Here is a 493302-nt window from a genome sequence, read left to right on the forward strand (position 1 = left end):
ACATCCATTCTAGAAGCATTATGTAAACTGAATTATGTCATATGTTCATTTCAAATCATGATCAAATACTCCATTTGCTGTATTTTAGAGCATAAAGCCATTTTAGTACACTTGTCAACAAACTAAATGCACAATATTAGCTTTCTTTATCATCTCCGTGCATGGTATCCTGGGGACTGCAGTGAGATTTTTTTTCCAACAGCCAGGAGAGGACTTAATACTGTCTATTGCAATTGGTAAGAGAGGAGCTGGACAGAAATTCAGAAAGTACATTTTGTCAGAAAACGGCAGGACTACAAAGATGGATTTGGTTCAATTAATGTTAATTGTTGACCAGGTCAGGGGTTCTCAAACTTTGTGGTGTAATGTCTTTTAAAATAATACATAGACTTGTGTGACATCCCCTCCAAATAAAGGGGGAGGAGATGCTCCTGCTATCTATCCACACAGTTTAGCTGTGTATGTGTGTGTGTGTCTGTGTGTGCATGCTAGTCTTCCACATCCAAAGGAAGATTGCTGGAACACTGTCAGAACTTATTTCTGAAACCAAGGCTTTTCTTTGATGTTCTCCGTAGTCATAGCAGTAGTGCCTGAAAAAACTCCAAAACATTCATGAGCACCTCCTAAGGTACAATCAAGGTACTGGTGTCTAGTCTCACTTTTCCTGATCCCAAGGGAAGGTCTTACTTCTTGTCTCATTGGGTTCTGGTGCTGAGCCTGTGTCACATCTCTGAGCAGTCAAAGTTCTGCAAGTCACCTTACTTCTTGGATAAGGACAACAACCTGCGATAGGAGACTAGCATGCCTGGATTGCCTAGAGCCAATGCACAGGGGGTCAGCATGACAGATGGGCAGTACCCAGTAAAGGCTGCTCATGTCCAGGCAGGGTGAATTTGGTTGCAACTCCCAATTTAAGAATCCCTAGGTTTGATAAGGAGTTCATATGCTGATTGAACAAATGATCCCCATGATCAAAAATGTATTTAGGATTAAACTGGTAGAATGGAGACTACAAGATATTCTACCCTGAAGAGGAAGTATTTCAAAGCAGACATTAAATATATGGAGAATATGGGACATTCTACATTGACTGGGACATGCAGTTTCTAGTTCCATTACTTTGTGTTAGTGATTGTCTTTCAGCCCTAGGAAGGAGGCAATGACAAACCAGTTCTGAAAATCTTGCCAGGAAAACCTCATGAGTAAGTCCCAGTGATTGCCAGGTATCAACACTAACTCAAATACATCACAGAGCGAAGATGAAATAGATTTATGAAAATATACCTAGATGATCAAACCTGCTGCTTATTGCCTGGATTGTTACATGCAATTCAGGTTAAAGGAATTGTTGTTTCATTAAGTTGCCTGAAAAACATGGGAAGGATGAGGGTATTATTTGTTGTTTATATTTAAATAGTGAATTAAACTAGATTAAGTGCAAGAGAACATTAGATTACACATATATAATGCTCAAAATATTATCCAGAAGGATGTTAACATGTAGAAATAACAAATTAGTGAGTAATATTGAGAGAGAAAAAAAATCTTACTTTTCTTTAAAGGAATATTATTTATCTGTGTGAAATAATGTATGAGTTACTACATAGACGTACAGTGAAGGGAACATCAGAGCCTTTCACATTATGAAATTATATTGTATAATCTTTAACCTGTTTTCTTTCAGCCTCACCAATAGTAAATTCTGAGCAGTTACAATCTTCTAAGAAAAAAAAATGAAACATGATTAATTGAAAGTTACAAAGCTAAGTTACAAGAAAGTTACAAGGTAAAGGTGAAGGTTCCCCTCGCACATATATGCTAGTCATTCCTGACTCTAGGGGGAGGTGCTCATCTCCATTTCAAAGCCAAAGAGCCAGCACTGTCTGAAGACGTTCTCCATGGCCCTGTGGCCGGCATGACTAAATGCCAAAGGTGCACTGTTACCTTCCCACCAAAGGTGGTCTCTATTTATCTACTTGCATTTTACATGCTTTCGAACTGCTACATTGGCAGAAGCTGGGACAAGTATCCAGAGTTCACTCCGTTACACGGCATTCAAACCACTGAACTGCCAACCTTTCTGATCGACAAGCTCAGCGTCTTAGCCACTGAGCCACCGTGTCCTGTACAAAGCTATATGGTTCCTTAAAAACATTTTGTTTAATATCTGTTTTCCCATGATGCACAGCGTGAGGTGAAACTTTCATAATTCAGTCAATTTTGAATTTTGTAACAACTATTTTTTTCTCTCTAGAAAGTAGCATAACTAATCCTCTGAAGAAAACCAACATGCTTCTTTTCAGGAAGATTGAAGCAGCAGCAGCGTATAGTTGAGTGAGTGATTCACAATCAAATAACACAATGTATAACAAGAAGAATCATGAGAACCGTTGATAGAGACATTTTTCAATAGCGATTCCAAATCTGAGTATGAAGCACGACTGAAGAGCTACTGTGCTTATCTGAGTTGCTTCATCCAACAGAGACAGTGAAGCATATCCAAGTTAATACAGATAATACAAATGTGGTCTTTCAAAATGCACACCTTGCCTGATTTATTTACCCCCCCCAAATTAGATACATTTTAAAATGCTTTTCCTTACTTTTGTGCCTTCTCTAGCATTTCCTTCCCTTATTTCAAATTTTAATTATTTCAGATGCCTTCCCTGTCGCATCCCTTTCCAGTTTGTTATCATTTAGGATAAAAGCAGTACATAAAATAAAACAATTCTTACAACCATTCATTTAGTGACTATTCAAAATTATAATGGCACTGGTAAAAAGTCACTTACAACTGGTCCTCACACTTATGACATTACAGCATCACCAGTGTCATGTAAAGAAAATTCAGGTTTTTGGCAACTGGCATGTGTTTACAATGTCTGATGCATCCTCCCAGTCAGCTTTCAACAAGCAAAGTCAAGTGGGGAAGTCGGATTCACTTAAAGACCATGTGATTCACTTAGCAACTGCAGTACTTTGCTTAATGTCATAAAATTGGTCATTACTCCCATAACAACTGCCTTGCTTAGCAATTGAAATTCTGATCCCAATTGTGCTTGCAAGTCAAAGAATACCTGTAGATTACTAACAGTGTTCACCTGGGAGTCCTTGTGCTACGTAATCAAAACTGTAATAAGAGAAGACCTTAAACATAAGAGGGTTCCTCTAAATTTCTAAAATGTTCATACTGATACTGTAGATCTTATGGTTCTGTTGATAGAATAACAAAATATGCCTTGGAAGTCTTTTAGTCAAAATTTCTGTTCAAGCAGGAGATCTTATATGATTCCAAACAAATGGTTGCCCCATTTCTTCTTAAAAAACCTCCAGTGTTGGAGCACCCACAACTTCTGGAGAAAAGTCATTTCACCGATTAATTGTTCTCACTGCCAGGAAACTTGTCCTTAGTTCTAGGTTGGTTCTCTAGGTACTTTCCATCCATTGCTTCTAGTTCTGCCTTCAGGTGCTTTGGAGAATAGGTTCATCCCCTCTTCTTTGTGGAAGCCCCTTAGTGGAATAGTATTATTGTGTCACCCCATATCCTTCTTTTAATTAAACTACCATACACAATTCCTGCAACCATTCTTCATATAATTTAGACTCTAGTCTCCTAATCATCTTTGTTGCTCTTCTCTGCACTCTTTCTGGAGTCTCAATATCTTTTTTAATATATTATGGCAACCAAAATTTAGGGCATGCATGTGATGACTAAGTGGATGGAACTTAGCACTCAAAGATTTTCAAATCAGAGCATCCCCTTTCATTTGGATCCTTAACAGAGGTGGGTTGCTCCCGGTTCGTACCAGTTCAGGCGAACTGGTAGTGGTAATTGGGCCTGGGTTGCCAAACCGGTAGTGACAGCTGTCTGACCACGTCCCCAAACCAGCCCGCTTAGACGCTCATCCTGCCTCGCCTTAACCACGTGCATCCACAGAACTGCCTCCTCCTGCCAACACACAGGTAAGCATTCTTCTTCGACTAGCCCCCCCACCTGGCCAGTCGTTGCAGCCGCGACAGGGAATGGGGGCAGCCCAACAAGCCAGGTATCCGAAAATGGCAGAGGTAGCTGTGTGCATGAGTGACGTCAGGTTGACCACTCCCACTCAATAACATGCCACCTAGCCACACCCACAGAACCGGTAGTAAAAAATCTAGAACCCAACACTGATCCTTAAGAAATGGGGTACATAATGTAAAAAGGAGTGGTTCCAACCATCCTCTATTGTCAACTAGAAGGGAAGGAAATTTGGTGAAAAGGAATATCTAGGAGAAGCTATTTCTTTACCCAGGCACTATAAATCTTTTAAATAACAGTACAGTTACTTTCTTTAAAGAACCTGCAGTTATAACACAAAGAATAGCTACCAGTATATAGAAATAAGTTATAGAAGTCAAGTTTCTCTTAAAACATAACTTATGTGTAAATCCTAAAGACATCTTATCTTAAAAATTACTCCCAAAGCCGAGCTTGAGTAACTTCTATAAGATTAACTCTAAAGATATTTACGAAGAATAAAAATCCTACTTGAAACATTGTTTTATCAACATAAATCTTATTCCTTTATTCAGTCTAAAAATAGACTAACACTATATTCAGTTAATCTTTTCAAGTTGAATATTAAACATTTTTTATTCTGGTTTCTAAGCATTACACCATAGATAGTGTGGAGGCAACATAGATAGAACCCATCTATGTTGCCTCCACATCCCATTAAGACTTTGTAGGAGGAGAATTGTGTTAATTTATGGTACCAAAAATTAGAAGGATTCAGATCTTATATCTATTAATAAAATACATTAGCTAAAAAAGTGCTACCAAATTCCTGATTTTTGGCAGCCCAATAATTCATATATAGAAAGTGATCCAAACTACTTTTAATTGTGAAAGTAGTATCATGAGACATCTCATAGAAGTCTGTAAAGGAACTTTTTTTCTTTATTTCTTAATGAATATCAGTACCTACCCGTTTCCAACAATGCATGACATGCAAAATATTGTTTCCAACTCCCACAGACATATTGGGGAAATCTACTGAACCATTCTAGGTAGCTGCAATTAGAATTTTGGTTGTCCCCAGTTCTGATGTGCTTAGAGCCACTGAGAATGAAGTGAGTTGGCATTTCCTAAATAAATAAAATAAATAAAATCAATAATTTTAGGGTAATGTGAGGTTTGCAGAAGAACAAAGAGAAAAGAAAAACTCATTAAACAAATCTACTGAGGTTTTAGTGTAGATTGGAGATGGAATACAAAATGGAATGGTTTCAGTTCTTTGAGTCAGATTTGTCAAAAACAAAATTCTACCACTTTTAATATTGGCAGCATTTAATCAATTGCTTATTGACTTAAAATAGAGTAACTGTTTATATGTAAAAATGTGATTAATTACAATGGAGTTGGGGTGGGTTCCAGCAGGCACTACTGCCGGTTTACTCATGGGCGTGCTATGCACCCGCTTGATGCGCACTGGGCACGCATGCACAGTGCAATCAAAATTGTTCTTTGCATGCGCAAAAGCAAAAAACAAGATGGTGGTAGCGCCTATGGTGGCGCCTGGAGAACCGGTTCAGGGCATGACAGGCCTGAGTTGCTGCCGGTTCCAGGATCCCGACCACCAAACCACTACTGGTTCGGTTGAACCAGTCCAAACCAGTAGGAAGCCACCACTGAACATGAAGGAACAAATCTCATTCATATCAGACACTCATGTGCTGATGAATATTTGGAGGTGAACCTGGTCATTGTGTATTTAATTAATCAAACAACTTCATTATCATTGTACTTTTTCTTCCAAAGATATTTTTCTGCTGCAACTTGTTCCTTTTTTTAATGGAAGATAAACTGAAGTTTCAAAGATTATTGGAAATTATTATTGCCAAGTAAAAACAATTGCAGTACCATGGAAAAGAATTGAGTTATCTTTTGCAATATAAAGAATGGAAAGGTAGCATCTTCTTCTTCTTCTTCTTCTTCTTCTTCTTCTTCTTCTTCTTCTTCTTCTTCTTCTTCTTCTTCTTCTTTCTTCTTTCTTCTTTCTTCTTTCTTCTTTCTTCTTTCTTCTTTCTTCTTCTTTCTTGTAATAAAACGTAAATGTTCAGATCTGGAATTTAATCTCATTCAACCCTGTCAGAAATTATTGCTCTCTGTTCAAAACTGTAGCTAAACTGTATTTTTAAATTACCTCTCTTCAAGCGACTCACATAGTGGAATGCTTTTCAATCAAGTGTGGGAAACAGCTCTCTTGAGGCTCTGTATGAAAAAGTCACTTTTCTGTGTGTATTGATTTGTGATTTATTTGTCTATCTTTTGTATCCCTTGCTTTCTCATGTATCTTTAGGATGCTGAAGGAAGCTAAGGCACTCATATAAATAGTAATTTAATATTTATGCAACAAAACTAAAAGCAAGGCATTATTTAAAACTTTATGTCAATAATAATCCAACACATACATTTTTAATGAACATTTTAGGCATTATGAGAGAGATATACAAACCATTTCCCAGGGCATGAAAATCCACAGCTTAGGCGCTAGGATGAAAAAGATTGTCCTCTAATGCTTCCATCAATTGTGCATCCGATGCTATATGAATCAGAATCTTTCCTGATGATTATATGAGATAAAATAAGTTATTCAAGGTTGTGCAATTCTCACCTGTAGAAATCAAATGCTTACCAGGACATTTTTTGTTTAGATATAGACTTTGGTTCCAACAGCTGTTCTTTTCTTCTTTGGACATGATGTTATAACTGGAAAATATCCTTTAAATCAGGGGTATCAAACTCAAGGCCCGGGGCCCGGATCCAACCAGTGGGATGCTTAGATCTGGCCCATGGGGCCGCCTTGGAAATAGCGAAGGACCAGCTCATGGGGCCTCTGCCAGAAAAAAATGGAGTTCAGGACAGCTGCGGGTTGCAGGAGGCCTTCGCAGCCGAAAACAGAGGTTGGGAGCCTGTTTTCGCTGGCAGAGCACTCAGCCACCACAGGCGCCCCTGACATGAGTGACGTTGAGCTGGCCATGCCCACTCTGGCCATGCTCACCCTGATCCCTTCAGGTCCAATACAACATTTTCAAGAATAAATGTTACAACAGGTCAATATTGGAACAGTCCTTATTTGGTTACATAAGTGTTCATTATCAGAGTTCTATTTAGGAAGAAGAACTATATTATTGTGGCTCCATAGCATACTTCCTTTTCAGCTGCTAATGTAAGGTTTTCTATAAATTTGTTCCTGGGCTATCAACTTTCTCAATAGATCCTTTTTTGCTAGGAATGTTTAAGCAATCCCTTTGTTAAAAGAAGAGAGTTTACAGTTTACAGTTTATTAGGATTTGTATGTCGCCCACTCTCGAGAGACTCAGGGCAGCTTACAGATAAAGGCAGGAAGGGGGAACATACAAAAATTAAAAAGAATAAACATTAAAATTTCACAACATTCATATAGCTTAGAATGGGGCTGGATAAATCAACAGCCCCAGGCCTGCCGGAACAGCCAGGTCTTAATCGATTTGCGGAAGGCCGGAAGAGTAGTAAGGGTCCGGATCTCCATGGGGAGATTGTTCCATAGGGCTGGAGCAGCTACAGAGAAGGCCCTCCCCTGGGGAGTTGCCAGCCGACATTGACCGGCAGATGGAATCCGGAGGAGGCCTAGTCTGTGTGATCTTATAAGTCTCTGGGAGGTAAATGGCAGGTAGCCAGGTCCTAAACAATGTAGGGCTTTAAAAGTAACGACTAGCACCTTGAAATGTGTCCGGAGACCAATGGGAAGCCAGTGCAGCTCGCGGAGGATAGGTGTAACGTGGGTGTACCTAGGTATACCCACTATCGCTCGCACGGCTGCATTCTGGACTAACTGGAGTCTTCAAACACTCTTCAAGGGCAGCCCCACGTAGAGCGTGTTACAGTAATCCAGTCTTGAGGTGACGAGGGCGTGAGTGACCATCCGAAGGCCCTCCCGGTCCAGATAGGGTCACAACTAGTGCACAAGGCGAACCTGGGCAAAGCCCCCCCTGGTCACAGCCGACAAGTGATGTTCTAACGTCAGCTGCGGATCCAGGAGGACTCCCAAATTGCGAACCCTCTCTGAGGGGTGCATAGTTTCGCCCCCCAGGCTAAGAGATGGAATAGCTGGACTATCCTTGGGAGGGAGCATCAATAGCCACTCAGACTTGTCAGGATTGAGTGCAAGCTTGTTCGCTCCCATCCAGACCCTGACAGCCTCCAGGCACTGGCACATCACTTCTACCGCTTCGCTGAGTTAGCATGGGGTGGACAGATACAGTTGAGTATCATCCGCGTATTGGTGGTATTTAATCTCGTGCTGGCGTATGATCTCACCCAGCGGCTTCATGTAGATGTTAAATAGGAGGGGGGACAGGACCGAGCCCTGCGGCACCCCATAATTGAGTGGCCTAGGGGTCGATCTCTGCCCTCCAACCAACACCGACTGCGACCTGTCCGAGAGGTAGGAGGAGAACCACCATAAAACGGTGCCTCCCACTCCAACCTCTTGCAACCATCACAGAAGGATACCATGGTCGATGGTATCGAAGGCCGCTGAGAGGTCAAGAAGCACTAGGATAGAGAAATGACCCCTATCCCTGGCTCACCAGAGATCATCGATCAGTGCGACCAAAGTAGTTTCAGTGCTGTAACCAGGCCTGAAACCCGACTGAAAGGGATCCAGATAATCAGTTTCATCCAAGGTCCGTCGGAGTTGAAAGGCCACCACCTTCTCAACAGCCTTCCCTACAAAGGGGACGTTGGAGACTGGACAATAGTTGTTCAAAATGGCTGGGTCCAGAGAAGGTTTCTTCAGGAGGGGTCTCACCACCGCATCCTTTAGGAGGTGTGGGAAGGATCGTCCCACAATCGTCTGGAGCCAGCCACGTGTCACCTCCCTGCTGGTCAAGACCAGCCAGGAGGGGCATGGGTCCAGTATACAGGTATACTGGAGGCACTCACCGCTCCCATGGCCTTGTCCACTTCCTCAGGAGCGACAAGTTGAAACTCGCTCCATAAAATCCACTCAAGACCTCGGCTGGTACCGTGCAATTAGAGTCCAGGTCTGTCTGAATCCGAGCGACTTTATCCGACAGAAACTGGACAAATTCCTCAGCTCTACCCTGTAAAGGGTCATCCGCATCCCTCCCTTTCAAGAGGGAGCGGGCTATTCTAAACAAGGTGGCTGGGCGCGATTCTACGGATGCAATAAGAGCGGAAAAATGCGCACATTTTGCCACCCGTATCACCACGAGATAGGTCCTGATATAGGCTCTCATCAGTGCTCGGTCTGATTCAGAGTTACTAGCCCTCCAGCGGCGCTCTAGGCGTCTCTTTTGGCGCTTCATCTCCCAGAGTTCCTCGGTGAACAAAGGAGCCCTCCTGGATCCACTACCTCAGAGAGGCCGTAAAGGCGCAATCCGGTTTAGAGCCCCTGCTGCTGTATTCCAAGCAGGGACTAAGGACTCTGCCGGACTGTGGACGAAACCGTCAGGTATTTCACCAAGCGCCGTCTGAAATCCCATAGGGTCCATCAGGCGCCTGGGGTGGAACCACCTAATTGGTTCCCCCTCCCTACAGTGGGGGATTGGTTTCCGAAAGTCAAGCCTCAGTAGGAAGTGATCAGACCATGACAAGGGCAAAGTCTTAATGCCCTTCAAATCTAGATCACGTCTCCACTGCTCCGAGAGAAATACGAGGTCAAGCATGTGACCCGCTGAGTGAGTCGGACCCCGGATTACTTGGGTCAAGTCCATGGCTGTCATGGAAGCCATGAACTCCTGCGCCCCATCAGAGTGTTCGCTGAGTGAAGGCAGTTTGAAATCCCCCAGCACCATAAGCTTGGGGAACTCTACCGCCAGTTCGGCTACTGACTCGAGGAGTGCAGGGAGGGCTGTTGTAACGCTGTTGGGAGGTAGGTACATTAACAACAAGCCCACTTGACCCTCAAGGTCCAACTTCACCAACAGGGACTCACACCCGACAAGCTCCGGAGCAGGGATCCTACGAGGAACTAATGACCTTCGGATGATGACAGCCACTCCCCCACCCCTTTCTTGGGGTTGTGGCTGATGGAGCACCTGAAACCCTTCTGGGCACATTTCGGTGAGGGGGCTCCTCCCTCCTGGCCCAGCCAGGTTTCAGTAACATATGCCAGGTCTGCCCCCTCGTCTAATATTAGGTCCCGGATGAGGGGAGCTTTGTGAACCACAGACCTGGCATTTAGCAACAACAGCCTGAGGCCAGGGCCCTGACAACTCTTGCCATCTGGTCCTGGAGTGGAACTAACAGGGCCGGAAGGAGGGATTGCTGTGACATAGCGGACCCTCCTTCCCCGGTAATGGCTAGCCCTGAAATTCCCATCGTACCTGCCCCTCCCCATCATGACCATAATGCTCCGGCCCACCCCCGCACCTGTAGACCCCATTTCCCCTCCCGTAGCCTCCGCTCTCTCCGGCAGGCCATTTATATCATTCATTCTAGGATGAGAGGCGGTTCCGGGCTCCCATCCACTTCTGCTTGTGCACTCAGTGGTGGGGGCTCCGGGCTGCACTCTCAGTCCCCCCATCCGTACAGGCCAAGCACTCTGCGCATACATACCCCACTAATTAAAATACAATAATACAATAAAATAGCTAAGCAAAAAATTCATTAAATTAAAAGCTGTGGGATCATTCAATCAAACACATACATACCACATGCACTCACATAGCAAGGAAAAATGCGCAGTTGTTAAAAACAGGGCGAATTCAAATAAGGTCTGTGGGTGGGTTTGCCAAAAGTCCAGTCCAGGGGATTTCGTGAAGATATACAGGGGGAAGGAAAATTACGTCTTCTCGCTTCCTTGCGCGGTAGATGATATAAGTAATATTGCAAAAGAGGGGTCCAGAACATTCCAGGGGGACTATGATGGAATGCTTTAAATCCAGTGTCCAATATCCAAACCGAGGACCAGAGAAGAAGGGAAAGGTCGCAGCATAGAAAAGGCCTAGAGGGTATCTTAGGGGGCAAAGTCAACGGCCACAAGGCCAGCTGCCAGGTTTTATGTCGCCCCATGATAAACCGAAGAACCCTCTATAAGGCCAACCAGCAGAGTCCAAAATGCCACAGGAGACAGGGGCATAGATGACAAAAAATGCCTGGAGCGACCAGCAATACGCTCCACTGAGATAGAATAGAGGAGGGGGGCGCTTAAAGAGACTACGGCAGCTAAGGCCTAAGCCGGCTACCTCGTCTCAACCAGCGCAGATTCAAAAGACCCACCTCCTTCGACAATAGTTCTCCAATAGTCCTCTAATGGTCCTCTAATAGTCTCTCAATAATCTCTCAAGCAGGCAGGCAACCAGGCTCCTTCCGATCAGTGAGGGAGATTTAGCATTAAGCTAGCGTTAACGAGTGATTAAAGCGCCAAAGGCTTGAAAAACGCCGAAGTCTTCAGCGCCGCGCCGCCATTCCTCTCCAATCTAATCGAGCATTCCAGGCTGCTACGTGGGCTAAGGGACGTCTGGGAGCGGCGTCCTTCCAAAGATTATCCAGGGAACTGGTTATCCAGGTCCCCTGAGTCTTACTCTGTTGCGGAGGCCCTCTTTTGCAAACCTCCGAACCGAGCCGCCGTTTATTCCGATGTTTTTCTGCTTCCCCAGAACGGAGCAGAGAAACCGGCGGCCATCTCCCACCTCTCCCACCTCTCATGCTGGCTGAGCACTAATGTGACTAATGGTAAAATATCAAAAAAAATCCTAAAACACTGGTTTATATGTGCCTTTTAGTACCCAGGAAGTAGCTTCCATACATCTTTAACAATATAAAATTGGGCCTTTAAAATCCCACCATTGTAGGAATCAAAATAAAGCAGTTATGACAGATGATGAACTTGTGCTTGAAAATTTTAAATGAATGAATATTCCACTGATATTTGATTTCTCTTTTGAATTTCTGTATTAAGATTTTCTTAATATTCAACTGAGAACAGATTATTTACTTTTGGTTAACAACATTGATACAAAACCAACTCCTCATATAATATGCCCCTCAATTTTGAACTGGATCCATCCAACTTTGAATATAATTCTTGAGCCATAAATCTAATAGACACGGCTTGGAACCCATACATAAATTTAACTGCTGATCAGAACATCCTCTGAGCAAATATTAAATATCTGATTTCAAAATGAAATAGTTTATCTTGTAATACATTTATATTCTTTGCTTTAGCATATTTCAAAAGTAACACAAATGCAGACATATAATAAACAGGTTTATTCAGCATTCAATCAGAATAGAGCTGGAAGGGACCATTGAGGTCTTCTAGCCCAACTCCCTGCTATACTATTTCAGACAAGTGACTGTCCAATCTCTTCTTAAAAACCTCAAGGATTGAAGCACCCACAACTTCTGAAGGCACGCTGTTCCACTGGTTAATTGTTCTCACTGTTAGGAAGTTTCTCCTTAATTCCAAGTTCCTTTTCTCCTTGATTAGTTTCCATCTATTGTTTCTTGTCCTGCCCTCTGGCGCTTTGGAAAATAAGTTGACCCCTCCTCTTTGTGGCAACCTCTCAAATACTGGAATACTGTTATCATGTCTCCCCTAGTCCTTCTTTTCTCTAGACTAGCCACACCCAAATCTTGCAGCCATTCTTCATAAGATGTAATTCTTACCTTCATAAGATGTAGCATATTCTAAGATGTAATTCTTCTGGTCCAAGGATTTTAACTCATTCAAGGTTATTCAAATCTCTATTGACAATTTGTGTATTAATCTTAAACTTCAATTCTGAGCCTTCAATCAGCTATTTGTATTGGCATTGTAAATCACATATTCTCTTTCTGAGAAGTTTGAACCAAGGTAGTAGCTGTTCTACCTTTCTTTGTTACCAATCAGCCTCCATTTTCCCATGCCATTTGACTTGTTCCATCTCCATGATACATTTTCTCTTACACACTTTTCTTCTTTCTTAAGATCACTTTTTGTTCTTCCAGAAATTTAAAAATACACCAACCGTAATAGGTTTGAGCTTTCACCTAATAATTCTCGCTTTGTCTTTAATCTGTTTCTGGAGTCTAAGTGCACCATATCTGCATATATAATTATACTTTTCTTGCAATAATTTTCTCCAGAATACAAAGCATTTGAAGGTGAAGCTAGAGGTGAAGTTGCTGAACTTATGATTTTTATAGAATTCCATGCTTTTATCAAGATTTGTCTAAAAATATGTCCTTTCACATTTTTATATTCTTTTCGATCCTTACACTAGAACTATCTAGGAGATCCATTAGCTGGTCAGCTCCTTCTCATACTGATATTTTGATATTTAGGAATTTTATCTATTGCTATCCATGACGAACAACTTGCATTGTAATATAATATAAAATTCAAAAGACCTAGTTCACTGTTATTTTTGAATCTCATAAAATTTATTCCACATTTTTTCTACTCCCCAAAAAATCTATTGACTATTCTTTGCTCATCGTGCAAGATTTTTCTCTGGAATTGAAATTGGCATCATTTCAAATAAGTTAAAAAAAAAACCCTTAGGTAGTATATGTATATTAACAATCACAATTAATCCTAAATGGTAGAAAATGATTTTTTTTCTATCTTTGAAAATATTTTTTAAATTTTCTCCATAATTGGAGGTAATTTTGACATATATCTTTGTTCCTACCAATCAGGAACGATCCCAAATATTTTACTGGACTTTGTCTGGTCTCCCAACCCTTTCTGCACCAAGCTTTTTCCTTCTAGGGTAATTTTTAAAAAATATGTCAGTTTATCTATCCTGAGAATACACGAAAACCTCTAATTGTTTTAATCAACTATCTTTTTGAACTTTGCAGTTGCACAATAGTTAGCAGTACATCAACCACATAATATTTAAAGTTTTGCTCTTCTTAACATCCTTCAGCTTATTCTCTGTTTTGGAGTTCCTGACATCATCTCTACAATTCTAGCCTATTTGTCTATATTGCTCATGAGTGACTTGCCTTTCCTCATCCTGTATATTTGTTTTGACTTTATATTGCCATGAAAAAGCTTGTGTAACTTTGTACCACCTCTACAAGTTATCTTTTTAATATTGTAATTGTTTGTGACTGAGCGCTAAGCACTTACTTTTTTAGATACCAGCACCTATGCTGAATTTCTTTTTCTATTCAAGTTTTCCTTCCATGAAATCTTATATATTTATGTCTTTCTGTTTCTTCAAAACAAAAAGTTACAATTTTGACACTTGTTAGATATTTCTCAATTTGCACCTTCTAAAATGTGCAAATATACTGTATGGAAAAGGAATAAGCACACACCATTTTAATATGGTACCAGATATTTACCATGTATCCCAGATTTTGGCAATTTACGTTTCAGTTTTTAGCAGCATAGGTTGAGCGTATATTTAACAGAAAACTGATACTTTGGCATCCATCACTGTGTAGTCTTATATATCTATTCAACACATACCATAAACATATATAAAACATTCTTATAAAGGTGACAATAATTTTCCATTTAACCTCAATAGTAGAAGGCAAGGGTATTTTAGCAATAAAATTGCAACAAGCAAATAACTTTTACAATCTTAACACATTTTGCCAATATTACATAGCTTGAGTCATAGAAATGCGTTGTCATTTGAATCAGACACACACATATCATACGTACATGTATTTTTTTAAAGCCAGAAAACCCCAAAGCACAATGGATATGCTTCAATGTTGACTGAAGATAATAATCAAAAGTTCTTTATGGGAATCCACATTTTCTTTAACAAACAGCATAGCTCCAAAAACAATTGGCACAATACAGAAATACTTAGAATCAGTCACATGTTCACAGTATTATACATTTTGTTTAAATTATGATTAGTCCCACTATAAAAATAATTGGGGGACTCTTTTGTAAATAACTCGTATGTAGTCAAGTTATCCAAAATATTGTTTCAATTAGTACTTATGGAGAAGCTTGTTAAAAATCACTGAATAAGCTCTATAAGAAAGAGCTTTTGACCTCATTAGAATCCTTATTGTTTTGCAACTCTTATAAACTTTACTGTGTTATCTCAGAACTATGCAAAATTACACTTTACAATCATACTATAACTATACAACTAACCATACCAAGCTATAGATGTGGATGTGAACTGAATCTGCATTTAAATTGCAGTTCAGCAAACAATGAATGTGTAAAGCTTGACAGTCAACTGGGAATTACAAAATCCACATATCCATGAACTTCAGATTCTTCTAATCCTACAGCACAATTTTCCTGAATTGAACTGACTTTAGCATTACTTTCCAAGTCAGAATTCTGTGCATTTACATACATACATGGAGTTTCTAAATGCTTCATATTCTCATTCATAAGTAGAATGCATTTCTCCATCTACTACTGTATATATCACTTTATGTAAAGAGCTTGACTATTTCACTGAATTGGAGAGAAAGAGACCTTTTCAAATGAGAAACCATGTATGTATTTATAAGATTCAAGAGATAATTAAATTATTTTATTTTCATAGAATTAGATCTGAATCCAGGTAAATAGCTATGGAAATCTGGATCCAAAAGACATGGGACTTATATTTTCACTTGCTCATTGTAATTCTTCATTTTTGGCAAAATTGGTTAATTTTGATAGCTGATTTTAGTTCAGACTCTGCTATTCAGAAACTATTCTAATTACCTGCCTTTGTTTTATAAGATTCACATTGTTGCTGAAATAATTATGTATTAAATATATATTCTTATATAAATTATAATTCCTACTCAGACTGAAGGGATAGACTCTTTGACAAGTTGTAGTTGTTGCCCAATGGATTTAATTACTTTTGCTGTGGGGATTAAAAAGGTGAATATTGCCACTAAATATCTAAACAAAGAGAGGTAGATGTTTTACATATTCCTCTCTCTATCTTTAAAATGCTATAATATTATTCATGTCTGATTACACAATTTATAACATTCAAAGAGGAATATGACCCAAAACTATTTCATGCAAATGTTTTTAAAACTATGCATATAAAGTATGAAATCTTAGTGTTTAATCTGAGTTTTATATGTAGATCTCACTACAGCAACTTTAAATCTTTAAATAATCACATTCGGTTTCAGTATGCGCCTTATAAAAAAACCTTTCCCCTTACAAGTCACATCTAGCCCAATTAAAAGAAGAATGAATTCAAATTCAGTCATTGTTCATAACTCAAGCTGACATCAGGAACCTTTTTGCCCTCCAAAAATCAATTTCAATCATTTATCATGGGCTATAGATATATTCATTCTTTTTGCATCCATTCAATTAGTAGATAATTTTGCAAGGGGAACAGTGCTAACTTCAGTAGGTTGCAGATCTATAATTTAACTTGAAAAAGTCCTGGAAAAATATTTAAGAAGGCATAATATTAACTTAGCAAGAATGTGAACCAAATACATTTATGGATCTGTTCAATCACCAATTATTAAGGTCCTGTGCTCTGCCATTATCAAGCAGAAGTGTGGGACCAAAAGTCCTGATAACAACACTCAAAATGGTCCTTTGAATAGTTCCAATTAGAGAAATGTTCAACATTGTGACTGCTTTCTTCATAATCATAAATCATAGAAATGTTGCTCCTTTTGCTTCCAAACACACAAAACAACAACTTTACAAATAAAGACCTGTAGCTAATATACACTCTCTGGCGAAGATCATTATTTTTCAGCTACTTCATTTTAATTTAAGGCAGCTTTGTATTACCCTGCCAATATAATTTTTCTTCCATTTTTTTCTTCTTCCATTGACAGAAGAGCAACAACTTAAAGGTTTTTCTGAATGTTTTGTTACACAAGGCATAACAAATTGGGTTCACAGTACTGTTTACGTAGCACAACCAATAGCCAAGATGCCACAATGTTGGAGGAATGCAATCTGAGCAGAATGTGGAAACCAATACCATTATGTTGTAGGGTGTCCATGTAATTATAAAAGCTAGAAGAATGGCACTTAGAGTCTGCGCTGCTTTACGTTCTTTTATAAGAACCATTCTTTTCCTTTTAGTAATTTGATTACTTAAGTTAGGATCCATATTTTTGATGGAAGCGTCTTTGGATAAACTGGCAGAACAAGGAGTGATTTTGACTTTTCGGCAACCATTGTTAGTTTCTGGTGCACCACTAGCTTTAACCACCAACCGGAATTTATAAGCTACACATTTATTACTTTTTTGCACCTGACTTTTGGTTGGGGTTAGAAAATATTTCTGGGTGTCATAGTCATTCTCTTTATGTTGGTCGTTGATAAAAGCTTCCTTTTTCTCTTCTTTCTGCTCATCAACCTTCCCTTTTACAGGGGTTTTATAGGCTACTTGAAAGACTGGATCAGGTGGGCATTTTTCCTCCTCTTCAGATGAGGCATAGCTGCTGCAAATGGTCAGCTGCTCTGCCCTCGACCAATCTTGGCAGGTGTTTTGAATCTGAGATGCTTTTGCTGTGGCAGAAGTACTTCTACTAGATGAAGACCACGAAGCCTGAGATTGGTCTCTTTTGGTCAAATTTTGTTGCCTGCAGCTAAAGCAAGACTTCAGCAGGGTTTTCTGAGGCTTCACTGTTTCAAACTCAGTCACAGAACTGGAGCCCTGAAGCTCAGCTAAATCCTTGGTTCGTTTTTCAGTCTCTTTGTAAATGCGGCAATATAAAATAGTCATCACCGAAACTGGGATATAGAAAGCAGCAATTGCAGTACCAAAGGTAACAATAGGCTCAGACAAAAATTGTATTTGACAGTCTCCTGCTGGGACAGTTCGCTCCCCTACAAGGTACTGCCAACATAAGATTACAGGTGCCCACAGAATGAAAGAAATCAGCCAAGCCAAACCAATCATAATCCCAGCTCTTTTGGGTGTGCGTTTAGCCCTATAGGTTAAAGGACGTGTAATAGAAAAATATCGGTCAAAACTGATAACTAACAAATTCATTACTGAAGCATTACTAGCTACATAATCGAGTGCTAACCATAAATCACATGCCAAAATTCCAAGAGACCAGTGCCCTATTAATATGTATGATGTATAAAGATTCATAGAAAATATTCCAATTATAAGGTCTGCACAGGCAAGACTGAGTAGATAATAATTGTTCACTGTTTTCAGCTGGCTGTTGACTTTGAATGATATCATTACCAGAACATTTCCCAGAATGGTTATCAAACTTAAGATGGCCGTTACAGTAGCGATGGTGATTACTTCCCAAAGATTGTGGCCTTCAAGTGGTTTTTGGCTAGAAGTTGAACCATTGGTGATGGTCAAGTTGCTGGGTAACTTGTCTTCCATTCTTTTTTGTGGTGGATTAACATCAGCGTCTTTTAATTTGCTCTAGGCACTTCATCTGTAATTTGAAGATATCCTTTAAATGACAAACAGAGAAAAAAATTATAAAATGAAGGACACCTACCAAATGAATTTAGCATTAGAAAACAATCTGTTGTTTGATTTCAATTGTGGATTTCATCAAGTTTCAAAGATATTTTTAAAAGAAGGATACATGAATCCTTTGAAGCAATGCAACTCAAGTAGCATTCCAAATCTGCTGTTCAAACTATCACATCTTGCTTAACATACCCGCTTTGAATGGTTCTGCTTTCACCTACTCTTCAACAGCAATGCAGGTGGAAGTATTATTGGGATTTTCATTTTCATGCTCATGTGAGCATGGAAAGGCATTTGAAGCTACTGAGCTAAGCCTCCAAAAGGATACATTTCCTCAGTGTCTTGAGCAATGAGTTCAGAGGACCCTTTTGGCTGCCTCAGAAAGTGTTTCTCAGAATGGTTTGCAGAACCACAATGTAGTGTCTTTGCATGTATTCAGTCAACAGATGCAATTAATCCTTAAAGGTAAAGGTAAAGTTTCCCTGTGCACATAGGTGCTAGTTGTTCCTGACTCTAGGGGGTGGTGCTTATCTCCATTTCAAAGCTGAAAAGCCAGAGCTGTCTGAAGACGTCTCCGTGGTCATGTGGCTGGCATAAGCAAATGCCAAAGACGCATGGAACACTGTTACCTTCCCACCAAAGGTGGCCCCTATTTTTCTACTTGCATTTTTACACGCTTTTGAACTACTAGGTTGGCAGAAGCTGGGACAAGTAATGGGAGCTCACTCCATTACGCAGCACTAGGGATTCGAACCGCCAACCTTTCTGATCGACAAGCTCAGCCTCTTAGCCACTGAGCTACCATGTCCCTCAATTAATTAATTAAGCTTAAGTAGCTTTTATTCAATTAAGTCACATTGACTTGGAATATGTAGGTATCTTTTACAGAACATTGTATGTAACAGAAATTAGAATTCTATTCTAATTAATTTAGAATAGAATAAAAATAGTTTTTCAAGCCTTTCTTATCAAGTAAGTCATTACAAAACAATGTTGACTGGATATTAATAAAGACTATGGCTTTCATTATTAATTCCTGTTTAACAAGGCTTTTTCTCACTGTTACATGAATGTACATTCACTAACAATGAGGAAAAGCCTTGTTAAACAGGAATTAATAATGAAAGCCATAGTCATTATTAATATCCAGTCAACATTGTTTTATAATGACTTATATGAGAACAAAGGCTTGAAAAACTACCGTATTTTTTGGAGTATAAGATGCACCTTTTTCCCTCAAAAAAGAGGCTGAAAATCTGGGTGCGTCTTATACACAATACATTTTTTGCCACCTGAAACTCCGCCCCCTTCACCAAAATGGCTGTGCATAGCTTTTAGAAGGCTTTCAGAGAGCTCCTGGGGGCTGGGGAGGGCAAAAATGAGTGAAAAATGGTCCGTCTTTTGCCCCCCCCCCCCAGCAGCACTCTATATGCTTCCTGAAGGCTATTCTAATCACAGATGATGGTTTTAGATGCCAGCTATGTATCTGTATTAACAAAGTGTAATAATAAAATAGTATGAACTAAAATAATATATTGAGAGGTGCACTGTTGGTCTTCATGTTGGTGTTGCTCAAGCATTTTGAACTAAAGCACCTATTATTCACAGCCAACAGAATGAAAGGCAGGCATGCCACACAACCTAGAAAGCACCAGCTCATAACAACCTGAGATATATTCAGATGTGAATCTCCCGATCTGATATGCGATGATTCAGATAGCATTCTTTCTGCACTTCACTGCACTGCATATCAGATAGTATGGTCCTATTATACTGCAAATATATTTTTGGAACTGAAATAAGTCTTCAAGTAGCCTTTAAAAAACAGAAATAGAGATTTGATCTGACAAGCTAATAAAAGAAACTAAAGATGACATTTAGCTGAGAAAATACTTCAAAGAGAGAATAAGGCCAAAAAGGGTGCTGAGCCAGAAGATATTGAATTAGGTTATTGTCAAAAAAGAACAATGTGAAGTGTAACAGATAATGCAATGAGAGCCAGTTTGGTGTAGTGGTTTAAACATTGGACTAGAAACAAGGAGACTGTGAGTTCTAATCCAGCCTTAGGCACAAAGTCAGGTGAGTGTCCTTGGGCCAGTCACTTTCTCTTAGGTTTAAGAAGGAGAAAATGGCAAACCCCTTCTGGAAAAACCTTGCCAAGAAAACTGCAGGAACTTGTTCAGTCTCCAAAAATCAAACATGGATAGAAAAAAAAAGTAATACAATAAACTGTTATGATACAACAAAGACTAAAATATTAAGGTTGGTTCAGCTCAAAAACTCTGGTAGATTGGAGCGAAGGTCCCCAACCTTTGCAGTTTGGCGGCCTAGTAGAGGGGGAAAGAGGGGAACTGGGTTGTGCAGCAGCTCACTTGCATGAATTGTGGGCTGGCTTGTGTGGGCATGCATGCGTAGCTCAATTTGCGTAAGGTGAGTTGTGCATGCATGCACACGTGTGCCGGCCCACTGCTCGTGCAAGTTGAGCTGCTTGTGCATGTGCGTGCGCGCTGGCCCACTATTTATGCAACCCGCTTGTGAATAGGCCACAACCCGGTAGTGGGCTTCAGACCGGGGGTTGGGAAGCCCTGGGTTAGAGAAGAGACCAGAATGGCTCTCTGAACAGTAAAGAGAGAAGGGAGCTTATATCCAACAGTCCATACTGGCCAATCGGAGATGGATTGAATTTATCATCTTGAGGTCACCAAGATAGACTGGTTGGTGAAATAAAAATGTGTTGCAACTAGAGGAAAAATATTTAAGACTACTAGGTAGGCACTTTCTCTTGTATCATGCATGACTTGGGGTATCAGAAGTCAACTTTTTGAAATTATGGCAGAAATGAAAGGTTGCCAGGGTATCCCAAAGGTTCTTCATGAAAGGACTTTCTGGTCCCCCCCCCCCCTTTGAATACATTTCACTTCTCATTCAAGAAGCTTCTTCAGTGATGAGAAACTGATGAAAAGCGAAATGTTTTTTAAAAAGTCCAGCTGTTTTCAAAAGCATCATTGGGACAACCATCTGGATGATTGAGAATCCCCATAGATATTGTCAAGGTGTGCTTTGGGTTGTTGTTAAATGCATGTGAGAAGGCTATATAAAGGATTCCTAAGGGTATATAAAATCACAAATCTACATAGGGAAGAGCCAAGAAGCCAGGGTAAATTGTACCATCACAGCCTCATCCCTTTGTACCTGCGTACAGTGGGACCTTGGGTGCTGACCGTAATCGGTTCCAGGACTTCAGCTGGCACCTGATTTGGTCGTGACCAGAAGCAAGACAAACTGTGCATGTGCGCACACACAAAAATGGCATGGAAGGAAAATCACCGGGGCTGTGTTTATTCGGCACCCAAATATGTGTTTGTGATTTGAGTGAAGCATTTAGCAGGTTTTTCAGTCGGCACCCAAATTGTTCATCGTCTGAGCCGTTTGGGACCCAAGGTCCCACTGTACAGTGTCACTGCAAACATAGGGATTTGATTTTGCAGTAGTAACTTTATTTTTTCCCCCATACTCTATTAAATATTATGTGCGTTTGTATATTGACAAGCCCCTTCCTAGACAACTCTGGGATGCTACTATACTTTGTAGTGCTTAGAACTTGCTTTTATGGGTATTTCTCTAGAACACGATTAACATATAGTTTTGCATTGTTGTTATGAAGTACAAAGCACATTGAATTAATAGACTTGTGATCTCTTCTGGTACATGTTAGTTACTTTTCTATCATGTTAGGTATTTAAAGGGAAATTACAAGTAGTCCTCAACTTACGGCCACAATTGAGCCCAACATTTCTGTTGTTAAGTGAGATGTTTGTTAAGTGAGTTTTGCCCCATTTTATGACCTTTCTAGCGACAGTTGTAACTGAATCATTGCAATTTCTAAGTTAGTAACATGGTTGTCAAGTGAATCTGGTTTCCCCATTGCCTTTGCTTGTTAGAAGGTCGCAAAAGGGGATCACGTCACTGCAATTGTCATAAATAGGAACTAGTTGTCAAGCCTCTGAATTTTGATCACATGACCACGGGGATGCTATAACATTTCTAAGTGTGAAAAATGGTCGTCACTTTTTTAAGTAGCATAACTTTGGTCACTAAACGAACCGTTGTAAGTCGAGGACTGCATGCATGCTTATAGTTGCACCCACCACTGGAGTTAATAATAACATCTTATTATGTTTTAAGAAATTGGATAAAGCCCATTTAAATATTGGAAATTTAGGCTTTATCTGCTTTTCTATATTTCTTCTCTAAGAAAAGTAGCTGAGCGATCCATTTGCAGCAGCCCCGCAGCAGCGGATTCCTTTTTTGGGTCAGTTTCTCAAGGCGGAGAGCGGCGGCTGGGAAGGAGCCTGGCGCGGGTTCAGCGACACCCCATTCTTCGGACCCGGCTGACGCGGCCTCCAGTTCCTGCAGCGGCCTGTTTTCCGGCGGAGGCGGAGATCCACGCGAACACGGTGAAGTCCGGCCGCGTCGAGCGCGGCCGCCCGAGGGATTGCAATGGAGCCCGACCGCGGCGGCCGGCCCCGAAGGGGAGGCGGCCGCCCCAACCGGAGACGGCCGGGCGGAAGGGAGAAGCCGGCGGAGAGCAGCGGCGATGACGGTCACAGCCGAGGAGGCAGGGGACGCGGCAGGCGGGGAACCCGCGGCGGAGCAGCCGCTTCCGCTCCCTCCGCGCCTCGGGGCTGTGAGTCGGTAAGAGGAATCGGCACTGCCCTTTTCCGTCCCGGGACAAACTGTCGCCGGCTACCCCGCTGGCCCTCGGGGAGGAAGGCAGCGGGGCTAACGGCTCCGTCCCGGGAAGGCCCACTTCGTATTGCTGTAACTCCCGCGGGCTCTGGTCTGCTTTTTAAATTATTACTAATGCTCCTCCGAGAGAGCGGGAGATCCTGATGCAATCGCTTATCTAGAACTACGTTAATGCGAGCCTTCTGTAAGGAACATAGAGTGGGGTTGGAGGTCTTCTAGTTGAACCTCTTGCTCAAGCAAGAAACCCTCTCCCTATCTATTCAGGACAAATGGCTGTCCAATAGAACTTCTGAAGCTTATATCAAAAGAAATATTTTTCTTTGGGTATATTAGCAGGGTTACTATATTGCAGCTTCCTCAAGTTCTCTAGATTTTGATTCCTTAATGTGTTAATTGGAAGAGTAGTAGGAAGAAATAGGTTATGTATAGGGATGGATGGGATGGGCAGAACCAGGAGAAATTTGTGTCCCGTGGGACCATTCAGATAAACCGAACCATATTGAAACTACACTATATTTTACTACTGTGAAAACTATAAGTAGATTTTTATAGAGATTCTCAGCCATCCAGGATTGTCCCAAAGATGCTTTTTCAAGAGGCAACTGGTTTTTCTTTGAAGGCATTTCGCTTCACATCCAAGCACTTCTTTTGAAGAAACGTCTTCAAAAAAAAAAAGCAACCAACAGAAAGTCCAGTTGCTTCTTGAAAAAGCACCTTTGGGTATAAGTAGATTTGCTCCATCTTACAAAGATTTGCCCCCAAATGAATGAGATGCAATAGGGGAAGAGTGTCAAACTCATTCCTTACTACTAAATGGCAGTCTGTGTTTATATCGGTTGACAGTTCCTGTGTGTGCAACATTAGCATATTAATATGGTATGCATCTGGCATGAATTTCTGGTGTACTGACATACAGTAACCAATTACCCAATTACAATGTTTCTATAATATTTTTAATTAAGGATTATACATGTAAAATTAATACTGTAAAAGATAAAAAAAATAAAAATAAAAAGGTGCAGAAAAAGAAGAAACAACACAAAAAGAAACAAAAATATAGTTAACTTTAACAACTTACAGGACAACCAACCATTTCTATATAAACAAATCTTTAAAGCCTCATCACTCCATTTTAAATAAGCAAAAGTCCCTTAAGGGTTATCATAAATAATGACACAACTATTATAAGCTATAGCTAAGACACTTACTATGAATTCTTCTTTTTACATTTTTTTTCTCTTTTCTGTTTAAACAAATCTCTTCCTTTTAGGTAAGTAAAACCTTTAAAAGGTCAACATCCAGTTCTAGTCAACATTAATCTATTAAATATTACCCAAATAACAATCCATCTATTTTAACCTTGACCAAATAAACCAATTTTGTATTCTTTCTCCTTTGTCACAAGTATCTTTAGTGTTCTCTGATAAATGTCTAAACACCTGTACTCTTTTTATGCTCTTTGTCTTTTCTCACAAAATCGTTGGCAATTTTCAGAAACCCTGTTTGTAAATCCAGTATAAACTATCAATGTCACTCTTCATATTCACATTGTCTCACAGAATCATTGGTAACAAGCCCGCTTGGTAAATCCAATATAAAAAAGTAATCCACATCACTCTTCTGGTTTACTATTTGTCTTTTTTAAATGTTAAGATATGGTTTCATTTGTATATACAACAGTGCATCTTTTTCTGTATAAACTGTTTCATGTTTTTCATCTCTCTTATAGATTATGGTTTTTAAATTCACATTTAAAATCAATTCAGTTTTATTCCGTGGAACTTGACATGATACCATCTGAGTTATCTATAATAGCAGATATCTTTAAAATAATTTCTAAAACCAATAGTTATAGATCTTGTTCAACAGATCCATTGATGTATTCATTTCCTTCTGGTGTTCCCTAGTGACCAACCTTTAAAGTTTTCTTTTTCAAGATGTAAATAGTTTCCCACAGAAAGGATTCTTATAACCAATTTTAAATAATTCAAGTTCACCTGGACTTAATCCATTTAAAACTTTATGAAATCAATACTTTAATCACCCTTTTGATTTATATTCCAAAGCATACATTTTTCAAATAAAGTCTTACATTTGTATTTAAAATTTCTCAAAGGATTGAAGAAAAACTCAGCGAATATAATAAAACTTGCATTTCTGAAAATTCACAGTCTTAAAAAAAAATTCAAGTGATTTAAGAAGTGAGATTTGAGTGAACCTTGATTCTGTAAAGGCTACCTTGTTGGCCTTGAGCTTGGTTCCTGCAGTCTACCCACAAACACAAACAGCTTTTTGAAGTACACACAGATGATCTCAAGTTCTCTCCTTTCGCTAATCAGATTTCAGTCCTGTAATGTCTCCAGGGCTTTATGGGATGTCAGTTCACCATTTTCCCACCCAAAATCTCCCCCCCCCCCTTATACTGTGATGCCTGCTGCATCCATTTTTGTGTAATTAGGTTTTAATTACACTTCTAGTACCATCATGTTTAAATCAAAGTAAAACGAGAAGTCTCCCAAGAATTCCAAATCAAATCATCTTTTTTTTTCTTTTGGGGTGGTGGTGCAGATTAAAGGATTGTTTCATGGAATCAGGCTGTTAATGGGTGTTCTCTATATTCACAAACTTTAGCCTAAAAGAATGGTGGTCTCACAAGTACTGTGCTGCCTTATGATGGTTGCATCAAAGCACAGATGTTTGGCTGGTACTTCAGGTTGGTCCAGGAACTGAAAGATGTACATATATATAAAGTCTTTCCAAGTATATCATATAAAATAGCAAGTGAAATCATGATGAAGATACATTTTTGCTGACAAGACATGGTGTTATAATATGTGCCCAGCAAGATAACCCCAGTTTAACTGCATGGCATGACAACGTAATAAAGAAGATGTACAACAACATCAGGACATTTTTTAAAAAATGTATTTAGTTTTAATGCTAATATAAAATCTGCTACAGCACCATGCTTACAATCAGTACAGTGCTGTAAATAGCAAAATAATAATCTGGATATTTGTGCAGTCATTTCAGACTTTGGTTAAATTCAATCTGGGTAATAAATGCAAGCTTATTTTTTTCCTTACATCTGATTCATTAGCTGGTTAAACATTTTAAATGGCATGACTTTGCTCCCCTCCTAAAATTACTAGGGGTTTTTAAATGTTAGCTATCAAGAAAGAAAGAAACAGTTGTCTTGCTGCACACATCAAAGCCATTTATTGAAAGTATCTTAAGCAATGGCTAACTGAATGTTTTTGTGAGATAAACTGCAAATGCCATCCTTGCTTCGTTTTTGTCCCCCTGATACTTGTTTCCATATTGCCTTTGAAAATTTGGGTTCCATGCAGCTGTCAAGGATAACAGTTAATAGATTTTTTAAATTGAAGTAACTAATCTAAAACAACAACATGACGTTTCAGTAGATTTGAACTGCCAAACAGCCTTACAAAACAGCAGGAGTCTTACAAAGGAACACTGTGGCTTTATTCATTTAAAAGAGGAACAATATGTAAATATATTATATAAATGTTAAATATCATTGGATTTCACCAGAGGAGCAACTGCAGAGAGTCCAGCTTTGTTTATAAAGTTCTTGTAAAATTGGATGGGATATATATTACTTCCTTTAACCTGTAGGAGACTGATCTCATTTAGAAATCACATTTTGATACTTTTCTTTTGAACTGTGGTGACATTTGACTGTAAATACAGATAGTTCTCTATTTACAACCATTGTTTAGCAACCATTTAGAATTACAACGACACTGAAAAAAGTGCCTTTCGGCTGGTCCTCATACTTGCAACCATCGTAGCATCCCTGTGGTCAGCTGATCAAAATTCAAGTGATCAGCAGGTCTTCACAATGGTTGCACTGTCCCAGGATCCTGTGGCAGCCTTCACACGTTGGGATTCTTTCTTTCCACACAAATCTTCCTTGTGCTTTTCAGATCTTTAAAATTAGTTGGACTTCAACCCCAGTTAAATTTATTAGCATCCATGTTGGGGGAGAATCTATTTTTTATTTAATATACTACCAGTGAATTGATTACTACTATTAATTTTTATAATATATTTTGGGAGTGGTGTTGGTTTTATCTGCCCAGAGGATTTTGGCTTGGGTGAGCAATAAAAACCTTTATAAATTTCAAATTATCTAAAATAACTTAATTATTGATATCAACACTATCAAATAGTTTGAAATTTCCATCATCTTTCCATTTATAACTAAGGCATTGCTCATTCATTTTGATAGCGAATAAAGACATTTTGGTTTCAGATTATTTGCTCACTACACACGAAGATTTTCTGGTGATCCCATATGATTAACATTGGATAAAGTAACAGATATAAAAAGGAGTTTCTTTTTTCAGTAAGTGAAAATTTGACAAAGAGAGGAGACACAACTGCTTGGGAGGCCATAGAACATATATGTTCAATATATGTTTTAATATACATTGAATATATAGTCCTTGCTTGGCGATCATTTGTTCAGCAAGATTGAAGTTAGGGTGCTGTTGAAGGAATGGTAGTTAACCTTGCAAGAAAGCTGTACATGATTTGGACCAGGCTGTATGCAGCTTCGGAAAGAAGGCCCTTGTGAAGGGTCAGCCTTGATATGCCTTGTAAGCAACAGGAGGAAGATGGCAAAAGTCACCTGGAGGTAGGAAGTTCTCTAAAGTATAGAGAGGGAGGGTGAGTTGAGTGCAGGGTGACCAGAGTGCAGGATGACAGGGTGACCAGAGCCTAGGGCTGGCAGAGGCTGCAGAGTGCAGGGAGACCAAAAGGACAGAGATGGGAGGTTGATGGGGGTGGTGGGAATTAAAGATGATATGTCCTTTACCTTACTAAGGTTTGGGACTGGAAGGAATCAAGACACTTGCCAAATTACTGGGGAGAGCCCCGTGATTGCTGTTGCTAAGCAATGTAGACATACAATGTTCCATGAACTAGAGATGGAAATTACAGTTCCAATTACTGTCATAACTAAGATCAACCTGTGCATATCTTTAATGTGTAGAATAGAATCAATTTCACCATATAATAGTATTAATTTGTAGTGGTAATTGTTAAAATACCAGGCTAGAAACCAGGAGTCAGTCACTTTCTCTCAACCTCGTAGGAAGAAAGCAATGACAGACCACTTCTGAAATCTTGCCAAGAAATTACAGAGTTTTACCCAGTCAATCACCAGAAGATACACGCTCTGAAAGCTTTTTTTTAAAGTGACATGTAAGGATTCAGAGTTCTTTGACCATCTGTGTTGACAATTCAGTCTTTGCTGCTGGTGTGTAGGAATAAGCTCAAATATCTCTAAGTGAGGGAACATACAATGCCTTCATAGGTCATTCTTGACATTCCAGGGCTCTGTGCTCTTGAAAACAGATTTCATATTTAAATTGAGTTCTCCAGTAAAACTCAGGAGCATTAGCCAACTGCACTGATTTAAAATAGCAGAATTGAGTTTTTTCCTGTCACATCAAGTTTGATATAGAACTCGAAGAACCAAATTAACAGAATGACCTTTCTTCGCATCCCAATGAAATGACTAAGCTGAAGAAGGAAAAGTAAAATCACTTTCCTCTCATTATTATTTTACAGAACCCTAGACTGTAAGGCGACTTATAAGTCTTCTGGTCCTATCCCCCCCCCCCTTCCTCAACATAGGAGTCCATTATACCCAAAAGGTGACCATCTAGATTCCATTTGAAAACTTCAGGGAGGGAAGCTATCACTATTATAGATAGCTGTTCCACTGCTTGTTGGATTCCTTCTAATATTCAGTTTGGCTGCCCTTTGTTTTAATTTTTCCCATCAGGCTTTATTTTCAACAGACCACAGGCCCACTTCCTTTTGCATGTGACAGCCTTTTAAATATTGCATAGGTAAAGCAGTATCCTATTTCTTTTGCTTTTCTTTTTCTAGCTAAACATCCTTACCTCCCTTAGCTGCTTCTCGCAGTGGATTTTCCAAATCCATACCCTCTTGAATAGCTTTCCTCTGAATCTGCTCTAGCTTCTCAAGGTCCCAAATGAAATACAGCACATAGAGAAATTATTACCTTGCACAGAGTGAACACAGTGCTTTTATGAATGTAGCCTGTGAAAAATTTTAATGACATAGAAGTACATCACATCCACACCATGTCCTTTATCAAGACAATGTGAGTCTGACCTGATACTAGTCTTTGTTGGTGTTGATTTTGATAAACCTACGCTGAATCCAGATAATGGTAGCATTTTTTACTAACTGTTTACAGCTATGTTGCTCCATAATATATTTAAATACCCAGGTTAGACATTAAATTGGTATATTATTGGGTCCTTTTTTATACAAGGATATTTTGGGACCGTGTTTGCTATTCTCCACTCTTCTGACATCCCATTTGTTCTCCAGTGGTTTTCAAAAATTACATTAGTAGTTTCTGGACCTTTTCTGCCAGCACCTTTAACAGCTTGAGATATAATTCATCTGTCACTGGAGACTTCAATTACTTTAAAGTAAAATGGATTCTTGTTGTATTTTTAACAATACTGAACTAGGTTAATGTCAGTCCTTGGAGACAAGCAAGATTAAAAAACAGACTTGGCAGGGATTCTGTGGATGCTCTTTATAGTCATAAAATAGGCTAACAACACTATACGGTAGTCTCACAACATAACAAACCCTTTCACTCTTACCGTATATACTCGAGTATAGGCCGACCCGAATATAAGCCGAGGCACCTAATTTTACCACAAAAAACCGGAAAAGTTATTGACTCGAGTATAAGCCTAGGGTGGGAAATGCAGCAGCTACCGGTAAATTTCAAAAATAAAAATAGATACCAATAATGTTTTTGAATATTTATTTCAAAGAAAAACAGTAAACTAGCGGTGTATTCAATGAAATACTTCACTCACCTCATGATGCTGATGTCCCGCTGTGATGATAATGTCCCGTGCAGCCGCGGGAGCGATGTCCCGCCTCCTATGACACACGGCACAGTGATTCCTATCATTGGATCACTGTACCAGAGGAGGTGGGACATCGCTATGTGGCTGCTTGCCATAACAAGGAGGATGTGCGACATCGTTGCAGAGCGGCAGGAGGGGGAGGAAGGGGAATCGTAAGACAGCCCTGCATTACATTAGAACGTGAGGAGGGGGGATGGTGCGGTGCGCGCTGCGCGGCAAACTGACACAGAGGGAGGGGAAACTCACAGGGGCACTGGGCCATTCACGAGTGTCACCCAGCGGCATGGCCCCGCCCCTTTTTCTCCTCCATTTCGGGCAAATTTTTCACTGACTCGAGTATAAGCCGAGGCGGCTTTTTTCAGCCCAAAAAGTGGGCTGAAAAACTAGGCTTATACTCGAGTATATACAGTACTTTATTTCAAATGTATCCCCAACCTCACATATTATAGTTTGCATGCCTCACCATCTCATTCTAAGTTTTGCCATTCCCAACTTCTTTTCTATAGGGTTTGAGCTACCAGTTTGTATTTCTCCTTATTTATTAATCATTTTCCATCGTTTCTATACCTTTCCTTTTTCTTCACAGCTTGTCAGTGTATTCACTCTTCATCTCTGCAGAATTGATAGTTAATTGTTCTGTGAGATTGGATAGAATTACTTCAAGTATATAGTCCATGACTTACACATTCAGAGCCTTAAATGGTTGGCCGATTTCTGTCATTTGGGCCATCTCCTTGTTTATTTATACTGCATACCTGCAAATCAGGGGTAATATTGACTTGCCTTCCCTACCGGTTTACAAATGTGAGTGCACGCACCACCTTTGTACATGTGGACAGCCTTTTTTTTTGGTGAAAAAAAAAGGGCCTAAATGGGGTGTTGTAGATCTGGGGCGAGTGAGTGGGGCCACCCGTGATTTCCAATACCTGTTTGGGCGAAATGGTCCGAAACGGTAAAACACCACCTCTGCTGCAAATATTCACCACTCCCTTTGGAAACCTCCTTCCTTGGTATTCTTTTTCTCCTACCTCTGTTACTGGACAATTTTTTTGTGCTTGTTCTCTTTTTACTGACCTTGATACAGACCTCTTTGTATAGTACCTACTCTGCTTTCCTTTCCTTTCCTCTTCTTGTTAAGCCTTAAAAAAAGAAAGGCTGGCCTTCATTCCTCCCACCTCGTCCTCCAGCAAGGAGATAACCTTGCATTTGTACTTATAAGATAAATAATTTGTTTTTGCCTAGTATTGCCTTTCAATAGGCAAGTAACCCCAGAAAAAGAATTAGAATGGGCTATAATGTATGCTTTACAACTTAGTCAAACATTTAAAAGCCTCAATCTATTGATAGTGTTGTTTATAAAAGAATACTGTTCTTCAATTGTGTGACAAAATGTAATTCTCAGTAAGCTGCATTTCCAATTATTTTCCATTTTATGCATGATTACTCATATAATTGTGCATGGGATTACAACATTGAAATGGAGCCTGCTTGTATCTATTCAAAAACAAGCCCAACTGAGCTCAGTGATTTAAGATTGTACCTTACAATCCTAGACCCGATTCACTCATAGTGTTTTGTTATAAAATTGATTGTTTGGTTTGGACATGTGTATCTTGTGAACCTAACTACTGCAGTTGACAGAAAAATGGCAACCATGCATTAATGTATTTCTGTAGGTTGTCTGCACTTTTTTATAGAGTTTCAAAAACAATAGATTAGGGTAAATCAGTTTTATTTGTAAACAAACATACTCTATGAATCAAGGAAAATATACATATCCCAGGACAATGTTGCGGGATCCAATCTGGGTCAATCACTGTGAATAGAGGTTTTGTCTTTCGGATTCGTGCTGGAACCCCTATTCAGGGAACTTCTGTCTTACCAGAATGTGACTCACATTGCCATAATGTTTCACATTCTAGTAAGAGAGACATTCCCTAAGGAAGGGCCTGGGTCCGAAAGCTTGGAAGACTAAACCCAGTCCCGGTGACCAATCAAGTTTGGTTCCTGAACACACTCCCTGTTTCTGTTTCATTATGAGGTATTTGTACAGACAGATATCCATGCCATATTTTCCCTCCATTCAAGAAACCTTTTAACTATGATCTTATTATCTTTTCCCAAGATATGTATTCAAATCCATTAATGTGTCATGTACTGGAAACCCAGGCATTTCTAGACTTGGAGTCAGGATGTAAAATGGTAAATGGAAAGTAGTGGGATGCCATTTTACCTTTTTATAACTTTACTTTTGCTTAGGCATTATGTATTGTCTAGATCTGGAAGTGAGGATAAAAGGGAAGTCACCTGTCTTGAACTCAGCTACCTGCAAAAAAATTGGGCTGGATCCACCTCACCTTTGTCGATTTCTTTTTGTGTGAATGGGGAGATGTGAAACACAAACAAAGAGAAGATGGGGAAATCAAAAACTTCACCTGCATTCTCTCTGCAGAAACTTTCACCTCAATCAGGGCATTGTATTTATGTTTTGTAATTCATATATTAGGGAAACAACAAATACTATCAGAAATAGAATAGAATGAGCTGGAAGGGACCTTGGAGGTTTTCTAGTCTAGCCCCCTGCTCAAGCAGGAGAACCTATACCAATTCAGATAAGTGACTGCCTAGACTAGGAGTGTCAAACTCAAGGCCCGTGGGCTAGGAATGGCCCGCGTGGTGCTTAGATCTGGCATGTGGGGCCACCCGGGAAATGAGCATGCAAGAAAGGACAGAAAAGGAGAAAGAGAAAGAGGAAAGACAAGAAAAGAATGGAAGATGGGAAGAAGGATGGAAAAATAAGAGGGGAAGGAAGAAGAAAGAAAAATGAAAAGGGAAGGAAAAGGAAAAAGAAGAAAAGAGAAGGAAGATTAGAACAAGAGTGAGAGAGGGTGAAATAGAAGTAGTTGCTTTTGATTAATTGAGGCTACACCTGGTTTCTCTGATCATATCATTTCAGTTTAGCTAGTTTCTAAAAGGTAGAAATGATAAGGCAAGGCGAATCCTATGAACACACCTTCTAAATCACCTCTCTTGTCTTTAAACCAGCTTTCTCTATATTTCGGACAACTCAGGCTAAGCCCATTCTCCTCTTGATTGATTGGATCACTCTATTCCTTTCTACAGAGCCTTGCTTGAGTTGCCGGAGATAGAATAATGTGTTTTTCTAATACTGATCTTGCTGCCTGTTACGATCTGTTTTAGTGATTTTTATCCACACAAAAGCTTTTAAAGGCCATAAATGAAAATTGTAAAAGTAGCTGATTTTCACAATAAATGTTTTTTACACGAAATGGCTTGAGAACTCTAAAGACAGAATATTCATCAAATAAATTAATCAAACATATTTGAATTACCCATCTTTTGTAATGTATACACTAAAATGCTGAAATCACCTAGAACTGAACAACAGTAGACACTATTGTAGTCATTATTGGATTTTAACTGCCGTCACAATTAGCTATAATGGCTGAGACTTATGGGACATAGAATAAAAGAAGAATTGAGTAGTTCTCAGTAACAAGAAATGTCTTGTATGTTGTTCTGCTTTCTAGAGTAAACTTTCACATATTTAGTATTTTAAAAACCTTAGAAAACCAGTCTGTAATGCTCTGCAATAATAAATGTATGTTGCAGAAATTGGACCGCTATCGTGGAGAGAGTGATTATGCTTGACATTTAATTCTCGTATGCATGTTGGCATGTCTCATATTATATGTGTATAATCATGAGGAAGCTCAGCTAGATCTGTAAATATTATGTCAAATTAAATTAATACCACATTTCTGTCATTTTAGTGGTTGGCTACATTGTCATGCAAATACAAGATTAAATATAAAACAATTAGAGAGCGGACAGCAGATTGTCAGAAATTATATTCATATTCAAAGCTATCTATTTCAACAAACCTATCATTGTCAGGCACTTTTATAAACAAATCTGCTTGTCGGATAGAAATACCCTTGCTATCTTAAACAATTAGAATGCACATATTAGTAATTTGTTTTGGCAATAGGCAATTATGCCAGTTTACTAATACAGATGAATAGGTAACAACAGAATTAAATGCTTTTGTTATTTTTATAAGAGAGAAAAAACAGTTTTATAAATATTGGATATACTGTTTCAGTGTGAAAAGGTATAACTATATCCATCCTATAACAATGTAAAGTAGTGAATGAGTGTGACAAAGACAAAGGTCAGTCTTTTGATGACAGAAAAGTCCACATTCTGGACAGAAAGGACCACTGATTTGAAAGAGGGATCAAAGAGGCTGCTTACATTAAGTTTGAACAGTCTTCTCTCAACTGAGTGGTAGGGATACAACACCACGTATCTTCTGTTTACAGTACAGTCCTTTCAGCAGTTCCAAGAAGTTCCACACCAGTGGTGGGTTCCAGACCCGTTCCACCAGTACAGTTGGAACGGGCTTGGCAGTTTCCACATAGATGGGTGCAGCATGCGCGCACATGTGCGCAGCGCATGCATGCATCTTAGTGTCTCTGCGAGCCTCCATGACGCTCCAGCTGCTCCGTGGAGCATCACGCAGGTGCTGTATGTGCCATGCCCGTGCGCGGAAGCACGGAAGCCTTAAAAGACAGGTAAGGAGCTCGGGCGGGCGGGTGGGCCCTCCGGAGCACCGTACCGAATGGTATCTGGTGCTCCGGGCAGGCTCAGGTACGCCTGTACTGGAGCAGACTGCCTGCAACCCACCACTGTTCTACACCCATATGCACTATTCATGTGACCCTGAGGGCACGCATAAACCTCCAAGTGCCTTCAAAGACTCTCAGAAAGAGTGCTAGCAACCAGATGACTACAAGGAATTTAAATCCTTCCATCCTCCACCATTCAGTCAGAACCGAAAAAGCTTCTGGGATGAGAAGCAAAACTTCTTCAAGGAAAAACAAAGACCAGTTGCCTTTTGAAAAAGCACCTTTGAGACAGATACCTTTGACCTGGATAACAGATAATCTCCATATATATTGAGGCAGCTGCATTCCTTCAAATGACTTGATACAGTTGTCCATTGGTACTCATGTTCATGTACAGGCACAAACTGCTTTGCTTCCTTTCAGCCTGGGAAGAAGTGTTTATTTTCCAGGTACCTGAACATAATTTAAAAAGAACCCTCTTCAAACAGTTGTTGTGTAAAGAAGCAACTAGAAGCCAACACACTTTGTGAAGTGCTTCTTTGAATGTTTTGTACAGCGCTAATGCTTGATGTTTGCCCAATCCACTAAATGGAAGGCGAGCTGAGTTCAGTAATTTGATGCTTATTCATTGAGCAAGGGCAAAAGAATAAGTAGATACCTAATTTTCTTTTCCAAACATCTACAGATTGTTTGGGTACCTGGAAAGCATACTTCTGGATATAACAACATATCATATTTCTTTCTCAAAATGTAGTCTAGTGGTATTTATGAAAAATTAAATGACCTGTAAAATTTTATTTTGAGATGAAATATGAAGTGTTATACAAATTTAAAGCTATATGATATCAGTTTTTAAACTGTTTTTTAAAAATAGGTAAACTGATGAAAGTAAAAAGTTTTCAATAATTTTGCATTTTAATTTTTTTTAAGGAAAATGACAAATCCAAGCATACTATTAATCGTAAAATGGAATGGCATAATTTGTTTCAGTGACTATAGTAGTATAGTATGAGATGCTTTTATTAATTTTACCAAGGTTAGCAATTTTCCATGATGGTGTAGAAGGAAAGCTGGATATGTCTAACAGTATTGCTGCAGTTAACAGTCCTAGGCTTTTTTTCAATTCTATATAATTCACACAAGTTTCTAAAATTAGTCAAGATAATGGGGAACTCCAAAGGTGTCGTTCCCTCTAAAGTTCAAATCCCATTTTAAAATATTATTTATAGTGTATTATCTCCTGCAGGCTTTGGAGAAGGTCCTGTTTTACAACAAACAAAGAACAAAATAGTTTCTTCCCATTGAACCTCTATCTGAATATCACTGGTTATCATTGAGTTCTGTATTCTTAGGGGCAAAGAACCTTAGAATAAGATTCCTTGGTTACAGATATTTTTGTTGTAAACATTATGCTATTCACATATTCAGCTACATCTAACAGAAAACAAAGCATGAGGAGTGAGTAAGTGAAGGTAGAGAGCTAACAAGAGTTTGTCAGTAGGGGAAAGGAAAAATAGAGAAGAGGAACCAAGACCTTATATTTTCTAAAATACTCTATTTTCTAAGAAGTATATATTCAGTTATGATGATTGTTAATAGTAAATTACTATTCTGGGTAAAGCTTCAGAATAGCTGCTGATTGCAGAAGATATGTTTTAAGAGATCCTGATTGTCCATTGTAGGTAATAATCATAGAACTGGAAGAGCAATGCAAGGCAGTCAATTTTCCAGAGAGTGGAGTATATTAAGAGAGCTTATGGGAATTTTCTCAGGAAATTCAAGGGGCAATCTCTAGTTAGCAATGAATATTTGGTTAGCTTGTGATCTCAAGAAAGAAATGAAAATACACTGAGTAACTAAAGATGAATGGGCAGCGTTTGACCTACAGTGCTTCTGCCATGTTTGTGTTCCTGTCATGAGAATAGCTTGGCATGTACAGACAGTATTTGCAACAAATCGACGCTCACAGTAGTCTTTGAAGAAAAGGTCTGTTTGGAGCTCTTCTTTGCTCCTAAGAACTTTCCTTAGCATGGAAACAAAATGAAGGCTTATTAGATCAAAGAAAGGAAGTGATGTAACAGAAATGGGAACAGAAGAAGCAATTCCACATAAGGAAAACAAACACAGGAGTCCAATGGATTAGCCTGACTATTGGAAGCAGAACATATTCTATATGGCTGGACTTTAAGCCCTTTCAGAACAAAAAAACTGAGCATCCAGGAAAAGTATCACATGGCAGAAGACAGGAGGCAATACAACTGTAGTATACAACAATGCAAAATAAGTTGAAGGTTTAATGTTGCAAGGAAATAGAAATATATCTCAAGGAGACTTCTCAGTTCATAAAACATGCTATTTGTCAGGGGTAAAAAGATAAAGGTTCCCTTTGCACATATATGCTAGTCGTTCCTGACTCTAGGGGGCAGTGCTCATCTCCGTTTCAAAGTCGAAGAGCCAGCACTATTCGAAGACGTCTCCGTGGTCATGTGGCCAGCATGACTAAATGCTGAAGGTGCATGGAACGCTGTTACCTTCTCACCAACGGTGATTCCTATTTTTCTACTTGCAATTTTACATGCTTTCGAACTGGTTGGCAGAAGTTGGGACAAGTAACAGGAGCTCACTCTGTTACACAGCGCTTGAACTGCCGAACTGCCAACCTTTCTGATCGACAAGCTCAGCGTCTTAGCCACTGACCCACTGCATCCCTTTGCCAGGAGTAAAGATCTGCAGTTTCCCAAAAATATTTTCCAAATTAGTAAAGCCACTTTAAAAAAAAAAATCCTGCTTATCCAAGTTTCACCAAATAATACTTCTAACAGCAGGAGTAATTATACAGTATTAGCCTAGACTTGGAAGAAGTTCAAGAACCTGAGTTTAGGTGACATTTTTTCTATCCTTCTACTCCATGGAAAAGAATCAGAAACAGGAATATAACCAAGTGAATGAGTGGCAACACAAATGATGTTGATAGGAAATATTTTGTTTCTGGAACTGTATCCTATATTGATTGGTAGTCAACAGATGATATTACATGGATTCTACCTCATAAGAATTAGTAAAATTGTGCTTGGGTAGAGCATGGAGAATTGAATCAAGGTGGCTTTCGAACTGAGTTCTTTGTGAATTGGAAATGAAAATCCTGACATGGGAAAAGACTACACAAATGGGAGGAAGTTAACGGTGTTGTTATTATAGAGGCTATTAAGCAATTCAGTGGAAAATCAAAAATATGTTTTATTCATAAACTTCATGGCCTTTTCTGTGGGGTTTTCTATATACAAATGCTTCAACGATGAAAAATAAACAAAATAAGTTTAAATTCTTAATTCAAGAAAGTAACTACAAGCTAATATGTATAAAATTAATCCTGTTACTAGTTTATTTGTTTCTTGGCCAACCAAAGAGAAGATGTAAATGATGCTTTCCAAAATCAACTGCAGATCTTTCCAAGAGTCTTAAATAGCAGTGATAGAGAATTTAATTATACCAACATCTGTTTGGGAGGCAAGCTCTCCCAAACATGACACTCCCAGGAAATTTTCCTTCAGAGGGTTAAGGATTATACAAGAGGATCAATTATCTGACTTGATAGAGACTAACAGAGAAGATTTAGTTCAGAAAGAAGGAACATTTGGAACAAGTACAATGATGAATGGTTGGTTTGAAGGGAAATCAAGCTGTGTGTTACAATACATAATTAGAGCTTCAAAAAAGCAAATTTAAGCATTTTAAAGTCAGGAAATATAAATGTATGGTTTTAAAACAAATAGGTTTAGTGACAAAGTATGGGAATTCAATGCAAGAAAACTTGTGATTCTTCCCCAAAATCGATGTAAAAAGAAAAATACAAATTAAGAATCCTGAATGTGCCACCTTAATTCAACTAAAATACCTGTTAAAAAGAAGCTTTAAAATGCATGTGCTTGATTTTTCTTAAAATAGAGAAGACTATACTAAAAATTTAGTTGTTGTCTTATTGTATCATGACAAAAATATAACTTGGCTGAAATAATTCCAATAGCTTAGTTCTAAAATAAACATTTGAATGAACATTAGTCTGAAAAATACGAAGAATACTTTATGTTAACTATGCTTTCTAAAAATGAAGACTAGATCTCTCAAAGATTATATCAGCAACAAACATCTTCCAGAATAGTGAAATTAATGGCTTAAGTAATTAAATTTGAGTCTTCCTGGCCAGTCCAAATTTGCTCATCTAAGAGCCAGGAAAACTAGAGTGGCATAGCTGAAGTATCTAATGGAAAAATTGCTTAGAATGGCTAAGATTCCTAAAAAAAATATCAAGATATATTTTCAATGAATGAAATTCCGCACAAGAATTCATTGCTACCTTTGATACAATTGCCTGCTTTCAATTTTTTTTCCCCAGAGCATTGAGTTACTATAATTCCCACATGTTTTTCACCCCCTGATCCATTTAAGCTATCACTGATACATTGCAGAGAACAAGATTTGAGAGGGACCATAGGAAGTACATATATTGGAAGCTGACCTGTCATACAGAAAATAATTCATTTGCTTGGTATATGGCAGACTTGAACCTCAACTTACCAACATGGTATGAACAAACAAAAAAATTGAAAGAGGAAAAAAAGATAACGAAAGCCGTAACTTGTATGTTACCTTATTCTGCTACCGACTTAAAGGTAAAAGATTCTAGCCTGCAAGCCAATTGCCTGCTGCTGTCAGACCCTTCAAGCTGCACAAGGACGATAGGTTTGTAGTGCTGCTGATGGCCTATTAATGTTGCTGATGGATAAGCCATTGAAAAGAAGAATGATGTACAAGACTGTCGTAATTGATATTGTTGATGTCTCTCTTGGCAGTGCTCATTTTAGGACCTGCTCTCTAAAAGCAACTATGAATTATGTCCTGTGGGTTTGGCACTCCACTGGATTATTTTTCTCTAGCTTTTTGCATTTGAGCTCCTTAAAGGCATCTTTGTTAAGAATAGATACTAGTTTGTCTCAAGTTTACAACTGTCAAATAATTTACATTCAAGTTTGAGAACGAATGTACTGTTACCAAATTAGGATTGAGAATGAAAATAAATGCCTTTGGGAATATATTTTCTAAGATCTAAAAGTGGTGGTGGTGAGTTGTTAGTAAAGAAAAATAATAGTTTCCTCCATTTAGTGGTGATTTACTTATATTTCCATTAAAAGACACTTTTTCAGGTAATTTTGTATTTCTCTTTTAATTTGTAACAGGTCAGCCAATTTATTTTGTGTATCCAGTAAAGCATCATTTTCCAAATCATTCTTTTGGCATTTAATTTGCAGATCCATAGCTGTTATTTTCTCTAGTCTTATCAGATAAAATTTATTCCACACCTATAATTCCTTTATTACATCTTTTAGACTTAATCTATAGAAATAGATCTTACTGACAATGTGGATATCTGATTCCATTCTTCAAAGATCTACTGTACTATTTCTGATGTTGCACTGTTTTGCATCATTCAACAAGTCCCAGAATTAACTGGCCTTTTAATATTTTTCTTTGCTTAAAACCTTTAATCCCCTCTAATGTCCAGCTTCTAAATTTTCAGTGATTTTTTGCTAAAACTTGCAATTTTCAGGATAAACACAGTAAGTTTGTTTCCCATGAGAAATTGTTTATTTTTAATAGTTAATTGCAAAATCTTATAGTACGTCAAGATTCCAAATTTACCTGGTCCCTTTATCTGTTTATAATTTTCTTAGATTGCCATCTTATTTATTTTTGCTATTTATTTCAAATTCTTTACATTTTTAAACTTTGCCATTTGTATAGTCTCTTTCACAAGAGGCACCAAAGACAAGAGGGTATCTTAGCAGAAACCAGCAATTTGCAACCTTCCCTGCCTATTTCCCCAGTGACTTTCTGGAGAAGCTGGCAGGGAAAATTGCAAATGGCAGTGATATGATATTGGGGGAGGGGGGCTTGGCAACTGGTTGTGAGTTGCCACACATCCAGATTGTGATCATGTAGTGGCAGGGGAAGAGGGATGCAACATTTTGCAACATCTGGAAGAACATTACGGGCTGTGAGATATCCTTTCTTAGGCCATTGTAATTTTGGGCCTAAGAGTTGAGGTCTCCACTAGAAATTCCCTATGGCAGTGGTTTTTTCATGGTAAAAATAATACAGTAATAAAATGATAAAATATTAAGTGTTTTCTTTGGACCTGAAGGTTAAGGTCTCTCGAAGACAGTAGGATTTCCACAGCCATTAGATACAGCCAACATATTGTAATTATTTTCCATATAATTTGGTGTTGACCAAATATCATGTTTTGGTCAATGCAATAAATTCCTTCCATCCTAGAAGCGATACCTGAATATATGATCAAGGGATCTTTCTCATTATCTAAGTAAAAACTTCTATTGTTTTGTAGCAATGATAATCTACAATGTAATGTTACATTTCACAGAAGAAAAGCAACATTTTATTCTGAAGTTTGTGTTATATCCTATAGATCAGGGATGTCAAACTTGATTTCATTGAGGGCCGCATCAATGATATTTGACCTTGGGGTGTAGGGGGCGTGGCTAGGGTGGGTGTGACTAGCTCAATGTCACTTGTGTTGATGCGCCTGTGATGGCCCAAGTGCTCTGCCAGCGAAAAAGGGCTACTGAGCCCTTTTTTGGGCTACTACAACTTCTTGCAACCCTCTGACTGCAAAATTAGAGCTCAGGTGGCTCTCCTGAGATCTGTTTTCACTGGCAGAGGCACCACGGGCCAGTCCTTTGCTGGGCAGCCCCACCGGCCAGATCTAAGCACCTCCTGGGCAGAATACGACCCCTGGGCCTTGAGTTTGACACCCCTGCTATAGATCTTAACTGTTTTAGACCTCTAATTCTAGTTTATTTAATTTTGTAACGTATACAGTTTGGTGCTGCTAATTAGTGGCTTGTGAGCCATCATTGGCCCTAGTTTTAGTTTTTTAATTTTGTAACATACACAATTTGCTGCTACTAATTACTGGCTTCTGATCCTGCATCAGAAAATCACAGTTGGATGAATCCATTTTAGCCATTGGACCCAGTCCCCAGCTTAATTTGAGTTATGCAAATTAACACATGCTCAACAGATGGCTGCTGAGCCTCTCTTTGAACTGATCTATTTCTAGGGAAAACATCCATTAATATAATACATTATTATTATATAATTAATATATAAGGAAGTATCCATTTCTAGGGGACTGCTATTTTAAACACTGTTCCATATTCTGCCTTCTGGGATAAGGAAGAATAAAACTTGTTTTCAGATACCTAAAGAGTGCCTCATTGCCTTTTCCTCTTGTTTTTTTAAAAGAAACTTTGTTAAATGCTTATTAAAGTGGCGGAAGACCGGGTTCTTGAATTGAGTTTTGGCCAACACAGAATAACTTGGAAGCTATAATTTTAAAGATGCAGCCGGAATTGTTATTTTTTATTTAGCATGTCACTTATACACTTCATTATTAATGATAAAGATGAAAACATAAAGAGTATCCATGTTCAGAACTGATTTTAACATTTTTCTCATTTGTAATATGGCTTTAAGATGATAATGTGATGCAGTATGTAGTTATCCAGCGTGGGGGAGTGGGGAAGGAGTTAAAGCCTCCTGATCTCCACCCCCTATTTTCTAATACATTTTCTGCACTATAGCATACTGTAAAACAAAGCTAACATATGGTCAGATTGGATAAATGTATTATGAATTTTCTGGATTGAAAGAGTAAAAGAGCTTTGAGGTTGCTTAGCAACATCTGAATATGCATCAGAGCTTGTTCAGAGCCATATTTGTTCTGTTTATTTGTTGTAGTTTCTTTAAAAGAAAAATGATAATGTAAGAGTGATTATAAATTTCAAGGCAAAAGTCATAGAAGCCTTGTTTTACTTCTTTAAGTCTGCAAACTTCTGTGTACTTACTTGTAGTTAAGTGTCCTTAAACATGAATTGGCAACTATTCAGCTAATCAGTCCTAGATGAGTTTTTTGAAATCTCTTAGTTATAAGTCTACTTGAAATACTTATAGTTTGCCTCCTAGCTGAAATTCTTAGAAGAGATTTATGCATATTTAAAATTCAGTAAACTATATCACGGAATTGTTGGAAGGGACCTTGGAAGCCTTCTGCTCTGCTCTTCTAAACATTATATGACTATTCTTGAAAAATCCATTTTTTCCTTGAAAACCTCCAGTAATGGAGCCCCCATTACTTGGAGAAGCAGGCTATTCCACTGCTAAATTACTCTCACAGTCAGAAAATTCCTCCTTATTTCAGGTTTGGCTCTCTCACTGTTAAGCTTCTGTCCACTGGGTTTCATCTTACCCTTTGCCCTGCATATAGGATAAGTTGCTATGATACTTTCCCCTACCTTTCTCTTCTTTAGGCTAAACCAAATTTCTTTAATTTCTCTTCATAGAATCTAGCCTCCAAGCACCTGACCACTCTTGTTGCTCTTCTTTCTAATCCCTCAATGTCCTTTTTATATTGCGGAGAACAGAATATGGCACACCATCCCAGGTGCAGTCAGGGTGGAGCAGGGCTTTTACACCTGGGCCATTATTGGTGACATTTATATATTTTGCCTCTGATGGAAGATTCAAGAGATGTACCATAGAAAAGAGACAAATGTGTCCCCAAGTTTTTTCCACCTGTTTTCTGTCATCTTCACCCCATATGACTCATGTCCAAGCAACATATGGGAGTTCGAATGGGAGAAAATTCATAATATTCTAAGTTGAACTTGATTGGCAAGGTAGTGAGAGGAAATAAATATTTGGCTAGATCAGGGATGTCAAACTCATGACCTGTGGGCCATATGCATCATGCGCTGACCACACCTACCCCCATTTTAGTGAAGGGTGGAAAAGTTGTGATACGTCATGTCATGACAACATGTCATCACGAGTTTGAAACCCCTGGGCTAGATCCTTAATGTACTTTAGTAATATCAGGCTTCCTCATGGAGTCAGATGATGATGGGATACTATATTTAAAGAACTGGTATGTATGAGGAGCTTTACCGTGCCACAGTCCATACATTTAAATTTGGAAGTAGCAAACCAGCATCTCAGAAAATGTGCTGTTGTCTTTTGTATTTGAGATTATATGGGACTTAGTAAGAGAATACAAGAGTTAGATACTAATTATCCATTTCAAATATATCTTTTAAATTATATTTAAAACATGAATCTGTAAACGACGTACAAAAAAACCACATCCATTGCTAAGCTAGCAGCCTTGTGTTTGTGCAACAAGCTTTCCTGACACTCTCATTTGAGTGTCTCCTGTTCAGTTGCAAAGTCCCTCCTTTTAAAAAGTTGGTATTACTGCTTTGATACACAAAATAGTCTTTAGCAAATACAATACAATAATACAATAGCAGAGTTGGAAGGGACCTTGGAGGTCTTCTAGTGCAAACCCCTGCCTAGGCAGGAAACTGTATACCGTTTCAGACAAATGGCTATCCAACATCTTCTTAAAGACTTCCAGTGTTGGGGCATTCACAACTTCTGGAGGCAAGCTGCTCCACTGATTAATTGTTCTAACTGTCAGGAAATTTCTCCTCAGTTCTAAGTTGAGTTCTCTCATTTGAGTTCTCCTCAGTTCTCGGATCTTTCATTTAGTGTATTTCTTTATTGAATTTACAGGCCAACCAATTCCCTTACAACAATGGCCCACATATAATATGAGATAATTTAAAACAGTGCAATACCAAACATTAAAAAAAAACATTTTTGTCTATAAAAAATAACATCCCAAGCATCCCACAAGGAGTCTTCATGGTGCCTAGCTCATGTGATCAAGTTTTAAGGGCTTATTTAATAAGGGGTGATATGACTGTACAGGTATATTGTGAGGAGGGGCTACAAGAGAGGACACTTGTTTCCTTCATCCTGTCAGGTGACATTGCTTTTATTGGAATTTATAATGCCCTTAGAATCAGGCTTTTTGTTATGGCTGGTTCATTACTAATAATCCTGCTAATATTTTGCTATTTATTTCAGAATCGTATTCCTCTAGTGAGGAATCTGTTCTGGCGGATGTACCCTTGGTTTAAGATCTGAATTTCTTAGGGATAGTGCTTCTATTGTGGACTTGTCTTTTGTTTTTAATGTTATATTCAAGATTTTTTTAACTTGTCATGAGAACTTAATATTTAAATAATGGGTGGAGACTTCTCCAATAAATAAGACTCAAGTTAAGTCCATGCACTGGAATTTGATCACCCTCTTCCTAAGTATTATTCAATGAATCCTGAAATGAAGCAAGTATATGCCCAATTGTCTCACTCTATCATATATACACTGAGTGAAGAATCAGAAATGGGATACTGTAGTAGTGTACATAACTTCTCTCAGTGTAGAATTCCGCTTTAAACAAAATGTATGGGATATGGATGTTGAAGTGAAGTCATAGCTACATAGTAGTTTTATATCAGACATCAATGTTCATTTCTCAACCAGCCCAGTGCCTGAATATCAATTATGTGAGAATTAAAGCACAAACCAGCATCTCCCAAAATTTCAGGTGACTATTATGTAAAGGGCTAGTTGGTTTCAAGGCTACCAAGCACCTGCTAGGTATCCAATAATTTTAAAAGGTCAGAGAAAGAAGCTTCAAGTATAGGCCCTTGAGAGTACAGAAGTAGTTTACATTTCTCTTTTGTAGAATCACAAATGGAACAGGTTATTTAGTGTTATCCAAATGTTTGTCTTCATATGTAACATTTATTTTACCTTTCTTATACATAATAAACACTTGAGAAATACTTCCAAATGCCTCACAGCATCTTAAACATAATAACATAGTAAATAATACAAAAAGAAGCTTTACTTGGAACAGCTTACATCCTATGACGATATCTATAATACCATTCAACATCTACATCTGCCTATCCCAGGTCCTTGGAAAGGGGCTCAATAGGTGGAGAAGAATGCCAAACCAAGTCTGAACATCTGGTTGATTGTGTGACAAACAATAATAACAATATACTAGGACTACAAAATAGACAAAAAATGAAGAAGACAAAGTACTTCTTTAGAATTCAAACAGACAGGCATCTGCCACAGAACACTCTGGACCTAATTGTTGATAAGAAAGATAAAAAAGCATGGATAGTGGATGCTACTTGGAAGAGTACTTGGAGACAGTGTAACAGAAGAGAAATACCGTATATACTCGAGTATAGGCCGACCCGAAATAAGCCGAGGCACCTAATTTTACCACAAAAAAACTGGAAAAGTTATTGACTCGAGTATAAGCCTAGGGTGGGAAATGCAGCAGCTACCGGTAAATTTCAAAAATAAAAATAGATACCAATAATGTTTTTGAATATTTATTTCAAAGAAAAACAGTAAACTAGCGGTGTATTCAATGAAATACTTCACTCACCTCATGATGCTGATGTCCCGCTGTGATGATGATGTCCCGTGCAGCCGCGGGAGCGATGTCCCGCCTCCTATGACACACGGCACAGTGATTCCTATCATTGGATCACTGTACCAGAGGAGGTGGGACATCGCTATGTGGCTGCTTGCCATAACAAGGAGGAGGTGGGACATCGTTGCAGAGCGGCAGGAGGGGGAGGAAGGGGAATCGTAAGACAGCCCTGCATTACATTAGAACGTGAGGAGGGGGGATGGTGCGGTGCGCGCTGCGCGGCAAACTGACACAGAGGGAGGGGAAACTCACAGGGGCACTGGGCCATTCACGAGTGTCACCCAGCGGCATGGCCCCGCCCCTTTTTCTCCTCCATTTCGGGCAAATTTTTCACTGACTCGAGTATAAGCCGAGGCGGCTTTTTTCAGCCCAAAAAGTGGGCTGAAAAACTAGGCTTATACTCGAGTATATACAGTAACTGGAGAAAATCACAAAATACAAAACCATAAGATCCAAATAGAAATTGAACAACTGTGGCAAAAGAAAGCAAAGATAGGACCAATAGTGATAGGCTTCTTGGGTGCAATTCCAAAACATCTGGAGCACCACTTGAAGACCTTTGGCATTCACAAAATAGCAATAGCAATAGCACTTAGACTTATATACTGTTTCACATTGTTTTACAACCCTCTCTAAGCGGTTTACATAGTCAGCCCTCAACAATCTGCGTCCTCAATCAATCAGTCAGTCAATCAATCAATCAAAATCCTTATCAGTCAATGGCAAAAGGCAATTTAAATCCTCTGGTGTCATTTTAAACACCATCAAACATCCACTCATCCCAGATTCTTGGGAAGGACTCAATAGATAGATTAAAAAATGCCAAATCTAGTATAAACATCTGGCTCACTGTGTGATGAACCATAACATTCTAATAATAAAAATTATTGAAGCAGTTTAGATAGAGAAAGAAGATCATACTTTGCAGTTAACAGTTCATGGCTACTGATAAAAGATGATGGGTCTGGTGTTGTAGAGGATGGAACCTGTGCTGGAGATTCAGGGTTTGATTTTACTGTTGGGGAGGGAGGCTTTACTACTGGAGTCAATTACTTGAAGTAGGCATTGAAGAAAGTTTGGATGCACATTTTCTCTTTCTCATCATAAATGGCTTTGTAGCAGCTGAGACTCAACAATACAGTAAACTTTGGAGAACCTCTCTGTATTAAGATCTTGTCTTCTAACTTTGCCATCCCTGCTTCATTGAGAAGAAAGGCTTTAGCTAACACTTTCTTTAAAAAAAAAAATTCAGTTCTGGAATTTGAAGGTCCTAGTCGTCTTCCTCAAGTGCTTTCATTTGCTGATCTAGTACTATACGGTCTGCATTGGTCAGTTCTTTGGCAAGGTAGTTGAGCAACTTTATTTTCACTGATGAGCAACTGCAATTGATTGCTAAATATTAAGCACAGTTTGCCTGGCTTCAGTGATATAAATTGTAAAGTCCTGAAAAGCATTCACAAATTGGGACTGCAATTTGTTTCGTTTTTTTCATATTTGACTGCTTCACTTCATCTCACAAAACAGCAGCACTTTTGATGGTACACAGATGCTATATTTTCTCCAGAACTCCTTTAAGCTCATATCATCATCTTGGGTAGCACTGACTGATTGGAAGAAAGTTATAGTATAACTTTCTATAGTATAGAAAGTAATAGGCTTTAAAGGAAGCTAGGACTCCCCCATCAGTAATGATGTAATGATGTAATGATGTGTGTGTGTGTGTGTGTGTGTGTGTGTGTGTGTGTGTGTGTAAAAATATGACCACTACAGTGGGGCGAAGGTCATCTACAGTGGTTGGGTGTCTACGTGTGTTGTGAAGCGCAAGAAGAAGCTTGAAAGGATTTTTTTTGACCATGCAATAGTATTCAGCAACATAGACAAAATGATTTGAGAACCAATCTTGAAAAATGGTAATTGTAAGAAAAGTCTTTGTATTTGCCTTAAATAACAATAGAAAGAAATATCTTTATGATAAGGTGAAGTGCCCCATATAGTCTTGAGTTTGTCTACTTAAACAAGTAAAGGTTTAGTTTGAAATCCTCAGAAGCATTACCGCCAGGAAATAATGTTAGCATATTCTTCATGCCTTATATCTGCTGCACTGCACTTTTTCGTCTTCAAAATGTAGGTCCTTTCAGACATATTTTCTCCCAAATCTACATTAAATATTTGGTCTGGCAAATAACATCCCTTTTCAATAATTGTTTTAAACATGTCAGGAAAGTCACTCAGCACTTAAATTGGCACCCACTGCTTCAGCTTTAATATTATGTAAATTCATCCTCACTTTGAAATGTCTGAACCAGCCTTCTCTCACAAAAATTTCTCCATCTCAGTCACTTTTAGTTGCCGCACGTATAACTTTTAAATTATTGAGAAGGTTTCAAGCCTTCAATAAAGTAAGGCTAATAAGCATATCATGCTCATTTTGGTCGGTTAACAAAATTATCAATTGCATTTCCACTTCAATGATTAAATCACTCTGTTGTTTAATAATCATTGTAGCTTTCGTCAGAGCAGGGCCTTTCACATGCTCCATTATTCTTACTTTGCACTTAAAAAATGTCCCTTGACCAAGTCAAATGCCTCCCATGTCAGATGGAATTTCATCTCTTTTTGACTGCATTATTAATACTACTGTATTTGTGATTGGACTTTTTTCTTTGATGTGCCACCAAAACTTGCATCAGATTTATGCTTTGGAAGCTTGGTAAATAGAGAAAAACAACATCATCCAAGTAAAATGTCACATGATCTGACTCAAAATGGTGGGCAGCCTTCTTTCTTTGAGCCAACAAACCACTGAAGCTGCATAATGTTCTTGCAAAGTCCTAAAAACCTATGAAAACCTGCTGCACAGTGTATTAAAAATGGACATAAACTATTTTGTGATGGTCATGAAAACATTGTGCGGTTTCAGTGGTTCTTTGGCTCAAATAAGAAAAATACACCCACCATTTCTAGTTGGATCCCATTGCTATCTTCCATTTCTACTCAGATCACTTCACATTTAGCTGACTGCCATTTTTAGTAATGTGTAGTCTTTTCATTAGTACAAATAGTTGGTAAATTCATTATTCATTTAATCAGTATTTAATTTATATATCACTCATCTCCTCTATAAGAAGCTTCTGGGTGACCTAGAAACCATAAAAAGATAATAGAAAAATGATTAAAATTATTTCAAAAATTATAAGCGAGGAGATGGATGAAATGGGGATGAGATCTTATCCCATCAACCATCTCCAGTGGTGAGCACCTCATGGGGCTCTAAACCAGTCAGCAAAACCAAGTTTTAATACCCTTCTGGCATGCCAAAAAGGTGGGACAAGTTCCCGTCTCTGATGGTAGAGTGTGGGGGCCACAGTGGAAAAAGTTCTTCTACTTGACCCTGCCCAATGGGATTCCTTAGCAGATGGGGTCCATAGCAGATCCCTTTCCACTGGAGCAAATGGAATGGGCTAGTCCGATTGGGATGAGATGGCTGCTCAGATACCCTGGATCTGTGCCATATACGGCTTTAAAGGTAATGACTAATACCTTGAATTGGACCCTGGAGCAAACTGGTAACAAATGCAACTTGTGCAACAGCAATGTTATATGTAGATATTCTTAATCTTGGGACTGCCTGGACCACATTGTTCATAATGCTTAAAGATCTTAAAGATAAAATGTTCAACTTGTAGTATATATGCAAATGAGATAAAATAAGACATTATTTCTGATACCAAAAGCATACCTGGAGATAGTGGAAAGTAGTAGTAGTAATAAGCTATAGTAGTAAACTGTATCTACAGATATCTAAAATCTCATTTTTTGTATTTCATGTAAATGCGTTTCAGCTTTCTCATATTTCTTCCCCTCCCCAACTATCTAATTTTGCAATTTTGATCATCTCCATGAACTTATTTCACACTAGAGCTGAAATTCCGTTAGCAGCTGAAAGGCAAAAACGAATGCTTTTAAACCTACAGAAAAACCACACTGTTTTGCCATTAGACTTTAGCAGTCATGTGGAGTCTGAAAAGAGCAAATATAAATGGATGAGGAGGACTAAGATCTACTTTAATTATTTTGTTATAGCTGATAAAATTGTGATTGTTTTTTTCCCCACACAAATGACTACTTTCCAGTGAATTGTTCATGATAAATTTAAAGGAAAAGGAGCTTATCTTTAGAGTGAGAAACAAGGAAAGCAGGAAGATAATGGAGGGAGATTGAATTAATTTATGTGAGATAAGAAACTAAACTGTTTGATTTCTCATCCTACTGCTTCTTCTCTCAGCCATGAGGTCATTTGCTAAAAGAGCAAGCAGCGTAATTTATTGTGTCAATTCCCTTGAAGCAAAGAAATTATGCACGTTTCCTCAGTTTTTATGTATTTGGTATGCAATTGGCATTTTGACTTCAATCAAAACAGAAAATTACATTCTGTCCTTAGTTATACTACTATGGCGTTTCTCCTGAATGTATAGTTGTGCAGATTTGTAAATGATTCTATTACTATAAACTGCTTTTAAGTGTCAGGTATATCGGCATACAATTCAATACTTTTTGCAGTAAAAGCTGAAACGAGAAAGTGTGGCTGAATCACTCAAAAGGCACCAGTTGAAGCCCACAGGCATGGGTGAGCAGTCATGCTTATAATCTGATAATCTCATGGAGACTTTAATCACATGGATGTCAGTTGCTGTCAATAGCAGCTGCTCAAAAACATCTGCCTTTGTGGGGATGTTGCCAATGTAAACAATACGGGTGATGCAGGAAAAGAGTCAGTTTTCATAGATCGGGTACACATTCTAATTGAATGAATTCTCATTGAAATTCTAAAATTCTAAAGCCTCATCTAAGCATCTGGTACTCTGCCTTTTTAAATACATGTAGGGAGCAATAGGTAGGATGCAAACCTTTCTGGTTTTTTTTAAAGCAGTCATACTTGTGCACATTTAAAGCAAGTTCTTATCTCAAAAAACTTGATTCTGGTAAAAAAAATTTTAATAGCATGGCTTTAGTCGTTTTTAACTTTTTTTTCCCTTTTCTTCTTTATAATTTCTGGTTACTTACATTTTGAAGAAATGTTTTCTCTTTTTTTGTTGTTGTTCATATTACCAGATCTTTGTAATTAAGGCATTGTAAGATAATGTTTACTTTTCAGTATATTTTTCTTGGTGGTGATTTTTCCATAACCTTTTTGTTCTGATAACAAAATATCAAATTCTTACTGCCTCTGTCCAAAGTTCGGTAAGTAGACTTACTGATCCTTGAAACTGCATGCATGCTATGACAAAGGTCTAATAGTTTTTCCTTCATATTTCTCTCCAAATGATTTTGATACCAGCACCTTAAGTTTGATTATGGTTTCTTAATTGGCACACCTTATTCAGCCCTCTACAGCAGATTCATTAAACTGGACATAATTATAAAGATGAACACAAAAGCCAATATATGAAAACCATCCATATATATATTCTCTATAAGGATTACAGGAAAAGGAAGGGGAAAATATGCTTTTTTGACCTGCCATATTTCTTAGATTTCTAACAGTGGGTCTCATGACAAATTGTTATAGACAATTTGCTAATTAACTATTTAACAAAACATACTGGTAGCATTTGACTTATGACCACAAATGAACCCAAAATTTCAGTTGCTAAGTAAGACAGTTCTTAAGTGAATTTTGCCCCATTTCAAGTCCTTTCTTACCCTCATTAAGTGAATCACTGAAGTTGTTACATTAGTAATCCAGTTGTTAAGTGAATCTGACTTCCCTATTGACTTTGCTAGTCAGAAGGTTGCAAAAGATGATTTACATGACTCAAGGACATTACAACTATATGAAACAGTTGCCAAGTGCCCAAATTTTGATCATATGATCATAGTTGACCATAAGAGTGAAAAACGGTCATAAAATACTTATTTCAGTGCTGTTGTAACTTTGAATAATTACTAAATGAATGGTTGTAAGCAGAGGTGGGAGTCACATAATGTAACAACTGATTCACCCAGAGCGTGAAAATGTGAGCGTGCGCTTGTGCACACTCTTGCTTTGCTTGCAAGTGTGCCTACCGCGCATGTACACGGCAACAAAAATACGGCGGTTATATAGGACCAGATAGCACTGGGGCAGGTGGCCAGGCCCAGGCGCTGCTCTGAACTACTGGTTCACCCAAACTGGTCCAAACCAGCCCACAGCTCACTACTGATTGTAAGTCAAGGACTACCTATAGTTGCTATTTTCTCATAACTTGCAAACTCTGCTTGAAAAAAACTTAACATGTCTTGGTGTCATCACATGCTAAAACACTGCGTAATTTTGCTGTGTTGCAAACCCCACAGTCTTGTTTAAGCTTAATTTTAGCATGTTAAAATGCTTATCTTTAGTGATTCAAATATGACAGTTTGGGTTTCAATTCTTCCTACTGCTGTAGGAAAGGAACAGCTGTTTCTCATATTTGCAAAATGTACTGCAATTTCAAAGGGAAAAAATAAATAGTGTTAGAATTTAATATCTTCAGGGCCGGTGGGAAGATTTGAAGTTTCTGTCTGACAGTCCATGGAGTGTGAAAAGGATGAAGAAATACAGATCTTTGACTGTAAAATTATATTGAGAACTAAAAGTTTGTAAGTTTGTCCATATGCAAAATCAGATTACTGCTGATGTTGAAACAGCTGACCTATAGTTAATTAATCAGATTGGCTGCAGAATCCTGACGCAAAATTAAATTAATAATTTAGAAGGTTAAGTGCTGAATAACATTTGAAATACTGCTTAGCACTGCAGTGCAGTGGAAATATTCAGGTTCATGGTGAAAACACTTAGCTTGCCTCCAACTCCAGGGATGACTAACATGAAAGCTGTAAAAGGGTATCTTGTTCTTGTCACAGTGCGTAGTTGTTGATGTAACAATACACTTGCAGAACAGCATCTCCTGCTTCTGTAACCTTCACACTAGCAAACTGAAAGGGAATATACTATATGTGTAATAGAATGTGGGAATGACCTTGAGGGTGGGTGGTTAGATGGGGAAAGATGCTACTACCTAGGGAGCAATCATCAGGTAAGAAAGAGCATAGCCTTCGGTTGCATAATGGACAGAAAAAGAGACTCAGAAAGGAACCTCCTTAGTTTCTGAGGCTGTAAAAGAGAAAAAGAGACAATTGTGTTTTCTGTCTTGTCTACCTGGGAAGGCTGACATCATCGAACAAATCTTCCACTGTTTCTTGTACACTTTGCACTTATGTCCCATGGTAAATTAACTGCACTCCTCATTGCTGAAGCAGTGAAGGGAAGTTTGGTTTTGCAACAAGCAAAAGGCTTAGAAAGGATTGGGGCAGTTTATGAGAATTGGGATTGCCACAGGAAAGGCATTCTTAGCGATTACCATATTTTTTCAGAGTATAAGACGCACCGGAGTATAAGACGCACGAAGGTTTTGAAGAGGCAAATTAAAAAGAAAGTTTTTGCACTCTGCAAACCTCCCTTCACGAAAATGGACCCATTTAAAAAAAAAAAAAAAGGCATGAATAGCCTTTAGGGGGCTTGCAGAAGGGGGCTGCCCCTTCCAAATGAGCAAAAAACACCCTGTTTTTTGCAAAAACGGGCCCATTTTTTGTCAAAAAAATTGCATGCATAGCCTTTAGGAGGCTTATAGAGTACTCCTGGGGGCTGGGGGGGGGAGATTGAGTAAAAAACGGCCCATTTTTCACTCATTTCTGCCTTCCCCAGCCCCCAGGAGCTCTCTGAAAGCCTTCTACAGGCTCTGCACAGACATTTTGGTGAAGAGGTGGGGTTTCGGGAGGCAAAAAAATGCTGTATTCTGTGTATGATGCATCCAGATTTTCAGCCTCTTTTTTGAGGGAAAAAGGTGTGTCTTATACTCCGAAAAATATGGTAGTTATAAGAAAGGGAATTTGGGAGACCCAGTGTAAGGTGGTAGTTTAAGACCCCACACTAGAAACTGATAGATCATGAGTTCTAATCTCTGCCTTAGTCATAGAACCTTGTGCCAGCCACTCTACCTCAACCTTAGGAAGAACACAATGGCAAACAACTTCTAAAAAAATATTGCCACAAAAATCAGGAATGAAAACCCAAGGAATTACCCTCCCCCCTCAAAAAAAAGTAGGGAAGATTTTAGCATCCTGCTTTTCCCACACCCCCACCTCTTTCCTATAATAGCTTCATCTTGTAAAGAAATGAGTGTCTGAGGCTTGAACTGTTGGTTTGAAAGATCACATTATCTTTAAAACCAGTCCTCAGTATGGCAGCCTAAGCAAATTTAAAAATAGCGATTAGACAATAAACTTGGTTGTGTCACATTGATCTTTTTCTGAAGTGTTACTTGGCACGTTGTTGGGAACACGACAGATACTGATAATGACATTTAGTGAATGTGCATTGTGTTTATCTACAGGAATATATTAGGTGATCTTTGTAAAGTAGCATGAAATTAGTGCTCTGCACGGAAAGGAATTTTGTAATTTGAATTCTGACAAGAATTTAGGGGTTTAGTTAGAGTAAGAAAAAACAGAGCATAGTCCTTTATACTTGCTGCCTGCTGCAGATCTCTTTCCTTACTTGAATGAGTTCTGGATAAATCCTACTTACTGAGAAATACTTCAAACATTGCACAGATATCATAAATCTCCAGTGTTCTCTCATCCAAAAGAAACTAAATATTTGTGTGATGTATGCAAAGCTATACTTGGAATTCATTCGGATGTAATCCTTGGGCTGCTAGGAAAAGTGTTTTGTTACATGTTTATAGTTAACCTTATATAAATATTTTGTAAAAATCATAAAGTACCCAATCTGTAATTAGTAGGTGGCTTCAGTAGGTTGTCATGTTTTTTTAAGGACGTTTAACAATGAAAGCAGCAGACTAGCAAGAACAGTTGGAACACATGATAGTTTAGTTCTTTGTGCTTTGATAACTTCTACATTAGTGAAAGCAGATTTTATTCTGAGCACTGATATATTGAAAATAAAGTTGAAATTTTAATTTATTGAAGTATGAACACAATATTTTCCAATCTGTTTTTGAAATACGTCATGAATATTAAGATAGTATAAGCACTCGTTATTTGGTATAGTCAGTCACAGAAGAGTTTAATAATGCATCGGCGGAATTAACTTTCACCATTTACATTAACAATTACATGAGCCTATAATTGTTTATTTCATTTAGAAATGATGAAAAAAAAATGGACCAGGAGAATGCTTGTTTCTGCTATTCTTTAATGCAGAAAGCCTTGTTTTGATTTAATCTTCTTGTGAAGATGGGATTGTAGGTAGAACCATTTGGTTGCTAGGACAACCTGGAATGTTCATTCAAAAGATTGCAGCATTGGACACAAAACACAAGGTGCTGGTAGTGGCAATCTTCTCTAATGTGATTTAAGGACACACTGCATGGCTTGTTACAATGGATTTTGAAATTTCAATAAATAATTTAAATAATGATTGAAACATACTCCTTGGATTCCCCCCTCCCCCCCAATTGTTATCATTAATCTTGCTACCCTCTACATGTTTATTTAATTCTATGAAACGGCTTATCTGGAAAGAGGTACATGATAATAAAATGCATAAAAAATGCCAAAAATTAGTTACAAGCTATTTATTACTAAAAACCAGTCATGCTGTTTTATAGCAGTGTTTCTCAACCCTGGCATTCTTCAGAGTTGGAAACTCACAGAATTCCTCAACCAGAATGCTGCCTGGGGAATTCTGGGAGTTGCAGTCCACACCTCTTAAAAGTTGCTAAAATTAAGAAATATTGATTTATAGAATAGATGCTAATTTGATTTAGGGTATAAAAGTTTCCAGTGGGAATCTGAGCAGTGACAACATTGTCTGAATATTGATCCTTTAATGCAGGGATGACAAATGAAAAAAATGTACCTTTTTCTTGATTTTTCAAGAACAATAATGTCAGGTGAAAGAAGAGGATTTTTAACTCATTTTTCTTCTAGGGAAGGAAAGGTTTATATTTTATAAATTTCATGAGTTTAAAATTGGCAGCATAACCTCAGGAGACCTTAGGTACTGTGAAGAAAAAAAAATCAAACAAATAGAGAGTTCACATGAACTACTCAGTTTACCTTGAAAGCTGAATGGACTTAATTCTTAGCCAAGATTCTTATGTTATGAAAGTTGGCCTTATACACACCTGCTTGTATCTATCCTTACAAAGATCTTACAAAGAATTCAGCCTTCAAATGCCTATTTTATACTGTTTGCTTTGCTAACTTAATTCACTCTCCCTCAGCCATAAGTCACAAGTCATCAACTACTGATGTCTGAATGGACTCACCTGTGAAATTTCTTGTCCACAGTCTGCCCTTATCATCTTCTGGGATAGTTTCTCGTCAGTTTGCTCTATAGCCTTGGCAGTTCTTCGTGGTCTTCTATCCAAATTCGAACCAGATCTGACCCTCCTTAACTTTCGGGGGCAAAACTTTTCCTTCAGCTATTACCGTACGTAGAGGATTGTTCAGAGAATATAAAGAGGCATGAGAGCAAATAACTGAGTCACTGTGGCAGCGTTTGTATAAAAAAGATGTATCCTTATTCCAGTAATCGACAATAATTTCTTTGACCTTATTTTCCCATCACTCTTCCTGTGCATGTATTTGTAATTAAATGTTTTTCAATCTAGAGCAAGTATTCCCCAGACAGCCTTGTATATAACTTGTCTCTCCTCAGCCAACCAGCCTTGTAATTTGCTTTCTCCCTGCTTACCTGGAGCACATGACTATTGTTCCATATTGTAACCACCTAAGTGGCAAATTTCACAAGACTGTGATAGTTGCATATGTAGTATTTTTCATTTTTATGTCTCATCTAAACAGCTCAGTTCTGCCAGTGTTTAATGTTGCCTTCTTTTCCTCATTAGTTTTGAAATAATTTTATACTTATGTCAAATAAAGTATGTTCAGTAAAGTATGAATAAATATTTATAATTAAATGACTTATTACAGGATAAAGTTGGTGTACTTTGCAGTTGTTGTGGCCCACCAGTGGCCATTGGAGCTCGTGGCAGATTCAGACAGTGAGAAGGTTGGGGAGGAATATGGGTCAGTCCTGGAGTCTGGGGAAGGCTCTGATGAGTGCTCTGCATCGAAGGCAGAGATGGGTCCAGGGCCATCTGACAGTTATCAGCTGCCTTTGGAGTTGGACATCAGTGGGGCAGAAGAACAACTGGAGCCTGTTCCCAGTGTGCACATGCACAGAGCTGCCAGGAGAAGGGAACAGCTAAGGAACAAGGTTTGACTCAGGAATAAAGCCACAAGTGGACAGTGAATGGGCCCTCCCATAGGGAATAAAGAGGAGCAAAAGGGGAGTGGAATTTTCAGGAGACAATTAGTTCAATTCATTAAGATCTGTTCTTGACTTCTTGCCAAGTATTGTCTGCTACAGAGTGGCATTTGGAAGATATCGGCCGGGCAGCTCTCCAAGCTTGATAAAGGTCTATAGTGGTGCAATCTCTTGAAAGACTGGTGGCCGGGACTTTGCTGGAGAGGAATTCACTTTAAACTAAATAAAAGGGGTTTTGTCCGGACGAGGAGTTGGCTCTGTGCTTTTGGGAAGCCTAGGTCAGAACAGTAGTTACTTGGTCCAATAATAGAGCTGGAAAACCTCTTGATCATCCAAAAACTCTATAGTGTGTGTGTGTGTGTGTGTGTGTGTATGTATGTATGTATGTATGTATGTATGTATGTATGTATGTATCCACCTACCCACCCACCTACCTACCTACCTACCTACCTACCTACCTACCTACCTACCTACCTACCTATCTATCTATCTATCTATCTATCTATCTATCTATCTATCTATCCATATATCAGTGGTGGGTTCCAGATCCTGTTCCAACTGGAATGGTTGGAACGAGCCCGGCGGCATCCACATGGATGCGTGCAGTGTGCACATGTGTTTTAGTGCCTCCACAAGCCTCCATGACGCTCCAGCTGCTCAGTGGAGCGTCACGCAGGTGCTGTATGTGCAGTGCGTGTGCGCAAAAGTGCAGAAGACTTAAAAGACCAGTAAGGAGCTCAGGTGGGCGGGTGGGCCTTCCAGAGCACCGTACCGGAATGGTATCCGGTGTTCCGGGCAGGCTCCGGTACGCCTGAATCGGGGTGTACCGCCTGCAACCCACCACTGGTGTGTATGTGTGTGCACATCCAATCAGGAAGATCTCTAGCATCCAATCAGGAAGATCTCTAGCATCCTGAATGTGTATCATTGTATATCAAGAGCTGTTGCAATGCTTAGAATGCTGACTGATGGCTGCCAGCAGTTCATCAGTTTGAGTCTCACTGACTCAAGATTGACTCAATCTTCCATCCTTCCGAGGTCAGTAAAATGAGGACCCAGATTGTTGGGGGCAATATGCTGACACTGCAAAAAACCCTGGAGAGGGCTGTAAAGCCCTGTGAAGTGGTATCTAACTGCTATTGCTATTGTAATGCATGCACGTTGTACTTGGAAACATATTGGCAATGGTTTGTTGGCTTCAAGATAATTTTTAGTTATCCCAGCTTGCATAGAATAACTTGACTGTGTTTGAGATAAAACAGGTCTTAGGTTGTGGTTGTATCATGCTAGGCAAAAACATTCTTAATATTAGCAGGAAATGCTTCATGAACCCAGTATGCTACTTCTGTGCCATTCTAAAAAAAAAAAAAAGTTATATGTAAGCCTTGATTAACCAAAGTCATTATAGGTGACAGGGTAATAACTGATTATGACCAAGGCATATAAAAGAGGAGATGATAACAAGTTTGAATTAATGAATTATGTGAAAGAAACAAAAATAAGTGCTTCTGTATTTGTGATATTAAGAGAAAAAGTAAGGATATAATACATCTGAATGAACTTCTCACCTTGTGGAGTGGAATTTATGGTTATAAGCCAAGTGATAAAGGTGTTGGTTTTAATTATGGATAAAGGAGCATAGATATACAGTATGTCAGAAAATACATTTAGGCTATTTAGGTTGTTAATATGTATGTAGGAAAGTAGGAATTGAGAGGATGGTGATAGTTTCATATTATTCTACAGTAAGTGGAACAAGGGTAGTCAACCTTTTTATGCCTACCGCCCACTTTTGTATCTCTGTTAGTAGTAAAATTTTCTAACCGCCTACCAGTTCCACAGTAATGGTGATATATAAAGTAAGGAAGTAACTTTACTTTATAAAATTTATAAAGCAGAGTTACAGCAAACCCCTACTGCCCACCATGAAAGCTGGAACGCCCACTAGTGGGTGGTAGGGACCAGGTTGACTACCACTGAAGTGGAAGAACTAAAATGGACTTTTAAAAAACTGTAATATTAGGAGTCAATGTAAGTTTCAATATATTTATTTCTACAAATTTGGAAACATATTTAGGTGTATAGTGCTTGAAATATTTAATATAATCAATAGAAATATCAAATCCTATCTCTTTACATAGAGATAGGATTTGATATATTGAACTGATATATTAGGATTCAGGGGAAGCAAACTAGATTTATTCCATTTTATCCTATAACCAGAATAATCTCCAAAATACTACACAGCCTTATAAAATTAGGCAAAGTAGAATATTGATCAAAATTTGCCAAAATATCAGCAGCAGGCAGAAATAATTTATACTCGTCCCTTTCCAATGTAATACCCTTAATATTAAAAAAAAATGCCCTACATATGTAGGCTCAGGGAACTCACTTGGTAAAGGATAAGTCTACAGCCCTCTATACCTTACAATGGGCAAATGCATTAAACTGGCACATATTACTGAGACCTGGTTGTTTAACAACAAAAATATAGCCCTGTCAAAATTTGCCTTTCCAGACTTCCCAAATTGAAAGTTAGGGAGGAGTGGTTGTTATGATGGTATAGGAGACTTTTGATCAGACAAACCTGTGCAAGTAAATGGAATGGGAAATGGGCATAAGCTAGAATTACTACTGGAATACTGATTGTCTAGAAATCTCTAGAAGCACTTGGATATTGTCAGAGCTTCCAGGATGGACAGCCTTGGGGAACTTCAAACCTTGCCCTAGGGAGAGAGGGCTGGAGCAGTTTGTACATGATGGCTTTGGGCTTGCCCCAAATAATTTTGGCCTTAGTGCACATGCTACATCTAGTCTTTCCTTCTGTGAATATGAGAAATAACTGGCGATAGAGGACATTGATATCTACCCTTTACTGTAGTTAAATCACTTCTTCATCAAACTGCCTCATAGATACCCCCAATCTCTATAAAAGTAGAAGACCGTTAAAAGTAGAAGTATAATGATGCTAGTATAAATTAAAACATGGTGTTTCCTTTGTTCTTTTCTTATTTCATGTCTTTAATATATTTTGCCCACAATTTCTTATCCCTGTTCTATACTTTGCATTATGTTGCTTATCCAGAAGGTGAGCAGTATGATGAGTACAGTATGTCTAAAAAAGATTAAATGAGATTACCCACAAGTGCTGCATGGAGGATGTTATGTCTGTCACATATAATGATATTTTTAAACAAATGTGTGCCACATTTTCCTGTTATCGTTGAAATAACTGCATTTTTAAAATCTGATTGTTGATGACTAAAAGTTTTAAATATACCTTAAATTATATGGATTTCAACACCTAAAATTCTACATGTTGGCTGGAATATTCTGCGAGTTGAGGCCCACACATCTTCATACAGCTTAGCTGAGGAACACTGTTGTAACTTACTATGCTGAATGTTAAAAAAAGTATTTCTTAATGAGGAGCTCTGCTTCTTTTTAATGATCTCTCACGTTTAACAGTTTTGTTTACTGTGAAGCCTTGTAGGTCTAATTCGTTTAACACAGATTAACTATTCCTGTTTGCTATGATTGTAATCCTTTGTAGTTGAATAGAACTCTGATAATGTAAATATTAAATCTTAGGGAGATAAGATGAATTCTATTTTCAGAATATTTTTTCTGAAATAGGAATATTAATATGTTAAAATTTAAAATAATTAATTTTAAAAACATTATTAAAACTAATAGTTACCATCCAATTCTGAAGTAAAAATAAAAACAAAACAAAATAAAAACAGAAATTAGAAAGTTTCTGCCATCATGCATTGTGTCCTAGCCAAAATATTGATAGTCTGATGCAGCAGAGTTTATAATCAAGATATTACTATATAAAATATTGTTGAAAAATTGACAAGACTGCTGTTTACTTTTTCTTGGAAACTTGTTCCAAGAAATAAAAGCAAAAGCTAATCACAGTTATTTAATCATTTTTCTGATATACGCTATAGGCTACTGCTGAACCTGACTTACCAGAAATGGGCAAAGAAGACCGGGGAAGTTATTCAAGAAGAAAGCTAGTCTCCAACTGGCACCGTTATGAAGAAAGTGAGAAAGAAACACAAAATGACAGTGGTGAATCTCAGCGTGGGACAGACTTCAGTGTGCTGCTTAGCTCAGCAGGTAAGAAAGAAGAATCGCAAGCAGTAGTCAATTTCTATTGACTATTTGCCTGCAATTTGTCTTATAGTAATAACATTTGTCTTTATAGTAATGCATATTTGCTTATAATAGTAACATTTGGAAAATTCCTGTGTTTGTTATTAGTTAAAAACCCATTACAAATTTAGAAGTTTTGGTCAATCTTTTTAGGAAAAAGGTTAGGAACACCAAAAATGGCTTTAGATCAAGTTAGTTTGTAAGAATAACCTTGGGAGACAAGTAGAAGAGCCTTAGCCAGGCAATGATCAGTTAAGAGACGGACCACAGAAGGAATGGGGATGGAGAAAGGATCTCAAGAGGTACTCTCCCAGACAGTAAAGTCAGAGGAGGGAAGAAATGCTCTCAGACTTGTAAGGCTTTGTTATTGACCCAACAATAAAGGTAAAGTTACTATAGGTTAAAAAGGTAAAAAACTCATGGGCTTTTTTTTGTGTGTGGGGGGAGGGAGTTAATTTCCTGTCTGGACTTCCTCAAAGAGCTGACAGTCCAGTGGCTCATTTATGTTGTAATATAAACAGCATTTTTAGAAGAGAATATATAGGCCCTTTAATTGATGCTTCTGATCTGTTATTAAGCACTGATCATTTTTCTCTTAATTGCTAAGGCAAAATCACACATAACAATAAGTTCCGGCAACTGTACTTGTTTTGCAACTGCAATTGAGACCAGCAACGCACTAGTTAAATGAAGTGGTTGCTAAGTGAAGAAAAATAACAGGACTGTGATTGTGCTTACAATTTTACGCAGGACAACACATACTCACTAACTGTATATGACTGAGAACGAGATGCTGTGAGAGTTGTAAATGCGGGCATTGATTGCAAAATTACTTTTTCATCATCATTGTAACTGAATGATCACTGTTTGAGGCAGTCACTAAGTGAGGATGACCTGTAGCACTTAGGGACAAGACTACTATTTTTTTTAAATAGCAATATAAATATTCAATATGTTTATATGGAGTATGATGTAAATTAGGCAACAACCAGTTTCATTGAATATTCAAGAGAAACAGATAAGTAGGCGAATCCCATTTTTATTTTAAATCTGGGAAGGGAAATTTATTTGGGATATTTGATATGCTATTTCTTTTGCATTGTCAGTATTGCCATTTCTGTTGTCATGATTATTACTTATTCCTATTATTATCAAGAGTGTGGCCTTATCCTTGCCACTGATTCCACTGAGAGTATTTTGTAGTAGACAGATAAAGTAGCTTGGGCAAAAATGCACAAGTGCAGCAATAGAGGTCTCAGCAAAGAGGTTCCTTTTCAAATGACCTAGAAGATGAGTTGAAACAAGAGAAGAAAATATGAGTTCTCTGCCCCTATTTTAGCCGTATTGATCGTGACTGTTTAACTTGGAGCAATGTTTCAATGCAGTGCAAAGTGGATTGAACCAGCTCTCTAACACCTTTGAGTACGCTCTTAGCTATAAGAGAGAATGACTTTTTATAGTAGTTTTTAATCAGATATTTGCTGTAAGGTTCAAGCTGTTTCAGCTTTTGGTGTGGCTGAAATGTATGTTTCTAGGTTATGAGAATGTCTCTGCTTTAAAAAAAAAAATCTTCATGAATGCTTTGTCATGGAGAGACTCCTTGATGGAAATAATTTTTGATCTTTACCCTGGTGTTGTTATAGTATAGTACTTTAAAAAATGATTCCATTATTTTGGCTTGGCATATTGTGATTTACTGCCACTAAGGAAACCAGCTATTAAATAAATTGCCTGATGCATTTTCTTTGTTTGATGTCTTTACTCTGTTTCTCTAGGTTCCATTATGTTTACACAAATTCTTATCTAATAGTTTTTAATGATATCATATGGATTTTGCGTATACATTTTGGAGTTGCAAAATTAATTCAAAATATAGTAACATAGGAAAAATGAGCTTGAAATGGAAAAACTGGTGGAATTCTGCTCTATTATTTCAAGGAGGAGAGGGATAAGCATGATAGATCTGACTTCTTTGATTTTGGTAGGTGAATGTTTGCAGTAGACCTTCTCTATCCATGGAGATTCTCTGTACAGAGCAATTTGGTGTAATTGTAAAGATGCTGATCTAGAAGCCTGTGACTTCACATTGTTGTGAACAAAGGATCAGTGACATGTGGTGAAGCTTATGGCTGGTGAGGCAAAAAGAAAAAAGTGGCTTGACAGCGGGCAAAAAGAGATTTAAAGGAGGAGAAGCTACCGGGAGGGAGAGGTCCAGTGCGGGGAGAAGGACCAGTAGACGATGCGGCGCTGCACAGGCTCTGGGATGAGCTCGAACCAGTCCTCCACCCACTGGAAGGGCCACTTCTCTGCCACACACCGCACCACGATGTCCAGCAGGGACTCCGGGCTCTGCGTCTTGCTCAAGGGCAGCACTCCGAACATGGCATAAGCCGCGGCCAGGGCAGAGGGGAAAGCGGTGGCAGCAGAGGAAGCGGCAGCGGCGGCCAATGAAGTTCCCGTGACACAAAGTGCCCTGCTGCTGCCGCTGCCGCCGCCCACCCACTGCCCCAGCCTGCAGCCAGCCCAGCACGGTGCTGGGCTGGCTGCAGGCCAGGGCAGCGGGCGGGCGGCGGCGGCGTGAATGTCGGCTTCGGCGGCGGCAGGGCACTTTGCATTGTGGGAGCCGCCAAGCGCCTTTGCTGCAGACCCGAGGCTGACATTTACGCCGCCGCCGCTGCTCCAGTCTGCAGCCAGCCCAGCAATTAAGTCTGTGGGCTTTACTTCTCAGTAGCCCCATATTCGCTTACCATGTTTGTTGGCCATAAATTCCCAAGTGGCTTCCATATGCAGATTGCTTTAATTTCCCATGTCGGGGATGATAATAACAATAATGTCTTAATGCAGACTTTATCATTCTTAAGGGAGAGTTTTTGAAATAAGAGACCTCTAAGTCTTCTGACTATAGATGGTTCTGCTCTTGGCGGCTCCCGCCATGCAAAGTGGAGAGTTGAACTTGCTCGGAGCATGAACTTTTCCAACACAGGCGCATTTTACAAGCAAGGCTCCTGCTGCTAGATTGTGCAGTCGCTCAACTGCAAGGCATGATTCGCTGCTCCCAGATCAGGAGGCGGGAGAATCACGTGCCTCCTTTGCATATGAACTTTTTCGCTTTTTAACCCTTGCTTAACTCTTAAAAAGCGAAAAATTCCTTATGCAAAGGAGGCCCATAGTTCTCTAGCCTTCCCCTACAGTTAACACTAAGCAGACTCAAAGTCACTGTGACTTGGAGTCTGGAAGCAACTACCTTGGCTTTTTAAATTATTTTTTTAAAAAATCTTTAAAATTCTTTCCTTTTTCTCATGACTGGTGAGGCCACGCCTCCCCTGCCTCTAGTGACTGCACGTCCCTGCAAAGGATAGTATCAATACTTGAAGGATATAGAAGAAAAAGCTGATAAAAACCCCACATGAAGTTTGTTTAAGATCAGGAAATTTAAAGAAAGAAACTGAAGGCTTTATTTTAGCGGCTTAGGAACAAGCTTTGCAAACTAATTTCATGAAGGTGAAAATTTAACATGTAACAAACAACAGCAAATATTACCTTTGTAACAAAAAAGAATGCAACAACTCACCATTTGATTGTCTGGAGCAAAATTTGACAGATGGCTACAAGGAGCTTCATGACCGTGTTGCCAAAATTATTCATTAGAATAAAACTTTGGGACCATCAATAGCAATAACACTTAGACTTATATTTAGTTTAGATTAATTTAGTTTACTTTATTGTCATTGCACCTGGTACAACGAAATTAAATGCCATATATAAAAATAAAACATAAGCACACCCTTCACATTCTATACAATTGAATTGAAAAACCATAATATTGCCATTAATATTGCACTATACAGTAGAATTCAAAATAGTTATTGTTCTGCGATAGAAGCTGTTTTTCAGCCTATTTGACTTTGTTTTTATTAGCCTGTACTGTCTGCCAGGTGGTAATAGTTCAAAAAAAAGAATGCCCAGGATGAGATGGATCTTGAAGAGCCAAGGTGGCGCAGTGGTTAAATGCAGCACTGCAGGCTACTGCTAGATCAGCAGGTCAGCGGTTCAAATCTCACCGGCTCAGGGTTGACTCAGCCTTCCATCCTTCTGAGGTGGGTAAAATGAGGACCCAGATTGTTGGGGGCAATATGCTGACTCTCTGTAAACCGCTTAGAGAGGCCTGAAAGGCCTATGAAGCGGTATATAAGTCTACTGCTATTGCTATTGCTATTGCTTTAGGAATGTTTTCAACTTTCTTAAGGCAGCAGGAGCTATAAAGCTCTTCCAAAGATGCCGCTTCATGGTGCTTTACAGCCTTCTCTAAGTGGGTTACAGAGTTAGCATAGTGTCCCCAACAATCTGGCTCCTCATTTTATCGACCTTGGAAGGATGGAAAGCTGAGTCAATTTTGAGCTGTTCAGAATTGAACTTCTGGAGTGAGCAATGAGGTAGCCTGCAGTACTGCCTTCTAAGCACTGTGCCACCACGGCTTTCCTTTTCAAGCTGAGAAGGTTTTGGAGTCCTTCGGGATTGGGCGGCATATAAATTCATTAAATTTCAATTTCAATTTCAAAATGAACGGGTTAAGATGGGTTAAGGACTTTAAGATCCAAGCAGAAAGACATTTTGTTTAAAACATACCTGATAATGATAGAACAAGCCAGTTATTAAAAAGAAGAAAATCTGGTTCATTGATGTTGCTTTTCTGGGTAAAGTTAGGATTGAAGAAAAACAACTGAAAAAAATTTATAAAATACTGGGAATTGCAGATCAAAGTTAAATGCTTATGAAAAAGAAATCCATTGTTATATATTGTGATTAGAGTCTTTGGAGAGATACCTAAATGACTTCCTTTATATCCAGAAATACTGAAATTATCAGACCTGAACACCCTAATTAGTTTATTTTAAAAAGCACCCTTTTTGGAACTGCCTATATTTTTTGATGCTGCCTAATAATTTTTAAGTTCTTAGTTAAGACTTGAATTATTAACTTTCCTCCAGTCTTAGACTGTGAATCTAATTGTAGATTACCAACACATAATACAGAAAAATAAGGATTTTCACTTTATGTGAAATTTTCCATAAATGGAGAAACTCTCCATTGCAGATGTTCATCGTCTATGAATGGAAGAAAATAAGCCCACAATAAGGCTAGTATACAACTGAACTGAAGTAGAAGTCTAAGCATATTTTCCAGAGGCATGAGCCGCTGAACTTAATTGGATGTGCTACAGAGTAAGCATGCATAGGTTTCCTTGTTTTTGCAGCCCATCACAACAGCCTCTATCGACTTGTTTCTTTTTTACAAAGATAAAAGAAAAATCGCTTCATGCCCTTCTTCCACTGTTTCCACTGCAGCTTACTAAATTGCTAAATTGATCCATCCCCAGCAGGGCAAAAACCTATGCGTATTTATTCAACAAGTAAAAAAAAAAACCCACTTAATCCAGTGGTTCTTACTACAGAGTAAAGATGCTTGCTGCGCCCAAATGTCTGTAATCTATTTTGTGGGGGATTATATCTTTTTTCTTTTATGTATAATCCAGTTTTGGAGTAGGAGAGTGCCCTGAATTTAAAGCTGTCCTCTTTAAATCTTTCAGGTCGCTGATTAATTTATTCATACAGTTTATATAGCCTATCTCATTTTTATGTGACCTTTCCCACATAGACAATGCAACTCATTGGTTTTATCAGATTGATGAAAGACTAAGCAGTTCTATATCAATAAAGCCTGATTAGCACAGGCTAAGAAATCACAAGCTGCACCTTTCATGTAACAGCAGTTTCCTCTTGGGATTTCCCCATCTACATCTGTAGTTTTAATTTAACATGGAACATGGAACATGGAATGTCAACATTAACTATTTAGTTTAGTGAAGTTCTGATATGATTTTTTTCCTCCAGATTAATATATATGTTAATGCTTATTAAGTGATTACTTGTCAGATCTATTTCTGTTCTAGAAATTGAAGCAAACACATGTTGCGGTTTTCCTTGCTCGCGAAGGAAAAAAAAGACCACAAATAAAAGAAAGAGGGAGTGGAAAGGAAAGAATATCTCACGTGCCAATAGGAACTTCAGTTTCTGTAAATCCAGTGCTGTGTGTTTTGAACAAATCTTTATCAAGGGGGTTACAAATAAAAACTAGACTTTCATGAGGTATTTTGTTAAAAAGGTCTGTTAAAGAGGTTGGCCATAAAAATTGTCAGGGTTCTCAGAGACACGGGGGGAATTTCTTGATACTTTTGATGGACAGCTTTGTTTCAGATATTTATTCTATCAATTGTTACAAATTCTGCATTTATAAATTCCTATCCTGCAAGATGATCTGAGGAAAGACTTCTACTTCTACTTTGTAGAAATGAAGATTTATCTGGCTGCTTAGAAATGATTGATAAATAAATACAATTATATGGTGGCACATTGGTTAGAATGAAGTACTGCAGTCTACTTCTGCTGATTGCTGCCTACCTGTAGTTCCGTCAGTTAGATTCTGAATGTCTCAGATTCTTGGGGGCAAAATGATGACTCTGTAAACTTCTGAGAGAGGGCTTTGAAGCAGTATATAAGTCTAAGTGCTATTGCTTTTGTTACAAGTCATTATGATTTTATTTATAAAACGTATAGAATACCCCTCTCCCACCAATCTCAAAGTCTCTAGGTGGTGTATGAGACAAGCAAGCAATCATAAAGCTTTTTAGAAAAGACAGAGTTGTAAAAACTCCGGGATGTAGAGAATTATAGAAATGACCAGGAAGCTAATATTCACAAACCTTTAAATAAATAAAAGGACAGAAGCATTTCTTAAATTTTGGGAAGAAAGGAATTATGGAGAGATTCAAACTGCCTCTTGTCTACTTCATTGGTGTTAAGAGGGACAGGAGAAAAAGCACAATCAATTCTGCAATATTTTGTTACTATAGACCAGGGATGTCAAACATCCGGCTCGCAATGTAGTTGGACCTGACCTGCGGGACCATCCTGGTAAATATATGGGGCCAGCCCACATACCTTCGGCCTGGTCTACCCAGTGTGAAGAGGAAACATGCCAGCAGTTTTGCAAATGGCATCAAGCTGACTACACCCACCCAGTTGGCCATGCCCTCCCAGTTGGCCATGCACATCCATCCAGTTGGCCATGCCCTCCCAGTCAGCCATGCCCAGAGAGTGGCATCAAGCTGGCCATGCCCACATAGTTGGTCACAGTTGACCATTCTCCCACCTCAAGTCAACTCCAGTCCTGATACAGCCCTTAATGAAATTGAGTTTGACACCCCTGCTATTCTCAATAAAGTATAATTCTAGCCTTTTTGTAAGACTGGATTCTTGATCTCTACTTGGTAGAATTGTTTCTGGAACATCACAAAAGTGCAAGAAATTTGCAAACCCCTCATATTGTACCTTGGTAGACTTTCAAATAACTGATAGATAACCAGCCATAACATACTGATAACCAATACAACTCCTATGACAAAAGCAGTATGTGGCAGAAATAAGACTGCTCAGTTTTCATATTTTCAATTGCATTTTGCACCAGTGGAAATTTCCAGATGATCTTCAAGGACAGATCTATTTAGTAGAAAAGATTACATCATCCAGGTGAGATATGGCTTGAGTAATCTTTGGTGCCTCTTATTCTCAATAACAGCAATTGGTGCATTGGCAACAGCTAGTTTAAGGCCTTCTTGGCCACTGACTTCACCTGCTCCTCAGGCAGTAACCATTTGACCTAGTTTGGGGTCAAAAATAATCCTGCCATTGGACAGAATCCTTTAAAACATTTTTGATCACCACACTAAAATGCTTTAGAAGATAGTCTGTTCTTTCCCTCCTGGATTTCTGGTGAATGGTTAAGATCTAGGTGTATTACAGAAAGGGGGCATGATATAATGCAGGTTTAAAATTGGCATGGGTATAGTTCTGTTTATCTTTTTGATAATTTTCTTGTTAATTATGTTGATATTATACATAATTTTATATATTTTGAGTGTGTGTTTAGTCAGTGATATTATGTAAAATTGGCATGAGTATAGTTCTGTTTATCTTTTTGATAATTTTCTTGTTAATTATGTTGATATTATACATAATTTTATATATTTTTGAGGGTGTTTTTAGTCAGTGAAATTATATAAATTGCTAGATAGTTAAAATCTTTGGGCATGGGCAACATACAAATGAAATAAATGAAATAATATACTAATTCAAGAGCATTAATTTTATCTGATAATGGTCTTGCAGTATAAAATGTTATACTTTATTTAAAACAAACTAACCATTACAAGTTAAACATCTACATTTCTTTCCAGTTTTGCTAACTAGATATGTTTCAGATGTTTTTCATTCCAGTTTTAGATTATACAACTGACTAAAAGCAAGGAAAAAATGCCAGATTTTCATTTTCAGTATATGCAATAGAAAATCATTTATCACAGGGCGTTTGAAGATAGTTTGATGATGACAATGATTATGTGCTATCAAGTTGGTATCAACTGTCGGCAAACACATAGATTTTCTCCATGAGAAGATAGTTGAATATAAACAACAAAGAAATTTATAGACAAGGATAAGAACATTTCGCAAAGCAGATTGTTATAAGAAAATTCTTGTATAGGTGAGGGAAGAATGCAGTCTTTTTTTTTTTTTTGATAAATTGCTTAAATTATATATTTCAAACTGTGAGGAGTTATACATTATTTATAAATATTTTTTAATATTTTAATTTAATTAAAAAAGCAAAGGCACACAAACATTACCATTTGTATTATGAAATATTTCTCAACAATACAGTTGAATAAACCATGGTAATTTAAAAAAGCAAATGACTAAAAGATAAATAGTGTTTTAAAGCAATTTCTCCTCTTATTGGTCATGTTCAGTTCTACTTAAGATTTTTCTGAAATACATACTCCAATACATTTACTTAGAATCTGCTTCCTAATACATGCATTTATTCTCTCCTCATTCCCAATCCCTAAAAATATTATTTCATTTATTATAATATATAACTATAATAAATATATTTATATTTGATAAACATACTTAGATTTAATAAATATAATATTTATTATAAAATAAATATTTATTTTTCTAAAACTCCAGCTTCTATTTATTGTCCATATAGATGCAGGACAAAACCTGGTGGCTTTTTGTGAAAGCTGTTCATTTTTCAATTAAGATGTAGAGATTTTATTTGCTGTTTCTTTACCAAACCTTCAGTGGATTTGTACTTTCTGCTGAGGATGTGAGATTATATATTTTGGTTTCTTAGCTTTGTCTCTGATCTCTTGAGAATTAAATAGACTCTGCAAGCTTTGACATAAGAAATATCGTAAGAAACTTAACAGTAAAAGTGGCCACAAATATCCTTGTGTTTCAGTATTAATATCAAAGGTACAGATACTTCAGTTTTCACATACTATGTATGCCATAATATAATTCTTACGGAGTGGAGATACAGACCTACATTCTGTTTATACCATATACCAATCATGACAAAAATAATAGTAATTGCCAATAAGAAATACAAAAAAGTCTGTATAGTGGATGTTGTAGTTGCTGAAGACAACAGAATAGAAGCAAAAGAAATGGAGAAAATCACAAAATACAAACACTGATACAAGGAATAGAATGACTGTGGCAAAAAAAAGCAAAGACAGCACATGAAACATCCAAAAATATCTGCAGCACCACTAATCCTATCGGTTAATTGTAAAAGGCAGCTTACATCCTGTGACAATATGTATTTGTATTTTGTATTTGTATTTATTAGGATTTATAGGCCGCCCTTTTCCCTGAGGGGACTCAGGGCGGCTTACAATCATTAGGGAGGGGGTGCAATTCAAAAATAAACAGTATGTGAACAAAGTAAAATAATAAAAACACAACTTGCATTCAACACTCAACACTCGGGTGGGGCAAATTAGAAGCTTATCCCCAGGCCTGTTGGGATAGCCAGGTCTTGAGGGCTGTGCGGAAGGCCTGGACGGTGGTGAGGGTGCGTATCTCGACGGGGAGGTTGTTCCACAGGGTCGGAGCTGCAACAGAAAAGGCTCTCCTCCATGTAATCGCCAGTCGACATTGACTGGCGGATGGGATTCGGAGGAGGCCCAGTCTGTGTTTAACACCATTAAACAACAATATCTGCCTATTGAAGATCCTTGGGAAGGATTCAGTAAGTGGAATCTCTACATCTGGCTGATTATATCACCAAACATTATACATCAATATTGATTGATTTTTAAAGTTGTGTTAATGTTTAGAAGCAGGGCAGCTAGATTTTGATGCTTAGTTTATTAAGCACTGACTTAATGTGAAGGTAAACCCTTGCAAGAGTAAAATCGTGAAATAACTCAAAATTATTTTTTAAGCAAACTAGATTCTATACTTTTATTTTGAGCATCCTTTGAAGCTTAATAAACACAAGAAAAGCCATAATATTAATAGTATAACATAAGATTTTCCCCAAGTGACTGAGCCAAAATAATTCAGCTCTATGATTCGTCTAAGTGATAATTCTACCCAAGTTGAGTACTACATTATAGTATACTAATATTATGTTACTGTTTTACTATGGCTCTCAAATTAGAATGCACAACCATCAGCCTAGAACAATGCACATAAAAGAAAGGTTTTCCATAATTTTTAGAAAGCATCCTTTTTTTAAGGCATAGTTTCACGTTACTATTTTTAATGCTTTTATCATTTTCAGCTATATGAATTGTAGATGAAATACCATCTTCCAATATTTTTTAAAAGTTATGATAATGATGTTGCATTATTTTGTATTTTATGTAATATATTTGGGAATTTGGGACTAACCAGCATGCTATGCAAATTGTGTTTTTATGTGTTATGTCTTCAAATAAAATATGAATAGCAGTTGATGGTATGAATAAAATATATCTGATTTTATATACAGCTCTGCACAGTTCAAACAATATACTAGCTATATAAATTCATTGATTTTGGTATCTTGTAAAAATTCAGGAACTCCCAAATGGATAATAATTTAAAATAATTTCCTTTATGTTCACTTGTGTCTGATTTTCAAAGACTGCTTAGAAAAATCCCTGCAGTTTTCCTGGTAAAGTTTTTCAGAAGGGGTTTGCCATTGCCATTGCCTTCTTCCTGGGGTTGAAGGAAAGTGACCAGCCCAAGGTTACCCAGCTGGCTTTATGCCTAAGGCATAAATAAATTTAAATAATTAAGTTTATTATAAAGGAACAGTAATTTTCTCTGCAGAGCAAGTATCAGTTCAGATGGCCAGTTTTGTAAAGTTGCAATCTGCCCACCAAGAATGATAACTTGGGTATCTTTTAAAAGATTTTTTAAAAGTCCCTCTTCTATTATTTTTATAAATAACTCAAAGTTTGTTTTCCTATTTTCTAAACCTTCTGACGTAAGTTGGACTGAGAGTGGTGACTGGCCCAAAGTCATGTAGCCAGCATTGACGAAACTAGAACTCACAGTCTCCTGGTTTCTAACCTGGTACCTTAACCACTGGACAAAACTCTCTCCTCTGAAAAGCAAACAATAACAAATAAATATAAAACACTCAGGCTTAATACTAGGTTTTGGATAAAGTTTTATTACATTGTATTCAGCATTCCACCACATCAAAACAATTAGCATTTAAGATTATGATTTTGGAGTAGTAAGAATAGATCTTTCGGACATTTGGACTCATTGGCATATTTAATAGGCTATTTTGCTAAAATTGCTCTGAGAAATTCATTATTGTATTTCTTTGGGATTTAAAATGAAAAAACTTGATCTAAGTTTAGGCTTCAAATAGTCTTGACTAAGCTGTTTAATAGTTTAATAGAAAGAAGGACTAGGGGAGACATGAAAGCTGTGTTCCAATATCTCAGGGGTTGCCACAAAGAAGGAGTCAAACTATTTTCCAAGGCACCTGAGGGTAGAACAAGAAGCAATGGGTGGAAACTAATTAAGGAGAGAAGCAACTTAGAACTGAGGAGAAATTTCCTGACAATTAGAACAATTAATCAGTGGAACAGCTTGCCTCCAGAAGTTGTGAATGCCCCAACACTGGAAGTCTTTAAGAAGATGTTGGATAGCCATCTGTCTGAAATGGTATAGGGTTTCCTGCCTAGACAGGGGGTTGAACTAGAAGACCTCCAAGGTCCCTTCCAACTCTGCTATTGTATTGTATTGTAAACTGCATTAACCCTGCTAAACCAGAATTCATTTGACTTGAGAAAAAAAGATTACTGCAATTCCCGAAGGCAAAAAATAGGAGTTGTGAAATGATTTAGATGGTTTCCGTAGTTATATGAACAAAAGCATTATTTTCTTACAAAATCAATCAGGTTCCTTTAATATATACCAAGATATTAGCCATTTATAAGAAAAAAAAATAAGAAATTGGCAATTGTAGGCTGCATAACCATCTGTTCAACATTTGCTTTCTAAAAGTTCCCAACATTACATACTTTTTTCTTCATCAAGCAAGCTGTTCCTTTTTTATACATTTTGTTGTGTTAAAAGCAGGAAATGTCAATTATTTTTTTTTGCACTTAAAACTGAATTTGGAAGTCCTGTGATTTCAAAGAATGTATATCTTTACTATTTTACCAGATTAGACTGCATTAAATGACATATATTATTTCGCTGAAAATGCAAGGAACTAACTTTAATCATTATTATACTTTATGCCTATATATATAATTAAATTACATCATAGAAATCTTATTAATTTGATCATTTGTCTTCCAGAATTTGTTTTACTGTCTGATCATAAGGAGAGGAGATATATAGCTGGAATGATCATTGTGATCCTTAAATAAAAGTATTGTTTTGAAAAAAAAAGTGTGTTATTTATACTTACTGCATTTTAGGTGATAAGAATAGACCAAAAAGTGCCAACTGATTCATTGTTTTGTTAAAGAGCTGTCTCATAATTTTAAGCATGTACTATAATAGGCTCAGTTTAATAGTCTGAAAGATAAGCATAGCCCTTTCTGGAGCTTAGAGGATATCTGTTTAGGTGTCACTCTGACTTTTTCCTTCAGAATGAATTTATTACTATAACTAGCCTGGTGTTTTCTTTTCTTCTTAAGTCTGGTTGTTAACGTTCTTAGCTTTCTGCCAACTTACTGTTATCAGCATGTCAGAATAAAGCATAAGAATACTTAATTGCAGCAGTATTTATGATAAATCATTCATACTTTTTGTTGCCATTTGCTTTCATTTTAAATATTTATTCTTTAGATCATATGCCTACTTTGGTTAATTTCCCCAGTAGAGACTTGGAATGTTTTCTAGAGCCATCCAACCATTGTTACTGTCAAAGTGATAGTAACAGGGTCAGACTTTATATCATGTCAACTGGCTGAATGATTTTCTGAAGGTTCTAGAAGTTACAAGTGGAGAAAAGCTTCTCATTTCAAGAAGCCTTAAAACACAATTATAATACTTTTAGACAAAAAAAATGTACCTTGTAAATTTAAGAATAGAATAGAATAGGAATAGAATAGAATGGAATGGAATAGAATTCTTTATTGGTCAAGTGTGATTGGACACACAAGGAATTTGTCTTTGGTGCATATGCTCTCAGTGCAGATAAAGAAAAAATAAATATATTCATCAAGAATAATAAGATACAACACTTAGTGATAGTCACAGGATACTAATAAGCAATCAAATCATACTAGGAAACAATAAAATCAATATAAATTGTAAAAATACAAGCAATATGGTTATAGTCATAACTGGGAAGAGATAGGTACTATGAAGGATGAGAAGAAGAATAGTAATACAGTCTTAGTAGATAATTTGACAGTGTTGTGGGAATTTTTAGGATTTTTTTTTTTTTTTTTTTTTAGGATTTTATTGAGGATTTATATGCCGCCCTTTTCCCTGAGGGGACTCAGGGCGGCTTACAACAATGAGGGGAAGGGAGTGCAAGACAAGACTTAAAAAGAAAAAGAATCGTGAATAAAAGAAAATTATCCATAAAAACACAACATTCACTCAACATTCGGGCGGGGTGAGAGTAATCCTATCCCCAGGCCTGACGGGATAGCCAGATCTTGAGGGCTGTGCGGAAGGCCTGGACTGTGGTGAGGGTACGGATCTCCACGGGGAGGTTGTTCCATAATGTCGGAGCTGCAACTGAGAAGGCTCTCCTCCGCGTAGTCGCCAGTCGGCACTGACTGGCGGATGGAATTCGGAGGAGGCCTACTCTGTGCGATCTGATGGGACGCAGGGAGGTAATTGGCAGGAGGCGGTCTCTCAAATAGTCAGATCCACTACCATGGAGCGCTTTATAGGTGGTAAGTAAGACCTTGAAGTGCACCCGACGATCAACAGGTAGCCAGCGCAGCTCACGGAGGATTGGTGTTATATGGGCGAACCGTGGTGCGCCCATGATCACTCGCGCGGCCGCGTTCTGAACTAGCTGAAGTCGCCGGATGCTCTTCAAGGGCAGCCCCATGTAGAGCACATTGCAGTATTCCAGCCTAGAGATCACAAGGGCTCGAGTGACTGTTGTGAGAGCCTCCCGGTTCAGGTAGGGCCGCAACTGGCGCACCAGGCGAACCTGGGCAAATGCCCCCCTGGTCACAGCCGACAAGTGGTGGTCAAAACTCAGCTGTGGATCCAGGAGGACTCCCAAGTTGCGGACCCTGTCTGAGGGGTATAAATTTTGCCCCCCCAGCCTGAATTAATTGTTTAGCAGAGTGATGGCATTCGGGGGGAAAAACTGTCCTTGTGTCTTGTTCTGGTGTGATACAGTCAGCTCAGTGGTGGGTTGCAGGCAGTACGCCCCGGTATGGGTGTACTGGAGCCTGCCCAGAGCACTGGGTACCGTTCCGGTGCGGTGCTCTGGAGGGCCCACCACCCGAGCTCCTTACCTGTGCTGTAAGCCTTCGGTGCTTGCGCACATGCGCATGGCGGGTACAGCGCCTGTGTGATGCTCCGCCGAGCAGCTGGAGCATCGCAGAGGCATTGTTGGCAGGTATGATGCATGCATGTGCCGCACGTGAGCACGCATGTGTACATACGCGCTGTGACCATCTATGTGGGCGATGCTGGGCCTGTTCCAACCGTACCGTTTGGAATGGGATCCATAACCCACCACTGAGTCAGCTTTACCCATGCTATTGCTCTCAATTGCATGACATCCTCTTTGGGAAGAATTGCATCCGCATATAGTAGATACTTAACAAATTCTTAATCTGAAAGTGCTACAAATAATCAGATTTTTTTCATGAACTAAAATGTTGAAAGCATGTGCCAAAGGAAGGCCATCTGATTCACCTCCTTGTAAAGGTTGAAAATGAGTCAGTCAAAGGTGTCCTCTTTTTTTCCTGGGAGCCTTCAGAAGTTCTTATTTCTTTTAAATAATAGCATCAATTGTCATTCAGATCAGAAATTTATTCTTTTGCATTGCATATCTAGAAAGTACTCAGTACCTCATAATTTTTACTATTCTTTGTATATTTTTTACTATATTCCTTATATTTTGTCTTATTTATATTTCTTGTAATAGTGCATTTGACTTATCACTAATCTTCAGCTAAAAACCAAAATATATTAGGTTCAGGCATATCCATTTGTGGGTATCAGAATAGTGGGCCTTGCCCAGTCATGATTGCCATCTTGATTTTTATGACTCTCCCAGGAGATGTTATTGCTTATGTTCCTCTTTCTAACCCTAATTTTAGATATGTTAGTAATCTTAACCACCATTAATGATGATCAAGTGTTAGGTTTCTGGCATGTTGATGTTGTATATAAACATTTGTATTCACTCCTCATGATTAATACATGAGCATACCTACATATTGCTTTGGTTCTCAATTATATATCTGATTCATGGCAACAACTATAGTACCAAATAAGCCTATATAATATGCCTAACTGCTTTATGTTAGCCAACGTGTAGAGTGAAATATTTTTTTAGGCTCCTCTTTCCTAAACAATTCTATAGATCCTGCACAGAAACAAAATGGCAAATGTTCCCACTCATAAACAATTATAATGCAAAGTTAGATTTGGGATACGTTGGAGAAAGAAGCTAGTAAAGTAAAAAACAAAACAAAACCAAGGGAAGCATCTCTTCCATAGATACAAAATTACATTTCCCTGATTGGAGACTAAAGTGTATAAGAATTCTGAACAATGCTTAGATCCAGAAGCAGATTGGCAACGAATTCAACTCATGGAGCAGAGGAGTAACATCTGCTTTTCTGGAGGCATCTATAATTGCCATGCTGCTGCATTCTATACCAGCTGAAGAGAGCAAGTTTTGTGTAGTGGTTAAGCCATCAGGCTATAAACATGATGACTTTGAGTTCTAGTTTTGTCTTAGGCACAATGCCAGGTGGGTGTTCTTGGGCCAATTACTGTCTCAGCCCTAGGAAGAACAAAACACTCCTAAAATCATACCAAGAAAACTTTGGGTACTTGTTTGGGCATTTGCCAGGAGTCAAAAACACACACACACACACACACACACACATACACACTTAAATACCTTTCCTAAATGTCTGTTGAAGCAGAGATATACATCCATAGTATCCTCCAATAGACAATAATATAGAAGGTAAGGGTGACTGATAAATGTGAGTGTTAGTATGTTCTTTTCCGTCTTAAATGTTTATAATTCTGTATTAGGAGTAAGCCCAGATGAATTCCTGGGAACATCTTTTGAATGGACATGATAGAATTTTGCTGTTAGTGTAATAACGACAGACAATCTGGACTAGATGTTTTAATATGCTTAATTCATTTATATGGGAGGCTGTTTACAATTTATCTCATTTTGTTTTTAAAATAACTAAAATGAGCAGTGAGCATAATTAAATTTAAATGATGAATTAATATGCAAATTAGACTTTATTAATCAAGCATTTTCACATTGTTCTACAATATGATCCTTTGTTATTACACATTTTAAAGGCACATTTTGTATCTACTTGTATTGATATATATGCAAATGTTGCAGGTCCCCTTTGCTGTCACATCTGCTAAAATTGAATCTGAATGCTTAAGTCTGGAACAAGGGAATTTTACTTTTCCTTAATGAGTATAATAGACTATGTGTAGCACAATTTGTTCTTATTACCGTTGAAAGAGCAAATATGATAAATTATTCAGTATGAATTCTGAAGTTGCGCTGAACACATTGTTGTGACCTATGGCTGCCTAAGCAACTGATTAAGAACCAAGCATAGTTTTCAGTAGGACTCCTCTAGTGTCATGTTGCTTGATTGTTTTACTGCCACTTTTCCTCTCATTCATACTAGACTTCATATTAATTATCTACTCTACTTTCACACTATTTCCCTTTGCCAACCTCCTCTTCATCTTTGTAACCTTTGAACATCACTCTGCTTTTTCATTGTTTAATTTTGAAAGAAATGAGATAATTAAATGAAGACCAAATATTTCAGATGAGATCTGGGCAATTAATATAGAAGAATTTATACATCAATATGATACAAATTGTAAATGTAATTTAATAATATTCATCTATGAAAATCTAACCCAATTTTAAATTATTAAATGTATATAAGACATATAATTGAAAGGAGTTGACTTTTGAAACTAAGAAAAGAGAAAACTCCATCAGAAGTTTTTAATTTAAATAGGACAGGGACCATTGTAGTCGATGTTCCAGTTTACTGTAAAGACTTAAATGGGCACTTCATTTAAAGCTACTCATGACATATGTGGTAATTATGGTTTTCTTGCAGATGTTTCATTACCAAACTAGGTAACATCATCAGTTTGCAAGAAAACAACCAAGCTCAGGGAGCACCATAGAAAATAAGTGAACATTAAAAATCATACCTCCTTTTTCTTGAAGGCAGAGAGTTGTGCTGGCAAACTTTGACCTGCCCAAGAACATAAGAAAAACCATTTTGTGTCATGTTAATCCTCAGTTTAATGGATTAGATAAAGAAGGAGTTCTGCAAAGACATTTAATAACAAATGTCCATCAAATAACAAATGATCTGAGAACTTCTCCCTACCCCAAAAGCAATGTAAACATCACCAGAGGATTAAGAAGCTGCCCAATCTATAAAGATTCAGGTGCCGCATCTGCCATCAAAACCAATTGGACAACTACAACTCGCTAGATCAAGGACAAGTAGCGGACAAGGAAAGAAGTAGGTGGTGTGGATCAGAGCCTGAAAAGACTTAAAAAAAAAAGATTGCCCAGCATTCTAAGACTAGGCTAACGCAGAAGCCATAATAGTTTCCAGAGGCAACAAAGAGCCACAGAGATACAGTAAATAATAGTCTAGACACCAGATGTTACCAAGTCCAATGATCCTGTGGATCGAGCAAAGTGTCTGTTAAATCTGAAGTCCACTAAACCAAAGTCTATTAAATCCATCAACTTACTCTATTTAAAATGCCTATTTGAGAAGAACATTTTTTGCATTACAGCATCCACGTTAAGCTCATGAAGAAACAATGGTAACTGAAGGATGAGGAGTGAAAATTTAAAATTTCAAAACCACTCATCATGGCTATAGGAGGCTTTTTTCTAATGCCTTCCTATGCCTCAGTGGATGGCACATTTTTCTGCATGATCAACTTGCCCTGCAACAGCTCCCAGAAAGCAGCTCATGTTTGCCGCTGAATTAAGTGCTTCCAAAATAAAGCATGTGTAGCAGTAACATTCACACTTTTGCATTTCAGAATGTCAACCAACCAAAGCTCAACATACCAAAGAAAGCCAGCTTGTTTAGTTTTTACATTTAGCACTATCAATCTAAAGTGTTGCTAATCAGCAGAACTAGGAACCCTTGTGATATGTGCATGGCAAGTATGGAAACTCGTGTCGGCTCTTTTATTGGCTAAAATATTTGACGAATGAATGAAATCTTACCAATCCTGTTGCAATTTAGAAAGCAAGCCATTCCTGCAGCTTTATTTTTGTCCCTAGGTCAGTGGAATACACATGTTTTTTTTTTTTCCTGAAGTAGTGATACAACTCTCAGTGTACAGGTGTTTTATCCTGAGGTTGTAAAGTCTAAGGTTAGCTATTTCAAGCTTGAAACATTTGGCATACTCCTACTAGCACTCTGTTGCCACAGTAACTAACTTGATGCCAATGGAATACTCACAAGTAGAGAGCAGACACAACATTATACTCTCATTCATATCCCTCAGCAACTACTGTAAAATAATAAGTTACAGAGTTGACTATTATTTTTAAGTAAGAGTTCTACAAGTCTGGAGTATTCAGTGGAAATTCTCAAGATTGTGCCAATTCCCAAACAATGAATGGAGCTTTTACAAGTTTCAATTCCCATTGTATTGTCATTTCAGAAATAATAACTGCATTTTGGTGTGACAGGCAGAATGAAGGAAAAACATTTATGAAATAGAAAGGTTTGGCAGTTTGCGGGGGGGGGGGAGCAAAACTACTTCATAATTATATATATTCTTTTTATTTTACTGCGTTGCTAAGCTCAGTGGACGTTATTCCTAATGCACATTTATCAGTAAGAATTGATAAATAAATCTGAACTTTTAATTCTTGAATAATGATTATTGTATTTATATCTGAATTGTACTATTTTGACTCTCATATGAATTCATTGTTTTTCTTGATCGCTATATGTATCAATTTTTCTATTTTCTATATCTCAATCCTGAATCTGCATGATTTAATTATTTATCATTTAATACATGTTTCAGAGTTATTTTTTGAATTATATCTTGTTTGCACCATTAGGTCAAGGGAGCAATATCAGGAAAACCAAAATTTTAGCTTCTTGTACTGGACAAATTCTACATTTTGATATGGGATGGTGTTGCTAATAAATATTTGTATTAGAGCCCATTTTAGCTTCTTCTGTGCCTTTTTTAGAACAGCTAATTTTCGTAACTGAAAAAAATTCAGTGCTGTGCTATGGCAACTGGTACTCTCTTCCTCCTCCCCCAGATATACTTATGGTGTGAAACTTACAAAAGAATGAAGAATAATAGTGGGAGAACATGTACTTACGGAAGGACAATGCTAATTTTTTAAAAACTGGTAAATATAGTAGCAGTTGGATTTGCTGCCTTTTGTCATCTAACCTAAATGAGTGCCATTAATGTATCTATCATTGAACTGTGTCTCTCTGGGTTGCCAAATGTAACTCAATACTGTGGTTGCAATAAAAGTATTGATAAATACCTTGTGCTATTTGACTTTCCATTTTTTACTGATCTAAAGCAAAATACCATTGCAGTTCTGTCAATAAATCCACATTAATGAAAAGTTTACCCAGGCTTCACAGTGGAATTGTTTTCAACAGGAGATGCTCATAAACATTGGATTTCACATATGAGGTACACTAAGATGTTCTATCAGACATTTTCAGCAAAAAGCAGGTAAAATTTTAGATATTTAGACACAGTTGTTTATTTAATATGATCACTAGTTAATGGTGTGTTGATAGTTACTCCTAGCTGATCTTTCATAGGTTAATGGCCCAGGTTGATTATTTGATATTTTGTTGTTAGATATAATTAGGGCTAACATTATTAGGTGCAGTGAACCAGCTGCAGAGTTGTAGATTAGTGCCAAGGCCTCCTCACTATTTTCCTTCCATTCCTTCTCCAGGAGTGGCAACTTACTGAGCCCAGTGAGAAGCAGTCAGCATAGCTTCTGGAACTATGTGTTAGCCTTACTCTGAGGTTTCTGGAAGCAAAACAGCTGCCTAATTTGGCTATTTATTCTGATACTGTTAGATACTGGTATCTACTACAGTGGTTTCCATCAAGGTCCTCTGTTCTGGTGGGAACAGAGGTTTAATCCTATTGGTCGAAGGGTCTGACAGCTCCCTATAAACGGGCTTCTGTCAGACTCAACCTTCACTGGATTGTTCTACTTGTTGTACTTTAATAAAGAGCTGTTGTTGCCTTTTAGCCTTGTGTGCCTTTCCATTACCCGATCCAACACTGATGACGAGGGTGGGATTGGAAGGCAACTGGGCAAACCAAAAAGAGCATAGCAATCCAGCAAGTACATCTAGCCCGGAGCTCAGCGCGGTTTCGAGCAGCCATTTTTGAGCAGCAAACTCAAAACGCCCTCAGAACACAAAATGGCCATGTACGCCCCACCGACTCCATATGACCTAGTCAAAAAGCACTGGGACTCGTATATGCTACGGTTTGACTGTTTCCTTGAGGCCAACCACCTCATGGGCCTTTCTGAAGGCCACAAGAAGAACATGTGCCTCGGATACTGTGGCCGGGAAGTGTTCGAAAGACCTCTCTAAACCAACACCGCTACAATCGTCGCTTGGTCCATGCAGATCCTGAGGACCCACTATGCCCCCAAGCCATCCAAGCACGTTCGCCGGCATGAGGTTAACATCAGAAACCACTAGGGCGAATCAATCAACAAGTACGTTGTGGCACTACGAAAAGCCGCAGCATACTGCGAGTTCCGAGACCTGGACGAACTCATTCTTGACCGCATAATTTGCGGCATGCGGAACATTAACTTACAGAGGAGATTACTCGTTAAATCTAACCTCACTCTGCAGATTGCCTTGGACGAAGCCAGGGCGTCCGAATCGGCTGTCAAATCCACTGAAACTCTGCAGCGCCAAAGCACTCCACAAGATGCGCAAAAGAGTACATGCATATATAGCGAGGCTGCAGAGGCTCAGAAAGCAAGGAAGATGAAAGCTGCCACATGTGCAGAAGCCGTGCCCAGCTGGCACGCAAATTCAAACCGCATATCCCACCTTGCGCTCGCTGCGGAGGAGACCATGCCAGATCGGCTTGCCAGCGCTGTGAGCAAAAAGGGCACATCGCCAAAGTGTGCCGGAGCGAATTCCCTTCTACTACCTGGCAGCCAAGAAGCACACCAAACCACCAGCAGAGCCCCAACCAAGGTTCCTGTCAGAAGCCACCATGGTGCTCTGAGGTTGACACTAGAGTCACCTACCATACTTCAATCGGCCAAGTCTGCACTAGGCAGCCAAAAAAGCTGAAAGTCACAGTCCTCATTGAGGAGTCTCCATGCGAGATGGAGATCGACACAGAGTCATCACTGACCATCATGCCATGGTCTACCCTCAAGCAGACTATCCCTAGCCTGAAGAAACAACATCTACGCACCCCTGACATCCGCCTACGTGATTACCAGGGAAAACGGGTTCCCATCGTGGGCCAAGGCACCTTCTGGGTGAAATTCAAGCATTTCAGCGGCCAACTCCCAGTGATGGTGGTCACCGGCAACCTGCAGAGCCTCCTGGGGCTTGACTGGTTCGAAGCCCTAGAAGTGACTGGTATCAATGCCTTGAAAGATGATGGCGCCGAAGCCATTTTTAAGGCGTTTGAGGATGTCTTTGGTACTGGTCTGGGTAAGTATATGGGGACTCCAATCTCCTTTAATTTGGACACCAATATAGCCCCCATAAGGCTAAAACCCAGGAGAGTACCTTTTGCTCTCCGCCCCAAAATTGATAGGGAAATTGACAAGCTCGTAGGCTAGGGAATCCTAGGACTGGTCCATCATGCACGCTGGGAGACCCCTATAGTGACACTTGTCAAATCTGATGGGTCTGTCCGCATATGTGTGGACTACAAATGCACAATCAATAAAGTGTTGCAATAAAACGCTTACCCTGTACTCATTGTACAGCATCTACTACATTCTTTAGGCCCATGAACATTTTTCGCTAAATTGGACATGGCTCAGGCATACCAACAATTGCCTGTAGATGGCGCTACAGCGGAGGCCCAAACCATTGTAACGCACAGGAGTGCATTCAAATGTCACTGCCTGCAATTCGGTGTTAGTATCACCCCAGGACTGTTCCAAAGCGTCATGTGGATTCCAGGAGTCGTCCCCTATTTTGATGACATCTTGGTATCAGCTGCAAATGAGGCACAACTTTTCAAACATTTGCGAACAGTTTTGACTAGAATTAGAGACAAAGGCCTTCATCTCAAAAAAGAAAAATGCCAAATTAACATGCCAAGGGTTGAATTCTTTGGGTACCTAATCGACGGCTCTGTGATTCACCCAACCACCCAAAAAATTCAAGCAATACAGGACATCCCTACACTTCGCAATCAAACCGGGCTGCAGGCGTTCCTCGGTTCCTTAATTTCTACAGCATCTTTCTTAAACAGAAAGCTACCATTGCTGAGTCCTTACATCGTCTTTTGGAAAAGAACACAAAGTGGTCCTGGGGCAGAGCTGAAGCTGCCGCATTTGCTGCAGTAAAAAGACTCCTGTCGGCAGACACTTTTCTAGTACAATACAGCCAGACCCTGCCGTTGGTGCTAAGCTGTGACGCTTCTTCATTCAGTGTCGGCGCTGTCCTCAGCCGTCTCATGTCCAATGGAACCGAGGCTCTCATAGCCTTTTACTCTAGAACCTTGTTCACTGCCGAGCGGAACTACAGCCAGCTGGACCGTGAGGCTTTGGTTGCAGTGGCCGGAGTAAAGAGGTTCCATTAGTACCTATATGGCCGTGATTTCGAACTAATTATGGACCACAAGCCGCTACTGGGCTTGGTGGCTGGGGACCGACATACCCCAGTGTTGTTATCACCGCGGATGACCAGATGGACCATCTTCCTAGCTGCCTATTCCTACTGTCTCATCCACCGACCAGGTGCCACTTTGGGGCACGCCGATGCTTTGTGCCGCTGTCTGAACTTCTGGCTAACCCTACCCCTGAAACGTTAGTCCTCCACATTGACTGCCTTGAGGCTGGTCCTGTCTCATCAAGTGACGTTGCCTGTCACTCTGCAAAGGACTCCACCATCAAGCAAATTTTGAACTCGGTGTTGAGGGGGTGGCACAAAGGGCCTGTTGGGGCTGATTTCAAAAAGTATTCTAGCAAACATGATGAGTTATCTGTTGTAAATGGCTGTTTACTATGGAGGGACCAGGTAATTGTTCCACCCAAACTGTGCATTGCAGTATTAGATGCTTTACACGTAGGGCATCCTGGAATTGTCAGGATGAAGTCTTTGGCTAGAAGTTACGTGTGGTGGCCTAACATGGACAGGGAGATCGAAGAATGGGTGGCTACCTGCACGCCGTGCCAGGAGTCCAGACCAGCTCCCCCAGAGGCGCCCACTAAGGAGTGGGAGCGTCCTCAAGCACTATGGTCTAGGGTGCACATTGACTTTGCTGGCCCAGTTCATGGACAGACATTCCTCATAGTTGTGGACGCCTACTCAAAATGGCTAGAGGTAGTCCTGATGACCTCCACTACAGCAGAAGCGGTCATCAAGGTACTACAGAGACTTTTCTTTTCTCCACACACAGCCTGCCTGATGTCCTTGTCTCTGACAATGGGCCCCAATTCACATCCATGCAATTTGAGACCTTCCTAGCTCAGGGAATTGGTCATGCCCTGGTTGCGCCATTCCATCCGACCTTCAATGGTCAGGTGGAGAGAATAGTGAGATCTGCAAAAGAGGCCCTCACTAGGATGGGCCCGGGAGATTGGCAAACATGGGTTGACCACTATTTGCTAATTCAGCACATCACACCCAGTGCCACTACAGGGAGAAGCCCCTCCGAGCTTCTCATGGGTTGCCGGCTAAGGTCCCACTTAGACCGACTACACCGAAACTATTCTTCTGCATCGCCCCCTGACTCCACAAGCAAGATTCAGAACTTTAGCGTAGGGGATTCAATTTATGCCCACAACTACACCGGGGGAACTCTGTGGATTCCTGCCACAGTGATAGGCATCACCGGGCCGCGCTCTTACCTTATAAAGTTCGAGGACAGTCAGAATTGGAGAAGGCACATTGACCAACTCTGTGGCCGCCTCTCCAACTCCACTCTTAGACAACCAGAGATAACTCTTGCACGAGTTAGCCAAAGCCCTACCCAAAGGGAGCAAACACTTACTCCTTCCAGAGCCAACTCAAGCCTGAGGGTACCGGGAAACTTATCTGGTTATGTTGCAGGCCCGCAGTGAGCTCCGAGCGAACCGGCTCTAGAAGCTCCTGCCGTGGCCTGTGAAAGTTTCCAGGAGCTTCCACCAAGTGGAGCTGCGGAGCAAACAGGTCCATCCGACGTGTCCAAAGAACACCCTCTGACTTAACTGTGCAGGTCTGGCAGAGCTACCCAAAAGCCCACCTACCTGCATGACTACGTAATGAGTCGGATTGTTCCATCTAAGAGGGGAGGGCTGTTAGATACTGGTAGCTCCCTATAAAAGGGCTGCTGTCAGACTCAACCTTCGCTGGATTGTTCTTATTTGTTGTTCTTTAATAAAGAGCTGTTGTTGCCTTTTAGCCTTGCGTGCCTTTCCATTACCCGATCCAACAGATACCTTGTTCAGAGAATCACTCAAACTGAGGCTTAGACACCTGCAGTAAAGGAAGCAACACAATTTTTGCTGTGTACCAGATCAATATGCTTCCCTTTAAGGAGTCCTCAGAGCAAGGTAGCCTGGTTGACATGTCTGTAGGATTTGCCTGTATGTATATGCTCCTGTAATGACAGTCTTGCAATTGTCACACTTGTAGATGGAGTGGCTGTCTTATGGCTGGGTAACTGGGGTGACATTTGAGAGGAGAGATATAGAGTCAACAGCAAATTTCCCATATCAGGTATCAGATTTCTTTTGACTATTCTTGGAACTAATGTTTCAGCTAACAGCTGTGAACATTTCTAGCACTATATGCAAGATATTCAGTCAAATTCAACAGATTTGGAAATCCCCACACTTGAAGGTAGGAATCTGAAAGATGTGGAAAGCAATGTGCATCTTTAAATGTGTACTGGTATGTGAGAAAGACTGAGGGATGGGTGTACACATGCTGCCTAGCGAACAATCAAAGAAGCGTGAATAGGCAATAGCTGTAAAATTGGCAGAGAAAGAGGGTCAGCAGGGACTATCCTTAGCATGTCAGGCTTTCGAAGTGATGGTTGAAGATTTGTCTTCAGACTTACAAGATTCTGTTAATGTAGCCTTGCATAAAATAGAACTAGCTCATCTGGATAGTAATCTATATAAGGTTGCAAAAGAATAATACAATTTAATTTAGTCTCTATAAGTAATACATTAAAGTGCTGCCCTAGAATTCCATACCATTCAAAGAAGGGGAATACATATGTCTCACTATGAAATTATTTATTTTTCTTGATTTCGCCACAGTATCATTTTAAGTGAACTCCGGGGACCTGGGCGTTAGTGGCACAATCTTGCACTGATTTAGCTCCCTCCTCCAACTGGCACTGATAGGGAATAATAGGTCCAGCCCATGGCCCCTGCTTTATGGGATACCATAGAGCAGTGGTGTCAAACTCATGTTATCACGGCAGCATCGTGTGGCATATTGGGACTTTTGCCTCTTTTGCTAAATGGCATGACACATCTGGCCTGTGGCCCGGGAGTTTGACAGCCCTGCCATAGAGCTTAGTGCTCTCTCTGCTCCATTTTAACATGTAGCTTTTGAATGGCAGCATCTATCACAGCAGGATGAGGTATTATCAATAGGTAGAATGTGTGTGTGTATCCATTTAGAGCAAAATAAGTGAATGTCTTCTTGTGGTATCTGGAGGCTGTGGACATCAGGATGGGGGACAACAGGCTTCAACTGAACCCCAGTAAAATGGAGTGGCTTTGGATAGGAGGGTCATCTGCATCTTTGATCCTGGGTAGTGTTCCACTGTTGCACTGTGCTTAATTTGGAGATCCTTCCAGACTCAAGGAGCAGATGGCAGTCATAGAAAGGCCTTTGTTCAGCTTCAGGTTGTGTGCCAATTACTCCCCTTCCTGGACTGAGAAGTGCTCCTTTCAGTAACTCATACCCTGGTGATTTCCTCAATGGACTAGTGTAATGTGCTCTACCTGGGGCTACCTTTGAACATTATCCAGAAGCTGCAACTAGTGCAGAATAGAGTGGTGCGAGCAGTTCTGGATTCTCCTAGAGTTCTGCTTTGTGAACTGCAGTGGGTTCCAGTTTGTTTTAAGGTGTTGGTTATCAGTTTTAAAACCCTTCATGGCATGACCAGATTACCTGAAAACTGTCCTCTTCCAATTACATTGATCCATCCCACCTGGTCAGACATGGAGGGCATACTGCAGATCCCATTGGTTAAAGAATTTAGACTAGTGGGATCTAGGAAGAGGCTTCTCTTCCATTGACCCCGCCTTTCTTAGTCCAGAGGTGAGGCAAACCCCTCACTTTTTTGACCTTCCAGAAGAGAGTTAAGACTTGGTTCTGCCAAATAGCATGAAAGTCAAAGTGTGTTATGCAATCCCAGGGATGGCTGGTGGCTATTTTTAAGTTTGATTTTTTATTTTTAGTTTGTAAATTTCAACCTTGTTTTTAATTGCTTTTACCTGGACTCTTTAGTTACATCTTTATTTTTATGAAACTGCACAAAATCACTTTAGTAAGATAAGTGGTTTAGAAATTTGATAAATAAAAAAACAATATTATTGTGCACATTGACTAGATGTAGTGCTGTTTGTGCATAAACATATGCATCTGAAACCATTTAATATATCATTGCCTTTTACTATATCTTTTGCTGTAATGAAAAGTTTTGAACAGCTTAGCTTTTTTCTTTGTAAAAAGTATTTTATTCCATTTTCACAGTTTGTCCCTTTGGATAATAAATATTAAGTAAGATAATAAACAATAATGAACATTTTAACTGAAATTCAGTTGTAACCATAAATGTGTATACAGTGCCAAAGCTGTGCACATCATGTATTTTCACCCCAGAAAACTAAGTATCTGTTTAAATCTGTAAAAAATATTCTGAGTGAAGATGCTGCAATGCAATGATTCTAGAGAAAATATGTATGTGGCAGGGTGAATATTGATTCCACCAATATGATGTATCTCCTGCTGATAGAAGAAATTATAGTGCAAGCTCCAATGTTGAAACAACATTCATATATTTGATATATATATGTAGGGCTTTAAAAAAAAATCCCCTCAGTGCTGTTCTATTAAAATACACAATAACTTGAGTACATTCATTCATTGGATAACCTCAGTCCTCATACTAGAATTTTATAATGTTTTTCTGAAGTTACCACGGTGTGCTGAATTGTTGGTAATAAATAGAGTGACAATATACAAAGAGAAAAGTATACACCACAACAGTATATCAGTAAATTCTAGTGGGCTTAAATCGATTATTTGAATTTGCAAATGGTGCATTCAAGGTTTCACTGGTTTGGAAGAAGCCAGGATATGGAAAATTTTATGTGAATCTAGCCTATGCTTTTTAAAGCAATAGAAGAAACAAACATCTGGGAATAAATCTTTGCCCCCACCCCCCACCCCCTTCTCGCACACAGACACCTATCTGACTATCTCCACTTCTAGGGAGACAGTCAAAATATTTCAATCTCATGAGTACCAGTCCAGCCTTAAGTGGTTAAGGCACTTGACTCGAAAGTAGGAGATTTTGAGTACTTGACATTCCTTAAGACATGAAAACTCGGTGGGTGATTTTCAATTAGTTACTCACTCTGAACCCAGTCCACATCACAGGGTTGTTTTTGTGGAGAAAATAGGAGGCAGGAGAATTATATATGTAGCTTTAAGTTGTTAAGTAAAGGTGGGATATAAATCTAATAATAAATAGTACAATCAGAAAATAATATAATTTTCTCTTTGCTCCCTGATGGAAAGTTGGCTCCATCTTTGATAAGCAGATTTTGCTTTCAGTGAATTTAACCCAATGATTTCTCATACGTATTTCTTGTTAAAATATATTCTATTTTATTTAAAGAAGTGATCTCTTACAGTTGTTGACAGATTGTCATTACAGTCTTGGTAATAATTTTATCTTCAAATATTTTTAAACAAATATAATTTGTAATACTGTTTAGTGTTAATCATTGGATGCATTTCCTGATTTTAATGAAAACATAAGTTCTATGTGAAATTTTTATGACAACTTTCACTTAAAACTGATATTTTAATAGCGCACTTTATTTAAACTTGAAAAGTGAGGGATGGTTGATAAACTCATCAACAGAAGTAGGTAGAAAGGTTAGAAAATGACCTTTTATTATGAAATTTTTTAGTTATTTTGAATTGAATTGATGCAATAGTAGTTTTCAATATATTTTGTAAATTTCTCCCCTATGATACCCCAGTTGATAGGGAGCAGGTTTATGTAGTGCTTAGGATATGAAGCCGTGAACTGGGAGCCTGTTGAGATCTAGTCCCACCTTAGGCAAGAAACCAAGTGGGTGATCTTGGGCCAGTCAGTCAGTCTCAGCCCAAGGAAGGAAGCAGTGGCAAACCACTTATAAAAATGTAAAGAAAACTGCAGGGATTAATTCATAAAATCAGCAGGAAACTCTTAAATTTACCTTATGGTTTTGATACCATGAGGGGAGAAGATACTGATTTATGGCTCTTCACTTGGATATTTTGGGTGAGAATCAAAAAGCATTATAGACATTTGACTGTGCTTTCCAAAGAGTAGCTGTATCGTGTGCAGTTACACGTTAAATAGTTATGTTTTCTGTTTAATAAAAAGAAGAAACTATTCCAAATTCAAAACAGAAATTATGTAAAATTAGAATTCAGTCTTATGTTTACTTATAATCTTGTAAAATACCATTTTGCCACTCAAAATCTGATACAAAATAGTAACAGAAGATGTGTTATATTATTAATTTGTTTTTTATTCATAAAACAATGGTGCTTACCTAAAATATCCACTTACTTTCACCTTATCCTATTCTGTGCTTTGTATGTGGGAAAGGGTGATCTGTTTTATGCATTGAAATGCTGATACAATAAATGAAAGGATTTTTTTTCTGGAGGAAAGAAATTTTACTTCTGTTTCTTGAAAATATAGCTTCCTCTTATGATGAGAAATTGTGTATCTCTATTTCTCTATTCCTGTTTTTCCTTCTTGGAGGTGTGAAATGCAAAAACAAACATTTTTCATTAAGTTGAAACTAAGAAAAGCTGGAATTTTAAATAGCTAGATTATTTTTTATATGTGATTTATTTGCTAAATTCTATTTTAATTTTTCTGAAATTTCTACATCATCATTAAATATGCTTTGGTTTCTGCATTCTGAATATGTTTTCTTCTTTTTGGTACTATTACTTGGATTCTTCTGCATCACATACCTATGTTAACTGCTTCTAGATGAAGTGTTATAGATGTGAGAAGACTGAACAATAATTTTGAATATATGTATATATTTCACATCATTTAACTACATTTTAAGATGCCCATTAATCTCATAAAACAATAATACATTAGTGAATATTATTGTAAAGTTGCAAAACTTTAAAATATATGTCAACCAATAATTGTTTTAAAATGGTCTGGTATGACAACCAGAAAATCTTTTTGCGGGTATAATTGAGGGTAATATGTAACTACAAACTGTTCCATTACTAGACTAAAAAGCAAGGGCATTTTATGATTTTTGTGTTGAAATAACGAACTTGAATTCATGGATATCTAATGCTCTGCTAATGATAAGTGAACTATTGGTTGTTTCAGTTGAATTATTTCATATATTCTATGTCTTGATGAAATACTGCTTTAAGGGATAGTTACAGTACTCTTTGATTTAGGCAAAACTCATTGTTGTACTTGGAAATTGTATAAGGACCATTTGAAGTCCACATTTCTTATTAAAATTGTGTTTGTGGTTAACCCAAGATAGTCAGATGTATTTAGATTGTTGATCGTGTGTTTGGTTGAGGTGACATGGCCTGTAATCTGTTCATTCCACCTTATGAGAAACTTGGAAAGGTGGTGAGTCTACCAGATCAATGCTGTGTTTTTGTGTGAACAAACCCTTAAAGGAAAAACAAGATTTTATTTTGAGTTCCTTAACTGATAACTTTCAATAGTTTAATAATTTCAATAGTTTAATATTATAAATTTAAGAGCTAGCCATTAAATTTAAGAGATAGCCATTAAAATACATGACTACATTATTAATGTTGTTTTTGTTTCATTGTTGCTTTTGTTTAAATGGTGCAATTGATAAAATAGAAGTATAAATTATATGAGATTTCTGAAATAAATAGGGCTATTTTAGTACTTCACACAGGATATTTTGTTTTATGCACAGATTATATGGGTTTTAATAATTTGGAAAAGTAACCTGATTCTTGGGTAAATTGTTTAACAGTAATCATCTATTAAAACGTATTGTCTTTTTCCCTTCTGGCAATGAGCAACCTTTTGAAGATTGCCTTACAGATTTAATTTCTGACCTCTTACTTAGTTGCAGTGATTCAGTCTCCTAAACATTTCTGCAGCTTAATGCTTATAACTAAGCTACAAAAAGCTTTGCCACTTTAGATGTTAGGTTTTAAGTTCAAGACTGGTAAATTATAGTCTCATGTTCACACAAGTTACATTTTTCCTGCTTCAAGGGAGCTCTAAGCAACAAAGAACACTATTGGTAATTTGAAGAGAACCCTCTCATGAAAGTAGAGACAAACATAAACACTTCTAACCCTTCTGGACTTCAGACATCCCAAAAAAACTCATACTAATAAACTTCCTTGCACATATTGTAATAAACAGTTGGGCAAGCAAACTCAGAAAATCAGACTTTTCTTTTTATTATGGGAAAAGACATTGGTGGGTAGAATACATACATATCGTGTAAGTGTTAATTGGATTATAAACCATCTATACACCTTTAAATGTGACTGTAGCTTGACAGTCTGGTAGGATCCTGAGCATCTGGTCAGGCGGTGGGCAATTTTTTGTCCCCTCCAGCCATCATGTTCACTTCATCATTATTAAGCACTTCATAATGCTTTGAGCATATGTGTGTTTGTACTTGATAAGGAAGAAGGCGAAGCAGTTGAGAAGATGAGGAAAGAGAGGGTAAATCACAATATTACAAATAAACAGATTATAGGAAAGAGCAAAATCATATAATTAAAATCAGCAAAATACATATTGTTTTTTAAAGTGGAAATATTTTTTCCGTGTGATATACTTTGGATAAGATGCTTTCTTACTTGGAAAGATAAATACTTAAGTATTTTCCCGGTACAAATGCTTTTAACAAGAATCTCACTAGACTTCCAGCCTTAAGATTAATAGGTTTTTAAAAAAAATAATGTAGACCTTGCATATTTTAAATTTGATCTGTGATATATTCAGCTTGCATACCCCATTTTAAACATTTAACAGAGGTCTCTGTTTCTAGTCTGTTTATCTAATTGATTAATTTAAATATAAATGTACATTCTTGAGCTTTGTTTATAAGGCAGTTAAAGCTGCAGAACTGTTATCTTCAACTTACATTTAAACTGTATGTTAAGCTGGCATTGTTTAACACTATGCTTTCACATCAGTTACTATAGTATCACAGCTAACCATAACTGACGCTTTGGATTGCTTTTCTGGGTATATTTAAAGCATGCCTCTTATTTTAATAAAATACCTCTTTAAAATGTAATAATGTTACTCTAGTTTCTGTTTTGATAGTTTGCATTAATTATTGAAGTACAATAAGTATCACTTGGTAAATCATAACAATGCTTTAGTTTTACATATGTGGGTATTATTTGTTCATTTCCCAGCTTTAAATAAACAGTAATAGAGAACTGGAATCTTGACAAACAGTTCTAGGCAAACCCAATTAAAGGAATGTAATGGATTTTAAAAACATCATATAAAATCAGTTATTTGAATAGTCTGACAAATGGAGCAAAAACCAAACAGATTACCATACAGGTTTGAAATCACTGGTATGACAAACCAAAGCAGTATTATTTTTATGAGAAAAGCTAAATTATTTTATTCAAAAGACAAACTTACCTTGCAGATGATCGATAATTTGTGGATGCAGTCTCTCCAAATACTGAGACTGACTCCCCAGGTAGGAAGCTTTTTCTATTAGAAATGCATTCTGCACACTAGCTTTCCAATTTCTTTTTCTCTACTGTCTGTGTGGCTGCCTCATTTGCTGGTGCTGCTTCATCTTGTGGCTGCTTGCTTCCAGTTTACTCCCAGTTATTCCATATCCTTTGGGTTGACTCTGTAAGTGATACTTAGATTACTCTTCTCTTAAGATGCTAACAGAACAAGAACTGGACTTTGCATCTTTCAAACAATAGAGGCAAAGACATCAATTCTAGTTAACTCAAGTGTTCAGCATTTATCAAATATTAATTGAAAGCTAGAACACCCAGTAAATCCCTTCTGCTTTTGCATATGAATTCCAATAGTGAAAACTTGTTTCTGTTTTTTTTAAAAATCCAGTATATTGAAGAAGTATGTTATCTCAAAAGGTAGGTTCAACAAAAATGGTCTTGAGTTCTGCTTTAACTTTTCACCTGCCCAGCCTGCATTTGGTAGGAATGTTGAACAGTATGCTGTTCTGTGCTTCTGTCAAACACAGATGTGAAATGCTGCTTACGAACAGAGGAGAAACTCCCCAAGGGTGTAGTGTGTGTTGTGTCATATCTCAAGACAGTGAGTATGCATGGCATCAATGAGTTGCTTTATATGAGCTATTTCAAGTCAGGCACTGTACTGATAGGATAATATTTTCCGGACATAATCTTCTAATTATTTCTTCTGATGTCAACAGTATCAGTAGACAGAGAATTTAAATGATTGTATAGACTTCTGTATGTCTATTCCATGTTGAATAGCTTCTCAGCTCAGAAACCCAATTACTGGGAAATTGGATATATATATATATATATATATATATATATATATATATATATATATATATATGTGTGTGTGTGTGTGTGTGTGTGTGTGTGTGTGTGTGTGTGTGTGTGTGTGTACACATATACACATACACATACACATACACATATACATATATATATATATATATATATATATATATATATATATATATATGCCTCCTTATGAATATATATATATTCATAAGGAGGCATTTACCCCCCCCCCCCCCCGTTAAACTCTTTTTTTGTACTTAATTATCACTAAAAAGTAATAACCAAAATTGTATTATATTTAAAGTTTCTTTAGTTACTGAGGTTATTGACTTATTTCACACTATATATTTCAAAACCAAATCTTGTTTCCTTTTAAAAAAAAAGCTTTTAACCATGTCTCTGTAAAAGAATGCTCCAGTCTTTCTTTTTAAAAAATAATAATGTGTGTTTATGATTGCAATGCAATTTATAATCTCTTGCATTTTCCATTTAAAATGTAGCTTTTGAATGCTTTCTGGGTTTGATTTTCTTTCATATAGTAGGAATCAGAAAAATTAACAGAACTTAACTAATGCTCCATATGAATGTCTTCACAGAGGACTTCCAACAACAGGATGCTCTTCTAAACAGAAAGGAAATCATTTTGCATGCAGTTTCTTGTACCCATGAAAGTTTATTCTAGAGATTTTGTAAAGCTTCAGTCACATCCTTTTTTGTTCCAGCAGAAGGCTAAGTTAGAAATAGCTCTTCCGTTTGTGGAACATCAAAGTCACTGGTAGCTAATTGCTAACAGAAATAAGAAAACAAATTGCAGCAGGCTTGTGACCACTGTTTTAATATGTATCATATTTTTGGTCCCATATTCAATTCCTTGACGGATTCTTCCACTTAATTAATGACGTTTGTTCTAACTATGCCATACATACATTTTTTCACTTTACACAAGCTCAAAATTAGATAGCTTGGTCCTAAGGTATGCTTTTGCCTCTGTGAAATGGAACTGGCTTGTACAAGATTATGAATACAAATAGTTACACAGAATAATCTTCATCTTACTTACAAAGGCCAAGATCACAACTACAATGTTTTAAAATGGGAACGGGTTTAAAATGCTAAAGAATGTTCAGGTCACATGCTTGCAGAAAATTTCCGATTCAGTGTAACAGCTATACATTTGTATGGGCGTGCAAACACCCATGAAATTGTTGAAAAATATGTCAATGTTAGTTAAGATCTAGAAATTTAGCAGTTCGAAACTAATAAAGTTCTGATTAAATACAAATGAAACGTCCTTTACAGTGTTAAGAACAGAATTATTGCTATATAAGTATTAGATCCAACCTGAAACAATACCATTTCTGATAAATGTGAAATATAATTGAGCAAAATTATTGACAAGAACAATTAATATAAGCATTTTTCTCCTTCCTTCATTGAATTAAAATGGGTCATTTTATATATATGCCATAGTCTTAGCTTCCTAGAGCATGTACCTTAGTGCATAGTGTATGCTGAGAAAAGCCTTCCTGTTTTTCTCATGCCTACCCCACCCCCAGGGGTGTATGTTTAGCAAATTTAACTTGATCAAAGTGCTAGCAGTCTGTGGCAAACCTTTATAATGATTGAATCTTACAGTAAATCTTAACAGATTGATTTGTGAGAGCTAAAAGTAAAGAAAAGTTGAGACTACTTTTCAAAGAAGAAACAAAGGGAAATACTCTATTGTGGAAAACTTGCAGTTGCCATGGCTTTGGTGTTGGCTGATCAAGTATATCTCCCACCTTAATATTTTACCTCCAATTTACCTCTGCATCCATACAAATTCCAGACAGGAAGATGGACTTGGAAGAGGGAAAGAAGTCCAAATAAACTTTGTTCTAATTTTACTTTGCTTTTCTGATAATCTGCTGGGAATAGATGTTAGTTTAGCTTCGCATTAGACATAGTTCTTATAGGATAAGTTGAAGTAGGTAGGGCTTTGGTTTTTTTTAAGAAAAGGGGAAGTCTTAAAAGGATCCAAAATAATGCCAAAAGATCAGAAAGGATTCCGAGGAGAAGCTGAATATTAGAGGATATGACTGGCAGCTAAAGGATCCACACTGCATTGAATGGATGGTTTCAGTAAGTCTTTTTGGTTTCTATCCAATAATAATGTGGTCTGTTTAACAGGCATAAGGATTTATGGGTTTCTGGCGAGATTGGGAAAAGACTCACCAAAGTGCTTGAGAACAGAAGCCATGGATCAGATGAGTTCTGAAAAGAAAAAGTTCCATGTGCCAGAAATAGATGGAAGAAAAGCAAAAGCTAAGTTTTATTTGTCTGGGGATCACGAGACAATCCAAGGTTGCTTGTCAGGTTTCTGAATTGTAAGTGATGGTAAATTGCCAATTCATTTCATAAGTTTTTTTCTTAACCTAGGCAGATAAACAGAAGGCCTATTAATTAGTAACATAAAGATGTGCTTATATATCAGGAATGCACATTGTTAGGCATATTATCAGAACGGGTAAAACACAAGCTGGTTTTCCATGCAAAAGAAGAGGCGCAAACTGCCCCCACAAAAGAATATAAACTCACTTTCTAGGAGCTAAAAAAGCAAAAGTGCTTTCCACTAAAATTTGGCTGATACGCTAACTGATTCTTCCAAACTTTGCAAAGAGTTAAAAGGGGTTGCAAAACCCAACGAACCTATGTAGCCCTACCTGCTTTAATCAGATTTTTGAACCCACATAAAAATGTCAATTCATGCATGCAAACATTTATATGCTGGAAACATAATTATGGAAACATAATTGAATAACATTTTTGTATGTTATTGAATTTGTAACAGCCGTGTGTGTTTGTGCGTGTGTATGTGTATTGCATGATCTAAATGGAAGCAGAAAAGGTGAAGATATATTTATACATTTGAAGGAGATCTGCTGTTCAAATAACAGCTATTTAGTTCTTTTTCTTTTTTGCCTATTATATATGCATATTATATTTTTTTAAAAATTCTTGCTTTGTGAGCATTCAGGGCAGTATATATTAATGTAAAATAATTGTTTAGTATTTCGGTTTAAATCATTCCATTTTTGTGAACTGCATATGTGATTACTGTCTAACTGAATTAAATCTTTCCTAAAGCTATAATTTTAACATTTAGTTTAGTCTTCTGTATGTTCTATTATTTTTGTCTAAGGGAACTAGATAAAATTTCATAAGCAATCAGAAATTCGAGGGATTTTGTATGCATATATGACTGTATATTCATGATGTTGCTGCTACTATTATTCTGTTTCTTAAAAGGAAATGTAAGTTTTCTCTAAATAAGTTACATTTATAGAATTGCTGAAAGGGACTTCAGATCTAGTCCAATTTCTTGCTTGATCCGGGTTCTGTTAAAGCATTTTGGACAGATGGCTGTTCGGTCTGTCTCTACAGACCTCCAGTGAAGATAATGTACCACTTCATGAGGCAGACTTTTCACTGATTAACAACCCTTACCATCTGGAAATTGCTCTTAATATATACCCAGAATTTATTTCCCTGCAGTTTCAACCCATTGATGCTCTCTCTAGCAAAAGAGGGTAAATATAAATAACCTTTGGATATTTGAAAGGTATCTTATCTCAACCATTTCTTCTTTATACATACCTCGTTCCCAGTTCCTTAAGTTCCTCATAAGACATGATAAAGACTTTTCCAGTTCTTTCATTATTTTGATAGTCCTCATCTAAACTCTCTCTAGATCAAGGGTCCCTAACCCCTGGTCTGCGGACAAAACCGGTCCATAGCATACCAGAAACTGGGCCACGCAAACAAGTGAAACCCCATCTGCGGAATGCAGGCAGCACAAAAAACCACGCCCCCTCTGGTCCACGGAAAAACCTCTCTCCACAGAACTACTCCAGGGACCGCTGCTCTAGATTATTGAAATCTTTTTCATTCCAACTGGGAACAATGTTTTAAGTGAGTCCTGGCCAGGACAGAGTAAAGTGGAACAGTTAGTTCCCATAGCTGCATTCTTAGTCTTATTAATACATCCCTAAACAACATTTGCCTTTTTTATCAGCTGCATTATCCTATTGGGTGATATTGAAGTACAGTTAGAACATCTAGATCATTTTTGAAGGTATTATTACTGAACTAAGTTCCCTAACCTATACCTGTGCTTTTCATTTTTTCAGATGCAAGACTTTACATTTCTCAGTGTTAACATTCATTCATATCATTAATAAAAGTATTGAACCAACAGAAGTTCCAGAAAAGAGCCCGCTGGCATTTCACTTGGCAATACTCTCCGAGCTTTTATGGAACCATTTATGAGTATTCTCTGGTTGCAATCATTCATAATTATGAATCCAATAACAGGTGGATCTTCTGGCCTGTATTTAATCATTTTGTTACTGAGGATATCTTGAAGGACTCTCAAATGCTTTGCTAAGGTCAGAGTATATTGTTCAAAGTATTTCCCTAGTCTATTATAATTAAACTTATATTTAAAGCGGAAAAATTGCCTTAGCTTATCTGAGAATACAGTGATGGATTCACATGTGGTTCTTTTCTCCAGTCATTCTTTTTTATATTATAGACAAAAGTAAGGTAAATGATTTTAATTTAATTATTTTGTGATGTAATTAAATGTTACTAGCATTTATATTAATTTAGTTTACAATTCTTAATAGGAAAAGATGCTAAAATGGAGTGGAGAGTGCCAACTACAATCGTACAATAGGTGAGATTCAGGATACTGTATGACATTTAAAATCATACATGCTTTGGTGCTTCCCTATCTTTAAGATCATGTGTTCTAAATAGATTTTAACTGCTTAATCTCTATCAAGATTCTCAATCACCCAGATCATGGTTGCACCAAAGGTACTTTTCAAGAGGCAACTGGACTTGAAAATGTTTCGCTTCTCACCCAAGATGCTTCTTCAGTTCTGACTAAATGGTGGTGAATTCAGAACTAAAAAAGCTTCTTGGGTGATAGGTGCAATATTTTCAAGAAAAACTTAAGAAAGTTCAGTATCTTTTGAAAAGCATCTTTGGGCTTTTACCTGCTTATAATTCAGAGTCCTCATTTAGTAACTACAATTGAGCCCAGTAACTTAGTAGCTACTAAATGAAGTGGGCTATGACCGTGCTTATAATTTTACTTCAGCTTTCATTCCTCCCTCTCCCATTCTTCCAAGTTTTGAAATGCTCACCCTAGTGTTAAGATAATTAGCAAAAAGGAAAATTAATTTTTGTTATTGGAGAGGAAGGGATTACAAGAGAGTAAGTGGGCACACAATGGGAAATACACATTGAAAGGAATGCATTCGCGGTGACTGCATGCCTAGCATGATCACATCCAAGTTCCCAGCTCCTTAGGAGGCAAGTTCATGAGAGTCAGAGGTGAGTATTTAGAGCAGCAACTCCTTTCTTGGGAATGATTTCCCACAACATATAAGAATTTCAAACTCCCGTCTAATATTCAGGAAATATTTAAATGTAGTATTTGGATCTTTCAATGCGTGTTTGAGATTTAGGCAATATAGATGTTTGGAATGAATTTGGCTGCTTTTGCATTGCAAGGCAATTTGTTTTTGTTTTAAGGTGTAATGATTTATGCTGAATAGTATTGCAACTTAAAATTTAGTATCTTTGATTGTTGGATAATTTGTGAATTACTGTAATTACTGTAACATTGCAGTCTTTGTTGTAAAGTTCCTTAGACTCATAGATGGATACAGCATAAAAGCATTTATAATAAATAAAATTTTTTTTTTAAATAATCACAAGGCAAATATAGGAATAATATGACTTAATAAAATGTTTATCTCATGAAACTACAAGACAAAATGAGAGAGAGCTTGATATAGCTGTAGATATTAACTCCTAAAAAGCAATAAAAACCTTAGAGTAAAAGAGCTTAACACAAAGCTGTGGAATCTTTCTCTAGACAGATAAAAAATATTAAGAGACATTTCTCAGCCTTCCTTACCTATATAGTTTGTCATTACAATGTGAAAAATAGAGCTCCTTGGAACCCTATTTCAGTCAAGGAAATCTGAATGATTTCTTATTTATGATGCGAAAAGCTAGTCATTCCTCAGGGATTGCCAAATGACTGTAGAAGCACAATATGGCTCCATTGCTTGGTTAATCTGTCCTACCTTTTTTCATTTTACTGGCCTATATGAAGAGGTTGCATTTTATAATAATATGAGAAAAGTGTACATGATCTACAGAGAAACCAGAAAGTGATGAATATATAATAGAAGACTAGAAAACTCTTTCTTTGTGAGTTAAAGTATTTATTTATATTTATTTATGTTATTTCTTTGTAGTGTAACAGTTAGCAAAATGATAAATAATAACAAAAATACATCCAATCACAGTAGCTTCAGTAAAAACAGAATTATGATAAAACATTCACTTATTTCACCAGTCTCTAGAATCCTATCATAATACAGCATTTAACAGTTTCATTATTCAGTTTTTTGAGTACCTAACAGTAATTGTAGATAAATAAATACATTTTAGCAAATGCCCATTGTGTAGAGAGTAAAGAAGATGGCCTTGATAGAGATGTACAGGAACCACATTATTTAGGCAAAAGGGGCCGGAACCTCTTTTTGATCCAGAAGAATTTGGAAGTGGCTCAGATAGAAGTCCTGCTAATTCACTTAACTATGAGAAGGAGGAGAAGGTATGGAATAATAAGACTTGCAAGATTCTTTTATTCAAACTAATCTCAAAAAAAGTAGTTTTAGCCTCCTTGTTAAGTTGATTTCTTGGTCTGGGCTACCTAGTGAAGCTGACCATTCTCATTCTTAGGCAAAAGCTGTTTCATAGGAGGACCTATTGATGATTTTAGCATACTTCCCAATATTGCAAGTAATGAGCTAAAATGTAGTACTACCTGATCTATAGATGTGGGTACTCTGGGTTTGCATAAGTTAAACTATATTGAATATACAGATGGTTGCTACTTTTGGGGGAATATAAAAGAACCTGCTACTGCTCTGTCAGATCCTCATGTTTCTATACTTTGTCCTTATTTAATTTTGAAGTATCCTGATACAAGTACATCAGAGGTGGGTTGCTGCCAGTTTGGCCAAATCGGTAGTGGAATTCAGGCCTGAGTTGCAGAACCGGCAGTGACCCAGGCCTGACACGCCCCCGAATTGGTGTCTTGTTCTCTGTTGTCTTCTACTGTTGCTGGCATGGTTCTCTGCATGCACAGAGCAATTTTTAGTCAAATGTGCAAGCAACAAGCGCGCGTAGCGAACCAGTACTAATTGGTTCAGGAACCCACCTCTGAAGTACATGTAGTATTTTTATGATTCCATCTTCATGTACATGTCACCCTTTTGGCATCATTGTCATTGTTTGTAGATTTCTCAGACATTTTGGTTCCAGTAGTGGGATTCAAATTGGTTTACTACAGATTCTGTGGGTGTGGCTTTGTGGATGTGGCATTGCTTTGTGGGCATGGCTGAGGAAGGTTACTGCAAAATCCCCATTTCCTCCCCACCCCACTAACCTGCTTTCCAGCTCCATTCTCCTGTTCAGGGCAACAAAAGAAGATCAGCTGGGAGACTGGGAGGCAGCAGGGCGAAGCCAGCCTATTTGCCGGTTCTCAGAACTACTCAAAATTTCCGCTACCAGTTCTCCAGAGCCTGTGAGAACTGGCTGAATACCACCCCTGTTTGGTTCTCAATTAATGCATAATGGTGTTTTCTTTTTTCATTTTTCTGATGTTACTTCTGATAACAGTACATTTGGTTCTAATATAGTAGCATATGGAAGATTGCGGAGTAGTCAGAATCTAATTTCCTCCATTAGTTGCATTAGTGAGAATGTTATGGTCCCTACACTGATTATATGAAAAGGAGTTATTTCTAAGGAATTGCTAATATGTTCCTATCCCTCCCTGATTACTAAGTCATTGTCCAACCTTCAAGTTGTTCCTTCCAGATTAAAAAAAATAGAAAATGGCACCCTCAAGAAAATTCATTCATTGGAATATCATTTGATTGGCTGTCAGTCAATTTTGATAGAGCCAAGAGATAAAAAAATTGCCTGAGATTTTCCATCTTTCCTTAAGATTATACAATTGATCCTTTTGTCATCTTCCGACATAAGTATAATTCAATGCCATCAGATCCTTATTCTTATTTAAAAACCTATAACTGGTAATCGGCATTTGTTCTTTCTTTGGGCAGATATTCTTTTTCCATTGGCACCAAAGACATTTTTGTCCTACAGTTAACCAAAGATTCATTTGGCCTCCATTTTTCCCCTTACATTGTTTCTATATTTATGCATAGTTCTTATTTCTCATGCCAGAGTTCTTGATCTTTTTCCACAGGGAGATCTGGCTTTAACTGATAAAAAGTACAAGTTGAGTCCAAAATGTGCTTCACAGTTGTAGCTTCATAATCAGTTTCAAAGGCAGTTCTGCATGCTTCACAATAATCCAGTCTCTAGATTATCAATGTTTGAATCACAGTAGCTGAGAAAAACATACAGTAGCTTAATAGGCACTCATAGTCACAAAGTCCTTCTTTTTAAATATAATTATGTGAAATATTTGCAACCGCTTTTTATGGCAAACCTCATAAAACTATGTTAAGAAATAAAAACTATCCATTAAAAAAATTGAGGCAATTAATATAAAACATGCATTATATGTTTAAAGCATACTGTTGTCATGCTCTGGTAAATTGATATTCTATGAGGCAAGAGAGAAAGCCCATTTCAAAATTGCCACCAATCAGCCATCTGCAATGCGTACCATGGAGAGCAAAACCTTCCCTGTAGTTGAGCCTCAAGATATTTTTCTGAATTAACACTTGAATTTTGAATCTTGCTCAAAAGAGGACCAGCAGCCACTGCTTATCTTTTGCAAATATAATTAAGAACCCTAAGCAGCAACATAGTTATTAAAAGTTTCATAACTGAAGCAGTTTACAAATATTCCAAATAAGTAAATAACTAAGTAGCTTTTTCAGTAGCTATAGCCTCATGATCGTTTCCAAGAGCAGTTCTATATGCATTATAGTGATTCAGTCTTGAGATTATCATTGCTTGAATCACAGTAGCTGAGAAAAGCATAGCTGTTAATAGGCACTCATAGTTACAAAAATTGTGTAGGCTTCCAGCAATAATAATGAATGCGGGAACATTTGCAAATTGTGAACAACAGAGTTAATAAAATTCTATTTTAAACAGGCACCCCTTCTAATGCTAGACTGAAAATTACTCATTCACAATGCCTCAATCTTGTTGGCATTCAGATTGACTTATTGATTGATTCTTATTGACCATTATTCAATTCACTGCTTCTTTGAAGCAGTGATATATGTAAAATCTCTCCTGATTCAGATGCATCACAGAGAAATAAATAGCAGGTGTCATCAACATACTGTTGACATCTTTTCCTCAATCCTCTAGAGAACCATCAAAGCTTGCTTAACAGTTCTGAGTGGCATGATATAAATATAAGTCTGCTTTTATTTCAGGATCTCCTTGACTGCAAGAATAGGTTTACTGCAAAGACTGCAAACAGTTTTAAGTTGCGAAAAATGGTGGTGTCAAGACTCGGGGGTTCTTTGGAGGTTGGTCACGGTTTCATATTCTTGGTAAATCTTCTGATAGATAGCAAGTTGCAGGCTTTCAGTGGTGTTAGAACAATGTAGATTTACTTTAATGTTTGGAAAACAATGCGTTATCACCCCATTCTGAATTAAATGCAGGGCAGGCAGTTATTGCCAGCCTGAATTCTAGTAATAGTGCCATCATTAAGCATTTTTTTTAAAGATCAGCTGTAGGAATGTCAGCTCTTTAATAAATTTTAATAACAGGATTATGGTGTTGGCAGGATTACAGCAGTGCATGTTCTTTGTCTTTTTCTCTATCTGACTCTTCTAGTTGCCATAACAACTTGATTGTACCATAGCATTTCCTACTTATAGTTAAAGTTCTTTCAACACAGCTGTTATGAAATACATATTTTAGGAATTTATCATTTATATCTATAGCCCCAATGCAAAGTGTACCCTTTTCTTATAAAGAAATACGTCCCTTTGTATTGATTAAGTTGACAAAAAAATTGGACCACCCAGAGAGCATGTGATCATCTCTGCGTAACAATAGTGACTTCAGAATATGGAAAAAGAAAGTAAGTATTAGTTAGTCTTTTTAAATCAAAGAAATCATCAGGATATTGTACTTACCGAAAGGAAGCATGAGGCATTTCTTGTTTTCTTTCAGCCTAAGGCCAAATGAAAAACTGCATATATATATTTCTGATCCATTTCTCTCTTAAAATATTTTAATTTGGGGGTAGTATAGATGAGTTCTGCTCTCATATTCTTCAAGGTATATAATTAGATGATTGTCCTGATTTTCTATTAAAAAAAGGCTGCCAAACATTGAAATAAATCTATTAGATAAAATAATGACAATCAGCTTACATCTAAATTAATTTCTTCTCCAAGACTGTTTAAGCTGAAAAACAAACAGGTCAATAGGCTAAAAAAACTGGATTAATTGAAATAGGAGCTGGGGAATCTGTAGTTTTTGCCAAATCAATCCTATTCTTTTTTGTCCTTTGCCATTTTCTATTTATTACATTGGAGTTTTCTCAAATATAGCTGTTTCAGTCTTGAACCCAAATATTATTCTTGTATTATTCTATAAAGCTGGCAAAAGGAAACCATCTCCACTGTATATCTCTCAACAGCTTCCAGATTATTTTATTTAGTTTGTAGCAAGTGATGTCATCCTATTGCAAAGCTTCTGTTATTCCTAGGCAAGTGTAAAATTCATTACATTGTTTTGAGTCATGTGAGCAAAGTTCACAAATGAGCTTTATGTCGAGTATTCCTCAGTTAAGTTGTGCACTTGTTGTTCTCCACAGTGAGGGGAGGAGTATCTAGGATGGGTTGATCTTGTCCTCATTGATTGGGCTGAGTCAGATAAGCTCTTTGGGCCACGCCCTGGTCACCAGGTACCACCCAGTTATCGACTCAGCCCCTCAATGGGCGGCTGTGATTATCCCAAGCTCCTGGAAAATTTTAAAGAAAGGACTGGACTCACTGTGCACTTGATTGTATTTTCTGCCTACCTGCCTGAATGAGTAACTGGCTCTTGGCTGATTCCCTGCCGGGAAGAGAAAGAGAGAGAACACCCGCAGCAAGCCCTTCAGGGCAATGCGCAGCCCAGGTCATAAAGAGAGACCTAGGGCACTAATCAAGACTGCAGGTGAGGGGACGCTCCCCTGGAAGCCCCGGGAAGGCAGCGACATCGGAGAGCCTCAGCCAGCACCAGAGCACTCGGCTGCTCCCCCCCAGGGAGTCGAGCAGGGCATTTTTAAATGTAGCAGAGCACCCGCGTCTGCCTGCGAGTGCTGGAGACAGATAGCAGCCCGCAGGAGCTCACAAAGCTCGGAAGAGAGCAGAGGAAGAGAGAGAAGAGCTCTCCAGCGGCAGCAGAAGCCGCGCGGTAGCCCCAAAGGCACAAGCCACTTCCACGTGTTCCCAGGGAGAGGAACTTTTTGAATTTGGAGCTGGTGGCCATTTTGGAACCACGTGATCCAAGATGGTGGCACCCAGCAGCACAGAGTATGGCAGCAGGACTCAAGTCTCCAGCCCAGCAGCCCCACCGGAGGAGCAGAGGAGCAGCTAACCAGGTCAGAGACTGCTACAGAGGCTGCCGGGGAAAAGAAAGAGGCAGGCAAAGGCAAAGAGAAAGCATGTCTCCTCCAAGGGGGTCAAAGAAGCAGGCTGCAGCTCCAAGCCTCCAAGGTCTGGCTCCAAATAGGAAAGACTGAGGCACCGAGCCTTGGGGCTCATTTGCCACAAGGCCAAGAGCAAGAAAGCTACCCCTGGCCAGGAACCTGGGGAAGGATTTTCAGGGATTCTCCCTCCTGGCAGGACTGCAGATGAGGAACCCCCCCCATAGGTGAGGATTCCCTTTGATACTTCAGGTATCTGGGGAACTTCACAAGGATGGCAATCTCCCCCCCGCCCCACAGCAGCAGGACCCTTGCCACAGCCCTTCCCATCTACACCTGCTAGCACAGGGGCGGGAATACCACCTACATCAGGGATGCCTAGCTTCCAGGATATAATGATGCGGGCCTTCCAGCAGTGCATGGCAGCAACCTTTCAGCAGCCTCCATGCCTAGGGTCTCGGGAGGGCTAGAAACTCAGGCGGAAGATTTTCCAGAATCACCTGCCTCCACCCAGGGAGACAGTGATTCAGATTCTGAAGAGGGCGAAATCAGACAGGATAGAATCTCTGAGGACGAAGGCATGCCTCCTCCCAAAACCTACCTTCTCCGGATTGTTGCAGCCCTCTCTCTACAAATCCCCTCTTTTCAAGGCCAAGGCATCTGCCAAGCTTGGCAACAAGCCAACAGAAGCCCCGGCACAACCCCAGGGGTTTTCAGTGGAAAGCATTTTCGAGGAGCAGGCTATCGATGCAGACATAGTGCCCGCACCCAAGTCTTTCCTAGACATGATCAAGTGGCAATGGGCCTCTCCCACAGCATACCCATGGACAAGACTTTCTTCAATGTGGGTAGCGACATGGCCCAGATGCTTTTGCAACCCACCATCAACATGCCTGTCACGGCCCTGCATACACCTACTAACATGCCAGGGGAACCAAAGGATGCCCTGAAGGTGGAAGACAAGAAAGCGGACCTCATCTTACAGAGGATGCATCAAGCAGCGACCTGGGCAGTGAGAGCAGCCACCACCGCCTCGTTCTTCAACCGGTCTTCTCTGCTGTGGCTGCAAGACTTGCAGCAGTGAATTCCCATTTTGGCAGGGCCCATCAAGACATCAACAAGCTGATGGCTGGCACCCAATTTTCCTTAGATGCCAGCTGCGGCCAGGCTTGCCTCCAGGCCGATCGCCTCATCTGTGGCATCTCGCAGGCTGCTTAGGCTGAAGCAGTGGCAAGTGGAAGTACGCCATAAATGGTGCTTGGCATCAGCCCCCTTCACGGGAGAATCCCTCTTTGGAGCAGCCTTCGACCCATTCCTGGTAGAGAACAAAGACAAGCAGAAGGTACTCCCCACTGCTCACAAGAAGTCCAACTTCAGGGCGGCGCCATACCCTAGACACCCCAACTCCCAGGGGCAGGATTTTGGGTCCTCCTTCCGGGGTCAGGAGGTTGGAGCTTGGGTACTTGGGCCCTAGGCAGTACCAGGGAGGTTTTTCATCCAGGCAAAGATACCCAGATAGATAGACAGCAGAGGGGCAGGTAGTAGAAGAAGCCCTTTCGGGGGGATAGAGGGAGCAGTGGGGGGTGCTCCTTCTGCAAGAACTAGACCTAGCTCATCTCCCACGTTTGGCGTACTTCGCCAACCGCTGGGACTTAATCTCTTCTGACAAGTGGGTCCAGAACACCATTTGGTATGCTCTCTCACTCGCCAACCCCCCGAGTTCCTTTCGGAGCTGTCCGGTCTCAACCAACCCGACCTGGAGGTTGCTGTTGCAGGAGGCCATCCAACACCTGTTGGACATCAGGGCCATCCAGCCAGTGCCTCTAGAGCAGCAAGGCCAGGGGTATTACTCTATTCTCTTTGTAATTCCTAAGGCTTTGGGCGGCTGGAGAGCAATTCTTGACTTGAAATGCCTGAACCATTTCATCTGCTATTGGAGTTTAAGATGCATTCACTGCATTCCATCCTGGAAGGGATTAGGCAGGGAGATTTTTTCACCTCCATAGACCTCACAGAGGCCTACCTGCATATACCCATAGCCCCGGAACACCATAAACATCTCAGGTTCTGCTACCTAGGGCACCACTTCCAGTATCGAGCTCTGCCTTTCGGGTTGTCGTCCGCCCCTCAAGTTTTCACGAAGGTAATGGCGGCATTGGCAGCTCACCTGAGGCAGGTTCCTGTTCAAATTCAATGTTATTTAGATGACCTACTGTTGCAGTCATTCTCCTTTAAGGGTGCGCTACGGGATCTAGACACTACTATGGCGGTCCTGAGAGACCACAGGTTTTGGGTAAACCTGGCCAAAAGCCATCTTCACCCCTCCACTAGACTGGTCCACCTAGGAGCCCTGATAGATACAGAGACAGGCATAGTTTCTCTGTCATCAGAAAGACAGCTCTCTCTTAGGCAGCTAGCCGCCCAGGTAGCGAGGGGGCGTAGGGTGTCCTTAGCTACACTGTTCAAGCTTCTTGGCACCATGGTATCTGTCATTGGCATTGTCCCTTGGGCTCGGTTCGTCACCAGAGACCTCCAATGGTTCCTTTTGCCTTTCCAGCAAAGGTGCATGAACTGCTACCAGACCAAGGTTCTCTCAACACGATTAGGAGACTACCTCATTTCCACGGAAATACTACCTGTCCCAAAAATAAGGCCAACCCTGATTTTTGGGATGGGCATAAATATATATGCCCTCTCCTCAAAAAAAGCCTTAGTGAAGGGCTGGGGTGGCCAGCAAAGGAGGCAGCCCTTCCCTTGCCCAGCCAACTCATGGAGATTCAGCCATTTAATTGCTGCCCACTGATCAGCTGAGCCAGCGAAGGCTGTGCAACTTGACTCAGATCTCCAGAACACCTCCCCACTGAAGGCCCCCTCCCCCTTTTCCTGCCGATTGTTCTTTATTGGGATCACAGCAGAGATACCCCCTCCCGTCAAAAATGCTCAAGGTCTTCAGCCTTACAATCCTGGGAGTGGCATCTGTGCTGTGATGCCAAGAAAGGATAGGCAGGAAAATCCACCCCCTTTGCCCGCCAATCATTCTGTACTTGGGATTGCAGCACCAGAAGGCTCAATCCGAAACCTTCAGCCTTTCAATCCTGGGTGGAGCGTCTATGCTGTGATCCAAAGAAAGAATGGTGTGTGTGTGTGTCTCTATGTGTCTGTGTGTGTGTGTGTGTGTGTGTGTGTGTGTGTGTCACACAGAGAGAGAGAGAGACAGAGACAGAGAGAGAGAGACAGAGAGAGAGAGAGGAGAGAGATCTCCAATCCAACCTTGGAAATGGCAGCAATGTTCTCTCTGTTGTCCCCTCTATCACACACAGACAAACACACACAGGTCCCTCACTCCCCCACCCTTCCCAAAGCAGCCACATCCCTTCACTAACCTGCTTTCCTGCTCAATTCTCAACTGCCACATGCAGGACAAGAAAAGTAGTCTGTGGGACTACTTCCAACCTCATGTTTTGTTTTGTTTTGTTTTGTTTTGTTTTTGTTTTTTGAGAAGTTGAAAAGTCTGAATTTCTGGTATTTTTTTTACCATGGTCGCACAGACTAATTTTCTTGTCCTGAATGTGCAGCGGATAACGGAGCTGGAAAGCAGTTTAGTGAAGGGATGTGGCTCTCCTGGGAAGGGGGGAAAGTTTGGCACGGTGGCCTGGCTGAAGGGCCTTCAGGTAAGCCGGTTTGGAGGCCTTGGGGCACCTCCGCAACCTCTGCCTTGCTTCGTCCTCCACCCTCCTCGCCTTGCTTCGTTCTTTGTAACATGCAGCCTCTCACAGTAACAAGGATTGCAGGCAATTCCCAGGACTGCCTGATTCTCAACCAGCTGGCTGCATGGTAGGAGGGAGCTTCCTGTCCACCTGAAAGAGAGGCTGGGTTGCATAAAGGGGTTCCCCCCTCCCCCAAGACCCTCTCAAGCGTTGGGCTGCAGGAAGCCTCAATTGGGGCCAAGCTCTTAGCAACCGATGGAGGTAAGACTGTTCTTACCTCAAGGCGTGTGGGGCCTCTTGCTGCTTTTGCAGTCTCAATCGGCTGTAGAAGCAGCCATGATACTTGCCGTCTCTTCCACCCACTTCCCCAGCACGGCAGGACTGCCTGCCCCTCGCCCCCTTTATGGATGCATTTTTGGGGGTGGCAGGCAGGATGGGCGTGGAAGAAGCAAAACATGCATCTTGCCTGACTTCCAGCTCTGTCACGTTTCTTGCTGTTGACGGAACTGGAAGTCAGGTAAAACGTGCGCCTTGATTCTCCCCCTCCCCACCTACCACCCCCAAGTTGCACCCCAAAATAGTAAGACTTTCCCAAAAATAAGGCCAAGTGCTTATTTTGGGGTTCAAAAAAATATAAGACAGGGTCTTATTTTTGGGAAAACACAGTAGCTTGCACAGTTCCTTATGGGGTCCCCATTTCTCCCTCTTGCTCCCCATGACAGAATACTAATATTCAGAAACAATTTTGGGAGTTTGATGGGTAAATGCACATAAAAGTGGCAATTTAATTCAGTGGTATTTTACATACAACTCATAAAACTGAATAATTAAATCTGGAAATTATAAAATACGAACATCAGAAAGTGAAAAGCTTTTATTTAAAGATTTACGTATCAGAAAGATTGGGAAAAATACAATACCTGTCAAGTTATGAATCCAATTGATATTGTCTTTAAAGAAGCAGTGCACTTTTATAATGTTTTTAAAACATGATTGGTGCATTTTAAATAATGATTGTAAGTTAAGTAGAAGTGAGGATGCATCATTAAAAACACATAATTTTAATGAGTTTAAAAATGTTGTAATGACAAATTTATGTCCAATCAGATATCCAAAGAGCTTTATCTGAAATCTCATTGGGAACAAAGTGTTTTTAATTTTATATTGCTCTTTAAAGAATACAGTAGAATTTTAATTAATAGAAAGATCTCATTCATTGTTTTTAGAATGACTCAATAGACTGGTGCAGAATACTAATTTATAAAGGTAGTTATCATCAAGGTAGACTGTGTTTGTTTTTTGTTCATGTATATTACAAAATCATGTTTCCAAAGAGTGTTACAAATTATGCTGTCATATCTTTTATTATTATTTTTTACCTCCAATTACTATTTGAGTTTTACGTGGCACTAGGCAACCTGTGATCATTGGATCATTGTTTCAGAGATATTTACTTACTTAATTAGAGAAACAGAATGACCATGGGTAGACAAAAAAGAAGTGGGAGCAGGAGTGACTTCCCCATTTAGTTTCCTTGTGGAACGTTGACAGCAAGTATCATAAACCTTCCTTCCCTCCCTCCTTCCCTCCCTCCCTCCTTGATTAATTAATAAGCCATAGAAGAAGTATGCACATCTCATCTAGCCAGATCATATCTGAATTCCAATAGGGTTTAAAAATGGCAAAAAGTCTAGCAGTTTATAAATTTATTATTTTCCGTGTATTTCATGATGATTTCATTTTCTCAACCAATACTTTAAATGTCATTGCCAAAACATTTTAATAATTGAGTTTATGCTATTATTACAGAAAAAGAAGTTGGGGTTAGCATACAGATGTGCATGACTTGATTTCCCATTACTTTTTTTACTGAATAGTTTCAAGTTGAGCATAAAACATTGTGTTTTAGGATAAGTAAAACTCCTCAGCGCCAGTTTGGTATAGTAGTTAAAGACATCAGGCTAGAAATTGGGAAACTGAGTTGTAATTCCTCATTAGGCCCGAAACCAGCTGGGCGGCCTTGGGCCAGTCACTCTTTTTCAGTCCTAAGAAGGAAGCAATGGCAAATCATTTCTGAACTTGCCAAGAAAACTGCAGCACTGAACACTCCTTAAAAGGGGGTGTTCAGTGCTGCAGTACTGATCTGCAATAGTCCTTTATGTAGGAAGGTTCCATTTGACATTGTAATTGAATGCAGTCTTTATGAAGCTTTTAAAATTTGTCCCTACATAATAAAATAAACTCTCTCATAGACTGCAATATGAAATAACATTAGAGAGGATCATATGTAGAATGTACAATCATATGGAAGAGAAAGAAGCATTTTTATTTGGGGAGATACATTTTAGGGTGAAAATGCTTTCATAGCTGTTTCTTACAGTATATTTGTGTGGTTCAATAATTATGATAAGGGGAAGAATTCTTGAATATTACAACTAATTAACATCTTTCTTTTAAAAGAAAATACTATAATCTTTTTTACAGTGAGGTAAGGGGAAGAGCCGAGCTGTTAATGCAATTTAAGTTGAAACCCTGGCAGAGAGAGAGATAGTATTTTTGCCTTCTATTATTTCAGTGCAAAATCACCTCTTTGTTCTAATACCAGAAAAGGGAACTTGTAACTCCTCAACTACGTTTCTAGACTCCAGCTCCCATAACCCTCAGCCTGCTTTCTGCTCTTTTACCTTTTCCTGATCAGTTTTGTCAGTGATCAAATGCGGTTTCCCTATAAAGCCTGTTATTGATAAATGTCTCCTTGCCTTCTTGAGAACTGCTAGTGACTTTCAAGATCTCTAGTCCTTCCTGATGTGGGCATTATTTGGAAATGGTCTCCTCATCACTTTGACATATACTACAGAAAAAAATGAGAGCTCTGAGAGAGATAGTTTCTCAGGACTGCTTAACTTCCTTCCTCTTTAACTATCTTATTTTGAAGAGGATAGGAACTAATCTGGAATAACCTGTGGAATAGTTTCTTAGGTCTTCTAGAATTTAATAGAGAAGAAGATAGGAACTAAAAAGGAAGTAATCTGTAGGTGGCAATTAAACTTTTGGGCTGGGACTCCATAATGGCTTTTAGAAGGCAAGAGTAGAATTACGGAATTATATTTTTTTACATAGAAGATGGAGGTGAACTAAGCAAAAATGAATTTAGTCCTAGCATCATAAACAGAGCAAGAGCAAAACATTTAAGAATATTTCCATGTGAAGAAATATATAAGTTTAGTAAAACCAATAGGAATAGGACACAAATGTACTTTGAATAATCTTACAGAGACTCCAGTAAAATAAGCTGCTAAAGGCATCCCTCTGAACTCTATTTGAGCTTTTCACTAAGATTTTCCATGTGCAAGTAAAAGTTAAACAGAACTAGAAACATACTTTTCTTCTTTCTGAGGCTTGTTATCTATTAGTTGCCTAGCAACCATGTCTTGCATACATGCAAGACATTACTTTATATTCCTTCTTTGCTTTGTGTTTTTAAGCATGAAAACTAATAGAAAATCAGAAGACTGAATATGTCTGTACTTATCAATAGTTAGGTGGATTAAAATATCTTTATAAGATATTTTAAATATATATAATTTATTTGGTTCAAAAAAAAGAATAGAGTACTGCTATGTCAAATAGCATAATTCAATTATGGAATTATACTGAGCTAATTTATATGTTAGTAATTTGACTTTGAGCTTCTAATCTGACTACCATTGCAACTTAATTTTATTTGGGAAGTCATTAAAAGCACTATTCAGGATTTTCTTCATTCCTCTTCTCAGATCAAGCAATTTGAGCAATTGCCTTGAAGGTCATCCAAAAGGATGTGTTTTAGCTTTACATGGAATGGAATGGATGGTTCTTAGATAGATAAGTTCTCTAGTTCTACATGAGGCAATTTGGAAGTCAAATATATGTTCTGTTTAAATTTCCCCAAGTATTTAATCATTATGTATTTATTTTAATCTTAAAATTGTTTTTAAAAACATGAGCATTATCACTGAAGACGCTGCAACCCATTTATTTTTTTCTTGCTCTGGGATTTTGAAGGAACAGCACGCATAGCTCTATGTCTGAATTAAAAGTGAAGATAAGAAAGGAAACGTAAAAAACAAAGCTTAAAAATGTGCTGCTTCTAGTACTAATATTTTTTCACATGAGTTAGAAATATGTAAATTCTTTATTGAGTGAATAGAAATAAAGTTCAAGGAAGAAAATTGCATGTGTAACATAATATTAGGAGAAGAGGAATGATCGATGTGTATAGCTCCCTCAGTCAAATTCTTCAATACAGGGTGGTCTGCATTAAGCAAGTAAAATGTTATAAAATTAATAATATGTGTTAATGTGATGTTTCCCTCTTCTGTCTCTTTTATATTCGCATCAACATTTTAATTTTTTTATACACATAGGTTTGATATCTGATAACTGGATATGCGCACTAGAGCAGTATATCTGCATATTCTTCACTAAGCAGATTAAAAGTAAAAGTTGTCCTGAGGATGTAGCATTGACCTTACCGCTTTTCAATCTGAAATATTTTTTCTTTCTTACGAGTGGGTTGTACTGGAGAGAACTGTATAATGATGGCATGCGAATTAAATTAAATGGGGTTTGGTAAAACACTGAAGAGACGAGAGAAATTGGAATTATGCTGTGTTGTGTGCTAGAAATAATAATTAAACCTTCATTCCAAATCTGCTCTTTTCTACTTGAAGAGGTCTCAAAAGGCTGCCTCCAGTGGTTTTCACCTGTGATTGATAGAGATTGCTGAGTTTGGCAGTGCACAGTAAACATAGAGAAGAGCCGTCTAAATGCAGTGAGGATTATGTGAACATTATTTTCCTGTGATGCTGTTTAAATTCATTATTGACACTTGAGAAGAAATTGTATTCAAGTTTCCACATTTTATTCAGTGTAGAATTAGAAAGTGGCAGCTGACATTTTAATTACAGTATGGTTTTCAATTCTTTCTTTTCTTTACTTGATTTGCTAGTCAATGGAAGAGCTTTTCTTATCTTTGCTAATAGCTGTATTATTATAGGAGTATGCTGTATAATGATTTAGGTAGATACGTTTGAGTACTGGGGTGAGCTGAGTGAGATTGTACACCCTCCATCAACTTTTGAAAGCAGCATTAATAAATTAAATGAAAGGAAGGAGTCATCAAGTTCAAATGCAAAAGGATATGCAATGCTTTTTAAAATCCTTTTTTAGTTGAATACAATGAACTCTAATAATAATAATAAAAAAATAAACTAGCACAGGTCCAGATATATCACTGTGGAATATTAATTCAAACTGATCTGATGGTTGTGACGAATATGTTCCTTGAGAAACTTCTGTCTGGGTTCCAAATAGCATCCAAAAGTAAATCAGAGTCCAAGGCAAAGTATTGTTCAAAGTTCCAATTTATTAAGAGAGCCATGTTGGAACATCTGAGAAAACCGGAATCTGAAAGCTTTCCAGTTTTCCCCACCCAGGGGGGAAAGTTTAAGATCTTGCCCCCACACACATAAGTCCATCACATGGTCCAATCTTCCATTGCCATGTTGGCAGTTTCACCCATCCAGTTCCTGTTAGGTGCAGGGGTGCAAAGACAAAGGATGACCTTGGCTTTCTAAAAATAATTTTGTCATGGCTACATAGCATCTCACTCCTACAATCCCCCCTCCCATTTTCCCATAATAGAAAATGCACAGAGAATAATAGAAAGTGTGGCAGGCCAAAGTTCCAAAAGAAAAGATGGTTGCAGGCCTGACAACTTCCCTGCTTTTCCTTGAATTGTAAATGCCTGTGCCATATTACAACTCTCCTGCTGTTCAAAACTGCTTTTTCATGCAGTGGTGAGGCTGTCATTAGAGAGATATAGCTTAATGAAAAGGAGTTTCACACTAGGTTCTATTTAAAGTACTGTGCTTCCCCGAAAATAAGACAGGGTCTTATTTTCTTTTGATCCCTGAAATAAGCACTTGGCTTTAATTTTGGGGAGGTCTTATTATTTTTGAGGTGCAGGAGGCGATGAGCATGGTCATGTTCATCCCAAACTCCTCACAGTCCAACTCTGCTGCAAGCTCTGCAGGTTCCGGTGGATTACAACTGCTGTGTTGCAATATTTTTGGGGAGGGATTATTTTAGTGCATGGGCTCAAAAGCCTGATTGGGCTCATTATCCAGGGGGTTTTTATTTTCAGGGAAATAGGGTATTATTTATTTACTTATGTATTAAACAAATTTGTATAGCCACCCAATTTACAAAAAGTTACTTTGGGCAGTATACAGCTGTTGAATAAAACAACATATATATATATATATATATATATATATATATATATAGATAGATAGATAGATAGATAGATAGATAGATAGATAGATAGAGAGAGAGAGAGAGAGAGATAGAGAGATAGAGAGATAGAGATAGAGATAGAGATAGCAGTTAGACTTATATACAGCTTCATAGGGCTTTCAACCCTCTCTAAGCGATTTACAGAGTCAGCATATTGCCCCCACAGTCTGGGTCCTCATTTTACCCACCTCAGAAGGATGGAAGGCTGAGTCAACCTTGAGCCGGTGAGATTTAAACTGCCGAACTACAACTAGCAGTCTGAAGTGGCTACAGTACTGCACTCTAACCACTGCGCCACATTGGCTCTTCAGAGTATAACCATAGAAAAAGAAAATGATGGAAGAAATCCTTTCATTTCTAGTTTTTATAGTTTGGTTTTTTCCTTCTGAAAATACTAATAATGTTTAGAATTCTGTGTGGAATTCTGTGTACAAAATTGCATGTTGCAGAACAACGAAACTAAGGCAGATAAGAATCAACTATCTTCCCACTTAAATAAGAACAACAGAGTGGCAAGACTGCTTTCAAAATAAAGTGAAATGGACTTACTAAAGAAGGGAAAGGAATAATTCCTGAGCTCTGCTGATTAGCAGATACTTATTGGACCAATAAACTATTATGAACTGGGTCTTTGTTAATACTGCCTAATATAGAAATTGTAATGGTAGTGGTGAAATAGGGCATTAAACATTAACTTTAGTTTACACATTAAAGTTCTATTGGAAAATAGGACTCTGATCAAGATAGTTTTAACATTAGAATCCTTCAGTGTCTTTGTTCTGGCATTTTAGTCCATTCAAACAGGGAGGAAGATGCAAATCATATTAGAACTTAAAATGTAAATGTAAACATAGAGGTTCCCCTTGCACATATGTGCTAGTCATTCCCGACTCAAGGGGGTGGTGCTCAAAGTCGAAGGGTCAGCGCTATCCAAAGATTTCTCCATTATTATGTAGCCGGTATGACTAAACACTGAAGGCGCGTGGAACACTGTTATCTTCCCACCAAGTTTTTCTACATGCATTGTTTTACTTGCTGGGACAAGTAACGGGAGCTCACTCCATTACACGGCGCTAGGGATTCAAACCGCCAAACTGCCGATCTTTCTGATCGACAAGCTCAGCATCTTAGCCACCTCCCTATTTTATTGTCACTTTGAATGTATACCAATCGGCATACATTGAAATAAAATTTCATTGCATACTGCTTTCAAAGTGTCTCTAGCTCTAATATACACTACATAAACATGACAAAATAAATCAATACAAAATTATGCATATACCCACATATATTATACGACACAGAGAAACAACACTTTAAAAATGTTTTATTTTAAATGTTTCGTATTCAGTTCATGGGAAGAGAACTTGCGATTCATTAAAAACTGATGCTGGAGATGGCAGGATAGAGTATGATTTCAGTCAACCTGTTTATGAGAAACACAAAGAGAGCACAATTATGAATTTAGGCATTTGTTCATTAGCTGATAAAAAGAACTTTGATAGAAATCCTTGATCCTGAAAATAGCAGGTGAAAGATCAGATTAGCTAGCATAAGTTCTGAACTATTAATGCATTAATATTTACTGGCTTGTAAAAAATTCTTATTGTTTTGGAGGTAGCACCAATTCTTTTCATAACTTTCAGTATTATTCTGCCAAGGTAGGTGTGTGTGTCTCATTTTGTGATCAGAATAATGTTGTCATACCCCCCTCCCAATCTTGTACTTGCTGCTTTCACCTTTGGGATGAAAACAGAAATGCTGACAGACCCTATTGAAACATAGCTAGGTTTTTTTTTTTTCATCATGAGCTAAACATTTGCCTGATACAGTAAAGACTAAAAATATAAATTCAGTAAGTTAATAATTCAATTTACCTCATGAAAAATAAAATAAACAAAGATCTATAGTAATAACCACACGTGGGACTGGAATTTCTGTCGTAGGTTGATTTGTTGAAAAGTAAGTCATCATGTGACTGGATCCTAATTTTAAGCAAATCAATCAATTAAGTGAATCAAGCAGTTGCTGAGTGAATCTGGCTTCCTCAGTTGGCTTTGCTTATTGAAAGATAGCAGGAAAGATCACAAATTATTATCACGTGATTGTAAGATGCTGGTTGCCAAGCTCCTAAATTGTGATCATGTGACTGGGAGTAGTGCAACAGATGGAACTTTGAGGATGGGTCATAAGACACTTTTTCCGAGGCCACTGTAACTTTGAACTATAGTTAAACAAACGGTTGCAAATTGAAGACTACTTGTAGAAAGAAATGATAAAAAGTGAAAGTTAAACTTGCCAATCCCAATAGCTAAAATCTTAGTAACAATTTTTTCTCTAAGTCTTCAAAAAAAATAAAACAAAATCCAAGAAAAGCTTAGCAAAAAGGAAGTAAATGACAAGTGCCGTAAGTTCAGAAAATAATGGTTATTATCTTACATCTAAATAAATAAACTATTTAAATAAATAAATCTATGTAAGCATTTGACCTTATGAATATATTAAAAGATAAGATCAACCTCTGGCTTTTAGTAAGTTGTCTTTTCATATATTCATTGAAATATGTTTCTTAATTATGTAGTCTATATCATAGCTCATTAATATTAATTGTGTTTAAATTTGTCATAACTTTCTATGCCGAATAGTGTCACTGGTTTAAGATTCAGGAAATGCATTATGTCTGAGAAAATTGAGTTTTAAATTGTATTTCCTTATAATAAAGGATACAATATGCACCTCTTATTTTTAAATATCTAAATTTATATCACAATCTCCTGATTATATAAAGGATATGATGATGTCAAAATACCGAAGAAACAAGCTTCTCATGGTGATCCACCAGCTATCAATAGGCAGTACTTGAATCAGGTGTGAGGACTTTAGAATCATCTCTTGCAGCTTACGAGTCTTAAAACAGAAAAAGGACTAGTTGGAACTGATATTCCTGAAATGTAAATGTGAAACTTTCCCCCAAAAGCGGATAGGTAATATTTATGGTAATACTTTGTGTTAAAAATCTGCTAGAATAGTATTGCAACAAATCCACAGATAAAGAGCCTAGTAAGTTAATTTTGTTTTTAGGTATAGCATGCAATATTGGATAATGGTAAAGCAAATTAGTATATTTCTCAAATAGAAGCCCCCTGGCTTGAATAGATAATTTGCCGTGGCACACTCCAAGGAGAAAAACCATACAGTTGGAACTTGACCTCAAAAAGACTGATATAAGGGAAGCCAAACCCAAGGGTTGATAAATGGGAGATACAAATTCAGTGTTGGCCAGTAAATTACAGATGGGGATCCAGAGGTCTCTATCTCCCAGAATTCCACTCTTGAGTTTGTTTGTTTGTTTATTGCCCATCTTACACAAAAGATAGATATAAATATACTCAAAACATAAATAAAACAAGACAAATGTTATGATCCAAGATGGGGAGAGCTGGGTAGCATATGGGGAAGTGGAATCTGTTGTTAATCAATCAACTACCTCCATTGAGATGCTCCAACGAAATGCTGTTGGGGATATAATTCAAAGCTTTTTAAGTTTTCTTTATTAATTTGAATCTGTTCCTTAATGTTTACTGGGGTAGACCGCTATATTCTTTGTATTCATTAGCATAAAATTGATTGACAGTAATAATTTTCTTGTTCTTATCAGAAGTCTCAGTCTGTGTTAGTACATCCTCAAATGGGAATTGTCTTGCCTTTCTGGCTAAAGATGCCATCATCAGTTTGTAAGATTATTGTTGCAAAGCCATTGTTTCAGTTTAGAGATAGTTTCCTCTCGTGGAACAAAAAATTTATCAGATCTGTTCCTTTCATTTCGCTTCTAAAATCCTTATATAAAAGGTTTGTTTGCCAATGTGAAGCTTTGAGCACACTGGGGAGAAAACTTGGATTCTGTTCCTTTCCTATAAATGTTATCTCTGTTACTTTTTCTGTCAAAAGCTGTGTTTTTTATATTTTACAAAGAGAGAGAGCGAGAGAGAGAGAGATTGTCCTTATGATGACATTATTTACAATTTTAAAGAAATATTTTCATTTTAATTAAGATAAAGAAATTGTGTACCTTCTGATAAAATGACATCTTTTTAAAGAGAGGGCATAAGGCAGCTATTTCTTCCAAAGCAAATTGATATACTTGACACTGGATAATTTTACGTTCTGTTTCTTTCTCTTGACCTCATTCAGGGCTGTCAAGTTATTTTGCCTTGGAAGGGCATTCATGGTGCTGATCATGGATGTTACCTGATGAAGCCTGGGGCATTTTCACTTGCTTTTTTATAATTAATAGAAAATGCAAAAATAGAATGTCTTTCTTTAGTTGCACCTTTCAGCACCATTCCCATTTTTTTTACTGATAGCTTAGAATAAATAGCGCATAGTTGTAGGGAGATCATTATTTTGCTGAAGATTGTAATGAGCTTTATTGAAATTATCTATTACCATCCAAACAGTGAATAAATATTCCTTACCTGTACAATCCTATAGTTTGTGATCAGATCAACTTTCTTATTGTTTCTGTAATTCTTTCAGCAGCTACCATGAAACCATGAATTTGTATGTGCAAATTTTCACCCCAAGGACTGATCGGTGTGTACCTATGTGTTGTATGTATGTTTTGTTCTCCCCTGGTGCATGGTAGCCTAGTGATTAAGATTCAAGGCTTTTCAATGAAAAGGCTGGCAGTTCGAGACCCTCATAACAGGGTGAGCTCCTGTTTCTGCCTCAGTTCCTGCCAATCTAGTAGTTCAAAAGCCTGCAAGTGTAAGTAGATAAATAGATATCACTTTAGCGGGCAGGTAACAGCATTCCGTGTATAGTCATGACAGTCATATGCAGTGATGGGATTCAGCCAGTTCGCACCTATTCAGGAGAACCTGTTGTTAACTTTCTAAGCAGTTCAGAGAACTAGTTGTTGGAAGAAATCTTATTTTGTTTTTTACACTTTACAGGGCTAATCCTGTAAGGAAGGCAGGAAGGAAACATTCTGGTGTTGTTTCTAGCCTAATCTTTATTGCCCTGCTTACAGAAACTGCCTCTCCATCTAACCCTTATTACATTGTAACAGCTAAGGTGAAGCGCCCATCACCTGAGTGACATTGAGTTGGTCACTCCCACACCATCACATGAACACCAAGCCACTACCATCTGGTCTTTAGGGCAGAGAACCAGCTGTTAAATTATTTGAATCCCACACTGGTCACATGACCACAGAAGCATCTTCAGACAACACTGGTTCTCTTGACTAGGAAAGAAAGATGAGCACTGCTTTCTAAAGTAGACACAACTGAACAGAGGACACCTTTACTCCCCTCCCCCCGACAGTTATGTTTATGGGTATATTGAGAAGTACAGGGCTGATTGCTCATGCAATCATTCTTGGTAATATGATCAGGAGGGAGAAGAGAGCACATCTTAGAATGAATATTTGGACACTTTCTGAGTCACTGATTAACTTTTTCCATAGGGATACATCGATTTTTTTTCCCTGCAATTTTTTCTCTGCAGCTCTAAGCCTTCTCCTGTCCATTTTTAATCTGACTTTTCTCACCATAACAAATGGGTCCTATTCTGTTCTGGTTTCTGAGAATTAATCTGCTGGAGATGGATAGAATTCTATGCAATTTGACACAATTTATTTCCAGCGGTCCACTAACTTGAGAAAAATCAAACATAAGCTGGCAGGAAGACCACATGAAAGACATTTAGCCCTTTGCCAACATAAACATTAAGTTATATATATATCTTACTCTCCACTGAGAATTGGGCCATAATTTCAGCTCTTTGGAGTATAATCCAGAACAGAATAATCTGGAAATAGGAACTCAAAGGACAATTTCTCTTTATAGAAAAGTTTGAACTGCTTACCCATGAACATTATGAAACAAGTTGTTCATTATTCTGTCTCCCAAACGTTTATTGGACTTCTAAAAGTACAACAATCTTCAGTTCTGCTCGCTTTATGATTACTAGTTTTCAAGTTTCCTTTGTAATGTAGAGACTATAGAAATGGTTCAGAGGGTTGTGTTAACAGCATTTACTCTACCAATTGTTTTCCCCTTTCTCCCATTAGATGTTTTGGATAAAGTTCTGAGTCACTAGATATGCACTAGATTTAGCTTTTTCTATGAGTCATAAGGAAGCTGAGATAGGTATGGAAAATACTGCTGACAGGTTTGGCTTAGGAAACTGCATTGTAATGAAGTCTGGGTGAGCTAGATAGTCAAAATATATTAGTTTTGTTTTGGTTATTTTCAGAACTGCTTTCTTAATTTCTATAAATAGTGGAGCTGTGCAAAACTTTGAAGGGGCGATTTCCTTCCGTGAAAGTTCATGCGAGTTGCTCCTTCAATCTGTCGTGCGAAAACAAAAGCGAAGTTTTGTTTTAAGATACTTTAAAATCAAAGAAAAACAGTTGTGTTGCATTGCTGCAAGTGTTTATCCAGTAATTCCAATCGTCTGTTATCAAAATCTACTTGCACCTCCAGAAAGCAGCAGATAAAGCCTCAAGGTGACAACACATGTGTCCCTAAGAGGAATCACTTCATCTCAATCATAAAAAGCACTTTAGCAAAATTAGCCTATTTGCTTTATTAATGTGAAGTGTTTGTGTTATTAATCCAGTCATCAAAAAATAAATTGCATGCTGCTTTATCAGTTCAGTGGCACATCCAGTGACCAACCATATGCAATCAGGAACCTCAGACACATGCACAGGAAGATCATATCCCTCCTCTTCTGTTGCTTTTTAACACATAGGAGGATATGCTGCCTCTTATTCAAAATATGATAGCCCAGTCCTGAATTGATTTGCTCAATTCAATTTAAAATCACTTTAGAATTTGTAGTCGCCACCACATCCTACAACTGTCTGCCAGCAAAACATGCAGCCCTGCAGCAGGCTGGTCCTTTGCTGTTTCCAGAGCAGGCCCATGGGCCAGATCTAAACACTCTGTGGGCCGGATCTGGCTCCCGGGTCTTGAGTTTGACATCCCTGTTGTAAACCGTACTTGCTTCGATCATAGCCAGGCATGCTTCCTAAGTATATAATTTCCAATATGCTGATCTAATTTTAATCAAGATGGTCAAGACACTGGGCTTGTTGGCTGGAAAAGTGACAGCTCAGATTCAAGACCTGATTATTGCATGGCGGAATGAGCGGCAGTCTTTGCCTATCTCCTGCTCACCTAACCGTTTGAAAGCATGCAAATGTGGGTAGATAAACAATGTGGGGAGGAAACAATGCTTTGCGATGTCATGCTGGCCACTGCAGTAATGTCTTTGGACAGCACTGGCTCATGGCTTTGAAACAGAGATAAGTGCTTCCCTGCCATAGTCTGCAACAACTAGCGATAAAATCACTAGAGATTTTTAACGAATTCCTTTCAACTAATTTTTACCTTTCTTCTAGTATGCTCAATTGTTGCTTTCATGCAAAACAGTAGGCAGAAGCATGTTTTCATAAACTATAATTTTTTACTTTGTTTTTAAAGAAAACTGATTTCTTACCTTTATTTATTACCTAAAGGGCATCTGTATGCATTTCTCCAACAATCTTTGTCTCCCTCCTTTCCTATCTTTACTAAACATTCTAATAAGGAATAAAAATTCATCTCTTGGGTATATCTTTTTCCATTTATACATATTCATTTTATTTTGTACCATCCAAGCTGCCTACAAAATAAGTTAAAATATTAATTGTTCCTCAGTTTTCCCTGTCAGATGCAACTACTTTGGCCTTTGGTACATTTAACATTAACTATATACAGTCTGGGTTTTCAGCCAATAAAACATTATCATCTGCATACAAAAGTACATGCAGAGTTGTTTTCCCAACTACTTGCTGGAAGCATTTCTTGCATATTTACCCATAAATGCATTCAATCATGTATGAGATGTGATCCACCCAGGCTGGGTTCTGGCCAACTTTACTGGCAGTTTGCTCTTGCGCGCGCTGTGTGCACATACACAGTTCAATTAAATTTGTTCTGAGCATACACAGAACGTAAAAACAAGATGGCGCCGCAGACTGGAGAACTGGTTCGGGGGCATGGCAGGCCTGGATCGCTGGAACTGGCAACGACCCAGGACTGCCACGCCCCTGAACTGGTTCTCTGATCTGAGGCGCCATCTGCTGGTTCCAGCGACCCACACCACACCACTACTGGTTCGGTCAAACCGGGCAGAACCCACCTCTGGATCCACCCTTGTCTTACTCAGGGTTACAGTATTACATTCTCATTATGCATTCCTTTTATTCTCATCTACAATTTACTTCCAATTTAGCAACCAATCTTTAAAATCATATTTACACAAAAGATTTCATAATTCATGCCTATTGGTTTTGTAGTATATTTCTATAAATCAGCAAAGACAACTTCCAGTAGTGACGTCTCCTGTAAGTGTTTGGCCCAGATGAAAGCCACACTGAATTTCCCAAAGGTTGCTCATTGTGTAGTCTTGTTCAGTCAGGATTCTGCCAAAAATCTTCCCAGGCACATTGCGTAAACCAATTCCTTGGTGGTTTCTGCATTCACTCCTGCTAACATTGTCTTTGTGCAGAGCAAGAATAATATCTTTCGGTCATCCGGTATGAGTGCGCACACACAACACACAGCTCCTTCACAGCTCCTACAAAGCAAACATCATCACATTTTAATTTTTTTCCAGTTAAACCCCCTACCTGCACTCAAAGGTGCTTTTTCTTCTTCAAAAGGAGCTAGACTGTTTTTTCCTTGAAAAAGAAGAACAAAATGTTTCGCTTCTCATCCAAGAGTTGTGATTGTGGGAGGCATGGAAGATACCCCCCACATCCAGTCTCAACTGTCAGTACCTATCCTTCCAATCTCCACACCATCACAACTGATGAAGCTTCTTGGATGAGAAGCAAAACATTTTGTTCTTCTTCCTCAAGCAAAAAAAAACCAGTCTGGTTGCCTTTTGAAAAAGCACTTTTGAAACAACTTTGCCTTGGATGACTGAGAATCTCCACAGACTCACTTTATCTGCATTATTAACATTTTATAAAATTTCCACAGCATTTGGGATATGCTTTTCATATTTTTTACTTGACCCCGAATATTTATTGCACTTGTTTCAGTTCGATTCATCAACATATCTAATAATTCTATATAACCCTCTGAAATATTATCTGCAGTGTTCCTCATAGCCATTTAATTCCAAATCATTTCATCACCTTGTTAAAAATCCATTTGTCCTGGTTGAAGGGTTAATGCTTAGCCCTCTTCATTCATTTCTAAATACATTTTTAAAAAGAAATTCTATAAAACTCTCCATATTTTCACTACTTCATTTTACCAATTAACTTTCCCCCATGTATTTCATTAAGTTATTCTTTTTACTCCATTCTAAGCAGCTTCCATGTCCTCTTTCTTTAGATGCACTCTACATTTATTCAGTTGGGAGACTTAATCTGTCAAGATATTAAAACTGTCAAGATATTTTCGTCCATGGTTAGTACATTCAGTTCATGTTTTCAGTTTTGTTTCTTTCATTTCACTCTTTTTCTTCTACATCCAGTTTTTCCAAAGATCTACTCTTGGCACTACAAAGGAAAGAAATACCCAGAATGTCCCTTCATTCTTGTATCCTTTATGAATTCTCACAATCTATAATCATAAACTACAGTCACTATTTGAAATACTTTTTAATAAGTAGATATTCACCTGAAACCATCCTCATTCATTTTGAGTCTCCAAATTGTTTCATTCCCACTCATCCATTCATATCATCTTGAGAACATTTGTGTGTGTGTGTGTTTATGTGTATATATTTATGTATATAAGGTAAAGATTCCCCTTGTCTTCTTGACTCTAAGGGTTGGTGTTCATCTCCGTTTCAAAGCTGAAGAGCCAGCGCTATTTGAAGATTTCTCCGTGGTCATGTGGCCAGCATGACTAAAGTTCGAAGGCGCACAGAATGCTGTTACCTTCCCACCAAAGGTGGTCCCTATTTTTCTACTTGCATTTTTTACATGCTTTCGAACTGCTAGGTTGGCAGAAGCTGAGACAAATAACGGGAGCTCAGTCCATTACACAGCGCTAGGGATTTGAACCGCCCAACTGCCAACCTTTCTGATCGACAAGCTCAGCGTCTTAGCCACTGAGCCATCATATCCCTTATGTATGTATATATTTACTATTTAATATAGGTATAAATTTAGATCTACTGTGTGGTATGGAAATCTATAGTATAATAGCATGCTTTGTAAATGTTGGGCAACCCAGAACAAATGTGAAACATTAGCTGCATGACACCAAACTACTTAAATATTTTAGGTTTATACCCCAATTAATTATTCATAAAAAAATCTATATATGAGCCTGCAGACACTGCTAGTGCCATCAGTTTAGAAAATAACCTTAGATCTGACTAAAATTATCAATAATTGCTATAAAGACTAGCTGTTTCAAAATGTCCAAATTCCATTTTATACTATTTGATTTGGCATATAGCAAAAAAATAAACATATCTGTATTTGTGCAAAAAGTCTAGGGTCAATTCAAAATAGGCAATATAACAGCGAAAGGGTGTTAGATTACAAATTTGAAATAGTTCTTGGATGCTTTTCAATAAAGGCAATTCATGTCAATAGAAAAACAAGTAATCATCAGTGCGCAGGAAATGGGCTCCAAAACTGTTAGGGAATGTCATTCCGCCATGACCTCAAAAAGCTATTATCTATCAATGCAAATGCACTCTTAAAACCTAATTTCAAAGTTTGAAAAAAAAGAAACAAGTTTTGACACCTGAGCTTTATCTCTTTTTCTATTTTTTGATCATTCTAAGCAAAAGGATATGCATATTCAGTACAAGAAATAAAAAGATAGAAAATCTTACAGAATTAGAGCTTTAATTATCATGATGAATATATTTTCTAAAGTATTCACCATAAGTTGTAATTGTTTTCATGTGGATGAAATATGAGGATTTTTTTGTAATTTTTTAAAATGTCATAACATTATCAACATTTGAAGAATGCTTATTTAAAAGTAAAGTAATTGTGTCCAAACTTTTAATTTAAGGACCAAGAACTGATCATGAAAACAGGAAAAAGCTCTTTTTGCTGTTCAGTCACTAGGTTGTATCCTATTCTTTGCAACTCAGTTGCACACTAGATCTCCCTCTCCTCCACTGTCTCCTGCAATTTGCTCAAATTCATGTTCATTGTGTCAATGAACTATTTAACATCTCCTCTTCGGCTGTCCTCTTCTACTTTTGTTTTCAATCTTTCCCAATATCAGGGTCTCTTCCAATGAGTTCTACAATAATACCTTATTCAAACTAAAATTACCAAAAACACTAGAGTATTCTTGGGCGTTTGGCATTCACACCAATCAGCTATCAATAGACACATAGCAATAAAACATATGTGTGCACCATTCAAGAAACAATAAAAGGAAACAAAAAGACCGGAATATATCCTCTTGATCAAACCAACACTGAACAATCAAGCAGAAAACAATGCCCTAATCAAGAATCTATCAAGGAGAAACATTACCCCACCACCAACATTGGCATGGCAAGCTACCTTATATAAACTCAACACTTGCCTACATTGCTGATGTTATCTAGTTGAGTAATGAAACATCTGCAAGCAAACAATGAAGCTCAGAGAGCATCCAAGAACTCTTAAATTATGCTTTATAAATTCTAAAATTTCTGAAGAGTATTGATGATTTATAAGTGGATTGATATAATATGTTTGTCAACTTGGGAAATTTTTCTGACCCGCTCCCTTTTATTCGGGCATTGGTTGGAACCCTGACAATGTTAGGGTGACAATGCCAACTTAGTTCTTTTCGTTCTAAACTTTTTTAGAAGAACTTGGAAATATATATAATACTGAATATACCACTGAATGTTGCTGTAGTTTTCTTTTATTCTATGGAAGGAGAAGTGGTCAGCAGCACTTGAAGTGTATAGAGGAAGTACTAAAGCTTCAGAAATGCAGCTTGCAGAATTGTGTGATGAGGCGAGAGAGACAGGATAGCTTGAAGAGCTTTTATCCAAAAGGTCACCAAAAGTTAGCTATGACTTGATGGATCATAACAGCAAAGTTGTTAATACTGCCAAAGAAAAAGGTGACCGACTCATTGTACTTACAAAGAGCCAGGCAATTTCAAAGTACAAATATTCTGATTGTTCTGATCTCTCAGAATTGTTCAGTCATGGGTTTCTCTAAGCAGATATTTGAATATTTGAAAACTAAGATAATTCACATATATTGTAGAAGGGTAAGAATTCTTTAATCTACTGGCTAGCAATTTCAGCTGTTAAAACTATTGTTAAGAAGTAATAATTACATGGAAATATTAAAGTCAAGACTAGATCTTGAGCCTTGGTGGCACAGTGCTTAGAATGCAGTACTGCAGGCTACTTCTGCTGACTGTCGGCTGCCTGCAATTTGGCAGTTCAAATCCTACCAGGCTCAAGGTTGATTCAGCCTTCCATCCTACCAAGGTGGGTAAAATGAGGACCTAAATTGTTGGGGGCAATATGCTGACTCTGTAAACCGCTTACAGAGGGCTGTAAAGCAGTATATAAGTCTAAGTGCTATTGCTGTTGCTATCTGGAGAGCAAGAAAAACCTTTGATAGAACTGCCTGATAAGTATTCAGATCTGTAAAACAGAACCCACACATAGAAATAGCAATAGCATTTAGACTTATGTACTGCTTCATAGCGCTTCACAGCACTCTACTTACAATTTACAGAGTGAACATATTGCCCCCAACAATCTGGGTCCTTATTTTACTGACCTCGGAAGGATTGAGGGCTGAGTCAACCTTCAGCCAGTCAGGATCGAACTTCTGGCAGTGGGCAGAATAAACCTGCAATACTGCTTTCTAACCATTGCGTCATCACAGATCACCACAGCCCCTTTAAAATAGTGGTCTGAGGGTCCACAGCATAGTAGTGCATATATAGCACTGATCTGTTTGAGGAGATTTACCTTTTTTTCTGAACTCATCTCAAAATAATTGTTTAAAGTATGAAAAACAAAACTTTATAAACCTGAAATGTTTTGAAACAAAGTGTTTTGGGTTGACAAAACAAGCATTGAATGGCTTGCCTTGGCCATCACTGCAAAGGAAACATTTGGGAATAAAAGGATGAAGCATTTGAAGAGAAGAACACCTTGGCAGCCATTAAGGCCTCAGCTGTTTCTGTTGTGCTTTGGCTCTGTGGGGCAATAAATAGCATAAGAAATATTGTAGAAATAGAAAGAAGAATTAATTAAATATCAATATTTTGTAGAAGCTAATGCCCCACTGTTAGTGAAGATGCTGAACTTGAAAAGAGAGTACCGTATTTTCACCCATATAACCCGCGGGTTATATGCGTTTTTTACATGCACAGCGCCCCCTGCGGGGTATAAAAGTGGGCGGGGTATACGTAAAATATTTTACACAGATTAACTAAAGGGAGACCTTGGGACCACCACTTTCCTCGCGGCAGTGGGCTGGCTGGGCGGCTCGGGCTCCTTTTCAACCTTTTCCTGCTTGGGTTTCGGGACGCCTTTGTGAAAACCCCACCCCTGGCTATGGGTGAAGTGACCAGGAAGAAGCAGGAGGTGAGAGGAAGCCCGGATTCTGCAGCCCCTCGCCTTCTCTGGGCTTGGAAGTCCGGCAGGAAGGGAAGGGGAGGAGGCGGCGGCGCGGCTGTGGCTCCGTTTTCACACACACACACACACACACACCCCTCCCTTCTTCTGCTTTGCTCTGTGAAAGGGCTTCACTGCCGAAGCATTTTGGTTTAAAAAAAAAAAACACCGTCCCTTTCTCTCTCCAGTTAACAGGGCCAACCCAAGTGGTGCATTTTATCTGGGAGACGACACACACAGACACACACACACACACACACACACACACACGACACGTGCGGCAGGAGGAGCGGCGTCCTCCGCGCTCTCGGCTGCCACAAACGCCACGCAATGAGGGAATCTCCTTTTGGGGGTGTGTGTGAGATGCTGACAGAAAAAGGGCAAGCAGTGGCCGTGTGAGGCGGCCTTGAGAGCTCCAAACGACCTACCGTACTGGCTGGCGAGGTTAGTTCTCTAAAGGCCGTTGAAAGCTCCGGGGAAACCCCTTTTTCCGCCCTCGGAGCCCCCGGTGCTTCCTCAAACCCCCCCACACTTTTTCCTCTTTGGTTCACCCCACCCCCGCCCTCAAGGGCCCGGGACTCTGGGAAAGTGTGCAGCTGGGGGGCTGGGGAGGAGAGAGCGTCTACCGTTCCTCACGGGAGGCACTTCGAGCCCCGCCGTATCTGAGAGGCTCTTAGTCGTCGGTGTGGGAGAGGAGAGAAAGGTTAAAATGTTTTTGAAACATAAAAAGAATCCTTTGTGGGCAAACTTAAAGCTGCTGGGCTGCACGGGCTTGCTGTAAATTGAGGGCATGTTTTGCCTTTATTTATTTTGCCGCCTCCCCTTCCCTTCCTCGGAGGGGAACGCTCGGAGCAACAGGGACCCCCGCCTCGTTAAAGCCGCATCCGACGCTTCACCTACAAACGATCCCGATTCTCCCGCGTCCTTCCTTCCTTCCCTCCCTTCAATGTCCCGTACTCTTCCTATAAAGAGAAGGGAAGCGTGACAAACTCCGGGCAGGAGATGGGCTCGTGTAGAGGTACCAGAAGTTTAACCGTTTCACCTAAGCCACAGCTCGTCCTCTCTTGGGACAGCCTTCCGCCGACATTAAAACGATGCGTGAACTTGCGAAAAACTGTGGCAGGCATGGAGGGGAGGGAGGGAGCGAAAAAAGAAGCCAGAAACGGATATTTTCTCCCTCTCGTGAAGGGGGGAGGATCTGGTGCTTTCCGGCTCGGGCTCCTTTTCTCCCTTTTCCTGCTTGGGTTTCGGGACGCCTTCGTGAAAACCCCACCCCTGGCTATGGGCGAAGCGACCAGGAAGAAGCAGGAGGTGAGAGGAAGCCCGGATTCTGCAGCCCCTCGCCTTCTCTGGGCTTGGAAGTCCGGCAGGAAGGGGAGGAGGCGGCGGCGCGGCTGTGGCTCCGTTTTCACACACACACACACCCCTCCCTTCTTCTGCTTTGCTCTGTGAAAGGGCTTCACTGCCGAAGCATTTTGGTTTTAAAAAAAAAAACACCGTCCCTTTCTCTCTCCAGTTAACAGGGCCAACCCAAGTGGTGCATTTTATCTGGGAGACGACACACACAGACACACACACGACACGTGCGGCAGGAGGAGCGGCGTCCTCCGCGCTCTCGGCTGCCACAAACGCCACGCAACGAGGGAATCTCCTTTTGGGGGGGTGAGGCGCTGACAGAAAAAGGGCAAGCAGTGGCCGTGTGAGGTGGCCTTGAGAGCTCCAAACGACCTACCATACTCCGTTTTCACACACACACACACACCTCCCTTCTTCTGCTTTGCTCTGTGAAAGGGCTTCACTGCCGAAGCATTTTGGTTTAAAAAAAACAACAACACCGTCCCTTTCTCCAGTTAACAGGGCCAACCCAAGTGGTGCATTTTATCTGGGAGACGACACACACACAGGAAAGAGTGCAGCTGGGGGGCTGGGGAGGAGAGAGCATCTACCGTTCCTCACGGGAGGCACTTCGAGCCCCGCCGTATCTGAGAGGCTCTTAGTCGCCGAGCGTTTTTTTTTTTAAACCGAAGGGCTCGGGGCTGAGGGCAGAAGAAGGGCGACGGTCGTTAACGCTGTCCACCTGAACCTCGCCGCATCCGGCTCTTTAACGAGGCGGGGGTCCCTTTTGCTCCGAGCGTTTGCAAAACTGTGGCTCTGGGAACTATAAAACAAGTTTGGAGGCTCCGTCGTCGCCTCTGCCGCTTCCTCGCTCTGCCAACTGGCTGGGTGTCGAGAAGGTGCCAAAGAGGAAGAGATCAAATGAATCACCCGAACAATAACAAAGGAGCGGAGAAAGCACCAGATCCCCCCCCTTCACGAGAGGGAGAAAATATCCGTTTCTCGCTTCTTTTTTCGCTCCCTCCCTCCAGTTTTTCGCAAGTTGTCCCAAGAGAGGACGAGCTGCCGCTTCCTCGCTCTGAAGGGAGGGAAGGAAGAACGCGGGAGAATCGGGATCGTTTGTAGGTGAAGCGTCGGATGTGGCTTTAACGAGGCGGGGGTCCCTTTTGCTCCGAGCGTTCCCCTCCAAGGAAGGGAAGGGGAGGCGGCAAAATAAATAAAGGCAAAACATGCCCTCAATTTACAGCAAGCCCGTGCAGCCCAGTAGCTTTAAGTTTGCCCACAAAGGATTCTTTTTATGTTTCAAAAACATTTTAACCTTTCTCTCCTCTCCCACACCGACGACTAAGAGCCTCTCAGATACGGCGGGGCTCGAAGTGCCTCCCGTGAGGAACGGTAGACGCTCTCTCCTCCCCAGCCCCCCAGCTGCACACTTTCCCAGAGTCCTGGGCCCTTGAGGGCGGGGGTGGGGTGAACCAAAGAGGAAAAAGTGTGGGGGGGGTTGAGGAAGCACCGGGAGCTCCGAGGGCGGAAAAAGGGGTTTCCCCGGAGCTTTCAACGGCCTTTAGAGAACTAACCTCGCCAGCCAGTACGGTAGGTCGTTTGGAGCTCTCAAGGCCGCCTCACACGGCCACTGCTTGCCCTTTTTCTGTCAGCATCTCACCCCCCCCCAAAAGGAGATTCCCTCGTTGCGTGGCGTCTCCCAGATAAAATGCACCACTTGGGTTGGCCCTGTTAACTGGAGAGAGAAAGGGACGGTGTTTTTTTTTTTTAAACCAAAATGCTTCGGCAGTGAAGCCCTTTCACAGAGCAAAGCAGAAGAAGGGAGGTGTGTGTGTGTGTGTGTGTGAAAACGGAGCCACAGCCGTGCCGCCGCCTCCTCCCCTTCCCTTCCTGCCGGACCTCCAAGCCCAGAGAAGGCTTCCTCTCACCTCCTGCTTCTTCCTGGTCACTTCGCCCATAGCCAGGGGTGGGGTTTTCACGAAGGCGTCCCGAAACCCAAGCATTTTTTTTCCTATTGAATTTCAAGATCTCTCCCTTGAGTTGAGTTCCTCCAACCCCTCCCCAGCTCGCCCAGGCTTTCTCCTCCGATTGGTTTTAATGGGTAGGTCCGATGGAATAGCGCTAATGTAATGTTTGCCGATGGCTTACTCATTGCGGGTTATATAAGTGGGCGGGGTATACGGGAAACATTTTACACGATCTTGAAAATCTGCAGGTTATTCGCGTGGGTGGGTTATTTGCGTGGGCGGGTTATATGGGTGAAAATACGGTAGATATTTCAGCAAGGCAATGACCAAGAAGATATCTGCAAATCAATCATGAAATGTTTACAGGAAAAAAATTGTAAAGATTTTAAGATGGTCTTCTCTTGAATATTCTTGAAAATCCGTGGGGAGACTGCAAACGTGTAGCGTGTGAATAGAGATCTAAGAATATTTCTCAACTAGAAAAGTATGGAAAAAAGGAAAAGCAAGAATAGAAATATTTGTCTGGTTATATGAAATATTTCAAAAGCTGTTGTTTCTGCCAAAGGCAATCTTGCGTAATATTGACTGAAAGGATATCCCAAATCTGTACCTGCCATGTTCATATTTTCTTACTTTGAACCTGGAAGCAATTGTACATAAATAGGGTGGATTCAAATTTTCAGAAAGATGTTGTGTTTACATTTATACCATGTAGAGACTGTGTCACCTTTTGTTAAGTTGGAGATTTTTGAAATATACCTTTTGACAAAGGTACCGGAAACAGGCATTCAATTGCATATGGTGGAATCTTTCAGCAAAGACCTTTATGTGAATGATGAAGAGGATGATTAAATGTCCTTCTTTATTTGAGAGCCATTCCTGATCTTACAATATGTCCATGAACAGGACTAAACAGGTCAAGTCTCTGTAACCCAGGGGTCTTTGTACATTATGTTCAAACAAATTGAAAATGAAGCATGAGAAATAAATAATTTAATGTTTAATAAGGGTTCAGGAGATTGCAACTTAGCAATGTTGAACAAATATTTAAAGTATCCTATAATGAAATCTATATCTGCATATTGAAATTTCTGGATAGTTATGCAGAAAAGAAAATCATACTGACAAAAATAAGATTGAAAAATTCTCACCATCTGGAGTATCGGCTACAATTTGTGAATAGCACATGCCAGTTGGTTTGGGAAGAATTATTTCAAAAGTTTTTTTTTTTACTCTGTACTCTATGGATTAAAAACAATTCATAACACAAATAACAACTACAAACAGAACTTTTTAATCAAAATTAAATATGTAAATATATTCAATACAATATTTACATATTTAATTTTTAATTAAAAAGCGGTACTTTTTATGCTGTGCTGTTAAGTAGCATAGATAAGGTAAGGGCAGATACCTGCATTGCTTTTCCTGCAACATACTGGAGCTTAGCTGAATGTCACCTTGTTTTAACAGATTTTCATTTTGACTGATGAGTTTTATGGAACATCTAAGTAGATTGGGACTACCCTTTCATTTTCTCTTTGTTGTACCTTTCTTCCCTTTCAATCAAAGATAGTCAGGAGATATAGAATTAGGCGTATTTTGCAGGGAACATAATATTCAGACAATGAATTATCTGTCAAATTTAAAAGAGCATCTTTTTCAGGTATAGCCGTAAACAGTGACGTGCGGTGAGGTTTATGGCATATGAGGCACAGTGGTGGGTTTCAATTTTTATTTAGACTTGTGGACTTCAACTCCCAGAATTCCACAGCCAGGCATGCTCAGTTCCGATTTAAAGCGACATTTGTTTTTCTCCTTTGCAAAAGAAATTTCCTTTTTTCTTCTCCCTTCCCCTCCTTCCTCCCTCTCTCCCTTCCGCCCTCCCCCCTCTCTCAAACACACACACACACACAAGTTGGATTGGACTATCTTTCCTACCCCCTTCCCTCTCTCACCCACTCTCTCAAACAAACACACACACACACACACACACACACACACACACAGAGTTGGATTGGAGGGAGAGCACCAGCGAGGAGGCCACAGGAGGAGGCAGGAAGCCAGTCAAAAAGCCATACTGGAGCACACATACTTTCCCCCAGCCCCGGAAGGTTCCAGCCCAGCTTCACTGATTACAGGTTTGAAAAGGCAACGTGGCTCTGCCTGCAATCAAACTACACTTGGGGAGGGAGAGCACAAGCAAGCCAGGGTCCTTCCCTCCAGCCTTTGCCCAAAGCCCCGCACCAGGAGGATGAAGTTTAAATTCCCCCCTCCCTCCGACCCACACGTACCTTTTCCAGCTGTTTCAGAGAGGATTTCAACTCTACTCTTGCCTTGGACCCTCTGAAGAAGTCTTGCCCAAACGAGCGCCCTCTACTATGAGGCAGGAGAACTGCGTGCCTCACCTACATCAGGAATTTTTAGGCTTTTAATCCTTGCTTAACTCTGCTCGAGTGATCATAAAACGCCTAAAAAGACTAGATGAGGCACGCAGTTCTTATGCCTCATAGTAGAGGGCGCTTTTTAGAGGCTTTTTTAAACAGTTAAGCAGAGTCATCCACAGTGAGGCAGCAACTAGCTCAGCCTGACCTCAGCTCTCGTCTTTTTCTTTTTACATTTTTTTTCCTTTTCATGATGGGAGTGGTGAGGCTGTGCCTCCTCTGCCTCACCTGACTCCACGTCACTGGCTGTAAACAATCATCTGTGTGTGTGTGTGTGTGTGTTTGTGTGTGTGTGTGTATAGATATATGTATGTGTATGCATATGTATATGTGTATATAAACACACAAACACATATGCATATTCACAAATTAAAAACAAGTACTTAGCATTAGTATATCTCAAAAAGTCAAAACTATGTGGCACAAGATAGAACTAGTCACAACCCCCCCACCCCAAAAAATTAATAAAAGCAAATACAAGGTCCTCTACAAGCAATTTCTGGCACTCTATGCAAGAAAATGTGTTAAAAAACACATTGAACTCCAATCTTAATTCATATAGGTATAGAGGTTTATTCATATTTTTAGTTCTCAAAAAAGGAAGTCCTATCCAGTATTTCTATAAGCACTACACCCCCCCAATCAATTATAGCAAGATCAAAAATTAGATCTGAAAAAGTTTTTTTTTTTAACAAAAACACCCTGCCTGCCTGCCAATGAAAACAATTATCTGATCTTTACTGATTTTTGCTTGAACATAAGGGTGGCTGTTGGCTGCATAATGAAGTAAACTAATGGCCTATAGTGGTTCTTAACTGCATGAATTGCATTCACATTAAACAAACAAAAGCTAAGAGCATGCAGAGAGTGCAGACACAGATAACTGTTCTTCAAACGATCCAAGGCTGTTTTTTGCAATTTTAGATGCATTCTGAAGCCAGGTATCATTCGCTTCCAAGATCATAGGCAGGTAGCATGTACCCAAAAGCTCAAGAAGTGGATATTGTATTATTAGCCTTTACATTTGTAGAACCTTAATTGTGTTGGCTACATTGCTGTGAAGCATATACAATAGTGCATACACACATATATAAATGCTAAATGCAATTCATCCACTCACATGTAGTAATTTACAGGGGTAGTAGGTGCGTAGCTGTGAAAAGTCATCCTCACTTTTTATTTTTTACAAATGAAACTCTCTCATCAAGTTGGATCGATAGCAGCAGGGACATGACAGCTAGGATGAAAAAATTTGGACAATACCACCGCAAATGGCCCAAAACCCCTAACCAAATTATAGGACCTGAAACAGGTAGAAGACTTCAAAGCAACTTATTTTCTACCAGCCTCAGAACGAAACATGGAAAACATCTGTTTAGTTCGAAACCAGCGGAGTTGAAATGGCTGCTGAAATTAGAATGTTTCAATCTCAACATGAAATACTGATTGGAATTGAAATGAACATTGGTATTAATTATTTTATTTCTTCCATATCTAACCATGAACTCTAGAACTCTGGTTTTGGTTGGTTTAAAAGTGAATTTAGCTAATATCAGAACCCAGGAATCTAATTTATTTGGGTCTCAGTTCATTTAAAGAGTTAAAATGAGATATAAATGTCTGTTACCCACTTCTGAATGTGAGAATATGAAAAGAAGAGACTGAACACATGCTTTGGTTTTTTCCCCAAAACAATTTTCATGTTGCTTTAATTTCCAATTACTTTTACCTGGAATTTTAAAAAATGATGATTTTTAAATTTGAAACAACTTCACAGCTTATTGTCCAATAGTTTATTAATATTTATGGAGTAACATGAAATTATTTTAGTGCTAAGAGTTTTTTAAAGATAATTAGTTAGACCACATTTCCATTAAACTAATTTATGCTAAATGTGCTTCTGCACTTATTGCTTCTTTATTTGATAAACTTCCTCTGTGATATTATGTACTACCCTTAATGAAAATGTCTATTGTGATATCACTGTCAGTCAAGAGGTTATCCTTCTGTAGTCAATTGACAAATTAGCAGATAGTGTAGTTTTTATTTCTCAACTCCAATATTGAAAAAACAAAAAATTAGCAACATAACCTAACTACTTGTTTTCTAAAGGACAGGAATTGCAGAATTTGTACAAAAAGTGTACAAAGCAATTTTAATCAATACATTTCACCATCTTTGAAAATCAAGAACATTACATAAAAATGCAAGACAGGTTGACTTTTTAAAAAATTTTAGTCAACAAAACAACCTAAATAACTCAGAACTGCTATATCTATATGTGTTTGTCCAATGATTAGAACTAAATAGCCTATTTATAGATAAGTATCGCATAACCTTACATTCGTACTGCAGTAACCTTTCAGAGCTCTGCTTGAGAAGTCACTTGTGAGTTAGTAGAAATCTAATTATTTGTGAGCAATTTTTCTATGATTGTCAAAGCAAACCCACTGTAAATATATGTATCTCAAACATAATCTCAGGAGACAATCAGCTGTGCCTTGGCTGAGAGTAGAGAAACAATTATCTGGTCGTAATCTGAAATATGTGCCAATGTAGTTTTGTTCTCAACTCAAAACCTCCATTGTATTTGGAAGGGACCTATTTCCAGTTTTTACAGTATTTCAAAGATTCAGTATAACCAACCATCTTTTTCGTTCATTTTGTAATAATTCCCTGAGGTTTAATAGTGTAGGTTAAGAAGTAACTACCATGAAATGCTCATTAACTGAGAGCATTTGAGGTCACACATGCCGCTAAATAAGTCAGCTTAATGCCCTGGAACTGCTAAGAATCAGACACATATATCTTTGAGGGTAGAGGCAAAATGAAACTATATTGCAGCATTTTTACATAGACATGGAGGCAGATTGGTCTACCAACATGTGTGTGTGTGTGTGTGTGTGTGTGTGTGTGTGTGTGTGTATTTACCATCATCATCTGCGAAATACCTACTGTGATGCTAGTCATTGACTTCTGTTGCATTCTGTATTTTTCAATTGGCAGAAAATTCAACTGTTAGTTTTCTTCCATCACCTAGATAAGAGGTGTTTCTTTTAAGTTGTGTTTTCACAATTGTTACGACCCACCTGCTCTAGGATGTTATATATGAAAAGCTAAAGATCTGTAGACAATAATTAGTACAATAACTTACTAGGATCCTAACAGATTTTAGAATTAATGACGTTAGAACTTCTCTTGTTTGCTGGTTTTCTGCAAGCAGGCTCATGTCTAGAAAATGCAGGTTTTAATTAAAATCTTTAATAGTGCTATTGGGGCTTTCACTTCTTATTTTTTAAAACCTGCATAAAATTCTTTTGTGAACAGAAACGCACTGTTTTAATATGATAGTGTATTTGTGCAAAATGCTTTCATCCTTTATGATGTTAATTGAAAACTGGCTTATATCTTAAATGATTTCTAGTAACTATTTTCGATTAAGTTATACAATGCATAAAAACCAAGGTATGCTAAAGCACTATTGGCGAAACAATACAGCCAAAGAAATTGCAGCTGCAATTTTTAAAAATAATTGAAAAAGGAACAGAAGATGGATGATCCAAACTCTGTTTTAGTCAGGGTTTAGTTAATCTCATGGGCACCGATGGCAAAGAAGGAGTTAAGAAGGAATCAAACATTTTGCTAGCAACTGTTATCATTTGTTAGTTTTACAAAGTGTGTTATTTTGCAAATGTGTTCAGATCCAGAATGGAAAGAAAATAATGTGAAATATTTTACACTTTGTCTGATGGAAAACACACTCTTTACCACAAGGGGATTCAAACCAAAGTTTAACTTTCTGTCTCCTCAGATTCGCTGCAGAACTTCAGAAGATGTGATGAGAAAAGTGTAGATAGCAATAGCAATAGCACTTAGACTTATATACCACTTCAGAGCCCTCTCTAAGTGGTTTACAGAGTCAGCCTCTTGCCCCCAACAATCTGGGTGCCCCCAACAATCTGGGTCCTCATTTTACTGACTTTGGAAGGATGGAAGGCTTGAGCCTGTGGGACTTGAACTGCTGAACTGCTGGCAATCAGCAGAAGTAGCCTGCACTCTAACCACTGCTCCACCACGGCTCTTGATAGCCTCAAAGGAATTTAAAGCTGATAATTTTCCAGTTCAACATGGGGCGGGGGGGAGAGAGAAGAGTAAAAAGTATGATTTATAACTGATTGCAGTAACTTCCAATCATAGGGTACAAGTAATCCTTGACTTACAATAGTTCATTTAGTGACTATTCAAAGTTACATGTCATTGAAAAAAGTGACATGACCATTTTTCACACTAACAACCTTAGTAATAGCCCCATGATCATATGATCAAAATTCAGATGCATGGCAACTGGTTCATAGTTGTGACCGTTACTGTGTCCCAAGGTCATGTGATCACCTTTTGTGTCCTTCTGACAAGCAAAGTGAATGGGGAAGCCAGATTCACTTAACAACCGTGTTACTAACTTATCAACTGCAGCGATTCACTTAATAACTGTGGCGAGAAAAGTCAACACTTCACTTAACAAATGTCTCACTTAACAACAGAAATGTTGGGCTCAATTGTGGTCATACGTCGAGGACTACTGTAACTTTTCCCTTTTTTCCTTTTCAGTCATAGTGATATCAGAAAGAATTCAAACATGGTAGACAGTACATGGTTTAAAAATGCAAAAATACATTACAAAAAAAACACATGAAGTAACATAATAGTTATCAATCTCTCCTTCCACCAGAAGACAGGGCAGGAATTGCTTTCTCCCTTGTGGAGAAATTCTGTCTCTGCCTCTATCTGGGAATGTTTCATCCCTCAAAAATGCAGTGATCATTCTGTTCTCTCAAAAGTTAAATGTATTATAGCAGTTCATTCATTTCCCTCTGATTGTTAACATAATTCAACAGGTCTTCTGAAGCAAGGTTTTGCTTTACTCCTGAACCAATATGTGGCATGCTGGAAGTGTTTCAATTAAACAATGCTAGTTCAGAAGCACACAAACCGGAACACAAACTTTGTCTTTAATGTACACTGCTAATTGATGAAGTTTTCTTCAAACAGAATAAAAGCTATTTCACTGAATTAAGTTATGCTAGTTTTAATTTTTTCTGGATGCTGCATAAAGCATGTAGTATGCTCTATATTTTGCGAAATGTACTGTATTTTCCTAAGAGAAGGAGTTTCCTGTTAGTTTGCAACATGGACTATCCCACATGTGCTTTCTTTCAGCCTGAAAGACAATAAACACGGAATCTGGAAGCATAATAAGAGGCTGAACTAGAACTCTTATTCTGCTAACTGGTCCTTATTCTTACCAACACCTTACATTCTTGCCATTTTTATCATTGTGATTGCTGTCTTGAATAGCCTGAAACAGGGAATGAGATATTATTTGTGTATCATGCTTGATTTTTCTTCATTAATGTAACTTTATCAGTCATTTCTGATAAATGGGAAGCCTATTCAACTTAAATGTCATTTTGTTTTCAGGAGATTCCTTTACCCAATTCAGATTTGCTGAAGAAAAAGAATGGATTTCAGAAAACCTTTGCCCAAAGCAGGTAATGGAGAACAAGTCTTTCTTTTAAAATTGTTGTGTATCTTTTTAACATTTCATTATTTCCATGGCAGTTAATAAATATCTACAGTATATACTACTAAAACTCTTATTTAATTGCAATATAATATCTCTGGTAATATTCCTTATTAAGTACCTCATGATGCAATTGACAAGGTTTTGGCACAAAAAAAGATCTATTAATATTTTACTACTCTAGGAAACCTATTCAATGCTGGTGTTTTTCTGCTTGGCATTTTAATATTATTTGTTTAATGTCTTCATCAGATAGTGGAACAAATAATAATTGTTTTTGTGTCTCATCTGTGTGTAATAGGTTTATGTGTATGGAGATTCTCAATCATCCAGGTTATGCCCCAGAAGCGCTTTTCAAAAAGCAACTGGTGTTTTTTTCCTTAAAAGGGTTTTGTTTCTCTTCCAAGAAGCTTCTTCGGTTCTGGCTGAAGGGAAAGGGTTTATATTCTTTGCAGTCATTGGCATTCTGAAAGTCAGTTGTTAGTTCTCTGACAGTCATTGAGGCCACTTACGGTGGTTATCTGTTCCTCAGTGTCACCTGAATCAGAATGCAAATGGGTGTGGAATCTCCATAGGAATACTGAAAGGATTTTGTTATAGATAGGAGGTAGGTGGTATTATATTCCTCCCCATTTGTTAAGAGAGAGCTGTTCACTTTTAACATAGTTGGGTTTTTTTGACCCCTCTTTCAGCTTAGTGGTTCCCTCTGTCCAGAATGTGAACTTTGCTGTTTTCAAAAGAGTTACCTTTGTCTTTCAGATATAGGTTTATCTATATACTACTGAAATTATTGTGTCTGTAACCTTTAAAATTGAGTGAAATAGTGCATTATCACAGGACAACAATTTTTGATTCAAACTACCTCAAATGGACTACCTTATAGAATGAATCCAAAATCCGAGACCTACAACTCCCAAGGAAATGAAATTTGAGACAGTTGTATCTGCTGAAATGTTACTGGATGCTGCTACAATCACGCGATCTGCATTTTCAATGTTTTGTGACAGTTTCCCAGCTGCCTTCACAATCCCTCATTCTGTCCCCCACCAGCAGCAGCCACATACCTGTCTGCTGGGAAGGGAAAAGGAAAGAAGGAAGGAAGGTTGGAAGATTTCTAATGTTCCCTTACCAGCTTCCCACAAGAGAATTCAATGCGAAGGTGGTTAGAAGTCATTCCTGTTCTGTCTGCTTTTTTGCTCACCTGTGGTCATTCTGTTTCTCTATTTAGGTAAGGATTTTTTTTTTTCTGAAATGATGACCCAATGGTGCATGGGTTGTTTAATACCTGTAAAACAGATGAAAGCATAATATTGTTTCAGGCATCATCTTAAAACAATAGGCAATTGTTACTGTTCTCAGTCTTCATGCAACACTCAGTCACACACACACAACCCAGGCAAATAAGAATTATATTACTTCCTTACCTTGTAAGGATTATTAAAGTAATATATGCAAAGTGCTTTGAACACATAAAGTGCTCTTTATAAATGCTAAGTAAGTGTTATTAAATCAAAAGAGAGTAAAATAACCCAGCTATTACATAAAAGCTATTAAAACCAGTCCTCCCACATCCATGTTAAAACTTAGTACCAGCCCAAACAAATCAATACAGTTTGTATGTTTAAAAAATGGACATGGATTACAGTTGAACCTGCACCTGAGTGGAACAGTAGACATTGTACACATGAATCTGTATCAGCCACACATACAATGTGGTTTTAGTAAGCAGAAAGTTATCTACTATAAAATTATGTCATAGTTTGATACAGTGTGATGAAAAGCTACCAAAAATCCATTGTAGTGTTCAAAGGCATAGCTAATAGATGTTAAGTCTTGATAGAAGTAGACTTTTACATTAAAGTAGTAAAAAGAGATACTAAACACCTGGGCACAATAGTAGATTTTGCCACATCCTGCTGAAATGCATCGATAGTTATCTTGGAAGATGGATAACAACTACTTATCCCAGGATCCTAACCAGATCAAATCACTGGGCCACATTGCCTACCACTTTATTGTTGATTAGCATTGTGAAATGTGTTTTTTTCTGAGATCTATATGTAAAAGGAATGCTTAAAGCAAGCTTTCCCACCATTGTTCAACCTTTAAGTTGGCTTTTAAAGTAAGGCAAGATCAATTTGATGATAATCTAAACACCACAAGGAAAAAGGATTACCTTCCCAATTCCTCATCTGTGTTCTAAAATTCTGTGATTGAAAATCAAAGTTGAAAAGGGAAGGGTGAAATGATTTGTCAAACACAATTCCGAGGAAGGTACAGAAAGGGACTTTGAAAGATGGACAGATTTGTAAGATGAACACCTTCTTCCAACTTGAGGACTAATTTACTAAAAAGAGGTGAAGAGACAGAAGATTTATCTACTGATTTTAACCCAGCCTTACTGTCAAAGTTAGGGAATTGCTAGTGTAAGATTATAGCTTTTCTTCAAGAGTTTCTAATGAAGTGAAATGAATCCACTGATGATGGAAAAAAGAAATGTATTTTTCTTCCTTTATCATGCCATCTGCACATTTATCAGTTGTAGGGAATAACATCAGCAACTGCTCAGGAAAGCGTTCTATTATTTCTATCCCCTTGTTTTGTATTAGGCTAATACCTGTGCCAAAATCAGAGAAGATCCTAGGCTGCTACTTAGAATTGGGACTCAGGTTTGGCTTTCCTTTTCTCATTTGTCATGCTCATTACAGAAGACATGTGATGAAATGGCATCACACTGTGACCTTGTTTTCATTCAGAATATAACATCCAATGGCACAAAGGAAGATATCTTATGGAACGGTGGTATTTTTCAAGTAGTCTTTTGAAGAATTTCTTGTATTTAGTTCCATGAAATCTTTTTTCTTGCATTGCCAAATATTATTTATTTGCTCACCACAATATAAAAAAGATATTGAGATTCTGGAAAGAGTGCAGAAAAGAGCAATAATGATGATTAAGAGGCTGGAGACTAAGACATATGAAGAACAACAATTGCAGGAACTGGGTATGTCTAGAATAGTGAAAAGATGGCTAAGAGAGGTATGATAGCAGTGTTCAAGTATTTAAGGGCACGCCACAAAGAAGAAAGGGTCAACCTATTTTCAAAAGCACCAAAAGATAAGATAAGAAGCAATTGATGGAAACTAATCAAGGCGATTAGTTTCTAAGGGGAGAAGCAACCTATAACTAAATAGAAATGTTCTAACAGTGAGAATAGAATTGAATAGAATAGAATAACAGAGTTGGAAGGGATCTTGGAGGTCTTCTAGTCCAACCCCTGCCTAGGCAGGAAACCCAAACAAATGGTTATCCAACATCTTCTTAAAAACTTCCAGTGTTGTAATATTCACAACTTCTGGAGGCAAGTTGTTCCACTGATTAATTGTTTAACTGTCAGGAAATTTCTCCTCAGTTCTAAGTTGCTTCTCTCCTTTATTAATTTCCACCCATTGCTTCTTGTTATACCCTCAGGTGCTTTGGAGGATAGTTTGACTTTCTCTTCTTTGTGGCAACTCCTGAGATATTGGAACACTGCTATCATCTCTCCCCTAGTCTTTCTTTTCATTAAACTAGACATATCCAGTTCCTGCAACCGTTCCTCATATGTTTTAGCCTCCAGTCCCCTAATCATCTTTGTTGCTCTTCTCTGCACTCTTTTCAGAGTCTCTACAACTTTTTTTCATCGTGGCAACCAAAACTGAATGCAGTATTCCAAGTGTGGTCTTACCAAGGCATTGTAAAATGGTATTAATATTTCACATGATCTTGATTCTATCCCTCTGTTTATGCAGCCTAGAACTGCACACTGCTGGCTCATATTTAAATGGTTGTCCACTAGGATTCCAAGATGCCTCTCACAATTATTACTATTAAGCAAGGTACCACCTGTACTGAACCTGTGCATTTTGTTTTTCTTGCCTAAATGTAGACCCTTACTTTTTTCACCATTGAATTTCATTTTGTTAGATAGCGCCCAATGTTCAAGTTTGTCAAGATCCACCTGTATCTTAAGCCTATCTTCTGGAGTGTTGGCTATTCCTGCCAGCTTGGTATCATCTGCAAATTAGACGATTTCCCCATTTATCTGCTCATCCAAATCATTGATGAAGAAGTTGAAGAGTACTAGGCCCAAAACAGAGCCTTGGGGTACTCCACTGCATATTTCCTTCTGTGTAGATGCAGTTCCATTTATGACTACACATTGAGTGTGGTTGATCAGCCAGTTTCTAATCCATCTAGTTGTGATGCTGTCTAACCCACATTTTTATACTTTATCTAGTAGTAGGTTCTGGTCTACTTTATCAAATGCCTTACTGAAGTTCAAGTAAATTATATCGACAGCATTTCTCTGGTCCACTAATTTTGTCACTTTGTCAAAGAATCAATAAGATTAGTCTGGCATGATCTGTTTTTGGCAAACCAATGTTGGCTTTTGGTTATTACTTTGTTTACTTCTAGGTGTTCACTGATTCGTTGTTTGAATATCTTTTCCAGAATCTTCCCTGGTATTGAGGTCAGGCTGATAGGTCTGTAGTTTCCTGGATCTATTTTTTTTCCTTTTTTGAAGAAGGGAACCACATCAGCTCTTTTCCAGTCTTTTGGCAGTTCCCCAGTGGTCCAGGATCTCTGAAAGATATAGTTCAGTGGTTTTGAGATCTCGTCTGCCAGTTCCTTCAGAACCCTGGGGTGTAATGCATCCAGTCCTGGTGATTTAAACTTGTCTAGGGTAGACAGGTGCTCACTTACCATTTTCCTCCCTATTTTAATTTGTGTTCCTAATCTGTTTTTTTGTGGTGATATTTTTGATAGGACTGTTTATTCCCTTTGTGTAAAGACAGATGCAAAAAAAATGAGTTAAATAGTTCTGCTCTCTCCCTGTTGCTTTTCAACTTCTTGCCACTTTCTCCCAGCAATGGACCAATTGTTTCCTGATTTTTTTCTTGTTTTTAACATCTTGGAAGGAGCTTTTTTTGTTATTTTTTACTTTTGTCGCAAGTCTTTCTTCACTGTGAGCCTTAGCTTTCCTCACTTCATCTTTACAGGCTCATGCTATTTGCTGATATTCTTCCTTAGTTATGTGCCTCTCTTTCCACTTTTTATACTTATCCTTTTTGTGTTTCAATTTGTCAGAGAGTTCTTTATGCAGCCATGCTGGTTTCTTTTGAGAACTGTTATTTTTCTTCTTCATTGGTATTGTGCTAAACGAGGCTTTTGTAATCTCATTTTTTTCAAAATTTCCTGAGCTTCTTGCGTTGTTTTCCCCTTGAGCATTCTCATCCATGGAATTCTTCCCAAGCTCTCTCTAAGTTTATTGAAATTAACTCTCTTAAAGTCCAAGACTCTAGATTGACTTTGTTGTACTACTTGTGTTTGCATAATGTTGAATTCCAATATTGCATGATCAAGGCTCCCAAGGTTCCTGTAGCTTCAACACCTTCTATCATTTCTGTTAGGAATATAATTCTAACGGTTGGGTTGGCAATATATAAATCATATAACAAAGTTGTACCTGTTGCTTTAAACATACTGTAAAATGTGATTGGTTGCTGTTTTTCCTCAATCGGCCATAGGAGGGAGCCAGAACGACTGTTAGCTCTCTCTCTGTTTGTTAGATGCTGGGCTGATCTGATCTGAGTGCCATGAGCTATTGTAAGTTTTGCAACTGTTAGCAAACCTTGATTACTGGACTGATTATATGTTACTGGACTATGTTATTTGGATTATCCCTTAACTGAAAGACATTGATGACTGACTGATTTATCTGTGTATGACTTGGACTTTTTGACGGACTCTGATACCTCTATTTCTACGAAAGTAAAACTACAGTGTCTCTGTATGCTGGTTTGTGTGTTCTCCAACACAACTCTCACAACGCTTCACTGAACGTACTCGCTCTCCCAACTTAACAATTTCCTCTCTGTTAGTGTGAATTAAGTCCAATCCAAGAACAATAAAAAAATTAAGTCCAAGAACAATCAACCAATCAACCTTGCCTTCAGAAGGTGTGGAGGCTTTCCACAAGAGATTGGACAACCATCTGTCTGAAATGGTATACGGCCTCATGCTGAAGCAGGGGGTTGGACTAGAAGACCTCCAAGGTCTCTTCCAACTCTATTATTCAATCTTCTATTGTCTCAGAAAAGTAATATGAACTATAAAGGAGTCGAATGATTACCTTTTTTGGCTCAATATAAGGGGATATCAGTACAGTACTATTAATTCAGATTTTTCCAGATTATATGAGTAAAAATAATTTGGCCATTTCAAATACCAATAAAGTGTTAGAATGTTTTCTACAAGTGTCTTTTGTCTTAAAATTATGGCAAAATTCAAAACAGTGCTAACAGCAGCAACAATTTTTAAAAAAATATAAAAAATCTGCGAGCTTCCTGAATTGGTCCAGGTTCTATTTAGTTATTTATTTATTCATTTCATCAACAATATATTTATATCATTTTTGCACTATGAAGTATCAGGCAAAATACAAACAAGACATTCATGGTACATTAAAAAACAATAGAAATAGCCTGCAGTAGTGCATTCTAACCACTGCGCCACCACAATTCTTGATATAGTTCTGTACATCTGCCTGTCTTGTGCAGTGGCTTGTTGTCATATTCTTTCAGAAAATACCAAAAATTCCAGAACCTCTACTGATGTCAGAATTATTACGTTCAAGGTAATAGATGGTTGCTTGTGGTTGCTTCAGTTTGTATATGAAATCAGGCATGCATGAGTCACTATACCCAGTGTAATGAAAATATGTTACAGCTTTACTTGCACTGAAAGAATAAGGTACTCCATGGCTGTTTAGTCTTCCCCAACTTAGGATAGAAGACTTTGTTGCATTAACCTGGTGATGAAAATGACTGCAGTTTTCATTTAGTGCACATGCACTCTGTTTTCAGTTGTCAGGATTGTACGTTGACTGCCAGTCCTTGGTTCAAGCGCTTGAAGAGCTGCCTCTGCACCTCAAACTCAACATGGCTGCTGAACTGGTACAGGTAATACCCCTCCTCCTCAAAAATACCTTGAGCCCAGGGATGGGCTGCTATGGATTCACCCACGTTCAGGAAAACCCATAGCTAATGTTATGGCCGGTTTGGAGAACCTCCAATCACACCCCTGGCTGGCCCTGCCCACCCCACCCCTCCCCTCCCAGGAGTCTCCACATGGCCCATTTTGGATGCGAGGTAAGTGCAGGCCTGGGTGGAAGCTCAGGGAGGAAGAAAAACAGGCCTCCTGGAAGTTCCAGAAGGCAGGAAATGGGTCTGTTTTCAGTCTCCTGAGGGCCTCCAGAGACTGGGGGAAGCAGTTTTCGCTTTCCCAAAGTCTTTAGGAAAGCCTCCGGAGCCTGGGGAAAATTTTCCCCCTCCCACTGTGATGCAGGAGGCCGACTAGCCATGCCCACTATGGCCACACCCACCCAGCAACCAGGCAGAGAACCCGTCGCTGACATTTTTGAAGCCTTGCTTGAGCCATATTGCAAGCTGAACAGTCTCATATTATTTTAATGTTGCTACTTCAGCTCTACAAGGGAGGAATGCTATTAAATAGCAGAATTTCCTATCAGCACTTCTTCAGCTCCATTGCTCCTCTAAAACAAAATGTTTTCCACATGCCAAGTGCATTTCGGTCAAGACTCGCATCCCCAAAGATTTGCCCGTTCCAGTTTTGCTACTCCAGACCCCCCCACCAAACAAACTCTTGTTAGCAACATCATAGAGAACATTTCTTCCTTGTTCTCACTGCTCTTTACAATAATCCTTGCTTTGATCTTGTCCATTATGCAGTGGATCTATTTCATCAGTGCAGCTACTACACAGACCTATATAAAATACAATTACTTTTGCCTGGAGTTTATAATTTCTGGTAGCATCAGGAATATAAAATATCTTCTGACTGTGGGAAGGAACAAAAAAAAAAGCAAAATATTCAGGTAGACTGAAAAGAAGTAATGTGAATTAACTGTAGCTGTTGGGTAAACTTAACGGTATATCAAGTGCTAGAAAAATCATTCCAGGTTAGATAAAAGGTTGCTATATAAGAATCCAAACCTGTTTTTTCTTCTTCTGAGGGTTTGCCTAAAGCGACTCAGATATGTTGCTCTTTTTTTTTTTTATTCCAACTCAAAGTCACTTTTCTGACTGTAGCCAGAGAAATTTGCATTTGTTTTGCAAGTCAAATTCCTTCCTTTACATACAATGGCAAGGCTGGATGTCATTGCTTTTCCTGCTGTTAATTGTTTAAAAAGCAGTGGCTGTTTTTTTAAATCCACTCTTAGGGCACATTCTGTGCTGTAATGAAGTAACAGATTCTCCTACTGTGCCTGATTAGAGCTAGCAAGTCAATGAACTGCAGGCTGTAGGAAGTTACATTTCCCCCCCCCCTTTTTTTTTCTTGCTACTGAATGGACCAATTTGGTGTCCTTGATTATTGTAAGCTGATCACATCTTTCAATGGTATAATAAAAGTCTGTGCTGTTCAATAGAATGAATGCTTCTGTTGGCGTCATTCTTCTAGCTTCCTGAGGAATCAAATGAAATTGAAAACTGAGTGGGGAAAGGAAGCTGTCCTTACTATTTGGATGCTCTAAGCTCTTCATTGGAAAAGGACCTGGCAGGCTGATGGTTCCATCATGGTTTCTTTTGTCTGACCTTGTTTTGTATAAAATGATTGTAGGCAAATCCTTGAAAAGAGTAAGAGAGAAGATTATGCTGGCACATGTATCTTGGTAAATAAAAAGCTGAAAGTGGAGATGTCAGGGCTCCAAATAGAATCCAAAATTAAATCAGAATCCAAGGCAAAGTGTTGCTCAAAGTTCCAATTTATTAAGAGTATTGGCACATCTGGGAAAACCCGAATCTGAAACCCAGTTGAAAGTTCAAGATCTTGACCCTACACCCACAAGTCCATCACATGGTCCAATTTCCCACTGCCATGCTGGCAGTTCCACCCATCCAATTCTGGTCAGGTGCAGAGACAAAGGATGACCTTGGCTTTCTAGAAAGAATTTTGTTTTGGCTACATAGCATCTACTCCGTACAATCCCCTCTGCCATTTTCCCACAATAGAAAATGCATAATAGAAAAATAGAAAATGTGGCAGGCCAAAGATCCAAGAGTAATAAGGCTGCAGGCCTGACAGGAGCTTCTTAAAATATTTAAATATTATCTTATTTTCTAGTACAATATTCCTGTTCAGGTAGTCCTCAACTTATGACCACAAATGAGCCCAACATTTCTGTTGTTAAGTGAGATATTTGTTAAGTGAATTTTGCCCATTTTATGACCTTTCTTGTCTCAGTTGTTAAATGAATTACTGCCATTGATAAGTTAGTAATCTGGTTGTTAAGTGAGACTGGCTTCCCCATTGGCTTTGCTTGTCAAAAGGTTGCAAAAGGGGATCACATGACCTTGGGACACAGCAATGGTCATAAATATGAAACAGTTGCCAAGCATCTGAATTTTGATCACATGATCATGGGGATGCTGGAAATGTCATAACTGTGAAAATTGGTCATAACTCATTTTTGACAGTGTCATTGAAGCTTTGGTCACTAAATGAACTGTTGTAAGTTGAGGACTACTGTACTTTTATAAAGTATGAAGTTTATTTTCTATAGTTTTGCGTATGTATAGATGAATATTTACTGGGTTTTTGTTCTGGTAGAAGCTAAATTGCAAGTTGGGTTACTAAGTTGTTGTATTGCATCAACCATTGTTTAGAGCTGTTTTCTTACCACTGTAGGATGCAACACCAGTCACACTTCCTCAGATTAAGCTGCAAGGTCAAGATGTGGCCAAGAAAAGTGGTGATCTATTGCAACAGCAAAAGAGAGTTGGGTTGCACTGTTATCCCAAGGAAGATTCCGCTGTTCCCTTGACTTTGTCAAATAAAGATGGATCGGGAATTTCTTCAGAAGCTCCTCAGAGAAATTCTTCAAATTTACATCAAGTAGTAGATCATTTAGATGAAGACCTTGATCTGCTCCTGAAATTAGATGCCCCTATTAATCCTGAAAACAATATTGCTTTGGAAATGGTAGCAGATGACCTGCCATCTGGAGATGATTTGACAAAGAGTTTTGAAGAAACTGGTAAATATTAGTCATTTTTCCTCCCCTCTCTTTTTCTAATTATTATTATTATTTAGTTATTTTTAATGCAATCAATGAAATATGTTTCCTTCCACAAACATTGTATGCCATCGCACCTATGGGATAATACATTGTTATATCAGTCATGTATAGTGTATTTTTCATTCCTCTTCTTTCCCATACAGTGAATTGAAATTATATATAGAAGCCTAGAGGATGAACTTTCTCTTTCTTTATTGTTTGTTTTATTTTTATGTTGCCTCTATTATTTTTATAAATAACTCAAGGTGGCAATCCCACCTAATACTTCTTCCTCCTCCCCATTTTCCACACCACAACAACCGTGTGAGGTGGGTTGGGCTGGGAGAAAATAACTGGCCCAAAGTCACCTGGTCAGTTTTCATGTCTAAGGTTCTTCTTCTTCCATGTCTAAGTCAAACTTTAAACACCAGTATGAAGCCACATTCTTGGCTCTGTTGTTGGCCAAAAATAAGTAATTATTGGTACATGTTTCTGGTAGTAGCTGATATACCAACTGGAGGGGTCAGCCATCGGGAGCTCCAGCAGCTGAATCAGAGGAGGAGGAGGCGTGGGAGTCAGGGTCAGCATCAAGGCAAACTGAGAGCTCCGAGGGAGAAGAGGGAATGGAGTTGGCACAGAGAGAGACAGAGGCGGAGCCTGGGCCATCCATCAGCCCTCAGATGGAGAGTCAACAGCCCCCAGGTCTGGAAGTGGCTGATGAGGAAGAGGAGGAACAGCTGGGTCCAGTGTCTGACAAGCAAATGCGCAAAAGGCAAAGGAGAGGAGAGCAGTGGAAATCCATGGGCCGACCCTTGGGAAAGAAGAGCCACCGCTGCTAGCAAAGCCCTACCCTAGCTCTGGGGATAAAAGGCAGGGGGCGGAGATGAATAGATGTGGCAGACAACTATTCATCTTCCGGCCGGATTGTCTTGTTAGCCTGAGGTGAGATAAACTTTTTGCTGGGGCTGCCAGCACTCCTAATAAAGGAATCTTTGAGTTAACTTCAGAGGGTTTATCATGTTTGGGGAGTTGTGTCAGAACAGCTGGGCTATGTGTCTTTCCACATTCACATAGTGTGTTATTATCCTCTATGAGCTTTAACTTGAGCAAAGTGGTTTTACATTTAGTTACTCCAACTCTCAACCTATTCAGGGTCCTCCAAGAGGTATAAGGGAGGTCAGGTGGGATTAGAACTCAAGTCTCCCACTTTCTATGCTGGTACCTTAATCACTAGACCAAACTGGCTCTCTTCCTTTCTGGAAAAGTAGGTGGAGAAAGTCCTTTACTGAAAATGGACCATAGCGATTTAGCAGAAACAAGTTCTCAGTTCATCATTTATCATTCATTTCAGAACACAGCTAGACTTCAATAGTAAGTAGTACTTTAGAATGAAGCAATAAAACATTTAGGTTAGGGCTCTGCAGATGGCTAAAAACTAGAACCACATTAGTGTATCAGGTGGATGAGCTTGCTTTTTCTAGTGATGAGCACCAGGTGTTACAGTATATTCCTTGGCTGAGGTTATATTTCCCCCAGCATTCTTGTCACAAATCATTTTGCTGCAGTCCATCACTGTCTCAGAAATTATCTCTAACCATCCTCTGTTGTGTCTGTTTTCTGAATCCTCCTCCTGGAAAATATTATTTAGTCTTTCTATCCAGTTACATGAGAATCTGTTGTTCCCTTGTGTACTTATTAGTATTGTTAAATGCTGTCAAGTTGGACTCAATTCTTAGCATCCACATAGCTAGATTTTCTCTATGATCTTCAATCTGGCCTTTTAGGATTCGCAGTGGAGTGTTCATTGCTGTTGTAATTGTCATATTGTTGTATAAATTGCATAGGTTACATTAATAAGAGGAGTGGAAAACTGAATACATTTAAAACAAAAAGGCTGTAAGGCCACCACAATTTAAGTTCTACTGTGAGCTGGCTCCTGTGTGTACTTAAGCTGGACAGTGTTGCCTTTCCTATTGGATAGACTGTGTATGCAACACATTTTAGTGACATTTTGTAAATCAGAGTTCAAAGATATGCACTATTGGGTGAGTGCAACCAAGCATAATGCAAATAGTAGAGATTGATAAAATATTTAATTTATGATGAAAATAATTTTACAGTATTAATAAATGCCTACATGAAACTAAAGTAAGGTATACTACATGCATTCTTGCCTGTGGGCCTGAGGCTAGTGTGCTGTTTCTCAACCTTAGCAATGTTAGATGTGTGAACTTCAATTTCCAGAATTTCCCAGAGATTTCAGAGAAAAACATAATTCATTATTTTTCCTGCAATTTTTAGCCTTTACCCAGCCTGATCATTCCATCAGTTCGATAACTCTTACAGAGAGAGTTAAGTATAACCAAATAAATTAATTGTAAACTATTCCATAATTTGTTTTCTAAAGCATGCATTAAATTGAATTCACTCTTATAGTCTGTTCTGGATGCTAGGAATATCCCACTAATTATGCTAAATTATGAGACAGTTGGTTCTGATATGTAAAACCAAATCCATATGACCTGAGACTAATTTGTTTCTGATGATTTTTGCCTACTCTAAAATTTTAAATCATGGTACTTGATTGACTGTAACAGTATTTTCAGTAAGAAAGTCTTTGTATTTGGAATATAAGAAATTGATCTGCTTAATGCCACAGCTGAAATTACACTGTTGTTTCTGTATAGTCAAACGCAGACCAATTTTGAAGTTCGGTTTCTTTGGAAACTGACAGTTGAGCATACTGAATATTTATAAAAGTAATTATGGAATTAGTATCCATTTGATTATTTTCTTGCAAGTTCATATATAAGAGAATTTTAACTGTTTCACTCAATGAAAATCGATCACCAAAATATTACTCTATGATTTAATTTACCGTGTTCCAGAGGATACATTTCAAGAAGTGTCAGGCTGCATTTATGAAGCAACATGAATACATGAATAATGAAGCAGCACTAGGAAACATCAGGACTTGGAACTTTAAAGTTTGTGTAGCAGTTGTTAGAAATTGAATTGTTATGGATTGTTGCATTGTTACCTTATTTTGCAAAATAAGATTTAGGTTTGAAAATCATTGATTCATATTCAGAAACATTCATTTCAGGAAATCATTTTGTGGGTGTGCTCACACGGATATGCACATACACAAAATCAATACAAAACAGTGCAAGTTCTTAGAGCATCAATTATTTTATCAGTTTTACCTCTTTTCTTATATCCTTAAGTCTTCAGGATACAAGTATAATGTTCCTGGATTTAGTTGTGTTGCTATATCACTGAGTTTGCTCAGCATCGTAGAGTTAGAGAATGATACAATCAAGCTTGTGGTTTTTTAATACTCTGATTGCAATAACATCACAGCTTTGCAAATATAATATTCCACCAAGCAAGTTTTGATAAGCTACAGACTATAAGTGTCTAAACTGAAAGTTGAATATCATCTAATTACCAATAGCTGTGTCTGCACTTTCATTAATAGCTACAGTATGAAATCTTGCTAAGGCTATTTCACACGTAATATTGTTTACCATGCTGTTGCTAATGTTGAAAAAAAGTCAAACCAAATATTTGCTCCAGCTTTCTGAATATGCATACATATATTTCCTGTGTTCATGTTTTATTGTAAACTGTCCAAAGAGCCTCAACTATCAGATATTTTAAAATTTTAAATAAATGAAATCTTCAAACAATCATTTCTCGGATCAAGAGAACATTGTCAGTAATATCCTTGAAATTCTCCAGCTTTGAATTTTTCATTTAAGATTAATTTGCATTCTCTCCTTTTGTCTGGATTTTCAAGCAGTATTATTAATACTGCTCATCGCACAGCCAGCTAGATTGATTAGCAACACTACACGCCAATCAGGTTCCTGATAAAGTTTCCAGTTTTATCAATTATTCCTACACAGGAATAATTCTAGAAGTCACTGGGGCCAATGGTAGGAAGGATCCAGCCAACGGCAAGGCAGGCCCTGCAACAGGAACATTAAAAGGCAAGTCTGATTACAGGAAAGGGTGGAGTAACTGAGCTTGTGCTGTGCAAGTGAAGCTTCCATACGCTAAACATAAAGGTAAAGGTTCCCCTCACACTTATGTGCTAGTCATTCCTGATTCTAGGGAGCAGTGCTCATCTCCATTTCAAAGCCGAAGAACCAGCGCTGTCAGAAAACGTCTCTGTGGTCATATGGTCCACATGACTAAAGGGCGCGAAGGCACATGGAATGCTGTTACCTTCCCACCAAAGTGGTCCTATTTTTCTACTTGCATTTTTACGTGCTTTTAAACTGCTAGGTCGGCAGAAGCTAGAACAAGTAACGGGAGCTCACTCCATTACGCGGTACTCGGGATTCGGACCACTGAACTGCCGACCTTTCTGATTGACAAGCTCAGCATCTTACCCACTGAGCCACTGCGTCCCACATACTAGAACTTGGTAAATAACAAATGTTTGGTCTCCAGGTTGTATTTTTGTATTTTCCTAAATGATTTGAGAACTAAGATGAAATCACAATAGCATTGTTTCATAACTGACAATCACGATATTTATCATTTTTCTTTGCCTTTTTTTTAAACAAAAGAGTTATTATTTAACTTATCTTTCTTTTCTTTTGTCAGATCACTTAGAACCAGGTAGAACTGAAGAAAGTTGCTCAACATCTCAACCGCCAGAAGCTGCCTCCAAAAATATTACTGAAGAGGAACTTGAGGACTGGTTAGATAGTATGATCTCCTAAAAGCTACATTTTGTTCATCATATAGTACAAGTATGTGAAAAATAATTTAAGATGACAATTCAGTAATTGTAAAAAATGTTTACAAATATTTAATCTGGTGATTGGCTGAACCTGAACCTTTAAAATGCTATTTGTATATTTGCAGTGTTCTGGATTTCATTGCCTTAAGAAATTTAACAATATTAATTTAAAGTTGTAAAAGTATAAAAACCTATTTAGAGTCTGTGAAATAAAATACATTACATTTGCAAGTACAATTATGGAACATGTCTTGGTGTGACACCAATAACACAATGAAATACGACATAAAGTTTTGTTTTGCAAATTCTTTATTGCAGTGCATGTTGTTATTTGAAGGAAAAAAACGCATTAACATTGCAACTAATCACTAGTTTAATTATGTTCAGTTGTAAGACAGGTTTTTAAACCAACTGCATGAAGTAAGCAGTTTTGTAATAAGTATATGACTAAATTTCATGTCATACAGTAAGACCAGAAAACAACATAGTCAAATAACAAAAATGTCAATCTAAAGGACTAACATTTAAAAAAAAAGTATTTTGCATAGCTAGATCTGGAAAGAGTTAAGGCACTTAGATTTAGAGACAATAAAATACTTGACAATTTTAAGCACTGAATACTTAAAATCTTTCTGTCTGTATTGTTACACTAAGAAATGGCACAGGGAAAACAAGGCTGATTGAAATATTAAGTTCACCGTATGAGTCCATGATTATGTTATTGTCATCTGACATTCAGAGTCTTCAGTTGCAAAACAATGATATAGCCCTTTCACCTATATTATTTTCTACAAAGGACTGATAAAAAACAATGATTCCTGAATTAAAGTACTGAACTAAAATGTTTAAATGTTATTTTTTTGCTCTGCCCCACCTAAAAACAAACAAAACTGAAATCCAAATAATTCAGAGCCTGTTTCTGCCACATACAAAAAGCTAATCTAGATCAATTTAAAACTGGGCTACTTCATTTACTTAGAGGTCAAACATAAGCAACATTTACGTTATGCCATTGTTTTGTAAGAATTCTATTTTTGTTTACATTGAATATAGTAGTTCCTTTGTTGGTATTTTTATCCAAGTTGATCTTCATACTGTTTACGGAAGCAATCTCCAGCTGGGAAGAAATCCCAGCATCTTTCTTGGTACATTTTCCATACATATGATTCCTGAAAATATAAAATACATGTTTTTCAAAAGATTTATTTGAGAAAAGAAATACTTTTCATTCTTAAGGCATATTTTTCTCTCAGATTAATGAATGGACATTTTCCCTATTAGAAACATCAAGTGGGAATATATTCCTGAAAATAGCAAGGCAGCCTTTCTATTGGTGAATCTACCGTATCAATTTATAGTTCAGTTATTAATCTTAGGGAATATATTTTTGTTATATAAGATATTACATTACTTTCATTTGCTAAACAAGCAATTACGTAGTGATAACTTCCGATAAATGCATTTCATATTTAAATACAGGCTGGCAGCCAACTTTGCTTTAGTATGCAATGACATTTTTTTTTACAAAATTATAATCTTATAATAACAGGTCATGAACAATTGTTATAATACACTAAATTAAATATTCAGAAGAAGGCATGAAAAACGACAGTACATGAGTTTCAATGGAAGAACATTTAAAAATTTGGATGTCATATATTTAGAATGATCAATAATTTGTTTTTGGAGAAAAAATGAACGGTAATCATTTAATTGTATAAAGTGACATTAGTATATCTCTAAAAAATGTTGATTATATATTTTATGAATGTTTTCAGAAATGTTTGTTTCTTTTCATTTACATAATCAATTAATACTTTACCTGCCCAGTGTGCTCAGTTTCATCCTTATTAATAAGATACATCAAAAAGAATCTGGAGAAAGAATATGAAAATATACATGACTATTTTTGGTGGTATATTGTTCTTGCTTCTTAAGAAAATGGTAATTATTTCCATTTAAAAATGTGAAACTATAGGTTAAAAAAGACTTCTTTTATGATTCATTTTATAGGACTCCGAAAGAGTTGAATGGTGATATTAAATAGTGAAATATTTTACATTGGTAAAAGAGTTTTGTGTATGTAAAATTGCACAAGTGTCTGCTTCTGAGTTTCCAATTCAAAAAAGTAGACAACCTAATCAAGAAAGCATTACCGTGTTTCCCCGAAAATATGACATGTCCTGCTAATAAGGCCAGGCCTGGTTTTTGAGGTGGGTGTAAATATATGCCCATCCCCGAAAATAAGCCCTAGTGAAAGGGTGCCGTGGCAAGTACAGGAGGAAGCCCTTCTCTTCCCTGGTCACCTCAGCGCTTCTTGGTTCCTTAATCAGATCAGTTGAGCTGATCCGGCTGCCATTCAAAAAACAGCTGATTTGCGGGTGCTCTTCAGGCCATGGCCTTCAGCAAGTGCAGCTGCTTTTGCCATCGATTGCAGCCACAAAAGCAGCAGGAGGCCAAGTGATGCACCCCATGCGCCTTGCACTGGCCTTCCGAATTATTATTTCATCCTGATCCACGTGGCCCAGTGAGCCACATGGATCGGGACAAAATAAGGGTAAAAAAATTGTGGATAGCTGCTGCTACAGTACCCTTCGGAAGGCCAGCTTGAGTCTCCTGCTGCAAAAGTGGCTCCACCCGAGACTGCTTTTGGGAGAAGAGGCAAAGGGGAAGCAATCAGTTTCATCTCGCTCTTGCCCTCAGCCCCCTCTTCACCTGAGCTCAAGCAGAGAAGTGGCCCACAGGGTTTCAGGAGCAAAGTTGAGGCTGACAGGAGTCAGAGCAGGGGAGAAAGTCCAGTGCGGCCCCAAGGCTCTTCTTTTCTTGGAAATGGAATCTTGAGAGTGGGAAACGGCATTCCCAGGAAGAGTGGGTATGTCAGTATGTGTATAAAAAGCACAAAGCGAGGGAGCCAGCAGCTGCAGAGTATGGAGCTTTGTGAAACAGTACGTGGCTGGAGGCGGCATTTGTGTCATCTTGGGCTTTCTTTGCAAGGCGGACAATCTGGGGAGTGTGAGATTTAGGAAGCCTGGGCTGGCATGGGCAGTTTCTCCATTGAAGTATCTGATTCATCCCCAGGGGTGAGCGTTTTGCCTCCTCTCTACCCCGGCTTGGAAGCTGCGGAGGAAGCCTACCATGCCTGGCGAGGGTGGGAGAAGAGACGGCAAGAGAAGCCATGCCTCTCTCCACACCTCTCACCTCTCCCCCACCCCACCTGCCACCCATCTCTATAAAGAGACAGTGGGGAAGAGAAGCAGCCTGGATTCTGTTAGCATTGGTGCTGGGTGGGAGGAGTTGGGCCACGAGACATGCGTCCTATCCAAAACTTGCAGCTCCGTCATGTTCCTCACTGTTTTGTCCAGGGAAGTTGAACTCGTGAGATTTTTTTTACAGGGTGCTTCCCTGGACAAAACAGCAAGAAAAACGATAAAGCTGCAAGTCTTTGGTAGAATGTGTGTCTTGCAGCCAAACACCTCCCACCCCACCCCAAGGCTAACAGAATTCAGGTGCTTCCCTTCGCCACTGTCTCTTTAGCGAGAGGGGTGGCGGGTGGGCTGGAGGAGAAGTGAGAGGTGTGGAGTAAGGCATGGCTTCTCTTGCCGTCTCTTCTCCCCCCCTGCCAGGCATGGCAGGCTTCCTCTGCAGCTTCCAAGCCAGGGCAGAGAGGAGGCAAAGCGCTCACCTCTGGGGATGAATCAGATGCTTCACTGGAGAAACTGCCCCACGACAGCCCAGGCTTCCTAAATCTCTTGCTCCCCAGATTGTGCCCCTCGCAAAGAAAGCCCAACCCGATGCAGGGTGGTGACGGGACACGTCAGAGCAGTGCCGGCCAGCTGTTCAGCCAGAACAGGGAGGGGAGGCGATGGGGGCGACAGGACATACAGTCCCATTCTTGCCGCCGCTTGCATCCCCAAAATAATACCCCCCCCCATAATAAGGCCAAGGCCATATTTCGTGGGTCAAAAGAAAATAAGACCCTGTCTTATTTTCGGGAAAACACAGTAGAAGAAAAACAAATGTACAAAAACCATTAATGAAAATAATTAACATGAAGCTGCAAATGCAGGTATCTGTTTAGTTATTCACAATATTTTATTTTGGTGGTGACTGGTTCTATATTTTCTTTCTTTCTTTCATGAACAATAAAAACCTGTACCTTGTATTTTACATTTACATTTCAAGGAAGTCAAATGACAGGCCCCTACACCAATTGTTTCTAAAGCAAAATTTGCCTTGGAGCAATATTAATTTTCCTGCTGCCAAAGCCTCTGATGGCTCATACTATGGCTCACCTTTCCAAAGATAATGTCTCCCCTTTCCAATCAAGTCAATGAACATTACTGGCAGTTGAAGCTGTCAAATTTGAAAAATACTGGTCTAGAGACTGACAGAACACTCCTGTTCTGAAGCCCTTCCATATCCAAAGTTTGTTCTGAGCAGGCATGAGGTGTTTGGATTGGTTGGTTGGTTGGTTTTCCTTTAGGGATCCTGAAACTGATCCTGGCTATGAGATCACTAAAGCACAGTGGTGAGCTGCTGCATAGTTGCACGGGTTCAGGCAAACACTTAGCTTTGATCACTGGCTGGGCCCACCCACCCAACCTTGTGCTAAGCTATAACTAGCTTTCTGCTCGTTCCCTCTGCGCTCGCTGTTCATCTGAGTTTCGCACTGCCCCTGCTTCACTCACCAGAGCTGCCTGAGTTGATAACCTGTTCTTTGAAGTCCGTTTCACTCCCAAAGGGGCACGTCTGTGCGAAACTAGTGCACAACTAGCGAACCACTTGTGAATGTAAGTGCAGACCACCTCTATAACCTGACAAAGTCCTGAGTCTGGGAGTACAGGAGTGCAACACACGGATTTTGGAGTAAGTCTCATAAAACTCACTTCTGCATAGATATTCCTAGCCTTGTGCTATGAGCCTGGACAACCCTATTAACATTGTTAACAATCATTTCTAAAGAAACATGCGTTAATAAAGCAGTACATGCGTTTACTTACAAATAGTTGGCCAGATTGTGTTCTTGTAAAGTATGCATTTCAAAACCATGTGGAGTTGTATCAAAATATTCATTACCAATTCCACAAATAAAGCATTTGGTCTAAAAATCAAATAAAAATATTAGCAATATAAGAATGAATGTAGTTTTCTTGACAATTTAGTGCAAAGTTTTTCCTCTTTCATTTACTGAAAACAAACTCAATACAATCGTGATCTTACCTCCATGTCTTCTTTGACCTGCTCTTGCTGATCTCTCAGTTCGCCAAAGGCATCAATAATAAGACCTATTATTAGAAAGAAAAAGACACAAATTCTTGCTAAGAATTCTAACTCAGCTACATATTTGCAGTACATACACCCTGCACTACCATTTGGGACCCATTGATTTTCTTCCTACTCAGTTAATGTATTTCTTAGAAGAAAGGCATATGAAGAAGAAAGAAAAATCACAATATAAGTAAAATACGGGCATCATTAAAATGGAAATTTTGATATACTAAGCTATTTTTAATCACATGCAAATATTGATGCAGAAAATACAAATCAAGGGGAGTGCCCCAACAAGGACACAATTTGGGGACCCCTAGTTAAGTGAAACAAAAAATATTTTTTTTAAATAAAGTTTTTTATTTTTTGTTCTCTATATATACATTCACATAATTATTATTCTTTTTTTTACATTTATAATTCTAATACATTTGTCATTCCATTTATGAAATTGTAATATTCCATTCGGGTTGTTTTGTTTACCATCCCTTGCCTATTTTGACACCACCTTCTTCTCCTTTCTTTTTCTCCCTCCCTCCCTCCTCTACTTTCTTCCTTCCTTCTTTCCCTTCCTTCTTCCCTTACCTCTCCCCTCCTCCTCTCTTCCTCTTCCCCTTCCTACCCTCTCTTCTTCTCCCTTCCATCTTCTCCTCCTCCTCTCTACCTTCCTTCCCTCCTCTTCCTCTCATCTCCTTTCCTTTCTTTCTCCCTTCCTTCTCTACTTTCTTCTTTCCTTCTCTCCTTTTCCTTCCTTCTTCCCTTACTTCTCCCTACTTCTCTCTACCTCTTCCCCTTCTTACCTGCTCTCCTTCTCACCTTCCCCCTTCCATTTTCCTCTTCTCACCTTCTTCCTTCCTTCCTTCCCTCCTTTTCCTTCCTTCCTTTCTTTTTCTATTGCTGCAGGTGTCTCTTCCAGCTCTTAATTTCTATTTTCTTGGGGTGGTATTTCCGCAAACTCAAAAATCTTTGTATATAATTTCTTTTTTTTAAAGAATATTTTTATTTTTGGTCAGACAAAGACAGACAACACATAACACATAGAGCCTTCTTCATTTACGTAAAGCATGTTGTTTGGTTGTAAATTTTTTGTGCATCACTTCCATAGTTCTCACTTTCAAATGTATGTAAGATCACAAATCATCAATTCATTTCAAACAAATTCTCATATCAATCCAGTATATTATATAAAATTCTTGTCTTTTTCATTTCTCCTCAACAAAAATCATTGATTTTGTATGAAATTTTCTCCCTTTGGTCAATTTATCAGGTGTTTTTTTTCAGAGGCCAACAAGGGGACACTCCTCTGATTTGTAGCCTTCAAAAACATTACTGATAAATTGATCTTAGGGAGAAGATTTCACACAAAATCAGTAATTTTTGTTGAGGAGAAATGGAAAACACAAAAATTTTATTTTTTGTTTCACTTAACTTAACTCCCCAAATTCTTCCGCTTATCAACCCCTTAATGACATCTCACATTGTTCATTTACCTTCAAACATTAATTAAATGAAAATTTACTCTTACTTTAACTAATGGTACTATGAATAACAACAAAACGTCCCAAAGAAAGCTATAGAGAAACTTGTCTAAAATGTTGACAAAAAAACTTTATGGATATTTACATAGCCACTGGAAATTCAATTCAATTTATGGAAGGTATTATATCATTAGCTATTGTAAAAAAAACATCTTGTTTGACATTCATCATCTATAAGTTTTCGTCATTTTTTCTCAGTGGCCAGCAGCATGATGTATTTCTGAAAATGAATCTCTCTTAAACAAATATTGTATTGATCAGTTTGAAAAAAAGATGAAATACTAAAACTATAATTGAAGTTTGAAGATAGATCTTTCTTACATTACTCTAATAACGCCCTTACTCAAAATGAAGTGTAACCACTCATTGAATACTGTATAGAACAAAACTATTAGCAGGAACTTAAGCAATTCTCCCCCCCCCCTCCAGAGGGGATGATAGCCTAGAAAGCAAATTAAACAATGGCAGTCCTGTAGAGGTATGTAAATCTATTTTTGGCATGGCAATGTTTGCAAGGAAAATTATTAATTCCCTTTCCCTATGTTAGAGCTTGAGTTTACCAGTTCAGCATAAATGCAGAAAGATTAAAGTCTTATAAAAGGAAGTACTTTCCACAGTGTATAGTTAAAAGTCTGAAAATTGTTGCCAGGAGATGCTGTGATAAGAAATGTGTATGAATTTTTTGATAAATATATATGGATTGCAGCAGGGGTGGGTTCCAGAAGGCACTACTGCTGGCTCGCTCGAGGGTGCATCACATGCACAGTGCAATAAAAATTATTCTGCGCATGCACAGAAGCAAAAAATAAGATGGCAGTGCTTATGGCACCGCCTGGAGAACCAGTTCAGGGGCGTGACAGACCTGGGTCGCTGACATTCCAAACCACTACCAGTTTGTCTGAACCAGTAGGAACCCAGCACTGGTTTGCAGTAGAAGCATTAGTAAACCCCAGGAATCTTAACAATAACAAACCTTGAATGATGGCCAGTAGGATAACAATGACAAAGAAGAAAAATGTGATATCAAAAACAATTCGATATATTTCATAAGGGTCTCCTGCAGGGTCTTCAATTTCATCTCCAATACCGCCACCTGCTCGTACACCGACATACATATGGAACAGGTAACACTGAAATGCAGAATTTACTACAGTTTATGGAAAATAATCAAACCACCTTGAATTAAAAAACATTTTAAAAAGGTCAATACTTTTATATCATATATTAGAAGTTAGGATAGATCTCACAACATTTAAAATGTTACAGAAATGCTAAGATTAAAATTCAGTATCATTAACATACAACTGCATGTATTTATTTCAATGCAGCTTGCATATGAAAAATTCAAGTGGTTTAGCTAAAATTTTGAAATACTGCAACAGAGAACATTGTTTTGTCTATTTCCTATAGTAAATCCAAATTGCTTGCTTGCTACCTTTTGCCGTGTGATGTTTTAATAGCCTTTTAATTGAAAACATATATTGTATTTATACTTATTCTTAATTTCATTCTTATTTACTTCTGGAAAAATAGATGAAGGCAATTTTGGTTTTCTTATATATTTCTGGTCTTGAGGATATTATCACTTACCAGCTGAGTCAGGGGGGACCCTCCTGTGCAGGCATGCCCACACAAACCTTTCTGTGACAAAGATATATGTGTAGTTCCCAGTCTTCTACAACCTCACCATACTCTGCTTTTCTCATCCTATGGGTAACTTCCCACCCTATCCCATTCGCATAGCTACGTCTACACCTTATATTCATCATTGAAAAATATTTTGTAAGGTAACTAAAAATTTATTGAAGAAATAATAAAATGAAACCTAAAAATTTAAAATGTTGGTGAATTACACACCACTCAAAAGTAATCTGAGGTTAAAGGTATATAATATTTAACTCTTAGACCCAGAGAGAGAGGTTTACAGATATGGATGAAAGCACTCTTCAAACTGCTTTGACCAAGTCTAACCTAAGTACTTTAGATACATAGTCAAAAATAACCCACTCATGCACGCAAGTCTGGAATGAACCTTGCCATTGGGCTGTTCGAAGGAAAGAACCTACTCTAATGGTACATGGAAGTGACCCAGAGGGATGATGCATCAGACTGTCAAAAGAGGCTGCGGGAGATCTGTGTTTTCAGACTTGCAAGATTCTGTTAATATAGCTGTACAATAAAGTAGAACTACCCCATCTAGTTGTATTTACTGTTTGTTTACCTAGGAGAGCTAATATCCCAAAGGGTGTCCCCAGGAGTCACAGTGCATGCTAAGGGCCTTAGCAAAAATCAAGAATAAACAGGTTTTCAAAGAAAGCATTAAGTTTAGATAATTATAACTGTTACTTGTATAGTGTAGCCTTCTACTGTAGCTGTCTTCTGTTAACATATATATTAGATTCTGATTAATTAATTAATGTTGTAATATAATTCCAATCTATAGTTTTTATTGAGGGCTGCCTGTTGTTCTCTTGCTAATGGCACTACTCTTCACATTCACATAGTACTTACAGTCATCATATCGTCACATTTCATGTCTGGCTCATCCTCATCCTCACTCTTGTTATAAAATTTCCGGAAGAAATTAAATGCAACAACCGTGTAAAGATATACCACCACAGCCAAGAGTCCAACAGTTAACATGAGCTATAATATAGCAATACAAAATAAATGGTGAATGATATGTAGAGAAGAAACAACAATTAAGAAGTTAAATCTTGCCCACAATATAAAAGATACTTATTTCCACTGTGATGCTGCAGCATTTTGAACATTATGTCATTAAAAATATATTAATTAAATCAAGATTTGAGTTTACACTGGTGCATTAGCTGCTTAAACCAATCTATGGACTTTTAAGCTTTTCTAATTGCTTCTTAATTGACTTTCAAGCGTTCATATATAGTGGACCATTACTCCATTGTGTTTCTCTATGCAACAATCATATTTAGGTTTCATAAATATCTGCCTGAAAGGGGCAAACCAGAGCCAACTAAACAGTTCATTCAAAAGATCACAAGCTGTCCATAAACTTCAATATTTAGTGCCCCTAAGGAGTAGATACTTCCAGAAACCTAGCAACACATATGAAGGACATGTAAAACATTGCAAAATATTCTTCATTAAATAAGTGGAGGGGAAATCCCTTGAGTTGATTGTTTGTTAATTTCAGATTAGTCCTGCTAAATCGCAGCTAGCATTGAAACATTCATTTGCAAAGCCCTTGAAAAGCTTGATTTATAATGCCCAGGAGCATGAGCAAAGCACCTGTCTGAATCATTCAAGCAACTGTGTCTAGAATGGTTCTACAGCTGCTTCAGATGTTGCTCCAAGCTGTTGCCTTATGATTATGCAACAACTCTTTTGAATGCTTTGTACAACTAATCTAAATAAATGAGTTTGCAAGTATTCGATTCTGAAATGTATTTGTAATTCATTTAGCACACATAACATATTTTAGTACTTATATTAAGCAGAACAGACAGTTCTGCTGTTTTACAATGTTGGGGACTACTGTGCCAATCCAGAAATCTTATCTATATAGCAAAGAAGTATCTTCGTAGCTCTCCTGTGGAAAAGAATGGCTGTTACGTAGAGCATTGGTTCACCAGATTTAATAATCTATCCACATAGCAATGCATGGAACAATTGGCCTTCCTCTTCAATCTTCAAATGCTGTACAATAGAGAGAGAAGCTGTAGCCATGCTTGACTGAACACATTTATACGCTTTGTCAATTGGATTTGTGAGGTTTTAAGAAGGAGCACACAGTTTTAGGGTACTACCTTGGCCTTTGCCTCAGTGGTCACATTATGAAGAAATGCTTTCAAAGTAGAAAGAGCAAATAGATTTTTTTGAACAAACAAGACTAGGTAGATTCTTACCTGAATCAAAGTCGATTTGTGAATAATGCAAAATGATATACAATGGATTAGTACAAAAACACATTTATTTATGAGGGGTCCCAAGTGATATATTCTATCTGTCTGATCCCCTGTGTTTGAGGATTGTGTCATTGTTTTGATCAACTTATATGTACTCTCTTGGGTTAACTGAGTAGTGATTTCACATGTAGGAATTTCCGCATATTGGATATTCTAGAAGTATAACTCTAGTTATTTACTGGAAAAGCAGATAATTCAGCACTGACCTCTGCTACAGCGTTATTCCATTTACAGGCTTTGCCTATTTTAACCACAAAATGGAATGATAGGCTAATTTCATTAAAGGATCAAAGCACTTCTGCACTTCTAACAAGAGCTGTCAAATGAAAGCTTTCTTCTCTCTAACAAAATCATAAAATTGGAGGGGAGGAGGGAATTTAGTCAATTTAATTCTTTGCTCTGTGCAAAATCCAAATTAAAGCATCCACAGAAGATGGCTGAATACATACAATGAAGGAGAGCCTATCCTCTTTCTGGGTGATTATTTCAATCTGAATTTGTCTTCCTGTTACTTGAAGTTACTAGTTCCATTTTCTGCACAATAGGCATTCTCTTCCAAAGGTTACACCTCTCTAACTCTTTCAGATTCTCTCTATAATACATGCATCCGATCATCTTTTTCACCCTGTTCCAGTTGCTTTGAATTCCCCTTATGAACCCAATACATAAGGGGAGGGAGGGTTTAAATGACATTAGAATAAATGCTATTATTAAGCCAGATAGCCCTCATTCTATGCCAGGGGATTTGATTTCATATGGAACTTTATATTTATTAAATTTTATTTCTATTTTTAGTCCTGTTAATTATCCCACCAGTAATTTGTCACTCACATTTGTTCAACATTCTCTCTGCATCCTACATTCAGAGTTGAAAGGGACCATTTAGACCAGGATCCCCAATGTCCAGGTCACAGATCAGGACCTGTTAGGAATGGGGCCTCAAAGCTGGAGGTGAGCAGTGGGTGAGGGAGCAAAATCGAAACTATCCTCCCCTAATCCTAGTGAGTCCTAATGGACAACCATTTAAATATGAGCCAGCAATGTGCAGCAGCTGCCAAAAAAACCAACACAGTTCTAGGCTGCATAAATAGGGATAGAATCAAGATCACGTGAATTGTTAATACCACTTTATAATGCCTTGGTAAGGCCACCCTTGGAATAGTGCATTCAGTTTTGGTCACCACGATGTAGAAAAGATGTGGAGACTCTCAAAAGAGTGCAGAGAAGAGCAACAAAGATGATTAGGGGACTGGAGACTAAAACATGAAGAACGGTTGCAGGAACTGGGTATGTCTAGTTTAATAGAAAGAAGGACTACAGGAGACATGATAGCAGTGTTCCAATATCTCAGGGGTTGCCACAAAGAAGAGGGAGTCAAGCTATTTTCCAAGGCACCTGAGGGTAGAACAAGAAGCAATGGGTGGAAACTAATCAAGGAGAGAAGCAACTTAGAACTGAGGACAAATTTCCTGACAGTTAGAACAATTAATCAATGGAACAGTTTGCCTCCAGAAGTTGTGAATGCCCCAACACTGAAAGTCTTTAAGAAGATGTTGGATAGCCATTTGTCTGAAATGGTATAGGGTTTCCTGCCTAGGCAGGGGGTTGGACTAGAAGACCTCCAAGGTCCCATCCAACTCTGCTATTGTATTATTGTATTAATCCGTGGAAAAATTGTCTTACAAAACTGGTCTCTGGTCCCAAAAAGGTTGGGATCACTGTTTAAACCAGTGGTTCCCAACGTGCACCCCACACCCCACAGGGGGACAATGAACTTTTTTTAAAACAAGTTAATGGCCTTTTAGGCTTCCTCCGCGTGAGTAGTTTCCTTTTCGAATAAAGTAAGAATTGTATGTCACGGTGGGGGGCATCAGGATTTTAGAAATGCTTACATCGGGCATGGCCAAAAAAAGGTTGGGAACCACTGGTTTAAACCATAGACTCCAATCCTCTGCTTAGTGCAGATAAGGATTAAAAGTAAAGCGATATAAGCAAATGGTTCTACTGAACATTTTCAGGAAAAAAGCCATTTTGCTATATAGTTCCCCTGCCAAATTACTTCTTCTCTTTCAAATTTCTTTTCTATCATTCAGTTATATTGTCTGTATTTGCATTCCCCTTCTTTTTGCAGCAGCACCCCACTGCTATCATATTCCGTTTACAATCAACTACTACCCCAAGGTCTTCTTTGAAAATATTTTTACCAAGTTAGGTAACGTATATTTCATTTTTGTTTACTAAGTGAAACATTTCAGCTATCGGTGTTAAATTTCATTCTATTACTTGCAGACCATTTCTCCACCCCATCCAGAATTCCAAATTTATTGCTAACTATTGTGATATTAGATTTACCTGCCCAATTTTGCATCATCTTCAAATTTAATAAGAATTCGCTCCATATCATCATTCAATGAGTCTTTTAAGTACAAGACCCAGGACTGATTCTGGTCCCTTTTGGCATCGCACACAATCCCACACAGGACAATGTAAGGAAGAACCAGCAATGAACACTGTGAGTGCAGTTCTTGACTTGGGTATATACCCAGTTTATATCCTTGCATTCAGGATGTCATTGGATATTATTATTACTATTATCAGAGGTGTCAAACTCGCGACATCACATCATCACCTATCCTCCGCGAGCTGCGCTGGCTACCTGTTGATCTCCGGGTGCGCTTCAAGGTGCTACTTATCACCCATAAAGCCCTCCATGGTAGTGGATCTGAGTACTTGAGAGACCGCCTCCTGCCAATTACCTCCCTACGACCTATTAGATCACACAGATTAGGCTCCTCCGAGTTCCATCAGCCAGTCAGTGTCGACTGGCAACTACGCGGAGGAGAGCCTTTTCAGTAGTAGCTCCGACCCTTTGGAACGATCTCCCCATGGAGATTCGCACCCTCACCACCGTCCAGACCTTCCGCACAGCCCTCAAGGCCTGGCTATCCTGTCAGGCCTGGGGATAAAGATTCTAATCCGTCCCCACCCGAATGATGAATGAATGTTGTGTTCTATTTTTACTTATGTATTGTCTCATGTCTTGTCTTGTATTCCCCTCCCCACAAATTGTAAGCCGCCCTGAGTCCCCTCAGGGAAAAGGGCGGCCTATAAATAATAAACAAATCTAAATCTAAATCACGTGATATTTCCCCCCCTTTGCTAAAACAGGGTGGGCATAGCTAGCGTGTGACATATCCTGCCAGCAGTCTGACAGCCCTGCTATTGTTATGGTTGGTTGCACAATCATATATTTAGATTAGATATGGCATTTTATTCACCTACCAAGTCAGCACCAAAACCAGGGTTTTGGTTGAAATATCCACTTGCCTTACACTCATTCATTGCCAAGAGCTGTTATATGTTAACTTTTTGCTTACTTTGAGTAATTGAAATACTGAGTATAGCAGCTGAACATATTTGAGGGGGAAATGGGTTATCCTTAATTGGACCAGAAGAATTGATGAGCATGCTCCTTCAGATCTCTTATCCACCAAGCACCTTGAGTTCTTCTGTGTATTTCTGTGTACCCTCATCTACTGCACCTGCTCCTCTGGCTGGCTGGCTTTCTCATCAACTGAATTATGTCCACTCATGGCCCGAGTCCTTTACCTTTTTCTTCAACCAATTGGCATTTACTGAAAATACATGTTTAACTTGTCTTAAGGAAGGAAGGCAACCAGCCTGTTTGTATTTATCCTTCCATCCCCTTCTTAGATCACTTTAAGTAGGAAGGTTTTTTGTTCTTTTCTTGGGCTCTTTAATGAACCCAGTTATTAACTCTTCACTCTATAAAACATGTTTATCCCCTCAAACATCTTTGTTTAACACTTTACACGTTGGCTTACTGAGAGGCTTGCTTCCTAAAAGCAGGCAGCTTTACATTAAATTCAAAAAGGAATGAGACACCCACTCACTATCCATCAGCTCTCAGGTCTGTCACTCCTTGCCATCAGAAGCTCTTCAAAAGATGATCTTTGCAAACCCACAACTTGACACGTAATCCTTCAGAAACACTGCTTTTTTATTCACTCTTCTCTCTTCCTGGTTTTTGAACTCCTTGGAGTGAACAGCTTTTCCTGTTCCTTCGGATTATCTCCAAGTCATTAAATATTGAAGATCCAGAACTGAATACTCCACTCAATATCTCATTCTAGGCTGATGAGTAGTAGTCTGATGAACTTTCGGCATCAGCTTCAAGCCAGCTACGTATCCTGTTAATTGCCATGCTATGCAGCCTACACAAAACTATCTTCCTAATCAGAAAGTCATAATGTCCTTTTTCAAATGCTTTGCTGAAATCAAGGCACATTATACCTACAGCATTCCCACAATATACTAAACAGGTTATTCAATCAAGAAAGTAGGATAAGGATACTTAACAAGATTTCGTCATGGTAACTATGCTAGCTTCTTGGTGATTAAGAAGGCTCTTGTAAATCTTTCTTGGAGGATCTTGTTTAGCAGAATTAATCACCAAGCAGATGTCAGGGCAATGCATATACCCCATCACTACTACTCCATGCTGCATGAAAAATCTGCAATTTAATTCTGGAAAACCTCACCTAGATCTTCTTGGCTTCATAGGAGACAGTAGATACCATTTGAGTAGGAACTCTTTTAAACTGCATATACTAAATATAATAAGTGCACTGTCATCTCATTCCCTTATTATTGCTTCTTTCATCTGGTATAAATTGTAATTAATATATAAGTACGCTTTATTGCAGGCAAAAATCAACAGGTTAAAATAACTTATAGGGGCAGGGGCCAGGCAAAATTGATTCACTGATTATTTGTCATGAAATTGTATTTTACTCCTACCAACCTCATAGATTTACTCCAAGGTGATCTATTCCTAACCTTTTCTTATTATAGAAAGATATATTCTATCTTCCAATACTGCACTCACTGCCTCTGTAACTGTGTCCCTCCCCTTTGCTGATGGTCGTCCTCTTCTCTTTCCTTTCTCACAATTAGAGCCTTTTCCTTTCCTTCCAGATTGCTGGTCTTTGCATAATGCGTATGAAAAAGATAATTTTGAACCTGGTCATTTGTTCCTTGAATGATCGATTCAATGTTCCATCGGTTTGTTTTCTTGGCATTTGAGTATCTTTTCCAAGTACTTCATGGCTGCTCTACTGAGTGCTAATCCATGGCATAGTTCTTAACTTCTAGTTCATTTACTGTTGATGGTTAGTCCTAAAAGGCAAAAGCTATCCACCATTTTGATATTTCCATTATCAATTCTAAGCCTGGTTTTCTGTCTGTTCTCAATTATTTCAAATTCTCTATACTTCAATTTAGTCACATGTCTTCACTATGTTCTTTGACTTTTGTATTTTTAGCTGTCAGGATACTGTCATAGATAGCGCAGGTCATTAATGCTTCTTCCTCCAATTTTAAAACCACACTCATCTTCTTCCAATCCAACTTCCTTTATAAAATATTCAGCACATAAGTTGAAAAATTTGGGGAAAGTATACAACTTTGTTGCACTTCTTTGCCAACTTGAAACCACTCTTTTTGTGTCTGTACTATGGTTTTCTGCCTGTGTCTAAATTTCCCATGGGAACAATGAGGCATTCTGGGATTCTCATGTCTCAGAGCACATTCCACAGCTTGATGTGATTGATATGAAGGCTTTACTGTAGATGAAGCACATACTAAATTCTTCTTGGCATTTGTTGGCTTTTTCAATTATTCAACATGCATTGTGTTCCTTGTTTTCTAAAGCCACTCTGAATATCTGACATATCCTTTTTCATCTAAGGCTTTAATCTGCATTGAATGATCCTAAGAATTATTTTGCTAGCCTGTGAAATTAAGGGTAGTGTACGATAGTTTGCACACACTATTCTCATTTTTTCATATTGGAATATAGATACACCTCTTCCAATCAGCTGGCCAGTATGTATTTCTGCAAATTTGTTGGCTTAGTCACTTGGAAACTTGACTGATTTATCTTCCGTTGCTTGCCATATTTCAGTAGGCATTTCATCACTTCTACCATCTTTCTGCTCTCTAATATAGATGGCAGCTGGGATGACCTTCTACTTTTGGTGACCCTACTGGAAATCAGTATACTTGCCATATCTATCATTCTTCCTTCACCCCTCCCAGGACTCCTCCCCCCATTATAATGAGGCAACACTTGGCATTTGGGATGGGGCAAGTACATTCAATACAAAATAAAATACAGTGCAGATTTTTAAACTCACTAATATAAGTTCTGTTGTTGTTTTTTTAAAAAAGTAAGGAGAATTTAGTATAACAACTAAAGAAAAGGATAGACCACAAATGATATAGCAGATACATTCCAAAGAAGTGCACATTTTCCTTACTTTAACTTTGTGCTTCCTTTTTTAAAATCTTGCCTGAACCACTTAACTCGATAACTTCACATTAACCTTTCTAAAACTGATGTTTCAAAATGGTCTGGAAATATTTTGCATATTTTCATTTTGTGAACTGCCCACTGAGGAAAAAGAAGAAATGAGCACTCTCAAACTTGGGATGTTCAAAATTCAGTCCAGGCCAAAAAGAACTGAAGGTAAAGACCTTTTCTGGATCTGTGGAGTTGGTATAATCAAAAATAGCCATTACATACCAAATTGTAAAAGAAATATAGTGAGCCTTCAACTTATGACCACAATTGAGCCCCAATTTTTTGTTGCTAAGCAAGTCAGTTGTTAAGTAAACTTTGCCCAATTTTATGACCTCTCTTGCCACAGTTGTTCAGTGAATCACTGCAACTATTAAATGAGTAATAGGATTGTTAAGTATAGTATATCACAGAAGTGAGTACACCCCCTCACATTTTGTAAATATTTAAGCATGTATTTTCATGTGACAACACTGAAGAAATAACACTTGGCTACAATGTAAAGTAATGAGTATACAGCTGGTATAACAGTGTAAATGTGCTTTCTCCTCAAAATAATGCAACACACAGCCATTAATGTCTAAACAAAATACTGTATATTTGGCTTCCCCATTGACTTTGCTTATCAGAAGATCGCAAAAAGAATTCACATGACTAGGATATTGCAACCATCATAAATATGAGTCAGTTACCAAGGGTCTGAATTTTTGAGCAAGTAACCATGGGGATGCTTCAATGATCATAAGTGTGAAAAACAGTCATGAGTCACTTTCTTCAATGTTGTTGCAACTTCAAATAGTCACTCAATGAACTATTTTAAGTCAAGGACTACCTGCATTGAAATTGTTTCAGTGCTTAAGAACAATTGAGAGATAACAAATTGCAGTAGAAATACATTTAAACACTGATCCTTCTACAAAGTGTACCATATGGAAAAATGGGTGGAAAAGTTTATACAATTAATAGTATTATACTCCTTCAAGGAGACAGAAAAATACAATTTCTTAACAGATTGTGATTATCAGATTAAATAATTAAAAGTAGTCTGCCAAACCACATTTCATTTGATATGAAAGTTTCCTTTTTGATAAACAATCATAGAAACATGATTGAAGCAACAAAAAGTTTCAGTTGTGGAAGTTATTTTTGAATTTAATGAGAATTTTAGGCAGCTAAACTGATGATTGAACTGTGATAAATACTGCAATAATTTGAACATTCAAAAGTTTCATAGCAAAATATACAATTCTTATAAATTTATAAAATCATCAATATCTAGGTAAGAAAATGTTTACAATAGGCAAGCACGGTTGGGATTTACAGCTATAAATTTTATGTACATCTGCTTTGTCTTAATTTTAGCAAGATATATGATTGAACATGATTATCCATCTAGAAGATAACTCTGAAAACATTAGAAGAAATTATAATGCAGATATTTCTAAACCCTATAAATACATGAATTTTTTATATAATGCAGAGAAAACTCCTTAATTCAGCTAATTATATACTCAATCAAAATGTGTGTCTGTTTTATATTTATATATGGTAAATATTTTGTTGTTACTAATTTTATTATTTTAATGGAAAAAAACAATTCCTCTTTTCCAAAGTTAAGATATATAGCACATGGAGCTTTGTGAAAAATCTATTACTATTACTTTAAACTGGTAATATCTGAATGTTTCCTAGTGTAAAAGTAATGTTCTGCACATTGAAACGTATTATGAACAAGCTAGCCTTCAAGATTTTCACTGATATGCTGCCTTTTTGTAATTTGAAAAAAAAAATTCAGAATTTTGATTCCCCCCCCCATTTGCTTTTAAAAACAATATAACCTAGGGATATAGATTCATAAGTAGCTGGTGATTTTTTAATATTCCTCATTCATTTGATCGTTATGTACTTTTAAATTATAGTAGTATAATTTTTCATCACACTTTAACACTTTTGAAAGCACTTCTTAGTCACAGCCAATTAAATAATATTTCAATTTTAGTAACAATTGTACAATGAGACATGAATTATATTGTCAGTAACTAACCTGTTTGCCATTGTGAGTTACAGATGATAGAATGGTACGTAAAGTCTTAAAACCCATAGCTATATCGAGCAAATGAGCAGCGAAGAAGAAGTTGTTGTAGTGGCCAAGAATGGACATGGTTGTATACCAAGCTAAATACAAGAAAGACTAAAGAAAATGTTAAATGTCAGAGAACCTGGTATTTTTCTCATTGCATTATACTATTTGTTATCATTACATTTCATTTATAAAACACTTGTATTATAGTATTAAAATGCCTACAAAGGGGCTTATACATTAATGATCAAAAAAATTGAATCCTTCTAGATTATATTAATACTAATAGTAGGTTTGACAACTGTTACATAAATGATTAACCAAAGACACAAGACTATTGTGGAAGAGATAAGTGTGCATTACATTCTTCTTAAGATATGCACATGGTTACAGAGTGCTTTGTGCAAATAGAAATGTCTACATGAGCTAATCCTCTTTTCTCACAATAGGATCTAGTCGTAAGCCAAACAAGGCCTTTCCAGATGGAGAGGAGCATGGATGCTTATGGACATGTCCTCTTGCCATATCCTTTTGCCTCTCGTGTATTTTGTTTTTGCAGTCTTTATTTATACATCAAGTTAAATGGAAAGAAGCTATCTGCTATTCCTAAGTTTGACTTGATAATTTAAAAAAGTATACAAGGCTGCTTTTTAAGACCACAGGGTATTATAGGCAAGAAAACATGATGTAGAAGCGCATCTTAGCTAAATCATTATATAATGTCACAGAATATGCAAACCCCAACTCATTTCCTTAACTGGTATCATATTAACAGTTTATTTGCATTTCTCCTCTTACTTAATAGATTTCGTATCTTTTCTTCACTTTCCCTTCTTTTTCCCATTATTCATTTTAAAACAGATGTTCAAAACATTACACAGGATTTATAAGGATGACATCTATCATTTGGGTATTTATGCTTGCAGAATTAATTTCATTTTAAAGCTGTGCATTTTGTAAGAGAGAATGCATGACTACAAGGCTTGTTTCCTTTAAGAAAGAATAATGAAACAAATGCCATTTAAAAAAAATATTGTTAACTTACATTATCAGTGAAAACTACACCAAGCTTCCAGATTTGATATTTTGCATCAATAGAACTTAACCTAGTAATATACAAAATAATTTGAAATTAATCAAGGTATTTATTCATCCCTTAATTATAATGTAAGCTTCCCCCCCCCCCCAATTTGTTAGGCTTTCTTCTTGATAGTGCGTCCACTAAAACGTTTCAGAATTTTGTGGAGGTTTTCTGGATATATTTTTGAAAACAAACATTTCACCTAAGAAAATGACCTTTAGATGAATTATAACATTATATTTGAACAATGTAACATATATACTAACAGAAGTTTCAGCTCTCTGAGATCTGGTCCTTTATGTAGTCAAGGAAACATCATTCACTATAATAGAAAAGTATCCACGGACTTAAGGGAATCATCAGAATTTGAGTAATACAAAATCTTCAATAAACAGTCTCAGAGGAGAAATTTCTAAAACAACCCAATGAAGTCTTACTCTGAAGGGAATTGGAATGCTTATGGAAAGGAGAAAAATAGAAAACTGAAGAGGAGGAGGGGAAATGGCATGTGTTTTCCTGAAAGGAAGACAAAGAAACTACTGCCTGCAGAGCTGCTTGTGTCTAATGGTGTATTCTCTTGAACTTCCTTCCAACTAAAACTGTATGTCAAAGTAATGAAGCTAAAAGAAGGAATCAGGTATGTTATGTGCCACTTACATGCTATTGTTTAAAATGATTGATCATTTTAACTTACTTACAATATTATAAATAATAGGCATAAGAACATCTGTGTATACATAATTTAAAAAATCAAAAATATCTGTGTGTCCCATTCATATGTGATAATTTTGTAATAATGTAATGAATCAGGCCAGCTCTCTCCTTTCAAGGTAATATTACACTCCCATCTAGACTATATCTCCCTAATCTTTCTCAAAGCAATTTTGGTCAAAAGAAATTGGGTAAAGATAATTAGCCAATGATGTGTAGTGATATGCTCCCAAGTGACAATCCTTAGGCAAAATGTTTAAGCTCCATTATATTGTGCAATCTGCAAGTGATTTCTCTTTTAGAAAGAATGACAGTTATAACTTATTGTATTACATTACAAACTCAAAACAAAGATGCCAATAATCTAGCATTTTAAAAAAATAATTAAAGTTAAGCATATTAGCCTGTGAAATAAGCAATTGATTAAGTATAGTTGTAGCTTGCCAACAATTGTCTCATTTTAATACTATGATTTTATGAAATTCATAAAAGCATACTTAAAATATTCCCTCTCTCAAAACAGAGCACATTAAAAATAGATATTTCCATCCAAATAATTAATGAACCTCAAAGCTATAACAGCCATAACAGTATTGCTATTTTTTTTGTTCTTATTAGGTTGTCGAGATCCATGAACTGAATAATAACATAATTTGTGAAAGCACAAAACTCTCTGGATCATCATTATAGTGCACAAACACATACTCTTTATGCATAGGATCGGATTGCTAAGACTTCAGCTTTCCATCACAGGGCTGTCCATGCATAACCGCAAACATAAAAATAAAACAAATAAAATGAAAAAAATCAATTGTATTATTTTAATACATTTCAGTTTATTAAATGTAAAAGCAAACAATACCATGAAACAAGAGAGGCTTCATCTGGTTCAGTATGTTCTACTGGACTAAAATCCAGAGCACTTTTGTCCAGACCTAAGAGTTCTGCAATGCGCTCTGCTCCATATAAATCACCATACTTGTTGATTACCTTCAAGAAAATAAAAATAAAATAAAGTATCATGTTTTAATTAAAGCAGTTCCCACTAAGTTTTTTAAAAAAAGTTTTGCATTTAAAACTCGATGCTCTTTAAAGACTGCTCTCTCACAGAAAGGAGGGGAAGATTGAAAGTGGGGGCAAAAATCTCCCAGTGAGAGCAATCAAACATAAAATCCTAAAAATAAACAAATTACCATTGTGGGGAGTATACAGAGCATATATGTTCCTATTGTTCTGCAGAAACATCTTGGACCAATCCAATAGGTGCTTATTATTATGAAACATGGGTTACTACCAGAGCTGGGTTGCTGCCGCTTCGCCCCAGATCAACCAAACCAGTAGTAGCAGCGGTGGGAGCCTCTGCCCACCTGTCCGGATTCTTCTGTGCATGCGCAAAAGTGTTGCAAGTGCATTCAAGTGTGCACAGGACAGCATCCGAACCGATAGTAAAAAAATTGGAAACCCACCTCTGGTTACTACCTTTTATTTAATAGTTTTATTTTGATTTAAAAGAATTAAGGAACGTACCTTTCGTTTCACAAACTTGTCCCAATAATTATTAGGAAAAGATCTGTAACAAAGACAAAATAATTACTAAAATTTAATTAAACAAACAAATAAACAAAGCCTCAATATAAGACAATCCAGTAAGAACACCCATCCTACACACGCACATAAAAAAAAAAAACCCAGAAGAAAATCCACAACCCTATCCTCACTAAAAGTAATTTAATTGCCTTGGTGCTTTATTATTTTAGTTCACGTTATGCAGATATTATGTTCACACAAACTCTAGAATAAAGTTTTTTTTTCATATAGTATCAGACAGGGTAAAAAAGCTCAAGTGAATGATGACATCATAGAAACTGTGCCTCCTATAGTGCCCCCATTTTTTTTAATTATTTCCCCCACTCTGGGGTCACAAACCCTTTCTCTCTCTCTCTCTCTCTCTCTCTCTCTCTCTCTCTCTCTCTCTCTCTCTCTCTCTCTCTCTCTCTCTCTCTCTCTCTCTCAAGTTATTTATCTATATTTCTAAAGAAATAGAAACTAGTCTATAAAATTATATATGTCTAAAAATTCTTATACTTTAAATTGATAGTTGATTATATACTTAAATGTTTCTCAAGAAATAAATTTAAGCTTAGATTATTTTTTGAAATGTTTTTTTCATTATTCATCAGATTTTATTGAGACAGGGTTACTAGTTGTTTTTTAAAAATATCCTTATAGAAAACAAGCATTGTAGTATTAAAAGTAAAACATTTATGAATATCTATAGCCATTGATAAATATGATGAAAAGTTAAGTTTTTCCCTGAAACATAATTCATCCTTTAATGTATTACTTTCATTGTATTCATTTAACTTCATTCACAAATTTCTGTTCATGCAGAAACAAGGTGTTTTCTCAGGGAGGACTGGGTACTGTACAAAACACTATTTGTTTACTCTTCAGTTCTGAATAAGTTTTTCCTAAAACAAAGTGCTTGTCAGATCTGGAAACCATCTTTTGCCTTTTGGACTTCAGTCCTGCCACATTTTCTACTGTGGGAGATTACAGAGATTATACAGAGTTATTGAGGCCACCTGGAGGTTTATCAGTGTCATCAGGGTCACCTTGGTGGTGCAAATGGGTGTGGAGCCTTCTTGGAACTTGAAAATTGAATCTGTCAAAATTGAACAGCCGTCTCTCATCAGAGGGGAGGGATACGACATCTATCTTCAGTCTACAACATAGTCCTTTCAAGACTTCCAAAAAGCTCCACACCCATTTATACTACTCAGGTGGCCTTGATGACACAGATAAACCTCCAGGTGGCCTCAAAGACTCTCTACAAGGATGCAAATGGCCAGCTGTCTGCAAGGAATATAAATCCTTCTATTTTCCATTATCCAGCCAGAGCTGAAGAAGTTTCTTGGATGAGAAGGGAAACATTTTCAAAGAAAAACCAGAAAGTCCAGTTGCCCTTGAAAAAAGTACATTTGGGGTTCTTCTCATCTCAAATTTTACAAAACAACAATCATGTCAAACGTCTCTCTGAAAACACTAGAGACTCAGAGGCAGCAAACTTACAACTTTCTATTAAATATATTTATCACAACAGTCAAAATGTAATTAAAAAGAAATCCAACAATGTTCAAGTGTAATATGGAAGTAATATACAAGCAATGTTAAATTATTTATCCTTTTTCTCCTGCCTGTGTGCCATAAGGGATTGGGGTCCCTCAAACCTTTGAGCAGCAAAAAAGGCTTTTATCTTTGCATTATTACTAACAAACCAGCTTTTGGTTCAGATCTTGACAGGCCAATCCCTCACAAAGTGGGGAGCAAGTTGTCTGCTTAAGAAAAGATTACTTTGGAATAATACTAATATTTATTTATTTATTTCAATCATTATGGCCCCTCTATCTCATCATAGCAATTCTGGGTTGCTTCTCTAGTCAGACATTGAAGTGAAGAGATAATAAGGAACAACATTAAATATTTTCCATGTAGGAAAAAATAAAAGAGCAAATTTCATATTCTTGCTTCCTGACGGAACATATAAAGTTATCTTGCATTATATCAGATGAGTAGTATTCTCTAGTCTCTGGGAAGCAAAATTCTCTTAAGCACCTTGCCACATCCGATGCTGTTACATATACACTTTATTTAGGTAAAGGTAAAGGTTCCCCTCACACATATGTGCTAGTCATTCCCAACTCTAGAGGGCGGTGCTCATCTCCGTTTCAAAGCTGACGAGCCATGCTGGTCATGTGGCCAGCATGACTAAATGCCGAAGGGGCACAGAATGATATTACCTTCCCACCAAAGGTGGTCCCTATTTTTCTACTTGCATTTTTACATGCTTTTAAACTGCTAGGTTGGCAGAATCTGGGACAAATAACAGGACTATGTGGTACTAGAGATTTAAACCGTCAAAGTGCCGATCTTCATGAACTATGTAGAAAGATGGTCAGGGCCTATATCAACACAAATTGTGATTTGTATCATACATAAAATATGATAATTTCACCTGTACAGAATTATGTTGGGTACACTGTCAAAGTAAGCCTTAATAAAATCTTACTGCAATTCAACATACAATGTGGCACTTACGGAGTGTTTATGACTAAACGATCCCACTGCCCTTTAATATCCTCTTCAGATGGTTGCTCTGTAATATATAGACCATCAAATTCTAGCTTTCTAGCAATGTCTTTTTCACGTTTGAATACAACCAAGGGAACCTTTAGAGGAAAACATTTTGAAGTATTTTAGTGATCTCAAATTTTGAAATGAAGGTAAATATTTTACAATGTCTTCAAGCTGATTGAACATTTATAGAATTGTATTTGTATTTGTATTGTATTTGTATTTGTATACAATTGCTTTAAATAATCTGCTTTTAAAAACATTATAGATAAAGTCAATTATTATAACTAATATTGATATTGTTATTTACAAAGCGGTTACAATTTTAACTCACTATTATGTACAGCCATCTGATAATCCATATTATATAAATAACAGATGCTATTTGATCTAGAAATTGAATTGGATTCAGGATTAGTGCAGTGTATCTATTGATCAATAGGTTTTCAATTATTAATAAGCATATTTGACTCTCTGTAAACCGCTTAGAGAGGCCTGAAAGGCCTATGAAGCGGTATATAAGTCTACTGCTATATTTGGATCTAATATTGCTTATAACATAATACAGTAAGAAGAAGGATCTTTTATTTAGCATGAATTGTATAGTTAAATAAGAATACATAAGATATATATAAGATGAAATATGAGCATAGACTTGGATACTTTTTTCAGTTCTATACAATGTTTAATGTTAACTGGAATCTATGAATTTAAGATCTATGTATGTTATTAAGATACCATCAAATCTTTTCTGATTATATAAAGAATATTTCCCATTGTTACCAGGATCTGCAGCTCTTATAAGAACACTCCAGTAATTTCTTTGATCTTATTCATCCACCTGATCCATTGTCTTTGTTTACTTTTACTTCCTAAGCACAGGCTTAGGAAAATTATCATTCATTTGAATCATGTACCCAGATATGCGAGTTTCTGCTTGCTAATAATCACTCAAAGGAAGCAGTCCATTTTATTTGCTCCAGCCTTTAGATTTATCAATGCTATTTGCAGTCCATGGTACTTTTAATAACCATCTCCAAATCCATAATTTTTTCTCTCCTTCTTTCACTTATCATAGCTTGGGGGAGTCTATCAATGTGCTTTTCTTATTGATATTATGACTATTATTATATCAAATTAATTCGATTGTCTTCAGATCCCATTATGTTTATATTGCATTATTTTGCCCAAAGTTGCCATTGGTGAAATTACTGGCCACATAAATCAATATTGATTGATTAGGTGTCATCAAGCAAGTGTCAACTCTTAGTGACCACATAGATGTCCTCCAGGAATAAATGAATATAAGTAATAGCTTCCAGGGAAAGTCTGTAACTTTCACTAATCTGATAAATCCCTTTCTGTCCAGATTCTCTTATTCTAGTAGTACAGAATAACAGAGTTGGAAGGGACCTTAGAGAGCTTCTAGTCCAAACCTTGCTCAAGCAGAAGACCCTATACCATTTCAGAGAAATGGCTGTCCAATTTCTTTTTAAAAACCTTCAGTGATGGAGTACATAACTTCTGAAGGACCTTATATCAGTTGTCTGATCTCATGTCCTTCTGCCTTTTCTACCTGTTCATTTGGAATATTTCTCTACACATATGGCACTAACCTTCCTTGTAAAATCTTAAGCAAAACTTTGCTTGTATAATAAATTAGTGCTTTGTCCAGGGATTTGCACATTGTCTTTCATTTGTCGTCTTCAGTATACATTTTTATAGTATTAGCTGCATCTGGGCAGGAAGTAATATAAAAATCATCCTGTTCCAGATGAATCTTGCTTTAATAACAAGATATAACTTAAGTCTAATTTGACTGGTATTTCTGGACTCATTGTCTTGAGTTCTGGTTTGTTTTTTGATCCTATCTTCTAGTTTATGTTTGGGTGCTGATAGCTGTTTGAACTTAGTTGTTGCTTTTTAAGTTTAAAGCTGTTGCTTATGACTGTCTGACATGCTACCATTATTTAAGATACAGAATCTACCCATGTTTCAATATATCTTGCATTTGTGATTTGGCTGATTTGGTCTTTCGTTCTTTCTTTTAATTTTCTTTGTGATCCACATTGTTCTCCAACCCTGGATCTCATTTCATGGTTTCTGAGGTTGGGAGTCTCTGAGATGGTTTTAAGGGAAGCGTGGAAAACATTTATCTCTCAGAATCTTTTACCATCTCAGAGTTCCAAAAAGGAAAGGTTAAGCCAAAAAAAATCAGCTCTTCTCACTGGACCAGACCGAGACGTAGCCTCCTGAAACCATCTGGAATGCTGGCAAACATAGTTTTGCCAAATTTTCCAACCAATAAACAAATAGTAGCCAAGTGATTTGATGGAAAAATGAGGAAATATGTGTCACTTTATATAATAGTAATATGACAAGAACGTGACATATTAATGGCTCTATCAAGATAAAGGAAATGACTAACCTTCAAATAATAGTATCCAATTACACATAGGAAAGAAATAATAGTATGAATAATAGCAAGTGCCCTAAGTGTCGGAGCCATATAACCTGTGCTCTCTTGTAAGACAAAGAACACCATTCCTTCTTCATCCTCATCTTCATCTAAAGATTGCCATAAATCAGAATCTTCTTCCATTTCTTCCAATGGTTCTTCTGTCACCTGTCATTCACACATACACACATTCTTCTTACGGGTATGTAATAACGCATTCCTAGATAATGCTTCTCAAAGCCATAAAAATACATAAGATACTACTGTACACAAAGCATAAGTTATTGAAATATAAAATAGGTGGATTAGTGTGATAGCAATTCAAATGGCTTGCTACGAGTCTCCTTATTGCAAGCATATTATATTTTTCTATTAATTAGTGGATGACAATATAAAATATTATAATTGTCTCAAAGAAAACAACCGAGATAACAATAGAATCATCCTGTTCTACCAGACTGTAAGTCCTATAACAAAGATAGTATGTATGGGGCACCTGAAATACTTTAAATTGTAAAACATTATTATTGAGGTATAAAATAATAGAATAGAAACCAATCATAACATAAAAATATGCCACTAAGATTTTTCACCTCTTTGCGATTGAAAATGAATTAGTAACTTATTGATGGATATGGAAATAGATTCTATGGAGTTGGTGGAAAGGAAGGAAAAATGTTTCCTATCTTCCTGTCCCTTGTAATCCCCAGAATGATTTTCCAAGTCTCTTGAAGGATATTTCAGAACAACTTATAAATTAATGTTGGAGGTTGCAGAGAAAAGAAAGAATTTAAGAAAGTATTACCAATTGTTCTTCTGCTTCTCCTGGAGCCCAATTCTTTGCAAATAGATGGAACTGTTTATGCATCAATGTATTTGGAATATTCAAGCTATAATATTAGTATCACTTTCATTATCTAATTTATAGTAATAATACTGTATCTGTAGCTAAGATTTTCAATATTGTAAATATCACTCTGAAAATTTAGACACTATGCATAGGATAGATATATTTACATTACCTTGTAAAAGAGGAGAATAAAATTGATGGCAAAGGCAACAAAAAGTGCAAGGAATCTTAAATTGTAGAAATTTCTTGCCAAATAGTGCTGGAGAAAAAAAAACACATAAAGAATGTAATTAATTTATAAAGAAGGTTCAGACCTAAAATGTTATATAATGAAATCTATATAATTTTTCAAACTGCAAATCATAATAACTATTTGTTTCAAACTGATTATATTAATGTTAATTATATTTCATGTCAAATTTTTCTTTCCCTTTTCAATCTGTCTTACAAAAGCCCACACAGAGCCCAGTTATTAAGTTTAAAATAAAGGTAAAAGTAAAGGTTTGCCCTGCCCATTCATGTCCAACACTAGGGGGCAGTGCTGCCCTCCATTTCTTAGCCAGCATTGTCCAAAAACACTTCAGTGGTCCTGTGACCAGTTTGACTATATGCTGAGGTACATGTAATGTTGCTACCTTCTCACTAAAGTGGTACCTATTTATCCACTTACATTCATGTTTTTGATCTGCTAGTTTGACAGGAACTGGGACAAGTAACAGGAACTCTACCCTGTCTTGAACCTAGCCTGTCAGCTTTCCAGTTGACAAGCTCAGTGTGTTTAACCACTGAGCCCTCACAATCCCTTTTAAGTTTAAAATGTTATTATTTAAAAGAGATTCAACATACCAAAACTTTTGTCTGATAGATCTCCAGTACTTTAAAAAAATTAGCCATAACTGCTTCTGGCTTCTCTAACTTGTGTCCATGTCGTTTTCTTTTCTTAGGTTCTTCAACTTCCAAATATTCAGAGTTTACATCATCCTTTATCTTATCATGTTTTTCAACATCCTCCATGCTATAGGAAATGACAAGCTATGAATTAGATTTTTACAATGCCCAGATATAAACCATGGAAAGTCAGACGTTGTACAAAGCTAATTAAAAAGTAAACGTTTAGGACAGATGAATGTGAAGACATGCATTTTTCAATATACATATATGAATTTTTGTAATGTCCCAAAAAGCATTTTATATACAAATGTTAATGAATGCATGCATTCTAGCAATTTCCCCTGTTTAATCTTTTCATTTGGCAAGGCAAACAACATTTAGAGAAGTACAAAAGCTGCATAATAGTAACATTTTAATTGCATATTACATGGAAAATACAAATTAGTAGGATAAGATTGGCCAGGATCAGCTTTTAATTGCCAATTTCCTCTGTATTAGCACACTTATCCCATTAAAATTTCCAATCAGATGTTTGTTGTGCATGAAGGTGCCTTTTAATATATTCCCATGGTTTACATTCTACAGTTGCAGCGCTTGCAAGACATAAGAATTTCTCTGGGCTAATACTCCATAAACAAAAGCTTAATAGATGATAACAATTGAAAATATGCAACAATAATGATCAAATGTGTAATCAGTTTTCAAACTACAGTGAAAACAGATCACATTTATTATTTTCTTGACTTTGAAATTTTGCCTCTTAATACTAGTAATCTTGCCAATGACAGTCAAGGGGATTGTGTACACATATACAGTATATGGTGAAACAGCAGTTGCATAACAGTTTAAATATTATATAGTTTGAGAGTAAGTATAAATGCATTTCTAATGTAAGGAGACTTAGATAATTTTAAATATAAAATTTATTTATTTTTTAAATTCAAAAGGACAAATTATTGTGTTGATATAACTAAAAAAGGAATGCAAATGTGAACAAAACCATACAGGTGGTCATTGACTTAGGACCATTTGTTTAGCAATCATTCAGTTGCAATTGCTCCGAAAAATGTGATTTATCACATACATAAAACTACTGTAGCATTTCTGCAGTCATATGACTGTAGCCCAGGGTCTTAGCAATGGGCTCAACTCAGTGGTGGGTTCTGGATCCCATTGCAACCAATGCCTCACTTAACAATCACACTACTTAACAACGTAAGACTGTCTGTAATTAAGATGTATTTATTTATTTTTGCTCTCGGATTAAATTTTCAGGCAATTCTATAAACTATCTCTATTAATAACAAAAATATTTTCTTTGATTTTCAAGTGTTTTGTAAGAAAGCAACAGTGACAAAGGTGTCATTGAAACCAAACCCAGGTTCCTTTGCACTGCTAATTCTACAAGGCATCAGCTGATTACCTTTTACTATCCATTTTTTGGGGACACTTCAAAAATTGTTATTTGTACTATTTACTAAACCATAATAAGGTTTTCTCTCTAAAAGCTATATTGTGGTAAGCTTCCATCACAACGATTGCCATTAGTCATTGGTGTTAGGATTTAACTTTGCTTTGCTTTATCGAATGCATTTTTTATTGATGAATGACCAAAAAAAAGTTTCTGTCCGCCAATTCCATTAGAATTAACTGGAGTTAAAATATGGAGGGAAAAGTTGACTGTTTCATTGTACAATTTTTAAACACCCTCATTCAAAATATTCATAAAGTTTCTTTAACCACATTTTCTAACATTAAAAAAAACCACAACAGTGTTTAACTATACATAGCTTACTCAGCCTTCTCAGATTCTGTTCTTGTTTCTGATTCATCATCCCTTGTAACTTCAGGTAGCTGAAATTTTTGTAAAATATACAGAATTTTAATATTATGATAATATTATCCAATTAATTATGAATGTTTTAATTAATTAAAACCATGTTGATGAGTGTTTGCCTGAAAATGTTGCGTGTAATGTTGTGTGTTTGTGTTTATACACAAAATGTTTTGTGTAAAAATTTGTACATGGCTTGGGACCAGGGTACCCGAGGGATCTCCTTTTTTCCAGAGGTTCTATCTGTACAACTACAACTAAATTCTAAGGTAAGATTTTTAGTGAGCTCAGACAAGAAAGCAATCTAGAGATAAATTAAACAATAAAATTCTGATTCTTTTTTGTGCTTTTTCTGAGGTACAATGCGGGACAAATGTCTCTTTTTGAAGGCAGGACATCCTATACCTATAGATGGTTTTGAAAATGACTACATACTAGACTTCTTATTAGCGTGAGAACTAATGGCATCCTGCTCTCCATTCCACCCTTAAGAAAAAATATTGTGCTGCTGAAAAGTTGCGAGTTTGGCTTCTAAATGTAAGTGATATGATACTGGGATGCACATGCAAGAGGTGTAGAGAAATAGAAGCCATCAGGTGACTTACAACATTATCAGATAAACCTTTCTTTCCAGAGGAATGGAATATAGCAGCAGCAGTAATGGCAACACCATAGAGAACAGATTGAATATTTTAGAATGACTAATTGAGTAGAATCACCAATGATAATAATACACCAAGAAGCTATTGGGGTGGGGTGGGATAGCACCATTATTTGTACTATCATATGGAAACATAGACTTTACTGAATGAATTTTTAAAACTTGAAAAAATTTAAGACCTTTAAAATATATCTCAGCATAGCTTCAATGGTCTTTTAATGCATCATATTACACTGTCACAAATATTTTAATAGAACTTATAGAATTCTAATTTTTAATCCTATATATGTGTGTGTGTGTGTGTGTGTGTGTGTGTACGTACGTACGTACGTACGTGCATGCATGCATGCATGCATGCATGCATGCATACATACATACATACATACATATATATATATATATATATATATATATATATATAATCTCTCTTATCTCTCTCTTTATCTCTCTGTCTCTCTCATCCACCCACCCAACCACCCATCCATCCATCCATTCATCTATCATACCCAACACCTGCATTGTTTTACCTACCTGAATTTTCTTCTTCTTACGAACTGCACTTTCCAAAGAAGGGGGTGTTTCTGATCCAATAATACCAGCAATGTCCCCAAGGCCAATATCATGACCATGTTTGGATCCACTTTCTTTTTTTGTATAAATATCAAAAATATCTGATAAGAGATCACTTTCTCCTTTTTCTTTTTTTACAAATTGCACAATTTCAGCTGCAATGCCATGTTCCAAAATGTCTACTGCTTCGAGCACATCGTCATGAATTCCAAACTGTGTTGGATCAGGCATATCTCCTAGAATTTTGGTAACTCTTATGTTTTTGGCCCCTTCAACTAGGCCATCACCAAACACAGTACTCCAAAGGATCTGAAAAATGCTCCATATCATAGTAAGAAACATTTGGAAGAATCCTATAAATAGCATCCAAAGAGAAGAAAAGGACACTTTCACCAGTTCTTTAAAGGTCATTTTTTTCACTTTTCTATATTGTTTCCTTAGATTTTTCAGTCTAATGATCTTGAGAATTGTGGCAGCATATTTCTTTACTGCATCACATGCCATTGCAAATGCTGAAGCTGATTCAAAAGATTGTTCTTCTTTCTCGTCTTCTCCAACCTCCCTCAGACAGCAAGCTTCATTCTCTTCCTCAATTCTGTCAATTGTATCAGTTTCAGAGATCTGAGAAGCCAACTGCATTTCAAAAATGGTGTCCTCACAGAAATTGACAAAAAGCTCCATTTTTTCTTGCTCTCCACCTTCATTTACAACATCAAAAATAAACTGCCTTTTTGATTCTTTAACTTGGGGCTTTTCCCACTGGGTCCTGCTGGATTCACTAATCTCAAAATAAACCCGTTCTATCTTCTTGGCACTACCCATGATCTCAATGCGTCCCAGATAAGGTTCAAAATAATTTAGGACACTTTCTGCCGGATGTAATAGAGTTTGAAGGCGTGAATCATTTGGCATGTGTTCTGAGAGATTTGTTAAGAGCACTGCCACATTAAACCCAATATCTTTGGCTGGCTTGTGAAATCTTTCAACAAAATCAACATAGTTAAACATATCATTTTCATCAGTTTCTGCACAAGACAGCAGAAAGTCAATTTCTGATTGCATATACTGCTTCTGACCTTCCATGGCTTTTTGAAACTCCTTCTTTGATATTATTCCTTTTCCTTCGGAATCATACTCTTTGAAGGCTTCTGAACTTGTTAAATCTTTCAGCTTGAGAAACATGTCAAAGAACTTCAAAATCATTTCTACGTTGCTAGACGACTCGACCAGTGTATCTACCATCTGTTTGCCAATTGTGCCGTTTACAATGTTACCTAAATCACAAATGTAATCATTATTTAATTGAAATGCATACATAATGTTTAATGTATAATCACCTTTAGAAATGATTACAACTATTTCTAGTTGTATAATGTTGCTTTCAATTAGCTTTGCAACCACTGTTCAACTATATGTTTAAATCTATTGCAATTTCTTTTTCAAGTTACAAGGCAGAATTACTGTTGTAGATACAATAGCTTATATTGAGAAGTTTTTTTAAAATTAATTTTATTGTGGCTTATAGGAACGGAAGGAATAACACGTTAAAAAAGATTCCACCTTCAAGCAGTGACAACAGCATCACCACCATATCCTTCAGAAGATCCAGTAATTTCTTCAGCAATTCAATTTGGCTGGAATCCTAAGATACAAATAAAGTTAACATTTACTGTTAAAATGATCTAAACAACATCTCAATTTACCATGGTTATGTTTTACATGATTGGAACCAATGAGCTATGTGTGTATGGCAGAATGCTTGTGCAGAAAACGCTTTCCAAGGTAAGATATAGAACAATGAAAGCTACCTTATCTATTCTATTGAGGATACATGGCAATCTACCAACTCCAAAGTGTCAAGCAGCAATCTTCCATACTAAACACCTTAGAGGCTGAATCTGAGATCAACTCAAAGAAGGCATTTTGGAACCAAAGAAGATAGCAGAAATTTTATAAATAAATGCAGCTGATCACTGAACTACTATGCCAGGTAAAAGGATATATGGAATAACACTGCCCAATTACACTAAAAGATTTCGGTGCCTGGGTTATATTAAGATGGCCCATGAACAAGATGCCACTTTCAAGATCAAGGCATTATATCATTATCCAGTTTCTTCTTTCCCATAATGTCTGCATGTCTGTGAAATCTGCCCCAGAAGATTAGACAATTATCCAGAACAGTATAAGACATATTAAGAAGGGTTGGAAAAGAAATAGGAATAGCAAAAGCTGCCTTTTAGTGACAGGAAATTATTCAGTGAATGTCTGGAAGGAAATGGATCCATGCCATTTTTTTAAATGTATGCCTTCTCAAGAAACATCAAAGGGACATTTCCTAAGACACATAGGAAGTACTCTTGATGTTGGAATAAATAGGATAATGTGATGGACATTGGCAGATAAATTACACATATTGTAAAGAACTATCTTGTGCTAGACATTTTATTTTTGCTTTTTTTTTTTTACACAAAAGTACATTAAACTATGGGATTAACTGGCATCAGTGTATTGATAAAAAAGAAAATATATGAGGAATCGGATTATCAATTGCTGCTAATCTTATTAACTATCTACCATCTCTTGAATCAGAAGCAGCCTACCTTAAATACCAATTGTCAGGGAGTAACTGTAGTAGAGAGTGATTTGTCTTCTATACACACTTTTGGGCTTTCTTGGTGCATTTAGCTGGCCAACCTGTGATTTATAATACTAGATCACAACAGCCTTTGTTTAACCTTCTAATCAAAGTCTTACATTGAAATAATAGAAAATACTTGTTGCTTGGATTTTAGATTTTGGTAGTGGGTTTGCTCTCCGAGCTTGTCATTTAGTTCCTGAATGTTTCATTACCAGGCTGGGTGACATCATCAGTGGGAGTTTTGTAGAAGTGTTTTGTCCTATTCCTCTTTAGCTTATATAAACAGCAACATAATATACAACATATACAACATTATACAGCATAAAAAAATTGCAATAATTGTAAACAATTCTATGTCGGAAAAAGAGGAAGATAATTGAAAACAGGAATTCATGAACATTGGCTAGCAGTTAAACAGCATGACCAAAAATCCCTGATCTCAAGCGAACATTGACAATGAACACCACCAGCTTTATTGGGAAGGAACAAAAATCATCAGCCATGCCAACATCTGCCACACGCATGAATTTATTGAAGCCTGGTACTCTACAAAAGGATAATTAACAAGCATATTTATTTAGATCCAGCATATGAACACGTAAGAAACCAGACCATTTAAATGACCGATCAACAAGGAACCAATCAGCATCTCAGAATTTAAATATAGCACCAAACAAATGGCCAACTGACCATACTGGCACACAAGACATATACATGCTAAAGAAGAATAGGACAAGACACTTCTAAAAACTCAAACTGATGATGTTACCTAGCCAGGTAATGAAACATTCAGAAATTAAATGGCAAGCTCTGAGACCAGACCACTATCAAAATTTCCATGTTCTTAAGTTCTAATGTGATCTTTGTTGTGCTTCAATCCTGTGTTCACTTAAATCAGAAATCCTGACTCTCTAATAGATCAAATTTGAGCTTCCCCATTTCAGGTGGGGAACCAGCATCTCTGGTTTAATTCAAATCAGGATTACAGCACTTAATGCAGCATACAGAATGTCTGTGTGTATGTGTGGTGGGAGACTAGTGGGACAAATAAGCAGGCATATGAATGTGATGCTTATTTCTATCTCCACAAACCTTACTTTATGAAATATGAAATAAAATGTATACACTTGATCAATTCTTTTACATTTTCAGCAAAGATGATGAATAAAATCTACCTGTGAAAGCTTCATTTGCATGTTAGCAAAAACATGGAGAAAGCCAACAACCGCATCCCATAGTCTACTGTGAGCCAAACTCTGCTGATTTCCAATGCAAGGGCCCTACAATTAAAGAATGATGTTTTAAGTTTTCTTTTTAAGCACCTATGCCAATACGTATTGTTATTATTTAATTATTGATAGCATGCTCTAAATCTACAAAGAACTGACAATTTAGCAACAATGAACAATATAAAGCTTAAAACACACAGTAATGATACAATATACTCTAAAGCTGTGATGGCGAACCTATGGGCACGCGTGCCATTGCCAACTGCTCTTCTGGTTTCCGGCGCACCAGCTGATCTTTACACATGCCGGAGCCCCAGAAACCTGAAGACGAGATGATCTTCAGGTTTCTGGTACTTCGGCATGCGTGAAGACCAGCTGGCACACTGGAAACCAGAAGAGCAGCTGGATGGCACGTTCATTACAGTTTGAGCACTCTGTGCCAAAAAGGTTCACCATCACTACTCAAAAGCATGAGATATAGTAGCAATGAATAAGAACTGTAACAAAATCATAAAATAATTTGATAATATGTATGTATTAAAATAATCAAAACTACTCTGTAAGAACTTCTAGAAATCTGTTATTGGCAGGTCATACGTAGCAGCTTCTAAGAGATGCTGTTCCATAAAACTAGACCATAGCAGAAAAGACACAAACGAGGGTTTGCAATGAGCAAAGGTAAATGGAAAAACAACTTGAAACAAAATGAAATTGGATGCAACTATTAGAAGGCGAGAAGGCATTTTGAGACAACTTTCTGCAGGTGAAATACTATGAATGAGGATTTGCTTGAACTGAAGTTTTCATTAAAACTCTGTCAAAGAATTAATTCTTTTTATATCCCCGTCCAATTCTTTAGCTTGGAAGGAAATATATATATATTTAAGAGATGTAAAATCTCAGTTTTCTCTCCCCACCCCAACTACCATATATAAAAAGATCTGGGAGAATAACACACCAGTAGTCCCAAAGGAGTTTTTTTTCAAGAGTCAACTGAACCTTCTGGTGTTTCTTTGAAGACGTTTCGCTTCTCATTCAAGCAGAGCTGAAGAAGCTTCTTGGATAAGAAGCAAAAAGTCTTCAAAAAAAAACAAACCCCAGAAAGTCTTCATCTTAGACTTAGAATAACTTTATTGTCACTTTAAATCTACACTAATCAGCATATATTAAAATCAAACTTCATTGCATACAGCTCTCAAAGGTCACCATTTCCAATATACACTACATAAACATGACTAAATAAACAAATATGCATACAGTATGCCCACATATATTATATGACACAGAGAAACAACACAGTCTAGTTCAGATGTATACATGTACATGGTGAGAAAAACAAATCTTGAGAGTTTACCAGATGGATGGCATAGGGAACAAAGCTGTTACAGACTCTGATAGTCCTGCTAGAAATACTTTGAAACCTCCTCCCAGAGCAGAAACAGAAACAGACCATAAAGTGCTGTAAGCACATAGCGCTTATAAGCAGCATCTTAAATAACGGGAAGTGGCCTTCCTATAATCTTCTCAGCTGTTCTCACCACTCTCCGCATGGCTCTTCTATCTGAGGCACTGCTGCCACCAAACCAAACAGTGATGCAGTTTGTTAAAAAGTCCAGTTGCCTCTTGAAAAAGCACCTTTGGGACAACCATGACCTGGATGACTCAGAATCCCCATAAAAATCCCCTGTAGATATTATCTTCATTCTTTCTTTCCTTATTTATTTATTTAAAAATGATTTTACAAATGGTAGTAATAATGAAATTCCACTAATTCCAGTAAACCTTTAGCATCCATTCATGTCATCCATCCATTCATTCATGTCAGCAAATATTATATCAAACAGAAAGATTTTACCTACTTGTATATATTCAGTTAGTGAATTAAAAATCTGTTTGGTTACAGCCAAAGCCTTAGAGAAGTTATGTTGTCCAGATTCATCAATTATATCTTTGCCAGAGTAGTACCAATAAAAATCACTGATTGATTCCTAAGAAAAAATATGTAGTTTTTCCTGTATATATTAATGAAGTAATAATCAAACAGTATTCCAAAAACAAATAGTATATATATGTATCATTTTTATATTTATCATTTTTCTAGTTATTATGTTAAAATCTGTATCTATTCCAATGAATTCTGAATGCAAACAATAGCAAATAGAAAACTATTCACTTAAAAAAAGTCCAAAAGAGCATATTTTATTATTTCAGTCACTATACACTACTTTAAAACACCTTGTATACTGCCTTTCAATTAAGTTTAGTTTTCGATGTTAAACAATGTAACAAATTGTTTTACATCACAATAGGCATTTAAAACACTTTGAAACAAAACACTCTTAACCCAAAATATACCTCTATACAAACTGTAAGACATAATGAGCAGATTTATGCTGTTTTTTAAATGTTCTTGTAGAAAAGAACCATTTCTCCTGGCCCTGAAGAGATACTGAGGTCAGAATCAAATAAAACCAGCTGGAAAAGTGCTCCAAAACCAGGATTCCAACCTAAATAGGGTTTAACTTCTGATAATATAATTAGAAGAATTACTAACTTACTAACTTTTAAAATGTAGATTAAAAAATAATTTAAAAAACAGTTAATGTATGACTGCATGACGCACCTACTTAAATCCCCGCTTCAGCTTTTCTAGCCCTAGGCACAGTAAATAAACTGACTTTAATTCCCAGAATTCATAGCCATGACAAAGCTGTCTGTGTAATTATGGAAATTCAAGACTTTTGTGGCTAGATTAGAAAAGGCTGCTTTACTTAAATATCCTGCCTCTTGAGTCATGATCTGGATGCTAATAATCCTGGAGCCTAGGTTTCACATTCCTGGGAATTGGATGGAATCAGTTGACAAGTTCCCAATCAACCTGTCCAAACAAATCCCTTCTTTTTAGTTTTGCAAGTCTCTTGGACTGATATTTAAGTGCCTCAATGAGGTTGGCCCAAAAATCCCTAAGCATCAGTGTCTTTACTGCTGTATATAAAACCAGGGGAGGTTTGAAAATCAAGCAGCAGCTTATTTGTTTTCTAAGGAAAATAGCATTCATTTTTAATTCCCTCACAGCGTCTGCAAACATAAAGCAAAGCAATATTTTAAAAATCAATTTTTCCTCAGAGATCAACTACATCAAGTATATGTAGGAAAATAAAAACCTGAGTGTGATTCAAATCAAACATTTAAATCCCAACATCTTTTTATTTCAAATTAAAGTTAGGAAGAGTCATCAATATACTTCTAGTTTTTTTTCCCAAGCTTAGATTTTACAGTTTCTATTCAGATTGGTTGCCACGCTGCTTTTCTTTCAATTAATACAATATAATTGAAAAAGAGGACATAATTACTGAATCATGGAACTGTAAGAAGAAAAAAGAACAGACACCAAGTGTAATGAAAGCCAAAAACTTGTAAAGGCAAAGGATTTTCATAACAGAGTGATATAATAGTTTATCTGTTTACCTGAAGCCGCAAAAGATAATCAACTGTGCTAATGATAATATTCACTGTAGTAGTATTGCCCATTTGTGTACGCAGGTAATTCTGAAAATCTGAAAGGTAAAACAATTTGTGCTATATAAATTAAAGATTCAATATAGTCTTACTTATTTTCATTTTTTTTGTTCATTTAGAAAATGAAGAATTGTGGATTGTTTTGAAAGGAAATTGCATTCATAACCACCTGATACCACAGTAATTGTGTCTCATAATATGAAAGAAGTGCAAACTTTTTAAAGAAAATTACACAAAATAGTAATTGCATAACTTATTACATAGCAAAACTCCTCACTTACTAGATTTGAATTTAATAAAATAGCAATTTGATTTGTATCTGGAAAGAACTTATACGTGTGAAAAAATATTTCTGAGTCCACCTCATCTGAGAAACTGATTAACTGTTGAAGAATTGAAAATCTATTTAAGTATGAAAGATATTGGAATAACTTATTTCCCCAAAGATTTAAATCAAACAGTAAATTGCTGAAAATATATTGCACATCACTTACCATTGTTATGACCTTCACACAGCAGTTGTAAAAATCTAAACAGATCTTTAGTAAACTCATCATTCTGTAGTACTTTCTCACCTTGAAAATATACAGTACAATGAATTACGCGATAATCAATTGTTTCTAAACATGCAGAACAAATAGTCTTTCAACAGCATCCTTCAAACTAAGTGATTGTAATAAAAAGCAAATACTGTAAGCTAATTTACAGTAGTTCGTTCTTTAAAAAAAATAAATACTTTGGGGAAATGATAAAAGCAAACTATAAAACAGAAAAAGCAAAGCTAAAATATTTAGCACTCCAAAGCATTCATGATCAAACTACAGGACTAAAAATCTAATAGGAAATGGTTAGTCATTATCAAACCATGCCTTAGGTATGAAAGACGCTTCTTTAATTAAGCATCAAATTGTTTCTTCAAGCCCCATACACAATCATCTGCAGACCATGAAAGTTAACCTAAAAGATATATCTATAAAGATGCAATTAAAGAAGATTTCTTTCTGATTTTGCCACACACAATAGCATCAAAAGCTGTAAACCCAAACATACCACGCTCACGTATGATGACTGTGGATCAAAGAAAAATAATAAGAATACAAAATAAGCAAGTTATAATTACATTAGATATTTTATTAAATGTTTTCTTGGAAACTAAATGAAACAGCACAGTTTAATCGCACATCATTTTACGGAGGTTAAATAAAGAGACTATTCAGTGTACTGAATAATTGAGCTGAAAAAGAAAAATAAATAAATGTAAATCTATCTGAATTCATTCATTGTACATACGTGTTCCTTCTTCAGTAACCATTCCAAGCCCTTCTGCTTTATTTTGTCTCTCGAAGGCATTCAAATCAAGAACACTTATTTAAAAAAAAAGACAAAAGATTTCTGAATCAAATAATAAGACTGAATAATAATTTAACAAATCATTCAAAAATAAAAAATGAATTATAAAGGCTTAAAAATGATACATTTGAAAGATGAAGTTTCACTGAAATCAGTATTAAATGCTTCTCTATCAATATTACATCCTAAACCCAAACCAGTTTTTCAATATTCCTTCTGTTGATATCACTGCAATATATCAATTGAGACAAAAATTAATTTAATCCACTAAATGCTTTCTCCTTTTTTTCATCAATGGTAAGGGCAGTAAGAATCTGGTGTCCCTAGATGAACAGATTTACTGTTTAAACTGTTGTTATTATTAACAATAACGACCAGTTAAGAATGCTGGCATGAAAATATTGTAAAGAGTCTTAAAGGGCAAAATAATGCATGCCTCAGAACTAAATCCACCCATTGCATCTCAGTTCACATTATCACATTTCCCCAGAGTTTTCAAAAAACATGAATTTGGAGAGGTATATCCCACTGAAGATGTGAAAGATCAGATTAGGGACAGATCTTCATAGAGAAAATCTATCTATATAGTCATTGACAACAACTTGATAGTACATGATCAGTCAAAATTCCATTCATACATGCAGCTTAGCCCAGAAAGTGTTTACCTGCAAGATTGCATTAAGCCAGAGATAGATTGGAAAAAACCAGCATCCTTTTTCTCTTTCAAATAATCCAACATTTTCTGAATCAGAGATTGAAAAAATATATATATTAAAAACAGTCTGAGTTTGTTTAATGATAAGAATATATTTTTGCTAGGACAAGAATAAGTTGCAATCTTAACATATTATTCGCACCTTTGGACTTGGCTTGGGAACTTGGATAATGTAAGCTTATATATGGTATGTTTAAAGGCTGTCTTGGCTGGACCCCTTGCTGCTGAGTGCTAAGAGTGGTGTCTGGAATTGGCAAGGAATTGGAGGTGGTGGGTCCTAGAGTAAAGCCTGGAATAAGGAAGGGGCTGGTGGCAGCTGACATAGAATGAGATAAGGGCCATCACTATTATGACAGGCACAGGGGATATCACAGAAATCTGAAAGAAACAACTCACAGACTGATTTCTTGGATAACTATGATAATTTCTACCCACCAATCTTCAATATCCATCCTTGAGGATAGGTGACTGGATATCTATATCTATCTATCTATCTATCTATCTATCTATCTATCTATCTATCTATCTATATATATATATATATATATATATAAAATTAAGATTTTCACAGAAGTAGTGGATAAACGTTCAATAATATAGAGTGAGATTTGAAAAATAAAGGTAAGAAAAAAGTGAAAAAAAATTCAAATGGAAAAAAGAACAAAATATATCCAAAGAAATGACTTCCAATCTTCTTTACACCAGTTACAAAATTTATTTTCTCTCGTTCCTCATTAAAATTATATCCTAATTCTCTTCTGCTCATATTAAACTATTTTAATTAGCAAATCCATAAACTACCAGGTTTTTTCCCCATTTTTCTGCAAAAAAACCCCCAAACATAATAGGTTTCCAGTCTTTAATAATTCCAGTCTTGTGCGACAAGTGATCAGGTCCTTGATGCATGATGTGATCATGGAGAAGTCTACCAACTTGGCTGGTATAGCTCAGAGCCTAACCATAACCCTAACCCTGGGGTTTATCTTGGGGTAGTTGCAATGTTATCTGAAAGTGAAGGACATTACTCAGTGGGTTTAGGTGCTATACAGAGAGCAATAATAGTTTGATTTGGCCATTATTTTTTCCAAAAATTTTAATCTAAAAATATGTGCAAATAGAAATAAATAAATAAAAGTAAACTTATGTAAAGTTTCCTACAAACTGGTATTGTCGCCTTTAAAAGTCTTAAAACCATATGCACCCACAGAGACAATTGCATAGCTATGAATGAGGTTACCTGTTGAACAACGGAGTTACCTCCATTTAGAACAGCAATACCAAGCTTCAGAGTTTCAACTACCATGGGCCCCATTTCACCTGTCAATCAGGAATACAGTGCTTACATTGTGGTCACAAAATGATCATTTTAAAAGGTTCTAAGCTTAAAAACAAGTTGAAAATCAGATGGATAGACAATTGTTGCCAAGTGATTGCAACATCAGAAAAGAGTACAGAAGCTGGAAAAGTACTAGGGCCTGAAGGAGGAATTAGAGTAGATGTGGAAAATAAAGGTCAAAATGGTTCCAGTGGTGGCAAGAACACTCAGGCTGTGGAGAGGGTCCTGGAATCCTCCACAGATCAAATTGAAGGTTCTCTGACCAGAAGAGTGCAGTGCTAGGAATAGCTAAAATAATATGCAAAACTCCCAAATTCTCAGGCCTCTGGAGAGGACCTGCAATTGAGGAAGGGACATAACACCCATAGAGGTGAGAAGGGAATTTATTATAGCTTGTTTAATGACTGACTGACTTTCTTTTCAAGACAGAATGAAATATATACATGCAAAGAAATACATAAATAAATATCAAATAGCCTTTCCGTTTTTACTGTATTACCTTTGCTGGCACTGATCATTTGCAATACCATTTCAGCAGCTCCACGTTCATGGAGTCGGGATTGCTGATAGAGGGTTTTCTGCTTTTCCATTTCTTTTTCCTGAATATCAGAATGCAGATACATGTTAACATATTAGGGTATCTGTCATCAGTACCAAAAACTGTAAGACTTTGAAAACAACAAACTTTTTAAAAAAATATAAAAATCTTTCACAAACCTATTAAAACACATTAAAAGAATAAATTAGCCATGATAATCACTCTAATGCAGCAACGTTTGTTAAGGGCTTATTTTTAAAATAATTTCCCTAACACATTTTTATAAAAAGTTTTCCCCACAATTGATACAGTAATAGGCATGGGATAAATGCTGCAAAAGGAAAAGTTTAAATTTTAAAAGAACAGTAAGCAACATTTGTTTTTTTTTTTAAAAAATATATGGAACAAAAGACAGACAGAAATTAAGGTGAAAAGAAGAAAGAAAAAAAAGTATAACATTATGTTAATTTATAAAGTTTTAATAAAATGGGCACCCTATCTCAAGTGACTGCATCATTTCTAATAGCTATATAAATTACGAAAGATCTGATTTTAAAGAAAACAACTAACTTCAAATGTCTTCTCCTTTTCTTCTTCCTCTTCCTCCTCATTACCATCTTGCTCACTCTGACAGCTCTTTTCTCATTGGAAAAAAATACAGACTCAGATAATGAATAAGCAGAAACAAGTCAAAGACATTTTAAAACCACAGTTCATAAGTGAAGGATTGATTGTTTCATGGATAGATTTGCAAATTAATGTCTCAAAGATCAAGGTAGTTGTGTTTCAAAGAGAAACAAATGCAAAAAAATAGAGCAAGAGAATAAATGTACATACTATAGTGGAATGTTTACTAAATAGGGGGAAATGAATAAATTACAATATGAAAATTCCAGCAGAAAACTGGCCTGTAGTAAGTTTTTTCTTATAATGTATATATATTATATTTCATTGATATATGAATTGTTTTTAGAAATTTCTTCCACATCATTTTTCATATGTTTTCACATGTTTACATCTGGCCATGATTTTGCCCAGAGTGGAGTGTTGTTGTTGTTTTGAATAAACAAAGAAGAAAGAGTTGGGTAGGAATATCTATGTGTGCCAAAGTGAAGGAAAATTAAGATTCTATAATATTCTAAATTTCTACATTTAGGCGAGACTTTGACCTAAATTAGCAAGTTCAAGAGCTAGATTCATCAAGATGAGGGCAACTGTTGAATAATTCTTTAATGAAGAAATGATTTTATCAAATTTTTGTTTGGTCTTTATTTTTCAGCACTAAATACTAATGAATTTACATCCAGTTAGATAAAAGTCTTTGGTAACAGAATTTACCTTATATTGTAAGTATATAATATTGGTTGATCTTGAAAAAATTAAATACTATTTAGATTCATTAGTAGAAGATAAACAGAAAATCTTGAACTGGAGATTAGACTGGGAAATAAAAGATGCCCCTGAATTAGGCAATGACAATTTCTATATTACTGTGAAGAAAGCTACAGATACTTCCACGAAAACACTACAAAATCCAGCTCAACTCAAAGATAATTTTATCTTTTATTACTAGGAATACTTCTTTTTTCTCCAAAATTTGCTGTTGGATTGTTTTATCCATTTTTTAACATTGTTTTTTCTGTGGCTTTTTATGTTTGATGGTGTGCTGATACAGTTAGTTAAAAAGATAGATTCGTAACATCATTAGTAATAGAATCTATTATTAACAGTAAAATGGCAGTCACTAATAGAAAATGCTGAATATTATTTTAAGATTTCAGATCTACTTGAAAAAAACAGAGATGGCATTCTAAATATATATTTTTTTAGGTAGATATTGAAATTACTCACCTTTGCCATCATTGCTGAATATGTAGTGTACAAAGGATCATTTTCTAGTTTACTGTAGAAAAGTATGAAATAAATACATTTGTTCCTGGAAAGGTTTTACAAGTTACTGAACTGAAGTTCCAGCTTTTATTAAAGCAGGGAAACTTTCATCTTGTTACAATCCCATGATACATGATACGATCTTATAAGCTTATAGGTATAGATTCCATATCAGATTCTTTATTAAAACATGTATTTACCAAGTTCTTTTGCAATTGAAGGATCGATCTATCTACCTCACATGGGATTTTTTTTTCTATTATGCCTTGGAAATGGTTACAAAGATTCTAGCCATGGCTTTGCTATACATCTGATAATTATCTCTGATCATATCAAATACAAATCAGTTCCGACAATAACAGAAAACTTTAATTAATTCTAAATGTTTTACTATTGTTGTGTTAAAAGGATTTTGGGAAACTTGCAAAATTCAATCCAAAAGAGATATATGCATTCAACTTTAAACATTACCTTTCTTTCTGCTCCTTAATCTGTAAGATTAGGCTGCATTAAATAGCACCGTATTACCTTTCATTTTTTTAAAAATCCAGAAAACATTTTAAAATGACCATGCAAACAGGTACCACGTCCAATTTGATATTTCACAACATCTTTAAAAACAATAAAAAGGTATTTAAGAAAATGTGGGGTAAGGAAGGTGAAATTCTGTGTTTTTGAGGTCCTATGTTTGGATATATTATATGTATTAACATCTTGTAATTATTTTGTAGTTATGGGCATGGTGGCATAGTGGTTAGAATGCAGTACTGCAGGCTACTTTTGTTGACAGCCGGCTGCCTGGAATTTGGCAGTTCAAATCTCACCAGGGTCAAGGTTGATTCATCCTTCCATCCTTCCGAGGTCGGTAAAATGAAAACCCAAGTTGTGGGGGCCATATGCTTGCTGACTCTAAATCGTGAGGGGTGTAAAGCACTGTGAAGCAGTATATATGTCTAAGTACTATTGCTATTCCTTGTCCTTTCTTTTGTCAAATTCATCGTATGCTATTATTTTTAATGTTGCTCTTTAAAGAGTTGGGTAGCATAACAAAGGCAGGAAGGAAAGGAAGGAAGTAGTAAGGTAGTTACCTTCTTTCAGTGAGAGCATTCCGACTGAAATGAAGAATAATCTGATGTAGAGGATCTGGATGGTTTTCATCCTCTTCTTCCTCATCTTCAGTTGTTTTGGGTGGAGTCTGTGCAAACATCACATTGGAATTTTATACATAAAAAGGATGTAATAGGAGAAAAAAATAAGTATCATTTATTTTAATATTTTATATTTTCATATTGATATTTTAGATGGAAGATTCAATTATGCAACACCTTTTCTTATATAAAATCAGCATTTTAATAGTAAAATGTTCATAAATTTAATTCCCGTTGAACTGACTTATGTTTACTTATAAATAAAATTGTATAGGCTTGCATAATCAGAACCTGTAATGGAAAAATCTTGAGCCTAATTAAAAATCAGACTATTTTTTCTAGAAACAGATCAAGCTTATTACCTGAAGTCATATTTGGTTTGTCTGGTTATCTAGATCCCTCTAAACCTGCCCACTATAGTTCAGCATGTCATGTGACTTTAGCCCCATATGGTAGATCAGAGTAGGGAACCAATGCCATATAGACAAGTGCTACTTTTATTGTACAGCTAAAGTAATAGAGTTTTGCAAGTCTGAATGTGTTTCCCCCCTTCCCTCACTTTTTTTTGTGTAAACTAGAAAGAGGCAGGTCTGAACTGCTTAAGAAATTTGTTTCTTGGAATAAACTCAAGCTGTGCTTGCCTGATCATTGTCTTGGTGGCACCTCATTCTCCTGTCCTTCAAGACCATTTCCTATGCTCACTAAACTAGAGTCTTCATACTTGCCTCTGCAATAACGATTGGAAATTGCTGTATCAACACCATTGAATCATCTGCAACTGGCAGCAAAGGAAGCAATTAATATCTGTGATTGGCATTTGTCTCCCTTATCCTGGGAATTAGAGTTCTTTCAGTTTGAATGATCTACCTACTTACCTACCTATCTACCTTCCTTTCATCCTTCCTCCCTCCCTTCTTTTTTTGCATGTCCTGGACCAAAGTTATTTATTTATTTTTACACAAACACACACACACACACACACACACACACATGCTTAATCACAGCAGAACACAATTGTGTAATCTCCATCATATGAAATTCAATGCATGTTTTACAACAAATTAATAATATCAAAATAAACTCTCTGAAGAGAGCTACGTATAGTTATATGCCATTTACCAGTTATGCACCTCCCTGCAATGATATTCTCAACTAAATGTTCCCATCTGATGAATGAGAATAATAATCTGATTATTGTGTTGATGGCGTAATAGATGTTTTCGTTGCTAAGTTACCATATGATTCATTGTTCTTTAAGCTGCAATAGACTAGCACAGAAGTGGTTTAGAAAATTCTCACTTTGTCTTTCACAGAGATTTCCACCATTTTATAAAAAAAAGTAACAGCTATATTTAAGTGAATAATCTGTCCATCTGTTTCATACATTTAAGTAAAAAAGAAAAAAGAAACCGTTGCCCTTTAAAAATATCAAAGAGTACTATCAAATACTATCAAAGAAGTCTACTTGTTAAGGGATCAACTTCTTAAAACATTAAGAGAACATTGAGAAATCCAGAAATATGAATGTGTGATCTGCCACCGTCTGTGAAATGTAATTGAAAGAGACAGGGTTATTCTATACTTAATACCAATGTAGAATTAGCCTGTCAGGTTAGTGGAAATACTGCATCAATGATGCAAATGCATTTTAAGGAATATAAATACATCAACTCATAAATCTATTAGTCTCTTCTACACTGTTGGATATTGCTTTTCTGCCAAGAAAACATTAAAATTGGCAAGTAGGGTGAACCCATCATTTCACATATAGAAAATAATAGTTCTATAAATTACTGCTTAATTAATCAGTTAAAAAGAAAAGAGTTAAAAATTTGGAATTTAAAAAATGCATTGTCAAATAAAAATTCCATTGCCTAAAACACAAATCTGCCATACTTGTTTCTAATTTGTTAGATGCCACTGTATTATAATATCAAGGAAAAGGGAGATAGCTTGTACGAAAAAAAACCCCAAGCGTTGGCATATTAAAATGAATCAAATAGACAAAATGCCAGTTAACAACAACAAAAAAAAACCAACATTCACCATATTTAAAATTTCAAAAAATTAAACTAATTTAAATTAAATTTTAATTTAGGAATTAAATTAGCTGTGATTTGATCTAGTTAGTTTCAGTCCAAATGTATACAGTAACAAAATAAAGATTTGATATAGTGTTCATATCATGGCATAAAATATAGCAGGATGGTATATATGAAAGTGTTTATAAGTGTAGACAAGAAGGCATTGTAGACTCAGCCCAATTTTATCTGTACTTACAGCCAAATCCTGAACCAGTTTCTCCTCAAAGGAATATTCTTCTGTTTCTATCCAAAATTTCTGATAACCATGAAGGAACAGATTAACAGAACGGTGCCTAGGAGTAGGGGTGAAAATGAAATCGAGAATTAAAGCAGAATAAAATATAAAAGCTTAGAAGATTACTGACCAGTAAAACCAATAGATTCTGTACAATTCAATTCAAAAAGCATTAAAATTAAAGAATGTTCAGCAAAGTTTAAATAACATAGATGACAAGTATTGTTTTAATAAGCTGCATCAGACAGAAATCAAAACATGAAAATAAGGCTATTGGTATGCTTATATTTTACTGAACACTTCAGAATTCAATTTCCCATAGATGTAAGTCTTTGTTTTTCTATTCTTTTCAATAAAGACAGTTGGGGAAAAAACATACTTTACTTTGATGCAATTCTAAATTGACTCCTTACCACTATGATGTCCACTGAATGCAAATGAACAAAAAAACATGAACTATCCATTTCATATCTTTATATTTTACTTTAAGAATGTTATTTTTAACCAATGTAAAATGAATCTAAGTATGCCATTTCTTTACACTTTGTCTAATCATGATGTCCTTATCAATATGGTTTATTATCAACTTCACTTATAACTTTAAACCAATATTTTTAAACTGTAATTTCTCTAGAACACAATAATTATTTGATTTGCACCTTATGTTTTTCCACAGTTAATAAGTGTGCACAGCATGGAATTCTTTCTAACCTTATGTAGGTTTTTAAACAAATCCATTTTGGTAGAAACTATGTGAAGCTTTAATATTATGTTTGAATCTGGGCAGTGATTGTGGCAGAATTATCCATGATGAATTTCAAACCCATAAAACATTTTCCCCACCTTCTTCAATTCAAACCCAGTATTTGAAACATTTGATCCATTTTAAAGTAAAAGCAACTTGTTGTTGCTATGGAGTTACTTAATTATGGTTATATAGACTTCAAATCATAATATTAATCGCAGTTTCCAACAAGTACTGAACTGTGGTTAATCAAAAAGGAGGTGGAATTTTCCAATAGCTCCTTGGAAATTATGTAATTATAGAATATTATAGAAGTTTGTAACATAACTAATTGCAACTGGTATAATGTTGCAGTTCAATATGTGTGCAATTAGTTTAATAGAAGTTAATTCAATATGGGTAAACCAGAATGTTGTATTTCATTGGAGCTGTGCAGTCAAACACACCCCACCCCAAATATTCAGTCAGACTTTGAGGTTTCTATGGTCTCTTTAAATATGAGAAGGTGGAGAATTTTCTTAAAGAAAAATAATGTCGCCTTCCTTCCATTCCACACTCCTTCCATTCTTTACTGTTATGTGGAAGGGAGGGAAAGAGTAAGGGCGGGACGATTTTTAAACAAAAGACAAAAATAAAGTTGTTGAGAATGAGTGTTTCCCTCTTTTCATATAAAGAGCAAAAAAAATAAAAAATACTGCTTGGATTTTCAGGAAAAGGATTTCCCAGAAGTCTTCTTCCTCTTACAGTGGAGATATTCCCAATTAACAAAAGACAGGTGAGTATGGGAAAGCATTCTTTTCATGAATTTCTGTTATGCTAAGGTCTCTTTTGACCCATATCTGACTTGGAGTGACTAAATTTCCTCCAAGGCTGGGTTCCTGAAGCCACTACTGCTGGTTTGCTTGTGGGTGCGCAGCATGCACGTGCATGCACAATACAATAAAAAAAATTCTGCACATATGCAGAAGCCAAAAACAAGGAGAACCAGTTCAAGTGCATGGCAGACCTTGGTCACTGCTGGTCTCATCCATATACCAACCTAAATTATCCATTATTTTATTATGCACTGCTGAAAGTCACCTTATGTGAGATGGGCAACACATCAATTTGATAAATAAATTTAAAAAGAATAAAGCCAGAAGGAAAACAAAAGTAGCCATAATATAGAAAGCTGCTTCTGCAGGTGCACTTATGTTTTCTTCTTTCCCAATCCAACTATATATAATTTGATATGAAGAATTACATTACTTAGTAACTTAAGATAATTACTATGCATATGTGCTGCAAAATAGTTTGGCTAAGTTTATTAGACATGTAACTGTTGGAAAGGAAAACTATTTATTCATTATATTTTAATGCCTTCAAAATATTTAGTAACATTAAGACTTAAGTGGCAGGAGAAATTCCAAATTGTGAAGAATATTGGTTTTCAATCAAGACGATCATGCAAATATACCTGAAAGAACTGCCTTCCGGCCAAACCCTAGAGCAGAGGTGTCAAACTTAAGAGCGGGAGCCTGGATCTGGCCCACAGGGTGCTTAGATCCACCCCGCAGGGCTCCCCTGGAAACAGTGAAGGACTAGCCTGAAGTGCCTCTGCCAGTGAAAACAGAGCTCTATTTTCACTGGCAGAGGGTTGCAGGAGGCCGTCGCAGCTGAAAACAGAGCTCGTGAGCCTGTTTTCACTGGCAGAGTGCTCAGGCCACCACAAGCGCCCCTGACATGAGTGATGTGAAGCTGCCACACCCACCCTGGCCATGCCCACCCTGGCCCCCTGAGGTCAAACACAACCCTGATGCAGCCCTCAATGAAATCAAGTTTGACACCCCTGTCCTAGAGTAGAGGAGCTGAATATAAAACAAATCATCAAATGTTTTTTAACATTTTGAATTCCCATTTGTTTCAAAAAACTTATAAGTTAAAAAAAGGAAAATGTCAGAAACTTAGATTTGCATATAAAAGCATGTTGGCAATTGTGTTCAAAGAATACTAATTGCATAGCATATGCAAACAATCAAGGTTATTCAAAATAAAATATCCAGTAATCTCTTCAAACAACCTCAGGAACAATACATCTTTACAGAGCTGCCTATGTGGGAGAGAGAAAATCTCCCCACAACAATGTTACGCCTTCTTCCGCTCTTCTTTCACCGCCTCTCCTATTCTCCTGATCCCAAAAACATACTGTAGCTAGTTCTATGCATGTTCTATAGCATCTCTAAAATTATTTGTTTAATTCATGGATACAGTTTTCATTGCAAGCAAAGTCACTGCTGTTCAATATGCGTGAGCGCTGAATGAGAGATGAAAGGATGGAACCGGCAAATGCTGGAAATGCTATGTATCTCTATGAACATTGAAAATACAATTAATATACATTAGGAAGTAATGTTTTTTTTTAATTTTGACAAAATCCTTAAATGTGTGATATTAATTGCATAGAAAAAAACACTATATTTAAATATACAGTCCTTTTTTCCATGTTGCCAGTCTGGATTGAAGTGGTTAGATTTATATATCTGGGGTCTGGGGGAAATATATAAATATCTCCCAAAGCATTGACTAACTAGGTACTGTATTTTTCAAAGTATAAGACGGACCGGAGTATAAGATGCACCAAGATTTTAAAGAGGAAATTTTTTTTAAAGGTTTTGCACTCTGCAGACCTCCCAAAAATGGCCCGTTTTTCACGGAAATGGGACTTTTGTCAAAAAAAAAGGACATGCATAGCATATAAGGGGCTTGTAGAGTCTCCTGGGGGTTGGGGGGGGCAAAAATGAGCAAAAAACAGCCCATTTTTCACTCATTTTGCCCTCCCCAGCCCCCAAGACCACCCTGAAAGCTTCCTAAAGGCTATGCATGGCGATTTTTGCAAAGGGCGTGGGGTTTTGGGAGGCCAAAAATGCTGCATTCAGCATATGAGACATACATTTTCAGCCTCTTTTGTGAGGGGAAAAAGGTACGTTTTATACTCCAAAAAACATGGTAATTCACATAATCAAGCCCAACTCAGTTGTTTTAAAGTAATCAGAAGTTTCTCTAAAACACATTGGTTAAAAATGATAGAACTTTATCAAAGGCCATTGAAGCTCATTTGCAAGATGCTGAAAACATTTAATAATGACAGAAGTAATGAATAGTGTGGGTGACTACAAATCATTTGACTCCTGGCAACTGACTGGACTATCCTTGCAGTGGTTTGCCATTTCCTCTTGCCTAGGGCTAAGACAGAATGACAGGCCCAAAGTTGCTGTATCATTGAGATGGGTGGCATAGAAATTTAATAATCAATCAATCAATCAATCAATCAATCAATCAATACATTCATGCCCAGAAGACCTCAAAAGGGATTTGAAAATGGTGTGCTGAATCTTCAAGCCATTGTCTCTGGTTCACCCCTTCCCAATGTAGAATCAGATAGGCATTATGCTTTTCAACAATGCAAGCAGTATTCAGAAATAGCATATATAAACATTTTTTAAAACTATGTACCTTGGCAGATTATACAATGGTGCCATCCTGAAACAAGCTACAACAGCTCTTTTACGTTGTTTAGACAAGAGTTTGTGCCAAACTGCTTTCTTTGATCTTAGTGGTTGCTCAACCTATGGACAATATGAATAAAGATATTTTAACTGATTCTCACCTGATCCAATGACAAAAAAAGTTAATAGTTACAGTATATTACATGATATGTTGGCAACAGTTCTTGCCTCCCCAAATAAAAATAGAATTTTCATTGGAAGTTAAAAAAACCCTTTTTGTTTTAAAGCTTATGACATTCAGAAAACAGAAATCTCATTAGATTTGGTGGTTTCCTACAATTTTAACAATTCCTCAAGAAAATCTTAAAATCACTAATAATACTATATTATAGTATCTGGGGGTCTATGGAAGCTTGTGGCTTGATTGTCAATCTCTCCCTTAGACAATAACTGTGATATAAAAACAATAATGTGTTATAATGTTTTATTATTAGATTGACTTATAATCACTTTGCAAATATGCCTTGCACACTATCAAATATTAGTATTAGTATGCAAACATCCATTCTTTCTGCTCTGTTTCAACATATTACTTAATCCTCCAGAAAGATCCCTAAGGGCTACAGAATTTCCTTGTATATAAAATGCTCAGCTCAGCCCGATCCAGCCCGATTCCAGTTATATTCATTGTTCAAGATCAGTTTGTTGAGGTTAGATGTTAATGCCTTATTTTACTGCACCAAAGGAGTCGGAAGTCAATGTCTTTTTTCCTTTGCTTTCCCCCACTATCCACTTTCCTTTTCCCTCCCCTAACTTCCCTACTATTTACTTTTGTATTATCCTTGTATGCCATATTATAAACTAATAAAAAAAATTAATAAAAAAAGATCAGTTTGTAGAGTTCCTATTTACTCTATTTAACCATGGATCTTCAGCCCATATCTTTTAAACATCAAGTAATATTTTTTACCTGTTCCAGATGATAGACAGCTGCTGAGATCCTTTGCACACGTGCAATAGTTTTCTCAGGATCAGCAGGTTCATCAGTTTTCAAGACATCTTTGTAGAGATTCAGCTGCCATTTCACAGCAGGGTCATCTGACTATATATCAAAAAAAATTATCCAGTCTTATGCGTACTTAATATTAAAATATATAGGGCACTTATTTAAATAAAATTTATTGCCATTTTTTGCACCACTGTACCTGAAGCAAGGGGAAAAGCTATATGCTTATTTTTTTTGGAAGAAGAAAAATGTGATATATTAGAAAATCAAAGGCAGGAAGACACTGCAGAGCTTCATTGTGCTATGAGTATATAATTGTATTATTTTGTAGACTTGTCTCCAGATAATCTCCAGTCCCTCCTTGAGAGAGATGGGAGATCTGGAAAGACAAAATATAAACAAATATAACTAACTGACTAAATAAAATCTATTTTTTCCCTGGGCACTGCCTACATTGGTCCAATGATACTCTGATTAAAGGTCTCTTCCCTTCTATGGTACTAGGGAGAAATTATCTCACCATATGTACAAGCTTGTTCCTAGTTCTTCCCCTTGTAGTAAAAACAAAAGAAAGAATTTTTTTGTGCTAGTCTAAAAACTGCTGTTACACCATTAGTAAATTTTGGAGGAAATTAGACTATAGTATAAATATATTCCTTTTCTGTGCCACACTTATCCTTTCTGTGACTCCAATGTTGACATTGCCTGCCAGTGGAAAATTGGGGAAATTTGTGATCAGCATATTGGGGATACTATATTGGTATAATTTATGGCCACACTATTTTGTGTCAGTAAACTCTTTAGCTTGCTACATGTTTTGTATCTATACATGCCATATTCATTCCTTGGCATGACTGCCACAGCTGGTAAAAGTTGAACCTCAACATCTGGAAATCAACCTGTTGCTCATTCATATTATTTCTTCATAATAAATATAACTTAGCTATAGGATTACTCTATTAAATGATGAAATATATTAACATGCTTTTTGACCTCAGAAATATATTTAACTAACAGTTTTATTGCCATTTGAATATTACCTTTTCCTGCAAATGCAAGTTATTGCGTAAATGTTCTTTAACTTCTTCTTCAGTGTCTTTCTGCAGATAAATAAAGGCACATTGATCTGGGTCCTCTTACATATATTTTGACCAATAATAAAGACAGAATACAACCTATTGGGATATGGCTGCATACTCTATATAAAATAAAAATAAAAAAGCAAAGTTTTGTAGTAAGGAGTCTCCTGTAGCTATGTGTCCTTGTGTAGTTTAAAGTCCAATAATACACAAATATTCAGTGTACTTGCTAGGTTTTGAAATGTTTGAAAAATATTTGTGAGATCATCTGAGTATCTGAATTAGAAGGATACTTCTTATATCATAAGGAGAAAAGATGATATCTATAATTAGATAGAGATAGATGATAGAGATAGATGATAGAGATAAATATGTCTCAGATTTTGAATGTTGGCACCAAATCAAACCCTCCCTCCTTCCCAACCCCCTCTAATAATCCTTTCTTAAATTTATTTGTTTGCTCATTTCCATGCTTTGTATATTTCTAGATGTGTATGGTACTCATATCTGAAAGCGGCACAAATGGTTCAAACCCATCATGAGTATCTCCTTTAGAGGAGGTTTTCTTGAGTTCAGGTTCAAGTTCAAGTTTTAAGTGTTAAGGAATTATTATGGAGTTGGCAACACCTGAACTGAAACAAGTATTTGCCTGAGCTGGAAAAGTTGTGGTGCCTTTAAAGAGCTGTCAATAAGCACATTGAGTGTATCAACATCAGACCTGAATTACCTTTGTCCACTTCAGATTCAAATACTGCATGTCTTTATTTGAAACCTTTCAGATTTCAATCAGTAAGAGTAAAATATTGACTTACACAGCTGTACCTGGACTTAGCAAGAGAAATCAGCTCTTGATCTCCAGGGGTACACATGTTCAACCCAATGGGGAGCATTTTTTTAAGTGCAGCTACAATCAGAGAAGTCTGTATTGAATATAAATCCCCTCTATGTTTTGCTTTTTTTCGTTCTTGATCATGACCTCCAGACTACAAAAAGGAGACATGTAGAATACAAAGCACTGTTAATTCTTTCATACTAAAATAAATACCGTTCCAAATTATGCAATTAAATTTAGATATTCATATTAAAAATGCTGAAAGCATTTGAACATTTACCCGTTTGAATAGTAAAACCAAAGTGAACCAAAAGACTATCATGAAAATGCACGATTTTAGTGGCATTTTATAAGAAAAATACTGTAGAAACTGTAATTCAAATATCTTTGCAATTTTCAGGGAAATAAATATATTTCTGTAATTTTTCAGTATGCATATGGTGATAAAAAACACACACACATACAAACAGCATTTGAAATGGATAAAGTGTGATGCCATTTATAATTTTGAGGATTTCAGTGTTTGAGATATTTGCCTGTACAACATGTAAGAAATATAAAGTGTGAATTCCACAAAACTGAACAATTGTAAGCAAGCGCACTAGAAAACTATTTTGCTGTAGAATCATTGTCAAATTATCTTGCTACATTGACAGCAGCTGTAATCACCTGAAGTATACAGAGAATAAGCCTTTGGAAAAAGATATCAAATGGGCTGCACATTAGCATTACATTTAACCTGTTCATGATGCACACAATGTACAATTTCACTGGGAAAAAACTTTTTAAACTAAGGCAATAAATCAAAGCTCTGGGCAACAGCATTGGTGTTTATCACTACTGAAATGATACTAGAGACAGATTAAGATTAAACAGGTAATATTGTTATCTTTTTTGAATCCCATGCATAAAAAGATGAATAATGACCCTGATGAGAATTGAGCCACATGTATGAATTCAAGACTGGGCTCACATAATGAATCTACCACAATTAGAAACTCTTTTCTATTAATTCATCATGTCTTACAATACAATAGCAGAATTGGAAAGGACCTTGGAGGTCTTCTAGTCCAACCCCCTGCCTAGGCAGGAAACTCTATACTGTTTCAGACAAATGGCTATCCAACATCTTCTTAAAGACTTCCAGTGTTGGGGCATTCACAACTTCTGGAGTCTTCTCCTTCTGCAAAGGAGATTTGAAGGCTCTGGGTCTTATATTCTACTCTACACTTATAAAATAAACTGTATTAATAACTTCAATTAAAACAGAAAAGAATTCTCAGAGCAGTCACATATTTTATAAATTGTTGTTAAGCTCTCCTTTTAATAGAATATATCCAAACATCTAGCCATATTTTTGGCTAGATTATTATGCTTTCCTCAAGGACACGTAATGGCAACACTTTGCCTCAAAGCTTTGTTTGTGGAATGCCTTCAAAAAGTTTTTTATAGTAGCAGTGGATTTAATGACATTAATTGCTACTTGACTTTCATAGCAGACAAACAAATGTCACAATTTATCACAGGACTCAATGGCGTCACTATTCTCTTAGGCAGGAGAATATCTGACACAACTTCCCCTCACCTTCCCCAATAAAGTAATCTTTTCAGTTTGTGTGACCATAAATTTATCCCTGTATCTATCTATCCATTCTGTCTCTGCCACCAAGTTCCAGTTTTTCTAAAAGGAAACTTTACCGACAATTATTAAAACATCCATAATGAATAATGAAAGCTTTATTAATAATATTGATTCATTTTTGTTACATGCTGATTGACAGCTATCATTGAGCTTAGTTCTTAACTTTCTTCTATTCATTGGCCCATAGATGAATTAAGCATGTATGTACTTTGCTTTTTATAAATGCAGGAGGAAAAAACGGGAATGGAAAACCAAATCTTCTACATCCCAATTTTTTCCATCCAACATTGAGGCAGGACACTGTTCACGTGAAATGATTATTGCCTTCAAGTTTTGAGAAGAAGATGAAGAATAATTGGTTCTTCTTAAAATAAAAGTGAATTTCTTCCTAAATCTGATTTTTGGGGGAGAGAGTATTAGTAAGTCAAATATCAGACATATTAGATGTCACTGTATCCTGTGCCATAGCTCATTGCTTCCTACAAAGCTGGATTCGCAACACCAGTCTGATTCTACAAATGGTTCAGTATTTGAGAGTAAATAAGACATGTGATATCATTTTAGTTTATGTCAGGTATTATTGATAAATTTGTGGTGATATTAGAAGTTTATTGGCAAGGAATGTGAATGATGCCATGCTGTTCACCAAGAACCTAAATGATTTTCCTCAAGCATTAACTAGATGGTAAACCGAAGTAGATATGTCTGAAAAAATGGTGTGAATTATACACAAAGCATAAATAGCAGAAACCTAGATCAAATAAAAGAAATTGGTAGAATATTAATTAAAGATGAGTTTATAAATATATATAAATTATTTAAAGAAAACAGGGGTTCTGTTGCAAGGAATGAAAAAATATCAACATACAGTATGAGAAAATGGCTGTGTTTTGCAAATTTTGTTAGATGAAAGGAAGAGCTGAATGTATCAGGAGAAACATAAAAATAAGTTGAATGTAGTGGATCTCTCTCTCTCTCTCTCTCTCTCTCTCTCTCTCTCTCTCTCTCTCTCTCTCTCTCTGTGTGTGTGTGTGTGTGTGTGTGTGTCTGCCTGCATGTTGTTTGTGTGTGTTAAAACAAAAACAGAAAAGGAAAACAACAAATACTTGTGCAATTAATGTAGATGAAATACAAGAGTGACCAGGGAATTGTGAAGATATGACCAAGAAAATCATAGATGGAACTGATTAAATTCCTGAGAAAGGTGAGATATTTAAAAATAGCTTGTAAAGTTGGAAGAAAACTTTTTTTAAAAAATCTAGCGAATGATGCTAATCTAACTGGATATAGGTACATTTGGTTTTCTTTCATATCTTGCCTTTGATTTCTTTTTCTTACAATTTCTGGGGGAGAGATTCCTGCACTTTCTATAATGTTGCTTACCATAAATAGAAATATTGAGATGAGATACATGTGGGTGTGAGTGAAGATATACTGAATCTATCTACTCCCACTCATCCACTTATAAAGGCAAGTTATATTATATGAAAAGTACGCTAAAATACATAAAGAATACTGGGAAGACATTTTTTTAAATTCAAATACCATCTCTTTCCTCCAATTCAGTAACAGATTTTGAAATAATAAACACTAACTTGGAAATGATTGCTGAAGCAGTCAGGTTTTTTGTTTTTTTCCAGACTAGGTGAAGATTTCTCAAATGGGTTGCTATTGTTGCTGCTGATGTCTCTTGATTATTAGTTCTTTGTGGCATATGTAAAAGGTCCCAAGTCACAAATAAGTTTATAGACATTGATTTGGTTTACTTCATTAAATCTGGTTCAGCTCATGGATACCAATGTGCTTACCTGTGCCTTCTTTGATGCCTATCAGACTTCCTGGCCCACCTAATTTATTTTACTGTGTGACTTTTTTTAAAGATAGGAATATAGCATGATACAAAGCAACACTCCTATGAATGATCTATATTTTCACAAGGCTGATAGGTCCAATACAGATGGTGTATCGCTCAGCAGGCTAGCTAGGAACTCTACACATAGATTAAGGCTATTACCTACTCCACAAGTGAGAGAATTGGAAGTTTCTGTGCCCAGGCATGCATTGGCAGGAGATCCTCCTAAGAGCAAGGACAATATTTCTCTAATTGGGCTTGAACTCATGTCCTCTGTCTCCTTAAAACTTTTAGGGAATGGAAACAGTAAAGTTTTAAGGGAAAGTATATGAAGATACATCAAGGATCTTTTATTCGTTTTCAGTGCAGCTTTTACTCAATTATTTTGCTTTATTTTTGCTTGCGTTTGATGACCTTCTTTCTCTTTGTTTCCTCAGTTTGTTTACAAATTAATGATAATATAGTTAGCATAAAATGTCGGCCTCATGGAAATTAATGCAGCTAACTCATTTCCTCAAGTCTTTACTTTGTTGCTTTTATTGAATTAAAAATCCTTTAATCTTTGCAATTCTAGTGTTGGGTTTTGAAATAGCACCACGTGCTCTAAAATCAATGTGGCCTAGTAATTCTGGTTAAAAAGAAAATAGTGGAGACACTTACTATATTTTTTGGAGTATAAAACACACCGGAGTATAAGACGCACCAAGATCTTAAAGAGGCAATTTTTTTAAAAAAGTAACTGGGTAGATAGAGGGATAGACAGGGAGAGAAAGAGAGAGAAATACAGTAGGTAGGTAGGGAGAGTAGGTAGTAGAGAGAGAGAGTAGGTAGGTAGATAAAGGGAGAGAGAGAGAAATAGAGAGAGATAGAGAGGGTAGGTAGATAGAGGGATAGAGAGAAATAGAAAGAGATAAAGAGAGAAATACAGTAGATAGGTAGGGAGAGAGAGTAGTTAGTTAGTTAGGTAGGTAGGTAGATAAAGGGATATAGAGAGACAGAAAGTGATAGAGATAGAGAGAGAGAAATACAGTAGGTAGGTAAGGAGATAGAGTGTGTGTAGGTAGGTAGAGGGACAGAGAGAGAGAAATAGAGATAGAGAGAAATACAGTAGATAGGTAGGTGTTTCTGCTGGCACCGCACTTGATCAATGTAATTCTCATCAATCAGTTAAAGAGCTTTCCAAAAGGGGGAAAAAGTTTTTGCACTCTGCAAACCTCCCCAAAACAGCCCCTTTTTCACAAAAATGGGGTGGGAGGGCCAAAAAAAGAGCAAAAAAATTGCCCGTTTTTTGCAAAAATGGGCCCGTTTTTTTGTTAAAAAAAATTGCATGCATAGCCTTATGGAGGCTTATAGAGTGCTGCTGGGGGCTGGGGGGGGGCAAAAACACTGCCCTTTTTGCCCATTTTTTCCCTCCCCAGCCCCCAGGAGATTTCTGAAGGCTATGCACAGCCATTTTGGTGAAGGGGCGGGGCTTCGGGAGGCAAAAATTGCTGTATTCGGTGTGTAAGACGCACCCAAATTTCAGCCTCTTTTTTGAGGAAAAAAGGTGCATCTTATACTCTGAAAAATACAGTACTTAAAAATTAAGTTTTGGAGAAGGGGAATTTCCTATTTAGCCCTTCCCAGAATTTCTGGTAGGAGGTCCATTACCCAATTTAAGATTTGGTTGGGAGGGCATAACTTCTCCTTAGGTGAACTCCTCATCTAGGTGAATAACTATATTGAGACAATCTTGAAGTTGGAGGCTGAACATGAGGAGCAGAGAAAGCTCCATGCTTGTTTTAATGAGAAATATGTCTACCTGAACCTGGTCCAGCCAGAAAAAACTCAAGGGCATTTCTAAATCCTATAATGTATATGGTTCTATCTCATCTATTTGTTTGGAAGAGTTTTTACTTACTCAGAAAAAGGAAATCAGAGTTAGTGGTTGAGGAATAACTGAAGCCATTTGTCTTTTGGTTTCCTATTTTATAAGAGCAACTTTACACAATGTCAGAATTACAAATATGCTACCAATACCCAAATATTGGTGGTTCCTATGTGCTCCTATTGGCAATTACCTGCTAATACGTTTATTCCCACAAAAATCAGTATGTTCAAAGGAAGTTTTCAGTTATATGCCTCAGACGTGTAATTTATGCATGCATATAATTCATGCAGTTATATATTGTTAAAATATTAAGTCTTCTGCAATAGCTTTGCAAATATTAGAAGAAACAGATAAATACTGATAGGTTAAACATGCGTATACCAAAAGAAATACATGTACTTCTGTCAGCTAAAAGCACAGACGGTGATTCATCAATATTTTTTTTCCCTGTCCTGAAGATTGCTGAATTTTAAAAATTCTTGACCTTCAGTGAATTTGTGGAAGGCTGGTAATTTATTGTGTGCATGGAAGCCATAGGTTAGACTCTAGTCAAATTAATTTTTATGTCATTATCACAAAATCAATTCTCTTCTGGAGATCAAAAATTGATGACTTTCCACTATGGTATAACTAGACTTTGCTTCTATGGCAAAAAACACATTTATCTTTGCCTCTACCTCATCCATATTTCCTTGTTCCCAAATCTGCTACAATGGTTTCTCAGTTCTCTGGAGGAGATCTGAACGATTGTCCACTCCACTAGTGGTGAGACCAGTGATGGCGAACCTTTTCGGCACCGAGTGCTGAAAAGGTTGCATGGAAACATCGCACACACACACATTCATCAGGGTCACGCTCTGGAAAAGTCTAACTTCTGGGTTTTACTGTGGATGCACAACAGACAATCAACTGACTGGTGCGCATGTCCACACCAGTTTTCGGTACCGCAGCACACGCAAAGGGATAGCACTCCGGAAAAGCCAAACCTCCGGGTTTTTATGCACATGGGCCACCCGACAATCAGCTGGCCAATGCACATGTGCACACCAGTTTTCAGCACTGCCATGCATGTGAAGAACAGCGTGCACGCATGTGTGCCAGAAATCTGGAAGACAAACAGGCAAGACCGCACATGCCGGGTGACATCGCTTCACGTGCTACTTTGGGAACATGTGTCATAGGTCTGCCATCATGGGGCTAGACAATTAAATGCAGCCTCTAGTTGTGATCCAGCATCAACATTGCTCTTGTAACGATGCAGATAATGAAATAGGGATTATTTTAAAAAAACAAATGTCTATTATGCTGTTTCTTCATGTGTATTTAAATGAATTTATTCATTGATATTTTTAAAAAATCCTGCACTTTTGTAGTCATGGAGACACTGGATTATAAAGCAAGCAATCATATTAAAGATTACCTTCTAATTCTTTAACTCTACTTTTACCCCAATTGAATCATCTCATAAATTGTCTTACAACCAGTGAATTGCATATTTTTGCATGATGCTGTCTGTTGAACCTATATTTCAAGAAAGGGGTTTTAAATAGCCTTGGTACATAACTATACAAATGGTTTAAAATACCACCAAAAGTTATATTTCAGTATGTGTCGAGTAAGAAAAGCTAAGGTCGATATGAAGGTCACATTTTTTTAAAAAAAACCTCTAATTATAGTAGCTTTAGTGACCAACATGTTACTTTATCCTTATTTTGTTTTCAGTAGTAAAATTTCCTGTTCATCCATTGTCCTGTTGAGGAATTAAGATACTTAAGTAAAATCAATTACATAACATGAAAAAGGTGACAGAGGCAGAAGAGATATATTATTGGACTATTTTCCTACTTGCAAAGTCAGTACCTGGCTTTTATACCAGAGAATAAAAATAGACAAAATCTGCCCAAGTTTCCAATAGGGTTTATATTAAGCAGGACATGCATCTTCCCTTTGTGACGCCACTGTATGATCAATGGAAAGAATGTTGAGACCTTGGTCATATCTAAAACTAAAACATATACACATATTATATACACTTAGACTTGTACCTTTACTTGCATGGCCTGTATGAAAGAAAGAAAACAACAATAAAGGAAGTAAATAAGGATGGTGAAAAGGTGGACATTTTGCCATTTACTTAGAAAGAAGATTTTATATGAGAGCAAAGCAACTAACAGTTCAGCCAACTCCTTAGAAATAAGCCCAGAAAAATTAATGGTTTTGTTTGAGAGTAAAGCCAGTTTAAAAGTAAATATAATTAATGGAGCCTATACCCAAATGCAGTCATATATATGCACTGTAAAATATGGCACACATATAAACCACCAAGTATCCTATGGGATCATAATCGGGTATAATTATAAAAAATAATAAGTAAATAAATAAATAAAGAATAATTCATTCATGAAAGCAAAACACAGTTACACATTCTCTTATACAATGTTATAAGAAAGTATTCAAGTAAATAAATGTAGTTCTGTTGATCTTACTAAAGGGTAATTCTCATAATAAAGAATATATTGGAGATTATTGATCCTTCCAACTATCAATATCTTTATTGTGTTACCCATAATCATGGAAGTTCACTAGCATACTTTGGGCCAATGACTCTTTCTCAGTCCAATCTATTTCACAGGACTGTTGTGGGGAAAATTGGAAGGAATAACCCCGCCTTATGTTCCTGGAGGAAAGATGGTATACAAATCCAGGTAAAAGATACCCATTTCTTTAAACCCATTTAAACCCATATCTTTAAAAAGCAAAAGAAAAATAATCTTATCTACAATATGTATTTCATAAGTATTTTAAGAGGCAATCACTTTATATTTAGACTTCATCACTGAAGGAACAATGTTTTATATTGAACCAAGCCATCATCCATGAAATCTAGGCAGCAATGTCAGGGATTGAATTAAATCAAAATTCTGTGACAAGAGTAGCTGAAAATGCCTGTTTCATAATTTAAATAGAATAAGTAAGATCCCAACTTCCCACCCATTATCAATTCTATAAGTGAAAAAAGAAAACACTGTTTGTATATAATTTTGCTTTGTTCAGGGATGCCTGCTTGAGGGTGAATAGATCTTGCAATTGAAGCCCTGCCTCTTGTACCATATCTAGCCAAATACGAAGGGGTAGGGCTTTGATCATGAAATTGTGTGTGCTATCTGGCCTCCCTGCCCCCCCCGCAACAGATTTCCTTGTTTCTGTTAGCAGAGAAGCCACACTTAATGCCACATTTTCCTTAAGAGTGGTTTTCTCCCCAGCTACCATTTGTGTCAGATTTCGCCCAATAGCAGTAGACTTATATACCGCTTCATAGGCCTTTCAGGCCTCTCTAGGCGGTTTACAGAGAGTCAGCATATTGCCCCCAACAATCTGGGTCCTCATTTTACCCACCTCGGAAGGATGGAAGGCTGAGTCAACCCTGAGCCGGTGAGATTTGAACCGCTGACCTGCTGATCTAGCAGTAGCCTGCAGTGCTGCATTTAACCACTGCGCCACCTTGGCCCAGCATTGCCAAGAAAATATTTTCACAGACAAAACAGCTATTCAGTTGTGTCCCATTGCAGTCTTCCAGATGTACTGTTTACATAAGCATCTGAAGCATTGGCATATTTTGTCGTTTCAAGAAAAATCTAGTTTTAAGCCCTCAATTTTTAGATATAGCTAGTTTTTAGATAGGGATCTTGGGCTTTTAAAAATAAAAACCTGACAAACTAAATTTTGTGAAGAAAAAACCCCCAAAGTTTGATCTTTTCTGCATGATGATTCAAATGTGATGTACATTCACTCTGATTTTGCACACGAGCATTAATGCAATGTTCTGTGTCAGTCATTTCCATATAAATAAGACTCTTGATTCTGAACATTTCTACTTTCTTCTTTCAGTGTAAGATTTCACCCTGAGTTCCTTTGATTAAGTCAGGAGCATATGAATCATTTTAAATACCTATAAGGCAAATACTATTTTAATTTTAAAAATCTGACCTGAATGTAATACATTTATAAACAGATGCTGCATTATGTTTAGAAAGGGATGTGACATAAACTATAATTTTAAAAATAGCTGCATGTGTCCTTTATGAAAACACCCACACAAAGTTAAAAAAAATAGATTAAAAGAGGGAATGTTGTGTTTCATTAATCAATTTAACAACAACAAAAAATCAGTTATTTTAGTACCACTAAAGTAACTGTCTTTGTCAAACTAAATGTTCTCTAACTTACCATTCCTCTCGGAGCAATCTGCTGCCATATTATCAGAAAAGAAAAGTTAAAAGATCTTGCTCAGTTGTAAACAAATTTAGTTTAACAAAGATCAATAAACTATGTTGTCATGTTTTTAAAAAGCATTCTGATCTATCAGTATGGATTCTAATATAATAAGTGACAACAGTTACTAGACTTACCTTTTGGCTATAGTAATAAGGTATACTATACTATGCCACATGCTGCATCTATTATACACAGACACAAACATACAGATGCGCACACACACAGACACACAGGCATGCGTACAGACACACATACACACACACACAAAGGCTCTATCTATCTTTCTACCTATTTTTCTATCTATCATCTATCTATAATTTTTTTGGCGATAAATAAATGGAAACTAGTATAGATCTATTTGGAGCTATTTAGCTATCATCAGCTAGCCAAATCCTTATCAGTTGAGCCAGGGGAATAATTAGAAATTATTAAAAATTAGGAATAATTAAGAATTCAATACAAAATGGTTTTGGCCAGGAAGGCTCCTAAGGCTGAGTTGAAGGGCAAAGGGAAGCAGTATGCTCCCACCCATATTTGGGCATACCAAGTGCCTTGATAAAACATCTAATGTATGTATGTATGTATGTATGTATGTATGTATGTATGTATGTATGTATGTATGTGTGTGTGTCAGTGGTGGGTTTCAAAAATTTTTAGAACCCCTTCTGTAGGTGTGGTTTGCTTTGTGGGAGTGACTTGCCAGCCATGTGACTGGGTGGGCGTGCTCAACTTGTAAAATGTGGTGAAACTCACTTAACAACGCTCTTGTTTAGCAACCAAAATGTTGTCTCAGAAACTCTGGCAATTGAAGCACATAAGCCTTAAAGCTGTCAAGTTACAAGACTCTTGCACCCCTAACCCTTTAGAAAAAAAAACCCAGGGGTGTTCAAACTTGACAGCTTTAAGACTTATGGACTTCAACTCCCAGAATTCCTCCTCTCACTCTTCATCTTGATAATGTGCAAACGAGTGGGGGGAGGGAGCTGGAACCGGTTCTAAACAGCACTGTAGATTTGTGGAACCTCTTCTATAGAAAAGGTTAGAACTGGCAGGAACCTGCCCCTGGTAGTATGTGTGTGTGTGTGTGTGTGTGTGTGTGTATATGTGTGTGTGTATGTGTGTGTATGTGTGTGTGTGTGTGTGTTTTTGTAGATTTTCACGGGTACAGGTATGCAGGTCTTGGCATATTCGGGTCTTTTCCTGTGTAAGATTGAGAGTATCTTGGCGACGTTTTGACGAGGTCCCACTTGCCATCTTCAGGTTGGTGCCTTCGGCTTCATGCTTGTGCAAGCAAAGCATGATCGGAGCTGCTCTCTCCTCCCTTACATCAAAGGCACCACAGATAAAATCAACAAAATTTTCCACAAAGACAATATCAAGACAGCCTTCAACACTGACCAACATCTTAAGAAACCCCAAAGACAAAATCCAGCTAGAAAACCAAGGAGTCTACGAAATACCATGCAAAATCTGCCCTGCAACATACATAGGACAAACGAACAGGAGAATAAATGCACGCATCGCAGAACACAAGAATGCAGTAAGAAAAAAAGAAAAAACTTCCTCCCTTTTCCAACACCTTAAAGCTACAGGACATGAAATTAATTTTGAAGGAACCAAATTAATCTCCAAAACCGAACACTTCAGCAAGAGAATAATTATGGAAGCTATCAAAATAGAGAACCCCCCCCCCCAACATGAATAAATGTGACAATACCTCCCGCCTACCAGACCTTTGGAAAGCAGCCCTAGTTAACAAAGGCCATTACAACACAAAACAACAACGGACACACAGCCAGCAACAATCAGCACCAATCTACCAATCATGATACAACGACACAACCAATCAATCCACTTACTGAAATAAAGCCAGCACTCCACCCCCACCCCCCAGATTTATAGAAAGACAGCAGCTCCGACCACGCTTTAAGCCGAAAACACCAGCCTGAAGATGGCGAGTGAGATGTCGCCAAAACATTGCCAAGACAATCTCAATATTACACGGGAAAAGACCTGAATACAACAAGACCATATATATATTTGCCTAATGAATAAACAACTAGGGTTTCCCCACCATGCTTTACAAAGTATGTTAACCTTAAGCAAAGCACATCTGCTTGGAACATTAAAGCAGCAGGGTTTTTCAGAAAACTCAACAAAGCTGCTTCAAAGCCCCTGATAGTCTGGATGTGCAAGTAAACAATACGTCTTACTGGGACAGCCAACAGAGTAAAGCAGATGTTCGTTTCTCACACATGCAGACACTCAGGGTCTGTTTTCCAAGCAGTTGCTGCAGTTTTGCAGAAATCACGACAGCTTGGATGCTTTGAAATGTGATGCCTTGCTCAGGTTAACAAACTTTAGGAAGCTGCTTTTTCAAATGCTTTGCATACTTGTCCTCCTTAGTTTGTACTGGGTAATTTTGGTGACATAGGAATACTGGGTAATTTTGGTGACATAGGAAATATTTTGGGTGCCCTTTTGTGTCAGAAAATATTAAAGATTAAGCTGGTGTTTAGTTTTATGGTTGATCAAGGATTATATTGTTCCTCTTCTCTTATTCAAGTTACAGGATCATTCCAGAATAATAAGTTAAAAATAGAGCCTACATCCTATCTCTTCTTAAGGAAACTTAGTGAGATTCTAAATTCTCAGAACTGGCCTAAACAGAAAGGACCATATACGATCAGATTCTTCCAGATGTTGTATTAGTGAAACTTGTACTAAAATAATAATACTGTCAACATTTCTCACATAGCTAAATTATTTAAAAATATTTCTGAATAAAAGACTATTAAATAGGGGTGTACATTAAAATGTGCTCCACAGTGAATGATATAGCCCTGGTGTCACCACTGACAAATCTCTTCTTTTGTGCAACCATGCACTTAACTTCTAAAGGGAAGTAGAATTCTTAAAGAGGAGGTGAAAGGGGAAAGATTCTGATATCTTGGATTGTAGTCAATTAAGGCTGGAAAGATTATGAATTGTAACCCTAGTTTTTTTTTCTTCAGCCATTGAACCAAAACTGAATAGGCGAGTAGATCAAACTGGATTCTAAAATTGTTGCCTTCAATTTAGAATATATGAATTTTATCCAGTGTCTGCTATCTGAGGTATCATTTTCACTCTGTAACCAGACATTTAATGACTATTTGGAGTTACAATGACCTCAAAAAGAGTGCTTGATGGCCCATAAAATAGTTCTGGCCATGATCAAATATTATATCCACCTTCGTCCCCCACTCCTGCAGTTACATGACTTCATTTTGGACGCTTGCAACTGCCTCACATTTACAACTGATTGCAGTGTCCTGGGGTCGCTGACTACAATTTGCAATCTCTTTTGCCCATTTCCAACAAAAAATGATCAATCATGGGAATAGATTCAGACTTACAACCATATGATTTGCTTACCAACCATGCGATTCAGACTCATATTTTAATTTGCTTAATGACCACTGTAAAAACAGTTGTAGAATTGAGTTCAGTCACATTTGTGCTTCGACATGACTGTCCTAAGTTATGACTATAATTCTAGTCCCAAAGGCAATTATATCTTGAAGGCTATTTCTACAATATATCTATTTTAGACTTGATCAAGTAAACCAACTTTATATTTTTCCTTTTCCTTTTTAAATCTTGATCTTTAGTCCTTTCAAATAATGTCACAGCACTTGATTTCTCTTCATTTTATCCTTGTTCTTTCCCATAGAATTTTTCAAAGCTTTAACAAGCCACAATGATGTTACCTAGTTCAGGTAAGGAAATGTCTGCAAGAAAACCACCAGATCCAGAGAGACCCAAGGACCCCACAGTTCAACCATGAACTACAAATATTCTCTTCTATCTTTAATAAGTCTTTTTTTTTAACAAATCCAATATAAGAAAGTTGTCCAGGTCACTCTTTTGGTTTGTGATTTGTATACTCCTTTAATTATTAAGACATCAGCCAGGTTATTTTGTATGTCCAATGTAGCATCTTTTTCCCTTATCATTCTTGTAACCTGTCATTTTTAAATACATTTTCAGATGAATCTCAGTTTTGTCTATTCCTCTTCCACATCCTTGAAATGTAGTGTATCTGCAGAGGCAAGCACTCTTAAGACCATTTTTCAACAAAAAATATCTTTCAATATGTCCAATATTATAATATTTTGTTCTGTTATGTATTTGTAAAATTTAAATATTCTACCTTTTAATTATAATCTCCAGTTCCTTCTGGTTGCTTCTAGTGTCCAAACTTTGAAAGTTTCATCCTACTCATCCTGTCTAACACTGATGATGTTACTTAGTTTGGCTAATGAAATGTCTGCAAGAAAACAACCAATCTCAGAGAGCACCAAGAACCCCTCATTTCAACTTGAACTATACATATTTTCCTTTATTAGTTTTATCCTATTATTTTTTAACAAAATTCAAAGCAAAAGCACTCCGTCACAGGAAAGTTTCTTATAATTAACTCCAAAATCTTATTTCAAATACATTTGAACCGTTATTTTGTAACTTTCTAAAATCAGAGTTCTATTGCTTTTTTGGGGTTTCTTTGCTGTTTATTTATTTGATTTCTACAGCCACCCATTTTAACAATTGTCTCTGGACAGCATGCAGCATAAAATATAAAAACAATTTAAAACAATTAAGACATTACAAAATGAATGTCTATGGTACCAAGTAAAATTGTTACTATCAATGCTAATATTGCCAGGAAATAGAGCTTAGGTCTGGGCACGCTGTTTTTTTTTTAAATTTATTCCAAAAGATTTTTTTTAAGTTCTTAAACTTGTATTTAAAACTTCTTTCACTAAGGATTGAATTAAGCTCACCCGGTGTCAAATCATGAAAACTATAACAATAGAAAACTGAAAAGAGGATTTTAAAAAGAAGTATTTTAAAATATTAATTCACAAGCATTTAAAGATGCATATAATTATCTTTAGTATGTTTTATAGTTCTGTGGTTGCTTTAAAAGCTATGAATAATAATTTTCAGTGAGTTAATATTTTATGGTCGGAAGCCTAATTTACTTGTCAGTTCCATCATATGTTTTAAATTTATATATTTGGGATCAACCAATCCAGTATATTTCAATATGTCTCTCATATGTGGAAGGTATACATTTTATCTGGGGATAGTCCAATAATTATTTGTGGTCATTTTTAGCCATTGCAAAGCACTTTGTAATATATCGTAAGTGGATAAAGGATCTAAAGTTTGTTACACAAAGTGTAGTACTTTATTACTTTATCATTGACCAATTCTAAAAACTCAAAGAAAACCAAACAAAACCAAACTGTGAAATAGCAAATAAAGGATTATTTAAGCAGTCCTTTGGGTTTAAGGTAATTAAAAGTAACCGTGTGATTGTTATGAGAAAGTAGAAAAACTTTTAATGAGGTGAAAAGCATGTGAGTTTCAGAGTTGGTTTTCACCAGATATGTGCCATTATGATATTTCCATTAAAGTAATCTTTGAGGAACTCGAGTGCCTCAGAGCCTTGCTTGCAATGGATTTATTACTTGGAACCCTGACACATACATCTTCAAGGGAAAACACACAAATGAATATTGTAGATTAAACTTCTGCTTTAAGTACACAGAAAGATTACAGCCGCAAGAGTTTACTTTCCCAAAAAGGTCCAAAGAGATAAATCACAGGATCAGGAAGGATCCGCAAATATTTAATGTCCAGTTAATAGTTCAGTCTGGCAATTGCAAAGAGAAGAGAGAATTTCAGGAAGGAGGGTGGAATGTTTATTTATTACATTTGTATGCCACCCATTTTCCTATAAGGTGACTGTGGGCACCTTACAAGTCATAAAATATCAAAACATTGAAATTACACATGTTACTTGCTAAAAATTGCTTGTTGGACAGATGTCCCCTTTTTTATAGACCTGATTGCCAGCTTGATTATATTGCTGAGTCATGTTTATTTGTTCAAGTAGACAGGTTCCATTTTATTTGTAATTTATGATATATTTTAGGGTTGGAAAACTTGCCTAGACTGTGAATCAACTGAGCTATCTTGAACTTGTGATTTTCCAAGTATCTTTCCCCTTGATGCGAATTCCTGTGGTTCAGTGAACCTGGTTAGGTTCTTCCCTTTCTAAATCTGTAGAGTGAACCCAACTAGGTTGGTTACTCATAAAATTACCTGCTGCAACAACCATTCTTGTCTTTCTGCCCTCTGTGGGAATCCCGCTTTAGATAAATGCAGGATCTTTTTCCCATATTTCTTCTTTTTGTTGCAGTCCCACGTGGATTTCAAGGGGCTGCTTTCCACTCCTCCTTTCCCTGGCTACAGCAGCTCTCATTTTGCACAACTGATTTAGCATAAAGCGGAATTGAGGAAAACCAGACTGCTCCTCTGCTTCAATCTTGTTCTTTTCCAGGTCATTTTTGCCTGACTCTTTTGAGGTGTTCCAGCCTGCAGGATGGCTGATTACAGCTTCTCCATTTCATCTCCATGCAACCACCCCTCCAATAGCAATCTCTTTTTACTCAGTTCATAATTTTACTCCCTTTCTCCTGGTGTGGAAAGTGGAGCTGTTGAATGGATAGATGAGCACCTATTCTTGTTCCTTTTCTTCCCCCTTGAGCTCTTCCCCCAGTGGTGGGACAGCACAGTTGCCTATTCAATCACTGATGAAGTAGGGGAGAAGACAGAATGAGCATTTTGATATATAGCCACAGATGAGTCGATTAAAGGTAGATGGACAGACAGATGGACTAACAACAGAACTTCGGGGAAAAAATGGAAAACTAAACTAAAAAATGGAAGACTCCGGAGAAAAAATAGAAAAGTAAAGCTTCTCTTGGCTGTATAAAATGCTGATTGAATCCAGTAGGGGTTAAAGGTTGAAGCCCAAGTACAGTACCAAAGCCACAGTCCTGCTGAGTTAAGAGAATCAGGGATGGCAGCAGCTGGGAAACTGGTGTGTGAAAATTGTTTTCCATTCCCTCCAGCCTCAGTTTTTCAATGGAAGGAAATAGTCTGAAAGAGAGAAATCTTTGACCTTTTCCCACCGGCACATTCACTATCGAGAAAAAAGGTAAAGTAACACATGGGACAAAAAAAGCTGAAAAGCTTTTGCTGGCCTTGGGCAGACAAAACAGCATGAAAGAAAAAGAAAGCCAAAGATAAAAAGCAGACAGATTGGATTGGAAAGGAGGTTACTAGTAGAGTAGAAAATATAGAGATATAACACTAAAGATATATAGAGATGTAATACTACAGCAATATAGAAATACAGTAGAAGATAGATGTTGCAGATAAAGAAAAAATAAATAATGAACGAATAGCCTTAGGACATTGGGGTAGAAATAAGTTAATAGGATAAATAGGCATCGTAATAGCAATATAGAAGTAGCATTAATCAAGTATAAGACCACAAAAATACATAGGAGTATAAGGGGGAAACCCACAATATAAAAGAAAATATATGTAGCTCAAGCATGAACTGTTCTTGGTGCTCTTTGAGCTATTTTGAGTATTATACAAATTTAGTTTATCTCAATGTGTCTATTGATGGCTGATTTGTCCCGAAAATCCCAGAAAATTTTGAAAGTTTTTGGATTTAGCTTGGTCTCAGATGCTTTCCCGCTTGAAACTCAATCTAGTTTTGTGTTGTGAGATTAAGGAATATTCATTGTGTTTTCTGACTGTTAGTTGGTGTTTATGGATATACTCTACTAGTCTTCTGTCTGCACTACATAGTGTCTCTTGCATTTCTTACACTTTTTGTTATAGTTGACTCTTGTTTTTCTTCTTCTTGGGCTTCTGGTCTTTTGGTTAATTTCAGATGTTTTGGAGGGCTTTAATTAGTTTGTGTGCTAAAGTGATGCCACGTGGTTGTAGTAATTTGTTGGTTGCTGATATATGGTGCTCTGGGTTGTTTCATTTTACACAGATTCTCTTGTGGGAGGTTTGGTTGTTACTTTGGTAATGGAAGAGTAGGTTAGTGTGGGTTGTTTTTCAATAGACTTGTGTTTCTAATTTGCCATTGTTTCCTCTGCTGATAAGAATACCAAAAAGGGTAGTGTGTTGATAGTTTCTTCTTCCATTGTGGATTTTATTCCTTTGAAGATACTGTTGATTGTTTCATATAGGAATATAGCTATTCCTTTTTATTATGACTAAGGTGTCATCTACATACCGGATTCATGTTTTTGGTTATATGTATGGGAATGCTATTGTTTGTAGATGCAGCACAATGGTCTCTGCTATGCATAGAGTGATGATCCCAGGATGTTCCTCCTATTTGTTGGTACATTTGTCCATAAAACTGAAAGTAAGTAGTGAGGCAAAGGTTGATTAAGTCCATGATTGTATTTTGACCTCAAAGGTTTTTGACTAGGTAAAGTGTATTGTGTATATTGCTGCCATGGATTATTTTGTTAGTTCTGGAAAGATGGACATAAAGAATGCTGTGACATCAGATGAAACCACAATGTCAACTTCTGTTACTAGATTTTTTATTTTCTGGAGGCACTTTGATTTTCTAGAGAGCTGATAGACTATTCTGTCACCTATGTGAGATGCACAATTTTTTAATAAGTTCTTTGGCTATAAGGGTCTCTGGAAACAATGCAATTGGATGATAAGGTATGTCAGGATTGTGTATTTTTGATATAACCAAGAAAAGTCAGATTTCTTTTCTTCTTCATCCCCCCCTCCCCCCGGCACATCCAATTCACCATCATCTCATAACCATACTCTCTTTTCTAAACAACAGCTCTTTTCTACTGCTATTTCTTAACTGCCTCTATTTAATATTTATCAATATTGTACCTACAAGGGAAATTAATTCTGGTAGAGGTTTCTAATAAGAGCTAACGGCCTTTGCCTGCATTGCTTTTTCATAAGTTCAGGATAGCAAATTTAGTAATATACCTCAAAAAAATCAAATCAATTATTTCTTAGGCTATTTTATTTTAAATAGAAGATCAGATTATAAAGACTTTGATTTCTCTATGTCCTGTACCCCAAAAAGGAAAGCTACATTACTGACAACAACTAATTTTGGTTTCTTAGACCTGGTCATTCCAGATATTTACAAAAAGCTTAGCCATATACATTGAGGAAAGTAAAATTTATATATATTTTGTTTGAATTGAAAAATTGAATCCTGCATTATACTGAGATACTTCATTCATTTAATCAAATATTGGAAACTGTCTGACATTTTTTTAGGGTTCTTAGTAGCTTCCCTAATCTTATCAGAAGATCCAGGAAATTGAACCATGATAATACCCTAAGAATCTGCGTAAATATATTCTATATGACCCAACTGAAGAGATACGTGCTACCAATTTTATAATATCTGAACAGCTATCACATAATACAAGAATTTATTATCAGTCCAGAGATTGGAACCAGTACCATGAATTAAAAGAACAAGGAAGTAAATTCCAGCTATATGGCATGGGGGATTTTTTGGCTGTTCGAACTGTCAAAGCAATAGAACATGAATTTGTAGGTTTTCCTTTGCTGGAGATTTTCAAACAAAGACCACTTATAAACATTTTAGTGTGTTTTAGTGCAGCAGCCTCCATTCTTTTGGGCACCAGGGACAAGTTCTGTGGAGAGAGGTTTTTCTGTGGACTGGAGGGAGTATGGTTTCATGTGGTGCCTGAATCCTACGAATGGGACTTCAATTGTTTATGTGGCTCAGTTTCTGGTGTGCTAAGGACTGGTACCGGTCCACAGATTGCTGTTTTAGTTGATGCCATTCTAAATAATAATTGTGAATAGATATCCTTTCTATGATACTATAACCTCCTGTGTGCAGTTCATGTATACTTATGCCTGATAAACGGTCTTAGGCATTAAAGTCAAATCATGTCTCTTCCCTTTCAAATATATCATAATACCTTTTTCTCATTTCAGATCATCAGCCTTCTACGTAGAATTTACAAATTATTCATTTAATCCTCTTCTTGCCCAAAATCCATGGATTATTTCAGTAAGAATGGGTTTTGCTTTTCCTAAATGGTAATTCTCAAATTTAATAAACAAAGGGTTTTTAAGGTTTTCTCTTTTGTTTATAAAAATACACTAGTTTCAAAAAAATCTAAGAATCACTATTGTCTATGGTATGTGCATCTCATTTCAGTTTTTTAGATGAAGTGGATCTGTTCTAGTAATTCTGCTATTTCCTAGAGTTACTGAAATACAAGCTTTCTTACACACACACACACACACACACACACACACACACACGCATAGATAGATAGACATCTGATTAAACAGAAGGGCTAGGTTCCTCTTGTCTCAGTACAGCAAAAAGAACAAAATCAAACCTCCTTAATACAAATTTCTAGTGGTGTATTTCTATATAGAAGTATGTTTCAATCAAGGAAACTATATTTTGATTTTATTGCCTCTTTACGTAGTGTTAATTGAATGATTATAACTGATTTCCACTTTAAACTAACTACTCAATCTGAGCAAAAAATAGGTTGTTATGCTTAACACAATTGTTACAAAGTACATTTGAATACTAAATATTTTCACTTACTTTTGATATCTTGCTCTTATTGTCACCTGTCAAAAATGCCAAATTGTTAATTTCATTCTGAATCACAAAATTTTGTTCTTCTCTCTTAAAATTCTGTAAAAAATGATAAACACGCCCTTTGATCACTTATTTTACATACATAGCAACATGTATTGTAAAACTAGCATGTGAAATACTATCTTACATGTGATTTACACCACAGGATGAAAACTTCTGCCACCATGCGGAAAAGTTCATCAGAATCAGCATCTGGTTTTTTAAGCCAGTTTGATCTTAAAAGAGAAGCAGTATAAGATTATTAGACTGAAGTCCATGTGATAATTACTTTTTAATTTTCATTTTAGCCCTTTGTTTCTGATATCATGTATCAAATTATCAGTGTTTATGGGAGAATTGTTCACTATGTTCTTCCTTTTACTGGCAGATGCATTAATAGTGCAATTCAATCCACGGCTCCACAAAAGTAAATCCCATTGAGCTTAAGAACGGAACTTAGTTCTAAGTAAGCACAGAAGGATATCTGTCAATCACGGCACCAAAATCAATCAATATTCTTTTTTTAGCAACTTAAAACCTTAATACATTTCCACAGTTTAGAATCCAGTGTCATTTTCTTTTTTATTCCTTTCAGAAATTATATACTGCAATATTATAAAAAACTTATGTTTAAATATAAGATCATGCATGTTAGCAAAGAATCAGTTGAAACTGCCTTGGGCCACATGGATTAGAAAAATATGATTTTATATTTCAATAAACCACAATATTATCAATATTGTTAAATAATTTCAGTCACTTTTACAATAATAAATCTCTAAATGGTAAATGTTGCAACAAGCTGCTTTGGGAAGCTGAAACACAGAGTATTAAAAGCTTTTTATAGATCTTTGGTAAAATCTCAAGTATCCTTACTATTCTGAATGTTTCACTGGCTTGACATCCATTTGAGTTGATATGAAGGCAGTCATTCAAATGTTTTTTTTTCTGACTATCCTAAATTTAGTGAAGCTTGAGGACAATAATGCTCCCTTTGTCCTATTCATTATTGATTTTTCTCAAGAAAGCACTCTATTCTTTGTTGTGTCAGGTGTCAACACTATCAAACTTTCCACTTATCAGGATAGTTAACACTGGTTGTTGATCCATGAAGTGACCCTGACTCGTTTCTTGTGAATGACCTTGACTTTTTTCCCTTGATGGTTGATTCAAGATAAGGCGAATCTATTATTTACACATCATATGAATTTTCAACATTATTGCAGAAAGCAAACACACAATGTGTATGTATGCAAGACAAAATGTTTGATAAACTGTATATTTTAAAGGGATGTTTTCCAGAATATATCTTAGTTCCTCAAAGGTTAGTAATGAACATAAAAACAATTCAAGGAATATATTGCCAACCGCAACAAATCATCAAGGGGATGAGGTTGGGGTAGAGTTTTGTGGATTTCATTTTGTGAATTTTTTAATGCTATAAGCCAGTCAGGGTCACAGTGCTTGAGTTGGGCAACCATAAAATGTGTAAATAAACAATAACAATTAAGCACTAAGGGAAATTGAAGGATTCTATAAAAACATTTGACAAAAATAATACAGCCAGGAAAGTGGCCCAACCATTAGGTGACAAAGGAGTGAAATGATGCTCCTGGAAGATATAGATTAGAGACTCTACTGTATATTAGAGACAAACTGAATGAATTCTATACATCTATCTTTACCTTCACAGAGATGGATGGCTATTTATTGATTAATAAATAAAGATGTTGATAGCTATTGATTTGGATATTGTTAAAAATACATAAATGGATAGTGAACCTAGGTATCAAGAATGTCTTGAGACTTATTACAGATTGGACAGAATATGCCCTGAAACATAAGTAGCAGGGGAATAATGACAAGTTAGCAGTATATCTCCATTATTTGCATGAGAGTGCCCTAAAAGCATTTATTTGGCCGCTGGACGAATTTCCTTCTTGACTAATCTGGACTTACTCCTCTGATTGTATAGTATTACTTTCAGAGTGGAGTTCAACTATCCTTGCTGTTTACCATCCACTATGACTTTGGTTTGTATTTATTTTTTTATCCTTCACTGAACAGGAGACAGTGCTTGCAACGTTCAGGCTTTGTAATATTGTTGTGTGTTTTATAGTATGATACATAATACCTAGATTATTAACAATCTTGATATCATATGTAATCTACACTGAAAAAACTCATTGACTCTCATAATTTTCTGAGGTAGATTCAAAATTTTGGTTTTCAGCCCAGCATTACTTTAACCAAGAGCCAATATGGACCTTCTGCATCCTTGCTATTTATTTTCACTTGTAGAGAAGAGCAACAAAGATGATTAGGGGACTGGAGGCTAAAACATATGAGGAACGGTTGCAGGAACTGGGTATGTCTAGTTCAATGAAAAGAAGGGACTAGGGGAGACATGATAGCAGTGTTCCAATATCTCAGGGGTTGCCACAAAGATGAGGGAGTCAAACTATTGTCCAAAGCACCTGAAGGCAGAACAAAAAGCAGGTGGAAACTAATCAAGGAGAGAAGCAATTTAGAACTGAGGAGAAATTTCCTGACAGTTGGAACAATTAATCAGTGGAAAGACTTGCCTCCAGAAGTTGTGAATGCCCCAACACTGGAAATCTTTAAGAAAATGTTAGATAGCCATTTGTCTGAAATGGTATAGGGTTTCCTGCCTAGGCAGGGGGTTGGACTAGAAGACCTCCAAGGTCCCTTCCAACTCTGCTATTGTATTATTGTATTATTTATAGAGTGCTACTGTTGGCAATCAAGAAAGATACCATTTTCATTAAGGGTTTTTGTTTGGAACTTTCTTTTTAGGACATTCAGGCATCCACTGGCTCTTCCAGAAGTTACCCCAGCCCTCCTCTCCCAATTTTAAAAATTTACAAACTACTTAAAATCTAGCTAGGTATTATGCAGGAACCAAAACATTATTAGATTTTAATTTTGTGCTTCCCTCACAAAAAGTATGTGGTGGTATTTAAAAACTAGGAAAGTCAGCTTTTAAATGTCAGTACTGACATTTATAGATAGAGCTAACTTATTATTTGGTCAAACAAAAGATAGTTATCTTAGGTATTTTTGTTTCTTAATCTATTTGTACTGATGCTTATTCATTTATAAACCATTTTGGGAACATTTATATTATGCTGAAATTACAAATTATAACTTCTGCAAATAAATATGACATTTTAAGTTCTCTCACCTGTTGTTGTCTACATAGCGGATCAACATAGGATAAAAGGCATAAAGATCTCGACAAAGAACTGCAAATTCATCTAGAATGAGAAGTTCTGCTTCTTGGGTATCAGTTTTATTGTCTGCTTTCAATTGTTCTTCTTCAATCACTATTTTAATGGCTTTCTTCTTTAGCTTTTCCAGAGTCGGAATAAAATGACTTTTCAACAGATCTGGTCTTGCTTTACTTATGATGGGCTGAGCATACACTATATGCAAAATATATAGAAAAATAAATTTTAATAGAAAATATTACATTGAAAAGATTTATATATACAAATTTATTCAAGTACTGGTTTATTGCTGCACTGAACTTTGAGTCTAAAACTCAACTCAGCTATAATAATAGTACACTGTTGTTTTGTGCATTATTTGTTATAATAACCGTACACTGTAATTTCATGCCGATTTGCCATTATCCCCAAACTGAAAAATGTATTTTATGCTATTTGTGGTTTGATCAACAGTCAGTCTGTGATTGCAGATTTTGGTTTGTTAACTAAAAATGAACTTTCCATGTTTGGATGCAATGGGAATCTGCTGTTTAATTAAAATGATAGAAAAATCAAGTTGCTTCTTAAATATAAAATACAGACCAAAGTAGTCCAAAATTTACCATGGATTATTTTTAACACATGGTTGGATGTGACATCTACACTAATTTTGTAATTTAAAAAAAAATTCTAGAACATAATGTATCACATCTGAGAGCCATATATAATATCCATTCTACAACAATGTATTTAAATGAAATAGAAGCCAAGCATGCCATAAAGTTTTAAAAAGCACTTTAAAATTGTTAATGATTTTTTTTCTATAGGCATTATGAGATAGTCCTACATAATGAGATACTCAGTACCTACTCAGTGATGCAGGTCTAGTGAATTTAGCTACACTTTTCATGTGCCTATTTCCTTACAGAATACATAATAATGGATGAACATGGTTCTACTTATTTCTAGTATTGCTTTGAAATGCCTTTATTAATGTTTAAAAACTAACTATACTTCCTGGGAAGAGAAGAGGTAATGTATTTCTGCTTTGTTAAATAGGAAACTCATAAGTTTTTATTGCCTTCACTTAAAAGTTTCCACTGGAAAGAAAGCCTATATTTAATACTGATATTTAATCAAATGCTGAACTCATAGTATATTACTTATTAAATGTAAACCAGACATTGTGGAAACCCTTTCATCAAAATTTAGGAGAATTACTAGAATAACCAACAAATGTAGAAAGAGCTCTATAGTAAGTACGTACCTGCAATTCTTTTCATCCAAGTTGCTTCATCTATTCCCAAGTTATTGTTGATGATTTTCAATATGTTCCCCAATATTATACTAAGATGTTCAGAGGTTACCATTGTGCAGCAAGATCCATCAGTCTCTGAATTATTTTCAGGTCCTTTTTCCCACCAGTACGACAGATAGTTGCATAGCATGGGCAAGATCACTTCAATTACATGTGGCATTTCAGTGTACCTGGCTCCAGAATCAGCCAAACTATTTATTTCTTTCATTAAGCCATCCAAATGAGGGATTTCTGGACACATTTCTTCTACTGTCTCAGGCATGCCTATAACTTTATATTATATAAGAATATATTTAAGTAGGCTAGCATACTTATTCTTTTGAAAAATTTAAAGCACATTTTAGTTAATATCATTTCTATCATAACGTGGAACAAAAAGCCATATTTTTATCCCCTGCTTTCTTAGTTGGAAAGAGACTCTGGGCTGCCTGTCCATAGAAGCAAACATGATTCAACAAATATAACTTCTGTCTAACAGCATTAGATACATTGCTTGCATACTACACATGGAGTTTTTCATTCCTTTCATGTCAGCAGCCTTGTTCTCATCAGGAATAAAGGAAGAAAGTTCCTGCTTACAAAATAACATTTCGGTCTACAAAAAGGAACTGATTGTTGCATCCTAACCCACACAAAAAATTCCCACATACAGCGGCATATTATGATATACGGCATTTTTGTTCCTGCCAGAGATATATTGAGAAACTAGCACAATGCTGTGAAGTACAACAATTTAATAGGTGTTATGTTGTTAAGACGAAAAAAAAGACCAGACAGACAAACGTTCTCAGAAAAGTAATCTAAATATTCCACTGCTTATAAAAGTGAATTAAACTAATACAGAGAATTATCTCTTGGAAAGTCTAAATAGGTGTCCTCTATTGTCTCAATAATCATCTCCCCAATGTTGAATTTTCAGTAAATGTACTGTAAACTGTGGGGTTATGACTAGCCAAGTATCACCTGTTCTCAAGAATTATTATTATTTAACATATGACATTTTCAAGAGTAGTTTTTAATTAAGAGCCCTGATGGCGCAATGGTTAGAATGCAAAATTGTATGGCTAACTCTGCTCATAGTCTGGAGTTCAATACCTATGGGTTCAAGGTTGACTCTATCCATAAAATAAGGAGCCAGATTGTTGGGGGCAGCATGCTGACATTGCAAACTGCTCAGAGTGTGCTGTAAAGGACTATGGAGTGGTATATAAGTCTAAGTGCTAGTGCTATTAAAAAGAATGGCAATATATTCCACTACTTTAAATATTCAAAGTTTGATATATCCTGCTTATTATTAAAATCAGGGATTATCTGGGCAATTTGCTTAGGAAAGCAAACTTGATTGTTAAAAAAAAAGACTGAGACAAATGTTCAGTCACTGAAGTCATAAGAATCATTTATTTCACAGCTGTCACTGTCATGAGCAATCCAAAGGGAAGAAAATTAAGATGTCTAAACCATCTCAAATGAATCTTATAGAGTCAGTATCTTTAATATATAGCGGTTTCCATATTTGTCTTCACATAGCCTTTTTTTTTTTTTTAAGGGAAGGGTACTTTTGGATCTATGAAAATTCAAAATTAAGGCTGAATATGCATGCTACTCCCTATGTGTTGAAACACTGAACTCCAAGTAGCAAAGTCTTCATTAAGGACATTTCATCCATGGATTGACTCTATGCTGCACAGAATAAAACTCAACAGCTTCCAATATCTGTTGATGAATCTATAGAGTCTTCCTGTCTACTATATATTATGTTTGTTTTTAACGCTTATATCTGTCTCGCTCCTCAGTCCTGCCTCGTTTAAACATTGTTCCTGGTCCTTGTTTTGATTTGCCTCATAGCTTTACATTCCAGATTTGGATTTATTTCAAAGTGCCGCTTTGATTCAACCCTGACTCTTATTAAATGAAATCTATAACAAGACTGGGTCTGCATCTCAGTGGGATATTTAATACAATTTTTTCTCTTGAAATTACACCTGAAGATGATATTTTGCTTATAGAAAGAAATGTGCTGATACTTGAGTGTTCATTCCCAAGAGGTAAATAGCAACTTCAGGAAGCATGATGCTAATCAAGACTGCGATAGAAGTAGAAAATTTTATGGCCCCTTACCTCAGGGCTATAGTTGTGAACTTTATTCACCCCCACCTCTGAAACATCAAAGGAGATCAGGATCACAGATTTCTACTCTGGCTTTAAATTACTTATGAAGTCTGATTGCATAAATATGGAATTAATATAACTACACCACGAAATGAAAACACTTAAATGAGGTACCTATAAAAACACGGAAAACTGCCTACTATTAATTTGTGCCTATGAGATTATAAGAATGGGAATTCAGTTATATATAATTCATATTATTCATTCTGAAAGAAATGGAGCCTTGTTATAGACCAGTGTTTCTCAACCTTGGCAACTTGAAGATGTCTGGACTTCAACTCCCAGAATTCTGGGAGTTGAAGTCCGGACATCTTCGAGTTGCCAAGGTTGAGAAACACTGTTATAGACGTTTCTATCATGCACAACTAAAGGGCACATTAATAATTTTTTATAAGAATTTTAGACATTTTTTAAAAGAAAAAAAATGCAGTGTCTTCATTACAAAGAATTTTATACTTTCTGAAGTACTCACTCGCTTTCTCTCTTGCTGACTTTGTGTTGAAGACAGAGAGGGGGTTGTAAAGATTGAGAGAAGGTTCAAGGAAGGCAACTGGAATTGCTGCTACAAGAGAAGCTAAGCACTCACCAAGAGCTGGTCTTTGCCTACAAATGAGAGAAAATATTATTAATGTAGGAAATTATCCTCTGTATTTTAAATCTTTAAGAAATGAGTCTATTTCTCCGAATCACATTGGAGTTAAGCTCTGATGTCTCAGCTTTTGCATAATAAATGTTTCAAAATGAAATAGTGCTTCAGAATGCAATTTGGAACAGTATGTATTTTAAAATATCTTCAGAACAACTAAAGAACTGCTGTTTGTTGTTTCTGTTGCTTTAAATAAGGTATAGGTGAAATCCTTTTCTAACGGGCCAAACATTATTACTGATGACTTGGTATACTTATTTTTGTACTTTAAAATATTAAAGTACCCTTGTGGGATGTATAACTGATTTACTTTGATTAAAATAAAAGCCTTATGAAAAGAGTGAATAAACTCTAAATTATTTAAAAGCTGCTGATTGTTTATCTTTATTGTTATATATTTCTGCAGAAAATGGGAAGAAGTTCAATGAGGGTTGATTTACCATTATTTCCTCAGTGATTCACCTGTTTTTTATGAATTCAAAGGGAGAAAAAAAAGATCTTCATGTGAATTTCCACTTGAAATTTATTGCTGATACCGTTTGAGCAAGCTGTTCTGCCCATCTCATAAACTTTCTAAAATAAATTTGTATGATTCTTTTCAGTAATTCACAAATAACATTTCCTCTCATCTCTGGAACATTCATCCCACCTTCTGTTCCTAGTATTAAGAATAGCTTTGTATTGCTATGATTCAGACCAAGGTTCCATTTTACCATAGTCTGTAAATCCACTTTCAATTTTCATCTCACATCTTGGATTTATAATATAAATTTTGTCTTGTAAGTTTGCATGTTGTACTTTATGAGATTAAAAATCCATGGGGATGATTTGGAGCCGGAAAATAGATAAAGTATTAAGGCTCCCCCTGATGCATGGCATTACTGATGATAAGTTCCTGCAGTTTAACAGAAATATAAAGCTTCTCTGCGTGTAGTGCATTCAATAGCTAGCTGGGTCTTCTTAGCTTTTTCCTACAATGAGGGAAAATGGCATTGCTCTTTAACTGAAGTAACTCAAGCAATTGCACACATTTTTCTTTCAGATAATTCTAAACAGAGGTCAGGACATAGTGTAAAAACAGTATCTTTAAATATTGCTAAATTCTATATGATATATGGCGAACCTATGGCACGCATGCCAGAGGTGGCAGGCAGAGCCCTCTTTGTGGGCACGCTCGCCGTTGCCAACTGCACTTCCGGGTTCCGTTGCGCACATGTGTGCCACCCAGCTGGTCCAGCAAGCTGGGCGTGCATGGCCAGCCAATCTCTTCCAGGTTCCATCATGCATATGCGCACTGGCCAGCTGGTCTTTATGCATGCGTGCGACAGAATCCGTAAATGCAGCTAGCAATGGCGCGCATGCACACGCAGCCACTCTCTTCCGGGTTTCAGTGCTCCAGTGCACACATACACACTCCTGTTTTGGCACTCTGTGCCAAAAAGATTAACCACCACTGATATATAGACCTAATTTTTCTGTTAAGAGGAGCATACTGATGTTTAGACCTTTCCCCCCCCTCTAGTAGAGCCAAAGATTATCCACCTATTGGTGGATTATTTATAATTTGAGCACTTACTACCAAAGTAATAATTATTATTTTCTTGAATTTCCATTGGTTGTAATAGAAAATAGGAATAGGCACCTTGGGTGCAATCCCCAAACACCTGAGCACCACTTGAACTTCATCAGCATTGATAAATTCATCATCGGTCAATTGCAAAAGGCAATTTGTAACAGCTTACATCCTACGGATGATACCTCTAACTCCATAAAACATCAACAGCTACCTATATCAGGTTCTTGGGAAGGACCAGATAAGTGGATAAAAATGTCAAATCCAATCTGAACATCTGGCAGATTGCAATAAACCATAAAGTTTATTCAGTATAGCTATGTGTAATAAAATGTGTAGATTTTAGGATAGGGATTTGCAAAGGGCATTACATATCCTGGAAATAACATAATGTAGAGAGATTCATGTTTATAAGGGATAAACTGGTAAATAGCACTGGTGAATTGAATGTCTACTTAAAACTAACTTGAGTAAAGCCATATGTTGCTGGAGTACTTGGTCAGATGGTCCTGACTGAAGTTATTAAAAAAAAAAACCAGGCAATTCCTAATTGTTGGAGCAGTGTGACCTGGTGCAACAGAATACTAGTGAAACTAATAGGAGTAAGAAGATACAAAAGTCTAGTTAGGATCACTGAAAGCAGAAGATGTGTTACCCTAACTAGCCAGGAAAGGAACACCCTTACTAACAATTCTGAGGGACAGCTACTAGCCAGATTGGTGACAGTTAGCTTCAAGAATATTTTTAAAAGGACTACATAAGAAAGAATTGTCTGATTCTCCCCTATCCCCAAATATCTAATCTTTAATAAACAGAGCAAAAAAGCTCTTAAGGTTTTATGACTATGTAATTATGTAATCCTGCCAACAAAATTTGCCATTCTCAACATCCTAAGGATGATTGGGAGGTAGGGAATTATATTGAATCTAATATCATTTCAATGAGTCTAGAACCAAAAGCTTAAAACCCCATCCGTTGTCTAAATATAATAAAATGAATTAAAACATAGTTAAATATTAATTTCTGTATCTTGAACTCAAAATATTGTGCAATTTGAGATGTTGCAAATTATATCTGGAGCAGTCTCATTGTTGATGAAAATAAAAAAGTGTTCATCATAACCAGTTATTTTTATCAAGTACCTTTCAACATAAATGTTCTTTCCAGTCCCAAGAGAGTACAGACTACAAAGAATTCTATAACATGAAATTTGGACATCATTTACTGAAAGAAAGAAAAAAAGAAATGTTATTGAATTCCTCTTAATACAAATGTTTCAGTCTTTTTCTCTTACAATTTTCTTTCTGTCTTTTGAGACCATAAGCCTCAAGGAAGAATTTATCAGTTATGTATTTTTATAAAATCACTCTGGATGCCTTTCAGATTGCATGAATAATAATAATTATCAACTCAAATCGGTCCTTTGCAGGATGAAAGCCTCTTCCTTGAGGGTCATGGACTACAATGCAACTTTCTGGTTCATAGCATGTAGAGATAGATACAATAATAAGACATGATTACAGAAGGCAAAAGAAACACTTGAATATTTTCCAATTTCTAAACAAAGATTACAAAACACTGTTCATTTATTTTTTTCACATGAAATTTTACAAGAGATAACCCTTTATGCTTGTAGTGAATGTTGAGTCATGTTAGCCTCCCATCTGCCTAGTCATGGGTAACTAAACAAAGTCTAATATGGAAGAAAAAGTATTTTATTAGTACCATTCAATCATTTTGGAATTATTTGAAGATCTGAGCCTTACCCAGGATTTGATTTTTATACAGATTTTAGACTTTCGGATAAGTAACACCACATTCATGCTTCCTTTATTACAATAGAACAATTGTAATAATAAAAAGCTAAAACATTCAAAGACTTACAAAGCAAATCAGTACCAAAATTATGCTGAGCGACATGTTCAAAAATGGATGTTAAGATAGGCAGCAGTGCCACTGTTGTATAGTTGATATTTTGTGAGACTCCTTTAATCTGAGTTCGGGAATGGGTAAATTTTCCAAGTTTAAGGTTTTCTGATGTCTTCTCTAGATCTTCTGCAGCATTTTCAAAGAAGGCATGCAATCCTGCTTTAACCATCTCTGAACCAGATTTCATAACTGTTCTACAATATAATTTTGAAAACGTCATTTAGAAAGCAACTCTCTGTATGGTTAAATATTATTTTATTAATTAATGCTTATTGGTTATTATTTGCATTTATTCATACAATCTGTATTAATCCCAGATGGGTTTTATATGTTGTGTACATTAAAAAGCTGAAAAGTGATTTTATCTTTTATATATTATCATAACATTCTTAGTATTTGGTAACTTTGCATTTAAGCTATGCTATTTCAAACTGCAAAAGGAAGTTTGTATGATTTAAGCTTCTCTATAAAACAGAATTCATAATTTGTAATCTTTCATGGGTAGAAATTGTAAAGAGAAAACTTGCAAAAAATACGTGAGTTACATCAGCAAAAACACAAAGAACCTAACCGCAATTTAATATCTAACAACAGAGCACTTCACTGATCCATGGAAATGAACTCTCGTCCAGGAAAGCCTAACCTGTAATAAATGTGTTCGCTTTTATCGTGCTCTGAGACTGTATTTTACTTTATCTTGCTGCAGCAGCCCAACACAGCTTCTCCTCCTTTTACTATTGACTAGTAGGAACGGAAAACAGGAGTAAATAATCAAACTTACCTTGTATCTAGAGTCTGAGCTAAGATATGTAGGCAACTAACCATTGTTGCAGCATCACTACCTAATCAAAATGGAAGGAAAGAACAACTGTTGTTCTTTAAAAAATTCTCTACAAGAAAATTATTTTTAAATAAAATGTCTACCAAATGTATTTATACTAGGGAAACCTGCTAGCCTACTCTAATAATGAAAGTTGAAACTTTTCTTCTTTTTCTTGCTATTTCATCTAAGTACGCAAACACTATTCAGACATTAATGCTTTCCTTTTGCAAATTTTTCCCATTAATATTTCTATATTTCAAGTATGGATAAGCAACTTCTTTGTAGCAGCCTTTTTCCCTAGTATAGTAGTTAAAATCATTTTTAAAATTCCCTATGTTAAACTCAGCATGTTTGCAGTGCAATCTAGGACTAATAGAAAGTCTACATTAAAGCTATTGAGGTCCAGTGGTGGGTTTCAAATTTTTTTGGAACCTACTCTGTGGGTGTGGCCTCCTTTGTGGGAGTGGCTTGCCAGCCATGTGACCTGGTGGGAGTGGCTTGCCGGCCATGTGTCTGTCTGTCTGTCTGTCTGTCTGTCTGTCTGTCTGTCTTTCTTTCTTTCTTTCTTTCTTTCTTCCTTCCTTTCTTTCTCTCTCTCTCTCTCTCTTTCTTTCTCTTTTTCTTTCTCTCTCTCTCTTTCCTTTCTTTTGTCTCTCTGTCCCTTTCTTCTTTTTTTCTTTCATCTCTCTCTCACTCTTTTTCTTTCTTTTTTCCTTTATTTATTTATTCCTTTCTTCCTCTTTCTCTCTCTCTCTGTGTCACTCTGTCTGTCTGTGTATGTGTGTGTGTGTGGGGGGGCAGTGGTGGGTTTCAAAAAGTTTTGGAACCTCTTCTGTAGGTGTGGCCTGCTTTCCAGGTCCACTGGTGGAACCTCTTCTAACCGGTTCGGTAGATTTGACGAACCGGTTCTACCGAATAGGTGCGAACTGGTAGGAACCCACCTCTGTTGAGGTGTCATTTACAGGCTACTCACCTGTGATTTAAAATGTTAAGAGAGACATTACTCCTTCAAACAGGATTTTTGTCATGGCATTTTGTTTTGTATTAGAACTCCATAATTATTCTAAAAAATAAACCCATATCCTTTCCACTAATTATTTCTGGCATGGTTAGCTACCTGAAATTCATAGAGGAACTATAAAAGTACATCTTCTTTACCTTCTATCTGAACTTCTACTTCATATTCATACTCATAACCTCAGATCCTTGCCGAAAAAATACTTCGGCTTCCTATTCCTAAGCAATGTAAGATACCTGATTGGGATTTATACTTTATTGATTTATTGATTGATTTATTACATTTATATGCCGCCCTTTTCCCCGAAGGGGACTCAGAATTATCACAATGTTTGTAGTTAAGATGTTACTTCCTCCATTAATCACCATTCAGCTGGGCCACCCAACTTCTCCCTTTCCTCTATTTGCTTGAAATGGAGTACTTCCATCCTGAAATTTCATCAGGATGGAATAAACCTGCCATCAATTTTTTTAAAAAATAAGTCCCATAAAAGAATTGGTATTTTATTCAAGTTTAATACTTTGCTTTGATATTTTCCTTATTAGTAATTTTTTTCTTTGGGAAGAGTTTATGGAGCTAGAGCCTTTCTAATAAGATTTACTACACCTCCACCTGTGAAATAAAAAAAAAGATTTACTACACCTCCCAATGGCTGCATAACATCTGGCACACTGACTTCTGAAGCACCATAAGATCACGTTAACTTTGTCATAAGTATTTTGAGATTAGGCTGCAATAGCTTTTATTTTCTAAGTAAATTGTTAGATAGCAGACAGCAAGAAACATTAAGTCCAGGACTTGTATCAAAATCTTTAAATGTATAGAACCCATAAGTTAATAATGGCAATGGAGCCACTATATAGTTTAATTCACTTCTGCTAAGACATTTCAGCAGATTAGATGGATAAGTACAAAGGAAAGTGACAGAACTAACAGAACCTATTAAATGAGACCTAAACACTGGATTTAGGTAACGTGAAGGTCCAGAAAGACTGCACTATGACATTGTTAGAGTTGGGACTGTTAACATAATCCATAAACCTCTGTAAAAATATTTTATCCACACAGAACACAGATAAAATACATATGTAGTAAAATAATGCGTTAATAATCAAATTTCTATTTTACAAATCAATTGTATAACTTCCCTGTACAACAATGTACTTTGTCTAGTCAGCTGGAGACAGAATAATTAGGAAATAAAACATGTTTTAAAAGCAAATATAAACATTAGAAAACCGTACAACATTATTCCTCCAATGGGAAGTGGGTGCATAGTGCTTCAACATAGAAAAAAAATGACACTGTTTTCTCAAAAATTGCAAAGCAACTCAAACTAAACTTCATACACTTTGAAACTTCTGCAAAACCATTTTTTAACTTACCAAACAGTGAAATTCTATGTCTAACAAGAGCAGCAAGTTTGCAGAAAAGGCTAAAACAAACAAAATATATATATAAGAGGATGAAGCATATACAGAAAGCATTTGTGTGGATAACAGCTAAGCAAAAACTACCATATCTCCTTTTAATTTGAAAAACAGTTGCTGTAACTGTTTTTAGAAATTCAATAAGCCTACATATTTTAACACCTAGAAAAAAGTAAATATTATTCTAAAAAAACCCTCTATTTCCTGTGACATTTACTTTGTTAACTGTTTCTGAAGTTAAACAGTTTCTGAAATGCTATATACCAGGGGTGTCAAACTCGCGGTATCACGTTGTTGTCACATTATGTACCATGACTTTTCCCCCATTGTTAAACTTGGGGTGGGGGTGGCAGGCGCCGGATGCATCTGGCCTGTGGGCTGTGAGCTTGACACCCCTGCTATATACAATTATAATTTAAACTAGGGGGAAATGATAAATTATATTTTATTAATTCTATTTTTCAGCAATCAGACAATGTTAATTGTGAAAATGCTGGTATACATTCACCAAAATCCCATGGTAATTATTCATTAAAAGATTTTGTGGGAGGGGGGCATGGAGAGGAAAATACACTGATGATACTTGTCATCTACTTTAAAAGTCTAACTTTCCAGGGGCAATTGGAGCCCATTGAAATCTCTACTGAGAGGAAGAACCACCTTATCTTGTATATACTTCAGAGAAGATAAAGGCATCTGCTTAGTAAAGTCAAGTAAGACTGTGATGTATTAATAATTTGAATGCATAAAGTATTTTATTCCCATTTATGTGCCAATATTTTCACTAATAATTTAATTTATTTCATGAAGATTTTAAAAACCTTAAGAAATGAGAAAAGAAAATAAATAAGAGATCTAAAGCTCAATGAAATGAATACCCACCCAGAACTTTTTAAAAATATACTGAGTGCTCTCTGTGTATTAGAAGAAAGTCTTATCCCCAGATTGCCTAAAGGCTGAATGGTTTATGGCAAAATGGTAGGAGAATCAATTCCCTAAATATGGCAGAATGTAAAATTACTTTAGGAATATATTAGGTTCTTCTGTTAGCTTTACTCACAGTGATAGTAGCAATCAAGCTAAGGATATATTTAATCTTTAAATAAATATCATACTGTCTACCTTCCTCAAAGTTAAAATCCTTTATTGTCAGATATGACAGTATAATCTTTAATGCCAGGTTTTTGAAAGAAATCTTACAAATTGGCTGAAAAGTGGCTTTGGAAAAAGAACTAGATGTTCTATAAGGAAAATATATATATATATATTACATACGCTGTAGAAAAAAAAGAAGCAATATTTTTCAAAGATCATTTAAAGCCTACATGTCTGGACAGAGGGTTTGAATTGGGAAAGTGAAAATTAAGGGAGGTTGGTTTGTTTTTGGTTATATTTTTGAAGTTTCAGATTGCAGATTTCAGATTTCCTATGGAAAACTTGCTCCCAGGAATTTTATTAGAATTACCAGCTCCAAATATTTCAACATCAAAAAAATGATATTACATGCATACATTATCATATACTGTCCATTTACACTGTTCAATACGATGCAGTAAAATAAAATCAATATAGCATTTAATATAGCATTTGGTCCCTGTAAGCAGGACTACTATAATTAAGTTACAAATAAGAGAAACAAAAAAAATCCCCCTCCCCCACTATTTTAGTAAATGGTATTAGGTGCCATAACTGTAATTGAAATTAAAATTGCCCTTGATGATACTATAACAATAAATCTATTTATATAGTGCATAGTTTAGTCTATGTTACAATTGTGGTTGTACATAGAGAATTACCTCTACAGACACATTTCTGTGACACGAGCAAATTGACTAGAATCATATGCAACTAATTCCATTACTGATTCATTTAATGTACATTGCTATATACATGTTTTCTTTCTACATACCTTGCTACCATTTCTTTTTCTTTATTGGAAGCATATCCACTACTACCAAGTGGTTTTGTTGGGGAAGAGAGGAAGTACAAGCAATGATTGGTGAAATACTGGTCAACTAATGGTAGCAGAACCTAAAGAAGTAAAGATGTATACAAACTGTAGATTATGACTATAAGATACCTATATAGAGTGATAGCTATTTCTCTACAGTTATTGTCTATGGAGAGTCTCAATCATCCACCTCAAGGTTGACTCCTTTAAGAATCATTATTAGATCTGTAAAAGTCACCAGAAGCCACAAGGGTAGGTCAGATACCAAGGAGCTGACTGTAGCTTTTTAAGTGATGCTCTATAAAGGCACACATATGCACAAAAAATCAGGGTGGGCTTTTTAAAATGACATTTTGTAACAGCTCCCACTATCCTACAACATACTATACAAAGGCAAAGCCCAAGGTTATCCATTGTAAACTATGATGGTGTCAAAATGCAACATACATGCAATGATATAATTATTACAATGCAACAATTATGTGTTTGTGTTGGGAGATTCTGTCTTGAGTATGTCATTAAGCATGTTACTTGCTCTTCTATGGCTCTCCTATGGATGCTTATAATGAAATTCCCAGCCAGGTTTTTCTGTGACTGGTTTTAGCCTGGATGCGTATGGCTTCCAGATTATCTATTCTGTATGAACTCTATTCATCCAATGAAATTTAAGAAAGTTTACCATAGGTCCATATCCGGTCACTGTTATTGTCAGGAAGAGCAAGCCTTATCAGTGAAATTTCTCCTGTTTGTGGAACAGCCTCCCTCCAGAAATCTGGACAATGTGCTCCTCCTAGCATTGTGGGAGCCTGTGAAATCCTAGCTTTTCTAGAAAGCTTATGAAGAAAAAATGGACTGTTGGTTGTTTCTTTCCAAGATTGTAGTGCCTAGTGATGGGTTTGGATGAATAACTTATGTTTGGATTGATTTGACTTATATTTTGTTACTTTTAGTAGTTTTTAATCCTAATGCTGTATGAAGGGGTATAATCAGAATTGTTTTGGCATGAGTAACTTGGAACAAGTAAATAAATAAATGAATTCTGTTGCGGGATGATTGAAATAAGGCCTTTTTGGTTATTGAGACTACTATAGGTGCATCAATTAATGCTTGAAGGTAAACAATAATTGTAGTAAGCCTGGTAAAGGTAATCCTTTAGCAGAATCAGAATCCACAAAGTGCCCTTCACTGAAGGAGACAAGTCAACAATATGGGAACTTACATCGATAGCAGATAGTAGAAGCACTTCCTGGTTTCAACAAAAAATAACAGAAATGGCCACAACAGACAAAAAACAGCTCAATCCATTATTGCTGGTCTGAACTTTATTAGTGATCAGAAGAGAATGGGGAGAGTTGAAATGACCTACAGATCCAATGAAAGGCTAGAGCTCTGAAACATTCTGAGCAGTAACTGTGCTGATATAGAATACATATGTTTAAATCATAAAAATTATGAGGAATGAGAGCTCCTCATTACAATGCCCTCTACACTCCCTGTATACTAAGCCAATTATCTACTATGGCAGGAGAAACCCTATATATACCAAATTCAAGTATATGATATCTCACTGCAATCAGTCAGTAGCATAATGTATCTCAACACAATTTGTGCTCAACAGCAATCTATAGTAACATCACAGCACGTATGCTTATAACATCTTAGCTACCAAGTGAATCAATGACATAGAACCATTGACAATCATAAGATAAAGCTCAGCATAGAAATATTGACAATAAAATAAACTCTGAAAACAAATAATACTGGTGAAAATATGGTTTCAGTGGATTATTATTATTGACTATTGGCTTAAATGAAATACTTTGAATTTGAATCATAACAATTTCTGCATAGAACAGGGATGTCAAATTCATGGTGTCACATTGTTGTCATGTGACATATCATGACCTTTCCCCCCCCTTCGCTAAACTGGGGATGGACATGGCCAGGACATTATGCATCTGGCCTGCGGGCCACGAATTTGACACCTCCTGGTGCAGAAGAACAATTTTAAATGTGTACCTCCATACAATAATTTGGGGATTATATATATTTTTCTTATTTATTTCTCTTGATTTCTTCTATAATCTACAGTGAAGTCAGGTGTTTTATTTTACACATAGCTCTCAAAATCAGAATGTTGGAATTAAAGAAGATTGTTTTAGATAACACAATACTCACTTTGGCAAAGAATTTGATTTCTTGATCATGTGGAGATTTCTCAGTTTTTCCACTGGTAACAATGGCTTCTGTGAAGAAACAATGTAAAGATAAACAACATTAGGCAGGATTATTATCACAGTTTTAAAGCTTGTGGAATTCCAGAAGCAGCAACAATTTATTCTGCAGGAAGCCTAAACATATGGTTCTATTTATCGATCCTCTCCATTGAGTGTAGTCAATACTAAGACTACTTGCAAACTTATAAATTTGAATCAAAGTAAGAAAGTTCCATTCATATTGCCCAATTCCTACTTCTGAAAGAGTTGTTGTTTTTTTTGGGGGGGGGAATCGCTATTGTAGAGAATATTACTGTATCTTTTCTACATATCTTTCTTCTGCATTCTACTAAATTTATTTTCAGCTTCAGTTAGAAAAGGGTGAAGAATTAGTTGAAGATCATAGAGCAGCTTTGGATTTTTCAAGAGATGAAAACAAGTGCAAATGAAGCTAAGAAAATAATATGTGGAGTAAGGTTTTTTTTTCAATTGCTGCTTTCCCCTATTAAAACCTTATTTTACATATGGAAAAATATGTAAGACATCCAGTGTTGTGTTGAGTCCAATGGGTTGGTTAAAGACCACAGAGATCTAATTGACACTCATCCTAAGCTATGGAGGCTCACAAGGTGGCTTTGGGCTGGTCACTATCCCTCAGCTTAAGTTTCTCTACAGGGATTTATTGTGGGAGGAAAAAAGGAGGAAAGAAGACATTGTCTTGAGTTCCTAAGGAGAACATAATAAACAAACATCCTTAATTACTGAAATTGATATTGATCAGTCACTCTTTCTCTCTTTCATTTTCACCTCCACAGATTGGTTGCTGAATAAAATGAAGAAATATCCCCATGTAAGCTTCTGAGAAAAAGCAGTATATAAATCTAATAAATAAATTAAATAAAACTGCAATTATGTAATTATCTTTTTCATGTCATACAGTTTGTAGCTGAAAGAGCAAACAAGATTAAGAAAATATTACACAGCATAACATGGAGCTAGGCTCCTAATGACATCCCCTATTTGAATCTTCCTACAATGTCCCATTCCTATTAAGATGAAAATTTCATGTGGCCAAGAATAATAGTCCCCTTTTTCCCCTGAAGAAGAAATACTGGGACATGTAAGACCATGTTCATAGCTACTTTGTCATCTTGTTTCTCGATCACAGAAATGTATACTAAAGCAAAGGAACCAGGGGGAGAGGACATTGAGTTGGTTTCAATTCTTCAGGGGGAAAACTAGCCAGGGCTCCCACTTCTTCTAACCTCTGTTTTTAGAAAAGTCTGGGCCCTCTTTAAGTCACATCTTCTCATGAGGGAATGAATATTTATTCTTATAGTACCAGTAATAAATATAATGCTAATAAAAATACTTAACGCAAGCAATGGTGCAACAATAGGTGTCTTTTTTATTACTAGCTTTTAAAAACATTAGCAAAACTTACCTAAATGTGCAATGAATTCTTGAGCTGAGTCAATATATTTAAGGATCCTTTTGAGAAATTTATAAGCAAACCTCTTTTCCATTGATGAAGTATCCAATTCCAAGTCATTTAAGCCTCTAGTGAAACAAAAGTTTAACCTATAGTTTTTTTAAAAAATCTAGCAAGCAGCACAAAATTTTGAAACACTATGCTTATTGCAATTTAAGGTTTTATCATTTTAAATAAATTTATTAAAAATTATGTTTAAAAATTCAGATGATCGAACATAGCATATTTAGCATTTACCTCCTTAAATTAGGTTACAAGATTGGAGCATATATTTACTAGGATGAGATTGTTATTAATATCTATTTATTTTTCTTAAAAATTGATTTTAATTTAATTGTCACTGACAGCAAAAGAACTATAGCAGAACCATAGCCAGTTTTTGTAACCATTGTATAGAAAGCATGAATTTTATAAATATAAATTAAGATTTCCAATACTCTCATTAACAGAATGAGGGTAATGTGAAAATAATATTCCAGTTTGTAATTTTTACAAGTATATATCTATTTATATCATGATCAAAATATATCAAGATTGCCCATGTCTTGTATGGTTACAAAGACCATGAATTTGCTCTAAAGAATTGTAGAGAGTGTTATGCTTATGCTCCTCTGAATTCTGAATCTTTTTCCCCTACATTATTTCTAAAATACTGCACTGAAAAATGACTTTACTGTGCAATTCCATCAGATGCTAGGAGAAGCAATGAAAACTATTTCCTATTTTCACCAACCAACCAATGTGATTGCCCTTGGTGCCCTCCGACCCAGTCAAATACTGACTGCCTTTGATGCTCCTCCCATCTGTCATTTGAGCAGTTTTCAGTCCCTGGATTGTTCCCCCTTCTAATGGAAAGGAAATATATCCATGAATTATCTGCATGAAAGGCAGTCATGAAAGAGCAAGACTATGTTCAGCTGCAGAATAACTTTGAAAAGAGAGGAAGATGAATTGCTGAAAACCTTTGAAAAGAACATTTATTGGTGCCTGACATCAAAATATATTTCCCTCCAGGAAGCAAAAAGCAATTAAGAATATTTTGACCTTAGACTGATGTCACAAATGGGACATATTTCTATGTAAAAGCTGTACTTTTAGGCCATGATAGATTGTAAGGGGGGGGGGGGAGAAAAACTGAAGGGAAGGCCACCTTCTCTCAATCCATAATATGGCTTTCATCTTGTTATTCCATTCTTTCTTATTTAAATGTTACCAATAATTATAATCTTTTCTATCAATTTTCTGTCGAGTCGCTTATGAAGGTAAGAGTTCCTAGGTAGTGCTACAAACCAACTAATGCATCCATAAGTGAAAAAAGCCTGCCTATCTTGCATAGCTGGGAATTATATAATCATATATTTTCTCTTCCTAAGCACCAAAGTCATAAAGTGAAACATTACATGATTGCACAGTGATGGAAATTCTAGCACTGCTGACAAATCACTGCAGGTTATTAAGCAAGGATATCATGGGGTCACCATTTATTTATTTCCTGGTGATTTTCCCATTAACTTTGCTTGGAGGAAACTGCCAAAAACAGTTTCAAATGGTAACCAGGTGACCACAGGATAATGCAATGTGGAGGGGGTGGTGGTGCATAAGTGAATTAACATGCCTACTGTCCCTGTCATTGTAATTTTTTCCTTTTATTCTTGTTCTTGTTTTTGTTTGACAACTTCAAATAAATAAATAATAAATAAATATTTATTGAAGCGACTGAATTGTGATCATGTGAATGCAGGACGGTTGAGAGTGAACTAACTAGGACCACAATTACCATTTGCTATCTTAATTTTGAATGGTTCCCTGAACAAAGGATTGTCAACAGAGTACCATATGTATGTTGTGCATGTAAAACTGCCCTTTATTTCATTTAAGATACTAAGTTATTGCTTGTGTTTTTGCTAAAATCCCACAAAACAGAACACTTGAACAGAGAATCTTATTTGTGTGAGATGCATAACTTACCTAGATATGGCAATGCCATTTACAAGAAGAAATTTGAATAGTTCTTGGGCTTTCTCTCTATCTCGAGCTTTCTCTTTGGCTGTCAACGTGTCATAAGGTACCAACAATGGATGACCACCTCCTCCTATAGGAAAACCATAACTTAAGTAATATTTACTGCAACAGCAAAATTTTGAAAATACTCATAGACAATTACTATCATGTTTTTGGTATTTTCATATATTCCTATATCAAATGTCAGGTGCTAATTAAAACATTTCATTTTTACCTTTATTTTCCAATTCCACTTTCTTCTTTTTTGCCCAAATGTTATGATAGTTTTCGGCTATTATTTCTACCATTCCCTATATCACCAAGAAATCAAGAAAGAATAATTTAAAAATCAAAATAACCATGTGCTAAGCCATAGATAATATCACTGCATTGAAATATATATTGCATTATTTGCTGTAATGATATATGTCATTAACATAAGTAATTATAAGTCTTAAGTAAAGGAGGTACATTAATGAAAATATCTGCTTAGGGATCATTATTTTCCATCTTGCTTTTCCACATGTTATAAAGTTCTTGAAGAGATCTAACAAACCTTTAGCTGTTATCACAATGATGATTTTCTTTTTTCCACCCATAGAACATAGAATGTAGGACAGATACCTTCAAACTCCTGAACAGTTTGGCAATATTATTATTTGGTTAAAATCAGAATGCAAAGAAAATAAGCAATTTTCTCAATGGAAGAAAATAAGAAGTGTAGTCTTTCAAAGTTCTATGCTGGATTACTATTTTTTAATTTGTTCATAAATTATTTTGGTTTAGAGCTAAGCAATCGGCTGGCTCAGTTGTAGATGATATCGCTCTATTCACTGGTACAAAAAAATCACAGTGAATAACTCCCAAAGGACACTTTAAAGTGGCAGTTCAATTTAAATAAATGTAAGTGATGCATTTTCCCCAATTTCACAAATACACTGAAAGGAATCTGAGCTATGTGTAAATTTTTGTCAGCAAAAATATTTAGGTTCATACTGGATATGTGTCAATGAAGTTACAGTATCTGTTAGGCTTTCAAGTCAGCTCTAGGTAATAAATTAAAGAATACCTGGCATTGCACTGACATTGGATTACCGTTTTACCAAAGCTAGACTTGGAAAAAAGTCTCTAAGCAAAGTTCATCTACAGAGGAAGCCATCTGTTTCTATCAATGTCTGGTAGCCACTTCCATCTATCTCAGTCCATCCCCATTTCTATGCTCCATCTACATTTCGTGAATATGGAAATGTTGGAAGCTTGTCCCTTTTTGCCTTCTGATTCCTGCAACTGGGAGGCGGGATTTCCTTTCTTCTATCACTATCCATGCAACTTTATCAAAAAGTCACTGACCACTCAACTCAATACAGCAAAAACAACACAATCCCTAAAAAAAGACTTAAACTGACATACATCAAGAATATCTCATAAACCATCAGCAGACTACTACAACCACAGGAATCAGCATAAAACACAAGCCAACTAACGCCCTTCATAACATCCTAAGCAGATCAAAAGACAACAACACCAGAAGATAGAAGAGGAATCATCTACAACATATAATGTAAGGACTGCAACAACCACTATGTAGTACAAACAGGCGAAGACTGTCAGAATGCATCCACAAATACCAACTAGCAGCCAGAAGACATGATGAAAATTCTTAAATTTCACACCATGTACATAGATTTAACTATAGTTTCAATTGGGAAAATGTGACTATTTTAGATCAAGCCAAGTCCAAAAATGCCAGACAAATCGGCCATCAATAGACACATAGGAATAAACTATATATATAGACTATGCAATAGAGACTATCACCCAGCCCAAAAGGAAACAAAAAGACCCAAGTACCTCTCCACCAGCAATCAGCATTAGATATAAGATGATATCTAATCAGCATAGATTAACTTCAAGGTTAACATCAGACCAACAATCAAGTAAACAATACATGAAACTGCCAAAGAGTCAGCAGCAAACAGCCCAACAAAGAATCTTTAAGACCATACCCACAAACACTGACTGGCAAGCCACTAGAATATGAACTGACAGCAAACTGCACTCCTTACCAGCACTGATGATGTTACCTAGTTTGGGTAATGAAACGTCTACAAGAAAACAACGAAGCTCAGAGAACCCAGAAGGACCCCTTCTATCACTATCTTCAAACCAAACTGTCATTCTGTCAAGTCACTGTCTCTCTTTTCTCAACATAGAACACATAGTTCTATCTTATCTTCTACTTTATTAGGAACTCCTCACATTTTAGAAATCTCCACTTCTTCACTCAGCATTTCAGAAATCTCCGTTCTTTATTCAAGGCAGATGGAAGGGTCACAATTCTTCTAATTCTACTTTGTCAGGAACTTCCCCAATTTCAGAACTCTTCTCACAGATTCAACCAGACTATATAAATGTTTCAAATTTTCTCTACATTTCAATTTTTACAAAGTATTGGACACTTTTAGACAAACCTGGAGTTCTCTGGAAAGTACAACATTTGAAAGATCAAGAGGTGCTGGGCTGTAGCCATTCCCCTGTTGTCAAAAGAAGATAAATTGGCCATTATTGTTCATTCTTGGGATGACTTTCAGGTTGAATTATAGAAACAGGAGGAAATTTAAAAATGCACAATTTTGTATTTAATTTTAAACAATAAAGTAATAAGCAGATTGTTCTTATTCTTTATTATATTTCAGATAATATGAAGAGTTATGGACTTCATCACCTTAGCAATTGCCATGCATTAAAAACTATACAGTTCACAATCCTTCCAGATATTTGGCAGAACATGATAATGATTTGAGTGGCAAAGAGGCATTGAAATAAGGAGCAGATCTGAGCAGTTGACACTAGCTTTTAAAAAAGTAAATAAACTGGTTAGCTACCTGAACTTAAGACTGGAATTTCATTAGCAGATTACATGCTGTTATGTCTTTTCAGTTCTTTTACATATAATTTTATTAAGGATTTTGATTGTAGTAGTAACAACTAATATAAATTAAGCTTAAAGAAATAAAAAAGAAAAGTAAAAGTATAAAACCACAAGACAAAAAGAAATAAAGAAAAGGAAGAAATATAATCAAGAAAATGAAAAGAAGTATACAAATATGTAACTCCAAACAATCATCACAAGTATAAACAAATGTAGTAATTCTTAATTCCCCAATAAGGTTAAATAGATATCTCTCCATCCCATATCCCATCCCTTATGTACAATCAAATCCAGAAAATATAAACTTTTCAATCCTGATGTCAACAATATTTAAGACATACAATATGCAAAAAAGACCAATTACAAGAAAACAAATTAAAGGAAAAAAGCAATGGAAGGTGATGCATATCTTCACTAGATAATCTATATTAAATGTTTGGCAAAAAATAATGTCTTTGTATTGAACAGAAATAAACACTGATGGTCACCAAATTCAGCAGGATACAATGCTAAAAGAAGTATTAAACAATTAAATTTATTAAAACTGGTTGTGTATCTCTAATAGCAATTATTAAAACATTACTCCCAAGAGGTTAATGTTTTCAGTCTTTCTCTGTATGTGGTAGGAGTTTTAGAAGAAATTATACACCAGTCCATATGTTAAGGACTGGTATATTAAATTAGCTGTTTTCTCTTCGTTCAGTATTTTTGATAAATAAACCATGTCATATTTATTGTGACCAAATGTTCCTGAATTAATTATCTCCATTTAAATAAACTATTTCTTTTTTGCTGAAAACAGTAGATAGTTTGCTGTTCTACATCTGTGCTGTTTAGCCACAAAATTTGCATGTGGTTATGTAGGTATTTGCAATTTTATGTCGATGTACGAATATTGACATTGTAACAAACAGACAATACGAAACTAAAGTTCTCACATTTTTGCAAAATAAAGTGGCCTCATTATCTTTCAGTGACATGGCAAATGGCCATAATTATACATTGCATAAACTATAGAGACAAAGCCTTGACAAAGTCCTGTCCTATTGTATACCAACTACGTTAGCTCAATGAAAATGTTTTAATTATAGATTTTTTTAAAAAAATACAAATATTCATTTAACTTATGATTCATTTATCCTTGTCATGTCAGAAATTTGAATATTATGTAGAACAGGAGCCTCAGTTTATTTTAATGAGTTTTAGTGGTTGTATAGAACAGCTAACATATAAGACCTGATTTGACCATGATATGCATAATTTTTCATGGTTGATCATTTATTTTAGAAAATTTATATGGTTGCCCAATTCACTCTCAGTGACTCTGGGCAATTGACAAAGATAAAAACTCAATATAAAAACATAAGAAACAATAACCCCCAGAAGTCAATAGGTTGACTTCTGGGGCACTAAGAGAAGAAGGTTGTTCCTATATTTTGCTACTCTGAATCTTCCCATGTTTATATAGTAAAGCAAGATTTACTAGTGGTAGGCTTTATCATTTGATTTCTACTAATTCATTGTCTGACTTACGTAAAATTAAAGGAATGTGTCAACCCTGAAGCTGATCTGACCGAAGCCATTTTGAGGGTTCAGTGTTGCCACACTGGAGCTGAGGGATTGGGAGGGATAGGGAAGGAGGAATAGAGATAGCTGGAATTTTGTAGCCAAAACAAAATACTTTCTCTTGGGAACCAAGGACATTCTCACACCTGATCAGAGAGAATGGAGCAGTGACATTACCAGGCAACTGGACAGCGCCTTGATTGGACCATGTGACTGATTATTTGGGGAAGGGGGAAAACATTTACTTTTAATTAGGTGAAAACCATGGGAATGTTCAGAGTCGGTTTTCACCAGAACTGTGCCAATATGATATATGCAATACAATATTATTTGAGGAATCTACCTGCCTCGTAGTTTTGTTTGCTATGGCTGTATTACTTGGAACCCTGACAGAGTGTTGATTAGATTTAAGAAGTTATTTTAGAAAAAAAAACTTCTAGCAATAGCACTTAGACTTATATACCACTTCACAGGGTTTTACAGCTCTCTCTAAGCAGTTTACAGAGAGGGCTGTATTATTGCCACACATCATTTTACCAACCTTTGAAGGATGGAAGGCTGAATCAACCTTGAGATGGTCAGGATCAAACTCCTAGCAGTTGACAGAATTATCCTGCAATACTGTATTGTATTCTAACTACTGCACCACCAAGTTTTTAGTGAAATAAAGAACTGTTGAAATGTCAATTGCAGGGATTTCACCTTAATGTTTTTGGTGCTCTCTTAACATGGAATTGTATGCCCAGAGAACTTATCACAAGAGTCCTACAGAGGTTTAGCATACAGTTGCAGTATCAGGTGTTGTTTTATTCTGCCACTTTGCAGAGTTCCAAGTAGTCACTAAATATATTAAAGGAATAAACCTGGCCAAGCTGAGTTAATTTATTTCTCTTCAGTAGAAAGAAATGGTGAAAGTGATTGCTTAGGTACATCTGGTAGGCCACAGATTCTCTATCTCATTTTACCAGAGATTCCTGCCTAGAGTTGCTTGTCGTGTGCCACCCTGACTGTAGAAAAACAAATTCATGAAGGAAGAAGCTGAAGATAAAACAACTTCTATTCATACTTCTCTGGAGAAATGTAACTTGGCATTAGTTTTTGTAAATCCACTGTAAAAACATCAGCATACAGAGGGAAAATAATATCATTCTAAGTAATTGATATTCTTTTAATCATTTTCATTCAATTGAACAATTGCTCAAGCAAATACTGATTCATATACATTCATAAAAGTATCACATATGGCTTCTTGCTGTTCTAAAATGCTGTAAAATGTGATAAAATTTCAACGAAATACCTATTTTAGAGCAATTGGAATTATATTTTTTATAAGTATGAAGCTCTATGAATTTAACACATTTTTGGAATAATAAAATTCTCCTCCCTCCCCAAAAAAGTAAAAAGTAAAAAGAAATAAAAGTAGCATTAGTTCTGAAGAAACATGAATCTTACATTTTGCTTTGTTTTTACTTTACCTGGCTAGATTGTGATATGCTACGGAGCTTTTCATTTTCACGTTGCTGAGTTATATTTTCTCCATCCTTGTTTCTTTCGAGACTCCATCCCATTGCTAACATGGTTTTTAGAGATTCTCTGGCAGGCCATCGATAGATTTCCTTTTCCTTAAAAGAAATCTTATGTTTCATGTAGAAAAAAAAATCTAAAATATTTTCCCCAGGAATAAACATGCAAGTTTGCAGTCAACTGACTCTCTCTGTCTGTCTGTCTGTCTGTCTCTTTTCTCTCTCTCTCACACACACAGACACATGCAAACAGACACACACACACATGTGCGCACGTGCGCGTACACACAGAGGTTTTGTGCTGCATGAGCCAAAATTCACTGAAGACCGAGTGGAACATTTGCTCAATTCCACATGATCTCAATGCTGATTTTAAGATATCAATTCTCATGCCAACTATTGATGATCTTGGGAAATGAATATGTATAATATTCTCTCAAGTTCCATTTCTTTTTCTTTAAAACTCTGCACAAAACCTTTTATGCATATTTTTAGAAGCACAAAAATATCACCATGTTTTCTATGCTTTTCGTTCTAGCATATGGGTGTTCGCAAGGTATTTCATATCATATATTTTAAAAATATTATGTACCATAATATAAGCATTTTTGTATGCATTATGGATTTGAAAAATAGCACTGCAATTATCAAGGGAAATGAGAACTAGAAGATAATTATATTCTAATTCCAGGAGTATGAATTAAGTCATTTCATATTAAAATATGAAACAAATCAGTATCATAGGCAATGGTTATGTCTACTAAAATTTTACGAATGTATGTATGGTATGGTATGGTATGGTATGGTATGGTATGGTATGGTATGGTATGTATGTATGTATGTATGTATGTATGTATGTATGTATATGTATATGTACACATACACATAGGTCTGTGTTTAGAAAACAAGGCTTACTAAATTTAAAAAATGAATACAAAAAATACACCTCCATTTATAATTTAGCCAATTGGTCATTTTACATTTTCAGATTTTTATTTCCATTGACAAAATAAATGGAACACTGATGAACATTAATGCAAACTGCACCTCACATTTGCGTGGGCAAATTCATCTTCATTACCTTTTCAATCAATGTTTTGAAAGGTCTTATTAAAGGATGTGTCTTTATATTTTCATCAAGTAATGGAGCATATTTCCATCCACAATTGCTCTGCAAACAAAAGCATAATCCACACTGCATAATTAATTCCAGGAATTAATTGTCTGGAATAGTCATAATGGTCATTAACATACAATGCCTTTTTAATGAGTAGGAAAATATCATGTTTGCTGGCCTATGCACAACAATATGCAACCTCTGGCAATAATGGCTTCATAGAAAAAGAAGCTCTTATCAGTATTATACAGATCACATGGGCAGATAGATAATCTCATATATAAAATAGAAAGCAAAATCATTATGACAGGTGGATTGTTAGAATACTTCATCCCAACATTATCCTTTGAGTTATACGTCAATGAATGGGGAGAATCCTATGTGAATTAAAAGAACATGTCTGGTTATAAGCAACCATTATTTTCATTAGCGTAATTGTGCTTTCTGGAACCTGATTCTGTTTTTTCCACCTCAGCATATATTTTCCACATGGCTCACAATAATGAAAAATGACTAATCAAAACAAGCAAATAGGATGAAAAAGGGACTTGCAAGAGTGACAGTTAAAGAGATTGGCTGAAAAACAGGCACGGAATTTCCAGCACAGGTGGCAAGGCAGGAAGCATAAGAATTAATCAGCCTTTTAAGGACAATTCATTTCTGCTGTACTTGAAAAAAATAAGTGCTTTTTGTACATCAAAATTCAGAGATTGCTCTCTGGCATAAAGAACATTTTAAAGCACTTCATAACTTCATTCAATTAAGGCAACAATACAAAATTGAAAAAAATAAAACCACAAACCAGATTTTTATTTGAATAATATCTATATTGACATAGGGAGAACAGTAACAGACAGCTGATTTCCTCCTCAGCCACAAACATTCATCAGAATGCACATAGAGATTTTTTACAAACTATAGACAATTAGAGTTCTCAATGTGGGTCAGAAACTTTATATAGTCACAACATTTGTTTGTTTGTTTAATTTCCTGACTTTATTATTATTATAAATAACTCACGGTGGCAAACATATCTAATATTTCTTCTTCCTCCTACTTTCTCCGCAATAACAACCTTGTGAGGTGGGTTAGGCTGACAAAGAGTGACTGGCACAAGGTCACCTAACTGACTGTCATGCCTAAGGCAGAACTAGAACTCACGGTCTCCTGTTTTTGTAGCCTGATGCCTTAAGCACTAGATCAAACTTTTTCAAATATATTTTTTATTCATTTTCACATTAAATTTTACAATCACTTATATACTGGATATTTGCTATAAGAAAAGAAATAAAATAAAATAAAAAAGAAAAAAGAAAACACAACTCATCATCATTCAGCATAAAACAAAACCCCACCTGACACTTCCATCCTCCATACACCCCATCTTCCCCCTCCAACTTTCCTTTCCTCCCTCTAACACTCCCCTTTCCTACTTCCCTTTCCCCCCAAACCTTCCTTTCTCCCCTTCCTCCTAGCATTCCCCTTACACCCTCCTTACATTCCCCTCTTACTCCCTCCTTGCTCCTCCCTCTTCTTTCCTTCTACCTCTCCCCTTGGTGTATTCCTTTATTCAACTCTTATTTATTAATATTGAGCTATAAAGATAGAAAGTAGGAAACAAAATATGATAAAAAGAAAAAGAAAAAAAACCAAGGAAAAAAATATAAAGAAAGAAAAAAAAGAAAAGAAAAGACAACCGTATACAAGTGCATTCTTCTTCTTATTGAAACTATATTACCACCCACCCACCCACCCCCCATAGGTCCCCCTCCCTAGTCCCCCCCGACTTCCCAGGGCCCACACCTGGCACTGTCCTCTGTCAAACCCCTTCTAAAATATCTTGTGATCCTATGAATTAAAAATAAAAGTAATATGAGAAAAAAAATTGATACAAAGAAATTACCAATTATAAAAAGGAAAAGAAAAGAAAAAAAAAGAAAAAAGAAAAAAAAACCTCTTTGTATTAAGCTCAGCCCCCCATCTTTATTAATGTTTAAGCAGTATAAATCATTCTATATATATTTTACTCTCGTCTCTTGCTTCTTTGTTATTTACCCCAACTTCCTGTAGACTCCCCAGTTCATCTTCCTTAACCTTATATTCAAATAAAAATTTATGCAAATTTATGCAGACATCAGTTTGCAATCTAGCTCAAAATAATCTCACCAAACTTTCCCTTCTAGTAGGATTTAAACAGCGTGGATCATTCCACCTATTCAAATAATAATTTACCCAGGAATCAGTTTACATTCTGTCTCGAAATAATCTCACCAAGCTTTCCCTTCTAATAGAGTTTAAACAACGTAGATCATTCCGCATGAATTTTACCCTCATCCCTAGCTTCTCTGATATTTACCACTACTTCCTGTAGTCACTCCAACTAATCTTTCTTAACCTTATTTTCGAATAATAATTTACACAAGAGTCAGTTTGCCTTTTAACTCGAAGTAATCTGATCAGGCTTTTGCTACCCCTCCACCTACCCCGCGTTACCCGGCTCCCTTCCTCCCAAACCAAAATTCAGTAAAATTACCATCTCCACTCTCTTCACTTTAAAGTCCTGGACAATTTAAGTTAAAGTTCAAACATATAAGTCCCGTGAAATGTGTTCAACATCCGCTCCACGTAATTCAGTCCCAATATCACACCACCAGTATCCAATTCCGCTTTTTCTACCGGAGAAAGATCGCAAACCCCCATTCAATCCACAACTTTGACAAATATTTTGAAATGTCTAATAGGAAAACATCGTAGTCTAGAGACTGAATATCTTGCAAATTGTTAGGTCTAAACAGGATTACCGTATCTTAAACCAAACAAATATTTTGAAGACATAGCTAAATCCTCGATCTCCGCTCTTCTGCTTCTCCGGGAGGGGGAGAGCAACACCCTCCGTCTTGTAACCATGTGGTCTGCTGCTTGCCTTCCCCTTCGCCTTGTCTTTCCTCTTTTCCGAGTGAGTCAGGAAGTCCCGCCTTCAAAGTCTTATAGTAGAAATCTTGAGCTTCCGAAACAGAATTGAGATGAAATCTTTGATTCTCAAATGTGACCGTGATGCCAGCTGGTGCTTCCCATTTATACTGAATCTGGTGTTTTCTAAGCTCTTCAGTTAGGAAAGTATAGTCTCTTCTTGCTTTTAACATCTGGGATGGTATTTCTTTGAAGATAATCAAATCCTGCCCATCAACTCGCAACCTATTATTGTAAAACTTTTGTATGATCGCATTTCTGGATTCTTTTGTGGAGAAATATATGATTATGTCCCTCGGGAGCTGTCGCTGTTCTGCTACCAACGAATTCTGGCGATAGATTTTCCGAATCTGCCAATCAAAATTAAATCCCGGGCTTCCCACCGCATGGCTGAAGGCCTCAACAAAAGTCTGTTTCAAATTCTCTCGCTCCTTTTCGCGCAATCCTCTGACTCTTATTGCAAATGCCTTCCTGTTAAAATTTATCATAACGAGCTGTTCTTGAGTATCTCTAATTTTTTGTTGTAATGTTTGCATGTTAGTAGTCAAATTAGAATTAGCCTCCTCCAAACTTTCCAATTTATTCTCCATTTCAGCGGTGTAATCTGTCAGAGCAGATACGGCTACAAACGTATTCGCCTTCATTTGGGCAATCTTAGTCTCTAAGTTATCATATAACTCCAATACAAATTCTTTAATTTCCTGTTTAAAGTCATTAAGCATTTGAAAAAGAAATTCCTGTGTTAAGAAATCTCCAGTAGAGGGCGTAGGAGACAAGGGCAGCGATTTTGTAGCAGATTCTTTAAGCACATTTGTAGAAAAACGCTTCGGCTTTGACCTGGGAGCCATCATAAGTAAAGAGATAAACAAATAAACAGCGCTCTCGCTCCCCTCGATTTCCAAAAAAAAAAAATTTTGTTTGTAGATTTTGGGTAGTTAATGAGGAATAGTCTCCAGGAAGGTAGAGCCGGCTAAGTACATCCCCTATCAGTCACCAACGGAGAAAAATCGCCATTTTGTAATGCGTTTAAACAAAGAAGCCTCTAGGACAAACGAGGCTGGTGTTTAAGATAGTAATAAAAGTAAAACCTCTCAGGGGTGGGACCCGCTCGTATTAATCATAACTTCAAACAACTTTGCTTTGTCCTGAGGGGGGAGTCTCCTGTCTAGGGCTGCAAAAAAGGCAGCTGAGAAGAACTGGCTGGAGATAAGAGCTCAGCTAACGCTGGATCTAATCTCCGTCCACAGCCAAAAAAAAGAAGAAGGCTGTGAAGTACGAATAGACCCTAGCCACTGGGCTTCTCCCTGCCCCTTTCTTGCAAAAAAGGGGTGATATCTTTGATCTTATTTAGATATACAGACCAGATCTCTGAGAGGAGCTCCGTTGAGCCCCCTTCGGCGACAGACTCCGCCCCCGGAAGTCAGCACTAGATCAAACTGACTCCATAGCAACCACAGTACAATTGGTCCCCCCACCTCCTTAATGTGATTGGATTAATAGCAAAAGGGATTTTGAGTTATATCAATGCTCTGCTAACCAATAACAACGGTAATAGCAACAAAAAGTTTAACAATTTAGAAGGCTCTGTATCTATCTGGCTATGTTTAAAATAGTCTGTTAATATGTTTTTGTCTTTCATTTTAAAGAACAACGCACCAAACAACAGTTTTATAAGTCAGAAAGAAGTCAAAGCCAATCTATGGTCTCTGAATGTCCTTTCTGTGGCCATTGGAATGCTGAAAATTAAAAACCAATTTCTGTCATGTTGAGGTGTTAAATAGATGAATAATATAAGTTTTTGAACAGACAAGCACATTTTTAAAAGCCAAAAATGCCGAGCCCCACTCATACATATACAATGGCTCATCCTCCTTCCAAATGCGGTGCAAATTTGACTTCCATTTCCCATCCCTGCTCTTAAATTGCATGTAAGTCAAATTTCTTCCAACTGATAAAATCGAAATGCACATGTTCTAATGTTATAATTTATAATAGCTTTAAAGCTGTCAGAAAACCCACAGGTTTTCCATGAGGAATGGAAAAAAAAGACTGTGGAAAGACCCTGCTAGAAATATATGCTGCGCTATAATCTCAGTACTATGGAGCCATGTTGAATGCATTTCTAAATTTCACTTTGAGTGTTGACTGTTGTTTTCTGGCAATTGTTAAAACTATAATAATCCATACCTTGTCACAGGCCCATTTTTCATGAGTGTGTTCAGCATACTTGTTGACAATAAACTCCAACTTTTCAGGAAGTATAACACTAAAAACCAAAAGAATATATTATATGTAACTTATTTCACTTAGGTAATACTATACCAGTTCATACCATTCTTTTCCAAAACAAACATAACATTCTACACAAATAATACAGAAGTTAAATCATGTTGCCTTCACTAAATATATGAAACTATGTTTTTTTATTACAATTCTGTTTACGATTTAATTATTTATCAAACAAATACATTTATATGGTTGTCTAACAAAGTGGACAGAGTCCCCCCTCACCTTGGGACATTTTAACCTCTAAGAAAGAGGGGAGGAACTATGGCCCCTTTACCACTTGTAGACTTCAACTCCCAAAATTCCTGAGCCATCATGGGTGGCTCAGGTATTCTGGGAGTTGAAGTCTATAAGTCAAAAAAAGGACCATTTCCACCTCTGCAGTCTAAGGTAACATCTGCTCCTACCTTCCGATCCTTCCTTCTGACTCTGCTGTTTGGCCTGGGGACCAAATGGGGCAGTTCCACACTTGAGTGGCTGTTGAATTGATGGCAAACTCACCTTCCTCCCTACCTTGCACTCTGCTACCCACCCAGCCATATTTTTGTTTAGCATATTGATGTATTTTTATTGAGTTCTTTTTCATTGTTTCCTTTATTGTTCTATTATTTTATTTCTGTTTACACTGCTTTCATTTTCTGCCTTTTTATTATTGTAAACTGCATAGAATAGTCCCATGGCATGACAGGCGCAAGCTAAATTTAACAAATAATAATAAATTTAACAAATAATAATAAATTTAACAAATAATAATAAATTTAACAAATAATAATAAATTTAACAAATAATAATAAATTTAACAAATAATAATAAATTTAACAAATAATAATAAATTTAACAAATAATAATAAATTTAACAAATAATAATAAATTTAACAAATAATAATAAATTTAACAAATAAAGTGACTCCAGGCAATTATAGCATTAAAAACTTTGTACTAATATAAATTTGAATAAGAAATATGTGACTAAGTATTAATATTAATTCTTTGTTACATATTACAGTCTGACATATTACAGTCTGACTTACCTTAAGAGGCTAGAAAATAAATGTTATTACAGTTGCATCTTGCAATTACTATTCTATTCCAGATTAAAGGGTTGACCAGCTGGTGGCGATCTAGAATGATCCAAATTTTTTGAATTACAATCCACAAACCCTTGACTTTGGCCATTCTAGCAGGGGTTGATGAGAGTTGGAATTCAAACAATAGTCTTTTCTTACCCTAGATTTAGATTTACACCACAATCACCACTTACCAATTGATCAGTTAGTATTCATATTTCAGAGAAAAACAGATTATACATAACTCAGTGGAACAACAAAATTAAGTTAACAATATATTTTTGAACTAGTGTATTATATTCTGTTAATGAATCGGTGAATTTCTTAGCAGTGCTAAATAACAAAATAAGAATCCTTAGGAAAAATAAAGATATTATGACTCACTTCACTGTGCTGATAGGCTTGGGATCAAAATTTCCCTCAGCATCCACTGACGTCTGCTTTTCTAAAAATGAGGTAATTCGAGTGTCTAAATAATCTGGTGGCAAAGCCCCAGCTATTGCACTTAAACAAGGCAAGGCCATTCGGAAGAGCTCTGGATCATACTTCTGCAGGAGAGATAGGAACTGGTTGGAAAGTCCAATAAAAAAACATGCAAAGTGTTAGTTAAGGTTAAAGAAAAAAGCCCTGTAGAAGCAGCATTAGTAGATGCTGATAGTAAATGGAGAAGCATGTTTTATAAAAAGAAAGAAAAATAAGAATGTGTATGTGTGTTTGTGTGTTTGTGTGTGTGTGTGTGTGTGTATGTGTTACTCTGTGTTACAATAGGCTGAATTGAACAATACCTCTTCTGATGCAATCTACTGCAGGTGAGTGAATCATGACTGTGTTAGCTTTTTCCTATCAGTCTAAGGTACTTTTCTGACCGCATGTGTAGTTACACAATATTGTTTTTCCACTTCTCATGAAAGGTCAAAATAAGGATAGTAGAAAATTGTATGTTTGCATAGGAGAAGCATCTCATCTAACAATGCCCAGCATGTATATCTGACATATGGTAGTAAAGGAAAAGTGCTATTATCTAACTTCTTATTAATCACTAAATTCTCATAGATTGTGAATGCGATATGAACAGGACAATTTTTTTATAGGGGTATTTGTGCTTATATTGGTGTATGTGTATTCAAGCAATGCCTTTTATTTAGAAATTTGATGTTTACCTTATGAGAGAGGGAATCAAATATTCCCCAGAAAAGTTTTTCAGTCAAATGTAATTCTTCTTCAGCTGCTGTTCCATAATTGCCCCATCCTGAAGACAAGCAATAATATTTCCAGCATTGCTCATAGTGATTTGTTAAAAGCTGTAAACAGCATAAAAATACATTTTAAAATATATTAAAACAAACTGAAAATCAATATGTTGGTATGATATAATGCAGATTATGACCTTTTATTCTTTATGTAACAAGCCTAGTATTAGTTTTAATGTATATTTGGAAAAAAGTATTAAATATTAATACTTTTTACCAAATATACATTGAAAAATATTTGGAATATTGCCTTTTAGTGTACTTTCTAAAACATAAAGAAAGGTAATACTTGGATTTATATTTACTATGGATATCAACACTTTCTGGATAATAATGTTACTATCAGTCAAAAAAAGAGATTTTATTGGCAAATCAGATATCTTCTTGTTCCTTATATGCATCTAACATTTAATCCACCGAGACAAGGAAAGCAATGGAAGTGAACAAATGAATTAAGCTTTTTCCATTGTTCATACATTCAAAATTTGCCTCAATTAAATGGGTCACATCTTGCAAAAGATATTTTTGCTCTTGCAGATAATACATATGCTCATCTCAGACGAGACACCCAACCTTTAATCAACATCATCCCTACTGCAGCTATTTATGGTTCAGAAGAATCTCCTAATCTTTCAAATAATGCAAAGCCCCATTGGCGATAGCAAAATATATAAATTTTGAAAGGGAAAAATTGAATAAATTACATAGCAATGCTGTTGAAGTAGTTGAACTGTGTCTATATCTGACTAAATGACTCTTTAATGTTTGGTTTCTTCTATGAAAATCAGTCGGCATTGGTCATATACAGCCATGTGATCCAGATTCAACAAAACCAACTACATAATAATATTCAAAGTGATAACATTTATATTAAAATAAATCTTTCATAACCACATGCACACCCATTTCCATAATTCCTATTAGGAAAAATCAAGCAAGTGATTAGCCTACAAAAGACTGCTGAATGGTTAACAGCCTCCTGGTTGATAGTAATGTGAAATAGTCCAGACCTCCAGTCGGGTTATTTCATAATAATAGGATAGCCATTGGTCTTTTCTGGGTTCCAACTAAAATAATTTCAGGTTATGATTAGGGACTCTAAGGCATTTTACCCTGGATTAAATACACAGAAAGAGAGATTCAAATGGTTAAGAGATGGTTTGAGAGTAGCTGGTAGCCAAGTTGTATAGGTTTAAAACCAGCACTTTGAACTCTATCTGGAACTCTGCTAAAAAACAATCCAGGACTCACAAAACTAGTGTCACATGCCTGAACGGACTCTCAGCTGTTAGACAGTGACCTAATACCTTTTGCACTGATTGCAGCTTCCAAGTAGTTTTCAAATTTAACCCCAAATAAAGTACAGTACAGTAGTTTGAGGTTATCAAGACGTGTGTTACTATTGTCAAGGAATCCTGTTTCAAAAACAGATACAGGGGAAGCATCAGCCAAAGGTGGGCAAAGATGGACAAGCAATAGCTGTGAGCCCAAGAAACCTCCCAGTTACACATTTGCTACTTCGGAGAGTGTGTGATCCTTTACAGAGTTAAAGAAAGAGAAGATCTTGTGACAGATGATTTCTAACTCGTTTCTTTGGTTTTACTGAGAGCTGCATTGTTTACATCTTATAGTTGCTTTCCTAACTAATATAAGGGCTGATGAGGCAGGAAATAATGATTCTTAGCCCAGACCAAACCATTATATAAGAGCAGTAGCACAGTGGTTAGAATGCAATACTACAGGCTGATTTTGATGACTACCAACTGTCAGCAGTTCAATTCTCACTAGTTCAAGGCTGACTCAGTCTTCCATCCTTCTAAGGTCAGTAAAATGAGGACCCAGATTGTTGGGCTCAATAGGCTGACTCTGTAAACTGCTTAGAGAGGGTTGTAAAGCACTGCAAAGCAGTATATAAGTAAATGCTTTTGCTATTGCTAACTAGATTCTTGGTGCTCAAGGCTGAAAAAAGGACCAAAAACCCACTTATTCAAGAAGGTGGGATGAAAATACTTAGAATTAAAACCTTGGAATGTTTGTGTAAATAAGGGAAAAAGAGAGAGAGAGAGAAACTGATTGTTAAGTTTTGAAATAGAGCTTCTTCATATTGATTTCTTCATCTAAATAAAAAGAACTTTTCTATTAGTATTGAACTTGTGATGATTCTGATGTGCTCCACTTTCTGAATATGATATTTAATTTGTAGAGAAAAGAGATTAATAAACATTCCGGGATAGAAAGTGAATTGAACTGGAATGGATTGGCAGAGCTAACATTACTTCAGGAGATGGGAAATGGGGAAGAGCAGGAAAAAGGCACTCACAGTACTCAAATATTTAATGCCACAGCAGAAATAGAAATACTGACCTTTAATGACATTTTACAATATTCATTAAGTAAAGGTACATCAAAAACTAATCGCCGTAGAAGTTGTTGTAGCATCGAAGGCCGTAAGTGGCTATAATTTGAAAAAGAAGTTCACAGTAATTTCAATCTTTTTAATGAATATACAAAACATTTCCTTGATCAGCTGAAATGCAGGACATTTTAATACAAATACTTGATTAAAAAAGATGTCTAAAAGATTCATTTCATCAAAAATGCAGAATTCATAGAAAACTTTATTAGACCATATATAATATGCAAACATTTCTTTACAGTTTTATTAAGCAAGCAAAAAGTGATGACTGGTCTTGTAACAGTGATTTCACCATATCCTTTGCCCAGACTTCCTGTGGCCCCCTAAAACTGAGAATTTTCTTAAAATAATAAATAATGTTGCTCCTAATTACAAAAAAGGATGCTAATCTTTTATATTCTACAATGACTAGGATAATTTAGTATTTATAGGCTAAAATATTGTTGAATAACGATATTATAGTAAAGTGTGAAATATCAGGAATTTAGATCTGAAATCACATCTATTTTCAAAATCATTGTTTTTATTAAAACATGATTAATTAACTGATATTGCTCTTAAATCAAATACATAGAAAGAATGGATATGAAAATTGGAGAAAAACTATTGCTTTTTTTCACCCCAAAGTGCACCTTCTATGTTTAATAGATTTTTTTTAAAGGTTACTTTAAATACTTCTTTATTTGGGGATGAACATGTGTTATTTAAATCTAACTTGGTTCATACTCTGTCATGAAGATAGACGAAGTGAATTAAACCTGCCTTGTTCCCTTATACTGGCAGTCCTTGACTTACGACCATAATTGAGCCCATACTTTCTGTTGTTAAGTGACACATTTGTTAAGTGAATTTTGCCCCATTTTGCAACCTTGCTTGCCTCAGTTGTTAAGTGAATCACTGCCGTGATTAAGTTAGTAACCTGGTTTTTAAGTGAGCCTCTCTTCCCCATTGACTTTGCTTGTCAGGAGGTCACAAAAGGAGATCAATACAATACAATAGCAGAGTTGGAAGGGACCTTGGAGGTCTTCTAGTCCAACCCCCTGCCTAGGCAGGAAACCCTATACCGTTCATATGATCTTGGGACACAGCAATGGTCATAAAGTATGAGCCAGTTGCCAAGCATTTGTATTTGTATTTGTATTTTATTATTTGTATGTCGCCCTTCTCCGGGAGGACTCAGGGCGGCGAACAATTCAAGGGGGAAAAAAAGGGGAACATAAAAGACAAAATACAAATAATAAAAGTAGACAACAGTCGCACAGCCATACATGTCGAGGGGGGAGGGGACTCATCACCCCCAGGCCTGCCGGCAAAGCCAGGTTTTGACGGCTTTTCGGAAGGCCTGGAGAGAGGTGAGGGTCTGAATCCCTGCGGGGAGTTCATTCCAGAGGGCCGGAGCTGCCACAGAGAAGGTCCTCCCCCGGGTAATAGCCAGGTGGCATTGGCTGGTAGATGGCACCCGGAGGAGGCCAACCCTGTGAGATCTAATGGGTCTGTGGGAGGTAATTGGCAGCAGGCGGTCTCTCAAGTACCCAGATCCAATACCATGAAGGGCTTTATAAGTTACGACTAGCACCTTGAAGCGTATCCGGAGACTGATCGGTAACCAGTGCAGCTCGCGGAGGATAGGTGTAACGTGGGTGTACCGAGGTGCACCCACAATCGCTCGCGGCTGCGTTCTGGACGAGTTGAAGTCTCCGAATACTCTTCAAGGGCTGCCCCATGTAGATCAGATGACCCCAGGTTGCAACGATCATAAGTGTAAAAAATGGTCATGAGTCACTTTTTTCAGTGCTGCTGCAACTTTGAATGGTCACTAAGTCGAGGTCTACCTCTATATACCCCTTCTCTTGTAATCTCTTCGTTGGCACAAATTCTAAGTTTCTGTGTAGGTTACTCCTTTTCCTTTCCAATGAGTGTCGTACAAATTATATTAGAAATATTATTTCTGCAAGAAATACCAGAAGATTGTATGTAAATACTTACTGACAGACAGCAAGCAAGCATTCTTCAATTGTGTCTCTTTGTGCTTTTGTAAGAGAGCGACCTTTGGACAGGCGATATATTGTATGAAGAGTGGAATCAATCAGAGAAATGTAATGCTCAGATCCCAAAAAGAGAGAAGCACACCGTGTGAGTAATGGGAACACAGCTGTGCAAATATATCTATTTAGAGCAAGAGCTGTCTCCGTGGTACTTAGAGAAATCTGCATAGAAGATACACATTAATATGGTTACTGCCTGATTAATATATATATTCTATTTTATTATTGAATACTCTGAACATAATTCTTCTCAGAGGACTGCACAGTAATTTAGGACCTTTAGGCCAGATATATGAATATATGTTGATGAAAGCTCTTGCCTCTCTTATTTTTATAGTTTGTAAAAAGAACAGATGTCAATGAACTTCCAAAATATACTACAGAGTGAAAGGGCTGTTGGATTGATATAGGAGACAGCATCATCAAAGCTAACATGTGTACTTTTTACCAGTCTTTCCTTTCCTCCTGAAAGAGATTTTCTTACAGTCTGAAATATTTTAGGTATCCATAACACTGTCAAGAATATTGGAAAGCTGCTTAACATCCATTTTTTTTCTTTTTTTATATTCTTTTTATATTTGCTTTTTTCATTGAGATTCTTTTTTTTATTCTCTGTATTTTCCCTTATGGTTTTTACTTTTATATGTATTACAACATGCAGATACTCAATCTATAAGTAATACATTCATTGAGCAGTCTACTGTAGCTCAAAACCAAAGAATTACTCAATTTCTTCCTTCATTCTTTTCTTTCATCCTGCATTTAATCTTTAGTGTATCAAATGAGTATCTATCCATCATCTATCTGTCTGTCTGTCTGTCTGTCTGTCTGTCTGTCTGTCTGTCTGTCTGTCTGTCTGTCTGTCTATCTATCTATCTATCTATCTATCTATCTATCTATCTATCTATCTATCTATCATCTATCTATCATCTGTATATGATATGTCCTTCCAATCATGTCTGATTCTGAGCATCACATAGATATACCAGCAGTGTAATATAATAAAATATAATACCATGGAATATAAATGTAATACCATAGTAAAATTATAACATAATAGGTTACATCCTGCAGGTTATAAACATCCATTATGTTCCTGGATTAGGTCCTGGGAGCTTAGTCTGGGCCAGGGGTGAAATGCTACCGGTTTGAACCAGTTCACCCAACCGATAGTAAAAATGCTACTCATTCGTCCGAATTGGTAGTAAAAAAATGCTACTAGTTCAGGCAAACTGTTTTTTCTGATGATCAACTGTGACATGCAATTTATATTAGATAGAAAGCAGAATTTCCTGCTTTCTAGCTAATCAAAATCGTGTGGCACAGCGGATTTCTCTTTCCCTCATTGTTCGCTTATCTTTGCAGGAGAGGTCTGCGCATGCGCAGAAGGTCCTATGCATGTGTGAATGCGCACACACTCATATTGCTACTGAACTGGTAGCAAAGGTAAGTGGAATTCAACTCTGGTATGGGCACATAAAATGTTTTAAAATAATTTTGCATTGTTATTACCTATATCAGCCATTTAAATGTGCAAATTATGGATTGAGGGTTGATATACTGTTGTTTACTTTTGTTAATTTATTTTATTTATTAAATTTATATGTTGCCCATCTCGCTGATCAGATGACTGGGCAGCTTACAGGGAGAAAAAGATAAATGTAAAAACAATTAAAATTAAAAAGAGTTACATAAAAATCTGAAACCAAGGGGACAGACAGCACAAGGGTGAGTTGTTCCTTTTATCCTCTCAATCACCTCCAGCAGAGAGTGTCTCCTTTAGGGTCCCAAGCCAACCAGCAATACTAGATTTTAATGCCCTTCCAGAAGACCAAAAGGACGGGAACAATTCTCACCTCTGGTAGCTGAATGTTCCCTAGAATGGGGGCTACAGCAGAAAAGTTTCTTCTCCTTGATACTGTCAGCCAGAATTCCTTAACCAATGGGGTCCGCAGGAGCAAGTGGGATGGACTAGTTCTATTGGGACAAGATAACTCCTCAGATACCCTAGACCTCCCTTAACGCCAGCTAAGGCAGATAAAGTCATTTGCCCAAACCAGGTTTTTAATTGTTTTCATGTGCTGTTCACCCTCCCAGAGGCACTATATGAGAAATTAAAATTAAAATGAAATTTTGGAAAAAGTGCAGAGAAGAGCAACTAAGACGATTAAAGGCCTGGAGACTAAAAACATATGAAGAATGGCTGCAGGATTTGTGTTTGGCTAGTCTAGAGAAAAAAAAGGATTGGGGAGACATGGTAGCAGTATTTTCCAAAGCACCAGAGGGCAGGACAAGAAACAATGGATGGAAACTAATCAAGAAGAGAAACGACCTGGTATTGAGAAGAAGCTTCCTAACAGTGAGGACAATTAACCAGGTTTGCCGTCAGAAATTGTGGGTGCTTCATCACTGGACGATTTTAAGAAGGAACAGGAGAGTCACTTGTCTGAAATGGTATAAAGGGTCCCTGTTCTGATTGGATTAAATCAAATCAGTATATGAACCCTAATACCAACCATTTCAGGAAAGACTAACGTAATAAATATTTCATTATCTGCACCATACATTTTTAGCATGATTATGCAGAGAAAGAACATAGGAAGCCCCCAGATTCAAGTACAATGAGTTTTGAAGCCTGATAATTTCAGTGCATTGTGTTTTAGCTAGGGCCACAATTTTTATAGTTACTGATTTTATAGCTGTTATGGGGCTTTTATTTTATTCTAAAATCACGAATCATTTATTATAGCTAATATGTATGACAAAAGATAGGCAGATGGATAGATATGCAGCCTATCACCTGTCCTATCATCACTTACATATTTACATAGGCCTGAGTAAGACCTTTAATGAGGCTGTTCTCAGTGGTGGAGTTTGATTTCCATGTTAACTATCTTCTTTATCATTGTTTATTAATGCTTTGTTTCATTAATGTTCTGGTAAGCCTTGAGTAGTTTATAATAAAAGGCAGTTCATAGTTTATTTAAATGTATAAACTGCTGATAAATGTACATGCAAACTCTTAATATTACAACACTCTAATTGCAGAAAATAAATTATAGTGCTTAGCTAAATTCCAGTACTACCAAATCTCCTTAATACAGTTAGAGAATAATAGCAAACAGTACTCAGCTGTATCCAATGAAGCACATGCCCTTAAATCTGGTAAAAATCCAACTTCTAGAAGGTGAAGGAGGAAGGTTTGGTCCTTTATACCATAGACACGATCTAGAAAAAGCACCATGGGTGCTTTGTGGTCAGGACAGAAAGTTGCAGACATATTTGGCTCAGTAACTGTTCCATCTGGGAAAAAAAAAGTCATTATCTCAGTACAAATATTGCTCTACATTTATTCAATTTAGCTGTATACAGCTTCTGTCCACAAATAAGTGAAAATGCAATGCTGGTCTGATATTCACTTATTTGAGGCTGTCATTATTTCAATATTCACTTACTTTGAGTTTAGAGCAGGGTTGTCAAACTCAAGATCCACAGGCTGGATCTGGCCCATGGGGTGCTTAGATCTGGCATGTGGGACTGGCCTGGAAACAGCAAAGGACTGCCCACAGTGCTTCTGCCAGCGAAAACGGAGCTTGGGAGGGCCCAAGCTTCATTTTCTCTGGTAGAAGGCCGCAGGAGGCTGAAAATGGGGTGCGGGGCACCATGCACAAAGGAAGAAGAAAGGAGAAGGAAGAAGGAAGGGAAAAGAAGAAAAGGAAGGAAAGAAGGCAGGCAGGCAGGCAGGCAGGCAGGCAAGAAGGAAGGAAGGAAGGAAGGAAGGAAGGAAGGAAGGAAGGAAGGAAGGAAGGAAGGAAGGAAGGAAGGAAAGGTTAGGGTTCTAATGAGAGTAAGGAAGGGTCTCAGAAGTCCTGTCTTAGCACTTGGCCACCATAGGTGCCCCTGACACATCGAGCTGGCCACGCTTACAATGGCCACACCCAGTCCCAGCCCTCCGAAGGTCAAATACAACCCTGATGCAGCCCTCAATGAAATTGAGTTTGACACCCTTGGTTTAGGGAAACTAGAAAGACCAAAATACAGTAGTCTAAATTCAAATTCACAGATCCACTTCATGGTCCTGTCGTAAAATCTTTGAAATCTAAGTTATGTGAAAATAACACACACACACACACACACACACACACACACAACAGTTGAGGCTTCTGAAGTCTTAAAGTGTTAATAAATGGTTAATAAAAAGCAGTTTTTGTTTGTCAGTAGACAAGCACAATCTTATACCAAGAATGAGGAAACAGAACAGATGACCAAATAATAATTTGAATTTGCTTTAGGACATAAATGTAACAAAATGTTGCACTCTTGAGTTATCCAGTTCAGGAGTCAAATCTATTATTCTACACTTTTATCATCTTGGTTTTGTTGTGTGCAGTTTTGTTTGTTTTTCTCCTTTTACAGGCTCTAATTTTATATATATATATTTGGCAGACCTTGCAATTTCCTCTATTCTTCTGATATCTTTTGTATGATGTGTTATTTTCAACTGCATAAATAATAGCTCTTCCACCTTGAAAAGCTGTTATTACTTTATGATATAAAAAGCAGAAATCTCTTTTTTGTTGTGTATGAACTTGTCTGAAAAACAGGAAGACAAGTCAAGGATTTTTCAGATGGTGATCTGTTAGTTCCTATGGATGAATACACTGTCAACATTCTGCATCATCCAGAGCCCCTGTCTAAGGGAGAAAGGCAGTTTTAAAAGATGAAAATAAATAAATAAATAAAAAATCAGAATTCCAAATCCCAACACAGAAAACAGATATTCAGGATTAAAGTAAACTGGTTTATCTATAGGTATTGGTTGGTGCAGCCACCAATAAATAGAAAAGAAAAGAAAAGAAAAGAATAGAATAGAATAGAATAGAATAGAATAGAATAGAATAGAATAGATTAGAATTCTTTATTGACCAAGTGTGATTGGACACACACGGAATTTGTCTTTGGTGCATAGGCTCTCAGTGTACACAAAAGAAAAGATACATTCATCACAAATCATAAGGCACAACACTTAATGATAGTCATAGGGTACAAATAAGCAATCAAATCATACTAAGAAACAATCAATATAAATCGTAAGGATACAAGCAACAAAATTACAGTCATACAGTCATAAGTGGGAGGAGATGGGTGATAGGAACGATGAGAAGATTAATAGTAATAGCAATGCAGACTTAGTAAATTCACCAAAGTACAATTTTGCTCCATTGCACTATGGCAGTGGTGGGTTCTGGATCCCGTTGCAACCGGTACGGTGTAACAGGGCCAGGCACCCAAAACATTAATGCATGCAGCACGCACATGTGTACTTAGCAGCTGTTTGGCGGAGCATCGCGGAGGCGCCATACGCTCCGTGCATGGAAGCCCCAAAAATTTCAAATACCGGTAAGGAGCGCAGGCAGGTGGGTAGGCCCTCCAGAGCACCATACTGGAATGGTACCTGGTGTTCCCGGCAGGCACCGGTATGCCCATACCAGGGTGTACTGGTCGTAACCCACGACTGTACTATGGCTTCTAAATGTTCTACAGAGTTTGTTTTACATCTTTACAATTCCAAGAAGTGAGGGTAAAAATCATGATGGGAATAAGTTAGAATAAACTTCTGAAATGCATTCCAACCAGATATTGCTGAAGTGCAAACACATGGACACAAAAGTCCTGGGAAACATTTTTACCAGAAAATTCGAGACAAATGCATTTTATAGGATTTATATCAATTATCTTCCCCAGGACACCAAAATGCCTCTCCAAACCTGCTGTTCCAAGTGTCAAGATGTCACATTGTCTTGTAGATTTGGTATAGTCCATTAAAGAACTTCAATATACAGAAGATATCCTTATGAAAATTTTTTTTGCTATGAAATAGAGTGTTTGATCATATGATATATATAAAGGACAATAATGTATTCAATGTATAAGAATGGGATTATTTGAATCCTATGTATAATTGTAAGTATTGATGATGTTATATTGGAAAGATTTTTATATGTTAAATGGACTAATGATGATGTAATGAATAATTGATACATATATGAATTGAAATGTTCAACAACTACTTGGATTAGCAATGGGAAACTATTTCTGGAGTTGAATAGGCCACACTATAAGTATTGTATATTCTATGGATGATTAATATTAGCGGTAACTTGAACACATAATGCTCAATGATAATGATGTATTTAGTTATGTTTGATGGATAACCAGTGATCTTATTTTTAATTGTAAAAACTGATGCACAAAAGTTTGTAAACAAACGACATGCTTGATGAAATTTAGGAAAGTATTTTATACGTGTTGTTTTGTTTAGATAGCCTACTGGGATTATTGTTAAAGTGCAACACTCCTATGAATGATTCTCACACTTCTATAAAACATACTCTGTCATCTATTCACACTGAGCTGACTTTTTAAAATTAATAACCGCTGTCTCCCCAAAGAAGATGTCTACAGAACTGATAGCTAAAACTGAAGAAAGTAAGAAGCAAAGTTGCTATGGATGAATAGGCAGCAACATAAATTCAACAAACAAACAAACAAATAAATAAATAAAGTCTAGAATGTTCCAAATATAGTTCTACATAGACCATGGCTTGGGATATAAAACAAGTACATAATCAAGCTGTTTATGTAAAATAAATGTTCACTTTATTATATAATTTATGTAGCCAGCTGGTTAAATACAATTTAAATTCACTTTGTAATGTTTTATGGCTTCATGGCTTCAAAATCTAAGGGACTGGTTTGGACAAAACTCGGCAACACTTTTTCATGCAGCTGTTGACAAAAATAGGATTGCCAACATGATCGCCAACGTCCAATGATGGATGTGGCACAAGAAGAAGAATGTTTTATATCCTTATTCATTTCAAATTATTGGCATCCAAAGGTGCTCTTTTCAAGAGACAACTAGACTTTCTGATTTTTCTTTGAAGATGTTTCACTTCTAATCCAAGAAGCTTCTTCAGCTCTGACTGGATGATGCGGATTGGAAGGAAGGAATGGTGGTGAAATAGAAGAATCCTTCCATTCTCCACCATCAAGTCAGAGCTGAAGAAGCTTCTTGAATGAGAAGTGAAACGTCTTCAAAGAAAAAACAGAAAGTCTAATTGCCTTTTGAAAAAAGCATCTTTGGGACAACCATGACCTGGATGACTGAGAATCTCCATAGACAAAATTGTTGGCACATAATTCTAATATGATAAAATTAATAAAGGAGACTTTATGAACGAGATCAAACAAAGCAATCTGCCACTTCGATTTTCCATCCCAACTCGAGTTAGAATGGTTTTCATAGTTACCTTTGTTTATTGTTGGTAGTTTTAAAGGAATACTTATAATCCCAACTAAATCTTCTGTTGGCACAAGGGAACGCAAAATTGACCGTATTCTAATAGCTTCACCTTTCCCAGTTTGGATAAGCTGTAAAAGAATGTGATATTATTTTTATTATCTTCACAAAAATGTTTTCTTATTTTTTACAAATATTCAAGAACACTAAGAGATAAAAATATTCTATAAAAATTATTTACCTAACAGCAATTTATTTTTTTCCCTCTAGTGATTTCCCCCAGATTAAATGTTTTAGATTTCCTTAGAATATGGCAACAAAGGCAGATTTTTCTACTTTAACATCCATTTTGGGAAGATCCACTTAAATGTAATTTAACTTTTCTTTTGTATAAATAAAGTAGAGCGTCTCTTCATTCTCACTCTGATTTCCACTGAATTAAGATCTCTTTCCTAAATATAGGGACTTATTTTAATAGTGATTTTGAAAGAATACTTCTGTGGCTTAAAATTACTGCTATATACTGATATATGCAATAAAAAACAATAGGAACAATTGGAATTTTTTGATTGGGGGGGTGGTTGACTGGAGTAAAAGGAGAGAGGAAAAAACATAATTGTAGCCTTCCAGAATTACTTTATTATAATTCAGAATGTTTCCCACTATCAGCCTTGTACCTGGGGTTAGTAAGTGTTAGATCGGTGCGCAATGAAAAGAAGCTAGACTCTGGATACTTTCAGAACCTTTTATTTCTCTAGCTGCTGCATTATGAACTGCCAGCAGGCTATTTAAGGAGCTCCAACAGATCAGCCAGCCGCTGACAGTGCTTTAAATTTCTAGCCGCTTGGCGAACCAATCAGCGGTGAACATGCAAATCTGTGCGATGTACGTCCGTAGGTAACAGTAAGAATATATGAACTAAGCCGCGTGTTTCCTATTCTTTATTGAGATCATATATGTACTAAATGAAGAAGGAACTAGTGTGGAGTAACATTAACTCCTGAAGTAAACAAATAAGCAAATATATAAAAGCTCCTTGTGCAGCAAATTCCCTTATCTAACAGATCTTTGCTAGAATAGCTTCCATTCAACCCTAAACCTAAGCACCTTGTTTTTTATTCAGTAAATGAAGACAGCTTAATGGTCACATCAACAAGATTTAAATGTTTCTGTTCTGATGAAGAAACTCAGAACTTTTCCCACGTATTATATCCATTCCCTTACCAGTCAAGAGAGAATGGTGCATTTTCTTGGAATGCAGTGGAGTTATTTTTCCTTATACCTTATTCCTTCTAATTCCCAATTCTTTCCATTACTGCATCTTAATTTGATAGAATTTATTTCTTCTTCTAACAAAATTATAAATTTATAATATTTATGGAATACAAATGATCCACCACAGAAGGTGGGCCTGAACTGAAATAATTCATGTGTTGATAATTTAGAAAATTCATGTGTTAAATTTCCTGTTCCTACAGAAATAACAAGGCTACTTACATGGAGTTCTGGTGCACAGCGGCCAAGCAAATCTATGAGAGCTGAATAGAAAGACATTATTGCATTGCCCATGTGGACTATTTCTTCCTCTTCCTCATCATCTTCTAGACTAGTAAAAAGAAACCATGTAGCCACAAATAAATATTGAGGTTATTTAGAAAATTAAAAAGTACTGCTATGTTTTTAAGCAATTTATCTTCTTTAATGTAAGCAGTTCAACTACCTTTCTACCTTATATTGTATATTTTTCATAGTTTTTTGTAATGTTAAACTGAACAGCAAATTGTTACAAATACAAAATGTTAAACTAAAATTGATTCTATTTCTTTAGAACTTACATAGAGTAAGTAAATAGAACACATTCCAAATGAAATTGCTGCTATGTTTCCCTATAGTAGTTCATATACTGGTAAATTCTTAGGAGGAATTAATTTAGTAGTCTGGCATAGATGTATTTTTTCTAAAAGTAATCAAACCTTACGTACTGAATTCTCAATAGCCTTTAAAAGGAAGAGGGAGAGAAAGAACGAAAATATTGTGGAAAGAAGTGATTTACAGTCAGTGCTATGTTTTAATTTTTCTCTTTTCATTATAAGTTTACTCCAAATCATCTTTGCTCTCCCAGCTGCTTTTCCCAATTAATTTACATAATTATAATACATGTTTCAGATATTATAACGGTACCAGGTAAAGATAATTTGTGTGGGGAAGTAGCAGGTGTAAAAGAATAGAATGTGCTCTAATTGATTTTCATACTAATATTCTTTCTCTAAGCAACTTTTAGATTTTTGTAAAACCAGTTTAATAATGCTTAGTTAGATTACAAAGAGAATCTTTTTCAATAATAGAAAAAGGGAAAATGTCAGTTTTCTCTCTCTGTTGGATGAACCAAAATGAGAGAGACCATAGAATAGAGAAACAGAGCGCTTTAAGTCCTTTTAACCCTTATAGATATTTCATTGCATTACTTGTCTCATATAGGAGATAAAAATCTACATAAAATTTTATGTAGTTTGACATCGTTATCATTGCACTAATTCAAATACTACTTCCGTCATATTTTTAATTATTCTCACATAGCAGGCAACTAACTAAAGCAGTGTAATGATAAGAAAAGGGTGCTTACCCATTGCAAAGATACAAAAATGGCAAAAAAGTGGCAAAAAGAAAGCAAAGATAATACCAGCTCCACATTAATAGGTGCCATGGGTACAATCCCAAAACACCTGGAGCACCACATGAAAACTATTGGCATTGAAAAAATTATCCTAGGTCAGTTGCAGAACGCAGCCTTACTTGGAACAGTTTACATCCTGCAACAGTAGCTCTAACATCATCCAACAATGTCTGCCTATCTCAGGTCCTTGAGTTGTACTCAACATGTAGATTTAAAATGCCAAATTCAGTCTAATATGATGGACAGTTCGATCAACCATAACTGATAATGCACATGTACTATTTTATACAGTATAACATACCTAATGCTTTTCATTACTTTCTGGCTTTTGAGGAAACCTTAAATTTTAATCTTAAATTTTATAGATAATTTGAGATATGCTATGAATAAAACTGAATGAACTATAACCAAAGTAAATTTGCACAATTATCGTTGCAGTTCTTTTTGTCAAATTTTTATCTCAACAATACAGTCAGCTACATAAGACAAATGAGTGGATGAAAACACTGAAGAAGTTCATTCTGTCTTCATCTCGATATTGCCAGAGTTGCTGCTACACCAGATTTTTATATTCTGAATTACAAAAAAAAAATACAATGATGAGTAGAAAGACATATGTTGAGCATGAAAGCTTCCAAATCAAGCTCTTGCCACGGCTGGGAAACAGTCCTGTTTGAAATCCTATGGAGCAGCTGGCACTGATAAGGCACTTCTGGCATTTCTATTTAAGATTACTCTTTATCCTAGTTTGTTAGCCTTCTGATAACATGCACTTACAATTTTCTCTTACAACCCTGAGAAGTAAGATCTAGAGCTGGGTTCGCAGAAATTTTAATTGCTTCTTGCATCGCGGCTAACAGGCCGTTTCCGCCTTCTCCTCTCAGAGCAGGGCCAAAACACTCTGGACGTCGAATAAGAAGCTTAACAAGAACACAAGCATTTTCTTCAACACTTTCACCTGGAAACCCACAAAACACAGAACACAGTTATCCTGACAAAATATAAACTCAAATAAAAAAGATCCAGGTGAAAATTACATCTTGGTAGTCTTTGCAGTGTCTTCAAATTTTTGCCCATAAAACTGCATTATTAAACTCTGAGATCTTTGCATGTGTTTTATTTTATGGAAGGAGAAAGAACTTGGATTTTCTAAAAAGGAACTGAAGAATATCGAAAAACATGGAATAAGAGGGTTTTTTTTAATTCTAACAATGTGTAAATTGTGAATTGGAAACAGTATCAAGCATCCCGTGGGCCTCTGAGAAAGCAAAGTAAATTGCAGCCCATCAAGTTAAAATTAACACAAAGAGGATCTTGTGCTGAAATAGTATGTGCAACAGCAGAATACTGATATCCTTATCCTGGAGATGGGAATGGTACAGGGAGGTTGTGGGGACCCATGTAGGACTCTCCCCACAGGAGTCAGAGGTTCAGTTTGCCAGACCATTAGGCACCTGTGTGCTTGCAAACAGACTGCGCCATTACAATCCAGAGGCCCCTGTAATCATTTTACACCCATCTAATCTTTATATAATTACTATCTGCATTTAAATCCTCTCTTATCTAATTGGCCAAACATTATTCTTCTGTGCCATATGTATATTTATATACATGGTGCAATGAAATGGATTCTAATTTGTACAAGTATATGCTATATAGAGTAGATTATTATCTAGAGCAGGGGTGTCAAACTCAAAGTCCACAGCCTCCAACCGGCCCATAGGATGCTTAGATCTGGACTGCAGGGCTGCTCTAGAAACAGTGAAGAACCAGCCCACAGTGCCTCTGCCAGCGAAAACAGAGCTCGGGAGAGCCACACACAGCCCTCAGGGGCTCTGTTTTTGCTGGCAAAGGGTAGCAGGAGGCCGTCGTAGCTGGAAACAGAGCTCAGGAGGGCCATTAGTGGCCTTCACAGGCTCCACTTTCACTGGCAGAGAGTTGCTGGAGGCCATTGCAGCTGGAAATGGAGATTGGGAGCGCATTTTCACTGGCAGAGCGCTCAGGCCACCTCAGGCGCACGCAAAACAGGTGATGTCAAACTGGCCATACCCCTGGCCAGATACGCATGCACCCTCTGAGAACAAGCCCAACCCTAATGCAGCCCTCAATGAGATTGAGTTTGCTACCCCTGCTCTAGAGCAACAAAAGTTTTTAGCATACGTTTGCAAATGTTTCTATACAGCCATTATACACTATTAAAACAGTTTCAGCTCTCATTCGGCTGTGCAGGGATAAATCGGAAAATTAAATCTCAGCAGTGTAATCCTAACTCATGTCAATTCAATATTTATGCTTAAGTGCCTTGGGTGTTTAAATTGAATTTAAACAGAAAGCTGTAATATAAATCAAATAAATAAATAAATTACCATTAACAAAGACAGCAAATCTTAAGAATGAGAGGTACCGTTCACCCTCTATGGGATTCCAACCAATATCAGGGTATCCGGCTGCTAAAAGCATTTGGCAGCTCTGAAGACCGCAGCCTGCCAAGTAGGTTACAACCTGTTCAATACAAACATGAATATCATCTTAGGCTTTGTTCTAAGCAATCAAAATGAAAGTGAGCTGAAACAACATATTGATATGTTTGAGTAGGGGAAAATGCATGGACAAACATGTATTTTAAGCTTCTAAAAAAATGTAAGGAACCAATTTCGCGGGAGATAGGAAATTGTTTTCAGAAGAAACTGATTTCTATAAATTTACTAGCAGACATAAGAGACAACAGCCATGGAGACAACAACTGAGAAAAATATGAACAGACGGGAAGGACTGAATTCAAATAAAGTTTTTCTTCTTTTCTCAAAAAGTGACTGGGATTGACAGATCTATGGATGAACCAAGGGGTCAGTCAAGGACAGTCACAAACACAGGAATCCCTGATCAAATGCTTGAGAGCATCTCCAGGACAAACCCAGCTCCCTTTGTTGCCTGGACTCAAGAAATCACATGAGCCCCCTATCATTTCCTCTCAGGGTTCATGTTGATTCTTCATAAAGGTAAAGGTTCCCCTCGTACATATGTGCTAGTCATTCCCGACTCTAGGGGGCAGTGCTCATCTCCGTTTTAAAGCCGAAGAGCCAGCGCTGTCCGAAGATGTCTCCATGGTCATGTGGCTGGCATGATTAAACACCTTCCCACCCAAGATGATTCCTATTTTTCTACTTGCATTTTTACATATTTTTGAACTGCTAGGTTGGCAGAAGCTGGGACAAATAATGGAGCTCACTCCATTACACAGCACTAGGGATTCGAACTGCCGAACTGCCGACCTTTCTGATCGACAAGCTCAGCGTCTTAGCCACTGAGCCATCGGATCTTCATAATATAATATAAATTAGGAAATTAAACACATCTGCTATGAGAAGACCATACTTTAGTGACAATAGCCATAAATAATATACTACACATAAATAATATACTAAATAAATATACTAAGTAAAAACTAAGCCCCATTATGTAAGAGGAAAAGCTGCTATGAATCAACAGCCAGAAAACTCACTTCTTTGTCTCTCAACACTGATGAGTTACCTATTCTGCAAGAAAGACAACTAAGATCAGAGAACATCAAGATTGTAGAGCAAGTTTTGATAAAATGAAAAGTTGTACACAATGTTGAACAATTACTTTTTCTAGGTCTGGCTCCTCCAATGCAAGGGCAAGCTCATTATTGTCCATTACAGAAGCGGCTGCTACATCTAATGGAGTGGACCCTCTCATAGAAGGAGAAGCTGGAAGAAAAAGAAATGATTATGCATAGAATTAAAAATATCAGGAATGTAGTTACAGGCATTTTGCAGCAGAGGGCAGCAGTTACTTTGCAGTTAGCTAAAGTTTAAACATTCATGTTTTTTTCTTCATGGTTATGGAGAGAATCCACTGATTGCTGATTGTTGTTGTGACTGTTGGTTTGCTTTCAGCTCAGCATTTTATGGCTTAATTAGTGGAGATTCATCAATCTTCACTTTTCTGGTTTGTTCCTAATTGTTTTATTGTAATAAAATTATAATAAAATAATAAAGCAACATCATAACATACTTTGCATAAAAGAATAAAATACCAATGGCAAAAGACTGTGAAAGTTGTGTGCTCATCAAAATAGCATACTTCTGGGCTCAAGCAGAATCACTACCTAGTACTTTCCCACCTCATACAATAATTGACATGCATCAAAATAATAGTTTGTGTCACTATACAGTACATGTCACATGAAGGTATTTGCTGGAAACTAACAGTAAACAGCAAATACTTGCTTATGCAATGTTATGAAATAATCTTCACTTTATGAAATACACATGATTTTTCCCCCCTAGGATACACAAACACAGAACTTCAAAAAAACAAACACACCCCATAATTAAAGAGGCCTGAGCCTTTTTAGGTTTAGTTTTATTAGATTTATATGCCGCCCTTCTCCCAAGGACTCAGGGCGGCGTACAACATTAAAAGAAACACATAATACAAAAGTTAAAAAAAATTAAATAGAAATTGTGGTTCACAGATCATTGTAGTTCTGGAATAATGTCCAAACAGGACAGTTTAAACATAAAAGAAAAGGAGTGGTTCAAAAATGTGACATAAATATAACTTCAAAGAATTCTATGAGTCTTCTTTCCAGATTTGTAAATATATGCTTACTGACTGTGTGTATTAGGATTTTCCTGGAGTAATAGTTTAGTAACATTAAAATACCAATATAATATCTCAAATGTTGACCAGCTCTCAACACACTTGAGATGCCTTATCTTTCATATGTAAGTTTTAATCTTGAATAGTCAGTTAAAAGCCACCTTACTAATGCGCTTGGTTCAATCTTATTGAATGTGGTGGAGACAATAGGATTATGCTCTATGTCTTTTACAATATGATCTGTAAAAAGCTCTAGAGGGTTTATAATTCTTTAATCTACAGCACAACTTACAAACCAGTTACATAAAAAAGAGTATCAATATGCAAAATAAGTTAAATTAGGATTTCATGTAGCAGGCTACAAACTAAAGTGTTGTTATGTCAAATTAAGTCAAATGACTATTACAATTAAATAGCATACCAAGTCCAACATTGCTGTTTTCAAGTAAGTAGCTTAAATGCTCAAACATGGCTTTTTGGTTTTGGCGACTGATCCGGCAAAAATAGCAAAGAAATCGACAACAACTTGCTACCATTTTAGGAAAAGCAATCTGCAGAAGAAAAACACCGTTAAATAACCTGCAAATTTTGTATTTAAATATTCATACAAAAAGTTTTTCTCTGCTGCTTTGCACCAATTACTTTAATAATACTAATGGAGAATCTGCAAAAATCAGGGGACCACTCAGGATTGCCAACAGAGAGAGTATTCTCAGCAAATATTCTGTAAAGGGCCACAATTGCTTCCTCCTTTTTGAATGGCAAATCAGGCCACTCCAAGAATGTTTGTGCAATACTTTTGATAACATTACAGTTCTTTGGATACATGAATGTAAGCATGTTTGTTGCTGGTGTTACTTTGTTGGCTGAATGAATGATTTGCAGGGAATATTTATGCAAAGTCACGAGCAGTGTGAATCCGAAAATTAATAGAACTGAATTGAAAATTAATCAAAGAACAAGGTGGTCGTGTTTTACAGGGAAAACTGAATGGACAATATCAATGTATACACACACACAAAAAGAAAACTAGGGCAACTACACAAATTTACAGTAAGTATCTTGGGAAAATATTTACTACCAATGAGAGAATGGGTGGAGAATTTTATGATGTACACATATGGATAGAGAGATATTGGGTAATCTGTTGTGTATTGTGAGGAATCAACATTTGTCAAAAGTAGTGAAAGTATTTGTGTTTATGCCTAATTTGGAAGGGTAAGCAGGACATAACACGGGGAGGGGAAAAACTAAGTTCTCAGTATAAATAGGAAGTAAAAATGTAAAGAAAAAAGAGAGAACATATGAATAAGGCTGACATAAGAAGGCTTTGTAATTATAGGAAGATACAGAAAGTATAATTAATTGTGTTGGTGGTAACTAGCTATAGCTATGATTTGTTTTTCTTTTTGTATCTCATGGTTTTAATTTCTTTGGATTACTTTTTCTTTGGTTGTGATATCATCATACTATTTAGCTCATAAAAACAAGTAAAGGTTATGTATAGCATGTATACATGTATGTATATTTGCATGTAAAGTTATGGTAAACTTAATTATTAAATCCTTATCTTTAAAGTCCTCACAATTAAAATATGAATCTTGGAACCTGTCCTAATTTCTGGCTTGTTTTTTTTCCCTAACGAAAATTAGAAAGATGCATTATATTTATCATTATTTTTTATTGTCAAAAGTCTCTAACTTTGGTCCAGATGCCTTCATTTTCATATGCTATAATATTTGTATAATTGGTATAAACAATTACTGGAACTCTCAAAGAAGTATGTATCATGTGACATTATATACTCGGGAGGTACAACATGTTTTTCACTCTTTGCCCTATAAATAGCATAATGTAATGATTAAAGCGCTGGAATTGGACTGAAAACCCAGGTTCAAGATTGTTCTACTCAACAACAAAATCATGAGTTGACTTTGGAGAAGTCATCTTTCTATCCAAATATTTATGAGAAATTCAAAATATTTCTTCATTATTATGTATGTAGTAACAGAAGTGAAAACCCAGCAATTTTTATCTAATACTAAAAGCATTTGCATTATGGAGGACATGTCTGGGTCAATACTCAAAGCCATTAGCAATTTTTTTTCTGACATCTTAAAACATTAGTCATTTACATTTTTGAGAAAAATGCCACAACCATTCAAATGTCAAATTGCAGAGCACCACAGTAATCATTAAACCTCCTAAAGTATATGCATTGAAATTACTTTAGAATTCAGCAGCTTGAATAAAAAATAAATGGTACTCTATTGCACCAAATCTTGTTGACAGCAGGCAATTATTTTATGAGGATTTTTCCCTGCTAACTTTAACACTGTATCATCTGATTGCGACTGAGAAAAGAATAAAAATGCGAACATGTCTAATTTTTTCCTCCGTGAGAAAGTATAATTTCCTCCCATTTTTGTTATCTGCATTAAATTAAAATCATTTCATTTTTTTAACAATATGTATATTACGTTTGTATAATTGCATTGCATTGTTCAGCCAATGATCTTAAACTTAAGTAATTAGCTTTGCAGTGGACCATAATGTCACATGTTAGAAAAATGTATCAGAAATCTTTTGATCTTATTTCTACTTTCCGATGATCATGGGAAAGTCATGGGAAATTATTTTCAAACTAAATGTTTGAAGAATAAAATATGTAATCGGTTACTATCAAACTTCCTCCCATAATCAGAAAAGCACATAGAGGCAGGTATACTATATATACTAAGTTGTGACTTATTAACTGAATGGAGCTGAGTGTTTACTGGCTGGATGCCCTTCCTGTCACCAATGCAGAGTTTTATTCAGCAGATATATTCTCAGTGTGCCCAGAGAGAGAAATATCTGCCTCTGCCTGGATCAAACTAACAGCCTCCTGGTTGTGAGTCGAGATCTCCACTTCTAGGTCACTGCACCACTTGTTTCACTTTATTACATGTGCATAGCATATTTATACTAGACCTCTTACTTATAGTAAGCATAGAACACCACAAATATCTATGAAATTACCTGAGATTTGTCTCCTCCAAGCACATTTACCATTACTTCCATAACTGTCTCATGCATACCGAGGACTCTCATAAGATTAGGATGCTGATAAAATACTTTGTTGTTCATTATATCTCTAAGTGAAAAAAAAGTGAAAGGCAGTACTTTTATTTATTTTACAACAGCACCATTTTTAGTTCCGCAATTCAAAACATATTAGAAAAGAATATTAGACTACATTTTAATTCTAAGGGGGTAAAACAGATTACAAGTTTAGTGTCATAAAAAAGGCAACTTTGTTGAGGTCATGCTCAATTATAAGTGACAAGGTTTGCACAGTTAAGTTCTATTCAATCTAAATCAGATTGTTAAAGCAGAAAAAGAATTTAGGATTAAATCTTGAATTATGTGGTTTGGGTTTTGTTTTACCTGTTCTGTTCACATTTTTAATCAGAATCAGGACTCTCAGAAAGAGAGGGATTTAACTACTCTCTTATAAATAGATTCCTTAAAATTTCACACGTAGATGTGTGTTTTAAAAGGCAATAAGGAAAAAAGAAATAAAACACAGACAATATTTGAAAAATGAAACAGGTGAATAGTTCTGACCTATTGTGAAATACAGTACTGATAATGTATCTTGAGTCAATTTTGACTTTTAACAGTCACATAGCAGAGAAAATCTGTCGCCATCTTAATTTTTCAGGGTTTCATGGGACAGCATGCACTAACTTTAATACAAAAACAAGGAGGTTACTTGCCTGTTATAACATTAATTGGTTGTTATTTGATCAATAGAGGTGGTTTGAAAAAAAAATCTTGCATCTTAAGCCCTGGAGAACCTTTGCCACAGAAAGTCCTGCACCAATGACTATCTGAACAGTCTTGTAACAAAACCAATCAGGTTGACAAATGGGCCTAGAGTATGTTTTAACTAAGAATCAATAAAGCTGAATGTTCTAACTGTATTTTAAGGCATTAAAGAATTTATTTCTTACCCTAGGCCATTAATCATGAGCAATTCTTCTTCTTTTCCCATCCTGACACTGAGAAGTGAACGAATTTGCCCCAGTGCTGCTAATAAGTTGATTGTGTCTTGCACGGAATTAGCACTTATAGTATAAGATTTCCTCAGTGCTTGCAGCAGCTCACCAATGCTATCATACTGCCGTCGAAGTAAGTTAAACATAATGCGAACTAATTCTGGATCTTGGATCTGATCTTCCTGTGCCCAGCGAACCATAGTTTGAGAGATCAGCTCTTTCAGAGAAACTGCGATAGAAGGGGAAAGGTAGGGAAAAAAGAGAAAATACACACGAATCTTGACATAAAAGCTTGTCAAAAGCTTGCTGCAATTAAGGAAGCTGAAAGTTTAATTAGCAACGGTTACTTAAAGAGTTTAGGGGTTAGAATTTCATCTTGGGTGGGAACAGCTGGTAGTCGCAGCCCTGCCAATTATGCAATGACCTTATGTAGATAAGTTGCATCACTTTCAGGCTAACAATGTGTATACATGTTGTTATCTGCCTTCTCTTATCCTTGAATAAGGGAAGAAGTCAATGATTACACCTTTTGCAATAAAAGGAGCACAAGCGGCTGCATTACTGATATAGGAGATATTTCTATTCATGAAATGTGAATGCACATCACATAATTCCAACAAACATTCAAGTCACATACTCATATCCTCTCTGTTTCCTAATATCTGGCTTTTGATGGCAATAAACCAAACTCCAATTTGCCATAATTTCCACTGGCTGTCACTTCAGTATCACTTTATTCTCTCGCCCCGCAAAAAATATGTGCCACTGAATTCATAGATTTATAGAACCATATTTGAGAATGAAAATCTAACATAAAAAATGGAATTTTCACCTACTTTAGGTCAAAGATATAGTCCCAAGGTTTACTAAAACTCTACGGTTCTACTAAGAATTGAAAGATTGGTGGATCATGCAATCCTCATAGGTAAAACCCAAAAAGAGAGACACATAGGCAAGAGCAAAATCTCTTTCTTCTGATTTATGATGGCAAGATAAACTGTTGAGTGGAATTTAAACCATTAATTGAGCCAGCTGTCTATTATACATGGGACTTCAGGAGTACATCACATTTCTTTTAAATATCTAAAGCATGAAGAAGCATTCATGGTGTGCAGTGCATATCAGACTACCTGACTCATATTATTTTGCACTTCCCATGGGAATCATCATTTAAAGATGAAGGAAAATTTATATAGTAACATGATTATATGTGCCATACAGATATCAATGAAATATAATTCTTGAAAGAGACAATATATGAATTCTTGTCAAAGTTCAAGGAGTGACCAGAAACTTTATTTCCCATTTCATAAAATGAGACAAAACATTCCAGATAGGAGACAAAGAGAAGCCATCAAGCTCTCAGTTGTGGTTAAATCTTTTTAAAAATACTGGGTGTGTTAACCTCACTTTCAGAAATTAAGTATTTAGCTACCTTAAGTTTAATAGAGATCTTTAAAAAAACATGTTTGCAAAGCCACCTGGCAAGTTTACCTTCATTCCAGAATAAAAGAAAAAATAACTAGGAGCTGAAGAACTTAAAGAATGTGAAATAAATGGCAAAACCTAAATAAGATTAGGGGAGACACGATAGCTTTGTTCCAATATCTCAGGGGTTGACACAAAAAAGAGGGATTCAAACTATTCTCCAGGGCACTTGAGGGTAGAACAAGAAGCAATGGGTGAAAACTATCAAGGAGTGAAGTACCTTAGAACTGAGGAGAAATTTCCTGACAGTTAGAACAATTAATCAATGGAACAGCTTGCCTCCAGAAGTTGTGAATGCCACAACACTGGAAGTCTTTAAGAAGATGTTGGATAGCCATTTGTCTGAAATGGTATAGGGTTTCCTGCCTTGGCAGGGGGTTGGACTAGAAGACCTCCAAGGTCCCTTCCAACTCTGCTATTGTATTGTATTGTAAGATTTTAACTTATAAGTTATAAACTGATTAAGGGACCAGACAAATATATATATATTCCTATATTAGGAATTGTTATTATATTAGGAATTGTAAAATTCATAATATTCAAAATTTGTCTGGTCCTTTAATATATATATCTTGGCGATGTTTCGACGAGGTCCCACTTGCCATCTTCAGGCTGGTGCGAGCAAAGTGTAATCGGAACTCCCGTCTTTCTATAAATATTGGTGGGGGTATGTGTAGTGCTGGCTTTGTTGCTGTGAGCAACAAAGACAGCCTTCGGCACTGACCAAAAAATAGCCAACATCTTAAGAAACCCCAAAGACAAGATCCAGCTAAAAAACCAAGGAGTCTATTTAATATCATGCAAAATCTGCGCAGGAACATACATTGAACAAACTAATAGGAGAATAAATGCACGCATTGCAGAACACAAGAACGCAGTCATAAAAGAAGAAAAAACTTCTTCCCTCTTCCAGCACCTTAAAGCAACAGGACATAAAATTGATTTTTAAAGAACCAAATTAATCTCCAAAACTGAACACTTCAACAAGAGAATAATTAGGGAAGCCATCGAAATAGAGAAACACCCCCACAACATGAATAAATGTGATGATACCTTCCACCTACCAGACATCTGGAAACTAGCCCTAGTCAACAAACGAGTCCCAGCCACAAAAACCAACACTGGACCCAGAACAACACAGGACGCAACCACCAATCACCCTCACCAGATTCAAACCCAAACCCATCCCATAGACCATATGCAACCACCATCCAGAAGCCAAACCACGGCAGCATTTTCCAAAAGTTGTTAAGAATGACAGATTTGAAAGAGAATTCATTGGAAGACCTTGTCTTTTACCACTGCTATTAAAATGTTCAATGAATTTTTTTCTTTAAAAAATCCTTCTACATTCTATGCATGAGGAAAGATGAAACTGTGAGATTCAAATTCATAAATTTCTAGGAAGAATTTTAAGATGGAATTCCATGCTCACAGCATAGTTGGGAGATTTCTTAAATGCCTTAAAGTGACTTACTTATTATTTTCAGACTGTATCATAAAGGAAAGTAAATTCCCTTAATGAATTATTCCTGTCTATGCAGTATATTGCTGTAAGTCACTTAATTCATTTTTACTTAAACAGCATACAGCACTTGTACAGAAGTAAATTATAAACTAATAAATTAATAAATCGATAAATGATAATCTTTTATCTTAGTTTAGTAGACAAGACCAATATTTGGTAAAGATGCTTCAAATGTGGAGTAGCCTTGGCCTTTCTGATGTGAACTGGGAAAGGAGAGTTCCTCAGACTACAACAGAGAAATGATAAGCAAAACCTGCAGAAATATATAAATGTATTGGTCTAGTAAATTCTTCATTGATGTTGCTCAAACCACCTAATAGAGAGGCTTATTTTGTCCTCAAAATCCTTAGGCACCATGAGAATTGTAGTTACACTATAATCAAGGATGTAACTAAAGGTTACACCCTTGATTATGCCTGCAAACACTGGCAAAGCAGTGGGCTAGCCACTGCAACCAGGGTGGGTGGGAACGAGGGAGAATAAAAGCAAGAGAACATGGATATGGGAGTTCTCCAAAGCTTAAGGGGTTTTTCTATATGTATAGAGCCTTCTCTTGAAGTTCCTCTTCTAGCTGTTAGACTGCCTGGAGGAAGGTTTATGAAAGCGTCTCAAGGGAATACGATTACTTGGAGCTATAAATGAACTAAAGAAAAGTTCAAATGCAGCTTTTCATTCTAACCAAATAACGCTGAGCTTCAAAACAAAATATTAAAAGAAATATACATTTAAGGGGAAAAGCTTCCATGCCATAGCAGATTATATCTTTAAAAGAAACCACAAAAGGACTCCTGCAAAAAAACCAAAAAAACAAAACATTGGAGACCTAGCTTTAATTGCTTTTTTCAGCAGGAAGTTTTGAAAAGCTTATTGTAAAAACATTAGGGTAGCAGCTCAAAGGAAAGATGCAGTGCCTATCATCTTGTCCTGAATTTAATGATTCGTTAGATTTGGTTAGAACACAGGTCTTTGCAGACAGACATGGATAATTAGAGTCTGAGGTAGGCAGTGAGGTGGAAAGGCAGGCACTTTGAACTAATTTATGACATCTTCAGGGGGTAAGCTTATTTTGATTAGACTATTTCATTCTTTTAATCCTGAGAGGGAGACAGCTTGGACAGCATTTTTCTGCAACTTTAAGATGAGTGGACTTCAATTCCCTTGGTGGCTAAGGAATTCTGGCAGTTGAAGTTTACCCATCTTAAAGTTGCTGAACTTGAGAAACAGTGGTATAGGCATAATCAAAAAGACAAGACAAATGTATTTTGAATACGCTGTTCCTTTTCCTTTCTCTATCTAAAATGAGACAATTTTAATCGAGCCTAAAGCTGAAGAATATCTCTCCGTGAAATGTGATTAGAGAAGAAAATTACAGCACACATAACAAGTGTTCACCACGATTCTTTTGAATGGTCTGTTCAAAAAAGAAAAAAATAGAAATAGTTATATTCTTAGAAAAAATCTATGTGAGATGATAACACTGTCCCCAGACCAGGAAAAAACATATATTTTTACTTTTGTTATATAAAAAAGTTATACACATGCTTATCTTTCCTCTTCCTATTATCCAAAATGGGGATTAAGAAACTTTATTATCTCCTCTGTAAACTAGCTCACGCAGTGACTTAAACATCCATGGTAAAATATAAAATTAAACAAAAATATCAGAAATAACATCATAACATAAAACCATAAAAACTAAATGCATTCCTTCTCCAGTAAAAATCTTCCTTTCATAAGTAAATTGACAGAACAGAATTATTCAGATCAACCTGAATGTAATATTAGTTTAAGACTATCGTGAGAGTTGGGCTTTTAACTTTGTGCCTAAAATGTACCTAAAACTTTGTACCTAAAATGCATGACATATTTAACCCATGACACTGTTCTAGATTGGATATCTGATTAATTCCTTAATATATATTCCAGATGGACTGTACTCTAGATCTCTCTGTGAGACTGATAGTGCTTCTTGTGCATGAGAAACTGCAAAATTATAGTTCATACAAAGCTGTAATTTAGTTTAAGGAGTACTGTTATTAATTTAAATTCTTACTAGGATATTTCTCTTCTTCTTCTGTTGCTTCTCTCTTTTCTGTTTTGTGTATTCCTTTTATTTTATATATCAAAGAACATAGTTTTCCAGCCCATGAAATATTTTCTTCCTCTTCTTTTTCTTCATCTAATGGAATACCTAGTGTGTAAGGACAATAAAAATAGTATACTTGCAATATTCTAATAATTAAAGAACCATCTTTATGCATCTCATGCAGTAATTAAACAAGCACAATCTTTCAAGGAAGGGCTGCCAGTGAAAATAAAAAAGGACCAGGAAACTTTATTGCAAAGAACAGAATAAACATCAATGAATGGAATAGGTGAGGCAAATGATTGAATGAGGATTTAATCATGCTGTACTGCATAAATTCCTGAAGTTTACAGCCCAGACCAGGTCAATGGACATTAAATTATGTTAGGGAAGTTAATGAGTTACAGCAAGTGGTAGCATCCAACTGACCTTAATTAATCTTGAAAATGTTAAATAGATTGGATCTGATCAGTACGTTGATGGGAGATCACCAATGAGAATACCAACGGCTGAAAAAAAGCTTCCTATTGAATAGCAATAGTAAACCATATCTATACTGCTACCAAAAAAACTACATGGATATATCCACATAATAATAACCAAGAGTTAAGCTCCATTTAAGAGATACTTCATTTTTTTTCTGGGGAAAAGAAGAAGTATTGAAAACCAGCTCAGTGAGATCCAGTGCTAGAAAAAAATATGTGATCCTTCAAATTAGTTATTTTTTTACATTGAAATTGTTTTTTTGTTTATTTTGTCCATATTATGTTTTCCATAAAAATGCTATAACAATGGAAGATCTGTAAGTAGTAAACTTTCACAGGCAAAAAAAAATAAAAAAATCACAGGAACAATATGACCACTCAGCAAAATGAATACTTGCTACCCACCGCAATGAATTAGGAGCTTATCATGAAACTCATATAGCTCTTCCCGAATCTCCACTGGACAAGGACAATCTTCCCCCAGCTGAAAATTCAGCAGCATATTAATCTGAAATTAAAAGATTAAAATTAGAACTAGGATACTCAGATTTTCACTTTAATTTTTGTTTCAAACCATTATAAGAACATTTTTTTAAAAAACTCATCAACATCTGAGACAGAGGCCCACTAATAATTTTCCTGTTCCCTCCATTTTCTTTTTAACTCTGTCCTAGAAGACATGGGATTATGTTTTTTATTCTATTTCCTTCTATTTGGATGCCCAGCATCAGAAATACTAGATAGTTTACGCCAGTGGTGGGTTTCAATTTTTTTTAGAACCTCTTCTGTAGGTGTGGCCTGCTTTGTGAGAGTGGTTTGCTGGCCATGTGACTGCGTGGGAATGGCTTGCCAGCCATGTGACTGGGTGGCCATGGCCAACTTGTAAAATGTGGTGAAACTCACTTAACAATGCTTTTACTTAGCAACCAAATTGTTGGCTCAGAATCTCTGGCATTTGAAGCACTCAAGTCTTAAAGCTGTCAAGTTACAAGACCCTTGCACCTCTAACCCTTTAGAAAAAAAAAACCAGGGGTGTTCAAACTTGACAGTTTTAAGACTTGTGGACTTCAACTCCCAGAATTCCTCCTCTCGCTCTTCATCTTCATGATGTGCAGATGGGCAGGGAGAGGGAGCTGGAACTGGTTCTAAACGGCACTGTAGATTTGTGGAACTTCTATAGAAGAGATTAGAACTGGCAGGAACCGACCCCTGGTTTACGCAGCATTCTAGTAATTCTGGATATAGTGTTCTCCAACAATATACAATGTGCCAATAAGATTCAGCAGTACAATTTTCTAGATTCCTAGATTAATTCCACTTTTATAACTCTTAGAAATTCTGTTGAAAATTTTAAAAAAGTTTGAAAGTTAAAAACAACAGCTTTCTTTATTCTAATTCGATACTATTACCGAATAGTAAAGAAATATTGCAAGATACCTCCTTCTGAGCATTTTTTTGTGGTGTAGACACCTTTGTAATAGACGCTATACTTTAAGACTATTGAAGGTCTTTCCCTTTTCTCTCTTTCTATACTTCTAGAACAGATGAAGGATCTTCATCTACCTGCTCTTGAGGAGGAGAGCGAAATTCCTTTGTCTTCCTGGCAGTCAGCGCGGCAGACATATTCAAGGCTTGCATCAGTTCATTATACCTGTATTTTTGATTATACTGTAACTTTAAGACAAAGGTATCTGCAAAGGACACAATAGCTTCCACTCGGTGTTTCAGTTCACAATCACAGAAATAATTGAGCAGCTCACACATCTAATATGAAAGAATAAATGAATTATATTGGTGAAAATTTGTGTTTGTGTGTGTAATAAATGCACTTCTAAATGGGAGGGCAATACACATCATTATATATGAAAAGTCAATTTTGTGGGCAATGAAAAAGGAAACTCAGTTCAATTCAAACTGTCCTTTCAGTAGTGTAAGGAATTTTCCAGATAAAATAAGCATTGTTATATTTCATTCATTATTGAATCTATAAATCTACATATTGCTAGGATGTACTAATCTGAAAATTTGGGAGTGGCCCTCTCCTCCCAGATATAATCCACTGAACAAACAAGTGATGAGTACAGTGACTGACAGCCTGATAGCCTCATCCGGACCAATACTACTTTGATCCAAATTTTCCTAACTTTCTTTCTTTTAACTTTTTCTGTGATAAAATGGTGCATTCACAAGTAAAGATTTTAGGATCTGGATAATACAGGAGATCCAATATCTGTAGTATTTATAATAGTTTATCTTCAGCTTCAGCCTACCTATTGTAACTACACAAATGCTTGTATGTCTTTACACACACATTTGCAAAGCCTGATAGCTACAGTATTTCTATTCAACCCAATCTCTCATTTGCTTATTAATACACAAGAGCAGAGGCGAATCAGTATAAATGCTTCTACATCACCATGTTTTCCATGTCATAAATATATATTTGTCTCATTTATCAAATATCCATAAAGATTTCTGGAACAGTAAGATAAAATTGATTTATTCCAGGTTATATATTAGGACTAAAAGAAAATTGAGAACACAGTGGGATACTACATGTGATGTTTTAGTAACATAATATAATTGCAGATATATTAAGGTTATTACCTGAAGTTTAACCGATTCTGGCAATCTTGTTTGCAGCAACCCCTTTATTGGGGCCTTAGTTTCCTTAATGGCCTTTTCACCAGCCTCTACTGCTTTTTCTTCTATTTGGGTAACATCCTCTTTCTCTGTTTGCTCCATTACTTCTTCTTTGCTTTCACCAAATACACATGGATCAATGAGAAGCAAAATCTGTTTAACATCATGATCATTAAAAACTCCCATCCTAAGCAAAGTTCCTATAAGTTTCAGAACAGGAACAAATTGGAATTCAACTTTCCCTCCAACAGGGTCTCGGATATGTGCTCCACTGCAGTAGACTGCTTCTGTCAACATGCTTATGGTCTTTGTCTTAAGAATCTCTAGTGGTATCTCTGGACTAGGCTTTTGATGATCCTCATTGGACAAAATGAAACAAGGGGTAGAGAATTTAAACTTTGGTTTCAAGCATGTGCTAAGTCCAACTCCAGGCAAGCCATGTTTCTTTGATCCATCTGGAAATAATCGGATTTTCCTGGTTTCATCTGTAACAGGAGTGATAAATTCATTGTTCATCATGAGTTTTGATTCTTTTGAATATTCTAAATGAATGCTAATCAACAAGTCATAGAATCCAGACCTTAAAAGTCCAGGCAAATACCGATTATCTATTGTGTAAAATATCTGGGAAACATCCACATGGCTGCAAAGAGCATGAGCTACTCTATTATTACCCAGAGCACAAACAGAACTATATAGCTTTAAAGTATGATAGTGGAACCTCATCAAATCTTCTTGTTCACATAATTCCAAAATGTCAATACACCTGAAATGATACAAAAACAAAAATAAGTTCTACAGCATGTTTTCTTTTATTAAGTATACATTATTAGACACTGTGTGAGAAAAATGTAAGGCTGAACTCTATGAGCCCTGTACCGTGGTTTAACTAGAGTGTTGCAGGCAAACTCTACCCACGCCTTGGAGCTCGATCCTGCTGGACCTACATTGTTGAGGGCAATACGCTGACTCTGTTAACTGCTTAGAAAGTGCTGTAAAACACTATAAAGCCAGTGGTGGGATTCAATTTTTTTTACTACAGATTCTGTGGCATGGCTTTGTGGGTGTGGCATGGCTTTGTGGGCATGGCTTTGTGGGCGTGGCAGGGAATGATACTGCAAAATCCCCATTTCCTCCAGATCAGCTGGGACTCAGGAGGCAGAGAATAGATGGGGATGAAGCCAGTCAGAGGTGGTATTTACCAGTTCTCCGAACTGATCAGAACCTGCTGAATACCACTTCTGTCTAAGTGCTATTGCTATTACTATCATTCTTGGCTTGATGCAGTCAAGCAATATATCAACTGAAGATGTAAGAGTTCATGTCACTTCCAATTCTTTTAAATTATAAGGAACAAAAAGTTAAATTTTCAAAGAATATAATATCATTTGGACTTCTAATCAAGCAGTGCTTTCAATTCTAAATTTTGAAAGAAGTGATTCTATATGTAATTTAAAAAAATAGTAAGTTAGCATTTCAAACAGTAGTTAAGGCATCTGCTTCATCGTAATAGCAATACCATAGCAATAGCATTCAGGCTAGTATACCCCACTCCATAGTACTTTACAGCACTAGAAATTCTATATCTTTCTGTCCAGCTTTAATTGGCCAATGTTATTTTTAAAAAATAAACTAATTTCTGTATGAATGGTTCAATGAAATTTTCAAACAAGTGTATTTTCAGAGATAATTTGTTTTTGGTTTGGCTTTATTATAACTAAATGAAAACCACAAAATACTGCAAGAATTGTGATTGAAAAACATTTGGTATAACTATATGCACACTATTTACTATGATTTACTATGAATATAGTAAATTGGGTGTTCATATAAATTTTGTAAATAAATAAAAAAAATAAAAAAAATGGCTAAATAAATAAATAAATAAATCTAGCAGGCTTGTTAAGTCAATTTGTAAATTGACTATTAAAAATTATCTGTGAGAAAGTTTTAGGAATAGTAGTAGCAGTAATAGTAATAGATCATCAGCTCAATATGTGCAAACATTATTATGCAACAGTGTAACAGCAAGAAAGCCAATGTTAATTTGGATGCATCACCAGAAAACTATGTCTAATCATGAGAAATAACCATTAACAGTCATGTTATATTAATGATCTCAGTTGGAGTATTATATATAGTATTATACCAGTATAAAGGTTCCAGAAAGAACCTGGTGCAGGCTCATTGGAGAACAACAAGAATGGAAAGGGATCGAGAAACCAAGTCCATGAGTAATACCTGAAGATATAAATGTGTTGAGAGTGCAGAAGAGAAGACCAAGGAAAAGTAAGAAAATTACATATGTATAATGGTTGTCACATGTATAATGAGATGGACTTCTTCTCTGTCAAAATTGAGAGAAGGATGAGGATTAGCAGACTGAAATTAAAAGGAGATTCAGGATGAAAATGAGGACAAATTCCTGATGATGAGATCTGCCTAGAATTCCTCCTCATTGGAAGTTTCCAAATAAAAACCAAATGGCAATCTCTGGAAATGGTTTAGAGCAGGAGTGTCCAAACTGGGCAACTTTAAGACTTGTGGACTTCAACTCCCAGAAGTTCACAAGTCTTAAAGTTCCCAAGTTTTGACACCCCTGGTTTAGAGGATACCTGAGCTGAACAGTAGGACTTGTTGACTTCTAACTCATACATTCTATTTAAAATATTTATATATATATATATATACCTGTTTTCTTCTGGAATATGAAGGGCCATCATTTGCAATGGTTCCAGGCATTGTACCAGCCATCCATGGCGGTCACTGACACGATCAGTCTCTACTTTCAGGAAACTGTTTGGCATTCTGCTCCAGACAACTGGTGTGAGTGTTTGAACATCCAGCCGAGGAGGGCACTGAGGAATGGGATTTCTCTCTTCACTCTTAAAGATTGCAGCTGATAAAGGCATGGTGTTCTAGAAAAACATACATGGAAATTTAAATTTTTTGAATTGAACCTTTAGAATAATATTCTGTATGCATAATGTATTATGTGGATGTTTGTCAAATGAATGCAGAGAGCCAGTTGATTTTATTCTCAGGAGGTTGGTCAGAAAGAAGAAAAATATCTGCATAGCTCCTTTTTCTTCATCCTTATTTGCCAGATACGAAAGGAATGAAACAATGGTTCACATACATTTAATAGGCACCATAATGGTACAAAGCTTAGCAAAGCCAACTTGGGGTAATGTAGCAATTTAATATGAAATGTCATATATTGTAGATGGAGCTTGTCCCATAGATCTGTGGAAGGATATCTTGTCGAATAGCACCATACTGCCATTGTGGTGCAGTGGTTAGAAAGCAGTAGTTCAGGGTAATTCTGCCAACTGCTGGCAGTTCGATTCTCATCCTTCCAAGGTCAGTAAAATGAGGACCCAGATTGTTGGGGGCAATTTGCTGATTCTGTAAACTGCTTAGAGAGGGCTGTAAAGCACAGTGAAGTAGTATATAAGTCTAACAGCTATTGCTATACTTTCCTAAGTTTATTTTGCTAACGAAGTATAAAACAATTGGATTCACATTTCTTAAATGTGAGAAAACCATCAGCAACAAAACCAAGTGCACTGTAAATAAGCAAGAAATTTAAAAGTATTACAGTTTACCAAAATATTGTCTTGACCCCTGCTGTCTTGCAACTCTATATTGTTTGGGGAAACTAATAATAGAAGCAGAGATTATCCCTATAGTTAAACATTTGCCTGTGATTATTCATGAATCACTTTGCTTAAGAATGATTAAATGTTATTTTTATGTAAGACTCTGCTGATATGCTGACTAGTTAACACAGCTTGCCTGTTTGAATTTACTTAAGAGTCACAACATCTATTGATTGTAATTTGATTAAAAAATACCTTTAATTTACCCAGTTCAAACTGTACCAGGTTTGTGCTCGTAGGCTGTAAAAAAACAGCTGGAAACAGTTTTGTGTGTGGTTCAACCTGAAAAATAGAGTTAAAATGCAATATAAACCTATTAGCGGCACATGTGAAAAACTGTAATGATATATTTAGCAAATCATTTCAACAGAATAATACTTAAGTCAATAAATAAATATGCATACAAATAGTAAAAAATGTGATAGATTTGGCCTAGGGTTATATTGATAGCAGCAGTGTGCACTGAGAATGAAACCATGACATGTGATGCCATCATGCAAATAAGTAAAAAAAGCATGGTGCCAGCTATTCAGAATATTAAAAAAATACAGCTTCCAGCAGTCAGAAAATTAAATGAGCATAGGAGATCAAGAAAAGTTTTGCTACAGGTTGTATTCAGAGTCCAGAGTGAAGACTGATGCAGGAATGGATTAGAATAAATTCTATTGTAAAAATATATCCATATATATGCCTTTTATTTGCATTTTATATATAATCCCTCTTCAATAAAACAGTGAATTATTTATGGGTGGGAATATAATAAATGAAGAAAAAAAACATTGCCCCTAAGAAGTGAAAAAAAAACATACTTTAAGAGGAATTGAAACTATATCAGTGCAAATGTCATCCGTTCTGCTAATGGTTATAAAATAATGCCTACTTTATAATAATCACTTTTCAAATCCTACTTTGGGATGATGACCAAGTTGCTCTGTTTCTCTAGTATACACTAATATTCATAAATCATGGGCAGATTCTATGTGGTTTTGTGTGTTTAAACTTATGATATAATAGTTATAATATTTCTATTAAAACCATGTCCCTAGATAAGAAAAAAAATCACCTATGTGCACATGAATTTGATATGTGTACATAAGACAAATAGGTTATGATTTGTAGTCATAATTTGGTTCTTAGACATTTCTGAATGCAGATCCTGCATATAAATATAATTATCCCTCCTACTTTATCTAACTGCAAAATGAAAAGAGATATTATATGCAAAATAAATTAAGAAGTAGATAAGGTTTTGTGGGGATTGGAACATAATTCCCAATAGAACAAACATGAATATTTATTAAGCCAAATTTGTTCAATCAACATTTTATTTTTTTTTAAAAAGCAAACACCTATTTTTAATTACAGCAACTTTAAATTATAAAAAAATAATTCTCTATTTTAAAGGGGAGGGGAGGAGAGGAGAGGAAAGGAAAGGTGCATGGGACTGAAGGGAGAATTGTGTGATGAAACAATAAACAGTGAAACATTCATAGTATGTCAATCATAGAAGAAAGAGAGTATCACCATCTTCTAGATAAGATATCTACTGTTCAAGGCTGCTATTGAGGGGAGGGTCTTATATTTTTGCCTTTACCTAAATATGGCAAGCAAGATAAAATTGTCAGTAGAATAAATATGTAGTTGTCTGACTCAGCCAGAAAGGCTATTTTCAAAATGAACAGTCATGGAGTTAAATACTTCAGTATAAATCCTGAAATGGAAAGAACTGAAGAGTACAAATTCCAGAACCTAGATCAAGGTTTTAGAAAATACACATTAATTCTTGGCAGAAAAAGTAAAATTAGAAATTGTACCAAATAAACTAAAATGAACCTAAAATAAAATAACAATTTTTGAAATTAAATCCTGAGTAGTTTCTTAGATATATGCAAATAAGTTGATGCTATAAATAAGCTGATAATGTTCCATGTCATTAGACACAAAGCTCACAGATAATGAATGTAATAAATCTGATTTTACTGTCACACATCTTGATTAAAGTCTTTGTGTTTAAGAGGATTGGGCAAAAAAATAGTAGAATATTGTACTCCATTTAGGAAAAAGGTATGCCCCTTAAATTTATATATTACTGGAATACCACCTTGATAAACCATTATTACACAGTCAAAGACAACGGTGCATGAAGACCAGAGGTGGGTCTCTGCTGGTTTGGCCTGCATCAGTCAAACCATTAGTAGCGGTGGTGGGAAACTCCACCCATCCGCTTCTGCGCATGCGGGAGCACACTGTGAAAAAATTGGCAACCCACCTCTGATGAAGACAAGTATTTGCTACTGTTGAAAACTTTAGGCTGAAAATCTTCAAAATTAAGTGTACCTGATGTTCTGAAGAGCTATATTCAGAGAGGTGACACAATAAACCACTTGAACATGCAAGAAAATCTTGTCCTAGATAAAATCAATTACCACACCTATAAATTTGACATATGGCAATGAGCTCTGGGAGGATTTATTCTGGTTGACACATAAACCTAATTTATAAAGAAAAGAATAGGTGTAGAATATACTGGAATGAATCTTAGAATTAATATTTAAAGCTTTATTGCCTGGAGCCAGAAAAAGACAGCCACTATTTACTTCTATCTAATGTGTGAAGGTTATGTGCACTGGCAGAATCAAAATGAAAAGTTAATATTGAGATTAGTTATATATAGTGGAATCCTCCCTCCCAAAATAAAAACCCCACAAATATGGTGATGTACAAATAAGCATTCCTATAGTTTAACGTTACAAAATAATCATCAAAATGAAGCAATGTAGGAATGTTGTTATGGTGACTGTCTAAAACTTCTTTGTACAAGTGTATCCTCAAATGGCAGAAACTAAGATTTGAATGGATTCAGTCACATTTTACAGAACTGTAAAATAACAAGAATATCAAAGGATGGAATATTATACCATATTATGAGGCGTACTCATTTTCCAAAATGTTCATTACTTTGGTATTGGTCATTGAACACATTGAAGTAAAAATAATTGATTCAATATCAAATGATAAGTTGCCAGAATATGAGAGAAATTGTTAAACCAAGCACTGTAATAAGATGAAACTATGGGAGACAATTTAAGTCAAAGGAACCACTTGGAGATATCAACAGGCTTGTGACATCTCCCCCCCAAAAAAGATATTACTGATTCTTTGGAGAACACTGGGGGAGGGTGGAAGGGTTTAGATGACAATTTTGTCTGAGGTCTAAGGATAGATATGAGTTTGAGAACTATGCTACTGAACTATCTAGGAAATATAGGTAAAAAATGCCCAAAATATTGCTTCTGTGCAGTGGTGGGTTCTGGATCCCACTGCCACCGGTATGGCTCGTGCATGCATTGAATCTGCCAGTGACACCTCTGCAAGCCTCTGCGATGCTCCAGCTGCTCGGTGGAGTGTTGCGCAGGGGCTGTATGCGCCATGCACATGAGCGGAAGCCCTAAAGGCTTTAAAAGACAGGTAAGGAGCTTGGGTGGGTGGTCCCTCCAGAGCACCATACCAGAACGGTACACAGTGAATCCAGGCAGGCTCCAGTATGCCTGTACCACCTCAACCCACCACTGCTTCTGTGCTGCTAAAACAATCGCTGCTTTGCCTCTAGATAAGTGCAATGGCATGTGGATCATAGCCTCATAAAAAAACCTTTTGTAATGGCAGAGACGACTACTACTACTACTACTACTACTACTACTACTACTACTAATAATAATAATAATAATGGCATTAGCAAAAATATTACATCCTTTACTGAAAAGGCGATGAAACAATGGAGAACTGAATTGGCAGTAGGGAATGAGATCTACGGAATGGTTAATATCAAGCGAGGAATTTTCCAGGATGATTCACTTTCACCTCTTCTCTTCATCATCGCAATGATCCCACTATCAGTAATCTTAAAAAAAATGAAATTAGGCTACCAAACAGCCAAAAAAGCTGAAAAAATTTCGCATTTACTATATATGGATGATTTGAAACTCTATGGAAAGTCAGAAATAGAAATTCAATCATTGACAAACACAGTCCGAGTATTCAGCACCGATATTTCAATGCAATTTGGCATGGAAAAATGTGCCACTGTATCCATAAAAAGGGGCAAAATCACTGCATGTGAGGGAGTTGAAATGCCCAATGGCCAACTAATTAAATGCAACAAAAATGAAGCCTACAAATACTTAGGCATTCTGCAGTTGGATAACATCAAGCATGGAGAAGTAAAAACTATTGTCAGGCGAGAGTACACCAACAGAGTTAGGAAAATTTTGAAATCTAAATTGAATGGTGGAAATACAATCAAGGCCATAAATACCTGGGCAATACCAGTTATAAGATACACAGCTGGTATAGTTAATTGGACACAAGCTGATTTGGACATTTTGGACCGAAAAACCAGGAAACTAATGACAATGCATTACAGTCTACATCCACGTGGTGATACTGATAGACTCTACCTGCCCCGAAAATCAGGTGGCAGAGGATTATTACAAGTGAAGCAAACAGTTGAAGAAGAAAAACATGCACTGGCTGATTATTTAAAAGAAAGTCAAGAACATCTATTAATCGAAGTAAAGAACAAAAATCTACTGAAGGCCCAACAGACAAAACTAGAATACAGAAAAGATGTGATAAAATCAAGAATGGAGAGTTGGCAGAACAAAGCACTGCATGGCCAATTTCTGGAAAAAATAAAAGATAAAGTGGACAGTGAACTTGGTTATGGTTAACAACAGGTACATTAAAGAAAGAAACAGAGTCACTAATCCTGGCTGCGTAAGAACAAGCTATCCGCACAAATGCCATTAAGGCCAAAATAGAAAAATCCTCTGATGATGCCAAATGCAGACTTTGCAAAGAAGCTGATGAAACTGTTGATCACATACTCAGCTGCTGTAAAAAAATCGTGCAGACTGATTATAAATTGCGGCACAATTCAGCAGCACAAATGATCCATTGGAATTTGTGCAAAAATTATAATATTAAAACAGCAACAAACTGGTGGGAACATCAGCCTGAAAAAGTCACCGAAAATCAGATGATCAAGATCTTGTGGGATTTCCATATACAAACGGACAAAATACTGGCGCATAATACACCAGACATCACACTGGTTGAGAAAAATAAGTTCACAATCATAGACATCGCAATACCAGGTGATAGCAGGGTCGCCGAGAAGGAACATGAAAAAATCGACTTAAAAATCGAAATTCAACGACTATGGCACAAACCAGCAGTGGTAATTCCAGTGGTAATTGGCACACTGGGTGCTATTCAGGGACGTGCAGTCACTAGAGGCAAGGGATGCGTGGCCTCACCAGTCATGAGGAAAAGGAAAGAATTTTAAAGATATTTTTTAAAATAATTAAAGCCAAGGTAGTTGTCACAGTGACTTGGAACAGTGCTTTGTGTTAACCATAGGAGGAGGCCAGAGAACTAGGGGCCTCTTTTGCATAAGGAATTTTTCACCTTTTAAGAGTTAAGCAAGAGTTAACAAGCAAAAAATTCCTTATGCAAATGAGGCACGTATTCTTTCGCCTCCTGTAGAGGGCATTTTTAGAAGCTTTTTAGAGTTCTCTGGGAGCAACTAGCTCAGTCTGACAGAGCTCTGACCTTTCATGAGGGGAGGGCAGGGCAGGGCAGGGGGAAGCAGAGTTGAAATCATCTCTGAAACAGCTGGAAAAAGTGCATGTGTGGGGAGGGGGGAGGAATTCAAAAAGTTTGATCGGAAGACAGCAGGGGAAGGGGGGGTATGGCACAGGAGCTGCTTTCAAGCCTTTGGAAAATATATCCAATCCAACTTCTGTCTTTGTGTTTGAGAGTGAGTGAATGAGAGAGGGATCGAAGTTCTCTGTGTGCGTGTGTCTGTTTGAGAGAGGGGGGAGGGAGGGAGAGAGGGAGGAAGGGGGGGAGGGAGAAGAAAAAGAATGGGAAAACTTATTTTGCAAGGGGGAAAAATGCTGTCGCTTTAAATTGGAACTGAGCATGCCTGGCTGTGGAATTCTGGGAGTTGAAGTCCACAAGTCTAAAAAGTGCCTCACCAGGCCTAAAGCTGACCGCACGTCACTGGTGCTATTCCAAAAGCACTGGAATTACATTTAAAACAGTTGAAAATTGACAAAATCACCATCAGTCAAATGCAAAAAGCCGCACTGCTTACATCTGCACGCATATTACGAAAATATGTTACGACGTCCTAGGCCCCTGAGTCAGGCCCGACTAGTAACCAATGCCAAATCTGACGAAACAACTGGCCGCTGTGATACAATTGTATAATAACAATAATAATTGTACACTTAGGAACAATGTAGGAAAAATACCGAGTATTTACCGAATACAAAACTGTTAACAATTATCCTTTAAAAATGATTAAAATTTTGCTCTGTACTTTGTGGAATTGTGTACTGAATGCAATATTTTAATGTTTTATCCAAACATCATATCTCTTTCACCACCCACAATATTCAAATCGATTGTCTTCATAGAAATTGTGTAATATTTGCTTCATCGTTTGTAGTTTCATATCAGGTTTATTTTCTGTTCAACACATATATCTCCAAATATAGCATTATTAATTTTATCCTCAGTTTAAATCTTCCACCTTACTGAAGTAGAAGAGAATGTCACAGGCAGAATCATATTTTCACGAGAAATGAGAATCTTTTTCTCAGAGAAAATTGTAGCAAAAATTGGTTAGACTTTAAGTATAGGGGTTGATAGAAACAGCAGCCTGTTTTGACTACCACAGTGATGAATTTTAATCCTCAGGTAAACCTATATTTAGATTCAGTTTAATTTTTTTTAAGAAATGAAGGCTGGTTGGTGATCCACTGTTATTACTATCCTCCAATATTAACTATTGGACGGATTACTAAAACAGGATACAGCAATAATGATGTCAGCTTCTGCCTTGCTGTTGCTTCAGCTGCCATGAAACGGGGAGGGGGGGGGCTGGTATTTGGGAGGGGTTAATTGATGTGCTGGAGGAATGTTCTAGGATGTACCAGACGTTGGGATTGCGCATGCGTGTGTGTTTCCCGCCTGCATCAACGGCCTCGACATTCCATCTTCGGCCTGTCTTTTTGAAGTTATCTCACACCTGACACTTGAAGGACTTATGATTGGACTGGAGCTATGATCCTAAGGGGGGGGGGAACGGGCTATTCTATATATCAATTGCTTTCGCGCCTAATTAAGCAGACTTTGCTTCGCAACTGCGTGCTTACCATTTATGATTAGTAAAAGGTACTTTGGATTTTCCTTCGCATGGAGTCTCTTAGTCTTTCTTTCCTAATTATGTAATGGAGTGATGCTGACAAGAAGCAAAGTCTGCAAAATCCCTTTCCAGGAGATTTACGTCTACCGAGAAGGGAGATAATGTCTTCTCCGATCAGAGAGGAGGAGGGGGCCGTTGGAGGTGCGGATTCCAGTGGAGTAGGACCTCCCGACCTTTCTCTACACGAGCCCAGCCCGCCCCGACCTATCTTTACACGAAGATTTATTTCAACTGCAAATTTCCAGCCAGCCTGAACTTCCCCCACCCCGATGGTCGACTTCGGTGGGACAAAGAGAGACAGAGACAAGCTGGAATGCGGGAATCACCCAAAGACAACCCCGACAACCATCGCTGGAGCCGGGAGCTGTGAGGAGACCCCAGACCAGTGAATTCCCTGACTATTGGAGTCAAAGGTACTTTGGGGAAAGAAGGGGGGGCGATGAAGGAGACTGGAGAAGCTGGCAACACCAGGGCCCCATGAGAAAACCCCAGCGGAGTGAACTACCTGATTATTGGGGTCAAACATACTTTGAGGAAAGAAGGGGGGAGGAGGAAAGAGACTGGAGAAATTGGCAACGTTACCCACGCCCGCCATCTCCCCCTCCCCCTCGGCCTGCTTCACCCCCTGCGGCTAGAGGTTTGGCTGACCAAGGGGGGCCACCCCCCCGAAGACATCGGATGGCTAAAATCCCTCCCTTGCCTGTGCGTTACAATGGTGATTCTGCTAGCCTGGCCTCTTTTCTTATGCAAGTGTTTAATTACATGGAAATTTATGGCCGAGACTTTGAGACTGACATCATGAGGGTCAGAATGGTTCTTTTGTCATTAGATGGTGAAGCTGCCAAATGGTCAACTGCTTTGCATATGTCTGGCTCTCCCCTCTTGGGGAATTTCAACCGCTTTATGGAGGCTTTCCGCCAACGTTTTGATGACCCGTTAACGGAGAAGCGGAGCAAATTGAAGTTTATAACCTTTGAACAAGACGATAGACCTGTAGCCCAATACATCCAGGAATTTCAGTGTCTTTCACAATACATGAGAGGCTGGGGGGAGGACGCCCTACTGGACAAATTTGCTTCAGGATTAGATGAAGACATTTATCAGCAATGTGTCAATCGTAACCTGCCTAGACGTTTGATCACGTGGTTTGAGCATGCAGCGGACGCTGAACTCGACTTAACCCGGCTCCGTTATGCTAAAGAGGAACGGAGGAAGCGGAAAGAGAGGGCTGCCAAGTCCCTCCCCCCTCCTGCCACCCAATCGCTCTTCAAACGGCGGGGTGAAGGGAGGGGGGCCCCTGCAGGCCTCTCCAGACCTTTAACATGCTTTCGTTGTGGCAAATTAGGGCACACCGCCCCCGAATGTCGTGCTAAATTGCCCCTCTCTGCTCCACTCCCTCCCAAACGTGAGGAAAAGTCTGGAAGAGGCTCTGAGAAGAAGAAGAAGGAAACAGCTTTCGCTGTGGAATCCAACCCCCCTCCGTGTGCCCAGCCATTAGAGGGAGACGCGGACGCCAACTCCTCTTCTTCAGAGGACTCCGATGACGACACATCGCCTCACTGGGTGAGTTCAAACAAGGGGCCCCTGCTAATCGCTATTGAGTTAAAAGTTCCTCCTGAGGGGAAACCTGCCACCCTTCTGGCCTTACTTGATTCAGGCTGTTCCCGATCCATGATCAACCCAGCCATGGTGGAAAAATTGGGCCTCAAATTGCGCACTTTGAAAACCCCAATTGTGTTTTGCCAAATAGATGGATCCATTGCGGGGGGGGGGGCGCCCATTTTTTTACGGAGCCTTTGGAAATGAGGATGGGTACCCATACTGAACTAATCTCCTTTGTGGTTGCACCTGGCATGGACAGGCCACTCATTTTGGGCATCCCGTGGCTCCGGAAGTGGAACCCTCACATAAATTGGCGGACAGGCCGCTTACGCGTTCGCTCAAAGGTGCCTCCAGTGGGGGAGGGCTCTCCGGACCAACCTATCACTGACATTCCTGAAGTGGCCGCTAGAGGGCAGGAAAGGATTGCAGGAGAGGAGAAAATTCCGAAAGAATATTGGGATCTTAAGGAAGTCTTCAGCGAAAAATCTTCGGACATTCTGCCCCCCCACAGGCCTACTGATTGCTCCATAGACATTTTACCCGGGGTTAAGCTCCCTAAACCCCAGATTTACTCCATGTCGCCCAGGGAAATGGAGGAAATGCGTTCTTTCATTGACAAAAATTTGAAACGTGGTTTCATTGAACCCGCTCGACCCAAAGTGGCTGCCCCTGTACTTTTTCGTGAAAAAAAAGATGGTTCTCTTCGTTTATGCTGTAATTTTAAAAACCTTAACGCTGTATCAACTCAGAACCTCTACCCACTCCCATTGATGAAAGACTTGTTGGCACAGCTAGGGAAGGGCCGCATCTTTACTAAATTGGACCTCCGGGAAGCTTACTATAGAGTACGCATCAAGGAAGGAGACGAATGGAAGACTGCTTTCAACTGCCCTCTTGGTTGCTTCCAGTTCCGGGTTATGCCTTTTGGCCTACAGGGGGCTCCTGCTGTTTTCATGCAACTTATTAATGAGATCTTGCACGATCATCTGTACAAAGGCGTTATCGTATATTTGGATGATATCCTTATCTATACTCGCAATTATGACCACCACGTCGCTCTGGTGCGCACTGTTTTGAAAAAACTCCGTGCCGCTAACCTTTATGCCAAATTGTCTAAGTGTGAGTTTCACCAAACTAAAATTGACTATCTGGGCTATCGCATCTCCCCTGATGGCATTGAAATGGACCCTGAAAAGGTGAAGGCGGTCACTGAATGGGACGCGCCCAAAACTCGTAAACAATTGCAAAAATTTTTGGGTTTCGCTAATTTCTACCGTCAATTCATTCCCTCTTTTGCTAAGATTGCTCTCCCTATTACTAATTTGCTCAAGACGAAGGGCGACCCGAAACCTAAACCTAATAAGCCTTTGGACTGGAACATGGAATGCCAGGCGGCATTCGAGAAACTTAAACGCCTCTTTGCCGCTGAACCAGTTCTTAAGCATCCTGACCTAGAACAGCCTTTCGTCGTCCAGGCTGATGCCAGTGATGTCGCCGTAGGAGCCATTCTGCTGCAAGCCAACGACCAAGGTAACTTGCAGCCTTGCGCGTACACCTCCCGAAAACTCACTGACACGGAGAGGCGTTGGGCGGTTTGGGAGAAAGAGGCTTTCGCGGTCCGTTGGGCCCTCGCTACTTGGCGCCATTTCCTAGAGGGCGCTAAACACCCATTTGAGGTGTGGACTGACCACAAGAACCTGGAAGCGTTGCGGACGCCTCGTCGTCTCTCCCCCAAACAAATGCGATGGGCCCAATATTTCAACTGTTTCAATTTCACTCTAAAGTATATCCCGGGAGGGAAGAACTTCATGGCGGATGCTTTGTCCAGATTACCTCAATATAATTGCTCTAAACTGAGTATCGTCCAACCGCTCCTGGCGGCTCCGGTACTCACGCGTCAACAGACCCAAGCACAGAGGGAAGTGCCTCAAGATCTACTTTCTGACCTTAAAAAAGCTCTTCCTCACGACAACTGGTTTCTGAACCATCGGGACGACTGCACCATGAGGGACGATCTACCGTGGATTGGTGCTAAATTATACATCCCCGCGTCCCTACGGCTCGTCGTCCTTCGTCGCGCTCATGACTCAGATTGGCGGGTCATTTTGGGTTCGTAAAAACTTTACATCTCGTGAAGAGACAATTCTGGTGGCCCTCTTTAAAAAAGGACATTGAACTTTACGTGCCCAGTTTGCGCTGCCGCCAAAAAACCGCCGGGAAAACCGCAAGGACTACTCCAGTCCGTCGCTCGCCCGGTTGCCCCTTGGAAGGAGATTTCTATGGACTTTATTGTTGAGCTTCCCGAAAGCCAGGGGCATACCGTTATATGGGTGGTCACTGATTTGTTTTCCAAGCAGGTTCATTTCGTGCCTTGTCACAAAATTCCTTCCGCCAAGGCATTAGCTAAACTGTTCATTTCCCACATCTACCGTTTGCATGGAGTGCCCGACCGTATTATCTCCGATCGTGGGGTCCAATTCACATCTAATTTTTGGAAGGAATTTCTCAAACGCATTGGCTCCGCCCAGGGCCTTAGCTCCGCCTACCATCCTCAGACTAATGGCGGCTGTGAACGTACAAATTCCGTCCTTGAGCAATATTTACGTTGTTTCATCAATTATCAACAAGACGATTGGGTCGACTTGTTACCACATGCTGAGGTGGCCTACAACAACTCGGTTCACTCCAGCACGGGGTTCACCCCTTTTCGGGTCGTTTACGGTCAAGATTTTGTTCCTATTCCCGAATTGCCTAGTGACCAACCACAAGTTCCTTCAATTGCGGACTGGAGTGAGCGTCTCAGTCGCATTTGGCCACTGACCCTTTCCACTTTGGACGCTGCCCATAAGGCCCATAAGAAGCAAGCAGATAAAAAACGCGCTCGGCCCTATGAATACCGGCCTGGGGATTTGGTGTATTTGTCCACGAAATTCCTGCACACTACGCAGAAGTCGAAGAAATTGGGACCCAAATACATTGGCCCTTTCCCTATTGTGAAGGTCATCAATCCTGTTTCTGTTCGTTTACAATTGCCAAGACACCTCAACCGAATCCACCCGGTGTTCCACATCAACCTCATCAAACCTGTTTGGGTTTCCCACTTGCGCCCCCCAGATGCCCCTCCACCTGCTCCGTTGCTGGTTGATGGGGAACGTCATTTTGAAGTTCGTGAAATTCTTGATTCCCGCAAGCACCGTAATCGCATCCAATACCTGGTGGCTTGGAAGCACTTTCCTCCCTCACACACAGAATGGGTTGATAAATCCCATGTTCGGGCTCCCCGCCTGCTTCAGAAATTTTATGCTGCTTATCCCGACAAGCCTTGACTTTCTTTTCCCCCCTCCCTCTTCTTTTTGTGTTTTGTCGTTTGTCTGTTTCGTTTTTTTTTTTTTTCCAGGCCTGACAGCTTTTTTTTTTCCGGGGGACGGCCGGATGTCAGCTTCTGCCTTGCTGTTGCTTCAGCTGCCATGAAACGGGGAGGGGGGGCTGGTATTTGGGAGGGGTTAATTGATGTGCTGGAGGAATGTTCTAGGATGTACCAGACGTTGGGATTGCGCATGCGTGTGTGTTTCCCGCCTGCATCAACGGCCTCGACATTCCATCTTCGGCCTGTCTTTTTGAAGTTATCTCACACCTGACACTTGAAGGACTTATGATTGGACTGGAGCTATGATCCTAAGGGGGGGGGAACGGGCTATTCTATATATCAATTGCTTTCGCGCCTAATTAAGCAGACTTTGCTTCGCAACTGCGTGCTTACCATTTATGATTAGTAAAAGGTACTTTGGATTTTCCTTCGCATGGAGTCTCTTAGTCTTTCTTTCCTAATTATGTAATGGAGTGATGCTGACAAATGCATTATCAACATCCAATCTGTAATATTCTCCTCCTCAGCTAAACACACGTTAAATAATACCCTTACATCATAACAATTACATTCTCCACAACCTGTATCAATTCATTAGTACAGAAATGTGAGATAGAATTTGCTGAATAGAATATGCAGAAACTCCAATACAATTTCAAATGATTAACCAGCAGATTTGAGGGAGCCCTGGATTATTTTTTTCTAGTATTGCAATAAACTTTCTCATAAAATTAAAATGGTGCAGTCAATTCAGCACATCAATTCATCAGAATAGAGCTGGAAGGGACCTTCAAGGTATTCAAGTCTAATCCCTTGCTCAGGCAGGAGACCCTATACCATAATTGATACTGTACAACCTACTCAATATAAACATAGATAATGTTCTTATATTTTCATAAAACATTAATTCATAAAAATTAAAACACAAAAAGTGAAAATTTGTGGAAAAAATATTGATACCTGATAAAAAGTTCCCAGTTCTTTTCCATTGGCTGTGAATGACAACATCCCAGTAGCTAATTCGACAAGGCATCCAATTTCTAGATCAACATTACCACGATTTGATCTTTGAGAATTTACGAATGATTCTCCTCCCCAAACCAGATAGCAATTACTACGCTTTACACTGAAAGAAAGCAACCAGAAAACAATGGAATGTTAAGCATTGCCCAAAGATTTATTTAAATATATGCTCTATGTGGAATATCCTACTGTATGCTATGGAAAGATAAAAAGCACAAATAAGTTATAGAAATTTGAAAAAAAAAATGAAATAAAATAAAATGAAATAAAAAAAATTAAATAAAAGTTTGGATTTGCTGGAACTGAAGCTGAAGATATTCCACGAGGAAGCTCTATAGCTCTCATAAGCCATCTGGCAATTATCACCAATGTTCAGAAAGTAAGTTCAGTGAACATAAGGCATTAGACATTTATAACAATTAACGATTAATTAAAATACAGTTTATTTTGTATTACATGGATCAGCCAAAAGCTCAATTTAAATGTTTATTTTAAAATAATTAGTACAAAGCAATTTCGTAAAGATTTTTTTACACTGTTAATTTATGAAAATGCTATTCCATAACTAAGTTATAATGGAAATTAAAGTCAGAGTGACTTTAGAGAGTTAGTTAAATTATCCAAATATGGATAGCTATAGTTTATACCATATAGTTTAAATTGTGCTTGATAAAGTAATTGCTAAGTATTGTTATTGATACAGAGCATACATTATGGTTCAAATATTGTTTCAATGATAATTATTCTTGTGCTAGGAAGAAAGGAAAGAGAGGGAGGGATTAATGTATTCATTAGGTAATTTATAAGACCAAACCTTTCATGGACTCTTCCTCTTTCATCTCCTAAAGTAACTGTTACTGTGCAATTCTTATTTAGGTCAAAATGTTCACTGTAAAAGTGGTAGTCAGGAGTTACCCAACCAATCCAGACTGAAGATGGGTCTTGACCAGCAAAGATCTTCACTGAGTAGTAATACTGGAATGACAAATATAAATATTAGTACAATACTTAGATATTTTTTTCTTAAGATAAAATGTATTCCATACTAAATAGAGAGAACTCTACTAACACATCATTTTCAATTTTACTGAAATTCCTAATCATAAAACTCACTAACTATATAAATGATGACATTTTCTAAATTACAAACACACACATAAATATACCTATGTATCTGTGTACACACACACACACACACACACACACACACATATATATATATATATATATATATATATATATATATATACACACACAAACATACATATGTGTGTATATATTTGTGTGCATATACACACACACACACACACACACACATATGTAGGTCTTTGGTTATTCGGGTTTTCTCCCGCGTTATATATCTAGATATATAGATATATATAGATATATATACACACACACACACACACACACACACACACACACGTGTGTGTGTGTGTGTATATCTATATATCTATATATCTATCTATCTATATCTATATCTATATCTATATCTATATCATCTATCTCTATCTCTATCTCTATCTCTATCTCTATCTCTATCTCTATATCTATATCTATATCTATATCTATATCTATATATATGTCAGAGTCCACCATATGCTTAAACATAACTGGATTAACTTCTCAGAATTTCAATTAAGTCAAAGTATGTTCTAATTTTGGGCAAAATCTAAGCCAATGCTGTTCAAACTAAGATAACTAGTCTGTTTAAAAAAAAAACACTAAAAAAAAAAACTAAATACTTACTGTTGTTGCATGAATAGGTATTTCCTGGTTCTGTTTTCTGTAATAAGATTATCAACATAATAGAGAATTAAATGACTGTATAAAACATTAAAATAGAACTGAAAATATTTTAACCTGTGTGCTGAATGGAAAAAAATGTATTCTAGGCAAAATTAAAACATAAAAGTGAAGCATGAATTCTGTCACTTCAAAAACAAATTCAGGCAGTCTCAGAATACACTTCTATAACTATTTTAATTAAAAATCATATATATGCTAAAGAGAAGGATTACCTATATCTTAGGAGAAGAATATAACACCTGAAGCAAGCTCTTGAGTGACAAACCATGCCTAGGATGCATTTGTTTCCTGACTCCTTTATATTTCTGAATACTGAAAATCACTAGCTGCAAAATCAAAAAAGTCTTCTGTTTTGGAATAAAGAATTGAACATTGCCATGGAACAATACAAGCTAAGTGGGAATAACTAATAATTCCCTAAGTAAAAAGGCAGACAGAATTAAAAACATATGCTTCAGTTAAAGGACTGAAAATATATCTAACCTTTTGTAGAAGCCCTCAAATTCCAAACCATGACTGTAGGTAAAAGATGAATGAAATTCAATTGGCATGCTCAAGCGACAATACATCATGCCTGCATTACTATTCTGTGTTCCAAACGTCTTATGAGTAACTTTTAAACGTGGTGGATTGTCAATGTTTCCATCAATTCTTGTAACCTAAATTATCAGAAATTTGTTTTTACAAGCATTTGTTTAGAAAAAATAAGAAACTACCAGCCTACGTTAAGACTTACTAAATTATCTCCTATGTTATATTGTCAATATAAATTCTTAATGACATAAAGGAGAGATAGGTAACGTTAAGGTGAGCTCATCAACATCCTGTTAATAACTTTTTATGTCCCATGGATTCTCTGTTCCATTTAGTCTTAATTTGTTCATTATTTAAAGATATGTTGTCATATTCTCATAACGAAATTGAAAATGTCTATTGTAGTGAATTAGGTACAAATTTCAGTATTATTTCCATTTTAAGCCCCTCTGAATCTTGGAAATTAAGCATGGTGGTGACTGTGGCCTCTGATCTCGCCAAGGGAAAAAGGCAAAGATAAAAGAGTACGTTTCTGGGATCAGAAGGGCACAAGTAACAGCTTCACTGATTTGCTTTCTTGTTATACATTTTGTGACTGGTTACAAACCCCCATGATTATCAGTTTCAAATATTTGCATGAGATGTTCTCAACATTCAAAATGTACACCTCAGACCTAATGGAGTACTTAATTATGGATTATACTTAATGGTGTTATGACTCTTCTTACTATTCAGCATTACCTCAATATGAGGATGCCCTTTTGGCACATTGACAAAGGTTGGTAAGCGTTTGCTAAACCACATAGCGACTTCTCTGTTCATGTTGACGGCAAAGGGCTCAAAACCTTCTTGAAGCCCACACATTGTATAGTATTTGAAAGTGCTGGCATCCCTTCCAAAATTCATTCGGCCAATCTGAGACAAACCCAGTGAGCATATAGGAACAAAACCTGAAACAACAAAAGATTATAGTGGAGTTAGATTTAGATCACATTTAGATTTGTTTAAACTATTCATATTTTGTGGGTTTTTAAAAATTATTTTAAAAATGACTAAAGTATACCCACTAAAAGTATTTTGTCCAAATAGAACTTTACTATATTGAAATATTATAATCAAGTATCATATAAACAAGTCTTTCTTTTTTTCTTTTCTTCCTTGTCACCTTCCTTCCTTTTCCCTTCCCCCCTCCCTCCTCCCTTGCTTCCCACCTGCCAAACAATCAGTAGCCAAGTATCCCAGATTAAAACATAAAGAAGTGGTTGTTCCTGAACTACTTATAAATTGTCTTATAAAAACATTTTTAAGTCTAATAACAAAACTCTGCCTGAAGGCTTCCATAACAAGCAATAAGATGATGCTAAAATCACTAACAAGAATATTAGATAGGCATAAATTGGATGTCTGTAAAGCAGAGAGCTAATGGGAACCTGATTGGGTTAGATCTATAGCAATTAATATGAAATAACAAGAATCTAAATATGCCCAGTGGGGATTTTAGGCAAACAGTAATAGAAGAGAACATTCAAGAATTATGGTATTTGGGTTTTGTTATTCTTTCATATTTTGGGGGGAAATAGTAAAAATATAATGACTATAATGGTCTATAAGAAGGAGCAGTTAAACAGTTAAATGGCATGATTAATAGAGCTGGGCAGTGCTATAGATTCAAAAATGAATGGTGCATTGGATTGTGCAAAGGCATGAATCTGTCAAAACTCATTAAATTAATTGTACAACCTCCCAGAATTATATGACTACTCTGAAAACCCTAATGATGAACATACCTTCAGTTAAGAAAGGAAAGGCTGATGTAAAACCTACCCTTGTATGGAGATATTTATGCACTTTTTCTATGAATGCCCACATGGAGAATTCTAAGTAAGTATCACTACACTGAATGGTGTATGCGTGTGAGAATTGGACAGTAAGAAAGGCTGATTGAAGAAGAATTGATTCTTTGAACTGTGGTGGTGGCATAAATTATTGCGTATACCATGGACAGACAGAACAACCAACAGAGAGTTGTTGAGTTGTACAAAACCAAATACATTATTAGAAGCCAAAATCACAAGACTATACCTCATTTGGCCATGTCATCCATGCATTGGAGTAGTCAATGATGGTTAGTGGAACAAGAAGAGGCAAGCAAAGAACATGCTGGCTTGATAACAACAACTGATCCAACAACTGAAAGAAGTGTATTTGAAAGGAAAGCTAGGAAAAGGTACTTGTCTATAAAGTTGCCAAGAGTAAGACGCAACAGTATGGTTAAAACAACAAATCACTACATGCAATTTCACCATTGTGTTGGTGAGATGTGGACTTGAAAGATATTTTCTAGATTTGGGATACCTAGTTTATGCATGCCAGATAATGAAAGTCAAAAATGGTCATATGGTGGCTTCTAATGATGTATAGTAAACATGATAGTGTAATACAATGTTATAAAATCTTTAAGTGGGAGATCTTGAAACATCTAATATTAGTTCTAATATTATATCCAGACAAATAATGTCACCTATTGGTGTTTAGTTTCAAAGTTAAAATAAAAATAAAAATAAGAAAAGTGTACCTTTCACAGAATTTCTAAAAAGCCATATAAAATTCTCAATTGATCAAAGTTACATGGATAGAGTAGGACAATATATATGGCTACATCTGGGTAGTGAACAATATAATATGGAAAATTACAACTTGGAATGCAGTGAAGTGAATGAAATGGATAAATATAACAGCATTTATGACTTAATGTCTTATAGCTTTTCTATCCAATCTTGGAAGAAAAACAAATTAAAAAATGACAATCGTTTCTAGCGTGCTCTGAGTGGATCATATGACTGCCCTTAAGAAGAGAGATAAACAAGCTATTACGAGAAACAAGCTATTATGAGATCTTTCTCTCTCTCTTCTAATAGGATTTTATATCTGCATATGTATCTGCATGTGTTTAATTATACACATAACACACATACTGATTAATCCTTTTAGAATTAATACAAATATACATATCATTAATAGCAAATATATCTAGTCTGATTTTTTTTACAATAAAATGACTCAAACAAATTTTACAATCTGATGTCAAAACCTACTGAACAGTTCATTAGGACAAACAGTCAATTAGCTAACATAATTTAAATGGAATTTGTTACAATTCATTAACATACTTGACTAAATGTTTCTATTCAAACATGAATTCTACTGAGGCCAGCAGGCTTTATATCCAAGGAACTTCATCTGAGGTTGCAAGATTAAAGATACCGAAATGCATATTGAAGTCTGTGCTACTTAGAAGCATGTCTTACTGCAGAAGATATTAATTGTGTAGCTTCTCTTCTTGAATATAAAGGAGTCTCCAATGGATGAAGGGGCTTTTCTTCAGAATAAATGTTTTTATTTTATTTTAATTAGTGCTGTATTTCCATGATTATGTATAACTGTCAGAATAAGTGTCTATGGAGATTTTCAGAATGTCAGAATAATCCAATAAAATAAAATTGCAGAATAAACCAATAAAGGAAACACTTACCACAAAATTTAATAAAATGTCAAATAGTAACCAACATATTAAAACGTCATGAGTTCAATGAAAGCAGAAAAGTCTACAACAGCTAACTAACATGCTATCATTGTTGGAATCTTTATTATTCTTAATTACTGACTATAGATATACTTTATTATATTGGGCTGTATTATACTACCCCAGAGCTGTCAAACTCCCGGCCCAGGGGCCAGATGTGTCACATGCTGTCCACGCCCATGCCTGGTATAGCAAAGGGGAAAAAAGTCCTGATACGTCATGTGACGCCACCGTGACGATGGCAGTTTGACACCCCTGTACTACACACTACTTTATTAATAGGAGTTTACTAACTCCTATTAGACAACTGAGAGATAAGGTTGTGATATATTCTAAAGGTCAGCAATCATCTTACCATTATCTATTTCAAAGTCAGCAAAAGCAAGTTCTGAACCTTTATTGGTTATAAGTAATTCTCCATTGAGTGTAAATATAATAGACTTGTCCTCCAGATTGATCATGCAGCCTACTACATCTCCTACTTGCCAATTTCTTCCAAAGAATCCACTTCCCTGATGCCAACGTTGCCCCTGAAAAGTAAAATGGTTTAGATAATAAAGATATTCCACAAAAACTTATGCTACACTAAATAAGTTATGTTTTCAGGTATCACATGTTTCGTCATTGGTTTAGTACCGTCAAACTTATTGTGGCCTTTTTGCTTTTATTTACTGAAAACAAAACCAGAAAGAAAAATAAATGAAATACAACATGAATGAATGAATGGAAGGAAGGAAGGAAGGAAGGAAGGAAGGAAGGAAGAAAGAAAGAAAGAAAGAAAGAAAGAAAGAAAGAAAGAAAGAAAGAAAGAAGGAAGGAAAGATAAAAATCAACAAAAATATATAGGATATATATTCACATATATGCATTCACATTCGGTAGGAAGATTTCTGTGAATGGTAACCATATTGCACAGTCTGGGCATAGATTGTTAATGGCATCAACTTTGAAGATTACAAAGTATACTTATGATACTTATGATTTAAATGTCTTCATCACAGTATGATGAATAGATATATAAAAAGTAATAAGGCAGCAAATTGTCTTCCAAGATTTTAGCAGGATTAACTTCAACTGACTCTTTACAGGAAGAAGTACTGGATCTATTTTCTGATGCACTGATATTACTCTTATAAGCACCTCTATTAATCAGCAGATTATTTACATATTCATCATAATCAACCATTTCCCCTGGAAATCAGCCTAGCTGTAATTAACCTAAACCTCCTTCACATCAATCTCTAATAAAACATTTTGATAAATAAGTCAGTATCTGCAATATAGTGATGAAAACTCCAGTCCTAATTGCTGTCCTGATGACTATTTGAATTATGTTAGTGTTTTTTTAAATGTTTAATTATACTTTCACATATCAAATACAATGCAAGCCTATTTGTATTTAACTACTTTTTCATAATAGCACCTCACATCCCCCTTTCCCATCTATTGATTCTTTGGGGTTTTGAGGGTTCTTATCAGTACCGGTTGGAAACATTACTTGGAACCATGACAAGCAATTTAATTGTTATAAATTGTATTTATTAATTTTATTAAATAATTTTATTAATTTTAGATTAAATTATGGTTAAGTACTTGATTTACATTAGCAATTGTCAGCCTAAAAGTAGACGAGGCTAAAAAAAACCCCAATGTTATACAGATCTAGATCTACTTTTACTATAAAAGAATCTTGCATGTATGAATGTGCTTCCCCCATCCTTAACTTTACATTAATGTAAACTCTGAAGAGACCTTTCTGAGGAATTTTCTCAAAATAGTTTCTTGGAACGAGATCAACCTGTGCTTGCCTTATAGTTTCCTTGTTAGTGGCTCTCCCTCCTGCCCTTCAAGATGTCTCTATATCTACTACAGAAACTAACCCATCATGCTTTCGTATTGGTTGATTCTGGCAGAATTTAGGTACAGAAACATTTCTACATAAAGAATACTGGTAAGACTTCATGACATCATCAACTCATACCCCATCGATGATTTCAGAATAATGGAGATCGAAGAAGAAAAAGGAGAACAACTGTAAAGATTTTGACAATTACTTTCACAAAGGAAAGGCAACCTAAATTCTTTTTCTTGCAACAGTGAATAGGGAAGGTGGCAGAGGTGGGTTCCTACTGGTTTGGCTTGGTTCAGCTGAATCGGTAGTGATATGCCAGCCTGGGTCACAGAACAGGCAATGACTCAGGATGGTCACACCCCCAAACCGGTTCCCCTGTCGCTGTCGCCTTTTTTTTGAGTTCTGCACATGCACAGAACAATTTTCATTGAATTGGACATGCGCACGCAGCGCACGCATAAGCAAACTAGCAGTAACGCCGGCTAGAACACACTTCTGGAAGGTTGGGGTAGGCAACTTATTTTGTACTGAATTACGGTATTTGCATGACTTGTCCTTCTATGAGAGGGCACTTTAACTCAAAACAAATTTTGCCTACTGGAGGTTAAAACTTTATATGCTTCATCCCACAATGGACTGGATTTATTATGAATGTGTAATCGTGCTCATGACCTAAAACTCTATGAACTGATCTGTGCTGTATAAACCCAGCCAATTATAATTAAACGTACTAACTTTGGAGCCTTCGAATACAAATGCTTGGTCATCAGCTCCTAGTTCTATGTCAGGTTGGCAGCCTGGCCTTGCCCATCCAACGCGCATGTCCCCTCCAGTTACAGCTTCAAATTCAAAATACCACTTTCCAGTCTTAACTGCATAAGATTTCTCCACTCTGAAGAAACGTATCTTATCAATGCTCACTTTTTCCACTGTTTGATCAGCTGTGAAAAATAGAATGGAAAGAGTTATAACTGGACTTATCAGAAAGGGCATTTAGGGCCCTCAAAAATGATGAGAGCTGCAACATTGTGATTAAACTCTCATCTTGACATTTTTAAACCCCAGTCCAAATGCTCTAACACACCAGGCTATTGTACTCAGAAAAAAATTGTTGAAGCAGCCAGAGAATAATTACTTATTTATATTGTAAGTAATTATATTTGGTATGGCAATTATCTAAACATATATGACACAGAAGCAAGAATGTGCGCATTGTAGAAATTAAAATTCAGAGTGAGGGTGTGTTTAAATATGCAAGTACATCTGCTCCTCTGAGAGAAGGAACATTTTTCAGAAAAGCAAAGCTTTTTCCCTTTAGCTATTCTTTCTTGAATTATGATACATAGCCTCTCTGCTTTCTTTTTTCTTCTCATTGTCTTTCCTTCTCAAAGTAAAACAAACGAACAAATAAAGAAAGCAATCTATATTGGGAAAGGAAGATATGATAACACACAGTGAATAAGTCAAGAGAGGGTGTGAAATTGCAAACTTTCATTAACCCCAGTAGGGAAAAATGCTGCATTCCTTCCATGTGAAAATTATTTTCTCAATTTGTCTTGGGGAAAAGAAGACTACAGCAACCACCAAAGATATTTTTTTTTCTTTTTCTTATGACCCAAGTATACCCGTCATTCACTGAGTGCTAACAGGAAGTTTAAAAGACGTCAATTTGGGTAAATAAATTATTCTACTCATAGACTCAAACATCAACATACTGAAAAATCCTACAGAGTATTCTTGAAAACAGAAAAACATTACAAATACACTTTGGTGCTTCAAAAAATGCTAATAACAAAATATTCATTAACATACCTATTTCCTGGTCTGGGGGCTCAATATTATATCCATATCCAGCAAAGGTCCGAACAGCTTCACGTAGACTATCCCTGTTTGATTTTTTAGTGCGTTCATCCAATAACACATAAGGAACCAGCCGAGGATTCCGTTTGTTTTTAAGATCCTAAAAAGAATAGGTGCAACAATATAGCTCTTTACAGCCCTCTCTAAGTGGTTTACAAAGTCGGCATATTGCCCCCAACAATTTGGGTCCTCGTTTTATCCACCTTGGAAGGATGAAAGGTTGGGTCAACCTTGAGCCTGGTGAGATTTGAACTGCCAATTTGCAGGCAGCCAGCAGTCGGCAGAACTGCAGTATTGAAATCTAACCACTGCGCCACCACGGCTCAATATAGTGTTCAAGTTATACAGAGCAATTTAGAACAGTACATTTTAATACTTAAATTTCTATTTTCTAGGAGCATTATTAAGGGAAAAGATATTCGGATTTTGAACAAAACTGTCTTTCACTTTTCTTCTCCAAATGATTGCCGAGACATGCTCCAAAAAATGTCTTAAACCCTAGAACAGGTTGCACCCCTATATTGGAGTCCATTCCATGCACCAGTGTGAAGTTTTTCACACTGTGAAAAGTTTTTTCTTCTATATACTGTATCTGTTGTTTTTCTTTCTCGTAATCTACCCAGAGTCATTTAAGAACTGGGCTGCATTAAATAAATAAATATAATTTGTGCTCCAAAACACAGAAAGACTAAATTTGAAAAAAAATTATATAGACCATACAGTGGTGGGTTTCTGCCGGTTCGCACCGGCTCGGGAGGGAAGGCCTTCCAAGCCTTGCCTTGCAAAAGCCGCGAGCTGGCGTATGCCGCGTGACCAAAAGGTGCTGGTCGGCGCTGACGCTGGCATTCACACATGGCCGAAAGCGGGTGGGTGGTGGCGGCGGTGGGCTAGCTTTCGCGAGGGAAGGCCTTCAGGCCTTGCTTTGCGAAAGCTGTGAGCTGCTGTAAGCCACGCAGACGAAGGTTTGAAGGTTTGAAGGTTTATTAACATTTATAGGCCGCCCTTTTCCCTGAGGGGACTCAGGGCGGCTTACATAAAATCAGGGGAGGGAAATACAAACAATAACGTAGACAAGCATAGAGTAAAATAATGAGCAACATTCATTCATCATTCGGGAGGGGCGATTATCTTTGTCCCCAGGCCTGACGGGCTAGCCAGGTCTTAAGGGCTATGCGGAAGGCCTGGACGGTGGTGAGAGTACGAATCTCCATGGGGAGCTCGTTTCAAAGGGTCGGAGCAACTACTGAAAAGGCTCTCCTCTTTGTAGTTGCCAGCTGGCACTGGCTGGCAGATGGAATTCGGAGGAGGCCCAATCTGTGAGATCTAATTGGTCGCAGGGAGGTAATTGGCAGAAGGCGGTCTCTCAAGTACTCAGATCCACTACCATGGAGGGCTTTATGGGTGACTAGCAGCACCTTGAAGCGTACCCGGAGATCGACAGGTAGCCAGCGCAGCTCACGGAGGATAGGTGTTATGTGGGTGAACTGAGGTGCACCCACGATCACTCGCGCGGCCGCGTTCTGGACTAGCTGAAGTCGCAGGATGCTCTTCAAGGGCAGCCCCATGTAGAGCACACTGCAGTATTCCAGCCTAGAGGTCACAAGGGCCCAAGTGACTGTTGTGAGAGCCTCCCGATTCAGGTAGGGTCGCAACTGGCGCACCAGGCGAACCTGGGCAAATGCCCCCCTGGTCACAGCCGTCAGATGGTGGTCAAAGGATAGCTGTGGGTCCAGGAGGACTCCCAAGTTGTGAACCCTCTCTGAGGGGTGTAGAATTTGACCCCCCAGCTTGAGTGATGGAGTACTGGTCGAATTGTTGGGAGGAAAACACAACAGCCACTCGGTCTTTTCCGGGTTGAGTACAAGCTTGTTAGCCCTCATCCAGTCCATAACGGCCTCAAGGCCTCGGTTCATCACGTACACCGCTTCATTGAGTTGGCACGGGGCGGACAGATACAACTGGGTATCGTCCGCATATTGATGGTATCTTATCCCGCGCCTGCGAATGATCTCTCCCAGCGGTTTCATGTAGATGTTGAATAGTAGGGGGGATAAGACCGAACCCTGAGGCACCCCATATGTTAGGGGCCTAGGGGTCGATCTCTGCCCCCCCACTAACACCGACTGCGACCTGTCCGAGAGGTAGGAGGAGAACCACCGCAACACGGTGCCTCCCACTCCCACCTCCCGCAGTCGTCGCAGAAGGATACCATGGTCGATGGTATCGAAAGCCGCTGAGAGGTCAAGGAGAACCAGGATGGAGGGGTGTCCTCCATCTCTGGCTCTCCAAAGATCATCGGTCAATGCGACCAAAGCGGTTTCTGTGCTGTAACCAGGTCTGAAGCCTGACTGGAAGGGGTCAAGATAACTTGCTTCCTCCAAGGACCGCTGGAGCTGGAAGGCCACCACCTTCTCAACAACCTTCCCAAGAAAGGGAAGGTTGGAGACTGGATGATAGTTATTAAGAACAGCTGGATCCAAGGATGGCTTCTTCAGGAGGGGTCTCACCACCACCGCTTTTACGAAAGTGGGTGGGTGGCAGCAGCAGCAGTGGCATACCAGCTTTCATGAGCTGGCATATGCCGCATGGCCGAAAGGCACTGGTCGGTGATGGCGCCGGTGGCGGCTTTCACATGTGGCCTAAAGCAGGTGGGCAGCAGCGACGGCACACTAGCTCTCGTGAGGGAAGGCCTTCAGGCCTTGCCTTGCCTTGCGAAAGCTGCGCGCTGGCATATGCCACATGGCCGAAAGCGGGTGGGTGGCATCGGTGGTGGCAGCAGGCTAGCTTTCACGAGGGAAGGCCTTCAGGTCTTGCCTCGCGAAAGCTGTGAGCTGACGTACGCCACGTGGCCAAAAGTGGGTAGGTGGTGGCAGACTAGCTTCCCTGCGAGCTGGCATATGCCGCGTGGCTTAAAGCGGTTGGGTAGCGGTAGGCTAGCTTTTGCAGCTTTCGCAAAGCAGGCCAAAAACAGGCCGAAAGTGGGTGGGTGGTGACGGTGGGCTAGCTTTCACGAAGGAAGGCCTTCAGGCCTTCCCTTGTGAAGGCCGCGAGTTGGCATACGCTACACAGCCAAAAGAGGGAGGGCGGCAGCAGTGGCAGCAGGCTAGCTTTCGCGGGGGAAGGCCTTCAGGCCTTCCTTTGCGAAAGCTGCGAGTTGGCATATGCCACGCACCCGAAAGCCCCCCGCTATCCTCTCCAGCCTTGCCTGGCTGGCTAAGCCTACCAGGCGGCATGCCTAGTTAACTGACAACTGGGCCTCCAGTCCAGTAAATTTTACCTGTCCTGCTGCCTTGTTGCCTGCTTGCTCCCTGCTGCACCCATCGCATTGGAGAGCTGCTGATTCTGCCTGCTGGTAAGTGACTCATTTTTTTCTTTTATTCTTTTAATGTTTTTTAAAAGAATATTTTATTTATTGTACATAGAATTTTTTTAAATTGTTTTATTTAAAAATATTGAGTATAGAATATTTTAAAATGGTTTACTTCATTTATTGAGCATGGATTCTTTTTTAAAATTGTCTTAGACTATTTAAAAAAAGATTCTATCCAAAATAAATTAAAATAAACCATTTTTAAAAATTCTATTCTCAATACTTTAAAATGTATTGTGTATAGAATTTTTTAAAATCGTTTTACTTAAACGTATTGAGTATAGAATGTTTTAAAATGGTTTACTTTAATTTATTGTGTGTAGAATATCTTGAAATGGTTACAGTATAAATTATTGCTGGTAGAATACCTTGATACAGTATAAATTATTGTGTGCGGAATACATAACAATGGTTTTTAAGGATTTTTTATTTATAGCATATCTTTTTTTAAATTATTTTTAGGGAGTAAGTATTGAACCTAATGCATATATTCCTGTTTTTTGGAACTGAGAACTAAATTGCTTTGGGAATTTACTTTTTTTTTTTTTTTTACTTTTGCCTTTATTTGTATGCCGCCCTTTTCCCTAGGGAGACTCAGGGCGGCTCACAATTCAAAAGGGAGGGGGAAACAACAAACAATAAACAATACAGCATATTAAAAAAGAAAAACGCAACAATCACACAATTCGAGTGGGGCTATAATCTTAACCCCAGGCCAGCCGGGACAGCCAGATCTTTACAGCAGCACGGAAGGATTGGAGGGTGGTGAGGGTCCGAATCTCCACGGGGAGTTCGTTCCAAAGGGACGGAGCAGCCACCGAGAAGGCCCTCCTCCGGGTAGTTGCCAGTTTGCACTGGCTAGAAGATGGAATTCGGAGGAGGCCTAATCGATGCGATCTAATCGGTCTGGTGGAGGTAATTGGCAGTAGGCGGTCTCTCAAGTACCCAGGCCCACTACCATGAAGGGCTTTATAGGTGATAAGTAGCACCTTGAAGCGCACCCGGAGATCAACAGGTAGCCAGCGCAGCTCGCGGAGGATAGGTGTTACGTGGGTGAACCGAGGTGCACCCACTATCGCTCGCGCGGCCGCATTCTGGACTAGATGGAGTCGCCGAATGCTCTTCAAGGGCAGCCCCATGTAGAGCACATTGCAGTATTCCAGCCTAGAGGTCACAAGGGCACGAGTGACTGTTGTGAGGGCCTCCCGGTTCAGGTAGGGACGCAACTGGTGTACCAGGCGAACCTGGGCAAATGCCCCCCTGGTCACAGCTGACAAATGATGTTCGAAGGTCAGCTGTGGGTCCAGGAGGACTCCCAAGTTGCGAACCCTGTCTGAGGGGCGTATATTTTGATCCCCCAGCCTGAGAGATGGAGTACTTGGCCAATTCTTGGGAGGGAAACACAGCAGCCACTCGGTCTTTTCTGGATTGAGCACAAGCTTGTTGACCCCCATCCAGCCTTTAACAGCATCCAGCCCCTGGCTCATCACATCCATTGCTTCGTTGAGTTGGCACGGGGCGGACAGATACAATTGAGTATCATCCGCATATTGATGGTACTTTATCCCGTGCCGTCGAATGATCTCACCCAGCGGTTTCATGTAGATATTGAAAAGAAGGGGGGACAGGACCGAACCCTGAGGCACCCCACACGTTAGGGGCCTAGGGGTCGATCTCTGCTCCCCAACTAACACCGACTGCGACCTGTCCGAGAGGTAAGAGGAGAACCACTGTAAAACAGCGCCTCCCACCCCCACCTCCCGCAGTCGTCGCAGAAGGATACCATGGTCGATGGTATCGAAAGCCGCCGAGAGGTCAAGGAGCACTAGGATGGAGGCGTGGCCTCCATCCCTGGCTCTCCAGAGATCATCGGTCAACGCGACCAAAGCGGTTTCTGTGCTGCAGCCAGGTCTGAAGCCAGACTGGAACGGATCGAGATAGTTGGCTTCCTCCAAGGACCGCTGGAGCTGAAAGGCCACCACCTTCTCAACAACCTTCCCCACAAAGGGGAGGTTGGAGACTGGACGATAGTTATTTAAAACAGCTGGATCCAAGGATGGTTTCTTCAGGAGGGGTCTCACCACCGCCGTCTTTAAAGCGGGGGGAAAAATCCCCTCCCGAAGGGAGGCGGTAATAACCGCCTGGATCCAGCCTCGTGTCACCTCCCTGCTGTCATTTACCTATGACATTCATTCTTGAACTAACTTCTTGGATGAAAGACTATATCTTTCCTGGTTGTTTATATCTTTCCTGTTTCTCATCCTTCCTGAAAAGATTGTACATTGTTGGTTGAAAGCAGAGATCCCATCTGTTACCTGTTGTCCTCAGCTTACAACCACAATTGAGTCCAATATTGTTTTATTTATTTTGCAGTTAGTATTATTTATTTTTGTACTTATTTTAATCTTATTGTAGTTCATCCATTGGGGCAAAGAATTCAGGCCACTCCCACCCAGTCACATGACTGCCAAGCCACTCTCACCCGGTCACATGGCCACCAAGCCACTCCCACCTAGTCACATGGCTGGCAAGACATTCCCACCCGTCAGCCAGTCCCACAACGCAGGCCACACCCACAGAGTAGGTTCCAAATTTTTTTGAAACCCACCACTGAGGCCATCCTACTATACACAATAGCACACACAACTCCAGGTTTTTCCTATAAGTACAGTAGTTGTCAAGAATTAAGTATTAATTAAGAAATAAGCATGTTACCCAATATTATTGCTTTAGATAGATATGGTCCTTCCTTTATAATCACACACATTTTCTTTGAAATCTTTCTTAAAGTAATTTTTACCTGTTGAATACCATAGGTCCAGCCTTGTTTTATTCGTTCTTTTGCCCAAACATTGTGTGCATTCTCTGCAAGTTTATCAACTAATATTTCTTGAGAAGGTAACAATTTAACTTCAGAAAGATCAAGAGGAGCTGGCTTGTACCCATTTGTCATCATGTAACTGTAAACAAGAAAAAAGATGGACCTACATTTTAATTAATCAAAGAGCTGTTCAGGATATTCTGTGTACATCTATAATTTAGTAAATGTTTAGTCTACTTTAATTATTAATAGGAATTTTAAATCCAAATCAATCTTTTCTATCTCCTTTCATACTAAATTCATATGAACCATATAATTCCTAAGGGAAGGAGACACTTTTGGTGTATAGTTACCATAGATCAATAATGATGCATCCCTCATATTCTTCCAAATATGGACAAACAACTCTTCAGAAAACGAGGTTATGAATCCCTATTGCAAGTAAATAAAGAAGTCCAATGTATATGGTGGGGTTGTGATTCCGATTACTAATTTTTAGATTTTGAACACCTTTTATGGTTAAATAAACTCTTTAGCTTAGCAATTTTAACTGCCATGCATCAGCTGCAGACTTGAACTATTAAACAGCATTAACAATATGTCCTACTGCCTATTCTTATCGACAACATGCAGCACCACAAAATGTTTGCTTGAACCCAGAAACATATAGTTAGTTACTCATTGCTCTATGTTTATTACTTTACATGAAAACCTTCACATAAAACAACTTGTGACAATCATTGTTATAAATGAACTTACTTTTTAGGAAGCTTGATTTTCTTAAGATCTTCTTCTGCACCTGGATTTACATGAACAACATGGCATCCAAGGGCCAAAAGGGTTCTATAAAAATAGAATCAATTTTAAAATGTAAATATAGGCATGCATTCTAAACATGCATCAGGAAATTGCATCCTACTTATTGGAATAAGGGCAAACATTGTTGCAAGGGAGCATTTAGATCAGAAATTTTAGTTTGCATGCAATACAGTGGTGGGTTCTGGATCCAGTTCCAACCAGTACAGTTGCAACAGGCCCGGTGGTGTCCATATGGACGCGCGCAGCGTGCGTATGTGTCTTAGCACCTCCGCAAACTCCGTGATGCTCTAGCTGCTCAGCGGAGCATCATGCAGGTGCTGTATGCGCCATGCGCATTCACGGAAGCTCCGAAGGCTTAAAAGACCGGTAAGGAGCTCAGGCAGGTGGGCGGGCCCTCCGGAGCACCGTACCGGAACACTATCTGGTGCTCCGGGCAGGCTCCAGTACGCCCGTACCAATGTGTACCGCTTGTAACCCACCACTGATGCAATAGTATTAACATGTTTGGGATGCCAAAAACCTTTCCATACAGTTAGCAAAGTATGCTGCACGTAGTATGAATACAGCTAAGGCTAGTAATTTATCCTGTGCCTTCTCTACCTTATTAAAAAGAATTATGACAAAACTCTTTTCAATCAAGTTATAATGGATAGTAGAGGTCAATATTATTGTTGATGACCACAGAATATGGAAGATTATAATTTTGAATATGAGGAGTACATGTTTAAGATCATGAAATTATAATGGGAATAAAAGAAGAGATAGATATGCTATCTCTCTGGAAAACTAGCAGGAAGAAGAATGTAATATATCTGAAGGAAAATGACATGATTTTTGGAGTTGATGAATACTTGCATGGAAGTGAATAGGCAGGTTTAAGATCAGAAAAGGTAAAAAACTAAGAAAAATGAAATTTACCATTTCAAAAATTAAGAAAAAAATCAATTGTTCTCTTGAATAATGCTAATGGGGAATAAATGTATTGAATATTTGTTAGGGTTCCTTCAAGTTGGGATCAATTTGATGGACATTCCATAGTAATTTCATGGACACGTCCATGCTGTGCTCTGAAAACAGTACCAGAGAAGTTCACCACAGTACTTTTCCAGGATACTTTCATCTTTCCTGCCTAGCCTACAGCCCTTGGTAGTCTCTTGTATAAAAAATGAATAATTGAGTCCCTGCCATATCAAATAAATCTTCCTCCACTATTACCTTGTACACAGGTGCCCTTCTGGTCCATTTCTTAAGTGCAATTTCCAGACCCTTTCTGATAAATTCAGATCAGCTGACATCAGAAAGATGAATTTGTCAGGACTAACAAATTGTTATCAATGGCTAAGTCTGGAGCCAGCCCATAAGAAGTAACTAAACAGTATGCTTTCTTATGGAATTAAATCTTACAAAATAAAATCCTGTTGCTTCTTGAAAAAGCACTTTGGGACAACCATGACCTGGATGACTGAGAATATCCATAGATCTTAAAGAATAGTTTTCCTTCTGTTTTGTGACTCACTTTAGAGTTTCTGTTGACATTTGCAGATTATAGTTCTTCTCTGTTTCAGGCAATTTTGAAAATTCCACCAGACATGGATGCTGCCTTTTATTATCATCTCGTATCTACAACATATGAAAGAGACTGTAAGTAACCTTAGAGCAACTTCTGCTAAAAAAAAAAATAGACCCTTTTTTCTGCAAATAAGCCATAGTCATTCATCAGAATTTTAAGGCAGAACAGCTTTCTTCAATCAGGTGTCTCTAAAACAGGATTATTATCCCATCATGTAGCATGGCCACTGGAAAACTCATCTAGATATTTATTCTACAAGCTATGGATAAATGTCCCATGTGTTGGAGTCAATTGTGGGATTGTGACCTACATTGCCCAGCTGTTGTTCAAAAAGTGATGTGTAGTTGGATATACTAGGTTAAATTTTACCTGCCGCATGAAATTATAGTTGAGCATTCTTACCATAGAAATTTTATGACTTATTGTATAGTCTAGATATAATTGATGTTTTGTAGAACTAAACCTTGATTCCTCATAATATTTTGCATTTCTTTTGACTTATAAAAACTTATAAAGCAACTTTAAAGCAATTGGCTAAGTATGAACCTTGGAAATCCTGGGAAGGAGCAGCAATAAAATGGACACTTCAAAGGAGAAGATATTTATTTATTATTTATTTACTTACTTACTTAGCTATTTATTTATTTATTTCTGTTTAGCTCTGGGCAGATGACATTGGCTCAGCAATAACTAGGCACAACTGGCTATAAGGGATGGTGATTTGTTAAAGATGGATATAGTCACTCCAAACCCTATTTGGAGTGACGAAAATGAGAGAGGTGGGATTGAAAATTGAAAAACAATATTAGCATGCATTAGGAAAAGATCATGGAGAAAAATTTTCTGTGTGTTCATTAGGAGTTGAAAATGACTTGATGGCACTTAATCAAATCAGGAAAAGAAGGCCACAACAACAACAAGACCAAAATTTTGCCCAATTCATGGAAGGAGAAGAATTTGTGTGACCTCGGCAAAAGTTTTGGTTCTGAAATTTCTTATCAGGCATCTAGATTGCCAAGTAAACCTCTATTTATGGCTGTAACAATCCATAAACCATAAACTGAACTTATTTATTATCCTGTCATTGTGGGTATTTTTCCTCCCCGAATGTTTCAGCTATTAAAGCTCCAACTTTTTGTTTTGTAAAATATTCCTCAGGACTGCCAATAAGTAAACGTGAGACTGCAAATCAGTAAATGTCATCTTGGAATGGAGATTATAGGTTTGCTTTAACTAAAAGCGCGCAGCAGGGAAAATAAAAATGGTGTGAATTTTCTCTGCCTCCAGAGAAGACACAATATGCTTTTACTTTGAGCTAAGCTCATGGAGAATGCATCAATTCAGTTTTCATGTCGGTCTTATGCCATTCGCCTGATGTTTTCATTTTCCAAAACCTAGTCAATAATTCTGGAATTATTGTCTCCCATGTAGGACTATTGTCCCTACTGAATATAACTCCGGGATTGGGCGGCCTATAAATCTACTAAATAAATAAAATAAATAACTCATGTGGTTCCAGAGCGACCTCCCAAAAACTCTATGCATACTTTGAAAACTGCACTTATGGCCTATCTGGAAGTTACAGACTTTTGTTATGGTCTAACAATAAATTATGGTCTCATACTTCAAAGATTATTGGTATTACTATGTGATGAAGTAAAATATCTGCATGACCATAATTTTCCTTTAGTTATTTACTACTACTTATTCTCCAGATCTGGTGAAGGAGGCTCTAGAGCTGAGTACAAAGAAATCAGAATTGTCCTGTTTCAGAGAAAATCTATTATTTTTATTTTCTCTAAGCTGAATTCCTTTTTATATAACACCTTAGTTTTGTATTTGGGAAAGGAAGAAGAATAAAGTTTTTCACCCATGACAAAATTCTGTTTTCAATTTTGTAATTAGAAAGCAACCTTCACTATTATTGTGTCCAGAGTATATCTGTTTTCTGTAATTGAATAAAGCTATGCAATGGGTGATTTTCTCATAAAGAATTCTTCATAATTATACCTTGCCATAGGTCCAACCAAGTTCTATTTTATTCATTCCCCAGAGTTCATGAATATTTTCAGCCAGCTTGTCTCTAATCTTTTCAAGATGAAAAGGCAAAACAATCTATGAAGAAAATATGTAAATTTTTATCAAGATAAAATTTTGCAGCAATATCCTCCATATTTTCCAATGAATGATCACACAACATAATAAAATCTAAATGTGGTTTATTACTAAATAAAAATATCCTGATAAATAAAATGTTAGGTCATTATATGTGTCATTATATTTTACTTAAACTTACCTGATGGGTATCAATTGGACAAGGAATAAAATTAGCCTGGGAAGGAAACTGAGTAGTACCAAGCAAATCTCTAACGCCTTCAGAATCTCTCTTATATTCTTTTACTGGTTCCAATTTCATTTTTTCTTTTGGGAGCAAAGCTTCATAGCAAGGGGCATAGCTGGTAGGAGGTAAAAACTTGAACTCTCCATGACGGCCACCCATTAAGAAACGCACTCTAAAGAAATGGAAATACAAAAAAAAGGGTAATAATATTTAAGGGAGGGTATTTTTAAAAAAATGGTCATCATAGGCCATGAATCCAGTAATTCAATATAAAAATTGCCTCTCAAAAACTCATTTGCAAGTCATTTAATTATAGAAAATAAGTGAAAAGGTACACTTTATTATTTTATATTTATTTTTTTAAATTTCCTTTACTTAGAACAGTTTACACCCTGCAACAACATTTTAACATCTGGAAAATGTTGTCAATGCACAGATTTTCTAAGTTTTTTAAAAAAATAATTTTCTAAGTTGTTATTATTGTGGTTAGCCAGAAATTTATACTGGACTGATAACCTGGCATTGTCCGGGTATTTATTTATAGAGGGTAAATGTCCAGACCAAACATAATTTCTAATGTTGGACTTTCACCCTTACCAGAGGGAGCTCCCTTGTGGAGTACTGTTACCATGGAAACTCCACTGCACTGTACAGTAAAAGCCGTTTTAAGGTACAACAGGCTAAAGCCGTTTTAAGGTACAACAGGCTATTGAGCCAAGGTGGCGCAGTGGTTAAATGCAGCACTGCAGGCTACTGCTAGATCAGCAGGTCAGCGGTTCAAATCTCACCGGCTCAGGGTTGACTCAGCCTTCCATCCTTCCGAGGTGGGTAAAATGAGGACCCAGATTGTTGGGGGCAATATGCTGACTCTCTGTAAACCGCTTAGAGAGGCCTGAAAGGCCTATGAAGCGGTATATAAGTCTACTGCTATTGCTATTGCTATCTTAACAGAAGACACACCCCGAAGAGTGTTAGGGTTGTCTTACCCCCACATTATTTGTTTCCAGAGTAAGTCATCTGTGTACCAAGTTCAGTTGAAATTGCTTGAGACGTTCCAGAGTTTTATATATATATATATATATATATATATATATATATATATATATATGTATATGTATATGTATATGTATATGTATATGTATATGTATATGTATATGTATATGTATATGTATATGTATATGTATATGTATATGTATATGATGTATATGTATATGTATATGTATATGTATATGTATATGTATATGTATATGTATATGTATATGTATATGTATATGTATATATGTTATATTTATGCTGATAAATAAATAAAGGGAGACTAGTATAGATCTATTTCAAGCTATTTAGCTCTCATCAGCTAGCCATACCCAAGTTTTTGGGAATCGAAATATAACAAATGTAACAAAAAAGGCAACAGTAAAAAATATTGGGTTTCTGTCTGGATGGTCTCTTGTGACGAGCCTAATGACAGAGAGTGGAAGTGTGACCTTCCTCCCATACTTGGGCATACCAGGGGTTGTGACTTTAAGTATGTATGTATGTATGTATGTATGTATGTATGTATGTATGTATATGTATGTATATATATATAACATGTCTGGACGGTCTCTTATGACGAGCCGATGGACAGAGAATGGAAGCAGTGAACTTCCTCCCATATTTGGACATACCAGGGGTTGTGACTTTAAATACACACACACACACACACACACACACGCAGAGAGAGAGAGAGAGAGAGAGAGAGAGAGAGAGAGAGAGAGAGAGAGAGAGAGAGAATATGACATTTTTATCCATCTTTGAGTCTTTTCTAATGACCTGAGATTTACAGATGGTATTAAAGATATTGTTGCAGAATGTAAGCTATGTGAAGTAAAGCTATGTTTTGCAATTGATTGATGGTGATTTTGTCAATCACAATGGTGTCGAAGGGATGCTCCAGATGTTTTGAATTGCACCCAAAGTACTTATTAGCATTGGTACTGTCTTTGCTTCTTTTGCCACAATCCTTCTAGTTCATAGTTCCTTATATTTCATGGTTTTCTACAGCTGTTTCTCTTCTGGCACTACAGCCATACTTGCCTGATGCAATCTCAATCTTTTCATCATATTCTAACCTTATCCTTCCCAACACTTGGGAGAATAACTTGCTTTATTGTAACCTGAAACTCAGTTTGTGGCTAAAATAACTTGTGTACATAACTTTTTAAGTTTGCCTTCATAGCATAAGTACTGCTGTCACAATCAATATGAAGTGTGAGGGTAAGGTAAGAAGTTGTTGCTAAGATGAAGACACACAGATAATCAGGAAAAACAAAAGCTGTAAATGTTGAAGGCTTGGGTAATGTTGAAGGTTTGGGTATTTCCATGGAATCTCATCAACTTATGGTAAGTGAGAATTGACATAGGTCAAGGCAGCATTTAGAGCCTCATTGGACCAGGCAGGTTAGAAGGAGCAGACCAGGCATTTTGGGAATGCCCAGATACTAGCTTAACCAGATAGGAGTCAAGAAAAACTATTCAGGAGAATTCTATTTATTTGTATGGATTCCTGGAGGGATAGAAATGTGTGTTCCACCAAAGCAAAGTTGCTGACATTATCAGATTAGAAAATCTTCCTCTTTGGCTTTCGAATATTGTTTTCAAATGGGGGTTCATCATGAAGTCTTCATCTTATTAAGACCATGATTTTTGACTGGCCAATTGTTTTTTTTTTTTGACACACCTTCACTACATTTTCAGACATTCTCATTGTCTGTCAAGGCTGATAACCTGAATAGAGATAAGGTAGATTAGGATTTTTCTGCTTTGTATTTAAATATTCAATATGTTTCATCCATGATGAATTTAACCTAAAATATGATCTCAAGAATCATCCTCTGCATCCAAGCCCACAAAGAATTTTATTAACACACGGACCCCCTTCTCAGAATTTCATTCTACAGGTCTGCTAAAGTATACTGAGGTCTGGAACAGCTTATATGATATAATAGAACAGTGATGGCTAACCTTTTCTGGACTGAGTGCCCAAAGTGTACGTGCAAACCCACAACTGCGCGCAAGCCCAAACCCCCAAAGTACAATACCTGCACAGCCCTGTGCATGCACCCCAACCCCATGCATGTGTGTCCCGCCCCTTGCATGCACCCCCATGTATGCATGTGCATCCCCCTGCATTCCCCACACATGTGTGTGTTTCCCTTGAACACGCCCCACTCCCGTGCATGCATGACAGAGACCCAAAGACCAGCTGGCCAGCGGGAGGTCCATGCGCAGTAGAACTGAACTGGGGTGATGGCTTGCGTGGGCATCATAGAGGGTGCTGTGTGCCACCTCTGGCATGTGTGCCATAGATTCACCATGATGGTGATAGAATTAATTATTATGTTATGTGCCCCACATTCTTTGTAAAAGTAATAGTGTATATTGAACAAAAGTTAAAATATGTGGGGTATTTCTTGGATTAAAGAAAGTAAAGACTTTAGTAACACTAAAATATACAGGAGAATTAGATACTTAGAAAATTATGTTGTTGTTTCTGATACAGTAACCTTTTAAAGAATATTATTTATAATGAGATTTCTAGAAAATTAAAATATATTATGATTTCCATAATAAACTTCCTTATTATGTTATTCATTCACAATGTAAAATATGTAAAATAAGTATATATTGAAACTAATATTATCTTGCAAACTCTGAGTTCACTAGAGAAGCACAAGACTACAAAGCACAATTATGCAAATATTTATAATAGTGTTTAACAAAAGTATCTGTTTACTACCAGAAATGACACAAATGATCAGAACACTCACTTCAACACATCTTATTAGGCTTGTTTGCTAACTGCCTAAACAGATGTGAGGACATTGCTAGAGGATATTTCATGTCAAATATTTTTTTTCCTGCAACAGTATTTTTGAGTCTTAGATAGAGGAGTCCTCCAGCATCACTATTTAACACACCACCTGTTCAATTATAAAAGACAGAAGGCATTTATCTCTGAGATGTTGACTTTTCATGTCAACACATCTAGACTGTTATATTTTCTTTCAGCACGTGAGATTGATGTATCTGCTAGATTCTTTCACTTTATTTTTCAGCACACAGTGCATTTATCTACCTAAGCTTAAATGCTTTTCCAGAAACACAAAACCTATACCTTCCCGAAATCACTGTAATTTTTATGTATGGTAAACAAAATATATAGATCAAAAGAAAGCAAAATGCCACTGAAAAACCCAATTAATGGCTGAATAGCAAAGGGGGCGCCTTAAGATTCTCTGGAGATATTTTCCAAATCTTTTTAGTATTCTGCCAATCTCCAATATGGAGTCACATTTTATCTGCCATAGTTAAGCAGATATTTACAAGTTTAAGTTCTAATTTAATTAACATATAATTTCTATTAATTTCAGTCACATAATTGCAAACCTATTTGCAATTTCTGCTGAAACTGTGAAATCATACATCAAAGGCCTGTTTCTAAGTTTAAGCTATGATTGGGTTTATTTTACTCAGATTATTATTATTAGCAAAATCAATAATAAAAGATTCTATGGCATGTTGATGATAAAAACATTTATTAAGTCATATATTTTATATAATATAACATCAGATGCATCAACATATAAGCTACAGAAGCTTATACACTAATAAAGATATTAATCTTTAAGGTGTCATTTTGCTGTAGCTTGGACAAAGCAACAACTATTTCTCTGGAGAGCATAATAATATTCTTCCAGTAAAGGTTTTAGGAATGCACTCTTCATGTTGGAAGTCAATTGCTTAAAATAATTCTTTAGTGAATATTCTTACCAGAGAATATTCTTACCAGAATATTCTTCTGAAATTTCTGATTTCAGAAATAATACTGGAAATTTCAACATGGAGGTTATTTCAGACAAATTACATTTTGTTGAGAAATAAGGTAAGTATTCACTAGGTTTAGTAACACAGAAATAAACTTTCCTCAAGAATATTTCTATTACAGAAAGTCATTGGCAGTCTATATAAACATTTAACCACCCTGCAGGTAAATGGGATATTTGCTATCTAAATATATTAGGTGCCGGAATAGACATTAAATAGCTAGGTTTTAGGATTGGGCAATTATCTATATTTAAAGAGAAAAAGAAAATTGGTTTCAGGATACACATATTACAACTATTACCAAACTAAGGAAGTGTTTTATGGGATTCTGTGACTGCTGTCATGCAATCCCAGGGAAAGGACAATATCCTACCTTTTGCCAACAAATGTGATATGAACATTATCCCAAAAGTGCTTTTTCAAAAGGGAACTGGACTTTGCACACCAAATCACCTTTTCCCCTTTGGATCCAGTTTGTCCTGAGCCTTATTCCTTCTCCAAACATTTCCTTTGGAACTCAGTTTTTTTCTAAGGAGCAAAAAGTCTATTGTTTGCATTCTCTATCCAATGATGTAATAAACATGAATGGTGAGAAACGATGAGATGGAGTAAAAAAAATGTGCCTTAGACTACATGGCTACCTTTTTTAAGAAGCCGCCTAGTTTGAAAAGAATAACAATAGCACTTAGATTTATATACCACTTACAGTCTTCTCTAATCAATTTATAGAGTCAGCATATTTCCCCCCAAAATCTGGCCTCATTTTACCCACTTTGGAAGGATGGAAGGCTGAATCAACCCTGAGTCTGGAGAAACTAGAACTGTTGAACAGCTGTCAGTCAGCAGTCAGCAGAAATAGCCTGCAATACTGCATTCTAACCACTGCGCCATCACGGCTCTTAGAATGATATCTAAGAGGCATTTTCTGGGCTGAGCAGGTCACCAAAGTTTACTTTTGTTAAAGTAAACTGTCCCTAAAATTACCAAAAATGCTTGAAATTCCATTTTGTAAAACTGGCCATTGTATGTTAGTGTACAGGCCACAGGAAGCTATATTGGGATGTGTAAAGGATGGGAAATATTTTTAAAATGGAACCTCACCATTTGATGCTCTAAACTCCAGACTGGCAAGTTTCAGGAAAAAAATAGGATTGGGGAAGTTTAGCTCACCAGCTCTTATCAAAGTACAACTCTTAGCTTCCCTCACTGTTGGGTATATTAGTGGAGCTGCCATCCAGCAATATCTGGAAAACTATAGATTGTCTCATGCCACCATAAAGAATGTCTAGAAGCTGAATATAGCATGAAATCTACATATGAATTGCTGTCTGTCTGTCTGTCTGTCTGTCTGTCTGTCTGTGTGTTCCAGTGTAACTCTGGAATGCCTCAAGCAATTTCAACCAAACTTGGTACAGAGATGATTTACTTTCTGGAAACAAATACTGTGGGGGTAAGGCACCCCTAATACCCCTTGTGGGGGTGTATGTCTGTCTGTGTGTGTGTGTGTGTGTGTGTGTGTGTTCCAGCATACCTCTGGAACACCTGGGCTGCTGAAATGACTTGGTACACAGATGACTTACTCTTTGGAAACAAATACTGTAGGGTTAACACATTCCTAACATTCCTTGGTGTGTGTGTGTGTGTGTGTGTGTGTGTGTGTGTGTGTGTTCCAGCATAACTCTGGAATAAATAAATAGCATAAAGAAATACTCGGGCAATGTCAGTTATCAGCTAGTAGAAAATAAAATTTGAATGAACAATCCAATATAATTTTCAATTACTGTTATTATAGCATATTTCTGAATAATAGGGGATGTTAAAGAGAATGTTATTGTTTAAGGGAAGAATATAGGAAAGGTAAGATTAATAAATCATACAGCATACCAGTGTATCATTGTTTTTTAATCTTTGTATGTCAGAAGAGAACTTGACCTTTTGTCAAAGAAAAATAGTATTATCTTCAAGCAGTTCTCCAGTGATATATAAGAGGGAGTGAATAATTTCACATAGATCATGAAAAAAAAACCCAACAGTTCATAATGGGTCCATTTAGTATAAGATTTGGGAGAATCCAAATCAAAAATAGGCAGTGTCAAAATTATCTTTCATTCTCCATACTCTGATTTTTTTTTAAAAAAAACCCTGAATTTTCTAATAATGATTGACAACTGTAAACTGTAATGTACCTTAGAGCAGTGGTCTCCAACCTTGGCAACTTTAAGACCTGTGGCTGAGGAACTCTGGGAGTTGAAGTCCACAAGTCTTAAAGTTATCAAGGTTGGAGACCACTGCCTTAGAGTACGTTAACTCTACTAAACAATCTTCAATACAACCATTTGGGACAGATATGAAAGCAAAATCTTCCTTACTTGACACCAGCTGAGAAGCTCACCACAGGGAAAAAAAGTCCATCAGTATTAAAGTTTTCAAACATTCCTTGCACTGGTTGTCCATTAATGCGGAAAGAAATGCTGGGCGCCCCTAAATCCAAGCAACAGCTGACCACGTCATCAGATGCTAATAAATGCTGATTCACGGATGCAACAGCCCTGGATATTCGACCTAATAAGCAGAGAATCATAAGGAAAAATGATCTCAGAAATGCTGGGGAGCAACTGTGAAATTTTCGTGACTTTAAAATCATTTTTTTCCACATTAAATAAATTGTTTTTTTTGCAAGAGTGAAAAATATTTAGAAATTGGAATATTATTCCAATTTACAGACAACAACCAATTTTTTTTTACAGATCAGGATGCAATTATCTTTTAAATGGCTTTCTCCTAATTTTATAGTGCAATTCTAGGCACACAGAAACGAATACTTTAAAGAAAAACATAGAAACCATATGGTTGCAGGAGGATAATGTAGGTTATAATTAAATGCAAATTTGCATGTCATTCTTTTTAGTTATCAATGGAATTATTTTTGAATTCCATAGGCAGGCAGCATCCAGTGCAAGCTGCAAAGAAAACTCATTTTCGTCTGTCCATTATTTAATAGTCAATATTATGAATGTCCAATGTTTTGTTGGATTTAACAAAACAAGTGTTTTTGGTGTGCAATCCACAAGAACTTAAACTGGGTTTGTGCATGCTTACTGTTCATTGGTTTCTAAGCATAGCTCCTAAACAAAGCCAAACAAAATAGACATTATAGCTCCCAAATAAAACCAAACAAAATAAATAAACAAATGAATAAGGGACACAAAACAAATATAAAGTATTAATCCCCTCGCCTTTATTTCCAGTCAAGTGCAATTCAGCTTTATGAATTACACTTGAACTGTGAATATTAAGAGAGAAAAATTATTCTTTCAAAGAGGCAAGAAAAATTCCTTAAAAAGAAAAAGAAAACAATTCTACTTTGCAAATCTTCATATGATTTGTGGCAGTTCACATTTTAAACCAGTTCTTACCAGACCACAGATGAAGTCCATCAAAGCCATAGGAGTACAGGTCATCACCAACACCATTTCCTCCCCATCCTTCCCCACCTCCGGGATAAGGTGCATAGCCTGATGTTGAGGCCCATCCAACCCGCAAATGTGTAGGTTCTGCTGTCAGAAATGGTTCCACCTGATCAATGATTAGTTCAAAATACCATTTTTTATACTGGGCTGAGCCCTCAGCAATTCCAAGAAATATGTTTGGCCTTATGCTAAAAAAGAAGAGAATGAAGAGCATATCAAACACACTGCAATAAAATATATACCATGCTTTTGGGATTCAGGAAGAAAGATTTCTCTACTCTTGTCCCCACCTATGAAATATTTTCCCCTTTAAAGTAAAACCCCACTCTCTTGGCCTTTCAAAATTGGGCTCAGCCAACATCTTTGTTTTTTTAACCCGACACATTAATTCGTATAATGACATAATGCATTGAGGTATCCCTTTTCCCTGAAAATAAGACTTCCCTGGATAATAAGCCTAATTGGGCTTTTGAACGCATGCGCTAAAATATGTCCTCCCCCAAAATAAGCTCTCCCCGAAAATATTGCAACACAGCAGCAGCCACACTCGCCGTCTCCTGCACCTAAAAAATAATAAGATCTCTCTGAAAATAAGGCCAATCACTTATTTTGGGGGGCAAAAGAAAATAAGACTCTGTCTTATTTTCAGGGAAACATGGTAGTTAGCTCCCATTTTACTTCTATGCTTGATTATATTATTATATTGTTTTATGCTTTAGTTATAAACTGCCCTATCTCACTGAGAGTGAGATAGGCAATCCCTAAATTTAAAAAATAAATATAAATATTCATGTATACCTCAATATTATGCTAACCATAGTTAATATATCAATAGTAAAGTAGTCATCGAACATTGTTTTCAAACTATCTAGTATATAAGGGTAAAGTCAATATCCAAATTATCCTTCTAAATAATAATTCATGAGTATAACACTTTGCTTCTAGGACATTCAGCTGTTATGTGTTCAAGACTTTCTCCTATAACTCAATTTTACTGACAAGTCAAAGAGGGAATGCGATGCAATGCATAAATAAAATCACCTACAAAATTACAGAGCCAACAAAACAGACAAAGAACTGCTATGTATCCTCACACAGCATATAAGTTGTGACTGATTTTTCTGCTCAATTCTGTTACAGAGATGAAATATTTTAATAAACATAATTGATATATAATGATACCTTGTCACATCATTCACCAGCCGTGTTTGCAAGAGCAGATCTCTTCGAGGAAGAAGATTGTCACATATTAAGTTCTGATTAGCACGCACTGCTACACCATTACAGAGACAAAGAGAGCACAGGACATCAAGAACCTAGAAAACATAATAGATGTGAGTCTTAGAACTATATACAGCATAATACAATGCTAGTTTCAAGCAGTTTTAATTTCACTGCTAAAGAAATCTAGCTAGAAATCTAATACCATTATTATGGTCCATTGCACAGTCATTCAGATATTTGGCATTTTTTGTCTTCCTATTGCTTTTCAAGCACTTCGAACAGGCATATCTATTCTTATTATTCTTACTCTTACTGTTGTTCTAGAATGGAGTAAAAATAAAGGAATATTAATTAATGAAAATTTTAAAAAATTACAAAACTGACATACTATAGACGGTAGTTCAGATCTAAAGAATAGAATTCCAAACAAGTTGTCAGCCCTGGAAGCCATCTTTTCTGTTAAAGCTTTAGGGCTGCCACATTTAGTGCCTGGGAAAATGGGATGGGGGGGGGGATTACAGGAGTGGTGGAGGATTAGCCATAACAATATTTCTTTCTCGGAGAGTCAAGGGCATTCGGTCTGGATGGGAGTGACTGGGGGTTGTCTCCAGTTGGGAGGGTAAATTGATTGGACCATGTGATGGACTTGTGAGTGCAGGGGATGGATCTTTGACTTTCTTTTGGGTGGAGAAAACCTGGAACTTTCAGATTTGGGGTTTCCCAGATGTGCCAATATGACATCTCTAATAAAATGGAACTTTTAGGAACTTCAAGCCTGGGAGTCGTCTTTTGTTAGAGGTGTTACTTGGAACTCTGACACAAGTACAGTATTTACAATAAATTAAACTAATTAAATTAGGTAAAATTAACCAATGTAAAACATGAAATTCTGAGAAGCCTATTATCCAAGCCAGTCCAGATCCCTCTGACCTGTATCTTTTCCTCCACATCAAACATTCCTCCACACCATTAAAACTAGAAAATCATCCATAGATCACAGAGTAAGGAGCTGATTCTAAAGCTGTGAGGCTAGATCTTGAAAGGCTCTCAACCTTAAATTTACTGTCAGAGTAGTGGACACAGCCAAAATGCCAAGGATGCCAAATAATCCATTTTGTGGGGATGTACGTTCTCAACAATGAAGTAGGGATCAATACCCCCAAAACCAAAATTAAGTTTGTTTAGTGGTATCTGGCCTATACAGACTATGTGGCATATAGAGACACGAGAGAGAGAAAAAGATTACAAAAACCAGACTATAGTCATTTGAACCCAGGACAAAGAAGCAAGAGTAGGCAGGGAGGCCTTCCAATAAGGTGTTGCAGTAATCAATGCATGACACAATCAGAGCATGAATGAGAAGCTTTGCTGCATCAGGTGTCAAGAATTGAAAAACACAGCAAATATTCTACATTTGAAAATGGCAGATCTTCACAGTAGGTGCAATGAATGAGTGCAGGACAATTTATTATCCACCTGCAGGCACAAATTCCTGGCAACTGATGTGGAGGCAATCTCATAGCCCTGGAGACAGATGGAATTTGTTTTTTTTATTTTTTGCAAAACACTAAGAGCTCTGTTTTGTCTGAGCTCAAGATAATGGGCAATCATCCAAGATGACATTTTCTGTTAAAAAAAAAACCCATTGGAATTCTGTGTCACTGAATCAATCTTGGAAGATTATCAGTACATTTGGGTATGATCAGAGTAGATGTGTTATCAAAAGCCAACTCTAGTATTAAGTTACTCTAAAGCGTAAAGGGAACATGACCCAGGAGTGAACCTTGAACAATACCAACTGTAAAGGAAAATTTACAAAAACAAGAGTTTTTAAAGGAAACAGGTAAAAAGAAGGGGATAAACAATTCAATAATCAGGATGAAAGCATTTGACGGTTAAGAATATTAAATACAGCTGATTATCTAAGAGCAGCAGCATAGTCAATAGATAATAAACATCATTCAACAATTCAAAGTGGGAGGACCTAGATCAACATCCTGATTGAATGGAACCGCAAAGATTATGATAAGCAAGACAGGTCCCTAGTTAAGAAAGAACAACTTCAGGATTTTTATAGAAAGGAAACATAGAGTGGGAGCTAGAATAGATATGAGAATCAAAGGATTTGTTTTTGACCAGTGTTTCATAAACAGTTTAGTCAATAATGTAAAATAAAATGGATGGAAGGAAAAATTAACAAAAGAAGGACAAAAAGGCATCCATTGGGCAATTTGCCCAGTGAAGAGATAAGGCTTGAATATACAGTGCTTAAACTGGTGAAAGGATGAGAACTTCTATATATATGGCCAGTAGAGGCACAAAACCTTTTTAGAATTTATTTTTACATGAGATGTTTGAAATCCGTAAATCCTTCTGCTTTTTAAGCTTGCATATTGTCATAGATGCTAATGGTATCCAAGATAATCAATGCCCTAGTTATCTAAAATTTGAAAAGAAATGTGAAATGTTTTTGGCTACTTCCTGGAAAGTAGGAAATTACACATTCCAGGGGACTAAAGGATATTCTCAGGTACATATTTAGGCATACCTGTTGACTCCAAGCAGGGAAAAACAATCTTGTACTGCCTTCTAGTAGTCAACATATAAAAACATCACACAGGATATAAAAATAGACAAATTCTCCTCTTCATGGGATGGAATGAGGAGCAAGTCATGTAAAACCTCATAAAATAAGAGCACAACATAATATAACATCTACATAACTCTGTCTAGACTATATATAACATTTTAAAGACAGTTTACATAAAGCAAGCCAATTTGTTACTTATATTTCCAGTCAGAAGAAATTGCTCCTGATAATCTAATAGTAGCCAAAACAAAGGGAAAAAAACCTTCTATTTAAATTTTCACACTTGTTTTGTGGCAAAAGAGCAGGTTTTTATAACAATGTGCTTCATTACATTTTAATATAATTTACAGGTGTTATAACAATTTTGGTTTTATTTATGGAATATGTTACATAGTAAAGATGCATCTTGCATTTTTAAAGCATACCTTATGGTTGCGTCCATGCTTATCCAGCAGGGAGATGATGGATTTTATATGGCCTTCATCTATCAAATTTAAAGCTTCTGGGCTTTCAATCAAGATACAGCGCAACACTTCTAAGATACCTATTAGAATGCCAAGGACAAAGAGATTATTTTGAGTTTCAGGGGTAGAAACTATAACATATATGATAATTCGAGCACTGAAACAAATATAAATGAAAGGGGAAAATCCTTCTTTAAGCTCTTTAAAAATGCTTAATATTTAAAAATTGAAGATGCCTGAAATAGGCAGCCAGCTTCAAGAAAGCAAAATGACTTAGATGTGGATTTTTCTTTACGGTATTTTTATCTGAGGACAGATAACAAATTAAGGGACAACTGAACTGGAAAGGAAGCTATTTTTAGAAACATAAATCCCTTAGCCCTAAAGCTAAATCTAGCAGCAGACTTTCATTCATTCTTAAGAGTTTCTGTTCAGTTTGTGCCTCGGTCTAAATTACAACAATATTTTTCTCCATATATTTGCTTCAATAACTTTTTTATTATTAATTCAAGAAATGTGTTAATCTGTTCTACGAATAAGTAAAAATACCTTTTATTTCAAAAGTTGTGGAAGAATCTAAATAGCATTGCACTGTAAATACCATGTTTCCCCCCAAATAAGACAGGGTCTTATTTTATTTTGGCCCCCAAAATAAGCGCTTGGCCTTATTTTTGGGAAGGTCTTATTATTTTTGAGATGCAGGAGGCAGTGAGCATGGTCACCTCGTGGCTGCTGCTGTGTTGCAATATTTTCGCGGAGGGCTTATTATCAGGGCAGAGCTTATTTTAGCGCATGTGCTCAAAAGCCCAATTGGGCTTATTATCTGGGGAGGTCTTATTTTCAAGGAAACAGGATACCTCAATGCATTATATCATTATATGAATTAATGTGTCAGATAACTGTTCCTTGAAAACAGGATGGATAGTATGGGGAATTCTTGAATGAAAACTATAATTAGAGTTAACAGCCTTTTTTTATGTTATGGAAAAGTAGACTGGCATCTCTCACCTGAAGAAGACTCTAGTCTGTCCAATTTACTAATCAACCAATCAAGATTATTGGAAAACTGGGCACAATTGTTTCTGTTACCACAAATGAGAGCAGCTGAAAGATAGATTTGGGATGATCAGTTAACTATAGATACAATTATTTTAGAATAAAACCAAAATATAAAATATGTCTCCATCAACTTCATGTTGATATTCAGGATATATCCATTATATGCTTTTCTGTATATTCTAGATATAAAAGGAATATAGTTTACTGGTACCTTTACTAGGCATATGATTATTACTGTTCCAGTAGGCATTCAATATTTCTGACACTGGATAAACATTTGATACCATTAACCCATCATCTTCAGCTCTAAATTCATTGTTACATTGTTCTGGATTTAATCACACAAAACTATTTGTAAAAGTCATTAAAAATTCAGTGGCTTCCAATTACTGCTAGTTATAAATGTAAAACTCAATAATTCTTAATTCTATAATCAATGAATAAAGAATGAATTTCAATACATGTACATTATTTTTAAAAATGATCTAATCAAGAATTTATTTTTCTATACATTTGTACATCAGAGCATATTTATTTATATAAGAATTTATTAATCAACTGAGTTTTTAAAAAGCACGATCAAATCTACAAATAAAATAGTTTGTTTTCAAAACTGTATCTAATATTCATAAATTTCCACTGATGAAGAGTTCATACAGCTACAGAAAAGGGTAACAGTTCTTAGGTTCACCTATTAGAAGAAAAAAATATTATTCAGCAGTTTCTGCATTGCTAAAGTAGATGTCAACGAAAAATTCAGCAATCTTCAATAGGAGATGAGAGTTATCCACATTTAATACATTTGTTAATTATTACTAAACTTCAGAAAGGGAATGGTAATAACAGTTAAGAAAAATATGAAACTGAAAGCAGGGCATTTAAGAATGTGGCCTGGTATCTTTCTAATTTGTCTTCAAATTCTGTTTCTTCTCTGGAGTTATTATTATTATTATTTTTGCTGTACACACATACATTTCTGAATCATAAAAGGAAACCACATTTAGCACTGATGACATTACCTAGTTTGGTAATGAAACATCTGCAAGAAAACAACCAAGCTCAGACAGCACCAATTCAACTCTGAATATTCTCTTCTATCGAGAACCACATTTACAAATTTTAAAGTACATTATTAAACTACATTATTTTATTAACATAACCAGGACATAAATTGCAATGTATCATCTAACAACATGTTGATTTAGTTTTAGAGTTGGTTTTAATGTGTTGTTCATTATGGGGAAAATTATTCAGCTCCTCTGATTTAGATTTAATTCAAAATTTTCTCCAAAATCTTATTGAACTCTGCATGACTTACTTCAACATATATTTGTTTACACTGTATAACTCACCTAATAACTTGTAAAGAAGATTCAGAATTTCTTTCCATGCTGCGCTATTTTCTTCTCTACCAACTCCTGTAAAATGAGCGGTACTGTAGTATACATTTAATCGATCAATGCAGTTCAGAACCAATGCCAGCATCCCCTGCAAACACATAATTAGAAACACTCTTTTTATCTTCACGTATATATTCCTTTACATTTTAAACGTCTAAACAAGCAATTCAAATACAGTACTGAACTATAAAATATTAAGTATAATACATTTTCTTCCCAGAAAGAAAATGACTAGCTGTACATGTGGGAGAAGATAGATTTCAAAAATACAAAATCAACCATTGTAACTATCATTTTGCTTAAAGCAGTCATAAAGGTCTCATCTGGAGTCATAGCACTAGAGAGAGGAAAGCTTTCATTCTTCCCAAGAGCCACTTCCCCAATAGAAAATCATCCCGCTGCCTCCATTAGCAAATTGGATTGCTGCACACACCTACCTGAAACTCAGTTTGGAAATCAACTATTGGTAGAATATATGCAGTAATGAGAACATCTCTGGCAACTAGATTGTCTAATCACATTACTTCTATTTTGCACTGATTACACTGGTTGCCTTTTCAATTGCAAGTCCAATTAGGGGGCTAGTATTGACTTCCAAACCCTTTGCAAATGCTTTGCAATCCATTATCCATGTTATAACGTTCCTGTTCAAGGATTAGGATCGCATCAGAAGCTCTGCTCTTTGTTTTATCAGAAATTACTCCACCAGGGACAGGGCCTTTTCTTTTTCTTGGCTTCACACCTCCAAAATCATCTCCTTCAGAAATATTTTCTTGTTGATTCTTACATAGATAACAGACTAGGTGTTCCAGTCTTTGGAATCATTCATTTATGATATTTTTACCTATATTCTTTGGAATGATCTTATTGCTCTTGTTACTTTTACTGATACATTTGTGACTCTAAATGTATGTGTTTTTTGTTTTCTTCTGTATCATGTTATCATGCCTTATTTTTAATGTCTTTAAAAGATTAAATTTATATAATAATTTTGCTTAATGAATACTACAAACAGTAGAACACAAATATGCCCTAAAGTATATTATGACTATTATTGATAATAAAACAGCAATAAAGTGTGGGTTGTGTGAAAAGATAATTAATTATATAATTATAATAATAATGTATTAAATTTGGCCAGCTCAACGTCACCCGTGTCAGGCGCACCTGTAGTGGCCCGAGTGGTCTGCCAGCAAAAATGGACTCCCAAGCTTTGTTTTTGGCTGTGAAGGCTTCGTGCAACTTTTTGCCAGTGAAAATGGAACTGTCCATGGCCCTCCTGAGCTCAATTTTTGCTGGCAGGGGCACTGCCAGTCCATTGCTGTTTCCAGGCCAGCCCCACAGGCCAGATCTAAGCACCCTCTGGGCCAGATCTAAGCACCCTCTGGGCCAGATCCGGCCCCCAGGCCTGGTGTTTGACACCCCTGATCTAAGTTATCAATTGTCTATGACAGCTCATAAAAAAGAAACTAGCATTCTGTGGAGCAAACAATCTGATCTTTTCAGAAAACCTGAAGCATAATTGTATTCTGTTATGGACTAGGCCAGTGTTTTTTTTAACCTAGGTGATCCTTGTGACCCCTTCCCATTCCACAATTGTGGAATCATCTTCCCAAGGTCCCGTTTGGATCTCACCTTTAAAAGGATTAAAATAACTAAGATTCTAAGACTTTGAGTTTTTCAGAGGATAATAATAATGGTTATTTAAAGCATTTTTGAAAGGCGAATCATATGTACACTTGACTATCAATCCCAACACCCGATTAAACAAAAACACTCTAAACATAGTCGTTTCTACCTCCTCTTTGAATAGATTTTGTCTATTTTTAAGGGAACGAAGTTTGTTTTGTTTATCCTCATGTTCTAGCTCCTCCTCTGGAGGTAGAAAATATGTAATTAAATCTTGGAGAGTCTGAACTACTTCTTCAATGGGAAGAGTGATGGGAGTTGTAACACTGTTGTTTCCACTGTGAATCAAAAGATAAAGCGAAGTTATAAAAAAGAATACATTACTAGAATCAAAACAATAATCAGAATACAATTATTACTATTATATAGTTTTTCTTACACATAGAATATTTTGTATCACATGTTCCATAGATGCAGAATTTAAAAAGCTGATAGAGTTGCATACAAAAAACAGCAAAACTGGTCAATCTATGTCCTAAGAATATCATATGCATGTCTATATGATAAAAGTCATGGGGAAGGAAATGCTAACTTTTCAATATAGAGTGTTGTGAAATACCAGGATTTGTTCCATAGGATGAAGAGAAGGAATATCACTCAAACAGATTTTTTAAAAGTAACTTTCGTTCACGCAAACGTGTTATTACAGCTTATGCAAGAAGAAATCTCAGCCTGTGTAAGAAGAATGGCTCCAGTCTGAATAGCACAATCAGTATAACACAACCAATGCATATTTTGAAGAAGGGAGGGGAATTTTCTGTCACTACATTCTAAAGTCTGAGAGTATGGTAAGAATGGAGAAGGAAGAGGTTAGAGAGGCTAGTCTAGAGCAGCGTTTTCCAACCTGCTTCCTTGGGGTTATATATAGCCGTGCTGACCGGAATTCAGAGAGTGAGGGGTCCCCATACAGCTGGAGGACACCTATGGTAAATGTTGGAACAAACAATGGTCAGTGAAATCATCCTGCTAAAATAGCTTTGTAGGTTTTCAGTAGACTGAACTGCTGAAGACTCTTAGCAAAGGTGATTTTCTAAGACAGTGTTTCTCAACCTTGGCAACTTGAAGATGTCTGGACTTCAACTCCCAGAATTCCCCAGCCAGCATTTGCTGGCTGGGGAATTCTGGGAGTTGAAGTCAGGACATCTTCAAGTTGCCATAGTTGAGAAACACTGTTCTAAGATATAGTGCAGGAATCCCCAACCCCTGGGCCACACAAGCAGTGGGCGAGTGCACAAAGTTTTATTTGCGCATGCATGGGATTAGGCTATGTGCACTTAAGCCATCCTCTCTTCCTCTATGGAGCCAAAAAGGTTGGGGATTGCTAGTGTAGTGAATATTTGAAATACATTTGAAAAAAACTGTTAATATCAAGATCTCAATACACCATTATCTTCTATCTGTGGAAGCATATTCGTGTATCAAGATGATTTATTGTTAAAGAACTGTGCTGCAATTTTTTTGCAAATTTCATTTGATGTATTTAAAAATTAATCTTCAACAATAATAAATTACAGTCCAATATCAACAGAATGTATTTCCATATAGATTCTGGTATGATTCAACTATAAATGTTATAAATGCTAATTATTAATTATTATATTAAGAAACTATACCTTATAAACTGACTGAATAATTTTGTGGTATTGAGAATAATTCTAGCAGCCTGGGATTCTTCGTGTTGACACCTTTGCAAGGAGAGTCCATCATCTGTGTGCCCTTCTTGGTGTAATATAACCTGAAATAAATGATCAAAGTAATATTTTAAAATACAATCATTTGTTTAGTGTGCATTTGAAGTTAAATGGCACTGAAATGGCACTGAAAAATGTAACTTACGACTGATTTTCACACTTAGGAACATTGTAGCATTCCCATGATCAAGTGATCAAAATTCAGGCGCTTGGCCACTGGCTTGTGTTTACGACATTTGCACAGGCTCATGTGATCAGAAAATGGGGCACAACTCACTTTACAACTGCTGTGCTTAACAACAGAAAACTGGGGTTCAATTGTGGCTGTAGGTCAAGGACTCCCTGTATGTTTTCAATTATGGTCTCAAATATTACTATGCAGTTTGCTAATGATAGTGTGTGAGATTGGGAGGAATGTGCAATTTTAATTTTCTGGTGTTCTTTTTAATTTCAGATAATATGTCCCAGTTGGATTTTAGATAATATGCTATAAGATGTAGCTGAGAAAAATAGCAAGAGCAGAAGTGTAGAACAGTGTATGTATATGGTTGATATATTATCTTGGGGAAAAAATAAAGGACAAGCCTGAAAAAGGAGCAAATCTGAAAGTGGTTAAGAACAAAAAAATATTTACATTTATAACTTTACTTTAGAAAAGAAAAATCATGAGCAAAACCAAGAAAAGGAAATGAATATGTTGATAAAAATAGCTAAAATCAAGCAGTATATATAAATTTGTTTTAAAAAGACAATACATTTCCATATTTTTTACATGAACGTGAAAGACTGTCCATTAAGTTGTACCATCTACCATGCTAAAGTGAAATGACCAAAATGAAGGACAAAAGTGAGTTTTTGAAAAATGGAATCTAAAAGACAGCTTTATGAAATAAAGGACATAAAGTCATGGTAGCTGTGTGGGAATAAAGCTACTGGCCCCCACTCTTTATGTGTTCTAATTTGTCAGGCCCCATTTTGCTGAGATATCCAAATGAACAAACTGTGGCATGAGCAATCTTTACAAACCAGGGTAGATCTGTTGTGTCCTATTCTACGATTAGAAGATACCATTGAAATCATACTTCCCTGATTTAAATTGAGGGGAAGTCACTTCTGTGAGATGGATGTCCACATAAATGTAATAAATAAATATATTAATAAGAAAGAAAAAAAGAAAGAAAGAAAGAATTAACTAACCATGAAATGTTCTGCTACATCAGGCATGTCTTGTAAAGGCATGCAGCTTGTTCCCTATATTCTTATCCTTGATAAAGAGAATGAGATAGTGTATCTCAGTTCAATCCAAATAAGTTAAGAGATGAAATTATAGAATTAATCCATGGGCTTTATAGAAATCAGAATGCTTTCCTGTTTCTCATATGAAAATATGATATACCTGGGAGTATTAAAAAGAATACAGGAGACCGAACACAGAATTTGGAAAGTAAACTCCAGCTCTGAAGCACCTATTGTTAATGGGTCTTAAGAAGACTAATGCAATTCCTTGAGTCTATATGTCTCAACAAAAAGGACCAGTGGGGCAAACTAATTAATATCCATAATAGCTAGAACAGATGGTACTGCCTGCCTATTTGTGTACACACACACACAGAGAGAGACAAACTGAGCCCAAGTGAGCAACTCTCAAAAGCCTCATGTCCCAAAACTGTTCACACTGCATCTTTATAGGCAACAGTGCAGACAATTAAATACTGTGCAATATTTTCTGGCTGTATGAGCTTCCGCACATTCACATGTGCAAGTTATTCACAATCGCAGATGATGAAATAAAAATACAAATTTTCTCTTTACCTTTCTTTTCAGTGGTCCTAAACGTGATGTTTTAGCATCCTGTGCTTTGTATGTCAGCCACAAAGTGCTAGCTACATGCTGCACAAAACAAACAGAATCGCCGTACTTTATTTCAGGGAATCCCATGCCCTCTATATCACGTTTGTGAGCAGAATCCAGTTTTTCCTTTATGCAACAGGGGTGAAAAAGAATAAAACTAGCAAATTATTAATAATTGATAACAATGGTGCATATCAGAAAAATACCTTTTTTTGGGCAGCACCAAAATTATATAAATTCTTAGCCCCCCCCCCCAAAAAAAATACCTAGATCAGTGTCGTATGCTAACACCTCATTTAAGTTGATATATAATTTTTGCACATTCAGACATGTGTTCATTGATCAGAGAAGTTTTTTTATCATGCTGTCTAGGTTGTGCTTCTTAACATTTTGAATATGATTGTGTTTCTATTAACTTCAATTGTTAGTTGCCCTAAGTTATGCGCATAAGTGAGGAAAGTTAAGATATATAATTTTTTACTCCATGAACAATTTTTGTATCAGTGATTGATAAAAACAAAAACTTAGGTAGTTGTGATTTTGTGATAAACCACTCTAGAATTCAACCGCAACAACCCTTCCTCTCTCTGGAGGTCATGGAAGAGGTTACTGTAGTCCTTGACTTACAACCACAATTGAGCCAACGTTTATGTTGTTAAACGAGACAGTTGTTTAGTGAATTTTGTCCCATTTTACAACTTTTATCATCACAGTTAAGTGAATCATTACAATTGTTAAAACGTAGTTATTAATTGAATCTTGTTTCCGGATTGATTTTGCTTATCAGTACATTGAAAAAACGTGATCATATGACCCCAGGACACACTGCAACATCATAAATATGACTCAGTTGCTAAGCATCCAAAGTTTGATCATGTGACCTTGGGGACAACAGTTTCAACAGCGATAAGTGGGGGAAATGGTCATCAGTTGCTTATTTTAGTACCGCTGTAACTTCAAACAATCACTAATTGAACTGCTGTAAGTCGAGGACTACCTATACCTATAATTGGAACACCAAATTCTCAGTTGCATTGAAATCGACTGCTGGAACCAGCAAGGCAAACTTGAACTATCACTTTCCCATCTTTCTCCAGATCTTAAATATAGGCTCAGCATCCTCCAACTTCTATTGAAAATAAAATAAAAGGCCTCCTCTTTTGTGTATTCCAGGCATACAAGTAGAATTACTTTCTCCCAATTCCATGTCCTGTTTTCATGTTTTACGCTTGTGGATTATGGCTGTCAAATTTCAGTGTCAATTTAAATATATGTAGATAATTCTGTCATAAGATAAAGTGGAATTTCAATTTACTCCTTATGGAAGCTGTTATCCTGTCAATAGCAGAGAAAAAATATGTCAGTTCTCAGAGATGGAGGACTGCTGTATGAAATAAAGTGTGCAACTCTATCTAGACCAGTGTTTCTCAACCTTGGCAACTTGAAGATGTCCGGACTTCAACTCCCAGAATCCCCCAGCCAGCATTCGCTGGCTGGGGAATTCTGGGAGTTGAAGTCCGGACATCTTCAAGTTGCCAAGGTTGAGAAACACTGATCTAGACTATCTAGTAGCAGACAATATTCAACAATGAATTCTAGGTATTCAGCTTTAGGGAATATTAACAATAAGGAAAAATAGATTCCTCTGCAAAAATAGTGTTTTGCAACTTGAATATTCACACTCTAATCAGCTTTTTCAATCTCATAAATACAAAACTAATATTTTTTTCACATTCTCAGTACATAGTGTACGTTTCTATCACTTAATATATAGTACTATCGGTTCTTTGCTGATGAGTTTTATTAAGTGTATTTGAAAATACAAAAAGTTCAGTTAAAAAGAGATGTTAGAATGCGGAAGAAAGCTATCTATAGATTAAATTGAGAAATGGAAAATGCTGTTACATCTTTGCTGCTGCTGGCTGCTGCTTTTAAGTTGAATAGTAAGCAAGAGAAATATCCTGGCAATGATTTCTCGTATATATTATTTCAATCCAGAAAAAAGATTATGTAGAGAAGTAAACTTTAGTGTAGTATATTTTAAAGAAGAATGAATATACTTCTGAATGTCTGTCAAGATCATTTATTTACATTTAGTCATAAAGTATGTATTGATTCCTAACAATTGCCTGCAGCATTTTGGAACAGTTTACCATTGGTTTCTTCTTTGGGCTGAAGAGAATGACTGGCCCACAAACACTGAGGTGCCATCATGGCTAAGGCAGGACTAAAAATCATGGTGTACCAATTTCTAGCCTGATACCTTTAATCATTGTACCAAACTGACACTCTATACAAATGTTTAGATTCACTGAATTGGTCAAATGGAACTATAATTTCTCAGCAATGTCTTATTTCCTATAGTACAATATATTCAGCATTAACTGTGAGGGAAAGGGCAAATGAAGACAAGAACAAGGTAAAGCTTGTAGTTAGCGTGATTGCTACCCATGTGTTCAATAATGATATCCTTATGTCCCAATAAACATTTCAAGGAGCTTTGGTATGGTGCAGCTTGTAACCCCTTCCCATCCTTTTCTGATTTCATTACTTGTTTCTTGTTTTTGTTCAAATAAATAAATAAATTAAATAAGCAGTGGTCACTTAGAAATGAGATCCAATAGAAAAGCACCATAAAAATGACCAATGTTTATTATGATTGAATGTAACATATTTTTGGCACACTTACAAAAATGTAGATGTGACCAGATTCGACCGGAAGTTCTCCAGATGGAGAGACGAGGGGGGTCTGAAGAGTCTCACATGAACGCTGTCTGACAAACCAATTCCAACATCCTTTTTGGATCAGAACCCCCCCAGAGGGAAGGAGCAGCATCTCATCAGACCCAGAGGGAGGCAACAGGTCCCTCGCAGGTTGGAGATTTGCCCTCTGAATCGGAATAGGGGCGGCAGCATGGCAACATGGCTGCACAAGAAGCTGGCTTCCAGACAAAGCAATTGAACAGGAGCATTAGGTCGAGATGAAAGACTGGTAAGAAGATTCATCTAACCCACAGTCATAAATCAAAGCTTGAAAAAGGCAAAGAATTTTGAGAGTATAAATAATATTAATAGACAGATCTGGATTTTGGCAAAAGGAAAGAAAGAAAGGGAAAATGGAGGGTTCAAACACTAGCCCTCCCCCCAAAAAAAGCCATTTGTTTGAAACAATTTGGATAGAAAGGGAGAAAGCAGAGCATTGATGAACCCACTCAAATACAAACTCTAAATTTGGTTTTGGATTTGAAGTAGAAACCAAACATTCTGAGGTGATTTACTTCGTCCACATTTCTTCTAACTAATATATCTTAAGCAACTGCAGTTAATGAGAGGTGGAATGCAACAAGGAAGAAAAATCAAGGAAAAAGCACGATTTTCTCACTGACAACTGATAACCTAATCTTGCCTGTGTGGGAGATTCAATTAACCAACTGCCATAAATCAGAACTTGGAAAAGCAGGAGACAAAGAGGAACATACCCAAGTTTGGCTGTATGCAAGTTTGTTCCAATTAATATGTTTTGAGCAATCATAACCAATGAGAGGTGGAAGGTAGCAATGGAAAAAATAATAATAAAATCAAGAACTGGGAAAACATGAAGGTTTTTTTTCTTTGCAAAAGATCAAGATGGCTCCAGCTTCTCTTCCCTTCTCACATTAGCTAAATTTAAGGTGGACCAGAACTCTGAAATACGAACTGTATAATTAACTGTAACCTTGGAACTGGACATTATGGAGAGGTGGGAATTTGAAGAACTACGTGAAATTATAAAAAATATGCATAAATAATTAAAATCAAGCCTAAATAGAATTCTGAACCCAGAGAAGCAGGAATTTAAGGAAGAAGGAAAGGAAGAAGGGGGGAGAGATAATGAAGGAGTAGAAACGGTGGGAAATAAAAAGCAGACAAAAAATATCTTTCGGTTTGGCAGTGGTATAGGGAAAATTGAAAAGTGGAGATGTGTCCCAACAAAAGGAAATAAAAACCAGACAAAATATTTTATAAAGGCTCATAATGGCATAGGGAAAACTGAAGAAGAAGGTTACGCCCCAACAAAGGGAAATATAAAAGATTTTTTTGACCGTGGCTTGAGGAAAATTGAAGAGGGTGGACGTGTCAAAACAAAGAAAAGGGAGAAGGCAGGAATAGAGAGGTGGGGCAAAAGACTTACTACAAAAAAAAAAAAAAACCAGACAATTAGAAATTGTTATATGGGGAAATATAAAGCTGAGATAAAGGGTTTACTCCTAAATATGACAATAAAATTGTGTTGCTAATTGATTCAATATGATAATGGAAAGATAATTAAGGTTAAATAAAGGTTAAAATATATGGAATATGGACAAATATGAAACTGATATGGGGAGATTGTAAATCAGAGGTTTGTGATTCACTTTTATACATAACAATTAAATTGAGTTGCTAATTGATTGAATATGACAATTGAAGGACAATTAAGTATGGATTAAAATATACAAAATATGGACATATATAGAACTTCTAAGTGATGAACAAAATGAGATTTGTACTGCTTGGTATTCTATATAGTAGATTAAGGGAATTGTAATGAACATTGAACAGCAAGGATTGTTATTTATAGACAATTAAGGGTAACCTAAACCAAGAGATGGAAAAATGGAGAGGGAACATGAAATATACTTACAATGGGAAACTATTGAGATTTAAAGACAGATGCATAATGGGAAACTATTGAGATTTAAAGACAGATGCATAATGTAAGGATGCATAATTATATAAATATAATGATGAGAATAGCTGGGAATTGTAACCATGTCTAAAACTTGTCCAAAATTAGGCTGGGTAGTGGTGGTAGTTTAAAAGTACAATTATTATATATGTATACTTTTCTCTCTCTCTCTTTAAAAAAAGGAGGAAGATATATGTTAAAATTAAATATGTATACTGAAAAGGAATTATAAATACCATCAACATCAAATGGAGCTTGCTCAGAAGCTGAAATATACCAAGTAAATGAGATGAAGAGTATGAAGTAGAGTAGAGAGGTAAGGGAAGAAGAGAGGGATAGGAGAACGGGCAAGGGAGGAGAGGAGGAGAGAAAGAAGGAGTGGAAAGGGAAGAGAAGGGGAGAGAGGAAGGGGAAGTAGAGAAGAGAAGGACAACAGAGGGAAGAAAGGAGATAGGAGAAGAAGAGAGGGAGAAGAAAGTGATGGATAAGGTACAAATATGGTGTACGGAGAGCAGAAGGGCCAATAATTGTTTTGGGGAGTTGAAGGTAAGATGAATTGATGTAAACAATTAATAATATAATATGATGTTGGCTGTGTAATAGTATACATATGGTTATATGTTATGAAATGAAAAAAAAACTTTATACAAAAAAACAAAAACAAAAATGTAGATGTGCAAAAAGTAGGTGAAATTCAATCATAATAAACTGAAAGGTGCAACAAGTCAATTTAGAGAGCAAACAGATACATCAGTGAGGTGCCCCTAAATCTTCTTTGATGTCTAAATTTTCTTTGAGCAGTTTTATGTTCTCCCAACATAATATTTTCTTCAGCGAAATTTGTTGACATTTATTCATTTCTGCTATGTGATAGACTTGATTTAGGTAGAGCATTTGTGTTCTTTCCGCATTCATTTAATGTAAAAATATTACTTACCTTGGATGCTCTAAAACAAAAGGAAGTTGATTTTGTGTCAGCCTTTTCTCTGTCTAACAAAACAAGACCCAGGTCTTCGGTCAGTGCTAAAAACTGTCCTGTTGTAATATGTCGAAGGCGAAATGGTTGTCCCCAGCGAATATAACTTCCACTCCAGCTTAAAAATTGTTTAAAGAATATTTAGTTTATGGTTTACATGGATTATTCTAAGTATTTATTTACCCATGTATTTATTTACCAATGGAACAGAAGTTGTGATGCTTCATCACTGGAAGCTTTCAAGGAGAGACTGGACAGCCATCTGTCAGAAATGGTATAGGGTCTCCTGCTTAGGCAAGGAGTTGGACTAGATGACCTACAAGGTCTCTTCCAACTCTGTTATTCTATTCTATTCTATTCTATATTTAGGAGATATTCATTTTCATGCACTAAGTGCAGGCTTAATTCTATCAGTAAAGTGGAAAAAAAAGCTTTCATTTATTTATTTTATTTGATTAAACTTTAATTTATTTCAACCCAGGATCTTTCTCAGGGGCATCTTTTAATAAATTCAACAAAGTCTCGTAACAGTATTACAAATTAACTCGCATTCACATTCATTATTTTCCTAGATAGTTGGAATTTTCTATGCTTATTTCTTACCATGTTAAGTGCCTTCCATTTTTCTTTTCCTTCAGAAATTGAGGTGCAAACTGTTAGTAACTTTCAGGGTCATCATTAACCTACCATCTAAATTCAGTAGTTATCTCTAAGGCTTTAATCCTATGGCCCCGAAACAGCATCCCATAAGACATAATACACACACAAAATCAACATAGGTCAACTTTTAAGGAAGGATCCAATTGCAACAAACAAATAAACCCATTTCTGTCTGTCATTCTGGCCACTCGGGATGATTTTCCTAATATTGGATACCTCAGTGTTGGAAAGGAGCATCCACAAGGAGGCTTGGTGAGAATAAAACAAGGAATTTAAAAGGAGAAAATTGGAGCAACTGAAATATTTAAGTCTAAAAAGAAATACTACACAACAAAAACAGGAAGTAGCAAATTTCTTTCTGATTTCTGCCTATCAATCTGTAAATTGGTAGACAAGAAAGTCTGCTGGATTTCCCAGTCCAAAATACTGTATATTCTATTATATAGGACAGCATAATGCAAAAACCAGGAATATAACGTAAAATCACAACACCTTATTCGAAGAGGTTCTACTCTCCATAGTGATCTTGCACGGACTCCAGCTCCCCCAGCTTCATAAAAGACCCTCCTAGAAAAAGATTACACATACTGAGATGCACTGCATGGGAGATTTAGCATTATTAAATGTATGCAGAATTATAATCTGTAACTGAAATATACACAGCATTTGGAAATTGAAGATTTTTCTGTAATAATTGACAACTTCTTTCAGTAAGATTCAGAATTAGATTTTGCTATATAAACTGAACAACTGTAAAATAATTCAAACATTAATAAATCGAAACTGGATCTTTTGTAATCTTATTTAAGAAATTAGGAGTGCAGTGGTACATGAATCGCCTAAACCTCAAATTCTTTTTTAGCATTTGAAATCATTGATATTCCCATTAGTTTCCAGATTTTAATGATCAGATATTTAGGAGAAACATGGTGATTTTAGAATTAAGGTTAATCGTATTATCCTTTTATGTTGGCACTTTTCCCCGTGAAATTGCCTTTGTAATCTTTTAAAATTGTACAAGATTTTTTAATGCAACACTGAAAAATGTGTGAAAAAGAATAAAACGATGCACATTTCCAAAATAAAATCCATTTTATTAAGGGTTTTGTTTGTTTATTTAGACTCTGTGCAACTCTAGTTGACCAGACTCTGAACAGTCTATAATTCTTTCTTCTAGTAACTAAGATTAAAACAGCAAATAATAACAATATAAACAATAATAATACCATTGGTAAATAAAACCCTACACATTCTGCACAATAAGCATCCATAATCACAATAAATCCATCCCACCACCTCTTCTACTTCAGGAGCCAATAATCACAACTCCATTTCATTCCCAAAGACGCTGAGAAATAGCCCCAGGCCAAACCTGTCAGGAAGGTACATAGAACATATAGTCATATAGTATAAAACTCTTCCCAAATACAAGAAACCTTATTCATGATCAAAGTTGTGCTATATCAGTAAAGACAGAACTGGTCCAGTTATGCTTTCAATTATGCCATCAAGACATCTTGTCATAGCCAAACAAAACAGATAGACATCCCAACAGGGAGACCAACCATCTGCTCAGGAGTTTTCATGACAAAGCTAGGAAGAGTCAGTAAGACCGTTTGATCTTACCTAAGCATATTTTCATCCATTCCATCAAGATTAAATACATCTTCAGTTATTAATCAACATGCAGAAGGTAAACTGTTTTTTAGTTTCGAAATCTGAACTTTTAGCTGATTGTCCTTTGCAAAGTTTGTGGAACACAATATTATATATAATTCTGCTAGTTACAATTTTGAAATGCAGCAACTACAAATTGGCAAATACCACTTATCTAAAATTAAACAATCTTAGTTTGCAATAGCAGTTAACTATAAATATTTGCTCCAGTTTTTTTTATGTCTGTCACACAATGCCCTTTGCTAACTTTCCCTTTGCTTCCATCAGTGCTTTATTCTATTTGCTTTATTTCTCGCACAAAAAGGGCAAGATGCAGCTGTTTTGCCTCACTGCTATTATGTTCATATCTTTACAGACAGTTGAACAAGCAACAAGGACAAGATGCAGCGTAGCCAGAGGGCACTTGGCATGTGATGTGACTATTGATACAGGACCAACAGTACTAATCTTCAATGCCAAGTATTCTCATCTTTTAACAGTAAACAGTGATGTTATTTTAAGGATACTTGAAGGTTCTTACTTATGAAAAACATGCCTATAGAATGTAGTGCTGAGTAAATAATGGGAGACATTTTTTATATATTTAATTGGACCACGTGATGCTAATTCGTGCTTTTTTTAGGACAGAGATAGATGATAGATAGATAGATAGATAGATAGATAGATAGATAGATAGATGGATGGATGGATGGATGGATGGATGGATGGATGGATGGATGGATGGACGGATGGATGGACGGGTGGGTGGGTGGTGGATGGATGGATGGATGGACAGGAGAGATGCCAGTTATATTAGTGCTTCTAACTTGAATTATACTGGCTAGATATAATTATAGGAAAAGTCTGGATTATTTTACATCAACAGAAGAATGGCAACAAAAATCAATCTGATATTTGTCATGTGCCACAAATGCTTGTTCATTGTTTAGAATGAAGACTGTTTGGATTTACATCTGAAATTAAAGATGGAAAATATGCATAATCTGTAGTGCAACTCACTTATGTGGGGAATCATTCTGTTCTGTAGATGCAATGGTCAAACATTCATCATGGCCATGGAACAAACGTAATACGTGACCACCAAGTAGGTATCCTAGAGGAAGAGAAAATAATTAACTTGGACAGCATTTTAACAATATGTATCTGGAAATGGAAGTATATCTACCTTGCATTAGTATCTAAAAGGTGTAGGTTATTTTCTCTTTCCAATGCCCGCTCAGTTGCGGGTCTACCAATATGTCTTAAGCAAATCACCTATAAAATAACAGGAATAAAACTTACTGATGTGATCATTTCCCCAGGAATAGTTCAGATGTTTTTGTTGCTGCTTTTCATTAGCCACACATATTTTCACATGGGCTCAACAAATCTACTTGATCTACTGTATGCTTTAATTGTAATAAGGTGGTTTCAAAGAATTGGTTCCAAAAACAGATTATTTGATGCAATATGTACCACTGTATTGAACATAAAATGAAATGGATATAATTGAAATTTGTTTAATACCTACTCCCTACAAAAAGGAAATAAAAATTGCCAATATTCCGTCCATAAGGAAATCTCTTGGGGAAAAAAATGTCAGCATTAATTTGATATTTTGTACAACCTGAGGTCTCCTGAGGGGAAGGGAGTGACTAAATGTTTGTCAAATTCACCTTATTCCTGGAAACTACTGCAAGAATCTATAAATCAAAACAAGTCAAGTTGATATTGACTGCATTTCAAATTAGAATCAACAGGATGCCATATAATTCAAGTCATACAAAAAATATCCAAGTAGATGTTGGGATAGTTACTGTTGTGAAAGGAGGTGGGCGAAGAAAAGGGATTTTTGAGATGACGAAGCTACCAATCCAATTTAACAATTGGAAAACAAAATGCAGTGTCAACTGAAGTCAGGCTGCAGAGAGTGAGATAAGAATTATCACCAACTAGAAAATAGACCAGTTATAATCAAAAGTAATCATAATCATGGTGGTCCACCATCATATAATGTCTTACTTGTCATGGGCATCTTCAAGGAGGGGAAATGATGAATCATGTGTGTTGGTATTATCATGTAAATTAGAGGTGGATTGCTCCTGGTTCGGACTGGTTCGGGAGAACTGGTAGTGGTAATTGGGCATGGGTTACCAAATTGGTAGTGACGATTGGCTGGCCATGTCCCCAAACCAGATGCCCTTCCTGCCTCACCTTCACCATATGCATCCACACAACTGCCTCCTCCTGCCTACACACAGGTAAGCAGCATTTGCGCTAGCCTAGCCCCCCCTCCCCACCAGCCAGCGTCTCCCAAAGCTGCCACACCATTGCAGACTGGCAAGCTTCGCATGCTGGAGAGGGTGGCGGTGGGAGTAGAGGGCAATGGACTCAGCGGCAGTCAGGACAAGCCAAGGAACTGCATCCCCCTCTCTGCCAGCTCGGGCCCTGTCTTGGCAGCTGGGCAGCCAGCCAGAAAAGCGGTGAGAGAGTGGGCAAGTGGCCGGGCGGCTGGGCCCAGTCCAGTCTCCAACACAGGGGCAGCAGTGGCAAACGGTAGTGAGCCCCAGGCCAACATCCTTGCCTCCTTCCTCTGAGAGCCACAGTGGCAGGGAAAGCAATGCAAAATGGGAACTGCACCACTGGCAGAGGCTCCGTGTGGATGGCTAGGGAAGGGCACAGCCGCAAGGGATGCTGACATAAAGTTTTTGGGTGGAATCAATAATTGGCTTCAGCTGGTAGCCCAGGGCCAGCATCTTTGCCTGCAGCTCTGCATCAGATAACCCCGCTGCGGCCATTGCCAGAGAGAGGGAGGAATTGAGACCCTGCACAACCCAGAAGTGGTACCGCCGACCAAGGAAATACTTGAGCCATCTCAGTGGCGGCAAAGCTTTGGAGCGCCCCTTTTAACAGAAACCTGGGTGACTTCTGCCCTTATGTTTTGCACTGCCATCTTGAGAAGGTCGAAGTCGGACCACACTGGGATGAGATTGAAGTATCATTTATGGTATATAAAATATATTTTGAAAAGTACAAATCCAGCCTCGAGAAATGCACTTTCTTTTATGTGGTAGATCACACTGGAGATCCAGCATCCGCCCAGACACGGCCAGAGTGGCGAAGCTGCCCCGGAGGGTCTCTTGGACAGGAAGGGGCACCAGGAGGAAGCAGGGCTGCAGAAGGGCCAACTGCAATTGGCAAAGGAGTGGCTGCCCAGTGGAGCCAGAGTGTCCCCAGGTCAGTGAGGTGGCAGAGACGTTGCATGGGGCTGAAGGCGGCAAGAAGGTGGTGGTCGAGTCTGTCCTGGGCACCTGCAATGACATGCAGCAGCTCCCCGGGATGGGAGGTGGTCAAAGCCCCCCCCCATCCATCCCGTGATCAGTTTGGGCCCCACTTGAAGGGATCCCTGCTTGAAGAAATTGGCGCCAGGGTCTTCCTGCAGCCAAACCCGCACAAAGTGCCCCAGTCTGGGTTTCTGCGGTGTGCTGGGTGCAAAGCACCGCTTCCTAAGTTCAGAAGGGAGCCAGGCTGGGTGAGGCTGAGTTGCGATGCTCCTGAAAAGGCTGTCCATGGGGCGAAGCCCTCACCTAAAAGCCCCAGAAGATGCTGCCTGAGCCTCTCATGTGAGTGCTGGGTCAGGGAAGCCTCTGCACAGCTCTGGGATGGCTCAGCAAAGCTTCTTGAGGCCCTTCCTGGGAACGCGGCAAGCGGGCAGGCAGCAGCGAGTGATAAGGGAAGCGAGCCCTGGACCAGCATACCTGCCTCCTTACTATGAGAGCCATGGTGGTGGGGAAAGTGAAGCTTCTTTGCCAGCCTCCCTGCTGGCAAAACAGAAATTTTTGCTGGTTTTGTGGGTGTGGCTAGTGGTGAACACGTGACTGAGTGGACATGGGCATGAGTGATGTCAAGTTGGCCACACCCAATCAGTCACATGCCCCTCCATCTAGCCACACCCACAGAACCAAAAGTAAAAAGTTTTGAAACCCACCCCTGATGTAAATGGTGAAACACATATTTGTGTCAGAGGTCAGGATGAAAGTAGGTAATTACAACATATGCAATATTGCGTCACCATGCTGGTGTTGGCATATTATGGATTTCTGTCAATGCCACTATTCATCAACTTTGTAGAGTATCATTACTGAAAACAGAACCCTGCCCACCTCAAAAAATCTGGATTTCATTGCAAATCTGTTCAGCTGCTAAACAAGACAGTATGATAATTACAGATTTAGTGCTAACAACCCATGTGAAAGAGCCCCAAATGTATATGAAACATTTTGAACAAAGCACTATACTACAATATTACTTATGCATGACTTTCATATAACAAATAACGTAATGTTTCCTACCATTGATCATGGTATCCTGCTTGATTTACTGACTAACAGTAGGAGACAATGGTATTGTAGTAATTCTCTTCCTGCTTCAAGAGATACTTCTATTTAGTACAACAGGACAAAGACTTTTTGTCTCTTGTTTAACATGTATCGGAGACTGCAGAATCAGTTACCATTAGGTACATTGAGGATACCCGGTTGTATATCTTGACCTCAGGTCTATCAAGAGATGTTGTTGAGGTTTGTCTCAGCACCTGAGGGCTGTTGGATTATGAAATGGGAGGAGAACAATCTTGAACTCAACTATGACAAGACAGTGCATTCCGGGTTCCTCCTGAACAATGGATTGTTTATCTATAGTTCTGAATGAATACACATTCCCCAGACAGAACTGGTGTACAATCTGAAAGTCCTCCTGGACACACAACTCCTGCTCAAAACGCAGACGTATCTATAGCCAGGAGGGCTTTTATTCAAATTCATCTAGTATTCCAATTGTGCTCCTTCCTGGATGGAGGTTTTTTTTCCCCCCTTCACATTCATTTGTGCCTTAGTCATCTCTGTAATATAGTCTGCATGCGACTTCTCTAGATGACCGTTCAAAAGCTGTTGCAGAATGCATGTTGCAGACAAAGTATACTTTGGTATGCTTATGTAATGTTTCTGCTATGCAAACTGCACTGGTTACCCATAAGCTGCTGGTATAATTCAAGCTTGTTTAGGAAGACCTGCATAGCATAGGGCCGTGATGGCGAACATATGGCACGCGTGCCAAAGGTACCACGCAGAGCCCTCTTTGTGGGTATAATTTCACGTAGTTCTTCAAGCCAAAAATGGTCTGAAAACAGCCTGAAAACGGCCTGAAAATGTCCCCAAAATAGGCATGTGCACACTGCCCAATTGGTCAGTTGCGTTCCGGTTTGGGCACTCGGTGCCGAAAAGGTTTGTCATCACTTGAATAGGGCTTAGCTATCTAAGGGACTTGCTTACTCCCAATTGTCCCTGATGCTCAGTAAGATCTGGCCAAGTGGCATATTCCAAGGTCTCAACTGACAAACAAAGCCAAATGAAGGAATCCAGGAGAAAAGGTGATGGTGACTTAAAAAAAAAAAACCATTTTGTTAAAGAACAAGACGAATGTGGCTTCTTTTTTCTAAGTAGGAACGATGACATATGAGTGATTTATGTTTGTTTATGTTTGTAGATATGTGTATAACTTGGAGCAGCAGTTCTGAAACACAGAAAGTAAAGATCGCTTCATAATAGGTATCATTTATAGACTATGTGCTATTACAACAGCGAATTTCCTAGACGCTTTAAAAAGAAGACTAGATAAATGCAGATAAGATAACTATATTAATGGTGATAAGAGATTTATAAAATCCTGAGCAATACACGCTTGGAAAGCAGAAGAAACTTTCAGGGAACACTATAGTCTTGTGTTTTTCTGGTAGAGAATTGGCTGGTAAAAACTAAAGCAATCTGGAAATGTTACTTTGTAATGTATAAATGCAATAGAAAAATGTTAAGTATATGGCAATGGTACATGATAAACCACCAAAAAGCAAGCACAAATTGTTGTTGACTGATAAGTGACACTATTTCTATTCCATCAAATTAATCCTTTGTATAAAATCAATACTGCATAAGGTAAGAGGTGAACAGGGAAAGGTAAAAAGCTTGGCTTTTCTATAGATTTACATTTTAATGGAACATACATTTCCAACCCATTAAACCTTGAAAGGCCAGGATAAATGAAGGCATTGTCTTGTTGCAAATAAGAGGAAAATGATTCATCAGTATCTCTGGGTGAAATTGCTCTAAATTCACTTGCTGAATAACAATCCCATTAATATGTATTGGAAACAAATGTTACATAAGAATACAGATCTGAATATAATGCTGTCAACACAAAACACTAAACTAATTAGAAATTCAAGCCCAACACTTAAATTAACCACAAAAGGTTTAAGAACTTTTAGACCATGCAACTTCTCAGAGGTTTTCAGACTGTTTCAGGCAAATTCCCCTAAGTTCATGGAATCATGTTGGATCCCACACAGTTTTGCATTGGGAAAACCTATGCAGAACAAAAGCCATATGAGGATTAGCAAAAAAAAATTAAAAAAAATTCTCAAAGCACATATGAGTTTATCAGAATGAGGCTTGACTTCAACACAAAGGAAGCCAAAAGAAGAAGAAGAAGCAGAGGAAATCGGCTTCTGGGTGTGATGAAAGCGTCAGAATCAAGTTGAAAGGTGACATTTTGCAAACCTTTCTGAAGCAAAAGCTTTCACATTTCACTCATACTGGGATTAAAAAAGAGCAGGTGCTTTCCATTTGAAAATAGAACATTGTCAAAGGATCTGATTTCTTTGGCACTATTTTTAGTCATTTACAAGAAGAATGCATACAGTGGTCGTCACATCTCCCTCCTATCTCCCTTTTTGTCTTTTATTTTTTTCCCTCTTTCCCTCTTGCCCCCACTTCTTTTTGCTAAAATGTTTTTAGCTTTTTATGTAGAGAAACATTACAACATGAAAAAATGTAATTGCAATACAAAATGCAATTGATAGCCAAACAATAAAATATTGGCACTAATAAGCTGGTTATCTTTTAGATGAATGGAATGGAAGTTTCTAACAAGTCTTAGGGAGAACTCTTTTTTTCAATATACACAACATTTTCCAATCTTTCACAACATCTCCTGATTTCCCTTTTTCCTTCTGACTCTTTCCTCAAATCCCCAATTGCAGTAGAGTGTTCCAAGACTTGCTAAAAATGTTCACTTTTTCCCCAAGCCACCATATGAGTATTGCAAATACAAACTGTCTTTAGGCATTGTTATAAATATGTTATGCATTACTGTTTTTAATCTTCTGGCAAAACTGTATGCTAAAAACATATTGGTGCATTATTCTTCATACAGTATCTAATAACTTGTTAAATTTTTTCATTATTCATAATTATATTATTAAAGTTATGTTGCTGGCAATGATCTATGAGACGTATCCACTTTTCCTTCCACTTTTAGTCAACCCTGAGTTTCCATTCATTGATTTCAAATACATTATTTAAATGCTGAATGTTGACATGTAAAATGCAAAATATTGTATGCCGTCCATTCACCTTTCCACCAATCGCTTACTAAATGTGATAAAGGGCATATGGGTGTATGGGTGCCTATTGAGTTTTCAGAGGAACAGCCTGGAATTAAGGAAGTAAGTTTTATATATCAGTTTGATCCAAAATGTCATAACATTACCAGAAATTATTGTACATACTGTCCTTTGATAGGCATACATTTCTCTGACCTGCAAGTGGGAAATAGAAAAGACCTGCTTTCTCTTATGAAATAGTTCTTATTGGGAGGAATAAAAATTAAAAGTTAAGGCATAATCAAAGAATCTTAAAATTCATTAGGTACCTTACACAAAGTGATGACATTGGGAATCTACCCAGATAGTCACATACACTATTTACTGAGGTCAGTAAGGGAAAATGACACCTGATTTCAGTGAAAAATCAATCCTTTCAAAGCACATACTGTACGTAGTAATCTCCATGTCAAAATGAATCTGGGAGGGATGTGAAGCTTTCTTTCACCTCATTTGTAATGAACTATAAGTTCTTTTTCATGGTTCTATTCTTTCCTTGCTCAAGCCAGCCAGGAAGTTCTATAGTACATCTTCACATTGTAAGTAAAGTCAGAATAATCTATGCATAGTCTTCTTTGCTTTAATTCAGGAATCTAAATATTCTGCAAGGATTAGGCTAGAACAGATTTGTCATTGGAAACTATACAATACTCAAAGCCCTTAAAATCTGAAGAGCAACTACAATATATTTTTAGCTGTAGAAATTACAGTGCACACTTGCAAATAAGTAGTAACTTCAACTAGTAGCATAACCATAACTGAGCAAACCTTCTTCAATGTTGCTTCCTGAACAAGTGGGGTGCACATTCCAGAGTGTTTGCATAAAGGAAGCATCTACTTGTGTGTTTCCATATGCCACAGAAAGGTGCTGCAAAGAGAAAAAGTGAAAACACAAGAAAACTATTATTGTTATTGCAAAGTGTAAAAATAAAGCCTTTAACTTTTACGTCTTGGGGTTTATAAGCTTTAGGGGAGGAAACTATTTGCAATATTTGGTAAATTGATGTATAAGTAGCATTCTACTTCTTTTTTTAAAGGTAAAGCTTATGTAATATTAAAGAACAACAAATTTTACTATTCTCAAGAGTCTTTGATTTTCTTCTGCATTATTTCTTATCTCTGCTATTACATTATGGGAGCATTTTATTAAAAGAGATTTAATAATTTATTACCTCAATTTATCTCAACATAAACTAAAGTTTGTTTTTCACAATCCCTCTTTAAGGGTCTCAGACTTATCCATTCTTCCCAGACTCTTCTTGAAGTATAGTAAAGCATCAACAAGGATGGTTTTTTCCCACCAAACTCAGATTTTTCTAAAGATTTTCTGATCATAATTCTATGAAAATGCATGCGGAGGAAAAAGGTATGCTTATAACTGGGGAAAAAGAAGGCTAAAATCAACAAAAGCATTAATCAGTTACATTAAAGTTATTATGAATACTTCTGCTTACCAGGTATCTTTCTGAGGACACGCTAACTAGAATAAGATCATCTCCGATCCGTACTTTTTCTCCTTCTGACCTTTGTTTAGAAGCAGGGCGTATGGTCCACCAGCATGCTTCACCTATAGTAAGCAGAAGTGCCCAAATTACATCTGAGGAAAAAAGTATCAGACCATTTCAAGCAAGTTCAGGATATCTAAAAATATGAAAACATATCCACTAAATTCTTAGACTTCCTCCATTTGAAAACTGCCATTGACTAAAGCAGACAGTGAGACTATTAGGATATCTAAAAATATGAAAACATATCCACTAAATTCTTAGACTTCCTCCATTTGAAAACTGCCATTGACTAAAGCAGACAGTGAGACTATTAGCCCTGCCCCACCTTGGTCTTCTAGGAAAGCAAAACTCTCAACTCCATTTGTAGTGAAGAGAATACTTTTACTAAAAGCAAAGTGGTTACAGTAAAACAAAAGCCAGAACTGAGATTTTGCATGCAAAAGTATCCCAGATAACTTTCCTTTTCTTGTTCCACTGCCGGCTATTTCATGTTTTTCCAGTCTTATTCAAAGAAATTGTTTTGGTAACTGTCCCTGAAAAGGCAGGCTAGATGTTGAGTTGGTGTTACATTTCATTTCCCAAGCCTGTGACCTTTGAGTGATCAGCCAATGTCTTGGGATGGCACTAACTTTAGTTTCGGTTTCCCATCCCTCCAACTCCCTCATCCCGTAGTTTATGGAAGGCATCTAGGGAAGTAGAGCTGGAGTGAAGGATGAGTTTTGACAGAGACAATGAATGGATAACTGCACAACGAAGGCGAAAGTCCTCCATAGATGGATGGAAGTAAATTCTCTACAAGATTCCTATCATATGGATGTTCTGCTTAGGCTTCTGCAATGAGCCTGCTAAAATACATGCCTTTCCAAACCTAGTATATACAATTAAATGTGGCACATATTTAAACATAGATAATTACAATTTTAAGCTCAATAGGCTTTTCTTTTCATTAAGGCTTTCTCTGCATGCAGCAATGAGTAATATATTTTTTTCATCTTCTCCATGGATAAGAACAAGGATTATTAGTATTCATGTTCACCTAACTGTAGTTTGTTTCTCTAACTGCAATTCATATATTTATTTTAGAATAATTTTGTGTAACACAATAAGAGACTATTGGTATCTCTCTCTATAGGTACATGAATATCGCATGAATGCATAACAAGATAGTAATCATATATTGTAATTTGCCAAGGACTGAATAATTATTCTGCTTTTGGCAGTTCTAGGCAGGCAGCCAAAACTTGAAGCTACATCAACCCTTAAAATTATTTCAACCTTACATGACTGATGAACTAGATTTCACAAACAAATTACAGATGTTTTAGGCCTTTTAACCTAAGGTGATATTTTATTTGATATTGCATACGTACCTATTGCATTTTCCTCTAGGCCCACATCAAAGGCGAGCTTATCTGTCTGAGATCTTGATGTTGTTAAACATGTCAAATACTGAAAAACATTTTAAAGTTAGTAAGACGCTTCAAATCATTTTGTTTAAGTGTGTCTCAATGAAACCTTGGATCTGAATTGAGAGATATGAGCCCACTGTTCTCTTGAATAACATGACAATGTTTCAAATTCTTTTTCACTGGAATGAATAGATATCAATTCAAATGTTTATTAATGTCAATTTAATTTCCATCGCTAACTTTCATAAAGAATTTAAGATTTAAACCATTTTATTTTAAAAACCTTTTAATTTTTTAAAAATAGGAATGGTGGAATTCAATAGAGAAATGGTATCAAAGCTACAAATTTAAAATAGTTTGTGCAGTAAATATAGCTGTGCAATGTCACTCAGTGGTGAGATAGGTGGCACACATTTAATTAATTAATCAATTATACACTGAGCACTATTACAATGAGACTACCCTTCAGACTTTTTGAATTTGAAACTGTTCTGGACTTCTCAAAATTGGCCATATCAATTGAGAAGTCTGAAAACTGTACCAATAAGAGTCTCAAACTATCCCTTATTAAAATACCCACCGTACAGCAACAGTCTTGAAGTTCTGATTGTGCATCTCTCCTCCTTCATGTTACCTTCATATGAATGAGGAAGGGACCTGCTGAGATGGTTTCTTTAATTCATCTCTTCGATTGGGTTCAACCCATGCTTGTCCGACTGTTCCCTTTGCAATGGATATCCCACTGTCCTTCAAAGCTATCCCCTATGCCCTCTAGAGTCCCTGGTTGAGAGGAATTATTTATTTATTCTGTCTCAGGAGAAGAGTGTGCTGTGACTTGGAACTTTCATCCCAGTTTGGGGAGCATTGGAAGGGCACTGAGCTCCAACAAATATTTTATTAGTTTTATTTTGTTGCGCTTTCTTCTCTCCATCCCTCCATCTCTCTTACCATTCCACTGAAAGAATGCCGAAGCAGAATCGCATGGCCATACAGCAGGGTTCTGTGACCACCTCCTTGCGCTGCCTATAGAATAAATGATGCAGAAGCTGAGAACTCACCAGGATTGAAAACAAAACAGTATTTACTTGTTTTCTTAAGGGTTAAGAAAACAGCACACTCTTTTTTAACAGAACCTCTAGTTCTTGAAAAGAACACCTGTATATTCACAGTGACATTTTTCTATTCATATGTGCATAATCCTATTGTAAAAAAATGCTTACAAGCTGCTATCAAAATTGGGAAATTGCATTTTCTCTATAAATCAATTAATCTAAAGCATATTAATTTTGATTCAATAAAGTGCAAATTTAGAAATAAAATAGTTGCATTTTCTAAAATGCATATATCAACAGAATATAAATTGAAAATGTAGGTGTGTTGGAAAATTAAACATTATATATAAAATAAAATTCTATCTATAGAAAACTAGAAAGTACCAGCATCCAGAAATCCTATCTCATTATATCTGGGAAGTAATTTAAGATAGAGAGAACATCATGTTCTAACAGCTTCTCCAGATATTGCCCTTTGCATCAAATTCTTTTTTAAAAAAAAGTAGATTTGAAAGGTTGAGTAAGGTAGGCTTAGTATAAGTATTTATTTAAGAAATAAAAAACAGCCCACCTGGAAGTCTGATGAGAACTTTGTTTAGGCTTAGAGTTAGATAGTAATAGCAATAGACATATCATTTTGTGGGGATCGAATTCCAATTAGATTAATTACCAATTCTGAAACTGTATATATGGCTCAAGGGCAAGTGCCATATATGCATGGAGGTATAATAATTACACTACAAAATAAGCCAGAAGATTTGAGATGATATTGGAAGGAGCTATCAAAATTTTGTTAGCTAATCAGCAGAGAAATTTGATGCGTGTATCCCATCCCTCTTTGTAAAATTGTATTAGTACAAATGAAAGAACGTACAGTGAAAATTGATTATAGATCCATTAATCATAATTTAAATTTAGCACGATGCTTATCTACCCCAGTAATAGGTAGAACATAGACATTAAAGTTCTGGAAAGGTATTGATCCCAAATGACTGACCTTTCCAGTATTATTTTTTTTCTCTCAATGACATTCCCATACAGAGACACACAAGAATGAAGTAATAGAGTTCATTCCAAAATGAAAGATTGCAAGAAATCAAAAGCATGCTTTATAACATATTGACTGACTAGATTTCTGTTTTTAACTTTGTTTTTAAAACGTCAATCTTTATATGGCAAAGAGGCAAAAAATGCAGCATCGGTAACAAGCCAATATCTCAAACTACAATATCGTATGTATGATGATGTCATGACCCATGGATCATCTCTCTCCATTTCCTTTTCCTCTCACAGACATTAAGTACAATATGAAATTGTTTGCTGTTTTTCCTGAATCCCCTGCATTTGCCAGATCTGCATCAACTGTAGCTTCTTCAGAACATAAAACATTTAAAGAAATCTCTTACCTTTGTCATAAACTTTCCAGAAGCATTAAAAACAAATGCAAAAAATATATCATAAGTGTGTGTTTATAAATATCACAGCCTGACATGCTGCTGAAATCATGGTGGAATCTTTTCATTGGTATTTTTTTTAATTTAAAAATATTTAATAGCAATTTGCTATTATTTGTATAATAATAATAATAATAGTAAATATTATTATTATTATCTGGCTGACCATGCAACCAACCATAATAATGTTATGGTCAATGAATGCTGTTTTTGTGAAACCAGAAGCTTACCCAGAAAGAACTGAGAAATAAAAAGTATCTGAAATGTTACAGTATTTTACAGATGCCTTTAACCAGTTATTGAGTAATATTGCAAAAACCTGATGGAATTACAGGGCCAATAAAATTCAATTACTGATATCACTTTCAAGGGCATTGCTTTAAACACTTTTAGGCCGAGGATAGATGAGGTCTTACATCCTCATTTTCACTTTGTACTTGAGAAGCAATTAAGACTATTTTGTCCTTTGATGTATACTAGCAGGACTCAAATATTTGAAACATGTGACAAATTAATCCCTTATAAGGTCATTTCTTCTATTTTATATGCTTTAAGCTGCAGAGCATTTAAGGACAGAACAAGCTGACCCATGAAGAGAGTTACAATATAGCACCCAGGGTCTCAAAGCATTCGAATCTATACATATCCAATTCACAACAGAATGCCAAGCTGACAGTGTTTTAGAGTTGGTCTCTGTATGAATAACTATTCCCTTATGCTGTAGAGGAGGCACTAAGACTGCAGTATGCAAGAAGGTAGAGAAAAATATCTCCACATAATCTTTAAAATGCAAAATATCAAGGTGTATGATGGATCTAGAAATGTGCAATCAAATTGTGACTTAGCCTCATGTCCAACGTTGCTTTCTTCTTTGTACATGCCCTGCACTATGTTCTTGGTAAAGCATCCAAAGGGATACCAAAACAATATGACAAAAGACTTCAGAATTATATCACCCTTAGGCACAGAAAGAATAGGAATGTGCCTTGTCAGCCTTTGCAGTTGTCAGGTAGTATAAAACTGAAGCTAATAAAAAAAAGATCAAATAAAAACATGACATACTGCTTGGCCTGTCAATATCAGATTCTGCTCCCAGCTTTTCTAGTTGTATTCTTTAGTTCCTTTCTTTCTTATTTTGATGTGTCTCCAACTGTTCCAAGCCCAAATCTGGGTCTGAAATCACCTCCATCACTATAACACAATGTGTGTGGTCAGTTCATTTGAATTAAACAGCTAGGAATATGAAAAGGATTGAAAGGGATAATCCTTCATCAAAAAATAAAGTGAAACATCATTGACTGTGAGCTATAACCATACAAATCTAAGTAATTAAGGCATCAGGACAAAAATATGAATACTGAGTTTAAAGACTTTAGGAATAAAACCAAATGGGTGACCTTGGGTGAATCATTTTCTCTCAGCTCTAGGAAATGGGCAATGGCAAACTATTTCTGAAAATCTTGCTAAGAAAATGGCAGGGACAACAGTAGTTCAGACAGTTGCCAGGAGTCAACCAGGAGGAGATAGAGATAGAATATAATGATGGCTTCAGAAGAACAGGCCTTAGGTAATATTTCTAAGGTTTCTAAACTACCAAGGAGAAGAATATATGTAAGATCAACATACTGTACCAAATGATTCTATCTAATTGGTAGGGAAAACCTTCAAAATCAAATATAATTAGGACTGAAATTCTTTCTATTATTCTCCAAATGAATATTCAATTTTTATAATTCTGAATATAAATATCATTTTCGTGGAAGAGATAGTAACAGCGGTATTCAACATTAGAGCAAGTCCTAAGGCCAGCTTTCTAATAGTAACATTTCATGACACAAGAAGCACCTAATCAGGGTCATGAGAATTAGTTATAAAAAGTTGGAGCCTAGGTTATAGAACACCTTCCATATTATTAAAAAAAATAGGTAGTCTCTTTTGTACAAAAGACTAATGAGAAATCTTGGTCCAGCTAACAAACTTAGGTAAATTCATAAATATTAACATTCTGGAAATATATTATATTTCCCTGCAAAGAATACAAATCCTGTAGGCTATTTAAGGGTAAACTAATTGCTGTGGTTCAGTGGCATACAGACTTATTAAATAAAAAATAGATCATAAACCCACACAATGGCAATTTATTCTTCCCAATTCACCTTCAGTGTGGAGGTGTGAACTACAGTATTCTGTAATCTGTGTCGAGCCACACAGCTACATTTTGTATTAAGTCATGGGAAGGTGTTATGATTTGTCACTCCAAGTACATTTACTCAGTAGGCAGCAAAGGAAGTCATGCTGATTCAGGTTTTCAACTGAATGACAAAATGTAGAGTTGAAACAATAGTCCATAGCTTTCCTCAGTATTCATCTGACTTCAATGCAAAACACTTATGTTACATAACTTAGAAAAATATAGATGATATAATAAGAATGTCTTGTGATTTTTCTTAGGTCTTTACCGGCCAAGAGAAGTTAAGTGAAGTTATTGCTGTAGCAACTTAGGATCAAACTAACAGATTCTTTTCACAGTTCTCAGGAGCTGCAACAAAAATGTGTCATTTGGGGAGAGGATATTTTATCTTTTCTTTCTCTCTCCAATATATCTTCTCACACCCAATGATTAAAAAAAGAAAGCAGGAATAGAATTACCTACATGTTATCTCAACTGCAAAGTTTAGAGCTAGCCAGAAACAGATTTAGATCTATGAGTCTAGCTTGTTATTTTGTGCTTGAAATGTGGCAGGAAAGGTTACTGGTGCGAACAGAAAAACAATAGCAGTATTTAGATCTTCTTTGTCTTTATGTTTGACATCCATATTTCTACAGATAAATGTTTGATATAGCTTGGAGAGGGAATGGTATACTTTTGCTTCTTTACAGCAATGTGGCCATTTTCAGGCTCAGTGCCATGTTTTGCCCAACGTGAATCTAATAAAATATAATTAGGAGTTTTAATCAGGAATCTAGACACCTAGGTCCTAGGTCAAGTTACAATTATCCTTCTGGTTAATTTTGATTAAACAAGTTACAAAGTTAGGGAGTATTGTCCCAAGCTTCATTCTGTGGAAATATGACATCTTTCATAAAAAGGAAAGCCATGAAGTGGATGCATAAACTGCTTGATAAATTCATACACTGCCCCTAGATTGAGATGTACTGAATCCCATAGTTGATTGTCAGCTTTATGTAGTCGAGTATTACAGGAAGTAAGGCTGAAAATTATTAGAAAAATAGTTTAAAAAGTCTTTGCAAAGAGAAAACATTGCAAAAGTAATAATAATCAGATATCAGGAAAAGATAGGTTAATTATTAATCTTCCTTAAAATAAAACAATAGTAGCTCAAGTCCTTGAGATTTCATATTGAAAAAATTCCAAAAAAGGCGAAAGAACTGTTCTTGAAATGGATGCTTAATTATGAGTGTATACACAGCATTTTATGCATATTAGGACGCAATCACACAGGGAGTCAAAATGAAGTGCCACAATGCAAATGCTTATTTATCAAAACACTGGTTAATTACATTTCCTGTACATCACCGCCATTGCCATCTCAGCTGAAGTAGAGATTTTAAAACCTTTTGCTTCTTACCTTTCAAAAAGCTATTTTTTAAAGAAATAACGCCAGTTTAGTGGCTGGCATAGTTATTTTCCTCCCACTGAAACTTCCCGGAGACTAATTTAAAACACAACTAGGTGGGGGAAAAGGGGGGGACAACAAGACATCCACCCGAGGCATATGTACTATTAGATTAGTGGGCCAGAGAAAAGCTCAGCATCTGCTTTAGAAATCCCTTGCTCCAACCTAAGTTATATTGTTCTGTTGGTAGACTATATTATTTCTAGAAAACATTTTGTGGGTTATAGGTTTCCTATATTTTAGTTCAGAGGCAAAAACCATTGGATTTAGAGCTGTCGGATTTTTTTTTAATCCTGTGGAATATTAGATTTTTATTCTTATACAATGAACATTTCTATGAGCAGGAAATGTGGAAAGAAATATAAATGAATTTATAACATCACATTTTCAATATTAAGTGAAACTTCTCTCAATCATCACCTGTGCTAAAAGTACTAAATGCACATTTGGAATTACTTGCATGAAAAGAGGAAAAGCCAAAAGCCGTAATATGAACAATTATCTTCTAATTATTTTAAGGACATAAGAGTTGATCTCACTGAAGCGTTTTCAACCTTGTTTTGTTTCTTCTCATAATTTTCCAATACAATCATGATATTGCATGAATAGTGGGATTGACAGTTGTTGCAGATTCTCAGTCATCCAGGCCATGGCTGTCCCAAAGGTGCTTTTCCAACAGGCAACTGGACTGTCTTGTTTTTTTTTTCTTGAAAACATTTCACTTTTCATCTAGGAAGCTTCTTTTGTTATGACTGAATGGTGGGGAATGGGTTTGTTGCCTTTTGGAAAAGCATTTTTGAGATGTTTCATGTATTTATTTTAAAATATACAAGCCTTGAGGGAGGAAGAGACATCATATGGTGTCCATCTTGCATGTACTAAGTATATTTCTCTCCAAACTACATCTTACTTTGACTACATTAACTGTTCCTTGGTATTCTGCCTGTGACTCAGATTGGATTACCACAAATGGTTGAGAGACAAAGCCTGCAATTGCTAGGCAACTAACAGAGTTTCCCCCCCATTGTCCACTGCAAAAATTACAAATGATTATCTGATCAGTCCTGAAATGGAAAAGGCAGAGGAGGTACTTAGCAACAAAGTGATAGTCAGGGCAATTTTGCCTTAACAGGAAATAGAGAAGAGTGGCTATATAAATTATTTTTGCATAACATTTTCAGCAATCCTAAATGCTAAATGGAGATGCACGTTCCTTCCATGGCACTTGAGAAAACTCAAGTTAGGTCAAGCTGGAATTATGCATTTCAACAACCATGGAGCTGCTGAAAATATTCAACATGTGATAGATCATTATTGTGCCGACAGCATACTTTTAAGTGGCACTGCCAATTAACTGGAGCATGGGCACTGATTTTTTTTCTTATAGGGAAGTGATAACTCATTATGGTTTGACTATCTCTGTATGTTATATGGAGCTGGTAGATAATGAGAAAGATTTGCTTTAAAGGAAATAACAACATAGGAAACACAATAAAGGCAATTGGCAACTGGATTATATTATATAGTGATCTGATTGCTAATCCCAAATATTTTTGGGTGGAATGAAGCAATTTCAATATTAATCTTTCACTCTTGAAGACTATTTTTCTCTGCAAATTGAGTCAACCAACCCTAATGACTTACGCAAATGCATGGATACCATTGTTGCCAGAGGTTGTTAACCAATTGATGTGTCATGTGTCTGCATTTGCTAATGATAGTAAGTCACAATGAAGGCACAGATGACCATTAAGTAAAATGGTGAATTGGACACATCTGTGAAAGAAAATTATAGGGGGATGTGAATCTCTTTTCTGTTGATAGTGCCATCTTGAAGAAACTAGCTCTGATTCTTGCTTTAAATTAACTTTCTGTGATGCACAAGAATAAGGCTTTTTTCTTAAGAAAAAGAACACAAAACCTGTTCTTAGTAACAATCTCTCAAGAAATTGCTAAACTCACATCTATAAGAAAAGCACAATATGATTAGTTAGCTCTATAGATGGTCAAGCATTATGCAGGCAGGTACTTCTGTAAAAGGCAGGTGTGCAATTTCTCCTACAGCCCAAACCAAAATGATTTTTGCCAGGTAGTGATTAAAGAGAAAAGGAGAGGGGTAAGGACAATAGTAGACCTAAGTGGCTACTAGAAGATGGGCAAATCTTAATTCCTGACAGTACATACTGAAGCAACTGCACAGTGAAATATGTCAAGCAATGTCCATACTCAGCAAAAAGGATGAGAGGAGAAGATCCCACATACCAACTAGAAAATCTAAGAGTGATTATAAACTGCTTCAATTAAGGACTGGACATTTGACGTGGGTATCATCATGAAACATGGTAGAAACAAAGTAGACATATTGTGGTTAGGAGCAAAAGATAAAGAACTTGTACACAAAATCTTCTTTGAAAAATAATCTTACAAAATTTAGCAATTCTCTAGCAACTTTGCTTGGTTCAGAGAAAGGTTTTTTCCATTTTCTCTGTATATCCTTTTATTTTGTCCCTTCTGGCAGCTGTCCATCTTTCCTTATGCAGAATAAATTCTGAAGCATGTCATATAGAAAAACACACATTTAATTCTCAAGCTACAAATTTCAATTTAATGACAGAAACATATTCTTCTAAAGAAAGACCACGTCCTAGACAAAACTTGTTATTCAAAATTAACCATTTAAAAGAGTTCACATTTTGCTATCATAGCCTTTCAACTCTCTTTACTCTTATCGCAAACAAAAATAGGTTGCCATAAACATTAGAATCTAGTTGAATAGCTTGCTTTATGGAGTCTCAAGAGTTCCACCACTGAAAGTTTTCAAGCAAAGGTTGGAAAGTCACTGCTTAAAAGTGTGATATGAGGATTTGTACTAAGGGATGGGCTAGAAGATTTCCAAAGTCCCTTTCAACCTTATGATTCTCTATTTATTCTGTACATTTTGGAGAGGAGCACAGCATGGTACCTAGTACTGATAGTACTGAAACCATTCACCTTCATCTCAAGGCAGATTAAGATGCAAAAGAGGAAAACAGAAGTATGCAGATAAGATAATCCAGTTAATGAGAATGAATATCACTTCCTCTAATAATGGATACAAGTAATTGATATTAGTAGGGGGGAAAAGTATTGCCAAGCTTGGAAGAATTGCATGATTGACAAGGCTGTGGTGGCGATAGGCACGATGGTCCCTATAATGATAACATAAGGAAAAGAAAATGTTTATGCTCAATACCTTTGAAATGCTGTATCACTAGAAAAATAAAAATGGAAAATTGGGAGTTGGAGCAGAAAGCCCTGTCTGAGCTCTTTAGAGACGGGGATGGTTAATTGGTAGAAATGCTTAACAAAAGCATTCCTAATTGTATGGCAGAACAACATACTGCAATATTTAACTCCAAGTTCACTTGTACCACCATAGAAGAAAATTTTTTCAGAAAACTAATGGCAGATTTTCAAGCCATTCTTTTGAAATTTTTGCTACCTTTCTTATGCATATTGAAAGAGGAATAAATCCTATGGAAATAAGTAGGCTTTACTTTTTCATAAACATGCTTAGGAGTAGAGGATTAGGTTAAAAAAAGGTCAGTGGATCTTATAAGTCTAAAAAGCATAGTTTTAAATAACAGTTAACTTAAAAATAAAAGTTCAGCAAAGACCACCATTCTAGTCATTAGTTGTAAATGTTTTATTATAAGAAGCAAAAACATAAGAAACAATCAGCATTCAGAACATTGACACAGTGGAGGTATTTAGGACAAGAATAAATGGAATGAATTTCATGCAGAGTCTGAAGATGATATGAAAACAAATGATTAACATACCCATTCAAAGACATCTCTAGGCTAGCAAAAGTGAAAACAAAACGATAAATGAAAATTTAGTCTAACACATATATTGTTATATTGGTAGGATTCAGCAAAGTGGGTGTGCTTCAAGTTCACCTCTGTTAAACAAAGGAGATTCCTTCTCTGTTGCTATAGCTCCTGCCCTCTGGAATAATTCCCCCCTTTCCTCCCCCCCCCCGCAAATCCCTTCCCACCTTGATGACATTTCCTAAGAAGGAATGAAAAATTCAAAGATTGGTTGGATGGTGAGATTGGCAATATGTAAATTGCAGTGTATAAATTTAATAAATTAACAATTAACAATCTGGCTATTTCACAACCGTTGAGATGGGATGGTAGGTGAGCCTCTGTAAGATTAGTTGTGATGTGATTTTCTTTTATTGTTATTTGATCCTTCTGAATGCATAACATCTATTTCTCTTTTCTTGTTCTGCCTTTTTAATTATGTAAAGTGTCCAGTTGGGTATTCTTTAAATCAATATAAATAAATACATTTTTAAAACTATTTAGGAAAGTATTGTATTACCACGAGCAATAGTGAAATACAAACTCGGTTTTCTGGAAGTAAGTCAACTGAACTGAACATTTTGTTACATTTTGAACTGAAATAAAACTTTGATGGTGGACACCAGCCATAAAGTAACTATCCAGCAAAACTCATCGCTTTATCAAAATAAATAAATCATGAAAACTAGCTGTGTAAAGAGTAAATAAAGGTGTAAAATGAGATTTTGTCTAAGATATGAAATGTCAATTCGCTTTGTGTAGTCATGTTTCTAAGAAATAAACTAGCATGCAGCAAGCTAAACGTAAAATCAGGCTGCAGAGAAATTCTTGCCAAACTACTGCAGTAACTTTATATAATCACATTTGGGAGACCAAAAATAAAATAAATGGTCAGCATATAAGTTAGCTGGTTGTGCTTTCACCAAGAAAATCCACTGGGATAATTAATTTAGCTGGCATGCTTCTTGTTTCATTCCAGTACACTGAGAGTTCTTAGGTATTTCCTACACCACCACCCCTTACTAACAGTGCAAAAGCAAGTATTAATAAAATATTTTTGGTCAATCTCTTATTTGACAATTGATGTTACAATGAGGACTTAATATTTATTGTAGTAAGTGATATATTCATCTGCATGCAATTGCTAATGAGGACTTAATATTTATTGTAGTAAGTGATATATTCATCTGCATGCTTATTCCTCCTTTAAGAATTGGATCAAGTTCAAAGCTCTTTGGGCTACGCAACAACTGCATGGCTTGCTCCGTACAACAGACTTTCACTTACATCTACCAAAAAGATGATTAATTGCCAGCTTTCCCTGCATGGTTTATTATTCAGGAGTTGGCAGTGCCTGTTGGAAGTGGATTGTCCCAATCTTCTCAACACTAAAACCACTTTATTGATTTTCACAGACTATCTTTCTACACATTGTAGGCTATTTAAAAATAATCAATATGTAATAACACAACACATATAAAAACAATTTCAATGCTTTGAGTGCAATGTAAGTTCTAACAGCAACATCACTCTTAAGATTCAGCTGTGAGAAAAAGATGGATACAAGCACTACAGGTAACAGAATATCTGGTCCTGTTTTTCTGCTGAAAGCGATACACTTCCATTATTCTACTTACTGAAGGTAAAAAATAGTAGAATCTGTTATCCTTTCACTAATGAAAAGATACCTGAAAACTAAAATAAATGAGAAGCTCTTTCTGTTTCTACAAGAGTTAGAAAAATAATCTCACTAACTGCTGGAAACTGGATTCAAGGGTGGTCCTCTATGTACTATTGGAATAAATTCCATTAAATTAAGCATAGCTTATATCAAAGTAGATTTATATAGGATAAAACTATAAAGTCTTTCCACAACTTTAGTTCCTGCCTTTCACAGATCTTTCCCACAATTAAAAATGAAATTTAATTTGTAATCCTTTTTGCACCCCTGATTATTTGAATATCTGCAGTTGTTGTCCACTCAATAGCTGGATGAGTATTAAAGATTCTGTAATAGATATTGCCGTTCTTCCTCTCAATACGTAATTACAATGGGAAGGGGCACATCCATTAATCCTTTGTCTAACACGTGCCTATTAAAAAATCACATGAGTTTTTCCCTAGGCTCACAGAGACAACCAAATTTTTATCCATTCTAAATTCAATTTTATATGAGATTTTATGTGAGATTAATCTGGGCTGCTTCACTATTTCCAGATACATTCTGATGTCAAAACACTTTTAATTTATTCTTTATCTCTATTGATCTTGAAAAGAGCTATCAGATAATCATTGTGTGCTCCTTCTGATCAGTAACTAAGCACAGAGCACTTCCAGCCATTCAGTGTTTACTTCTTATCTTTTCAAGGTGAACAATTGTATTCATTCATCCCACTTCTAATTCCCCCCCCCCCCATAAATTAGAAAGCAGATTACTAGTATTTCCTCTTTTAAACATGTGTTTGTGTGCACATGTCCATTCAGTGTTTATTCCTGTTTCACAGGATTCCAGTGACTGTACGATAAGGCAGGTTGCTAAAAACAAATAAGTTTCCATGTATTATAAATTTTCAGATTTGTCTGCCTACCATAAAAATCTCTTTTGCTTTCTCAACTCCTAGTGTTGACCTACAAACTTCTGCATTTGACCTCCTTTTACCAAATAAGCAAGTATGCAGCTGCTGTATCAGAAACAGGATTTATTAGCTGAAAGCAGCAAAGCCCCATTCAGAAATACAAAGTCACTGACCCCAGGGAAATTACCCATGACTGCAAGTCCCCCTGTTGCATGTTCTATTGAAGAGTGAGAAAGGAAGGTTGTATTTATTTAAACACAATTCACTTGACAAGATGATGGGATACATGTAAGCAATCTTATCTGTATATTCTGCAATGTATATAATGTGTATAAATTGTTTAACCTGAGATTAATTTTCAGAAAGGGAAATTTGAAGTTGGCTCCACTGAACAATCTGTTTAAAGGAAAAGGGTTATGGTTAGGGATAAAGACCATTCTTTTTTAATAATAAGCCCAGGAAAACATGAACATTCCCATCAAAGGGTTTTTTGTTGTTGTTGCATTTTGGTAATCATGTACTATAGTAAATGTGCAGTAATTTATTATTTATTCATAAACAATAATTCTGCCAGCATTTATATTTGTGTGCTCTGTGTTTTTTTTTGCTTTTGAGAACTCTCATTTTCCAATGCATGGTTTGTCCATCACAACTCGCCTTTTCTCTAACACTGATTTGGACAGGTGTTTTTTAGATCAGGGGTCCCTAAACCATGAGCCGCAGCCCAGGGGTGGGTTTCTGCTGACATTACTGCTGGTTCGGTGCACGTGCAATTTTGCTCTGTGTGTGCACAATTGCCTGTAAATAGGTCTGTGCATGTGCAGAACATTTAAAGAGGTTAAAAAAAAGATGTTGCGGTGACCGAGGAACCAGTTCGGGGGCATGGCGAGCATGCTGTCCCTACCGGTTCGGCGACCCAGTCGTCATTTCCACTGCCGGTTCCACCAAACCGGTGCAAACTGGTAAGAACCCCCTCTGCTGCAGTCCACTATCAGACCATGGCCTATTTGGAACCAGACTGCAAGTGGCAAGCCAGCACCCACAAGCGCACACAGCTCCCCTTCCGCAAGCAGTGGGCAAGTGCATACATGCTGCCCCACAGTAATATGAGTGGAGCTGTGCACATGCATGTGTGCTGGCTAACCCTCCCACAGCTGAGTTCCCCTCACCACCACCCCCAGCCAGGCCACCAAGCCGGAAAGGTTGGGAGCCACTGTTTTAGGTGCCTTATAACAACAAATCTTTTGTAATATGTCCTCACAGGAAAGGTCATGTATGTAAATACACCCTCTTTCCATGTTTCTGCAATAACTTTCTTACTTAGGTTGTGTTTGTTTCACAATTAAGTATGTAAATACAAATACGAAAATGCTAAATTAATTTTGCAGTGGGAAAAAGAACAGCTTCCTTGATAAAATAGACTAGCACTTATAAAAAGAAAAAAATGTGTAGCTCAGTGTTGAACTGTGGGGCCCTTGGTACTCCCTGAGCTAGAAGATATTATCTAGTTTGGTAATGAAAGATCTTCAAGAAAACGACTGAGGTTGGACAGCACCAAAGATCCCATAGACTTCAACCACAGAGGTTAGAGAATTCGGAAATTTAGACAGAAATGAGGAGCTTATTTAAGTTTCAATGTATTCTGACCCTCATATTCCAGTTTTGATCAAGATTTGATTGCTGTGTAAATGCACACAATATTTTTCTCAGATAACAAATTGATTTTTTTTAAAAAAAATCAAACATATACCAGATTATAGAAAGTTAAGTGTGGCTGTGAAGCAATATATCAGTTGTAAAAGCAGTCCCACTGAGGTTTTGGTAAGGCTTTATTTTAACAAGATGAAAAAGTTTGAGGGGAGTGCCTTTTTTTAGAGCGGGGAGGCTTGCTTCAGGAAAATAGAATCAGACAGTAAGCACAGGAAGCAGATTGAAATGAGTTCCAGGAGTCTTAAAGTGGAAATAAAGTTAGAGAAGGAAAACCAGAAGAAAGAGAAATAGAGGGAGTAAGGTGGCTAGCAAAAGTTGGGCAGAATGGAAAATGTTTGAAAAGTATATGGAATAGCGGCAGGAGAAACAAGACCTGGAAGAGGCTTTAACCTATTCTGGGCTTCAAATTGTGGATAGGAAGTCAAACACTATGATCAACTAGTAATCAAACTTAATTTCTTTTTCCACACTATCCCTTCTATAGAGAAAAAGAGGGATTCACTACTTAATTATCAAAGTGGGTAAATCTGAACTGTCAACAAGACTGAACAATGTTACTGTGATCCAAGGGTTGACAGCCTCAGTGGGAAATGTATTGATTTTACTTTATTTTGATTGTATAATTAGTATAAAAGTAACCAGAGCAGCTTAGTTATAGTCTGTTTCTGTTGAGTTGTTTTTAAATGGTGCTGAATTTCTCAGGAAGAGATTAAAAACTGGCTTTTCTTTCAAACCATTCACCCTGGGTGGAATCCATAGACAGTTGATTTCCCTAAGATCAGAATCACTAGGCTCTCTTCACATAGAAATCTTATTCTGCTTTTACACTGGCTAATTTCATGTTCAAGGAGTTTCTACGTAGATAATCTGATCAAGATCAGAGGATTTTTCTATCTGAAACTCACAGTCATCAAAAGGTACAAATCATTTCAGCAATTACATGAAATTCCTATTGCAATGTTTAGCACCCCATATCATTACTTATATATATGAAACCTTTAGTTTCCATTAAGTTCATGTATTATAGAAAACCAGTTTGGTCTAGTGATTAAAGCACCAAACTGGAAAGCGAGACATCATGAGTCCAAGTCCCACCTTACCATTGTAAACCATCTGGGTGAATTTGGGCCAGTCACTCTCTCTCAGCCTAGCCCACCTCACAGAGTTGTTGCTGTCGTTTTCAGGGGGGGAAATAGGAAGTTTTGGATCTGTTTGTTGCCTTAAATAATAAAGGTGGGATACAAATATATAAATGTATTGGCTTGAGCCATCTCTTCAAATACTTAGTTTCAATTTATGCAATTATATTTTAAAGCAGAAGAGGGAATGATACGAAATATAATTCAAAACCTCTTCTTATTTGAGTGCAAAGTATTACAAAAATAAATTTACCAACTTAATCTGCTCCAATGATTTGGACAGAAAAGTAATGCTAGTCTGCAAATGACCTACATTCAATGCAACTCGATTTATAAACATTTTGAATTGTCAAAGGGTAGCTGTATCTCCAAGAATATGCTTCATCTTGCATTAGCCACTTGCATTCCGGTAATGACTAAGAGCTGAAGAAATGAATATAGGTAGTTTTTAATGTGCTGAATATTTTGTAGCTGCCTAGCCAATTAAATGCACTTGTACTGAAATTTAAGGCAGGTTGAAATTTAGAAAACTTGAGAGGTTGGAAGATTTCCAGGAAAATATTGAAAATATTATAAAACTTGTTGTTAATAGTCTTTATTTTGCAAGGCTTCTGGGTCCAGAGAGGAAAGTAAAAAGTTTGCTTTTATAAGACTGAAATTTCACAATGTCAAAGGAAAACAATTGTACTTACCCCTTCCTTGGAAGTGTTTCTTGTGTGGGCAAGCATTTCCTGGAGGGCTCTGACAGATAAAGACTGCTCCAGTACAAAATTACAGATGCAAAGATCAGGAGGGACATACTGGAAAAAAAATAGCAACAAAGATCAAACTTTCTTTGTTTTTGTCTACAGAAGGTTTACTCACTGACGTCAGTGTAAGGCTTTTAAATTAGATCAGTTAAATCTGATAGATTAATCCATTATACGTCTGTGAATGCACAATCATTTATTGCACCACAAAATAAATAATGAACCGACCTTACATATCCAAGCTGCCTTTCTCAATATGACACACTTTGTATGTACTGGCTATGTATGTTTTTATTCCCAATCCATCCCAAGTACATTGTGTTCTATGCTTTGAACAAAAGCCTTGCAAAAACACTGCATATAAAATACAGGTAAATAGCGGGTATATAAATCAATTGCAAAAGCAAAAAAAAAATCAATTATACTTTTTATTTTCAGGTTATGTCCCATCCCAAACAATGTAAAAATAGCAATAAGAAGCATTTCAAATGTAATTAGATTATGCAAAAGACCGGTAATAAAAACAAGACCGGTAATTTGGAAAAACTATTTTTAACTATGAAACCTAATAAGGAAGGTGCATTTCCTCCATTTCTATGTTCGGATACCATTTAGAATTGCCAAGGTATATGATTTAAGTTAAGACTCCATCCCAATTAAAGAGATTACAGGGTCATTAAAAGAAAAAAGTGATTTAAGTTATTTTGGGAAATTCTCTGAAAAGATCCTTTAAGAATAACTAACTAATAACAATATTTTTAATCTCAAGTGTTAGTATGAGTAGCCTTATTATTAATATTTTGCTGGCACTTCTTGCTGGCAAGTTGTAATTATGATATTAATTATAATATTTATTATCATAGCTTTTCTTTTTTATATAAACATTCTGTACAGGAATATCATAAATCAACTTTCTACATAATAGTTAAGATTGATTGTATGGGGAGATTTACATGAGAAGGGATGAAGATGACATTCCTTCCTGCTCTTTCTGACAATCAATTATACTTTTTATTTTCAGGTTAAGTCTCGTTCCAAACAATGTAGAAATAGCAATAAGAAGCATTTCAAATGTAATTAGATTATGCAAAAGATCAGTAATAAAAGTTGATGTGATTGGGGAGAGTGGTACCTCAAATATCCTAAACCCTATGTCATGTAGGATTTTAGAGGTCCACACCTTGAAATGAACCTGGAAGTAAACTGGGAGACAATGCAGCTCATGGAGCAGAAGTGTAACTGGTTCTGAATACAGACATAACTGCATGTGCCATCATGTTTTGCACAGTTGAAGCTTGTGGATGTTCTTCAAATGCAATCCCATGTAGAGCTCATTACAGTAACCCATAGGGAGGTGTCCAGGGCATGAGTGACTGAACATGGAGTTTCCTGATGTAGGAATGGCTACCCTTGCACCCAATTCAATCGTACCTCCTAAGGATGACTGCCACCTAGTCTTCAAGCAGAAGTCATGAATACTTAAGAACCTCTAGAGTAAAACATCTCACACTGATGTCTTTCCCATAGATTTAGATAAGATATCTTCTTTTTTTCACTCCCAGATTCTTGGAAATATATAATGATGTCTTTTTGATATCTTTTTTACCTCCTTTTAATGAACATTTTATAATTGTGATTTTCTGGAAGGATTTCCCTATCCAAATTATTACCCATTTTTTTTTTTTTGTTAAATAAGATGCTAAAATGTAGACTGCGACTCTGGCATAAAGACCTGAAACTATGACATCGTTGACAATTCATCTTTTGCAATTTCAATTTATAAAAATGTGTCACAAGTAAGCTATTAGACTGTTAACTGGATTTTAACTCCTCTATCAGATAAATTAGATTTAATAGTGTTTATCTCACTGGGGATGAAGATATGGTGCAGGCTGAATTTCTAGAGCATGTCTTGCATAAGATATGATTCTTCTTTTCTTTAATTGGATTAAAATATGTATTTTAATCTATCTCCCAGGGTTATTATAAATGGAATTATTTCTTCACATATCCAGATGCTTTATAGTACTCATCAAGAACTCTACTATCTTATTAATTCAATTTTGGAGTCACTGATCTGTTTTATTAAGCAATTGAAGGACATTTTGGACTTAAAACGGCTGCAGTGGAACATAAAATTGATAATATAGGCTGAAATTTTATGTATTATTGACAACTATCAGTGCCGTTTGCCGAATTTATAGATATAGTTCAAAATTAAAACAATTCCTACATGCTCTAATATTGGGGAGGGGAGGTAGATTCTTTGTTGTCTAAATTATTCTAAAGACTTAATCCAAGGAATTTTTCTTTATTTACTGGTTTATAGAGGCAATTATTTCAAACTATTTCACATTATTAGAATCAGGTGACACTGACATTTGTTCTAGGATTCTCCCATTTTGAGTTAACATTCTTACATTTGTTATTATGACATAGGGAAGAGAAAAAAGGTTTAGATATCATAATGTGATTTGGAATTAAAGAACAGAATGTATCATACATTGATTGTTGTTAAAACATTAGTTTATTCATTCATGAAGATTATACATCACTTTAATTCAGCTGGACAGTTTTCACTTGAACACATCCAGAGAAAAACCTGCCTCTATTCTGCATAATTGGCTCCACTATCAAACTGTTTTTAGTGCCAAGAAATGTATTTTAATAGTCTGTTGAAGTTTAATTCTATAACTTAAATCCTACCAGTCCTCTACTATGAAACCAGGAAAATTAGGTTACATATTACCTTTAGTCTTGTTTAGAACTAAGATTCTAGTTCACTGATAATCCTCTTTATCTTCTCTAAATAAGTTCCATTTATTCATGAAATGTGGTGTCTAGAACTGAACACAATATTCAAGCTAGATTCTAGTGAATGCAAAATAAAATAGAACTATTATTCTTCTCCTATGTTCATGAACTAGAAAAAAGGCCCAAAGAAAACCAGGAATGCTAGTTAAAATTCAGAATGTTTGTTTGTTTGTTTTATTAAATGTATTTGCCACTCATCTTGTATCTAAACAACTTGGGGCAGCTTACAGCATTAAAATATAGAAATCCTAAAACAATAAAAATTGAATTATTCCTTTTTTTTATTTCTGTTGTTTGGTACAAACAAAAAACCTAAAAGTTAAGGTTCAGTGTTAAACTTATGAAGGAGATTGCAGAAGGAACCTTAAAGTTGATATCTTAGGAAAGAAATCAATATTTGGAAGTAGAAATAATAAAAAAATAAGCAGTCAGGAAAATCAGTTCTCCACATAAAATAATTTGATAATAAAATAATACTGGAAGTTATAGAAAGGTTAATCTAGCCATCCAGGTCTCATTTATCCATCCAATGCAAATCTGCCATCTTTATCATGTATCAGGCACAATAACACTGGGGAATAATATGAACAAGTTTTCTTGTGCATGATGATTTTTTTAAACAGGCATTAAAATTATACTATTTATCTTCCATTTTGTAAAGCTGTTCTGTACAATGTATGAATGTATGACAATCAGATTTAATTAAAGTACTTTAATAAGCCTGGGAAATGAGATAGGAGTGGATACTATTAATTACATGTTATTGCAAAATAATTTCCAAGTGATTTGGGCCTGTTAAGTTTATTATCAATTTGTGGAATAATTATTATTAAATATTTATGTTAGGCTGTAACCTTTTATTTTACAGTTTTATCTGTAGCATCATGTTCTTTGTTTTAATTTAATTGTGATATTTTGGGGGAACAAAATAATTAGAAACCAGAAAATAACAGGTAAGCGTAAGATTTATTCTAATCTTGTTATATTGTCTACTGTTAATATCATTTTCTACTTCAATTAGTCATCTAACATATATCTAAATTTTAGGCCTTCCTAAGAATATATGTCACTACTAAAATACACTATTGTGAATAATATACGTGACTATAAACAGGTTAAACAATCACAATTTTTCTGTTTAATTTTTCAGATAAAAGTGAAACAGAAACTAAGAACAAGTAATCTGGCCAAATCAATTGCAAGGCTGTAATCCTATGTGTGAGAGCCACCGATCTTCGCTTTATGATCACAAATGGGACTAGCAATTCCGTTACTAAGCAACATGGTTGTTAAGTAAGAAAACTTGAGATTTTACTGTCAGCTTCTACATTGTTTTGCTATCTCTGCAGATTTTGACATTTTCACAATCCATTTCTTTACTGTGGATTATTATTCTTCCATCAATGAGAAAATCAACCTACTGAGTTTTTTCCAAATTCATTGTCCATAAGTCCCAATAAAAAGAATTCTGGTTTCTTTGCAATATTAACCTTTAAGATCCTTTACATCATTGAATTTGTAGCCAAAAATGTCTTAGTTTTCTCACAAATCCATGATGCATTGTAAATACTTTTCACATGTTCAACTCTGGTTTGAAATACCTTTGTATATTTTTGAAAATTTCTCCAGTATGTTGATACCAATGATGTATCATTTTGAAAAATATTCTCTAAATTATGACACAAATAAATTTAATAGCAATTACCCACATTCTCTCTCAAGTGTCTATCTCAATGTTACAGCCAAAGTCAATAGCCCATTTTGTCATGTAGTCTTTAACCTGTTCTTCTGTTTGAACTCTTCACATACATTTATACTTTTTTGTTACTACACATTCATTATTTGTACACAAGTTCAAGTTCCATTGTTTTTAAGTTCCATTGTTTTTATCCATATTATAGCTTTCTTTTCTGTCTTATTAACAATTGAAAATTATGTTCTTCTATAGTTAATTGTACACTTGACTTTTATCTTATTTTTCTCATTCTCTTATATTTTCTTCTGTTAATAAATCTTGATATGACTTAATTGGTATGACTTATTGATATGACAGCCTCTATCTGCTGCTTCTCTTCTGTAAAATGTTTCCTGTGTTGAGGTCAATAAAGATATCTTCAGGCATAACCCATGCTTGTATTTATTCCATATTCTCAATATAGCACTGTCACATACGTAATAAAAATTCAAATCCACATTAACTTTATTATACCATAAGAGCCCATGCCAACCAAACTTGAAGTTATGATATTCCAATTCTAACATACCCTTATTTCTTAACAAGATCGATTCCTTCATCTAAACTAAAAAATAGGCAGCACATACAATTTTAAGTCTACATATAAGTTGCCCACCGTCTTTTGTACCCTGCAGAAGTTTATATTTAATCCTTGGTTTCTTATCCAACTGTACAAATTTAGATAATTTTTTCCTACTGTTTAAAAGATATGTGATTTTTCAAAACTGGCATTGTTTGCAACAGAAGTATCATTCGAAGCAATATATTCATTTTTATCATAGAAATTCTTGCAACAATAAGTGCAACTTTTCCCATTTTAACATTTCTTAATTTCATTCTGTACCTTAATATAATTATTCTGAAATAACATACAATTCATGTTAAACATAGTACTACTAGCGGTGGGTTCCTACCAGTTCGGACCGGTTCAGCTGAACCGGTAGTGGTTTGGTGGCATGGGTCACTGGAACCGGCAGTCCACCAAGACCTGCCACACCCAGAACCGGTTCTCCTGGCAACACCATAAATGTCACCATCTTGTTTTTTGCTTCTGTGCATGCACATAACAATTTTTATTGTACTGTGCATGTGGGCACAGCATGCATCAAGCGTGCAAAGCATGCATGCACTGTGCGCCCACAAGCAAACTGGCAGTAGTGGCTGCCAAACCCCACCCTGAATACTACCCAGATATTTTACTTTTTTTCTCAATCTGAAAACCAGTTTTTCCAACCAGTTCTTTTTTAATTCCTATTCTCATACTTTTAACATTTTAATTTTCTCTCTATTAAGTTTAAACTCAGCTAGTGTAGCAAATTCCTTCAGATTTTTCCATTATTAAAAACAAATCATCTGCAATGATTAGTTTATCTACTTTTCACCTTCATCGTAGTTATTCTCATCTTAAGAACTTTTGGAGCCAAAATAAAGAGCAGTGGAGAAAGGATTAAACCTTTCTAGAATATCTTACAGGGTTCAGGGAATACACTATTAACTATAAATTGTGCAGTATGTGAATATATATATTGATTTTACCCATTTAATAAAGTTATCTCCAAAATCCATTTTTTCCAAAATGTCAGCTGAATCCACACATTAGAACACTCAACTAAAGCACATTATATCTTAACACCATGTGTTAGTCCAGTCACTGTATTTTTTTTAAAAGTGGGCATTAACTGATTTTGTTTCTCTATCTTTTTTTTACCTTCATGGCTCTCAAGGTTTACTCTTTTCTGTCACTGTTGACAACTGCTCCAACATACAAACACCCTCAGAAATATTCTGTGTTCTTCCCTCCTACCCTACCTCCTTCTTCTATTTAGAAGGTGCTGCTGGTTCCATTATGTTTATGTGCTCTTTTTACTTGGGCTTATACTTGCATGCCCTTGCAATTTTTGGCAACATTCCCAAAGAGAACTGAGGTATCTATTGATAGCTTGCTATGCAAGTAAGCTATAAAGAAAATGAGATAACAAACATCAGCTTCCAATTTGTCTTCAGAACTTGGAACTCTGCCCATTCCATCATCTGTCCTTCAAAAAAAAAACACCTCTATGTTTCAATCATGACAACAGCTATAGTGGTTGAATCCAGTTCATGGTAGACTGTTTGAAAGCTTACATTAAAGAACAAATTAGACTATAATATAAATTAGATCCACAATTTGCACTGTGAGGCCTGTATAGTGGTATGAGAATGGGGCTTTAAATATTTGTGCTTGACAGATCATGTCCCAAAAGTGCTTTTTCAAACGAAATTGGACTTTGTTTTTCCTTGAAGATGTTTCTCTTCTCATCCAAGAAGCTTCTTCAGTTCTGCTTCTTGAATGAGAAATGACATGCCTTCAAGGAAAAACAAACTCTAGTTGCCTTTTGAAAAAGCATCTTTGGGACAGCCACGACCTGGATGATTGAAAGTCTCCATAGACATTTGACAGCTCAATCCATAGTAGAACATTTTCACAACTTCCATAGCAGAACATTTTCACAACTGCAATGAAAATAAAAGCTCTCGCTTCACTATTTTCTTCACATTCTGAACAGCAATTCATACAGATTCAGTGTGGCTTACTCCACCCTACCTACACAATAGTTAGTTCTTAAAACAGCAACAATTACAACATGAGATCTAATTGCATATTACCCCACTCCAAATGGCTCAAACACTCTCAAAAAATGTAGAAAATTAACATTTCTAATACTGAGGGACAGTAAAGAGCGATTAAGGGGAAACGGTCTGCAGATCTCAGTTCTGTAAAGCAGCAGGAACAGCCATCTCTCACTCTGCTTTTACATCCTTCTAACTCTGGGATTTAGATCTCTACTGAACCAAATCACCCCACCAAAAACTTACTGTGGATGAGAGAGTTCAGATTATGAACACTAAGAGAAGTATTCAGAGATCAAATGTATAAAAATGTAAGCACAGACTGAATATTTTAAATCAGAATGATGTCCATTGGGGGAAAATACTAGGAAATATAAATAGTCCTCAGTTTATGACCACAATTAATCCCAAAATTTCCATTGCTAAGCAAGATGGCTGTTAAGTGAGTTTTGCCCCATTTTATAACCCATTTTACCATAATTATTAAGTGAATCACTGCAGTTCAAAGTCCAGGGTTATGTGTATTTTACCTGTATGTTACCTGTATGTTACCTGTATTCAAGCAGAAGATATCAAAGCATAGTCAGCTAAACAAATAGGTTTAAAATTAGTTTCTATCCTTGGGCTGTCAGACTCTTAAACACAACCACAATCACTCCACGCACATACAGAAATGTATAACTAGTTTTTCTTTTTCTTTCTTTTCCTTTTTTCTTTTCCCCTAATTACTTGCATTGGGATTATTCTTTTTACTATTTATATTGTTTGTATTTCTTGTCATGGATTGCACCAGTGAGGTTAAAACCATTTTCTTTGTATTTATTTTGTACAATAGCAATAAAGGCTATACTATATTTTAATTAAAACTACCAGAAGAAGCAAAGAATCAAACAGCTGGCCTGCCAGAAAAAAATAATCATTGACTGATGCTGTCCAGAATTTCCATCAATTCCTCAGATGGGAAAGATATTAGAGTAAAATGATAGAAACTGCAAACATTTTGCTACTCATATATGCTTAGGATATTTTTTCCAGATTTTTGATAAATTAATCAATATATCTCTATTACTTTTAACGAAACACCCAATATTTGAAGAAGTTACGTATTTTCTTTTCCACTAAGATGTTTCCATAAGGACAGATGAAAGGTATGGTAACAGGATATCTGATCAGGCAAACTTGATCTTAGATGCAAGGATTAATCCAGAGATGATTAGAGAGTAATTAAACTGAAGCTCAATTATTATCACTTCAAAGAGCGGCAGTGTTTTTATTTTATTTTTTAAAAAAACTGTTTCAAGACTATCAAATAATATATAGATAAGCACACAAGTTAAAATAGAAAATAAGCTTTAAATTCTTAAATTTTTAATTAAGAAAAAATAAATTTTGTTTTCTGTGAGATAAGACTCTTCTATCTTTTTCTCTCTTCTCCTACCCACCTTTTTTAAAAAGATCTGTGTTGGTTATCCGAGATATTTTCTGGAACAGATATGGAGGTGACAGGGACAAAAGATAGAATGGATAGTCTGTGGGATTCACTCTAGGTTTCTACCCACTTTCCAGTCCTCACTTATGAGGACTCTTCACCCAATCTCAAAACAATCACATTTACTGAAGATGACACATGCATTGGGATTCTGTTTCAATTTTAGAAGCATACATTTAGATAAAAGAGATATTCCTTCTTCAAAGAAAAGTTTGATAATAGAATAATCTGCCAACAGAAGATGTGAAATCATCCTTCTAGAACAGTGTTTCTCATCATTGGCAATTTTAAGATATGTGGACTTCAAGCCAGGAGAATTCTGGGAGTTGAAATCCAGATATCTTAAAGTTGCCAGGGTTGAGAAACACTTTCACAAAGTTTTTCATAATGACTAATTTCAGGCATATTTTTGGATAATTTGTCACATTGACACATTTTGTCTATTAAAACATATTTGCTTTCTAATTTGCATTTCATCCTTCTGATCATTCAGCTCCTGTTGTTTTCACCAAATTTGAATAGTAAGGCTTCTTTCAATTGTCATGAAACGTAAATCTTCAGAAATAATTTGCAAGGTTAATACCATTTAAAATTACAGAAAACAAGATGGGAAATTGGAGGTTTTGAAATTTCTTACACAAAGTGCTGATTACTGGTGGAAAGGTGCTGGAATCCTTTTCTCTTTGGGGCAGGTTGATTGCCTTTTTTGCATAGTCTATAGATGTTGTTAATGTCTATGTGTCTATTGATGGCTAATTTGTCAGAGTGCCAAGCTTTGAGAAATTCCCTGGTGTTTTTGGACTTGGCCTGGTCTAGGATTGTCCCATTTTTCCTATTTAAACTATGGTTAAACCTGTCTATAAATTGTGAAATTAAAGAATTTTCATCATGTCTTCTGACTGGTTTTCATGGATGCATTCTGCCAGTCTTCTGTCTGGTGGTTGTTGTTGTTGTTGTTTATTTCTCAACTTTGTGGTGCCACCTTTGGATCTGGTGCCCTAAGCATGTGCTTAGTTTGCTTAGTGGTTAATATACCATTGTAAGGTACCATCAATGCATAGTGATTATTATCAAAATTGCTCACACCATCCCCAAACAGCACCAGTTTGATTGGGGCAACACAAAAATAATCAGCCACACTACCACCCACCACGCCTGACACTCCACAATTCCATCAATAGACACATTTACCTACAACCAGCCTAAGGACCCTTAGAATACAAATCAACCACACAGGTAACCAGTGGCAGCACCTCTCCTCAAACAACCCACGCAAGCACTCCCCAAGCAGCACTCACCTCCCAATGACCCTCACCTGATGTAACTTCCTCTTCACAAGACTCCTACTGATGACTCACACCTGACCCATCCCAACCCCTTAAAAGACTTTCACTTGACACATCCACAAACCATCTTTTCATATTACAAATAGTGCCATCATAACACTGATGCAAAGCGGCAACAGAATAATCCAAACTTGTTTTGCCTCAAGTACTTTAATTTAATTTATTTAAATAGATTTATAAATTAATAAATAGAAATAATTTAATGACAAACATGGTTCTCTCTTAGAATGAATTTCCCTTGATTATTTATACAGCATTCTTGAGTAAAGTGGGTACATTTAAATTAAATGGTTTCATTTTCATTTATAGATAAAAGGACATTGTTGTAATAAAAAGCAGATTATATTTAGAAAAGAAACTTTTCAGATATAAATTATAATTATAATTTTTCATGCAATTTGAATCATGGGACACTGGAGCCAACAACAAAGCAATTTAGAAGCATAAAAATAACATAGATATTATCTGTCAGTAAACAATAATAAATGCATCACTATTTAAAGTCATACATCTGTAATTCTAGGCAGCCACAAAGATTTCATATTACTTTAATTTAATAAAACAGCATAAATTCGCTGCTGAATTTCATTTCACAGAATTCAAGAATAACACTGTCATTAAGGCATAGACATAGACCATTATTTGATGGGTTGCAGGTTTCTATGAAATATAAAACTTTACCTTTTATGCATGTGAAAACTGTCTTCCATTTTTAATAACAAAGTCACAGTTACCAACTTTTAAGTACTAGTTTTATTTTCATTACAGGGAAAATAAGCTGAGCAGCTAGAGAGGTTTCGCATGAAGGCAGGATACATTTTCTTGCTAATGCAAACAAGCTTTCTGACAACTTGATCAGTGGCTCTGAGAAGACTCTAATTCCCGTGTTCCCTGAATTTGTTCATGGAGTAATGGGAGGAAAGTTGGATTCCTAACTGAGGTCCAAGTAACCTCTACTTCAGTACATTATAATTGAAAATACGAAATACATGTAGATAGAAAAAGCAATCAGACTATTACCTTTTGCTGGTTAAGCAACCTCATGCAAAACACAGAAAAGGAGGATGAAAAGATAGGCCAAATAAATTAAGGCATGAGGTTGAAAACAAAAAATACAGGTAAATTTGGTTTATATTAATATTGTTCACTATGGCTCTCTGTTCTTGCAAACCATGCTTGTTTCTACCTCAACTGTACACTACTCGCTATATTGCTTTTTCTTTGACTCAACTTATTCTTTTTGAGAATGTCATTAATTCAATCTAACCACTAGTGTTCTGGCTTCCCCTTTCTCTTGACCTGTTCATTCTTTCCTTACATAGTGGTTCTGCAATTTGCTCCCCAGTCATTCTTTGTAATATGACCAAACCACCTTTTGTTCTTACATTGATAGCTTCTGTTCCTAGGAATTGTTCTCAGACTCTGCAAGCTGCTATTTCTGCATCGCCAACACTTCTGAAAGCCAAAGCCAGATCAGTGCAGTTCTTAAAGGCAAAAAACGGCCTCTCTTACTAGTGCCCTCCAGATATAGCATTTGGTCATTTTGGCAGCAATAGACAAAGACTGATATCCAATATAACTGGAGGAGATCAGATTGGAGAAGATCAACCAAGAAGTTTCATATCACTTGGAAAATGACTGATTAATAGATTAATTTAACACCAGGCCTTTTCCATCATTCTAAACCCTTTCTTACTGCCTCTGTTTCTTATGCTGCATCATAGATGACTTCAATTAAACTGCAGCATTTCTTATATACTGAGTCAGCTGTTACTGGAGCTAAGCTTTAAGTCAGTGATTTTGAAAAGATTTTATCTTTGGCAGAAACAATTCAGTGGAGTAAAAAAGCAAATACAAAAGAATAAAACATTTTTACCCCAAAAAAATCATACCACATTAATTATTAATATGTGATTAAACTTTATTATTTGAGAAATAAAAGGATATTTGATATAAATCATTCACTTTGGTACTAAAAATATGTTTTTTAATATATGCCATGAAGCTAACCTAGAAAAGCATTTCTTGTCATTGGTATCTTCTTTTTAATATAGAATAGTAAAGAAATAGAATATACAAATTCTACAATTATTTATTTACATATAACGGGCTGATTGGTACTAATTCAGGAAGAAGACATCATTTGTCTGTTGTATAATATTACTATGGACAGCACAGATTGTGATTTGATTCCCTACCCCCACCCCAATTCCAAGAATAGTTTTCCTTGTAGATTTCCAAGGACACTTTCCTTATAAATGTCCATGTAGCTCAAAGGATAGTTTTTCTTATCGAAAATTAATGAAACTTCCATTCTTGAATTGCAAAGTCAGCTGTCAAACAAAGTCTTAATTTGTGTGAGAACACCACAAAGCAAAACAACTCAGGATTTTGCACACCTCCTACAGGAAGTGCAATAAAAATTCTAATAACCGTTTATAGATTAATGACAATTTATTTATTTATTTACATTGATTTATACAGCTGTCCACTTCCCCAATGTGATTCTGGGCAGCTAATAAGAATTAAACTACATTTAAATTAAATTATAGTAAGGAGTCTTACTTTAGCTTCTGAGGTTGGTTCCAAAAAACAGAAGCGATTTCCAAGCCCCTCTGCAGCCAGGCAGAACTTGCGCTGTTCTTTATGGATGTTGGCTACACACTGAAGTACAGCTTCATCATCCTGTCATGAGATACAAGAACCATGTGAACTAATTGGAAAAACTTGCGAGATTTGATTGGAGATGAATTGGTTCATTTTGACAAATCTCTAAAGAAAACATTTATTTAAAACTGGCAATGTACTCTATATATTTTTGACATAAGTAAAACTGTATGAAATTTCGGTTACGTAGTCCTGTCTTGACTTGTTCTGAGGAGAGGTGTGTTAATTTATGTCATCAAAAAATTCAGGCATTTGTTGTAGCTTCCTTTCTTTTTTTCCACCTCCCTCCAATTTAAATCTGCAACAAATATGTTTAGGGGACTGGAGGCTAAAACATATGAAGAATGCTTGCAGGAACTGGGTAGGTCTAGTTTAATGAAAAGAAGGACTAGGGGAGACATGATAGCATGTTCCAATATCTCAGGGGTTGCCACAAAGAAGAGGGAGTCAAACTATTCTCCAAGGCACCTGAGGGTAGAATAAGAAGCAATGGGTGGATTAGTATCAAGGAGAGAAGCAACTTAGAACTGAGGAGAAATTTCTTGACAGTTAGAACAATCAATCAGTGGAACAGCTTGCCTCCAGAAGTTGTGAAAGCCCCAACACTGGAAGTCTTTAAGAAGAAGTTGGATAGCCATCTGTCTGAAATGGTATAGGGTTTCCTGCCTAGGCAGGAGGTTGGACAAGAAGACCTCCAAGGTCCCTTCCAACTCTGCTATTGTATTATTGTATTAAATCTGAATTCAGCCTACATCATGGACTGAAGTTCCCTATTTCATCATTTTTGTCCTTCACTGGATCTCTAACAATAACAACCACAAAATTAGTTGAATATAATGCTAATTCTTTGCAGTTGAACAGGAGTAATTCCTATAGAGTCAGACAATGATTGTTGCTAAAAACAAACAGCCAGTGGGTTGAGTGAACAGAATAAATTCTCCCTTCCCCAGATTATCTCAGCATCTTTCTCAGATTCAGTAAAACTGGAGGCTGAATAAGAGGGAGCTGATAGTTGCTTGACAATTCTTGAATTTCTTTGCATATGTACTTCTGTGGATGTCTTGAAGAAAAAAAAATGGGTAAGGCATGCCAGATGAGTGAGCAATGAGTGAGCAAAATGATGGATATTAAAGATGTCATAGGCAGAATGCTTATGCCATAATACAGCCCAGGGACAACTAATTTCTTTTGCTCAGGCCTCAAAAAACCTTATGTTTCTAAGCCTGATGCCTCTTATACATCTATATTAAGAAATAACAACACACCTGGTTTTCCTATTTAACTTGGTTAATCTTGCCATTTTTTATTTGCTATTAACATTTTTATGACGAATATTAAAAAAAACACTATTATCATCACTTATAAGCCATTTTTTTCCTGTGTTTCAAATGCTAAAATTCATTCTACTGCATCTGTTATTCGAGTGTTATTTTTATATAAGTCACACAAATGGATTTTACAGCTATAAAATATTGCTTGCAGGCTTGACAATAACCTCAGTGGATATCAAGACTAAAAACTCCTTAAGAATCTTTTCCAAATAATACAGTTATGCCATTTTCTGTGTTGTACAATACATCTTTGTCCAGAGCATACAGTATTTAACAAATGCAAGCTTATGATCGGAAGACATATAGCATATCTGATGCTTTCTTTGACACAGTTAATAGCCTTACACTTTTTGAAATGTTACACTTCCTGAAAATCATGCAGTAACATAAGTATATGTGCTTGATTGATGATGGAAAGAATAAATGAATAAAAGAACTGAATATATTAGAAATAGTATTACATTTTTCAGAATTACTCTGCTTTCTCAGAACATAAAATTTTAGCTACATCATATTTCCCTCAAAAGATGACCTGTACATTATATAACAACCATCAAAATTCAACATTTGACATTTGGAACCCAGCTGATATTATTATGCATGTATATATCTACTAGTGTTTAATCTGATAAACAGACTTTATTAGATGTGGGTTTTTTTACATTGGAAAGGCAAGACATATATTGTGCTATTTATGTGATCAATACCACTGGTATTATATTCCCATCAGGTACTACTAGGACAAGTTCAGATGCCTACAGTAAACTTTCTAATAATCAAGGTCATGCTGTCTTCACTGATCATTTTGTATGCTCACAGTCATAGAAATAACTTAAGGAGACTTTATGAATGAGGTGGTGTGATTCAAAAAATTTACTACTGGTTCTGTGGGTGTGGCATGGCTTTGTGGGCATGGCAGGGGAAGGCTAATGTAAAATTTCCATTCCCTCCCCAATCCATGGGAAGGTTACTGCAAAATCCCCATTTCCTACATACAATAGCAGAGTTGGAAGAGACCTTGGAAATCTTCTAGTCCAACCCCTTGCCTTGGCAGGAAACCTTATACTGTTTCAGACAAATGGCTATCCAACATCTTCTTAAAGACTTCCAGTGTTGGAGCATTCACAAACTCTGGAGGCAAGCTGTTCCACTGATTAATTGTTCTAACTGTCAGGAAATTTCTCCTCAGTTCTTCTTTCCTTGATTAGTTTCCACCCATTGCTTCTTGTCCTACCCTCAGGTGCTTTGGAGAATAGCTTGACTCCCTCTTTTTTGTGGCAACCCCTGAGATATTGGAACACTGCTATCATCTCTCCCCATGTCCTTCTTTTCATTAAACTAGACATACCCAGTTCCTGCAACCGTTCTTCATATGTTTTAGTCTCCAGTCCCCTAATCATCTTTGTTGCGCTTCTCTGCACTCTTTCGAGAGTCTCCACATCTTTTCTATATTGTGGCGACCAAAACTGAATGTAGTATTCCAAGTGTGGCCTTACTAAGGCATTATAAAGTGATATTAACACTTCATATGATCTTGATTCTATCCCTCTGATAATGTAGCCTAGAACTGTGTTGGCTTTTTTGGCAGCTGCTGTACACTGCTGGCTCATATTTAAATGGTTGTCCACTAGGACTCCAAGATCCCTCTCACAATTACTACTATTGAGCAAGGTACCACCTATACAATACCTGTGCATTTTGTTTTTCTTGCCTAAATGTAGAACCTTACTCTTTTCACCACTGAATTTTATTTTATTAGATAGTGCCCAATGTTCAAGTTTGTCAAGATCCTTCTGTATCTTTAGCCTATCTTCTGGAGTTCTGGCTATTCCTGCCAGCTTGGTGTCATTTGCAAATTTGATGAGTTCCCCACTTATTCCCTCATTCAAATAATTGATGAAGATGTTGAAGAGTACTGGCCTAAAACAGAGCCTTGGGGTACTCCATTGCATACTTCCCTCCACCCGATCAGCTGGGACTTGGGAGGCAGAGAATAGACGGAGGTGGAGCAAGTCAGAGGTGGTATTTACTAGTTCTCCAAACTACTCAAAATTTCCACTACCATTTCTCCAGAACTGGTCAGAACCTGCTGAATACCACCTTTGGTCTACAGATGCAAGTTTTCTTTTCTTATTGATGAAAACAGACATAAGCCCTAATATATGGTTCAATTCTTTGTGCATATTGTGATTACTTTCTTGGAATGGGTTCCTTAATTGTATTAAGCTTACAAAACTGTTACACAGAGAACTCTTTTTAAAGAGTGTTGGCACTGGGTGGAATTTTTGTTATATTAGCAGAACCAGAAATGTGATTTGAATTTATGATACGTATTACTTCCTTATGAATGTATTCATAAGCATATTGTTAATCTACATTAAACTGCATTAAAAGACTCCCCCATAAAAAAATTGTAATTAAATATTAAATTTAATTAAATGCATGTTTGGTGAAATAATATTATTTAAAGTTGTTTCCTTTCAAAATAAGCAAATCTAAATGCATTTGATCCTAAAACAGATTTTTTACATGTAGTTTTATACATGTTTTGATATATTATCTGGTGATGGTTATAATATCAGATATTTACCAAATGTGACTTGAAAGAAAAAGAGTAGAAATAGAATAAATTATCTATTTTAGTATATTATTAATTTCTGCATATGTCGGAGGAAAAATGGGATATGGTCAATTATGAAGCTGGCTACAGAGTCATGCAGATAGACTGAATAGCGTTAGATAAATTAGAATGGGAAAGACTACTTATCCAATTTATATCTATATTAAAAATCAGAAACAATATAATGAGTGTTGGAATAAAAGATGTCCCATCTTTAAATATTACTATGTGAACTCGAAATTAAATGACAAATGTTTCTATATAGAGAATAATGTTGATTGAGAAAGTCCCATTTTCTTTTGCAGCTGTAACTTTTTTCAACCTATTCAATAAAGAAGAAGTAATGCTGCAATCTAACAAAATGAAAAGACAATCAAGGAAAAAATCAAAACACATACTTAACAGTGGAACACCTGAAAAGTCTTTTGTTTCATCTACTTTTTTTTACCAACATTAGTTAATAAAAGCATGCCATGTTTGTACCATTTCCCCAGAAGATATGCAGTATTAAATTCGATTTTAAATTGTGAGTTAGATATCACAATTGAAGAGTTACTACCCTTATTTAGAATTAGACTAATGCTTGTAAATAGTTAAGAAAGATGGATACATGGTGGAGTCATTGGTGCTCTGAGCTTGGTTGTTTGCTTGCTGGCATTTCATTACCCAACTACATAATGTCATCTTGATGATGTGGACATGATTTGTAAATGCCATTTGTACATGCCTTAGTAAGCATGTTAAGATCCACACATGAGTTATCTTTCACTTCTCATTTAATTAGACAGTTTCTGTAGGTCAAGACAGTGAATTTAAAAAAAGTATTGGGAAACATAAGAATTAATGGAAAATATAAACATAATAACATTTAATTGTATTAAAAAAACTAGCTCATACACACTGTAAGCAAAATAATTCATTCATCTTTATGCAACTAACACTGCACTGCAGTAACTGTAATAATCAGTTGAAAAATGATGATGATTATAAGTCATCAGTGCACTTATATATTAATAGTTATATGAATAATGTAAAAACCAACCACCAGAAATGATATATTGTAGCAGACTTTTTTAAATTGGTGTCCTCCACAAATTTTGACAAATGTTGACTAAAATTCCCCTAACTCCCAATTATGGCTTTTAAAAAATATACCATGTTTATTTTTTGTGTCAAATCATCCAAGTGTTAGAAAGTGAGTGGGAGAAAGAGAGAGTTATTTGAAGGCACAACTTTGTGTTTCCCTTTCCCCCTTGGGTTGTTCGCCGCCCTGAGTCCCGCTGGGAATAGGGCGGCATATAAATAAAACAAACCTCAAACTTTGGGGGAAAGAAGTCTGAACCCTATTAAATAATAAAACAACAAAACATGGAGGATAAAGAATGGTTGCAGGAATTAGGTATGTCTAGTTAGTGGAAAGAAGGTCTATGTTTAACATGATAGCAGTGTTCAAATATCGAATGAGTTGCCACAAAAAAGAGGGAGGCAACCTATTCTCCAAAGCACCTGAATGTAGGACAAGAAGCAGTGGATGCAAACTAATCAAGGAGAGACCCAACCTAGAACTAAGGAGAAATTTCCTGTCAGTGAGAACAATTAATCAGGGAACAACTTGCCTGCAGAAGTTAAGGGTGCTCCAACACTGGAGATTTTTAAGAAGATTGAACAACCATTTATCTGAAATGATATAGAGTTTCCTGCTTGAGCAGGGGATTGAACTAGAAGCCCTCCAACTCTGTTAATAATGTTAACTTTCTAATCTAATCGTCCCAATATTTGCATCTCACAGATAACTTAGTTAGCAACTCCTTGGAAGCATAGAAGTTAGAGATGATGCTGGCAAGGATATACCACATGGTAAAAATAATTTACCCGGAAAATTCAGTTAATTCTACTCCCAGAAATCTAGTGATAAAAACCCTCTACTCTTTAGTAACAACAGTACCAATGTATCAAAATGGAGGAAAATAACTGTAATCTTTCCGTCTTCTCTTATGTGTAGTTTTCTCATCTAATCAGGATGAACGGAAGAAACATGTTAGCTTATTAAAAACAGTAATGACAGAACTGTGATATATAATTCTCCTTTCAGATATTCACAATGGAAGTTTCTGCAAGTTTCATCAGTAGCAGCAGGTGCTTTTATTAGCTTTGGTGTGTCTGTCAATTATAACGCTACCTACACAGGTCTTTTCTCAATGTCATGCATAAAATATATCCAATATGATTCTTATAATGCACTCTATGTGAGCTACCCTTCAGATGCTCCAATTGTTGTTTCATAAATGAGAGGGAATGCTTAATTAACAAACATAATTTATTCTACACAAATTGTATTGGATGTTTATTGATTTGTTGGTCCAACAGTTCTTTTGGATGTTGAATGAGATAAGAGCAATCCATAATTATTTGTACTGAGAACTGCAAGCCATTGTCCCATATTGAGATTGGGAAGGTGTTAGCTCTGAGTTTATTAGAGCAGGAATGATAATATTACCACTATTGGGATTTCGGTGAAACTTAGCAATAGGAAGCTAAACAAAGGAAGATTGAAAATTTACCAATAATATTCTACCTACACAGCATTCTACTAATAAATTTCAAAATCGGGATGGACGAATGAGGCCTATTTTCTGTCTGACAATAAGTTATTGTAACAACAGCTCTAAGGTTAGTGGTAGCTTGCCCAGGTGTGACAGAGAGGCATACAGGTGAGCAGACTTTCTCTATAACTCAGCTATGACCATTTCATGTTTCTGTAGAATGAAATTTCTTTCTTTTTTGCTTATTTCTTCCTCAGCCTTCTAGCTGGGCCATTCAGTCATTCAGCCTTTTTCTTCCTAGAATATACCTTTCTACTCTTTGTGGCACAGGAAGTGCAGTTAGTGTCCTTGTGATGCCAACTATTACAATATTTAAAGCTCTGAATGATTTGCTAAGCAGTAGGATAGCAGTTTTCCAATATTTGAGAGAATGTTTTATACCTGTGAGCAAGATAAGAAGTAGCTGATGGAAACTTATCAAAGAGAAAACCTAGAACTAAGGAGAAATTTCCTGACAGAACATTTGATTGGTAAAACAGCTTGCCTTCAGAAGTTGTGGGTGCCCCATCACTTGAGTTTTATAAGGACATTTGACAGTCATTTGTCTGGAGTGTATAGGGTCTCCTGCTTGGGTGGGGGGGAGTTAGTCTAGGGATCTCCAACATCCTTTCCAACTTTGTTATTCTTTACTTTGTCCCTTTCCAACACCTTTACTATACTATTTTTAACCACAGCTGCCATTATTTTCTGCCATTTTAATGTGGAAATGTTTCTTAACTGTTTTTAGAAACAAACTTCACAAATCCAGGAGGGAAAGACACATTTCCTTTCTCTTAAACCTTCCCCAGCTGACTCTGGGATATAATTTGAGGGTAGTAGGATCAATTATATAGAGTCATGGAGAAGGGCAGGTTTAAATGAACTACTCAGAATTCTTTTTTCATTCCAGATGACATACTGTTTCTCTTCATGTGGATGATAAATGGCTTAGCTCCTGACCAATTTCACAGATTTTGGCATTAGGCTAACATCATATAAGATTCTGTGACCCATATATCCTTGGGTTTTGCAATCTTAAAAAAGGGGATTGACCAAGGGTAACTCAACTAACCATTACTATGTATTCAAGTGCCACAGAAGTTACAAGAGAATTGTTTAACAATATAACTAAGTATCATTTTCAGAAAAATATGGTTTATTTGGAGTCATTTACCCTGCTCATGTAGGATTATTTATGTGAATTGTTTAAAAAAATCAAAATAAAAACTTAGATGTATATAATGAATTATATACAAATGGAAATAAAAATCAGAAAAAAAATTTGTCATGACAAAAATATCTGTATTAGATTTATTATCAGATAGAATATTTCTCTCATACCTAACTAAATCAACAGCTACCCTTACAATGTTTAGGGTCTGAAGGACTTCATCACATATTTAAGTGGGATGGTACTACCTTTTTAAGTATGATTAATTAATTATATTTGTCTTGCATTTTTCAAGTCAAAATGGCAGAAATCAATCAGTGTTACTACTGTAATTATGGTCACAAGAGGCTCTGAAAGCCACAGAATGTGGGCAAAGATTTCATAAAATTTTGGGGCCACAGGCTACCCAACCTGGATCTAGATATTATGGTCATCTTCAAAGTTCCTTTCTCAGTACAAATAAAAGAAGGCAAAGCAAGTGCTAGTTAGAAAAAAAATGTCTTTTTTAAAAAAAAATTAAATTATTTTTTAATTTTTAATTTAAAACAAATACAACATGTTGTAACCAGCTGATATACTTTTTTTATAATATATACCTGTGTTCTTTTTTTTTCTTTTTTTCTTTTCCCGGCCTTGTCTTTTGTTCTTTTTGTCTTCTTTGTTTTTTTTTGTTGTTGTTGTTGTTGTTTTATCTTTTCTTTTCCCACTGGTGTGGGCATGTATTGTTTAAGATTATTATTATTATTATTTTTTTAATAATAATTATAGTCAAATGAAAATGGATATATGATGATGGTGATATGTATGAATATTTGAGTTAAAATGCTCGAGTTAACATGAATTATGTTTGTTGACTGTGGAAGAGATGCATTTGTAACCAACTGATATACTTTCTATAGCATGTAAAAAATGTCTTTTTGATGGAGTTTGTCAATAATAAAATGTCCTTTCTTGACTGTCAGTTAAATAATAATAGTAGACTGCGGCTGTACTCTCAGAGTGAGTTTTACCTTCTTTTTTTCTGAGGGAAAGGTCTTTTTTCCTCTTTCCCCAGAAATGTGATGAAAGTGAATTAGATGGGCCACATGCACTCCAGCAATCTTGATAAAGTTAAATTAACAAAATTCTGGACCTGGTATAAGTGTGCTAGGAGGAGAAAACGTGGTAGCTATAATGTGGATCACAGAGAACCACATTGGAAGGTGATAATGGGATTTCGCACAAGTGAATTAACGTGAAGGGGGTGGCCAAAGGCATCAAAAAAGAAAAAAAATCATTTCAGGAATGAAGGCAGCAGAAATGACCAAATTAATGGGCCAATTTAAAGGAAATCGTAGAGCCAAGAAAAGTATCTGAGTCCAGAAAGAGAAACAAGAGTGAAGTCAAGTCTACTTTCAGTGGCAATGTCAACAGCCAGCCTTTGCTGGCGGGGGGAAAAAACCCCACCTATATTCTGAACAAGTATTACCCCCGCCAGGTAAGTCATACTAGGATTTCAGTCCACAGGAAAGCCAAGACTATAAGAGCGGCTATAGTAACAGAATCTTGCAAGTCTTATTGTGCTCTATTTCGTTCCCTTGGGAATTACGGAGGTGTATGTCTGAATTGCTTTCTGCTTGTTTTGGACTTAAAATATATTTTCCTCCTCATTGCTGTAGTGATAGGTCTGGCCCATCTCTATCAAGGTCATCCTTACTCTCTGCATTAAAGAACTCAGATATCAAAATCCTAGAGGCAGCTTAGGCCCACAGGAAATACTAACCAAGTTTCAACAATACCAGGAAGCAATTAGGAGAACCCTAATTGCCTGAAGGTGACTAAGACTCCAGAAAGATACAACAGATTTTAATTATTTTGTACTGAAAAAAGGATAAAGTTCATCCAGGGTCAAGAATGATAGTCTGATAATTCTCAGCAATTTCAAGCAAGTCAGGAGAAAGAGAAAGAATATGAAAGTTATAAGATAGACAAATAAGATATAAAAATGGCTATGTAGTCTAGAAGAGTACCAATTTGATTAAGGCATTGGGCTAGAAAATGGGAGATTGTGAGATACAGATTCTCATGAAAGAGAAAGGCAGAGGGGTGACCTTCAGCCAAGCACTCTTAGAAAGGGGAAATGGCAAACCATTTCTGAAATATTGCCAAGAAAACTGCAGGAACATGTCCAGGCAGTAGTCAGGAGTCAATACTTACTCAAAGGCACTCACATTCACATATACTATAGAAATAAGAAAATGTATCTATTTCTGTATCCAACATTTACGGTAAATGAAAAATGTGTAGAAATTTAAATACAGATATGAGATAAACAATGGATCAGAAATGCCAAGACATGTAGAAACGTAACATAGCCACATAAACTTGGAACCAAATCAATATATCCATTTCATTTAAGAGACAAATATTTATTTTTGTGCACTAAATCCTCTACTGTAACAAAGGTGTCTGTGGTTTTTAAGTAATTGTTAGTAACTTTACACTGTGACATTTTATAATTATTTTAATTTCACATTATTGTTAATAAAGTTTTATATCTTGTTACTAAGCCCTTATGATCTGTTTATCCTACCCATCATAGGACAAAGTTATCTAATTAAAAAGTGAGACTTTTATAAATCAAGTAACTAATAATATTTCAGTGATTGTGTCAGTTGGGTGACAGTAATAAGAGCACCAATTGTTTAAAGAAAAGTGAAGGAATAATAAAATGGCTTTTGATATTTATCTCTGATCTTCTCCTCTCCTTAAAATATGCACAAATAACTTTGGCACCGTTTAATTCTCACAAAGTGCTTGAATGCTATGAGAGAGGGAGCTTTATATAGTTGACCTGGTTTCATAACAGACTTTTTTTTTTTACAATAAGGCATTTTATGCAGTCCCTTCAGCTTTGCTAGCTTGTTGTTGCTATGTAGATAATCTCTTTTGTGGATTCAGCATATTAATTCATCTGCTGATCCATTTGTCTTTGCCACAACTGACTATTTTCCAACTAATCAATATTGCTTAGCAGCTTACCAGGATCTTGAATAGAGGTGAGCATAGGTATCCACTATAGAATAAAAATATAGCCAATGTTAGCATCATAATATACATGAGAGGATTTATATTATGACACAAATAACGTAACATAAATTTCCCATATGAAGCATAGTTCTGAATAATAATGGAAGGAGCATTCATAAACATTACTCCTATAAGATATTATTTTATATAAAAAGACTTTTTGAAAACTAGTTATTTTATTTATTAAATTTATAAGCTGCTCATCTCCCTATCTATAGTTTATGGAAAAATTATAGGGTTAGTTCAAATGCTTTTAGATAATTTCAATTCTTCAAATATCTTATTAAAATAATTGGGCATGTCAATATTCTGTAGATATTATAAATTTAGTTTATTTGATTTCAACCAATGATTTTAAGATTACTGGGATTTACTTATATTTATCAAGATTTAGGGGAAATTTTACTTTAAAATATCCTGTTTCCCTGAAAATAAGATCTAGCATGTTTTTTTACATGTATGCCTAATATAAACCCAAAATAAGCCCTACTTAAGATCCTGTGCAGCTACCCAGCCACCCATTCCATCTGGTTCCTCATGGTGCCACAGCCATGATGCAAGGGTGTGTGTGTGTGTGGAGCTGCCTCATATACTTCGCACTGGCTTAGATCAAGGTCCCCCAGCCAGGTTATCCATGCCCCGACACCTGTCTCGCAGCGGCAGTACCAACAGCCATGTGCAGCAGGAGCCCACATGGCTGCCAATGCACTTCTTCTGCTTGCTCACGGCTGTGACAGAGCAGGAGATAGAGTAGTGTGCTGGTGCCATGAAGCACATGTTGGGGCATGGGTGTCCTGGCTGTGGTGGCCCCGAGGTAAGCTGGTGCAATGTGTGGGGGGTAGGTCTACCCTCCTGCCTTGTGGCACTGATATGCCACACAGCCTCCTGCCCTGCCATGAGCAAGCAGAAGAAGTGGGCCTCCCATACATAAGGAAGAAATAAGACACCCCTGAAAATAAGTCCTAGTGCTTACTTTGGGGCTCAAAAGACAATGAGATCTGGTCTTATTTTCAGGGAAACACAATTAAATGAAAGGACTTCAGAAATCTCAGCATCTAGGTTTTTCTCTGAAAAGAAAAACAAATAATTCTCTTTACAATTTAATTTCTGGAGATAAAACTCACAGGTTATCTCATAATTCAATTCATCTAGAATTAAAATTGTGAAGTAGCAGTATTCTTCTGTTCAGCATAGATAATGCTTTATCATGTATGCTTTAGAATTTAAAAAATATTTGGAAAGATTTTAACATTTTATTATAGATTATTACTGTAAATAGAAATAAGAGGTCCACCTCATGATTTAAAAGCAGCATAGGACATCTTATGAAAATTCAAAAGGCTGGCACTTGTGTAATGACCCTATCAAAACAAGGTAGTCTTTTCATTCTACACACTGAAGCTAGGTAGATAAATATCATTGTCTCACTAGAGGTAGGATAATGTCTGCCACACAGCCTAAAGGAAGTAAAAAACACAATCCTTATTACACTGTCACCTCAATTCAGTGACATCTTTGGGTTGCCACTTCCAGCTCAGGAAGAAGCTGCTGGTAAGGGCATATCAAAAAACAGAAGAAAAAGGAGATGATCTCCTACCTAAGCAAAATAAGAAACAAAAGGGGGAACAGAATGAATAATGTGTTAACAACCATAGACCTGGATTAGAAAGTCCAAAAAATGCTAGAGAACAGATATGTGAAGGAGGCAAGGAAAAAACAAATAATTTGAGGTAAACCTTTACACAAAATGTATGTTTGTGTAGTTTCTATTCTTGCAGGAAAGAAGTGAACAAGTCTGGGCATTTTTGAATGGAAATGGAGAAGAAGACTGTGAGCAATGTAACAAAAACATTAAGAATCAGTCAAACACATTGATTAAATTTTAGGAATTATTTGAATTATCTAGGCAAATGTTTTCATAGAAGCAACCATAATATATCTCAAACAGAAATCTTCCAGTCACCAATTACCAATAAACAATTGGTTACTAAAAGGCCGGCTGACATTTAGCTATTTCACTTGGCAATTTATTGTTCATACCATTAAAATCTTTCATAGATAATTAGCACAGGACATGGCAGATGATCTGTACATGATATAAATCACAAGCTTCACTTGATCTTTTTTTCCTTTTGTGATACTTTAGAACAGTGTTTCTCAACCATGGCAACTTTAAGCAGTATGGACTTCAACTTCCAGTCATGTTGAGAAACACTGTTTTAGAGAGCATTTTTCCTCATGAATGGAACTTCCAATTAGGTTACCATTCTTTCTCTGTGGCTTCAGTAAACCTTTCTGATAAGTGACCCTAAACTTATAGATCCCCCATCATCTTCTCTTTTCAGATGTTTTCTCTTTCTATCTGCTTCAAAATCATCAAATAAAAAAAAAGAAACAAAGAACAGTTTTAGAGGATACAAAGGTAATGGATAAATGGTGGCCATGCAGAAACTGCCTGAAGAGGATATTGAAAGCTTGTGTCTTATTGTGAAAAACAGCATTTATCTTTGCAACTAGATCACTATGAAGATTAAGCAGGAGGTTCCATGGCCTCCTGCCCCCTATCAAACTCCAACAAAAAATAATATACTTAACAATGAGACTGCCATTAAGTGGAAATTTAAAATATAAGATATTGAAAAAAGTATCTATATGAAGGCCAAGTTTGATGGTCCTGAGTTATTACATTGGAGTATAGAATCTTCTTCTTCCTCCAAATTTCACAGACTTTGAGAGAACAAACAATTGTTTGCATCGTTTTTATCCTTCCATACCTTTCACACCATTCAATCTGATTTTACAACAACCCAAGTTTTTATATTCACTAAATAGCACTGATCTCAACAGTATTATTAAAAAATACAAAGCATGTTAAGATTTGTCTCCAAATCTACTCCAAATTTCTTTACATCTTTACATACATTATCAGAAAGAATAGCTGGCCTTTATTGTTTCATTAGATTTTACCAAATTTATAAGTTCACTCTCATCATGATCTTGAAAGCATTTTCCACAAATTAGTACATTCAGCTCAAAAATTAAAATACAAAAGGCAACAGTAAATCAAAATACTACTCCCTGAGAGTTCCTTCCTACCAATAACAGCAAAATCTTGGTAGCATAGTCCCCTCCTTCAACCTGAACTCAAAAAGAAGGGCTAGGAGCAAGATCAGCAGAATTTTTTTTCCTTCTATCTCCTTTTACAAGACATTTATCAAGGTGACCATAATTGATTGTTTCATGCATCTTTAACTTAAAAATCTTAGAAATCTATCATAAAAACACCCACACTAACCAAGTGCGGCATTATCAAAGTAGCAATCCAACCTTCCACAAAAGAAGCTGTGTAAAAACATTATTCAGACAAGCACAAAGATATCCTCCCATTCCTGCTCTCCCCAATGAATCATTAAACTAACATGCAGGTCATTAAGTGAAGCTTAGGGTGCTTGAAAAGTGTGGGAGGCCCTCAGCAGCCTAGCACAAGCCACATGACCTGGCCCTCCCGAACCCTCCCTCATCCCCTACCACACTCTGTGCTTTCTGCTTTTTGGGCCACACATGCTTTCCCCCAATTTCAATGACTTTCCCCCAAGTCTTAAGCCTGATTCCCACCCTACCAGGCCAAATATGGCCCTCCTCAGTTATCTTTTGAAGAGCTCCAAGGCTTTCAATAGCATTGAAACAGGTTGCTTTGCTGCGTGGCAGCATGGAGTGATTCTGGAATTGCACCACACAGGCAAGAGACAAACTGCTCCATTTTGAGGCCTTAGCACAATTTGCATTAATGCCTGTAGTGAGCCAGTGTGAGAGGAAGATAGGAAGGGAGCTGTTGCAGCATCCCTGTGGTTAGTCATAAGGGCAAATGAATGTGGGGGTGCTGTAGGAGTCATAACTTTGGGATTAGTTCATAAGTATCTTTTGGGGGGGGGGGGGTCCACTATAACTGTTAGGTGACCAATCATAAGTCTAGGGAAAGCGATGGCAAACCTTTTTTGGCCCATGTTTTTTGCACTCTGGAGAGCCTCTGGAGGGCCTCGGGGGAGGGGGAGGCTGTTTTCGTCGTCCCCAGGCTATAAAGCCTCTGAAGCCTGGGGGGTGTGTGCAAAAATGGCTTTAAAAAAGACTGAGCTCAGCTGGCTAGTGCACACATGCGCACTGGCCAGCTGACAGGGCAACGCATAGCATGCCCTGACAAATGGCTCTGCGTGCCACCTGTGACACACATGCCATAGGTTCGCCATCCCAGGTCTAGGACTATCTGTATCTAGTTTTATGCTTTCTCCAGAGCACATTTTAAATATTTTTCTTTTGGGTTTTCCTGTATTTTGTATTTTTCTATTTGTATTATGTGTATTTTGTACTTGCTTTTATTCTTTCCATTTATAATCCTTAATAAAAAAAAATGTTTGGAGGACAAAAAAAACTGTCTCGGGCCAATAGTTGTATTAATTACCTGAAAGAAGATGTTTAGTATTACATTTTTAAGTGACAAGAAATTAAGAATGGCTGAAATTTTAGAAGAGGAAGAGAATATTTAAAAAATCTAGACAGACTTAAGCCATGTGCTGACATGATGAAATTTAACAGGGAGAAACGTGAAGTTCAGGATCTAAAAAGAAAAAAAAAGTATGTTTATAAAATCTTGTACAACTCACTTATTAATATTAACAAACTATCCAAAACTTTTCCCTTTTAAAATCCATGAGAATTTGCCTCTAGATCAGTGGTTCCCAAACTTGGCAACTTTAAGACTCTGCTGGCTGGAGAATTCTGGGAGTTGAAGTCCACAAGTCTTAAAGTTGCCAAGTTTGGGAACCACTGCTCTAGATATATATCATTAGATTGATGTGAAAGGTCCCTTTGCTTGGTGGATATAAGTTCATTTCAATATAAAAAGCTTAATATGCAAGTCAGAAATTGTTAAAATAGTTTCATTATGATTATACATAATAAAGCACAGCTATAGTGAAGATTTCAAGATCAATTCAATTTCAGGTCATTCAAACTGAGAAAATGATAAGGAATTGCCTATGTTAATTTATTAGCCTTCAAGGCTGAAGAAAAAAAAGGGTGAAATAAAATGTAAAAATGATTTATATTTCACATTTTGTAAGTATAAGGAAGATATTGAGATTTTAATAGAAATATACATCTGCAGGTGAAATCAAATCTACTAAGAAGGTAGCTGCATGCAATTAAAGTTCCATCCCTAAGGATCAAGAGTTCAATCATGTGGTCAAAGTCAAAATCTTGATTGTTCTACTTCCCACCTGCAGATACCACTGCAAAATGGATTAGATCCCATATTATGTTTCATATGTCAGATATCTTCTGATATAAGACAGTTACTTTCTTTCTCTTGTTCACCTGATCTAGAGGGTATCCAAATATCCACAGCAAATTTGGATAAGATATGTAGAGGGCGAAAACAGAGGAAGTGGAAAAATCTGTGCTATTAGTGGATGCCATTCCACCAATTGAACACTATGAATACTTTGTGCTCTACATCAGTTATTATAATCAATGCACAAACCAACTCAATCCTAAATCTGTTAATTTGCATGGCAACTGATTTCTCCTTCAATGTTTACTCATGAGGAGTATTTTGGGATGCTGGTTTGATTATGTGGCATCAAGTCAGTGTCAACTCTTAGTGGCCAACAGATAGACTATCCCCAGGACAATCAGGTCTTCTCACAGTGTACCCATCACAGCAATAATTGAGTCAATCTGTCTGGCTGACAATAACCCTCTTCTATTTTCTTTTATCTTTCCCAGGATTATAAACGTCTTCAGAGATCTAGGTCTTTCTATAATGTGATCATTTGAGTCTGGTATTGAAATCAGAATTTTGAATTGATTGTTTGCTTGTTTTCTTGGCATAGTATTCTAGGGAATCTTCTCCAAACAAGTTAGAAATAATATTCTTTCTATTCTTTTAGCTTTTAATTTTAATTATTAATTATAATCTTAGTATTTGAATGGGGATTTATTGTTTATATAGATGTATATGCACTGAGTGGTACTATGTTTCAGATTTGATATCCAAAAGATGTCTCAATTCAAGGATGTAGCATCCGTCTGTAATCAAAGATAACTGCTTACTATCAGCTTCATGTATGCTCCAAATAACTTTTGAGAAATTGGATCCAAATTATTATACAATTATCTGATACTGCTTTCTCTTTTTCCAATGGAAGTGCATATAAGATTGAATCCATCATCTCACAAGGACAGATTCAGAAAATGTTCATATAATTTCAAATAGATAATAATAAGTTCATAGTTTCCTCATTCAGCTAAGAACTCAATACTTAGATGTCAACTACCACACGTACATCTGCTATTCAGTCATAAGTAAAAGCTGTATGACTTTATTATGATAATTTAATATTTTAAGAATACTAGTCAGAATAAATAAGATACACGTTTAAAAGGGCTAAACATTGCAGATGATTCTCTTATAAGTAACTGCCAAATCAACTGTTCTAAATCACTTGCAATATTGTATATTTCCAGTGTTTTATATGTTTAAAAATGTCTACAAAGTGTGATTTTAGAACTACAGTCTAAGAAATTAGGGAGAGTCCCTTTTGAAACATTTGTTAGTTTTTCCCCCTCCCACATTTCTTATGTGGGCTCAGCTGTCTCTTATCTGACTATTGTCTAATATGCAGCTCTTCTTCCTATTGCCCAATGCAGCATTACATTCATATTAGTTAGCAGCTTTTAATATCATCATTTTTTTAACCTAGATGAGGCCGTTGGGAGTGGGGCGACCAATTACTAGTGGTTCTACTCCATCCTTCAAGATTGGTTCTAGTTGGGGCTATACAAGGAAGGGTTTGACCATCTTTCCACTCCTATTTTAACATCCACTGTTTGTGAAAGTGCTAGGTGAGATCATCCATCCGCACTGGATTAAGAACCATCATAATGTTGATTGTGTCAGTTGTACATCTCTGCGTCAAGCTGCTAAGTGATAATAGAATAGAATAATAGAGTTGGAAGGGACTAGAGGGCTTCTAGTCCACCCCCTGCTTAGGCAGAAAACCCTATAGCATTTCAGACAAATGTTATCCAATCTCTTCGTAAAATCTTCCAGTGTTGGAGCATTTACAACTTCTGGAAGCAAATTGTTCCACTAATGAATTGTTCTAGCTGTCAGGAAATTTCTCCTTAGTTCTAAGTTGCTTCTCTCCTTCATTAATTTCCACCCATTGCTTCTTGTCCTACCCTCAGGTGCTTTGGAGAATAGCTTGATTCCCTCTTCTTTGTGACAGTCCCTGAGATAACATCAAGATCCTCTCCCAGTGCCTGGAGGCTATACAGGTCTGGATGGAGAAGAACTATCTTTGGCTCAACCCTGACAAGACTGAACGACTTTGGGCTAGAGTCCATCATATCTAGCGATTTGCCATCTTTACCTTTGGCTGAGATAACCCTTCACCATCCAAAGCTAGTGCACAATCTGAGTTGAGTAGGCGCTCAATTTCTGCTTGAAGAGCAAGTGAATGCTTTTGCACAAATACATCTTGTTTGGCAGTTGCATTCTTTCATAGATTGAGAGGAGGAGTGCATCGGTCAAAGGTACTTCTGCCTTATATACATCCGAACTGGACTATTGCTATTATTCGATATTGCCCTTCAATAAAAAATCTATGGGGAAGCTGCAGCTGATCAAGAATGCAGCAGCTTGGGATACTAACACTTATTTTATGCTGCTACACAATTCACTAACACTTATATATTTTATGCTGCTACTATAATTCATTCTTTTCATAATACACTAATCAAAGAATGATGGATGCATTCCAATAGCTAATGATAACATTGAACCTCATTAAATTTCCCCGAGCTCAATCAAGAATGATGACAATTCCTCTCCAAGACAGAGATGCAAAGTCAAAACAGACCAAATCTCTGCATCAAACACAGCACTCTTTGTTTCAAGGTAATTGCTGCCACATATTATAAAGCAGGCAAGTGGGCAGGTTCTTTGACTGGAAAAAAGCTACTGAAGTCAAGCTGGATTATGTTTCCATGGAGGCAAGAACTCCCACAGGAAAAATTACAGCATTTTAAAGCACTTATTGAAGAGTTTAGGCAGCCAAATAAATGACATGGGAACATTGCAGACTGTTAGGTCACTTAAACTTTACCTGCAAAGTTGTATTTCCAGTAAAAGCTTCTCTCTTTTCTCTCGTTCCTCTCTCCTTTTATTTTATAGTTTTTTTATTGCCACCCATCTTTGACTGGAAAAATAAGTACACACACACACACACACACACACACACACACACACACACCGTTTTTTAAATACATAAAATACATACAGAGAGAATTTAGGTCTCAGTTATGGGACCTATGTCCCAACATGGGACAATTTATCTCAAGTGTATCACACATCATCTAGCAATGACTGTTGTAGAGGCAGGATTCAATCCAATAAAAGTTAGCTCCTTCTTCTGAAATGTTCCAACTGGCCATGCACTCAAAATGTTTCTGAAGCTCATGAGTTCTTAAGAATGAAACCGTTTGCTTAGAAAAACTTTCTCCTTCAGGTACTAGCTAGTGAATGTTCATTCAAAAGAAGGTAACCACTGCTTTTAATTTAAGTAAACCATAAATTCAAGAAAATGGTGAACTATATAGGTGATAAAAGCTATGGTCTACATCCACCTGATTCTTTTTTCCCATTAGAAACTCTAATGCCAATACTAACTCTGCGTCTCTTATCACTTCTCTGAATATGTCTGTGTTTTTATGCCTCTGTATGGAAAGCTGGAAAGCTGACAGCCTGGGTTCAAGACCTAAGCATTGTGTCAGGGTTCCGATGGATGCCCTAATTAATCCATGAGTCTCAAGCCAAGTTTCAAAGGAAATCCAGTGATTTATCAGCAGCAACATGTCAGCAGTTCCTGAGTGGAGTTAACTCTGCCCCACATGATTTACAACCCAACCATGACCCTGTTTCCCCCCTCCTCCCAGGGTATGTCATAAATCACATTCTCCAATGAAATACTTTCACGGACTGTAGAAATCCCACCTCTCCAACTGGCTCTGGTAACCTGGGATACAACTGGAGAAAGGTATACATGGAATGTGCTTCTGGTGGTGGCAGCTCCCCCCTCCTGCCTATGGCAACTCGAGAGTAGGTCAGGAGTGCTTTGCAAGTTGATACATTGCATGATGGGGTAAGCTGCTATTACTTGCGTCCCAACTCCTGCTTTCCAACCTAGGAGTTCAAAAACATGTGAGTCAATAAATAGGTACCACTTTGGTGGGAAGGTAACAATGTTCTGTGTGCCTTGGCATATACGGTAGTCATGCTGGCCACATGACCATGGAAATGTCTTCAGACAATGCTAGATATCTCAGTTAAGAAATGGAGATGAGCATTCCCCCGCCCCGAGTTGGATATGACTGGAAAGGGGAAATCTTTACTTTATGGGACAGCATTTTATGAGAGATTTTAATTTGCATGTTTTTGCCTGCATATCACTTAGTTTATTTTAAATGTAGATACAACTAAATATGTATTCAGTCAGAGCCCAATAGCTATTAGATTTGCGCCAGTTACAGTTAAGCAGTGAATGCAAATCTTGTCTAAATGTATGCCCCTACTTGAGAAGAAACTACAAAGTAAGAAAGATTTAGCAGTTAAAAATAATTTTGACTATTAATAGGTGACTGAAATGGAAATGTTGAAGATATGTATGAGCCTAGAATTATAAGACAACTTGAACTGGTTAAAACAATCCAGGGGACAGGCTAATTTTGCAGAGAGAATTGTTTATTATCTTCCAACACTTGAAGCACTATAAATGCAACTCCGCAGCAGGAAGTAATTGGATGGGCAATTTCAGAATCAGATCAGCTATAAAACAGAAATTGGAGAAATGTTACCAAAATGTCAGGCATGATACTTCCATACCTATGATTATTTGTATTTGATATGTATGTTAATCTTAAAAAATTAAATAGAGTTCGTGAATATATCATCTGGAAATCATGCAGTCAGAATACAAGAACAATATATTTTAAAAATTGCAATACCTGTAACCTATCTGAAACAAATAAAACAGGCTGTGAAAACAAAGAGGAAAAGCAAAGTCCCCAAATTTCAGAGGAAAAAAATCAAAGCGGTTTTCAGAACAAGCTATCGTGATATCAAAACATACACATGAAGAGAGAGAGCGAGAGAGAGAGAGAGAGAAGGAGGATTAAAGTCTTGGAGAGAAGAAGAATAACTAAGCATTGATTTTTAATTGAACGCAAGAAAAGTTGAAGAAAGGTATCTTAATCAAGAACACTGACAAATAGAATGACACATGGAAAAGAAAATAAGAGTTTCTTTTAAAAAATATAATTAGACAAACCACCGGAATATTTACAGATAAGTAGGCCTAATCAAGATCATTAAATCATGAAAAAGGTCTTAAACAGAGAAGGTCAAAAAAAGATAGAGTGGTTATGGTGAGATCCTTTACAAATGGAGCTACAGAATGACTGAAGCAATTATTGAGAAAGAATATAGTCCGGAACAGGCTGAACTAGAAAGTTAAAAATTTAGACAACACATTAGTTGTAAAAAGGAAAGCATGAGAAATAAATACAGCTGGTCCTCAACTTACGATCACAATTAAGCCCCAAATTTATGTTGCTAAGTGAAACATTTGTTAAGTGAGTTTTGCCCCATATGATGACTTTTCTTGCTACAGCAGTCAAGTGAATGCCTGCAGTTATTAAATTAGTAGTACGGTTGTTAAGTGAATCTGGCATCCCCATTGACTTTGCTTGCCAGAAAGTCGCAAACGTGGATCACGTGACCCCAGGACATTGCAATCATCATAAATATGAACTAGCTGCCAAGCATTTCAATTCTGATCATGGAGAATTCTGATCATGGAGAAGCTATAACGGTTGTAAGTGTGAAAAATGGTCATAAGTCACTTTTTCCAGTGCTGTTGTAACTTTAAATAGTCACTAAACAAATTGTTATAAATCGGGGGCTACCTGTATAATACACACAATGCTGCAGAAGAAGGAATTGCTGACTGCTTTGTGCTAGCAAATATTATAACAACGCTATGTGACCTAGCAATTTGAAAAGTTTAGTCCATGTGCCTATATCAAAAAAAGATGATGCAAGCTAATGTGAAAATTACCAAAATCCAAGTACCAAAGTTCATTTAGTAAAACAAATGAACATTTGCTTAAGATTTATTTATAGACATAGATAATGAGACGTGCCAAATAAATATGCAAGTATAAAAATAGAGAGAGCAACAGAAGGTCAATAACTTATATATAATGAATAAGAAAGATAACAGAAGAATGTAAAGGGTATTATTTCGGTTTCTTATAATACACGACTTCCCTGTTTATATATTTTGCATTCTTGATAATATAAGGCTTTAATTTCTGTAAATCATGCCAGAGTGTGGACTATATTAAGGCTAAAAGTACCGGCTGACAAAACATCTGATTATTTTTCTGAAGAATCTTATAATGAACAAGAAGCTACAGTACATTTAAGGAATGTATTAATCAGTTTATTCATTAATCAAATTTATATAGCTGCCCATCTCACCCAAGATAATGCTGGCAGCACATAATAATAGATAAAAAGCAAGAATGTTAAAACAACAAAAACAAATAAGACCTTAATAATAATAACAACAATATCTTAAAAACTTGAAATAAAACCCACAGTTGAAAGAAATAAAAATAACCCCTTCAACAATAGAGCCATCTGAATAAATCTCTGGAACCCAGGGCCTGATTATGTAAGCAATTATTTTCAGAATAGAGTGATTCAGAATAGAAAGACAAATAAGAATGCATACTGTACTCAAATCTATTTCATTTGTACATTGACGTATTAGAAGAATTGGAAATGATGATGCTTGAAATCAAAACAGAAGGACAAAACACTATCCACTTGGAACCCTTAGAAATAATAAACATTTAAAATTATTCGCTACAGAAATGAAAATGGAAAATACAAAAATCCTGTTTAATTATTGAAAGATAAAAATAATGTCAACCAAAAGACAATAATCTAGTGTTTCAGGGCAGAGATGCCAAAGAGATACATAATTTTTATTTTCTTTGACTCAAAAGTAGCTAAACATGGAATGTGCTAGAGAAGATCTTAATTCTAGGGAGAAGAATGATGACAAATTTAAGAAGATCATGCGAGACAAGGCAAGATCTATGACAACAAGGATAAGAATAGTTAAAGTGGGGTTTCTTTCCAAGGCATGATTATGAAAACTAGACATTGAAGAGGAATGAGAAAGAAGATAGAACCTTTCAAATTATGGGTCTGGAAACACTTACTAAATGTGCTACAGACTGCAGGAAAAAAACAGTGAATCAGACCTTAAGCAAAAAGAGGTAGCTACCTTGGAGCAATGATCAGCAAGTCAAAATCTCACATATTTTTGGCATGTGATACTATGTTTGCAAAGTTGAGGAAACTTTGCACTGATTATTCAATATGTTGTACATGCCATTGAAAACCATCTAGAAGATGCACCTGGTCCAGAATGCAGCTGTAAAATCACACTTCAGTATGCTCATGTTTTACTTCTGCTACACTGGCCCTTAGTATAAATTTAAGATGCTGGTGTCATCTATAAAGCTTTCCCTGGCATGAGGCTAGATTAATTATGATATTAAAAGGTAAATGTAAAGGTTCCCCTCACACATATGTGCTAATTGTTCCTGACTCAGGGGGTGGTGCACATCTCTGTTTCAAAGCCGAAGAGCCAGTGCTGTCCAAAGACGTCTCCATGGTCATGTGGCTGGCATGACTAAATGCCAAAGATGCATGGAACACTATTACCTTCCCACCAAATATGGTTCCTATTTTTCTACTTGCATTTTATGTGCTTTTGAACTGCTAGGTTGGCAGAAGTAACGGGAGCTCACTCCATTACACAGCAGTAGGGATTCAAACCGCCGATCTGCCAACCTTTCTGATCAACAAGCTCAGTGTCTTAGCCACTGAGCCATAGCGTCCCATTAAATTATGAGATTACCTCTACCCAATTGTATCTACTCATCCCATTAAGCCCAACAGTAGGGGCATATTCCTGCTCTCTTCAATTGAAGAATGTGATATTATGGGGCATTGACTGTGTGCCTTTTCAGACATAGCAACTGTCTTCTGGAATACTATATAACCCAAGATTAGATTGGCCCCAACTGTGGATGTGAGATAGGGAGGTTAGATCGCCAAATGAAAAGTTTCTGTCATGCTGGGTTCATCCCATTGTTGGATTTTTATTTTACTACTATTTTTTATTGTTTTAATGTGTTGAAGCTGCCCAGAATTGCATTCAGAAGATAGGTAGCTATCAATTAAACAAACAAGCAAACTTGAAATGGGAAGATAAAGTGGTTAGTCAGGATTGGGAAAATCACTGGAGTGTCCTGAGAAAAGCTATTGTCACTAAAACAGATCAAGATGGCAGGATTTACCCATTCAAGTTCCCAAAGTTAGACCCTTTTCAGAGAAAGTAACTAATATCTTTGAAGATGAAATACAGCTGTGGCTCAGGAGGAAAATGGCTTCTATAATGCTAGTTGTTGATTCACTGTAGTAGGGTTTGGTACTTCTGCAGCTGCAATAAAGTACTGAAGAACTGACTAACAAGCCTTTTGTGTAGTTTATTCAAATCTTTTCATAGCAGTTACCTTGGTAAGGTCCTAGGATTTCCTATGTTTCTATCAGAGATCTTTATTGCCAAAACTCACATAACCTCAAATTGCACTGAGAGGGTAATTTACCGAGCTGGTTTAGAACCTTTCTATCCATGTATGTACCAATTGTTGAAGTTCTGATTTAAATTTGTTGAGGGAACTCCTCACAGTTATGAAAATAAGTATGTGCGAGATTATAATTCAATACATGTAGTCCTCGAGTTACAATCAATCACTTAGTGACCATTCAAAGATATGACACACACACACACACACACACACACACAAAAGGTACTTACAAGCTGAGTTCAAAGTGATGAAATCTGGGGGACCCCATAGTCAGGTGATCACATTTGGGAGGCTCAAACACCAAACCATATTTACAGCTGTCATGTGAATGCAATTTATTGCTTACTTCTGGTTTCCTGCAAAAATTCTCCCATAGTGAAACGTTGGTTTTCTTTATGACTGCCACATTCACTTCTCAATTGCTACCAAAAAAGATAATAAAATCAAGTATGGTCACATGATGGCCTACTTAACCACCATCACATCAATTGAGGGCTCAGTTATGGTCATAATTTGAGGACTATTTCTGCATTCTAGCTCTGCTAAGTATTCAGAAGTATCAGTTTTTGTAACAAATGGCACAGAGCATGAATAGGAAGGTTTGGAAAAAACATATCTTTCTGACAATTTTCATCCAAATTACTTATCTGGGCTGAAATTATTACAACCAACATTTTTAAAAATAAAATGTCAACCAAACATAGGGATGAAAAGATAATTACGGAATGGGTATTAACATTAAAAGCTGATACAGTAATTTAATTATTGCTTTTGAATCAATTAGCACGCTACCTTTCTTTTGTAAGGTAACATAAGGTAACCTTTACTTGTGTATTTATGCATAAATTCTGCTAGCATTTCTAAGATAATGTCTGCTTTTAACAGACAGAAATAGACAAAATGAGGTCATTAAACCTGTGAAAAAGCTTTCTAATTTTGCTTAATATGTAATTTCCTCAAGTCTCGGCATCATTTTATTTTTCTGAATTGCACGGAACACCATTGTTCCAGAGTAATCTCCTTTACTAAAAACTAATATTACGGAACTACTTCCTCTTGCTCATAAAAAAAATTATACAGGCTTAGAGAATTGAGATTGTTTATCACCCTCTGAGGCTTTTTCACATTTTACAAAACCTTAAAGTAACACAAATAAAATATCTTGATTCTCTCTAGCCATTTATGTGGTGTTGACTGGCACCACTGTCAGATTATGCTCCTGCCAAGAATGCATTCAACATCTGTCAAAGTCCAAATACAAGATAAGGGATGCAGAACAGCTATGGACTACCTTGGAAGATGAGTCATGACAGTATTATCAATTTAAGTGAAAGAAGACAAAAGGAGGAAGTAAAAAGGAATGAAATGGTATTTACACCTACATATTTCCCCCGTTTGGTTAGTGATCACAGTTTAAAAATGGCATATCCATAAGGATTCTATGAGCAATAAATCTGGAGTAATAGCCTTTCTTATAGTTAGAGGAAAAATTTCTTTTAACACTCTTCCCCTTTATCCAATTTCCTGCTTCTTCCTTTCTATTCATACTTCGGTGAAATTTTGCACTGCCTCTTTTATGGGCCTACCTCATAAAACAGCAACAATGAACAAAGACAATTAGATTTCTGATCTACTGTTGTACAAAAGATAAATGGTAACTCTTCATAGCCATGTTTATTTGCCCAAGTTGGTATTCCTCAGGTGATTTGAAACCAGCACTCCCTGAAATTTTCAGTCTTTCTCTGGAGAGCACAAGTTGGAGTGTTAATGAAAGCTCTTGGCTTCGTCACTGAAATATTACATAATACAGGTAGTTGTTGACTTACAACAGTTCATTTAGTGACTGTTCAAAGTTACAACCACAATGTAGTTCTATGGCTTAATGACATTTTTCTTTTTCTTTTTTTTAAACCCATACAAGCATAAACTTCTCTCTCCTTCTCCTTCTCCCTCCCTCCCTCTCTCTCTCTCTCACACACACACATACAGACACACACGAACATGCACACACAGTTTATTCCTGTAAGTGAATAATATTTTTCATTTTGTTGTAGCTGTATACTTTTTCAAGTATTCCTAAACTCATTGACTTAGAACTACAGTATTTAATAATTGTACGCTGAAGCAAGCTTCAATTTACTTGCTTCATTTGGGATGTTGATTGATGAGAAGAAAGGGAACTGAGCATGTAATTCATGCAAAAGCCAATTTATTCTTCTAGTGTAGGTCTGAACATTCAATTAGTTCAATTATTGATCTTCTTGGGGAATCACTATGAAGATTTATTTTGTCTGTGTGTATGTGTGTGTGTGTTTGTGTGTGTGATATTCTCTCTCTCTCTCTCTCTCTCTCTGTGTGTGTGTGTGTGTTTATGTAACTTTACAAAGATGATACCGACATTACTCTGGTCTTGATCTGCTGTACTCATAAAAGGAATGTGACAGTACATGTATTCTTTGGAATCTTATCATATAAACCACTGGAAATCTATAGAAATTCTCAGTATTAATGTTTAAAATCGTACATATTCCTTTCTCTTATTTTCCCCACAATAAAAACCCTGTGAGTTGTACTGAGCTGAGAGAATGTGACTGGCCCAAAGTCACCCAGCCAGCTTTCATGCCTAAGGCAGGACTAGAACTCACAATCTCCTGTTTACTAGGCCAGTACCTCAACACTACACATAACTATCGTGGTTACGACCAGGGTTGACAGCAAAGCAGGTGAAAGTGTTATGGCAGGAATGTGCCATTCTTTGGTCAAGAATATAAAATAGCTTTGCTTCCTGCTAGGATCTCCAAACAAACTCAAATCCATTAACTGGTGTTAAAAACAAACAAGTTTATAAACTATAACTGGATTTTTGCTTCTTTCTCTATATTATCATTAAAACTAATAATTTGTTTGGATTCATAAATCACATTTACTTCGAAAGGAAAGCAAATATGTTCAGGACTCCTCTTAGAGTGGAGAATATCACTTAATACTGTATTACAGCTCTGAGATTTTCTTAAAATTAGATCAAATCAGGGTAGGCTAAAACTGTCCTTTACAAAATCGGACAAAAGACTAAATCACGTGGTTCTCTTAAAAAGCTTTTAAGGGAAAATATCATAAGATGTCCATATAAACGGTTTGTAACATTATTCCATCCTAAAAGCCACCAAGTATTTCTTACATAGATAAAAGGACATTCATTATGGAGCTGTAAATGAATGATGCTGTTCTAAACTTTTATATACAAGTAAAATTCAAATACATCACGATTGATACTTTCCACTAAGTTACAGTTGGATTCTTTAGATATATTTCTCATTACAACAACAACAACAACAAAACAAATAACCTGTCTTCTGCAACCAATGAAAGCCATTCTTTTAGGGGCAACCAGAACATCTGAGATTTTGGGAGCAGACCTTAGCAAAAAAGACAAGCCCTAACCCAGAGGTAGGATGCTCCCGGTTTGGCCCAGTTCAGCCGAACTGGTAGTGTCAGCAGCGGGAGGCTCCACCCACTTCTGGGCATGCACAGAGGCATTGCATGTGCAAGCATGAGCAAACTGGTAGTAAACCGGTTAGCAACCCACCACTGCCCTAACCATAACCCTCACAACTGACCCCAAACTTCATTGTGTCTGTTTATTGGCATTCACAAACAAAGCACTGAGGTGCAGCCATCCTTTATTTTGTAGCAATGCAAATGTGGCTTAGGTGGAACTAAGGGAAGCTTGGGAAATAAAAATTATTTGGGAGGCTAGTGCTTTACTTGATAGTATGACAACTTCCTTTCATTTTGTTTACATTTTTAAGTGCTATTCTAAACTTTATTTACAAAAGGTTAAAAAAGAGATAGCGGACAAACTTAAAGCATCACAGGGATCAACGTGACTGATTTCTTCCACAAGACATCTGTGTGTGATTTGTTATGATTTTCGAAGTTTTGTTTCTGCAAGGTCAACTATAAGAAAAAAACATATAAGCCAATGCATTTATTTGACCCTACATTTAAAAAAATATATAGCTGAGGACTGATTTCAAAATGTCATGTTATATAAGGAAATGCCAGTCTGAATTTGTCCTCTAGTTACCTGCAAGTCATATATGATTTGGAAAATCACCATTGTTATCTAAACTAGATGTATCCAGTGTAGCTTAGCTTCCTCATAAAAGCAAGTACCTGTTAAATGAGCTCCCATTTGTTGAGGTGTACTAGTATGGACACTTTATATTTACATTCTGCTTAACTGCACATTGATGTCTTTTGGAAGAAATCAGACACAAATATATAACAAACATTTAAATATCCATATTCATTATTTATACCCAAGAAGACATGTATTTAGAGGGAAATTGTGTGTTAGAAATGTTGCTGGACAAAAAAATGGAAAGCAAAAATAAATGAAATTACCTTTATATGAAGGATTGTTCAAGATTCTTTTCTTTCATTTCTAACATACACTTTAGTTTTCTAATATTTCACTAACCTTTTAACTGTTGCTGACTTTGAATGTCCAGGAGAAATGAGATAATAAAGCTCTACAAGCAATAACTATTTAACAATGTTTTTTTAAAGTCTTTCCACCAAAAGGACTAACTAAATGGTCTTTATCACAACAGTTGGCAGTTTGTAACAACCTGATTCTAGCTCTCCAATGTAATTTAGAATATGATTAATATAATACAGTTTTTATAGTTACATTAAATTCTTAGTGAAAAAGATTTAAAGGAATTTTATACTATACAGATTTATACCTTAGCTAAGACAGATGAACAGGGAGATGTTTCATATAGACCTGAGCTATAATGCTTTATCTTTGGGATTTCAAATTGCATTTAGAAGTTTTCAAAGCAACAACAAAGACTAGGTGAGGATACATGTAGGATTGATAAGAGTAGATACTGTTACTTAGTAAAATGAGAATCAGCCACTCTAGACTTAAGAGTCTAGAATACATATGTATTTATGTCTTGGGATTTTAATTCTGTTTTTTTTTCCTGCCCTTTTGTCATAATAGACTGCTTCTTGCTAATTTCTTTGCCTGGACTATTGAAGGTAAAACAATATTTAGGTATCATCTTTAGTTAAAACTTATCTGTTTACAGATTTCTATTTCCAACCTTGTCAACCCCAGGTCTCAAGTCCTAACAGAAATGTGATGAGTCAAAGCACCTTTCCAAACCGAGCACTGCAAACCAACCAACCAACAAAGCCAGCTAACAGAATACAATGAATGTTATGGTAGATGTGAAACAAGAATTAATGACTCCTGGCATCAGATGCATATGAATTACACACAATGAATGGTGTGAAAGATGCCAGATGCTGCTGTAAGGCTAATAAGACATTGCAAAAATAAGAAGGCAAATAATTAGAAGGATTCAATAAGGATTAACAAATAATGTTAAACAACTTGTATCCAGCTATCTTCAAATCCCTATTATGGATGGCATTAATTGAAAAGAAACCTCCCAATAGCCATTACTGAAGGAAGATACATCTCCTTTGAACAGAGACTGTGTCCATGTGTCTGATGTAGGAATAATAGTATTGCCCTCCCTATATAGTCCCCTCCCAAGAATTATTATTTTCATTCTTCACTAAGTATCATTCTGATTTGTTTTGCCTGAAGTTATTATCAAATCAATCTGATTTTATTTTCTTGACCATCGTCAGATACTGTTTTATAGTTTGTACAGTATCCCATAATGTTTACTCTAATACTTTTTTATATAATTGTAGAAAAATTGTATTCTTCCTTTTTAATCCTAATTAATTGTGACTTTTATGTTTTATCTGATCTTCTATGACTTGGCAAGGCCCTAGTAGGCAGGTAATGAAATTCCACAGGATTCCACAGAAAGGAAAAGCTAGCAATTGTCAAGATTTCTCGCCATCACCACCACCACCACCACCAACTCAATTTTGAAATGGAAGTGATACAAGATTCTTCTTGAGCATTCTTAGGTCATATTGTAATTGAGAAAGAAAGTTACAGAAAGAAAACCAAGGTCATCTGCAGATTTAAGAAGCAGCTAGCAAACAGCAATTTTATTTTATTCATTAATAAAAGGTATAAAGTTCTGTGCAGTTGCTGCAAAATAAGGATATTCCAAACCTGAGGCATACAATAAAGCCTTGAGGCTCTGTTCAGTTAAACAAAGCTTGCAGGGGTAGAATGCACTTTTAGAGATATACATCATAAATGGCAAGTTAGCTTTTTAGTTATTCAATGAACCTGACGCTAAGATTAGGAAAAAGACTGTAAATCCAATTCTTATTTTCACATAGAGCAGTGCATCTCAATCTTAACAACTTAAAGATGTATATATTTCAACTGGTTTTCATCATGCTTCATCCTAGATGAGGAATTCTAGGAAATGGGCCACGCATCTTAAACCTGCCAAGGTTAAAAAAAAACTGATATAGAGCATAACAGCATAGCAACAAAGTACCTGACAATAACAATAGGAATGGCACCTTAAAATATAAGGGCATATCACCTGACAGTTCTTTGCAGATCATTATTTTGCTCACAAGCTTAACAAGAATAAAACAGTGCAGCAAAATTCTTAACAGGAACCCAGAGTCTGCATCTTTCCACTTTGTGCAGTAGGTCATATGATGATAAAAGACAGAATTTCTGAAGAAAAATACTGAAACTATTATCCGTAGCTCATGATTAAGCACTCCCTAATTTATAATAGCATTATAAAACTATTACTTTCCCACAAAGAGATATAAAACTACCCCAGCATGTGAAAGGCATTGGTGAAATGCATGCCCAAACTCTTCAATTTTGCAACCCAGGGTACGATGTTCTAAGGAAGAAGTTTTATCTCAGCACCAGTCTTGCTCTTGCCTGTTGAAAGAAAATGAGGACGTGAAGAGCAAACTAGGAAACTGTGAGGATAAACACACAGCTTGTAAAGGAGAGCTGTGTGATCTGTGTGACCTATGAGAAAGAAAGCTCTCTGAACCATCCATGTCATGATTCTACACTAATTTCAGACATCAAGATGTCTGCATCATCCTTGAGTGAGAATCAGGACTTGAGGACTTGCTCAGGAGAATTTTAAGCTACACATATCTTGGAAATTGAAAATTGCAGACACAACGTAGCACGGTACTTCAAAATCAAACACAATCAGTCCAGTAGCTGCCACACAACAGACTTTTCTGAGATGTTATGTTGTAATTATGTTGTCAGTTCATGGTTATAAAAAAAGCTGTCCCAGTCCATATTTCTTAAGGCAAGATAAATGCCAAAACAGTCCTGATCCTGATGGATTTCTTAATGTTTCAGGACTGGCCTTGCAGCCAAAAAGTTGCTCATCACACATGGCAATTAACTTGGAGATAGCCTAAAACCCCCAACTGGCAAGTTGCTTGCCCTTTGCTGATATTGGAATGGAGTGGCTGTGTTCAGAGGCAATACTTAATTTGTAGTTTGGCAGATTTTGTAAAAATGAACCCGGCCAACTCCTCTGTTCATGCTTTTCTCCTCCCCTATTTCCTTCGGTTTGGCTATCCAGAGAAACTGTCATATACATTTTAAATGAATCACTATTTAGCATGTCATCTATATACCCACCACTTCAGTGATCAGTGCAATTAGTCTGTGGAACTAGGGCTGCAGACTGATGTGCATGTTTACTGATAGATATAGCCTCTACAAAAAGGGTCTCTTCACAATTTTGCTGCAGCTAAAATCACTAAAGAAAGAAAATTAAAAATCCTTCTCACACCATTGCACCTATTTACCATTGTTATTCCAACTGATTTTCTGGAAACCCCCATTCCCTAAAGTCCCATGACTGTGAAGCTCTGCCAGTGTCGAAGCTAAAATATCAGTTTCGTTGCTATACTAATGGATCTTTATGTCTTCTGGGGCATCTAATTTTGGAGGATGTTTTAGCAACATTACTCTCAGTGCAAGTGAATTTTCTCCAAATTTCTGACCATTAAGAATTTTTTTTGGGGGGGGGGCGGGGGGAAACGACATGAAAATATTTCTTAAATATATATTCTATATATTTCCTCTTAGAAGTTTTTTTATTTTATTTTATTCATTTATTTGTCAAGCATTTTACTGATCCTTATTGTTCTTTGGGTCTGACTCTTATCTCCATAAATATTTTATTGGAATACGCTACTCTGATTCTCTGGCAGCTAATATTCTACTTTTCTATTTTTTAAAAAAAAGATGATAGAAGTTTGCTAATAGAAATTTTCTTTCTCATGATTCTAAAGTTTCCTACAATCCAAAACCTGCTTTCTTGGTTTTCTCATTTCTTACTCTGCAAACTTTGTGATCTGACATTTCTTGATTGCATGACTTTACTACCCTACTAATTGGATTATGCTTTTATCAAGCCTCATTTTTCTTCTTCTACATGGATAGATAACAATTCTGACTTGAATAGATATATAGTATAATTATTTTCACTGTAATTTACTTTTATTGGCTCTATTGTGATTCTGATCCAGTATTAATCAAATATGTGATGATTCTGTTGGATACCATGAAAGTGAACTACTTACTTTTCCTTTCTTTCAATTTTAAAAAAATATATACACATTAAACTCTAAATTAGTGTTTCTCAAACTTGACAGCTTGAAGATGTGTGGACTTCAACAACAAGGCTGGCTGGAGAAGTCCACGCATCTCCAAGTTGCCATAGTTGAGAAACACTGCTCTAAATGCTTTATTAATATAATAGTCAAATGGCCATTTTCAAGTGAGGTACAATATCTTCAAGTTTAATATACCATTCCAAAAGTTAAATTCATACACCTACTAAAACACTTATCAGCTATAGCAGTTAACAATTTTTGAAATGTTCTTCCTAATATTTTTTAAAATATTCTGCTGCGCTGCTATAAGGGAGAAATATGCATGAATCAGGAAAATGATCACTGCTTACATTAAAAGAGTAAATTACTGGGGATTAGGTCATAAATCAAAAGGGGCTCACAGTCTGACCCCCCCCCCCCAGTGTCACATGCAGTACCGTCAATGAGTTGGGATTAGTTCCCAGAGCTCCTGCAAAATTTATCAACTAGCAAAGGGAAAGTATGATATATATGGGAAGTAATCGCATTAACTGTATATATTTCATTATAGTTTAATTTTAAAATGCATTTATTTTTTTGTCCTGGATGTGCCTGTCAGGGCTGTCAATGGATGGAAGATTTTTACTTAATTCTGTGCCGTCTTTCAATGGGCAGAAGGAACACCGAAAATAGAAACCATCTAATGTTATTAATGGATGTTATAGAGCTAAAGATAATAGTAAATCTGTTTCCTCGTCTGAGATGATGCTACTGCAACACAGCATAAAACATTTAAATCTGATTGGGTAGAAATTTGGTTCTATCACTGTTACTCATTCAGAAACTGTCAAGGATCTGATAGGATTATCAGTTTTGGAACACAAATGCAGATACAATTTATAGCCATTTTCATTCTTGTCTCATTGAGCAGCTGATAGTATCTACATCTTTGTTATGGACCACTTGTTTGTTGAAGTGTTGCTCCAAGATGTCACTTGAAGGCCAAGTGTGGGTTTTATCCTGAAAATATTTGTATAGCACCATGATTAGCTTTGACTTTAAGTGCTATGTGAATCCATGATTTCCAAATCAGAAATGATGTCTTGTTTTCTAAAATTGTTGTGAAGATTCTTGAAGGCACATTCTTTTTCCAGCTGTGGCCAATAAGATGCCCCAGGAAAACTCACAAATAGGACAAAATGACAATATCTGTCATATCTGATTTATCCCCAGCAAAATCAAAATTCTTTCTCTCTCTCAATCTCTCTCTTTGGACATTGGGCTTCCAGCAATTATGACAAATTTACTTCCATATAATCTTTCAGAAAGTATTAACATCACTAGTTCATTGGCAAATGATGGCAAGTTAATTTCATGAGTATCATTTTAAATGTTTATCTGAAAACCATCCCCAACCTATAGTTCTAAATTTCATTCTAAGGCATATGTATTTATTTGCCTACAGTAGACACAATGATAGTCAATTTTCTGTATAGACGATGATTATGGCTTCAAGGCTTGGGATTGCAGGTATGAAATGAGCAGAAAAGTAGCTTTTCCCAAAAAAAAGCTTTGCTTAGGTAAGCCAGGAACAATGAAAACTGTGTGTGCATATATCTTTCCCCCCTATTCTAATTGTCTTTATGGAACATGTATAATTCTTTTTCAACATAATGCAATATCTTGATTACAATATAGAATTAAATTTTATTCCTTATTTCCACAGCCTTTCTTGCAGTTTCTAGTTTCCCAATGATTTCCAAAGTCTCAGTATAAGAGGAAATACAAGACTGATTCCCAGCTTGACCTTAAACACACTAATGATAATCCAGTAAGTCAGCCAAGCATATAAATAACATTAACAATGCACTGAGTATGTTCAGATTGTTTCATCTGTAACAATGGAAGCATTGGAGACCCTACATCAAAATCTCTTTCATTGCCATCAAACATCTATTTAAGATTTAAAGGGACATGTAAGCAATAGTTGAATATTTACGAAGTCTAATTCAAGTCAGTTCATGAAATAGCTCCAAAAGTTGTTCTCAAGGCAGTTGTGTTATAGCAGCTAGATAGCAAGATTCTTATTCTATACATACATAATTAGAGATAAACTCCACCGGACACTGTGGATTTATCCAATATTCTAAGCCATGGTTTTCTTCATGATTTGTGACTAAGCAGGGTTCACACATTGTGCTAAACTATAAGCATAATCTCTAAACCACAATGCTGGGTACATATAATACACTAAACCAAAGTCATATTATGCCTTAAGATATTGCATAAACCAAATATGTAAAACTTACTCATAACTAGACATGCATTATCTTATGTAATGTGTACCAGTATGTCTCTAATTTAAAATTTGTTTTTCCCATAGTCCATTATGTGGCCTTTACAAGCCATTATCTAAGAATCATGTTTTCTTTGCAGTAATAATATTGTTTTACTCCCCGACTTTTTAAAGTAAGATTGAGTTTCAAGGATACAGCATTATAGAGGTGTTGAAATATGCCAAGTTTTGATTCACACATAATTGTACTTTGCATCTGCCATTGGCATCCTTACATTCTGGCCCTCAAATCTTTACAATTCTCAAAAACCGCAGAAACAGAAGCCTGAAAAGTTATTAGGAATTCAGCCAAAACAAAATAGTCAAAGCCTAATTCTTTATGAGGTTTTTCCCCCTCAATTAAACTAAAAAGAATTATGTGTTTCTTCCAATGATTAAAGAAAACTTCTCTTATACACAGAAGCATTTACAGTGAATCAAAGTAACATCAAGATGACATATATGCAGTAACACAAGAACACAACATATTTGTGCCCAATTTCTGATGCAAGTAATGTAAGTTGTTTCCTTGTGGGTTTCACGTTCTGATGTACATTTTCTCACTTGTTCTCCTTGCCTTTTCATGGGCTCTATGGATAAATATCTACAAAATTACCACCCAAACAGCTAAGCCTATTAATTAGCCATAAGAGATTCAATGGAAGAAATGGTCAATTCCTGAAGTATATTCACTACCAAAAGAGATTCATCTCTTTGGATCCCACTTGGGTAGCATTGATCATCATTGATCACTGATCGCCATTGATGGTGCAGTGGTTAAAATGCAGTATTGCAAGCTAACTCTGCCCACAGCCTGGAATTTGATCCTGACAGGCTCAAGGTTAACTCAGCCTTCCATCCTTATGAGGTCGGTAAAATGAGGACGCAGATTGTTTGAGGCAATATGCTGACATTGTAAACTGCCCAGAGAGTGCTGTAAAGCACTATGGGGCGGTATATAATTCTAAGTGCTATTGCTATCACTATTGTCACCAACACTTGCACACAACAATCCTACTGTACCTGTGGTGCCTGTATTTATGCCTAATTTTTAAAGCCTAACTTTTCTAATCTTTAATACACCTTTTTATAAGCCTGTTAGTTGTGCTATCCTTATACAAGGCAGTAAATGTGCTAATCAAATTACTTTTCATTTTTCAAATATGTGATCCTGAGGGTGTCTATTCACAAAATCTGCAATGTTGATTCAAATGGTTGATTGTCCACTATTCCCCACTTTAGAGGACTTATTTACCACTTCGTTGAACTGCAGTCCATAATTTGCTTTGTGCTTGATAGGTTCTTTTTCCACATTTTATATGAAATTTGAAAAAAAGCATATGAGGCATATAGCAAATTATGGACTAGAGTTCAACAAAGTGGGAAATATTGGTAAGTCCTTTTAAATATATTTAAAACTGATGAAAGAAATGTCCTTCTGGGTTCAGCTCTAAGTGGAGAAAAAGACACTGGAGACATGGAGGCTGCTTGGAAAGATGGTTTATTGTTGGACAGGGCCACATGGCTTGAGCCCTGAAGAGAAAAGCATTGAAATGCTTCAATGTTGATGGAGAAGAAGAGAAGGGCTGAAAGAGGGGCTTGCTAGGCTTTTTGTAACCTGTTTATTCCACCTCTCTGTTTCCTGTTCCTGTGTAAGAAATGTATTCTGATGGGTTGTCAGACTCCCATGGGGCCATGCAGGGGCTACTCTCTAGGCTGTGTTTTGAATCCAGGTATGGATGAGTTCTCAGATGCCATGTGGCCAGTTGAGTAAAGGGCCAATATTATCATGCTTTCCTGTAGCTGGAAAGCTGCTGGTGAAGTCTTTATTATGTAAAGTGGACTAACTCGGCCGTGTTAATGGCCCATTAACAGTGGGGATGGGCAGGAAGCTACAGGCAACTATTCTGTCTTTCAAAACATGTCTCTTTCTCCTCACATCCAGAGAAATATTCTGCCTTTTCAATATTTCCTAGGATATTTCATTTTTCTGGGAGAGGGCTGGATGATAACTTCCCACAAAACAAAGTGATGAAATCAAATGGTGAAAAATAGCAAAATTCCCTTCCAATGTAGATACAGACAAGTTCCAACAGGTTTAGCTGGTTCTCTAGGAGCACCATTTAAAATCCTTAACCGCAGAAACTTGACATATGTACTGAATGTTTTTGACAATAACACAGTTTCTGAACATCAAAATACAAAATTTAAAACTAAGCAGAAATGTTTAGTACTATTAAACTGGTTCTTAACATTTACCCATTTCTAAGGCAGAGGGCAACTGCTTCCAAAAATCAGGTGTCTAAGTACAATGAAATCATATGGGTTATTTTTACTCAATTTGGATAATAAATCAGAATAAAGATGACAAGGCATGAGACAAGAGCTGATGCTGTCAATGAGTGGGGAAAATGTGGAAATCCTATTGTGTATATTCAACAATTATCTGTTGAAAAGAGCACCTCTCAAGGTTATTACTATGAATCTTGTCTCTAATCAGACCTGTCACGTCCACAGTTGCATTGCCAGTCTAAGAAGAATAGGAGTATGTTGCACATAAAAAGCTATTCCTTAACACTTCCTAAAAAAATCAGTCCCTATAAATTAGAATGTCACAAGTTTAAGGATTGCTATGAGCTATTCCAATAAAGAAGCTAGAAACACAGATTATGTTTTTAAAGTGTTTTAATGTTATGGACATGCCTTAATACATAGTTGCTGTGCCCAGGGAATAATTAATATTGATATGATTGCAGCAATCATAGTAATATGCCATAAGTTAATCAATTATACCAGCTCCTTTGGTATGGTATAAAGATTTTTTTTTAAAAAAAAAAAAGTCTTGGAAGTCACTACCTCTCACTGAGTAAGTTTTCTGATATGGGGGAGGGAAAGGATGCTTACAGTTTAGATTTTGTGGAAATTAAGACTGGAACAAGCAGGGAGAGGAAGAAGAGAGTACTGTTAATGGAGAAACAGCAGTCCAATCTCTGCACCATATACCAGTGCCAAGAAGAAGCTTCCTAAAAGCAAGTATATCTTTACATCATATGCTGAACAGGAAAAAAAATATTCCAAATTCACTGAAAGATGGGAATAGTTTCTACATGCTGGGTAAAGAATACAGACAACCATTTCATCAGAAGCCACTTCAGGAAGCAGAAGATATACATCATTTGTCTGGAAGGGGGGAAGCTTTTTGGCTTTATTATTCAGTGGGGATATTAAATGAAGGTCTTAGCTGTTTGGAAGAATTTTGCATCAAAGATATACTTTGGAAAGTGCCAAGCCAGAGAGGAATAGTAAAAAGAAGTAAAGTACGATATTAAATACAATAAATCATCTAACGCCTAGAATATATATTTAGCTTCTTCCCTGTATAGACAGGTGTCTGTTCCATCTCATAAAGCCACTGAAAATGTTATAGAACAAAAGTGCTCTTCACCGAAATTAGCTCTTCCATCAGGAGATTTCAGGAAGCAAGCGAGCGTGATATTTGATCACAGCTGGCATCTTTTTTTCCCCCAAGAGCCGTGGGACCTTGGTCACATCTCTCTTATCCCTTTCCTCTAATAACAGCTGACAACGACGTTGGATATGGAGAAGATCTATGCCGGAAAATCCACCTTTAAAAAGTTACACTAGAAGCTCAACAGGGCTACTTGACCCTGATGGAGTTGCTCTTCGGGAAGGTGAAAAATGGAGAAGTAAGCAGAGGGACTCTTCCCCAGCCATACGTCAACCTCGGAGGACTTCACCTGGAGAGGAGAGAGGAATCTTTCCCACCACAGCCCAGTAAAGTTAACGTGTGGCTCAGATTCTTCGTTCCAGTTTGTTTTAAAAGCTTATGGCAGGACGTGAAAGTTCTTTTTTGGGAGCATTCCGAGAAGCACACTCGGTTCTTTCCCTGCCCAACACTACTTCTCTCAGAAAAGTGCTGCATTCCTTAAAGGAAGCTTAAGAAACGATACTGGTTTACTTTGGAAGCCCTGGCGTTCAGGCAAGAGCATCCTTTCTACTTGCTCGGAAACGGGTGGGAAGTTGCAAGAAGGTTTGCTCGCAAATTCCAGCCCGGATCCTCTTGTCCCTTGCCAACCTTCTCGGATTTCGCAGAGAAGCAGCAGAAACCCGGAGAGAAGTTTCAGAGGGCAGGGATCTGGCGGTGCCGCATTTCCAAAAGCCCAAGTACAAAGTTGAGCAAGGATGCTCCGGAGGGAACCCTGGGAATGGCCAAGCCAACTCTCGCTTTGGAGGCAGCCCCCTCGATCCGAGGAGGTCGGTGGGCAGATCTGAGGCGAGACAGAATGTCCGAGGGGATGGTCTGATTCCGAATGGTCTGTTAATAAGATTCTCCACTTCCCTCAAGACTCACTCCTAAGCCAAAAAAAATAAAGAGCCCAGGGACTGGGGAGAAACCTTATTTAGAACCCGCTCAGATGACCTGGAGGAGAAAACAATCTAGAAGCACCGTGATCTAGAAGCACCGACACGGATGCACCCATGGATACTTACAGTTCGTAGGAACTGTATCTCGTCTTCCCCTCCTTCGCCCCCTTCAGCCATGGCTCTGGAAGTGGGGAGGGGGGCGCGCTCTGCTCAGCCTCCGATCGCCTCTTCAGCGGCAGCTCGCAGGCTCACCTCAGCTCTTTTTCCCGATTGGCATTAGCATCTAGCTAAATCCTTAGCCATATAGGGAGCCCCGCCAACTCCACTGCACTGCAGACTGTCAGTCAACCCCCTCAGCGCCAGAACCAACGGAGCTGCTTCCCCCAATTTCACGCAAGCTAACCCCCCCCCGCTTCCGCCTGGCCCCCTTCCCTAGGGAGAAACCGATCAGAAAGGCATTACAGGAAGCCCTTCCTGCATTTCCAAGGGTCTCCCCCACCCCTTTGAAAGGTCTCTCAATAGCGCAATCAGAGGGAAACGGCAGCGAAAAGCGAAGCTCTCCCTCCCGCTTTGCTTGGTGGCTTCAAATGTCTGCCTCCTCCCGGTGTTAGAAAAAAAAGAAAAGAAAAGAAGTATCGCAATCAGCAACTCTTCCCTTATTGATGAATATTTCAGAGGATTGAAATACGGACTGTCATCAGCCTAGGAGAATGATTATTTTAGCAGCAGGTTTCAGGCATGTGTGCAAAATTATCTATTTATCTAAAACAGAAGCAGCAGCAATTCTGTCTGATGATACAATTTCATCCTCTAAAGCAGTGGTTCTCAACCTGTGGGTCGGGATCCCTTTGGGGGGGTCGAACGACCCTTTCACAAGGGTCACCTAAGACTATCGGAAAACACATATTTTCAATGGTCTTAGGAACCGAGACACCAATTTTATGGTTGGGGGTCACCACAACATGAGGAACTGTATTAAAGGGTCATGGCATTGGGAAAATTGAGAACCACTGCTCTAAAGGAACTGTGTGTGACTCTTAAATAAGCTACAATTTCCCAAAGCAATTGCTATGAAGCCCGATCTATCTGGGATCTATGCTAGTCTATAATTACCAACATGGATACTAGAGTCCTATCCTATGTATGTGTAAGAGGGTGCAAGTTCTGCTAAGTCAGTGGAATTTATGTCTCAGGCAACTGATTAATTTATTTTTCCCCCTACACCTCCAGTCTTCGGCTTCCGAAGTTTTGTAGCAAGAGTGAACCAAAGATATTCTTAAAACCTACAACGTATACTTTCCCAAAAGTCATCAAAACGGAAACCAAAAATATGCTCCTTCCATCTAACCACTGCATTTGATCTTTCAGTGTTCTGCCCATCATTCATCCTTGTATTGACAGCATGGCCGGGGAGTTGATCCATGGAAGGGCTGCCTGGGTCAAGGGCAGCTGTTCTCCCAGGTGCTCCAGTGATGCAGCACTTTGAATGTCAGTCATGAGTCACTTCCCATCACAATGCAAATGTCTCTCTAAGACGAAGTGTGTTCAAATCACACAGCGGCCCAGAAAGGAGCATTTCAAGTATTGTCCTCCATTTTTCTTTTCCTGAAGCTCACAATGGGTTCAAAGAATGGGATTCCTCTGATGTATGAAAGATATTGTCAGATATTTTGTCCTAATCAATCTCTCCCCCCCCCCGCTGCCACTGCAAACAATTGTGAATGGAGAGATATTGCATTGCATATAGATATTGCATAGAGCCAAGGTGGCGCAGTGGTTAAATGCAGCACTGCAGGCTACTGCTAGATCAGCAGGTCAGCGGTTCAAATCTCACCGGCTCAGGGTTGACTCAGCCTTCCATCCTTCCGAGGTGGGTAAAATGAGGACCCAGATTGTTGGGGGCAATATGCTGACTCTCTGTAAACCGCTTAGAGAGGCCTGAAAGGCCTATGAAGCAGTATATGTCTACTGCTATTGCTATTGCTATTGCATTCCATACTATTTTAGGAGACCACTGACCACATGAACGCATTTTTGACACTTGGCAACCAGTCCACATTTACAGTTGTTTGCACAGTCTTGTGGTCAGGTGACTGCCATTTATGATGTTTTTGCCAGATCCTGGCATTAACTTCCAGTTTTTGGCACCACAAAAAATAAAAACCATAGCAATCAATGGGTTCGCAATACCCACAAACGTTGCTTTACAATCAGGCATTACTTTATGACCAATTTGTTTGCTGTATGATCACATCTGCTTAATGACTATATTGTAAAATTGGGCACAGATACATAGTGGTCATTTTATGATCAGCATGAGTTACAACCAAATGTGAGGGCTCAATTACAGACATAAGTTGAGGATGTGAGTGTTGAAACACACAATCCTAGCCAAATGGCTGGTTGCTGGAGTTTTTATGCACCCATGTTAAAAGTAGCTGGCTGTTGCTAAGCCAACCACATATATATATATTTCCCTGTTTTGGGTTCTTAAGTTCCTTCTTTCACACAGCTGCTGCAGGGTGTTTTTTTTCTATCTTTTCATGTGTTGTGCAGTGCATTAGAATGACTGCAATAAAGGCATTAATTGAGTGGCGTTGAAGTATACTTGACTTGCCGCATAATATTGATCCAGATGATAGAAAAACTTTGGGCCGTCTCAGAGTAAGCATGTAAATACAAATGAGGGATGTGGGAGATTAGAGAATAGAACAGAGGTCGGGAACTATGGCCCCTTTATGACTTGTGGGCTTCAAATCCCAGATTTCCTGGCTGGATGAAGAATTCTGCGAGTTGAAGTTCACAAGTCATAAAGGGGCCATAGTTCCCCACCCCTGCAATAGAACAAGGTAAAAATGGAAAGGCCTTCATAAGGGGAATAGATTACTCCTTATAATCAGAGTCCCCTCCCCCGACCAGCAGGGTTCATTGTGGGATTTTTTTAAAAAATTATTATTTTCAGCAGTTTAATTGCAGCCCCGCCTCTTTTACCTTTGTGTAATGAAAATACAGGTATAAGGAAGGCGCTTCAATCTCACTGTCACAATTTTTAACGACCTTTTCTCATGTCACTCCTGTACAGCATTTTCTCCAGTTTAGCCAGTCGTCCCCTCCATTATCTTCAGGCCCATATTTTATTCTCCTGGTTGAAATCTAGGTTGCTGCAGAATGAATTTCTCAACCACTAGAGATGAACTTTCAGAATTACATGTTCACATAATTTATATGGGTAGCACAGAAGTTATGTCGGCTAGTAGTTGTTTGGATTTGAAGGGTTTTTTTTGTTCCCTATTCAATAATGCTACAATACAGTATTATCTCACACACCCCCTTTTTTTAGCACTATCAAACTGACACCAGCCAGATTATAGGAAAACTCAAAGAAGCAGTGCAAGATCAGAAGATGTGGAGAGATCTGGCCCATAGAATTGCTCAGAGTCAGACACAACTGTGAATGGATAACATCATCTGTCTTTAAACACCAATTGAACAGTTCTTAAGTAATTCCATGATACCTAGTCCAAAGTATTACCGTATATTTGTTCAGTTAGACCAGGGGTAGTCAACCTTTTTATACCTACTGCCCACTTTTGTATCTCTGTTAGTAGTAAAATTTTCTAACTGCCCACTGGTTCCACAGTAATGATGATTTATAAACTAGGGAAGTAACTCCACTTTATAAAATTTATAAAGCAGAGTTACAGCAAACCCCTACCGCCCACCATGAAAGCTGGAACGCCCACTACTGGGCAGTAGGGACCAAGTTGACTACCACTGAGTTAGACTATCAGCATTCACATGCATTTTTATACCTCTTCCATTATAAAAGATTCTAAAATAGTAATTGTGCCAGAACTGAGCAAATAAATACTGGCTGCCATCCAATCTGATCTTATAAACAGACAGATTGGGCCTGGAGCTGATAAATTCCATCTGGGGAAATAGGTAAGAGTGGAAACTATTGAGGTTTTCAAAAAAAAATACATGTAGATTATTCCACATGAAAGGAAAGGGGGGCTGAAATTAGCTAAGGAGGTATCTGGAAAGGAGGTATATGTGGAGTTAAACAGAAAAGAGGATGCTAGTTAGCAGATCAAATGTGATGCAGGAAGCTTGGGCTGCAAGTTCCAGAGTAAAGAGAAATTCACCAAGGATGGAAGAGAAGGAGTATGCTTCATATATTTGATATAGAAGGGGAAAATATTGGAAGATCTAGATCACAGGTATCAAACTCGATTGCATCACTTGACATATTATGACATATCCTGACTTTTTTGCCTTTGTGGAGCCGGGGTGAACGTGGTCTGTGCATGATGCATCCAGCCCACAGACCGCCATTTTGACAGGCCTGATCTAGATATTGCTAGCTGTGACATCAGGTATGTTTAAGCTAAAACCTTGATTAACTCTAAGGAATATTTAATATAGCTACATACATAACAACAGTTGAGGTAAACAAAAAACAGAATAGCAGAGTTGGAAGGGACCTTAGGGGTCTTCTAGTACAACCCCCTGCTTAGGCAGGAAACCCTATACCACTTCAGACAAATGGTTATCCAATATTTTCTTTAAAATTTCCAGTGTAGGAGCATTCACAACTTCTGGAGGCAAGCTGTTCCACTGATTAATTGTTCTAACTGTCAGGAAATTTCTCCTCAGTTCTAGGTTGCTTCTTTCCTTGATTAGTTTCCACCCATTGCTTCTTGTCCTACCCTCAGGTGCTTTGGAGAATAGCTTGACTCCCTCTTTTTTGTGGCAACCCCTGAGATATTGGAACACTGCTATCATCTCTCCCCATGTCCTTCTTTTCATTAAACTAGACATACCCAGTTCCTGCAACTGTTCTTCATATGTTTTGGACTCCAGTCCCCTAATCATCTTTGTTGCTCTTCTCTGCACATCTTTTCTACATCATGGCTACCAAAATTCAATACAGTATTCCAAGTGTGGCCTTACCAAGGCATTATAAAGTGATATTAACACTTCACGTGATCTTGATTCTATCCCTCTGTTTATGCAGCCTAGAAATGTGTTGGCTTTTTTGGCAGCTGCTGCACACTGCTGGCTCATATTTAAATGGTTGTCCACAAGAGCTCCAAGATCCCTTTCAGTTACTACTATTGAGTGAGGTGCCAAATATACTGTACCTGTGCTTTTTATTTTTGTTGCCTAAATGTAGAACCTTACTTTTTTCACCATTGAATTTCATTTTTTTAAATAGTGCCCAATGTTCAAGTCTGTCAAGATCCTTCTGTATCTTAAGCCTATCTTCCAGAGTGTTGGCTATTCCTGCTAGCTTGGTGTCATCTGTAAATTTGATGAGTTCCCCTTCTATCCTCTTGTCCAAATCATTGATGAAGATGTTGAAGAGTACTGGGCCTAAAACAGAGCCTTGGGGTACCCCACTGCATACTTCCCTCCATGTAGATGCAGTTCCATTGAGGACTACATGTTGAGTGTGATTGGTCAGCCAGGTACGAATCCATCTGGTGGTGATGTTGTCTAACCCACATTTTTCTATTTTATCTAGTGGTAGGTTATGGTCTACTTTATTAAATGCCTTACTGAAGTCCAAGTAAATTATATCGATGGCATTCCTCTAATTTTGTCACTTTGTCAAAGAATGCAATAAGATTAGTCTGGCATGATCTGTTGTTGACAAACCCATGTTGGATTTGGTTATTACTTTGTTTGCTTCTAGGTGTTCTCTGATTTGTTGCTTGATTATCTTTTCCAGAATCTTCCCTGGTATTGAGGTCAGGCTGATAGGTCTGTAATTTCCTGGATCTATTTTTTTTCCTTTTTTGAAGATGGGAAGAGCCGAGGTGGCGCAGTGGGTAGAGTGCAGTACTGCAGGCCACTTCAGCTGACTGCTAGTTCAGCAGTTCAGCGGTTCAAATCTCACCGGCTCAAGGTTGACTCAGCCTTCCATCTTTCCGAGATGGGTAAAATGAGAACCCGGATTGTGGGGGCGATATGCTGACTCTGTAAACCGCTTAGAGAGGGCTGAAAGCCCTATGAAGCGGTATATAAGTCTAACTGCTATTGCTATTGCTATTTTCCAGTCCCCTGGTAATTCCCCAGTGTTCCAGGATCTTTGAAAGATATAGTTATTTATTTATTTGTTTGTTTATTTATTTATTTATTTATTAGACTTATATACCGCTTCATAGGGCTTTCAGCTCTAAGCGGTTTACAATTTTTTTTAGCAAATTGAGTCAGCAACTTGCCCCCACAGTCCGGGTCCTCATTTCACCCACCTCGGAAGGATGGAAGGCTGAGTCGACCTTGAGACGGTGAGATTTGAACCACTGAACTGCAGATCGCAGTCAGCTAAAGTGGCCTGCAGTACTGCACCCTAACCACTGCACCACCTCGGCTCTTAAGATTAGTTGGATTAGTTCAATCTTGTCTGCCAGTTTTTTCAGAACCTTGAGGTGCAGTCCATCTGGTCCTGGTGATTTGAAGTCATCTAGGGTAGACAGGTGCTCACTTACCATTTTCTTCCCTACTTGTGTCTGTTTTTGTGGTGCTGTTTTTGATAGGTTGGACTGTTTTTTCCCTTTGTGTAAAGACAGATGCAATATATGAGGCATATTGATATAAGAAGCATTATTTTGTATTAAAGCATTACTTGATTCACCAAATGCTGTTAGAGTCATAAAATGAAACAGATTTTACCCCATTCTAACTTTTTACCATTACACCAAAAAGAGGGAGAGGCATTCGAAAAGAGTTTAATCTGTTTTAGCTGTGTGCTATTTAGCTGTAAAGGTCACACTTTCCGGGAAATTTAAGTTGTTATATCTTGCAATTTTTCAAATAAAGAGCTACCATGAGCTCTTTTACTTGAAGGCTCCTGCCTGCTGAGGTTTTATCTATTTAGTCTTGAGCTCCTCGGCACCCCACCTCCCCCCACTGTGACACTAATTCTCTTAATGCTCCTGCCATTTCATTTTCTTTTTGTGTAGTTTGTTCAGAGGTTTACCATTAGGAGCAGTTAGTGTGCTTTTGGGTTGGCTGCTACATTGTGCAGCTATTCGGTTTCTCTGAGCCTTTCTTTCTTAAGCTTTCTAATTGTGCTTCAAGCTTTCTTGACGTTGTTAGTCAAATTGTGCTCTCAGTTAATTCCTTCCATGTCATAAATTGCTGCTTACCAAGCACAGCTGCCAGCTCTTTTCCTGTAGAGATATTTTCTGCAAATGATTGTAATTGTATGTTTGAAGGTAGCTACCAGATAGCAGTGGCCAACTGGCATGTTACCCCCAAATAGCTCCCTCCTACTCCCCTTGTTATGAAGAAAATCTAACTCTGTGGTTGCTAAAGTCCACACTGACTTGATGGCACATAACCAATCAATTCAATCCAATTCTATATTCCTCCCAAATCATATTACGTAAGAAAGGTGCATGTAAGCATTCCTGAGCATAAGAATTTGTGAAGCAGGTTTAATCAATGCAACAAAGTTTTATTTACATGATATCTCTCATTTTCCCCCGCTCTATCATCTATAAATCATCTATAAATCATCTATAAATCATCTATAAATCATCTATAAATCATCTATAAATCATCTATAAATCATCTATAAATCATCTACCTATTCAATTTATATGGCTGCCTATCTCAGACTCTGGATTGCTATATAGGAATAAAAGCACCATAACCAAACAATAAGCTGAAATAAAGCCAAACCAATCAACAACACTGACTTAACCATATATATTGGGCTTCTGATTCAGCAACAGAACCTGGTCCTTTAGACCTTATGGAAAGCCAGAAGTGGTGGGTTAAGTCCAATCTCCCAGAGAATAATGTTACAGATGGCCAGGACTATGACAAAAATGTTTCTCCTCTGGAGATGCACCAGATAACATTCATTAATTACATAGATGGAACCTGAAACATGTCTTTCCTGTGGAATTTCACAGTAGATACCACCAAGAGATGATTTTGGCACCATTGCATTATAGCAGCAGGCAAATGCAGCCTATCACTCCTGCATCTTAACACAAGTCAAAACAACAAGTGTTCCATACATAAGTATGTATGTATGTATGTATGTATGTTTAGGCAGAAGGGCAAAATAAAATGACTTCAGCAATTTCATAGATAACAAGCAGGCAGAATGTTAAACAAAGAAGACACAACTTACCCCTTAATTCTCTATGTACTGCACACCTTATTGCTTCCTTATATTCAGTAAATTATTTGGTGCTAAAGAGTACATGCTACTGAATGCCAGTTCCAACATGACCTTTGCAGGAAAAATGAGAGGGATATTTTATCATCTTTCATGCAAATACCTCAGTTTTTCTCAATATTGTATTTTGTTACAAAATCAAAAACCTACACGGTTACTTCACAATATAAAAGAAAACTGTTTAGAAAAATTCATTTTTCCAATATAATTGACTAGTCATAAATTAGGATTTTAAAAAGATACCCCTTTGATCTCAATTTTCACATTATTTCTCAATGTCAGCAACTGATAACATATTCAGAAATGAAACCCATTTTAATTTTTCCTCTCTCTTTCTTTTCCTAGCCACTGCTCAAACAGCTATTATTGTAAAGACAAGTGTAACATGTTAGTAATGTTAGTAAGGTAGCACAGTAATCCAGAATCCAGATAGATTACAGAGAAGTGAATGAAAGCCTGAGAAAAAAAAGAGAAATTTCCCAAAGGAAAGACTGGAATACAACATTATACATTCTCCTCAGGAAAAATAACAGCAGGTGGGGTGGCTGTTATTTCAGGCATCCATCTGTAGTTTTACACTGATTAGGAAGCTTGGCACATTCAGTGGGAATTTTTCAATCACCAGCTCAGGTTTTGCTTTCAGATGTATTCCACTCATCAGGTAGTCAGTAATAATAATAAAAAGGAAAAGTATGTTTAAAAAAAAGAATAAATACAAGAAAAATTGTTAGGTCATATTCTCCATACTGAAATACAGAAATAATATTAGACTGCAGTCCAATGCATATTAAATCCTATTATATTCTGTTTACTCTATGGTGCTATATATCCCATATATTTCCCTTACTTTTAAGGTAAAGGTAAAGGTTCCCCCTCGCATATGTGTACTAGTCATTCCCAACTCTAGAGGGTGGCTCTCATTTCTGTTTCAAAGCCGAAGAGCCAGCACTGTCCAAAAACATCTCCGGGTCATGTGGCCGGCATGACCAAACGCCAAAAGTGCACAGAATGCAGTTACCTTCCCACCAAAGGTGGTTCTTATTTTTTCTACATGCTTTCGAATTGCTAGGTTGGCAGAAGCTGAGACAAGTAATGGGCACTCACTCCATTACACGGAACTAGGGATTAGAACCGCAGAACTGCCGACATTTCTGATCGACAAATTTAGTCACTGAGCCACTGCTACCCCTCCCTTACTTTTAAGGAGAAGTAAATCTGATTATAATCACAAATGTACTTTAGCTTTCAAGAAAGTAAATTTTATTGTTGTTAAAAAAAAACAGAATTGAAAAACAGTGCCAATGATGAAAAAGAATGAAAGGGAGATCTGAGGTGGGAACAAGGGATAAGCAATGAGAAAATTCCTCGTGATGTTGTGACATCAGTTCCACCTCTTTTGTACTTGTGTTGTGATATCTCACAATAACACAAGAAACAAGAGAGTTTGCATCTGGAAAGAGGAACATATTCAGGTTACCAAGTAAGAGCACACAAAGGCAACATGGAAATATTGTCAAAATGTCAGAAAGACAGAAAAAGTTAAGGCTGGCAAAGAATACTAAAAAGAAAAATTCTTTAGATACATTCAAAACAAAACAAAAATCTGTACATCTGTACAACTGTTGAGAGAAACAGCAAATGCAATGGGTTGGGAAGAACAGACAGAACCATTCAACTCCAGTTTGACTTAGTCTACTCCAACAGACTGCCTCCCCCCATAAGTCAATTATAAATAGAAAGATCAAATGGAAATCTTAAAACTTGAGACTGACAGAAACATAGCCAAGGAAGGAATACTCCATTTACTTTGAATGGGTTTAAATCTCCAGGGCCAAATGAACTGCATCCTAGGATGTTAAAGGAACATACTGGTGAATGGAGTGTGCCAGACTTCTTTTTACAAATTGGAAAAAGAAGGATCCAGAGAACATTTGATCATCCTGTTTGGCATCGATACTTGGAAAAAGTCTCCAATGCACCAAAGCAATAAATCTGCAAAAACCTTGAAAGCAATGTCATGATTACCAGAAATCAACATGGGTTTACCAAGACTCCAAGATAATTTACCAATTATTTCCTCAGATAATTTGTTTATTATATTGTGGGAATGCTGCAAAAATAATATGTCTTGATTTCAGCAAAGGAGTATACAAATAACTCTATTATATCCTAATTAACAAGCCAAGTAGATTCATAGCTGATTTAAAAGTCACCCTTTTAGTCCATTTTCCTTTAACAAGCAGGACTGAGGAATCAATTCTTTGTTTCCATATCTTTATTCATGCCATGTTTAAGAAGATGGGAGAATAGGGGAGGGAGGGGTTTGATGAGATAGCTATAAACCTATAAAACTAAATAAAATTTAAAACAGTCTTAATAATATCAAAATGAAATGTACTGGAGACAGATACAAATGGTGAATTTACAGTATAGAAATCAAATCGTGAAAGGAATCAAGTATAAAATAGAATAGTGGAAAATAGTCTCGCTGAGTTAAGTACTGTATGACTCATTCAGAATGTAGAGAATATGTACTGTACACATTGTTTTCTTTAAAGCAATGCAAAATAAATTTGCCATTGCCTTTTTCCAGGGTTCCCCCCCCCAAAAAAAAATTACTAGATTAATCTACATTCCTAGGGTGTCCCAATATTCTCCCATCCATATACTATCCAGACTCTGCTTAGCTGCCTTGAAATCAATCAAGACTGGCTAGAATCTAATGTGACAATAGAATTTGTGAAAAAGATCTTGGAATAGTAGATGATTATAAACTGATGCTATATTGCTGCAAAAAAAAGGATAATGCATTTTATTCTATGTTAAGTCAGACCTGCTTTTGAGTTTTCTATCCAGTTAAGTAGATCCTATTTTAAGATGGATTCAAACACATTTCAGTAGCAACATGTTAAATAATATATGTTTACAGTCAGTATATTTATTTGCTACCCAGGACTTTACATATTTCACCTGCCCAAGGTAGTGTAATATTTTTGTCCGATTTCATATATTTAACAACAACAAATTAAACTACAATCTTATTCTGCTATATATTTGATTAATGTTTCTACATTGAAAATAGTTTTAAAGTGCCAGAGAATTGGGGAATTTCACATTCTCTCCCCAGTTTTTCTCAAGATCGACATTATTTGTATGTACACCAATCCATTGGATAACTACTGATATATCTACAGTATCTGTGTGCCTAGGAAAACAGTCATAGATAACCTAGCAGTCACCAGAAATAAATAAGTCTCTCCCAGAATAAGCACAGAGCCTTTGGTATCCATTTGTTTGATTGCTCTGTCCTTTTTTTTTTTAATCTAGCTGGAGATAGATGATACTGAAAACCCAGAATCGTGGAAAAGAACATATAGGGGAGAACAACATTAACCATTACTGAATATAAAACATTAACACCAACCTAAGCTGTCAAAATTGCTTTTTTGGCAATATACTCTTGATAGGTGTCCAAAAACACATTCTTTTGTCTTTCAGAATTTGGCTTCTGCTCCCTTCCCATTCAGAATGTTCCCCTGTCTGTAATTACATGGAAAATTGAAAATATTCTATAATTCTTAGGGGAGCTCAGGCTACCTTCCTCAACCTTGTAGCCTCAGCTTAGTTTTTAGGTAAACATAGCATTGAGTTTCCTGTAGCTACCATATTGTTCCCAGGACCCGGACATATATGGGAATTAAAATTTGAGTCCTTTCATCAACAGAATTCCCAGATTTAATTCCTACCAATTCCACCTTTATTATTTTTATAAATATTTTATAAATAATTCAAGGCAGCAAACATACCTAATATTCCTTCCTTCTCCTATTTCCCCCACAACAATGCTGTGAAGTGAGTTGGCCTGAGACAGACTGACTGGCGCAAAGTTACCCATTATTATTCCTCTCTTTATGCAAAAGGGGAGCTTGAAATCATACATTTATTGTTTTATTTATTTATTCAATCAACATGTGTAACCGTTCCACTCAACAAGTGATTCTCAGCACCAATACAAATAGTTCACACAACCCAAACAAAATTATAACTCTTTTTCAGAAGGAGACACAATCCTAACTATAGGTTGAGCCAAGATTAGTGTTGGAACCTTGAACTAATGTCTGGAGTTTGCCGAAGTATGGACAGGCAAAGTATCTTAGATAAATCCCTCCAAGACTGAGATGTTGCATATCATTAAACATTAGAAATCCTAGAAGAATACCTTAGTAGGGATTCTGAATGGAATTGCAACCCCCTGAAAAGAATTGGTTCATGACTTGAGGACCCTGTTAGACTAACAACTACTGCTTAAACAGCATGTGGAAGCTGTGCCTGGGAGGATCTACTGTATGACCAGGTCCAGATGAACCAAGATGCTCTACTGATTGCAACTGATATCTTAATCAATACACAGTTGGATTGCTGAAGCACTCTGTACATAGGGCTGTCTTTGGGGATAACTTGTAAGCTATAGCTGGTCCAGAAGAGTAGAGTGAGAGTGCTGAGGGGTAAATCCTGCCAGTGCAGACTAACTGCTAAAATGCTGAGAATTCTACATCCAATTCAGAGGGATGGTTATTATTTATCGTGTAGCACTGGGTGATATCAGGCATCACCTTACTCGAACTAAATCTACACATCCAATAATAATTTCTGAAGATGGACTGCTTCAAACACCTCTCCACATGAGTTTAGAGCAGAAGTGGGCTCCTACTGGTTCAGACCGGTTTGGCCGAGTAGGTAGTAAAAAAAAATTTTTTGCACACCGAACTGGCAGTAATGGCGGCAGCAACCTACCCCTGGTTTAGAGGGTGAAAATTTAGATCTTTTCAATAGTGGATACATGTTGCCTTTTTTTACTTCCCCCTCCCAATGGATTCCCCTGTCACAATAGCAGCCTTTTTCAGCCTGATGTTTTCCATATACCTAAAGCAGTGTTTCTCAACCTTGGCAACTTGAAGATGTCCGGACTTCAACTCCCAGAATTCCCCAGGCAGCATTCGCTGGCTGGGGAATTCTGGGAGTTGAAGTCCAGACATCTTCAAGTTGCTAAGGTTGAGAAACACTGACCTAAAGGCTATAGCTTTAGGGAAACATCTTCAAATATAACCCATTTTTTTATATTCTCTCTTTTATCCCACAGATTTGCTAGGTAGATACTGTGCAATAACAGCTATAAATATTTACCTAGAGTAACCATGGTTTTAAATATTTCAAATGGAACTGCAACTGTCTTGAGTGAAAATGGAAAGCAGATAAACTGAGAAGATACATTTTAAGTAGGAAAATTAAAGTCAACATTTAATATTAATTTTTTTACTATAAATTTATACTTATGAAAATTTTAAAGGTAGTTCTTGACTTACCACTGTAGTTGAGACTAAATTTTGAACAGTGTTGATGCACCCATGAACAAGAACAAATTTTACAACCATTTTTATGGTGGCCATTAATTGAGTAAGTGTCCTAAATCGAATCCAGCTTTTGTTAGAAACTAGCAAAAAGAAAATCCAGCAAAAATCAGTCTTATGACTTCAAGTGCAACCAGTCATAAATTTGAGTTGGTTGCCAAGTACCTAAACCGTGTCCATGTTATAGGGGGCAGGGGAGGACAGGGCAGGGGGCAGGGGAGGACACAACATTTTACGAAGAATGCAAGTGCTTTCCAAGACCATCATTACTCTGAACTATTCTTAAGCAACCAGTTGTAAGTCGAGGACTATCTGCATTATGATTGCTTTGTTATTAAACAAAATGAAACAGCTTTTGTTTTCATGTGAATTCCACTAAGTGTCTCGTTGATTGTGTTTTCAGCTCTCATCTCATCTCTTATTGTTAATGTTTAAGGTAGCTAGTCAAAAGATATATGTGTGTGTATGCATATGTGTAAATATATATGTGTGTGTGTATACACATATACACACACACACAGACACATTACACACATATGCACACATTCACATAGAAAAAGGTTTTCTTTTGTTTTTATCATGGGCAAACATTTCTTTATTTAGATTCCAATTGCACAGATGCTGTACTCTCCAATTCAGTAATTTGGATAGTGCTTCGCCTGAGATCCTGTTTTAAGCTTTCCTTTGGCAGGTTTTACAATAATTCTTGCCAGCCTGTAAGAGTTTTGCTGTTGTAAGAATATGGCAGGAAGTAGCAGCACCAGCATGATGGATCTGTCAACAGGAACTCAAACTTACACCATAGTTACTGAGAAAGAATTAAGTCACATGCTTGAGTGGGTTTTAATGGTTTGATTTCCATCCTTATAAGGGAATGTCATATTCGTATCCAAAGATAATTTTTGGAATAACATCATTAATCTCTGTAGATTAGAGAGTTGAAATTCTAAATGAAAATCTTATTTTGTGTAACTTATGATCACTGGTAGAATTTCCTGAAAGCTGTTAAGAAGTAAATATAGCATTCTATTGAAAAAAGTATTCCTATCTGTAGCTCACATATTAACCCTGTGGATTTTTTAAATAAAGGCATATTAAAAATTACCTCAAGACATTTAAAATATATGGTTAGACCAAAAGATAGATTTCCAATAGCAATTTATTTTTATACAACTGCTCCAGAATTAATCTTTTTGTCTAATAAACTATTCCTTGTTTCAGAACAGATGAAAATGTCTCTGTAAAACTGTCAGTGTCCATTTTGATATTAGGGAAACCTTTACTGAATTGTGTCACATCTTAATGGACCACTGAGTGCTACATTCCACCTGAAGCAGCTGATATGTCCAAAAATGAATCTTGTAAATCCTAAAAGTGCAGATCCTTCTTAACCTTATTGCCTCCAGCACAACAGCATTGCCATCAATATCAATGCATCTCACAAGAATTTAGTCCACAAGGTTGCAGAAACATCCCAGAATTGTGAGACGATGCCAGAGTTTCTGCTCACTCAATAACTACAAGAGGAAATGCTAAGAAGTGGGTAGATGAAGACCCATATGTAGATTTGCATAAATTTGCATGTGGTGATTTGTGTGCGTATATGCACACATTTAGAGATGATTGTCTTCATTTATGTTGATACAGAATAGATCCTTTGCGTAATGAAAGACTATTTGTTAATATGCAGGGCTGAATCCCTTGTTCATCCTGCCTTCTCGTTGTTCTTTCATCTTTGAACCAGTCTTTTGACATTCCTTCCAGTAGCAAATATTTTATGATGTGGAACACATGGGCAACCTAATTTGAAATCTTTTCCTTTTCTACCAATAGCCCTTTGGGCTTTCTTTCCTACTCAGCTGCCAGCAATATAAAGATAGTGCCAAGGCCTAAAGCAACCTTTTCTTTCTGTTCTGGGTCTTTTTTTTAGGTGAGATAGCATCTCGTGTGCTACTGATCTTGCACTCATCAAGGAGACAAGCAGCTTAAATTGTTTTTTTTTAATCTTCTCCAAACTTTTGATTATTTCCACATTACTTTCTAAGGCTGCTTTTCATTATTACGTGTTTACTTTGTGTTATTTATTATTGAGTCCACTGTTTTAAGTGCTATTGTGTTTATTTTTGTAATTTAATGCACTGTTTAATTATATACTTTATTATTAATAAATTAAAATATGAAGTGGCTGAAATTACTTATTTTTGTAATTTCATATTTATTACATAATATTTCATTATTTATTTGATTGCATTTATCTTTACTGAGGCATAAGATTTTCTCAAAAGACACAAACGTGTCTATACAGTTTGCAATGTTCCAGCTTATTACACTCACTCAGAGTTGATCCCGCATCAATCCATCATCCTTTTCTTTCTGCTGCCAACCTTTCTCTGATATATTGGCGTGTGCTTCCTTTTAATGCAAGGATAAAAATGCTATTTCTTTCCTTTCTCTATGCTTTTTGTCTATTCTAGTGCCAAATTAGAATGATTATCTTTTTTACTGAGTAATTGGGAACAGCCTGGGAATTCTGTTGCACTGGGGCTGGAGACTCCTAGTATTTTGACTGGAATTGCTTGCCTGGGCTGTTTAGGACTTTACCATCACCATGGCAACTGATAGTCTGTGTTAACTTGTTACTGACTATTGCATCCCACATCCTGGATTTCTTTATGTTTTGGTTATTACTGGGCAGAAGGATGGGAGTATAAAAAAAGGAGATTTTACTGCATTGCTATTAAATGTTATTTAATACCTATTGCGTGTTATTTAATACCTATTGTGTGTTATTTAATACCTATTGTGTGTTATTTAATACCTATTGCATGTTATTTAATACCTATTGCGTGTTATTTAAAACCTATTGCGTGTTATTTAATATCTATTACATGTTTAGGGCAGTACAATGGCTTAGTGGTTAAGATGTTGAGCTTGACAGCTGGAAAGCCAACAGACCACGTTCAAGATCCAAGCGTTGTGCCATAGGGTGAGCTCCGGTCATCACCTAGCTCCTGCTCACCTTGCAGTTCGAACGCATGCAAATGCAATTAGATTAATAAGTACTACTTCAGTGGAGAGGGAACAACACACTGCGACTTCATGCGGGCCACATGACCATGGAAAATCTTGAGGCAGAGATGAGCACCATCCCTTAAAGTCAACAACAAGTAGTGAGTTAATTTCCTAATAAATGTTATTTGTTTTCCTATCGTGGTCGCACCATTTCTATGAAGTATTGGGTTTGCAACTATTCTTCTCTGTGAGAGTGGGGATTCAACTTAAATAATCTGCTCATGAAATCTGATTGATTCCAATGGATTTTCTAACTATTTTGAGGGTTATTACTGTCAATCACTTGCCCATGCTATGGAATAAATGATGATGAGAGTAGTTGATAACTTCTTCTGTGGGGCAGAGCCTGATCTTGGTATATATCTCTTGGTACATATCTCATCTTAGGGCTACATTGCAAGTTGAGTGACAATAAAAATTAAGGTGGAAGAAAATACATATCAGATTGATCCAATACCAGCAATCTCCTGTGCCTAATTTATGTTGGCCATGGAGGCAGAAAAGCAATTTCTCGCCTCTACCATTGGATATTCTCAGTATCACTTTAGCAAAAATTTTCCATCTAGCTGAGATCCTTTGGGGATCTAGCCCAACTATAAATATACAGCTATGATATGTTGGCTAGAGGCTTAAAGGGCAAAATAAGTCAAACATGTCATGACTTAGCTCCAATAGTTTCAGTAATGCATTTATAATAGAAATATTGTCAGCTATCTTTGGATGAATTCCAGATTTTTAAAGCCTGATAATGCAGACAAGGTCCATAGGAGAGTTTGACCAACCTCATGCTCGTTTGAACTTTGCCCCATAGGTATTTGCAGGTGTCCCAGAGTAGTAAGTGAGGAAATGTGAAACATGATGTCATGATTTAAAAGCCATGACTTACTATAAGAATCTGTGGAAATGACTTTGGGAGATAGGAGGAAGACTCACAGCCTAGGCAATGGTCTGTTGAGAGACCATTTCACAAGCATGTAGGGGGGAGCATTAAAAGGGAACTCTCCCTACTTTTCTAGAGACTAAAAAGGAAGAACGGGATAAATACTTTCAGTCTTGTAGGACTCTGTTTAATGTAACTTTACAATAAAGGGAATGATGATGTGCCTTGTTGAAGGGTAACATATATTTGTGTCCCTTATGCTGAGACACAAATACATAAGGGACAGATTTTGCATGAAGTCACCATCAAGCATTCATTATTATTTTGGTACGAGCTGTTTGATCTAGAGCTCTATTCCTTGCCCATCATCTCTAATTACATCTAGCAGGAAAGGAGTTTTCAGCTGGGTTCAGTAATATATAAATCTCTCCCTACACATTTATTTCTTAGTATGTTCCAATAAATGTGATTTTATAGATAGCTTACTCGTAGACCTTCAAGGCAGTTTGAAATTAGATAAGAGAAACAATAAAAATGCAACACAATAATTCAGCCTAAGTAATCCTATGGAAGAGTTGGATTTTCACTATGTTCAGAAAGACTGAATGATAATTTCTTTATCTTAGGAGGCTCAGAAGATGTTCCAGACAGAGGACAAGGACAATAACAACCTTTGACCTATTAGGCTATCCTCCCTCAGATACGGCATGGGGGCAAGGCAGCTCTTGGCAGGAAGGTTGATCCTATCGGTCCCTAAGTCCAAAAAACATAACGGATATTTTATTGGCAACTGGCCAAGCAGTAAAATTGGGTGTTGATGTTTGAAGGAGTTTCCTTTTTGCCACTGCAAGCAAGCATAGGTAGGTTGGAGATGGATGGGATGACCAGATTAAAAAAATCATGTTTCTTCCTTGTGCATGTTTTTTGTCTTCAGCAACAAGAACATTTTTATAATGACATAGATTGAACCTTTGCAAATAATACTGGACACAACACACAGAATTAAACAGTTCTCCACAGTAGATTCCCCAGTTCTCATTCTCAGGCTTTTAAAAGATGAATGTCATGGTTTGTGTTATGCTGCCACCTGGCAGCACCACTAGGAGTGAAAAACCTGTTGTATCTACCATGGGAAAAAATAGATGTGATGGGATTTATAATCAGATCCTTTGCTTAAAACCTTAAAGAGCAACTTAAATGAGCAATAGAGGGATCTTTATTCCCTCAAGTCATTCTCCAAAGCTGTTATTAGATCCACCAGAGAAAAGATATGGATATAATATTGTTGCTTGGATGGTATTTCCTAAAGCAAATTTGAATTGAAAGCATTAGGAAAGAATAATAATGCAGTGTTCCTGCCTTGATTAAAACGCAACCTAGTTATGTTTTTAAAACTGAAAATAAGTCATTCTTCAGAATAGGATTTTACAACATCCAGTTTGGGGATTTGAAAATATAACACAGTTATATCAATCCAATAGAAGATAATACAGTATACTGTATGTAGCTCAGGGCTAAACTGAAGAACACTTCGCTGTGTTACACAGTACTTTCACCATGTATTATTGGTAACTCCTGTTTTTTTCTTATTGAGATAATGGATCTTTTGGTTTACTTACAATGTTCTGAATAGCTTTAATTGGTTTGTGTCCTATAGTGATGCATGGCAATTATTGTAATAGTCTCTTGGTTGTATCTGAGATGTTTCTGATATATGGCAGTGTTATCCTTTCCATAGATTGTGTTGGTTGTGCTATATTGGGTTGAGGGGTCAGCCACCTTTTGATAAAGTTTGTGAGTATCCATATTGTTGGAAGATACCTAGTCGGGTAACGAAATGCAAGGTAATCCAAGCCCAAAGAACACCAAGGACTCCACAGTTACATTTATTTTTTGACATGCACACCAGCCTATTAAGGAAGAATCACATGCATTGTACAACAAATAAAAAAATCTGAACTATTTTAATTAAGAGCTATTTGTTATAATGCACTGATTATGTATCATCGGAAAACATTTTTGTCATAAGGCTGAGTTGGGTTCTTCTGCAACAATAGTATCAACACACATGATTAAATGCTAACTTCTTGATCACATTGGGATTCATCCCCCTTGCCAACAATGAAAGCTGTCATCAATTATTGCTTTCCAACATTCTTGTTAAAAGATTGATCCTATAGGACAGGAGACGGAATGATAGGATGGGTCTGGGATTGAATTAGGTTATAAACAGCATCTTTAGGGTCATTTACAGTCCAAGCGTAATTCTGCCTCTCAGTAACTGGAGTTCAATGTTGCAAGCTCAGTTTGCCAAATAGCTGACAAGTAATCTCTTAATGCTGAGATCAGCCACCAAAATCTCACCATGTAAGGCACAGCCTCTGCTATAGCCTGTGGCCTGAGGGAAGACACGGAGACAGCTCTGCTATAACAACAATTTATTTAACACTAACTGTGAGCAAACAACTTCTAACATGACAGCCTTTTACAGTCGAGCTATCAAAACAACCAATGGGAAGCCTGGAATCTTTCCGTCACACTACAGTCGCGTCGGGACCAATCAGTGCTCGTATACTGCTTGACTGACGTTCCTGGCTGTAGTCATGACAATGCAGCACTCCTTTCCCCTGGATTGTGCAGACATAGTCTTTAAGGTATACGGGCTTCCAGTGCGTCCTTCCCGAGCGTCTTAGTTCTGGGTTGGTCACCGGGGAAGCAGGCTGTGCTGACTCCACCTCCGCTGGTGGGGCTTGCTGGACTAGGCCCTCTGCAGACTCCGCCCTTGCTGGACTACTGGGAATAACAGGTATGTTGTCCGACAAGAACGTGGCGGGTGTAGGAGTGAGATTGTTCTCAGATGATTGAAGTCTGGCCAGCAGGCAGCAGAGATAGGTAGGGTTGGAACTGGCTCCCCATTAAGCACAGCAGGTTGAGCTAATGGAGGGGGTTGCAAGTAGTGGCGTCACAGCTGGTGCACGTGGTTGCACCACTGTCGTCCATCCACTAACTGGACCCTATAGGAACACGGTACAGTTACTTGAATAATATGTCCCTTGACCCACTTCGGGTCAGCTACCAAATTTCTTGCAAACAACCTATTATCTAATTGAAAAACACGGTTGTGTTCAAATGGCTCTGGAGGGGAGGCCACATGGTAAGACGGATGCAAATGGTCCAGTAATATCCCAAGGCGCTGACCCATTAAAAGTTCTGCTGGGATTTTCCCAGTTGTTTGGCATGGTGTAGTGTGTTGGGCTATTGTGGCCCAGCAGTGGCCGGCTGAGCTGTTGGTGGACTCTTGACAGTGATGACCATTATGGGACTGTTCTGGAGAATGAAGAAGACTCTGGAAGGTGTTTGGAGTCAGAGCGGGGACTAGAGAGGCCAGTTGGCCACTCGGTGCCATCTGAGTCAGGGAGCAGAAACAGAGGGAGATTGTCCCTGATATGCTTGTGCGTAGAGCTGAGAAAAAAAGGGAGCAGCTGTGGAGAAGACGTCATAGAAGAAAATAGGGACAGGTGGCTACTGTTGTGGCCGCTCCCAAAGAGCTTATAAGTGGAGCGACGGGAGGGGAATCTTTGCAGGAAACAACAGTCCACTTTACTAGCCGTTGAGAAAGCATTCCGTAAGTCTAACCTTGGTTTCTTGAAGCATTCTAGACTCCTAGCCAAGGGGTGGCTTTATCTTCATCATTAGTCGTGGCAGACAGCCAAGCCTGTGTCTGCATATTCATTAGAATCACGGGACAGAACATGGGCCAATAAGTATTGATTAATTTTCTGACCCCATTGACAGGGGCCCATGCACTCCAAGGCTTCCTTAGCTGATCGAACTGCCCGTTCCGCTAGCCCATTGCTGGACGGGTGAAAGAGAGCAACCAATGCATGTCCAATACCCAGACGAGCCAAAAAAGCTTGGAAAACCCCAGATGTTAATTGCAGCCCATTATCGGACACTAGGGTGTCCTGTAAGTCGTGTGTGGCGAATAGGCACCACAATGCTTTAATGGTGGCCTCTGATGTGGTAGTATGCATGGTAGATATTTCAACCCATTTTGAGAAGGCATCTACCACTATCAGAAAGTGATGCCCGTGCATTGGGCCAGCAAAATCTACATGTAAACGGCTCCATGGGCTCTTGGGCAATTCCCAAACCCTGGCTGGGGCCGCCGGAGGATTTGGTTGGGACAACTGACATGGCTGGCAGCCAGCCATCCAGTCAGCTCTCTCCGGGTCCAATTTAGGCCAGCAGACATAGCTACGGCCTAAAGCCTTCATTCTAGCTATGCCTGGATGACCTTCGTGGAGGCGATGCAGAATGGGTGTCCAGAGAGGGGGTGGCACCACAACTCGCATTCCCCATAACAAACAGCCCTTAAGTTCCGATAGTTCAAGCTGCCTTCGATAATAGGGTAGGAACTGCTCGGCTACTACTCTAGGCCAGCTTCTGTGGACCCAATCTAAAACCTGCAAAATAGTGGGGTCACATTTAGAGTGCCCCGCTATATCAGTGGATGTTAATGGCAAATCCAGATTGTCAATCATCAGGACAGTTGATGCAGGGGCTGGGTCTTGCATTTCTATTAGTAAGGGACAGCGGCTCAAGGTGTCTGCATGTCCCATGTGTTTTCCAGGCCGGAATTCTAAGTAGTAGCAATATGCCACTAAGAATTCTATCCAACGAGTCATCCTGGGGGACAGAATAGGGGGAGTTGGGCGGTCCCCTGTTATGATCCTAGCAATGGCTTATAATCTGTTTGCCAGGTTGTTCATAGAGGTAGTGATGGAATCGTTTGATTCCCACTACGGCTGCTAATGCCTCTTTGTCCAATTGGCTGTAATTATGTTCAGCTTTGGACAAAGAGCGGGAAAAGTAAGCAATGCCTACTCCATAGGGAGAAGCGTCAATGGCCAATATGAGAGAAAGTGACTCGCAGTACTGTATGAGCATCGCAGATGACGTCAACAGAGATTTGACAGCCATGAACGCATGCACTTCGCGGCTGCCCCATCTCCAAACTGCAGACAAGTCTTAAAGCCTTTGCAAGGGTTCCGCAATGGAAGCCTTGTGAGGTAAAAACATAGCGTAAAGGTTTAAGAGGCCCCAAAATGCTTGCAGCTCCGCTTTATTGGTGGGGGCTGGAGCCTTTTTAATGGCCTCAACCTTTGAAGGGTTGGATGGATGCCCTTGGCATCAATGTGAAATCCAAGGAAGTCTACTGATTCTACCCCTATGTGGCATTTGGATTTTTTAAATTTAAGTCCCGCCTTCCGGAATCTGCATAATGCGGCCCTGAGCTTTTAAGTAGGGCTTCCCTCTTGTGTGCTGCAATTAGCACATCATCAAAGTAGGGTAATACCCCTGGCAACCCATGGAGCAATCACTCCATGATGCTTTGAAAAATGCCCGGTGCCACACAGACCCCAAATTGGAGTCTGCAGCACTGAAATGCTCCGTGATGGGTAACAATAGTTTGAGCATCAGCCATGCTGTCACCCACAGTCAGTTGCTAATAAGCTTGTGCTAGGTCAAGCTTAGCAAAGCTTAGCGACCTCTGCCCAGTGAATACAACAGGTGTTGCACCACCGGCACAGGATATGGATGTGCCTGAAGGGCCTTATTTAATGTTGATTTGTAATCCCAGCAGATCCTAATGGATCCATCTGATTTGATTGGAATAACTATAGGGGCCTCCCATTTAGTGTAATCTACAGGCTCTAATATTCCCTGTTGCAGTAATTTGTCCTGTGTAAATATGTTTTATTTCCATTTCATTTCGTACAGTCACATGTATACTGTGCATAACCGGGGCATATAACATTGAACAATAAACACAGCCCTCCCTCTTGTCAACAATACCCCCCAAAATACAAACCCAATATACCACCTTGACCCACCATACACCCTCTTTCGCCCCCCTCCAACTTTCGTTCTTCCTTCCAACATTCCCCTCTACTTCCCTACTTCCCCTCCCCCTCTATCACTCCTCTCTCCCAATACATTCTCTCCCTTCCTTCTCCTCCTCCCTCCAATCCTCTCTCCCACCCTCTCTACCCCTCTTTCTTCTTTCCCTCTACTCCTCCCTTCGGTGTATTTCTACTGTCTATCAATATATTCAGCTTGTCCTATTTTTACACTAAAATTAAAGAGCCACAGTATACAAGTGCAATCATATTACTTTAGAATCTAACACATACTATATTTCCCCCCTCCCCCCTCCCCCCAAAGACCCCACCTCCCTTCCCCCCCCAGACTTCCCAGAGCCCGTACACGGTATAGCTTTTTAACAAACACAGTCTAAAATATATTAAAACAAAGGAGATTAAAGGGGGAAAAAAGAGAGTCAATAAGATCTCTACGTTGGACTCAGCTTCTTGCTGTTACCCAAACTTTAAGCAGTTTAACTTATTCCTAATCTTAAGCATAGGCTATCTGGAATTTCTTAGTCCCATATTTGTTTTGTGTATAGTCAATCCATTTTTTCCAGTCTCGTTTATATCTCTCATTTGAGTGGTCTTTAAGATATGCTGATATTTTAGCCATCTCGGCTAAGTTTGTAACTTTCAATGTCCATTCTTGAGTTGTAGGCACGTCTTCCTTCTTCCAGTATTGCGCCACCAACAGTCTTGCTGCCGTTATTAAGTGCAGAACCAAATTGGTCTCTACTGCTGTAAAGTCAGTACATATACCTAGTAAAAATAGCTGAGGAGTGAATTTTATCCTTCTTTTGAAGATATTTTGCATGATCCACCACATTTTTATCCAAAATGCCTTAACCTTTCAACATGTCCACCATATATGAAAATATGTAGCATCGAGAGAACCACATCTCCAACATTTAGGCTGTACATTCGGATACATAGAAGCCAGCTTTTTAGGATCTAAATGCCATCTATAAAACATCTTATAAAAATTTTCTCTCAAATTTTGTGCTTGTGTAAATTTCACATTTCTTACCCATATTCTTTCCCACGTGTCCAGCATTATTGGTTCTTCAATATTCTGAGCCCACTTTATCATACAGTCTTTAATCAATTCCGTTTCCGAATCCATCGGTATTAGTACATTATATATCCTCTTTATATGCATTAAGCTTTGATCTCTTATTTGTTTAAACAGATTATCCTCAACTTTGACAAAACCAATTTTTTGGTCTATTTTCCACCTGGCCTGTAATTGGCCGTACTGGAACCATGTTTGAACTACCTTCTCCTCTTTTAGTACCTCTAAAGATTTTAATTGTAGCACCCCCCTTTCTAAAGTGAGAAGTTGTCTGTAAGTAGTTCGATCGTGTTTTTGTTCTATATTCATATTTTCAATTGCATGTCTAGGAATTGCCCACATGGGCAACTTATCATTTAGTTTATGTTGATATTTTTTCCAGACCCGCAATAAAGCATTTCTTAAAATATGATTTTTAAAGTTCTTATCCAATTTTTTGTTGAATAACAAGTAAGCATGCCAACCATATACCAAATCATGTCCCTCGATATTCAATATTCTATCATTGGTTAAATGGGTCCAATCACTAATTGCAGATAATGCCACTGCATCATAATATAATTTTAAATTAGGTAGTTTCAATCCTCCTCTCTCACGTACATCTTGCATTATTTTCATCTTTACCCTCGGCTTCTTTCCTGCCCATACAAATTTGTTGATACCCTTCTGCCATTCTAAAAGATTTGCATCTTTTTTAAGTATTGGTAACATTTGGAAAAGAAATAAAAATTTTGGTAAAATGTTCATTTTCACTGCCGCTATCCTACCCAGCAAAGATAAGTGCAATTTCTCCCATTTTTTCATCTCCGTCTGTATACTATGCCAAAGTGGTTCAAAATTATGCTTATATAATTTCCCATTTGAAGTTAAAATGTTAACTCCAAGATATTTGACCTTTTTAAGTACCTCACATCCTAGCATCACTCCTAATTCTTCCTTTTGTTTAGTATTCATATTTATAGCTAATATTTTAGTTTTTCCTAAATTTATTTTAAAGCCAGAGACTTGACCATATTGATTAATTGTATTCATTAAGACCATACTGGATTCCTGCGGTTGTTCCAATATTATGACCAAATCATCCGCAAAAGCGCGGACTCTATATTCTTGCTGCCTAATCTTGATCCCTTTTAAACCATCCAAGCCCCGTATTTTATTCAATAATACTTCCAAAGTTATAATGAACAATAATGGGGACAAAGGACAGCCCTGTCTTGTACCTTTTTCGATTTGAAAGGAGTCTGTTAAACTTCCATTGACTATGATTTGAGCTGTTTGCTGTTGGTATATTGCTTTAATTGACCGTAAAAAGCTATCTCCTATCTGCATTTTTTGCAATATCTTCAACAGAAATTGCCAATTAACTCGATCAAAGGCCTTCTCAGCATCCAAAAATATAAACGCAGCAGGGATTTGATTGTTCTTTCCCAAATATTCTAAAGCATTAATGATTAGTCTAACATTACTCTTCATCTGTCTCCCCTGTATAAAACCTGTTTGGTCAGTATGTATCAATTGTTGAATAACCACCATTAACCTATTTGCTAGTATTTTAGTAAAAATTTTATAATCTACATTAAGTAATGAAATAGGTCTATAATTTTTTGGTTGGGTAATATCTTGATCTTCTTTGGGTATCAACGATATAAACGCTGTCTTCCATGATGGGGGCACTTTACCTTCCGTTTGAATTTTATTAAATAGTTCTCTAAGAGGTTCTACCATTTCTAACTGTAAGTTTTTATAGTAAACCGCTGTCAGGCCATCTGTGCCTGGTGCTTTCCCTAACTTTAGTTGTTTGATTACCTGCAGGATTTCCCCAGAGGTTATTGGTTGATTCAACTTTTGCCTATACTCTTCTCTAACTAGGGGTATTTTCTCTTTATCTAAGTATTTGTCTATGTCTAAACCCCTAATTTTGTCCCCTTTGTACAATTCTGTAAAAAATTCCCGAAATGCCTTTTGAATCTCCTCTTGTTGAAACACCTCCTTCCCTCTGTAACACAATTTAGATATATTTCGAATTTTTCTTTTTTTCCTAATCTGATAAGCCAACCACCTGCCGGGTTTGTTTGCGTTACAAAAAGTATTGTGTTTTGCATATAATAAACTAGTGGCTACCTAGTCAGAGATCAACATATCAAATTGGGATTTTAATATGGAGATTGCTTCCTTAGCCTTTGTATCGCCTGGATTTAATATTAGTTCCAACTCTTTCCCTTTAATTTCCTCTTCCAATTCTTTTCGTTTTTGCCCTTGTTTATATCTATGTATTTTGTTTATATTCATCAGTACTCCTCTCATATACGCTTTGCTTGCATCCCATACAAATTCCATACATGTACCCTTATTCATGTTCAGAACAAAGTATTCAGATAACAATTTTTTACAATCATTAATATACTTTTCATATCTAAATAAGTTTTCATTCAACCTCCAAGACCTTCTTGCCTGCACTACCCTTCCCAATTCCATCCAAACTGGGTTATGATCTGAAAGAACCCTCGCCGCAATCTTTGTCTTCTTCACCCTAGAAAGTAAATCATTAGTGATTAGTATAAAATCAATCCTTGAAAGAGATTGATGTCTATCAGAAAAAAAAGTGAAGTCATATTCTTCTGCATTTCTTTCTCGCCAAGCGTCTCTCAATTCGAAGTCGTCCATCATGTCAAAAAAAGATTTGGGTAACTTAGCTCGGATTTTAGTATTTGGGCGAGAGGTCTTCTTATCTCTTTTAGTGTCAATCACACCGTTCCAGTCACCCAATAGTATACAAGACTTAAAGTCCCACTGTACTAATTTAACATGAAGATTTCTATAAAATCCGTCTTGCTGTTGATTAGGAGCATAAATTCCCAAAAGTAGTGTCTTTTTCCCTTCTAAGATTAGGTCTAGTGCGATATATCTTCCAAAGGGATCTGCTTCAATTAGTTCAGCCTTAATGTCTTTTCTTAAGTATACAACTATGCCATTTTTCTTTTCCGTAGCAGAGGTCACAAAATGTTGACCAAGTTTGGGGTTGAACAAATATTTTTGATCAGTTGATTTGATATGAGTTTCTTGCAGACAAATTATATCATTCTTGAACTCTTTAAGATAGTGAAATATTTTCTTTCTCTTCTGTGGAGAGTTCAGTCCATTGACATTCCATGTCAAAATCTTAGTTGTCATTTTTGGTTGCCTGAAGCTTTTTTAGAGTCTCCTGCATGGCCTGTCTAACCTTTGGCCTGGCTCCTCCCACAGCTTCTGAGCTTGTTGCTGTAACTCCTTGGTCGATGGCCGGTGATTGTTGAGATTGTTGCATTGTTGCTTGTTTTTCCATTTGTCTGGTAGTCATACAGCTAGGTCTTTGTTCCCTGACCCCTTGCCCTTCCGGGAGGAGGAGATGGTACGTTTTGTCTGGTAGTTGTGTGGTTTGCTGTTTATCTTGTCCTTCTCGTGGTCTTTCTCCAGATCCAGATGATTCAGGGTGTCCCACCTTCAGAATCTTGTGATAGAAATCTCGAGCTTTCCATACAGAGTTGAGACGATATCTTTGCTTGTCAAGTGTAATTATAATACCAAATGGCACGTCCCATCTATACTGTATCTGACGATTTCTGAGCTCTTCCATTAAAAAAGCATAATCTCTCCTGGCTCTTAGCATTTGAGGTGGTATTTCTTTCAAGACAATCAAATCCTGTCCACCAATTTGAAGCCTGGTGTTATAGGACTCTTGTAGTATCATGTTTCTGAACTCTCTTGTAGCAAAGTATATAACTACATCTCGGGGGAGTTGCTTCTGTTTTGCCGCCCAAGAATTAATGCGATAAATTTTATTGATCTGCCAGTCAAAGTTGGATCCCGGTCTTCCCACCAGACAGTCAAAAGCCTCTGAAAACATCTGCTTCAAGTTCTCCTGTTTATCTTCGCGCAGCCCCCTGACTCTTAATGCAAGCTCCATCTGTCTGTACTGTATCATAATAATTTGTTTTTCAGCATTTTCAACTTTTTGTTCCACCACTTCAGATTTAGATGTCAAATTAGTATTGGCTTCATTAAGAACCTCTAAGTTATCTTCCATTCCAGAAACATATTCTGTCAGTACATTTACAAGTCCCATCATATCATCATTCATTTTGGTTATCCTAGTATCAAACTTATCATATAAGACTTTCATCTCATTCTTTATTTCCTCTCTGAATTCTCTGAAAGTTTCTAAATTCTGCTCTCTAAATTCTCTAAACGTTTCCAAAAAGAATTCTTTCGTTAGCAAATCTCCACTAGGGGGCATAGAGGGTGGAGGCTGCAACTTTGTGCCAGGTATGGGGGACATAGCCCTAGGAGGTAATTTCCCAGGATTTAATTTTGATGCCATTATGTCTTTTCTTCAAGCAATTGATCAAACTCTGCTGGCCCGCTGTGCAGCTTACAAAAAAAAAAGAAAAGTTCCTCCCTTTTTGCAGAGAGTTTGCGGAAGGTTTCAAAAGATTAGCATTATACCAAAACAGTTCAACAAATACACCCCTGTTTGGAATGTCTCTATATTAGCAAGGAATCTTTTAAAACTTTTAAAGGTTGATAAGAAAAAGAATCTTGTAATCTCTTCAGAGAAGCTAATTAGTTAGAGGCTATTCCTTTGATCTTTGTTATCACTGTCTTTGCCGAGGAGTTAGGAATGTACCATTATTGCAATTGCGGAAGCTGCAGAATCGCCATCTTGGGAGCAATTGCACAAAGGAAACTCTTGTAAAACTGAAACTAGGTACGGACTCTGCTTGTATTAGTTTCAGATAAATATCTCAAAAATTGTCCTAAGAGGGGGTTCCTTGCTTTGCGCTGTAAAAACAGCCGAGGTTTCTGGCCGGAGATATGACTCAGCCTTGGTTAGCTCCCCCCTTCTGTTCGCAGCAGAAAAAAAAAGCTGCAAACTTCAAAGAAAGCTCTTATCAGCTGGATCTCTCTCTCAGTCTTCTTGCCTGAAGAATGAGATATCTGGTAGGTGTTTAGGCAGATAACGCAACTAGAAACCTGGGGGCAGCTCAATTAAGCCGCCGCCAACAGCAAGGTCCCGCCGCGGAAGCCGCAGTGATTTGTCCAACTCCACATCCACTTTACTTTAGAGTGCAAACAGAACTCTCCTGGCCCTTAAACGTATTAGGGTAACACTAGGGTCTAAATTTAAAGATATTGGGGATCCCTTATATTTACCAAGGTAAATATAAAGACGCTAATGATGTCTTCAAATTCTCTAGCAAGATCCTCAAAGTCAACAGTGCAGTCAATGGAGTGGATACCTGTAATGGAAAAACCCAAAGCCGCAAACCACTCCAACCCCATTAAAGTAGCCAATGGGCCGTCCACCATCACTAAAGGCAGGATTCCTTTAAAGTGGCCATGCTCCACAGTGAACATCCCTGTTCTCATAACAGGAATTGGATTGTTTTGGTAATCCCTTAAAGAGCAGCTGCCCAGAACCAAATTGGTTTTTTTTAACTTTGGGCAGCAGCCACTTGAGGGTCCCCCAGGCTATGATGGACTTAAAAGACCTCGTGTCCATCTCCATTTTACATGGAATCCCCTCAATCAGTACATTGATGAACATCTTGCTGCTGGGATTTTGACATGATGCGGTATTGACGGTTTCTTCATTGTCGTCCCTGCGGTCTATGGCGTGGCAGTCATCTCTGGTCTGAAATGGGCGCCTGCCCTTAGGTCAGTTGGTAGAACGACTAGTCAGCTGGTCAGTATTTGGGAGGTTGGCACGGCAGATATATGCAACATGTCCTGTTTTGCCGCAACGCCGGCAAATGGAAGACTTGAAGCGGCAATTCGAGCGCCTGTGGTTATCTTTCGCAACTCAGGCAGCCAGTCTGAGGCGATTTTGTAGAAGGCTTCCAGCGGCTGTTTGCGGATGATTTAAGACAATTAACTTCATCAGCTGCCCATTCTTCGTGCTCATTGTCAGCCACTTGTTGATTGACTGTGGCTGCAGCTGAGGACCCATCGTGTGTGGCTTGAATCTCCGAATTTCGGCCATGGATAGCTCTGACTGCTCAGCTGCTCTTGCCTCATCCAAGGCAACAGTCAAAGTTAGGTCGGACTTCACCGATAATTGTCGCTGAAGCCACAAATCTCTAATGCCGCAGATTAATTGTTCTAACAAGGCTTCTTCTAAATCTGGAAAATCACAGTAAATTGCTGCATTTCTAAGAGAAGCCATGTACTGGCTTATTGATTCTGCCTCTTTCTGCCTACAAAGGTGGAAAGAGTATCTTCTAGCGAAACGTGAAGGAGCTGGAGCATAGTGCCCCTTCAATTTAGCCAGTATAGTTTCCAATGGCACCGTATGCACAGAGGCGGGAGCGACTAGAGCTCGAGCCATGGAAAATGTCTCCGGGCCACATACACTTAAGAAATATCCCCTCTTTCTCTTGGTGGATATTTCGGTAAAGTCATGTGCTATGAGGAAACATTCGAATCTCAGCATGAATGTCTCCCAGGATTCCTTCTCAGGGGCAAAGGCAGCAAAAGGAGGTATCACCGTCATTTTAGCCAGGGGGGTTTAACTGAGGTGCTATATCTGAGAGAACGCAGCAATTTCCTCAGGATCCCACCTCGTCACCAGTGCTATAGCCTGTGCCCTGAGGGAAGACACGGAGACAGCTCTGCTAAAACAACAATTTATTTAACATTAACTAAGAGCGAACAACTTCTAACATGATAGCTCTTTTATAGTCGAGCTGTCAAAACAGTTAACCAATGGGAAGCCTGGAATCTTTCCGCCAGGCTGCAGTCGCGTCGGGACCAATCAGTGCTTGTATACTGCTTGACTGACGTTCCTGGCCGTAGTCATGACAACGCAGCAGTCTCAATCTTCCAAAGCACAAATAACTAGAAAAATCTTATGTCCTGACTGCATCTGAGGCATGCCCATAAAAATTAAATACTCCATTATTATGATTCATGTATTTTGCCAAACAAATGGCCAATACATAAATTTTCCAAAAAGGGCATCTTTGTGTATATGTGTATGTGCATAGCTATGTTTCTCTAAACATACATACATATACATTTTCTTTATTTATTCTCAGTTGTAGCCTTTGTAATCCTATCAAATCCAGTTTAGAGAAAAAAATTCCCCAATGTTCTGAGTAACAGAAAATGCAATAGACTGTAATGGATAGAGAAGCACACACGAACAGGTCAAAATGTTTTCTTTTAGGATCCCAAAAGAACAACATTAGGAAAAAAGTTTCTAGAACATTTGGCTAGATTGGGGGCGGGGGGGGCAGAGTTCATAATTCTTCTTCTTAAAACTTTGCTTCAAAATAATATTTGGAGAAAGAGCTGTAATTAGTTGAAAAACTGGTTTCAAAAAATTAGCTTTCTCTCAACAAGCACCAACCGAAACAATCGAGCATCCAGCCTTCCATTCTGATGTAGTCAAAACCCTGACTGACTTTCACATCTAGGAAATTCAAGAGTTTCATTTTCAATGGTCATCTCATATATCATCCATCACCTACCTATCTTCTGTATACTGATTAAATGAATCCAATGAGGGAATATAAAACTGCTTCTGAACATCAAGTTTAACTGCAACTTTCAAATCAAATTGAGTCACATAGAAGATATTACAGGTATTCAGGATTGAACTGTGCATGATTGCTGCTTTCTGAACTTGGCTATTTGCCTGAAGTGGGAACTTTTTCCAGAAGGTAGTTCCAGAAGGAACTACCACAGACCACAACCATCCCACTTATCACTGGCAAGATAAATTACTGTATATAACAGGGAGCAAACCCCACACACATTATGATTGGTGATATTGTCTACTTGGATAATGAAACCTTCGCAAGCAAACAAACAAGCTCAGTGCCAAGGACTTCCCAATACTTGACTGCACATTGCAAATTTGGCATAGGATCATTTATACCTTTAAATACAAATATTTGCAGTTTAAATAATTATTGTATTTGTAAGACTTGGAGGTCACTTCAGGCAGCTAATTCAGAGTGGAGTACAACCCATTAACATGTAATTTTGGGTTTAAAGAGCAGTGCAGATCAAATTCAAAGCCAAATAATAATAACGGATACAATTTAAACAAATGTAGATCCTCTGGTGGAAAGGCTATTAGAAGTATGTGCAAATTGAGCCAGTTGACTTCATGGGTTTCTTTTTTGACCCCCTACTCTTTCTCCTCTGCCTTTAGAGAGGGTGATAAAAAACAATCAAGCTGGTAGCCATCACCACTTGACTAAAGCACTGTCCTTTTTAACATTTGTTATGTATGTAAAGCAGTTTGGGGGGGGGGGTCTTGATTTTTTTCCATCAACCTACCATGGATATCCCTGCTTCTTTTAATTGTTATATTTTTTAAAAATGGGAACCCTAAAACAGACAGCCCTCCTTGGTAAAATAAGATAAAGTAAGATAAAAGTATCTTTGTTGCTTGTATCCTTACAATTTATATTGATATTGTTTCTTGATTGCTTATTTGTACCCTAGGGACTATCATTAAGTGCTGTACCTTATGATTCTTGACAAATATATCTTGTCTTTTTATGCACACTGAGAGCATATGCACCAAAGACAAATTCCTTGTGTGTGCAATCACACTTGGCCAATAAAGAATTCTTATTCTATTCTATTTTATTCTATTCTATTCTAAGAAATATGGACTTCCTAAAATTGACATTTTTTTTCTTTACTAAATAATCTAAAGCAATGGTACCCAACCTTTGCAGGTTGGCGGCCTGACTGGAGGATGGAGAGGAGAACTGGGTTGCATGAGCGATGGGCCAGTGGGCTGACATGTGTGCAGCTCCACTTGCATGAGTGGTGGGCCGGTGCACATGTGCACTGGCCTGCTGCTCGTGAGAGTGCAGCTGCATGCACCTTTACACGCCAGCCTGCCTCTCACATGGTCCGGTTCCCAATAGGCCACAGCCTGGTAGTGAGCTACGTCCAGGGATTAGGGACCCCGGATCTAAAGAATATAAGTAAAGAACATTCTGAAGAATATGTTAATCAGACGGAGCAATCATTTCTGAATTGGAAATAAAAACAGATGCTAAAAAAAACACCTTTTTTTTTATTGCCCACTATTGGCTATTTGGACTGCCAAGGTAAGGTTTACTAACTCTAAGACATGTTTGTTGAATTAGCCAAAAAGACTCATTTCACGTATTAGTCAATTATAAACTGTAAACCGTGGTTTACAGATTACTGTGGTTAAACAAACACAACTTTTAAAGTTATAACACTATCTAACTTGATGTATAACATGATGGAACAGGACACTTCCAATGCACTGACTCTTCAACATCTCATATCCTATTGAGTACAAGGGGTAGTAGGTTATAGTTAGAGATTTACAAAGGCTAACTCTGTGTCCCTTTTTTGCCCATCAGTTCACCTGCTCTGTGCCTATGAGATTGCTTGCTTGCTTGCCTGTTTAATTAATTAATTTAGACACCACCCATCTCACTTATAGATTTCTTCTGCTTTTATTCACAGGCATGCATACTCTGTTGACTTTCTGACTGTTAGGATGTACTTAGCTATTTGCTAAACTTGTTCTTTGTCATTTATTACCTTTAGATGTTTCCTTTCTGTTACAGTTATAAAACCTGCCAATCACTGCTCAGATTAGACTCCTATTCTCAGGGATGCTCACATGCCCCAAGTGCTCCCACCCCAAGAACAGAGAAGAAGCCTCTGTTCACCATTAGAAAATCTTCTTACTTAAGTATTAGTGCTTTGAAGCTTAAACTCTTACCTAAAGCAGGTAAAATCCACAACAATCTGTGCTGAGCCACCTGGAATTTCAGTGGATTGTAATTCAGTCAGGCAGTCAGAAAACCCTTGCACTAATTCATTTTTAGCAGAAATAAAAACCCGCCTCATTATTTTAACCACTGATTGGGGTGGAAACAAAAACTAAAGGAATAAAACTGAGTAAGTGTCTACCTTTCTGACAATAAATCAGCAGCATAAATTAAGAAGTCAGTAATTGACAAAGAACGTGTAATTACAATTATTCTATCTGGAATCTATTAAATTATTGCTACATTAACTCTGAAACTACTGCAGAAAAAAATAATTTGACAATGAATAATTTGATAAATGTAGCTTGTTTTCCCTTAAGAATTTACAACAAGGCGTTTGTCCCTGACTGAGAATTCTGGATTATTTTGTTCAATTATCCATTTGTTTATTTTCTTGGCTGTCTACAATATTCTCTGAAGTCTTCTCCAACACAAATTTCAAAAGCATAAATATTTTTTCTATACCTTTTTGAAATCCCACTGTGACTTTCATAGCAATACCACTATGGGGACATGGCATGCCTGGCGCATTGCCAGTTCCAGCAACCCAGGCCACCAAGTTACTACCGGTTTGGCCGAACCAGGCTGAACTGGTAGGAAACCACCTCTGATACATACATAATCAATCAAAATCAATCAAACTATTTATCTATCTATCAATCTATCAATAATATAATCCAGGGGTGAACAATATTTTGACTTTTCTTTTGTTCTTTTTAAACCGTAAATCACAATACGATTTTAGTTCTGCCTTTCAGCTTTTCTTCATTTTGCTGGGATTCCACAATATATAATATATCTTAGTATTCAAGAATTTATCTCAACTCCATGAGCATTGCAGGTGAAGTCAACAATGGTTTGAAAAGTAAATACAAACTCTGATTCGTTTTTGCATGATCATGACAATATGCACACAGTCAAAAGGGATGGACTTTGGAACTTGACACTGTTTTCTAATGAAAGCACCGAGAGCCTGCAGACACTACTAGTTGATTCTATTGCAAGGCTAGTACAATGTTAAAGTATAACCTTTCTCAATTTCCAGTTGTATCTGTCTGCACCTTGCATAATTCCCAGTGAATACTATAAGAACAATCTGTTCTTTAATCCAATTTAATACTAATCATGGGGACTGCTCTGGGAAATCAAAATGAACATATGGAACAATACGTTTGCTCTTCCCATACTTATCTATAAATATTCACCAGATGGTATATATCTGTCAACTTTAGGAGGAAGACCAGACAGATAGCATGATCAAATCAGCTTATTCTACTTTATTTATACTATTTTTTCCAACTGGCAGGAAAGAATGAAGTGAAATTGTTGAGTCACCATCTCTTTGGAACTAAGAAAAGAAAGAAAAAACAAGTGTCTTTGATTATTAATGATCATAAGTGAAGTTATTACCAAAGACTTTCTCAGACAACAACATAGTGGGTTTAACTTTAAAAGGATATAAGGCTCTTAGATGAAGATTGACTGAGATACTGGTACAAATGGAAAGTTAGTAGAGGATTGCAAAGCAAAATTAAAATATTTTTTTGGAGAATAATCTTCATAAGGGCACAAATATATGAACATTGGGAAGAAACCAATATACAGTAGCATTAGTATCTAAAAAGGAACAGGACCTGACTTTAAACAAGAAATTATTGACTAATACCTTTATTGAGAAATGACTATAAGTTGTGAAGCAGTTGAAGTGATGTGCCAGTGCCTGGACGCTACATGGTATATGCCTGGCCCTACATGGTATTTGACCTGGCTACCTGAGAGACCGCCTCCTGCCATTTACCTCCCAACGACCAATAAGATCACACAGGTTGGGCCTCCTCCGGGTGCCGTCGACCGGACAATGCCGGCTGGCGGCTCCCCGAGGGAGGGCCTTCTTTGTAGCTGCACCGGCCTTGTGGAATGAACTACCTGCAGAGATCCGGACCCTCACCATTCTCCCGGCCTTCCGTAAAGCGACCAAGATCTGGCTGTTCCGGCAGGCCTGGGGCACTTGATGGAATGGATGTTGTATTGATTTTAATTCTGTATTTTTAAATATTTTAAATGCTTTTACTTGTTGTGAGCCGCCCAGAGTCCCTAGGGAGTGGGCGGCATACAAATCCTATTAAAGTTTAAAGTTTAAAGTAAAGTTTACAGTGCTTTTGGCTGAAACGTTGAAAATACTTAATAGGACTTTAGTCATGAAAATCAATGCGGTTTTTGCCTAAAAGACCATTACAGGTTAACATTAGAAATGTGGGGAAAGCAAGCTGCATTGGTCTTAGAGAAGGCCTTTGATAATCTGAACTGGACATTCTTGTTTGGTGTTCTGGAAGATACAGTCTTTGATGTTGTTAAATGGGTAAGATGGAGTTGGCTTCACAGAAAGCACAGATCTCGTGGAGAATTTCTTGTGAGATTCAAAAAGGAAAAAAAAAACAAGGAAACCAATATCACCACTCTTGTTCATTATAGTTCTTGAGGAACTGAATAAGTCAAAATGAGAGAATTGTGAGAGATTTAAAGATGTATAAGTTAACAATGTTTGGTGTTGACCTCATGATAGTTTTCTACTTCCCCTAAGAGGGAGTAGAAATATCAATGGGAAAATCAAAGGATTTTAATATGCTAGCAGGTTTTAAGATTAATAATCAGAAGACAAAGATGATAACAAAACTATGAAAATAGAAATTCAAATAGTACTGAATATACTGTAATATGAATTACATGTTATTTCAAACTAATTATGTTAAGACATGAAACAAAATTAAAATGGACAGGTTAAGAAAGGGAAAAAATACATTGTCATTGTTAGGGAGAATTTCTGGGATAAAAATGAATATTTATTTAGAATGATGTTTTTATTTCTATTTGCCAACTGGTATTCCATCCAAGCAATGGCAAAAAGATATATCTACATTTGTATGGCAAAAGAAAAAAAAACCACAAGTTAAATATAAACCTTTTCAAGGTTTATAAGGTACACAGGAAATATGTGACTGATACCGCATCAGGTTTGTGGCGCTTACCACAATCATATATCTCCACTCTTGGTGAATTAAGCAATTCTGTGAATGTTTCCTCCAAGTGTCTGGAGGCATGAGGGTCTAGATGGGGAATAACAAGACTTCAGCTGAACCTTGGCAAAACTACGGACCATGCCATCTTTTGTGTTGGATGGAGTTACACTGTCCCAGACATATCCAGTGCACAACTCTGGAGAGTCCTCCTGCTCACAGTCACTCATGTCTAGTCATATACAGATTGGACAATTGCAATCTTGAATAGTAAACAGAAGCTTCAGCTGGTACAGAATTCAGACTGCAACAGCATGGGCAGTTATGTGTGCTCCTAGAAAAGCACGTTACCTCTGCTGCATGAAGTGCATTTGTTGCCAGTTTGCTTCTGGGTATAATTCAAAGTGCTGGTTTTGACCTATAAAGTCTTTCATGAAATGGGACTAGACTATCTGAGGGACTGTCTCTCTCAACTACATTAGCCTGCTGGATTAGGTATTACAAACAAGAAGGCATGCTGTAGCTAGGGACCTACATTTAGCAACTTCCAGAAGATGTGCCTTCTCTGATCTGGTACCAACCTTATGAAGTATTCTTGTTCTAAAATTAAATTGGCTCCATCCGTTTTGATATTCCAAAATTCCCTAGAGATCTGGTTAGATATCAAGCCTAGGAGTCCCAGGGAACTGGTGATATACTTAGTTCATTGTTGAACTGCTATTTTTATTTCCTCTTTGCTTAGGGTTTGCCTCCCTGTTTTTATAATATTTTAAAATATGTTAATGTGTGTGCCCGCACGCGCGCATGTGTGTGGTTTTTATATGTATTTTTTCCTATTTGATGTGCACCATTCTTATGTTAAAGAGACTGAAAGTGGAGTAATTTGAATTTCTCATACTCTTATTTTTATGAACTGAACTTTTACTAATGATCACCACATGCCTTCTCCAAGATCATCTTTCTGGTCCTTAATAGAAAAATGGCACACATATAAAATGGAAGAGCTTACATCATATCATCACAATGTACATTTTGCCGTTTTGCCATCATTGTGACTAACTGCAAACATTTCTGCTAATTGGAGTCAGGCCCATGCAGATGTGTTCCATGGAGCATAAATCTAAACTTAATAGTCTTCTATATATTGATTAGGATTGGGAGAATAGGATTTAAGTCACACAATTCACTGAAGCAGGGACGTGCAGTCACTAGAGGCAAGGGAGGCGGAGCCTCACCAGTCTCCTCAGGAAAAAGAAAGAAATTTAAATATATATTTTTAAATAATTAAAGCCAAGATAGTTGCTACCAGATTCCAGCTCACAGTGGCTTGGTGTCTGCTTAGTGTTAACCAAAGCAGGAGGCGAGAGAACTCGGGCCTCTTTTCCATAAGGAATTTTTCGCCTTCTAAAAGTTAATAAAGAGTTAAAAGGCAAAGAAGTTCAGATGGAAAAGAGGCACTAATTCTCCCGCCTCCTGATTTGGAAGCAGCCAATCGTGTCTTCTTGAGCACGCTTACGTTGGGCGGGGCGTGCTTCAGAGGAGAGAGGAGTGGGCGAGAAGGACGAGGCTGCCTCTTTGCTGCAGACCTGGGTGCTTGGCGGCTCCCGCGATGCAAAGTGCCCCACCATCCCCGATGCTGCCGCCCGCTGCCCCGGCCTGCTTCTCCAGGCTCCGCCGCTGGAAGTCCCGGATCGCCTCTGGGGGAAGGCTGGGTAAGAAGCGGAGCGAAGCTTCTCTGCGGCCTCCCGGCGCTGCGCAGAGGCTCTTGCAGGAGCACGTGTCAGCGGCCGGCGGCCTGGAGCGGCCCCGGCTGTGAGACAAGGGAGCACTTAAAGCAGCCGCTGCCGCCGCCGCCGCCACTGCCCCTCCTTCGCCCGGCGGGGCGGTGGTGGCGGCAGCGGCTACTTTAAGTGCTCCCTTGTCTCACAGCCGGGGCCGCTCCAGGCCGCCAGCCGCTGACACGTGCTCCTGCAAGAGCCTCTGGGCAGCGCCGGGAGGCCGCAGAGAAGCTTCGCTCCGTTTTTCACTCAGCCTTCCCCCAGAGGCAATCCGGGACCTCCAGCGGCGGAGCTTGGAAAAGCAGCGGACGCAGGCCGGGACAGCGGGGGGGCAGCGGGGCACTTTGCATCGCGGGAGCCACCAAGCAGCTTTGCTGCAGACCCAGGCGCTTGGTTGCTCCCGCGATGCAAATTCCCCCCCCCGCCGAGGCCGACCGCTGCACTGCTGAGCCTCACCAGGTATCAACCTCACCGCACGTCACTGCACTGACGGTCCATTTTAATAGGATGGGTGGTAGCCATACTTGCTTGTAACCCGATTTGTAGTCTCCCAGAACTCTGATTGAAATCAGTTTCAGGGAAATTCTTAAAATGTTTTAGCATGTGGATATCTTTTATATGTGATACAATGCCCATATGTCTAGATTACAGATACACAGAAGGATTTATGTAATATGTTGGTTCGGTGCTTCAAGAAGTGTATACAGATAGCTCTGATTCTTTGTAGGGGTTCCATTCCAGCATAAAAACCACAGGAACCAAATCACAAGTAAGGAGATCTTGATATAAAGGAATTGGAGGGTTGGTACAAAAGCCCATGGTCATGTATACTTCCCATGAGCATCTCTTTTCTCTTCCTTTGTTAAGGACATTGTATTTGCTTCTCCTTTTGCTTACTTGGTCATGGTGGATGCCACTGGCAGCCCAATTGTAAGTCTCCGCAGCTGGAAACAAGTTGTTGTTGCTGCAAATCAGCTGATTAATAGAGCAGGCAGTGTTAACTCTATCTTACAAAAAACAAATGGGATCAGTCTCCAAATCATGAAAGCCTAAAATAAGAGAATATTAATTCCTTAGCGCAAGGTCATGGAATGATACTACATGGACAGTGGTTGAAAGAATTTTAGGCTGTGTTTGTCTAGCATGTCTGTTACAGTATAAGGTTTATCTAGGGAGTATATGCACAACACTAACTCTCCTGCCATATGTATTTATTCAACTAAAGATCTGGGCTTGTTGTATAATTCAAACCCTAAATGGCTGCCATCTTGGATTATCTTAATTTGGGAGATGTTCCTAAATATGACTATCTTACCTGGGTTGCAAAACTAAAGACAACCCCTAGATAGCAACAAAGAGATACAAACCTCTGCTGCTATCTAATAGTCAGCCATAATTTTGCAACATAAACATGGGAAGCCATACTTTCTTTGCTGGAAGTTGAACCTGAAGTAAGAATTCACATGTTGACATTGACAGCCCTTTAGGATTCAACACCATAATGAATCTTAAGTCTCAAACTGAAATCACATATGCAAAGATGGCTCTGCCCATTGGGCAGTTACAGGCTAAAGCCTCCTCAGGTGGCCTAGTTGTCTTGATTGAATTCAGAAGCTAAGCAAGTTCTGGAATGGTGGGATACCTGAGGATTCCAGGGTTCCCAGCTACACTAGGAAAGCGAAACATACTGGAAGAAGGTAGGGGCAAACCAGTAATGTAAGCAGACCCCCAGACCTGCACCAATTCATTCACCAAAGGTTGAATTCCACTCAAGGATCTTGATGTTTTACATACTAAAAGAAGATGAGGATGGAAGGAGTCATTCAAGATAAATAGAAATCCCTGAATCCACAAAAGTTTGCAAGTACCCAGTGTTAAATATGGAGCAATTCCACAGGTAGAGAAACTTAATTCTTGCAATTCTATCATACAAGAAATCATATGAAATTATGTGAATTATGCACATAAATATATATTGATTTGGACCTATTCAGGTCATTATGTACACCATCATATATTGATTTGGATACCTACACTCACTCGTATACAATGTCACCCCTTAACATTAAATAATGCTCCACATTATTCTTGATCTCTCATCAGACATCAATATTACTTGTTGTGAAGTCTGAGTAATGTGTTAAGAACACAATCAAGCACAGCATGTTCAAGCAATAACAAAATATTTAGAACTACATGCAATAATTTTTCAGCCATTTTAGAGTTCCTTCCCTGTAGAGTCATTAGGTGAATAAACTTCCTTAGGAGTGTAAGCATATCTTTTGTTTGAGAGCCATCGATACAGACAATCAATTTCCAACAATGCTAAAACTATGCAGTTAGAAGGGCAAAATGCTTGGCACTTTCAAATACACCCGTTTTGCCTGGCAGGCATGTTTCTGAAATATTTTAAAAAGGATAAGATCACCAGCAGATCAGCCATGGTTTGGTATTGTACATCAATAGGTGTACTACATTATATTTATACTTTATTATATTATAATAAATTACATTATATTTATAGCCCTTTGGGATAGTATTGAGTGGAGTCCCCAATATGTGAATTTAAAAATATTCAGTTTTGTTTGCCATTTTATGGTTTATTGGTTATGATGGGCTATACTGTTTTGAACCAATTACTTTGGAATTTTTCTCTTTTTTTATACCAGCCAGAGTCCTATAAATTGAGTTGGGCAGTCATATAAATGAATCAATAGATAAAAATGTCAGCCAACTATTACATCTGAATCTTCCAAATAATTATCTAAACATAATTACATAATATTACATCACCCACAGTTGTAGAATGCTGCCTAGGATATAAGGGTAAAATGCATATAAAAATATCACACAGATTTCTGATGAAGAATAAAGTCAGTGCTAACACAATATTTGTATAGCATTTACATTCAAGAATAAATAACAAAATCCTTATTTCCAGAATTTGTATTTCTTAGTATTTAAGAATTAAGTTACGTACTAATAGCCATATATCTAAATTGAAGAAAAAACATAGCCTGAATTCTAACAGATGATTGAGTTCTAAAATAATATGAACACGACAATAGTAAAACTATGAGAAGTATATAATACTATATAATACAATATAGAAATATTTTTTTATTCATTCACTTAAAATCTTCATTTTGTCCTAATTCAGAATTGCCAATAATTCTTACTAAAATACTCTGCAGAAGTCTGAACATTTATGTCAATGCACTGAACATAGGTAATATTTTTATAGAAGGCAAGCAGTAGAAAGTATGACTTAGAACCAGGTGTCAAACTTGTGGCATCACGCAGTGTTTCGTGTCATTTCTCCCAATCACGGAGCTTGGGGGTGGGGCTTGGCCTGCATATGATACATCCGGCATGCAGGTCACCAGTTTGACACCCCTGACTGAGAAAGTCATAAGATTTTTTTTGGTTCCAAATCATGACAGAAGGACTCTATATCTGACCAATTGCTATTAGTACTTTACAAAATAAATATATATTGGCATCCCTTTCCGAAATATTAACACCTTCGAGACCGCCTGCTGACACATACCTCCCAGCGGCCAATAAGATCCCACAGATTGGGCCTCTTTCACATGCCATCGGCCAATGTCGGCTGGCGGGCCCTCGGAGGAGAGCCTTCTCTGTGGTTGCTCCGACTCTCTGGAACCAGCTCCCCCCGGAAATCTGGACCATACCCACTCTCATGGCCTTCAGGAAAGCCGTAAAAACGTGGCTGTTCCGGCAGGCCTGGGGCTGTTGACCTCACTGCTGAGGTCCGGCCCCGACTAGAATGAATGTATGAGGGGTGTCTGTTGTTTTGTTTTGTCGTTATGTGTTTTTTATATTTCTTGTAAGCCACCCAGATTGGGCGGCATATAAAAAACTCCAAATAAATAAATAAATAAATAAATAAATAAATAAACAAACAAACAAACAAACAAACAAACATCCCATGCAGCACCTTTGAAGGTTTTTCCAGGCAGGCTGTACATTTTTGTATGTGTTCAGTACCACTTCTACTAGAATGGCCAGAAAATTGAACTGTCTGTGCACAGACATTCCCAGGAAACAAGGCAGGAACAACCAACAAACGGATGCAGCCTCTACAATTTGCATTTTAAGAGTCACATATCAGGATGGAAATATGTAAAGATAAATTTTGCATCATGATATCACCACACATATGTTATAATTTTGAGGTAATTTTGGTTTGATAGAGAACCAAAACCATCTGCATGCATTCTAATGGGTGGAGAACACAACTGTACTAAGCCTTCTAGAAACCATAGTTTTCATACTGTACAAAATGCTTTGTGATGTGTCCATTTTAAATGCTTTGCACAGACCTTTTGGTTTGAACTGAAGGGAACTGAATCTAAGAATATTTGAGCCCTCACCACTTCTGAAAAAAAATATCAATTACCAGGTGGAAGAATGAAGCAGAAGAGCAGGTTTTCAGAACAAATAACTTCTCAGTGGAGCAAATGCATTGTGAGTCAACAACTCTCTAAGACTTAAAAGGAGATAGAGCTTACTAAAGGCAGAGGATGTTACACTTCATAAATATGCTTGGGATTGCACTGATAATCACTGTCCCATAACGATCAAAGATTTTCTAAATAATACCTTCAGAATAAATTATAATTAAGAAATTATATTTCAAAAGCCTTGAAAACAGACTAACTCATATTCTTTCTCTTTTCTACTATATGACATCCACTGGCTTTTCATTACATTTCTTATGAAACTAATAAGAGAACTGTATGTTTTTTTATTCCCCGAGATGCAGCATAAAGCTGATTATTATTGCCCAACTTAATGTCATATGAAAGGAAGATCTATTTTTAGTGGCTAATATTATCTGAAACTGCTTCTGTTTTAAATTGCATAAGTGTTCTATTTACCACTCTTTGAAGTTAATTCATATGATCATTTCCACTATATGGCAATGGTGGGAAAATCATGAGATCCAACTGCAGAATTGTGTCAATATTCCAATAGAGGAGAATATTTGTAACTCAAGACTGAAATGAGGGATCCTTGGTGCTGTCTGAGCTTGGCTGGGGTTTGCAGATATTTTATGTCTGCAATCAGGCAATGTCATCAGTGCATTGATGTTTGGATAATGAAACTTCTACAAGAAAATAATCAGGTTCAGAGAGCACCAAGGACCCTTCACTTCAAGATTTATTTTTACTGTTTTTCTGGTCATTCAGAATATGAAGAGTTCCATTCTGCTGAACCAGTGAGAAGCACCAAGGTAGGAGCTGGCAAGTTAATACAGATCATACAACTAATTAGTTTAGCAATAATAACAACAAACTCATATACCACTTCACAGTGATTTTACAGCCCTCTCTAAGTGAATTACAGAGTTAGCCTATTGTGCCCAACAATCTGGGTCCTCATTTTACCAACCTCAGAAGTATGAAAGGCTGAGTCAATCTTGAGCCAGTCAGAATTGAACTGCTGGCAGTCGGCAGAGTTAGCCTACAATTCTGCATTCTAATCACTGTCCCACCATGACTCTGTCATGTGGACATTTTACATGAAACATGGTTTCTTTTCACAGAGTCAGCCCTTTCATTTAAATCTCAGTACTGCTGAAAACCTTGGGCACAATTATGTTAGCTTGTTAGCATTTATCTATTTCTACAGTGGTTGTTAGTTTTGGCAAAGGGGAAAATCCATAGGTACTCTTTCTTCCATACTGTTTTGTTGTAAATCTTAATATTATTTGCACAACATTAATTAAAATTATTGACATTTTATTGTTTAGACAATTTGTAGTATTAGAAGTAAAGGAAACAGAAATATTCCATCAGTATTCATTACAACTTAGGATATCGATACAGGTAATCCTCAAGTTACAATCGTAATAGAACCTATCATTAAGTGAGACACCCACATGATTGCCTCACTTAACGATCCCATTCCTGTTCTCCCTGAAATGACTGCACAGGTTGTTAAAGAGAGCATGGGGTGCCTCAGGGGTGGGGGAGGCCCTGGAAAGCCTAGCACAGACCAAGGTCTGCCTGGGCTTCAAGGGCTCCTTTCTGGAACATCCCATCCCTCAGGGGTCCTGCAGGTCTTAGTCCAGCTTCCCACACCCCAGGTCACATCCCCTCTTCCCTATCCATCCACCCCTCATCACCAATTGTACACTTACCTCTGGAAGATCTCTGGACCTCGCATTGAGAGGACAGTAGGCTGCTCCATTCCTTGGCATCCCTAGGCTCCCTCCCAAAAGCAAGTGCTGTTTTTGTAAGATTGACGAAGAATGACCTTTTCCATTGTACATTTCCACAACATAATTGGAAAGAATAAGGTTTTGCAAGAAAAAAAGTAAATTGGAGTAAAAGTCAAGAAGGTAATTGCAAACAGATCACATAACTAAGCATTGGTTAAGACAAAAAATGTAAGTAAGCCTGCTGTATTTTATCTCTGCTGAGCGTGATCAAGAACCCTTTATTGTGTAAGATAATTATCAATAACTCCTATTATAATGCCTGCAGATAGATGCACACAGAAAATCTTCTTTAAAGTATCAGCATTTAAATCCGGAATGTTTTTCTTCAATAATCATCAAAATCTTTTTCATTTCTCAAATATTTGGTGATGATCCGAAACTCTGGAAGCTATAATTTTAATATATTTGAAGGAAGTAGGATTAATGACTACTGCCATAAACTAATATTGATTTAAGAAGGCAATCTTGAGAATTTTTCAGAAAAGGATTTCTTCTTTGAATAGGTGAACAGCTTTCTTCATGCTTTTGTAGAGTGAGAAGGTAAACATCAAAGTTAAATTTCTTATTTAATTTAAGTCCATTGATTTTAAAGAGGGCTTGCCTGACCCTAGTAGTTTTAGGCAATTCTCTGAATAATCAGAGTAAATGCAAAACCTTACACTTGTGGCCTATCCATGATGAGTGCTATGAGTGCTAAGTGCTATGGATAAATAGGATCCATCTAGCATATCAGTGCTATGAAGTTGTTCTTTCCTCATTCTGAAGAATGGAAATTTATAAAGCAGAGAAGGGGCTTCATTATTTTTTATAGATTAGAACAAATGGGGTATCTCTTCCCAAAACTTGAGTTATTGGTCCAAAGTACAATACAACTAATAGGAGGAGGAGGAAGTATTAGGTATGTTTGCTGTCTAGAGTTAGTTATAAAAAATAATAAAGGTTGGGTAAAAATGAATGAATGAATGAATGAATACTATTTTAGCAACACTGATGTTCTTGGTGTTGGGACTATAGCCTCCAGAATTCCTAATTTGTGAGAATTCATAAAGAAAGAGGAAAGTTGGATCAGAAATAGAATTATACAATATTTTATTCTCTGTTCTTGTTCTTCTATGCATCTCTGAAATCCTTCTATAAAAATAGTAACATATTACTACTGTTATTCACTACTTTAATGTAAAACATAACTACCTAATTTTATGGAATATGAACTTATGGTCTGATACTCTTTTAAAACAAATATGTATTTCTGAAAGTAAATGCACTTGTTTAAATGATAAATTCATGTAATAAATATAATTATTATTACATGGTGCCCATTAAAGTGAATCAGTCTCATTCTGTTTATTGCAAACTACTTACTAATTTATTCTAAAGGAACCGAATCAAATGTTGTTCACAGGACTTCTTTTCCTGAATATTATTACTGTCCCTATGAAATACATACCATTTGTTGATCACCATTCCATTAATTATTTGGTTTGAAGAACGTAAATAAAACCTAATCTCAGCTACAATTATTTCCCATCTTTCAGCAGAAGTCTTCATCCATTTCTCACTCCTAAAAATATACCTTACTGTTATCAGCAGTATTTCTTATATGTAAGTTATAAATAAAGGTATTAACTTTAGTTTTCCTATAATTTTATGAGCCAAAAAAGAATAGTATTAAAGTTCTTTATATAGCACAATTCATTCATTCTGTGGCTGTGTAATTCATATAAATCTATCTTAAACATAGGATAAGTGAAGCAGAAGGCTGGAAAGCTGATTATGTTGCTGATGAAGAGAAAATCTCTTAGATTAGGATTTGCTTGCTACATG

At 37.0% G+C, this 493302-nt stretch overlaps 3 protein-coding genes across 3 annotated transcripts; 1 reads left to right on the forward strand and 2 right to left on the reverse strand.

Moving 5' to 3' along the window:
- Positions 1-16716: 16716 nt before the first annotated feature.
- Positions 16717-18306, reverse strand: CHRM5 (cholinergic receptor muscarinic 5). Its single transcript, XM_032231976.1, has one exon. The coding sequence runs from the start codon at positions 18304-18306 to the stop codon at positions 16717-16719; it is 1590 nt and encodes a 529-aa protein (XP_032087867.1).
- A 4496-nt stretch (positions 18307-22802) lies between these two features.
- On the forward strand, positions 22803-157213 carry AVEN (apoptosis and caspase activation inhibitor). The gene is made up of 6 exons (XM_032229953.1): positions 22803-23097; positions 61482-61653; positions 141927-141997; positions 148938-149033; positions 151780-152128; positions 156767-157213. The coding sequence occupies exons 1-6, from the start codon at positions 22903-22905 to the stop codon at positions 156883-156885; spliced, it is 1002 nt and encodes a 333-aa protein (XP_032085844.1). The 5' UTR covers positions 22803-22902; the 3' UTR covers positions 156886-157213.
- On the reverse strand, positions 156904-406379 carry RYR3 (ryanodine receptor 3). Its single transcript, XM_032213643.1, has 104 exons — positions 406362-406379; positions 406120-406239; positions 393504-393611; positions 378340-378414; positions 377353-377431; positions 375929-376041; positions 375243-375342; positions 367997-368090; positions 365813-365887; positions 364622-364778; positions 358938-359102; positions 357048-357169; positions 355544-355712; positions 353698-353833; positions 352295-352390; positions 351248-351366; positions 348191-348324; positions 346955-347196; positions 345908-346100; positions 338628-338844; positions 338342-338446; positions 336278-336381; positions 334702-334785; positions 333922-334081; positions 327704-327851; positions 326627-326832; positions 324395-324569; positions 321198-321406; positions 320406-320581; positions 319863-319899; positions 318928-319088; positions 318051-318216; positions 305041-305127; positions 303875-304101; positions 301148-301949; positions 300104-300304; positions 298946-299048; positions 298023-298160; positions 292909-293182; positions 291932-292046; positions 289332-289461; positions 287909-288012; positions 286648-286783; positions 285059-285239; positions 283105-283213; positions 281618-281738; positions 277438-277607; positions 274246-274466; positions 272208-272298; positions 269754-269894; positions 268978-269141; positions 267428-267506; positions 262235-262324; positions 261106-261252; positions 257604-257666; positions 255368-255443; positions 255100-255223; positions 253084-253199; positions 251602-251669; positions 249382-249503; positions 247428-247477; positions 244983-245043; positions 244157-244395; positions 243415-243496; positions 240526-240656; positions 237834-238154; positions 236542-236782; positions 233485-233572; positions 233301-233393; positions 220549-220563; positions 213120-213290; positions 212269-212328; positions 211193-211324; positions 210230-210342; positions 205954-206050; positions 203614-203720; positions 202487-202538; positions 201206-201271; positions 200597-200696; positions 199999-200078; positions 198712-198788; positions 197987-198060; positions 197747-197764; positions 197191-197271; positions 196646-196734; positions 195037-195165; positions 193124-193228; positions 190868-190949; positions 189269-190581; positions 188038-188096; positions 186198-186366; positions 185524-185610; positions 184472-184669; positions 182008-182138; positions 179437-179479; positions 178772-178899; positions 177163-177223; positions 176082-176228; positions 166223-166357; positions 164685-164841; positions 162126-162190; positions 161906-162006; positions 158728-158779; positions 156904-158074 (listed from the first exon to the last, which is right to left on the reverse strand). The coding sequence occupies exons 1-104, from the start codon at positions 406377-406379 to the stop codon at positions 157979-157981; spliced, it is 14559 nt and encodes a 4852-aa protein (XP_032069534.1). The 3' UTR covers positions 156904-157978.
- Positions 406380-493302: the final 86923 nt, after the last annotated feature.

Source organism: Thamnophis elegans, chromosome 1 (assembly GCF_009769535.1).
Source record: "Thamnophis elegans isolate rThaEle1 chromosome 1, rThaEle1.pri, whole genome shotgun sequence".
Taxonomy (NCBI): Eukaryota; Metazoa; Chordata; class Lepidosauria; order Squamata; family Colubridae; genus Thamnophis; species Thamnophis elegans.

What these genes read in the sequence shown, in the direction of transcription:
- CHRM5 (XM_032231976.1), bottom strand. Translation starts at nt 18,306, where the DNA reads ATGGAAGACAAGTTACCCAGCAACTTGACCATCACCAATGGTTCAACT.
- AVEN (XM_032229953.1), top strand. Translation starts at nt 22,903, where the DNA reads ATGGAGCCCGACCGCGGCGGCCGGCCCCGAAGGGGAGGCGGCCGCCCC. An exon ending in CGCCTCGGGGCTGTGAGTCG is followed by an intron (nt 23,098 to 61,481) that starts GTAAGAGGAATC and finishes TATACGCTATAG; the next exon opens with GCTACTGCTGAACCTGACTT. An exon ending in AAAGAGTTTTGAAGAAACTG is followed by an intron (nt 152,129 to 156,766) that starts GTAAATATTAGT and finishes TTCTTTTGTCAG; the next exon opens with ATCACTTAGAACCAGGTAGA.
- RYR3 (XM_032213643.1), bottom strand. An exon ending in TGACTTTGAAATAGATAATG is followed by an intron (nt 321,407 to 324,394) that starts GTAAGATGATTG and finishes TTGTTGTTTCAG; the next exon opens with GTTTTGTTCCTATATGCTCA. An exon ending in AGAATTCATTGCACATTTAG is followed by an intron (nt 251,670 to 253,083) that starts GTAAGTTTTGCT and finishes GTTTCTTCACAG; the next exon opens with AAGCCATTGTTACCAGTGGA.